The 576716-nt window shown below is 46.5% G+C and overlaps 3 protein-coding genes, 1 non-coding gene and 1 pseudogene across 7 annotated transcripts; 2 read left to right on the top strand and 3 right to left on the bottom strand.

Annotated features, from left to right (window-relative positions):
• The first annotated feature begins 35043 nt into the window (after positions 1–35043).
• On the top strand, positions 35044–47047 carry SERTAD4 (SERTA domain containing 4). Of its 2 annotated transcripts, none has more exons than XM_054711515.1 (4): positions 35044–35379; positions 40482–40673; positions 41787–41902; positions 44469–47047. In XM_054711515.1, the coding sequence occupies exons 2-4, from the start codon at positions 40499–40501 to the stop codon at positions 45261–45263; spliced, it is 1086 nt and encodes a 361-aa protein (XP_054567490.1). In that variant the 5' UTR covers positions 35044–35379; positions 40482–40498; the 3' UTR covers positions 45264–47047. The 2 variants fall into 2 exon arrangements, with proteins under 2 accessions (XP_054567490.1, XP_054567491.1); XM_054711516.1 differs by having other exon boundaries at positions 40461–40673.
• A 69518-nt stretch (positions 47048–116565) lies between these two features.
• Positions 116566–302346, top strand: HHAT (hedgehog acyltransferase). 2 transcript variants are annotated; one of them, XM_028152257.2, is made up of 12 exons: positions 116566–116682; positions 138065–138197; positions 144076–144143; positions 156067–156180; positions 164855–165049; positions 166091–166306; positions 172890–173061; positions 191722–191872; positions 212129–212164; positions 245888–246089; positions 264934–265078; positions 301363–302346. In XM_028152257.2, exons 2-12 carry the CDS (start codon positions 138107–138109, stop codon positions 301452–301454), a joined length of 1482 nt encoding a protein of 493 aa, XP_028008058.1. In that variant the 5' UTR covers positions 116566–116682; positions 138065–138106; the 3' UTR covers positions 301455–302346. The 2 variants fall into 2 exon arrangements, with proteins under 2 accessions (XP_028008058.1, XP_028008059.1); XM_028152258.2 differs by having other exon boundaries at positions 116617–116723.
• Positions 146932–147047, bottom strand: LOC114233143 (U5 spliceosomal RNA). Its single transcript, XR_003619287.1, has one exon. It is a non-coding gene; the product is annotated as a U5 spliceosomal RNA (small nuclear RNA).
• Positions 302347–310912: 8566 nt separating the features above from the next.
• Positions 310913–575268, bottom strand: KCNH1 (potassium voltage-gated channel subfamily H member 1). 2 transcript variants are annotated; one of them, XM_008145998.3, is made up of 11 exons: positions 575190–575268; positions 558909–559032; positions 555188–555294; positions 543002–543130; positions 537819–537937; positions 514867–515340; positions 471291–471720; positions 391587–391786; positions 385559–385811; positions 371346–371542; positions 310913–311977 (listed from the first exon to the last, which is right to left on the bottom strand). In XM_008145998.3, the coding sequence occupies exons 1-11, from the start codon at positions 575266–575268 to the stop codon at positions 311123–311125; spliced, it is 2967 nt and encodes a 988-aa protein (XP_008144220.2). In that variant the 3' UTR covers positions 310913–311122. The 2 variants fall into 2 exon arrangements, with proteins under 2 accessions (XP_008144220.2, XP_008144221.2); XM_008145999.3 differs by having other exon boundaries at positions 514948–515340.
• On the bottom strand, positions 402236–403036 carry LOC103290087 (acidic leucine-rich nuclear phosphoprotein 32 family member B-like; annotated as a pseudogene).
• Positions 575269–576716: the final 1448 nt, after the last annotated feature.

Raw genomic sequence — 576716 nt, 5'->3', positions numbered from 1 at the left:
AAATGCAAATCAAAACTACAATGAGATACCACCTTACACCTGTTAGAGTGGCCACTATCAGCAAGACAAGCACTAACAAGTGTTGGAGAGGTCCTCATTGCTGGTGGGACTGTAGACTAAATACAACCACTATGGAGAGCAGTCTGGCAATTCCTTAAATTAAGAATAGAGCTACCCTCGTGCACTGCTGGTGGGAATGCAGACTGGTGCAGCCACTGTGGAGAACAGTATGGAGTTTCCTCAAAAAATTAAAAATGGAACTCCCATTTGACCGAAAAATCCCACTTCTAGGAATATATCCCAAGAAACCAGAAACACCAATCAGAAAGGATATATGCACCTCTATGTTCACAGCAGCACAATTTACAATAGCTAAGATTTGGAAACAGCCTAAGTGCCCATCAGCAGATGGGTGGATTAAAAACATGTGGTACAGCCGAAACCAGTTTGGCTCGGTGGATAGAGTGTTGGCCTGCGGACTGAGGGGTCCCAGGTTCAATTCCGGTCGGGGGCACGTACCTTGGTTGCGGGCACATCCCCAGTGGGGGGTGTGTGCAGGAGGCAGCTGATCGATGTTTCTCTCTCATCGATGTTTCTGACTATCTCTCTCCCTTCCTCTCTGTAAAAAATCAATAAAATATATTAAAAAAGCAAACAAAAACATGTGGTACATCTACACTATGGAATACTACGCTGCGGTAAAAGAAGAAGGAACTTTTACCATTTGCAGCAGCATGGATGGAACTGGAGAGCACTATGCTAAGTGAAATAAGCCAGTCGGAGAAAGATAAATATCACATGATGTCACTCATATGTGGGATATAATGAACAACATAAACTGATGGACAAAAACAGATCCAGAGACAGAGAAGCATTGAACAGACCGTCAAAATTCAGAGGGTGGGGGAGGGGGTAGAGATCAACCAAAGGACTTGTATGCATGCATATAAGCATAACCAATGACACAGACACCAGGGGGGTGAGGGCATGTGCTGGGGAGGGGCACTGGCAGTAAAGGAGTCACATGTAATACCTTAATAAAGAATAATAATAATAATAATAATAAAAGAATAGAGCTACCATATGACCCAGCAACCCCACTCCTGGGTATATACCAAAAACTCGAAATCATGTATTCTCAAAGATATATACACCCCTATGTTCATTGCAGAATTATTCACGGTGACCAAGATATGGAAACAGCTAAAGTGTCCTGTGATAGAGGACTGGATGTGGTACATCTACGCAGTAGAATACTCCTCAGCCATAAGAAAGGATGAAATAGCGCCATTTGCAACAACATGGATGGACCTTGAGAGCATTTTGCTAAGTGAAATAAGTCAGACAGCAAAAGCTAAGAACCATATGATTTCACTCATATGTGGGATATAAAACTGAAACTTCTGAACACAAACAGCAGTGTGAGGGTTGCCAGAGGGAAGGGGGTGGGAGGAGAAGGGGGTCCTAATGAGGACGGGGGAAGATTTGACATTAGGTGGTGGGCACACAGTGCAATATACAGATCTGGTTAACATAGAAATCTACACATGAAACTTACATGTTCATGTTGACTAATGTCACCCAAATCAACTTAATAAAAATTTAAAAATAAAACCACAAAAAATAAAGTGCAATTTCAGCAGAAAGCAGGCATATCTGCATTCTGACTAGTACTGGTATATCATTAAATTATCATTTTTATTGTTTACAGAGGGACTTACCTAGTTATTCATCATATTCATCTTATATGCTTAAGATTAACTTTTAATTGCAAATTGATTATAAATCCTTTGATCTCTAATAGTATTTAAACAAAAATATTTTCTTTCTGTAGATTATCAAACCATTCATTGATGTCTTCCATTTGAAAATAAAACCATTCCCAATCTTAAAATAAAAGGTCTCAGTAAAATACTGAAATATTTTGTTTGATTAGTATTTTATAATGAATTATAATCTAATAATAGACAAATATGCAAATTGACCGCACCTTCGCTACACATAAGCCACGCCCACCAGCCAAGCCACACCCACCAACCAATCAGGATGAGTATGCAAATTACCCCAACAAAGATGGCGGCTAATTTGCATATCAAGACAGCGTCGAAAGAAGCCAAGAGCTGCAGAAGGGAGTAAAGCTTCGAAGAAGCAAGCAAGCCGCGGGGGGGGGGGGGGGGGGGGGGGGAGAAGGGAGGAGAGAAGTCAGGGCCGGGGGCGAAGAAAAAGGCAGGCGGGCTGGCCGAGAAGGCGGGGCGGGCGACAAGGGCAAGGCGGGGCGGGGGCGAAGGGAAACGCAGGCGGGCTGGAGGAGAAGGTGGGGCGGGCGACAAGGGCGGGGCGGAGGCGGGGCCGGGGCAAAGGGAAACGCAGGCGGGCTGGCGGAGAAGGCGGGGCAGGTGACAAGGGCAGAGCGGAGGCGGGGCCGGGGGCGAAGGGAAACACAGGCGGGCTGGAGGAGAAGGCGGGGCGGGCAACAAGGGAGGAGCGGAGGCGGGATAGAGTGCAGCAGGAAATCCTATTGCAGGATTTTTCCTGCAACGGGAACGCTAGTAGTATAATAATAATACAGTAAATACCTCTACATAATTAAATGCTAAATAAATGGAGACAAATTATATTAAGGATCTCATAAACTTACATTAATTAGTAAGACGAAAAAATGAAGGCTTATTTTCAGTTGGCATAAGGAAAATATATCCAAAGGAAAATCTTCCAAATAGTACTTTTAATAGGTGGTAGAAACTTCCCACTCTTTACCAGATCTATGCTTTTCTCTTTTTCTCAGTCATATGGCTAGCTTATATTTCTTAGCCTCTCCCTTGAAATTAGGTATGGCCATGTGACCAAGTTCTAGCGAATGGAATATGAGCAGATGTGACATATACCAATTTCAAGGAGGCTTTTTAAAAAACAAATATGCCTCCATGCCTTCTTTCCCTTTCCACCGGCAGGATATGGAGAAAAACAGAGGCAGAGCCACAGGTTGGAAAGATTCTATGTCACTGAGTCACGTCACAGGAAAGAGACAACCAGGTATCATCTACCTTAGCAAGTTACCATAAATGAGAAGGAAACTTTATATTTTTTTAACTAAAATTTTTTAAAATATATTTTTATTGATTTCAGAGAGGAAGGGAGAGAGAGATAGAAACACCCCCTACTGGGGATGGAGCCCGCAACCCAGGCATGTGCCCTGACCAGGAATCTAACTGTGAAATCCTAGTTCATGGGTCGACATTCACCCACTGAGCCACGCCGGCCGGGCAAAAACCTTATATTTGAGCCATTACACATTTTAGACTCCATTTGTTACTGCAAGCAATTGAAGACCAATACTGAGAATGAAAACCAATACTGAGAATGAAAACCTACAATATGTTCACTAGTGTAGAAGCTGTGGTAAAGAAGTAGATACAGCAGGCGGGAAACTAAGCCATGTGATGCAAAACATTGGATAAAATTAGTGCCTATTTTGCTTGAAAGGCATTCATTGTGACTACTGAACCTGTAGTTTAGGGAAAACAGATGGAAGGAGCCAGGCCAAAAAATATATATATATATATATATATATATATATATATATATATATAATTTTTTCATTTATTTATTTATTTTTTTGCTAAAAGATATTACAAAAAAGCAGTAAAGTTGGTCAAGGAGTATTGACTGGTTTTCAAGCAGATATTGAAGGGAATGGAGAGAGCCCAGAGATTAAGTGCCTCAGCGGTTTGAAAAGTTGACTGCTTCTGAAATTGTACACCTGAAACCTATATAATTTTATTAACGAACGTCACCCCAATACATTCAAGAAAAAAAGTTTTTAAAAATTAAGAAAAGAAGAAAAGAAGGAAAAGTCTACTGCTTCTGAACCCCAAATACTAAATTTAAGACTAAAACGAAAGGCCTATGGACTGCCCAACTACACAAAGGGACACAGCCATGTGCCAAAGATCAGAACTTTAGAGCTGCCTCTTATTTCGGAGGAACTCAAGGGAAACTCGATTCCTATGAAGCAAGCCCTGAATGGTGCCAAGCCCCCAACACGGAAAGGATTCTCAACACAGAGTTCAAATGAAAATGCGGCATTTAATGGAAAAGGAAAACCTTCCCAGAGTTAGAGTGGGGTACGACTGAGAATAATGGAAAAGGGAGCTCTTCTCAGAGAAGATCCAGAATAAATGAAAAACTCCCCTACCAAGAGAGAAGCTGGGATTCTGCCTTGACCAGGGCCCAAGCTAAGGAGGAACCTGCAACTGAGGTATGTGCCCTTGACCAGAATCGAACCCAGGACCCTTTGGTCTGCAGGCTGATGCTCTATCCACTGAGCCAAACCGGCTAGGGCTAGATTTTTTTTTTTTTTAATATATGCCTTTAAAGCTGTAAATTTCCCTCTAAGCACTGCTTTCTCTTATCCCACAGATTTGATGTTATATTTTTCATTTTCGTTTAATTTAAATATTTTGAAATTTCTCTGGAGATGTCTTCTTTGGCCCGTGTGTTATTTAGAAGCATGCATTTAATTTCCAAACCCAGAAAAGTACTTGATTTTCAGTTTGTTTAGCTTGCCCCTGTTTTAAGGATATGAGAAACTATTTCCAAGGTCTTTCCAGTATCTTGGAACTAAAACCAGAAGTTCTTAAAAAGTTTTTTTTTAAATATATTTTTATTGATTTCAGAGAGGAAGGGAGAGAGAGATAGAAACATCAATAATGAGAGAGAATCATTGATTGGCTGCCTCCTGCATGCCCCACACTGGGGATCGAGCTTGTAACCCAGCATGTGCCCTAACCGGAATCAAACCATGACCTCTGGATTCATAGGTCAACTACTGAGCCATGCCGATCAGGCCGAAAGTTTTTTAATCACTTGAGCTTATTTCATCTGGAGATATGACTTATTCAGCACACAGTTATGAGTTTGAAGCGACGTGACTGGGGTTTACTTATCTAGTACTTAGTTAATAAGTGTTCATGTAATTTTATTTATTTTTTAAAAAAACATCCTATATAATAAAAGGCTAATATGCAAATCGACCAAATGGCAGAACGACCGGTTGCTATGACGTGCACTGACCACCAGGGGGCAGACGCTCAACACATGAGCTGCCCCCAGCCTACAGGCCCCAGGCCAGCCAAGGCGGGTGCCAGCGGCAGTCCTCCCACTCCTCAATCACCCCACAGGGCCCCCACAGATTGGCCCTGATCGCTGGCCAGGACTAGGGATCCTACCCGTGCACGAATTTCGTGCACCAGGCCCCTAGTATATATATATTTGTATTGATTTCAGAGAGGAAGGTGGAGGTAGAGAGAGGGAAGGGGGAGGTAGAGAGAGATAGAAACATCAATGATGAGAGAATCATTGATTGGCTGCCTCCTGCATGCCCTCCACTGGGGATCGAGCCTACAACCTGGGCACATGCCCCTGACCAAAATCAAACCCAGGACCCCTCAATCCACAGGCCGACGCTCTATCCACTGAGCCAAACCAGCTAGGGCTAATTTTATTTATTTTCATCTTCTGCTTAATGAAAGGAAACTCATTAGTAACTTCATATGCTTGAAGGACTATTATTAAATCATCTGTATTTATTCTGAATAATACTAATAACTTTAATAAACCCTATTTTCCAGCCTTTCCAGCCTCTAGATCCTTTTGAACTATCTTAACGTCCCCTTAATCTGTAAAATCTGAGCCTGTACCCAATTATCTGTCGAGGGGTGGAACATAAGGGCTTACTTTATGTCTCAATATTTTATACCACTTATCTTACTTTTCCTTTATTTTTGAAGCACAAAATGACTGTGAGGATTCAATATTAATTATTTACAGGCTTTTATACAAAACGTTTATTTAAACAAAACAAAAAATTTGAGAATTATTTTTTACCACTAGCTAGTATTTTGCTACTTAACCTATACAATACAGCTGTTCACGCAAATTAGTTTCACATTTTGTTAACTAGAAGTTGCCATATATTGCATACCATACATACATATAGCTACCCAGAGAATTTCAAAGAGACAAAAAATGTTAAACTTCAGTGGATGTATTTTTAAATGAATCAGAAACAGTACTCTGGAATACTTATTATGAATACCAGATTTACAAGTGATAGGATTTCAGACTAGATGTGAGTATGAAAGTGTGTGTGTGTGTGTGTGTGTGTGTGTGTGTGTGTGTGTGTAAAATCTTTATACTTTTTAGAGCAGGTTATAGTCTGGATCCATACTATGGATTTTGTGATATCAGTTTTTTTCATTTGCCCCTTTTATAAAAGTAGAATATCAAAGAAAACTTTTCTACTTGGGTTTTGATTTATCTGCCAAGTAATTATTAAACATCTACTATGTGTTAAGGACTTTATTTATCTAAGGGCTATAAATACAAACAATATATGTTTCTTTCCCAAATGAAGCAGGTGGCCTGGTGGAGGGAGACAGACCTGAACACAAAACAAGGCAAAAAACTGTTAAAAGTGCATGCCATAGTGGTTGGGTCTCACACATGCCATAGTGGTTGGGTCTCCTTTGGGATGGGGGCACATCAGAAAGAATTTAACAAGGATCTGATACATGAGTGCAGTCTAGAGAGAGGAGGATATATTTTCTAGGGAGTTGGGAAGAGAGGTCGCAGATTGAACACGGGCATGAAGACACAGGGAGCATGCTTCTTTATGAGTACCATAAGTCATCTATCATAGCTGGAGTGTGACATGTGAGAACCATAGGATGAAAGATAATGCTGGAGAGACAGGCGAGGAATGGCTCATGGAGAGCTTTGTTAGCCTGGCTAAGAGTTCCACACGTAACAGTAGGCAGTGAAGAATCCCTGGGGAGTTTCAAACCGGAGAGTAACACGATGAGATTTTCATTTTATTAAGACCATTCTTGCAACAATTTGGAGGATGGTTTGAGCAAAGGGAAAAACTGGAAGCAGAACCTCCTAGACACAGGCCATTCCAGAAGTCTGGTGAGAAACCTTGGGGGCTTGAACTAAGGTGACAAGAGAACGCGGAAGTGCTCAAGAAGACAGGCCTTGGGGAGTAAGTGGATGTGCAGGGTTAGAGAGAGAGGAGTATGGGAAGATGCTCAGTTTCAGGTCTGGGCAGTTGGACAGAGGATGTTGCTGTCTACTAAGGAACAGGAAACAGGGTGAGCCTCTGAAGGAAGAGATGCTGAGCACGTCTGTTTCCCGTGCCTGTGGGCACGTCCCAGAGATTTCCAACAGGTGTTGCATATGAAGGTCTGAAGCTCAGAAGAAAAATATGAGCTAAAGACATGGATTCGTGGTTCATCAAATTTAAAATAATTTGGAGTCTGGGTAAATAGGGTTTGTTATACACCCATAATATATTGTATAACCTATGTTATATAAACACTCATTTAAGCAAGTTAAACCCAATGGGAAGGTGGTGTAGTCAATATACAACACTCCTACCCCTCATTAAAAGGGACTATTATAAAATAATTAGAAGATAGGGGCTCTGAACGCAGCAGTATTAATATCAAGTGAAGATATTTTCCATGAAAATCTCTGGGTGAAATAAAATATATGAGTCACGGGGCTATATTTCAAGGAATATAATGGGGTTCACGGTTTGAAAATGAAAGGCTAACAAAAGTAATGCCAAACGCACTAGAAACTATAGAAATGTGCCTAGGGCTTGCAGCATATAAGAAAAAAAATATCATTTGGATTACTCAATGCATTTTTTTTTTTTTTAGAGAGAGTGGAAGAGAGAGGGAAAGACAGAGAGAGAAACAGCAATTGGTTGCCTCTTGCAGGTCCTCCAACCAGGACCCAGGCTGGGGAGGAGCCTACAACCGAGGTACCCTTGACTGGAAGAGAACCCGGGACCCTTCGGTCCACAGGCCGATGCTCTATCCACTGAGCCAAACCAGCTAGAGCTACTCAAGGCTTTTTAGTATTCATTGCTTGAAAGCCTTTAGTGGCTGGTCATCATTTCGTACTCATTGACATTGCAAACATAATCACTTTGTTCTCAATAGAGTTATTTCTGATTTTCTTCTTGTTTTGATTTTGCTCTAAATGGGTTTCTCTTTGACAGCAACAGAGTGAACTATCTTGAAGGGCAGTGGTCAGCAAACCGAAGCTCATGAGCCATGTGCGGCTCTTTGGCCCCTTGAGTGTGGCTCTTCCACAAAATACCACGGCCTGGGCGAGTCTATTTTGAAGAAGTGGCATTAGAAGAAGTTTAAGTTGAAAAAATTTGGCTCTCAAAAGAAATTTTAATCATTGTACTGTTGATATTTGGCTCTGCTGACTAATGAGTTTGCCGACCACTGTTGAAGGGTATTTGGAAGGTTAGGCGGTAGAGGGAGGCCTAGGAAAAAATCTCAGGTTTCTCAGTTTTACTCAAGCTTTCACGTACTTAAGATTCACCTGAGGATGGAGGCATATTTAAAACACAGATTTTTCAGGCCTCATCCTCACAGAGGCACCTTAAGATACCCCAAAGATCAATTAGATTTCCTCTTGGGCCAACTGAATTACATATATATATATATATATATATACACACACATATATATATATATATATATATACACACACATATATACATATACATATACACACACACACACATATATACATATACATATACACACACACACACATATATATATATATATATATATATATATATGTATATATGTATATATGTATATATGTATATGTATACTGAGTGGCCAGATGATTATACGTTCAGAGATCATAATAATCTGGCTACTCAGTCAGTGTATAGATTGATTTTACAGAGAGGAAGGGAGAGAGAGAGAGTTAGAAACATCGTTCAGCTGCCTTCTGCACGCCCCCTACTGGGGATCGAGCCTGCAATCCAGGTACATGCCCTTGACCAGAATCAAACCCGGGACCCTTCAGTCCTCAGACCGACGACGCTCTATCCACTGAGCCAAACCAGTTAGGGATGAATTACTCTCAACTGGATCTAGGCATCAGTTCGTCTCAACTTTGCAGAATCACTCTGTCTAGCTCCTTCCTCTGAAAACTATTTAAATGTCTCCTCAGAAATTGCCTGAACCCGGGGCTGAATCCTGATGATCCTGATGTAATGTAGAAACTTCAGGTGTAGAATCTACTCTCCAGCAGCATCGGGCTTTAAATGAATGTGTGATCTCTAGAAGTTTAAAAAATATTACCTGGCTTTAATGTTTCCTATAGACCTGAAATATATTTATTGTACATTGAATATTGTTCTAAAATTGCTTCAGTAATTTTATTTGGGCAGGAACTTCTCTTTACCCCTCACTGCTAGAATCTTTTTGGGGTCGAGCCTAGTTCATAGGTACTAACGTGTGGATTCAATCAGCTTAAATTGCATTGATTGGTGATGCATATACTGATTTACATAAAAACCGAGGAGCAAGAATTTCACTCTCACCCACTGAAGTTTCAGAATAAAGTAACATTTTTGGTGAACTGGGGTAGACCCAAATCAAGTCTGGATCACAGAAATGGTAATGGGACCCTTAAGAGTGAAGGATGATCTATTGCTAAATAATAAACAACCTCGAAACTTAATGCCTGATAACAAACAAACAGAAAATCACTTCTCTTGCTCACAAAACTAGGAGTCAGGAATTGGGACAAGCCACACGGAGAATGGGTTCACTATGCTCCATGATGTCTGAGGTCTCAGCTGGGGTCATTCTGATGTTTTGGAGTTGGACCACCTGGTTCCCGTTTCTCTCTTTGCGCACAGCCTTTCCAAATGGCGAGCCTGAGCATCCTCAACGCATGGCAGCCTCGGTGATGTCAGACTTCTTACCTGGCAGCCAGGGTTCTAGGCGCTCCGGCTGGAAGCTGCAAGGTTTCTTATGACCCAGCCTCAGAAGTCCCAGAATGTCGCGTCTGCCACATTCCATTAGTTAAGTAATCACTAATACCAACCCAGAGTCAAGGAGAAGGAAACAGACTCTGCCTATCCGTGGAAACAGCCATCTCTGCAGTTTGTCCTCTGGCCACAACTCTTACGTTTATCCCACGTGCAAAACACACTTACCTCCTCTAAAGGCTCCCGAAAGTCTCAACCCATTTCAGCACTGACCCAAAGTCCAGCATCTCACCATGAAATCAGGATGCAGCTCCTTAAATACAGTTCCTCTGGATCTGACGGCCCCTCTTCCCCCACTCCCACACACACACAAAGATACACGTTCTCTGCCTCCTCCACACACCCAGTATCCAATGGTGGCACAAGAGTAGGTAACTGCAGTAAACACTGCCAATAAAAAAATGGGGAGAGGATGGAGTGCCCTCAGCAGTCCCAGATCTGTCTCTTGCTTCATCAGTGTTTGGACAGAACAGACCCAGGGACGCCCCTTCTCCCAGCCTCTGGCCACCCTCCAGCGTCTTATCCAGTCACCACCTTCAGAACCACCTCCGGGACCAGCCAACACACCAGTTTTTTTCTACCTTAACTCCTTATCGCCGAACAACCATGAGCTCCCAAATGCGTCAGAATTATCCCACTGAGGTGGAAGCTGCCATCCACCGCCCAGTCTCCCTCCCCTCCTGCCTCTGCGGGCCGCCCACACCTACCTCTCTCTGGGCGAGATGTCGAAGAAGAAGCGGGAGGGCTCAGTGTCTTTTTAAGTTGCAAACCCAGCGCAGTGGCCGCCCTCTCCCCCAGGACGCGCTGAGGCCTACCCCAAGGTGAGCGGGCAGAACTCAGGGCGCCTGGGAGGCCACCCTGGCCTTGGAGAGAAACCTGACCCAGGCCCTTGTGGACCTGCGTGCCCTGGTTCTGCCCCCGCAGACGCTCAGCTTTGACTTCCTGCAGAACCACTTCCAGGTGAGGAGGTGAAACTCATCAGGAAGATGGGCCACACCTGGCTCCCCGCCGCAGGCTGCCGGCCCCCAGGCTGGGCGGGGCCAGAAGCTCTTGGAAAGGCTCCCCCTCCAGCACAACTAGGAGCCCGTGGAGCCCGGAGGCCTTTGAGGGGCCCCTCTGCATCCCCTGGTGTCTGCCTTTTGCCTGAGCCTCTCCCCGAAACTACTGGCCATCCCTTTAACCACCCTGAAGGCCTCTCCCATGCATTGGACCAAATGGAAACAAGCTTTTTGTAGCAAAAAAAAAAAAAAAAAAAAAAAAGTGGGGGAAGGATGGAACAAAAAGTTCATAGTAGTTACTGTCCACACCATTCATGAAATCCATGTAGACCCATATCAAGAGTTCCTTTGCTTTGAAGCTATTTCTTACATTGAGAATCTTTTGCTGAAAGAGACTGGAGATAAGACAGTTGTATTAGTCAGTAAAGTCCTGACTCCTTGATATGTCCTCTAGAAATCCTCAAAACTTGAACAGTTCCATTTTTAGCTTTTTCCTTACTTCTCGTGTTTTGTAATAGGCAACTAGAAAAAGCCAAGTAGCACTGGAAACCCACTTAGCCAGATCCTCAAGATCTCCCCCACATTACCACAGTCAACAGTTTGGCTAGCAGTTCTGCCAGGACACACCTTGCACGCTCCTTCCTTCCACCTCGCCATCCCTCAAGGCCTGACTAAGCATCTCAGGAGGCTCTTCCAGCTTTCACAGTCTCACCAGGGCCCTTCCAGGTCCCACCTACCACCCAGTCCCAGTCCAGGGTCCTACGTTACAGGTTTTGTTAAGGCAGCACCCTTTTTTTTTTTAAGGCATCGAAACATGCTCCAGTTACCTATGCTGTGTAACTATTCAAAACAGCCATCATTTGTTTTGCTTATAAATCTATGGGTCTGGAATTCAGACATTGCACAGTGGGAATGGCTCTTCTCTACCCCAAGATGTCTGGGGCCTGAGCTGGTAGGAGTTGAGTGGCTGAAGGCTAGAACAGGATAGGAACTATTTGGGGTATCTTCACAGCATGGTGGCTTCAAGATAAGCAGACTTGCCCTAGCCCAGTAGTCGGCAAACTCATTCGTCAACAGAGCCAAATATCAACAGTACAACGATTGAAATTTCTTTTGAGAGCCAAATTTTTTTAACTTAAACTTTTTCTAATGCCACTTCTTCAAAATAGACTCGCCCAGGCCGTGGTATTTTGTGGAAGAGCCACACTCAAGGGGCCAAAGGGCCGCATGTGGCTCTCGAGCCGCTGTTTGCCAACCACTGCCCTAGCCGGTTTGGCTCTGTGGATAGAGCATTGGCCTGGGGACTGAAGGGTCCCGGGTCCGATTCCGGTCAAGGGCACATGCCCGGTTGTGGGCTCGATCCTCAGTAGGGGGCGTGCAGGAGGCAGCCGATCAATGATTCTCTATCATCATTGATGTTTCTATCTCTCTTTCCCTCTCCCTTCCTCTCTGAAATCAATAAAAAAAATCTTACCTTATAATAGACAAATATGCAAATTGACCGCACCTTCGCTATGCCCAAGCCACGCCCACCAACCAAGCCACGCCCACCAACCACGCCCACCAGGAAACCGTTGCAGGGACGCTGGGTGTGGCGGAGCCAGCGCCGATCGCAGGAGACCACTGGGGGTCGGCTCCTGCGATAGGTCGCAGGGACGCTGGGTGCGGCCGAGCCCAAGGCCACCACCCAGGGCCAAGCCCGGACCCTGAAAGAAGGCAGAAGGCGGTGGCCACAGCCAAGGCCTGGGTCCCCGGTGCTGGCAGAAAACTGGTGCAGGCAGCCAGGTGAATGAAGGTCTATTGCACGAATCTTCGTGCAAATGGGCTACTAGTATTAAAATAAAAAGATAAGCAGTTTCTTTAAATGGGTAACTCAGAGCTCCAGATGAGTATACCAGGGCCCAAACAGAAGCTGCAAGGCTGCTTATGACCTAGCCTCAGGAGTCCTAGAATGTCACTTCTGCCACATTCCATTTGTCAAGCAAATCACTATAGCCAGCTCAGGTTCAAGGGGAGTGAAATTAGACACCTTCTCTTAATAGGAGTAACAGAGAATGTGTAGCCATTAAAGAGATAGACTTTTATAAGATGATTTCATTACTTGGAGCATGAACAATTTTCTATATTGCAACACCAAATAATAGCACAGAGTTTGGGAGCAAATGGAAAGTAAATGGGTGGTTGAATATAATCAAGAAGACATTTAAATCTTTGGAATGGTGAAAATATAGCCACACATCAGGTTTCATATTTGGATTCCTTAAGCATTGCAAAACTTTTCTCAAATATATTTAGACAAAAGATGTCAGCACAACCTTGATCTCAATTAATTCTCACCAAAATATCCAGATAATTGGATAAGGAAGATTTGGTGTAAAGATGCCACGTAGCTTGGTTTTTCTATTTTGTGTTAGGCATTCTGTTTAGTTATTTAGTATTGATTATTTTTATTTTTTAAAATATTTTTATTGATTTCAGAGAGGAAGAGATAGAAACAAACATCAATGATGAGAGAGAATCACCAACTAGCTGTCTCCTGCACACCCTCTACTGGGGATCAAGCCCGCAACCCAGGCATGTGCCCCTGACCAGAAATGAACCCAGGACCCTTCAGTCAGCAGGTCAATGCTCTATCCACTGAGCCAAACCGACTAGGGCAGTACTGATGATTTTTAAATGCTATCATATAAACTCAAAGGGGTGCTCAAAAATAATATTAAGACAAAGCACAAAGCCATAGGAAAGCAATAAAATTCATCCAGTGGGATTGCATAATAAGTCATATAGATTTTACAGAAACAATTTATATGGTAGTAAACCCATAATATGATCTTGAACAATGTGTAAAGTTAATGTTGTTTATTTTCTGCCTAATTAGAAGCCATGAATCTCAGACTATTAATAATAAAAAGCTATTTCTACAAATACATGTTAATATATGCTATCACTAACACGTACCTGCTCAGGCTCAAACAGAATACAAGCAACTGTTTTTAACAGTAAGTTAAAGAACATAGTTTTAAGTGTGGCTGGCATGGCTCAGTTGAGCATTGACCTAAGAACCAGGAGGTCAGGGTTCGATTCCCGGTCAGGGTACATGCTCAGGCTGCTGGCTCAATCCCCATTAGGGAGCGTGCAGGAGGCAGCCGATCAAAAATTCTCTGTCATCATTGATGTCTCCATCTCTCTCTCCCTCTCTGAAATCAACAAAAAATATTTTTTAAAAAATTAATTTGTTGGCTTCTAACTAGAGTGAGATCCACATAAACTGCATCACAGATAACTACATAGAACCATTGGAAAATTCTGTCTTGTCTAAGTTTTTTTATAACCATAGCTCATAATCTCCATTTCCCAGAAGTGAGTCAGAATGCCATGGGTGAACTTTCTCAACCCATATGTAAGGAGTTCACATGCCTTTTGTTCCTGGTTAATTGCAGAATTAGGTTTTGTTTTATTAAAATGAGGAAAACTTTTTTGTTACAATTAAAATTGTATATTTGTGTAAAACACTTTAAAAGCTAATTTAATGAGTATTCCATTTGTCTGGAACTTCTATTTAACCAGCACTTTGCTAGGCATTCTTAGTGATGACTACACCGTGCAGTGTTTTGAAATGCATTCTGAGTTATTGAGGATTTAATTATACTTAATATAGGTTTATACATAATATTCAAATAATTTGAAAATTGATGTTGCATGCAGAATCAGCAATTATTTTAGAACTATAATTGATTTTAGAGATTATCAAATTCAACCACATTGTGTACACATAAGAAAAACAAGGCCGAGCCCCTGGCCGAGCAGTTCAGTTGTTTAGAGCATGTCCTGACACCCCAAGATTTGGGGTTTGATCTCAGGTCAGGGCACATACGAGCAGCAACCAATGAATGCATAAATAAGTGGAACAACAAACCAATGTTTCTCTCTCTCTCTCTCTCTCTCTCTCTCTCTCTCTCTCTCTCTTTCTCTCTGTGTGTCTCCCTCTCTCCTTTTCTCTCTCTCTCTAAAATAAAGAGATAAAAATAAAGTAAGGCCCACCCTGGCCGGTATGGCTCAGCTGGTTGGAGCATCCTCCCATATATCAAAAGGGTTCCATTCCCAGTCAAGGGTACATACCTAGGTTTTGTGTTCAATACCCAATCAGGGCATGTATGGGAGGCAACCAATCAATGTTCTCTTGCACAATGATGTTTCTCTCTCTCTTTCTTTCTCTCTCTCTTTCTAAAAAATAAGCATAACCTCAGGTGAGAATTTAAATATATATATATATATATTGTGTGTGTATATATATATATATTTATTGTGTGTGTAAATATATATATGAAGTATTTTCCAGCGTATAAGACGACTTTTTAACCCAGGAAAATCTTCTATATGCCCAATCGTCTTATACGCCGGAAAATACGGTATATATATATATATATATATATATATATATATATATATATATATTTTAAACCAGATAGGTTGAGTCACTTGTCCAAAGTCACACAGCTAGTTAATGTCATAGTAGAGCTGGAGCCCATCTATTGAACCCCAGCTGATTACCATATCCATTGATTGGCCAGATTGACTAACCCACCATTTCTTTCTTACCTAGAGGATAGAGAGATTTTTTTTTCTGTAATAATATGTAAAAAAATGATAGGCCAAAAGGCCAATCACATAAAAGAGATCAGCTCTTCGTGATGAAAACAAATTAAGTTTTCATCCTAAGGTCTGAATATTATGAAATGGAATCTCTCAGAATTAACTCTTCACCCTGAGATTCTCCTTCTCTTTTTATAACTCCAGTTCTGCACAACACTAAGCACCTGTACCTACTTGCTAGTTAACAATGAAGAATGATAAGAATGAACAAGAGGTAACTCAATCCTCATTCCTCTTCACCTTAATGATCAAGTTGAGCATTTTTATCTTATTAATATCTGACTGTGAAATCCCTTGACACCTGAAAGACTAGCAATTTATTTATAAGGATACGGTACTTGATTGGGAAGCTTTCTGCCAGCAGAGATTTTTCAAAGAGTTTTCTTTCTCCTGGAGTAAATAGCATATTTTTAATTATTCATAATGTTTCTCCTGTTCTACCACTAGCTTCCTCAGAGGACAGGGGTGCATTAAGGCTCTTATGTTGCTGTAAGAGTGAAGCGTGAATAGAATATAGACACACATATATTTTAGCATTTCATTGTCTTTCCAGGCAAACAAAATTAAACATGACTTGCAAATGCTGCCGTCAGAAACAACCAAAGGTATAAAGTGATGCAACAGAATTTATATTGCATGCACACCAGAACACCTAAATGAAAAGTGCTCGTCGTTGAAGAGGAAACTGGAAAGATTTCACATTCTTAACAGCTTTATTAGGGAGGTAAAAAAAAAAAAATGTGAGCATGCCTATAAATATGACCAGAAGAGGGATTTTTCAGATTTATGCTAAAGAGATACTCTAAATTCTGAGCACCTTCTATATGAGCTAAGTTTGGTAACCTTCCTTTTCTCATATGGAAGACTTACTAATTAAACAGAGAGATACCTTCTCCATATTTTAAGGTTACCTGGACTCATTAGGTTACTGTCTTACAATGCTAATCCTTTAGGCTCTTCTTTCAGGTGCATTAAGGAATCATTTACATACAATAGAATTCATCAGTTTTTAAAAAAATATATTTTATTGATTTTTTACAGAGAGGAAGATAGAGAGTTAGAAACATCGATGAGAGAGAAACATCAATCAGCTGCCTCTTGCACACCCCCTACTGGGGATGTGCCCACAACCAAGGTACATGCCCTTAACCAGAATCGAACCCGGGACCCTTGAGTCCGCAAGTCGACGCTCTATCCACTGAGCCAAACCGGTTTCGGCAGAATTCATCACTTTTAGTGAGTAGAGCGCAGTCCTGTGAGTTCCAACAAATGCTCAGTCACATAACCACTACTATAGTCGAGATACATAGCATCTCCCTCTCTCCAGGCCTTTCCTCACACTTCTGTAAATACGTCTTTCCTCACTTCAGCCCTCCAGTGCCACCAGCCTTTTCCCTGTGCTTCTAGTGGACTCATACATATTTAACCTTGCGAGGCTGGTTTTTCTCACTTAGCAGAATGCATTCACCCACGAGTGTCTGTCAGCAGTCTGTCCCGTTTTATTGCTGAGCAGTGTTCCCTCGTGTGGGTGTACCACGCACCACCTAATGGCCATTTGCTGTGTTCCCAGTTTGGGGCGATTAGAAATAAAACAGCTATAACCATTCACCTGCAATTTGTGTGTGCATGTGTGTGAACGTAAGTTTTTATTTCTCTTGGGTAAATATCTCAGTGTGTGATTTCAGGATCACATGGTAAGTGTATGTTAACTTTATTAAAAACTCCTAAACTGTTTTCCAAAGGGTCTATAACATTTTGCGTTCCCGCCGGCAAAGTATGAAAGGTTTTGTTTTTTAATGTTAGCCATTCTAATAGGTGTGTAGTGGTAACACATTATGATTATAATTTGCATTTCCCTAAGGACAAATAATGTTCAGTGTCCTTTAAAGGGCTTATTTGCCATTTGTCTATCCTTTGGTGTGTATGTTCAATCTTTTGCCTATTTTTTTAATGGGTTGCTTTTCTATCTTTGAGGTTGTGGGGTTTTTTGGGTTTTTTTAAGTTTTTTTTTTGTATACATAATATGATTACCAGTCCTTTAGGAGTTTTGTGTTTTGCAATTTTTTTCTCCCAGTCTGTGGCTTTCTTTTCATTTTCTTCTCGGTGCTTTTGTAGGGCAGAGGTATTTAGTTTCGTCTGTGTGGGTTGTTTTTTTGTTGTTATTGTTTTAAATGTATTTTATTGATTTTTTATAGAGAGGGAGAGGGATAGAGAATTAGAAACATCGATGGGAGAGAAATGTCGATCAGCTGCCTTCTGCACACCTCCTACTGGGGATGTGCCCACAACCAAGGTACCTGCCCTTGACTAGATTTGAACCTGGGACCCTTCAATCTGCAGGCCGACGCTCTATCCACTGAGCCAAACCAGTTAGGGCTGTTTTGTTTTGTTTTGCCTATGGGTGTCCAATTTCTAGCACCATTTCTTGAAAACACTGACTTGGTTCCTCCCCGGCTCCACACTCACCAACCTTCAGCTAGGTACTTACCTTCTTTAAATGTCTATCGCCCTTCTGTGAAATAATGTCCATTTTAGGACTGCATACTGTGAAAAAACAATGAGATAATCCACGTGAAGTAATTAGCATAGTGCCCAGCCCATAAAAGGAGCTTTTAAAATTACCTATTATCTTGCCCGGCCGGCATGGCTCAGTGGTTGAGCATTGACCTATGAACCAGGAGGTCACGGTTCAATTCCTGGTCAGGGCACATGCCCGAGTTGCGGGGAGGTGCAGGAGACAACCGATCAATGATTCCCTGTCATCATTGATGTTTCTATCTCTCTCTCCCTCTCCCTTATCAACAAAATTATATTTAAAAAAATTACCTATTATCATTTGAAATAGTTTACCCAAGGGTAATTCATGTAAAGCTTCTTTGCTGTCTTAGAAAACATAGCTATGTTAGGGATGATGGTGGAAGATTCCAATACATTTTTAGATAAAACCCCAGGAGATGTAGTCATCCTTCACTCTTAGACGACACTTCAGAATAAAAATTAAGAACTGCTGCTAGGAGTTACTTTAAGGATGGATAGAGATTTGGGTTAATTTAGCTGCTGAATTACATGCATGGTTCCAGTGCCATCAGAGCTTGTCTGGCCTGCCTCCCCTCAAGAAGTGCTTGCCCCTATAGCTCTTTGCAAGTCTATTCCCTTTCAATACAGTGTGTCAAATATACTGCATACCGAACATTTCTATGTGTGTTAGGGGTTGACTTGTGTACCCAAAAAATTCATGTGGAGTCTTGATCCCCAGTATCTCAGAATGTGACTTCATCTGCAAACAGCATCATTTAAGATATAATTAGATAAGATGACGTCATTAGGCTGGACCTTAATCCAATATGGTAGGTGTCCTCATAAAAAAGGGAAGTTTGGACATGGTGACGCACACAGGAGAATGCCTTGTGAAGAGGAAGCCAGAGATGGGGGTGATGCTTCTACAAGCCAAAAATCACCAAAGATTGTCAGCAACCACCTGCCGCAAAGGGCGTGAGATGGAACAAATTCTCTTTCATGGCCCTCAGAAGGAACAAACCCTATCAGCATCTTCATCTCACACTTCTAGGCTCCACAACTGTGAGAAAATAATTTTCTGTTGCTTACGCCACCCAGTTGGTGGTCCTCCCTTATGGCAGCCCTGGCAAACGAATATGGTGTGTAACGTGTTTTCTCTATTAAGTGGTGGGCTATTCCCCAGATGATTTTGCTTTTGTTGCAAATCTTTCCCAGGGCGTCAATTTAGTGATAGTATATCTTCTAACATAATTGCATCATCAATTGAATTAAATTCCTCTTGAGTTACATTTGTATAGTTGTATATAAAGTAATGGGGGGAGACAGCAGAGAAAGAAAATGTAATTACTGATTTCTTTGGACTGAATGAATAAATTTACTTTTATATCAGAGAGTGGAAAGGCTCAGAATCACTAAGACTTTCTAGTTGCGAGACATTTATTTTCTAACTCAAGTCCTTTCTGTTCACATTTGGTTTCTAAGTTTTCTTTAAAAATGCTGTGTGGCCCAGTCAGTGTGGCCCAGTGGTTGAGCATCGACCTATGAACCAGGAGATCACTGTTCAATTCCCGGTCAGAGCACATGCCTAAGTTGCAGGCTCCATCCCCAGGAGGGGCGTGCAGGAGGCAGCTGATCAATGATTCTCTCTCATCATTGATGCTTCTATCTCTCTCTCCTTCCTCTCTGAAATAAATAAAAATACATTTTAAAAAAATGGATACACATATTTGTGTATAGATTGTGTAGGATCTATACACTGTAAGGCAAGAGTAACCTGCCTTTCCATTTAAAATGTTCCCCACTGGCAAACTGCTGAGGGTATAACTAGGCAACACCATCCTAAGACATATGTATTACACAGAAATTCAAGTGGTTTAGGCATCTGCGAATACAAATGGAGTTGAAAAAATGTTTACCTAACAGTGATCGGCAAACTCATTAGTCAACAGAGCCAAATATCAATAGTACAACCATTGAAATTTCTTTTGAGAGCCAAATTTTTTCAACTTAAACTTCTTCTAACACCACTTCTTCAAAATAGACTCGCCCAGGTCGTGGTATTTTGTGGAAGAGCCACACTCAAGGGGCCAAAGAGCCGCATGTGGCTCGCGAGCCGCAGTTTGCCGACCACTGACCTAACACATTTCATTTCTAATGAAATTTCTAATCAATGTTGTGTATATGTCTAGATGCACAGTCAACCATGGATGTCTCTGAACACACGAGCTATCTCAGTGTGCACCTCTGGAGTATCTCTAAAATAGGGGACAGAAAGTAATTCTATTCCTCTTACTATTAAGAACCTCAGTCCTGGCCGTTGAAGCTATACATTCAAAGGAGAGTTGAGAATTGTGATACAGCTATGCTGATAACTCAAGTTAAAAACACATTTTCTTTTATTATCTGGATGTTGCAAGCAAACGTAAGAACCTATTAGCATAAATTATTACCCAGAGAATTGACTCAATTTTCCATTTCTTTTTGCTCTTGTACGTATGGCCTAAATCATTGGGTGAGAAATATTTCTAGAAATGAACTGCATTCAAAACCTTTGTTAAAAAAAAAGTCATTTTTATCTAATGGTCATACATAATAAATAATAACAGCGATTCCTTACACTTATGTGGTTTTGAAGTTACATGCATTTCCTTATGTTCCATCTGATTGGATCTGCTCAGATTTTTATTTTTATTTTGTTGAGAGGGGCACTGGTGGGAAAAAGGAGGAACCTAGACATCAAGGAATTTGATGGAGATTACACAATTTAGGGCCCATGACTCCTGGTTTCAGTGTTCTTTCCACTGCATCAGGGGTTCTTAAGCTTTTTGTGCCATGAGCTCACGCTTTGGGAATCTGCAGAAAGCATTGGACCTCTTCTCAGAAAAATGCTTATAATTGTATTTTTAAAAGCACCACCGGGTTACAAAGGAAACCAGTTATATTAAAGTACAAATATCAAAATACTTAATGTGTTTGATGCAGTCTACATATGCTTCTTTATTAATGCATTCAATATCAAGATACAGTAGCAAATTTAATAACTGACACAATTCCAAAGTAGTGATGAGTATAAGTGATTTTTTTTTAATTATCCTATATAATAAAAGGCTAATATGCAAATTATCCAAACTGTGGAACAACTGGTCGCTATGATGTGCACTGACCAGAAGGGGGCAGATGCTCAACATAGGATCTGCTCCCTGGTGGTCAGTGCACCAGAAGCTGGGTTCACAGCTGGCAAGCACAGCAGCAGTGGTGGGCAGCACTAAGGATGTTGGACATCCCCCGAGGACTCCCAGACTGTGAGAGGGTGCAGGTCGGGCTGAGGGAACCCCCTGAGTGCATGAATTTTGTGCACTGGGGCCTCTAGTCTACAATAATTGTAAAGTGATATGCAAATATCTGTGATTTCTGTTGGTGACAAAGTCACTGATATTGCAACATATAAGACATTGGCAGTTCCCAATAAATAGAAATCTGAACAGAAGGTGGCATTAGACCTTTGAATTGAAATATTTGTTTGATCAGTTTCTGGAGTGATTGCTGGGTTCTGAAGAACAAGACTGACCTTGATAATGGTCTGGGGTGCAGGGTGCCCTCTCTGAAAGGTCTGGAACCCACGCTGAGATATGCATCCTAGAGCCAGAAGGCTCCAAAAGTGAATGCTGAATAAATGGCATTTATTCATTCAATAAGAATCATCTGCTGAAAACAAGGAACTGAGTGCACCCCTCTTCAGAGCTTGACCCTACTTCAGATATTCAAAGGCACTCATAAAAATCCAGAGGTCACCAGGAAACAAAATTTCATTACTCAATAGAGCCATTCATCTTATTGGCTTAGGCCTTCAAGCCAGGGACATATATTCTACTTCTAGTCATACCACTGGGCCTCTCAGTAATTTTGGTCAGTTTGTGTTTGTGTGAGTGTGTATGTGTGAGTGTGTGTGTAAATATTTTATAGACTTTTTTTTTTGAGAACAGCTTTAGATTCACAGAAAAATTGAGACGGTAGTACAGAGAGTTCCCATACATTCTGCATCAGTTTCCCATTATTGACATCTAACATTAGTCTGGTATATTTGTGACAATTAATGGACCCATATTGATACATTATGGTAGCTAAAGCCCATACTTAGGTCCGTTTTCCTTAGTTTGCACTTAATGTCCTTTTCTGTACGAGGATCCCATATTACAATCAGTCACCCCTCAGGCTCCTCTTGACTGTGACAGTTTCTCAGACTTTCCTTGTTTTTAATGACCTTACGTTTTAAGGAGTAATGGTGAGGTGATTTGTAGAATGTCCCTCAATTTAGATTTAGCTGATGTTTTTCTCACAATTAGACTGAAGTTATGGGTTTGGGGGAGGAATACCTAAGAGGTAAAGTGCCATTTTCAATGCATCGGATCAAGAGCAATAGGACTAGTTAATGTTGATGTTGGCCTAGTTCACCTGGCTGACGTAGTGTTTGTCAGGTTACTTATAGTAGAGTTTCTCCTTTTACCTCCTGCCAATTTACCTTTCACATTTCTGTAATTAATTAGTGAAGAGAAGATCATTCCCAGAAAGCATGGTAATCTAACCCTTTATAGAAGCGTGGATCTAGGAGAGATTTGGGGAGATTAGTTAGTCCAGTCTCTGGGCCAAGCTATCCTGCACAGATGAGTTTCTGGCTGGCTTACTTTAAAAAACAATATATATATATTCATTATATATAATAAAAGGCTAATATGCAAATAGACGGAATGGCGGAACAACCAAACAACTGAACAACTGGTCACTATGACGTGTGCTGATCACTAGGGGGCATGTGCAGAACATGACATGCATTGGCTGTGGCAGGATGGTGGAGCAGGTGAGCGGGATGCTAGACCAATGCAAGGCACCAGTCGCTGTCATCGGGGCGAGTCTCTGGTGGTTACTGAAAATTCTTTGCTCCTGCACACCGTGGTCCCACCCGGCACTTGCACCTATTGCCAATGCCCGGCGCTGGTCCTGATCACTTGGTGCCATCAGCAGATGCAAGTGGTAGCTGCCAGCCCTGATCGCCCCTGAGGGCTTCTCCACCTCCCCCTGCTCCTGAGGGGCGATCGGGGCAGCAGCCGCCACTCCCACCCACTGAAGGCACCAGCCACGCTCGTTCTGCTGGTGCCAGGCCCAATTACTCCACGCCGTCAGCGGGTGCGAGTGGTAGCGGCAGGATTGGCACTGCTGCTGGACGGGGGACCAGGGGCCATGGTGGGAGGGGCTGGGCGGGGGCATGGAGAATGGGCCAAGACCCGCCCTTGTGTCTACCGTAGCATCTTGGCCCACAGTTCCTTTCAAGGTGCATGAATTCGTGCACTGGGCCCCGTGTGTGTGTGTGTGTGTGTGTGTGTGTGTGTGTGTGTATGTGTGTGTTTATATTATTGCTTTTAGAGAGAGGGTAAGGGAAAGGGAGAAATAGAAGCATCCATGAGAGAGGAACATCAATCAGCTGCCTCCTGCACACCTCCTAGTGGGGATCCAGCCTGAAACCTGGGCATGTGGCCTGACCGGAAATTGAACCCATGACCTCTTGGTGCATGGGTCAATGCTCAATCACTGACCCACACCAGCCAGGCTGGCTGGTTTACTTTTAAATATAAAAAAAACAAGGAGAACGCCACAGTGAACTAGTTCTGACTCTTGACAATTGATTTTCTTCAGCTCAAAACAACCAATTAGTAAGATGTCCTGACTACTTAGGTATGTGCATAGCTCCGAGGCATTTGCACCATCCTAAATAATTTCTGGAACAAGATGTATAGCAAACAAATATGTGAGTGGAGGGACAGATGACTAAATAAAATATAAGGCAATGTAGCATGGTGGGTGTCAGTATGAAAAAGGTGTAGTGGCTGCAAACACAGTTTTTGGACTGAGACGATCCAATCTCATGTGCCAGGTCCACCCAGTGGAGACACGTGACTTTAGATGAGTCACTTGGGCTTTCTAAACCTCAATTTCCTTGACTGTAAAAAGGGGGATAATCGTACCCATTATTGAAAGTTGTACACATAGAAACATATAGAAAGCACCTGGCATGGGTAGGCCCTCAGAACACTAGGTATTGCTACTATCCAGGGAATAACAACGTGATTCCACTGTAGAGTCACTGTAATGGGGTCTGTTTTAGATGGGTTTTTGTCTGCTCAAGCCAAGTTTAGGGAATGAACACTTGGAGCTTCCCATCTTCCTCCACTCCCTCTTTTGTGTGTTTTTTTTTTTTAATTCTTTACCTCCTTCCTCTTCCCTTAGACTGCCTGTGCCTTCATATTCCCTGCGGCCAAGCTGCCTTTACATTGGGATTTCTGAAGCCACAGAACTTCTTAGTGATTGGTAAGAATTCCTAACCCCCTCTCCCCCCCGCCCCCCTTCTCCCCTCCCAGCCAGAGAGCTGAAGAGAAGGGGGAAATGGTTCTGCATTTGTTTGTTTGGTTTTAAGTGGTTGCTTTGCTGATCCTATTACTGTAAAGGGTAATGATATTTGGGGATAAAAGTCTATGAATAAGTCATGATAATAGAAGTAAGAACCAGAACTGTGGAATATAAAGCTCGTGTTAAAAATAGCCTGTCATTTTCAACTCTGCCTACTAAGCCTTTTCCTAGACTGAAAGGCGCAGACAGAGCCCCGGCGAGGGGAGCAGACTGCCTGGGAGCCGGCCCACAGCCTGGGAGACCGCGCTCGGGGCCCAGGGGCGGCTCTGTTGTGGTCACATTCCATCTCCAGCGCCTCCTCTGGGTTTCTCCGGTGCAGCAATGAAACTTCGTTTCTCAAAGCCAAGTAACCAGAGTGATAAATGTTCCGTCCTTAAATCAATAATCATTTGATTTAAGGATGGAAACTTCCAAATGAGAGAACATTTGGGTCTGGTTTGAGAACTTGGTTTCTGGAGACACATCTTCTTCCGCGGATCATCCATTGTCACGTCCGCGGCCGGGCCAGGCCCGCCGCCCAGGGACCCAATTAAAGCCCAGAAACCAGCAAGGCTACACCGTACCGCAATAGGAGCAGAAGAGACTGCAGCTCGATGAGAATTCGGACCCCGGTCTCTGAAACATGGTGCATTTCATTACCTAGGGGACTGGTCAGACTGAGGTCCTGAAACCTCAGCACCAAGGGCTGCCAAACCCGGGTTCCAGGGAACTAAGAGAAAACAGACAGCTCTGCAGCAAGGAGTCTGCTCCAAACACTAGCCTCTGGTCCAGAAACCCAGATCCTAGGACTGCCAGCCAAGACATGACAAGCGATGTGAGCAGCTGCTCCGGTGCCAACCGTGGCCTCAGATTTCCTGCTTTCATGGCTAAGGTCACAGGCTAAGGCGTTCTCCAGATCTTGCTCTTGAACACAGACACCGCCGCCCCTCCCGCCTCCCCCGTCATGCGCCAGGAGTCTGCTAGGGCTGAACCGCACAAATGGGAAACACCCATCAAATGCAGCAGGAATATTAACTTCACTAGGAAGCCTTTATATGCCATTACTTTAGAAAGGATTCCTTGTTAGTCCTACCATTAAACAATTAAATTGTCAGAGACGAATTCTGTGCATGTGTGTGCAGAGCGTGTGTGTGTGTGTGTGTGTGTGTGTGTGTGTGTGTGCAGGCTGTGTCATTTCCTGCTCAGGTGATGTCTGCCGCAGCTCGCTCGCTCTCTCTCTCTCTCTCTCTCTCTCTCTCTCTCTCTCTCTCTCCACTCCAATTGTACAATTGTATTTCCCTTTACATTGTTGAAAATAAATACATCTTCCTGATGGCAAAAGCAGCTTTTGTCACGAACTTTGCTTTGCCTGCACACCCTGTACCACTTGAGGACACAGGAATACAAAATGAAATGCTCAAAGATGAATCTGTCCTCAAGTATCCCCCTGTCAGAACAGGATTCCTCCTTCCCTTTTCCTGACACGAGTTGCTAATACAGGCATTTTACTCTGTTGGCATTCTATACATGGACATAATATGAAATAGTTCTAAATGAAGGCAAGGCCAATGCCTACAGATGGAAAGAATGATTGCCATGTGCTATAGTTCCCTTGTGCTTTCATCCTAATTAGAGCTTTGTGCCTTCATAATACTGACTTCCTTGTCCCAGGTCTCTATTATAAAATGTTTGACCTATGAGCCCTGGCTGGGTGGCTCAGTATTTGGAGCATTGTCCAGTACACCAAAAGGTTGTGGGTTGTATTCCAATCAGGGCACGTTCCCATTATTTAGGGTTCCATCCCTGGTCAGGGCACATACATCGGAGGCAATGGATCAATATTTCTCTCAGATCTCTCTGTCTCTCTTCCTCCCTCTCTCTCTAAAAATAACATACTGTTGCCTAGCCGGTATTGTTCAGTGGTTGAGTGTGGACATATGAACCAGGAGGTCAGGGTTCAATTCCCGGTCAGACACATGCCCGGATTGTGGGCTTGATCCCTAGTCCTGGGCGTGCAGGAGGCAGCTGATTGATGATGTTTCTCTCATTGATGATTCTATCTCTCTATCCCTCTCCCTTCCTTCCTGAAATAAAAAAATATATATTTTTAAAAGAAATAAATAAGTAAAAATAACATATTATTGGTGAGGATTTAAAAAAATGTTTGACCTATGAAAATCAAGCATACTTGTGTAAACACACATTTTACTTAAATCCATATAGACTATTTTAGTACAGAGAGAGCATACTACTTAAAGCACATTGAATAATATTTAAAAAATTTAATTAAAATCATATTTAAATCTCTATAATTTTTATATAGCTTAAATTTCTACTTTATCAGATTATATTAGTGCCTTTGTCAATTACCAAAACTCCTCTTTGAGGCTTTAATCTTTTAAAAAATTCAAAAAAACAAAATAGAATAGCTAGCCACTAAGGTGAAAAGACTTCTAGAAATTACATGTATATAAGGTAGAAGTTGAGGCCAAGAAAATACAAATCTTCCGGTTCCTGCAAGAACCATGTTGAATTAATTATCTGTGTGCCAATACAACTACTAGTCACCTAATGAATGCTTTCTGATATGATGACATAGTGTTATAAATACAATCTGCTCTCCTAATATTAAGCCTCATAAAATGTTTAGCTTACTTGTTTTATAACAATGTACAGGTAAGGTAAATAGGGGAGAAAAGGGTTTTAAAATCAAATTTACAAGTAGCTATAGTTTCTCTAAAGACTACCTCTCTTTGGTTTGTCTCTCTACTACTGTTGACTTATGTCTTTTTTTAACAGGATGACAAAATCAGGAATGTTGGGGCCTACCTTGTTACACAGTGAGATTTATATTTAGGCTTAACATTAGTTGAGGTACACTCTGCCATCTAGCCCGGATACCCTCACACAACCTTGCATAGCCTCTTCCTCGCCTCAGCAAAGTCTGTCTTTAGGTTTTGGATGAAGCATTGCACCTTTTTATTCAGTAATTCATTCTTTTGTTCTTCTGAACTAGTGTGTGGCAGTGTGTACCTATGTGTTTAGGTTTCCAGTCAAGAAAAAACTGTACAGGCCCTTCCCCCTACAGGAATGAAAAGAATATGGTAGGGAAAATCTCCTTGGAAGAGGAAAAGGAAATTAGAACAGAAAATGTGACAGTCTCTGAAAATATTTCTATCATCTTATTGCCATTTTTCTTATTTGTTTTTTTGTTTATCTCAGTTCATTTTGTAAAAAATTTAAGCCTATCTCCCCCCCCAACACAACATGTGCACATACACACCACACTTCGCCCCTCTCTTGCTCAAATAGATCTTCCTTCTACTTTCTGTGCTTCTGAGAACAGCACTGCCATCTTTCCAAATATGAAGATTTAAGCCTTGATCCCATCCCTCATCCTGTGCCCTTGATCCATTTCCTCACTCTGTGCCTGTGCCCTAATGTGTGATCAAGGATTGTTATCTCTTAACCCTCATGGTGAGCTCCCCCCTCCTCCTCTCTGGTTATCCCGGTCCCAACCCAACTTTCCTGCCTAACTTATGACCCATCTTTCCTCTGAAGACTTGGGATGAGTGTTGGGATCGATGTACACCTGATCACCACACTTGTTTAGCTAATACGATATTGACTGCATTAAAATGATTTCGATAGCCGAAACCGGTTTAAGGTTCAGGAAGGACTGGAGTGTGCAGCGCTCAGCACCGATGTTTCACGTGATCCTTTATTTGTGTTATGTGTGCAGACCCACAGTCATTATTCTCTGTACGATGCGATTTACATATCATTCTACTACTGAAGTCAGAAGTTGAAGTCCACAAATTTATGTGCTTCAATATGAAATATAGCCACCAAGATGTGTATTAATGGCAAAATCTGCTTAACATGAGAGATGAGTGGATTAAAAAAAACAAAATAAAACAAAAGTGTGTTTTGTCACCCTAACCGGTTTGGCTCAGTGGATAGAGCATCAGCCTGCGGACTCAAGGGTCCCAGGTTCGATTCTGGTCAAGGGCATGTACCTTGGTTGAGGGCACATCCCCAGTAGGGGGTGTGCAAGAGGCAGCTGATCTATGTTTCTCTCATCGATGTTTCTAACTCTCTATCCCTCTCTCTTCCTCTCTGTAAAAAAATCAATAAAATATATTTTTAAAAAATGATTTCAATAGAAATTTTTAATTTCAAAAATTACCAAGTATGTTAGAACATCTCTTTACAAATAATTGGTTTGTTTAATGTAAACTGTTCTTCCTATTCACTAATATAGGTCCCTCCACATAGTAGCCTGAGCAAGGAACCATCCAGAAATAATACTTATTGGCTTGTAGTCCATCTAAAATCATGTCATTAATTATATTAATTGCTTTGATTAAAGTTTTTTTTGTGGCATTTAGGAGATGCCTATTATAATACGAATATCCCAGAGAGAGAGAGAGATAACACTTCAAGCTCATTACCAATGATTTACATTTTTTGGGGGGGATTATTTCAGGGATCCCTGATGAAATATCAAATCCCTTTCCACCTGTGATGGTAAATCAATAGATTAAACCACAGAAGGAAGCATAGCATATAACCACTTCTGTCTTGTGATGTAGGATAGTTAAGAGAGACTGCCTGCTCCCCCAAATCTACCACCCCACCCCAAATTTCTGCTTTTAAATGTAAGCCAAAAGGGTCTTTGTACACCATTAAATAGAAATATCCCTGAAAGAGGTCATACATTAAGCCAAAGAGTTATTTTCACCTCTGAATAAATAAATTTATCAGATTCTTCATGGTGCTGACGTAAGCCCTTTACTCTTAGATTTTCTGTTATGTCTTCACATATTTCATTAAGTCCTAAGACTACAATCTCAATAGTTATTGAAATAATCATAAGTTGTTATAATTTGCTCTTAAATTCCATAGTCAGCTAGACCAGAATATTCAGCTATTTATTGGACATCTCCATGTGTCTGTACCATGAACATCTCAACATAATCAGAACCAACACATTATATTCCCTTCAAACTTGCCTCTTCTCATCTGTACTGGATTCACTCAGCCACATAATAACTCAGGTAGGAACCTCAGAGTCATCTTCACACTTCTCTTCCCCACCACCAATCAATGATTTCATCCTAAAGATTCCAAATCTGTGTTATCTCCCACCTCTGTCCTTCCCCTTCAGGGGCCACCACTCTAACACAGACCAGCGTTTCCCTTCCCTTAAACTGCTGAACGCCCTTCCCAACACCACTGTCCATTGTACTTACTCTTCCTAAAGCTTGGCTTTGATCGTGTCATTCTCTAGTCCAAAAACCTTCCCACTGCTTAAATTAAAATCAAACTCATCCTGCTTTTAAATGTGTATTATTAGATGGCCTCACCTCCCTTCTTTCACATACCTTACTTTAGCAAGACTGGAATATTCCCTGTTCTCTAAAGATGCCCTTTGCTTTCCAACCTATGTGCCTCAAGTGGTTTCCTCTGCTTGAAATACTTTTCATCCCATTTTCACCCATCGAAAGCCTACCTATCCTTCAAGGTCAACTTCATGTTTTACTTTTTTAAATAAGTCTTTCTGGCTCTCCTCAGCTGGATGTGATCTGTCCCACCACGGAACTCCCATGGCAACAATTATGCCCTGAATTACTAAGTAGTACCATTATTTTTATGCTTGTCTTATGCTGCTCATTCTACTGACAACTCCATAAATCTTGGAACAGTGTCTTATTCATCTCTACTTCACCTGCAGTGCCTAGCTCAATGCTTGCATATAAAATGCACACCGTTATTAAAATGTTATTGCATTTGGAAGGATAATGAGAAAGACAGTGGAGGAGTTTCTGGCTTCTGAAAGGGTGGCTTTGCCAAGAAGTGACATTACAGGGTCCTGGAGAGTAACTTTACACACTTTGTCATTTTAAGACTATAGCTTCAGGACAAGCATCTTGGCAATAAATGGAAATCCACTTGGATGGAATTGGGGACTCTCAGGCAGAAAGGCAGCATGCCATTGGGCACCTGGGGATCTTGGGAATGTCTTCAGGTCCTAGAATACTGCAGGTCAGATCAGAGCACTGGGCCAGAGAATTCTATAAGAGGCAAATGAGCCCTCGCTGGTTTGGCTCAGTGGATAGAGTGTCGGCCTGTAGACTGAAGGGTCCCGGGTTTGATTCCGGTTGAGGGCACATGCCTGGGTTGCAGGCCCGGTCCAATGTGCCGGAGGCAGCCAATCAATGATTTCCTCTCAATGTTGATGTTTCTATCTCTCTCTTCCTCTCCCTTCCTCTCTGAAATAAATAAAAATATATTTTTTTAAAAAGAGGCAAATGAGTTAGTGATAAAAATGAACTGCCTGTTTTAACTACTCTCCACTCGCTAAACTAGCTAGAGTAGCTCTAGTAGCCTTGTTCATGTTTATGTAAACATGTGAAACTAACTGTTGGTCAATGTCTCAATCAATCAACACAATTTACTGAGAGCTTTCAGTGTGCCAGGCACTGTGCTAAGTGCTAGAGATACATGAGTGAATAAAAAAGACAAAAATCTCTGCCCTCAGGGAACTTACTTTCTTGTGGGAGGAGATAAATGATAAATAGAATAAATGTGCAAAATATAGAATTTATAAAGTGATAAATCCTTTGGATAAAAATAAAATAAGATATGGATTGTGTTGTGATTTTAAGCACAGCGGTCAGGCCTTGTTAAAAAGGTGATATTTGAGCAAAGACTTGGAAGAGGTGAAGCGTTGATATGTACAGCTATCTGGGATAAGAGCATTCCAGGCAAAGGGAATAACCAGTGCACATGCCCTGAGGTAAGCACATACCTGACACATTGAAGCCAGAGTAGCTGGAGACAGAGACAGGTCAGAGAAGCGAAGGGAGACCTCCAGCCTGTGTAGGCCTTTGTAAGGGTTTGGCTTTTACAGTGAGTGAAATGGGAGCCTTCGGGAGAGTCTTGGCAAAAAAATGGTGTCATTATCTGTTGAATTGAGACTGAACTGTAAAAAGGGTCCAAGACTGAAGCAGGAAGACTAGTTAGGAGGCTACTGCAAATATTCCAGGCAAGAGATGATGGTGGTGGCTTGACCAGGGTGGTGGCCGTGGAGATAAGTGATCGGAGTCTAGAATGTTAAAGGTAGAGACTGAAGGATTTCCTGATGTATTTGACATAGGGCATAAAGGAAAAAGAGAGTCGAGATTACTCCAAAGTTTTTTTGTTTGTTTGTTTGTTTGTTTTGTGTTTTTTGTGTTTGTTTTTTGTTTTTTTTGCATGAGCAACTAAAAAATAGTATGATTCATTAACTGGAATGGAGAATATTTAGAGTGGCAGAGTTGGGGGAGAGAAAAAACCAGGGGTTCTGTATTAGATAGGTGACGTTTGTGATATCTAGGAAACATCTAAGTGGAATCTGGAGGTCAGGAGAGAGGTCTGGACTGGAGATCTACTTGGGAGTCAGATTAAAGATGGTATTTGAAGCCACAGAACTGTATGAGATCTACAAGAGAGTGGCTAAAAGGAAGAGGCAAAGTTCAAGGACGGAGCTGGAGGCACGCAAACATTCAAAGGTTATAGAGAAGGCAAGGAACCAGCAAAGGAGACTGAGAAGGAAGAGCAGGGGGCAAACCAGGTGAGTATGCTTTCCTGGAAGTAGCATAAAAGATGTTTCAAGGAAAGGGAGGTTATCAACTTGATCAAATGCTGCTTGTAGGTCAAGGAAAATGTGAACCAAGAAAAAGGCTTTCAACTTAGCAATGCGAAGGTCATTGGTGACCCTGACAATAACAGTTTCAATGGAGTGATGGGATGAGAAAGCCGGACTGGAGAAGATTTGAGAGCTGGAGAAGAGTTGTTAGAGAGCAATTGAACAGAGGCACCTCTTTTTGTTGTAAAAAGGTTGTACTTTATTTTAAAAGCCCACAATTCAGATAGTTTACTAATCCAAATGAGCATTGTATCCACAGCAATTTGAATTAGTCAAATTTTACTTGAGAAATCCCCCTTTCAAATGACAGAAACTTTTTCTGAAATAGGTTTCAGCAGCTGTGAATCTGACATCCTCTTTTTTAACTGAAGAAAAACAATCACTGCCTTCAGTGAATTTGCAGCTCAAGGTATTTTAAGTTGTGTCATCTAGTTTCTATCCTGGAACTTCACACACACACACACACACACACACACACACACACACACACACGAAATGATGACATCATAGTTCTCAGGTTGAATATTTTAACTCATCATAAATTACATTAGCTCATTCCAAATATCTCATTATTGATTTATCATTAGGCCTTTTCTTTAAAATGTTTAAATAATGTTTCTCATTCCATGGACATTTGTTTGACTGCCTTTTCTACTTGTAGACTTTGGTTCACACTGTCAACAGTTGGGCACTGAATCTCAGAAAACATTAAGCTTGAGATGAAAGGCAGGGCAGGAAAAGCTGTCAGTAAAACATGCTAACATAACATCTCTGCACAGGCCAGGGTCAAGTTCATACTCAGAACCACAAGGGGTGCTGTGAAGTACAATGATCCCATACTTGTGTTGTGGTGTCATTTTGTTGTAACATTAAAAGCCAAGAGTCCTCCCCTCCCAAGGGCAATGCCAATTTCCCAGAAGGCTCATTTCTCAGAGCCAAAGCTCCGAAGATGCCAATGCAACCCATGCTGATACTTCGTCTCATGTTATTTCTCAATTTTATGCTTAATTTACTCCTTTTGGTTTTATGTATTTTGACACAGCCAAGTGTATGAGGGGATTTCCCCATAGTCCTTTAAATGCTATAAAACTTTAATATAGGGAGATAAAAACAATAATAAGCCATGCCTCCAAGCCTAGCTCTTCATTTGCGTTAAGCACTAACCACTTTTTGATATTTAGATTTCCGAGTCCTTGCACAGCTCTAAATGCCCTTGTGCATTTCCTTGCCCTCCTCCCCCACCCAAATGAAAATTATATTCTACCCATAATCTGGGCATGCAACACCCATTGATTGCACAAAATGGCATCTTTACAATTCTTAAATTATCATCATAATGGCCTATATCATGCCTGAGCCAATGCAATTTAATATGATTCAGAATAAAGCCAAGACGAATGCCCATTCCCAATTTTAGGCATGCAACCCTGAAATGTCTTTCGGAAAAAATTAAATTCTGCTCCTGGAAGTCTGTTGAGTTTGTCTGTTTTCGGCATAATTGCCTTTTCTCGGCTTCCTAATACCCTTAAAACCTCTGAGAGGGCTTTCATGTACAAAGTTCAACAAAAATACCTCCAAAGCAGATTAGTTCTAATTATGGTTAATATTTGTTTGCTGCTTTATTGAATAAACTACATTTGCTTTAAAAAAAAAAAAAAAAGAAAGAAATTCACTTAACTGCATGTCAGTCACCCAAATTTTAAGTGTACAAATGAAATGGAAAACATTTATTACACAAATTTAATTACAATTCTAAGAAATAAACATGCAAATTAGATAGAGTTCAATTTGCAGATGCTAATCCTCACGCTTGATCTTGCTCCCATTCCCCCCCTGATTTTCAGTCTGTGCCTCTCCTGGATTCCCAGGGAACCAGGCAGCCAGAGGTTTGGTTTTTCACAGTCGGAGGATCACTGTTTTAAAGAAGTGTTATATTTAGCACATCTGGCATAGTAGCAGTAAACAAACATTATAGTCTTTGTAACACTTCTGTGCAGGTGCTTTCCCCCCTGATTTTATTAGGTCTCTGCCTTCCAAGCCTCTGCGTTCATTACACCTGAAATGACCCATCTCCACTACCGAGGGGTCCCTAGACAGAAGTTATGAATTAATGTTTCAAAAAAAAAAAAAAAAACTCCAATTGAGCCCAATATAGGGGGAAATTGCTATTTGCAAAATAATGTGATTCCGGGGTGGTTTAAATTACATTCTCTTGACCAAGGATAGCCTCCTTTACTACTTTTTTTTTTTTTTCTTTTTTATTTCCTGGAGGTTTTCCCTGGAGGCTCCCCAGCCAGAAAGTGTTGCCAATTGAAGTTGCAGCAAGACCAAGGTTGCTTTTTTATACACACGCAGCTCCGGAGGGGACCGGGCGGGGGCGGGCGGCGAGGGGGGGAGGAAAGTGCTCGGTCCTGCAAAGACATCTGTTTCTCATCTCCGTTTGCCGTGGCCAAGGAGAAGAAAGTCTTTTGCAAAGGGTGGGAAAGCACAGATTTTTTTTTTTTTAAATCACACGCACGCACAACAACAAAACTAAACCAAATTTAAAAAAAAAAAAAAATGAGAAGCTATCTCAGAAGGTTGCCGAGTGAATACATTATCCGGCTGAAACCGAGCCCCCAGGGCTAGGGCGGGAGCCGGGAGCGCGTGGGGTCTGGGTTGCGGGCTGGAGCTGGGCCCGCCTGTCCCCGGGCACCGGGAGGGGAGGGGAGGGGAGAGGGAGGGGAGAAGGAGGGGAGGGCGGGCGGGAAGGAGGCAGGGGGCGGGCTGGGGTGGGGGTGAGGGGAAGGCGCCCCGCGTGCTGCCGGAGGAGCGGCGGCGGCGGCGGCGGCGGGAGCAGAGGGAGGGCGGGAGAGCGGGCACGCTTGTCATGTTCCCTCTCTCACCCTGGGGGCATCCTGCACAACCTCCCCTCGGAAACCCACGGGGAAATGGCAAACAGGATTGACGGGTTTCACACGCACCTCGCTAGACAGAGCCGCTCATTACCATAACCGTCTGCAGCGACGGCGGCGCGGCGCCCCAGTCGCGGCGGCGGGACCTGCCCGGACCCTCGCCCGCCGCTCACCAGCGGCCACCGCCGATCGGGCCGCCGGGCGGGACCGGCGCGACTGTGCACCGGCGGCCGGGCTGGCGCCGAGCCCCGAGCGGACGAGCGGCCGCTGGAGCGCTGCTGCGGCCGCCGCCTCCCGGCTGACCCCGCGGTAAGAGCCGGGCTGGGCGTGGGCGGCGGGGGCGGCGGGGGCGCCGGGGCCGAGGCCGGTCCCCCCGGGCATCTGCTCGCCGGGACTGGCACCCGCGCGGCCTCCTGGCGCCCTTCCGGCACCCGAGCTGCGCCGGGGTCACCGGGTGGTTTCGCTCAGGCCCGAGCGGGACCGGGGGGCGGCGGGGGCCAGGGCGCAGCTTGGGCGCGGAGGTGGCCCGGGCTCTCCCGGGGCTGGGGCGCCGCGGCGCCTTTTCCTGGGGCGTGAGCCGCCGCCCGCGCGCACCGAGCCGAGCGCAGGGGCAGGTGGCTCCGGCAGCTCTTGGCGAGACCTCGGGGTCCCGGGGGGCCGCTTGTCCCCTTCTCCCGGAGGACGAGGGTCGGTGGGAGGGATGCCCCCCCGGTCTGGGCGCCGCGGCACCCGGCAGGTGGGGAGGGGAGGCGTGTGGATGCCAGAGGCGCGCGCTTGCAAGAAAGAGGGATCGCTGCCGGAGCCGACACCTTGTGGCCCCCTCCACCTCCGCCCCCGCACTCCCCGCCCCGGCAGCCCAGCCGCGCTGCGGGCGGCGGCGGCTCCTCTGTCCTCAGCTCACCTCCCCGGCGGGCTCGGCTGCTGCCCGCCTGGTCCACGCCTCCGCCCCTCTCCTCCCTTCCCCCCTCCCGCCCCCAGCGGCCCTAGCAACTTTCCCGAGTGTCCGGCTGTGGCGGTCGGTCGAGGCGGGAGAGGGGGAGGGGGCGGGGTGGCGCAGACCGGCGGACGCCGGCGGGAGATGCGGTCGCGCACCCGCAGCCCCGATTCTACCGACCCGCAGGGCGCTCCCGCCGCCGCGGGCTCCGAGCGGGCTTGGCGGGGAGGGCGGGCGGGCGCGCGGGCGAGCTGGGCTGCGGGCTGAGCGCGGACCCGGCCAGCATCGCCGGAGCCCGGCCAACTGCCCTGAGTCATTTCCTTGGAATCCCACCTTTGGTGTTTATTTCCCTTAGAAGGAAACTTGGTTTAAAAAAAAAAAAAAGAAGAGAGAGAGAGAGAAAAGAAAGAAAGAATAATAACAGCTCTTATTCTTCAGGAGAGACTGTGGAAAGACAACTTGCCTTTGTTCCCAGACACTTGGGGTGTTGTTGACTTTCTCCTGCGGCCGGCGGCAGACCGGGCTCTGCTCGCTGCCCCCACGGAGGGGCTCGGAGGCTTAGGCACGACCCCGGGGGGAGAGGGGGGGGTGTCTGTTTGGGAGCCGGGATTTGAGAGCTGCTGCCAGCCTGCAGGGGGGTCGGTTCTCGGAGCTTCGGATCCCAGGCTGGGCCCTGGGGATGGGAAGACCTGGCGCAGGGACTTGGACACCCACCTTCCACCTCTCCTCCTCCGGCCCAGGACCTGACCTAGAGCTCACGGCTCTCGGAGCTGCAGCTGAGGAAGGTACCGGCTCAGGGCACACAGGTGTTCTCTGCCAGGGCCTGGCAGGAGAGCGGTATCGGTCTGTGTTCGAAGGGTTTGGAAGGATTGTATTGCGCCCATCCAGCCTCTTCCAACCACCGCTATCAAGAGCTGGGCTGAACTGTTGAGATCTTAGTAGGGACGATGTCGAGGCCTGGGCTTGGTTCCACTGGGGCAGGGCGTTGAAGACTGGCAAGGTCAGTGGTTTGAAAAGATCAAGCCCTTCACTTCCCTGCTTGCCAGTATTGGCATCAGACCTCTAACTGCTATAATGCTCTTCATAAAATGTTCTCTAATTTCTAAGGACAGATGGGGGGCGGGGTGGGGTGGGCAAAGAATGACCAGAGGCCTCAGTTAGATTCAAGGTGCCACTGAATCTGGGGCTCCCCTGTTCTATGTGCCAGTCACTCCTATTAGCATCATAATGGCTCCGAGGGGGAAAAAAAAAGCCCAACCCATCTGGAAAAACCAAACTGAATAGAAGTGCCTGGTAACTTTACGGGGAGCATTTGCTGGAAACGCTTGAGCCCTCCGCCATCTGGGGATGCTTGAGGGGTCATGCCGCTACATCCACGTGGCTCACAAAACAGGCAGGTAGGAGCCTGAGGATAAAAGGTTAGAGCCTTTTGATTTTTTTAAACCCAATGTATGGGCAAAACACACTTTTAAAAATATATATTTTATTGACTTTTTACAGAGAGAAAGGGAGAAGGATAGAGAGTTAGAAACGTCGATCAGCTGCCTCCTGCACACTCCCTACTGGGTATGTGCCTGCAACCAAGGTACATGCCCTTGACCGGAATCGAACCCTGGACCCTTGAGTCCGCAGGCTGATGCTCTATCCACTGAGCCAAACCGGTTAGGGTGACAAAACACACTTTGGTTTTATTTTGGTTTTTTAATCCACTCATCTCTCATGTTAAGCAGATTTTGCCATTAATATACTACATCTTGGTGGCTGTATTTCATATTGACAGCACATAAATTTGTGGAATTCAACTTCTGACTTCAGTAGTAGAATGATATGTAAATCGCATCGTACAGAGAATAATGACTGTGGGTCTGCACCCATAACACAAATAAAGGATCACGAGAAACATCGGTGCTGAGCGCTGCACACTCCAGTCCTTCCTGAACCTTAAACTTGCCTTCTTCATTTGTTAACATCCTCGACTGTAAATTCTAAATAGACTAGAAAGACTCAATTGCTGTGGAACTCAGCCTCTCCAGGTTAGGATTTTGTGTGTCCCAAGTTTTCAATTCAGAAAATAAAAACTTACTGAACATTAGTATCATAAAGGGAAAAAAAAAACAACAGCCAAAATAAAAACAATTTTGCCTTGTTTCAAGCTCACGTTTCAAGTTCCAATGCGTGATGATAAATATTTATGTACTGGAAACAATACTAACAAATAGAAACACTGAAATCCTTAACCAGAAAAGCTACAACAATAAGTCCTCAAAATGTAAACAAACTCTTACTGACATAACACAGCCCAGGGCCCACAGAATGTCCTATTAAACAAAGGCAATCGCTGCTCAGCCCTGCCAATACTTTCCTCTCTTACAGGGCATGGATTTGTCAACCTGCTTTGGTTTCCATGTAATAAAAGTTCTTCTCGGGCAAAAAGTTTGGATCTTATTCCTAGAATCCAGCTCAAAAGGGAGGGTAAATGTCAGGCTGGAAAATATTGTTGCAGTCACTAAGAGAGGGCTCCTTGCCTCAGAAAAACCTCTAATTCATATGTTCATGGCAATAGCACTTCCTGATGCAATTGTCTTAAAATAGGTTAAGAGTTTCAGTTTGGACCATTTCAGGAGAGTCTTCCAGGGAATAAATTACCACGAGGTTTTGTAACTTGTTCGTATGCAGAGTTTGAGGGTGTGACAGATTAAATTTTTTGGTTGATGACTCAAAGAACAAAATGAATGACGTGTCCCACCATTTCTTTTTAGAGAATTCATTGAACCTCTTTTCTTTTTTCTTCTTCTTCTCTTGCAATAAGATTTTTCTAGTAAGTCCTAGCAGCTGCCTCTTTGGAGGGCATTTGGAAAGAGAAGGGGTAAGTGGTTTAGAAGCCCAAATCAGCTGACCCCCCCCCCCCCCCCCAGACACCTCCCCTGTCTATCAGAAGGCTTTGCTTCACTCTCTGGTGAGGTTGGGAGGGAATTTAGGATCTCCAAGAGAAGCCTGGGTGAAGAATGGAGTCACTGCTGCCAAGAGCTGCTGTGTTGGTCAGAAGGACATTGTCACTTTAATGAAGCTATTTTTCCCTGCCCCTGGTGTCTTTTACCTGGAAGTGGCCCCTTGTTATAACATGTAGGTAATAACAGCCTCCCACGAGACAATGGGAGGAGAGTCACCCTTTCCCCAAAACATTATAAGCTGTATAATTTGGAGAAGAAAGCAAGAACTAGATCCTTCATGCATAGTTGCAAGACAGTCAGTCTGCAGAAAGCAGGCCTGACATCACTCTTTGTGACAGTTCTTTAAACTTCGAAGTGAGGGTGAAGGCTTGGCTCTCCCAAAGGACCTGGCCCTTAGTGAGGCACCGAGGCTGCTCTTCTGTCACCGCTGGTCTGTGGCCCCTGGGTCTTTTCACTTTAGGATCAGACCCTTTCCTCCCTTGAACTCACTCTTGACCCTACCTTGAGGCCTACTTAGAACCAAGTGAAGGCACTGAGCCCCCATGGAAATGACCCCCCACCCCCACCCCCCAAACCTGAGTTATGGAGGGGCCCAGCTCCCTTCACAGAGCAAGGAGGCTCCCTGTCTCCCTGGAGGCCCTGGGGAAGGACACGAACTGGAGAGAAGGGCAGTGGTGCGTTGCCTCTTGGAAAGTTCCTGCCTGGTGTCTGGGCTTTGCAGTGTACAGAGTTGCCGGCTGCCTCTGGCCCCAAAGCCCTGGCTCCTGTTTAATATTCTGCCTGCTCCGTGGATGTTGTGCTTGGCTCCTGTGGGACTGCAACTCACGGCTTGAAACTGGAGCCAATTTTCTGTCTTCATCTCTCAGTGTTTTGACTGGAGGCAGATCCAGTTCAGGCCGATCAGGGCTGGTGGAAACAACTACCAAGTGTGTCCCTGTCTGCTTCGCTTTGGGAGAAGAAAGTGGAGGGAGCCCCAGAATGTTGTAGAGGAACCGGCCCCGCGGAAACGAGAGGAGGAGGGGGCGGCGGAACAGAGGAACCTGAGAGCGTTAGTAGGGATTGCTGGTGGAGGTTTCTGCCTCCCTTACCCCTTTCTTTTGATTGATTAGCGGATTTCATCAAAGGAGACTCTCGGGGGATTGGCTAGAAAATTGATTTCGCCTTATTAATAGGAAGGAAGCGCAGGGGTTTTGGCCTTGCCTCCTAGCGGTACATGTTCTGCGGCAAGGTCAGGAGGAAAATGTGTTTAGGAGGCAAAGCAGCTGTCTTGGAGAGGGCCGAGGGGAATCTGAGAACAATACGAAATGGGGTTTTAAAGATCCACCCATGAAATGCAGATTGCCGAACACAGAGGCTGAGCTCACGGCAGCAGGAGAGTTTGCTGAGGTTCTCTTTGAGAAAAACAACAAACTGTTTCAGGGTGAAGGGAGGACCCAGAAGTAAAAGTTTCCCAGAGCAAAGGGATGAAGATGCCAAGGCCATGGCCTGGCCTCCTCCTGATCAAGGCTGTTTTCTGTTTTTTTCAGATCTGAGGCTGTCAGAGATGACTCTGGTTCTGTCCATGAATAGATTCTGCGAGCCCATTGTCTCGGAAGGAGCTGCTGAAATTGCAGGGTACCAGACACTATGGGAGGCTGACAGCTACGGAGGCCCCAGCCCCCCGGGGCCAGCGCAGGCTCCTCTGCAGGGAGACCGGGGAGCCGGCCCCCCGCTGGCAGGTACTGCTCTTGACCTTCGCCCGCTGCCCTCTGAGGCCAGACTGGTGGGAGGAGGTGGTGTCTGCAGCGCCTCTCTGAGCTGAGCCCGGCTCCAGGGGCTTTTCCAGGCAAGCCCCAGTGGGTTTGACAATGAAATCCTGGTCCCATGAGACAAAAAAGGAATCTGCACTTCGGGCCAGCAGTGCTGTGTCTCTTCTTATTAAGCGCACAATTGGCTTTGGTATTGTAGGGGGGAAAACATCAAAGCTCGGAAAACAGAACTATGTTCTTTCTCATCCTTTATTCTAATATTTTAAGGTAAGCTCCTTTGGATTTGTGTGTAGTGCTAGCAATTTTTAAAGAACCCTACAATATAGAACAAGTACTTGTGAAGTCTGGTTTGCTAAAAAGGCTTAAAAGCTGTGGTCTTTAAAAAGTAGACCCTACTTGAATTCATGGTTGGCATGTTACATTTTTGAGAGCCAAAAGGACTTCAGTTACCCAAAATTTAAATTTCATATTTTGAAAGAAGAAATATTGTAACTCCCATGTACAGATAATCATTTCTTTCCTTACCTAAAGCCAATAATACTTTAAAGTTGTTTAATTATTAGTGCTTATAATTTAGTATATGTATATATAGGGTATCCCCCAAATGTATACACACACTCTGAATAATTATAAAGATGGTGTTTATTAAAATACATTTCATTTTCAAAATTGAACTATCAGCTGTTAAAGTGTATACATTTTTTTGGGGGGGGGCACCCTGTATTTGAACAGTGGTGTTATGGTATCATGGATTTAATTGAACAATCTGAATAAATATTAATATTATTTCGGAGTTGTTACAGTCCTCCCCTTTTGAGTTTGCCTGTGCAAAGAATCTGAGTATTTAGTAAATGCTGAAATATGTCGTTTTCCTGTATCATTGTCTAGAAAGCCTTGCCTGGCCTGGGTCACAGGATTCTGTATGATAGCAATTATTAAGACAAGTGTTTGTTTTTAATCACCACATGTACAGAGAGATACATAGCCAAGTTATCTTCTAGAAGGAAAGGAAAGAAAAGTATTTTGTTTGGAGAACCTCTGGCAAACCGCATGTCATTTGTCATATCTGATTTATTACCACAGGATCACATTACAGGGGAATTTCAAATCCTATAACAACATCCAAGATCACATACTTTAAGAGGAAGTATGTGGAAGAAGAGGATTTTCACCCACCACTCAGCAGCTGTAGCCATAAAGTATGTTTTTTTAATAGTCATTATTTTTATTAAGAGTTTAAGATACTGAGTAACAGTTGCTTGATCCATTTCCAAAAATCAAATTGTTCCCCCCCAAGCAATGAAAGGGAGCTACTTCTCATCACAGCCATGTTAATCGTTGTCACTTTTTTGGGTCCTGCGTTATTTTTCACAAGGAGTTGAAAAAAGAGCCAGCAGGCGCTCCACTGCCCAGAAATAACAGAATTATATAATCCAAGGAGCGTCTCTTTTACAAATGATTTCCTTTTTCTCGGGCTGTGTTGCGGGTTGTGGCTAGTCCTGGTGTTCACGTGTGCTGAAATGCCCTTTCCCTTCCCTGGCCTGCTCTCGCCCTCAGCTCTGGCTCCTGTGAGAGTGCCCCCTCCGCGTGTGCCCACGTGGGGTGCTTCCTCTGGGCTTTGCCCGACCCCTCAGGGTGGACTCACCCTCCCTCCAATGTGTGCATGGAAGTAGAAACCTGCACTTCATTGCACATTGGTTACATATGTTCAGTCTGTTCAGATATATCATCCATGCCCAAGAAAACACCAAAGCTAACTTTTTGCACGTATTATAAGAAAATTACAGGATCGGGACAGTGTGTAGAAGCGTGAAACTGGCCATCTAAGCTTTTCAAACACCATCTCTTTTTCCTTACTGTTATCTTTCCTTTTTTTTAATTTATATTTTTATTGATTTTTAGAGAGGAATGGAGAAGGATAGAGAGAGAAAAACATCAATGATGAGAGAGAATCATTGATTGGCTGCTTCCTGCACACACACACACACACCCCCGCCCCCACTGGGGATGGAGCCCACAACCCAGGCATGTGCCCTTAGCCAGAATCAAACCTGAGACCCTTCAGTCTGCAGGCTGACGCTCTATCCGCTGAGCCAAACCGGCCAGGGCTGTTATCTTTCTTCAAAAAAAAAAAAAAAAATAGCTGCTGCTTTAATCAGCCCAGACCATAGTTGTCTGAGCAGAGAGGATTTTTCGTTTTTCTCTCTGTCTCTTCTTACTCCCCCACATCCCCCGTCACCACCCTGTCCTTTATTTATTTACTTATTTTTTAAATATATTTTATTGATTTTCCACAGAGAGGAAGGGAGAGGGACAGAGAGCTAGAAACATCGATGAGAGAGAAACATCGATCAGCTGCCTCCTGCACACCCCCTACCGGGGATGTGCCCGCAACCAAGGTACATGCCCTTGACTGGAATCGAACCTGAGACCTTTCAGTCCGCAGACCGATGCTCTATCCATTGAGCCAAACCAGTTTCGGCCACCCTGTCCTTTAGAAGTCACTTTGACCCTGCTCATGAAGACATCAGCACACACTGGCAGGTGTTGGGCTTCTCCCTGCGTGTGTATCCCTGCCGTTGGTCAGCCTGGGCTGGTTCGGTTCCCCGCTCCTCGGGTTATGCTACCACTTGGTTTTTTTTATGAGCCGGCATAGCTGGCCCCCAGGACACAAGCAGTGTATTCCCTCTTTAGCTTGTTTTGTGGTTGTAGCAGTTTTCCAGTTGCTGCTGGATCTGTACCAACCATCACACAGTGATGGTATCCCCCAGCTCAGGAGTGAGTCCTCTCATTCCCTCTCTGCATCCCTGCTCCTGCCCAGCCCAAAAGGACGCCTACTTTGGCCCTTCAGATCCTTTCAGGTTCTGGGGTTCATTCCTTAATCATCGTCCCCCTTTCGAGCAAAGATCATTGCAAGTATGAAACCCAGAGGATTGAAAGAGGGACAACACGGAGACCAGGTCTCATGCCCCTGGATGGCTAGGCCAGGCTTTGAAGTGGACTCGTTATGACTTGCATGTCGGCATCTTTTTAAAAGCATCTGTTGACATGCAATATGTGAGCCTGTGTGTCTATATGCATGTGTGTTGCACAAGTATCGTAAGAGTACAGCTTGAAGAATTTCACACAGTGATCATATCTATGTCATTAGTATCCAGATCAAGAAGCAACATCAGCCCTCGCTGGTTTGGCTCAGTGGACAGAGCGTCAGCCTATGGACTGAAGGGTCCCAGGTTCTATTCCAGCCAAGGGCACATGCCCGGGGTTGCCAGCTTGTTCCCCAGTAGGGGGCGTGCAGGAGGCAGCCAATCCATGATTCTCTTTCATCATGGATGTTTCTAGCTCTCTCTCCCCTCTCCCTTCCTCTCTGAAATCAATAAAAAAAAAAAGAAGCAACATCACCAGAACCCAGAACCCTTCTGTGGCCCCCTTCTAGTCACTGCCTCTCTGCCCTCCAGAGAAACAACCCTCATGACTTCTTACAGCACAGTTAAGTGTCTTTTCCGTCCTCCTCGTTGTGCCATGAAAGAGGCAACAACCTGGCTGTCCCTGCTGAGGTCTGACTTGCGGCTGGATTCCCTGGGGCGTGGCCACACCAGTGAGTCAGGAAGGGGACATGAGCACCGGGGACAACCTCTCTAAAGGAACCTGGGGAAACAGGGCCACACGTTCCCAGATGCAGACACGGCCCAGAGAGAGTGATGCTGCGGTGATATATCCACCGAGTCCCTTTCCTAAGCTTTCTCTTCCTGTTGTGATTTTCAGACCATCTCCGTTTTTGAGGAGCGAGCCCACATCCTTTACATGTCCTTAGAGAAGCTCAAGTTCATCGACGATCCTGAAGTGTACCTCCGAAGATCTGTCCTGATAAACAATTTGATGAAAAGGATCCATGGAGAGATTATCATGCAGAATAACTGGTGCTTTCCTGCCTGCTCATTCAATGGCGCCCCTGCCCAGGAGTGGTTCGTGGCTCAGGACTGTCCTTACCGGAAACGACCGCGGATGGCCAAAGAGGAGTGTGAAAAGATTCATGCCTGCTGCTTTTACCAAGATTGTGGTGGTCACTACCTAAATTTACCCCTTTCTGTCAATGCTAATGTTGGAAGTGCCTCCACCACTGCCTCCTCCTCTTCCCCTTCCTCCCCCTCCTCCTCCTCCTCTTCTTCCTCCTCTTCCTCCTCTTCCTCCTCTTCCCCTCTGCCTTTACCAAGTTGTTCCCACCAGGTGGATTTTGATGTAGGCAGTGCACCGATTTACAAGGGCGATGGCCATATACCTGCCAGCGAAATCTTTGTTACTAATGTCAGGTCGCTTGGTGTTCAGGAAAAGGCCAAATTAAATGATGAGAAATCAAATGATGACACTGACAGGGCTGGTGGCCCCCTAAGCCATGAACCTGTGGGAAATGACCTCGCTTTCGAGTGCAAAGGCCAATTTTATGATTATTTTGAGACTGGCTATAATGAGAAAAACAGCGTCAGTGAGTCCTGGAAAAAGTCCTTGAGGAGAAAGGAGCCTTCACCAGGCAGCAAACTGTGCTGCAGCAAAAGGAAGTAAAACACGAGCCATCCTCCCACCGCAACTCTTGACGCATGCTCAGCATGATCAATTAGCGCTCCTACATTTTATTCTGAATGGATTTTTCTAGTTTTGTACAACTGATACGATTATGCCATGAACATGCCGTGTCGTTTTAATGCCTGGAGAGCAGATTGCATAAAACATCTGTATAGTAGGCATCAGTGAGCTACTTAGAAGTGTGGTAATTTTTCCAAGAAAACAGTTGACTTCATGCTTAAAAGTCTATCTTAGTTTTCTTACAGAAAAGACCAGTAGATTAGACCGGGGGGACAATGCGACAATGCGCCCTTGTGACATGTCCATTATCCCCAAAGAGCCTGTCACTAGCTAAGAAACTTCAACGTTTGCCAATGAATGAGGTAGGTATTTGGTAAACAAATCAATATAACCAGCAAAGGAGGTCTGCTTCGTCTATAGGATACAGTATTGTTTTTCTGAACGAAAGACTGAAGACAGGGAGCTAGGTGAAATGGCTTCATGGTGCTGTTAAGTATTTGTACTTAACGGTCTTGTGTGACAGATGAAAATAGGACATAACGTAAAGTGAAACACACCTGTCTAGGGGCGGCAATCAGCACTATGTGTGGAGGGTGCTCCCTGCAAGTTCCCGCTTGCCTGCGATGGGTGATGAGGCTTTTAGAGAAGTGGTATACAGGGCGATTTTCGGTGCCTTACTTTATCTTAATTTTTGCCAATGTGAAAATTAAGGATGAATCAGAGTTACAGCAGGGATTTAACAAACAGGAAAAAACACACACACACACAGGGTGGATCGATATTGTTTGGAAACCGTTACCTTCGAGCTGTTGCGTTCAAACTTTTGATTCGACATCTCTATTGTTCCTTTATTTTTGATGCCCAGTTGTTTCTGAATTTGGCATTTTTTGAAAGGGATGGAGGAGACAATAGAGAGAGCTGTTGGGAACCAGCGCTAGCTGCTTGGGCTTTTCTATGGCAACCGTCTGTTGCTGGGGTTGGGTTTTTTGGGTTTGGGGTCATTTGGTTTGGTTTGGTTTTCTTGTCCAATGAAATTCATGAACCAGTGGCATGCATTATATTTTAATCTGTTCTGCATCATTTCACTCGTTTAGATTATAAACGCATGTGGTTTTTTATATATAACTTTTGCTGATGATTAAGAAGCACAATGTTAATAAATGATGTGGTGATCAATAAGGTTTTATCTTAAAGAATGTAAAGATTTTAGGTTTGGGAAAGTTATTTTGGAGAAATGGGACTCAGCCAGCAATAGCGACAGACTACATATGTGGTCAACACTTTTCTCAATCATTTCTTTAACCTGTACATTTGTGAGAGGGTTCAGAGCGCCCCTCTGACCCTCCTGCCCTCCGCTCCAGCCAATTCCTCCTGCTTAACTGTGTTCCAATGTCAAGGTCACTATTTGATTGGGCCTCCTTAAACAGGACTGCGTGAACCAAATGCCAAACGGAGGAATTAAGTACGTCCTCCCAGTTTCTCCAAGATAAAGCTTTTTTTATTATTGCTATTAATATTAAATATAGGTCTCATTCATACAGTGTATGAGTAGGATCATCATTTGGACAATGTCCACAAGGACCAATTTTTCAAACATGTTCTTGTGTTATGGCTAAATAGTCTAGTAAAGTTTGTCCTTTATTTTCAATATTTGATAAACATTTGATGTTGAAACCTTAGATGATAGACGCTTGTATATGAATGTGTTGTTGTAATAAAGTGAGGTTTTCTTGATATATATTTATTAAAACGATCAAAATTCATTAAGATTTTCTTATTTTAATGATTATCGGCCATGTTTCTCTTTTCCATTGCTCTTTCTTCTTAAAAAAAAAAACACGACAACTCAAATCGTCTAGAAACTGTAGTGGGCAGTGGCCACATGGGAGTTTTTACTTGAAGTCAGTATGTCAGGTGTTTTCGAATGGTCCTGGTTTATACGTTTAGATTTCTGTGGATTAAGAGCACAATGTAATTGATCATCAGCAAGGTTTTATCTTAAAGGACCCAGAGATTTTACCTTTGGCAGAGTTTCTGGGGGGAAAAAAAAAGCGTAAGATGAATCTATAAATACTGACTCCTAGTTCATTCCTTTAGGAAATGTCAAATTGTCAAGAAGATGACCTATGCGTAAGTGGTTAAACCGGCTACAGATGATTGCTGGTGGTATTCCATACAATTCCGTATTCATGTTATTCTAAGAGGCTACTATTTTATCTGAAGAAAGGGGGATGCTAGTTGGCAGCTAATTAATTTGTCAAAGGTGCCATCCTTGTTACGAGGATAATACATGATGGAGATTTAAATATGAAAGGAAGGACTTATCCTTTTGCTTTTAAAAAGCCCAGCACTTCCAGATGTTGCTCCTGATGGCAGATCTGGAGATGGCGGAGCTGGTGGGTTGCCACAGCACTCACCTGACTGCGGGCCGGCACCTGTTCCACAGAGCCCGCTAGAGCTCCCCTGCAGGAGCAGCGATGCCTGTGGATCCAGCAGCGTCACATTTGTCATTGTTAGTCATCAAGGTTTAGCTTCACGACATTCCCAACATAGTGAAAGGAACACCTCTCTCATCACCAAGAAAATAATCCCGAACCAGCCACCTAAATAACAAAAACGTTCCTGTTGGGATGAGAGCAGCAGGGCCTCCTACGTGCCTGCGTTGCCATCTCTGCTCAGGAGACACGAAGCTGGGCTTTTCCAGAATGGTCACGGCACCCCTTAGCAGCAAGTTAAATCTATTAACTGGGTCCTATATTGTATCCTCTGAGCCTGGGGAATCGAAGACACCCTCCTTCACCTCACACTGCTCTCTCCCCACACGGAAATAGCACCTTTTCTCCTTGCTGTGCTCAGCTGTAAGGGAAACCTGATGTGGCAGAATCCAGACTTTTAAAAGTTAAATGAGGGGAAATCTTCACTTAAGAAAATGGCCCAGCTCCCCAAGAGTGCCTTTAATTGCTACCCCTAGGCAGCGAGGTGCATGTCATTAACCAAATCACGAACCTTTGTCTCTGGTCCTTCCTCTCTAAAAGTGGGTGATGTAGAAGATGGTGTGTAAAGGCACTTGAAAAGGGCAAAGGTAATCACCATCAGATGCTTCCACTCTAAACTCCTATTATTCTACACTTCACCTTGAAAGGGGTCCTGGGAACAAGATTGCAGGGATGAACAGTGAACTCCAATGTAAACTTTGGGGGATGATGTATCAATGCAGGTCCATCGATTGTAACAAAGGCACCCCTCTGTGGGGATGGGGGTATTGAGATGAGGGTGGCTGTGCATGGGGCGGGGGCGGGGGTGGGGAAGAGATATGGGAAATCCCTGTACTTTGGGCTCAGTTTGCTGTGAACCTAAAAGTGCTCATAAAAATAAAGTCTATTGAAATTTTAAAAAGATTGCAGCGTTGGGGATCTGGGAGGAAGGGATAAAAACTCAAAACCAGGCGTCCTCAAACTACGGCCCGCGGGCCACATGTGGGTTTTTTTGCCATTTTGTTTTTTTACTTCAAAATAAGATATGTGCAGTGTACATAGGAATTTGTTCATAGTTTTTTTTTTTTAAACTATAGTCTGGCCCTCCAACGGTCTGAGGGACAGTGAACTGGCCCCCTGCTTAAAAAGTTTGAGGACCCCTGCTCAAAACCATTGGAAGTGACTATTTGACAACGAATCAATCATCAGGGTAAAGCATCTTTGGCATAATCTTTTAAGACAATAGACATTTAGCCGAAACCGGTTTGGCTCAGTGGATAGAGCGTTGGCCTTCGGACTGAAGGGTCCCTGGTTTGGTTCCGGTCAAGGGCATGTACCTTGGTTGCGGGCACATCCCCGGTAGGGGCTGTGCAGGGGGCAGCTGGTCGATGTTTCTCTCTCATCGATGTTTCTGGCTCTCTATCCCTCTCTCTTCCTCACTGTGATAAATCAATAAAAATTAAAAAGACAATAGACATTTAGACCGTTTTGCATGCTACTTTGCTAAGTAAATGCTGAAGCAAGTGAATGAAGATATTTACTTTTAGAACTTGGTCAAAGCGTGACTACCCACCCCTCCAATCATGAACTTGTGTAACAGCTCCACTTGCCAACTTCAAGAACACCCTGCAGAAGACATGGACATAGCCGAAGAGATGTCACCCTCACCGTCAATGTCAGACAAGGACATAGATAGGCGTTCCTATCCCTCAAATTGTGAGCAGAAAACGTTCTTGAAAATAAGTTGATCAAATCCATTTTTATGACAGTCCCTTAAGTGTGAAGTCATTTCATTTGTAGTTAAGGTGATCACACCTCTGCCAGTTTCAAAAACCAGGATTCTGCATGGCATTAGCAATGATGGTTTAAACTAGAGGCAGAATTGTCCCATGAAGGGAAGAATGAAATCACTGTTTAGATAACAAAAGAGACAATGTACGGTTTCTAGTAATTTATTTTAAGATTGCTGTGTTTTGCGCAGCCGACGTGGCTCAGTGGTTGAGCGTCGAACTATGAACCAGGAGGTCACGTTCGTTTCCCAGTCAGGGCACATGCCTGGGGTTGCCGGCTCGATCCCCAGTGTGTGGTGTGCAGGAGGCAGCCAATCAATGATTCTCTCTCATCATTGATGTTTCTCTCTCTCCCTTTCCCTTCCTCTCTGAAATCAATAAAAAGACATTTTAAAAAATAGATTGCTGTGTTTTTGGTTCTGTGGGTTAAAATAAATGCATTCAGAGCCTTTTAAATTACTATATCGTTTTATTTTTTTATTTTTTATTGTTTAAAGTATTACAAAGAGTAGTACATATGTCTCCTTTCTCTCCCCCCCGCCCTCCAATTGACCTTCCCCCAGCCTCCCCTACCCCCCGGCACATGCCCCCACCCCCTTCTCAGTGACTTTTGTCCATTGGTTATGCTTATATGCATGCATACAAGTCCTTCGGTTGATCTCTTACCTCCCCTCACCCCTCAACCCTCCCTAGCCTTTGCGTTGTAGTTTGACCGTCTGTTCGATGCTTCTCTGCCTCTGTATCTATTTTTGTTCATCAGTTTATAATGTTTTTTATTATCCATAAATGAGTGAGATCATGTGGTATTTTCTTTCACTGACTGGCTTATTTCACTTAGCATAATGCTCTCCAGGTCCATCCATGCTGTTGCAAATGGTAAGAATTCCTTCTTTTTTACAGCAGTGTAGTATTCCATTGTGTAGATGTACCACAGTTTTCTAATCCACTCATCTGCTGATGGGCACTTAGACTGTTTCCAAATCTTAGCTATTGTAAATTGTGCTGCTGTGAACATAGGGGTGCATATATCCTTTCTGATTGGTGTTTCTGTTTTCTTGGGATACATCGTTTTCTTAGCGTTGCAGTGGATAAGCGAGGTATATTCTCTTCACATGGCTAAAACTTCTCCATCGTATGTGACACAGCTACATGACCTGCGGCCAGTGACTGGCTTAGAGATTGTTTCCAGGTCTGTGTACAGGCCATATTTTAGCTGGGAGAACTCACTTAGGAAAAGCACTTGCAAAAAAATGTAAGTTATGAACACTTGAGTCTCGCATCCTGCCATAAAGTGCATCAGCAAGTGAGTTTAATAAAACATGCTGTTTAAAATAGTCTGTAATTTCCTGTTTCTGCATTTCCCTTCAGTAACTGTGACAGGCTGAAGAACCGATGACTAAATGAAGGGAATTTGCACTAGCTAGTCTGCTGCTGTTTGCAAACCACCACCAGGAGTTCCATCTTCCTTGGTAAACTGTTCTCTGGTGGGCTTCCTATGGTTGTTGTTTTTCCCCCCTCGGTGTAGGTCCAATTTTTTAATTTTTAAGATGCAAGCTACTTATTCATAGGCTGGAAACACCTGCTTTTGACCACAATGAAACGGATAGAATGTATGGAGATGAACGAGTCATTTCTCACGAAACTTCCCATGTTTCTGAGCTGCACTTCTATTACTATTCCCTTGATTTAAAGTTACAAAATCTTATAAAATGCCCTCTCTTGAGGGGAAGGGAGAACACACATAGAGAAGAACTTGCAGATACATAAGTTGTGGTCTTGCTTCCTGCTAAAATCCCAAGACAGTGGGCAAATAGCAGAGCTTTGGGGAGGAGGGACATGGCCTTCAGCAGGCACTGCCTCCATCCGGCTAATTCCACGGCAGCGGCTGAGTCCAGGCATCAGCCTGTGATCCTCTGCTGCCCCTTCTGATGGGTGGGCTCACACCTGAACCCAGCCTGGAAACTTCTAGACATGGAGCTCTTTCTGCAGATGCCTTCTGAGCCATTGTAGTGAGCGGAGCTCAGACGTGACATAACTCTTGTGTCCTGGCCATCAAGAAGTGAGCAGAGATCTCTGAAATGCACCTGGCACAGCACTCAGGCATCTATACCATCCTCAAAACTCATGAAACCCCTCAGTGCACAGTAAGGAAAAGACAGAGAATGGCAGGCTAAAAGGCAAGGGATGTCAGCAAAAGGTTGGGTGTTGATCTGTGATGGAGCAGCGTGGCAGAGTGGAAGTCTGAGAAATACATTGCAGCGCGAATTCTCTTTCCTTAAGGAAACGTCTTAAAGTTAAGAAGGAAAGAAGACAATTTTTTTTTTTTTTTTTGGTCAGACCTCTTTAAGAACACAGGAACAACCATTTCAGGGACTAACGGGCTTCCTTTATGTTTGTGCAGAAAGAGAGAAATGCCTTGTCTGCCCTTTCTAGGAGCTGGGAAGGTTTCTCGCTGTTGTTCTCCAAGTCCTTGGATGCTGTGCTTTGCCATGAACCCACCAAAACATCTTTGTGATTATGTATAGGCATTAGGCACTTCTCTCTTCAGCTCAGGCACAGCGATTGTGGGTTACTTGTGAATACATCGGAGGGTTCAGAGTAGGGGGTTTGGAGTCACACTGGCTAGACACAAGTCCCAGCTCTGCCACTGTAGCTGTACAACCTTGGCCTTGACCAGCAAGCCACGTTACCTCCTACGGCCGCGATTTCCTTGGCTGTAAGGTGGAGTGGCACACCGTGCCCACCTTGTGAGCTGTCAAGATGAGAGGCTTTGATACTAGGAAGTGACTTGACCTTGCCTGGGTGCCCATGATGGGTGCTATGGGTTATTAGGACTCCTCCACTGCTGTCCCTGGGCAGCCTGAAGCCCAGACCTGACAGTACCAGATCCTCCTTTGTGTGGCACGTACTCAGCCTCCTGGGTTCTGTACAGAAAGCTTGAAATTAAATCTGGGGACCCAGAACCCTTAAAGAGTTTGGAAGGTAGTCATTGGTGTCCCTGAGAAATTTTTAATATTTCGAAGAGCTTACTGGAAATCATAAAATTTCCTAGAAGCACTTGCCCAGGCGAACCCATGTCAGATTTCTTCACCTTTGGCTGGAATGAAATCAGCTCTGGGTTAACACAGTTAGCACAGACAGAGAAGAACTCTGATGGGGAAATGAATAAATATAATTCTACGAATAGACTCTTTCGTCAGAACGTTGGCCATGTGAAGGGACTAAGAGGTGTCCCTTACAAGTGAAAAGATTAAAACCACATATCTCTGAGTTATCCCTAGGATTTGCCAAAGTTCAAGTTTATTTCATTACTATATTGAGGGATTCTCTTAGACCTAGTTTTTACTCAGAGAAAAAGTACATAACTGAGTAAATACATTTAAAGCAAACATTATTGCTAGTGTTCCTGTATCTGATAAAGGAGGCCAAAGCAGAAATTTCTGTATACGTATAACTTTGAGACCATGGTCTATCATAAAATAAGTAACATGCAGTTTCCACTTATAAGATCCAAGTTTAAAAAGCAGATCAACTAGGGTGTGATTGTCCCTGCTTCGAAATCTCATCCCTTTCTATGTTGCCTTTAAACTCAGAGTCCAACTGGTGGCTTCAAAATAGGATTCCATTTTAAAAATTCGAGTTTTATATCTCTCAATTTTTTTAAGAATATATATTTTTTGCCCTTGTGTCCTGGCAATCAAGAAGTGAGTAGATATCTCTGAAATGCACCTGGCACAGCTCTCAGGCATCTAAGTGGCTCAGTTGGTTGGAGTGCCATCCCATACACCAAAAGGTTGTGGGTTCAATTCCAGGTCAGGGCACAAACCTAGGTTTCAGGTTCGATCCCCAGTCAGGGTGAGTACGGGAGGTGACCGATTGATGTTTCTCTCTCACATTGATGTTTCTCTCCTCCTCCTCTTCCTCTCTCTAAAATCGATAAACATATCCTTGGGTGAGGATTGTTAAAAATTTAGAAAGCAAAAGTAGTATATATTTTTCCATAAGGTGAGGTATATCTGTAGTGACGCTTGCTGATCGGTAGCCCTGAAACGAGAACAAAACTGAGCCATTTGGTTTGAGAATGAGAAGTAGGCACCAGAGTCCTCAGCCTGCCCGGGAAGATCCAGGTTAGCCACCTCCAGCCCCTGTCCTCTCTGTTTGGAAACTCGACAGCTGGAGTAGATTTCTTTTTTTCTGGTGGATAGGATTCCAATAAATAAGGATGATCAACTGTAATTCTCAACCAGTCCAACCTTAACCCAGCTGGTTTTAGCCAAGATGACTTAATGTACAAGGGATGCGAGGGATGGAGGGCATCCCTCTGTCTGAAAACAGTATTAGTCTCTGCACAAAAGGGACCCAGAAAGAAATCCGGTGGCCGTCTGCCATCTTGGTGTTGTAATGGGTGACTACATAGACGCAGGCCAGGAAGAACCCGGGGATGGCATTTGTAAGAATTCATTGATTTCCAACTCTTATTCTCAGTATAGATCAAACAAGCGTGGACTCAGTCATTCTAACATTTTCGAGCTTTTTACTTATTGCCTTAGTTTAAGGCATTGGTTTTCCGTCAAATGACTGCTGTTTCTTTAACCACAAAATGATAACCAAGTTAATGTTGAGAGCACTGGATTCGGAGTTAGGAGACAGGCTCTGGCCGAGCTCTGCCACCCACTAGCTGTCTAACCACTGGCAAGCCCCTGGACTTGAATTAATTTCCTCTCCTCCATGGTGAGGCTGCATGCAAAGGGCCTCTAAGATTGGTCTCTCCTGGCTCTAACATTTGTGATTCTAACAATAATGATCGGTCTGAAGATTTTCACTTGAATTTTCTACCCTTCATCCCTTCCTTTCTTTCCTCAGGAAGCCTCTCCCTTGTCTCCCCCGCCCCCACCCCTCTCCATTCCCCCCAGAAGCACAACTGAGAAATTGCTTCTGGATATTTCTTAAAGAATACATCTCTCAGTGTTCCTGTGCAGAATGATGTTTTCTGCCTATGGCTGCAACCTATTGTCTGAAATGCATTCCTCCAGATAGGCCACGCTCCCGGGTACAGTTACCCCCCCCCCTCCCCCACACCCATTAGCCCATTAGCTACACACATCCAGAGCCAGCCAGGCACAGCGCTGCTCCCCCTGGCACAAGATCGCCCTCCCCTTCAAGCAACCAGCCAGCCTGCCCCACACAGGCAGGAGATCCGAGAACCCTCTCCTCGCTCATTTATGAGTCATAAAATAGCGGACTTTCCCCCTCTTTTCATGAGGACAGTCCTTGCAGCTGTGACTGTAACTGTTAGGTGTTTTGTTGTTGTTGTTGTTGTTGTTGTGTTGTGTGTGTGTGTGTGTGTGTGTGTGTGTGTTTCTTCATACGAGCCAAGATTATGGTCCCATAACCCAATTAGTGTCATTTGGTGGTGGTCCAAGTACTTCCCCTGCACGAGTTTTAATTTGGGGATCCCCGGAGGCTGCGCTCCACATCTGTAGGCGGCCTGTTCTTCCTCTTCCCTTATTTGCTCGAGGTTTATAGGAGGATTAGCTGTGTGGTCTGGGAGGCGGCTGCTTCTCTTTCATCCGCACGGCTCTCCAGCCGCCGAGGAGCCTTTTACTTTTCATCAAGCCCTGGCACCTGGAGGGCGGGCAGCCGGGGCGACTGGAATGAATCAGTGGATGCCCTGCAGACCCCGAGGGGCGCGGCCCTGCAAGCGTGGGGGAGGGGGGACGGAGGAAGGCTGCTTTGGACCGCTCACCACCTCTCCAGGCTGGGCCAAGCCGGGATCCCAGACGCAGGGCACCGAACGCCCCCCTCCCCCGCCTACGCCCCCCCCCCCCGCCCGCCCCAGGAGCCCCGCCCCCACTCCCTGGCTGGCAAGGGCTGGCGAGGGCTCCGGGCGCTCATTGTGCAGGCAGCTGGCACCAGCTGGGAAGGGGAATTAGCATAACAAAGAGCCGGAGCGAGAGCCGCGCGGCCCGGCGGGGGCTCTACGGAGCTGTCACCCGCAGCAGCGCGCCCCGGGCGGCCGGGTCCGAGACCCTCGGAGCGGCCGGGCCCTGCTCCCTCCTCCGCCCCCCCCCCCCCGCCCCGGGGTCTGCGGAGGTCCCGGCCTCCAGGCTCGTCCGGGAGAAAACAGTGGGCGTGGGTGTGAGCGTTGGGGACAGCGTGAGTGGGCGAGCGTGGGTCGCTCTGAAGGTGCGTGCGTGTGTGCAGAGGCGTGCACGTGACCGAGGGTGCAGACGCGTGAGTGTGGCGTGCAAGGGCCGCCAGCAGACGCAAGGGCACCCACCAGGTCCTTTCCCTGCCTCCCCGCCAGGCCCTCTTTGTTTATCGCTTCCCCAAGGTGGAGGGGGGGCGGGGGAGGAGGGGAGACAGCACCGGTTCTCAATTCGGGCCGCCCGGCGGAACCCCCTGGGGAGCCAGCACCCAGGCCCCAACCCCCCCCCCCCCCCCCCCCCCGAGTACGCGGCCGCAGCCTGGGGTGTAGGGCCTTCAAGATGGGCCTTCGCCATCCCTGACTGAGGTCAAGTGCGAGTTCCTCCGACACCTGCGCTGGCCTCCAGCTTCTGACGGGCAACCTCACTTCGTGGCTGCATGTACAGAAGCTCCGGGGGGGGGGGGGGGGGGGGCGTCAGAGACCAAGGCTAAGAGTCACAAAAGGGCGCAAAGCTAGTCAGGCTGCCGACCAAATTGGAGCCCAGGGCCGTGGGGCTCAAAGCCCACGTTCTTTCCGCTGTAATATCTTAAAACTTAAAAACACTCCTTTATTGCCGGGCTGGCGTGGCTCAGTGGTTGAGCATCGACCTATGAACCCGGAGGTCACGGTCCGATTCCTGGTCAGGGCACCTGCCGGGAGCGGGGTGGGGGGAGGGGGTTGCAGGCTCCATCCCCAGTGTGGGGCGTGCAGGAGGCAGCTGATCAATGCTCCTATTTCATCATTGATGTTTCTCTCTCTCCCTCTCCTTTCCTCTTTGAAATCAATGAAAATATATATTTTTTATAAAAAACCACTGCTTTTTAGTTGCGCCGTCAGACCTCAAACTGAGCAGGTCCCTGGGAGGCCTGCACGGGAGGGAGGTCAGCGCGCAGCAGGACCCAGGGTCTGAGACGGCAGACAGGGCCCCCACGACGTCCCTGGAAACGAAAGCCGGAGGCCTCCCGGGCCCCCACGGCTGCACCCCTCGGCTCTGAGCCGTCCTTCTCCCTCCCCCGCCGCGGGAATTGCTACCAGGTCCCGGTCCGGCCCCTCCAGACTCCGGCTCCCGCCCCTCCCAGGGAGGGAAGATGACAGCACAAGCCGTCTGCTGTCACCCTGGAGCTGTTGGCAGCTGCGCAGCCAGGGGCGGAGTGGGGAGGGGGCAGGAGGAAGAGCCCCAGCCGGGGACCCCGGGACCGGAGAGCTACACCTCCGCGCCTGGGGCCTAGCGCCGGGGTCTCGCCTCGCTGCACCGCGCGCGCGGGCTTCTTCCTTGCGGGAACACGGCGTCTCTGGGGCTCCTCACGCGTGATGCGACAGCAGTCCCTTGCCTTGGCTGCCTGCGCAGCTCTCCTGGGGGGTGCGGGGGGTGGGGGGGGGAGCAGAGAACTGAAACGAGCTGCGGGCTCCGCCAGCCCCAAGCTCCCCCATTCGCTGGAGGTGTGTGGTTCCACGGGCGCCGGCTCCATCCGGCCTTAGCATCACCAGCTCTAGAGGGCCCGAGCCTCTGAGGCCTCCCAGGCCCACCCACCCTCCTCCAGGCCTGGGAGACAGAGGCTCGGGGAGGTGAAGTGAGTCTGGAGGTTGCACAGCCTTCTGACTACCTGCCCAGCTGTCTGCACCAACCCCTTTGATAGGCAAGCCCCAGTGCTTACTTATGGGGGGGCCACCTTCTACAGGGGAAAGGAGCAGCCCTGAGAGCCACCCCATCTGAGTTCAGGAATGGGTCGGGTGACTTGATGGCCCCGGGGGGTTGGTGGTGGCTGCTGTTGTTATTATTAAGAGTTCAGAATTCTCCTAGGTTCTAGCAACTCTGTTCAGTCTCAATAAATGATTTCGTAATAATCATTTTAATTAGCAAAAAGGCTGTCTTATTAAAGCTAATTAAAGGCAATTTGGGAACCTTATTTTCATACAATCATAAAATTAGAGAAACAAGAGGCTGGAGAGATAGGGAGCTCTCAGCCTCTCTGCCGAGGGGGCAGGGAAGCCGGGGAAGGGAGACCGGAGCCCCAGGCCAGGCCTGCAGGGTAGGAGCGCCTGGTGGATGGGCCGGCACCCTCAGACTTGGGTGCAGCCTCATACCATGCTGGGGGCAGCTGCAGGGAGGGATCCTCCGTCCACATTCTCCAACTGGAGTCTCAGAGTCACCCGAACTTCTCCTTCAGCTCCCACACCGGTCAGTTCTCTCTACCTTGACGTTGAAGATGGGAGCCTTGGCGTGCCCCAGACCTCACTCCTTCCCAGAAGCTCCCCATCAGCCCCAGGCGTTCCCTCCCCTCCATTCTGTGGCTGATGGTCCTAACGCACCAGTCTAACAGGCTTTTTTTATTTTTTATTTTTTCCTCCCCACCTGCCTTTCAATGCCTTCCAGATCTCGGCCCAGGCTCTTGCCCAACCCCACCTTCTGCTCCAGCCCAGAAAGGGCATCCTCTCAGCATCCTCTCCTGCTGACCAGCTCCTTCCCATTCCCCAGCCTTCCCCAGCCTCTCCCTCCGCCTGGGACAACCTCCGCCTATTTCCTCGTATGGAACTTCCTCTCAAGGTCAATTCAAGGTGCACATTTTGTAGGAAGCCTTCCTGGGTACTCTATACCTGTTTTATGACGTATAAAATGTGATATACATACCCCCTCTCTAGGACGACTTTTTTAAACTAGAATCATATATATGTATTTTTTTTTTTTTTTTCGGTTTTAGGTTCTTTTTTTAGAAAGGCATTATAAAGTAGGAATTAAACATGGGTTTTGAAATCGGAAGCCTTAGTTACAAGGCTGGCTTCACGTAATGTTGTGACTATGGAACAGTGGTTAATGGGCACATACTATAAATGTCTCGTACCCAGCAAGTGACTTGACTTCCCGAAACGCGGCTTTCCTCATGAGTCAAGTGAGACTCATGATAATACCTGCCTCTCTAGGTTGTTGAGATGTGTACGGTGGATGGTGCACGTAAGTCATTTTCTGCAATGTGGGCATAGAATACTAACCGCTCTGCGGTCATTGTCCTTGTCGATGTGGGGACAATCCGGCAGGTGTGAGCATGTGCGCCAGGAAGAGAGAGCCCACAGTCAAGGGTTGCCTGCACCCCTGGTTGCCTGCACCCCCACCCGCCTCATTTCTAGGGCTTTCAGCGTCTCCATGCTTGCCTCCCCTCCCTCATCTCAGAGTCCCTTTCAACCCTAAGACCGGACTCTTCTCTGGAGTCCACGAGACAGTGGCTTATGGGCACATACTTACCAGGGGTGTCTAGTGTCAGGACTTAGCACAAGAAAGACACTGGACAGGGGTTCAGCTCCTTGCCTTCTTGCTTTAAGTTCCTCAGCATCCACCCTCAGCAACACTCCCTATAAGCAAACCCCTTCTGGCAGGAATCTAATAGTCTAAGGCAGTGGTTCTCAACCTTTCTAATGCCGCGACCCTTTAATACAGTTCCTCATGGTGTGGTGACCCCCAACCATAAAATTATTTTCGTTGCTACTTCATAACTGTAATTTTGCTACTGTTATGAATTGTAATGTAAATATCTGTGTTTTCCGATGGTCTTAGGCTCTACAGCAGCGGTTCTCAACCTGTGGGTCGCGACCCCTTTGGGGGTCAAACGACCCTTTCACAGGGGTCACCTAAGACCATTGGAAAACACAGATATTTACATTACGATTCATAACAGTAGCAAAATTACAGTTATGAAATAGCAACGAAAATAATTTTATGGTTGGGGGTCACCACAACATGAGGAACTATATTAAAGGGTCGCGGCATTAGGAAGGTTGAGAACCACTGGTCTAAGGCCTACCATAAACCCAGGAATTCTTGCTTGTCCTTGCAAACACAGGTGGGGCTGTACATGGATTTGGCACAGCGGGCCTTGTGTCTCTCCTTATCTGTTGCGAAGTCCATGAAACAGTGAGTGGCCATGAATCAGCAGCCCCCGCCCCCTCCTCTTTGGTCCACCCCTGAGCATCCTCTGGATGAAGCTTGAACCGCTGCAGAACTGACCGCAGAGGCGAGAAATGAACAGATCCGTGACATCCTAGTGTTTTGCTGCCTATTCTCAAAATAATTGTTTAAGTACAGGCCTCTGCCTTGATAATAACTATCATCACAAGACCTTATGTTTATTAGCGTCTCCTCGCCAGAAGGCAATGCAAACCTTTGACATTCTCATTCGGATTAGCAGCACACTTCCAGGGGCTGGAATCAAAGCGGAAGTGGCACACACAGTAAGCGGCAGCCCCCTGCGTATCAGACACGGTGTCTATTTTTTTTCATCTCAGCCAAGAAAGGGACCTATTTCCCACTCCTGAGCACAGCTTCCGGTGGGGCTGGGACTACCCGGACATGTATGATTAAAGCAGAGGCTGTGTTTTCAAGGAGATGGAGGAAAACCTCCCAGGACCCCTGGGGCAGGACACAACACTGCTCCGCAGAACATTCCTTTTAAAAAAGTTGTCATGAAATCCAATTAACCAGCTGGAAGGCCAGCGTGGGCAGCCCTCCTCGGGGTTAATAAATAATAGAACATGCCCTGTGTTGGAAGGGGTATCTCTCTTCTCTGCGCTCAGAGGCTGTGACCAGCCCTGCTGGCAGGGAGAAACAGGTTCCACCCCCCACCCTTTCACCCCTGGTCCCTGAAACTGCATCGGGTCCAGCAGGGAAGGTCCCCTAGACCAGTGGTCAGCAAACTCATTAGTCAACAGAGCCAAACATCAACAGTACAACCATTGAAATTTCTTTTGAGAGCCAAATTTTTTAAACTTCAACTTCTTCTAACGCCACTTCTTCAAAATAGACTCGCCCAGGCCGGGGTATTTTGTGGAAGAGCCACACTCAAGGGGCCAAAGAGCCGCATGTGGCTCGCAAGCCGCAGTTTGCTGACCACAGCCCTAGACAGATGCCCAGAGTCCTGGGGGCACCGCCTTCCCCAACCTCCACCAAGAGCCACAAGATCCTCAGCCCAGCCCTGAGAGAGAGGGAATGAGGAGCTTGTCTTGAGGGGACTGGAGCACTGGAATGGGTGTCAGGTTCGGTTCCGGGTCCAGGTCACTCTCAGATAAGCTCTTCAGAGGCTCCTGTTCCCAGCTGAATGCATGGTGAGGACTGTGAGTGGGCACAGCGGGCCCTCCCTCCCTGGTCCTCCCTCCCTGGTCCTCCCTCCAAAGCTGACTGCCCTGAGGACTCCGGTTGCATCTACAGGACCCGCACTGCTCAGTAGAAATATAATGCAAACCACATACGTGATTTTAAATGTTCCAGTCGCCACCTTAAAAACGTAAATTCAAATAAGCAGGTGACATTAATTTTAATAAGACATTGCCTTTAACCCACTATATACAAAATATTATTATGCAACACATCAACATAAAATTGTGAATAAGGTATTTTTATATTCTTTTTTGTTTTGAATTATGTCTCTGAAATCCGGTGTGGATTTTATACTTACAACGCCTATCACTTAGTGCTCAGTAGCCACATGTGTCTAGTGGCTACCATATTGGACACTGTAGTCCTGGACCCTTGGGCCAGGCCAGGGCCTGGGTGAGGGTCTAAGCCTGGCATCATATTCTTGCTTCTTGGGGACCCTTAGGCCCAGCCCTCTAGTTCAAGGCCATGGGACCACAAAAAGGTATTAGAAGCTGCTGCCATTCCCAGGGATTGCCCAGTAAAACTCCCAGGCACGCAAGGGTCATCATCTTGGGGGAGGGCGGGGCTGGCCTTGGTCCACTCCGTCCCTCCTCACATCTTGCCCACTCCCTAGAAGGGAATGTGCGGGACCATCCCAGAGGGAGCGGTGCCAGGACAGGGCAGGCAGGTGGCAGGAGGGCTGCAGACGGTGGTGTTCCCAGGGTGGCGGGACCTTTGTCAGAACAGAGCGGTCTTTAATCCTCTCTGCTACCAGGGAGGGAGGATGTGGTTGGCAAGTCAAGTCTTGTCTGGAGAATCCTGGCAGGAAGGTGAGCCTCATGCCCGAGTAACCAAGGACTCCACCACTCCCCTCCTTTGATGTAGTGCCTGGGTGCCATGCAGGCCAGGTCAGGGCCTGTGACAGACACAGCCCTCCCCAGGCGAGTGTGACTGGGTGTGTGCATGTGACTGGGTGAGTGAGGATGTGCCATGGACCCTAACCAGGCCGCGCTCGCCCCCAGTCTGAGAGCACCCCAAGGGGCAATGGGCCCTGGGTTCATCTGTTCTGAGCCCTGAATGTAGACATGAGGTCTGAGAAATGGGAGTGTGTGAGAGAGGACCACGAGGCTGGGAGAGGACCACTGTACTCAGCAAGTCCGTCCTCCCTCCCTGCCTGTGGCTCTGTGCAGCAGAAGTGGGTGAGTGACCCCTTGACTGTTCCCCACAGGGCGGGGTCTGAGAGATGCCCCCAGGTAGCCACGGGCAGCGTGCACAGTGGAAGGAAGACTTGGAGGAAGTGATGGGCACAGGCCTGGACTGTGGAACATGATGCCACCTCAGTGTGGCCCGTGAGTGGGAAGGAGGTCACCTGTTGGTGAGAGACCATCAGTGGGGGCCAGTTCTCATGCCAAGAACTCCGTGGACTCTGACTTGATGTCACCACCATCCCCCAGAAGTTAGAAAAGGGAAACGTAAATTGGCTCATGGATTTCTCCCATTTGTAAAACATTGTATAGCTTGCAGAACCTTGTACCTACCTCTATGACGATGTAATTCTCCTAACAATCCCATGAGGTTGGTAGGGCAGGTGTTATTGTCCTTATTTTACACATGAGAAGACTGTGGCTTGACAAAGTGGAAGACTACTACAAGGGGGAGAGCCAAGCGGAGCAGACAGACAGACAGGCCCTTCATCATAGATTCTCCATTCTCCGAACCACCCCTCGCCGAGGCCTTAGAGCAGGCATTTCATAATTGGGAGGTTTCAGATCTCCTTGGGAGTCTGACTAAAACTTCGAATCCCCTCCCCCAAAGAAATGGACTTTAAACTGCCCACAACCCCCTTGAAATTTTATAGAAAGTAGAGTGTGTGTAATTTGGGGGAGGTGGAGGCAGGGAGAAAGAGGATCTGACTTTTAACAGAGTCTCTGACACCGAAAAGGTTAAGAATGAGTGAAAAGAGCAGTCACCAAGCTAACGAGGTCCCAGGATGCCTGCGCTGCTCATGGCTCCAGGGAGTCCCGGCCTGGGGAGCTCCTGGATGTAGAGATGAAGAGGAATGGTGGACGTGCCATCCGCCTCTCCCCTTAGGTGGCTGCACAACCAAGGCCAGGACCAGCCCTCTCTGGATCTCATGTGACTGACCTGAACGATGGAGAGAAGTATCTCCTGACTCCTTACTTCTGAGGAGCAGAGTGAGGATGCAAGGACTGGAAACGCGGTGGAGTTGCCGACCCTGGGGTGGGGTGGGGGAGTGGGGAAGGACATCCAGGGCTCCCTGTGCCCGCTGCGACCACCCTGCCATGCCCGTCCCCAGGTAATTCTGTTTTGCATCTGACTGGTGGAACTTAAAGCACCTACCTGCCTACCCCTCTCTCCTAGAAGCTAGGAAAACTGGAAAATGTGGGCATTTTAATTCTGTTGGACTTTTCCTTGAGAAGGTGGGATGGATACTCTGAAGATCTATTAACATATCGAAAGGGTGTTGAAAAGATTTGGCTAACCACAAATGGGATGCTGGGGATATAGTCCCAAGAAGGTTGCTACATGCTCTAGATTTTTTGGGTCTTTCATTTTAATTTAAATAAAATTTGAAACTTCATGAGACTTCTATATTATACACTGCGTGGCCAGATTATTATGATCTCTGAATGCACAATAATCTGGCCACTCAATAATATATATATATTAGAGGCCCGGTGCATGAATTCGTGCATGGGTGGGGTCCAGCCAGCCTGGCCAGGGGGAGGGGACATTGGCGGTTGGCCGGCCTGCCTGCTGGTCGAACTCCTGGTCGAGGGGACAATTTTCATATTAGCCTTTTATTATATAGGATATACACTGAGTGGCCAGATTACTATGCATTCAGAGATTATAATAATCTGGCCACTCAGTGTATGTGTATAGCTCTTTACCTATATAGACATCAATACATGTGTCTAGATCTCTATGTACCTATATAGACATAGATACACATACACTGTTCTATAAGTACACACCACACATACACATGTTTTATTTAGCATAGTAATCACGTTTCTCCAAAAATCTTGGAGTTGAATTGAGGCCCTGAAGAGGGTATTTGAAGCTAATCTTCTAGTTTCTTAAAATCTCAGCTGCATACACACCGAAGCCCTTAAAGATTTTAGGAACTGAAGGTGACAAAATGTTGTGGTTTATGTGGAACAGGCCTGCTTTATGCCTGTGGGCCCAGCATACTTGTTAACAACATGCACCGCTCTGTCCAACGTGTCCCCATTCAGATGATAAATTACATGGTCATCTTATTCTTGGGGGACACCTGACAGGCCTGTGGCCTCTAGGATGTGCTGACAGAGATGTCATTGCAGCCTGGCCCATCCATGCCGGTGGCTGAGTTTGAATTCCATGGGGAAATCTTGGCAGTCAGTTGATTTGTCTTTATTCTCATAGTATCCGACGTTGGACATCCAGGACCTGCCTCGCCACCCCCAGCTAGCCACACTCAGCTCTCTGGGGATGTGGGCTCCTAAGCTCTATTCCCTGAGAGCTAAGAATGTGCAACACACAGACGGTCCCACTCAGCTTGTCCTGCTGCTGGGATCTGGCCTCCTCTAGGAATCATTTCTCACCCCTTCCCACTGCAAATAGAAGTTCTTTGCTATACCAAGTCCTCATTGGGCATGAAATTCACCAGAGCCTGTTTTCATGCTAATTTCGTGTGAATCTGATGTCTGTTTCTCTTACTACCCTCCTGCCTTCCTCATCAGACCAGTGACCCCAGGGTCAGGGCTATCTACTAGGTGCAGGGATTAGGTCTCCCCCATCGAACTGAGGTTCCCTAAGGGCAGGAAACTGTCTCCCCTATCAGATAGGGGCTCCCAAGGACAGGACTTGGTCAGGAAGACAAAGATTTCACCTCCTTCTTGCCTTTGTCTTCTGCATCCCACAGTCCCACATCACCTCTAAGGTTCAAGGAAAGTTATGAGGCCCCTTCTTCCGGTTCCCCATCCACTTGGGCTGGGTGGAGGGCAATTCTTGTCCCTGCTCCCCCCTTCCCCGCCCCACCCCCGTTAAAGCAGTTCTGATTTTTCCAGTCTGCCTGGGCCTCCGGGCTGCAGAGCGGACTCCTGCTTAATGAAGCGCTTTCTCCATCTGTGGTCTGGCCCTCCTGGCAGCTCCAGCTGCCTGGGGCCTGGCTTTGGGGAAAGCAGTAAAGAAGTTCCCTCATCCCTGGCCCCAACCCCCCACGCACACACCAGGGGATCCACTCCCCTACGGCCAGCTCTACCCCACCCATTGGAGGCTAATGAGATCCAGACTCACACCAGAGCTGCTCCGACTGGGTTGACCTATTTAATTAAAACAGCAGCTTCCAAAAACGGAGGTTCTGCTCCTAGGCTCTGCCCCCGGCCACAAAGACAGACTCTGGCTGTCTCTGGCCAGCTCGGACTTTGGCATCCTTCTCAGTCCCCGACTTTCTTCTCTCCCTCCCTCCTTCCCTCGCCTCCTTTTTCCAACATCTGTGTCCAGAAAGGAAGAAAAACCCTGTTTGGACTGGCCTGCTTCCATCTGTCATTTTTCCCCCCCTTTCAAACGTCTTGTCTAACGCAGAGTCAGTTACATAAACATTCCACCTCTTTCCATAAATTGGCCACAGTTTCTGAACAATAGGGTTACTGTGCAGGGGAAGAGGGAGCCCAAGGCCACACCCCACAAGCGCTGGTCCCCCAGCCAAACAGAACCAGAGACTTATTCTTTGAAAGAACCAAAGAGGAAATCCAAAATCTTCAGGCGAGACCTTTCTGTTGTGCTTGGAACAGTTTCTTCACCAACCCCCCTCCGGCCCTGCCCTCTCACCGCTGTCCTTCCATTTCTTTAGCTGCAAGCTGTTTGAGCTGATGCCCAGTTGCTGTTTTTTTTTTTTTTCCTTAACTGCCTGACAGTGTGTGTCAGTGTGCGTCCCTGTCCCTGGGGCACAGTGTGTGGACTATGGAGTTGGTGGTGGCGGTGGTGTGTGTCTGTGTGTGTGTGTGTGTGTGTGTGTGTGTGTGTGTGTGTGTAACTTCTGGCATGAGTTTTGGAGGCACGCCCTAAAGATTTTGTTGCCTTTTTCTTTAAATAGAAACAGCTGGACCTCACTAATTCAGACCAGTTGGAGAAAAGACCAGAGGGGAAAAAGAAAAAAAAAGTCTAGCTTAACAGAATATGTTTAAACTTAGGCCTTCTCTTTCTCCCAAGTTCATGCAGTTACTGGAACTGGATTAACCATATTGGCAGATGCAGTCCTACCAGGCCTGCTTCGTGTATAGATGAAGATCGTCTTTAGCATCCTTTTGAATACCTAATTAAATGTGAGGGCAACATAGGGTGTGAAAACACATTTCTTCTTAATAGGTCTGAGATCTTCACCATTAGTAGCACTTCTCATTGACTTAGTGAATTGTTTGTTTTCATAGCCAGACTGTGTGTCAATAGATAGATAGATAGATAGATAGATAGATAGATAGATAGATAGATAGATAGATTTCAGAGAGGAAGGGAGAGGGAGAGATAGAAACATCAATGATGAGAAAGAATCATTGCTCAGCTGCCTTCTGCACACCCCCTACTGGGGATCAAGCCTGCAACCCCAGGCATGTGCCCTCAACTGGAATCAAACCCAGGACCCTTCAATCCACAAACTGATGCTCTATCCACTGAGCCAAACCAGCTAGGGCCAGACTGTGTGTTCTTTAAGGACAAGTTCTGTATCTTAATCAATTTGCTGTCCAGTGCCTATTGTAGCCCCTAGCACATAGTAAGTGTGCAAAATAAATGTTGAATAGTGGATGGATGGGTGAATGGATGGAAGGAAGGAAGGAAGAAAGGAAGGAAGGAAGGAAGGAAGGAAGGAAGGAAGGAAGGAAGGAAGGAAAGATGATGAAGCAAATGAGGCAGGAAGGAGGGATGAGAAAGAGCCTTGGCAGGGGAGGTTTAAAGGAAACTTCTAGCAGCCTCACCCTGATGACTGGGAGAAGTAGCAGAGACTGTGTCAGAGCAGGAGCATGACACAGAGCACTCCCATCAGCGCCCACAGCAAGTGGCAGGAGCCGGTGACAGCAGAGATGGTTGGGATGAGGTAGCAGCAGTGCGTGAGTATGGAGAGCTCATGCAAAGCAGAGGTAAGGAAGGCTCGGATTGAAGGGGGATGATGGGAAGGTGTAATCATGTGAATGAGTCTGTGAGCAGGTCTGAGTCTGGAGGCAGAGGTGGGTATGGAAAGGTGAAAAGACGTTAGCCTGTTATGAGTAAAAAGTTCAGACATTTACCTATTAAGATGCCTTTGGTCTCGAGTAATAGACAGTTTAGTTCAATTCAGTGATTCTCAACTGGCGATGATTTTATCCCCTGGGGGACATGTGGAGGTGTTTGGAGACATTTTTGGTTGTTGCAACTGGGGTGGGGGGTTGCTATTGGTATCTAGAGGGTAGAGGTCAGGGATGCTGTTCAATATCCTATAACACCAAGGACTACTGCCCACCCACAACAAAGAATCATGTGGCCCAAAATGTCAGTGGTGATTTGTTGAGAAACCCTGGCTTAAACCAATAAGGTACAATTTATTGTTCCATCTCCCAAGCAGTTCTGGGATTGGTTATTTTATTTGCTCATTGAAGAGCTGTGTTCTCTCCATCGGTAGGCTTTGCCTTAGCCATTTTGGGGGCCTGTGTTCCCTCAGAGCCACGTGACCACAACGACCCCAAGTATCACATCTTCACCCAAGCGCATTCGCCTGTCCCTCTTAAAAACTCAGCTTCCCTTCCCGCCTCACTAGCCTTGTGTCCCATGCCTATTCCTAAATCAGTTCTGGGCCAGGGGATTACCATGATAGCTTTAAACTAATTGAGATTCCCTCACCCCCACCCACCCTGGTGCTGGGATCTAAAACCTGAAGGAAATTTATATTCTGTTAGAAAGAAAACATGTCTTCGGGAAAGGGCCAAGGGTGCTGTGCAGTTCATGACAAAGTCTCCCTGGCTTACGGGGCTCGTAAAACAGAAAGGCGCTCCTGGCTCTCAAGGCTGGAGCTTGTTGCTGTTATCCACCTTGGACCCACTCCCTAAGTCATGCATTCCACAAGCAGCAGATGCTCCGGATATTGCCTTCTCGCTGTGCTGGGGGTGGGACAACATGGTTGCTGCCGGCCCGGAGCTTTTGGTCTTGTAGGGGAGATATTGATCAACTAATCTCTTGGATGATATGCAATTATAGACAGAGATATTCTGTGGTTAAAGAGTGCCTGGAGCTACGAGAACACTTAACAGGAGACCTTACAAAGGGTGAGGGAAGAGGCAGGAGAGGCTTCCTGGATTGAGCTAAGAGCTGAAGCAGGAATAGAAATGAACAAGGTGAAAGACGGGCACAGAGATTTTCCTGGGAAGGTGACCACCTGTGTACTTCCTTCTGTTGGGAGGAACACAGTTCAACCCAGGAATCAACAAAGGGCAGTGCAGGGCAGAGCAGAGACCCAAGGGAAGATGACATAGACTTTTAGAGGTTAGACAATGTCTCCTAGGGCAGTGGTCGGCAAACTGCGGCTTGCGAGCCACATGCGGCTCTTTGGCCCCTTAAGTGTGGCTCTTCCACAAAATACCACGGCCTGGGTGAGTCTGTGTTGAAGAAGTGGCGTTAGAAGAAGTTTAAGTTTAAAAAATTTGGCTCTCAAAAGAAATTTCAATCGTTGTCCTGTTGATATTTGGCTCTGTTGACTAATGAGTTTGCCGACCACTGTCCTAGGGCCTTGTAGCACATGCTAATGATTCTGACCTTGATCTCAAGACGCAAGCGACAGTCATTCAAATGTCCTACACAGAATCGCTTTGATGGAAGTGTGAATAACAAATTGGGGAGAAGCAAGTGAGATTTGGGAAGATGGGGAATAGCTGTAGGGGTTGGGGCAGGTGAGTAGTGATGGTGGTTTAGACCAGACTGGTAGTGAGGATCGACAGAGGCTGTCAGATCAGAGAGACATTTAAGAGATAAGATGTTTAAGAGATAAAATGAGCAAAGTACGTTGTGGGCCAGGGGAGAGAAGGAAGAGTTAAGGATGAGTCCTATATTTCTGGGTTGTAAAAATGGTAGAAAGGCAGAGCAGGTTACCGAGGAAGAAAACACTGAAAAAGGAGCAGACTTGTGGGAAAATTAGAGTTCAGTTTTGGACATGGTGAGATTTCGGTTCCTTTGGGACTTCCCAGTGGAGATGATGAGTAGGCATTTGGAAATATGGATCTAGAGATCAAAGGAGAAGAGTGGGGTAGAAATCTGAATGTAGGAGATATCAGCATTCAGGTGGTATTCTGGTTGTCTCTCGTGTAGTTACAAATTACCTCAACACTTAATGACTTAAAACAACAACAATCGTTTATTATCTCTTACGGTTTTGGTGTTTTGGGACTCGGGACAGGGCACAGAGGGGATGGCTTAGCTCTGCAGTGTCTAAGGCCTCAGCTGGAAGACTCAATGGCTGGGAGCTGGAATCATCTGATGTTGATGTTGGCTGTTGGCTGAGACCTTAGCTTAGCTGCTTAGCTGCTTAGCTGTTGGCTGCAGCACCCACATGTGGCCTCTTGTAGCCTGGGCTTCCTCACCACAAGATGGATTGGTTCCAAAAATCAAAACCCCAGGAGAGAAAGCCAGGTGGGAACTGTATCCTTTACATGACCTAACCTCAGGGTCACTTCCACCGTATTTCACCGGCCAAGGGTGTCATAAGCTGCCACTCAGATTCAAGGGGAAGAAACTCAGACCCCACTTTTCAGTGGAAGAGTGTCAGGTTGTAAGATGCCCACAGGGGATGGAATGACTATATAGATGTGACCATCTGTCGTGGATGGTCATTGAAGGTAGTGGCTAAGAGAGCCCAAGGAAAGAGAATTTGTATGGGAAGGGGAGAGAGCCTAGAAGGGGCTTGGAGTGGTCTCATGTGGCAGGATGAAGAAGATGAGTGTACAGAGGAGACAGAGAAGGCGCAACAAGGAGGTAGGAAGAAAACTGGAGAGTGTGGTGCCACAGAAGCCACTGGAAGAAACTTCACTCATTCATTTATCAAGCACCTTCTATGCCAGACTTTTCTAGGTTCCGGGACTACGGTAGTGAATGCAAAATTCCTTGGCTTCACGATGATTCCATTCTAGGAGAGAAGTAGCCAAATAGTTGAGGGCTGAAAAAAATGTGCCACGGATGTACGGACACGAAGGTCATTGTGTCATGACAATGGCTTTATTTAGAGTGAGGGGGCAGAAGCCAGATTAGGGTGGATTGAGTAACAAATGGAATAGATTAGGGAGAAAAAGATAGCTCTGGGTTTCTGAAGATAAAGATGGGTGCCACAGAACCCCAGCCAGGGAATTTCATCTTCTCTGTGGCCTGACCTATTGTTGGCTGGGTATCTGCGTTGGCCCTTTATGCCCAGGGGCTCAGAACTTGGAAGAGGCCCAAGTCCTATTGTAACTGGCAAGGGACCTAGATGCATTTTCCCTGGGCTCCACTCAGTGTTGTTGGGAGGAAACTGAAAGAATGTGCTGCCTTGTGCAGCCCCAGCCTCCAAACCCAGCCATACTTTGCCTGTTTCTACATTCCTGACACCTGGACTTCCTTCCTTCCTTCCTTCCTTCCTTCCTTCCTTCCTTCCTTCCTTCCTTCCTTCCTTCCTTCCTTCCCTCCTTCCTTTCTGTCTTTCTTTCATCTATACCACTCACCATTTGAGGCCTGCTTCAAGAGTCCTCTCCATGAATACCCACTCTAGCCCTCATGGATCCACATATCTACCAAAGTTCTGCCCAAAGCTTGGGGTTGATTTTTCAAGAATCTGCTTGAATAAACAGCAGGAGAGACCCTGTCTATACTCAGTTAGCATCAATATGGGGATGAGGGAAAGAGGGGATGGTTCCCCATCCCCAGAAGCATCCCCAAATCAGATAATGTGAACACACCAACTCACAGCAATAGCTCAACAAGTCCAGTTAGGTACAGTGAATAGATATTGACTAAAGCCGTGGTCGGCAAACTGCAGCTCGCAAGCCACATGCGGCTCTTTGGCCCCTTGAGTGTGGCTCTTCCACAAAATACCATGGCCTGGGCGAGTCTATTTTGAAGAAGTGGCGTTAGAAGAAGTTTAAGTTTAAAAAATTTGGCTCTCAAAAGAAATTTCAGTGATTGTACTGTTGATATTTGGCTCTGTTGACTAATGAGTTTGCCGAACACTGGACTAAAGGATCGACTGAGGCAGGATGGTCCTCTCTGGCAGTATTTCTTCCAAATGAAATATCTTGAATTTGATGCAGGAGAAGTACAAAACATCGCTTGATAGCTGTATCCCCTTGTGCAAGTTGCATAACCCCTCTGAGCCTCAGTTTTCCAATCTTTAAAATGGGAGTCGTAAAACCATGAGATTGTTAGAAAACGTGAATGAGGTGATGTACAGTCAATCCTCATTATTTGCGAAGCTCCGTGTTTGCGAATACACCTACTCACTGAAATTGGTTTGTAAGCGCCAAATCAATATTTGCCGTGCTTTCGGCATCATTCCTGAACATGCACAAAGTGGCAGAAAATGTGTCCCCTGCTCCCCATGCTCCACGCTGAGGGCGAACAAGGCACACTGCCTTCTCATTTCAGCGGTCAGGCCGTAGACAAGTGTCCTTTTTGTGGTCTACTTTGTCATCGCTGCGCTTTTTGTTAACAATCTCACTGTTTAAAATGCCCCCAAGTGTCGTGTTGTCGTGCTGTCCAGTGTTCCTGAGCACAGTAGGCTTCGATGTGCCTTGCAGAGAAAACACGCATGTTAGGTAAGCATGGGTCAGGCATGAGTTACAGAGCTGCCGGCTATGAGTTCAGGCCGTGAGTTCAATGCTGTCAGCTGTGAGGTCAATATACTCTAAGGAATCAGAAGCACACATAAAACAAGGGTTGACCAAAATGTTGTGAGCAGGGGCTCCCAGGAACCAAACCCGGTGTTCCCCCAGGAGTGATGGGTCAGTGCTGCTCCTTCAGGATTCGCAGCGACTCCACAGAGCACAGCTCCCATGAACACTGAGAATCGACTTCTATAGAAGCACCCATGCCGTGCCTGGTGCAGACAAGCGTTCAGTGAGAAGGCAGGAAGCGCTGTAGGCAGTTTGTTGCCATAGTTCTGCTTAGCCAGGAATTTGGTTCCTAAGAGCCAAAAAGGAATTTCCGCACGTCCCCGCACCATCCTCTCCTGTCAGAGACAGTGTCCCTGCTGCCCAGCCACTGCTTTCCTCTCCCTTCCTGGGGGCGCCTCACCTTGTGCCCCACCCAGGAAGATCTAAGCAGAGACTGTGTGTCCTTACAGCCTGGGGTGCAAAGTCCTCTCTGTGTGTTTTCTGACCTCCTTCCTGCTCTGTCCAAACTGTCTTGCATTTGTTGCTTCCACTTTTGTTGATCCTGGAGGAAGAAAAAATACAAAAGCCTTGTGTAGGTTCAGGCTCCCTGGCAAGGTAGCAGCGTCTCTAAGCTCCACCATGGGGCAGGACTCTGGGGAGGGCGAGAGGAACCCTGGCCACCAGGATTCCACACACCACCCCCCCCCTCGCTAGGACAGGCCCTCCTGGGTCTGGCCACTTCTGTCTGCTCCCAGGTGGGGGTGGAAGCAGCAAGAAGAGAGGCAGAGAGGGGAGTTTTCTCTACACCTGGGCCTGATTACACTCCATTCCTGAGGCTCTCTGGACTTGAACACTTTTCCCCCAGGCAGCCAATTGGAGGAAATCTGCAAACCTGTGCTGAGGCCTGGCTTAGGGAGGCAGTCCCGCTGGAAGCGGGGGGAGGGGGGAAAGGGGAGGGAGAGGGCTGTGGGTACTTGATCTTTATCTGAGCCCTCTCTGCCTCCCAGCCTCCTGCCAGCTTCCCAGTAGCCCCCAGCCAGTATCCTCTAGGAATTCAGAGCCTGGGGATTGTATTACCTTCTGAATTCTATTAGCACAGGCCGGCTGGGCTGGGGATGGGGCTAAGCGGGGAGCCACCTAGCAGCCTTTGGTGCCAGCAGCTGCTTTGGGTTGCTGGTCTCTGCTTTTCCAGCTACCCCTCTCGGCCCCTCTCTCTCCCGTTTTCTGTAGGGAAGGATGTGGATTATTTATATAAAAACTAAAAAAGACACAGTTTTCAGATGTTCATAGAACAGATAACAATGATAGTAAAAATAGCAAACCTATGGCCCAGGCACTTATCTTATTGCTTTGCATATATTTTAGCAAATTTAATCTTTAAAATGTTCCCATTTTACAGATGAGGAAACTGAGGCATAACTGTATGACCTTCAGGACATCGACATCATACCTCTGTAGAAGGGTTAGATGAGATGAATCTAAAGTACATTTCATTTCCAATTTTTTTCTTTTTGTTGGTCTCTTTTCAGAAAAAGGAGGAAAATAAAGGAGAAAGAAGAATTTATAGAGTCCTTACTACATTGGGTTGATAAAGTTTTTGTAAAGAGCCAATTAGTAAATATTTTAGGCTTTGAGGTCCATACAGTCTTTGTTCTCTGTTGTCATAACTACTCAATTCTACTTTTTATAGCACAGTCGGCGAACCAATGAGCAAAGTTGTACTTCAGTAAAACTTTATTTAACCATCTTCATCTGGTGTCTACAGACACCCAAAGGATTCTGTGAGTAGAGCTCTATCTCAATAAAGTTGGTTCCTGGATAAACCAATGTACTTATTTTATATATTTGACGCCACATTTGGAAATAGGTTTCCCTAGTCCATCAAAGTGGTCTGTGGTCCCAAAAGGTCAAAAGGTTAAGAACCTAGTGCCTCTTTTCCTCTCTCCTTCTTTTCTCTTCTTCTCTCCTTTCTCAGTTTTCATAGCAGGGCAATTGCAAGACCAAAAAAAAAAAGCCCTCTGGTTGTAATAACTGATCCATTTTTCAGAAATAGCATACTTTTGATATGTTCATGTTAAAAATTGATACATCCCTATCAGAAGAGGAATGGGGGGGCGGGAAAGGACCCTATTCTCGCTTTCAAATTGGGGAAATATCCATCCTGTGGTTTATTTGTATCCCAGTTCCCTCCAGACAGGACTTGGGGCAAATAAAAACGTTTCAACGGATGCAAACCTCTGTTTTAGGCATTTAACAGCAGGGTGGAGAACAGGGGAGTGATCCTGGAGAGCCTGCACAGATCTTGCTCAGCTGTTGAAATCAGCATTAGCACTTGGCTCCATTCCAAAAAGCTCCTTCATCACCTTCGAGCACATCTCAGAATCTAATAATAATCTAAGTGAGCATTTTTGTCAGACTTCAAAAAGCTTGGCATAGTCTGGCCTTTAATAATCCTTGCTCAGAAAAGGTGAGCTGCTTAATAAATCTCAGTGGTAATGGATGGAACCAGTCGAGAGGAAGAAAGTTTATTTAATAGTCATTTGACTTAATTAGTCTTCAAAATATTTTCTTGGAGAGGATTCAGACAAATCAAGTCTTTCTCCGTCAACAATAAGAAGAGCGGTGGCTTTGGTACTCAGGCAGTAGTGTGGTCATTGTAGGAAGCTTCCAGCTTCCAACCTCATATACAGTTTGGCCTTTTGAATATTTGTCACAAATGAAATGGTACAACCTTGCCAGGTATTTTTGGAAATCATTAGGAATAAGATTTCCATTTAGTTCCCTAAATATACATTAGTCCTATAGCACATTTAATCCTTAAAAATGTCCCAATATCCATTTTCCCCTTCATTTCTTTCTTTTTTAAAAAAAAATATGTTGTTATTGATTTTTAGATAGAGGAAGGGAGAGGGATAGAGAGATACAAACATCAATGATGAGAGAGGAACTTTATCCATCAGCTGTCTCCTGCACACCCCCTACTGAGGATCGAGCCCGCAACCCGGGCAAGTGCCCTGACTGGGAATCGAACTGGTGACCTGTTGGTTCCTGAGTCCACACTCAACCACTGAGCCACACCAGTCGGGCTTGCCTTCCTTTCTTTAGGAAACAACCCACCAAGGTTTAGCTGGGCACGTGACTACGCAGCTAAAGACCACATTTTCAGCCTCTTTGGCAGCTCAGTGTGGATGTGTGGCCGAGTCTTGGCCAATGTGACCTAAGCAGAAGTGATACGTGCATTTTCTAGATCATTCCTTTAGGAAAAGGATGTGTCCACCATCACCTCTTCTGCCCTTCTCACTGGCTGGAATGTAGAAGTTATGGCAGGAGCTGGAGTAGTCATCTTAGATCAGGAGGTGAAACCACATGGAGCAGATGGAAGAAAACGGGCTCTACAACAACATGGAAGAAGCATATATTCTCCAGCTCCACAGAATCACCTTCCAGCCCTGCGCCATCAATCCTGATGTTTAGGTAACAGAAATACTCTTTTTAGATACACCATTATTTTGACCTCTAGTAGAGTAGCCAAATCTGTATTCTAACCCATAGTGGTCCAGCCATGTTACTTCCTCCTCCTACTTACTTTTATCTGCTTCTAGGCTCCATTCCATCGGGCTGGTCAGCCTTTGACATTTTGCTACCACAATCCATTGCCAAAGTTTCTTCAGTCATTCTCCCTTACTGCAGCTTTTATCACTTCCCCATCCAATCCCCTTCCCCTCCCCATCCCATTCTCAGTTCTCCACCATGGCCTGCCTCTGGACAATCCATGATCTCCAGTTTCTGAAAAGAATCCATTGAAATAAAACAACAAATGCTGACTATATAGTCAGCACTTATGGGCCAGTTTCTGGTTCTAATTACATATTAATATAATGTCAACTAATTACACCTCAATTTAACCTTTCAACAACCCCTTGAGGTAAACAGTTTGATTCCCTCTATTTTGGAGATGCAGAATCTCAGGCACAGAGAAGGGAGGAATCTAACCATTAATCTGACAAGGATCCTGACTCTAGAAATCCTGAACAGAGACAGGCAAGGACAGAGAAGTCCTCAAAGTCACTGAAGAGAGTGAAAGCCAGGCTCTATATGACAAGGGAGGTTCCAGGGGCAGCTGCTAGCTTGTCTCTGATGGCCCTGGAAGCCTACCTGGGGAGGGCAGCATGGTGCCCATTGCTCAAGGTGAGCAGCAGGCGGTCCAGGAGCAAAGCCCTAGTAGAGTTGGCTGTTCTCCTTGTTATTCCAGGCTGTTGAGCCTTATCAAGGGACAAGCAGAAGGAATTCCCCCTACACGCTTTCCTAAGAATCAATTCCATTTATTCTCCACCTGGCCCCTCTTTCTTTTCACCATCTCCATAGCTGACCAAATCAGTCTTGCTCCCCAAAGGTCATTCTCTCTCTCTCTCTCTCTCTCTCTCTCTCTCTCTCTCTCTCTCTCTCTCTAATAATCTCATGAATTTTATTCATTTGGAGAAACATATTCCCAATTTAAAAAAAAAATAGAAGTACAATCCTGTTACAGATATGGTATATCACTATTGAAGAGAGTGCAGAAAAGATTCCACTATCCAGGTTGAGATGTTCACAGAAGATCATGAGACTTTATAAATGTTATAAACCTATTCAGTCTTTGGCCAATATCCTTGAATGGGTCTCACCACAACAGGGAGCAGTCCTGCCATTGATTCGTCAACCTTCACCAGGTGGGCATTCTGGTGCCAGAGATGGTTCTAGGTAGAACCCTATCTGGGTTGTGCAGACAAGCTGAGTGGCTTTGGGCCTCCTCCTGCACCTCTGGTTCTCAAGAAAATGCTCAACCACTGTTGGGCTCTATTGTCATGTACACACTGCCTGTACACAGTCCCATGATTATTTTAACTGTGTTCTCCCCAAAGACCCCCTCAGAATCCTTCAATTCCTACCCTCCGGCCCTCTCCATTTTATCTATGTTTTTCCTTGGTCAAATTTTGTGTTTAATTATAACCAATTATATATAGAGAAGTTCACCGAGCCAGACCCCAAGAGGCCTCTAGAAGTGGGAAATGGGTTCTTCCCCTCAGACTGGGTACAGCTGTGTCCTCTTTCCCAGCCAGCACACTGACTGAAAGACATTCGGCACAGCCACAGAGAAGTCATTCTGAAGTAAAAGATTCCTATTCAAATGGGAAATTCTTCTCCTTCCCTCATCCTTCCTTTCCACCATCTAAAATGTCTCTCTGCTCCTTGCTGCCCATTTCCAGCTTCAGCAAGGATGGTGTGTGCCCTCGTGTGAGTTGAGTTGTAATCCCTCCTCCTGTTAAAGTGGGTAGTTGTTTGTTTATAGGGGATTTTAATGCTCTCATGCCAGGTTTGCCACAGATGCTTCTTTCTTCTTTAAATAGGCATAGAGCAGTGGTTGGCAAACTGCGGCTCGGGAGCCACATGCGGCTCTTTGGCCCCTTGAATGTGGCTCTTCCACAAAATACCACGTGCGGGCGTGCACATACAGTGCGATTGAAACTTCATGGCCCATGCGCAGAAGTCGGTTTTCGGCTCTCAAAAGAAATTTCAATCGTTGTACTGTTGATATTTGGCTCTGTTGACTAATGAGTTTGCCGACCACTGGCATAGAGTAAATGCTATATTGGTTGAATTACTGTGATTCTGCCAAATAAGTGAAAGGACTGTGGTGGTTATGGTTGATTGGCCTTCAGTATCTATTCCACCATTCTGAATATGAGTTCTTGTATTACAGAGGCTGCTAAACTCAACTCTCATTTCTCTGACTCTCTTGCAGCTAGGGTACTGGATAAGGAATAGGTTCTGCAAACTAGCTATAGTACTCCATGCAAGTAGACTAAGGCCCTTTCCCTGCAACTCTGGCTGTTGAGCGTCTCCCTGAGAACCAAGCATCCCTGCTTGTCCTACCTCAGGGTCTCGCCCAGAGGAATCCTGGAACTAGCAGCAAGCATGGCTGTGTAGACACTGTGTTTTTCTACAGCAGTCTTCCAGTGTTGCCTTGTAGGTGTCAAGAGGTAGTGGCTGTGGTGGTGAAGATGACAGATTCTTGATCCTTGAATCCATCTAGGGCCACCACATGGGTTTCTTAATTCATCAGCTTCAGATTCACCCATAGTAGGTGGCAGCTCACCCACTGGGCCATTCCTGGTGTTCTGAGAGACATTTTAGGAGGAGCAGTCTAGAGCCTGCTCCTTCAGCCCTTCTAACAAACTCAGCCACCTAACTCCTGATAGTAAATAATATTTCTGTTTAACATGGATATAATTGTTTCTGTTTCCTACAACTGAACTTTTTTAAAATAGGAAGCTTTAAAAGAAAAAAAAAAAGTGGAAAACAATGGAAAAAACTTTTAATTTTTGCCCATGGAGAGGGGCAGTCATAACACTCTTCTTGCTAAAATGCCCATAAAAAGCTAAAATTTCTTTATGCCAATATTTATTCCAGTATGGATAGAGGGCTTAGACTTAAAGCTTGCCCTAGGAAAGTTGAATTGTCATTCAACAAGCATTTATTTTGTGCCAGGGATTGTACCAAGCACTGGGGTCAAATGAGGAATGAACATAATCCTTGCCTTCCAGGTACGTGGGGCAAACATCCAAAGGAAAAAAACAAAATAAAATGAAGTAACTTGGAAGAAGCATTTTAATCAAAGTTTGGAAATTAGACCAAGCTTAAATTGTGATTGATGACCATTAAAATTAACCAATTCTGTTCAGTTGTTCCCTCTAATCTTTTTTGGAACTGACATGAGTCAGTAGATAGGTAGCCTTGACTATGTGCTTTACTGAAAAGCTTGCTTCCTGATCATCTCCAAATGGGGTGCTTGGGCTCATATGCTTTAGCAAAGAATTTTATTTTTCATTTTTAAATGTTTGAAAATTTTATTATTCCAAACTAGATTTTAGGTCCATTGCAGATACTATAGTTTGGAATGTGATATCAAGGTATCTACTACCAACTGGGCAGAGCCTCACAGTTCTGGAGAAAGTTAGAGCATCCTGAGGGCTGAAGTTGTAAAACTAAAGTTTTCAAAGTACAACAATAAAGTGCCATGGCTAGTGCTATATCCACATACTCAAATGTTTTTTATAATATTGACCAATTGAGCCGACTACTTATTTTAACATGTATAAAACAAAACTTTTCGTCCCCCTACCCCCAAACCTTCCCTTTTCAATGCTGAACCTCCAGCATGTAATATAGACCCTACCACATAGCAGGGCCAAATAAATATTTTTTATTATTTTTTAAATATATTTTTTATTGATTTCAGAGAGGAAGGGAGAGGGAAAGAGAGATAGAAACATTGATGATGAGAGAGTATCATTGATGGGCATCAAGCCCACAACCTGGGCATGTGCCCTGACTGGGAATTGAACCGTGACCTCCTGGTTCATAGGTCAACACTCAACCCCTGAGCCATGCCAGCTGGGCTTTTACATGTTGAGTAAATGTTTTAACAGGTTCCTTTTGGCTACTGGGTGAAGAACAGGCTATGAAGGGGTCAAGATGGGAATCGAGGTGGCCATTTAGAGGGCCGTTATGGCAATCTAGATGAGAGGTGGTGATGACTTGGATTAGGGTGGTTGATAGAGGCGATAATAAGTAATCTGATTTGGGATCTCTTTAGAATGTAAACCTGTCAGGACTTGCTGATGTATTGGCTGTGGAGTGTGAGAAAAGAAAGGAGTCAAGAATGACTCTGAAATCCATGGCTGGAGCAATTAGATGAATCATGGTCCAGTTACAGGAACTCCAGGCCTAGGCAGGTATGTGCTTGGCCTGTACAAGGAAAAGCAAGGAGGCCAGCGAGTGAATAAAGAGGAAAATGTGGTGAGCTGAGGCCAGAGAGGCAGCTGGAACCCGATCCTGGGGAGCTTGTCAGCCAAGGTAAGGCCTTTGAGCGCCGTTCTAAGGGATGGGAAGCTCTTGGAGGGTTTTGCACATGTTGTAACATGATCTCGCTTGCGTTTTAAAAGGATCACTCAGGCTGCAAGTGTGGAAAATCGACCATGGAACACAAGAAACAGAAACCAGGAAACCAGCTTCTAGCTGGTTAGAGCAGTGGACCAGGTGGGAGAAAGAGCGGTGGCTACGGTGGGGATGAGACAAATCAGATTGTGTCTCCACCCTGCGTGAAAACTTGGTTCCTTAACACACCACACTCCCTTCCTCCTCCTGGTCTATTTCCTCTGGCTGGACTGCATGCCACTCACCAGCTCACTGCATTCAAGTCTCTGCCTGGATTATCCCTTCCTTGGGAGGTCTTCTCTCGACACCTTCATGAGTTTAGTGCCAAGTACCCTCTTCTCTCTTGCTCCCTTCCCCTCTTCATTCTTATTTATAGGGTGCCCCATTCCTGTTCTATGTTTTATTTACTTGTTTTTATCCTGGCTCCCCCACTAGAAGGTAGGTGCCTGAGGGCAGGGGCTTTGCTCACTCACACCACCTGCCTCTGTGGAACACACAAAGCACTTGGGTGAGAGCTGGGAAGGGATTCTTTATATGAGAAAGGGGTTTCCCATGCAAATATGTATGGTTAAAGGGCAGGGGGAATATTTGAACTATACTAGGGAATTTTCTATGTATTTGTTTTTATTTATTTGCCTATTTATTTGACTTCTCAGACAAAATATACTCAATTAATTATTAAAGGATAGTTGACACACAATATTAGTTTCAGTTAAGTTTCTATTTTAAATGCCCATTGGTACATAGCCAACTTGGATGGAAGCACCAGTCGGTTGGCACTTACTAGTATATGGATGTGAGCAGTCTCTGGCATCTAGACAGAGCCTAAATGAAAATTTTATTTATTTATTTTCAATAACTTATAAATGGTTCATCTTCTTAAAAAGTAGCATATCCACACATACATATCTTTACACAAATGTCTCCATGGAGCATATGTAGGCTTTTAAAGAAATTAATTTTAATGCAATCATCTTTTTTCCATTTTCTTTTTATGGTCAGCCCTGGCCCCATTTTTTCCCCACCTTAATGCCTTTAATGTAGAATATGGTTTTCCATATTTTCCTCTATGCTCATATAATTCTATATAGACTATATATGTCTACACACACTGGAGGGAGTGCCGTTCATTGTTTTGCAAATGTGGGATCATTTATTCACCTTTACCCCATGTCTTCCTTTTCTCCCTCAATACCACCTCATAGAAATTCCTCTAAGTTATCTGGCATAGCTCTGATTTTCCATGTTCCTTGGTTTCATACTATTCCATGTGTGGATATGCAGTAATTTTTCCAGCTCTACCCTCTTGGGAGGCATTCCCTCTGTTTCCTGGCTTTTGCTCCTTTGGACTGTGCCACAACACTCAGCCTTGAAATGTACAGTTTCAGAGCCGGAGAGGAAGCTGGATTTTCTTCATTCAATCCCATAATTTTACAGTGGCAGCGATGAGGATCTGAAAGGGAAAGGAATGTGCTCAAGATCGCATAGCTGTTTACTGAGTATTTGTCAAAAGGTTGAATAGCCATTATTTCACACCATCTTCACAAGCAGGGCAAGTATTATCATGTCAACTTTAAAGGTCCGGAAACTAAACAAGGAGGCTAGTTGTCTTGACTTCATGGCCAGTGAGGGCTAAACCAGGGAGTGTAGCCGGGACTCTGATTCCTGACTCCCAGTAGCTTCTTCTACTTCCGGCCTTATCGGTGCCATTCACACAAAACTTCTACAGGGCAGCCTTTTGTTACTTTATTTTGGACACTGTGCACACTGCCTGAAAAAAAAAAAAGTTTTGCTAAAAGAATGACACAACTTGGATTTGCCCATAATTCAGGCCCCATGTCCTCACCCATCAGGGTGAATCATGGTTGAGGTTGTTAAAACCTGTCTTTGGAATCAGACAGATTTAATTTTTTAAAAATATATTTTATTGATTTTTACAGAGAGGAAGGGAGAGGGAGAGTTAGAAACATCGAGAGAGAAACATCGATGAGAGAGAACATCGATCAGCTGCCTCCTGCATATCCCCTACTGGGGATGTGCCCACAACCAAAGTACATGCCCTTGACCGGAATCGAACCTGGGACCCTTCAGTCCGCAGGCTGACGCTCTATCCACTGAGCCAAACCGGTTTCGGCCAGATTTAATTTTGAGTGCTGGTTCCATCGCTAACTCTGTGGCTTTCGGCAGATGACTGAGCACCCCTAAAACCCAGTTTTCTCATCGGTAAGCAAGGGGTGTAATGATACAGCGCATACCTTTTGGGCATTGTTAGGGTTAGATGACATCAAGTGTGTGAACAAATAAGAAGTGTCTGGCACATGGTAAGCTCTCAATAAATATCAGCTATTATTTCGGATGCGGTGACTCGGTGGCCCCACCCAACCGAACTGGTAGACAGTCTCCCAACTTAACTGTTCTTTCCTGGGTGGGGAAAGCCTTTCTCATGTGCAGGTCCAGGGCAGTTAGGATGTCCTTGCTGGTGGTCTTGTTTCTTCACAGATGCAAAATCAGGGGGGGCAGGGAGGCCCCAAGAGCTTTCTCTTTTTGCATTTGCAGTGGCATAAAGTGGAGGGGAACCTGTCCCTCGAATGAACAGGGTAGGAACATCCCGACCCTCTCGAGTGTGCGTGCCTGTGTGAGACACGGATAGTGCAGGCATTTTTCAGCAACAGAGCATAACTGTCAATGCATGTGTTACAGCTATTTTAGTGCCTTCTCCCCCTCCTGGAGGAAAGCCATTTTCAAGCCAGTTGCTTATAATGCATCAAGTGATGAAATACAGATAACAAATTGTGCATTTGTTTGGCTTCATGCTTATTACACCCCCCCGGTTCTGGAAAGCATTGCACTTAGCCCCTTAATAATCTCTCTCCTGAGATCAATTACCAGGATTTATCTGGTTCCTGGAGCATAAAAGTGTTTTATTGTTTTTATTTTTGCTCCAAGTGAAGTGTGAGGGGGTAGGCCAGGTTTAAAGGGACGGTCCCAGGCAAGAGTGTGAAGCTGGGATCACTGGCCCCGCTCTGCTGTCTACTGGGCCCTCCCAAACAGGAAAGTGGGAAACATTTGGGGCTGTCTCCTCTGAAGAGTGACCTGGCCCAGCTGTTCTCCTCTCTGGTTAGCTGCTCATAGGATGCGGGAGTGCAGGTGCCTGGGAAGGTGGGTGCTGCTTGAGGGGAGAGGCTAGAAAACAGGGCTCAGTTACCCTTTCAGACCAAATCATTTTTCCTCTAAAGTTTCGCCGTAATCCAAACCAGTTGAGCGTTTGAGAAGAAGTAGGTACCATGAAAAGGGGTAATGGAATTAGCTTTCATGTTTTTCCAGGATTCTAAACCATATTTCCTGTCACAACTGTACATTATTAATACAAGGCATCTGTTAGCACAGGACTGCCCGAAAATGTGCACCCAAAACCTTACATCTGGTTTCGATAATTTATTTCTGACATTTGTAGTTGCTGGTGGTGGTGGCGGAGGGGCGGGGGAGGAGGATGGGAAAAAGAGGGGAATTAAACCAAGATGTAGCCTTTAACCCATCAGCAGCTCCTAGTTGGAGCCAAAAGCCGGAGTTCTTAACGTGGTTTTTGCATTAGGTAATATAATTATATTAATTTAGCAGCAAATACCATGACTCCAGGCCTGGTGGGTGTGGGTCCACGCTGGCTTTTATCCTGCCTTCTCGGGCTGCAGCAATTAGCTTCCTCTCAAGAAGGGGATTAGCAGGACCACCCCCCAGCGGCGGGGTGCGGGGGCGCTCTCCGAGCTGTCAGGTGTCGTTCGGCTCCCCGGCCCCCATCCCCCGCCCACCCCGCCCCTGCAATTAGCTTCCTCCCAGCTCTGCCCGGAGACAAAGCGGCCTGTTCCCCGGGTGTCCGACCTCCGCCCCTCGCGGGCCCGGCCCGGGTTCCTCCAGCAGGAATCGCCCCAGGCGCTGGGAGCCCGAGCCGGCCGGGCCAGAGACCCGCCCCAGACTTTCCACGATCAGATTTCAGCTCCGCTAACGAGGGGGAAAGAAAGAAAGAAAGAAAGAAGAAGCGATTGCCCCAGCCGGAGCCTCGCGGGGCCGGGCGGGAGGGGACGCCTGGAGGCTCTGGGCTGGGCCGGTGTCTGTCGCAGATGATCTGTCCCCACCCTCCGTTATCCCCCCCGGAACCGGGGGCAGTGCCCGGATTGTCCTCAATAGGACACTCTCCAAAGGGGACATCAGTGGCCTTTGGGGCATTGGGGAACTGCCTTATAAAAAATGTTTTTTTTGTTCAATTTTTTTTTATTTTTTTTTTTTAGAAAGAGAGAGAAAGGAAAAGAGAGTGAGAAACATCGACATCAAGGGCTGCTTCCTGCACACACACCCCTCCCCCCCCATCCTGTTGGAGCCCGAAACCTGGGCTTGAGCGGGGACCAGGAACCAAACCCGCAACCCTTTGGACAGGGAGGAAGCCCAACCACTGAGCCACACCAGCCAGCGCTGGGTACTGGGTTTTTTTGTTGTTGTTGCTTTTTTTTTTTTTTTTTGGTAGCAACAGAAGTACCTTTCTAGACTCATCAGCTTAGAAACACGGGTTCTCTGTTTCATTATTAGAACCTCAAAGATCACCAAGGCCAACAGCCCTCTCCTTTCCCAGAGGAGGGAACTCACAGAAAACCAGGGAGGTTTTGTGTCTTGCTCTGGGTCACACAGTTCACGTTTGTGGTGCTTCTGGGACTAGAGGGACCAAGTCTATTGAGCATCAGCTCAGCGCTTTCTGCAGCGACGCTATGAAAGGAAAAAGGAAAAAGAAGTAAAAAAAAAAAGCTTGGCTCTCGGGGAGACATCCAGGCCTGGACAGCCTGAAGCCTGAAGTGAGGCTTCGTCTGGGGTTCAGATTTTCCTGGAGCCGGTCCACCAGCGGTCAGGCCACATGTGAGTAATAAAGGATTGAGTGTTGTATGCTTTAGGCTGATCCCCCTCTCCTTGGCCCCCTTCATCGGCCTTCACTTCCTTTTGGAGTCCCTACTGACTTCTGGGTGTCCACCATAAGCCCTGTTGGAAAAATGTCAGCTCCGTCTCAGAATAAAAGGAATGAAAACCTGGGGAAAGGAGCCAAGGAGGAAAGCCACAAATACGCATCTGGCCGCAGTAGACGGAGCAGCGCCAAGAGTCTGTGGCGATGCACCCTGACGGCTGTTTGCAGATGTTTCGCTGCCAGAGGCTCCGGCGCCCTCCCCGGGGCCCATTTCTGAGAAGTGAGAGCAGCCGAGAGAAAAGGTCCGTCTTCCCCATCAAACTTTTCCTCCCTGCCACCCGCCCAAGTCCTCCAACTCTCTCCAGACCATGGGGAAGAACCCGAGCTATGGGAGTCAGCCCCGTGGGAGCTGGGATCCTGACGGCACAGCTCATAAGCTGGGCCTGGAGCAAGACCTCACCTCTCTGGGCCTCAACAGAACTGTTCCCGGGCCACACTGACTTTCAGGGTCCTAGGCATTTTTGCCTTTGTGGCCATGGGCACCTTTCCTTCAAAAAAAATTTTTTTTCCAGTCCTGGCCGATGTGGCTCAGTGGGTTGGATGCTGGCCTGGGCACGGAAAGGTTGCCATTTCGATGGATTCCTGGCTAGGGCACATGCCTGGGTTGCAGGCTCCCATGGAGGAGGCAGTCGATCATTGTTCTGCTCTCACATCCATGTTTCTCTCTCTCTCTCTCTTCCTCCCTTTCCTTTCATCTCTCTCTAAAAATCAATAGAAAATCTTTTAAAGTTTTTTAATAATATATTTTATGACTGCATTGATACAAAGATGACTATGCTAATATTATGTACTAAACCTTGTTTAGCTAAAATTTCATTTTCCCCTCTGTTTCTGCAAAGAACGCATTTCCGTGAGCCCCCGAAAGTTCTGTGGGCCCTCAGCATGGATAATGGATGTCAGCCCTGTGTGTGTGTCTACCTCCCAGCTTTGGGAGTAAGCTAAGACATAGGGGGTATACTTATTGTGTTTGAGGAATCCCAGCAAAGAAATTGTGGAGCGGAGAGGGTAATGAGGTAATGAGTGCGGATGGGGGTTAGAAGGAGAGTAATAACACGCATAGACTTTCACAGACTCAGCCCCCCCCCCCCCCGCCCCCGCAGAAGGTTGCTGTGCTGGACTTCCCCGCAGGATCCCGCAGGTGGGGCTTCCCAGCATTAGGTGTGTCCTCGGCACCACCAGGCTTGTCTTCCTTCCACTCCCGGAGCTCACACCCAGGCCAAGTACCAGTAAGTGAGGCCCACCCACCCTTAGAGTCCCCTCTCCTCAATCCCTCTTCACAGACAGGCATCTGTGGGGCCCTATGCCTTCCTCTCCTGCCAGGGGCGCTCTCAGGCCCCGGAGGCTCCCTTGTTGCCCAGCCTCCTAACGCCCACATCTGGCCACGTCTGTCCTCTCCTTGGGGGCGCCCTTCAGCTTCAGAGCCTCAGGGAGGAAGTGGGCATGAGGGGGAGAGCAGCTCCCGCAGGATACTCGCTTTTCTCCAGTCTGAAGTCCCAGGGCTGGGTCCTGCACTCCCCCCGAGGTGGGGGCAGGGGACGCTCAGGACTCTCTCCAAGCTGCCAGGCAACTGGCAGGGACGAAGAGCTTATGTTTCTAAAGAGGGGGAGGCTGGTGTTTATCAGAGGCTGATGTGTGGGCTCCAGACAGCGGCTGAGGCCTGCCCCAAGCCCTGTGGAGGCAGGAAGTTCCTCGCTGGCTTTGCGGGAGCACAGGCAGGATCCGGGGAGCACTGCTCACACGTTTCTCCTCCAGAGGCGGCCAGATTCCTTAACAGCTAATTAGTGAGGAGCCGCTCCTGTGATGGGCACTGACCTGGGCCTTCCCCCGCCTCCTCCTAGCGGTCAAGGCCCCTGGGAGGCCAGCGACACTCTCCTGTGGCCCTATTTTCTGCCACGGCAACTGTTGCTGCAGGAGTCCTCTCTCCAGCGTCGGCCTTTCCTCCGAAAACCAGCTTTCCCCTGACAAGTCTGCAGCTCAGAAGGAACCAGCGCCTCTTAACTGTTGAAATCAGGCGCATCTGGAAGCAGTAAACTTTTCACCAGGCTGAGAGGGAGAGAAGACATATTGTAGGGGATGGGTTCACCTCTGGGACTAATTATTCTTTATATTTCACCCGTCACATTTACAATCTTCGTCAGAGCAAAGAGACAATAAATGATCTCATTAAAACCCAGAAGGATGCTTCTCCCCATCGAGAAGAACCTCCACTCAACACCTCCTTCTCTGACAAGCGCCGTGTCAGGGAGGCTGGCACTGGGGCCCCCCCGAGCCGGGGACGGAGGGCGGGGCTCTGTCAAGTGCGTTTCCTTGTTGGAATTATGGCATCTATTTTTTTTTTTTTCCATCCCTGGAAATATCCCCCTGAGTCTGAAATCAAAGTCTCCTCTGGCCACATGTTCCCCAGAGGCGGGCTCCTGGGAGGGAGACAGTAATTGGGAGCTGGTACTGGGTTGTGGTTTAAACAATTATCTTGGAGGAACCCTGAACCAGCTCTACTTCTGTCTTTCTCTCCTTATCGAAAACTCATCCTCGTGAAAAGATTCCAGAAGACCCGGCGTCAGATCCTTCTGGGGCTGGGGTGACTCAATAAAGCCTCGGCTGTGATGTCAGGGTCCGAGCAGGGTTCCAGCCATATAAAGGGGTGACCCAGACAGGGTCATGGCACCCTATCACCCTCCCAGTCCATACCTCCTGCTTCTCCACTGGGCACAGAGACCTTTGGGCAACTTAGAAAGGACCCCCTACGCTTACCCCACCCCTCAACTGTGGGATGTGTGCAGGGCAAGAAGTTCTCTCCGCAATGTTGTCAGGTGTTGGCCTGAGGTGACCTTGCAGGTGGGCACTCCTTCGGCCAAAGGGAGCTGGGCCTTCCAGGTTGCTGCTCCCTAAAGACAGATCAGCAGCATTAATATCACTTGGGAGCTCCTTTACACACAGACTCTCCTCACCCCTCCCGCCCAGACACGCCAGGCATTTTAACAAGGCCTGCAGGTGATCTGTATGAGCACTATGGCTTGCGAGGTAATGCCCGCCTCCTAGACCAATGGTTCTCAATCTTGCTTTGTTCAGTCACCAGTAAGGCTCATAAAAAACCCGGATGCAGGATCTTACCCTCCCAGTTGCTGATTCAGGAGGTTAGAGTGGCTGAGTCTTTGCATTTCTGATAAGTTCCCAGATGGTGCAGCTGCTGCTGGTCCAGGTAGGGGTCACACCGAGCTGGTTCCCAAGCCTAATGGCACAATGAACACTTAAGGAATCATGTTAAAACATACAGGTTCCTACCCCAGCCGGTTTGGCTCAGTGGATAGAGCGTCAGCCTGCGACTGAAGGGTCCCAGGTTCGATTCAGGTCAAGGGCATGTACCTCTGTTGCAGGCTCGATCCTGCCTGGGCGAGTGCGGGAGGCAGCCAATCGATGTGTCTCTCTCACGTCGATGTTTCTCTCTCTGTGTTTCTCTCCCTCCCTTCCACTCTCTCTAAAAATAATGGGAAACTATACTCGGGTAAGAATTACAAAAAAAAAAAAAAAAAAAGGCAAGGTGTGTTTGGGGCAAGGAGTGGGGGGATGGATTGTGGGGGGCGGGGGGAGATACAGATTCCTGAGCTCCATGGGAGGAAATTCAAAGATCTTATAATCTAGTAACAGGGTGGTTAGAGCAAAGTACATTTGTCCAGCACTTTACAGTTTACAAAACACTTTGACAACCTCTCGTTTATTCTTTGCAGATGAAACACTTCTTACGAAGGAGGAGGCAGCTCAGGCTCTGAGAGGTAACAAGATTTTACCTAATGTTTTTTAAACAGCGGGTAAGCCAGGATTCGAACCCAGGAATTCCGAAGCCACGGCCTATGCTCTCCTGACTCACTGCAACCTGCATTACAAAATCATTTTAAAGACTGTCGAGTCCATTTCAAGTATTTTTAGTTTCACGATCGTAACTGAGTCCGCTGTTCCTTGGATTTCCCAGCGGCGCGTTCCCGGTTCTCTGGAGCCGGTTAACGAACAGATAAGACGGTTTTGTACTGAGCAGCATCCATTTCCACGCCGGCAGTATCCGACAGCACTTAGAAGCGTGCCAAATAGACTGAGCGCGCCTTCTCTGATCTCGCCTAGCCTTTCAATTTCCCTTTTTAAACAGGTTTTTTAAAAAAGTAAAAAAAGACCCAACCTTTTCTTCAAAGGTCAAAATGATCAGATTTAGATTTAGCTGCGTCCCCGAATGAATGCGTTCACTGTGTGTACGCATCCCCCGTCCCCATCACTGCCACAATGCCCAGCAATGCTTTTTCCGTCAAAGAAAAGGCATCTGCTTGCATTGTGAGTACTAGTTGTTGAAGATGAAAAACACACCCCCCTCAAAAAGAAAAACACACACACACACACACAGAGTATGCCTCAGGCCATATCAAATAAATTAAACAAAAAAACCCACACCTTCCCCTGAATCTGTCCTCAGATCCTTTCAAAAGTGCAAGTTGAGACGAGGTTTTCTAAGCTGGCTGGAACCAAGAACAATGCCCTGTGGTTATGGGTGTGGGAGTGGGTGTGGCTTGTCATCCGGCAGCTTTTGAACAGGTGTCAAAAAAGGGCCATTTTGAAATAAATGCTCCTGTTGCCCGAAGAGAGCAGCGCCTGGGTCAGGAATGTCCAGGGGTCTCTTTGCCAGAGACAAAGGCGGGAAAGGAGAGCGGGGCTGGCATTAGCCCGTTGACTGAGCATCTCTCCCAGAGGTGTTTCTGGAAGCACCGAGATCAAATTACCGAGCCATTTTCTGCCGCACAATGGCACAGTCAGGCTTTTCCCTTGTAAAACTTTCCTCTTTCAAAGTCTAGTGCTACATTGATTTCTCCCTTCCCCCTTCTCTGACAGGGGTGGGAATCGAGGTGTCATTAGCCATCGCAGAAAGCGAGCCAAGGTTGCCTGTGCATTAGATCACATGTCATAACCAGGAAATATTTTTAGAAATTAAAAAAAAAAAAAACCTCCTGGGCAAATGGTGTCGATCTTGTTCTGTTTGGGGAAAGTGGCTCATCAGAGTAAATGCCTCTTTCTCTGATGCCTTAAGTATCCTCTCCGCCTCAGATGAGCGGGTTATTAAGGTAATGTTACCCTTTATTGCTGAAAAGCAGTGTAAATAGACACCCAGACTACAGACATTGCCTGCTTTCAAACTGCAGAAATGAGCCACTTTCTCTCACAATTTCCTTTTCCACCAAATAGCATACCCTCCTTACTTGAGGGAATAGTCACCTTCTTATCATGACCACACCCATTTGCTCAGACAGAAAATGCTGGCAAAGTAAGTGTAGCTATTATGTGGGCCAATCTCTGGGTTTCTTCCTCCTCCTGTGTGTTCGGCTGTGTGCTCACTGCCCGCTGTTCATTGGGCCACATGCAGAAAATGCTGCCTCGTCTCTCCTGAGCCCTCCCTGGCAGGGTCAGGGAGCTCCCGGTCCTGGGATGAGCGTGCCTCTTGATTGACAGGGAAGAACAAGGCAGAACATCTTCCCAGGAATCTCTGAGACTGAGGGAGGAGACAAAGCCCTCTGGCCTTGTAGAGCAATTAGCTGATGGAGAAGGCACAGCCTTGACAATGAGGAAACTTACATATATGTACATATATGCATATATACAGACACATACATATGCATGTAATTTTCCACTAAATATTATATATTAATAAATATATATTTTTTCTTTTTTTAAATATATTTTTATTGATTTCAGAGAGGAAGGGAGAGGGAGAGAGAGAGAGAAATATAAATGAAGAGAGAATTACTGACTGGCTGCCTCCTGCACACCCCACCCTGGGGATCCAGGCCACAAGCCGGCATGTGCCCTGACCGGGAATCGAACTGCAACCTCCTGGTTCATAGGTCCATGCTCGACCACTGAGCCACGCCGCCCGGGCAATATATTTTTTCTTAGAACACATAGGAAAATGGCATGGATGAATAACACTGGGACTTGAAGCTAAGGGCACAATTGGCATCAGTTGACCTAAACCCATGGTCGGTAAACTGCGGCTCACGAGCCACATGCGGCTCTTTGGCCCCTTGAGTGTGGCTCTTCCACAAAATACCACGGCCTGGGCGAGTCTATTTTGAAGAAGTGGCGTTAGAAGAAGTTTAAGTTTAAAAAATTTGGCTCTCAAAAGAAATTTCAATCGTTGTACTGTTGATATTTGGCTCTGTTGACTAATGAGTTTGCCGACCACTGATGAAGAGGTCTTGAAGGAAGAGGTATGGCAGTGGTACGTCCGAGTGCTTAATGTTAGTCTAGGAAAGCAAGGCAGAAACTCCTCTTGCTTCTTCCGGACAGAAGCGCCTTCATAACCAAAGCACAATCGCTTTCCCCAGCCCACTGTAAGAGGATAAACAAGTTTGATGTAACCTCCAAATCTATTTTCTATTGTAAGTTCCGCTTATTGAATAAAATAGCAATTCAACATGTTTGCAAATCCTGGTGCTGTTAGATGCCAGCGCTGGCAGAGGTTCATGTGTTTACTGCGTGGCTCTCCCAGTGCGGCTCTGCTCTCTGCAGAGCATCCGTGTGGAATCCCAAGCAGCTGCAAGTAGTAAGTTGAAAGCGATCTTGGCTAATCTTCCAGGGGGCTATGTGGCATGGTGGAAACTGGTTCCAGACAGCGAAAGGTACTTACTTTTAGGCTCAGGACTTGGAACAGCTTCTGGATTCTTGCTGTTTGGGCGGATAAAAATTCAGAGCGAGGCCGGGATGTGATTTTGCCCATGTACATTTAGTGTCATCTAAACGTGACCCTGGGTTTGTTTCACATTAGGAAACCCTTTCTTTTCAACATTTTTTGGGCCTGGTTCCCAGCCTCTGGGTAAAATACACAAAAGCAAAGATGTGGAGCACTTGTGGAGGAAAATGGGAAGGCTAACCCTGCCTCCTCAAGCTTTTCCAAGGATTCAAATATTTTTCAAAGGATGTATGGTTAGCTACGTCGAACGTAGAATTCACCTGCATGCATTCAGCCAGAGAAGAATTGAGCTTGGTTTTTTTGTTTGTTTGTTTTTTAAATAAAAGTACGTTTTCAAGGTGTAGATGCAGAATCAAAGGCTTTGGTGGTGGTCTACCAAGAAGTACATGTGATTTGGGAATTGCCCTGCCTAAGTTAGGCCACTCTGAAATCAGGACGTTCTAGGCCCGGCATCACCCTACGTTTTGCACTGACCCCCCAGTCCCATCCTACCCTGTCCTGTTACAGCCCATAGAGGCCAGCCTACAGGCTGCATTCCTCTCCATCAAGACAGGGATGGGAAGACCCTTTGCCTTTTGCCTGTGGCTATGAGCACAGCCTTGACCATGACTGCAAAATAGAAGAAAAAAAAAAAAAAAGAAGCATAGGAGTAGCCAGGCTGTCTGCTTGGTCCCTTCTGCCCTGGTCTTTGGCATTGAGGAAGGCTGAGCCTGTGTTCCAGCCGCCTAGCTGCCTGCTGCCAGTTCAGTTTCCCAGGACTTGGGTCTAATCCCAGTCTCACGCCTCACATGGGGCTGGCTGGTTCCCATTAGCATTTCAGTCTACCCCTAACAGTGAGCATCACTGTTGCCAAGAACTCATGAAACTGGATTCCCATTTGGCCCCTTCCGATCAGACCCTGCTGTATCACTTCGCCTGCTTGGCAACAGACAGTGGTTGTGCCACGTCTCTTAGACTGGCCTGTTGCTGCACAGGGAAGGCTACGTCTGGTCCATATAGTCTGATTCAAGTTACCCTGTCCCCCAGATTGTGGTGCAGTTGCCTCTAATCTGGAAATCTCGGTAATGCTAACCCACCCGCCCTTTCAGAATAGTTCCTCATAGTCATGACCTGTGGGGAAATCTTATCAGGTGAGAAGACTTTCAAAGAATTTTACGTACCTTTCAAAGTCTGCCCAGGAAAGTTCCCAAGAACATTCTAGAAGATCCTGTGGTTATATTTGCTCAGTGGCTTAGTTCCAGTCAGAGGTGATGTGATAGATTTATGACGGCCTTTTTCAAATGTGTTGATCTGGCCAGCGTGGACTGGCCCTTAAAAGAATGTTCTGCCCCGGAGCAGGCCCACCTGGTCAGACGTAGTTACACAAATGGGTAGGGTCTTGCAAGTGGTTCATCAATTTACCCTACAGAGAAACAATTATGCCCCCCACTGGGGATCGAGCCTGCAACCGGGACATATGCCTTTCACCGGAATCGAACCCGGGACCCTTCTGTCCACAAGCTGACACCCTATCCACTGAGCCAAACCAGCTAGGGCGAAGGAAAATACTTATTCAATCTATTTGTTATGAAATGTTAGGCTAGTGACATTCAAAACTGTTAACTTTTGGACAATTTTCCTTTATTAATGGAGTTTTAATCTTTTCAAACCATTTAAAAAATTAGTAATAATCTCTGTTAATCAAAATGGATGCAGGGACACAATTTATGAGTTGGTCATTATTCTTTCTTGTTATGGAAAATTAGTTCAACAGACTCAAACAACCAGCAATAACTTTGAAATATAGTTAATAACAAGTGCATTCATGGTTTTTCACCGTCTTGCTTATTTCCAATGAGAAGAATCAATATAAATGTCTTACATTAAGATTTGTATTTGTTCATTTCTGGTCTGTGCAAAAGAAATAAAACAGTATTCCCAACACTTAATATTGAAATTGCTTTGTTCTCTTCAATGTATTTTAGAAATAAATCAGTGGTTCTGGTCTCATTCATTAAAAAAAAAAAGCTGTGGGGGGGGAAAAAGATGGCGACCGGCAGGAAGGTAGGGAGAGAGAGAGTGTGAGTGAGGAACCCATAGAGAAGAGTGTAGACGTGTGAGTTGTGTGTGTGTGTATGAGCTAGGGTCAGTTAGACTCTGCACGCCTTCCAAGGGGCTGCCTAACCGGGCAGTCCTAGACAGCGGAGCCCCGCGCACAAAGCGGACACATCTCCGCGGCTGTTGCGGACGCGGAGACCACGCCATCTTGAGAAACAGAGCTGCCTGAGACTCGGATCCTGGCTTCTGACACAAACCAGGACCCTGCAGCCACTGGGGACAGAGAACTGCTATCACAGCTTCAGACCAACAAACAACAAGAATCCAGACGTCCCGGCAGAATTCCGTGAGTCAAAGAGCCTACCCCCTCCCCGCAGGCGCGCAGACAGCGCCATTTTAACTGATAGATCCGCCTCTCTCCCAAGCCGCAGAGCTGTGCGCAGGGACTCGCTCCCCCTCAGGGAATTTGGCGCGCGCGCGCGCGCGAGAGCGCACAGGAGAGAATCAGCTCCCTGTTGGGGAAATCTGTCAGTGCGCACAGAGGGCACCCCTTCGGAGAATTTGGGGGAATTTGGCTTGCGGGTCACAGCTCTCCCTTCAGGGAATCTTAGTGCTTGCACAGAGGGGCTTTCCCTTGGGGGAATTTGGCGCGCAGGACAGACTCCGCCCCCCTTCCGGGACTCCGGGAGAGTGCACGGAGCCAGCTCACCTTCAGGAAATCAAGAGTGTGCGCCCTAGCCGGTTTGGCTCAGTAGAGAGAGCACACACAGGTCGCAGCTCCACTTCAGGGAATTTGGCACGCCGGACACAGCTGCCTGGGATCCCTGACTCACAGCGCATTCACACTAAGAGCCAGCGACCCCAATTGTTGGTGCATGCACACATAGGGACCCTGAGTCTCAACGAGAAACCGCACAAGGCAACAGAGACTCTGACACTCTAGTCCTGGTGCAGACAAAGGGAAACTCTGACTCCTGGCACTTGCTAAGGATCTCATTTTCGGCACATACCAACAGTGTGGTGCAGACAGGGTCCCTGAATCTAAGTGTGCACACAAGACCACACGGAACACTGGGGACACTGACCCTGGGCAAGTCTGGTTCCCACCAACCAAAGGCAGCCACACGTCCTAGTGTCAGAGCACTTCAGTGAAACTCGGGTGGAGTGAAGTCCCCACAGCACACGGCCCAGGTCCACGCAAACGGAAGCTTGAGCTTTCTGGTGATAGCCAGAATGGGGAAACGAAATAACTCACAGAGGAAAGAAAATGTGGAGTCGCCAAGAAAGGAAATCAGTGAAACTGAAGCTTGCAACATGACCGAAAAGGAGTTTAGAGTAATGGTCGTGGAATTTATACATCGGATGGATGAGAAAATCAACAACTTATGCAAGAATCAGGAAGAAATGAAAAGTGATATAGCTACAATCAAAAACACCATGGAAAGTTTCAACAGTAGACTACAAGAAGCAGAGGACCGAATTAGTGAGTTAGAAGATCAGGTACAGAAACAAGCTCAATCTCAACAGCAATTGGAGAAAAAAATTAAAAAGCAGGAGGAAAGCCTAAGGGAGCTTCGGGACAACATGAAACGAAGTAACATGCGTATAATAGGGCTGCCAGAAGGACAAGAAGAGCAGCAGGGATTAGAAAATCTATTTGAAGAAATAATGACAGAAAACTTCCCGGATATGGGAAAGATAAAAGTTACGCAAGTACAGAGAGTCCCAAGCAGGATCAACCCCAAAAGACACACACCAAGACATGTCATAATTTCAATGGCAAATATAAATGACAAAGAGAGAATCTTAAAGGCGGCAAGAGAGAGACAGAGAGTTACCTACAAAGGAACACCCATCAGATTGTCAAATGATTACTCAACAGAAACACAACAAGCTAGAAGTGAATGGACGGAGGTATACAAAGTGTTGCAAAGCAAAGGACTGAATCCAAGAATACTATATCCAGCAAGACTATCAATCAAAATTGAAGGGGAAATCAGGAGCTTTGCAGATAAAAAAAGGCTTAAGGAGTTTATTACCACCAAACCAGCAATGCAAGAATTGCTAAAGGGAATACTGTAAAAAGAAGAAATAAACAGGTAAGAAGGAATATAGACACAAAAATAGATATGACCACAAACAAATACCTTTCAGTAATATCTTTAAATGTAAATGGACTAAATGCTCCAATCAAAAGATATCGAGTAGCTGAATGGATTAAAAAACACGACCCATATATATGCTGTCTACAAGAGACCCACCTCAGAACAAGAGACTCACACAGATTGAAAGTGAAGGGATGGAAAAATATCTTTCAGGCAAATGGAAATGAAAAAAAAGCTGGGGTAGCAATACTTATATCTGACAAAATAGACCTCAAAGTAAATGCCATAACAAGAGATAAAGAAGGCCACTTCATAATACTAAAGGGAGAAATCCAACAAGAAGAAATAATTCTGGTAAACATATATGCTCCCAATATAGGAGCACCCAAATACATAAAAAAACTCCTGGAAGATTTCAAGGGAGAGATTAATAGCAATACAATCATAGTAGGAGACTTTAATACCCCACTATCACCACTGGACAAATCCTCTAAACAAAAAATCAGCAAAGAAACAGCAATCCTAAATGAATCACTAGACCAGATGGAATTAATTGACATCTTTAGAACATTTCACCCCAAAGCCACAGAATATACATTCTTCTCAAGTGCACATGGGTCATTTTCAAAGATAGACCATATGCTGGGTCACAGGCAAAGTCTCTTCAAATTCAAGAAGATAGAAATTATATCAAGCGTCTTCTCAGATCACAGTGGCATTAAACTGGAAATCAACTACAATAAATACAATCCAAAGAAATCAAACACTTGGAGACTAAACAGCATGCTATTAAACCATGACTGGGTCACCAGAGAGATCAAGGAAGAAATAAAAAACATCATGGCAACAAATGACAATGAAAACACAACAATCCAAAATCTTTGGGATACAGTGAAAGCAGTCTTGAGAGGGAAGTTCATAGCTCTACAAGCCTATTGCAAAAAACAAGAATCAATGGTAATAAATTACTTAACCCTACAACTCAAAGAGCTAGAAAAAGAGCAGCAAGAAAAGCCCACTGTAACCAGAAGGAAGGAAATAACAAAGATCAGAGCGGAGATAAATGACATAGAGACCAAAGAAACAATACGAAAGATCAACAAAACCAAGAGCTGGTTCTTTGAAAGGATAAACAAGATTGATGGACCTCTAGCCAGGCTCACCAAGAAGCAAAGAGAGAGGACCCAAATAAACAAAATCAGAAATGAAAGAGGTGAAATAACAACAGACCCCGCTGAGATACAAAGGATTGTAACAAAATACTACGAACAACTCTATTCCAACAAACTGGACAACCTGGAGGAAATGGACATATTCCTAGAAAAATATAACCTTCCTAAAATCAATCAAGAAGAATCTAAAGAGCTCAATAGGCCAATAACTATGGACGAAATTGAAGCAGTCATCAAGAAGCTTCCAGCAAACAAAAGCCCGGGGCCTGATGGCTTCACAGGAGAGTTTTACCAAACATTCAAGGAAGAACTAAAACCTATCCTCCTCAGACTATTTCAAAAAATTCAAGAGGAAGGAACACTTCCAAGCTCCTTCTATGAAGCCAGCATCACCCTAATACCAAAACCAGATAAAGACAACACAATGAAAGAGAATTACAGGCCAATATCCCTCATGAACATAGATGCCAAAATCCTCAACAAAATTCTAGCAAATCGGCTCCAGCAGTACATCAGAAAGATCATACACCATGACCAAGTAGGATTTATCCCAGGAATGCAAGGATGGTATAATATCCGCAAATCAATAAACGTGATACATCACATAAACAAATTGAGAGATAAAAATCACATAGTCATATCAATTGATGCAGAAAAAGCATTTGACAAAATCCAACACCCTTTCTTGATAAAAACTCTCAACAAGGTGGGAATAGAAGGCTCATACCTCAACATAATAAAAGCTATATATGATAAACCCACAGCAAACATCATACTCAATGGACAAAAACTAAAAACATTTCCCCTAAGAACAGGAACAAGACAGGGATGCCCACTCTCACCACTCCTGTTTGACATAGTACTGGAAGTATTAGCCATTGCAATTAGACAAGAAGAAGAAATAAAAGGCATCCAAATTGGAAAAGAACAAGTAAAGCTGTCTTTATTTGCAGACGACATGATATTGTACATAAAAAATCCGAAAGACTCCGTCAAAAAACTAATAGACTTAATAAATGAATTTGGCAATGTAGCAGGATACAAAATTAACGCCAAGAAATCTATGGCCTTTCTATACACCAATAGTGAACTTACAGACAGAGAGACTAAAAAGGCAATTCCATTTACCATCGCACCAAAAAAATTAAGATACCTAGGAATAAACTTAACTAAGGAGGTAAAAGACCTATACACGGAAAACTACAGGACACTGAAAAAAGAGATAGAGGAAGACGTAAACAGATGGAAGAACATACCATGTTTATGGATTGGTAGAATCAACATCATTAAAATGTCCATACTACCCAAAGCAATCTATAGATTCAATGCACTCCCCATTAAAATACCAATGGCATATTTCACCGACCTTGAAAGAACTCTCCAAAAATTCATCTGGAATAAAAAAAGACCCCGAATAGCCACAGCAATCCTGCGAAAGAAGAATAAAGTAGGAGGGATCTCAATACCAGATTTCAAGCTGTATTACAAAGCCACTGTTCTCAAAACAGCCTGGTACTGGCACAAGAACAGACATATAGATCAGTGGAACAGAATAGAGAATCCAGATATTGACCCAAACCACTATGCTCAATTAATATTTGACAAAGGAGGCATGAACATACAATGGAGTCAAGACAGTCTCTTCAATAAATGGTGTTGGGAAAATTGGACAGATACATGCAAAAAAATGAAGCTTGATCACCAACTTACGCCATACACAAAAATAAACTCAAAATGGATACAGGACTTAAACATAAGACGGGAAACCATAAAAATACTAGAGGAATCCACAGGTAGCAAAATCTCAGACATATGCCAAAAGAAATTCTTCACTGACACTGCCCCTAGGGCAATGGAAGCTAAAGAGAAAATTAACAAATGGGACTACATCAAAATAAAAAGCTTTTTCACAGCAAAAGAAACCATTAACAAAACAACAAGAAGGCCTACTGCATGGGAGAACATATTTGCAAATGGCATCACTGATAAAGGTTTGATCTCCAACATCTACATGCAGCTTATACAACTTAATAAAAGGAAGATAAATGATCCAATAAAGAAATGGGCAACAGACCTAAATAGAAGCTTTTCAAAAGAAGACAGAAGGAAGGCCAAGAGACACATGAAAACATGCTCAACGTCACTAATTATCCGAGAGATGCAAATCAAAACAACAATGCGGTACCATCTCACACCTGTCAGAATGGCTATCATCAACAAATCAACAAACGACAAGTGTTGGCGAGGATGCGGAGAAAAAGGAACCCTCGTGCACTGCTGGTGGGAATGCAGACTGGTGCAGCCACTGTGGAGAACAGTATGGAGCTTCCTCAAAAAACTGAAAATGGAACTCCCATTTGACCCAGTAATCCCACTCCTGGGAATATATCCGAAGAAACTAGAAACACCAATCAGAAAGGATATATGCACCCCTATGTTCATAGCAGCACAATTCACCATAGCTAAGATTTGGAAACAGCCTAGGTGCCCGTCAGCAGATGACTGGATCAGAAAACTGTGGTACATCTACACAATGGAATACTATGCTGCCATAAAAAAGAAGGAATTCTCATCATTTGCAGCAACCTGGATGGAATTGGAGAACATTATGCTAAGTGAAATAAGCCAGTCAATGAAAGAAAAATACCACATGATCCCACTCATTTAGGGATAGTAAAGATCAGTATAAAGTGACGAACAAAAAGATAGATACAGAGACAGTAAAGCATCAAACAGATTTTCAAATTACAGGGGGAAAGTTAGGGAGAGGTGGGGGAGTTATGAAATCAAATGAAGGACTTGTATGCATGCATATAAGCATAAACAATGGACGCAAAACTCTGGGGGGGGAGGGCATGTGTGGGTGTGGGGTGGGGGGGGTAATGGTAAGATATGTACACATATAATACCTCAATAAAAAATATTAAAAAAAAAAAAAAAAAAAAAAAAAAAAAAAAGCTGTTATCATTTCAAATCCTATTTTGGCTACATTGTGTATACAAGTAAATATAGATTTCATTGAAAATCTGCCATGTACAAGTCACCAGGCTTAGTCAAGAGAATCCTAACGCCGGGCTGTTCAAGACCTTTCTCTTAATGATAAGGACCTTTTTGTTACAAGACCTTTCTCACCATAGGGAAAGTAGATGCAACAGTGACTGTTGTGGCTGAGTTGCTGGTGAAAGGCCCAGAACCTGCATGACCTACTCCCTCAATCTCGAGGTCTCTCCCAAGGGTCAGCTCAGAACACTTAGGCTACTAGGGAGCACATGAACACCATAGCCTGATAGGCAAGGTGAAAGTTATTTCAACCTTGGTTTTCCTTAGATACAGAGGGGGTCGCCTTGACAGTAATAATCTGAGTTTTACTGACTCTTCTTGCCATGTGCTCAATGAGAACCTTCTATCTATTTCAACAAGGCCCTACCCAGACTCCATAGAGATATCTCACATGTTCCGATGAACCATGATCATGTTATTATAGTCTACACATTCCCTCTGATGCATCCCCTGTTCTCAGTCCCCAACCCCATCCCATGTTCTCTGTCCACAAAGTCTCGGAAGGTACCTCTTCAAGGCCCCAGCTTCTAGCCACAACAGTCAGAATTCCAGCATCCAAGCCAAGGCAACTAAATCTAAGGACGAAAGCTGTCGATTCATGAGGGCCAGAATGCTTGTGTCATGCTGGTCCCTTGAGGATGTAAGAATGCTACTCTTGCCTCAGGCCTCACAGAGTCCTTCATGAAGACCAGTGCTACAGCTTTGGCTCACAGATTCTTACCCATAGGACTCAGGCGCCAAGCTTAGGTACCAGGAAGGAAACAAATCTCATGCTGGACTCTCATTTTCCTCTCACCAGTGGTTCCTACATTTCCTCCCTTCTCCCCCATACAACAAACTTACAAATGGACTCTTCTGAATGTACCAGCAGTTTAGGTACATTCTCAGACATGTATGAACCTGTCTGGGCTCAAGGTGGAAGTCTAACCAAGCTTGATATTAGCTGTCCTGCTTTCTTCAGAATGACACCATGGACTTGTTCAAGCCATGGCTCTGAGCCCAGCCCTGAGGGTGCCATAAGCTCCGATGGAAAGATGTGCTCAGGATATAAGACAATTTCAGGAAATGCATTAATCCCTTTGGCCCTTAGAAAATGTGCTATCCAAAGGGCAGCTACTGTCTTGATTATATTTCCCGGAAAACTAGGAAGAAAAACAAACAAACTAACAAACCACAAGAGCTATTTCCTGGCTCCTCCAGCAACTCTAACTAGTTTTGAGTGGTTGTTTTTTATTATCTCCTCTTTAGGGAACAAATTAAAGTTGTGTGTTTATTTCTGCAACATTGAGCAACACAGAGAGAAAGCCTCCCAAAGGATGGTCCTGTTTCCCATCCAGATATATGCCAACAACCACATGAAAAGGAAAAATAAATCTGAAGGCATTGTACTGTGCAATAGATCTGCCTAGTAATATATAATTGCATTTCCGTTTTAAATTCACTCGAGGTAGAACTGTCTTCACCTCCATAAGAAGTCAACCCACCACCCCCCACCACCCCAAAAAATAAAAAAAAAAGACCTAAGTGATAAAGTGAAAAATCACTGTTTACGTAGTATACCTGTTGTGTGGAAGTTCCCATTTTGGGTTTCTCAAAGTGGGGGCACATCTGTACTTTTTCTTGATGTTTATGTGATTCAATCCAAATCTTAGGGACTCTTTGTGATAACTTGTACTCGACCAATGTCATCGTTTCCCGTCTCTCTGAGAGTATGGGCAATAAGGCTGAACTGAGGTATTAGATAGATACCCTGGCCATGGCCTCGTTGCTGGGTCTAGCCTAGTCCTGGTCTTCACGCCCGGGTACCCAGGCCATTTATACTTAGATGTCAGTTGATGAGGGTCTCCTACTCAGCCCTGCTCCCTAGGTCTGGAACAGGTTTGTGTAAGGGGGTAGGAAGCAACAAACCTGGGCTATCCATACCACAGGTCATGGAACCATTCCTGTGCTGCCCAGTTGCAGGTCCCTGCCCTATTTTTCCTGGTGGGTGGCCCCTGGGATTTCCAGGGGATTGTTCATAGCCCGGATGGTAACAGAAACCACTTAGCCCACATGTTTCCCCAGAAGGAGATCCTGCTCCCTATCCGTGTGCACAGGCCAATCCCAGAGCTCAAGACAAGGTGTCCTTGGGATGAAAGGACTTTCTAAAGAGAAAAATCAGGGACAGGACAGGGATAGATGCCAAGTTCCTGACTGTACATCTGTCAGTGTCTCTGCTGAAAGCGAGGGCAGCTCTCGTCCTTCCTTCCTGAGCCCTCAGGGTCACCACCACTGGCTGTTGTCTCTCTCTAGTGTTTTGCATGCTCATAGTTGACTTGAGGCATTTTCTCCAAGGGTCAAAGTTCCTTCCTTTCCTCATTCTGCTCACCAGACTGGACAGGCTGCTCTATCGTTTCTCTAGGCGCTAACCACTGAGACTGGCTTTTAAGTTTCTGGCCCTAATGTGTATCTGTAGAGAAGTGCGGAGGAAACTACGAGTGTGTCTCTCATCTGTCTCAGTTAGCTTGGGCTGCTATAACAAAATACTAAGGGGGATTAAACAACGGATATTCATTTCTCACAGTTCTAGAGGCTGAAGTGTGAAATCAAGGTGCCAGGATGGCCAAGTTCTGGTGGGAACCCCGTTTCTGGCTTGTAGACAACTGCTTTCTTGCTGGCTCCTTAATGACAGAGAGAGTGTGTACACTCTGGTCTCTTCCTCTTCTTACAAGGATACTAATCCATCATGGGATTCTACCGTCATGACCTCATCTAAACCTAATTAGCTCCCCTAAGGCCCCAATTCCTAATGCCATCATGTTGGAGGTTAGAATTTCAATATATGAGCTTTGGAGGGACACAGACACTGCTCCATAGCACTGGTCCATAAGCCAAGCTCCACCGCAGAGGGGGAGAGACCCTGATACAGGACATCAGCAGAGAGAACACATTATAATAAAAGCTAGTCATGACTACACCTAGGATGGAGGAAACCTATTTTCTTTTCCCGTTGGCTCTCCTTCGGGTCATACTGGAGACAGCTCTGGGGCATCCTTTTTGAGGGCTTTTAAAGACTGGTTTCAGTTCCTTAGTCCAACATTTCCAGATTCTTCAGCAATCTTTCTTCTGCCAATAGCACTATCATGTCATTGTGCTAAAGGGACTCCTTTCCAAAGTGAGGAAGGGATGGGACAAAGGTAGTGAAGGGAACTGGGAAACACACGTGTATTTGTTTCCTATAGCTGCTGTAACAAATCATCCCAAACTTGGTGGCTTACAACAATAGACATTTATTCTCTCTCAGGTCTGAAATCCAAAGTCAAGGCACTAGCAAAGTTGACTCTTTCAGGAAGATCTGAAGGAAAATGCATTCCATGCTTCTCTCCAAGCGTCTGGTGGCTGCAGGCAATCCTGGGCATCCCTGGGCTTATAGATGCATCACTCCAATCTCTGCCTCTGTCTTCATAGTACCTTCTTCTCTGTGTGTCTTGCTCCCTAAGATGTCTATTAAGACATTTGTCACGGGATTCAGGGAGCCCCCTCATTAAGGATAGTCTCATCTCAAGACCCTTACCTTAATTACATCTGCAAAGACCCTTTTGCTAATTAGGTCACATTCACAGGTTCCAGGTAGATCTGGAGACCACCTTTTAACTAATTCAACATGTAAAGGAAAGTCAAGTAAATCCAAATAAGGAAGGCATCCAACACCTTTATAACACTTGCAGGGCAGATATAATAGACTGGAGTTGTGAGCTAGGGGTCAAGCTGTTGGATTAGAGTCTTAATTCTGTCAATAATAGTTATTCTGTAACCTTGGGCAAGATCCTCCCTTTTGTAGGCCTGATTTCTGCATCTCCAAGATGAGAAGATGGATTAAATGACCTCTTCAGCACTGCTGATCGGATTCAGCATGAGTAGCCTTTCCTCTGACTAGCTCTCACACGTGCTCATGTGCATGGACACACGCCTGCAAAGCATACCCCGCCCTGAGCAGATGAAACCAGACAACTCCCAGACCCCAATCCTGATGTCCACACTGAGCCTAGAATTTATTCTTTCTCATGTGGGGAGTCTGGAAGCTAGCTTCCATTGTGTCATGTTTGACTTGGCTGGAGAAATAAAGTTGGCAGTACTGAAAAATGCCACACCTTTATAATTCTGAGTTTTTCCACAATCTTCTTGGGATTCTGAATTTTAGAACACTTTTCTCTCTTATTTTCCAAATGAGTATTTCAGTCTTGATCTTCATATGCTCGCTTGCGCTTTCTGTCCCAGGAGTGGTCCACATCTCAGATGGTATGTCCCAGCCCTGCTAAATCACTGGAAAAAGGGGATGATGGATACGGAAGAGAAGCTTGGAAATTCCACAGCATCGTTTCTTCATGGGACTCCTGATACTATATTGACCAAGTACTGGAAAGTATATCACAACTCTACACCAGAAAACATGTGTGCATCTAATTTTGGTGGATTACCTTATTACCCCCACACCCCTACATGTGAGAGCTGGGCAAAGGAAGGAAGTGTTAGTCATGGAATCATAGAATGCAAGAGCTGGAGAAATTGTACATAATATTTTCCATGTGAATGCATTTTTCGAAAATGTAAGCTCTGCGAGAGCACAGGGTCTTGTCGGCCTTGTTCACAGCTCTGTCCTCAGCACCTAGCTCCGGGTAGGACGCAGGGGAGGCACTCGTTCAATTTCTGACTATGACTGAAAACGAATGTATGAATCCAGTGCTTAGAGGAGGGCAGCTCTCATGCAACATCCTCATTTCTGGCTCCTTTGGAGTAGGCAGACATGTTAGTAGGCAAACATATTGCTAAAGAGCTGATGATCAAAAAATGATTAAAGGTATTAAGGGGATTCTGCTCCTATTAGCTCTGAGCTCCTCCATTAATAGGCATTAAGAAAAATAATCCTCTAGTTGCCGGTTTTGTAAATTTAGGTATTTGATGTTGTTTGTTCTTAAACCCATTTTCCCCAGTGAGTGTACACAAGCGCACGCACTCCCCCTCCCTCCCACTCCCCCCCCCCCCCTCACCCCTCCAACACACACAGCAGCTGGGGAAGGGGGGAAGGTCTGGTCTCTTTTTGTCCCCAGCTCCTCCCCTGCAGAAACAAACAAGTCTTGTGCTGCCATCCCGTGGAGCCTCCTCATCCCTGCAGTTCCTCGTGGCTTCTGAAGGAGCAGAGGGAAGCAAGCTGCAGACAGGAGAGCCTGGGAAGATTGCCCGCTTCCTCAGGGCATGCGAGACCCGCAGAGGAGAAAGGAAGGTGACCTCCAGGGAATGCCCATCGCTGCTCCCTGCCCCACTGCCCCAGGGAGAAGGTGGCCAAAGTCTACCCCTGACCCGTGTGAAGGAAGTGATGTCATGGCCTCCTTCTCAGAGATGCCTTTGACCAGGAGGGGAAGGGCGGGGAGAGTGGAAGCGTGCCAGGAGGAGACAGAGCGTCCTTGTTTCCTGGGAAAAGTCAGACTTTGAGAATCTTGTTCAGCAAAGATCACTCGCCTCACTTCTGAACGCTCCCTTTGAGAGTTCCTTTTAGGGAACAGTCCCTTAGGACTGAAAACTGGAATGACTGTGGAGGACACAGAGCAGGATCAGCTGCGTGGTGAGCAGGGAACAGGGGCCTGTGCAGAACTCAGCCACCACTGAGCAATGGAGTTTGAGGAGGAGGAGTTTGGGCCACAGCATTGAGGCTCCTCTGAGAAGGCGCTCTGGAACCTTCCCACAGCCCCAATCTTTTTCAGTTCCCGAGTTCTGGGCTCCAGGAAGCAGGTGGTGCTGGGAGACAGAAGTAAAAGATGGGCATTGGTCAGGCACACACATCTTTATACTCCACCTTGCAGGTACCACAATGAGCGGTACATTCTGTGGCATCACTTTTCTTTTGCCAATTTTGTCAGTTTTCACGGAATAAAAATGTATCCAGGGTGCACCATGTTAGAAATGACCTTTGCCCTGTCTCTGAACTTAACCCTCTGTGTGGCCACCCTAGACCAGTGGTCGGCAAACCGCGACTTGTGAGCCACATGCGGCTCTTTGGCCCCTTGAGTGTGGCTCTTCCACAAAATACCACGTGTGGGCGCGCACGTACAGTGCGATTGAAACTTCGTGGCCCATGCGCAGAAGTCGGTTTTCGGCCTGGGCGAGTCTATTTTGGAGAAGTGGCGTTAGAACACTCAAGGGGCCAAAGAGCCACCGCATGTGGCTCGCGAGCCGCGGTTTGCCGACCACTGCCCTAGACCGTGGCTGCTCTGTTCTTCCAACAACCATTGGATGTGACATCCTCCCAGAAGCTGTCCTTCTCCCTGGGACGTTCTGAGAGGAGAGACACACATGCTCTCTCCTATGCTGTCCCTGGTGATGTATGAATTTCATTGATTGTGACTACAATAGGAAACACATTTTACATCATGACTCAATAGATAGGATCAATGCAAATGAAACAACATTTACCATCACTCCTTGCAAAGCACTCTGGTATTTTCTATTCCATTTCTTTTAATGCTGGTTTTAACCCTCCCCTAAATCAATTTTATGACCCAAGAGTAAGTAGGTTTCAACCCACAGTTTGAAAAGCACAGCCCTCATAGTAGGTTTCTGTTACCCACTGCCCCCGGGCCTTGGTTCATGGGTGGGTTCTGGGCTCCATACCAAAAATCAGAAAACAGCTCCACACTTGTCTTGTTCTTTCTCAAAATGGACAGCTTTCAGAATAAAAGGAAGTCTCGCCTTTCAAGATGTTGTCTCTATGTGAGTTTAAAATAAATCCAGACATTCTACAGACTTTTATTCTCAGCTTCGTCTATTTTTTGTCTGACAACAATATGCATAGCATATGACAGAATAGTAGAAGAAAGAGTAGTGAGTATAGCCCGGCTGGCGTGGTTCAGTGGTTGAGCATCGACCTATGAACCAGGAGATCACAGTTCAATTCCCGGTCAGGGCACATACCTGGGTTGCAGACTCCATCACAGTGTGGGGTGTGAAGGAGGCAGCCAATCAATGATTCTCTCTCATTATTGATGTTTCTCTCTCTCTCTTCCTGTCACTTCCTCTCTGAAATCAATAAAAAAGTGTGTGTGTGTGTGTGTGTGTGTGTGTATGAAAATGAGATTGCTTGCTAAAAGTGGTTGCTAGAAAAATGTGATAGTCGTTTCTGAGTTTATGCACTTTGCTCAATACTTTCCCTTAGGTGTCCTCAGGACAATCCATGATCTTCAGTGTGTTCAGCAGGAGGGACTGGTTAGTTCCAATCTGAACAAAACACATCACTATTTTGGCTATTCAATGAGCTCTCTTCGATAAATTTAACAACGTTCACCATGTTCTTCTTAAACACTTCCATGAGATACAGCAGAGTTATTTCTAGAAATGCTACGTAGAATTCTTATTGATGCTGATGTCTAAGCCCAAGTGTTGTTAGTCACTTTTAACAATATTTTAATAGCTTTGCTGTGTTTCCTAGCCATATATGCTGGCTCCGGTACTTAGCGCTCCTTTTTTATTTTTCCAGTTTAATATGTATTCACCAATGAGGCATTTTTTCTAGTTTTGTAAATATATTCGATCAATTGTGTGCCAAGGTAAACACACACACAAGACATACCCCTTGTCATCTTGGGTAAACTAGAATTGTTGGATAACTTACAGCAACCAGGCTTTTTGGGGGATGGATCTCAAGCTTCCTACTGGATTTTAACCCCATGAGAAGCATGGCTTTGGCAGGTTCTGCAGTTTTGCAGATTTGACTAGGACTAGTTGTAGATTTGAAAGTATCAGCTGTTTTAGCCTTAAAAATCATATGCATATCTTCTCGTGTTAGAAAAGTAATTTTTCAAGATCCATGTGAGCCATTTTCTCTTTTGCTGGACCATATGCAACTAAATCTCATTAAAATTTTGTAGAGCAGATAAGAAATTGCGCCAATGATTTTTGGTCCTTTGTTTGCATTGAGAAATGTTTGTTGACAAGTCCAGCATGCTGTGGTTTTAAGTGTCCTTCCTATTAGTTTTGAAGGTGCCATTACAAACAATATATTGGAGTTCGTCATTTTGGTTGGATTTTACACACATAAAATATATTTTAGATAATATGCCTTATGAATTCCTGCAGTCCCTTTTGTTTTTAGAATGTGCCTCATTCTAAATGAAGTTGAAGCTTACTCTTAGTGTCAATATTTTTCTCTGCATTGTCTCTATTTCTAAATATATGGAGCTTGAACTTGGGCATTTCTCTAACTTTTACTTCATCATTCTTTCCTAGTAGTAAGGAGAAATCTCATTAAAGAAAAATTCATGCTAATGAAATTAGATGTATATTTGATGCAAACCTAAACATATGCAACTTGATAAGGTCCTTTTGGAAAAAGGCTTTACAATAAAGACTGAATAATGTTAATATAAAAGATAGACTCTGTTAATTGTTCTGTAACGGTGATGGTCATATTCACATCACACATCAGAAAATCAAATGAAATGCTTGTTAGCAGAAGATAGAATGACTTGCATTAGTGGACTGATATTCATCATAGCCTTCAAATAGCTCTCTTAATTCCATGTACAGCAATTGGATGCAGTATTTTCATTCATAATTCTTACTAAAACTCCTGTGATGTGTTCTCATATATTCTATTCTATTCTATTCTCTAGTTTCCTCTACTCTACTTTTTGTTTATAAAAGTAAGTCTGGTTGTGAATCATTAGCTTTATTTTATAATGTATTATAACTTACAAGTAGATTGAATAATGCTTAGATAGATAATAAATACACAAACAAATAAGAGAAGTCCAGAGAGTGGTAGCGCTATAGAAAAGTATAAATGAACAATGGAATGGAATAAAGAAGTGCCTGGGCAGGGGTTACTTTTGCCAGGGTGGTTAGGGTAGGCTTCTTGGAGGGAGTGACATTGAACTGTGCTCTATAGTTTTTAGGCTACCGATATGAATGCTATTTAGTATTTATGGGTAGTTTGAACTATATTATTTGAAATGTGTATATGATTTGCTAGTTGTTTTGTGTGTATTTGGTGAATCCCTAGCTAGATGACAACTTCCTGCAGGAAAATTCTTTTTTTTTTTTTTTTCCACTTGAAAAAATAATCTCCCCCAGCACTCAGTTTTATGCTGTGTGTAAAGTGGATGCTGGTCAAATGCTAGTTCAACGTTGACTGTTGCGAATTACCATAAACCAGGACCCACATCCTCCTAGGTGGAGGAGACGAGAGCCTAAGCCAGGTGGTGAGGGCTGGGAAGACCCTTGAATCATTCCAAATAGCTCCCCATTATTGCCTGTGCCTGAAATTTCATACTTAGAAATTCGCTCCTTTGTCTTTACGTCTTTATCAATTAAATCTTAACAAGGCTTTGTGCCTCGGTTGAGTGCCTATAATTTCTATGACTGAGTCGTGGTTGAATTTACAAAGAAGAGTTGGCCTAGTTAATCCCTCCTAAGCACCGGTCCTGCAGCCTGGAGGGTGGCTACCCAGTGCTCAGGGCTGCCTGTCTAGACAGGAGGTCCTGCTGGGACATTCAGGCCCCACTAACTGAGAGGGACAGAGGGAAAAACATGCCCAGGGCAGGCACCTGATTAATGACTTAAGATTAAAGTGATGGTATAAAGAGCGACTGACCATTAATTACCCACATTTACATACTCATTTTCCTTTTTTTTTTTTTTTTTTGCTTTTAAAGAAATACAATACCAAGGCACAAATTGGTTCCCTCTTTTAAACCTCAATTATCATCAATTTTGCTTAATTTCCTCTAGCCTTGGTTTGCTTCTCAACTCCACAGAGGGTTCTCTCTGGTTTTGCTTACAGGGTCAGAACAGAAGCCTTCCAAGGCAGGGCACTCTGGCTACACGTGGCCCTGGGGCTGGTGCTCTGGGTTCAAGTCCAGAAGTCCTGGAGGCCTGAGAGTTCTGTTCTAAGAGAGGCACAGGTCTTTGAAAGCCAGACATTCTGTCCATGCGCGAAGCATTGGAGAGGAGGCAAATACCCCCCCCCACTCCGCCCCCGCCTTCTTCTTACCCACAGAAGAAACCCCCAACTTTTCTCCTGGTGTTTAGATGCTGACATTGGTTTTCTCCAATTAGCTTACTTCACGTTTCCAAGGGCAACTGGGTCTCCCACCTTCCACTCTTTCCACTCCAAACCCTGGCCTTTAAAAGATGTCTGTGCTTTTCAACAAATGGTTCTGGGAAAACTGGATATCCACATGCAAAAAGAATGAATTTGGACCTGTACCTTACACCATATGTGAAATTAACTCAAAAATGTATCAGACACCTAAAACTATAAAGCTATTAGAAGAAAAGATAGGGGGAAAGCTTCATGACATTGGAGTTGCCAATGATTTCTTGGATATAACACCAAAATACAAGAAAAAAATAAAAAAGAAAAGAAAGAAAGAAAACAGATAAGTTGGACTTCATCAAAATTAAAAATTTCTATGCATCAAAGGGCAAAATCAACAGAGTAAAAGGGCAACCAAGCAAGGGGAAAATATTTTCGAATCATATATCTGATAAGGGGTTAATATCCAAAATAAATAAAGAAATCATACAATTCAACAACAAAAAGACAAACAACCTGATTGAAAAATGGGCAAAGGATTTGAATAGACATTTCTCCAAAGAAGACATGTAAATGGTCAATAAGCACATGAAAAGATGGTCAATATCACTAATCATTAGAGATATGCAAATACAAACCACAATCATCTCATACCTATTAGGATGACTACTATCTTATCTAATAAAACAGTAATATGCAAATTGACCGCACCTCCGCTACACCCATAAGCCACGCCCACCAGCCACGCCCACCAGTCAATCAGAAACAAATATACGTTAAACCAGCAAAGATGGCGGGGGAGAGGGGAGCACCCATGCAGTGAGATCCAAGCCATGATGGTGGACTGGGGCAGGCGGTTAGCGCTGGCAGCCGGCTGACCAGGTCTGCCATCACCAATCGCAGACCTGGGAAGGCGGCGTGGGTTGAAGCCCGCAGCCGCCTGCCCCGTCCGCCATGACCGATCGCAGACCGGGGCAGGCGGCGTGGGTTGAAGCCCGCAGCCGGCTGCCCCGGCCCGCCATGACCGATCGCGGACGGGGCAGGCGGCGTGGGTTGAAGCCCGCAGCCGGCTGCCCCGGCCCGCCATGACCGATCGCGGACCCGGGCAGGCGGCGTGGGTTGAAGCCCGCAGCCGGCTGCCCCGGCCCGCCATGACCGATCACAGACCGGGGCAGCCGCCTGCACAGGTCCGCCATGACCGATCGCAGACCGGGGCAGGCGGCGTGGGTTGAAGCCCGCAGCCGGCTGCCCCGGCCCGCCATGACCGATCGCGGACCCGGGCAGGCGGCGTGGGTTGAAGCCCGCAGCCGGCTGCCCCGGCCCGCCATGACCGATCGCGGACCCGGGCAGGCGGCGTGGGTTGAAGCCCGCAGCCGGCTGCCCCGGCCCGCCATGACCGATCGCGGACCGGGGCAGGCGGCGTGGGTTGAAGCCCGCAGCCGGCTGCCCCGGTCCGCCATGACCGATCACAGACCGGGGCAGCCGCCTGCACAGGTCCGCCATGACCGATCGCAGACCGGGGCAGGCGGCGTGGGTTGAAGCCCGCAGCCGCCTGCACAGGTCCGCCATGACCGATCGCGGACCCAGGCAGGCGGCGTGGGTTGAAGCCCGCAGCCGCCTGCACAGGTCTGCCATGACCGATCGCAGACCGGGGCAGGCGGCATGGGTTGAAGCCCGCAGCCGGCTGCCCCGGCCCGCCATGACCGATCGCGGACTGGGGCAGGCGGCGTGGGTTGAAGCCCGCAGCCGGCTGCCCCAGTCCGCCATCACCGATCGCGGATCGCGGACCCGGGCAGGCGGCGTGGGTTGAAGCCCGCAGCCGGCTGCCCCGGTCCGCCATCACCGATCGCGGATCGCGGACCCGGGCAGGCGGCGTGGGTTGAAGCCCGCAGCCGGCTGCCCCAGTCCGCCATGACCGATCGCAGACCGGGGCAGGCGGCGTGGGTTGAAGCCCGCAGCCGGCTGCCCCGGTCCGCCATCACCGATCGAGGACCCAGGCAGGCGGCGTGGGTTGAAGCCCGCAGCCGCCTGCACAGGTCCGCCATGACCGATCGCGGACCCAGGCAGGCGGCGTGGGTTGAAGCCCGCAGCCGCCTGCACAGGTCCGCCATGACCGATCGCGGACCCAGGCAGGCGGCGTGGGTTGAAGCCCGCAGCCGGCTGCCCCGGTCCGCCATGACCGATCGCGGACCCAGGCAGGCGGCGTGGGTTGAAGCCCGCAGCCGCCTGCACAGGTCCGCCATGACCGATCGCGGACCCAGGCAGGCGGCGTGGGTTGAAGCCCGCAGCCGCCTGCACAGGTCTGCCATGACCGATCGCAGACCGGGGCAGGCGGCATGGGTTGAAGCCCGCAGCCGGCTGCCCCGGTCCGCCATCACCAATCGCGGACCAGGGCAGGCAGCCCAGGTCCCCGATCACGGATCCAGGTGGCGTGGGTTAGCACCCACAGCCATCTGACCAGGTCCCCGATAGGGACTTGGAGTCTAGCATAACGAAAAGAATGTTCAGCAAAAGCAGGAGACAAGGTTTCATAAGTTCTCCCCCAGGTCACCACTGTTCTCTTATACATTTTAATTATCCCAGACTTTGCATGATGGGATTTGAATTATGCCTGATAGAGATTACATGGCATGAATTGTAGGCTCATTCTTTCTTTTTGTGGTTGCCTGACTGAGAAAGGCCTTGGAATGAGAGAAGGCACTTTTATTCTCCTTTTTCATTCTTTAGAGGCTGAGGAATTACAGTTATATGAAGAACTTAGTGAGAGAATGAAAGTCTCATGCTGTATTTTTCTGTAAGTTTTATCATGTGGACTATCAAAAACTTAGTGGGATCCTTTTCAAGAGGTGTTACAAAAATTATGTTGGAATTAACATTCAAGAGTAAAAGGAGAGAAGTGAGTGGTGGGTAAAGGAAAGAACTTTGTCCTAGAAACCAAATAGAAGCCACATAAACCTTCAGATTCTTACTCATTGTGCTTTGGAGATATTAAAGGATAATTTTTTAAAAAGTTAAAATCATGACTTATAATCTGTATAGATAAAAGGCTAAGTGACCGACATTTGTCCATCCGTCTGACCAACTGGTACATATGACGCACTGGAAATATAAAAATAAGCTTTGACTCGCACAGGTGCCATACATATAAAGCTCTCGCTGGCGCTAATTTGAATGTTGCATTTGGTGGGAAAGTTCTTTTCAGAGGGGATTTTTGTGTTGCCATGCTATACGATTGGCCATAGTACAAATAAGTTTTAAAGTACTGTAGTGTTTGGGGATGTTTCAGTCAGTTGTCTCTTAAAACAAATATGAGATCAGAGGATTCTGCTTATAGTGAATGGTTAGTAAAACTTGGAGATGGCAAACTTGATAGCAATTTTCATTTAGGAATGGATATTATTGAAATTCCCCATGAAATGATTTTTAATGGATCTATTATTTAAGCCATCTTTGGAAATAGTATATCTATAGATAATATTAAAAATATATCTAAACATGCAATTCTTTGTTCAAAAAATGAGCACGTTCAAAAATTAAATGAAGAAATTTTGGATATACTTGATGGAGATTTTCACGCCTATTTGAGTGGTGATTCCATTGACTCAACAGATGATGCTGAAAAGGAAAATTTTCCTATTGAATTTCTTAATAGTATTACTCCTTCTGGAATGCCGTGTCATAAATTAAAATTGAAAGTGGGTGCAATCATCATGCTATTGAGAAATCTTAACAGTAAATGGGGTCTATGTAATGGTACCAGATTTATTATCAAAAGATTGCAACCTAACATTATCAAAGCTGAAATATTAACAGGATCTGCAGAGGGAGAGATTGTTCTGATTCCAAGAATTGATTTGTCCCCATCTGACACTGGCCACCCATTTAAATTAATTCGAAGATATTTTCCTGTTATGCCAGCATTTGTGATGACTATTAATAAATCACAAGGACAAACTCTAGACAGAGTAGGGATATTCCTACCTGAACCCATTTTTGGACATGGTCAGTTATATGTTGCTTTCTCTCTCGCTTTTTTTTAAAGCATTTTTAAAAAATATTTTATTGATTTTTTTAACAGAGAAGAAGGGAGAGGGATAGATAGTTAGGAACATCGATGAGAGAGAAATATCGATCAGCTGCCTCCTGCACACCTCCTACAGGGGATGTGCCCGCAACCAAGGTACATGCCCTTGACCAAAATCGAATCTGGAATCTTTCAGTCCACAGGGCGATGCTCTATCCACTGAGCCAAACCAGTTACGGCTGTTGCTTTCTCTTGAGTTCAAAGAGCATGTTACGTTAAAGTTAAAGCTGTAAATACTTTATCTCAAGGGAAATTAGTCAAGCACTCTGAAAGTGTTTTTACTCTTAATGTGGTATACAGGAAGATATTAGAATAAGTTTAATCACTTTATCAATCATTATTTGCATCACTGTTGTTTTTATATTACGAGTTTGTTATTGTTATATCAGTTTGTTATTGTTTACTTATTAATAAATTTATGTATTATTTTCATATACATTGTACTCATTTCCTTTTATCTCTCACACTTTTATTATAGAGAAAGGGCAAATAGCAATATTAAAATATTTCATCTAATTAATTCCCTTTCAATGTGCACGAATTTCGTGCACCGGGCTACTAGTCTATACTAATAAAAGGGTAATATGCTAATTAGACCGGGTCAACTGGACATCTTCCGGACGTCCAACTTCCTTCCGGACAAAGCCACGGTGGCGGAGGCTGAGGCAGAGACTGTTAGGGGAGATCAGTCTGACAGGGGAGCAATTAGGGAGCAACGAGGCCGGCAAGGGGGCATTTGGAGGTGACTAAGCTAGCAGAGGGCAAGTTAGGGGGCGACCAGGCCAGCAGGGGTCCAATTAGGGGGTGACCAGGCTGGCAGGGGGACAGTTAGGGGATGACCAGGCCGGCAAACAGAGGCAGTTAGGGGTGATCAGGCAGGCAGGCAGGCGAGCGGTTAGGAGCCAGCGGTCTCAGATTGTGAGAGGGATTTCCGACTGCCAGTTTAGGCCTCATCCAGGGATCGGGCCTAAACCGTCAGTCGGACATCCCCTGAGGAGTCCCGGATTGGAAAGGGTGCAGGCCGGGCTGAGGGATACACCCCCCGTGCATGAATTTCATGCACTGGGCCTCTAGTAAAAAAAAATAAACAAACTAAACCCAAAATAAGTTTGATAAGGATGTGGGCAAAATGGAATCCTTGTGCACCGTAGGTGGGAATTTAAAATGGTGCAGCTGCTATGGAAAACAGTACGATGGTTCCTCAAAACAATTAAAAAATAGAATTACTATATGATCCAGCAATCCCACCTCTTGGTACATACCCCAAAGAACTGGAAGCAGAGTCTCAAAGAGATATTTGTACACCCAGGTTCATAGCAGAATTATTTATACAGCCACAAGGTAGATGCAACCCACGTGTCCATTGATGGATAAATGCATTAAAATGTAGAATATACAGTCAGCCTTCTGTATCCACAGGTTCCCCACCCTCAGATTCAATCAACAGCAGATGGAAAATATTTGAAAAAACAAGTTACATTGCTGCTGACGTGTACTATATATATATAGTTAGGCCTATTCGTTGCTCATCTGAAACTCAACTTTACTTGCACATCTGGTGTTTTTATTTGCTAAATCTGGCACCCCTACTTGGGGCTAGTTTATTAACACCTGCTTTCTGAGCATCATCCTGTCCTAGGTGTTAGAGGTGGAAACCCAGGAGCTGAAGGAAAAGATAGTTCCAGTTCTCAGAGAGTTTATCGTCTGGTTTCCCAGAGAAATCTGCAACCACAGGCCAGATAGGACATTGGCCTGCAGGTCACTTGAGACACTCCCTCCCCTGGGGAGTCTGATTTCTTTGGTTTGAAGAGAGATCCAGATGCCTGTGGTTTTAACAAGAGCCCCAGGCCATTCTCCCGCTCAGGTACGTCTGTGGAACTCTGGCAGGAGTGGCATTGGAGGCATCTGACAATACCTGGCTTAAAGTCACTTTGCCAATGACATCCCATTGAGGCAGCTTCAGACCGCCACTCTGGCAGAACCCATTCGAAATCACTGGCACACATTTTGCAGCGGTGGTCCTCTTTGTAAGCTGCTTCACAGCCCATCAAGTGCATGCCATTGCTCTTCCCTCCAACTCCGGAGGAAAGCAGGGGGGCTTATTTCTGCTTGACTGAGGCCAGGGAGGCCACAGGGGCTAAGTTCACAGAGCCAGTGTGGGGAGCACCCAGGGCTGCAAAGCGCGCCCTCTTTCCGTGCCACCCAGCTACCTCCTTTTGCCTACGAACCGAACCGTAGGTGGGGACCGCTGGGGTGGGATTTAGAGTTCACCTCGAGTTTCAGGGGACTTCCGCTCCCAAGCCCCCAGGCCTGCAATGAACAAACGGGCGGGAGAGAGGTCCGCGCGGGGTTCTGCACGCGACCCGGGCCAGAGCCCCGGTGTGCGGGGGGCTTGGGGCCCCGCCGGACCACGCGGACCTCACGCCGGGCGGAGAGGCGGGCCGCCCGCTCGCGGGTCCCCTCCGGGAGCGCGGCCTGCTCGCCACCGCTCCGCAGCGCCGCCAGCTCGCAGGCCCGGCCGCCGGGAGCGGGGGGCGCGCGGGCACGAGGCGGGGACGTGCTGCGAGCGCGCGCGCGGGCGGCTCCGCCAACGGCCGCGCCGGGGAGAGGGCGGCTTCCCGGGAGGCCCGCCGCCGCCGCCGCCGCCGCCGCCTGGACTCGGAAGTGCGGAGAGGGGTGTTGGGGACTCAGGCGCGCGGGAACGCCGCCGCCGCCGCCCGGGACAGCCCGGAGGTGGGTAGCTGGGGACCGCAGCGGGTCCCGGGACGTTTTAGGTGACTTTTTTATTTATTTTTTTTTTTGCTTCGGTGATTCGGTTGAAAAAAAAAGAAATGCACGGACGCTTTCCGTTCCCTACCCCGGCTCCTGCGTGCGCGCCCGCGGGCGGGATGGGGGAAACGCCGGTCCTGCCGCGGAGACAAAGGCGCGGGGGCTGTGGCCGTGCGCCCGGCCCAGCTGGGCTCCCGCCGCCGGCGTCCCCTCGCCCTGGCCCGCGTCCCCTCGCCCTGGCCCGCGTCCCCTCGCCTTGCACATCCCGCGTTTTGCGCCCTGTTGCGGGGGATTGCGGACGCGGGTCCCCTTGGCAGTACTGCTGCGGCTCCAGGGACCCCCCCCAAAGTTAGAGATGTCTTTTGCTTTCTACTCTCAGAGTCCCCGTTTTCTTCTAAATCTAGCCTTTAGATGGCACTGGTCTCTGTGCCAAGGGCCTCCTCCCGGCAGCCCCTACCAGCGCGGGGCGAGGGGCACTGGGGTGGCACTGGTGTCAAGGAACGGGCTGCGTCCTTGGTTCAGGGCGCTTGGGTCAGGGCAGCCAGACGAGTGAGTGGCTGGGCGCCCTCGCCGGTTTGCATTGTAGGGGGGCGAGTCTCGTTTACTTTCTGTTTTGCATCATTCGTGCATTCATTCATTCGCAGAGCTAGGCGTTCACCTCAGTGTTGTAAGTACTGTGGGAACCCAGGGAGCTCAGAGGGAAGGCTTCTCGGAGGAGGGGGTGCTTTTGATACTGGAATTTGAAAACTAAGTATGATATTCCCCCCCCCCTCTTCCATTCTTTATGTTCTGTCTTTCCTACACCTTTTCTCCCTCCTTTCTCTGTGGCAGCCCCGCGCTGTGTTTAAGTGTTGGGTAGGAACAGCCAGTCTTGACCTGAAAGGGTCAACTAATATTGACAGGGACGGTGTGCTGGTCAGATGCTTTAAAGTCATTATTTTTAAACCTTCTGGTAAAGGAAGGATGGGTAGTGTTGTCCTTTTTTTTTTTTTTTTTTTTTTTTTTTTACAGGAGAATAAAGGAAGGCTTAGAGGAGATGCCAAAGCCGCAAACCGGTAAATGCTGGGAGTACTCTTTTTGGATGAAAGCCTGTGCTACCTGCTGTTTACTTTGCTCCCCCTTGGGAAGAAGGATACAGAGACGAACTTAGGGTGAAGGCCAAGTCTCTGGAGAGAGCAGTCACTTTAGTGGGTGGCCAGATGGTGCTGGGAACTCTGCAGGTAACACCGGGAACTAGCCAGGGTGGGCCTTACCTGTGTGTCTCGTGGTTCGAGCACAGGGCCGGGCCAGGGGAAGAGCTCCTGAGTTGGTGCATCGGGATTCCCTGGCCTGGATGAAGTTCTTGATTTCTTTTAGGGCCTCTCTTTTGTGTGCCCTGGACCTCTTTGGAGCCTGGGGAAGCCACTTTTAAAAAGGCATTAAAAATATTCACAGAGAGCCAAAACCGGTTTGGCTCAGTGGATAGAGCGTCGGCCTTCGGACTCAAGGGTCCCAGGTTCGATTCTGGTCAAGGGCATGTACCTTGGTTGCGGGCACATCCCCAGTAGGGGGTGTGCAAGAGGCAGCTGATAGATGCTTCTCTCTCATCGATGTTTCTAACTCTCTATCCCTCTCTCTTCCTCTCTGTAAAAAAATCAATAAAATATATTTAAAAAAAATATTCACAGAGAAACTTGAATGACAATAAGCCAGAGTCATATAATGTTTTAGTTTGGACTTTCAGAGGAGACAGAAATAATTGCCAGCATCCCCATGATAAAGTAAATTGTACTTAGGCCCCATATTTATCCATTACAATTGAGATGCAAGTGACCGACTTTGTGATGAATAGGTAGAGAGAACCCGTTTAACTCGTGCTCTATTTATTACTGTGTCCAACTGCATAGAAATGCATCCTGGGTCCTGAAAGAAAATGGCCCGGCTTCCTTCTCCATGCATAGGGCCTAACTCATTTTTCAAAGTTATGTGTTTACCTCTCACATAAGCCTGGTCTAACTCATTCTACAAATGAGGCCTAACTGGTAAAGTACACGTAAGCAATCTTAAGGTAATCTCTTACAAGGAGTCTGTGTGAAATACAGTCTTTCAAATGTACCCTTCTTTTCCTGTCATACACTCTGGTCACCAGAAGAAACATTACTTAAATTTTTCGAAGTTTCTTCACATACCTCAGCCGCCTATCACGGGAAAGGGTAATACAGTACTAACAGACAGCCTGCCTGGAGTGGCTCAGGGGTTGAATGTTGTTCTGTGCACAGAAAGGTTGCAGGTTCTTTTCCTGGTCAGGGGACATGCCTGGGTTGCAGGTTCCGCTCCCGTAGTGCGTAAGGAAGGCAACTGATGGATGTTTCTCTCTCACATCAGTGTTTCTTTCTCTCTCCCTCTCTCTCCCCCTCTCCCTCTCTCTCTCTCCCTCCCTCGCTCTCCCTCTCTCTCTCTCTCTCTCTCTCTAAATATTCTCTCTCTCTCTCTACATCTCTCTCTCTCTCTCTGCATGCCTTTGGCGAAACCGGTTTGGCTCAGTGGATAGAGCGTCGGCCTGCGGACTGAGGGGTCCCAGGTTCGATTCCGGTCAAGGGCATGTACCGTGGTTGCAGGCACATCCCCAGTAGGGGGTGTGCAAGAGGCAGCTGATCAATGTTTCTCTATCATCCATGTTTCTAACTCTCTATCCCTCTCCCTTCCTCTCTGTAAAAAATCAATAAAATAATTTTTTAAAAAAAGAAAAGAAAAATAAATAAATAAATATTCAGAGGGTTAAATTACATTGAAACAAAGTTTTCAAAATTGTGGGGGGAAATCAAATTTGTAATAGAGTATTTTATGTTTCTTTGTTAATGCATTAAGTAACAAATTTCAGTTCTGTATGAAATAAGTCATAATTTCAGAGTAGGGATGCCCATGTACATGATATTTTGCAATCTATGCAGCAGCCGCACTGTGATATGAACACGTCCGTGCCTCTCATGGTGATCGTGTCACCAGAATTGCTCTTCCTGGTCTGGCTTATTGTCCACATTTATAACCACATGAATTCCTGACTTTACAGTTAGAGGTTCGTGAAAATAAAGACGTGTGAGGAAAACATTTTTCAGTTCATGGCCCCCTGAATCCCCCCTATGGATACCCTTGGAGGCTGTCCTAGGTCACCCACCCTCCTTAGTGGTCGTTTTTCTTCTGAGTTCTCGGCAGCCGCCCTAGGTCATTACTGATAGCTGCTTCCTTCTCCTTCGGTCAGTGCTCAGGCTCACAGTTGTGCTGGGGATCAAAGCTGTTGAGACGGAGTTGCTGGGCTGTTTATAGTCTCTGCCTGTTCTACTCCTTGGTGAGCATTTCTGCTGGAGAATATTCGTGGTGGTGGAGGTGTGGAGGTGTGTCATATAAGCACATGGCAGCCTTTTTTTTTTTTTTTTGGAGATGAAATGAACCTTCATGGTGTATGGTAGTACCAGGGTCAGGGAAGAAAAAGGAGTTATCACTACATATCCCAGAGACATTAAAAAAAATAAGATCTTAAGATGTTATTCTGAACAATTTTATGGTAATACATTTGAAAATTCATGTAAAATGGACAAGCTTTTTGAATAAAATGCCTCACCTAAGCCATAAGAACTAGAATGCCTGAATAGTTCTATGTCTATTCAAGAAATTAAATTTGTAGTTAAAAACCTTTCCATAGCAAAATTTCAGGCCCAGATGGCTTCACTTGTGAAATATTACAATTTTTTTTTTTTTTAAAAAAGAAAGAGATAAAAAGGGAACATCCCCTGGCTGCTTTTATGAGGCCAGCATAACCTTGTTACAAAGCTTGATAAGGACAGCACAAGAAAATTATAGGTCAAACTCTCACAAAAGAGATGCTCAAGTCTTAGAATGATGCATTGATAAGTGAAGTCCAGAAAGGTATAAAAAGGGTATTAAACCATGACCAGGTGGGATTTATTCCAGGAATGTAAATGAACAGTAGAAAACCAATAAATGTACTTTAACCACATACACAGAATAAAGGAGAAAAGTTATTTGCTAAAATTCAGCACCCATTCATGATTAAAAATGCCCTGCAAACTAAAACAATGAATTTAAAGATACCCAATAATGGAGGGTATGTCATTGCCCCACACATTAAATCTATAGATTCAGTACAGTCCCAATCAAGATCCCAGCAGTTTTTTTGTTTTGTTTTGTTTGTTTTCAGAAAGAGGCAATGATGAGCCAAATTGAACATTTATTTGGAAATTCTGGACAATCTAAGAAAAAGATCAAAGTAGAATGACTTAAGCCACTAGGTCCATAGGTAGTATGTAAGTATGGTATGGGCACCATGCTAGACCGATGATGGGACTGAGTAGAGAATCCATAAACAGGCTTACACGTATGACAGGTGGCACTGCAGTGCCGTGGAGAAAGGACGGCCTTTTCAGTAAACGATGCTGGGCCAAGGGGATGTCCATATGGACAGAATGAATCCTGATCACCCTCCTCATTCCATGCACAAAAATTAAGGTAATCGGACAGCTAAATGTGAGAGCTAAGTCAGCAAAACTTCTGGGGGGAAGCAAAGTGAAATATCTTTATGATATTTCATAAAGGGACAGTCAAAGGTTTATTGGATGGGACACAAAAAGCACTAACTATAAGGGGAAAGATTGGTAAGAGCTTGTGTTCATCTGAAGACGCCACAAAGACAGTGAGGAGGCTCGCTACAGAATGTGAGACATATTTCCCATGAAGAACTCGCACCCCAGAATGTTGGAACTACTTCTGCATCATGAAACGGATGGGCAGCCAGAGAGAAAGATGGCAAGTCGTTTCAGAAAAGAGGATCCCTAAATTCCCAAGAAACATATGAAAAGGTGGTTAACCTCACCAGGAATTAGGGAAATGCTAGTTGAAACTACAATGGGATATCAGTATGCACTCACCAGAGCGGCTAAAATGAAAGGGACTCCTCCATGCCAAGGGCTGCTTAGGATATGGACAGACCGGAACTCTCATTGCTGATGGGTAGGAAAATGAGTATAACTGGTTTTTGGAAATGGTTTGTGCTGTCACTTACTAAAGCTGGGGCATACTCATCCCTGACCCAGCCACCCCGTTCTTCGATAAACACTCAACAGTAGGGTGTCTATGTGGGCACCAAAAGTCATGCAATTTATGTAGAGCGGTGCTATTCGTCACGGCCCTACGTTGGATCAACACACATGTCCATCAACAGTGGAATGGGTAGAGGCATAAAGAAGTTGTTTACACAATGGAATACGCTACAGCAATGAGAGCGAACAAATCATTGCCTGACACGCAACGTGGATGAACGTCACAAGCACAAAGCTAAGCAAAAAGAAGGTGGACACAACGGAGGAAGTTCTATGTGATTCCATGCGTGTGAAGTTCAAAAATGGGCAAAATTAAGTAAACTAGGGTGACAGATGTCAGGCTAGTGGCCAGGACTTAAAGGAAAGGACAGGAGAGAAACCAAGATGGCGGCATAGGTGAAACACCTAACCTGCAGCCGGGCACAACAATTTCAAAGGCACAACTAGAGGTCAGAACGGACATCGTCCAGAACCACAGGAGAGCTGGCGGACTGAAATGCCCACAGCTGGGGGGAAGGAGAGGGCCACGGGGACAATCGGGGGAGCCGTAAAAGCCTGAGGTATGGAGAAACTGGCGGAGACACGAACGCGCGCGCCTGCGGGGAGGATGGAGCCGGAGAGGAGGGGGCGGCTGACGGCCTGGCCGGCGTTCACTGGCAGGAAGGAGATAAAGGCTCCGGAGTGCGCTAAGCGCCGGCTCCGACTGCACTGAGCGCCAGTTCCGGGCGAAACCCTGGGAAGCCAGGCGCAGGCTGGGGGAATGAACCTGGGCTGTGGGGCGCAGGCACAGAGGAGCGAGGGGAAGGCAGAGCTCCAGAGGCGCGCACGGGAAGGGGCGCAAAGGACGGACTGTTGCCTGCGCCACTGAACTGCCCTAGCGGGAAGGAGACATAAGCTCAGGACCGTGCTGAACCCCAGTTCCGACTGCACTGAACCCCAGTTCCGGGCAAAACCCTGGGAAGCCAGGCGCACGCTGGGGGAATGAATTTGGGCTGTGGTGGCGGAGGCACAGAGAAGCGGCGGCTCCAGACGCGCGCACTGGAAGGTGCGCAGAGGACGGACTTTTGCCTGCGCCACTGGGTGGCCCTGCTGGGAAGGAGACAGGGACACCAGACTGCGCTGAGACCCAGTTCCAACTGCACTGAAACCCAGTTCCAGGCGAGAATCTTGGAGTCCAGATTCATTAGGGGAGGGACTGGACTGTTTGGCAGTGGGCGAAATTCCAGGGCGCGTTTCTCTCAGAGGTGTTTGCAAGGAATACAGAGGGACACAGACACAGGAGCCTCATAGGGCGGGGCTGACAGGAAGCCAAGGTTGTAGGCTCCACCCTGTAGCTCCGCCCCAGCCAAGCTGAGCAGAAGCTTTTTCCTGCTGAGTGCCTCAGGTAATGGCTGACCCACACTGCATTGGAGACCCAGAAACGAGGGCATCTAGTGGTTGGTGGGAGATGACACCAGATTTCAATCACTTGCATAAGGGAGGCATTCTAGAGGCAGACTCAGTGAGCGCCAAGGCATTGCTGCATCAAGACCCGGCCCACAAACATGTCTCCTGCACAGCAACTCTTCCTATATGGACAAAGAGGGTCCTCACGGCCAATTGGCCTGGAGGACAATTCCTCCCAGTGACACCAACAACAATCAAGACTTAACTGTACAAGGAGGACCAAGATGGAGACATAGGGCGGCAGCCTGATCGTTGCCTACCACAACAATATTGAGACTACGACGGGAGAGCAGAGCAGACACCAGCCAGAAAGACCGGGGGGCTGGCTGAGCAGATGCTCTACAACTAGAATAAAAGAGAGGGGTACGCAGGATGATGCTGATGCCGGTGACCCAAAGTCCACACTTTAAGAACTATGGCTCAGGCGACACAATGGTGGCCTGGAACGTGCTCGGCGCAGTTCCCCCGGCGGTCTCCGGCTGAGGGGACGGCTCCACTCGCTGCCGAGCACGGACAGACGAGCCCCTGGGAGACATGGGGTGGGAGACTCCGTGCTTGCTGACCTCCGAGTCCTTCAAGAATCTCAATGCCCCGAAGTGGCCAGGTGCACACGCTCAGCAACTGGCCACCGTTGCAGACCCAAGAGCCGACGCAGTGACACCGGACCAGCCCACCGCCGGGCACCGGGCACACCGGAGCCTTGCCGAGCCCGCCGCCCAACGAGTTCTGCGGCAGCCGCCCTGGAGCCCTGAGAAAATGACCGAAGGAATTGCTGAGAGGGAATTGACCAACAGGAATTGGGATCAAGAAGACGAAACCCCGCTGAGACCCGAATCCAGGCGAGCCTGCGAGCCTCTGGGCTCAGATGTGGTCACACGCCTCTGGGTCTAGGTGAGGCCTCACGCCCCTGGGTTTGGGTGAGGCCACACGCCCCTGGGTCCAGGTGAAGCTGGATTCCGGGTTCGGGTGAGGCCATGTGCCCCTGGGTCCGGGCGAATATGAACCCTGGGTCCGGGTGAGGCCGTGGGCCCCTGGATCCGGGTAAGGCTGGGTCCCGAGTACGGGTGAGGCCGTGAGCACCTGGATCTGGGTGAGACCACGCGACCAGGGATCTGAGAGAGGTAACGCGCCCCTGGGTCCGGGTGGCTTCGTGCACCTAGGTCCAGGTGAGGCCACGTGCCCCTGGGTCTGAGAGAGGCCACGCACCCCTAGGTCCGGGCGAGACCATGTGTCCCTGGATCCGGGTGGGGCCTCGTGCACCTAGGCCCGGGTGGGGCCGCGTGCCCCTGGGTCTGGGGGAGGTCAGGCGTCCCTGGGTCCGGGTGAGACCGTGTGTCCCTGGATCCGGGTGAAGCCTCGTGCGCCTAGGCCCGGGTGAGGCCACATGCCCCTGGGTCTGGGGGAAGCCAGGCGTCCCTGGGTCCGGGTGAGACCGTGTGTCCCTGGATCCGGGTGAGGCCTCGTGCGCCTAGGCCCGGGTGAGGCCACGTGCCCCTGGGTCTGGGGGAGGCCAGGCGTCCCTGGGTCCGGGTGAGACCGTGTGTCCCTGGATCCGGGTGAGACCTCGTGCACCTAGGCATGGGTGAGGTCACGTGCCCCGGGGTCTGAGAGGCCAAGCGTCCCTGGGTCCGGGTGAGACCATGTGTCCCTGGATCCGGGTGAGGCCGCGAGCACCTAGACCCGGGTGAGCCCAAGTGGCCCTGGGTCTGGGAGAGGCCAAGCGTCCCTGGGTCCGGGTGCGACCATGTGTCCCTGAATCCGGATGAGGCCTCGTGCACCTAGGCCCGGGTGAGGCCACGTGCCCCTGGGTCTGGGAGAGGCCAAGCGTCCCTGGGTCCGGGTGAGACCATGTGTCCCTGGATCCGGGTGAGGCCTCGTGCACCTAGGCCCGGGTGAGCCCAAGTGGCCCTGGGTCTGGAAGAGGCCAAGCGTCCCTGGGTCCGGGTGAGACCATGTGTCCCTGGATCCGGCTGAGGCCTCGTGCACCTAGGCCCGGGTGAGGCCACGTGCCCCTGGGTCTGGGAGAGGCCAAGCGTCCCTGGGTCCGGGTGAGACCATGCATCCCTGGATCCGAATGAGGCCTCGTGCACCTAGGCCCGGGTGAGCCCAAGTGGCCCTGGGTCTGGGAGAGGCCAAGCGTCCCTGGGTCCGGGTGAGACCATGTGTCCCAGGATCTGGGTGAGGCCTCGTGCACCTAGGCCCGGGTGAGCCCAAGTGGCCCTGGGTCTGGGAGAGGCCAAGCGTCCCTCGGTCCGGGTGAGACCATGTGTCCCTGGATCCGGGTGAGGCCGCGTGCACCTAGGCCCGGGTGAGCCCAAGTGGCCCTGGGTCTGGGAGAGGCCAAGCGTCCCCGGGTCCGGGTGCGACCATGTGTCCCTGGATCCGGAAGAGGCCTCGTGCACCTAGGCCCGGGTGAGCCCAAGTGGCCCTGGGTCTGGGAGAGGCCAAGCGTCCCTGGGTCCGGGTGAGACCATGTGTCCCAGGATCCAGGTGAGGCCTCGTGCACCTAGGCCCGGGTGAGCCCTAGTGGCCCTGGGTCTGGGAGAGGCCAAGCGTCCCTCGGTCCGGGTGAGACCATGTGTCCCTGGATCCGGGTGAGGCCTCGTGCACTTAGGCCCGGGTGAGCCCAAGTGGCCCTGGGTCTGGGAGAGGCCAAGCATCCCTGGGTCCGGGTGAGACCATGTGTCCCTGGATCCGGGTGAGGCAGCGTGCACCTAGGCCCGGGTGAGCCCAAGTGGCCCTGGGTCTGGGAGAGGCCAAGCGTCCCTGGGTCCGGGTGCGACCATGTGTCCCTGGATCCGGATGAGGCCTCGTGCACCTAGGCCCGGGTGAGCCCAAGTGGCCCTGGGTCTGGGAGAGGCCAAGCGTCCCTGGGTCCGGGTGAGACCATGTGTCCCTGGATCCGGGTGAGGCCGCGTGCACCTAGGCCCGGGTGAGCCCAAGTGGCCCTGGGTCTGGGAGAGGCCAAGCGTCCCTGGGTCCGGGTGCGACCATGTGTCCCTGGATCCGGATGAGGCCTCGTGCACCTAGGCCCGGGTGAGCCCAAGTGGCCCTGGGTCTGGGAGAGGCCAAGCGTCCCTGGGTCCGGGTGAGACCATGTGTCCCTGGATCCGGGTGAGGCCTCGTGCACCTAGGCCCGGGTGAGCCCAAGTGGCCCTGGGTCTGGGAGAGGCCAAGCGTTCCTCGGTCCGGGTGAGACCATGTGTCCCTGGATCCGGGTGAGGCCTCGTGCACCTAGGCCCGGGTGAGCCCAAGTGGCCCTGGGTCTGGGAGAGGCCAAGCATCCCTGGGTCCGGGTGAGACCATGTGTCCCTGGATCCGGGTGAGGCCACGTGCACCTAGGCCCGGGTGGGCCCAAGTGGCCCTGGGTCTGGGAGAGGCCAAGCGTCCCTGGGTCCGGGTGCGACCATGTGTCCCTGGATCCGGATGAGGCCTCGTGCACCTAGGCCCGGGTGAGGCCACGTGCCCCTGGGTCTGGGAGAGGCCAAGCGTCCCTGGGTACGGGTGAAGCCAGATCCTGGGTCCGGGTGAGGCCGTGCGCCCCTGGATCCATCCGGGTGAGGCTGGGTCCCAGGCCCGGGTGAGACCACGCGCCCCTTGGGTATGGGTGAGGCCACGTGCCCCTTAGTCCGGGTGACGCCGTGCCCCTGGGTTCGGCCAAGACCAAACCAGAGGGAGTCGGACCTCCATTACCACCATTTGTCCACCATCCAGAGCTGAGGGGTCAGTGCTGACATGTACACATAAGGAACTACTGGACATTGAAATTGGGTCTCAAAAGAACTGTTGGTCCAGGGGGAAGCTCGCTACAGATTGATTCATTTGCCTGTCAGCATAACTATTATTGCTCGTCTCACATTCAGTTCTTATTAGTATATATCTAGTGACATATGATCTCGCTCATCTAGGGGAAAGGATGAACAACATAGACTGAGGAACAAGAACAGAACCAGAAGCAAGGAGGCATCGATCGGACTATCGGGCCTCAGAGGGAGGATAGGGGAGGGTAGGGGGAGGGTGGGGGGGAGGGGGAGAGTTCAACCAAAGGACCTGTATGCATGCATATAAGCCTATCCAACGGTTAAGTTCAACAGGGGATTGGGGCATGCGTGGGGAGAGGGGTGGGATGGGAATGGGGGGATGAGGACAAATATGTGACACCTTAATCAATAAAGAAATTTAAAAAAATAAATAAATAAATAAACTGAGATCTAAAAAAAAAAAAAAAAAAAAAGGAAAGGACAGAAGGGGCCTCTGAGGCATTTACTTTTTTTTTTTTATCTGAGTGGTAATTACTGGAATGAGTCCACTTTTCAAAACCATTACATTTTTTTCTTTAAGTATATTTTAATACAAACTTTACTTAAAATATTATGAAATATTTGGTTCACTCAGACACCCCTAATCTGGGGAGTGTAAGATGTGACAGGCATGATTGTTGGTGATGAAAAAGGTTTAAAATAAATGAGAATTTTCAGAGGAAAGCGTACAATACCACATCAGTAGCTTTTCTGAGTTAGGGATTTATAAAACAGCCTCCTTATTGCCAGTCTCTCACAGCACACGTCTGGCTTAAGGGCAGTTCATATAAAAAGACTTAGAGTGATGTTGAACGTGAAGATTAATATCAGTGTGAAGTAAACGCCAAAAAAAAAAAAAAAAAGCTAAGGTAAAAACTAAATACAAAATTTTGTTTTCAGGTGTATTTTTCTTGCAATTTAACTTTATGACAATTGGATTAAAATAGTCTGATGTTTTATACAGAACCTTTCAGGCAGGGACGGTATGTTAGTTTCCTATTGCTTCCTAACAAATGACCACAGACTTAGTGGCTGAAAACAACACAAATGTATCTGACAGCTCTGGAGGTCCGAAGTCCAAGTGGCTCTGCAGGCTGCATTCCTTCTGGGGAGAATCTGTTTTGTTGTTGCTTTCTGGTGCCTTCTCCAGCCCTTTGTTCCCGGGCCCTTCCTCCATCCTCAGAGCCCATCACTCTGGCCTCTGCTCCCGTCATCACATCTCCTCTGCTTCTGACCCTCCTCCCTCCCTGCCTTGTGGCTGTACTGGGCCCACGTCTCCATCTCAAGATCTTTACCTTCATCGCATCTGCAAAGTCCCTTTGCCGTGTATGGTAATATATTCACAGGTCCCGGGGATCCGCACATGGAAATCTCTGGGGAGCCATATTTGGGGGTAACTCAGATGGGACTTTTATGTCGTCTTATCTTCATAAATAGCACAGTTCTTGATGCTCAGTAAGAGCTCATTGATAATTTGTTGAAGAAGTTAGTCTGCGACGTTATTATTTGAAATATCGTTTCTGAAAATAGAGAAGTGAGGTCTTACCCTCCTCTCATTCTGCCACATCTGGAGTTCGGGGTTCAGCTCTAAGTGCCTGTATGATAGAGGGACAGCTGACAGAATGGTGAAGGGTCTGGGAACCAAGTCATGGAAAAAGTGGTTGAAGGAACTCATGGATTTTGTCCAGGAAGAGGCCTTGGGATGGAGAGGGTGGCATTAATTGTCTTCCAATATTTGAACGAGTATTATTAAGCCTTTTTAGTAAAAATTAATAATATTTAGAACAAGAATAAATTTCTGCCGAAACCGGTTTGGCTCAGTGGATAGAGCGGTCTGCGGACTGAAAGGTCCCAGGTTCGATTCCGGTCAAGGCATGTACCTTGGTTGCGGGCACATCCCCAGTTGTGTGCAGGAGGCAATGATTGATGTTTCTCTCTCAATGTTTCTGGCTCTCTATCCCTCTCCCTTCCTCTCTGTAAAAAAAATCAATGAAATATATAAAAAACAAGAATAAGCATTTCATAGCTTACTATGCCCAAGGCACTGTTGTGTTATTTTGTAAACTCATTAATTCTCATAGCAATGATCTGCGAGTTGCTATTTTCCCTTTTCACAGATGAGGAAATTGAGGCACAGAGAGGTTATGCGAATTGACCTGGGGCACACAGCTAGAAAGTAGCAAAGCTGGGGGTTCAGACTTTGGCATTCTGACTCCAATGTCAGTCTAAACCGGGGGTCCTCAAACTTTTAAAACAGGGGGCCAGTTCACTGTCCCTCAGACCGTTGTAGGGCCGGACTATAGTTTTAAAAAAAACTATGAACAAATTCCTATGCACACTGCACATATCTCATTTTGAAGTAAAAAAACAAAACAGCAAAAACACCTGCATGTGGCCCGCGGGCCGTAGTTTGAGGACGCCTGGTCTAAACCATCACATTATCCTGCCTTTAGTTCCAGAAGGTACAATAGGATTAGAGGCAGAAGGTTTTTTAGAAATAGAGGCCAGATTTGGAGTTAGTTTAAAGAGAAAAACAGGATAACAATCAGAACTGCTTAGGTGCAGAGTTTCCCTGCCTTTGTAATGTTACTGGAAATGGTCCAGTAGGCTATTGTAAGTGGAATTTCCAAACCGGCTGGAGATTAGACCAGATGACGATAAGGTCCCCGCTGATTTTGAAATCCTGATTTGGGAGCATAATTATTTTTTCCATTCTCTCTCTCTCTCTCTCTCTCTCTCTCTCTCTCTCTCTCTCTCTCTCTCTCTCTCTCTGCCTTTTGACATTTTATATAATAAAGATCCTTTGTGAAATGTATTTTTCCCACTAACCTTCCAGATTTCATTTATTAGGAACTCTGACATTCTGCTGTGGTAGGCCATGTCCCCGCCCCCTTTTAAAGGGCCCTGCTGCTCCTCCATAAGAGATGGCGTCTGTGCTCTCCTCCTTCTTGAGTCTGGGCTGGCCTTTTGATTTGCTTTGACCAATACAATGTTCTGTGGATTCTGAAGCCTGGTCCTAAGCGACCTTGCACCTCTTGCCTTTGTTCTTCTGAAACCCTGGGGTCACCACGCTGAGAAGGGGGCTAGCCTCCTGGAGGATGAGTGCCCGCGTGGAGGCAAAGCGAGGCAGCTAGCAGCCAAGTGCCAGATGTGTGTGTGCGAGGCCATCTTGGCCCGCCGCCACCCCAGCCCCCTTTGAGCATGTGGTGACTTAGTCATATGAGTGGTGCCAGGTGAGATCCGCAGAACTGCCTAGATCGCCACCCCACAGACTCATCAGGAGGAACAGCTCTCTGTTTTCAGCCACTGTGGTGGGATGGCTTACTATGCGGCGATATAGAACATGACATTTCGGTGCATAATTGAAAGTAATGGTATGTATTCTAAACTATTCTATATATCAACGTTTTGCCCAGTTCCAGTTCTCCAATCTGTCTAATCCTTCTTCTGGGTGTCGGGAAGTGTTTCCCCTTAGTGTTATGTGGGCAGAAGAATTAGACTCTTTATAAGACGCTTTAATAGGGTTTGGAGCAAACTGGGATGTTAGAAGACAGGCTGTGTCTAGACTTGGGTTTTCTGGCGAAAGTCGTGTAATTTATATTCTGCAGAATCGGCTCCTGTTTCATTAAATTGGACCCTGGAAAAGAGCAAAAGTCTCAGCAGTTGTTTCAAATGTGCTAGAATATTGCCCCATATTTCATTCTCTCCAAAGCCGCTGTCATTCAGTGGGCATGTGCCCCTGTGCTTTGATTACTCTGTGGTTTCCAGGATGCTCATTTGTTCCTAAATTTAGAACGATTTCAGTTTGACTCGGCCCTTATCTCCTTGTAATTGCTGACGTTCCCCTCTTATATCCAGGCTAGACTGGTTTGGTTTAGTTGGTCTTCAGTAAACCTTTTAAGGAATGTACTAGTTATGTATTTCATGTACATTTGGATTACATCTAGTTGATTTTTCAAGTTTTCTTTGCCTCTTAGGGGGTATCTGAATTATACGTAACTTAACAAATTCTTTTGCAATTATGGAGCTCATGTTACCTTCCAACTTTCCTGATGGATTGATTTCACCAGAGATGTTGGGAAAAAAATGAACCTGGTGCTCTCGATAAGAAGAGGGAGGTGGCAGAGGGGAGGCTGTGGAGTTAGACTTGGTGCGTATGAACCTAAGCTCTGCTGTGTCCTCGCTGTGTGACTTTGGACAGGTTTCTTGACCTTTCTGGGCCTGGGTTTTCTCTTGTGTTAAATGAAGATCCCAGAATGACCAGCCTCAAAGAGTTGTTATGAAGATTAAATGAGATAATACTTGCAAAGTGCTCTCTCGGCATAGGTAATCTGTAAGTAGTACTTATTACAGTACAGCTGCTACTGGAATAAGTAGGAGAAAACCCAGTAGGGGAAATTTTCTGTTTAGGACATTGGGCGTCAGTTAGTGGAAGTGTGAGATGATGCTGTCATCAGAAGGGTGGTTGGCTTAATGCTGAGAGCATCGCTTTAAAGGCCTGGTGCATGTGGGTGTGTGGTGATAGCCCAGTTAGTGCTAGAAATCAGGATTGAGACGCAGGACACATTTAAAATGGAAATATTGGAATCCATTTGTTGCACACATCAAAAAATAAAGATGACAGCCCTAGCGGGTTAGGCTCAGTGGATGGAGCGTCAGCCTGAGAACTGAAAGGTCCCAGGTTCGATTCCGGTCAAGGGCACATGCCCGGGTTATGGGCTCGAGCCCCAGTGAGGGACTTGCAGGAGGCAGCCGATCCATGAATCTCTCCCATCATGGATGTTTCTGTCTCTCTCTCTCCCTCTTCTTCTTCTCTGAAATCAATAAAAATATATTTTTAAAAAATAAAGATGACAAACTTTTGAAATGATAACGGCGTCTGCTGGGGGAAAAAGCATCGTACAGGAGTTACGTTTATGCACATTTCCGGCTTTGGCACAGTGAGCTATGCTTTTCTGCCCAGACTAAGGAACAGAGTTTCTGCTGTAAGAGAGTGGGCGTGGGGACCTTGGGTTCTGGTTTCTGCTCCGTGTGCTCGGGCAGATCGCTTCCTTTCTCTGAGCTGGGCTCTGGCTCCCGAGACAGCTAACGGCCCTCCTGGTGCGGGTTAGAGTAGACGGCGTCTTTGCAAGTAGGTGGCGTGTTAAATGACAAGGTAAACGTAAATGGATGCAAGTCCCTTCAGTATAGGAAAGTATCCTGTGAGCTGAGAAATTCTTGCCATTTTATGCCCAAGATTTCATTCGGTGGGCCCCCTGAGCTCTGTAGTCCTCAGATAAATACCTTTTTGAAACACCCAGCTTTTCGGGCCTTCTACCCAATATGGAGGAAGGGAAAGTTCCCTGTCACTCCGGCCTGGTCTCCTTCCCTTTGATCCCAGGGAAACCGCCGCTACAGTTTCCTTCCAACACTCAGTAGTAAATGAAGTCTGTCTTTGTCTTCACTCGCCTCGGATTTCTCACTCTTGTCCATCATATTTAGCTTTGAGATACTGTAGTCTTACAGCGTTGAAGTTACTGTTTTATGTTCTTTCTTTCAGTTTTCATTGATTTAAGAGAGAGGGAGAGAGAGAGAGAAAAACATCAGTGATGAGAGAGAATCCTCAATCGGCTGCCTCTAGCCCACAACCCAGGTATGTGCCCTGACCGGGAATTGAACCGGTGACCTCCTAGTTCAGAGGTTGACGCTCAACCACTGAGCCATGCCGGCTGGGCTATTCTTTCTTTATTTTATTTTTTAAAATCCTACTGCCTCCTGGATTTGATGCCAGGTGCAACTTAATTTTTCCCCATCTGTGCTGCCTGGTTCCAGCACTTCCTCTCCCCTTCCTACTGGCGGCCTGAGTCCACCCACCTCTCTATCTCTGGACTCTACCACAGGGTCAGAGGGCTTCTTCCCAGAGCTTCACTCAATCAGTGAAACGCACCAGCTCACAAGCCTGAGGTTTGTTTCTTTAGGACAGTGGTCGGCAAACTCATTAGTCAACAGAGTGGCAAACCGCGGCTCGCGAGCTGCGTGTGGCTCGCAAGCCGCAGTTTGCCGACCTCTGCTTTAGGAGATCAGATCCAAACTTGTCGTCATGTATGTTTCAGACCCTCTGGCACTTGGCTCTGACTTTCTCTTCACTAAACCATCAACGTTTTTCACTCTTCACAGCCCTGACCAGTATCCCCACTGAGGTGGGCGTGTTCTAGACGTCTCTAGACCCCCTCCAGCCACCCTCCAGCCATCCTCCTCAACTCTCACATCTACGCCTCCGGCCTCATTGATGTCAATTGCTCAGGTAGACTCTCATTAAACACAGGCTGTGCTGCTACAGATGGGCTGTTCCCTGTAGAAGTCCTGTTACAAATGATGGGTCGCTTCTAGGCTGTCCACGGATACCCACTCGCTGAGAGTGTTTCTGCAGGACTGAACCTGTGCATGAAGAGCAGGAGGGAAGCTTAACTCACACGTCTGAGTAAGGCTCTCTGGTTTCATCGTGACAGCTTGTGCCTAAAGAAGAACATGCTTGTTAAGGGAATGAGAATAGAAACTTGAGAATTTTCTGGGAAAGTGTTTGGGAACCTTTATGGGCTGGGGCATCTGTGTTTATTTTTTTTTTAATATACTTTTATTGATTTCAGAGAGAGAGAGATAGAAACATCAATGATGAGAGAGAATCATTGATTGGCTGCCTCTTGCACGCCCCCTACTGGGGATGGAGTCTGCAACTGGGGCCTGTGCCCTGACCTGGAATCAAACTGTGACCTGCTGGTTCATAGGTCAGTGCTCAACCACTGAACCACGCCGGCCAGGCCGGCCAGGGACATCTTTAAAACGTTCTAGCTGTATTCCCAAATGCACAACTTTCCTTTTCTCTGACCCTGTTGTGTCACTACATTCTTTAAAACATATCTACTCTGATTCGCTTTCTGAGAGCATAGAGAAGGGGAGGCATTTTCTTGAGATAAGTGGGAAAGAGTAGAAAAGAGAGGTGTCAGGAAGAACGGTCTGTGGAGAGGGACCTGTGGGTGTCTGGGTGGTGGTGGTGTCTCCTGGAAGTGTGGGGGACAAACAAGAAAAGTGGGAGTGCTGCATACAGGGCCTTTGGGGACGAGAAGGGAGGTGGTGAGGAAGAGAGGCTGGGCAGAAAGCTCGCCAGTGGCCCCCAAGGACGGCCTATCCCATGGCCTTGGGTTGCGTGTGGGAAGAGGGAGAGGAGCAGACGTCAGGGAGAGTGCTGGGGGTGTCCCTGTGCCGAAGGAGGCCTGGCAGCAGGTGGGACGGCCACTCCCTCAGGAGGCCAGCTCGATGTCATCCGTTCCGGAAGAACATCGGGGCTCTGGCTTGGTAAGCTCCTAATGAATCACATCCACCAGCTGGTCCCGCTGACAGACTGGAGCTGATGTTTATCGAGTGCTTGCCCCGTGCCAGGCCCTGGACAAGCATTTTACCTTTCACCCATTCAACAGCCCTCTGAGGAAAGGCGCCTGGGAGGATGCGACCCGGTCAAGTTCCTCAGCTAGGAAACGGCAGGCAGACCCTGGACTCCCCACAGGTCTGCTGGATGCAGAGTTCACCACCGTGCTGTCCGGTGGAGGTCATTAGGTCCAGTCCCCAATTTTATAAGTGAGGACACAGCCCTGCTGCTGCTGGGTTGCTCATTTCTATGTGTCTTTGCTCATTACTGTGTATCTTTGTGTCGGGCTCTGCAAAACGTATACCTGGAGCTTAAAGCTGCATCATAAAGGGAAACGCTGTAGCACTGGAGTTTTCCCCTGACCGTTAAACCATTAACGCAGAGGCATGGAGTGTCTAGAAGAGTGTCCTTGAAAAGAGCCTAAAGAGCAGGGCTTCTAGAACGTTCCTGCAGTCTCCAAGAGTATTTATGTTCAAAGGTTAACTTCCCGCTGAAGGAAAGGCTCCTCTATTTCTACGAAGTTCCAGAAGGAAATGTTGAGATATTCTAGGAGACGCCAGGTATTTAAAAACAGAGTGACCTGAAGTGTTTGAAGTAGAAGTGGTTCTGCAAAGCAGCAGGGGGACCGGAGGAGGCGTTGTTGAAGTGCAAGGAATTCGGGAGCTGGGGGGGGGGGGGGGGGTGAGAGAGCCGGAGTGTGTGCCTTTGGGTCTCAGGTTGCAGGAGAAAGCCAGACCGAACTGGCCTTCAGGGCTCTCTCACTGACTTCTGACCTCGCATTTTATGAAAGCCCGAGTTCACATCCCTCCCTGTTCTGTGCCCTCAGCCTGAAGAAAGGTGTGTGTGTGTGTGTGTGTGTGTGTGTGTGTGTGTGTGGCAGACGCTGGGCCAGGCTCTAAGGACCAGTATCTCCTTGAACATCCTGGCTCGGGGGCCGGTGGGGGCCCGGTGGTCCCAAGAACTGGGTTTGAACTGGGGCTCAGTTGTTTCTGACTGTGGGATCTCACCTGTTTCACACTGGTCATCTGTGAAACGCCTCCCTCCCTCGCTCCACCTACTGCACCAGGCTGCTGGGAAAAGGAAATAACGGGTGAATTCTGATTGTTGGCATTATTGTCATATATTAAAAGTGCTCGCTTGCTTGGGGCTTCAGATTCGCCCTTCATTTATTTATTTATTCATTTATTTTTTTATTTTTTTAATTTCTTTATTGATTAAGGTGTCACATATTTGTCCTCATCCCCCCATTCCCATCCCACACCCCTCCCCACGGATGCCCCAACCCCCAGTTGAACTTAACCGTTGGATAGGCTCATATGCATGCACACAAGTCCTTTGGTTGATCTCTCCCCCCTCCCCCCAACCTCCCCTATCCTCCCTCTGAGGCCTGATAGTTCGATCGATGCCTCCTTGTTTCTGGTTCTGTTCTTGTTCATCAGTCCATGTTGTTCATCATTTCCCCTAGATGAGCGAGATCATGTGTCACCAGAGATACACCCATAAGAACTGAATGTGAGACGAGTAATAATAGTTATGCTGACAGGCAAATGAATCAGTCTGCAGCGAGCCTCCTTCTGGACCAACAGTTCCTTTGAGACCCAATTTCAATGTCCACCAGTTCCTCATGTGTACATGTCAGCACTGACCCCTCAGCTCTGGATGGTGGACAAATGGTGGTAACGGAGGTCCGACTCCCTCTGGTTTGGTCTCGGCCGGACCCATGGGCACGGCTTCACCCGGACTCAGGGGCACGTGGCCTCACCCAGACCCAAGGGGCGCGTGGCCTCTCCCAGACCCAGGGGCGCGTGGCCTCACCCGGACCTAGGTGCTCGAGGCCTCACCCGGATCCAGGGACACATGGCCTCACCCGGACCCAGGGGCGCGTGGCCTCTCCCAGACCCAGGGGCGCGTGGACTCACCCGGACCCGGGACCCAGCCTCACCCGGATCCAGGGACACATGGCCTCACCCGGACCCGGGGACGAGATTCGCCCTTCATTTAATTTGGCACCCACGATGGAACATGTTTGAGAGGTGTTAGGAAAATGACGAGGGCTGTAAAAGGATTACACTTAGCTGGCGCTTTGTTGCTTGGGAACTGATCATTTAATCTGCAGGATTTTAGGGCCGAACTGTCCATCACCTGCCCTCTTACTGGAAGGCAGACATGGCTGCCACCCAGAGAGATCTAGACTAACTGAGACTTCCACAGCCTAGAAGTGCATTCCTCTTCCACGTGACAGTCCGGTTTTAAGAGACCCGGGGAGCTCTGGCCGTGGGGTGGTAGGTTGAGTCAGGGACCGGGGCGCCTCTATTTGGTGTTCCCACGTGGTGGCTGTTCCAGCTCCCCCCAGCAGGAAGGATATGACCACAGCCTCACAGCCAGAACTCTTCACGTGTGCACACGGGGCTACAGGACAGAGCGGAGCTCAGCATCTACGTGTTCAGATAGAAAACGCAGTTATCGCCGAAACCGGTTTGGCTCAGTGGATGGAGCGTCGGCCTGCGGACTGAAAGGTCCCAGGTTCGATTCCGGTCAAGGGCATGTACCTCGGTTGCGGGCACATCCCCAGTAGGGGGTGTGCAGGAGGCAGCTGGTCGATGTTTCTCTCTCATCGATGTTTCTAGCTCTCTATCCCTCTCCCTACCTCTCTGTAAAAAATCAATAAAATATATTTTTTAAAAAAACAAAACAAAACAAAAACACACGCAGTTATGTGTGAGGAGGGAGACTGGATGTGGCGGGTGGGCGACCAGCAGCCGGCCACAGCGGCCTGGGTTATGTCCTGAGCCTCCCTTTCAGAGGAGATGGAAGACAGAGCAGTTGCCCCGAACCCACCTTATGAACAGCTGCGGGATGACCTGGGGAGGGGAGAACGAGGAGGTGACAGCTTGTGGCCGAGAAGAGGTCGGAGATGATTGTGCTTGTCTTTTGTTCAGGCTTTTGAAGCCATTTTTTAATTCGTGGAGCTACTTATACTCCCTTCTGGCTACATCGCACGCCCTGTGCTAGGTGCTGGGGACTCAGAGACCAGGGTCCCTGCTCCCCAGAGGTCCACTCCCCGGGGACAGACAGGTGTGTCAGGCAATGAGGACGGAACTGTGTGGTGTACACAGTGACGGGAGGGAGATGGGGCTGCAGGAGCTCAGAGGGAAAGACCTGCCTGCCCACGTGGGCGTGTGTGTGTGTGTGTGTGTGTGTGTGTGTGTGTGCGTGTGTGTGTGTAAGGCAGGGGTCGGCAAACTGCGGCTCGCGAGCTACATGCGGCTCTTTGGCCCCTTGAGTTTTTAGCAAAGGCCAGCTTAGGAGTACCCTAATTAAGTTAATAACAATGTACTTACCTATATAGTTTAAGTTTAAAAAATTTGGCTCTCAAAGGAAATTTCAGTCGTTGTACTGTTGATATCTGGCTTTGTTGACTAATGAGTTTGCCGACCACTGGTCTAAGGTAACTGGCCGCAGGAGGCTTCACTGGGGTTATATCGGTGTCACCTTGCACAGCGATGGGTCCCTGGCAGAGAACGACTGAGCTGACTGGTGTTAACATGCCGTTCTTGAGTGTCACGTCCATGGCTTAATGTTTTTATTTCTGTTTCTCTGTCCAGAAACTCTCAGCGTGGGCATCAGGACCTGTGACACAAGAAGCAATGCTGCCCCGATGGGAGCTGTCTCTTTACCTGCTTGCTTCACTGGGCTTCCACTTCTATTCTTTCTATGAGGTTTACAAAACCTCCCGAGGTAAGGCCCGGCTTTCCTGAACTTGTATCCGGAAAGGAAGGTGGCAGGGAGCGCTCGGAGGTGGGAGATCCGGGAAGATGACCTCGTGCTCCTGGGATGTCGTGGGCCCCCCACCCCCTTTGCTTTCCTCTCTTGGACAGTTTGAATCAATGAGTCAGTGGAGTGTCCCACCCTAATCTTGGATGGCTTAGCTGATCCTGTGGCTAGTCTTTTATAATAGGAGGGTTTCATTCAATGGCTCTTGAAGGCAGGAGGTGGTGGTGGGGATTTGCATTCATAATTTGCAGTAACTTCTGACATTTCACTGTCACCATCCCTCCTTGCAGACACCTGGAGGCAGCCCATGGTGTTGGAGGCCCAGGCTCCTTCCCTCTTCTCGCTCCGCTGCCTTTAGTGCTCTTGTGTGTATTTTGGAGAGGAATCATCATCAAGTCCACATTCCCGCCCACTGGATGGGGATTGAGGACCCTCCTTTCCTTTAAGGGCACCTTGTCACTTCTCACACCCAGCTGGCCAGAACTGAGTTCTGTGGCCACAACCGGGAGGCGGGGAAATACCAGCATGTGCTGCTTAAAACTCCCCATACTGTGCAAGAAAGAATTTTGGAGGCACCATGAGTGGTCTCGTCCGTAGTCGGCGACAGTTTCCTAGAGGCGATGGGAAGCCGTGCCTTAAGGAAGACCAGGAGTCAGCCGTAGGAGAGGGGCAGAGGGTCTGTGGACAGAGGGGAGTTTGCAGGCAAGTGGACGAGGGTGTGAGAAAACACAGCATGATTTGGGAACTGCAAACCACTCACTAGGACTGGAGTGTAGAGTGCAAAGGGAGAGGGGCAAAGGTTGAGCTTAGATCCCAAAGGAGGGATAGAGTGTGAAGGATCTTATACATTCGGTGGAGGGGTCGGAGCTCAGCTCGCTCTTAAGGCAGGTGAATCTGTAGCTGTGGTCATTTAAAATGGCAAAGGTAGGGTTTGGGAAGCACAGCTGGGAGTCCGCGGCCCTCAGCCTCCCCCTCCTTATGCATCACCAGGATTGACTTTTCTCCCATTCTGCATATGTCCCTCTCAAGGCCGTGGGCTTGGGTGCAGAGACTGGGGCAGGGGCCGGGGGTGCAGTTCAGGGTCCTGTCCTTGAGTAGATGACCTTGGCCTGGGAACCAGGTGAGCTGGCTGACCGGGTTGGGCCACCTGGGGCCCTTCAGTTTGCTGTCCTCTGTGAAGGGACCCGGTGCACAGCCCCTGCAGGAGTCCAGCACGGGACAGACTGCCTTGACGGCCAGCCGAGCTCTGGTGACCAGTGTGATGGTACTTCATGTTACACTTGTTAACGTAAAAAAACATTGAAACCTGTAAAGAATTTTTGTGAGTTTATTTGAGCCAAACTGTCGACATATGCCAGGAAGCAGAACCTCAACGAATTGAGATAATGCTCCTGAGAATGGCGGGTTACATTTGTATTTATACATTGCAATCAAAGGAGGGACATAGGTGGGTTACATGAAATTCATTGGTGATAGATTAAGGAGGTGGGATAAAGCAAAGCGGTGGTGGTGGGGGGAACCCCTGGGATTGGATAAAAAGTAAAATGATGGACACATAGTTAGGTGGGTGCAGGAACAACTAACATGATAATGAAGGAATTTGTGGTATCTGTCCTGGCGCCCACCACATTTGGTTGTGCCCCAGGGGCTCCAGAAATAGGGAAGTTACAAGTTACCCAGACGTTTCAAGGGTATGTTATGGTAGATGCAAAAAGACAGATAGGCTCAGTTAAGGTAAAGGTTGACCTCGTCAGTGAAGATACCGGCCTAGGATGTAACTGCCCACCATCACTGCTTTTAGTTAAAGTTTAATTTCAGACCAACCTTTGTGGCTACTTTAGGTCTCTGAGTTTGCAAGACCGCCATGCAGGCCTTCCCTGAGCTTGTCAGGTCAGCATGTGGCCCCTTTCGTCCACACACTTGACCCTGTTTCCCTTGTTGGCGGTGGCCAGGGTCACTTTCCTCCTGGGATTCCAAGTCTGGCAGCCCACCCCTTCCTCTCGGGCTTGCATTGGCGGCTTTCCTCTCTTGTCCACTGGTCCTCAAGGGAGTGTCTGCCTTCAGGGACTCTGCTTTCTAATGCTTTCAATAAAGCTCCCACAATGACCTGGGCCAGGGCCTGGCTGTAGGGCATTTAAAGGCAACCATAGTGTTAGACTCCACCGCTCCTCACTCCCTGCTCCCCCAGCCCTTGCTCCATGTTCCATCAAATACAAAGAATGTGTAGAGAGCTTACGACTTCCTCTCTGCTGGATCATTTCCAACTCAGTCTACGGCCTCTTCCCCTCCTGGGAGCTTCAGGACTCCCACGCTAATGCCCCTCCCCCTGACCCCCTCTCCCCGCCAGGCAATCTGCCTGGACAGAACCAGAATTCCTTAGGTGAGTCCCAGAAGAGCAGCCCTGTCCGGAGGTTTGAGACCTTTTGCGTCCCTTATTGCCTTGCATCCTACTTACATATATGGTTCCCTTTTACTTGGGGGATTTCTAAATCACTTTTGCATTCCCTGAGTGGGAGACGGGAGAGAAGGAGCCCGCACACCTCAAGAATGTTGTGGGAAAACCAGCGCCTTGTCATCCCTCTTCTACGTGATATTCTATGGGAATATTTGAGAGTTTCTTACCACTCAGTTATCTCATCTTTAGAAGCCCATTTTCCTGCTCCCTCTCTCTACTCTCATTTACTACACAGTCTTCTATACCCGCAGGCTCCCTAGAAAACTAAAGAACCAGTAGGAGCTGATTAGAATGTTCAAATGCGTAGAAGCAGCAGGATGCATTAAGTCACGATTGGGTTGGATTGGGTTGCTACTCCCTGGCGGTGGCTTGTATCACAGGAGGGCATGTGAGTGTGTGATGCCCTCCTCCCCTGTCACTGATCCTGCCCTCCAATTGCCCCTGCCCCACCCCAGCACTGATTTCCCACCAAAGTGTTGAGGGTGAAAGGGGAAGGTTAGTTAGAGCTTTTAAGTAAATGGTTCACCACCCGAGCCCAGTGGCAGTGATTAAAATGCAAATTCTCTCACTCAGTAGGTAGGGTGGGGTTTTGATGTATCCTTTTGTTGGGTGGTGGTGGGAGAGAGGAGAATCAACAGCTAATTTAGTCAGGAGGGCTCATCAGCAGAAACTGTTCTCATTTCTATGCGCTCAGGCGCTTTGGTGCAGCACTGCATTATGGGAAAATGGGACCAGGGCGCCTACAGTCAGGCCTGTGTGGTGGGGAGAAAATTTCGCAGGCAGAGAAGGCTCCTCCCGCTTGAGTGTAAACTGTGGCTTACGATGAAAACTGTTCTCGCCCAAAGAGTGAGAGCATGGGATGCCTACCTAGAAGGTATAATGAGAGAAGTTCTGAGGGCCTTGGCTCCTCGGAGAAGGAGCTCCTGCTACAAGTCTCAGCTTCCATTCTCCCATGTCAACCGAATTCTGTAGCAAAGCATTTTGGGCCAACTTAAGTCATTGATTTCCTAAGGGGTTGTGAATGGATTTACATTGCAATTTTACATGTGTGTTGTATGGCATTTGTTTGAGTCAAGAAGTCAGACGAGGGTGATTTGTAGACGTTTTTCCAAAGCGTGAGGGGGATTTAGTTCTAGAGCTATGTTGTCCATTGCTGTAGTCATTAGACACGTGACTAATGAGCATTTGAAATGTGGCCACTTCCAGTTGAGATGTGCTGTTGGGATAACATGAACATTGGACTTTGAAGAATTAATGAGTAAGAAAAAGGAATGTAGAGTAACTCATCCATAGTTGTTTAATACTGAGTCCATGTTGAAATAATGTTTTGGATAGATAGAGATAACTAAAATATACTAAATTAATTTCAATTTTTAAAAACTTTAAAAAATGTGGCTACTAGAAACTTTAAAATTATCAATGTGTATGAGATAGTATTTCAGTAGGACAGCGCCCCTGCTGGACAGGATCTCGTCATAATTCTCCAGACTGCACAGAACTCCTTTTTCCCACTAGAGGGCGGTGTGCTCCAGCTTCAGGATATCTGGTGCTTAGCAGGTAAATTTCACTGCTTCTGAATGTACTCTTTTTAAAAAGGAGGAAAAAAAGAACTCAGTTTCTGCCTTGTTTCAGTTCTTTATAATCCTGATGTTTCTGGAGATTTCTCAGTGTATGAAAGTGAAGCCAAAACCAAAAAGACAAGAAGCAGAGAGGTTTTCCACCCAGTTTGCCTTAGTGAATTGGGAGGTTCCTGTATTTCTTTGTTGGATTGCAGTGTCTTGCTGTTTGTTTGCAGGCTTGAGTTTGTGCATGACACAGCACGTTCGCCCATGCACGTGCACACGCAGACACACACACACACACACACACACACACACAGCGCACACACACAATGTGGCATGTGTGCAGCTGTAGCAGGAAGGACCAGGGCCCTGCTGCAACCACACCTCCAGCTCACCTCCTGGACCCGGGAATACCGTGTGTGTGGCAGAGCTGTGCCACGCGGTACCCCGGCCCAGTGCTCCGTACCCCTCCCTTTTCTGTCGTTCCTGGGGCAGTGTTGCCTTTGGCTTGAGGTTGGGCCTGCTGTTTGCATCTAGTGTGTGTGAATCTGCCCCTTGGTTCCACTCTAGACCAGCATCGTTTCGTGATTACGTCTGAGTCGCACACTCGTTCTGGTTTTCCTGTGATCGTTCTGGGTCGCTCCTTTTGGTCTTCTGTGTCCTGGGTAGCTCCTTTTGTACTTTTGTTGGTCCAGTAGCAGTGGTTTTCCTCGTTCTTGTCTGTGCACTCTGTGTCTTTTGGGTGATGTCAGTCTTTCTGGAGGCTTCCTCACTACCCTTATAATAACTGAGGTCTCCTGAGTCTTTATCTTCAACTCAGGGCCCTCTTGAGCACCACCCATACCCATCCAGCTTCCTACTGTATATCACCTAGGCACCCCAAACTCAAACTCCACCTCCTTATTCCTGTATCATGGCACTCATCAGCACTACTGTAATTTTTTATTATTCATTTGTCTTTCTTACCTCGTGTACAGTAAGCCCCAGGAGGGCAAAATACATGCCAGTCTTCTTCTTCTGTTTCATTCCTAGTATCTCACACCCTGCCTGGTTATTATATACTCTCAAAACGCATTTGAGTGAAGATTTTATTATATTTCGTTTTATATCAGTTGTACTGTTTGCCTTATAAACATACTTATTACTATTATACGATTCCATGTTATAATCTTGTTAGCATTGTCCCACATCATGAGGCCTTGCTCACCATCACTGTGGAATGATCTGTTAAAAAAAATGTTTTTTTTGCCCTGGTCGGTAGGGCTCAGTTGGCTGGGGCATCATCCTATGCACTGAAAGGTTGTGGGTTCTATTCCCGGTCTGAGCACATACCCATGTTGTGGGTTCGATCCCCATTGGGGGCACATGTGGGAGGCAACTGATCAATGTTCCTCTCTCACACAGATGTTTCTTTCTCTCTCTCTCTCCCCCCTCTCCCTTCCTCTTTAAAATCAATAAAAACATATCTGCCAGTGAGGATTGAAAAACTGTATATAAAAATATTTCACCACCTGAACAAGTGGGGCATCTGCATTAACCCCTCCTGGGGGGTCCCTGTGCTGGAAGCTTTCTCTCTGGACACCTCTCCCTTTGTGGGCCTATTCCAGGTGGAGGGGACATTTCCAGCAGCCCCACCACGGATTTCCAGGAACTCAGCTCACAGAAAACTGGAGCGGAGGATCCAGGAGCGTGACGTTTCCATGCCCGTAGCTCAGTCCACAGGCGGCTTTTCCAGAACTCGTTCCAGTTTCTCTTAATGCCTCTGCTATGAAACCAACCAGTTTCATTTGGATTTGGAACTAATGGCCACCGTTTTTCTTGTCAGAACATGAAGAGCAATTGGACCAAGAATTTGACCTGGCGATTGGCACGTTGCTTGGAGGATTCAAGAAGGTATAGAGTGGCTAAAGGATAAGCCTTCTCAGTGTTCAAACCGGGTTCAGTATTTTGCATCACTTTTGCCTTGGCACTGACCCAGGTAGAGTATTCATCAGCACTTGGGAATCAGGTATCTTTCCTACGTGCTGTGAAAGGTATGAGTACCGTGTTGGATAAAGAATTCTCCAGGATCTTTATCTTCCTGTTTTCTTCTCAAGACTCCAGAAATCTGATTGTCTAACCCAGTGGTCGGCAAACTCATTAGTCAACAGAGCCAAATATCAACAGTACAACGATTGAAATTTCTTTTGAGAGCCAAATTTTTTAAACTTAAACTATATAGGTAGGTACATTGTTATTAACTTAACTAGAGGCCCGGTGCATGAAATTCATGCACAGGGCAGGGGTGTCCTTCAGCCCAGCCTGCACCCTCTCCAATCTGGGACTCTTCGAGGGATGTCCGACTGGGATGGGGCCTAAACAGGCAGTCGGACATCCCTCTCATAATCCAGGACTGCTGCCTTCCAACTGCTCGCCTGCCTGCCTGCCTGATTGCCCCCATCCGCTCTGCCTGCCAGCCTGATCACCCCCTAACCACTCCCCTGCCAGCCTGATCGACTTCTAACTGCTCCCCTGCTGGCCTGATTACCCCTAACTACTCTCCCCTCCAGGCCTGGTCCCCCCCAACTGCCCTTCCCTGCAGGCCTGGTCCTCTCCAACTGCCCTCCCCTGCTGACCTGGTCCCCTCCAACTGCCCTCCCCTGCAGGCCTGGTCGCCCCCAACTGCCCTCCTCTGCCAGCCCAGTCACCCCTAACTGCCCTCCCCTGCAGGCCTGGTCCCTCCTAACTGCCCTCCCCTGCTGGCCATCTTGTGGCAGCCATCTTGTGTCCACATGGGGGTGGCCATCTTGGACCACATGGGGATGGCCATCTTGTATGTTGGAGTGATGGTCAATTTGCATATTACCTCTTTATTATATAGGATTAGGGTACTCCTAAGCTGGCCTTTGCTAAAAACTCAAGGGGCCAAAGAGCTGCATGCGGCTCGTAGCCGCAGTTTGCCGACCACGGGTCTAACCTTATCAGTGGGTACAAATTTCATCCTCGCAAAGCTCAGGCACTTTCTCCTGACCCCGCCATATCCATTAGGATGAAATGTGGCCCCAGACTTCCCTACAGCAACTGTTGGCAACTACTACATAGGAAATCCTTCCTTCCTGCCTCCAAGTGTCCCTGAAGCTCCGAGGGTTCTCCAGCCTCGTCCTTAGGAGGGTGTTGGAGCTGGAGAAAATTCCGAACCCACCGCATATGTTGAACACCACTCCTTTCATTTGTAAATTCTCTTTAAAAAACATTCAATGTATTGGGGTAACATTGGTTAATAACATTATATACATTTGAAAGAATATGTGCACCCCCATGTTCATTGCAGCGTTATTAACAGTAGCCAAGATTTGGAAGCAGCCCAAGTGCCCATCAGTAGATGAGTGAATAAAACAGCTGGGGTACATTTACGCAATGGGATACTACTCGGCTGTAAAAAAGAAGGAAATTTTACGTTTTCTGACAGCATTGATGGATCTGGAGAATATTACGCCAAGTGAAATAAGCCAGTGAGAGAAAGACAAGTACCATATGATTTCACTCCTATGTGGAATCTAATGAACAAATTGAACTAATAAGCAAAACAGAGACAGACTCATAGATAGAGAGCAGGCTGACGGCTGTGTGGGGTGGGGGGTGGGAGCTGGGGCTGGTGGTGGAGGGATTGAGCAAAAAAGAAAAAAGAGAGAAAGAACTCATTGACATTGACCATAGTGTGGTGATTGCGGGAGGATGGGGGTGGGTGGAGGTGGAAGAGGGTATAGGGGAATAAATGGTGATGAAAAAATAAAATAATTAAATTTATCGAAGTAACATTGGTTAATAACATTATATACATTTCAAGTGTACAACCTCATAATAAATTTATACCCATTGTGTGCTCACCCCCTAAAGTCTAGTCTCCTCCCTCACCGTATATTTGACCCCCTTTACTCTCTATTTATTCCTAACATTCCTTATGCTAATAAACTCTCCCATGCAGCTTTAGATGCCAGTATTGAAGTTATCTGAATTGTAACCGTGTCTAGGACCTGATTTCTGATTAGATTCCGTCTAATGCTAACTCACTGCTTCTGGTCGGTGGGCTCCCCATTTGGGCACATTCAGTGTTAAGACCATCCCGGGAGGTGGAAGAGTTAACTTTTACAAGTTAACTTGTCCCGTACAAGTGATCAAGTGATCTAACAGTTGGGATTCGCAGAGAAGAAGGAGAAGAGATTATTTCAGGCTAGAGGGTTGAACCAGTGACTTGGGGCTGAAATTTGGAGAGACTTGGAGGTGGGGAAACACTTCCTTCTCTCACATTCCGTAAAAGTGGTGCCGGTCAACATTCTTTACAAGGTTGAAGAATGTCCTGACAGTTGTTGAGATGTGAAGGGTGGCGTCTGTGTGTGGGGAACTGACTGAAACCACTGTCAGGATAACAGTCGCTGCTAAGTTCCAGGTGGGTGAGTTGTCCAGCATGATTTCACCCCCAGGTTTCATGAAAGCAAATATCAGACCCAGTTCTGTCATCCATGCAGACATTTATGAGGCAGGTAGTAGAAACCAGTTCAGGCCAACTGGAGCACTGCCTAACGTAGGAGGAAGTGGGTGGAGTCCCAGTTCAGTGACAACTGCCAGAACTGGTCACCAGTAATGAAACCAGAGAAGTATTCTCTCTTTTTTAGATGGTGTCTTTCTTTATAACCATAAGGCTAGCCCTGCCAAAGCAAGGCCTCAAAAAATTGAGTATAAACTCAGAATTGTTCCTCTCCACGGAAATCTTTAGTAAAAGGCGAAAGATTTATGCGATCTGAAGAGAAACCAGAGTATGCTTTGCTCTTGGCAAATTCCCTCCTCCAGTAACTGCAACTCCTAGTTCAGTTATGGTGGCATTTTAGCTCTTGAGGTTCTTTCTGCCTAAAGTTTGCACAAGAAACTTTAGTTTCTTGTAGTTACAACTGTCAAGTTTAAAAAAAAGTTTTTTAAAACTTGAAAAGGATTGTACTCTGTGCAGGGTATTATGGGTATGCAAATGAGCCTGAGTCATCACCCTTGAGATTCTATAGATACCTTAGTAGTCACTGGGTGCCTCTGGAGCCACCATTAGAGGGCGAAGCAGAGGTCAGGCTGACTGGGCTCTAAACCTCATTCTGGTTCAGCCACAGAAACTGGTTTTATTCCTTTTGTATAGTGGGACCCTGCGTACGGTTCCTCTCCTCCCCTTTTCCCAACCTCCAACAATTAAGACACAGAACCACAGAGAGTTTCCTCTCGTTCATGAAGGCAAACCTCAGACCCAATCTCAACCGCTGAGGCACACTGGCTGGATTTTATTTTACTTTATTTTATTTTATTTTTTGCTTATGGATGGCCACTTGCTATAGCACCTTTTGTTGAAAAGATGATTCTTCCGTTGAATTGTTTTTGCACCTTTGTCCAAAATCAGTTGACCAGACTTGTGTGGCTCTATTGTAAGGTTCTTGTTGCTTTCTTTTGATTGATGTTTGTAGAGTATGTATCCTTCTGCATCCTTTTACTGTCAACCTACCTAGGTTGTTATATTTAAATCGAATTTCTTACAGATAGCATAGAGTTGGATCATTTCTTAAAAATCCGTTCTGCCAATCTGCTTTTTAATTGGTACATATAAATTGACTAGGGTTCATTCGGCTTCTTGAATCTGTAGGTTTATGCCTTTTGCCAGTTTTACAAAATTTTTAGACGTTATTTCTTTGAATATTTTTTTTCAGCCCCACGTTTTTTCTCCTTTTTTTTTTTTTTTTTTAGTATTTCACGAATCACAGGAATGTTAGATCTTTTATAATTGTAACAAAGATTTCTGAGGCTCTGTTTATTTATGGTTTCAGTCTATTTTTCCTGTTATTCAAATTGTGTGATTTCTGTTGACTTACCTTTAGGTTCAATGCTTCTTTCCTGAGTCATCTACCTCTGCTAGTAAGCCTATCCAGTGAGTTATTTTATCTCATTGTCATTCCTCAAGTCCTGAGGTCCCTAGCCAGTCTGTCTTCTTTCTGCCATCTTTCGGGGCCTTCCTATGTTTATCTTATAATCACATTCAGGGTTTTTAGCTGTCGTTGGAGGGAAGGTTAGGGAGAAAGGTGTTTATCGTATCTCGCCTGGAACCAGAGGTCTCTGCGTTGAAGTATTTTAAAGTTAGTTTCAGACATCATAGAAAAGATAAGTCATTTTGGTAGCAAACAGGTAAGTTTCTGCAGAAGAGATGGCGGAGGCAGTGTACTGCGGGCAACGGATGCTGGAGGCCTGGTGAGCCTTGGCTCTGTTCTTGGTTGTCTCTGTCCCCAGCCTTGGAGGCACCTTAGCTACCACAATGGCTGACTCTCCTAAGAGAAGCTCTGGGATGGGCGTGTACAGAAAACCTACTCTCTGCCCCTCCCGTGTTTCTCTTTTACTCTCACGCTATACTTCTAACACCAGTTGTGTGGGGGGCTTCCCTACACCAAGCAATTCTGCGACTCCACCTGGGTGTCCTGCAGTTCCACTCAGTGCTGACACTCCACCTGGAGATGGCATCAGATCCCCCAGGTGAAGGGCTCAGTCCCACAAGATGCTCCCACCCACCTCCTTCCCATGCCAACTGCACGTCCAGGTGGCCCCCATGGCCCCGTCCTCAGGGCCAGTTAATTTGCTAGAGTGGCTCACAGAACTCAGGAAAACATTTTACTTACTGTTTAACAGTTTACTGTAAAAGGATGGGATAAAATATACGGATGATCATCCGGATGGGAGAGATGCACAGGGCGAGGTGTGTGGGAGGGGTGCTGAGCCTCCAGGCCCTCTCCAGGCCCCCCACTCTTCCCAGAACCTCCACCTGTTCGCCAACCCGGGAGCTCTCTGAACCCTGCATTTTGGGGACTTTTATGCAGACTTTATCACGAGGCATGATCAATCATTAACTCTATGTCAACCCCTCTCCCCTCTCAGAAGAATGGGGTGTGGCACTGAAAATCCCAAGCTTCTACCCATGGCTTGATTTTTCTGGTGAACAGCCCCATCCAGGAGCCCACCCAGACTCACCTCATTGCAACAAAAACCAGTGTTATCACCCAGGAAATCCCAAGGGGCTTAGGAGAACAAAAGATGCTCCTATTGCTGTTATCACAGGAAGTTACAAGGGTCTTAGGAGCGCTGTGCCCGTCATCGGGTGCACCAGTATCTATATATATATATATTTCCTATGATTTCACAGGGAGCTCTCTCTTTAAGAGCTCGGATAGCTAGCTGATGGGCCAAGGGGACAGACTGAAATGATGTGTGGGAGAATTCTTCCACATACTCTGCCCACTTTCCTGGTCTGCCACCCAGTGTGTAAGCTTCAAGGAGAAAAATGGTATCTGTGGCCCTGGTTGGTGTGCTCAGTGGTTAGAGCATAGGCCCACGCACGGAAGGGTCCTGGGTTTGATTTCTAGTCAAGGGCACGTACCTGGGTTGCAGGTTTGGTCCCCAGCCCCAGTCGAGGCATGTGCTGGAGGCAACCAATCCATGTGTCTTTCTCACATTTCTCTCCTTCCCTCCCTCCCTCCCTTCCTCCCTCCTTCCCTCCCTCCCTCCCTCCCTCCCTCCCTCCCTCCCTCCCTCCCTTTCACTGTATCTTAAGAATCATTGGGGAAAAGATCCTCAGGTGAGGATTAACAACAACAACAATGAAAACAATGCTGTCTGAGGTTATGAAGAGCTCCCCCCTGCTTTCCCTGGACGGATGGCAAGAAGGTTAACTTCTCCTTTCTCTCATTTATCACTCCTCTCTGCCTCGGGGACCTTCAGCGTTTTGGGATTCCATCTGGAGTTCCAGTTTCTCGTGTTTGCCCGCTGCAGAGATGTTACAGATGAACTAGTTTCCTTGAATGTGTGAAGACTTTCTAGGCAGAGAGCAAATTCTCTCGAGCGTGAGGACCATTTTAGGAACCATGGTCCCCAAAGGCCTGGGAACCATTTTTCTCTCCATGTTTCTGTATCCTGCAGAAGTGACGCGAATGGGACGTAGGATTCATAGGCGTGGTTTGTAGCTGGGGAATCTTATGAGGTTATGTCATTTGCTATCTAGTCATCACATTCTGTTAACACTTTTTTGGGGGTCGGGATCCCTAACTTATTGACCAGCCTTAGTAACTGTTTGCACTTCATTTCTCCATATGCTGTATGTACCTCGTAGAAAATGTTTGTTTGTTTTTTTCCAGTTTGAGGATGTGGGGAAAATAATATCTTTTTTTTTTTTTTTTTGTGCCTTTGCCTTCTTCGTACTAGAATTTAGTATTTCTCTTTTAGAATGTGATTCATTCTTTGTAAGCTCTAGGGAGAAAGGGAGAAATGTGGAACAGGCAAACCAGGAAGACGGGATCTGCACTTGCTCAAGTACACGCATATGTCTGGCATAATCTGGAGTGAATGCTAGGAAGTGGGTAGGTAGCGGTGTAGTCAGAGGAAGTCACTGAGTTTGTTTGTTTGTTTGTTTATTTATTTATTATATTCTTGATTTTTTACAGAGAGGAAGGGAGAGGGATAGAGAGTTAGAAACACTGATGAGAGAGAAACATCTATCAGCCGCCTCCTGCACACCCCCTACTGGGGATGTGCCCGCAACCAAGGTACATACATGCCCTAGACCGGAATCGAACCTGGGACCCTTCAGTCCGCAGGCCGACGCTCTATCTACTGAGCCACACCGGTTAGGGCGGAAGTCACTGAGTTTTTAGGTTGGCAGTTAGGTTGAAGAGATTCAGAGAACTTCCCCACATCAATTAGGTTCTCTTGGTTTAACTCAGTCCTCGAGAGGTTTTCTCTTTCCTTCTACAAAACACCTCCCTGCCCCCTTTATGCCCTGGGCCGATTTGCCTGGCCTAGATTATGAGGGCCATTGAAGAGACTGGGATGGTACGTGGTAGAACAGTGCCCTGATGCTGGTCCTGTTGGTGGCATCCTGACCCCCGTGAGCATCTTCACCTTCACCTGTACAGGATGGGGAAGACACTTAAGCAGAGATTTTATTTACAGGGGAGGGGAAAAAAAAGTTTTGTTAATGAAAACATTTTGTCTTTGAGGAAATGTTGGCTGGGGAAGGAGTGTTGTCTCTGAAAATTGTGAGCAGTAAACTAATTTAGTTCACCTTATTTTAGAAAGAGCAAAGCATCTGTTGAAAGAAAAGCAAACTCTTGCAATAATTGCCAAATGAATCATTGGGCTGAGTTCATCCAGAGAGCAGCGCTGCTCCTGTGCAGAATTCACATAAATACGCCCCCCTTTTCCTCTCTCCTTGGGAGATTTATAGGCCATTAAGGTGAGCGTGCTGCCTTTCAAAGTGCAGGGAAATGTTTCCGGATTCAAGTACCTTGTAAAGGTTTCCTCAGAGCCTTATAAACACATTGCTTTTGCTCAGTGTGATTGGGAATTAGGTATGGTCTCAAAGTAAATAATATGCACATAATGTTATTTAGGAAATAGATAACACATAAATGCCTAGCACTTCTATTGTGTTTCTTTTGTTGTTGTTGTTGCAAAATTCTGGATACCAGGAGAAGGAAAACCGTAAATCTATTCAGCTCTGCACTGTCTGCTCAATCTGAGGAGAAAAGAGGCATGCTAGTGAGAATTACTGACTGGCAGTAAGTAAGGTGGATCCTTTTCTATTTGGTTTGAAACGCATACCTACATTCACTGGTGACTGTGTTCTAACGTAAACACTCATTGCCTCCATGATCCAGTTCCTGAACATCCCTCGGACTGACCTAGCTGCTGTCTTCCTCCATTTCATTTTCCCCCACTGAACAGACTTATTTCAGAATAGTTTTCTGCAAAGTGAATTCTTTTTTTTTTTTAATGAATCTTTATTGTTCAGATTACAATTGTTTCTCCTTTTTCCCCACATATCTCCCCACCACCCAGTTCCCACCCCCCTCTGCCCTTATCCCCCCCTCCCCCCCACTGTCCTTATCCATAGGTGTATGATTTTTGTCCAGTCTCTTCCCATACTCCCCACACAGACACCCCTTTCCCCCTGAGAATTATCAATCCACTCCCATTCTAGGCCTCTGATTCTATTAAGTTCACCAGTTTATTCTGTTCCTCAGATTTTTAATTCACTTGACTTTTAGATTCACTTGTTGATAGATATGTATTTGTTGTTCATAATTTTTATCTTTCTTCTTCTTTTTCCTCTTTTTAAAGAATACCTTTCAGCATTTCATATAATGCTGGTTTGGTGGTGATGAACTCCTTTAGCTTTTTCTTATCTGTGAAGCTCTTTATCTGCCCTTCAATTCTGAATGATAACTTTGCTGGGTAGAGTAGTCTTGGTTGTAGGTTCCTGCTATTCATCACTTTGAATATTTCTTGCCACTCCCGTCTGGCCTGCATGGTTTCTGTTGAGAAATTAGCTGATAATCGTATGGGTGCTCCCTTGTAGGTAACTAACTGTTTTTCTCTTGCTGCTTGTAAGATTCTCTCTTTGTCTTTTGCTCTTGGCATTTTAATTATGATGTGTCTTGGTGTGGTCCTCTTTGGATTCCTTTTGTTTGGGGTTCTGTGCGCTTCCTGGACTTGTAAGTCTATTTCTTTCATCAGGTGGGGGAAGTTTTCTGTCATTATTTCTTCAAATAGGTTTTCAGCATCTTGCTCTCTCTCTTCTTCTGGTACCCCCATAATTCTGATGTTGGTTCGCTTGAAGTTGTCCCAGAGGCTTCTTACACTATCTTCAACTTTCTGAATTCTCTTCTCTTCATGCTTCTCTGGAGGAGTGTCCTTGGCCTCTTTGTATTCCAAATCTTTGAGTTGATTCTTGCAATCCTCTAGTCTGCTTTTGGGTCTCTGTATAATATTTTTTATCTCAGTCAGTGTATGTTTAATTTCTAGTTGGTCCTCATGGAATTTATCGGCCTTTTCCATGAAATTCTTGAAAAACCTTATAACCGTGGTTTTGAACTCTATGTCCAGTCGCTTGTTCTCCTCCATTTCTTTGGTTTGGGATCTGTTTCCTTGCCTTCTCATTTTCGCTGCTTCCCTGAGTTGGTAGGGTAGCTTTGTGTACTAGGTGTCCTATTGGTTCAACGGGTCAGCCTCCCAGTTACTTGAGGTGGACACTCTTGGTGTACCCTTGTGTACTGTGTGTCCCCCAGCAGGAGCTACAGCAAGGGCTAGTTTTCTCCTCCTTTGCTTGGGCGGATTTGGAGCAGTCTGACTAGAGCTACAGTTAATTTGGTTGAGCTGTCACAGAACAGACCATTTATATGCAAAAGCCGCTGTGTGGAGCCTGGGCGGGTTTGTAGAATGTGCGGGGCGGAGCCTCAGGGCGGGGCGGGGTCTCAGGGCGTCACTAGGCTGGGGCGTGGCCAACGGCAATGGCTGCCGTCAGCCCTCTCTGCCTTTCCACGTTTCCAAGTCCCTGCGCCCCGCGCTCCAGCGCAGTAAACAATGATTGCTGGGCGCACCACTGCAAAAAAGTCACTCTCACTTTCCGACCCGATGGCCGAGAGTCCAGCTTCTCCCCGTAGGTGTCTGGGTCCCCCGAGTGTCCCCAGAAACTGGATTTCAGAGTGATCGGGAGCTTGTCTCCCTGCGGGTTGAAGAAAAGCCGCGCACCCAACCGCCCGCCGCCGGCCCGATTCGCGTGCCTCCCTACCTCAGCTTTTCAGCGTTTGTGCTCCTTTCTCTTCTTAGCTGTATATCTTCCACTCAGCCAGCTTTCCCGTGGTTCTGGGTGGTAGATGTTTTGTCTTTTAGTTGTATTTTTGAAATTGTTGTGTGAGGCAGCAGATTAGTTGTTTAACTATGCCGCCATCTTGGTTCCTCCCTGTGTTCCTTGGGGGAACCAAAGTGAATTCTTTTCATAATGCTTCTATTATGAAACTACAGCTGGATTACAACCAGAAGAAAAATTCTTTCCAAAGTATGTTGATCAAAACAAACAAACAAACAACACTGCAAAGTATGTTGATCAAGTTTCCACGGAGACAACAGGTTCCTCTCCAGTTAGTTTAAACAGAAAGGAATTTATTGTGGGAATTTCAGGAGATCTCAGAATAGTCAAAAAACTGTGGGGACAGGCACTATGTGAGCTTCCCGTAGCAATTCCCAGAGTAGCCTGCGACACTGGGGCTGCTGCTGCACAGTTCACGGCCTGAGAACTACCCAAACTGCCACACCAGGAAGCTGGGTACCGCCGGCCTGCCTGGGCCTTGGAGTCTCCACCAGGGCTGCTGGGGAGCAGCCAAAGGGCCTCCGCCACCATGCTTTCAGGAGAGTCTCACAGCCCATATTTCTTTAAGTTCTTCCGCCTTCAAAGTCTTCCTGTGTTCACCAGAAGCAAGGTCATATGACATGTGCAGACATGCTAGCTGCAGGGAATTCTGGGAAATGTAGTTTCCTGCTTTCCAACCACTAATGTATAGGACGTCGTTCCAGCAGGGGCTTGGAGTGTGGATTGAGTCAAGTGGTGGTGTCTGCCGTATGGAGCAGACCTTCCTTTTACTAGTATTTTGAGGAGAAGGGTATGATGGTTGTTTCCTATGGTATTTCAGATGTTGCAGTCTTTCTGGATGCTGATGTTCCCCTTTTGTTATCCATGGATTCACTCCTTTTGAGTCCGCGGTTTCTAGAACCTTTATCTTTTCTTTTCTTGGTTTTTAAAATATGTTTTTATTGATTTTAGAGAGGAAGGGAGAGGGAGACAGAAACATCAATGATGAGAGAGAGAAACATTATCGATCGGCTGCCTCCTGCATGCCCCCCACGAGGGATCAAGCTTGAAACCCAAGCGTGTGCCCTGACCTGGAATCAAACAGGTGACCTCTCAGTGCACAGGATAACACCCAACCAACTGAGCCACACCAGCCAGAGCTATACTACGTATTTCATCACAGGAACACAGACTTTGCAGCCTGAGGATCTGGGTTTTGAACTTGGGCTTTGCCATTATTGGCTGGGAGACTTGGAGCATGATATTTAATCTCTCCGAGGGTAGTTTTCTTACCCCGCAGTGGGCAGACCATACCATGTAGTAAGTCCACAGACAGTGGTGGGTTCTTCCCATTCTGGGGAAGAGGGCAGGCTGCCAGTGTGGGTGGGAACCTGGAGACCTGGCTTGGTCACAAGGTGGTGAGCAGCAGATCAGCCCTCTCTTGAAAGGTCACACGCAGTTCCTGGGCGTGGGTGAACCACACCCTTAGTATTTCTTTCCTTAAGACTGAAAACTAAGTTTTTTCACTTTTTGAAAGGAATCTTAGACATTACACTAGTTCAGACCTTCATTTCCCACACAAAAGGCTCAGGTCCAGAAGTTAAGTGCCTGGTTGGTATACACAGCGACAGACATGACTAGAACTTGGGCCACCTGATTCCACCACTTTTTAAAAAAATATATTTTTTATTGATTTCAGAGAGGAAGGGAGAGGGAGAGAGATAACTAAGCTGAAATAAGCTCAGTTCATGACTTACACTGTCTGTGTGATGCTGGGTAACAACTGAATTCTTTAACCCCAGTTTCATTGTTTATAAAATGGGCATAATGATCGTTTCTGTCCTGCAGAGGGTCCTGGGGAATCAGCTTTAACAAAGACACGTATTTGGAGAATGGCAATGAGACCAGCCACTCTGGAGGGGAGAGTGTGTGTGGGTGGAGGTTCAGTAGGGTCAAGGATGGGAGTGTTATGTAAATCATCGTGGATCTGCTGCCTCCTGCATGCCCCGACCAGGGGTCCAGCTTGTAGAGTTTGGACTCCCCTTGGCCTTCCTCCCAGTTGGTTTATTATCTATAGAGTTTGTGTTCTGCCTCAGAATGCACGGGAACCTTTCTGATCAGTTCTGCTTTTGGCCTGTGTAGGACCAGACGGACTTCGAGTGGAGCTTCTGGATGGAGTGGGGGAAGCAGCGGCTGGCGTGGCTCCTCCTCGGGCACCTGGCTGTGTCGCAAATGGCCAACCAGATTGCAAGGAAGGTATGCCCCTGCATCGTTTCCTTTTAAGCCTCTTTCTCCTTTGCTTTTTGTGAGGAAAGGGCCCTGAGCCAAGAATCAGTAGACATGGATATGGGCCTGGAAGAGATGAGAATGAATTATTAACGACCAGATTATTAATAATGATTATTAATAATTCATTATTAATGATTATTAATAATGAATTATTAATAATCAGACATTTCAGGTACAGGGGTAACACGTCCTTACCCTACACGTACTTCCTTCGAGTTATTTTCCAAACCAATGAATGTAAAGGTTGGAACGTAAAACTATAGTTATCAGCATGGATGAATTTCTGGATTATGACATGGAGCTAATCGGGTAAGTTGTTAGAGGAATCTGTCCGGTAGGATCCCATGTATACGGAGCTCAGAAGTGTGCAAACTAGATTCACACCTGCAAATGTACAAAGAAAGGTAAGATAATACAGAATTAACATAACACTCAGGACAGTGGTCACGGCTGGTCAGGGAGGGATGTAGAAAGAATTGGGCTGGGGTTGGGGGGTGGGGGGTTAGATACCCAGAGCCCTTCAAAGCACTGAGAGCCTTGTTTTTCTTAGGCTGCTGGTGGGTGTGCGGTGCTATTTCATTATTCTTCGTATACCTTACAGACGTCACAGATACTGTTTTTTTTTTTTTAATTTCTTTATTGATTAAGGTATCACATATTTGTCCTCGTCCCCCCATTCCCATCTCACACCCCTCCCCACACATGCCCCCACCCCCCTGTTGTCCTTAACCGCCGGTTAGGCTCTAATGCCTGCACACAAGTCCTTTGGTTGATCTCCCCCTTTACCCCCACCCTTCCCTACCCTCCCCCCGAGGCCCGACAGTCTGATCCATGCCTCCTTGTTTCTGGGTCTGTTCTTGTTCATCAGTCTATGTTGTTCATCATTTCCCCTAGATGAGTGAGATCATGTGCTATTAGAAATACACTTATAAGAACCGAAAATGAGACAAGCAATAATGGTTATGGTGACAGGCAAATGAATCAGTGTGTAGTGAGTTTCTTTCTGGGCCAACAGTTCTTTTGAGACCCAATTTCAATGTCCAACAGTTCCTTATGTGTACATGTCAGCACTGACATTTCAGTTCTGGATGGTGGACAAATGGTGGTAATGCAGGTCCGACTCTGTCTGGTTTGGTACAGATACTGTTTTCTGTGTGTATGAGATTTGATATATTTTTAATTGATCACGTGAGTAGAAGGCAAGGTGAGGTGGCCTTGGGCGCACTGAATTCTTCTTGTCCTGCCCGCCCCACCCCTCGGCCATGTGCTTCAGGACCCAGGTGCCCGGTCTGGTTGGCCTCCTTTGCTTCCCTCTTGTTCTTGCTACTACTTGTTTGTGACTCACAGATGAGTGTTTCTCTGGCTTTCTTCATTATCACCCCCCGCCAGGGGCCCTTTAGCTGTTTTTTCCTAATTGCCACTGCTCTGTGAAATTTGAACCACAGATGTACGGCATATCTGTTTATGTACTGTATGCATGCCCATGCTTTATTTATAAAGAGTACCTTTTTCTTCAAGAACCACCTCCCCCTCCGTAGGAGGAGCTATAACCCCCATTGAGAATGTGAAATGTAGATGAACTCTAGGTTCTTGGCTAGATGCTCCTTCCTCTTTTCAGACTTCCTGTTCTCAACTCCTCTTTTGCACTTCCCGTCATCAGAAATGTTAGGTGCGAAGGAGGAACGAGGCCAGAGTGGTGAGGGATTATAAATTTATACGGATCATCCGCACACCAGGCGGCTGAGCCTGGATGGCTCCAGCACCCAGTGACGGGAGTCAGTGGCTTTTAAAGGACTTTTGGCGGGCTTTTTTCTGGGCGGAGACTTCTTTATGCACACCGGGAGGGGAGATAATGGAATGTGGTCACCGCAAGTGAAATGTGGTCTTCAGCAAAGGGAGTGTCTGTAGTGAAATGACCTGCACAGCTAATTCCCCAGGGAGGGGTATAAGTTTAATTGGTTGATTGAACCTAACAAGAAATCCGCATAGTTTAGGATACAGATGTTCCTCCGCTTAATTTTCTTGCAACTTTGAGTTAAGGCTCTTTCGGTCTTGGGAGGCAGTATTGGGTGTGATTAGGAGCGCCTGGCTGGCTCCCAGCTTTGTGGGTTTTAAGCTGTGCAGTCTTCAGCAAGTTAGTTAATACCTTTGAATTCATCTCCTCATTTGTGCAACCGGGATGGGAGCACTTGCTTCTTGGGGTAGTGCTGAGGGTCTGATGTTTTTCAAGGTGGATGCTTGCATATGATGACAGCTGAGTAAAGGGTGGTGGCTGCTGTCATCTGCTGGCGTTTAGCATGTGCTGAGACTGTCGTCTGCGTGTGCTCCTGGGAGCAGTCCCTCCACGGTGTTCAAAAAGGAGGCGACGGTCTTGAGATCCCAAATCTCCAAGGGCAGAGGCTGTCTGTGCAGTCATGCCAACACTCCTCTCATGACTGTCCTTCTCCGACCCTGTTTCAAGTGTGTGCTGGGTGCTGGGGGAAGGGATTGGGAGACACGCCCCTTCCTTTGGAGAGCTGAGTGAGGTTACCTAGGAAACGAAACGCTGACCTCAGTCTGGACCTCATGTGGTGGTGGGTTGGGTGCCGGGGGAAGGAGTGGGCCACCTCCGCCTTGGGGTGACAGGGAAGGCCTCCCAGGATGTGGCTTTGAGCTGTGGCTTGAAGGAAGTCGAGTCGTTTGCTTACTTCAGCTTGGCATCTCATTCTCAGGCAGGGTGCACAGGCAGACCTGTCTTCATACACACACACACACACACACACACACACACATACACACACACACACACATATATATGTATATATATATTTCATATATATATTGATTTCAGAGAGGAAGGGAGAGAGAGAAACACCAATGATGAGAGAGAATCATTGATCGGCTGCCTCCTGGACACCACACTGCTGATCAAGCCCACAACCCGGGCATGTGCTCCGTCCGGGAATTGAACCATGACCTTCTGGCTCATAGGTTGATGCTCAACCACTGGGCTGGACCTGTCATTTTATCTGCAGAACACATGTCATCCAAAGTTAGTAGGAGGTGGCTTTGCATTTTTCTTGGAATGAGGCAGAGTTCACAGAGTCATCTGTGTGTGTGTGTGTGTGTGTGTGTGTGTGTGTGTGTGTGTGCCGTCCCCTTTGGGACCACAGGTTTGATTTGTGCGACAGCTGGCGAGGAGGGTTCTGGCTGGGGCTGGGGCACAGTGCTTTCTTTGTGCGAGTCTGCTTGGCCCTTAGAGAAGTCTGAACCACAGCGCTGGCCCCATGAGCTCTGAGCTTTCACCACCTGGGCTAAGTGTTCCAGATGGCCCTCACTCGGGTGGGTGTTTTGGTACGTAGAGTGGAAGACTGGGACCGGAGTTCATTTATTTCCCTGTCCCTGGAGGCATCCTGAACTACGACCAGCACGGTGCAGGGCCAGATGTTAGCGATTCTTGGTGTTACGGCCCTTAAACCCTGAAGGATGCTTCGCCTCTCCATCTAATATCTAATCTTGTCTCTTCCCTGGCAAGCCCTGCCTCCTTCCAAAGAGAGGCAGGTTATTTTCAAAAGCGTAGTTTTCTTTCTTTCTTTTTTTGCCATGACAAGTAGTGAAACTTTCCACTGAGCTCCTTGGCCGAGGTTAAAGGCCTTTTCTCTGGGCAGGGCTCTCTGGGTTTTGGTGACTGTGCCAGGGCCCGGTGCCCTGGGAGGGGCGGCTGAATCGCGGCTCTGGGCCTGGGCTGTGGTTTGTTATGATTGGCGAGCGCGCTGGGCGGGTCAGACAGTTCCTCCTTTCTCGAACACCCCTGTGGCCTCACCACCACCTGAGACGTCGTGTTCTCAGCCCTCGGAACGGAAAATAACCCTGCAGGAAGGTTCTGAGAAGGCCGCCGGGGTGGGGGCTGCGGGTTGGGGCTGCTGCTAACCACAGAGCAGTTTTCACTGTATCTGAACCCACATCATTAGCATCCGGGCCCAGACCGCTGAGCTCATCGGCCACAGGACTGAAAGCGTGTTGGCTGAGATGAGTCAAGTAACCCCGGGAGGGCCGCCGGGGGAGCAGGCGCTCCTCCCAGCTGGTTACCGAAACCGCACACCTAATAGGGATCTCAGGCACTAATGGCTTTCCTGGAACCCGGCTCTTCCTCCTCCATCAGTGCAGATCCGGGGAGGGATGGACGGCCCCCTCCCCCGCCTTGCTCCCGGGGGAAAAGCAGGCTGGACTGCAGCCCTTTGGACTCTGGGATGGTTTTTTTTCTCCCCGTTTGTTTGCGGAGATGTACAGACATATTTTTCAGCAGCGGCTCCCCTTGATTATGTAATACACTATGCCAGTGGTCGGCAAACTCATTAGCCAACAGAGCCAAATATCAACAGGACAACCATTGAAATTTCTTTTGAGAGCCAAATTTTTAAACTTAAACTTCTTCTAACGCCACTTCTTCAAAATAGACTCGCCCAGGCCGTGGTATTTTGTGGAAGAGCCACACTCCAGGGGCCAAAGAGCCGCATGTGGCTCGCGAGCCACAGTTTGCCAACCGCGGCACTCTGCCATGTATCAGGATATCAGGATCACCGATGGACTCCTTTCATTTCTTTCTCAGACAATGCCCCACCGAGTGGTTTTCAGGCAGATGCGGGAGAAGGAATACACAGCAAAGTCTGGTACAGTTGCCAACAGGAGTCTTCACCGAGGCTCTGCATTATCGTTTCTCCCGACAGAGATAATGAGGGAAACCACTCAGGCACATACATCCTATTACCAGTCCGTGCCCACAGCCCAGAAAAGCTAGAGCAGAAGAGCAGTAGGGATGGTGTGAGCGGGGGCATTGCCAGCCAGCTCTCCCTGACTCCCTTTGAAGAACATCTGAAGAGGGTAGGTTTGCAAAAGGAAGGAGGGCCAGTCCCCCCCGGCTGTTCTCAGGGGTGCTGCCTTCAGCCTTGGGAATGCGCCAGCTCAACTGGTCTGTGCCCGGGAGACCTCACTGGGGCGGTAGGCAGCAGTTCTACAACAGAGGTCTGCTTCCGCAGGTGGGGCCTGCGGGCGGGTGTTGGCATCTCAGGTCTGCCTGTGCACCCTACCAGGTGCCAACTTGAGATCCCCTCAACAGAAAAGACCCCTGAGAGTGGGGAACACACAGTAGGCAGTGGGTATGGGAGGACTCCCTTCTGTCTCAGATGCATTGGCAAAGCAGCCTTTGTTTACAAAGGGGTTAAGTGGTAGAAGTAGAGACTTTGGAAAACAGCAGGATTTCACATTAGTGGACCAAAAAGTCCAAAATGTTGGTGCTAATTTCTTGTTATATCTTAGTCATAACTACCATGTTAAATCCCAAGACTTGGGGAAACATATTCATCCATCCATCCACCCATCCACCCTTCTTTCCATCCATCCATCCATCCATCCATCCATCCATCCATCCATCCATCCAGTATTTATGAAACACTTGCTATATGCTAGGTACCCTGTTGCATTCTGGGCTTACATTATTATAACATGAACATGACAGGATGTTAGTCTTCTAAGGGAGGCCATCAAGTAGAGAGCCAGCTTCCCTTCCCCCCTTTTGAGAAATGGTTCAGTGTGAGCACAGGGAGCAGCGGGAGTAGGGGAAGGCCGCCTCCCTACTTCAGTCTGGGCAGTAAGCCCCGTGCCGCCTGAGAAAGGCCATGGTATTCTTAGTCTGGCTTCATCTCTTCTGCCAGAAAACTGAGTACAGTTTTTGAAAAATGTTTGTTAGGTTTTTTTAGAAGTTTCTCCTCTTCCCCTGCTTTCCTTTCTATCTTCATTAGAAATGGGAGAGTTAAGGGGTCGGGATAGTTCTGATGCATTTCACATCCAGCAAAGTTCAACCTGTCTTATTCTCAAGCTTCAGGTTGTTTGTACTTTGATATCCTTTCAAAGAGCAGTGAGATAGCCCTGCACACCCACCAGAATGGCTCAGCTGTAACAGTAACAACACCAAGTGTTGGCGAGGATCCGGGTACACTGGGCCACTCAGACATTGCTGGTGAGCACCTAAGGTGACCATTCTGGAAAACGATTTGTAACTTCTTATAGAGCTAAACATGTCACTACCATGCGTCCCGGCAAGTTCACACTTGGGCATTCATTCCAGAGAAATGAACACTAAATCTGAACACAGATGTTCACATCAGTTTTATTTATGATGGCCCCAAACTGGAAATAGCCCAGATGTCCTTCAGTGGGTGAATGGTTAAGCAAATGGTGTTACGTCCACATCATGGAATGCTGTGCAGCAGTAGGGGAGCCAAGCTTTGGTACCTGCAGCAACATGGATGAATCTCCAGGGAATTATGCTGAGAGGAGAAAACGAACCCAAAGGTTACACGCTGTGTAACTTTTGAAATGAGGCATGGAAGGCTACTCACCCTATATCAGGATTTTAGTGGAGTTTTGTGGATGGGATTACAATCGCATTTTTAAAAATTTATCTTTGTTACCCTAACTGGTTTGGCTCAGTGGATGGAGCATCGGCCTGCGGACTGAAGGGTCCCAGGTTCTATTCCAGTCAAGGGCATGTACCTTGGTTGCAGGCACATCCCCAGTAGGGGGTGTGCAGGAGGCAGCTGATCGATGTTTTCTCTCATCGATGTTTCTAACTCTCTATCCCTCTCCCTTCCTTTCTGGAAAAAAATCAATAAAATATATATAAAAAATAAAAAAATAAATAAAATTTATCTTTGTTGTCGAACGTCATACAGATATACCCTTCCCCCCCACAACGTCCCTCCTCTAGCCCACGCCCTCCCCCTTGCCCCAGGCATTCACCACATATTGTCCGCGCCCATGCATTTTTATAGACAAAGGATGAAAATCGGTATTTTATAGATGCTTCTCTTGCATTGTCCACATCTTTTCCTTTCCATCGCCTGTTCGCCATGAACGTATGTAGTAGATTTGCCTTTACCCGTGGGTGAGAACGGGTGGGCGGTATGAGGGTTTGCAGAGAACACGAGGTGAACGAGAGAGCTTTTTCTGTGAAGTCTTAGAGAGAACGACATCAGATGTCGCCTGCCCGGGCTGTTTGGCAGGAGGGAGACAGTGGGGGATGGAATGTGGGACCCGCTCAGGTGCCCCCAGGTAGCTTTGGTGAGCACGGGGAACTCGCCAGAGAATCTCTCGAGCACCTGGGATTTGCACAGCACTATGAGGTATTTCCTGAAGGCTCGTTCAGCGTTTCCAAGTTGAAGCAGCTTAAGTCTGTGGTTAAATTCCCAAACGAATCCCAGAAAACAGGCTTTTTCCAAATGGATCAAGTAGCACTCAATAAAAATGTGGCTGTGTATATGTGCATGTTCGTAGCATGAAACAATCCCCAGTGGTAAATAATGCTGCTGTAGGTCATGTTGCAAAAGAACTCTTTTTTTTTTCATTTGTTGTGACTACTTCTTAAAGAACACTCTTCGGCGACCTTGTTTCTTATCCTTGCACTCTGCCCAGAGGTGAGTGTTTGGGGGAAAGTTTGAAGCAGATTTATGTGGCTGTTTTCTGTGGGCAGTAGGATGGAAAAATAGTAAAAAGGAACTGCAGATTTCTCTGATTTTCTTGGAACTTGAAAGTGGCTGACGTAATCGCTCATTTAAAACGTTCTCTCTTGAGCTGGAGTATAGGTTTGGGAAAAATTGTACTTCAGCAAATTTTTTTTTTTATTTTTGGAAGCGTTAACATCTAAGGATGGGATATTACAATTTACAGCCCACATCTGCCTTTCCGTTAAAGAAGGCTTTTTGTTTTTTACAAGAAGACATTCCTGGAAACCATATTTTATATGCATGCTGAAAAGACACATCCTAGTTCCCTATAGGATAACAACTAACATTTCTACTGTACGTACTGTGTATGCAGACACCATTGTAAGCATTTCACATGCATTTACTTACTAAGTCCTCACAACAACCTTCTGAAGTAGGTACTGGTATTATCCTAATTTTATATATGAAAAACAAAAACAAAAAACCTGAGACACAAGAGACATGAAGCAACTTACCTAGGGTCACACAGCTAGTTAATGGGGACACTAGGATTTATTTAGGCAGTTGGACTTAAAAGCTTGAGTAATTAAACCACTATGGTATATTGCCTTTCGAACAATGTTCAACATCCTTGTGGCTTTTAAGCGAGCCAGAGATGACCAAGAATTTATCATAAACGCAGAGACATGCTAATTTACCTATTTAGTTACTCAATGGCAATCACTATAAAACTTGATAATTAAATAGAAAGATATTCTCTGATTCTTCTAAAAATGAGACAATGTTTTAATCAGGTTGACTGTGCAAAGGCCTCAGTATCACAGAAAGCAGGTAAGATACACGTTTTCTGTGACATAAATTAGACTAAGCAATATGCTAATAAAGTAAAAATGTAATTAAATATTTAATGTTAAATCTGCGGTTTAGACTTTAAAAGCCTTTTGTGGTTTGGATGGCCCGGGTTTCTCAGGGAGACTCCTGAGAAGTGTTCACCAATACTTGCTGTCACCTTCACTTTCGCAGGATAGTGTGTGCAGGGGGTCACCAAGCATTAGCCTCTAGTAGGTAGAACCTCCCATAACAATGCCCCTTAGCTCACCCTTATCTCTCCCCCCCCCCCGCCCCGCCCATGCCTCTCTCATGGGGTCCTCTGTCCACAGCACAGACCCTGGTTCCTCACCGCCTATGGAATGTGGGCCTGCTGGTGTGTGCTGGGGGCCCCTGGGACGGCCATGATCTTCCTCCACACCGTCATCTCCTTCTGCGTAGCCCAGTTCCGGTCACTGTTCCTGTCATGGCTCTGTTCTCTCCTCCTGCTCTCCACTCTGAGGCTGCAAGATGTGGAGGAAATTAAGGTAAGTGTCTCCGTTGGGGAGGAGAAGGTCCCCTGGGTGGTGCCCCCATCCTGTAGTTCCCTTTTTTCAGGCAACAATCGAAGAACTGTGATCGGGCTCCTCCTAGTGGCCACGTGCGGTTAATGCATGTTGCATTCTGCAGTCTTTTTTTGTAGCTATATATGTCTGAGCCCTCTGAGGTTGCACAGGGCTAACCTTGAAGCTATGTTAGCCCTCTGAGGTTGCACAGGGCTAACCTTGAAGCTGTGTCTGAGCCCTCTGAGCTTGCACGGGGCTAACCTTTTCTTCCAGTTTGGGTAGGCATGGATGGTGGCACATATCACAGGAACAGAGGGTCAGCAATAGAGAGAAAAGAAAGCAATAGTTCCCTGTGCATTTCATCAAAAGCCAGCTGGAGAGTGCTGTACAATTTACAGGAAGCTCTCACATGCCTTGTCTCATCTGGCACCCATGATGGCCCCCGAGACTGATAAGGCAGGTAGATCTTTGCATAAAAAATGTTGGGAAGTTTTTTTTTTTTAATGTTTTCTTAAATCACGGCAGAGCTGGAATTCCTGTGGTGTCTTTATTTTTGTTCGTTCATTCATTTACTCACTCATTCATTGATTCAAGTGATGGCACTTAGACTTCGTGTGCCCTGGCTGGGCACCTGATGGGAAAGATGAACTAGTGGACAATCCGTGTGACATGTATAAGCCTCGCTTTGTCTTCAGAATTGTTGGAGGAGCTGTCACAGTGTCCATTGGTTGTGGCTAACCTTCAGGATACCCACTGGATGGATCCGACAGGTGCATCCTGGGAAAACCTTCATTATGTTGCCTCAGGCTTAATGCTGAGTTGGTGGTTGGTATTAGAGACACTCTGCTGCCCGCTGCTGTTTAACTGCTTGTTTTGATTACCACGGATTTACCTGCTGTTCAGCGGTTCTCGGCTCCCTTTATGGTACTGCGGCTCTACCTGTGGAAGAAATCTCCTTCCCTGGAGACTGGGCCAGGTCCCTCCTTGCCACTCACGGGCTGTTCTTTGCTGGCGACTTTGCAGAGAGGGTGGTACAAGACAGAAAACGAGTACTACCTGCTGCAGTTCACGCTGACCGTCCGCTGCCTGTACTACACCAGCTTCAGCCTCGAGTTCTGCTGGCAGCAGCTGCCCGGCGGGCGCACCTTCTACTCCTTGCCCTGGATGATGGCCTACGTCTTCTATTACCCCGTCTTCCACAACGGGCCCATCCTCAGCTTCCCCGAGTTCATCGGACAGGTAGGCCCCTGGGAATTGGATTAGTGTTCTGTAGGTTCAGCCTCTGTCCTTGTTGCCATGTTCATGTAAGTGACGCCTGAGTTGTTGTTGTTGTTGTTTTTTAAAATATATTTTTATTGATTTCAAAGAGGAAGGGAGAGGGAGATAGAAACATCTATGATGAGAGAATCAATGATTGGCTGCCTCCTGCATGCCCCCTACTGAGGACTGAGCCTGCAACCCCGGCATTGCCTGACTAGGAATTGAACCGTGATCTCCTGGTTCATGGGTCAGTACTCAACCACTGAGCAACACCAGCCAGGCATAGTGCTCACAAATTTAAATCACATTATTGTCTTGATTTTTAAAAAATATACTTTTATTGATTTCAGAGAGGAAAGAAGAGGGAGAGAGAGAGATAGAAACATCAATGATGAGAGAGAATCATCGATTGGCTGCCTCCTGCACACCCCCTACTGGGGATCGAGCCTGCAACCCAGGGCACGTGCCCTGACCGGGAATCTATTCGTGACCAGCTGGTTCATGGGTTGATGCTCAACCACTGAGCAACACTGGCTGGCTATCTAGATTTTTTTTTTAAACATAAGAAATACTTCAGGAAAATCAGCCCTAAAAATAAAACTCGACTTGTCCCAACCCTGATTCTCGATGGACTATGACAACCAGGATTAATAACTGGGCACAGCGAGGAACTCTTGGGGAGCCCCGCAGGGCAGTCCCAGGGAAAGAAGAAATTGGGTTCTCCTGGTATTGCTGGCAAAGTAGAAAGAGAAGCTGTCTAAGCTGTTGATTGGCAAATAGTATGCTCCCTCTTATTTTCACAAACTGCCATAGCCTGGGAACTGTTCAGGGCGATGTAGATGGGATGGAGGGTGGAGCTGGAGGGTTGGTGGGCAAGTGTGTTTTTGCGTCTGGTGCCCGTGTCTGCCAGGACCCTGCTAGCCTTCTCTCCACAGCAGCCTGGTTTGAAGCTCATGTCAAGCCACCTTCCTCATTCCCACCTCACTTTTCCTCCCACTTAGATTTTTTCTTATTCCACAGCTAGCCTCATGGAACATGTTAATACAATTAATTCACCTACAGTGTTAGTAATTGAGAACACCCAAAACGGCGTTTCTCAGGGAGGTTCCTACCTCTCACCATCAAAACAAAATCCTGATTGAAGTGAGGAGAATAACATGCATGCACACACCATACACACCTGTACCTGCAGTACATGCATGCACACACAATATACATGTGCACACATTACATGTGCAGCCCTACATAAAAATACACACACACACACACACACACACACACACACATACACACACATGCCTAGAAGTGCGGTTTAAAGTGCAGAGCCAATGTGGAACATTTTCAGAGGAGAACATGAAACGTGGCCCTTGGAAAAGTCAGAGGGTTCTTAGAAATCCCTTAATTCTGTCTTAAAAATCCCACTGTCCTCGAAAGTATATTCCTGCCTGATAACAATAATGTCATGTTTTAGAAGTGCCTGTTAAATTATTTAGCTGTTTTTCCTCTGCAAATCTGTAGGTGGCCTTGGTATTCTGGGCAGACACTGTTTAGCATGTGGATTTGCATACCTCAGTTTGGGTTGCATAGGATCATTCTTTCGTCCTGAAGTAATTTTAAATCTGTTTGCAAATTCTGTTCAAAATTACTGTGTAAAACAGAGGTGGGTAGTGATGACAGCGGATCTAACTCCAGTTCTCAAAGTGTGTTCCCTGGACCAGCAGCACCAGGATCATCTGGGAACTTGGTGGCCGTGCAGATTCTCAGGCCCCGCCCAGACCTGCTGAGTCAGAGGCTCAGGGTGGGGGGGGGGGTGGGGGTGGGGGTGGAGCAGGGCCCAGCCAAGTGGTTTCACAGGCCCTCCAGGTGGTTCTGATGAATCTAGAGGTTGAAAACCACTCTCCTAAGCGCCTCAGAAGATTGGGGTACGGGGGTGGGGGGTGGGGTGGGGGGCACAGGGTAGGGTGGGCTCAGGCCTTCCAAGTTGTCTCTTGTACAGTCTCCTCACCATTGAGAGTTTTTATTCTTCCCAACGGTGCAGTCAATAACTTTTGGACTGCACACCCGAGTCCCCCTCCCCCCACACCTCTCTGAAGCCGGGTAGTGATTCTCAGAGAAACATGGAAGCATTGTTTTCCTAACTGCCTCTTGTCCATCGAGGAGCTTGGCCCTGTGGGAGGTGCACTTCGTTGTTATGAGAATCATCCTTCTTTTCCTCTCTCCGCTGCTCCTCTGAAGTTGCCCCTGTGGGGTCAGGCAGGTCCTCTCTCTGTCGCTCAGAGGTGAGCGTTGAGATGACCGCCACCTGACCTCTCAGCCAAGGGCGCCCGTTCCCTTGAGTCTCAGTCTGGGGAAGAGGAGGCCTGGTGTCTTCCCCCAGGGACCCAGGGGTGGGGCCTGGGTGGCATCTGTGCCCTGGCTCTCTCTTTTCTACCTCTTTCAAATGGAAGTAACTTCCCAAAGCAGGAAACTTCAGGAAGACAAATTGAAACCTTTGTCTACGATCGAGGAAGTTTCATAGAGAAGATGGTCTAGAAAAGGCAAAACGTTCAGTGAGCTACCGGGCAGATGAAAACCCAGCCAGGAGGTTTCTGCAGAAGCCAAAGCTGCCTGCGGGCACTTACCTCCTAGAGAAAAGGGGGTCGAAAAGGGTGCAGCTGAAGTAGGAAGCTAATCTAGTGGTGGAAGGGGTGTTTCAGAGAAGGGAAAGGTGGGGTGGGGAGGAAGAAGGCTGACTGGAAGGGCTTGTAAGCAGGGCTTGCTCCGAAGGAGAGCTTGAATAAATGCCTTCAGATAGATTCTATCTGATAGAAGGACTGTAACATTGACATTCCCAGTTCTTAGGTGCACACACAGGTCCATGCTTACCAACTCCTGAGAGCAGGAGATGGAGCTGTGCCATCAGGGGGCAGCAGAGTCCCACACAGAAATCTGCCAACCCGCCTGCCAAGAGGACCTTGCCGGGCACAGCCCTGGGAGAAGGTATCTCTCACCCATTGTTTAGCACATACATGGACACACACAAGATGAGGGACGTAAAGAAGAGGTGTCCTCTGTAATGTGGGAGGCACGTGGAATTTGCACACAGCCATCATGAACAGGTAACACTTGCCCGTTAACAGGCCTCCGTGCCTTAACTTGAGGGTCATCTCTGATGGCATTTGGAGTTCCAGGCTCCGTTTTTTTTTTTTTTTTTTGCTTGTTTATTTGTTTTAATCCCATGGTCTGTGGAATTCAGATACTGAGCTAGGGGGGAGCCCTGGGGGGAGGGAAGGGGGCGAGGAGGGAAAGGCAGGACATGCTCTTTGTTTGCTTAGCGAGGAGCCTGGGCCCCCACACCTCACTCTGAAGAGCTTGAATCGTTCAGTGGGGGCTGGAGAGTGTTTGGGGAGTTACTCACCTTCCTTGTGACTCAGTTTCCTTTATCAGTTAAGTGGGAAGAATAATAGTACCTCCCTCGCAGCCTTGAATAGGGATTACATTAAATGAGTGTGTATACGTAATGTGGCTTGATACATGAACACTACGAGGTGTTAACCATTAAACCATTACTGTTATTGTTGCTCCGGCCACTCTGGGGTAAATTTAGGCCAGAACGGAGACCCTGGGTGTCCAGTCTGGTGGGTGCAGCAGCAGGGAATTCTGGGTAGTGTGCCGGTTTTATCCCTGCGGAAGAGAGACCCAGGCAGTTGCTGCAGGTGCAGAGGGGAGCCCAGTCCCTGAGGGGCTGGGGCTGGCAAGAGCCGGATAGACAGTCAGTGTCCCTGACACACTGCTCAGGGTCTGGAGTGGTCTCTGGTTCCAGCATCTACCTGGAATAATACGAATTGTAATAAATAATACTAACTGAGCACTTGCTCTGAGCCAGGCCCTAGGAGAGAGCTACTGTTGTTATTACCACTTTACAGGTGGTGACGTGGAGGCAGAGAGATGGGAACCTTTTCATGCCCATGTGCTGAGCGCCCGGTAGTCAGTGAGAAGGTGCAGCGTGGTTTGTGGACATGCGGGTCTGGAGGCTCCGGCTGGCCAGACCAGGCCCAGTCCTGGGGCAGCAACACCCACTCGCTGCTCTGGCACACACCGCTGTCTACCACCGCCTGGGTCTGGATGCCTGGGGAGGGGCAGCCAGGGTCTGACTGGGGAATGGCTTGCTGTGAGTAGAGGGATCATCTGTGGCCCCTGGCTGGCAGAAGCTCCCCCGCCACAGAGGGATAAGCCGCGACTCCGATGCCCTTGACCCAAACGCAGAGATTGGCGCCCAGGAGGCACAGGTGAACGGCCGGCTCGGGAAGGCTTTCGTTCAGGCTCTCAAACACTCGTATTATTACTGTGAGAAGGAAAGGAACTCTTCCTCTTGGAAAACTGTCATCTGTCATCATCCGAATATCTTTCAAAGCCTTCAATATTCCTTTTTATGCAATTTGCATGAAATGAGGTTTTAAAATATAATCTGCTTTAAAATGCACTTTGCAGATGAGTTAACGTGCATTTTTTTAGTGGCGCCTTGAATTCCCGCTGATGGCAGTTTCCAGTGGTCTCAAGGTTGGCGCTCCCCCAGGTTGGAAACATCTCGAATGAATTGCTTTGCACGTAGACAGGAGAGCAATCTGCTCGTTAGGTGAGCTGTGGACAGCACGTCCTTTCTTCCTGCTGGACTGACAGGGACCAAGGCTGTTGTTGTTTTTTAAGTCAAAGGGAGGCCACTAGACTGAAGATATAAATACACTGTGATAATGACCCGACTCTGAAGAAAGACCAATAACCACTTTTTTTTAAATCATCACCCAAGGACATACTTTTTATTGGGGGGGAGGGAGAGAGAGAGAGAGAGAGAGACAGAGAGACAGAGAGAGAGACATTGATCGGTTGCCTCCCACACTCGCCCCAACCTTGGATCGAACCCACAACCTTTTGGTGTACAGGATGATGCTCCAACCAACTGAGCCATCCGACCAGGGCAGTTACAACTGTTTTAGGTAAAAGCAAATAGAATGAAAAATTGGATTATTCTCTGCCGCGTAGACATTTCTGTTACCCCGCATTCGGAGGCAACCAGCCAGGGCGGCAGGCTGAGCGTGGCAGAGGAAGTCCCTTGTGGGCCAGTTGGACGCACGGAATTGTGCCTTCTTAAACCCGGTGGAGTGTCAGATCTAGAAAACTCCCACACTCCCTCTTGTCTTCTGCTGGTCCAGTGGTGTAAGGCTGAAATGGAATCCATTCCTATCTTAGAGCTTGCTTATATGTTTCGTCATCTTTGTGTTTTCAACTTTTGTGCAGCCCTAAACAGCAGGCAGTCGGGCGAGGCCACAGAACCAGGCTCCCTGGGCAGGACTTTGATTTTTGGCGTCTGTGTTGTCCACGGGTATTGAGTCTACGCTGAGTGGTTTGCCTGAGTCTATGAATAACCCAGACATCCCTGCGTCACCTTTGACGTGTGGCTCTGAATCGTTTCCTAATTGTGCCCTGTGTCTGGTGGTCTGGGACGCCACGAGGGAAGAAGGGGAAGGGGAAGAATGTGCAGGACAAGGCACATAGTGACCAGAGATTAACTACCAGTCGTCCAGTGCTTTTCATGTGCCAGGCGGTGCACTTAGTCCTTTGTTTATTATGTTAATCACCACAAACATTCCCCCCCACCCCACCCGCCCCTTGATGTATGCGGAAACCAAGCCTCAGGGAGGGTAAGCAACTTGCTCAGGATCACCCAGCTGTGTGGTTTGTGCTAGAATCGGATCCCATGTTCTTAACCATGACCCTGTACCACCTGCTCAGCCAGAGACTGTTTACTCTGCCTGGTTTCAAACACAACGTAAGCTCAGATGACCCCTCCCCCCCCACGTAATTTTCCCTTGTCCTCAGGCTCCACCTCTCATTTTGCCTTTCGCTTCTCAGTCCTGGGCCCCTTCCTGACTTGGCCCTACTTTTACCAGCCTTAGAGGTGAGGGGGTGATGGATGAAGACAGGCAGGGTGGCACTGAACCCCAAGAGACCCCAGAGTCCCAGGTTTTGGCAGGGTGGTTGCTGGGTGAAGGTCTGTGGAACCCGGCTCGGCTCTTGGTTCTAGGCTGGCTGGTCGACCCCATCCTGTTCTTACCTTGGGACAGTTTTCAGGCTCAGGCATGACTTTGTTTTTTAAACTTTTTTTATAGAGTTATTTGTTTTTAAAAATATATATTTTACTGATTTTTTTACAGAGAGGAAGGGAGAGGGGTAGAGAGTTAGAAACATCGACGAGAGAGAAACATCGATCAGCTGCCTCCTGCACCCCCCCCCCCCCCCTACTGGGGATGTGCCCACAACCAAGGTACATGCCCTTGACCGGAATCGAACCTGGACCTTTCAGTCCGCAGGCTGATGCTCTATCCACTGAGCCAAACCGTTTAGGGCTCAGGCATGACTTTTTAACCCAAGAACATGGAGTGCTCCCAAGGCAAACGAAACCAACCCTCTTTTCGTAGATACAGCAGTGATGCTTGAGGCAGTTCATTAAAACCACTGTCTTGGGGACTGTTTGAAAGATTTGAAAGACGGAGGTGCAGTCTGATGACTTCTGTTTCCTCTGTAGATGCGGCAGCCAGAGCAGTGCCCACTGAGGCTCAGCCTGCCCGTCCTGGCCCGGGGGCTGGGCCGCCTCTTCGTCTGCTGGTGCTTGGCCGAGCTGATGGTGCACCTCATGTACATGCACGCCTTCTACGGCAGCGCCCCGCTCCTGAGGGCCGTCTCCTGCTGGACCCTAGGTAATCATGGGAATCACTGTCGGAACGAGGGCAGGAGCTGGCTTCAGAGGGAAGCTGGATGGGGGTTACACGGGGGTGCAGTTGTCTTGGGCAAACCCTTTTCAAAAAAAAAATATTTTTTATTGATTTCAGAGAGGAAGGGAAGGGAGAGGGAGAGAGAGATAGAAACATCAATGATGAGAGCAAATCATTGATCAGCTGCCTCCCACACGCCCCCCAACGGAGATGGAGCCTGCAACCTAGGCATGTGCCCTGACCGAGAATCGAACCATGACCTCCTGTTTCATAGGTTGATGCTCAACCAGTGAGCCACGCCAGTCGGGCTTGGCCCCTTTTTCTTGCCTACCCATTTCTTTATATCTGCAAGTAGGTGGGACTGAAGTCATTTCCTCAGCAGGACTGTCTCCAGTGTAGGACTTGACTGCGGAGAAACCACTGCTCTTCATTCCGCAGGTTAAAAAAGCACTGGCCGCGCCCGTTCTGAAGGAAATCTCCTCTTTTCCCTGTTTGCTCTCCTTTGGAGAACGCCCTGTGGTCACTGCATTCACCCTGTGGTCTGACCTCCAGCCTGTCGCTCCAATGGGGAATGTGTGATCTTCTGGCCAGATTAAGCCAATTCCTGCCGGGGGCCAGAGTACAAGCCTAACTCTTATGTGTTTGGTGATTTATAGATAAAAAAACAATCCCAATTGTCCTTGGAGTCACACACGCTTAATCAGAGCCTTTTCAAGGAAGAGGCCTTTTTCATGTTGGAAAACACTGAGCTGTTTTTTGATGACAGTCTCTTCTTTCCAAACAAATCTTTCTTCCAGTTGGCGTAATTAATGTGCTGAGCTCTTAATGGTGTGATTAGACAAAACAGAATAGGATCAAGTGATGGTTTATACTACACCGATCCCCAGTTGTACTGTATTCAATTTAAGAGGCCGTATCAGTTGGGGTGACTTTAATTATGAGTAACGACGAAGACACAACTCAAAGCAAGGCTGAAGCAGTAAAGCAAAGCTGTTATCTCAACAGCCATTACCTCTAAGGCCAGCATGGGGCCGTCCATCCAGGGACTCGGGGACTCACCAGTGATTCGCTTGTGTATCTGCTATTCAGATGAAGAACTCACCGGAGTCCTAGAAGCCCCTTGCGAGTACCTGCAGTCCCATCACCTTCTCTCACCTCTCCTCAAATACAAGTTCATGATTCCTTTTTTAAAAACCTTTTTGTAAAAAAAAAAAAAAAGATTTTATTTTTAGAGCAGTTTTAGCTTTTCAGCAATATTCAGAGGTGAGTACAGAGATTTCCCATATGTCTCCCGACCCCCGCAACCCTCACCCCACTTCTCCACAGATTCTTTCCTTATCAACACTCCACCAGAGCGGCACATTTGTTACAGCTGATGAACCTACTCTGACACATCATCGTCACCCAAAGTCCATAGTTCATGTTAGGATTTATGCTAGTGTTGTAGTCGGTTTGACAGATGTATATCTACCGTTTATACACAGAACAATTTCGCAGCCTCAAAAAATTCTCTGCACTCTCTCTTCCTCCCTTCCTCCCCACAACCCTGTTCATTTCTGATCTCATTACCATCTCCATAGCCTTACCTTTTCTAGAATGTCATACAGTTGGAATCATACGGTATGTAGCTTTTTCAGAATGAGTTATTTCATTTGATAATGTGGATGTAAGGTTTATCCATGTCTTTTCATGACTTTATAGCTCCGTTATTTTTAGTGCTGAATATTATTCCATGGTCGGTGTGCAACACGGGTTATTTTTCCATTCACCCACTGAAGGGCCTCTTAGTTGATTCTGAGTTTAGTAATTATGAATAATGATGCTACAAGCATCTGTGTGCAGGTTTTGTGTGGACATGAAGCTTTCAGTTCCTTTGAGTAAATTCCAAGGAGTGCAATTTCGGGATTGTATGGTTGAGAGAATGCTTATTTTTGTAAGAAACTGCCAACTGTTTTTCCAAAGTGGCTGTTCCATTTTGCATTTCCACCAGTAGTGAATGAGTCCCTGTCGCTCCACGTCCTTGCCAGCATTTGGTGTTATCAGTGTTTTGGATTTAGGCCATCCTAATAGGTGTGTAGTAGTATCTTGCTTTAGTTTGCAATTCCCTATGCACATATGATATGTGGAGCATCTTATTATTTGCTTATTTTCAGTGGTGGCCCTAAAGTTTGCAATATATTTACAACTAACCCAAGTCCACTTTCAGATAGCACTGTACCACTTGATGGTAGTACAAGTGCCTTGAAATGATATATTCCTAAATCCTTTTTATAACAAAATATTCCTTATTTTCTCTGTCACTTTTATGATTGTCATTCATTTCACTTATATATAAACTGTAATCATCAATACATTGTTTTTTTTTAATTTTATTCATTTTCTGGTGCTCTTTCTTTTTTTTTTTAAATGTTGATTAGAGTTTCTGATCTATATTATTTTCCTTCTCTCTGAAGACTTTGTTTAAAAATGTATTGCAAGGCAGGTCTACCAGAAACAAATTCCACCATTTTTTTTTTGTCCAACAATATATTTCTTGTTCACTTTTGAAGGATAGTTTCACCATATACAGAATTCTAGGTTGGTATTTTTTTCTTTAAACACTAAATATTTCACTCTACTCTCTTCTTGCTTGCATAGTTTCTGAGGAAAAGTTAGATGTTGTTCTTACCTATTTTTACCTATAGGTTAGGTGGTTTTTTTCTTCCTCTGGCTTCTTTCAGTATTTTTTCCCCCTTTATCTTTGTTTTTCTGCTGTTTGAATATAATATACCTAGGGTTAGTTTTGGGGGCATTTATTCTGCTTGGTGTTCTCTGAGCTTCCTGGATCTTTGGTTTTTGTGTGGGACATTAATTTAAGGAAATTTTTAGTCATTATTGCTTTAAATATTGCTTCCCATTATTTCTCTGTTTCTTCTCCTTCTAGTATTTGCATTCAGGTATGTTCATTGCCAGGCTATGGCTGGGGGTCTTATTCTTCAGATAGACACCACAGACAGCACTCGAGGATTTTCCCTCAGCAGCAACACGGCTGTGCACATATCTATTAGATGTCGATGCCTCTGAGGCCAGAGCAAAATGCAAAGATTAGGGTACCTTGTTCTGCAAAAAGTTACTATTCAGCTGGGAGGGCAGGCAGATAGAACCACTCAAACCATCAGGTCCCTAAAATCCGTGACCACGATCACTTCTAGCCGTTGGAGTTATCTATTGTCTTCAGATTCCCAGCCATTCTCCCTTCCAAGAGTCTCGTGTGGGTAAAGCCTGGGCTTGGGCTCATGTCCACAAGGAAAAGGTGTGTTAACATTTCTTACCACTGCGCTGTTTGATTTGTGTGAAGTGAGAGCTCATTTTTAGATATTCTTGGATGGTTAGAACTCCACCAAGAAAATGTACTTGGCCTTCAGAAACATGTATGATGAATTATTTCCTTTCCTAGTAGGAACTCAGGCTTACTCTGTGTCATAACAAATAGAAAAAAAATCAAGGCACAGGATCTGATTATGCTAACAAATCTCTTTCCTTTTCTGTAGATCTACAAACAAGACCTTAAGTGCCATTTGCTTTGTGCTCGTAATCCTCGATTCCATCTCCAGCCACATTAGTGTAAGCTCTGTTGCAAATATCATGAACCATGGAATCTTGGGGATGGAAACTAGAAACTTCAGAGAGCACTCGGTTCAAGGCCCTCTTCTTACATCATCCAGGGGTAGCTCCTGGGAAGCATGGGCCAGAAGCATGGACTGGACTGATGGAGCCAGTGCCCCAAATGGTTGTCCAAGGCAGGGGAATAGGGGCTAGAGTTTGAAAGTCCAATGAGATTTGAGGTGGATAACCAGGGTCATGAGAATTGGAGACCGTTCTGAATTGCTGGAACAGAATTCTGCAGGTGAAGATTCGGTTTAGAAGTAATACTGACTAAGCCAGATGATAAATTTAAACCTAGGGTTACAAGACAGATTAAAAATGATCACAGGGAGACTGCATGGAAATTATAAGTATGCAGGCTTCCCCAGACTTCTGCCTGTAGGGAGTTGGAGGGATTCCAGGGCTGATCAAGGACAAAGACTTGAGCACGAGGTGGCAGTCGCACCCATAAGCTTTGTTTGGGTGATGCTCTGAGGGGTTTGCATTCGGGGGAAGTCCCTCACAATAGGGAAGCTGCACTGTGGGGCCCAAACTCAGAAGGGGAGGGGAGAAAGCACTCTCTGGAGGAGTGGGATCAGGATGCATAGGTGACGTCACTGGAGACTCTGTGTCACAGAACTAAGGGTAGCAGTGGTTTGGGATCTCTGTAGCCCCGAGGTGTGTCTGATCTGTTACTAGCAGATTTTGGGCAGTTTCATAGGGTATACAAAGGAAGTGGGCTATAGGTGGCAAAAGTCTGCTTATTTGGGCTATATTCAAAACAATCTATATATATAAAAGACCAATATGCAAAGTGTCCCCACGGGAGTTCAACTGGGAGACCGGGAGTTCTATCACCCACTTTGATGTGCGCTGACCACCAGGGGGTGGTGCAGAACGAAGGAAGGCCCCGGCCGGCAGCTGGCAGCTGGAGAAGGAAGGCCCCACTGGCGGCCAGAAGGCCTCAATCGGCCCTGATCACTGGCCAGGCCTAGGGACCCTACCCGTGCATGAATTTCATGCACAGGGCCTCTAGTTTTATGTATAAGAGTTTGAGTTGGGCACTGGCAGCTTTTGAACTAATGGGTCTCAACCTGAAGTGCAGAAATAAACAACCTAGGCGCCAACACACTGCCTCCTCTCAGCACAGTGCCCATCAGGCATTGCCTTCTGGACAGATCCAGCTTAGATGTCATCAAAATGGCTACGCGTGTCAGTGCTGACACGCGTGTCATAGGTTTGCCATCACTGATCGAAATGGTTGACTGTGGGGCTGGGGGAGAGGGTGGCATAGGAGATGAAGGCTGGGATTCTGTGGTGGGCACCTGGTGGGTGAGGCACCGTCAGCCTTCTAGTTCACACTTACTGAGGCTCCTACCCAGGCATTCTTGCAACTAAACACGTCTTCCCAACCCTCCTGTGACCAGCTGGTGACTGAAAGCGACCACTGCCCACCCCTCTCAAGCTGCTGCACTGTGTAATGTACCTGCTGGTTTCTAAAGGCGTGTGCCTGAGGTTAAACCAGCCACAGTCCTGTGCCCCCCCGCCTCTCGCATCTGCTGAGGACTCCTGACAGCTGAGCTCAGGGCACTCACCTTCCTTTGCTCCCTGCTCTAAGATTTCTCTGCCGTCGAGATTGGATGTGAACCTTCCGTTACTTCGGGGCTTCTGACGGTGGCGCGCTGCTTCTCAGGACGACTGGGACAGTTCGCTGGTCACAAGCAGCGCCACAGCTTCCTTTCCGTCTTCTTGCTTTACACCTTCTCATTTGTTGCTCTTCGACTTCGCTTTTCAGCACTTCCTGGTCAGTTTCATAAGGGTGTCATAAAGGGAAGTCACAATGTCTATCTTCCACGAACATGCAGTGTTTGGAAGAGACTGATGGATCTTCTAATGATACTCTCATTTTTCTATGGTCTTAAGGGTGAAATAGTTAATGTTCTTTTTTAAAAAATATATATTTAAAAAATATATATTTTATTGATTTTTTTTTTTTTTTTTTTACAGAGAGGAAGGGAGAGGGATAGAGAGTTAGAAACATTGATGAGAGAGAAACATCTATCAGCTGCCCCCTGCACACTCCCCACTGGGTATGTGCCCGCAACCAAGGTACATGCCCTTGACTGGAATCGAACCTGGGACCCTTGAGTCCTCAGGCCAATGCTCTATCCACTGAGCCAAACCAGGTAGGGCAATGTTCTATCTTTTATTATCGGAACCCAGAATGGAGCCAGTTTGGGAAATGAGTTCGTTAAATGCTTTGATCAATATCCATGAATGATCAGTAGACACGGAGATTGTAAACTCCATGTTTTTGTGTTTCTCTTTCATGGTTGTTCACCTGGCACAGAATAAGTGCTCTGTACAAACTTGTCGGAAGAATCGACTCGTGAATAAATGGATGCTTTTGTTGACTTTTCGGTTGTTTTCTGTGTTTTTTAGTTGCTGTCTCCTTTAGGCAGCAACGATGCGGTGAATTAACGTATGGTGAGGGTTCAGTGCTAAAGTAAGGGTTTTCTTATTCATCTGGTTCTCGCTGCCTACAAAAATTTCTTTCTGTGTGTGTTTTCTTTCCTTGATTTTAAAACCCCCACCCATCTCAGAGCACCTAAGGCAGTGGTTCTCAACCTTTCTAATGCCGCGACCCTTTAATACAGTTCCTCATGTTGTGGTGACCCCCAACCATAAGATTATTTTTGTTGCTACTTCACAACTGTAATTTTGCTACTGTTAATGAATCATAATGTAAATATGTGTTTTCCGATGGTCTTAGGCAACCCCGCTAGCGGTTCTCAACCATCAGAAAACACAGATATTTACATTACGATTCATAACAGTAGCAGAATTATAGTTATGAAGTAGCAATGAAAATAATTTTATGGTTGGGGGTCACGGCATTAAAGGGTCGCGGCATTAGAAAGGTTGAGAACCACTGACCTAATGGGACGTGGTGCATGAAGGCGCCCTTACCTGAGGACAGAAGCGTCCTGAGGCACCCCAGGGTGCACGGCTGATGATCTGTGGTGGTGTTGATTTGAGCAGCAGTGTTTGTACAGGTCAGAAAGGTGTGTTGTATTTTGTTTTGACGTGGCGTGTAGAGGGTGTTTCGGGAGCAGAAAACCAAACAGAGGTATATCGAGAGGTTGAGTGATCGACTGACACCTGGTTGGCCAAGGACGCTCTTGGGTTTGGCAAAGCAAGTCTCATCCGAGGGACTCCTCAGTCCTGGACGGACTGGGACCATTGGTCCCTCTATATGAGAACTCAGAATTGAGTGCAGAGCAAAGGTAAGTGGTGCTTCTGCAGGACCAAAACACATGCTTTAAGATTGCGTTTATGGCCGAAACCGGTTTGGCTCAGTGGATAGAGCGTCGGTCTGCGGACTGGAAGGTCCCAGGTTCGATTCCGGTCAAGGGCATGTACATTGGTTGCGGGCACATCCCCCGGTGGGGGGTGTGCAGGAGGCAGCTGGTCGATGTCTCTCTCTCATCGATGTTTCTAGCTCTCTATCCCTGTCCCTTCCTCTCTGTGAAAAATCAATGAAATATATTTTTTAAAAAAAAAAAGATTGCATTTATGACAGACAATAGGGTGGCGAAGGCCTGGGGTGGGGCAGGAATCGGGTGGAGGGGGCAATGGGGAAAAAAAAAAATAGAGGGGCAGCTGATCTGTAATACTCCTAACAATAAAGATTAAAAAAAAAAGATGGTGTTTATAAAGAATGGCTTCCCAACAGGCCCACAGAGGAGGCACTTAAATTGTTTTGCAAGGTCCAGACTTGTACAGTGCAAGTTACTGTAAAATGGAAATTGTTGGGAAGGTCCTCTGGGCTGCAAGTACACTGGGCCGTCTTCTCCCCCTGGTCCGGGTATTTCTTTGGAGGTGAGACATTGGGGAGATTACGAACTCTGGAATTTTAGAGCCAAATTAGACCTCACAGCTTGTCTGACGCCCTCATTTTACAGATTAGGCAACGGAGGCTCAGAGAGGGTCCGTGGCCTTTCCAAGGTCACAGCTTGTCGGTGGCCAAGTGCAGGTGCGAGCCCAGTGTGTTGATCTCCAGGCCCGGTTCCTTCCGCTGCCCTCCCTCCCTCCCTCCCGTTTGGTTCCGGTGCCTCACTGTGTGGGGGGCGCTGTCTCAGTGAGCGGTGCCAGGGAGGCCTGGTGTGGGCTTCCCTTGTGAAGTGTGTGAGTATGGAGACCGTGGGTATCCCCGCCTCGGGGCGCGGGGTGTGTGTGCCTGATGCACAGGGACAGTGGGAGGGAGGACGAGGAGAAGGAGCGCAGTCCGGTCTTCCGAGTGCAGTTGATTTTAGATCAGCAGCCAGTGGCTGACTGTCCCGATAATCTGAGAACTGCAGATGCGGGCTCCTGGGGAGTTCAATGGGAAATCTGCAGGCAGGACGCTCGGTAATTGTTTTCACGGAGGTGCAGGGTCCCAGAGTCTCCGCCAGAAAGGACCTTGCTCGCTCTTCTGATCATTTTTCTCTGCGCCCTCCTGACGCCCAGCTGTTACCCAAATGAGTTTTTAGTGACGGCCACTTGCTCACCAGTGAGCACACCAGCAGCGCAGACAGTGGAAGATGGGGCTGTGCAGCCTCCCCAGGCGCCCACCCCTGCCTTCCCACTGCCTTCGGTTTCGCGTGCAGTTTATTTACAAGGGTTCACTCACTGTCCTTTTTTCCTTACTACCTACTTCTTAGACTTAATATATTCTGAATTTTCCCTTACGTGATGAAATATTCTTTTATTTTTTTTCATTTTTAAATGTATTTTGTATTGTTGATAGTGTTACAGTTATCTCCCATCCCTCCTTTTCCCTCCCCCAGCCAGGTCTTCACGACCCCATTGCCCGTGTCCATGGGCTATGCATATAAGTATATAAGTTATTTGGTTTATCTCTTCCTGTCCTCTTTTAGATTCTGTGTCTTAGAGTATGATTTTACCAGTTGTATGGTGTACCTTTCTACAACTTTGCTGTTATTTAGTTAACAATTCTCTGTGGCTGATCACTGTTTACAATTTTGCCATGTTATAAATAACTAGAGACCCGGTGCATGAAATTTGTGCACAGGTAGGGTCCCTAGGCCTGGCCAGCGATCAGAGATGATCAGGTTCCCCGCCTCCCCACCTCCCCACCTCCCTACCTCTCCGCCTCCTTCTTCCCTTGCTCCCTCAGGGCCCCACCACCACTGCTGGTCACCTGCCATGTTCCATGCCGCCCCCTGGTGGTCAGCACATGTCATAGCGAGCGAGTGAACTCCCGGTCGAACTCCCGAGGGGGCACTTTGCATATTAGCCTTTTATACATATAGATGGCTCCTTGGACACATTTGCAGAAGCCTTTTTGAACCTCATCCCTGATGATTTCCTGAGGGCGATTTCCTAGGTCAGAGGCTTTGGTGACTCATTGCCAAACCGGACTTGAGGGCCATTTTTCACTCCTAGTGTCAGCAGAGTTGGAGAGTGGGTGGGGGAGGACTGTGTTTTCAGGCAGTGAATTTCTGTTTAGAAGGCGTGCGTCCCCCACCTTCAACCCATCATTCTCTTCTCCTGATTCTCCTTCGCTGCTCCCTGCCTTGTGGGGTTTTAAAACATCCCTTTGCCATCGGACGGCTGTGGGTTTTGTGTCTGTGTTCGGAGAAAGCAGCTGTCAGCTGCCATCTGAGCAGTGAACTGTGGGGGAGCAGGGTGGGCCTGAGGGAGATGCTGCTGCCGGGTGGGTGTGGACGGGAGCCTGGCCTTGTCTCCAGCATTTCCAACTGAGCTCTTCCAAGAGACAGACAGCGCCTCCTGCAGCTTGATTTGCGCGAATGCTGGGGCTGTAAACCTACCACTTAGGGGTATGGGTTTTCAGACAGGACAAACCTCTCTCCACCCTCATGATAAATTGTGTTCTGAGCTTTTCAGGTACTTCTTACCAGATTATGGAAACACTGTATATTCACACAGGACTTGAAGCGTGGTGCACTAGCCACCGTGAGCCGATTGAGACTCAGACTCGGGGGTTTGGGGGGGTGTAGAGGCTGGTCGAGAACGCTGTGACTTACTGAAAAGCAGCCCAGCTCTGTAGCAGTGGTGGCTTCCCACGGTGCTCGGTACTTGAATAAAACCAGGCTGATCCTCCATAACAAAACGCCATAAGGCTTGGCTCCTACCCACTGCCCTGACGGGTCTCCTGCCACCTCCCCTCTGCCCTCTGTCCTTCCTTGTTAGCTGTCCCTTCCTGCAGGATGGCTCTTCCTCTTCATCGTCGTGTGACAACTTGTCTTTCCCATCTCGGCTTAAATGCCTTTTCCTAAGACAAGCTTCCCCTGGTGACTCAAACAGAAATAGCCAGCCAGCACGTTACGTCACCTGTTCCATCCTCCACACGGGGCTCGGCGCCAGCTGCAGTTGGCCCTGCCTGTCTCTCACGATTGAATGTACGTCCCACGGAAGTAGCAGCCTTATTTAAATTGGCCGTCATGGTGTCCCGGCACCCAGACGTGACACAGCTGCTATTGACACTCTGTGAATAATTGTTATACACAGATAATACCGGCGGTCAGGCACGTTCCGTTATGTTCCCCGGGAAGAGTTGGTGCCCTCAGTACACTTCACCTGGGGTCGGAAGAGATCTGAGTTTTAGTCTTAACCCTCTGCCCGCTCATTCTGGGACCTCGGAAAAACCACCTACAACATCTGAACCTCTGTCCTTCTCTGTAAAATGAGAACCATAGCTGTGCCGGGCCAGCTTAGCCAAGGGTTCGGTGAGCCTGAGGGAGGGCGATGAAGGATTGAAGAAAAGACAGACAAAGAGAATAAGCTGGGTCTAGGTGGACCTCCTGTGCCTGGCTAAGGCCACAGAGAAAGATCCAGAGGGCAAGCTGAGCCTTTATTTTATAGCCAGAGATAAACAAGGTAGTGGTCACCATAGTTACAATGTTCTTGCGAGTTTCACTTGTTTTGGCAGCACTTGCTGCACCTCCCACAGCCCATTAGCTACCCAGATAGGATCTAGGGGGCATCATAAGGTTAAGCTTAATTATGCTAAAAGGGCTGTGCCCTCTAAGATGGGACTTGTTTGTGGCTTTGCCAACAGGTCAGTCCGAGGCTTAACCCTATAGCCGCTCCCTACACATAGGATTTGCCCAAAGAACCCCGAAGGGTGCTTGAGAGGAATATCCGTGACGTGGATGGGCAGGCTCTTTGGGAACTTCTCATCGTTCAGCAAATGGACATGGTCATGACCTGTTTATTGGAAGTGCATGGAACGACCAGGGGTGCCTCCCAACAGCCTAGAGCAGGGGTCCTCAAACTTTTTAAACAGGGGGGCAGTTCACTGTCCCTCAGACCGTTGGAGGGCCGGACTATAGTTTAAAAAAAAACTATGAACAAATTCCTATACACACTGCACATATCTTATTTTGAAGTAAAAAAAAAAACAAAACAGCAAAAACACCAGCATGTGGCCCACGGGCCGTAGCTTGAGGACGCCTGGCTTAGAGATAGGGAAGACACGGCCCGTCCCTGAGAGCAGGCTGTTAGGCCGGCCCCGTGGGTCAGAGCTGCAGGTCTGATGGCAGCTTCACCGGAGGCTTTAATCAAACTCACGCAAAGAGTCTGCCAAGCGGAAGGGGAGGTGGTTTGGGCAGAACCAGGCGGGGAAACACCAAAAGGCAGGCCCTGACAATTCCTGTTCAAGCCGTGCCTGGGAAGGGACACTGTTCGGCAGTTTGCTTTGCCATGTCCAGTGGCAGAATCTCCCTGTCGTGGGGCCGACGCCTCCATCTCTCAGAGCTGGATGCCAGACATGTTTTTGTCCTCTGGCCCGTGCCCTGGCCCTGATTTCTTCCTCACTAAGCAACTCTCCGAGTGAGTGATTTGATTTTCTGGGTGGCTGACCTAGAGAGGAAAAGGCTTCTTCTATGAAAACACGAGGCTGCTATGTTGAATACCATGTTGAATAGAAGTGCTGATAGTGGGCATCCTTGTCTCATTCCCGATCTTAGAGGAAAGGCTTCCAGCTTTGCACCATCGGGTGTGATATCAGCTGTGGGTTCATCATATATGGCCTTTATTATGTTTCTTCTATACCCTGAGAGTTTTTATCAAAAGGGTGTTGAATTGTGTCAAATATTTCTTATGTATCTATTGAGAAGATAATATGGCATTTATCCTGTATTTTGTTAATTTGATGTATTGCTTTGACTGATTTACGGATGTTGAACCATCCTTGCATCCCTGGGATATACCACTCACTTAGTCATGATATATAATCCTTTTAATATATTGTTGAATCCAGTTTGCTAATATTTTGATGAGAATTTTTGCATTGGCCAGAGATCATTATTTTTATTTTTTTTTTAAAAAATATATTTTATTGATTTTTTACAGAGAGGAAGAGAGAGTGATAGAGAGTTAGAAACATCGATGAGAGAGAAACATCGATCAGCTGCCTCCTGCACACTCCCCACTGGGGATGTGCCCGCAACCAAGGTACATGCCCTTGACCGGAATCAAACCTGGGACCCTTCAGTCCGCAGGCCGATGCTCTATCCACTGAGCCAAACCAGTTAGGGCAGAGATTATTTTTTAAAAAATATATATTTTGATTGATGTTTTTAGAGAGAGAGGAAGAGAGAGAGAGAAACATCGATGTGAGGGAGAAACTTTAATCAGTTGCTTCCTTCACGCCCCCTACCGGGGGTCAAACCTGCAACCCAGGCATGTGCCCTGACTGGGAATTGAACAGGTGACCTTTTGGTGCAGGGGATGATGCTCAACCAACTGAGCCACACTGGCCATGCTTGGCTAGAGATTCTTTAATGTAATAATTGATTTATTGTGTGCGTGGCTATTAGTATCAGTGGTTCAGGACAGGCATACCAGAAAGGGCCAGGAGGTGGCAGTAAAAGCCAGGTCGTCATTTGAGAAATTCAAATTGGACAAAATTTTATTAGCCTAATATTCAGCCTCTCCTGGTGAATTTACAGGTGTCGAGGTGGGGGTGGAGAGGTGGTGTTGTTTCTTGACCAGAGAGAGAGAGGTGGTCTACCAAAGTGGCCATTCTTATCCCAATTTCCATGGTGTCCCTGAGTTTTATCACTTTCAGTTCTTTTCATGAAATTCTCCTGCAAAATAAAAAATATATATCTATTAATTTACTCTTTGCTTTCAGTTTTTATGTAGAACATGTTTTTATATAGAGGTCACACATACACACACACACACACACACACACACACCCCAAACAAAAATCTGTTCGGATAGAGCTGTGTGTGTGTGTTTAAGGATGTGTGTTGGGAAGAGAGACGCACAGACAACTTAAAATTGACAATTGGAGCCTCCTGCCTCCCCTGAAAACTCAGGCCCCGGTCTCTGGCCACACTCCTCTGCCCTTTTCTCTGTCTCCTCTTGTCTGTCTTCTCTCAGGAACAAAAAACAGTCCCCTGTTTCCTTACAGAGTGATCTTTTATAAACACAAAGTAAATCATCTCCCTTTCTTGCTTGGTTTCTTAGGTCTTTTACTATAAAGTTGTGCTGCTTATGTGCGCACGCGTCACCCCCTCCGCCCCGCGCCCCCCCCCCCCCCCCCCCCCCCATTCCCTACCCTGGGCTGGTTCACACCCTTGTGCCCTGCACGCTCCGTTGCTTGAGGTTTCCTGTACCTAGCCAACTCCTGCTTCAGAACAGCCCACTTCCGGGCCAGTTCCCCTGCACGCTCAGATTTAGATGATGCCTGCCTCCCCCCCCCACTGCTGTAATGAATTACTTGTGATTAGGAGAGAGAAGCTGAGTGTTCTAGTCCTGAATTGTCATCAACTTTGATAGCACAGGGCATGTTAAGGGAGTTTAGATGGGCTCAATGATTGTGAAAGTGTTATTTAAGTGCGAACTGTCCTCAACTCAACTTGTGATCAATGAGAAAATGATGGTCATTTAATTCAAATCAATTCAACAAGCTTCATTATGCCGCAGTGGAAATCACTACCCACTCATTCATTCTTTAGACCTTCCTGAGGCCCCCGGGGGCCAGAGGCACGAGGTGAAGGGGGAGAGGTCCAGGGGTGATCTCATCTACACTCTGAATCCGGGATTCATAGTGAATGGGTGGCCGATAACGATCCACCTGGATCCCGGGGGCTTGGACACATCCTGCTTCCAGACCTTTCTCCTGTGAGAGGGAAGGTGCGCTGAGTGCAGCCTTCATATTCTGAGAGAGGAGCAGAAGTCATTTTATATCTGTTATAATGGACACATTTAAAATCATTTTCTCATCCCTCAAGCACTATTACAATAGCGGAGGGAACAGTAACGATTCTACATTAAATAAATAGCTAAAACCTATAAACATAGATTAAACATACTTAGACTTTCCCCCCCTGACATGCTATCAGGTTTGAGAATTACCTGAGGATTTACCCTTTGAGGGGCTTTGATAACTGGCAGCGGCTTTAGTTTTTGCTCTTACTTCATGCCTTACCTTATGAAACAGAGTGGTGGTTAAGTTTTGCAAAGAGCATGCCTCTTTGTGGAGGTATTTATTTGAGCAGGACTCTTTTTGAAAATATTTTTATTGATTTCAGTGAGGAAAGGAGAGGGAGAGAGGGATAGAAACATGAATGATGAGAGAGAATCATTAATTGGCTGCCTCCTGCATGCCCCCCACTGGGGATCGAGCCCGCAACCTGGGCATGTGCCCCGACCAGGAATTGAACCGTGACCTCCAGGTTCATAGGTCGATGCTCAACCACTGAGACTGAGCCACGCCTGCTGGGCTGTGCAGAACTCTTGGCTGAGAAGCGTGGGGCTTCGTTTCTCTAACAGAGAGCACACGATTGGGTGTGGGAGACCGCTGGTCTTCCCTCTCAAGCTTGCAGAGCGGTTTCTTCACAATTAAGTTGTGGTTGTCAATATTATAGCCGTCTTTAACTAACAAAATCAAGGTCAATCCTAGGGCACGAGGTTAAAAAAAAAATTTCCTGTGTGTTATCTTTTCGGATAACTCAGTGACGAGTGTCAGAATGAGTTTGGAATATTGCCTTTGAAATTGAAGTTCAGTCACAAAGCCTACAGATTGAGCAAGAGAGACTTTTTTTTTCTATACGTGAAAATCAGAAAACAGGAATGAACAGCAGCATCTCAGTGACCTCACCAACCCAAACAATTGCTATTTTCGTACACTTTGATGTTTATTTTTAAACCTGGGGAAAGGGAGAAGGGTGTGGGTCTTCTAACGCAGAATTTCTCAAACTTGACTGAACATAACTTCCCCCAAAACTTGTTTTGCAATCAGAGTTGAGGACTCTGGCCCAAGCCTACTAAATCAGAATTCGTCAAGGAGAGGTCTAGGAATCTGATTAACTATTGTCCCCAGTGATTCTCAGCACCAGACACATTTGAGCAACACCATTGTCACTGATGCAGGTCCTGGTGGGACATCTTCCCACAGGGAGACACCCTGCTTCAGGAGCTCAAGGACTGATCAGTAACCTCATTAATCTGCCCCATGGCATGCTCCCCCTTCTCCTCTCCCTAGTCTCCCCTTCATGGTACCCTTTCCAGACTTTCTGTGCTCACTAGGGGAGCAAGGAGGAGGGATTGTGCAGATTTAAGTCCTTTTTGCTCCTTGTCCTCTGCAAGTGCGTTTGGTTGGTGGGTGAGGAGGAAGTTGAATGTTCCTGCTGAAATTCAGGGTTTAGGTGGGAGGCTCTCAATGCCTCCCCCTTTTAAAGCTTTGTATTTTGGAAAATTAAAAGCACATACAAAACCCCCATGAATTCATCACCCAGGTTCAATAATTATCCACTGGTAGCCACTGGTCTTTCATCTGGACTCTCTCTTATGTTGTCCTATAGCAAATCCCAGACATCTTATCATTAACCATAATATTCCAGTAGTATCTCAAAAAGATAATAACTCTCATTTCCTCTTCTTTGGTTTTTCTAAAAGCCTAATTTTTTTTAGAGCAGTTTAAGAGGTTCACAGCAAAACTGAGCGGAAGGTACACAGATACCCCATGTAATCCCTGTGCCCACATACTCACAGCCTCCCCACTGTCAGCATCCTCCCTCAGAGAGGATTGCAACTGATGAACAGACATTGACACATCATGATATTTACATTGGGGCTCATTCTTGGTGCTGTGCATTCTACGGCTTTAGACAAATGTATATATGCTTCCATTCATTTTTCTTTTGAACTTCAGAGTCTTACAAAGAGACAAAATACGGCATATTGTAACTATACCCCATCTTGATAGAGACTAGGATTAAGATGATAATTTATAGGGTTTCTAAAAATACATTTTATTGATTTCAGAGAAGAAGGGAGAGGGATAGAGGGATAGAAACATCAATGATGAGAGAGAATCATTGATTGGCTGCCTCCTGCATGCCCCATACTGGGGATTGAGCCTAAAACCTGGACATATGTCCTGACTGGGAATCGAACTGTGACCTCCTGGTTCATAGGTCGATGCTCAACCACTGAGACACACTAGCCAGGCAAGGGTGTTTTTTTAAAATTTTTTTTTGAAAGAGCCAAAAAAGATGACTTTTAAAAAAAATTCATTATTGAATAGTGTTTCACCATGGTATATGAGTTTTGTATAGTTTTATGGTGAATAAGGAGAGCTTTGGCAAGGGGCTTGAGAGTGAGTGAAGAGAGGGGAGGTGAAAATGATTGAAAAGTAGTTGTTCTTACATGGAAAAGAGAGAATAAAGCTCTGAGGATGTACATTAGAGTTAAGTTTTAGGGACCTATCTCCTATGTGGGTGTAGTCACGGGGCCCTTCAGCTCAGTGTTTAAACACCAGCTGTTGTTGAGATAATGTCTGGGTAATGAAATGCTAAAAAAGTCAGCCAGTTGCCTTTTCTCCTTCTACATCACAGTGAGGGGAGAAGGATAAGACATTTGACATCTGATGTTTATTTTGAAAACTGGAAACACAAACAAATGTCAGACAGCATACGATTCTCTTCCTTTCCCACTCTTTGGTGGCATCAAACATTCTAATGTTCGTTAAGATACAGTAGAAAAGAAGAATTCTTTATACAGTTTCTCCTTGGGTGAGAATCCTGAGATTATATAAAATTAATGCAGTATGAACCCAGAGCTATGAATCCCACGCATCTGGGATTTACTACCGTGAACTTGGCTGTTCAATTACAGATACTCCATGTGGGGTAAGATAATTTCATGGTGCATGCTTTCGGAATGGGAGAGATGCCTCCTTGGCAATGTGGCATTGTAAAGGGTAGCAAGTTGCACCAGTTACTTAAAACACCAACTATTCCCTGCCCCCACCCCATCCAATACCAACACCCCTTAAAACACTACCATATTTGTTGTGCCCTGGTAATGTAGTGTTCAGATAACTTCTTAGATGACATAAAATAGGTGTATCTTTCTTTTAGGCAAAGTTGAAGTATGAAGCTCTGAATTTGTTGGCTACGTTAGAGAGGCAATTCTTTGCTTTCTAAAGGGATTCTTTGCCTCCTTGAAGGATTTGCAATAGAATACTTTAGGAGTTAATTTCCAATTCTTTTGTGCATAGAGATTACAGAGCACTCCTACTGGGCAAAGTGAATTACACTGAAGCATCAAAATTCGAACAGAAATATATAGCTGATTTCTTCCTGGCTTTTAGTTTATTCATAGATATGTGCAACCATCACCACGGCCAATTTTTAGCACATTTTCACCTCAAAAGAGAATCCCGATCCTTTAACTACCACCCTCCCGTAATCCCATCCCCACCCCACCCCCATCACCAACCCCAATGCTTAGCCGCCACTAATCCATTTTCTGCCTCTGTGTCCCTGTTCTGGACTTTCATATGAATGAAAACATACAATATGTGGCCTTTTGTTTCTGGCTTATTTCACTTAGTATAATGTTTTCAAGATTCATCTATGTCGTAGCGTGTATCAGCACTCCACTCCTTTTTGTGGCAGAATAGCATTCTATTGTGTGGGTAGAGCTCGTTTGGTTTAGCCATTCATCTGTTGATGGACAGTTGTTCCCCCCCTCCCCCCGGTTTCTGGCTGTTGTGGACAGTGCTGCTGTGAATGTTCGGTGTAGGTGCCTGTGTGGACATTTGCTTTCATTTCTCTTGGGTATATTGCTGGGTCATATGGTAACTCTGTGTTGAATCATTTGAAGAACTGCCAAACTGGTTTTTTAAGTGGCCGCACCATTTTACATCCTGCTCGCACGCAGTCTACGATGACCCCAGTATCTCCACATCTTTGCTAACCTTTGTTGATTTAACTCTTTGATTCTCGTCATCCTACTGGGTGTGAACTTATGTAAGGTTGAAAGGAACTGGGAAGGACTTTGCCTTTCTAATAGTTTTTTAAAACACAATATATATATATATATATATTTAGTGCCCTTTTCTAGTATCTGCAGAAGCATGACTGCTAAGAGATCCTCTCACCTGTCAGAATAGTAAAGGAAATTTTTATATTTGTGTTTATTTTATTTTTCAGCTTTTTTTTCTTTTTAGTTGAATTTATTGGGGTGATATTGGTTAATAAAATTACATAGCTTCAAGTGTACAGTTCTAGAATACATCATCTGTATATTGTATTGGGTGTTCCCCACCCCATTTGTTGATTTTTTAAATATATATTTTTATTGATTTTGGAGAGGGAGAGAGAGGGAGAGAGAGCTAGAAACATCAGTGATGAGAGAGAATCACTGGTCGGCTGTCTCCTGCACGCCCCACACTGGGGATCCAACCCACAACCCAGACATGTGCTCTGACCAGGAATCGAACCGTGACTGTGTGGTTCCTAGGTTGACGCTCATCCACTGAGCCATGCTGGTGGGCCCCCATCTCATTTGTTAATCCAAAAGTTTCCCTGATCAAAACCAAGGTGGGAGACTTTATAAATGTGGGTGCTGAAGGGAAGAAGGGGGGTGGGTGGCGGAATGTGAGCAGGAGGCGCATCTCCTGGAATGTTGCATCTTTGCCAGGAGCTGGCTCCCCTTCCTGTCGCCGTGTCTCACGGTCCCTCTGTCTTCCAGGAGGACTGGCCTTGGCCCAGGTACTCTTTTTCTACGTGAAGTACCTGGTGCTCTTCGGCATCCCAGCTCTGCTCATGCGCCTGGATGGACTCACGCCGCCGCCTCTCCCTCGCTGTGTCAGCACCATGTTCAGTTTCACGGGCATGTGGAGGTCAGTGGTTTATTAAGCCCTGCAGGGGTGATGCTAGGTCCCGTGGAGGAGCCGTGGCTTGGTCAGCTCAGAGGGCTTGGGCCACCATCCTGTCTCTGCCCCTCACTGAAGCCGCAATTGGCACTTCAGTTTCTTCATCTCAGAGGATGACCTCTTGAAAATATTGTCAGGCTGTGATTCCACGTGAGATGAGAAAGTATGTCACCTGGGCTGTACAAACGCATCAAGGGTTATGTCTAAAGCGCTTCCTTACTAACTTGGGACATGCTGTTCGATAGTGATCATTTTATTGCTGAGAATGACATTTGTACATGTGGGACTGTCCAGTAAGAGAATAGACTCAGGATAATAGCGTGGGCCACTGTCAGCAATTACTAGCTCTAAGATCTGGGGCAATGAACTAAATCTCTCCAAGTTTCCATTTCTTGTCTCTTAAATGATAATAATATAATACCCATTTCCAAGAGTTGTTGTGAAGACTAAACAAGCTAAGGCATTTAAAGCATCTGGCACATAGTAGATGTTAACCAATGTTAGCTTTCACCCTTACGTTATTCCTATACTTGGTGCGCATGGGTAGATAGATGCTTACTCTACACTTCCTTACTCTTCTTGATTGTGCTTCATACTCCCACGTTGGCCTGGAGTCTTACTTGGGAAAGATCCCTCAGCCCCGGCTGTTTCCGATTGTTGTCCTCCAGGTGACCTTGCTGGCTTCTTTTTTTTTTGTTTTTTTGTTGTTTGAATTTTGATGCTTTGGTGTAATTCACTTTGCCCAGTAGGAGCACTCTGTAAAATCTATGCACAAAAGAATTGGAAATTAACTCCTAAAGTATTCTATTGCAAATCCCTCAAGGAGGCAAAGAATCCCTTTAGAAAGCAAACAATTTCAGACCTAATATAAGAACCCCAGGGTGGGGACTTGCACATCCAGGGAGTCTGTGCCGCTTCAGTTTTGCTCTCTAGGCGCCTCCGTTGACCTCTGCGAGTGTCCCACGTTGGGCTGCCAGTTGCGAGGGTCCCCCCCACACCCCGCGTGGTTCAGGGTTCAGGTTCAGGTTCAGGGTTCAGGCTCTGGAGGAGGCCGCACGCAAATGAAAAAGACTAGAAAATATTAATTTGGAAATATTGGGGGCCAGGCGGGAGCCCAACTCAAGGAGAAGGACTCCACCCCGCTCTGGCCTTGCTATCCCTTTTATTAAGACTACGGGATACACCCATAGCCTTTAGGCAGGCAATTCCAGTAATAGCCAATCAGCAAGAATTTACATAAGACTAAAAGGTGTATGTTGCTTTAGCTACCATTGTTTCAACTAGACAGTGGGTGGTTGGCTCTGACCTTTCAGAGCTTCAAGGTTGACCAGCCTTCCGGGTTCCTTGTCCACACCTCTCTGCTAGTGAGGACAATGGGCGGCTTCCAACAGACCTCACCATAGTCTTGGCCCTGCTCAGAGCTGCCATTTTGGCTCATCTTATAGTCCACTCCTGTAGGTAGAAGAGCCGAGACACAGGTAGGGGAAGAGCTCAGGGACTAGTGCCGTATCTACTGCTGCTATTAGGAAGGGGGTGGCTCGTACTCAACATCCTGGTTTCCCATAGTCACTTATTATAGATGCTAGACTTATCTAGGCCCTTGAAAAAAACACATTTTGTTTTTGGTCCAGTTTGCTTTTTGGGATTAGAAATGTCATCTGGTTATTGCAAGAAATGTCAAGTAATTGCTTGGATTTGTCCTTAATCACTTTATTGAATATCATAGGTTTTAATGGCAAGGTTAGCAAAGGGCATCTCTCCAGCCATGGGGCCAGGGATTGTTGGAAGGCTCTGGTAACGTTTGACCTACTTATAAAAGTAATTTACTGAATAAATGGGTCAGGGCTCAGCATGATTTGGGGCCACGCCACAAGTGCCTGGTATCCGTCTAGCCCTTGCCTCTGCCTCCTTGGTGTGAATGCTCGCACTAACGCATTTCTTGGGAAGCTCATTCTTCTAAAGGGCCTCTCCAGTGTCCGCTGGCATCATAAGAAACCAGGACTTCTGGGCAGGCATGCTGGCCCCAGGCTCCTGGCTCCCCTGTCCATAAATACCAGTGTACTGACAGTCACAAGGGGCAATTTAGACAGTTGACTGTATTTCACTTTAAGATTGGTTGTTCTTGTCCTTTATTATTTTAATTAATTACCTTATTGCTTAGTATTTTGCTCAAGACCCTCAGTTTTATACAAACCACAGAGGTGAGAGAGCAGGTCTGCCGAGACCTCTGTCACTCTTGGTTAGCACTAGACTCCAAGAGCGGAGTCCCAGGTTGTTGAAACACTCTCCACCCTCTCAGTTACACGTGGGCAAGAGAGCAATAATGAAAGTTACTCTTAGGGGGAGGCTCTGGGGTGACCCCTGCGAGTGATTAGTTCCAAAGGGAGAGGCTCACGAGGACATGTGATGAAATAACACACATGGTCTTTCCTGGGAGTGACCTCAACTTTGATCCTGGCTTCCTTTACCATTCATGGGTGCAGACTCCCCTCCCCCTTCACATTTGTTTTAGTTCCTTGAAGGGTTTTCTGGTCTACCAATTATACTTAGCAACACCTATGCCTTCTTTTCTTTCTTTCTTTTTTTACACAGGGGCCATTCCATATTAAGTAACTGGATTAAGGAAGGGATTTTAAATATATTGATTTCAGAGAGGAAGGGAGAGGGAGAGAGAGATAGAAACATCAATGATGAGAGAGAATCACCGATCTGCCGCCTCCTGCATGACCCCCACTAGGGATCGAGCCCGTAACCTAGGCATGTGCCCCGGCCAGGAATTGAACCATGACCTCCTGGTTCATAGGTTGACACTCAACTACTGAGTCACGGCGGCCGGGCAGGAAGGGATTTTAACCTTTTGCACTCGGATGTTGAGTGTGACTCGACAAGGTTAGCATTAGAATAAAGGAATTGAGAAAAAAAGCAAGCGAGTGCAAAGGGTTAAGTCCCTCTGAGCTGCAGTGCATAAGTTAAGGCTCAGAAGAAGTGGTGTTTTAATATATATATATGTATATATATATATATATACATATATATATATACATATATATATATTTGTATTGATTTCAGAGAGAAAGGGAAAGGGAGAGAGAAATAGAAATATCATTGATGAGAGAAAATCATTGACTGGCTGCCTCCTGTATGACCCCCCCCCCCCCCCACTAGGGATCGAGCCCACAACCCAGGCATGTGCCCTGACTGGGAATTGACCCATGACCTCCTGGTTCATAGGTCATTGTTTAACTACTGAGCTACACTGGCTGGACAAGGATGTTTTTTTAATTGATAAAATAATAAACCTCATAGTTTATCTTTTGTGTTATTTGCAGGTTCTCCTTGACCCTTAGGAGGAGGTATACCATGTTCAGGGGCTGGTAGCATAAACCTCCACTTCCCCTCGCCCCCGCTCTCTAATTTTCCTCTGTAAGAATGCATGTCAAGGGAAAATGAAGTTTTGAGTTTGTAATTTCTATTTACACCTAAATTTACGCTAATATTTCTGGGACACCTGTTGAGGCCTCACTGCAGACAGAAAATTGCTCCCTTTTCCTTGGTTCAGGTCTGTAAAAAATGGAGTCAGGAGCAGGTGAAGCTGGAAATGCTCATTTTTAAAAATTTATTTATTTATTTATTTATTTATTTATTTATTTTTGCTTGGCCTTGGCAGCCACTCCTACAGTGACACAAAGGACAGGGAGGATGGGGAGGTCCCTGAGATAATTGAAATGAACCCATAACTCAGGAAAGAGATTACAAAACAATCTCTGGAGATTGTTTCATGGTTACCCAGACTTCTAGAAAATCCCCCCTGAATGGGCTGTAGAAGTGATGATGAGAGATGAATATTTAGCCTCCCATTTTAAAGGAGCCTTACACCCTGGGCAGGGTGCTGACTGATTGCACTGTCTTTCAGTCCACTCAGCAGTGAGAGGGGACTTGAGGCGGCAGCCTGCCCTATCAGGGGAATCTGAGCTGTACATCATAGATGAAATTGGCCATCAGCAGAGGGGTAATGTTGCCTGACATGATAGTTCAATTTGGTCATGAAAAATTGCTGTTCACCCAGATGGCCCAAACCTAAAGGTTAGGCTCTTGGATGGGTTTGTTTATTTTTTTTCTAGCTCTTCTCTTTCATATAATTTCTGTTCAAATATTTGTAGACGTAACAAAACCCTAAGGAGTGTATGTATTCCTACTTGTATGATTTTTCTGTGGCCTTATGGACCCGAGGAATTGAAAATTTTCTGCTTAATTTTTAGGTTTCATATTTTAATTTCAGTAGACTGAGATCTGTAATGAGCATCCTTTGCCAAGATTCATTAAAGATGATGTTGCGTGTCCAAGGTTCCAAATTAGAAATCTGATCATGTGCCCCTGATTTGATTTCAAGCTATGGAATCATAGTGTGCAAAGTGATAAAATTTCTTCCGGCCGCCGGTGAGTTATGGGTCCATTTCAATTATCTCAGGGGCCTCACACAGCTCGTCCTCTGCATTTCTTGAATTATGATGCTCTCAGGTGTTCACAGGCAAACTCATGCATCATTGCTTATCCCCGAGGAATCTGGGCATTGTTGGTGGCTGCTAGACCTTAAAATACGGGGACAGTTTGGGCTGGGGATGGGCGGAGCCTGAGCCCCTTCTTGCATGAGTTAAAGTCCCTAGGTGGAGAGCTGGTCCAGGCCCGTGGTAGATGCTGGCTTTGCGTGAGTCCTGCCTTTGAATCAGGTTTAGCCTCAGGTTGCAGGGCAGGATGGCAAGCACGGAGTTGGTGAGATATACGTACCCCATGTCCACCAGCATTGCTGGGTAGAAAGCAGGGGCAGCACGAACCTAAAGGAGAAAAGATGGAAAAGGTGCTGTTAGTCAGAGTTCACTGTTTTGGGAGGCCACCTAGTCATTAAGAGCTTGTCAGTTACTGTGTGGCTTGGGCAGATAATCACAGTGCTCTGTGATTTTCATCTCTAAAATGGAGATAATAACACTTGCTTCATGGGGTGATTGGAGGGTTGATGGAGCCTGGCTATTTTTGTTCTTGAAAATCTAACAAAGCCACAGATGACAGAGATCAGCCTGAGGGCAGGCCGGCGTGGAAGCAGTGAGGGGAGTGGCTGAGTAAAGGCTCAGCTCTGAGCCCATGGTGGAGACGAAGGTGGGAAGGTCACGGGCTCTGCCCTCAGAGGAGGGAGCTTGCCTCAATTTCCTCATCTGTTGAGTGAAAGGCAGACTCTTGCCATGAGAAGATGTCTTTGTTCCCTGGCAGCTCTATCACTGTGAGGCCCAGCCACGTTGGGTGGGGATGGCTACAGTGACCTGGTGCTGAAGTGGTCCCCACCCACTACCCATGTGATTGAGCAAATTATTTAACCTCCTTCTGCCTCAGTTTTCTAAGGTATTAAAATTGGGCTAATCAATCCCCGGCTGGGTAGCTCAGTTGACCAGAGTGTTGTCCTGATAAGCCAAGGTTGCAGGTTCGATTGCTGGTCAGGGCACAAACAAGAATCAACCAATGGCCCTGGCTGGTTTTGCTCAGTGGTTTGAGTGTCGGTTCTCGGACTGAAGGGTCATAGGTTTGATTCAGGTCAAGGGCATGTACCTCGGTTGCAGGCTCGATCCTTGGCCCCAGTCGGGGCATGTCAGGGAGGCAACCAAAAGATGTGTCTCTCTCACATCAATGTTACTCTCTCTGTCTCTCCCCTTCCCTTCCACTCTCTCTAAAAATCTATGGAAAAAATATCCTTGGTGAGGATTAACAACAACTACAACAAAAAACCACACGCATACACACACACACACACAAAAGAATCAATGAATACATAAATAAGAGGAAAAACAAATTGATGTCTCTCTCTCTCCCTCTCTCTCTCTCAAATCAATAAATCAATAAAAAAAAAATAGGGATCATCATAGTATTTGTCCTGTGGGGTTGTTGCGAGGGTTAAGTGAGGTCATCTACTAAGGCAGCGAACAGAGCAGGCTCACTGTAGACACCAACATATTAGCTACAAAGCACAATGACAGATATGAAAGTAAACTTTACACTGATGGTTTTTTAATTTCCCAGGAAAGAAAGGGCTGATAGGAAGGGTGGTTGAGGAGGTGGAAGGTGATGGGGGGGCGGATGGTAGTAACATGTGGAAGGCACGGATTTCAAAATGGAAATGGGGGTGCCTGAAGGTACCAGGGTGACCTCTCCCGACCCCTACAGAGTTCTGTTTGCCACCAGTTTGCAGCTGCTGGATGTTTTTATTACCTCCCAGTCCTTCTCTCTTCTGACCCCCTGTCAGTGGACTCAGAAACCATATTTCTCCTTCCAGCGTTCCTATTTCAGAACCCCCTTACCTTTTCCTCCAAACACAGGCTAGCGTCTATCAAAAAGGACGGGGACTAGCACGTTGAGGCATATTTTATGAGCCGTCATTATGTTTGGCTCCCTGGGTTTATTTTTACTTCAAAGGCAGTTCCTCTGGCCTCTTTTCCATTTTCTCTCTGTGCGGAAGATGATTTCAGTTCGCATGTCACTGAGCACACTCGCAGGCTGAAAGGCTTTCAGAGTGAGGAGTCCCGTGCAGGAAACGCCAGGGCGTCTTCAAATGGAGGGCCCACACCTGGAGGCTGACCGCCCGGTTCGAGCCCAGGCTCCACTGATTCTCACTGGGTGATCTCTCTCCGGAAAAGGGAGAGATTATCATAAATTCCTCTTGGAACTCACACCCTGTGCTTCTCGTGGCAGCAGTCACACTCGGCAGTAATCGCTTCCTTCCTTACACCCCGCCAGACTTTGAGGGCAATGATCAGATCTCATTCTTAACTTAGCACCTTCCTTGGCGCCCAGCATACCGTGGGCACTCAGGGCATCTTTGCTGAATGAACAAATGGTCACTCCGCTTTGAAATTGTGATCCCCAGGTCTCAACGGCACCATTTGCAAGTATTTTGATCTGGCAGCCGAGCGGTACCTCCCACAGGTGTGCCCACCGTCAGTACCTTTTTCTTTATCCCCCTAGTTTTCTCATTAAGTGTCATTACATGGCGTGCCATAATATTGTGTCTGCTAGCAGCTTTCTTGAGAATGAATCTGCCTTGGAACGATCGAGGAATGTACGCCTTTCTTAATTACTATCATTATTATATCAGACACTGTGCCACGTCTTTGATATCAGATGAGGGAGAAAGTTGCAAACTTAAAGGAAGAAAAGAGATCTAATTCAGACTTTGATATGAAAGAGGAGTTGACAGCTTTGTGTCTTTGGGATGGGATTTTCTGAGGGAGGTGCTGGAAGACAACATCCTAATCTCTTACCGTGGAAGAGGAGCCCGGATGCAGGGCTGAGAGGGAAGAACTTCTAAGACAGCCTCACAACCGTAACAGTAAGAGTGATACAGTAATCTCAGAGCTTCCCTCGTGCCCAGCGGTGTGGTGCTTTGTTCATTCATGGATTCTATTACTCATATGTGTTAGTGCAGCCGTTGTGTCCAGCTCACTGAGCTTTTGGAGGCCAGGACCTGCCATGCCGTACTTGTGTTGCATTTGGTATTTTGCTTTAATATAACACACGCCTGTTTTTAGTAAGAGCCTTCTATCCCCAGTGGGGTCTGAGGAACAGCAGCATCAGCCTGTCCTGGGAACGTGTGAGAAATGCAGGAGCCTGGGTCCCACCCCAGACCTACTGAGTCAGAATTTGCCTCTTAACGAGACCTGCTACACATTAAAATCAGAGAGGCACTGAACTGGGCTAGATGACTCCTCTGGCTCCTCCTCCCTAACATGCCTTGACTGTAGACTCCCTGGACGATGGCCACATGTGACTGTAAGGTGCTTGAGTCTTCAGTAATCCACATTCACATGGGTCATAGGGACTTCCCTGGGAGCTTTTACTGATGCCTGGCACCTCCACCATATGAATGGCCTGTCCTGGCTCAGGCTTCAGACTCTGCTAAAATCTCTTAAACAAGCAGCAGCTGGAGTCAGCATGCCCCAAACCTTTATATATAGAAAACCATAAAGACTCCCCCAAAAAACTACTAGAGATAATAAACAAATACAATAAAGTTACAGGGTACAAAACGAATATACAAAAATCTATTTTGTTATTTTAATATACTAAGAGCAAACTATCAGAAAGAGAAATCAGGAAAACAATTCAATTTACAATTGCAACAAGACAATAAAATACGTAGGAATCAACTTAACAAAGGAGGTGAAAGACCTGTACCCTGAAAACTATAAGAAATTGTTGAAAGAAACTGAAGAAGACACAAAGACATACAAAGATACTCTATGCTCATGGATTGGAGTAATTAACATTGTTAAAATGTCCATATTATCCAAAACAATCTATTTCTTCAATGCAATCCCTATAAAAATCCCAATGGCATTTTTCAGAGCAAATAAGTCTAATATTTGTATAGAACCACAAAAGACCCTGAATAGCCAAAGCAATCCTGAGGAAAAAAAAGAACAAAGCCAGAGGTCTCACATTCCCTGATTTCAAACTATATTACAGAGTTATAGTAATAAAATAGTATGGTATTGGCAGAAAACCAGACACACAGAACAATGGAACAGAATGGAAAGCCCAGAAATAAACCTGCACATAAATGGACAACTAGTTTACAACAAAGGAGCCAAGAACATGCAATGGAGAAAGAAAAGGCTCTATAATAAATGGCGTTGGGAAATCTGGAGAGCTACATGCAAAAGAATGAAACCAGACCACTATCTTACACCATACACAAAATTAACGCAAAGTAGATTAAAGACTTGATTGAATGTAAGATCTGAAACCATAAAACACATAGAAGAAAACAGGCACTAAGCTTTGGACACCAATTTTAGCGATGTTTTTTGTGGATTTGACTTCAATGGCAAGGGAAACAAAAACAAACAAATGGGACTACATCAAATTAAAAAGCTTTCACACAGTGAACGGGACCATCAATGACGACAAAAAAGGCAACCAACCAAATGAGAGAAGACATTTGTAAATGATAGTTTGATAGTGGATTAATATCCAAAATATGTTAAAAAACTCATACAACTCAACAACAACAGCAACAACAAATCTCTTTTAAAAATAGGCAACAAAAAGAGAGGATGTGGAGAAAAAGGAACCCTTGTATGCTGTTGGTGGGATTGTAAATTGGGGTAGCCACTATGGAATACTGTAGGGATGTTTCTCAAACAATTAAGAATAGAGTTACCATATCAATTCCTCTGTTGGGTATTTATTCAAATAAACATCAATTTAAAAAGACATATGCACCCTTATGCTCATTGCAGCATTATTTAGAATAGCAAAGATAAGGAAACAGCCTGAGTTTATCAACAGATGAATGGATAAAGAAGATGTGACACATATATACAATGGAATACTAATGAGCCATAAAGAGATGAAATATTGCCATTTGCAACAACATGGATGGACCTTGAGGGTGTTATGCTAAGTGAAGTAAGTCAGATGGAAAAGGACAAAAACTGTATGATTTCATTCATATGCGGAATATTAAAAACAAACAAACAAGTGAACACAAATGAAAAAGAAACTCATAGATACAACAGATTGATGGTTACCAAGGGGTTTTGGGGGCGGGCGAAATGGGTAAAGGGCATCAGATATACAGTGATGGAAGAAACTAGACCTTTGTTGGCGATCATGCAATCGAGTATACAGATATCAAATTGTACGGTTGTACACGTGGACCTTATAAAAGGTGATTAACCAATGTTACCTCAATTGAAAAAGGAAGAATCTTCCAGCACACTCAACCACTCCCACTTCGCAAATGGGAACACTGCTCCTGGGACCTGACGGCCTTGCTGGCAGCGCCCACCGGAGAGCTGAAGCGGGGGTCCTGCAGCCAGTGCTGCCGATGCCTGTCTGACCACAGCCGGCACCTGAGCCGATGGAGGCTTTATTTTCTGTAAAGCATTTGGCATTCTGAGTTATTAGTCTTGCACATTTAAGTTATTTTAAATATGGGGTACGAGTAGTTAGATAGAAAACCACTTCTCTGTTTTTCTGAACAAAAGGTGTGTGTGCTTTCTTACCGAGTTTCGAGTTTCCTTTTTGTAGCCATGATCACGGCCCTGGAGAACCACACCTCATGCACCTTGACTGGGCGGGGGGAATGCGGCCGAGCCAATTGCCTGCGTGGAGATGTTTGCATACGGAGTTGAGTGTAGAAATAATTCACATCACGTTGCTGCACAGCTTTAATGAATACAGAAAAAAACTAGCCAGGTAATGCATTATTAAAGGCACACACGGCAGAGCTTCCTTGTATACAATTTGAGCGTGAACTTATTAGCATTTCAGGTTGATATCACTCTTAGATTTAATTAGATTTCAGGCTTCAATCGATTTAGTAAATGAATTTCTCACTGCTTAAACGGTGTAATATGCCCTCGACAGTAGCTTTTCATCACTCTCTTCTCATTCCCTCACGCGCCCAAGCAGATCTCCGCTTCCGTCTTGGATTCAAAACCAGAGGCTATTTTCCAAAGCTACTGCGCTGTATAAACGTAGTCTCTTCCGTGCTTACAGACACGGGGGCCACGGGGAGGGTTATTTTTTATCCACGTTGTCTGACATGAATACATTTGCCACCGGTAAGTTTAACTGATGCGTGATGATAACAACACTGGCCTCTGTTTCGGTGGCCCTTGGGCACCGTGAGTCTTTGTACTGTTGTTTTGCCATGAAGTCCACAAACCTCTGTTCCTACTATGATGAGAGCATTGGGACTATTCAAATGGTGGGAAATTAAATTTAATGAGTCAAGCCATATTGGTGATTCTCAGGATGAGCTGGGCAGTAATTTAGCCATGTTCCACGTTTGTTTAGAAGTGTGGAGAGAATGCTTCTCTGAGCCATGGGAGGAGCCTAACCCCCTGTTACTGTTTCCTGCCTGCAGGAACTTAAGTCAGCGGTGGGGCCACCGGGCCACCCTGGCCTCATCCGTGAAGTGGGGCTTCTTTGTGTTTGTGGGGTTAGGGAAAGTGGTGTGAAAATAGGTCTCTTTCTGATTATGTGTAATAACCATGATCCAGATAAGTAATGTTTATAATACAAAGTGGGAGAAGTGATGTTATCTGATGGGTGTTTAAACCTACCAGACCTGAGGCCCTGAACCTAACTGTCCCCTATACCTGGGCTCCTGAGCATTAAAGAGAAAAAATCAACATGATATAGAAAAATGTTAGTTACATGCAAACAAGTGGTTAGAATAAGATGGAACTTGGAGACATTGTAGAAAATAGGTCTAGGCAAAGTACCGAAAATTAGCTACAGCGGTATAGCAGCAGATTCGGAAATTACCGAAAAATCGGTACAGCGTTCTGGTAGGGTTAATTTCTGAATGAACTACGACCTCAGATGAAAGACAGCTCAATGAAGGAAGTTTCTTTTTTACTCTGTTGTACTGTACATCTCCAGACGAATTGCATTTTGAAAGTTCAGTTGGAAAGGGGATTAAAGACACAACAACCAAAGTAGGATAGTATAAGTACAAATCCATTGCTATAATATAAATCTATTTCGATAGTATAGGGGTAGACCCATTTGGCCACAGAGCAAAAGCTGTGTTCAGAATGCTGTGAATTCACAATTCCTGGGTGGGGTTGGGGGAGGGGATTTAGTTAGGAAGCACAGTCCAGAGACAAAATGGCATTGTGGCTGATTTACAGGCTCATCTCCCGAGGACATGGCTGCTTTTTTATTTTTTACTCTTGCAAGACTCAGCACGGGCTAGGTTATATAAGAAGTCCGTGAATTAAAAAACACATAAAAGCAGCCTTCTGATTTTCCACCTGCGCATTATCCATTTAAGGAATGACAGTCCTGATTTCTTCCAAAGGGGAGAATGGAAAAGAGCTAGACCGCCATGGAATGCTAGTCCCAGGGCCTTCTTCAATCCGGGACATTCCCACAGCCTTTCTTTACGACGCTGAAGAGTGCGGGTGTCCCTTATCTAACGCAACGGTCCCCATCCTGACTTTGGGTGATGTTTCCTCAGGATTAGATTCCGGTTATGCATTCTGAGCAGGAATGCTGCATAAGAAATGTGTCCTTTATAGGGTCTCACCTCTGGAGGCACGATTGTGTCCACCTGTTCTCATTGGTGATGTTAATTTTCATCAACTTGAAGACTAGACCGAACACCCTTCAGTATAGTCTCATTTATTCCTTGTATAGTTACTTTTTTTTTTTTTTGCCTTTCAACTAATCAATTTTCTGTGGGAGTCACTTTAAGACCATACAAATATCGTTTTCTTTTTCAAAATTTCCCCCTCATATATGGAAATCCTGCCCTGCCAGCCACCCTTCTTTGTCCCTGAAGTGCCCATAAATAAATTCATGGCTGTCCACACGCCAGTTTCCTTTAATGCTCAAAAAGAGAATAAATTAGAATCTTTAAGATCCTCTTCAGCTTTAAAATTCTCTAGTTCTGAAAATTGAGGTAGGAATTTTATGCTCTTGAATTAGTATTCTCACATATTTGTCCTTCCCATCAACCTTATGAATTCTGTTCTTGTGAAATAGGTACTTTGCATAGGTTATCTTTTAAAATAATTTCTTATCCTTCCAAATTATCCCTAATGATAGAAGTATTATCAGGATGTTAATTAATACAGTTGCTAGCTATATCATAGAGACACGTAGACACAAAGTCTTCTCACACTAAGAAAAATGAATCTCTATAGCAGCCTGTTAAAGGATGTATTTCTGAATTTCTCCTAAGACGACATGAATGAATGCTTACCCATAATGAAGCCACTCCAATCAGCTCCTCATTTCTTCTTCACTCATTTTGAAGGATTGTTCTGGAGATGTTGAAAGTGCCATTCACATTATTAATAATTAGAGCTTTTATCTAGAGACTGGGTGCCTTTCTAAGTACTTTGTCTTCAGCCCTGTGTCATCTGCTAGACCAGGGTGGGACTGATTGAGTGTCCATTTGAGTGGATGGTCAGGGTCCACACACACACCTTCATTTAGGAGCGGTGTTTCCTATACATCCCACCAGCTTCTGAGGTTGTCCGTTAACAATTATAATTCATATCTAACAGTAGCCTTTCTGTAGTTTCCATCCCACCAGCTTCTGAGGTTGTCCGTTAACAATTATAATTCATATCTAACAGTAGCCTTTCTGTAGTTTCCATCCCTCGAAAGTTAGGGGCTTCTGCCAACTTGAGAGTCATGGGTGTTCAACTCAGGTATCACTTCCTATCATCCATCATCTGAGGGCAAGCCTTTTGGTTCTCCTCCTGTTGGCCTCCGTGACATGCAGACAGGTGTCCCTGCTCCCTGTCACTGAATCCTGCACAGGCTGCTAGCCTAAAGGGAAGCTTGATTTGCTGGTTATGTTATGGTTTTGAAAGCGTCTTCGGCTTTCTTCAACAAGCAGGGGAAATCTGCCTCCGAAGAAATGTGAAAGGGAGGGATAATGAACTTTCCAGTCCCTCTCAACCCAAAGCCCTATAATTATTTTAAATAGTTTCCATTGGATAGTTTTTATTCCCATGATGTGATTTTTCAGGTTTTACTCCTAAGAAGTCCAGATCTTGGGGCTGAGGGAGGGAGAAGACAGAAGGGAAATGGGGCTGCCATGCCGGGCACCTGTGTGGCTCAGGAATAGCTGGAGAGTCAGCTCAGATGGCAAGGCAGCCGGTCTGTGGGCAGCGGGAGGGGCTCGGGAGCAAGGGTGAGAACAAAGTAGGTTACAGAACTGTGAGGATGCGGCAAGGGAGGCGATGCCCAGAATTGGGTGATGCTTCAAAATAATGAAGAGCAACCAGGAGGGGTTTTTAGTGATGGAAGCAGATCAACACCATTTCCTGTAGAGACACAGAAGAGCTATTTGAGTTCTTTCCTGGCCTTCGAATGCCTGCCTTTCGTTAAAGAGGGCTCATCCCATGTCACTTCCAGGTCCCTGTCCTCAGTGGTCTAGAGAGAGCCACTCCCTTGGGAAAGGCGTCACCTCACTCACTCTTACTTCAAATCAGCCGCGTGGGCGTATCCGTAGGAGGCACAGTCCTTGAAGATTTTTCCATGTCCTATCTTGGAGCCTCTACTAACCACTGAGATACAAAAGGAAGCCAAGAATCTTATGAGCCCATTTTAGCAAGAACAGTAACCCAATTTCAGTCCGCGATGCGTCTGAAACAGTTTTGAGATCTGGTCACCAGTACCATGGCCCCCTAGTCAGTCCAGGTTTGGCGTCTGAGCTTTGTTCCCCGAAGCCTGATAAAGGGGACTCCCAGGCTCATAGGCTACTCAGGACTTCGAGTTACGTTGGGCCGGAATGGACCAAGTAGTGTTTTAGACGAGGGAAGAAAAAGTGACTTGTTAAGTCAGGAGGAAACTCCTGGCCTTCAGCATTTTCTAAAGAAAGAAAAGGTACCTCTGAGCATTTCGGCCACCGTAGGTACTCTTCCGGAAGGAATGCCCACAGGTTAAAGTGAGTCAACATGCCTCTACTGATTTCCTGGGACATCTCCATTTGGAGTGGAAACGCCCTTCCTAGACTTGGTTCCCAGGAGCATTCTCCAGGGGAGAGCCCCATGGACATGAAGACTGAGGCTCTCACATCACCAGAGAATGCCCTGCTCACCTACGAGTCGGTGTTCTGGCTGAATCAAACACCCCAGAGGACTTCCCAGGCTTGACATCACTGCGTGTCCTCAGGGAAAACTCCTTAATGAGACTATTAGTCAAAACGAATGTTCTCACCAAGGGAGTGAAACAGCCACCCCTGACCTGATGGTGGGTTATGCTGGAAATCTGAACTGAGGCCCTCGGCATTTAACCTGGGTGTCGCGTCTTCATTTCTGTCCAGTGTAGGCTCAGTAGGGAGGGTGGAGACTTTATCTGCTAAGAAAAATGTTCCACAGTGATTTTCACTTTCCATTTGGAAAAATGCTTAACGTATGAAATTACAAAACCAGTATTTTCACGCCAGAAGACAAAAATAACACATTGGGAGGAGCACCAGGCAGAAAACAAAACAAGACAAAAACTCCCCAATAAAACAACAGAACCCAGCCAGTATGTGTTTACGCTTCTTCTTTATGCAGCCATCTAACAGACCTTGCCCAAAGACACCGTTCTTAGGAGGTTAAGTGAAGTCCTTGATTGGAAGAGGGAAGAAATGGGAGATCCGCCGTGACCTTCATCCCTGCTGGCTCAGGCCTGGCTCAGGCCCCTCAGGCCGCTTTCGGCAGGACCACCGCCATCTCCCACACCTGGCCTTTCCACCTCACGCTGCCCCTCCTCCCTGCGTCACGGAAGCTAGGTGTGACTTTCTAGAAGGCAAATCTCCGTCCAGCCATTCCTTTGCTTAAATGGGTTTAATGGCTCCTCAGTGCCCTTAGGATGAATTGTAAACTTCCCATGACATACAAGCATGTTCGGAGAGGCAGTATGAAGGCAGCGCTGACCCCTGCGGGCTCTGAGCCGCACTTCCTGGGTTGGGGTGTCGCCTCAGCCACTTTTCCAGCTGAGAACCCCGAGGTGAGTTATTGACCTCTCTGGGCTTCAGCTGCCTCCACTGAAATGAAGACCGAGTAATGATACAATCCTGCCAGGGCTGCTGGGAGGACTAAATGAGGTCTAACACACACTGAACACCCAATAAACATTTACGATTACCATGATTATTTCTGCCCTGCTGTCAGTTGACCTCTGCCCCTATGCCCTTGCCCTCAGTCATACCCAACTATTTATAGATACCTTCCCACCCCCGCCCCCCAAATGAGACGTATTTCCTCTTGTCTCTGCTTTGTAGGCTGCTTCCTTTGCCTGCAGTGTCATCACACACACACTCCCTCCCTCACGCACACTCATCTGTCTACATCCTCTGTATTCATCACCTCATCCTTGGGCCAACTCTTCCGCAACCTTCAACGCTCAGCTCAGGTCAAGGCTCCTTTACTCCGAACAGCCTACCTGGATGTCACTCTCCCCACCTCACAGGTTCCCATGCTCCACGTCTTCCTCTGACCCACCATTGATCACACAATGCAGTAACGGCCTGTTCACTTGTAGGTCTTTCCTCGGCGCTGTCCCTGCTCCATGCCCCGCCCCTCCGCCCCCCATAGTGAAAGAAGGATGACAACTTGATCATTTCTGTATACTCACTGCTCACAAATGCTGGTTGTATGGGCAGATGGATGGATGGAGGGATGGTGCATGGAGGGATGGTGCATGGAGGGATGGAGGGATGGGTGCATGGATGGATTGATGGATAGATGTTATCAAGGGAATCTGATCTAGTGACAGGAAACTTCCCAAGGCAGCCCATCTATATTATAAAAACCCAGTGGCCCTAACGCCGTAACGATCAAAGATTGGCACAGGTGAGCAGCAAGGACGCACGGGTGGGTGGTGCCACGTGATTTCGTGCACTGGGCTTCTAGTTTGGTTATAATCACAATCGAACTAAATCTGCCTGAAAATCCAATTACTCCATCTTGTTTTCTGATCCATTGCTTGTCCATATTAAACTGATCTGGTTTCCTGTGTCATCCCCTCAAACAGTATGCTTTCAGATCCCCTCCTTATCCTCCTTATCCTCTCCTTATATACTCACTGCTCACAAATGCTGGATGCATGGGCAGATGGATGGATGGAGAGATGCTCTTAGAGATGCTTATGGTTGGTGCCTTCTAAACATTCTCCTCTTTGTCAGTCTCTCTTTGAAGTAGGCTCTGAAACTGAGAGTGACCCTCCAGGTGTGGGGTGTCGTGAGCACAAAGATACATAATCAATCCTTTTGCATCTCTACTAGTGTGGACAAATGCTGGCATTTTCTAAATGCCCCACAACACTATGAGTTTGGCAGCCCACTAACGGGATAAACAGTCTGGAGATGAAGCCTGGGAAGGTTGTAAATGGAAGTCGAGACAAGGATTGAGATCTGAATGTGGAACGTCATGTAAATACTGTCCCGCATGTGTCACGCTCGGCAGCCATAACAGCTGTGGGTCGAAAACTTAGCTCACTGGTTGTGTGGCATGTGCAGGTTCTGGCCCCAGTTTATTGCCTCTTGTAACTTTAGCTCCCAAACAGCCAAGGTCAGCCTGGGGAGAAGGACCAGGACTCTGAGAGGCAGTCAACCTGGAAGAGCAGAACAAATCCTGGGACCTACTGTGGGTTCTGGTCTGAGTTCTGCCACGGACATGCTGTGTGGGCCTGACCCCTCCTCTGTCAGAGGGGCTGCTAAACTCCGGGACATGCCAGCGAGTGGCTCCGTGAGTAAACATATGTTCCGCCCCATCTTGTCAGGCGCCAGGAGCCTAATTTTGATGCACTGTGAGGCTCTACCAAGAATAGCAGTCATCATCTTAATAATAAACCATCAGGGCTGCATCAGCCCAGGCACAGTCCACTAATTTGCTGGTGGTTATCAGACAAGAACGCTGCTGTGGAAGTTGGAATTCACTCTGAGAGATGCTTCCTGAAAGGGGCTAAAACAGGAAGCCTGAGGCCAGATGGAACCTTTAAGGTCACGCATTCCAGTTTCCTATCTGATGGTTCAGTCTCCTCTAAACACCCTTTTTAGCTCAGGCTCGCACTCATCCTGGATGGGTAATGCACTGCCTCGTTAGGGCCTTGTGACTTGTTAGCAAGTTCCTTATCCGTATATCGAGCCGAAAGCCACTGCCCATTGCCGCTGTCCATTGATGTTCAGACAACAAAACTTTCATATCACTTACACATGCAAAAGATTTCCTGTTTTTAATTTCTGGAAGGAGCCAAGAAATTATATGCACAGGATGGCTTATGTGTCCAAATAAGGACATCTGGCTTATGTGTGGGCTGGTGGTGGGAGAGATTGTTTTCTTAACAGTTTGATAGGCATCTTATTTCAGAGGTGAAGCCGCATTTCTATCTGTTGGTGTTGATCTTATGTATTTACATGTAAAAGTTGATGTATTAAATAACTACTTTTGAGTTGTTTTGTCTTCAGATTGCAGTGTACAGTGAAAACTGCCAGAGCAGACAGAGGCATTGGGGCCTTAGTACCGAGTATCATTCACACGTTGATTCACTCAACAGGTATTTACTTTTATTTTTAGAGAGAGAGGAAGGGAGAGAGGGGAGAGAGAGAGAGAGAGAAAGAGAAAAACATTTATGTGAGAGTGAAACACCAATTGGCTGCCTCCTGCACATCCCTGCCGGGGATGGAGCCTGCAACCCCGGCTTGTGCCCTCACCAGGAATGGAACCAGCAACCTTCTGGTGCATGGGAGGATGCCCAACCAATTGAGCTACACCTGCCAAGGCAACATATATTTCTTGAGGATTTGCTTGGTGCCCTCAAGGAGTTTGCAGTCCATGAAGGGAGAGGATGTTGGATGTTGATCACGCTGTATGGGAAATTCTTGTTGACTGCCATTCTTTGCTAGGGGTTATGTGCTGTGCATTGCTGACTTCCCACTACCTGGCACATTGGAAGCACGTGGTAAATATTGGTTAAGTGCGTCAGTGGCTGGATACATGAAGGGAATAAGCACAGTCTTTGGTACTTGGTACGCTGAGCTAGATCCCGACTCCTCAGTACTAGCTATGTGGCTGGGGATAAGGACATGTGGCTTTATAAAATAGGAACCTATCTTGCAGGGTTGGTTGTGAGGATTAAAAGAGATACTGTACAGAGTGCCTAGCACAGAGCCTGGTATACAATTCTAAAAAGAAAGAAAGAAAGAAAGAAAGAAAGAAAGAAAGAAAGAAAGAAAGAAAGAAAGAAAGAAAGAAAGAAAGGAAAAGAAAAGAAAAGAAAAGAAAAGAAAAGAAAAGAAAAGAAAAGAAAAGAAAAGAAGGAAGGAAGGGTTTATTTCGTTCCTAGTCTAGCTCCATCTATCTGTACAGGAAAACGAATAAGAACATATTTCTAGAAACTTCATTGGTTTGCTCGTGTTTAAAGACACGGCCTCAGAGCAGAGCCCCACCCCCGAGCTCTTTGGAAGGAGCCGAAATCAGCTTTACCCTGGCGAAGAGGGAACCCAGGGTCTCACTCGAGGAAGAGAGGAAAGTGCTGGAGGTGGGTGGTGGTGATGGTTGCACAACAATGTGAATGTACTTAAATGCCCCTGAACTGAATATCTAAAAACGGGAAAGTGGTAAATTTTACGTGAGGCTTTGTTTCTCTGTTCTCACCTGCCGCATGTCTGTGATCTTCAAATAGATGCTTGGGGACATAAAAGAACCTTGCCATTTAAAGACACCCCACAAGGAATCCTGTTTTAATGTCAGTTGTCGCCTGCCATATGTCCGGTGGGCTGAGGTGCCGGGCAGGCTGGGTGCTCCTGGGACTTGTGTAGGGGTGGAGCCGGAGGCGAGGGAGAGTCAGACCCCACTCCAGGGTGAATTTCTGTGCCCAGTGCTCATTGTCCGTAGAGAAGGCATTAACTCGGGCTTTACTCAGGCAGATCACTAGCCCAGGAGACCAGTCTGGTGGGGAGGGGGAGGGGCCACACAATCATTGCTCTTTCTAGAGACTCAGTAAATTTAGTGGCGTCCAGGGAAGGCTGTGGCTGAAAGCCTCCCCGTGCCCCCAGGGCTTACTGGGTGCCTGGTGTGAGGCCCGGCTCAATGGGAGACGCACCAGCAGGTCCGGGGAGCTGCTCTATTCCCACCCTCCTCGGCCGAGCCAGGTGGGGACTGGGTTGCTCTCCCTGGTGGGAAGCTGCAGGGACTTTGGCTGCGAGGAGCAGGGAGGACCACAGCGGAGCCGTCCCCACTCCTGTGTGGCTTCCCTTTGGCCAGTGTGGTTTCAAGTATATTTAAATATGTTATATTTATTTTTGAGTAAATGAACATCTGAGACAACTAGTGTGACAAAAGGACTCACCTGTTGGAAAAATGGAAGGTACCTGGGCCATCCACGCCCAGGGCCTTAATTTCTAGAGGGAGCGGAGACTTGCCCACACGTTGGCCACCAGAGAGCAATGGTTCTGCATCAGCGTCGCCTGGGGGACGCGTCCAGGTTCATCGCTGGGTCTGAGGCGGGGCCTGGGGACCTGCATGTGCAGCAGGTTCCAGGTGACGCTGCTGGCTGCTCCAGAGGCCATCCTTGGAGAAAAGCTATCACAGAGTAATCCTTTTATTCACCACGCTCTGAATGTAAATTATGTGGGTTGTTGTTGTTTTTTTTTTGCCAAGTTCCCCATTTCTGTAAATATCTCCCATTGATATGCTTGTCTGTGTCTCCTTTGAACAGGTATTTTGACGTTGGCCTCCATGACTTCTTAATCAGGTAAGCCAGGAGTTTTTGTTCTTGATATCACTGAGGAGCCTGTCTGTCGGGGAGGGCTGACAGGAAAATGAAATCCTCGTTCCGTATCTCGATAAATGCGGGCAGCTGTACGCTTGTCAAGAAAACAGCACGAGCACTCTGTTCTCCTGTGCCTCCCAGAATCACACGAGATTATCCTTCACAGACAATCAGAAGGAATTTCATGTCTAAAGAAAGGGGTTTATATCTGAAGTGACGGTTACACAAGAGCTTGAACAGGCTTGAGCCCACCCACTGGGCATCTGGAAAGACAGACAGAAGAGCGCCAGCTTGGATTCACGTATTAAACAGCCCCCTTCGCCCGTTTCCCCACCGAGTTTAAGCTTTTTATTTATTTTTATTTTTATTTATTTATTATTTTTTAAAAAATATATTTTATTGATTTTTTACAGAGAGGAAGAGAGAGGGATAGAGAGTTAGGAACATCGATCAGCTGCCTCCTGCACACCCCGCACTGGGGATGTGCCCGCAACCAAGGTACATGCCCTTGACCGGAATCGAACCCGGGACCCTTGAGTCCGCAGGCCGACGCTCTGTCCACTGAGCCAAACCGGTTTCGGCGAGTTTAAGCTTTTTAAATGGAATCTGTTGGTTGCTTTACAGTCATAAGGTAATCGAAAGATTACAGATGGCAGTTTATATCCTAGCTTATTGGTGATTTTTACCAGAGGTGGCTTATGGAGCATATTGGTTCCAAGTAGCTATTAAATCAAACAGAGGTTAAATGGAAATATACCAAAATATTAACAACGCTGGTAAGAATATGCCTGAGATTTTTTTTTCTGCTATCAACTTTTGGTGTATTTTCCAGATTTTTTTTTTTTTTAATATTGAGCATGCATTCATCTAACAGAGGTGAAAATTATCATTAAAATGCCTGTCAAAAATATATGTGGGAAGCAATAATGGTTGTGGAAGGAGTGTAAGCTGGAGATTATAAGGAAACCAGAAATCATGTTGAGTGATGAGCTTTCTGCAAACGCGTGGCTCTAAATGCGAATTAATTCTGACTGAGAGTCTGCTCTTTTTTAAAAAATATATATTTTTATTGATTTCAGAGAGGAAGGAAGAGGGAGAGAGAGAGGGAGATAGAAACATCAATGATGAGAGAGAATTATGGGTCGGCTGCCTCCTGCAAGTCCCCCACTGGGGATCGAGTCCACAGCCCAGGCATGTGCCCTTGACTGGAATCGAACCTGGGACCTTTCAGTACGCAGGCCGATGCTCTGTCCACTGAGCCAAACCAGCTAGGGCAAGAGTCTGCTCTTAAATAGTCTGGAAACCCCGTGTGACTTCTGGGAATGGGGGGGTCAGTTCTCCGCCTGCATGACCATCTCCCTGTGGATGAGATGCTCTCTCCGGGAAATGGACACAATCGGCATTACCTTTGTCCTAAACGACAGCATTGCCTCTGTGCTGGATTACACATGGTGGTGTTCCATGAAAGGCCCTTCTCCAGGGCCTTGTCCTGGGCTGTGCCTTGAAATCCCCTCCATGCACCCCAGACCCAAGGACAATGGGCTGTCCTGGCTTTCTCCAGGACATTGCGCATAGTGTGTGAACCGCTTTCTGTGACACATCAAGGGTGTAAATGCATTTTAGCAGGAGGGATAGAGGACCGGGCGTCCCGGGAATTCCGTATGGAAAGTGATGAGGAACAGCTGTCAGGGTATGTGCTGCAGGGAGCAGGCCGGATTTTCGAGTTCACGTCTTTGGTGCTCAGTACGACTGCCGTGCTGCTGTTCTCATCGCTCCTTTGTCGTGGATGCAAGCTTGTACTTTCCCTACGTTCTCTAGTACCTTCCTCGGGGGCAGGGAACTTGTCCTAATCACCTTTCTATGATGACACGGTATAGTGTCAACTTCAACAGACATCTGTGGTAGGGGTCAATGAATGAAACGGGGCAAAAAGGACAAGGAGGGTGAGGATTAATAAGAAGCCATTTAGTCATTTATTCAACAAATAATTGAGCCTGCCACGTGCCGCTCACTTGGACGTATCCTGGAATACCGTCAGGAGAAAAGCAGACGTTTGATTTAGAGCTTTCCCTGAGCTTGTCCTTCCCAGGCTGTGGAGTGCGACTGGAAGCGGGGAGGCGGCGCGGTCTCCCTCTGGACCCCTCCTTCCTTTCCTCCTGGGCTCCAGCCCTGTCTTGTCGGGTGGGGAGGAGGGAGGAGTGGTTAAGTCCCTGCAATAAACGGGTGCTGGCATCTTCCCGCCCTTCTTCGTGGGTGCCGGTGAGATGCCCTGTCTAACTAGTCACCTTAATCTGCGTTCTGTGAAGCAAGCAGTGGGAGGGTAAGGCTTCTTTCGGCCCTGCCGCCTCTCGGCGGTTTTCTCTCCCCTGGTCTGGGAGGCCGAGCAGATGACACGGTCCTTGCTCATCCAGTTGGGGAGTGAGAGGTCCGTCTCCCCTTCTTGCAGCCATGCCCGGTGTCTGTGACCAGGTCTCTTCATCCTCCCTCCCATTGAAGCCGGACACAGCGGGCCCAAGGCCGCCTGTCACTACGTGAGCCAAACGGAGCAGAGACGGGGTTGAATCATATATGAGCGTTTATTCCAATAATGCCGGCAGGATGGGGACCCTGGAAATTCTGCTCTCACCCCCTTGCCAGTTGGCTGGTCATGGTGAGAGACACACGAGGGAGAAGACAGCTACGCGCGCTGCAAGTGTAACAGGGAAAGGGGAGGGGAGGGTCTGTGGTCCGGCCTTCGGGGGCTCCAAGTCCGATAACAAGGTGGCTCATCTTGTACGACGTTATAAACAGCTCAGCCCGCTCCTGGGACCGGAGCATGGTCAGCGTTCCTGAGAAAAACTCCCAGAGCCGCTCAGGGTCCGGGCACCGCAACCAAATCAAAGCGTGTCCTGTCCTTGGTCTGTTCTCGAAATGTATTTCTTTTCTGAGTCCTGGACCCATCGCGGCATCTTACCTTTTCACAGCCTTGCTTCATCCTCTAGATTCCCAGGGTCCCTAAGAAAATGTCTCATCCATAGTTAGTAAGGCGAATAATTATTAGACAACTGTGGCTCTATTCTCATTACCACGACAGCACACCTCACTAAGCCCCTCCCCCTGCCATCTGCCCAGCTGAGGAGGAGTGGGGAGGTGGCTCCTGGGAGCAGTCAGACCGCCCGCTCTCTTCAAAGTCCCGGATGAGGTGGGTGGGGTGTCACCTCTTTATTTGCAGCACTCTCTAGAGAATGGGTGCTTTCTGCTCCCAGTTTGGGAGGCCGAGCCTGATGGGGACTGAGCGCCTTCTCGAGAATGCAGTTGGGCGGGCCTGTCCCTCTCCTTCTGTGTATGAGTGCCCTGCAAGCTTCTCCTTTTCCTTCGTGGTTGAAAACCTCATGACATCCAGGACGGCATTTTCTTTAGTACAAGTGTCTTGAATGTTGGAACCCCTTGACCCCCGCCCTTCGGCCCCACCATGGTTCATCGGCACCTGAACCTGAGCGTGCCCGGAGCGGCAGCCGGATGAGATGCAGGCGGATGGCGCCAAGGGGTGTGGCTCTCCTGTCGGGAGCTCGGGCGGCTGCTGCAGAGCACAGCCCCTCGGGTCAGGGTCACCTCCAAGGAAGCAGATGTGGTTGGAACAGCTGCGCCCCTGGAGCTGCCGCTGGCTTACATCTGGGGTGGTCCCTGCGATGCTAAACTGTGTGTGTGATGACCTCCGAGCTTGACCGACAACCTGACGCTCTCCCCAGCTCAGAGCTTGGCTGTCCGGCTTCCGATGCACCTTGCTGGGCAGGCGGGCGGCGGCAGCGTTCTCACCGCGTGGATGCAGTCCACACGAAGGTATGTGTCCGAGGCCACGGGACCCAGCGATGCCTTCGCTGCTTTAAATCGGGATCTTGAAAAGGGTTCTGTAATCCTGCCAACGAAGCCACAGGATAAACGAGGTTTAGAGATTCTCTGTTGCTTTGGTATCCCCGACTTTCTCTAATAAGGAAATTGAGAGTTTGCTCATTTGGTTTCAGGAAATGTTGTTAAATTTCTGAGAAATCAACCCTGACTCGAAGAGCAAAAGAAGGCTTCGTTTCGGTGCGGAATGCTGGTTCCTAACGTCGCTGTGGGAGACGGGGTTGGGGAAGAGACTGGGGAGAAGGCGATGGGGACACTGTAGCTGCCTGCCAACCCCAGAGGGACCGCGGGCGGGGTCGCGGCAATGCCAGCCTGTGGCGTAAAATGGAAGAAGGTCCCCCCACACCTGCTGGGGGCCTTCATTTGTCGAATGCTCTCCTGGGAGTTTCTCTCGTACTTACCACGGAGCAGGCACCTGCGGGCATCCGGCTTCTCCCCGGCCCTGCCTGCTCACGCGGAGCCTAACGATGCTTCCCTGCAGGCTCCATGCCCTGCCTCCGCCCCGGTGCCCTGCTGGGTCCGTGTGCTCCTGTCACATTTATCTCGGTTGTCTGCGGGCATGGGGTGATGATTACTCACACCACACAGAGCAGAGATAGATGCATTTTCCCCACAGGGTTTTGTAATTTATTTGTTTGTTTAATTGCCTGCTCTTTTTATAAAACATCCCCCCCCCACTCCCACTCCCACTCCCACTCAGCAGATCTCCTAAATCTCCTGCTTCCTGTGCATCTAAGCGGTGATGGAACTCCTAGAGGAAGCCCAGACAGAGGGGGTCTACATTTCCTGATCCCAAACACCCTTAGCTACTCACAGAATCACGCCCACTGCGGCTGACTTTCCAGCCACCTGCAAGGCCTGCCTGGATGGGGTGAATCCCTCTTTGCTTTCTCTCCGCGGGACGTGCGAGCAGGATGCACTGCTGGAAGTCACTCCCTGGAGGAGGTTGGCATTGCATCGCGTGTCCTTGACTAGTCCTCCTGATCAGCCCCAGGCTGTTTGTACGGTCGCCCAGCTCTGTTGGGGCACCGCAGGAGGGCGCAGAGGCCTCCCGGGGCAGACCCAGTGGAAAGATGGCCTCCTAGCCTGGAGGAGGCCTGCGGATGGGCATAGGGCTCTGGGTTCCAGGACTCGGCCTCAGATGCCAGCACCTCCGCCACCTGTCGTGCCTGTGCCAGTCTCACTTTCTTATCTGCCAGGGAAGGCTGGCTGAGGCCAGGGTTTCACGAGGACTGGGTGAGATGATCCGTGAGGGAGGATTCGGGACCATGGTAACGTGTGGTGAGGTCCGTCACCAGCCTGTTGCTCTAATCCTGCCGGGCGAGGGGCTGGGCAGCATGGTGACTCCTTCATGGTCTTTCCTAAGGTGGAAAAAACATGGCCTGTCCCCAAGGAGTAGGAGAATGTAATAGGTAGTAGGAATTTCAATAGGCGTATAAAAATAATCTCTCTTTCATAGTTGCTGATTCGCTGGACATTGGCTGGAACCCCTGAGGCTGGGGGAGGGAGGATAGCGGAAGGAAGGCCGGTCACTGGTATACGGACAGCTATATCCACACATCAGATGTGAGGCGTGGACTGGCCTTTTATCACAGAAACGACTTAGAGGGACGCTCTTGCCCTGTGTGTGTGTGTGTGTGTGTGTGTGTGAGTGTGTCCCTCCTTGTGCTGTATCTGCATGGGAAATATAACAAAAGTTTTGCCTGAAAATTATGTGGGGGTGGGCGAGAATCCCTAGGTAGATAGCATACCCATGGGTGTCTTTCCAAGAGTTAAAACGCGGACAAAACACACAGTGTTCCAGATGAAACCAAAACAGCAGCAAGAGCAGAAATGTGCTAAAGGCGTCGTTGCCAGCTGGTTTCAGTGGTGACCAGGCCACTGAAAAGAAAAACACTGTGGAATCTGAAAGCCAGTAGCCTGACCCCCTCCGTTCTGAGCCTCGGAGCCTGGAAGAGCAGTGTGGGGGTGCACGGGGCGATGCCAGCCGGGGCGGCTCCCTCACTCACACGGCCGCTCGGAGGGGCAGGGAGCGGAGACATGTCCATCAGCCACTGCCTGCCCCTGGCCCTCTGACTGCCGAGGACTAACTGTCTTAAAGTGGTGGAATTCCTCTGACAAATGTTTTCTTTTAAATTGGGGATTATGCTTTTAGAGCTTTATAGTAAGCTCATCTCTACAGCCCCTGCTATGAAACTATGTAAATACCTGTAAGACATGTGCTGGGAGACATTTCAGCCCACAGACCCTCCCCATCCCCACTCACCAGCCGGGAGTCTCGGACTCCTGATGCTGCCTGGTGGCTCGCAGCTACTGCTCGGGTTTTGAGATGAGTTTCACAGCAGCTCTTCCAAGCGCTTGCAACACTGTTTGTCCGATGAGACAGAATGTGTCCAGTTCTCCCCAGTTTCTGACCGGGAAAGCCGGCTGTCTGCCTTCTCCATCCCAGGGTGGCCGCCCAGTCATGCTGGGTCGGCACCACGTTACTGCCTGTGGACTGTGGGCTCTGCAGCCTCTCCCTGTTAGTGACCGTGTCCCTCCCGTGCTGCGTCGTATCGTGGGAAGAGCAAAGAGGGCGGAAGCTTTTCCTTCCCGTTTGAGCTGGAAAAGGACTTGTGTGTCCGAATGAGCAGAAAGCTAGTGATGTCAGTGGGCGTTCAGATAGCGGGTGTGGGGCTGATACGGGTGATGGGGAGAATAGCCAAGACGCCTGTCCTATAACCCCCCACGGGCTAGTGTTGGAGTGGGCGTTTGGGAGGAGGCAGGGTTTCTCAAGCTTGGGGCCACTCACATGTGGGACCTGCTGAGGATTGTGGGGGCGGCCCTCTGCACGGTGGGTGATGAGCAGCATCCCTGGCCTCTGCTCACTAAATGCCAGTGGTACCCTCAGTGGCGACACCAGCAGTGTCTCCAGAAAGTGCAGATGCCCCCGGCGGGTGGGGTGGGTGGAGGAGATCTGCTCTCGGTCGAGAACCACTGCTGTAAAACAAACACCACGTCTGGCTTTGAACTGGAGATGGAAGAGGATGTGGAAGAGGTGGCCTCAAGTTTAAAATGATGTCTGTCTGTGGCCTCTGATACAGCCTCCCCAGTTGCCTACAAGAATGTCTAAAAAAAAAAAAAAAAAAAAAAACTGAAAAAAGATGAGCACAAGAAAACGGGCAAGTAAGCCTGGAATTCTGCTTGTCATCAGGCTCCAGGAGAAATTTCTTTTAACCCAGCACTTGGAACTGGCCTGAAAAAGGAAGTCGGTGGCCCACAGATACTGGCGCTGCCCTCCTGTCTGTCCCAACAGCTCAGAAATGCAGATTCTGTCCTCACCAGAGAGGTGGGCTGCCCTCCCCCCAAACATAGTCGTTGACTTTGTCCCAACGCAGCTGTTGCATTCCCTCTCCCTCCCTTCTTTCTGCTCCCCCGTGGAGACTCCAATAGCAACACGGTAAGTGGGCAGGGTGCGGGGAGGTGGGGCTGGCCTGTCGGTGGTGTGTATCTGCCCTCCATCCTCCACAATCACTGCTGGAGGTGACAGGGCAGACTGAAAGGGCCCTACCAACACATCGGGGATTGGCACTTTGATGCCTCATGCTGGCTAATGGAGCAGAGGAGCCAGGAAGTGGGGTAGGCCCCCTCCCTCCAGGAAAGGAGACCCGTGAGAAACGGGGGTGGGACTGTGCTGGCACCTCGTTTGTTCTTCACGTGAGTGGCCTGAGAGGAAGATTGGACTACTAAGAAGGCAGAGAACACAGTGAAAGGCAATGAGCTTCCTCTCTACTTTTTTTTAAAACTATAGTCATTTGAAGCCCTCATTATTTATTTTACAAAGAGGTATGCGGTGGTCCTGTAATTTTTTTTTTTGGGGGGGAGGGATTTTGTATATATATATTTTTTGTAGTGATATTGTGAAATTTTGTAGAGGTACTATAAAATTTTTAAGTGATTTTCTCTTCTTTGTAATTACAATTTTTCTTTAAGTGGTTGTATATGTTTTGTATTCTTTTTTTTCTCCATATAGACTTTGATGAGAATGGATTCATCATATGCCACAATGTGCTATTATTGTGCCTCATGTAAATGAGTTATTTCTGTCACTGAAATAGGATGCCAAGTATAATATAAAAAGTAAAAGAAGTATGTTCTTTTTTGATAGATATCAAGTTGTTGATAGATACTATATTTTAATTCACTTAGAGATTTATGTAGAGAGAAAAAAATATGTCACCATTGAAAAAATCCATTATAAAGTAAAGGGCATATCACCCCAAGTCACAGGCAAGAGCACACCTGTGAGAGTTAGTGTAAGAAAGAGGAGAACTACTTTAAAATGCTTTCCTCTCCGCAGTATGAGATAAAATGTGGCATAAAAGAAATAGGAATGATAAGCCATCATAGAAGGAAAAAAAAAGGAAGGATAATGAATTACAGGAAAATAAGGATGCAGGCACACAATTAAAATCCGCTTTGGAGAGCGTGCGGATGGGACTCGGCCTTCAGAACTTGGACGCGTGCGTGGAAGGCGGCCTGGAGATGCTTTCCAGAGTGTAGAAAAGCAACCGGAAGAACCTGATGAGAGAAGATAGCAGCTCCGAGGAATAACTGTGGAATGGTTGAAGTTCCTGAAGATGAAACCAGAATCGGGAGAGCAGAAGCAATTTAAAAAATAAAGAAAAATGGTCTGGGCTTGAAAGGGCTAACCATCCTACAGACCCAATCCACGGAAAAGGAGCTGTGGGAAGGCACATGCGCCGTAATTTGGAGATCACTGAACAAAGGAAGATGCTGTGCAAGAATCCAAGCAGCAAAGAGGAGCAGAAAGATGTCAGCCATCTGCTTGGAAACCCTTCATGGCAGACACAGTGAAACGATGCCTACTGAGCACGGAGAGGAAAAGATGGTGGCTCAAGTGGAAGTGTGTTAATGTGTGAAGGCAACAGCAGGACTGCTCTCAGGATGCTCTGGGGTGTCGGCTGTGGTCAAGCCCTCTCCTCCTAGGCTCCCTTCCCCTGAAGGGGCCTGCGGAGTAGGGGGCCCTGAGCCCCGTGCCTCCAGCTAACCTCACTGGACCAGGCGTGGACATAGGGCGTGACCTGCGATTTAAGATCTGGAAAGTAGAGATGAGCTGGGCCAACTAGATTCTTCTTCGAGGATTTTGGGATAGAGACAATGTTTCGGTTGGTCCTGAGGACTGGAGCCGGAAATAGCAGAGATGAGGGTGGTGGTGGCACCATGGCAAGTCAGACGATGTGCAGGCAAACCTTCTAGGGGAAGCAGAGACTGAGGAGGCAGGAAGATTGTGGGGGGAGGGGGGGGGGAGAGTAGATAGAGATAGAGAGAGAGAGAGAGAGAGAGAGAGAGAAGAGAGCAGGGTCAGAGAGAAGCAGAGAAGTCACACAAGGAGACACAGTAACTGTCTCACTTCCTTTCTTGCTCCCACGAGGCCTGTGACATTTGTCCTGTGTCCTTAACAGTGCATCCTCTCGGACACGAGCACATATCTGCTCCTTTCAGTCAAGAAAAGTTCCTACTAGAAGGGCATTTTTAGATAATCAAGGACAGATTAAATGTACTGCCTTACAACCTTTCATCAAAGTTTCTTGAAGTAGAATAAAAGTGATAAATCAGTGAAGTGTGAAAAGATTGGATTGCTCTGTGGGATTCTCATCAGGCTTAGCTCCTAGTTTACCACTAAAACCTCAAGGTGACCTGTTGTCTAGCGAACTACCCCGGGGTCTGAGCCCCGCTCAGGGCGCAGGAGACGGCAGAGGGCTTGGTGTTGCCTCTCACAGTGGCATCTGAATGAAACTTATAAGTGAAGCTCGTTGTTAGGGCTCATTACTCCTAATTTAGGCAATAATCCTATAATGTGACATAAAAGATGGCCCGGAACAGCCTCTCCCCCAGGTAGCATTAATCATCAGAATTATAATTGAATTTAAATGTAACTACAATGACGTGGCAAACGTGTAGTCATCCACAATGTTGCCTAGGAAGGAAACTGGGAAAAATATACCAGAATATTATATTGACGTGGTTTTCTTTGATGGTGCAGGGAGAGGTGATTTTCCCCTCCCCTTGCCTCCCCTTCCCTTCCCTATTCTCCTTCTTCCTCTCTTTTTTCCCTTCCTCCCTTCTTCCTTCCCTCCCTCCCTCTCTCTCCCCCCTCTCTGTCCCCACCCCACACAGAACATATACTAGTGTGTGTATTTGCTTCAGTGAGTATCAGTTTTTAAATGGATAGATAAACTATATTTTAAAAATTAGAGACGATACTGAGCAAATTTTGCTCTGTTCTAAAGACCACAGTAACAGCTCAGGTTCTGTGCGAGCACCGTCTCCCCAGATCCTTTGTGTGAATCCAGTAACGAGAGTGTGGGTTGTTGCTGTTTCCTAAATGAGGAAACATGAGGTCTTTGAGGTCTCACAGGCAGATGGGGGATCTGAATCCAGATCCATTACACTCCCGAGTCTTCTCTCTACCGCCACACCGTTGCTCCCTTTGAATAGGCCGGAGATTGAGATAGCCCTGGCAAGATTGTGTCACGGGGCTGGGGTTCAATGTCTCACTGCGTGTTTCCATTCTGCTCTCACTGCTCCCTTGTGGGCACCAAGGCACAGGAAACTCGGGGGAAAGCTCCCACAAACCCTTGGGAAAGGGGCCTGGCCCCTCGGCCCAGGCCAGGCAAGCAGCTGTGACCTTGGGCCTGATGGTGGCCCGTGTTGGTGCCCTGGAGGTGGGTGCAGTGGCAGACAGGGGCCGCATGCTTCAAGAGTCCCTGCTTAAGGGGGTGCCGGGGTGAACAGGGACAGTGGGCAGCGCCTACAACAAGGCCTAGAAAAGAGCACGTCTCTAATGAATGATTGTAAGTTGACTGAATGAATGGACAAATGTTGACTGAATGAATGAATGAATGAATGAATGAATGGACAAATGCAGAACAAATGGATGAATGGGTGAATCAGGGTCCAAGCTAAGGACCTAGAGCAGGAACCAGGGGACTTGGTGGAACTGGGGAGGCGGGTGGGTGGAGAGGTTGGGGGCAGGGGTCCCGCTGCAGCCTGATGCTCACGCCACATCCACGGCTCCGTTCTCCTTGGTGCACCGGGGACCAGGTGGCAGGCTGTTCTTGACCTCACTCACCAGTGGGAAGGTTTGGGACTTGACTGCCAGGCTCTCCTGGGTTCTGTACTGAGCCTGTGGCAGGGAGGCCTTTCAGGGACGCATTTTGTTGTAAACTGAGGTGGGCGGGCAGAGTCTTCTGCAGGGGTTTATATTCGGAGCCCGTGGTCCTCTAGGGAGTTCCGGGTGACTAGGCAAGGCTCCCTGAACTCCTGAAATTGTATGAAGACAGGTGTGTGTGTGTGTGTGTGGGGGGGGGCGGGGGGCAAGAATCCATCGCCCCAGACAGTTCTCCAAGGCCGTAATGGGAAGATACCTGCCCACACTACCCGTGAGCTGCTGGAAGGAGGGCGCCCAGCGCTGTTTGTGCTGCTCAGGATTCCGCCTCATTTTAGAGACAGCTCAGATTTAGTGACGATTCGGAAAATTCGAGCCCTTCCAGAAGATTGGTCGTTCGCATTTCGTTGTTGTTGTTTAAGTTGTGTTTCCGAGTAATCCCCCGAGAGGCAGCCGGGCTGCTGGTCCCGAGCCCAGCCTCCAGTGACTTCCGTGATTAATGCCCCCCGCCCCCCCCCCCCGCCCCCGTCATTATTCAAGATAAAACTCTGTCGTCACAAGGAACCACTTAATCAAAGTGCCAGGCATCCTCTCGGTTATAAGAAACGTATTGGAACAATTCTTTTTAAATCTCAAGTCATAAAACCATTTTAAACGTTAAATGTCAGAGCAGCATTAACGGACGATTTACTGAGGGGAGAACAAATGGGTTTCTCTGTCCCAGGCGAGGCTTCAGCCTTTGTAAACAGACGGGCAAGGTTTGCAGAAAGGAACCGCCCCGAAGAACGTGGTCAGGTTGGGGTTTTGGAAAGGGAGCCGAGTATTTTTACTCTCTCTGGAGGCCCTTTCGGCCACGCCTGAGCGGATTTTCCGAGGAGTGGCCGAGAGAGACTCCGCTAGGGAAGCAGGCTGTTCTCGCTGACAGGCAACTGGCATGCCAGGAGTTGAATTCCCTCTCTTTCCGCTCCGGCACCCAGGGCCAGGGCCATCGTGACGAAGAAAAGTATTAGAAGTTTGCAGGCACGTCGTTCCGAGGCGTTCCTGACGGCCCTGAGACTAACTGTCGCCCCCTTTGTATCCTGACAACGGCTCTGACGTTTTGTTTCTCTGGATAAGCTGAGCTGTGGAGAACGAGGACAACAAGAACGCGCTTCGAGAGAGCTCAGGGCACTCAGTATGGAATAGGATGGAGTTTTCCATATGGATTCCTCCAGACCTCGCGTGCCCTTCAGGGTGCTTTGGGAGAACACTTGTATATTTGGCAAATAATCAGCATTTTGCTTGCTTAAACCGGAAGTCACTTTACGTGTCAGACTTACCTTCTTCTGAGAGGTCGTTCTTTTTTTTTTTTTTTTTACAAGAGAATCACAGGTTGTTGTTTTTAAAAAATATATATTTTTATTGATTTCAGAGAGAAAGGGAGAGGGAGAGAGAGATAGAAACGTCAATGATGAGAGAGAAGCATTGATTGGCTGCCTCCTGCACGCCCCTCACTGGGGATGGAGCCCGCAACCTGGGCATGTGCCCTGACCGGAATCAAACTGGTGACCTCTTGGTTCCTGGGTTGACGCTCAACTGCTGAGCTACACGGGGCTGGGCTGAGAGGTGGTTCTTGAATGCCTCTGCCTGTGCCCGCACCGGCTGCCAGAGGGGGATCCCTGGGAAACAGACTCAGGTGGAGGTGTGGGTGCAGATTCCTTACTGGGAAGTGCCCTGGGACCAGCGCCTTTGAGGGAGTGGGGAAAGCAGGGTGAAGCAAGGGAAAGGTGGGCTGCTCTCGGCTCAGAGAGGCCACCCTTCGTGGGCCCCTCGGGTCACTCTGGAGCGGGGATGCCCTTCACCGTTGTCCTCCCTTGTGACAAGGAGGCTGGATCTCAATCGCCATCTCCCTCAGCCCTGGCCGGATAGCTCAGTTGGTTAGAGTGTTGTCCCAAACACCAAGGTTGTGGGTTCAATCCCCCGTCAGTGCACATACACGAATCGACCAAGGAATGCATAAATAACTGGAACAACAAGTCGATGTCTCTCTTTCAAATCAATTAAAAGTATTCATAACTGTCTCCCACTTGACCAGGCGGTGGATGCAGCTGCCTCCTGGGAGGGGCTGGCCCTCGGGTGAGGCAGCTGTGCTTGTCTGAGAGCAGTTCCTGGGGAGAGACTCGGCTTCCTGCTCCCAACCAGGAAAGTAAATGGATGTGTCATCAAATACTATCAGCCTCATCATCCCCTTTGAGGAGCCTTTCTTGACTTTCTCTCCTAACAGGATGATTCTTACTGTCCTCTGTGCTCAGCCTCTAGTCAACACACTCTCCCCTCCCCCTTCCCCTGTTCCCTCCCCCTCCCTCTACCCCTTCCTCTCCTTCTCCCTTCCATCTCCCTCTTCCTCTTCCTCTCCCCTGGCCCCCTTCCCTCTTCTCTTCCTCCCCGCTTCTCCCTCGCCCTCCCCCTCCTTTCCCCACCCTCCTCTCTACCCTTTCCCCTCCCCTCCCCCTTCCTCTCCCTCTCCCTCTCCCCCTCCTCCTCCCTCTCATTCACTGGAGCCCTGGCTTCTCCAAGCCTCTCCACCTCATTCCTCTCCAGCTCCCGCCCACTCCTGTCTGAGCTTGACATGTTATTAGAAATGGCCCTGAAGTTGTTTTCTTCCCCAGATAAAATATTCATCACTGAGATCTGTATTTTTCTTGAGAATTTCAAGTGGAGCAAGCTCGGTTTATGTTGTCATACATCAGGGGCGTGCGGAGCCTTGCAGGGAGCGAGCTGTGCCAGGGCCGGCAGGGTCTATGCCCAACGGGTGGGGAGCAGGGAGGGGGGCGGTGAGCTCCTCCGAGGCGCTGGTTCCTCCGAGGAACCAACAAAAGCTTCCCTCAGAGACTGGCATTTGGACACATTGCCACAAGGGAAAACTAACCAGAAGCCAGTCGAAGAAGCAGGGACAGCCCACAGGTGGGCTGACTGCGTCCTGGCCGTAAGCCCTCACCTGAGCAGACCTTTCTCTGCCTGTTCCTCCCCAGCCCACCCGGCACCAGAGGTGTCACACTCATCAGGGGAGGAGAAACACGCGCCACATCGTTCGTTCCCCTGCTCGCCAAGCCAGGAGAATATAGGACAGTTTCTGCCTGTGCTGGGGTTGGGGAGCGGGCGGGGGGAGAGGGGGTTGTGCAGGAAGGAGGGAGGTTTAGTTCATGTCTGAGACTGGAGTTGCGGGGCAGATGGCCTGAGAAATTTTGAAATTGGAGGGAGATCCTGTCAAGGGAATGGCCACCCATCAGTGGAGTCCATCGGATGGCGGAGATATAGACTAGCTGGGGCGTTTGGGGAAGTGTCAGAAGAGGCCATCATAAATCGCTGTCAGAAGAAGAAACTCTCTGGTTTTCTGTGTTCAGAGGGGACATCTGTGCTATTTCAAGCCAGCCAGTCTTTCCTCCGCTACCCTCGTAACTATTAGAAAGCAGGATGCAGTAGGGTGTGCCATCAGCCACGGGGGTGCTGAAACCTTGGGGCTGACGCACAGACCAACCGAAGTAATGGCACACGCTCCATGACCAGGCCCTAGCTATGGTCAGCCCCAGACCCCTGGGAAATGAGTGAACACATACAAGCATGCATGCCCATCCAGACACTTGGCGATGGAAATGGTGCCCACCGGGCTCCGGGGAAGCCTCGCAGGAAACTCTGTGCTGGCGTCCTCGTTAGTAAGCGTGTGTGTGGGCTCCAACCAGAGAAGCCAGGCAGGGTTACGAAGCCCAGCAAGGGAAAGTGGCCCAGCTGCGCCTGATTGCTATTGATCAAAATTTCTTCCCATCAATAAATTTGCTTATTAATGTCTGTGTTTGGAGTCCCTGCTTCCAGAAGAGCAGCCATCTACATCCTTTTCTCTTTCGTCCTCCTTCCCCCTGATTTTTTCCCCAATGACAATTTTTATTTGAAAAAGTGTTTGATGAAGAATCAGAACCGTGGCCTGTAGAGAGTTTGGTCAACTCTCTCTGCCTGTTCCTTACTGTCCTCTGTGCTCCCTTCCTTGTCCCTCAACCTGGACTCTTCTCAGCGAGTCCCCAGCATGCGGGGCTGGGAGGGAGTGCAAGCCACAGTCCCCCGGCCACCTTCAGTACCATCTCATGTTGCCTGGACTTTGGAGAGAGTTTCCTCTTAAGTGGTATATTTCTCCTGATTTCCTTAAAACAAAGAAGGGGAAAAAACCAAAGATTCTATAATCTGACCCCACCCTTGCTAAAATGTCACTTCTACCAGGACAGGCACTGTGCTCTGTCTCCTTTGCTTATCACTACAGGCCCTAGCTATGGTCAGCTCCAGACCCCTGTGAAATGTGTGAACACATACAAGCATGCATGCCCATCCTGTCTCCCACCCCCCTGCTGCTCACCTGGGCCCCGGGGGCTGCTGCCCCTGCAGTCTTGCCAACAGGTGCTGCTGCCTTCCCCTCATTGCCTTCCTAGCCCCGCACATGCATTCCTTCCACGATGCCCACATATACCACCCTGCAGGCCCAGAGCGGCCCGAAGCCTCACGCAGCAGCTCTGCTTGCTTGTCACGTGTGCTTGGTTGCAGTTTGGTAGATGCTGTTGATTAGCTCTTAGAGTTGGATGGAGATTTGTCCCGATGAGACCAAGATTATGGAATTTAACTTCGGATAATTTGCCCAAGAATAACAATTTGTTGACTGGGGATTTCACCCCTAACCTGGTTAGCTACTCACAAATCGGTATGACTCCTTCTGGAAGAGTAAGTGTATCAGATTCAGCCTAATTGAAATCATTGGACTAATAGCTCAAAGCCAGTGACCTCCTGAAGAGCCAGATAAGCATGTCGGCCTTTTACCCGACATTATGGCTGTCGGGGTGAACTCAAGACCTCCTACAGACGGTGCTGCTTGTCACGCACACTCAGTCCTTACCCCGAGTGTTGAAAGAGCATGGAGAAGGCCCAGTGAGAACAAAGACTCATGGATGAGGAGGAGGCCTCAGGAAGACACACCATATGTTGCTAGGACTAACTTTGAACATAGTTTATTTAAGGAATGAAACGCTTTGTGTTATTAACTAAAACTTGGTAAAAGGCTGGAGAGACGATACAAAAGGAAAATGTTTATTACGAGTCAAGCACTTATTCATTATAGTAAATACCCCACAGACATCAGAATTTCCTTGGATGACAAATGAATCCCAGATGGACCAGCCTACCCATCCCAGCATTGCAACTCCACAAACCCCTGGTTCAGAAAGTTGAAAGGTTGGAACCTTCCCAGCCTGAAGCTCATAACCCAAGTCACCTTTCTGCATGAATGTCTGTCTCCTTCCTGGAGATGAGATGCCCAAGGCCAATCATCTGTTGGCTACTTTCAGGGGAAACGTGGGCAAGGAATTGGCTGATTATTCAGGTGGCTGGGAGCCTGTGGGTTGAGCAGGCCTGATAACTGTCCACATGAGCATTCGGACACGTTGCCTCAAGGGCCAGAAGTGCAGTTGTCCAAGGAGGAAGGCCAAGTAGGCTTTCAGGTGTGTCCTGGGCAAGTGGCTACACTTTGTAGGGACCTGGACCCCTAGGGATGTTTTCTTCAGCTTGGGTGGGTGGCAAGCTGTCTTTGGTGGCACCTTGTATTTGGGGCAATGCTACCTTGTAAGTTACTTGGTGGCAGAGATTTTTCTTCTTCCTTGGGCTTTTAAAAATATTTTTTTATTGATTTCAGAGAGGAAGGGAGAGGGAGAGATAGAAACATCAGTGATGAGAGAGGATCATAGTTTGGCTGCCTCCTGCACGCCCCCTACTGGGGAATCGAGCCCACAACCCAGGCATGTGCCCTTGACTGGAATCAAACCTGGGACCCTTCAGTCCGAAGGCTGACGCTCTATCCACTGAGCCAAACCAGCTAGGACTCTTCTTCCTGGGGTTTGACTTTCCTATAGCACCTAGCCTGGGGCCTTCTACTAGAAGGGATCCAACAAGCAGTAGTTGGATGAAAGCTAAATGAACATAAAAGGTGCTTTGCAAAGCATGGTGGCCCCTGATACTATAGGAGGAATCACGAGAGTGGGAACTTTAACTGAAGGCTGGTGCTTGGCTTTGCAGTACTGCAGCCGAGTTCTCTACCCGGCTGACCCTGCGTCTCTTCCTCTTGTTACTTTACTGGGAAACAAAAGACGCAATTGTCCTCAAGGTCTAATGCTTGCCACCTGCCAGGATTTGCCTTTGGGTCTTATATACCTGTTCTTGTTGGCTTGAGTGGTTTGTGGTGTCTAGTGATTCTAGTGGGAAAATTGTTAGGGATGGGGAAGGAAAAAAATAAGCTTTCTAGTTGGCTACTTTCAGGGGAAACGTGGGCAAGGAATTGGCTGATTATTCAGGAAATGGATTCGGTAACTTTTTTCTTCCTGTTTATGGTCAATTTTAAGGTATTCCCGATTGGAAGGGCTTACAAGTATTGGCAAAGTGAGGAAGGAAAATGCTTTTATTTCCAAATGGGTAAATGCCATCTGCCCTTATTTTCATTCCTCCTAAACAGCTCTATAGGAAAAAAGCCATTGATCCATTCAGAATTGTGCCAGTTATTCGTGGGACCAGGCCTCCGTAGGTTGGGGTCAGGTGGCAGGTACCCAAAGTAATTGAAATGGAAGGCTTGGGGTTGTCTTGGAGTCAGATTTGTTGCAGGGATGAAAAGTATATAAACTACATCCTGGTGTGGAAGTAGTGAGGAAATGGAATTTCTAAAGTTTCTATTTATTTCATAATGATGTCAAGTATAACTCATGGAATTAGATGATGTCTTACTTGGCAGAATCTTCTTTAGTTGGTTTATTCTTGATGAGTTGATTGGAATTTGCTGAGCATTTGCTGTGTACTTGGTCTCTAGTAGATGCCATAGGGACTAAAGACTTAGAAGGCATGATTTGAAAGAGTAGTGAATACCACAGAGTCATCTATGATCCTATATTATGTGGTCAGATTCTAGCTCCTGATCTTGCTTTATTTTTTTACAGAAATTATTAATCAACATGTATCACCTATTCATTTGTCTACCTGTTTACGCTCCAAGTAAGCAGAGACCTTGCATGTTCTGTTCACAATTTGAAACAAACAGTTTAATCTGTGTCTGCTTGGCTCATATTAGGTGCTCAGTAAATAACCATTGAATCAATGGAGTGGATTCTGAATGCTGGAGGAAAGGGTTGTCAGGAAAGGTTAATGTGAGTCAGGATTTAGTAATAGGTCTAATTTTTAACTCCATTCAGCATATATTATTCAGCACCCATTATGTATAGATTTTAGCTCACTTTACAGAGTCACACTGACAATCTAAGTAGTGAAGCTTGGATTTCGACCCAGGTCTGTCTGGCTCCTAAACCCACACCTTTCCACTACACGATGCCGGTATCCACACCGATGGCCAGGTCTTCCCACCCAAAGTCCTGGGGGCCACAGGCCAGAGACAGAGATCCAGACCTGGTCTGCATGTGCTCGGCCAGGGCTGAAATTGATTGTGATGCTGTGCTGGCAGCCCTGCAAGGACTTATCTAGATGTGGTCCCTTCTTTCAGCCACCCGGTCCTTGTGCTACCCAGGAACATGAAGGTATTTTTTTGGTGACATTAGTGAAACGTGTACCAGTTTCCATAATTTGTAAGAAAAATTATAGCATTTCTACTAAGAAACATTTCTAATTAGGCCATGAACCTGATTAGTTTGGAATAATAGTGATCCTGTCTCTGGTGGTGGTCAGAGGAGACCACCCAGAGGAGGGAGGACTTTGTTCCACTGTGGCATTGGATCCACTACAAGACTATCTGGTGTCATGAAAATTTCACAGAGACATCAATGAAATGTGTGTTTCCCCAGCATTTAGCCCAGTGGTTGGTGCATAGTAGGCACCCAGAGTTGATATTGAATGAATGAATGAATGAATGAATGAATGAATATGACAGACTCTAACTGAACGGGATGTGAACTTCATCATATTATATCAACCATTACAGAGCCTGCCACAATAGGACTAGTGAAGCCTTAATTACAGAATTACAGTGCACAAATATCATGCAATAAACCAGTTCAATTTTAGGTTATTTGTTGAACACTTAGGGAATTTGCTGCTATTTTTAGATCACTCTTTAGTGTAAAATATATTCGCTATACAAATGAGACAAATGCTAATTAGAGAAGGTATTTGGGAATAGTGTGTATTTGTCTACTCTGAAGTGTTGACATTGAGGACATCCACTTATCTAGCTTATTAAGGAATGAGATGCTCATGAAGAAAAGAGTGCTTTTAATCCAGTCACCAAGGGCCAAGAGGTGGGGGCGGGTGTGGAACTCTGACCATGCTGTAGATGTGAGGACATTAATGCATTGGCCAGAGGAGCAGGATCCCTGATTTCTCTTCACTGGGTGTCTACTGATGTGTGTTTTCTTCGTCACAGCTGATACCTGACATTTATTGAGTGCTTGCTGTATGCCAGGCACTGTTCTAAGCTCTTTACATTCAGTACCTCAGTTATTTTTATAACATCTCTATGAGGTGGGTTTTATTACTACCTCCATTCTACCGATCGGGAACCTGAGGCCCAGAGCCTCACTGCTAGTAAGTAAAGGTGGGATTAGAATCCAGGGGAGAACCCATGTTCATAACCACTGCACTTTAATCCCCCTGGACCAGCTAATTCTGCCTATGGCAAGCACCCAGAGGAAATACAAAAGTGTATTGGGCAAGTGTATTGGGGGTATAGATTCAAGTGACAGACTTGGTCTCAGCCCATATGGTGTTCCAGTAGAGTCAAGAAAATGAAGCAATTGTCCCACCAGCATGGCTCAGTGGTTGAGTGTCGACCTATGAACCAGGAGGTCACAGTTCAATTCCAGGTCAGGGCACATGCCTGGGTTGCGGGCTCAATCCCCACTATAGGACTTTCAGGAGGCGGCCAATCAATGATTCTCTCTCATCATTGATGTTTCTATCTCTCTCTCCTTCTGTGAAAGAAATAAAAATATATTTTTTAAAGAAATGAAAATGAAGCAATTGAAAACTTGTCTACAGTTGTCCCTCATTATCTGCGGGACATTGCTTCCAGGACCCCCTGCACCAAATCGAGGAAGTTCAAGTTCCTTATATAAAACGGTATAGAACAGTGCACACAGTTGGCCCTCCACATCCATGGCTTCCCAACGGATCAGAATTACTGATTTCACCCACAGTTGGTTGAATCCATGGATGTAATACCCGTGGATACAGAGAACCAAATGTAGTTATAAAAATTGTAAGAAATGAAGACTAGCAGAAAAGATTGTGTTAGAGCTCAGGGGTCACCATTGGTGTTTGGCAGATGAATGACGTTAATTTGGGAAAGGGCTGAAAGGTGAAATTGGGGTGAGCGGGTTGAAAGGCAATTCATGAGACAGTGGGGAGGAAGCGTGGTGGGGAGGAGTCTTCAACTCTGCCGGAGTGAAATAATCCAGGGAGAGCATCTGCAGGGCCACCTCACGGGGTTCTCACGCATAGTGACTGCTGGAGGCTGATTGCAGGGGTGCGGGGTGGGGGGCGGGATGGAGTGGGGTGGAGGGGGAGCAGCTGGGAGCTACTGCTTGCCTGTTTGGTAGCACATTTCAGCAACTGCATGGCAGATCCAGCTCTCGGCCACGGTGTGAAGGGGAGAGAGAGTGGTTTTGATGCTTCTCTGTCATATTTTCTTCACCCTCCCTTCTCCTCTTCCTTGTCCTCACATTGGCCTTCACTTTGTCAGAGTCCTTTCCCCAGCAGGTCCCTCTCAGAGATCTTCTTCCCCTTTCTCTTTTATTTTTATTTATTTTATTTCATTGTTTAAAGTATTACATATAGTAGTACATATATCTCCTTTCCCCCCCATTGACCTTCCCCAGCCTCCCCTAGCCCCTGTCGCATGCCCTCATCCCCCCCCCCCCGCCGTCTTGTGTCCATTGGTTGTGCTTATGTGCATGCATACAAGTCCTTCTGTTGATCTCTTTTCCCCGCTCCCCTACACTCCCCAGCCTTCCCGCTGTAGTTTGACAGTCTGTTTGATGCATCTCTGCCTCTGTATCTATCTTTTTGTTCATCAGGTTATGATGTTCTTTATTTTCCACAAATGAGTGAGATCATGTGGTATTTTTCTTTCATTGCCTGGCTTATTTCACTTAACATAATGCTCTCCAGGTCCATCCATGCTGCTGCAAATGGTAGGAATTCCTTCTTTTTTATAGCAGCATAGTATTCCATTGTGTAGATGTACCATAGTTTTCTAATCCACTCATCTGCTGATGGGCATTTAGGCTGTTTCCAAATCTTAGCTATGGTGAATTGCGCTGCTATGAACATAGGGGTGCATATATCCTTTCTGATTGGTGTTTCTGTTTTCTTGGGATATATTCCTAGAAGTGGGATTACTGGGTCAAATGGGAGTTCCATGTTTAGTTTTTTGAGGAAACTCCATACTGTTCTCCACAGTGGCTGCACCAGTCTGCATTCCCACCAGCAGTGCACGAGGCTTCCCTTTTCTCCGCATCCTCGCCAGCACTTGTCGTTTGTTGATTTGTTGACGAGAGCCATTCTGACAGGTTCCCCTTCCTCTTGTCATCAAATTAGTTTAGCAGCTTCCTTGAGCATGTTCTCTGTTAGCATCACTGTTTGCCTGCTCTGTGTGTGGCTGCCCACTGGCTAATAGATGAACCCACACCCCAGTGATGGCTTTGTAACGCGCCGAGGCAGCCTCCCAGTGAGAAGCCTGTGGATGGAGACTGAGAAGTGGTGGCTCTGGAGGCAAAAGGAAAAGAGAGTGGGTTCACTGAAGCCAAGGGAGGAAAGGACATAAATAAGGAAGGCAGGGAAACGGAAGGATGCTCACGATAGATTAGGTGAACAGCCATTTCCCAGTGGCTCATTCGTGACCCTATTCTTACAAGAAGAATGCATCTACGCATATTTATAGAGAAATGTCAAAGAGGACATATACTAAAAAGGTCATTGGTAGTTATTTCTGGAATTTTTATGTCTATTTATAAACTTTCTATATTGAATGTAAGTAGTACTAGAGTGGCAAGACATAAACCAGAAATTACCAAAGGGGGAAAATGGAAGGCACTGTCAGTGTCAAATATAACAGACAAGACAAGTAACAGAAAGATGTAAATATATCTATTAGCTTTGGCAACCTGGAGGCCATTAAATGGCCTTGAAAAAAGTTGTTTAAAGAGAATAGGAGGGGAGAACTTAGAGACAAGGTATAGACTGCTTTTTAAAGAATCTTGAAATACTTGGCCATCAAGAAAGGTCATTAAAATTGAAGCTGAAGAAGTAGAAGTTATGATTGAACCAAAGGCGTTTATAAAATGGGAGGGACTGGAATATGTCTTTATGCTAAGGAGAGAACCAGTTCGGATAAGCTGGCTAAGGATACAAGATGAGAGGGGGATAATGGATGGAGCATGCCCCTCAGGAGGCAAAAGGGGATAGAACCAGAGAGAAGAGTTAGCCTCAGTCATGGAGAGGACATCTTTTCCACTATGGGAACATAGATGAATGAGTGCATAGGTGCCAATGGAGATGAAGATGGATGTGGCTAGGGAAGAAGATGAGGGCACTCTTATATATTGGTGTTGACTTTCTCAGGAAAGTAGTACGTGTAAATTTTGGTATGAGATTAGGCTGCCCAGCAACAAATGTCACCACCATCTTCATCAATGTAATAGGTTGGATGTAAGCTCTATGAGGGCAATTTTATGTGCCATCTTCTTGAATGTCTCCAGGGTTTAGCACCATACCTGGCACATTGTAGATGCTTAAAAATATTTGTTGACTTGAATAGATGGTTAGAAAAGAATGTGGCATTTCTAGTCCATTCTTTATTATTCATATCATTTCATAAGTGTTCAGTCTTTTTAAGGTACCACAATCCCAGAGGAACACAGACAAATGAGGAAATATCTGGAAAAAGGGAAACTATGATAGGAGGTTTGGAACCAGGTGTAACAGAATGGATAAAGAAACTGAAGATACTTTGCCTGCAAAACTAAGCCTTTGCAGAGAGATGAGAACCTTCATCAGGTACTTCACAGACTGGGTTGGGGGAGGGGGAAGAAGAGGGACTTGCTCTGTCTTGCTTCAGAGAGGAGGACCAGGATCAACTGGTGAAAAGTACAGAAAAGCACATTCTCTCCAATCTAAATTGCCTCAGAAAGGTAGAAAAGACTGTTTCCAAACTCAAGAATTCTTGGTCATTGAGTATGTTGAGATGTAGCTGGAAGATTGCTGGTGTGGACAAAGTCCAGGGCACCCATACACAGATGGCCTTTCACATCCTTTCTATCTCTAGGATCCTTTGTGCCAACAATGGGGGGATTAATCTTCTTGTCCTCCAGACTTTGAGATGTTATAATAAGATTCTACCAGATTTATTTGAGTGGAAATGCATTGTATTTTTTTGCCATCTCATAGTGATTTGGATGGTCTATTATCTAGAACTGTCATGCTTTTCTGCTACAATGATAATTTAGGTTCACAAAAATGACTCTGAGACACTAAAAACTGCTAAAGTATCATCTAAATCAAATGAAACACTGCATAAAGCACTGCACATGGCGACTGTCACCTCCTAGGGACTCAATAGATATTTTAAGAGCTAAGAAATTTTGGATTAAATATTAACTATTTTGAAAATGCAGTACTCCCATCCTCCCACAACCACATCAAAATTACAACTAAACTACATAACCATTATTCCAAACCACCTGAAATAAAGCTAAATGGAAGTTCTGCAGCTAAGGATCTAAAGAAGAAGCCACATCAAGACTGGTAGAAGCAGGGAGATGAGAATGGATGGTCCCACACCCATGTATGGTAGATAATAATCTGTAGGGATATTTTAGTTGGAGGTCCCTTCTGAGGAGCCAGAGGTCCTACCCCCACACCAGGCTCCTCTTTTAAAATAGCTCATTTCAAATGGTCAACAGCCCCACGTGGCTAGTGGCTATTACAGTGGTGTAGTAAAGAGACTTCCGTTCTCCCAGAAAACTCCTTGCTGAGGACCTGGAACATTGAGAACTGAAGCGACTGAGAGTTGAAGAGCCGGACTCCCAGGAGAGGTCACTTAGGGCGGTACCCTCGAGTCCAGCCTGAGGCCACAGGGGTGTTGTCATAACTGTGACGCAGCAGGAAATCGTCACAGACGTGATGATAACCAGATGGGCTGGGAATGTCAGCCCCACAGCTGACCTCTGAGGAATAGATTGGTTGTCCTCTTTGTCTGATCCATCCCATCATCCCTCAAGCCCACAGCTGCACTGTAGCATTTCCAACACTGCAGCATGGGCAGCCACCCCTCTCTCCTGGAAGGTTCCAGAGACTCTATTTAGAAGAAGAGGGAATGTTCCGGAAGGAGGCTCCCCATCTCCTAGCCTTGGCCATGGGATTGAAAAAGGGTCTGTTTATTGGGCTCTCAAAAGAAACTTCCTCATCTGTGCCACCTAAGGTGAAAATGGTAAACACCAAGTCGGTTTCCTTCTGCCCTCTACCTTGTGTTTGGGCACAGGACCCAGATAGATTGCATCCCTCCAGGCCCTTACCTTCCTCTTCTGGAAAGCTAATGGTGTGGGAGGCCAGACCCGCTGGATTGGTTACTGGGCCTTAGATTTGTGTTCATGCATGTAGCCTGGGCTGGTGAGGCTCTAGGGCGCGCAGGAGCTCCTAGGGGGTCTCTTGCTCTTTGACCTCCATGCCATCGCTTCTTTCATTTGAACCCCAGCTGCCTCTCTGCTTCCCAAGACTCAAGATCTGTCCTCCTTCTGCAGCCACACAAGCATCTGTAGCGAGCAGGTCTTGATTACCCTGCATCCTCTCTGCCTTTCTCAGGAATAAGGCAAAAGTCAAGCACGAGACCCCTTAGCCCTTAAAACATCTTTCCTCATCTTGACCCCACTTGAGAGGGAGGCTAAGGAGCAAGTACAATTTCATTCTTGCGATTCATTCTTCCTCCAGCCCTTAGAAAGCGACTGCTCCCGGCCTGGATTACCATAGCAATACCCAGTTCCATGGCTGACGTCTTTGGATTTCTATAATTTTATTGCATGAGTGATGGCATTTTTAATCTACAGAAGACTCTGCCTTTCATGATATACATTGAATGTCATCCTTAGACTGTCTCTGTAAAAGGCCACCTCTTAAAATATTAATCTCTAATGCACACTCAAGAGTCCATCCAATTACCACGGGATCTACTGAGTAAGCAGCGTCATCCAGGCGGCTCTCACTGCATTAGGGGGAAAATGCTTACCGGGCATTGTTTCCGCACACAGGATGATGTTCTCGCATTGTTTCCGTAAATGTTGCGCCGGCATGGTGGTGTTGGATGCTGCTGTGGATTTGTTGCCATTCACGTCCAAACCCACGCATGAGCAGTTTTCCCTTCCAGTGCCCAGCCTTCGAAGGTATCATGTCTGAGAGGGACGGAGGATCCTAATTGTGATGAATGGGAGGCAGTTGATACAGTTCTATCGAAGCTGATTTGTCAGAGCGCTCATTTCCGCCGGACAGGGAGCAGCCTCATCATTACCACCAGCATCCATTTCGCTTTGATTATTATTATTTTTTTTTTTTGAAAATCACTTCAGTGCCTGAGACCTTTATTTTCTCCCTCCTGAAAATAGTTTTGAATGCAGTGTTTTGACAGTGGTGCCCACATGATACCCGCTGCCATTTTCTCCCACTTTTCTCCTTTTCTGGACATTGAACCCCATCTATGGGCACCCCAGATGAGTATGTTTATTGCCAACGGGCTGTCACTCTTTAAGCAAGGCCAGAATATCAAAACAGACCAGTTGTGGGTAGAAATTTGCTGTTAGGGAAGGAATTGCCACCTCGAGTCAAGATTCACCGTGGCCTTCCTTCAGATAACCATTTTCTCATGCATTTCATGTTAATTCATGAAATAGCTTCATGGCAGAAGAAGCGGGGGTGGGGGAATGGGGCAATAGGAAGCACAAGCTGTCTCGGGAGCTTCATGTCCTACAAATCCAGCCAAGGAGACCGGTCCTCTCTGCTTTAGCGGAAACCAGCAGCTGAACGGCACACCATTGGGATCGGCATAACCCTTCAAGAACATTCTTCTTATATCCCAAATGCTTTCCCCCAGCCCCTGAACTCTTCCCAGTCTTAAACCAAGGCCCAGAGAAGGGAGTGTCACTGAAAGCTGTGGCCCCGGCTTACCCACCCACCTCCTCTGGGCTCTAAGACACTTCGTGTGTGTGTGTGTGTGTGTGTGTGTGTGTGTGTGTGTGTGTTCATTCATTCACGTCCTATAATGGTCCTGATTCCACACCTCTTCTCTTGTGGCCAAGATAAGTGGACTTAGAAGTGACATTTGTGGCAAAGGAAGAGGTTTTGTCGAAAAGTTAAGCCAGCAAAAGGTCAAAGTCACACACACACACACTCCTGTTGGCCTTGTGAATACCCTTCCCCTCATCCATATCCAATATTGATGGGCTCGTCCATGGTTTCATCTGAGGCTTTTAAAATTACCATCACAAGTCTCAAACCTCCCACCTTGGGTGCTTTGGTTTTTCAACCATCTAACACTGAACTTTTGCTCTTGGTGAAATCTCTTTTCTTTTGGGGAGTTCTGGCATCGGACCCGCGCAGTCACGGTTGAGTTGTACTAATTCATTCTATAGTGAACGCTCTCCTGGCAGCCGTGATAAATGAGTAAGAAGATGAGCACCAGCAGGGGTGGCAATGCATTGGATGTGGGTGAAAGGCAGAGATCAGAAGACAGTACCCAGGAGGAACAGTACCCCTGCCAATAAGAGGCGGGATGTGCCCAGGACGGTTGTAAATTAGATCCCCAGTTTGGGATCTACTGATGGAGCTAAGGTGGAGAAATGCATCGGGAGCAGGGGAGGATCGGACCCTCCCCCAACCCTCTCCCTCGGCTGATGCGATTGGGGGTCACGCACACGGACATCGTACATTCGCCCGGTTTGCCCCTTTATGTCTGGCTTTTCATACGCTGCCCATTTCCATCTGGCCGAGGGCAGCTTATAAATGCTTTTAGCTGCATTCTCTCGGGAGGCAGGTGGGAAGACAGGCAGGCGGCCAGGAAATCTTGGTGGTTATTAAACGGAGGCTTCGAGGACCTTTTTATTAGCGATTAGACTCAGTTCCACAGCACTAAAGAGAATAAACGCCTGCGCTGTCTCTTGCTCAGACCCCCCCAAAGAATCTGTTTTACGGGCTGTTTATTTATAACCCAAAATAGACATGGGCCCGGGAGCCCTGGGGATGGCGAGGCTTCAATATGCTCTCAAGCAGAAGTGGGTTGGCAACCCCATGGAGGGCAGTCGTGGGTGCTCCTTCCTGGTGTCCCCTCCCGCCGGGCCTTCCCATACCCCTTTGTGACTGGAAGCTAGTCTTGAGGTATGGCGCGTTAAAGCGATGTCTGTCTGTTCTGTTTCTGTTTGGTGGTGGTGGTGGTGGGCGGGGGGGGGTGGGGGGTGGGGGTGGTTGTACTTTCAGTCTGTAATGTGAGGATGGTAATTCTGCGAAGACTCATGTGTCACCAAGACGCAAACCTTCTTGTCTTGGGCCCTGTGGCTGCTGTTGTTCTAATGATGAGAACACCTGGGCTGAGCCATTCACACCCTGCTTTGTCGCGGTTGGACGGGGACACCGGGGTAAGCACCTCCTCTGGGCCCTGCCCACACACCAGTCACCCATCACGAGGAAAGGACTTGGCCAGGTGACTTTGGTGCTCCACAGATAAGGGGAAACGCCAGTGGAGGAGCTGTGGTGAGTGAAGGTGAAATGTTGGTGACGAAGCCCATTGTGGTGGGGCTGCGTCCCCTGACCCACCTGCAAGCCCTTTGCAGGCCCCTCATCGCCAACATCAGATACTTGGAGAACAGCTGCCTGCCTTCTGGGCTAAGCATAATCAACAGGCTGACGTGGGTGTCGAACCCATACCTTGGACCTCTTAGCACTAAGCCACCTGGTTCTGATGGTGGCATACTTAAGGCTGATGGTTTTAAGTAAACAAACATCCCTGAGCAAGCAGGCCAGAGGCCTTGGTGCTTTCAAATGCTTATGAAAGATAGAGGGATACTAATCGTTATGATAATGGCATTGTGTTTTTTTCCTGAATGCAAGCTCACCACTGCTGGCTCATTATTAGAAAGTATGTGAGTGTTAAAATCTCCAAGCTTCTTACACACACACACACACACACACACACACACACACACACACACACTCACCCCCTTCTAGTACTGCCTGAGGAATTATACACTCAGTTAAAATGACAACCACAATAGAGAAGATACCTTCTGGCGAATAACTGTTCAATCAGTGGTACTGACAGTAGGTTCTCTGGGTTCAATAGAGAGTTGGAATGTTCAAAAGAGACTTCACGGGGAGCTGGAGAATCAACTGAATTTGTAGACTGAATAGGAATTGGAAAAATCAGAGAGGATGGAGGCGTGAGAACCCCATTTGTTCAGGGCTTTAGATTTCATAGGAAAACTACTGGGAAGTAAGGGCGGGAAGGTTGGGAAGAGCTGGAGAAGGATGCCAGCCGGTGTTGGCCTCAGCCCTGCCAAGCAGTAGGTACTTGAAGACTGGGCACCTGCAACCCCACCTGGACTTAATCCCTGGGACAGCGACATCCAGTATCTTAGGTGCCCCGGGCTCTTATCTTGGGGAGGTCTGGGATTGGGCCTCAGCAGAGAGCTTGAGGATGCTGTGGCACACCAGGGAGAAGGGAGTGGAGGCCCTGGAAAAGGGGAGCATGTGGTTTTAAGCTTAATGTACTCGCCACACGGATTCTTACCACCCCTGCCCCAACTGTGAGGCATATTCCCGAGTTTGCCGTAGTGGCTATGAGGGAAATGGGTATCTTCTCCCTTCACATACACCTGCTCAGCAACAACCCAACCACCAGCTTCTCATGCCCACGTCTCACACAGTCAGACAGCGGCAGGACGCCAGCCGGGTGTAAGCCCTGCTCGTGGGGCGGAAGGAGACCACTTTGTTTAAAAAACAGAACGTACACCTCTGGCCTCTGAAAACAGAGCCTGTTGGCCTACCCTCCTTTGAAATCATGAGTGTCTCTCTTCCGCGCAAGATTCCTTCCCTAAAAGGACACTTCTTTAGTTAATAGAATGCCAGTGGATGCTTCTGTGGAGACTGCTTTGAAGAGCTGGTTAAACAAGAGGAAAACATCACCAAGAAACTGTCCCACCAGGATCAATGGCTTCATAGCACACAGGCCTGGGGGTGCAGAAGCCAGAACACCCTAGGTTCAGATTTCACCTCTCCTGGCCAGTGGTTCCTTGCAAGGTTGTTTTATGATGAGAAATGGTATATATGAGGCACCTGGCTCACGGCTATCCAGTAAAGGGCAGACGTTATTAATAGCATCCACATTTCACCTAGGTTACTCTCCTGTGGGGGGTTTGCTGTGTCGCACCGATTCTGTGAGATGGTTTGAAATGAAGACGTGGCTGCAGCTGGTGCCAGTTTCTCCAAGCAGTGTCTCTGCAGGCCGTGACCAGCAAAGCAGGCCGGTGGGGTGGGGTGGGGGGAGTGAGGGGGGAGAGAAGGGGGCCCTGGGCACACCCGGGCTCACACGATCGCTGACATGGAGAGATCTTTCATTTGTGCTCTGTTGATAAAGTGGTGCATCCTTCCACTGGGAAATCAATTTCACTGCGCAGTGGATCTCAGGAAGTGGGGTCGTACCACTGCTTTTCTCAAAGAGAGACATTCCTGTCGTTATGAATCACGGAGCTGACACAAGGCTGGCGGAGTTTGTCAAAAGGAAATAACCTGTTTACACTCCTCCTGCCACACCTGCTGCCTTCCAGAAGCTAAGCGTGAAGAAGGGATGTTTATCTTCCAGCCTGGAGACCAGACCCTCCTCTGGTGTAAAACGAGCAGACGCGCATGTCCTTGGAGACCTGCCATGTCTGAATTTCCACAATGAAAGGAATTCTTGTCGGCTGTCCGCTAGAAGGCAAAGTCACGCAGCCATCGTGCCAAGAGACGCCTAAAATAGCTGAGCATGCAATTCTGGGCGGATGCTTCCTCGTCACAAGCTTGAAAACACGTTCCTTTGGAGTTGGGTCCAATATGAAGGTCCACTGGTGCGGATGACGGGAGGTTTCTGTTCTGTCCGGGGTTTTCTGACACGTCCGGGGCAGCTCCCTGTAGGATAGCGAGACAGAATGAAAATCTCACCACGAAACAGTTACGTTAGGTGAGAATAGTATTCGTATTACTATTAACTTGTTGTATAAAATAGTTACCTGCAGTTTCTATAAACAGTAGTCATTCCTCATATTTTTTTAAATTGGTTTGACCACCCCTCCTTTTTTCCCACATACAGCCTCCTTACAGATAAGACTGACCCCATAAGTCCAGCCAGATGGAGTGTGGTGATGGGCAGTGGTTACGTCCAGTCCAGGCTGAGAATTTGTGGTCCTTTGCTGAGAACTGTAGACCAATAATCAAATAGCCTCTAGGGGGCAGCAGAACACCAACTAAAACCACAGTGCCTGGGGCTGCCAGGCTTTCCTGGCTCATTGCCCCCAGCCCTTCCAAGTCCATCCTGCAGCAAAACTCATCCTGTAGGCCTGGCCAGGGTGGGGACCTTTGCTGTTAAGCGTTCTTTACCCCACTCGCCTCCACGCACCCCCTTCTCCGCCCTCTGAAACCCTCCTGGTCTACCTTGTAGCATATCACCCAGCTTCCACGTTTGCTGCTGTTCCACCATCAGCTACACCTGTCCTGTCGGCAGGAACATTGTGTGATGTCGCCGTGTTTCCCGTAATACCAGGACTGCCCTGGAGGCCTCGCTAAATATTTGACAGCAGACGGAGGGTCCCTGAACCTGTAGCGAACGCTTGGTACATACCTGCTATTTTGATTGTCAAGATGGTCTTGTTTTCGCACAGGAGAAAGTGTTTGCGCTGCTTCACTTATTTCTGAAATGGCTACATTCTCCCAGGCTTTCTGGTTTGTTTCAGACCGGGGTGTAAAATAGAGGGTTTTCAAAATAAACCCAGAGGTGTGATGGAAAACATTACCGTTGGTGCCACAGATGCAGGTTGGCTCTGCTCCTTCCTGGCAGTCTGCCTTCGTCAGGTTAGCTTCTCAGCCTCAGTTTTCTCACCCACAGAACGGGGCTATTTAAGCTGATCATATGATTTATTATCTAAACTGGAGCATATTTGTTTTTTTTTTTTGGTTTTTTTTTTGTTTTTGTTTTTTTTTAAAATTACTTTATTGATTAAGGTATCACATATTTGTCATCAACCCCCTCCCCCCGTTCCCTTCCCAATCCCCCCCACACGCAAGCCCACCTCCCCCTGTTGTCCGTGATCATTGGTTAGGCTCATATGCAAGCACACAAGTCCTTTGGTTGATCGATCTCCTTTGTCCCCACCCTCCCCTACTTTCCCTCTGAGGTCTGACAGTCTGATCAATGCTGTTCTTGTTCTTCAGTCTATGTTGTTCATCTTTTCCCCTAGATGAGTGAGCTCATGTGATACTAGGAATACACTTATAGGAACTGAAAATGAGACAAGCAATAATGGTTATGCTGAGAGGCAAATGAATCAGTCTGTATTGAGTTTCTTTCTGGGCCAACAGTTCTTTTGAGTCCCGGTTTCTATGTCCAACAGTTGTTAATGTGTTCATAACAGCAATGATATTTCAGTTCTGGATGGTGGACAAATGGTGGTATTGCAGGTCCGACCCTCTCTGGTTTGGTCCTGGGCAATCTGCAGTGACGCATATCTGCTGACTGCTAGTATGGCAAGGCATCGTCAGCGTCTTCCATCTCTGGACTGTTTCTCTTCTGACTTCATGGCTGGAGCACTACTGTCAATTCCTCTCTGTTGCAGTAATCCACATGTCTCGGAGTTGTTTTCTGAAAATATACAAACATATTCTCGACCAAAAGTTAATAAAGGAATATTTTCTATAAATTTGATTTGCGATCCTTTTTCATTTTTTTGCCCAAATGATTTTCCTTTGGCTTGTTTTGACACCATGTATGTTTTACCTGGGTGACTTGCTGTTAGCATTACAAATGAAAGTTAATTTTCTAAAGTAAAAATTTTCTAGATGTAATTTATTTGCAGGATATTTTTCCTTACATGATATTCTTCTACTATCCCCCCTTTTTTGGTTTAAATATTGGGAGGCTTTTGGAAATTTTATGCTGTAATCTTGATAGCTTTTAAATTTTACTTTTTTGCACTAAAATGTGACTGCTTTAGGTTCATTATATGTTATGCAATTTTACCATGAGATAAACTACCAATAAAAATTTTAGTTAACACTTTAGTAACAGCTTTTTTGTCCAGTACAATTGATTTTTCTAGAGTATTTGCTTATTTTGATTGGCCAATTTAAATTAGTCTGAAAACTTGACTACTATTTTACTGTCAAATTTAATATTCTAACAACCATCTTGTTTTACCCTGTAATTATTAGTGGAGAGGATTATTTGCCTTCTTGAGTAGGCCCTGAGCATTCCTGGTGTTAGGCTGGATTTAGATATCCTAGACCCCAGTTCCCCGGATCATGGGTGCAAGACATCTCCATCAAGTCTTGTTGCAGTGAGAGGGCATCTGCTGTCGGCCAAGTCTCTGTTACCTGGGTCCCGATTTGAGCTGGGCATGTGAAGCTGAGCAGCCATGGGGGCAGGAGATAAACTGGAGCATATTTGAGAGTAAAGGAGGACATTTTTAAATCATTGCGATCATACAGTCTTCTGAAATATACATATTTTTTTATTGACTGAGGAATGGCTTTTATTTTTATACTTTGGCTTTCTTATAAAATTGTCCTACTCAAAAATGATTTTCAAAATGAAATTTGGCACAAAAATTAATGTACAGACAGGCCAGATTGTAAAGGGTGTGTACCTAGCTCTGCAGGTCCTGCCAACCCATGGTGGGCATCTTGTCCAGCTCCAGAAGGAAATCGAAGAACATGGGCCCGCTTCTGTGCAGCCAGACGGCTGTCTCGGCAGTAGAGAACGTACCCCGGGAAGGCTGTGCATTTGGGGGTGATAGTTTGGCTGCCTCTGAGCACAGAGCTCTTCTCCTCACTTGCGAATTCACTCCTGTTTCCGGGAAACTTGCCTGGAAAGCTGAGGAACCGGCCTTGGCACCCCTCTTCTGCATCGGCTCCTGCCGTTTCAGCAATTGTGCTTAAACCCCGGGTTTACCATAAACCTAATAGTCTGAGCTGTAAAGGACACGCCTGCCTTGAATGTCGGTGTCCCCAAGTAGCCAGAGCTTCGCTGCCATCCTGTGGTTGGCTTTCCAGGTTGGACACATCCCTTTTCGAAACACAGTCCATTACTCCTCACCCGGCCTCTTGTAAGTGCTGTTTGCTATGGTAACGAGAGCTCTTTGACCGTGTGTGCATTTAACCTACAGCCCCGCAGGGCTGAGGCCTATGTTTTTGCCAACTCCTTGCATGATGGAGAATTCGAGGAGCGCTCTGTGGCCTCCTGGGATAGGGGAGGGTCTGCTCACGGTGAGTGTCATCGTGTGATAGAAGAGTCGGGTCAGGGGACCGGGTGTATTGCAGGCACAGCCCTTTGCATGGCTCCTAACAGCCTCTTCTTTCTCTAGGTATGTGTACATCCCCGTGGGCGGGTCCCAACACGGCCTGCTGGGGACACTGTTTTCCACGGCGATGACTTTTGCATTTGTGAGCTACTGGCATGGCGGGCACGACTACCTCTGGTGCTGGGCAGCGCTCAACTGGCTGGGAGTCACCGTGGAGAATGGAGTCCGGAGGCTGGTGGAGACCCCGTGCATCCAGGACAGCCTGGTGAGCAGGAGCCTGGCTCATGGCAGGGACAGCTGAGCCAGGACCAGTTTTGGGAGGGAAGGTGGCCATCAGATTCAGGGCCTCATGAGCCATGCTCGCTAGACGGGTTCAAAGTCCCTGTGCCTAGAGGCAGGACAATTTAAAAAGAGTCTAATTGTAGCTATTTAAAAAAAATGTAATGTTTTAACTATAAAAGCAATCCATGTTTATTATATAATGTTAGAACACATAGACAAGAATAGAAGAGAAAAAACGGCTCAACAGAAAACACTATTAATCTCCAATTCTTCCAAATATTTGCTGTGTACACACACACACATACACACAAACACACACACATTTAAAACAAATGCTATTATTCCAGCGATATGGTTGTATCAGGACCACCTTTCTATGTCATCAAATCCATTTCTAACAACGCTTTTTAATGGCTCCACCAAATTTCACCATTGAATGTGCTATAACTTATTTAGTCTTCTATTATTAATAATCACATTATTCTATTTTTTTGCATTTATCAATTGCATTGAGGTGAATATCATAACCAGGATGAATTCTTGTATGTAAAATTGCTACATTAAGGTTTTCTCACCTTTAAGGTTTGCCACGCATACTGTTTAACTCGGTGGTTCCCAACGTGGGCACATGCCCCACAGGATGACAATTTGATTTTTAAGGGGGCAATTTGAGAATGCGTTATCAACAGTGAATATTTTGCATTTCTTATGGTCCTAGGGGCCTTATATATGATATATAAATACATATTGTGATATATTTATGCATTTCAGTTCTCTATTATATGTTTTAAAACTTTATTTGCTATATTTTCATATCACTCCATATTATTATTATTTTTTAACAATTTCTTAGTGATTTCTTCCTCAGTACTTCAGCTGTCCTTTCGTTCAATTATTTTTCTCTTTCATGGATGCCATGTTCTTTGGAAGCTTGTTTAGACCAAATTAATGTCCTTTGAGGCTTCCTCCAAGTGAATGGAGTTCACTTTTTGAGTAATAAGAATTATATGTCACGGGGGAGGGGAGGGATCAGGATTTTAGAGATGCTTAGGTGGGGTGTGGCCAAAAAAAGGTTGGGAACCACTGGTTTAACTCGTCCTTAGCTGCCGAAGTGTGCTGAGCTACATCCCACCTCCAGTGCATGAGGATGCCCTCACCTGCACTGAGCAGTACTGGTGTTTTACTCTTTGCTAATTTGGTAGTTACTGTTCTAGCAGCATAAAAAAGCTAAGGCCTTAAGACACATTCCAACTCCAGAGGAAAATGATCTGGAAAATAAATGAAGCACTTTGCTTTGCCCATTTTAAGTGTTTTTAAACCATGAGTGAATGTTTTAGAATGGAAATGTGGTAGAGGATATATTAGAAGCTTGTAGGAAATCATCAGGCCTGCATATGCAGCAATATTCTGATAACCCTGAGAAAAAGTAGCTAAGAAGAAAAATGCTGTCATTAGTGTTCACAGTAGGCAACAAAACACAAGAAATCTAGTGGGCAGTGAGTAATGTGGCTAAATTCCATCCGTAGAGGCAAGTAAAGCAAATATATTTTTAAAAAACCAACACGACCAAAATAGAACCCATTCGAGTGTTTTTCTGTGTAGCTAGCCATAGTACAAGTGGACAGTTATTCCAGTAAAAACGGGTACCAAGTCCGTGGCAAAATAACACAGCTGAAGGAATTTAAATATGCTCATGCATGTTTAAAGATAAATATTTTATTCAGTAGTATCACCCAGCGATCAGCGGAAGAGAAATTTTGGTTAATTTTAATGGAAAATGAAATTTCAGTGAAAGGCATGGCTATACAACACAAAGGAAAAGCCATAAAAGGTGGCATCCTAGAGGTTTCCATCTCCATCCTGAAATCTGAGCGGTCTTCCCTGAAGCCTGAAACCCAGTCACCACCTGTGGAAGCCAGAGAATTCCTTCCAGCCCAGGCTAAAGCCCGGCCACAGCCTCACGTTCCTTCACGGGAGGGCGGACATTAACCTTGAACTCAATGCTAAGCAGTGCTCTGTAGACTTTGAGCTATGGCTTACGTTATGAATAAATTTAAAAAATCTCACAGGCTGAAGAGTAACCCAAACTGTGCCAGGCAGCCCGTGGCTTGTTAATCTTACCTTATAATAGACAAATATGCAAATTGACCACACCTTCGCCACGCCCAAGCCACGCCCACCAACCAAGCCACGCCTATCAACCACGCCCACCAGGAAACTGTTGCAGGGACGTTGGGGTGTGGCGGAGCCCAAGGCCGGGAAAGCCACCCAAGGCTTTCCCGGCCTTGGGCGCCAGCGGGGTGCCTGCGCCGATCGCAGGAGCCAACCTGGGGGTCGGATCCTGCGATCGGGTCGCAGGGACGCTGGGTGCGGCCGAGCCCAAGGCTGGGAAAGCCGCCCGAGTCGATCGCAGGAGACCACTGGGGGTCGGCTCCTGCGATCGGGTAGCAGGGATGCTGGGTGCAGCCGAGACCAAGGCCACCGCCCAGGGCCAAGCCCGGACCCTGAAAGAAGGCAGAAGGCGGTGGCCACAGCCAAGGCCTGGGTCCCCGGTGCCGGCAGAAAACTGGTGCAGGCAGCCAGGTGAATGAAGGTCTATTGCACGAATCTTCGTGCAAACAGGCTACTAGTTTGGTTATAAAAGGCAGGAAGCCAGTGAAAAGGCTCACAGGAGAAGCACTGGAATGTCCACTCTGTCCCATCACAGCTCACTCAAGGACCCTCTTGTGTTGACCAGTTTCTATCCACAGTTCAGGTACCTACGAGCAGAGTACGTTCTGAGTATATACTTTTGGTGAGATACATGCCTTTGCATATTGCAGACATGCTGTTTAGTTTACATGCTTGTTGAGCAAGAACATACCTTGTAAAGCCTATTTTTTTTTCAGCTGTCTTATCCTGACCGCCTGGTAGTTGATTGTGGGTGTTTAGACTAGAACCTCCTTGAGTACAAGGTCAGGGTCCCGTTACTATTTATATTCCCAATGGTTAGCTCGGGGTCTGTGTTAGCCTCAATGTTAAGTCAAAGCACAATTAATGCTTCTACTTGTCCCCCAAGGACTCTCCCTCCATGACTCAGTATCTTACGCAGTTCAGCACCAATTCTGTTTCCTTCAGAAAAACACGGCTGGCTTTCCAATGGTCCACCACCTTTTGAAAAAACTGTTTCCTCACTCGAGTTGCCCTCTTGCCCTCTCTTTTCATAAATCCATTTCCTATTCTTTTGTCAAAAACTAAATAAAGACTTAATGCCTCTTTGGCACCTGCTTTCATCTGACTGGAGTCGCCCCAATTGACCTGGCGCTGTTTTTACAATGTGAGTTCACTCCGCACGCCCCTCACACACTCTCCCCCTGGCATTCATCCTGCGTCTGCCTTTTAAATATAGATAAACATATATCTGGATAGCAAGGATTATCAGTCCTTCTTTTCCATATCTTCTTCAGCCTCAGCGCTTTGTCTGGGGCACACATTACAATAGGTTTCCATTTCTTGGTGTTGATAGAATGACAGCGGAACACTCACCCAGAGACCGGTCAGAGCTGAGTTGTAAATAGCAAGCCCTCTGAGGTCCTAGGAGGGCTGTTTGATCGAACTTTCTGCCATAATGGAAATGTCCATTGTATTGTCTAACGCCATGGTCGGCAAACTGCGGCTCGTGAGCCACATGCGGCTCTTTGACCCCTTGAGTGTGGCTCTTCCACAAAATACCACAGCCTAGGCGAGTCTATTTTGAAGAAGGGACGTTAGAAGAAGTTTAAGTTTAAAAAATTTGGCTCTCAAAAGAAATTTCAATCATTGTACTGTTGATACTTGGCTCTGTTGACTAATGAGTTTGCCGACCACTGGTCTAACGCATCAGTCACTAGCCACATTCAGTACTTGAGTAACTAATTTTTAAATATATTTTCATTAATTTAAATCTAAGCAGCCCCCATGTGGCTAGCAACTTCCATTTTGAGCAGCACAGTTCTAGAACATATTCCTTTTCTAGAAAAAATTAAAAGAATGTAGAGTGTTTGTTTGCCATAATTTAGAATGATCTTCATCCATGTGTGGTACCTCATATATCCAACTGGCTACAGATTCTCTCCGCTCGAATATCTCACAGATATCTCTGGCTTAGCCCGTGTAGCACTGAACTCATGTGCCCTTATCTCTCAGTATTCCAACCAGCTCCTTCCCCTCAAGCATGCTCTGTTTCTGCAAATGGCACATCCTCGGTCTAGTTACTTAAGTCCCAAACCACCAAGGTATCCTTTTTGTGCTCCTATCCCAGTTCTTCCTGTGTGTACTTACATTCCGCCTCCTCAGTAAATATTACTATTACTATTATTATTATTATTTGCTTGTTTTCATTTCCACTGAGTCATCCTAATACAAATGTTCTCATTTCTTGCCAGGTCTACCATGTAGCATCTAACTAGTCTCCCTGCTTCCACTTTTGCCTTTTTCTTATACTTTTAAAAAAATATATATTTTATTGATTTTTTTTTTTTTTTTTTACAGAGAGGAAGGGAGAGGGATAGAGAATTAGAAACATCAATGAGAGAGAAACCCGAAACCAAGGTACATACCCTTGACCAGAATCAAACCTGGGACCCTTCAGTCCTCAGGCCAACACTCTATCCACTGAGCCAAACCAGTTAGGGCCACTTTTGCCTTTTTCAATTCATTATCCTCACTGTGCTGAGTGATGCTTCTCAATAAAATCCCAACGATGCTGTTGTCCTTCTTAAAATCCTCAGTGGCATCCCATTTTCTTAGGACCAACTACACAATATTTAAGATGGCCTATATGAGGCCTTGTCTGATCTTGACCTTGCTACCTCTCCACCCCTCCTCCTCAACACTCTGTTCTTCCACCTGTTCACTTACATGCCTGACCCCTCCAGCCTCATCTTCCACATGCGGCTCTTCCATCTCCTAGGATGCTCTCTCTTCTTCTCCTCCACCCATATTCATCCTCCAGATTTGAGCGATGCCTTGCATGGGTCCCCTTCACTGACCCTCCTAAGTCATCAGGTCTCATTTACTAACTCGTGTGGGCACCTCGTCTGTCTCTTCTGCTATACTAATCACAGGTGCAGTGAAATATTTTTATAGAATAACCTGTTTAATCCTTAGCTCCATTACTGAACCGTACACCTCATGAGGCCAGAGACCTGCATTCTTGACACTTATCGCATTGCCGGGCACAGAGTAAGCATGCAGTAAATGTTTGTTGAACGAATGAATGATACTTTCTGACTGCCGTGAGGGGAGTAAAGAGAAGTCAGTTTGCACAGCAGCATGAAGAATAAGGTGAGGCTTGCTAAGCATTACACAGGGTGTTTATTTTATTTTGTAGCAGGGTAGGTACTAATTGGTCTAGTTATGACAAAATGCTATTTTAATGCTGAGTGCACAAAATACATACGGGGAAGAAAGGGATAGGGAGGAATGAGCCCTCACTGAACCCTGCTGCTTTGTGAGACGGGGGTGGGGGGGGGGGGGGGGTCATTGTTTGTGACTCACCGAGGCAGAGCTGTAGGAAGCTGACACAAGGCATTTTCATAAAGCACCACGCTGGTGGACAAAGAGAAGAGTTACTGATCAGGCAGCACGCTTTCTCTCTATACAAGCGCTCTCCCAGGGAGCCAGAATTTGTGTTCAGCCTTGAAATATTTTTATTTTAATAAGTGGAAATATTTTGAAGCATCAGTAGAGTGACTCTCCTTCTCGCCAGTTCTCAATTTGATTTCTCCTTTGAAGGAAGACACCTTCAGGCTGCTTGTCAGTCATTCCAACACAAAGGAGAGCCTCCATCTCAAGCCGTTCGCCCACCCACCCCATTTCCATTTCATTGAATGACATAAATGCCTTCCTCCCACTCCCCTCCCCCCTCTTTGTTGCCCCAAGAGTGCCCTGATAAGCTGATTTATATTCTCTTCGAAGCAGTAAAATTTCTATTTATAGATTTAATTGAGGAAGCGCGCCTCCAGTGAAAAATCACGGAGGGTCAGTCTAATGGTTCTGGGAGGGATCTGATGCCTTGGTGTGCCAGAAGGAACCCAAAGAACCATGGCTCTATGGCGACATCCATTTGGAACAGTTTGATGTTGCAAAATAGGTACAGAAATCCCACGAGTTTGAGCGACCAGTCACTTTAAAAGGATAATTGTAAAATCCCCGGCACCATCCAACCAATGGTTACTTAGTTCTGCGGGCTCCTAACTCACCAGCTGGCAAGATGCACATGTTCGTCCGCCTGATTAGGAAACCCTTTCACTAGGGGTCAGTGATCACAGCCCCAACTCACCCGCTGGAGAAATACAAAGCAAACGGCACCCTGAAGAGCTGTTCTGTTTGGCCACGGCCCATTATCGACTCCTCCGCTACTTAGATTCATCTCCACAAATGGAGATCAGGCGCTCAGTGTAGACGAGCCAATTTCTCCTGACCGGAACCTGTCCCAGACTGAGCTCACTTAGCCAGTCAGCCTGTCCTTCACTTCTTTATTTGCTCATTTATGAAAAATAAATGTCAGCGCCCTACGTGGGAGACCATTCGCAGAGCACCGGAGAGCTCTGAGCGAAAAGCGTGATGCCTCCCTCCTGGCTCCTTCTCTGCTCCCTCCTCCAGTGCTTCCAGGCGGGCAGCGTGCTGAGCGGTCAGGGCCTAACTGTAGAGTCTGTTATTACTCCTTTCCCGACACGAGGGAAGTGTCTCGCCTGGCCTCCTGTCAGGATGGTCATCTTTACAGTGGCTGCTTTGGATTAAAGAGGCAATAAAACTGTGGGACACACGCTTTGTCTATCAGGACCTAAATGATCTCTCTAAAAAATGGACTTCTCTCCATAAACATAAAAAATAATGTCTGGCATAGTCTGCCCAGGCATTGCTCAGAAGAAAGGTCCAGGCGAGAGATAGATATTAGGGAGAATATAGATGATATTTGGAGCCATGGGAATGTTTGAGATGAGAAAGAGAGAAAGAGAGAGAGAGAGAGAGAGAGAGAGAGAGAGAGAGAGAGAGGAAAGGAGAGGAAGAGAGGATAAAACTTGGGTCTGGGATTGAACCAACATTTAGAAGTTGATTGAAGGAGGAAGGGCCAAGAAATGGGCGGGAAATCTAGAGGATGATTTCACAGAAACCAAGAAAAAGGGTATTTCATGGAGGGAATGGTCAATGGCATTGATGCTATTAAGGGGTCAAGAAAGGTGAGGTTAAAGAAGGGCTGTGGCACCAGGTCCGAGTGCTCATCGTGGGAGACGGGGCCTCGAGTCATCTTCCCTGTCCCGCAGGAGGTGATGATCTAGCTGGAGAGGAGAGACGTGCGTAGCTCAGTTGCGGGCCCGTGTGAGGCGTGATGTGCAGAGACCAGATGAGTCACGGAGGCAGCTGGTGTTCGAGAGGCAGGCGGTCCGTGTGAGCTAACCGTTAGGAATGGCTTCAAGAGCTGGGGCTCGAGTAGGACGCTGAAGAATTAGGAGTGGGATTTGGATAGGCGAATAGAGAGGAGAAGATGGGCATTCCAGGCCAGGAGGGCAGCGCCCACAGCCTGAGGTCAGGAGGGAAAAACCAGGCTCAGGCCCGGAGGCTGACATGACAGGGCAGTGGAGGAAAGGAGATTAGAGAGGCCAAATGGTCCCCCATTTAAAGGGATCTGAATGCCACATTTAGAAATACACAAATGCAAGCTGTTTAACCAAGCAGGGGAACATCAAATTAAGGTATTAATCCCACACCTCAAATTAGCCGGTGTGGCAGCTTGTTAGCACCCCCTGGGCCCCTGGATCAGAAAAAAGCAACGCGTGTGTTTATGAACAGTGTGTTCCTTGGGGGGATGACGGCCCGCTGGGGCCCCCTCTGTTGTCTCCCACTCATTAACCATGCAGGAATCACTGCGCAACTCACTGGTCATTCATTTTCTTCTCTGTGGGGATCTGAACCCGAGCCTTAAGCCCCCTCTGGTCTGAGAGGTAGAATTATTCTGCAATGAATTCCACCACTTAGTTAAAAATACGTTTAATATGGCAAAGGTGTTTTCAAAGGCTCTTTTTAACTTTCTGTTACCGAGTCTACTATCTGACAGAGAGGCTTTGAAAGAGAGTCCCTTTTCAGATATTCATGGACTGACCAGCCGGGTCTGGCGGCCCTTGGACTTGTGCTGCCTTTCCAGTCCCTCCCAGGTTAGCCCCGAGCAAGGCAGGGCTCAGGGTCTCCTCTTTGCTGCAGGTTCACTCTCCCTGCTAAGTGCACAGCACAAACCCTCGTCCTGGGGGATGGTAAGCTGGGGAAAAATGCTAAGCCAAAGATGAGAGCCATGGCTTGAATGTAAATGCTTAAAACAGGCTTTCCTAGGTGGCTGGTGGGGTTAGATTCTTGACCTGAGCATACCTGGTTTCTGCGTCTACAGCCCAGATACGTGGTGGTTGCTCTAACCACAGTCTAGTGCCAAGCAGTTTTCCACAGATGAACTTGGGGAAAGGCAAAATGTTATCATGTGACAGGTTGAAGATTTGGATGTGTGTTTCCAAATCTGGGTCTCCTTTTCTGCCCAGAACATCTCAGTTGCCCATCGGAAGTGGCAGAGCTTGGGTTTCCAGGGTTCTTATTATCAGTGAAAGGCTGAGATAGCCCCTTCTTCCCAAGATAATGCACACATACTTAGTGTAAAACGTTTTTTATATATGTATTTATTTACAACATTTGTGTGTATTATGTATATAAGATGTAGTGTGTGAATATACTGTATGTATGTGTATATGTGTGTGTGTGTGTGTGTGTGTGTGTGTGTGTATTCATTTTTTTAAAGTCCCGAGAAGTCAGAAATGTGCAGTACTTCCAAAATATCTCACATTCCTCCCAAGACCTAGAAATAAACGCAGCTTAAAAAAGCATGGTGAGCAGCTGCCGGCCTGGTTTGAGACGCACTGGGTTGGTTTCAATGCACTTGTGATTGCCGACATCTACTGAAACACACAGTTTAAGGTGGCTCTTGCTTCTTCCTCTGGTATCAACCCTGTCGCTCACCCAATACCATGGAGTAAGTGCTGCCACAGCCGCTGTCTGTCCCGAGGGTGGCAGGAAGGCAGCTACTATGAAGGGTGCAGGGCACCTATCAACCCGACTCCGTGCTGTTCAGAGTTGATGCTGCTGAAATCACTTCATTGTGAGGAAAGATGAAAATGAAGAGTAAAGAATAACCGATATAATGAAGTTTTATTTTTATTTAAAAACGCATACAAGCCCAGAAAGGTGTGTGAAAGGTTGTGCATTAAAACGTTAATGGTGGTTAACTCTTACTGGTGGAATTACTTGTGATACGTATTTTCTTGGGTTTTGCCCATTTATATGTCCAGCCTTCCCTACAGTGAATATGTATTGTCCAATGAAAGGTTCTTTAAAAAAAAAATTATTGATTTTTTACAGAGAGGAAGAGAGAGAAATAGAGAGTTAGAAACACTGATGAGAGAGAAACATCAATCAGCCGCCTCCCTCACACCCCCTACTGGGGATGTGCCCGCAACCAAGGTACATGCCCTTGACCGGAATCGAACCTGGGACCCTTCAGTCCACAGGCCGACGCTCTATCCACTGAGCCAAACCAGTCAGGGCGAATGAAAAGTTCTTGAGAGAAAAAAGGACAGGATGGAGTCGCCCTTAGGGGGCTTTGCTCAGCCGACCCCGATGCTTGACTGATGTCAGAACTGAAGGTTACAGGTGTCTTTCTCAGGAGCAGGGTCCGTGGAATAACTCCTCTGAAAAGTGGTCCGCGTGCAGTGGGAATGTTCAGGAAAGCAGTTACCCCATGACCTCACGTGCTTTCAATGGTAGCTTTATCATTCCCCCCGTTTGACAGTAGGAAAAACGGACACGCAGAAAGCTTAGGAAATGCATGTTCCTGGTTCGAAAGTCACATCTTAGCACAAGGCTTCGTTTCGGTGAGTGAGCAGGAGAGCACCCTCCCTCCGTCACTCCCGTGTTCGTCTCCCAGCAGCAACGACTTTCGTTCCCTTGTTTCTGATAGTCTGTCTTTCTAAATAAAGTCTATAATTTATTTATTATTATAAATAGTAACTGCTTTCTACATGAGGTTTTAGCATCTTAGACCTACTCGTTACTTCTCCCCCTAATATAATAAGATCTTTTGTTGTTGTTGTTGTTGTTGTTCAATTCAGTGTCTACATTATTATCACTGTGTTAAGTGCGGCTCACTGCCAAGCCTGTTAATATGCTATAATTGCTTTTCCTTTCTCAGTTGACTGTTTTATCTCCCTCAGATTAAGGGTTGCCTGGACTCTTTTGTCTGATTAGTAGTTTACTGTCACCACTTCTTTCCAACAAAACTGAAAAATCCTCGGAATACTGTTCTCCATGTGGTCAGACATATCTGGAATCTGTCAGCTCTTTTCTTTTCCTGGAGAATCTCTCTTGAAGCCCTCCCCCCTCTCTCCTCCTTTCCCATCTGGTTCATTTCTCGGACCTACTGTATGGGCAAAGAGAGAGAAAGGTGTTGGGTAATTACTGAGCACTGTTACTGTACCTGTTGCCCCTCAGTTTAGAGTCTCTCTGATGTCGTTATGAAAAAAGACTTCATCTTTCGGGTGGAGGAAGAGGAAAACCCAGGTTCTACTAGTATATGCTCATTACCTGGATGTTTAGCCTCCCTGGTTTTCTCCTACATGGTGTGTGCTGTTGCCACCTGTGGCACGTGATTCTTCTAAAGGCTGGGCCTTCTGGGGATCTGGTGTGTGAATAACTTTCTGCTTTGGCATCTAGTATTCAGGTAGCTCAGCTCTGCTAATTCCTTCATCTGCTTTCTGATTTATAAAAATGGGTTGGTCCCTAACCGGTTTGGCTCAGTGGATAGAGCGTCAGCCTGCGGATTGAAGGGTCCCAGGTTCGATTCTGGTCAAGGGCATGTACCTTGGTTGCAGGCGCATCCCCAGTGGAGGGGGTGCAGGAGGCAGCTGATCGATGTTTCTCTCTCATTGATGTTTCTAACTCTCTATCCCTCTCCCTTCCTCTCTGTAAAAAAATCAATAAATTTAAAAAAATAAAATAAAAAATGGCTTGACTTTGCTCACCTGCTCTTTGCTTCACTCCTGTTTCTTGTCTGTGGGTTTCTGCCATTTCGCATCTTTACTTTCATTTTAACGGGGTTATTGAAGGGAACAGAAATGACTCATCTACTCTATTTAACTGGATGTTACTAGAAGAGTTCTCTGTGCTTCAGTTGGATCATTTCACAATGCCTTACCTTTTGGATTTTTAAATATCAAGTTTGCTCAAAAAGCAGGCCTTGCCCTAAGCTGCTGTTTTTATTTTTGAACAGCATATAGCTGAGGCCACAGCTGTCATGTCCTCGGCTTATTTAATAGTCCCAAGAGATCTCAGTGCTGCCTGGAGAGGGAGACCCCAGTGCCAGGAGCAGCCATAACTTGGTCATGATAGTCATCTGGCTTCCATCTCCTCACCCATTGGCCTTGACTCTTTATACTCAGGGGAGGTGGCCAGGGTTGAAGGTCATTTAGTGGAAAGTTTCCTAGATTTCCTTTTTTTATTATTTTATTCCTTTTTAATTGATGAAATAATTCATGACCCTATGCTCCTGAAAAAACCCCACAAAACAAAACAGAGCCTGGTCAGAGTGGCGCAGTTGGTTGAGCATTGTCCTGTGCACCAAAAAGTTGCTGATTCAATTCTTGGTTGGGGCACATGCCTGGGTTTTAGGTTCAATCCCCAGTCAATGGCAACTGATTGAAGTATTTCTCTCTCTCTCTATCTATCTCTCCTCCCTCCTCCCCCCCCCCCCGTTCCTCTCTCTAAGCATGTCCTCAGGTAAGATACCCATCCCCCCAAACAAGCTACACCTTGCTCAGTTTCCTCCCACAAGAGGTGACCATTGTTGATCAGATTGTAGTATAGCTTCCTACACCTTCACTACTCTGTGTGTGCATGGGTGTGCTTTAAGAAATGTATAAATACTGTAACATTTGTGCTTTTTTATACTCCTCATGGCATGCTTTGAAGACGTTTCTATATTAGTGTATGTAGATCTGCATAATTGGACACGATACAGCTATATTATGATTTGTTTAGCCATTCTTCTACCGTTGAGAATTTAGGTTGCTTTTAGTTTTTTCCTTCTGCAGATGCATCCACAGGGAAGATGCCTGCTCATGCCTCCTTGTTCATATGTGTAAGTGTTCCTTTGGGGTAGGTACCGAACACAGATAGAAGAGAGCAAGGCTTGGTGAACCATGAACCAGATCTGGTCTGCTGCCTCTTTTTCTATGGCCTGCAACTAGGAGTCATCTTTACATTCTAAAATTGTTTTTGTTCAATGGTCCATACTTTCCCCAGTGAACTGAAAGGTCACCTTTCATGTATAGTAAATATCCAAATATTCATGAGTTCACTTTGAGGTTCCAGTCTGTCTCATTGTTCTAGCTGATTATTCCTGTTTTACTAGTAGGTACTACTTTCTGTTTGTAAGATGGTATCCTCTGCATATCTTAAGTTACTGATATATCTTCCACGAATTTCACTCCTCCTTTCTCTGAGTCTAGCCCAGTTTTCCATAAGAATGTGCTCTGTGTACAGATTAAACAAATAGGGATATAAAATGCACCCTTGTCTGTCATCTTTGCCTGTAGGAACCATGGGGTCTCTCCATCTTCTGCCCTGACAGTGGCTTCCTGTCCACAGCCTCCGCTGTTTTATCTAAGCTGGACACTGAGCTACAGAGCAGGCGACTTGCCCATCTACGGGAAACTGGCTCTGCCTTCGTCACTGTAGGCATCTGATTCTCTCTCAGGAGCACGCATTGTTTGGGTCTCAGTAGCAAACAGGTTGGAAAATTTAACTTCACCGACCAGATCTTTTTTTGAAGCTCCTTCCAAGAAGGAAGGGAGCTTTGCTTTCTGAGCGCCTCTGGGTTCCCTTGGCTTGGATATAGGATGAGATGAAACATTTAGGAAGTCAGGAGATGGTGTCACTTATTTGGAGCAAAGAGAAAGACAGGTGTTGGATAATTACTGAGCACACAGAGTATGCATGGGGCTTGGGCGATGCAGAGGAGAGAAGAGGCCGCCCCATCCTTCAGGAATTTACCATATTGGTAGGAACATGAGGGTGACAGGTAACTGGGGAAACGTGCACTTCTAAATGGAAAGGACCAGAGTGCCCTGAGAAAGGAGTCCAAGAGAAGCAGTGCCTGGCAGGTTGGCCCAGATGGGACGGGGGCCCTGGGATGACTTTGGAGTCTGAGTCCTCTCACCCTGAGGGTCTCCCTCTGGCTGCCCTTCCCTTTCACAAGTCTCTGGTTTCATCTTCATGGCCTGCGGGTATCTCCCCACCGGTCTCCCCCTCCCCCTCCTTGCCATTTCTTTGCTCATCCTCTCTCACCCTCTGGTTAGCATTTTTATTAGAAAACGAAAAACGTCAGTGATTATTTGGGAGAACTGTGTCCAGCTGCTCAAACCCACCCAGTTTCTGTTTTTAGCTTCTCCCCCACTTAAAAATAAACGGGATCGGGTCCCACTTGCCAAGCCTCTGTCACCATCTCCAGCAGCCATTTCTCCAGCCCATCTGCTCCCCCAGATGCTCAGCCTGGCCCCTCCCCCCAGCTTGGCCCCACATGCAGCCGCTCCATGGACAAGTGTGGGGCCAACAGCCCCCTGCAGCATCTGCCCCCCACCCCCGGGCTGTGCTGAGCGTCACTTCTGACCCAGATTCTGCAGCCCACACCCCCAGGCCCAGCTCATGTGCCCCAGCCAGTCCTGTGATTTCCAGGGACAGGATGTTGACTGGAAAAGATAGAAGAGTTGCCATGGAGATATGAATAAACACAAGCCACGGACACCTTGCAGCATGAAATTCAAACAAGTTTGACAGAAGTTTCGTTCAGCCCTACGGTTTACTTTGATTGGGTTTCATGGCTCACTTTTGGAATCTTATAGAGGGAAGCTTAAATCCAGTGCTAAACTGCCGATGTGACATCCCCACATCCTAGCTCTTATCTCTTCAGTCAAAGTGTGCTTGCACCAAGAAAGGAGAGGTCGGCCTCCGCTTTTCTGGATGTTCTGAGGGCCTTGCTGTATCCAGGCCCAAAGCCCAGTCAGTACCTGCCCTTGGGCCAGAAGAGGGGGTTATAGCAACATCAACGTGGAGAGAAACTGCCCCAGCCTGGATATAGGTCAGAGTGCATGCGGAGAACTGGTCACCCTCACGGCACAGTGATGCTCTCTAACCTGCTCCACCCCTTTTCTTCCTCTTCCCTTGTGTTCAGGGGTGTGGGATGAAGAGGCTTGGAACTGAGGTGCATCTTGCCTAAACATGGCTTGGGGCACAGGGCTCCCCTTTCTCATATTTGATGCCGAGGGGTAGTGGGGGTGGGAATGACCCAGCACGGAGGCCCTGTAAGGGGCCCTTTGCTGCTGGGAGGTGCATTTTCCTGGGCCCTCAGGGAAAGGGGACCGGGTTTTGGCAATGCTCCTAACGAAGAAGGTAGGGAAGTACTGTGCCCCACAGACCAAGAGGGAAGTCAGCTCTGGAATAAATGTGGAAGAAAACACTCACCCTCTCTCCAGAGGGCGCTGTGGACCTTTCAGGCAGGACAGTTCTGCCACGCACCTTGCAGTTATGCTTATTATCCCTGGACCCTGTCCATCAATAACATAGCCAGATCATGCAATCATGTTGTCTGTCCTTGGGATAACCAGAAATGCCCAACAAATTTCCAGACATCCCCCGGGGGACAGTGCCCTTCCCACTTTTTGCCGAGAGGATATTGAATTGCCACGGACTCATCTATCTGGGAAGAGACCATGACCAGTCCAGAGCTCTCTTTATCATGATATATCTGTGTTCATGAAAATCAAACTCTGTTTACCAATCATTGCCTTATCTGATCAAGTTGGTGATTCTGATTTTCAGACTTGATGGCTCCTCGCTGTATCCTATTTCCCCATTGAGTTTACAACTCATCGTGAGTTCTCTGACCAAGGAAGGGGTTTTCAAGCATCTAAGCCATGAGGACGGGTGACTGCCTTAAGGCTTGGCCCCTGCACACGGCAGGCGGCATCCTAGAGGTGAAGGACCACAGGTTTAGTGACCACAATCACTACAGAGGAGAGAGTGTAAAGGAACAAAGAGTTTCAAGTGGGAACTTTGGCCCTCTGGCCCTCTTAGAGACTCCCAAAGTCATATTTACTGATGGAGCCGGCTGGGCCGAGGGAATATACCCACCCAGCCTTGCCCATATGGCATTTTTCCTCCCGGGACTCCTAAGTATGGAACTTTCCTCTGAGAACATGCAACACTGGACTCTTTAGTCAGGGGCACTGACCTCTTCCCTTAGATTGTCAAATAAAAAATGACAATAACCAACACAACAATAGCATCTGGTGTGAGTGCCTCATCTTGAACCATACACATACAGGTCATATAATAAGAGTTGATTCTTATTGGTCACGTTGCATAACAAGGTTGCATCTGACTGGATTCTTGGTACCAGAAATCCTTATATACACCTATAGGCACCTGATTTCTTAAAAGGTCACTTTGGAACAAAAAGGGTAGGTAAGGACAATTATTCTTATTGTAAATCAATCAAAATTGTACCTATTTTTTTGTGAGATTGGCAAAAAATACAATATATTTTTTTGGTGTGCCACTGGATTTTGGTAATTAGTGTGTGTGTGCCATGAGATGAAGAAGGCTGAAAATCGCTGCTCTAGAGTTTTTGTGAACCAATGGCCGAGGCCAGACAGTTCCCTAGAAACAGAGAAAGAATCCTCAATGTCGAAACGGTTCCTTCTACAGTGTGTCCGGGGAAGCTGGAGGGGAGAGACGGTTGCAGCCGAGACAAAGTCCCCTTTGCAGTTGATTGTACCCTCGGTGGACTCTCCGGGCTGGCCCTCTCTTTCCTCCTTGTGGCCGGTCCTTCCTTCTGCTCTTCCTCTGACTCACGGTGAGGAGAAACCAGGCTCTGTGAGGGGCTGTTGTTCATGCACAAGGCTTATTTCATCAGTTCAGAGGATCGGGCTGTTAGTTAAAATTAGGCTTTTGGATTTTCTTTTTCATCAGCTATTTTGTCTCCCACCCACTCCCCCTAAGGGATGATTAAGAATTGCCTATGAGCCTCTTGATCTCTCCTTTAAGTCTTTCTAGCTTATTGATTCCAACAGCCTTTAACATTCTTGCTTTTTTTTTTTTTTAAATTAGCTCTCTTTAAAAATTAAATTTTGGTCATTCGTTTCAGATTTTAGATGTCCTCCCTCCTATTTCTGAGACTAGAGGATTGTTCATACTTTCTATTATTTTGACTATTTTTTCCATAAGCAGAAGTAGGAATTTATGGACTCCTATAGTTGAGAGAGATACTTGGGAAATCAGAGAATTAAGGGAAGATCCATGGGAGCCAGGGTGCTGGAGAAGGAGCCCTGCTTCTCCAGCACCCAGTCCTCCCCCCAGCCTCCTGTACCCACTCCCTCCCCAGCCTCCAGCACCCACTCCCCCCCAGCCTCCAGCACCCACTCCCCCCAGCCTCCAGCACCCACTCCCCCCCGAGCCTCCAGCACCCACTCCCCCCCGAGCCTCCAGCACCCACTCCCCCCCAGCCTCCAGCACCCACTCCCTCCAGCCTCCAGCACCCACTCCCCCCAAGCCTCCAGCACCCACTCCCCCCAGCCTCCTGCCTTGCTCTGAACTTACTGCTCAGCTCTGTCTCCCACCAGAACCTGCCTTGCCTTGTGCCAGGTAACCTGGCACCGCAGCCCTGCTTAGCAACCCAATGCAAAGAGCGTTTTCTCAGTATCTCTCTATTGATTATTTAATTATTGTAATCATTTCCCCTAAAAGGAGAACCACTTTGAGCGTAACCGAGCCCTGTCCGCTCTCTGTAATTGACGTTAACAAGAGCAAGGTCACACAGGGCCTTGGACCACCCCAAACAGGAAGTGAGGCAGGGGGTTGGGGGGAGAGATTGACGGGGTAGAGCAGACGCCGCAGAGTATCTGACCTGTGGGGTCCCTCAGAAATCAAATGTGTTATAATGTCCCTCTCCCTGGAGAGAATTATTTGGACACATTGATGCCAATTAAAACAATTCGTATTTTCTTGATTTATTATTCTGGATTTCCCCTGCTGTCTCCCTGCTTCCTCTCATCCCGCCTCCCCACTTACTGCTAATTGAGTCAGTAATACCCAGAAAATACCTCCCTTTTCTCTAAAATGCAGGAACGGGTAGATCAATGTCTCCTTACTCTCAAGGGTGAGGAGGGCTGTGTTATGAGCCTGCTCTGTCCCCATTTCTCTCTCATTACCAGCTTCTATTCTGTGTAATTATCTCTCATCCGGTCGTGTTTGACAGCATCGCCTGGACGTGCTTGTGGCCTCTTAGAGCAGGGAAAGAGACGAGAGGTCATCTTGTCTGGCGGCCCGTAACCAGGGACACATCAGCATCACTGATGATCTTTCCAGAACAGTCACGTCCAGGCAGACGGCCCAGTCAGTGCCCACTGCTCAGCTCACGCGTGAGAAGGTCTCACGCTCACAGGTGGGGCAGGATGGCCGTGCTCCAAGGTGATGCAGGAGGAGAGAGCCATGGATGGGAGATGCATGGTAGCAGCTCTATCTGAGCAGGCAGAACAGATGCTGGGACTGCAGGAGAGAAAGGGGAGGTGTCAGGAATTCATTTCTCTGAGTTTTCAGAGGACCCTGACTGAGGTTTGCACAATAGCCACAGGTGATGCTCAGCAGGGGCTCCAGAAGCCAATCAGCCTCCTGCTTAGTCCTTTTCACCTGCCATGAATCTGGCCAATTCAGAATTCCAGTTGTAATGGAGTACAGCTGGAATCAGGAGGCAGTGACCACCCCAGAGATGGGCAGGTTTCAGGAGGATATCCGGAACCATCTCCAGGCATTTCCTCTCTTTTCTATGTCTTTGGATTAGGCTGAGGTATTTGTCAGGACCCCCGGGGCCCTGTGTGTCGGGCTGTTGCACTGTACCTGGTCCTCATTCTAAATACACAGCCTCAAAGGACAGCCCCTGCGATGTGCTCAGGGGGCTCACACACTGCAGCCACGGCACGGGGCCTCCCTCAAGAGGGCCCCCAGAACGCCAGGGCCGAGGTAGGAAGGCTTAGTTGACTTTATGACATCCTCACGAAGGTAATAAAAGGGGAGGGAAAAGTCCATTGAAGATCTCGGATGGATGAGCAGAATTCTTTATCATCCATTAGGGAAAACATCTCTCCAGTTCCATGTATTTCAGGTGCATGTTTTGACGCTGCTGCCAGCTCACCATTGGCGTACCAGAGCTCCGATTCCAGGAGCGGAGTCGGCTTGAACTGCTCTCCTGCGCCCTCTTAACAAGGTTCCTCCTAATAGTGGGTCAGAGCGATGGGGTAGCTCCCCAGGGTCTAGTAAACTGGCCTGGAAGATCGCCCCGATCTGGACCTCATTATATGGAGTTGTGCTTGTTACCATGGAGAACAGCTTAAGTAGGTCTTGTGCCTACAGATGTACATGCAGAAGATGTGTAGAGACATTCCCGCTGAATCTTAACTAGCTTCAGAACTTGTGTTACACGTGTCCGGGGAAAGTTCATTTGGGTCGTAGGAGGTAACAACTTCGGGGTGTGGCACTTAGATCAGAATGAGATTTAGATCAGAATGAGCATGTTGCAGGAATAGAAGTTTTGAGACGTGCTTAAATAATAATTTTAAAGAACAGTCTGGGGGAAGCACGCTGGGCTGCTGACGGAGGAAGGCTGGATGCCATACCAGTCTGACTTTCCACTGTGCCATGAGGTGCTCTTGCCTTCCCCACAGGTCCAGTTCCTCTCCCCACGGGCCCGCCGTCGCTTCCACGCTGCCCTCGCCTCGTGCTCCACCTCCATGCTCATCCTGTCCAATCTGGTGTTTCTTGGGGGCAACCAAGTTGGGAAGATCTACTGGAACAGGATCTTCATACAAGGTAAGTTGCCAGGCAATGCTATTTTCAGTCAATTTCTTGCTTTCCACATATGCACTTGGTATCTTGGACGGTGTGGGGTATTCATTGTCCTATGTATGGTATCTGACTTACATAAATACCAGCCAGGAGCAACGCCCTGTGTTTTGAGGTACCTCTTATATACGACATGTGACACTCAACATCAGAATGTACTGTCCTGCCCGGCCGGTGTGGCTCGGTGGTTGACCATCGACCAGTGGACCTGGAGGTCACGGTTCGATTCCCGGCCAGGGCACATACCTGGGTTGCAGACTCGATCACCAGTAGGGGGCATGCAGGAGGCAGCTGGTCAATGATTCTCTCTCATCATTGATGTTTCTATCTCCCTCTCCCTTCCTCTCTGAAATCAATAAAAGTATATTTTCCAAAAACGTACTCTCCCGACTATCTCAAACTCTACCATTCCATTCTGCTCAGTTACCTCTTCAATTTTTTTACTTAAAAAAAAAATCTCACTGTCTGTCTATACCAGCCTTCAGCATACGGCAGAGTCTAACGTTCTTCCGCTTACCGCTCTGAAAGTCCTGCTAGGATTATGTGCTAGGAGCCCCTTGCTCGCCTGCAGCTGTGGGTGTGGCACTGGGTTGCCACAGCCCTCTGTCGGGATTGTTTTTGTCTGTGCACCGGGATGCCAGCACCGCCAGCCGACCGCATGGTCCATGCACATTAAGTGGCTCATCTCAGTGTCCATGGTACAGCCACACCTGCAGCAGGTAAAAAGCTAGTTCGTGGGAATTACTGTGAAAATTGCCTTAATAATTGATCATCACTTAATTAAGGTCACCATTTCCCTGGGGCTGGAACTAAGCATCGCATCACGTCCTTTAGAGAATTGGGAGAAAGGGAAGTACTCCAGCCACTTCCCTGTGTTCTGTGTCCCTGACCGGTGGCGGGGTTTTGCGCCTTTGGTTTGGGAAGCTTTGCCAAGCCGTGATGACGCGACTCTGCACGGCTAGGCTGTCACCTGCACACGGTGGCAGCCGTGGCTGAGCCAGGCTCGTGGGCGCCAAGAGAGGGCCCTGTTCGGCTTTCCTCTCCTCACTACAATGCCCCTCTTTGATCTTCCTTTCTGAGAAATGTCTTACTGGTAGTTCCTGAAAAGACGAGGTACTTTTTTAAGTGGCGGCCTTCCTTTAATAGATGGGAGATGATGGGTGCAGAGGATCTAAAGATTAAACGATGCTGGTAGAGGCGGTGACAGTGTTCTCCTTACATTGCCTCCTACAGTACCTAGGCACAATGCTGAGAACCTACGGCTCCGGGGAAATGCTGACTCTGGTTTGCTGGCCCCGCGAGCGAGAAGGCTCTGATTTTTTGCTTCCGTAAATCAAGTATATTGAGTGTTTGCAGCTTGCAAGGCACCGAGAACACCGGGGTGGGAGAAGCACACACAAATGCGGGGCGCAAACTTGCAAACAGAAATGTGTCCATAGATTCAGGTAATTGCTTGCCAGACACGTGAGGTCAGGGACGGAGAGGCCGACCTTCCCGGGAGGTTGGAGTTCCCGAGGAGGCAGCATTGGCCGTGGCGTTTAAAGCACAATCAGTGGGAACCTGTCAGGTGCAGAAGGCAGGTGTATGGGAGTCGTTAACACTCGCTGCTGTGTCAGCTAATTCCCAGCTCTCAGGAACTGTTCCCTATGGAAGTTTATCCTTCTCACAGTGACCCCAGGACCTAGAAGGTTTCTGTTGTTTTTTGTTTTGTTTAAAATATTTTATTGATTTTTACAGAGGGGAAGGGAGAGGGATAGAGAGTTAGAAACATCCATGAGAGAGGAACATCGATCAGCTGCCTCCTGCACACCCCCTACTGGGGATGTGCCCGCAACCAAGGTACATGCCCTTGACCGGAATTGAACCTGGGACCCCTCTATCCACTGAGCCAGACCAGTCAGGGCTAGGAGGTTTCTGTTTTGATTCTCCACCGCCTTGTCTTGGCATCATGGAGGGGAAGGGACGTGGAGGTAGGGGTGGGGGTGGGGGTGGGGGTGGGGGTGCACAGGCACTAAATACCCCCTGCCGCCGCCGGAAGTGACGTTGGCGCGTGGCATTTCTGCTCACATCCCATTGGCCAGGGCCAATCCCGTGACCACGTGCACGTGGGGGCGCCGTGGGAAAGAACGCGGGCATCCGCAGGCAGTGGCGCAGCGGGAAGGGGTCCGAGCGGCAGCAGCGGGGAAGGGTGCCCCAGAGGCAGCTGAAAACGTAAGTGGGAGCGCGGAGGAGGGCGGGACTAAGTGATTGCCATGTGGGGGCCAAGGGCAGGGAGGTGGCAGGTAAGGCCATGCGAGTGGCCACGGCCAGTCAGGGAGCACAGAGCAAGAGAGCAGGCGCGCGGTGGGCCCCGGGGGTGCCGGCATGTAACGGGGCAGAGAGAAAGACAGAGGCTGTTAAATGTTGTTTCTGCTCCCCAAGGCCAGAAAGATCAAAGCGTGGTTTGCCCTGCGCCCTGTGCAGCTCACCTGGGTGACATGGGGTCAGGGCTCTGGAAACAGCGTCTGCTGCCGACGTGTGGGTCCCAGCAGGGTCTACACCTGGTGTGTGTCGTGTCCTCCTTGGAGGCAGGTGCCGGAGTCCGGGGACTGGTTCCCTGAATATAGGGGGCTCTGTGGGATGATTTCTCTCTCGGTTCTGGGGCCAGGGCAGCTCCACGTAGAAGGCATTCTCTGTGGGAGATGCTTCAGGTGAGCTTTGTCCTAGCTCAGCTGGTCCGTCCCGGACCTTCTGAGTCAGGGGATGTCTGCTGGGGTTTTGGCAGTTGCTCCATTTGTCTGGTCTTTGTTTTTGTCCCCGAGTTTCTATATCCTGGAGGATGGTGCCAAATCCCCTGCCCTTGAGACCTCTGGGTTTTTTTATTCATAACTAGAAGGCTAGTATGAATATTCATGTTTTGATACGAAAGTGCATAAATGAGTTCATTGGATGCTTCCTCAGACCCTGCTGGGGTGTAATATTAGCTTTCTAAAATGAAAACAACAAAAATCTGAATTCTGAGATTCCTCTGGCCCCAAAGGTTTCGGATACAGGACTGTCGACCTGAACCTGTTGCTGATGAACGAGCCGGGAGTTTGACAGGCTGGCAGCCCCTGGTCTCGTTCCTCAGCCACCTGAGCTGCACCTGTTGTTCTGGGACCCACGTGTGCACACTGAGGAAAATGTGATGAAGTGATGGAGGAAGGCTGCTGTCCGTGGGGGATGGAGAGCATTCAAGCACAGTGTCTAGGTTTCCAGGCTTAAAGGGAAGGCGACCCTTCCTTTTGGGGTAACCACCATTGTCCCTCTGTGCCTGGCTGGGCGGGATCTGCTGCAGGCACAGGGAGGAGCCGGCAGCACTGCGTTCCTCTCACAGGTCTGACCTGTGGGTCCTGGAGCAGCAGGAAGGGGCGGGCAGGTGTCAGGAGGTTGGGGCTCCATGAGGAGATGGAAGACACAGCCTCACTCCTTCTAGAATCTAGAGAGCCTTTCCCAGCACCGCCGATGTCCCTGCAAGGTTCTCATGATTAGCCCAGTGGAGTTGTCTTGAGGTCAGCATCTCTCCTGCCTCCAGTTCACTGAATTTAGACTCGGATTTGTTTGCTCTAAGCTGAAAAGCTTATTTTAGTAGCTTATGTAAAAACCTCTCCTGGTCTCAGTGGGACTGTGATAGGAGGCTGTCAAGTCAGAGCCTTCCCTGTCTGCTGTGACACAGCCCTGCTGTCCAGGACTGTGGACAGTGCAGCCAAGCGGTGGACATGCTGACCTCTTATACGTGTCACACACAAACCACTTTTTTTTTTGCAATTGTAGAAGCTATATTCCAGCGGGGGAGAGAGAAGTTACATGAATAAGTGAATACCTCAAGGTGAATAAATGCTAAGGGAAAACAGAGGCAGGGAAGAGCCTAAAGAGTAAGGGAATTCTCTTTTAGATATACTTAAAAAAAAAAAAAATATATATATATATATATATGTGTGTGTGTGTGTGTGTGTATACACACATATTTACTTATTTTATTTTTAAAAAATATATTTTATTGAATTTTACAGAGAGGAAAGGGATAGTTAGAAACATTGATGAGAGAGATACATCGATCAGCTGCCTCCTGCACACCCCCTACTCCTACTGGGTATGTGCCCGCAACCAAGGTACATGCCCTTGACCAGAATCGAAACTGGGACCCTTGAGTCCGCAGGCTAACGCTCCAGCCTCTGAGCCAAACCGGTCAGGGCAAAAATATATATTTTTTATTGTACATAGTGTTACAGATGTTCCCCTACCTCCATTTGCCCCCCTCCACCCAGCCCCTACCTGCCCCAGGCCTTCACCACACTATTGCCCACACACAAACCATTGTTATCGAGTGTTATCTCTGCTGCGGAGGTTGGAGATGTATTATTCAATTAATGCAATTGAGGAAAATAATCTATATCTTAGCCGTTCTTTTGTGATTGACGTTTACTTTAAGTAGCTTGAGGAATGTGAATGTTTAGATGCAAGCGCGCATATGAGGAGTGTGAGTGTGTGTGTGTGTGTGTGTGTGTGTGTGTGTGTGTGTGTGTATAGAAGGAGCCTCGCTGGTCCAGGGGTCTGGGAAGGATGTGGCTGGGGATCTGGTCCCCAGCCTGCTGTGTCATGCTCTGCAGAGGCAAATGCAGGTTGCTTCTTACATAACTCTGGCTCTCAGGAGCGCTTGTTGATGGAAGGAGCTTTCTCATGTCTGCCTTAAAAATCCTTGACATTGAAGTCTACGTTGATTTTTGGACAAGCAGCCGACTGAGCAGCACCTGACTGCTCTGTAACTCAAAAATATCTCTGTGTTATAACTTCCAATATGCAGGACCAGTCTCCATAAATCAGCGGTGCCCTTCAGCCCCTGGGTTTTGTAAAAAGGTGACCCAGTCATTTCCTGGGAGGTGGGGCACTGGAATCTGCATCTAGGGTTTTGCAGGAATGGGAGCTTGGTATAGACGTGGATCCACCAAACCTCCATCCTGCCTTCTCATCACCCTCACATTTCCCTCCCTTCTCTCTCTCTCTCTCTCTCTCTCTCTCTCTCTCACTCTCTCACTCACTCTCTCACTCTCACTCTCACTCTCTCTCTCACACACACACTCGCACTGTTTTCCCTCCTGTTGCCTTTTCTAATTTGGAAAACTCCATCTCAACACTTAGCTCCAAAAGTGGCCCCATGTCCGGGCGAGAGGACCTTGGTCCTTTCCCCTCCAGATCACACAGAGAGGAGCGCGTCCTTCCCTTCGCATGCGGAACCCCTGTACTCCCCGATCTGCTTGTCCTCTCTGGCTGAGCGAAGGGAGAATCTATTTTCTCCCTGATTCCAGTCTGTCCGGGCCGTTTATTCGTCTCCTGACTCAGATGGCTCTGGGCAGGCATTTCATTTAAAGCTGAGCTGGGCGCTGCCCTGGAGGGTTTGGAAGGCCGTGGTTAAATAGAAACTCGTTCCCTCATATCTCGTTAAATTCTTGGGACTGAAATTTCATTTTGATGAGAGGAGACGGAGGGCAGATGTCCATGTCTCGGGGGCCCTCCTTTGTGATTACTTTGTCTCGCCATCTTCCTAGCCCTGACCTTCACCTGCAGCTCACATGGCCCTTCCTAGCCCTGACCTTCACCTGCAGCTCATATGGCCCTTCCTAGCCCTGACCTTCACCTGCAGCTCACATGGCCCTTCCTAGCCCTGACCTTCACCTGCAGCTCATATGGCCCTTCCTAGCCCTGTCCTTCACCTGCAGCTCACATGGCCCTTCCTAGCCCTGACCTTCACCTGCAGCTCGCATGGCCCTGGGCGATTCAGCTCCAGCCGCCATGGCGCCTCTGTAGTTCTAGGACAGCTTGAGGAACAGGAGCTGCCCGCCATTGTGCTGGTTTATCCATGGTAACACCCGGGCCCATTTACGGCCATTCTTGGAATCTGAATTTCAGGCCTTTCTGAAACCTTGGTTCCTTCTTTACTCTGTGCCAGGTGGGCATCCAGATGTCTTGGGCATCAGTTTTCCCAAAAGTACTTCTGGCCAAGTCACTAGGCATGGGGGTAGGGAGCGGGGTTTGTGTGTGCCTGGGGTTGTGTTGCACCTGAGAGAAGTTCTGAAGGGTCTGGGAAGGAGTTTGAATCAGTGCATTTAAACCCTTTCGGTGAGGTTGTGTGAAACCTTTTCCTGCTAACTAGGAGCTTTTGTGAATTCATTTAACATGGGATATGGGAACCTTTAAAGTGGCTTTAAGTAGAATATCAAGGAAAGACTGGTATAGCTTAGACACAGTTAACCAAATAAAAACAAAATAATTTGATCTTTACTGATATATTAACATATAATATTTGAAGTCTCTACCTCTCATTGGCCCCTCATCTACCCGCCCCAATCATGTATATGCAGAGTGATATTCAAAAGTGTTATGAAATGATTATGCCGTACACCTTAAACCAATACAGTGTTAAATGTCCATTATATCGCAACAAAACTGGGGGAAGGTATATTACAAATACTGAGATAGAAATGGAAATAAAACCAAAACAATTTTTAAAATTTGAGTAAGTCCCCTTTATTCTCTGAGCTATCTATATAACAAAGCTGCTGACCACGTGATAAATATACCGTATACAAAAGGTACCTGCAGAGGGATTCCCAGCCCATACCAGACAGGGAGTCACTTGGGATGGTGGTACATGCGTGGTTTCTGAAATGAGCACGCATCCTGGAAGTTGTATTACGAATCTGCGTGACTGCATGCAGCAATTCCTATAGTTTCTACCAGTGGGTGCAGATTAGTTCAGCACCAGCCGTGCCCGTGCATGCCAGCGAGTGTTCAAGGGGAGTGAGTGCCTAGCAGTCTGAAGTGTTTATCGGATGCCCCTTTCTACCAGACTGTCTCCTCAAATCATTACTGAACGTTTGAAAAACGTGTAAAGAATGAAGAATATTTAATATGGAATTTAGTAACGCTTTTGTAACAGAGGGAAAATCTAGCGAGTCGTCACTATCGGGTGTCTCAGCTACGGGGCAAATTCTTTGGTGCAGAGGGCCCACTTGCTCTATGTCACCACGTGTAGTCCTTTCCCGTGGCCGCTGTAACAAATGGTCACAAACGTGATGGCTCAACACAGCACAGATTTGTCTCTTACTCTTCTGGAAGCTCGAAATCTGAAATCGAGTCACTGCTGGACATTTAAAAAGGGGTGAGCTGAAGTCAAGGCGTTGGCAAGATGGTTCCTTCTGGGGACTCTCGGGGAGAATCTGTTTCCTTGGCTTTTCCAGCTTCCAGAAGCCAGCCACGCCCCTGGCTCATGGCTCGCCTCCTTCCTCCTCAAAGCCGGCAGCGGGGCACCTTTAAATCATTTCTCCCTGCCCCTCTGCTCCTGTCATCACCTCGCCTGCTCTCTGACTCCTCCTGCATCTCCCCTATAAAGGACCCTTGGGATTACACCAGGCACACCCGGAGAAACCAGGCTGGGCTCCCCATCTCAAGACCCTTAACGTGACCACATCTGCAGAGTCCCCTTGGCCAGGGAGGCTGACTTGCCTGAGTTCCCTGGATTAGGATGCGGTCATCTTTGGAGGAGCCCTTACGGAGCCGATCACAGCACAATAAGGCATCAGTTGCTGTTTCACCGAACATCCCTTCTGCGGCATCACTTGAATAGCTTCTTTCTCAGGAGATTGGATGATAAAAGAGCAATTTGGATATGCCACTAGCCTTACTAAAACTCGAGTCTGCCTGTGAAAAAGAAACCATTCTTGAATTTCACAGAAGGAACGTGGGATTGGCTATCAGGAGGGTAGGGCGTAGTATAGGGGGAGGCTGCGGTTTTCCTCGCTCGGCATGGGTCCCCATCCTTTGGGGACAAACCTCTCCCACTCCACCCTGAATCTGTGTCACTCTGGTGGGTCACACTGACATCTAAGATGAAGGGCCGACGTGTGACCGGGACCAGTACGGTCTGTCTGCGCATGCGATGCAATTCCAGAGTCTTTGTTGGAACGCTGCAGGGACGTCAGCACACCGGGCTGGAGCTGCTGGCCGCCCGCTTGCCGCCAAGCGTGGGGAGCCACGTGGAGAGGGATGCCAACTCTGAGGGGAGCAGAGCTGCCTGGTGGACACTGTATTTTTCGAGACAATATTTGGAGAGAACCCATATATTTTAAAGCCCCTGGATTCCTGCGTATGTTTTTGTTATAAGATTCCCCCCCCCCCCCAAGTTTATGCTGGGAGATAATTCTCCGGGGCTCCCCTGTGTTTCTGTATGCCTTTTGAGCAGAGCCTCTCGCTGCCTTTGTTCCAGGATATTGGTCCAGAAAACATCTTTGGGGAAGCTGGAGATGGCATCTTCCTCTTTGTTTATTGTCCAGGTAGGGGGTTGGGTGGTGACAGGAAGCAGACCTTCCAGGTTCTGGAGCTGACAGGCCATCCTGAGGCTGCCGGCTGGATTGGCCACTGGCTAGTCTGTACACCTACAGTTATTTTTTATCCTGAGCCTTCTCTCTTGGTGAAGGACTCTTGCTCACGAGGCAAATCAACCACCAGGGTGTGGAATGTCCTGCTGTTAGGCTTGCTCCCACACTGCATTAGCGTGCTCATAAGCCTTGTTTCTTACTCAGACCAAGAAAGCAGTGGGAGGTGATCCATTTGTTGGGGTATGCTAGCCGAAGCACCCGAGAAACCACGTGGTGTCAGGATGGCTGATGGGAGAGCTGGCGGGCTGTGATTACAATGTGTCACGCTGCTCAGTGCTGGAGACTAAGGCTGCAGCTTAGGTGGTGTAGCTCTTTGTCGTAAAGATCAGAGAGTGGGTTCCAGGGGGGACTGTCTTTTGCCTCAGGAATGTTATCCAATACCTGGCCACCTCTCTTGAGTGTAATTAAGGCCATCAAGCATTTCCGTGAATATTCAGTAAAGGAGGTTCAAAACCACGGAGGAAAACTTTCCATTGTCTTAAAATAAAGGCACAGAGAGAAAGGCTGTTTTGTGAGCACCTGTTTAGTGTCACCCAGGATTGTCCGAGGGGGTCAGAGCGTTGCGTCCCAGGCACGGGAGCCTCAGCCAGACGATTTTTCTCTGCACCGGCTTGTGATCTCTGCACCTGCCAGCTGCCGCCCTGATCACTGTACCCGCTGCTGTGGAGCAGTCTTTGCAAGGAGAGGATGGCAACGTGGGTGTTAGAGATTGAACTGTGTCCTCCCGACATACATGGATGGCCTAACCCCACATTCTCGAAACGTGAGCCTATTTGGCAACGGGGTCTTTAGAGGGAAGAAAGTTAAATGGAGGTGATCAGGGTGTGCCATAATCCAAATGACGGGTGTCCTTAAACAAAGAGGAAATCTGGACACAGACAGATGTGCACAGAGGGAAGAGGTGAAGCCACAGGGGGAGGCGACAGAGGCCTGGGGCCACCCGAGCCTGGTAGTAGCAGGGGAGGAACCTGCCTAGAGGCTTCGGAGGGAGCAGGGCCTGCCCGGCACCTGGACCCAGCTTTCCAGCCTCAGGAAATGCCTGTCGTTTTTTGCTATTCACTTGGTAGAGCTTTGTAGTGACAGGCCTAGGAAGCTCCTACAGGGTGCGCGGTGTGGGAAGGTGGGACAGAGTGCTGGGATGGGCTGGCAGGGCAGACAGGAGTCCACGTCAGCCCCCTTTTCAAGCGCTGAAGTCTGCACCTGAGCTACACTTTGCTGTCCGGCCGTGGGCCATAGGACAACCACCCCAACAGTGTGCAGTGAGGGCGGGGACAGTCACACGCCCGCGAGGACAATGCCACAGGGTGACTGTCATCGGAGCAGGGTATTCAGAGCCAGAGGCCGGTGAGGCCCCAGTGAGGGTGACGAAACTGCTAGTTGCCGGCGAGCCTTGTCTTTCCCGGGTGATTCCATTCAGCGTGCGCGGTGTGGTCAGTGAAGACGGGCGAGCAGAAGCAGGGACCCACAGTGACCGTCCAGGGAGGCGCTAATTAGTGGATTTTAAAACAAAGCTGAAGTTCCAGCGGCCACCTGCCGTAATATTCACCTTTCCCTCGTGTGTCCTCCTCAGCCCATGACACTGATGATACAGAGAGCAGCAGACAGAACTCACTGGCCTGGAAGTGTCACCCCTGTCAGGCCGGCAGGCGGGGCTCATCCTCCACTTGGGGCTGCCCAGCATCCAGCCGGCCGGCCGAGGCTCAAAGCTGGTCCCAGGGGCCAGGTGAGCGGCTCCTCTCTGCTCCCCTCTGCCCTCCTCTGGGGGTGGTCACGCTCCAGCTGCAGCCGGCTCTGGCCCAGAGAAGCAGGCAGCTGCTAATTTTAGCCCCATTTAGGTCTCTAGGCAGCAGGTCTCAGGACTTTGCTTTATTTCTTTGGTGGCATTTTCATGTGACCTCGAGGGGAAGAAAAATCTAAGAAGACCCGCCTGCTATTAGTAAAAGGAAAGGGAAATCTAATATTTTGTTTTAAAAGATGGTTGTGTTCCTTACACGTCTTCCAGGGGCCCGGGGAATGTTCCACAGGGAGTTACCTATGGCTCTACAGCGGGGCTTCTCATCCTGGGGGTCGCAACCCACAGGTTGAGAACCGCTAGCAGGGTCGCCTAAGACCATCGGAAAACACAGATATTTACATTACGATTCATAACAGTAGCAAAATGACAGCTATGAAGTAGCAGTGAAAATAATTTTATGGTTGGGGGTCACTGCAACATGAGGAACTGTATTAAAGGGTCACGGCATTAGAAAGGCTGAGAACCACCGCTCTAGGGCAGTGGTCGGCAAACTCGTTAGTCAACAGAGCCAAGTATCAACAGTACAACGATTGAAATTTCTTTTGAGAGCCAAATTTTTTAAGCTTCTTCTAACGCCACTTCAAAATAGACTCGCCCAGGCCGTGGTATTTTGTGGAAGAGCCACACTCAAGGGGCCAAAGAGCCGCATGTGGCTCGAGAGCCGCCGTTTGCCGACCACGGCCCTAGGGGGACGGAGGAAACGGGTAGCTGAGGGCTCAGCCAGGGACCGGAACACTGTGCGGAGAGCGTTAGAAAGCCGTCTCTGGTTTGCCTGGTGAGCACAGTTGTTGTAATATGCAAGAGTGGATCATTTCCATTCTGAGGGTTGTCAGTCACGCAGAGTCTAAAAGATGCCAGACAACATAACGGCTGCTGTTATTTGATGATTTTCAAATGACACATAGCCAAACGGTGGTCTTGGGAGCCAGGCCTTTCTCAGAAAGTTGTTTTTTTGTTTTGTTTTTGACTAAACTAGAAGAAACCAGTTGGGTTTTAACATAACATTGTTTCTGGTCCTATTTTAACATTCCGTTTGTGTCCACAGTAATCTATCACTCCCTTTTCTCATATTTGAAGCTTGCCTCTTGATTACTTTTCTCATTATGTTTTGTGGCTGCCCCACAAAATGGCTGGAGGGTCGGATCATACCTTTTGCATTGCTGTGAAAAATCACTACCATTAGCCAGGACTTTACTAAAAGAAGCAAAAGTACACAGTAAGGAACTAAGAAATCTGGGAAGCATCCCAGCCTATATGATTCGGGGAAAGAGGCACAGTGGTCAGGTGAGGCTAAGATATTTTTTTTTTACGGGCAAAATAGCTTGAAGGAGAAGGCCTGTATTCCTGCTGGTCATTATACTGGGTGCTTGCGATGCAGCCATAAGCAAACACAGTAAATGTACTGCAGTGCTTTGAGGACAAAGTAGTGAATGGTAGCCTGGCCAGTGTGGCTCAGTGGTTGAGCATCGACCTTTGAACCAGAAAGTCATGGTTCAGTTCCTGGTCAGGGCACATGCACAGGTTCCGGGCTCAATCCCCAGTAGAGGGCATGCAGGAGGCAGCGATCAACGATTCTTTCTCATCATTGATGTTTCTGTCTCTCTCCCTTTTCCTTCTTCTCTGAAATCAATAAAAATATATTTTTTAAAAAAGAAGTGAATGGTAAGAAAATAAAAATCAAGAGCTATAATATACAAGGTGGAATGCCAGATTGGAATCTGGAACAGAAAAGGGACATCATTAAGAAAACTGGCGGGCGCCCTAGCTGGTTTGGCTCAGTGGGTAGAGCGTCAGCCTGCAGACTGAAGAGTCCCAGGTTCGATTCTAGCCAAGGGCACATGCCCAGGTTGCGGGCTCGATCCCCAGTAGGGGACGTGCAGGAGGCAGCCGATCAATGATTCAAGGATTCTCTCTTGTCATTGCATCATTGATGTTTCTCTCTCTCTCTCCCTCTCCCTTCCTCTCTGAAATCAATAAAAAAAATATTTTTAAAAAGGAAAAGAAAAATTGGTGAAATCAGAATAAAGTAGGAAGTTTAGTTAACAATGACCAATGTTGGTTTCTCTATTTTGACAAACGTGCTGTTAGGAGAAACTGGGTGAGGGGTATATGGGAACTCTCTGTATTATCTTTGCAACTTTTCTGTAAATCATTCAAAAATTAAAAGTTTATTAAAAGAAAAAAATTTTTAATTCAAAGAACATCATCAGGAAAGTGAAAATATAACTAGAATGGGAGAAAGTTTTGCAAACCATGGATCTGATAAGGAATTTTTATCTAGAATACATATAAAGAGTTATAACTCAATAATAAAATGATACATAACTCTATTTAAAATGGGCAAAGGATCTGAATAGACATTTACCCAAAGAAGATATAAAATGACCAATGAGCACATGAAAACGATAGTCAACATTCATCATTAGGTATCCAGAAAATGCAAATCAAAACCACAATGAGATATCACTTCGCAAACACTAATATTTCTAAAGCAAACAAGCTCAAAATGAAAGATAAGTGTTGGTGAGGATGTGGAAAATTTGAACCCTCATTCTCTGCCTGTGGAAATAGAAAATAGAAAACAGACATTTTGGAATATAGTCTGGCAGTTCTTCAAACAGTTAAACATAGAGTTACTATATGACCTAACAATTCCACTCCTAGGTATAAAGAACTTATATACAGATGTTCATAGCAGCATTATTCATAATAGTGAGAAAAGTGGGCACAGCCTGTATGTCTTACCAGTTGGTGAATAGGTAAAGAAGGTGTGGAATATCTATACAATGGAATATTATTCAGTAATCAAGAGCAATGAAGTACTGATACATGCTATCACATAGGGAACCTTGGCAACATTAGTGTGAGTGAGAGAAGCCAGTCACTAAGGACCATATCCCGTATTGTGTGATTTCATTTCTAAGAAATGTCCAGAATAGGCAAATCTATGGGGACAAAAAATATATTTGTGGTTGTATTGGGCTGGATGGGATGGGAGTTTAGAGTGCAATGGCTATTAAGCATGGGATTTATTTTTTGGGAGGGGATTATAAGATGTTTTAAAATTGATTGTTGTGATGGTGGCACAACTCTGTAAGTCTATTAAAAGCCATTGAATTGTACACTTCACATGGGTTAATCATATGGTATTTTAATTCTGTCTCAACAAATCTGTTGAAAATTAGTGTGGGGGTCTGCCGTTGTTATTCTATTTGTTCCTCAGTCCATCTGTCCATCTATCCATCCATCTATCCATCCATCCATCCATCTATACATCCATCCATCTATACATCCATGCATCCATCCATCCATCCATCCATACATCCATCTATACATCCATCCATCCATCCATCCATCCATCCATCCATCCATCCATCCATCTATCTATACATCCATCCATCCATCCATCCATCTATCTATACATCCATCCATCCATCCATCCATCCATCCATCCATCCATCCATCCATCCATCCATTTACTGCCCTTTCTTCTATCAGTTTACTCTTCCTCCCATCCTATCTCATCCCATCCCAGGAAGCCTTCCTCGAAGGCTTGTTAAAAATATAACATACAAATTAAAGTGCACAGATGTACAGTGTGTGGCATGATGTATTTTCACAAACCGAACATACATGTTTAACCACTACCCAGCACTCTAGAGGTTTCTCCCTGTCATGCCTTCTAGCCACAACCTTCTGTAAGATAACCAGAATCTTGATATCTAATGTCATAGATTACTTTTGCCTGTGTTTGAACTCATTTAAATAGAATAACAAGGTTCTGTCAATTCTGCTATAATGCTTGTTTGAAAATGCAAATTTCCACCGTGACTGATACATTAGGGAACAATTTAGGCATAATGCAATTTAGTGTTTGCATATTTGCAATTTTGTCTTTAAGAAAACTCTAGGTGAATGCAAAAAACTGTACCCAGCTGCACCGAGCCCAGTAGGAACGCACAGCACGCACACCTGCACACACTTCAAACCTCTGCCAGCCACCTCAGTTCACCCGGCGCATCATGAGTTACACCCAGCCGCTTCTGATGTTACTGTCAGATCTGCCATAATTCTCCACCCAATTTCAGATAGCGCTCCTTCCATCACTTCACAGTAATTTGCAAGCTGCAACCCTTCTGACACTCACTTCCATAAGCAAACTTCAGGTCTTTGTAAACCTAACGTACTATTTATTTAGTATGTATTTCTAACCATGTTAGATATCTAAGACCATGCTACCGCTCTTATTGGATTTCTATCTTCTTAAAAAATGTGTTGCTGGCAAGATTTTTGAATATTATACCTCTAATTCTTTTTTTTTCTTCGATTAAGTCCTGTGGTTTTAATTGTATGATTTTGCATTGTGTGGTGATTTTTAGGAACACATACATCACATTAGCAGATCTGACTATATTTCTTTTACATCTGTCTTCTTTCAATGTTATGTTTGAGAGTTTCATCAGTACCATTACGTGTAGCAATAGTTTATTCGTTTTTATTGCGGTATGGTATTTCATTATATGAATATAACATAATGGATGTATCTATTCAACTGTTGATGGACTTTTTAGATTGTTTTTAGATTGAGGCTGTTACAAATAGTGCTTCTTTGAAAAATCTTGTGCATGCCTTTTAGTGTACATATCTACACACTTCTATAGGGTATGAACCCAGGAAGGAAATGGTGTGGTCTTAGGATGTGTGTGTGATCAATTTCAGTAGATAAATCCAATTTTCTAATGTAATGGCACCAATTTTTTCTCTAACAAGAGGCCCGTTGCAGGAAGATTCCTGCAAGAACAGGGCTTCCGGCGGGCTTCCCTCCTGCCACTGCCACCTCTCCCGCCCCCCTCCCTCCGCGCTTTCCCTGCTGCCTCTGTCCCCCCACCCCCACCCCCACCCCACGCTTTCCCTCCTGCAGCTGCTGCCCCCCCTGCCCACGCTTTCCCTCCTGCAGCCACCTTGCTTTCTGCTTTCCCTCCTGCTTCCTTCTATGCTGTCTTCAGTCTTCACTCCTCCCTCCCTCAGTGTATGCAAATTAACCGCCATCTTTGTTGGGTTAATTTGCATACTCACTCTGATTGGCTGTGGGAGTAGTGAAGGTATGGTCAATTAGCATTTTCTCTTTTATTAGTGTACTAGAGGCCCGGTGCACGAAATTCGTGCACGGAGGGGGATTGTCCTTCAGCCCAGCCTGTACCCTCTCCAATCTGGGACCCCTCGAGAGATGTCCGACTGCCCGTTTAGGCCCGATCCCTAGGACATCCCTTTCACAATCCAGGACTGCTGGCTCCCAACTGCTTGCCTGCCTGCCTTCCTGATTGCCCCTAACCGCTTCTGCCTGCCAGCCTGATCACCCCCTAATCACTCTGCTGCCAGCCTGTTTGCCCCCAACTTCCCTCCTCTGCCAGCCTGGTTACCCCTAACTGCCCTCTCCTGCAGGGTTGATAATCTCCAACTGCCCTCCCTTGCAGGCTTGGTCCATCTCAACTGCTCTCCCTTGCAGGCCAGGTGCCTCCCAACTGCCCTCTCCTGCTGCTGTGGTGGCGATCCTGTGTCCACATGGGGGCAGGATCTTTGACCACATGGGGGCAGCTATATTGTGTGTTGTAGTGATGATCAATCTGCATAGTACTCTTTTATTAGATAGGATAGAGGCCTGGTACAGGGGTGGAGGCCAGCTGGTTTGCCCTGAAGGGTGTCCCTGATCAGGGTGGGGTACCCTTGGGGCGTGGGGCGGCCTGAGCGAGGGGCCTGTGGTGGTTTTCAGGCCGGCCACGCCCCCTGGCAAGGAAAGCGGAGGCCCTGGTATCTGGAATTTATTTTCCTTCTACAATTGAAACTTTGTAGCCTGGAGCAGAGCCAAGCCTGGGGCTCCCTCCGAGGCCCGAAGCCATTTGTGTTGGGGTTATAATTGAAACTTTGTTGCCTTAAGCGGGTGGGCCCGGCCAGGGTGTGTGGAAAGCTTTGCTTCCCTTGTTGCCGGCGGCAACCCTGGCCTGCTCTCTCAAGCTCCATTCTGCCGCCATTTGTTTGAATTTGTTTACCTTCTATAATTGAAACTTTGTAGCTTGAGTGGAGGCTTAGGCCTGCAATGGCTGGCAGAAAGCTTGGCTTCCTCTGTTACCTAGGAAACCTTGCTCTCTGTGGCTGTAGCCATCTTGGGTTGGGTTAATTTGCATGCTCGCTCTGATTGGATGGTGGGCGTGGCTTGTGGTGTGTCGGAGGTATGGTCAATTTGCATATTTGTCTATTATTATATAGGATACTAGTACAAGGAGGATTCCAGTGGTTCTGAATCCTCTCCCCAAACATGGAATTGTCCATCTTCTTAATTTTAGCTCTTCTGGCTTGAGTATGTATATGGTATCTCATTATGATTTTCATTTGCGTTTCCATGATGACTAAAGTTTTTAAGTGTTTTTGCATATGTGTATTGTACCTGTGTATTCTCTCTTGTGAAATGCCTCTAGAAGTCTTTTGGCCATTTAAAAAAATTGAGTCAATTGCTTTTTTCTTCTTGATGTATAAGTATTCTTTATGTATTCTGGGTAAGAGTCTTGTTGATTTTATGTATTGCAAATATGTTCTCCCACTCTGTGGCTTCCATATTTTACTCTTTTAATGATGTTTTCTGATGAACAGTTTCTGATTTCCGTTAAGTCTTTTCCCTCATTTTTAATGTTTTCTGTGTCCTCATTAAGAAATGTTGTTTACCCTAAGGTTATTAAAATATCACTCTACATTATTTTCTAGAAGCTTTACTTTTTAACCTTTCCCATTTAGAGCTACACTCCATTTGGAATTAATTTTCTGTGCATGAGATGAGATAAGGATCAATATTTTTGGGGTCTATGTGAATATCTAATTGACCTAGCAACATTCATTGAAAGACTGTCATTTCCCCACTGATATGTGGTGCAGTCTTTGCCATAAATCAGATGTCCAATGGTGTATTTGTCTCATGGGCCAAAATTGTATTGTCTTTTTAAAATGTTTTTTCTTTTTCAATTACAGTTGACATACAATATTTTATTAGTTTCAGGTGTACGACCCAGTAATTAGACATTTATATTACTTATGACATGATTACCCCAATAAATCTAGTACCCATCTGATACCATACATAGTTATTACAATATTACTGACTATATTTCCTATGCTGTACTTTACATCCCCATGACAATTCTGTAATGACCAATTTGTACTTTTAAATCCCTTCACCTTTGTTACCCATCTCTGCAATCCCCCTTCCATCTGGCAACCACCAAAATGTTCCCTGTACCTATGCGTCTGTTTCTACTCTGCTTAATTAGTGAAGTTTTATAATTATGTATATTTTTTATTTATCAATTTACACTTAAGATTATTTTGTATTAGTTTCAGGTGTTCAGCATAGAGGTTAGATAATCACATACTTCACCCCTGGCATTTCTAGTACCCATCTACACCATACAGAGTTATTACAATATTGTTGACTGTATTCCCTATGCTGTACTTTACATCCCCATGACTATTTTATAATTCTTGTTGCTGGTAGTATAACTCCTCCACCTTCGTTCTCCAAGATTATTTTGCTTTTCATACAAAATTTAGAAACATCTTTCCAATTTCTACAAAATAAATAAATAGGTTGAGATTTGATTAGAGTTGCACTGAATATGTTTATACTAGAGGCCCAGTGCACAAATTCATGCACAGCTGGGGTCAGGCTGGCCCTCCCCTGATCCGGGTTGGGGGGAATGATCGGTAGTGGGGCCAGTGGGAGGGAGGGGCTGTGGGTGGTTGACTGGCTGGCCCCGCCCCCTGGTCTAACTCCCGGTTGAGGGGACAATATGTATTTTAGCCTTTTATTATATAGGATATTTGGTGAGATTTGACATTTCTTCAGTATTGATAGATTCCTTGATTTAGCACTGGGAAATGTATTACTTAAAGGTTTTGTGTGAACCAACAGCCTACAGAGCACAGCTTTCCTGTGTCCCTCCCTCGTTAGCTCCATTATTTTTACCATTAGACAGCTTTGTTGGAAGAGAAGAGGGAACATCTTATTCAATTTAAAGTGGACAGAATTTAAATACAGCAGAGCTAATTGCAGAAGCATCTGGAAACATTACACAGATGAGCCAGCGGTGCTTAGAGCTAGTGGAAAGTGATGTATTTATATGCCAAGAATTGAATTGTAATACTTCTGGAAATTTTCATGCCATGAAAAAATTAATTTATTTTTGAGATATGGAGTTGAAAATATGGACATTTTTGAATGATTATTTGCAAATTTGGAGATCTCTGGTTCACCATCAGGTCTAAAGCAATATAATCAAGTATACTTTGCAGAGGCATAGAATTGTGGAAAGTTAGATCCAAAGGACTTGGGACAGATTCTGGCCTCAGCCTCCCATGTTGGAGAAAGGGACACTGAGGCCCACAGAGGTCAAGTTACTTGTGTGGGACCAGAACTAGAGGCCAGACCTCCTGACTCTCAGGTTCATGCTCATTTCAAGAGGTCAGCCTTTTCCAGTGTTCCCCAAGTTTAATCCTTGAAATAACACTCTTGGGAGAGGGAAATGTCCCACCTACAAAGGGATCCTTAGCAAAATTAGTTGAGAAACTTTTACGTAGCCTGTCTTCTTTTAAAAATTTACTGTATTGTCCTGGCTGGGTGGCTCAGTTGGTTGGAGCATCATTCTGTACACCTACATGTGGTAGGTTCAGTTCCCTGCCAGGGCACACAGTTCGGCTGTAGGTTTGATCCTTGGTTGGGGCAGGAGGCAACCGATGGATGTTTCTCTCTCACATGAATGTTTTCTTTCTCTCCTCCTCCCTTTCTTCCTCCCTCTCTCCCTCCCTGTTTTCCTTTCTTCCTCCCTCCCTTCTTCTGTCTCTAAAAATCAATAAACATATCCTCAGGCAAGGATTAAAAAAAATTGATGTCAACTTCTTTAAAAAAAGAGAGAATTTACCATGTACATTGACACTCTTGACATATAGTAAGGACATTTATTCAACTTTAATTCATCGTCTCCTAAACATTTAACTATGGAACACTTTTTGCTTAAAACTTGTTATAAGGCAGCAGTAATATGAGTCTGTCTAATAGCTTTGCCACTAGTAAGGCCTCTCCTTGTAACTTACCCTTATTGCCCATTATCATGCCCTCCAGTGGTCACCTGGAAGTAAAAGTCCTCTAACATCTAATTGCATTTGCCTGGGCCTTTGCTTATATTGTCCTATTAAGTCTTCACAAAATTCTTTGTTAATTTTATATATAACTTTTCTTTTTATTAACCTCACCCAAAGATATGTTTTATTGAATCTAGAGAGAGGGGAAGGGGACAGAGGGAGAAGGAAGGGAGGGAGGGAGGGAGGGAGGGAGGGAGAGAGAGAGAGAGAGACAGACAGACAGACAGACAGATAGACATTAATTGGTTGCCTCCTGTATGTGCCCCAATGGGGGATCAAACCTGTGACCTAGGTATGTGCCCTGACCTGTAATGGAACCCTTGACCTTTGGGTATAGAAGATGATGCTCCAACTATAACTGAGCCAGGGCTATGCCATAATTTCATTCATTCATTCATTCATTCATTCATTCATCGATGGACACTTAGGTTGCTTCCATAAATCATGGCTATTGTAAATAATGCTGCAGTGAACATGGGGAAACACGTATCTTTTTGATTTAGTGTTTTTGTTTACTTTGTATAAACACCCAGAAGAGGACTTGCTGGATCATATGGTAGTTCTATTTTTAAAATTTTGAGGAATCTATATATTGTTTTCCATAGTGTCGGTACCAATTTACAATTTCACCAACAGTGCACAAGGATTCCTTTTTCTCCACATCCTCACCGACCCCTTCCATTTCTTGTGTTTTTGATATTAGCCATTCTAACAGGTTCTTATTTATATTTTCCTGATGATTAATGATGTAGAGCATCTTTTCATGTACTTGTTGACCATCTGGATGTCTTCTTCGGAAAAATGTCTATTTAGCTCTTTGACCCATTTTTTAATTGGATTGTTTTTGTGTTTTGTTTTGTTTTACATTGAGTTGTATGGGTTAATTTTTGTATGTTATACTAGAAGCCCGTTGCACGAAGTTTCGTGCAATAGACTTTCCTTCACCTGGCTGCCAGCACCAGTTTTCCGCCAGCACCAGTTTTCCTCTGGCCACCTGCTGATAGGAGCGCCTCCCAAAGGCTGAGGGCAGGACTCGGGAGGCGCTCCGATGCGGGGGGGGGAGGGGGGGGCAGAGGAAAACTGGTGCTGGCGGAAAATTGGTGCCGGCAGCCACGCAATCGGCCACCCCGAGTTCCGCCACCGCCCCCATGGGTCCTCCCGCAGCGCTGGCCGAAACGGCCGGAGGGAGGAGCGGGGGGTCGGGACTCCCCGCCCCCTGCTCCTACCGCCAGCCAATCGGCCACCCTGAGTCCCGCCCCCCGTGCCTCCAGCTGGCCCAATCATGGGCGTAGCGGAGTGATGCAATTTGCATATTACCTTTTTATTATGTAGGATAATATTTTGAATAATAGCCCCTTATCATATATATGATTGGCAAATATTTTCTCCCATTCAATTGATTGTGTTTTAATTTCGTTGATGGTTTTCTTTGCTGTGCAGGGGTGATTTAGTTTGATGTAGTCTGGCTTATTTAGTTTTTGCTGTTGTTGCTTTTGCATTTGGTGTCAGATTCAAAAAATCATCCCTGAGAGCTTACCACCGATATTTTCTTCTAGGAGCTTTATGTTTTTAGTTCTTATGCTCAAGTCTCTAATTCATTTTGAGTTAGTTTTCATGGTCCAGTTTATTCTTTAGCATGTGGCTGTTCAATTTTCACAACACTGTTGACGGAAAAGACTGTCCTTTTCCTATTTTATATTCTTAGCTCCTTTGTTATAAGTTAACTATGTATGCATGGGTTTATTTCTGGGCTCTCTTTTTTATTTTTAAATCAGCTTCATTTAGGTATAACATATACAGTAAAATGCAGCCATGTTAAGTACCGTATAGTGGTTGATGAATTTTGACAAGTGTGTATACCTATGTCGTCACTGACTACACAAGATATAGACCAATTAACTTGGTTGTGTTCAAACTGCCAAGTTCTGCATTTCCATTCTCAGCTCATTCTTGCTCTCCTCCAGTGTTCCCCTTACACTCTCCAGCCTGCAGGTGGCCTCTTTTGGTTGCTCTAGGCCCCTGGTCGGCAAACTGAGGCTCTCGAGCCACATGCGGCTCTTTGGCCCCTTGAGATTTTAGCAAAGGCCAGCTTAGGAGTACCCTAATTAAGTTAATAACAATGTACCTACCTATATAGTTTAAGTTTAAAAAATTTGGCTCTCAAAAGAAATTTCAGTCGTTGTACTGTTGATATTTGGCTCTGTTGACTAATGAGTTTGCCGACCACTGCTCTAGGCAGAAAGACAAGATTTCTATCAGAGTTTTGCCAGCCCATAAGGCTGCTCCACCCTGCAGCTCCACAGTCGGACCCACTCTCTGGGCACAGCTGAGAGATCAAAGAGAAAAAACAACAACCAAACTGCAGTGGGAATCTTACCCCTGTGCTCCCCAAATTTTGACTCCTTCAAAAGCTGCTACCTTTGTTTACTTTTTTTTGAGTCCTTAGGTAGCTGCTTTATGTATTTTTGTACAGTTTTTAAGTTGTAAGTAGTAGGAAACAGGTTATATTGGGTTTGTGCAATCATAGCAGAGCCAAAACTCTATTTCTTTTAAATATGTTTGGTTTATGTTACAAAGTGATTTATAAGGAGCTGGACTTTAAGGCCTATTTGTGAAAACTCCTGAGAATAAGAGGACTATCTAGCTTGTTATACTAAATCAGAAAAAAATTGCCCACAAGTTCTTTGGCCTGAGTCTGCTGTGCTGGCAGAATAAGTTAATCTTTTTCCAATTTCTAAAGGAAAAAACGGATGTGTCAGTCACTGCTTGCCCTTCTAGGCCTAATCAGGAGGCCATGAACGTACCTCTGAGTAGGATCAAAAGTCAAGAAAAAGGCATTAAATCATATTTCTTGCTTTTGCGAAAATAATAATGGAAAGTGAAATGTGTTCCTTTAAAAAATATTTCTTATTACAATGAGGACAATTTGAAAGTTATTTTTAGAAAGTAAGTCCCATATAGTCCCATAAGCCAGAGGTAATCACTGTTAGCATTTTGCGTTTGCTTACAGATCGTGCAGGAATGCATCTTTATCTTCTGTTTGCAAACTTGTTATAATATGAGCCATGTGGTATAAAAGTTTTTATGAACCCAAACTCCAGATATTTTATCTAAAATATGTTCTTCTTGTATATTTAAAATAATTTTGAGGGATTAAAGGCTAAATGGCAATATATGGAGATCTGTGATTGCTCATGATTCTAAAAACACACACAAAACTTTAGCATTGCAAGTATTCCAGTTTTGAGTAAAATTATACACTCAAATCATCAAAGAAGAAAGAAAAAGGAAGTAATGGATGATCTCGTCTCTACTGTATTAGTTCCCTAAAGCTGCTGTAACAGAGTGCCTTAGGGTGGCTTAAGCACTGAATGTATTCTCTCACAGTCTGGAGGCTAGAAGTCTGGAACCCAGGTGTTAGCAGGGTCGTGCTCCTCTGAGCCTCTGGGGAGTCCGTCCTTGCATCTCCCAGCTTCTGGCGGTGGCCAGCAGCCCTTGGCGCTCCTGCCTCTGTCACCATATGGCAGGCTCCCTGTCAGTCTCTGTGTCCCTCTTTCCTCTTTCTCTAAGGGCATCAGTCATATGGGATTGAGGGCCCACTCTAATTGACTATGATCTCATTTAACTTGATTACATCTGCAAAGACCGTATTTCTAAATAAGGTCACATTCTGAGGAATTGGGGGTTGAGACTTAAACATATCTTCTTAGGCCAGTGGTCGGCAAACTCATTAGTCAACAGAGCCAAATATCAACAGTACAACCATTGAAATTTCTTTTGAGAGCCAAATTTTTTAAACTTAAACTTCTTCTAACGCCACTTCTTCAAAAATAGACTCGCCCAGGCTGTGGTATCTTGTGGAAGAGCCACACTCAAGGGGCCAAAGAGCCGAATGTGGCTTGCGAGCCGCAGTTTGCCGACCACGGTTCTAGGGGGTACAATTCACCTCATAACTTACCATTTCCTGTCCTTTACCCCTCCCTACTGGAGCCATCCTTTTGCTAGCGAGGACCTGCTTGTCCACTGTGACCAGCTGAGGTGCCTCAGACAGACATGTTCTGTGACACCTTGGGGATTGCCCTCTGCAGTGCTCGGAGCCCCCCTTTTGTCCCTGCCCCCCAGCCTAGTACCCCCTTCTTCTCTCCTTTTCCCTCCCCTTATCACAGTGTCTCTGGTAAATAGTTTCAAAGGTCTTACTAGCGCTGGTGGCCTCTCTCTGCTTTTCACAAGAACACGGAGTAAGGATAAAGGTGAAACTATTTGTAGGAAACAGATTCCCCACCCCCACCCCTTTAATTTCCAGATTGATATTTGGAAACAATTATTGGGCAACTGTTATGTACGGGCCCTGGGCCAGTTTCCTTTGATATGCGTGACATCACTTACTGGAAATGTTATACAACTTTTGCTGAGGAGGACAGATATTTAGGTTGAGTCACACGGTAGGCAGATTTGAGAATAGTGTTTCAAATCTCTAAATGGAAGCTCTAAGGTAGGAAAATGGGAATGAGGAGTCTGGCTCCATTTTTGATATCTGACTGCCAACAGCATTCAAGCCCCACCCCTCCTTCATCTCCTGTGTCGTCCCATTGCCGGGCAAGCAAGCCAACAAGAAAATGGACTCGCTCCTTTCCTAGGGGCTGGAGGCAAGTTCAGACCAGGCCGTGCTCACCCTGGCGCCATCCCCACCACAATAAGACTCCAAGGCACTTGCCCCTCCCGTTGCTCAGGCCGATTCGGAATGGCTTGGGTACCTGCCCTCCCCAGACATCCTTGTTATGTGAGTGGTAAAATTTTCCATGCCCTCTTGGCACACGTGTGGTATCATCAGTCTCAGCATCTGAATCACTTTTGCATGGGTAAGGGAGGGGGTCTGCAGGACCACCACAGATAAAAATATTCAGGTACATAGACTGCTGCTGCGCTGATCCTTAGAGGACTCCTCTGAATAGAGTCAGTGTGTGCTTGGCTGATGGAGACTTGAAGCCATGCATTTATTATTCGGGCCCTTCCTCCCCTGGCAGTGAACTTGGTGGGGCTGGTGATGGGGAAATTGGCAGCATTTGTTTTTCTGCTGCTGTTGCACTGCTGTGGGTTCATTATTCATCAGGAGAGGTCTTCAGTCTTGCCTTCAATATCCACCTGCTTATTCAGTGCTGTTCGGTTATTATCCCAAGACCCTAAATCCATATACGCTGCAAGTTAAAGTCCCACGAGCTGGTTGATTATGCACAACACCGTACGTGTTCCCCAGCACTTTTTTCTCTAAGTGAGTGCTTATTGGTTCCATAGGGAAATTAGTGGCCACGTGTACCACACAGGTGTTAATACAAAATGCGGGATTAATTATAAAATTTCACAGAGGCCCGCACATGCATTATGCAAAATGCAAAAACTGGTTGTAGTACCAACATTTGAATTAACATGCCTGCGTGCAGAAATGTCCAGGGAACTTGTGGTTCAGTTCAAGTGACACCAGAATTGAGCCTTTTAAAACCAGACCATTCCCAGCATAATAATTCTATAATTTATTCAGACTCAGACATCGAGCACCGTTGAATTTTGTGTCACATAACTCAATTGGTGTATAATGAAAGCATCTTCCAGTGATTCAAGTCCTTGGAATCAGCCCAACTGTCAGATACTTGGGGAAGGTGGAAGGATAGTTGAATACATATCCAAATATACTTAGCATATATTTGGATATATATCCAACTCTAGTATGTATATGTGGGGACTATCTTTGGATAGTGCTTGGGATCACACTTTGGGTCCCCTCTGACCATCCAGGGTACACAGGATTTCTCCCCATGTCCAAGTGAGCTCAGGAAGGCAGACTCATATTCAGGAGTCTGAGCGTAACATCATTGCAGAGGGACTCACAAAGCAAACCTTGGGCCCACAGCAGCTTTCAAAGAGTCACTGGATAGGCCTGAGTGGGTCTGATGGGGTAGCCCCAGCGCAGTGCTGGTCACACCGAAGTCGGCAGCGCCTGGGGCGCTGGAGGCCAGCCTCGCCGTGGCCGCAGCAGACCTTCGTGTCCAATACAGCCCTCGCATGGTGGGATGCAGGCAGCACAGTGTTTCCCGGTGTGAGGGTGGCCACCCTGTGTCCGAGAGGTTGCTGCTTCAGGTTCCCTGTTGTCTTGGCAGTGACCACATGGAGGTCAGAGTCACCAACGACCTTGACCTGTCATAGGTGGTGTCACCCAGCTTGTCTAGCTTGTGGGGAACGGGAAAGCAGAAAGTTGGAATGCTGGGCGTGAGGATCCAGGTTGGTGTGACGGAAATCACACTACTGATCACCAGCAGTGCTGAGGGATGATCTCATAACGATTTTGTGAGTAGAGATTGATGATCCTAGTTTTAAAGAACAGAAACAAGAGGTTCCTAGACGCTAGTGAACATAGCTGACAAGCAAGCTGTGGAATGCAGGACTCCTGAGTGCAAGGGCAGGGTTCTGTTCTAGGCCTTCCAGTTCTGGCTCCTGAAACTGGCCCGGCCATGAAGGCAAGTCCTATCATTTCTTTCTGCTTCGTGGTTACTCGTGCTAGAGAGAGTGCTGAAGGAGAGGGGATTTCTAAAAAAATACTTTTAAAGTTTCCGTTAAAAGTGTACTATAGCAGTGGTGGGCAAACCGCGGCTCGCGAGCCACATGCGGCTTGTGAGCCGCGGTTTGCCGCTCTGTTGACTAATGAGTTTGCTGACCACTATACTATAGGTACGTTCTTGAGTTTATTTAGCAAAGGAGGAGATAGTCTGATTATTATTTCTTTTTATCAAAAAGGGCAAATGTAATACAGGGGCCTTTTTAAAAATGTTTTTTAATTGGTTTTAGAGAGGAAGGGCGGGGGGCAGAGAGAGATAGAAACATCAATGATGAGAGAGAATCATCCATCAGCTGCCCTCTGCACGCTCCTCACTGGGGATTGAGCCCACAACCTGGGCATGTGCCCTGACCAGGTATTGAACCGTGGCCTCCAGGTTCATAGGTCGATGCTCAACCACTGAGCCACACCTGCCAGGTGACAAGGGCCCTTTATTTGCAGCTTTGGAATTTAGGCAACTGCAAACACACTGAAGGGCATTCAGCTACAACTCAAACTTCATCAGGACGTTGGGGAGCTCTTGGATGGAAGACGTTTGATCTCTTTCTAGAGCAGCTGGGTATTCCTGTATGGCTGCTAATTTAAACAAGAGGAACTCTTGTGACCTCCTCTCCCTAGAACAGTGAGGGGCAACCTTTTGAGCTTGGTGTGTCAAACTTCGCCAAAAACCTGGGCATAACTCGGGTAGTGTGTCACTTTGAGGAAAAAACTAACTCCAAGACTCTAGTCACAAATGTTTCATCCTCAGGAGCAGCAAATGTTTCATCCTCGGCATGCGGCCGCGTGTCATCAGAAATGGCTACGCGTGTCAGTGCTGACACGCGTGTCATAGGTTCGCCATCACTGCCCTATAAGGTGACGGGGAGGCAAGGAATGAGCTACAGGTGTGTGGGCACAGAGCCACCCTCTCCTTTATTATTTGCTTCGTGGCACATCCTTCCCTAGTTGCCCAGGAGCCCCATATTTGTCTTTTTAAAAACATATTCTCACTCTATAAATCCAGAAAGAGAAAGAGGAGACAGTGCACTCTATGCAGTGTTACTAATTGACTGCCCCTTTGGGAAGTCAATTAGGCACGTTAATGAACTCTGATACCCTGGATCACTGTCTCCTGAGCTCTGCAGTCTCATCCCCGGGGAGAGAGAGAATGTGTTATATCATTTTACATCTAATTTCTGTCTCCCTAACCGCACACCAGCCTTCTCATCTCTTTGGTAGCCCCAGCACTTAGCCCAGTGCCCTGTATATAGTAGGAGCTCAATAAGTGTTGAATGATGAGAGTCAAAGGATGATTAGTGTGTCCTCCGCTCAGATCCTTCCCAGCCCTTACAGCAAGAATGGAGCCAAATCTCCCCAAATAGAGCACACAGCAGCCCATCAGGCAAGGGAGGGGAAAGATGCCAACAGCCCAGTCCGTACCCCACCCGAGGGTGTTGGCAGAAGTGGCACCAACAGGCAGGGGGAGACGGGACTGTCACGATTCCTTCTTTCGCCATCACGCCAGGCTCTGTCGCTGGAGCACAGGTTAGGAAGAACTAGACAGGTGTGACCGGTAGCATCAGGAGAAGTCCAGGTCCACATTGTGGAGTGATCTCGTAGACATGGGCCAGCTTCACACCCGAGCTGACCCACTCCGAGGGAGTATCTGGGAACTCTACAAGGAGTCCAGCCGAGATCCTTTCCCTGGGGCCCAACAGGTCACCCCATGTAAAGACCCCAGGAAGGGAGTAGATGAGGATTCCTTCCCAAAGGACCCAGCCTCCCGGCCAATCCTGCTGGCAGAACAGGCAGCCCAGAGGGGCAGGGAAGGTGCTGATACCTTACTGGTAACTGCAGGCACGTTAATGAACCCCAGAGAGACCCAGGCTGACTTTCTTTCTCCTCCTCGGCTCCAGGTCAGCACCTGCCCCGTCCCCTCTGCCCTGTGGAAATTGGTTGGAGGTGTTTGATTCTGGCAGATTGCCAGTTGAGGTAGAGCTGCCCTGTGGGATTGCGGAAAGCTTGCTCTCTGCAAAGGCCGGCACAGGCCCATCCAGGCTGCCCCAGGGAGCAGGGCTGCCGGGAGGGACCCTTGGCGGCAGGGACTAATCCCAGCCTGGGCTCAGAGCATCCGGCCTGCTGTCCCGGCAGACACCTCCCCTCCCCGGGGCTCTCTGCCAGAGGCAGGAGCCAGAGAGGAATAGTGTCCCTTCAGAAGGGGATATTTGAAGCATAAAAATGGCTTTCTCTGTAGCCCGAGTCCAAATATGTGTCTGAGTCACTTTATGCGTCAGATAAATATCCTCACGAGCGCCTGACTAAAATCTGGCCATATCTTGTGACGTTTCCACAGCCTGCAGGAACATGGCCTTCTGTCCCCTACAGCCAGGACGACCCCCCCCCCCCTTCCTGCTCAGACGCAGGGTGTCTGTCTAACCTCAGTCTTCCTTCTTCTCTTTGCTGGGTGGGGGGAGGGAAGGATGATTTGAGGACTTGAATTGTATGGACTGTTGGAGGGGGGTCTCTGGTTCCACCGCCCATGGGAGGCAGCCACCCACAATGGTTCTTCCAGAACTCTGCCTGAATGCTGACGGGTGGGCACCCAGGATGCCTCTGCCTTGTGGGGAGGCTGTCGGCGGTACAGGCTCCTTCCAGCAGTAGCCAAAGTCCACCTCCTCTAACCTCCATCTGTTGGCCCAGTTCTGTCTCCGTGGCCTTTTCCAGGCTTAACGCCCACTTACCAGTGTGCCCACACTGTGGCTCCCCAGTAGCCCTTGAAGTGGCTTCCGTGTGGCAGGGTCCCTTGTAAAACACGGTGTCTGGAACGGGTCCACCTCGCCCGAGTCTGTGCTCACCGGCGCACTCTCTCTCACCCTCAGGCTGAGCACACAGCCCCTCCACTGGGCCCCTCTTTGCCATGTGGCCTGCGGTGACAATAGCAGTGGTCATGGCTACTGCCCAGGGCCAGGTGGCTGTGCTCACCTTTGCCTTCGCAGCAGACGAGCAGCTGTGCTGTGGCTGGGGGGGGGGGGGGGGGGGGCGGGGGGAGAGAGAGAATGAGCAAGAGAGAGCAAGCTTGCACCTGCCTTTGTTAGCTTGGATTATATTGTCTCTGGTTTGGGAAGGACCAGGCACTCTTTCAGATTAACCAGTCGATTTCCCAACCCTCTGCAGGCTGGTGTTGGGCCCGCCCCTAACCCATCCATTTCCTAGATTTCCCAGGGTTCTGTGTTCTTGTCCAATATGACCCTTTCCCAGGCTAGACTCCACCCCTGTGGTCACCATCTTAGCTTCTACTGCACATGGCCCAGCAGAGGAATTTCCCCTTTATTCCTTCCCCCACAGTTGAGGCAAGTGGACCAGTTGTACCTTGGGGAGGCTGGAAAGCCAGTCCTCCCTCCCTACACAGGGGAGGGAGGGGTGTTAATCCCCTCGGAGGGACAGTGCTCTGATCCTCTGGGGTGTCTGAAGCTGTAACTTCCAGACCTAATCAGGCTTACTGTCTGATTCAGCTCCAGAGTTGAGCATGCTTCTTAATGTGATTCCCTTTGCTTCCTTCCTTTGTTAATACTAACTAGCTAACACTTATACCAGGGCCGGGGAAGTGAGATGCCTTTTCCAAATACCATTTGTAAGTGTTGGAACCACGTTTTTCTGAACTACTCTCAGAGCTCTTTTGTGTGTGTCTGTCAATTTCCGCTTTGGGAAGGCAACAGGCAGCTCAGGTGGCTAGAGTCAGTACTAATGAGACCACCCTATGGGCTCCGTGCCTTAGACAGAACCTGCCGCCCAGGCACAGCCAGCCTGCCTTTGACCAGGCGGCAGGAGCAGGGGGGAGAGTGGGGCTGGCCCCCGGACTAGGAGCAGAGAAGATGGTGCACACTGCACGGTACCTCCAGCCTTCCGACCCGTCAGCACGGCGACGAGCAGGCTGGACTGCGGACGCAGTAAGTGGGAGCAGCTGGGTGAGAACAAAGCCGGCTCTGACAGGCAGGAACATTTCCTTCTCTTCCCGAGGGGTGGCTGGTGCTCACAGCCCACTGTCGCTTCTGAGAGCCCCAGGAAGAACTTTGGCTGCTGTCGCTGCTGCCAGGAGCTCGGGCCTATCCTTCTGCTCTGTGCTGAGACATTAAGTCAAGTAATTTGGAGCCCTTTATCGAACAGCGGCTCTAGGAAGAGAACGTGTCAGCCGCATCTGCTGACATCACCTTTGCCGGTGCTCCCAGGCCTTAGGCATCGCTCTTTCTCTCCCTTTCCTGCTCTCTCTGGTATATTCATTTGGGGGTGGGAGGGAGGGGGTGGCTGGTGTGGATGGCCAGTACATGCCAGGTGCCTCTTCTCCCAGGCACACCCACAAGTGTGGGCCAGCCTAGACTATGGGCGCTTCAGTCGGTTAGCTTCATGTCCCACGAGCTGGGGGAAAGGGAGGCCAAATGGACATCCATGTGGTTTCTTGTTCAGGGATTTCGCAACAGCTGTTATTTGTGATTTCCTGTAGTAGGGACTTGGGAGTCTTGTATTCGAATGAGTACTCATGAGTCAGTAACCTGTACCCATGTGCCTTCATCTCATCCTCATTCATTCATGGACCGTTTTACCATGTGTGCTCTGGTCCCATGACCCGGGTGGAAAGGAGCAGCTTCATAGGCTCTCAGACCTGGTTCCACCTGCCGTCGGAAAGCGGACTGTCCTCCACTGAGTCCGGCCGCCTGTCCCGCCTGGGCGTCACCCCGGCCCGGGGATGCTCGGTGTCTCGGAGCCTGTTTCCGAGTTGGTGCTGCAGCTGCCAGTGTCCCTCCGCCTCCAAGGACTTTCTCTTCTCCAGGGTCTCCTCCTTTGCAGATCACCACGGCCAGGTCTGTCAGCCACTCCTCCGTGACACGGTTCCCAGACCTGTGCCATCCCAGTTAGGGTAGCGGGGTTGGAAAACCACACAGAAACCATTAGAGCTCAGCTGCTTCTATCACACTGACATTTCAGTTATTAGTGTCGCCAGCAGTTTGAGGGTCTTGTCTCTGTCCGTGTTCTCCCTGGGCCTTTCGTCACCTGCACGCTTGGGTAACGGAGCTGGAGCTGAACCTGAAGGCGCAGGTGCAGCCGCGGGCCCCAGAGTGTGCTCTTAGCCCGCAGGGCACACAGACTGCTTACGTGGCAAGTGCCCGGGCTGCCTGCCTAAATGTTAAGCACACAGTAGGTGCTTCATCAACACCAGCGAGGGTGAGGGCTGTCAGGGCTGTGTGTCAGAGACCCTGGTTCACACCGTGCACATCCCTTTGCTTTGGGGAAGTGGCTTTCGTGAGCTCGTGGGCCGGGCAGCATTGCTGTGTTACATAGCGTGGTCGTGGATTAACAGTGACCAGCAGTCCTAGGTAGGCGGTGCGTTAGGACTCGGGTCAGGGAAGAGGAACAGCCGCGGAAGCAGGTTCTGAGCGCGCGGCCTCTGGCCCCAGAGGCCAGGGTTCGGGCTGTGGTTCCAGCTGCAAGGACAGTGTTCTGGGAAGCAGGTCCCCCCACCCATCTGCCCCAAGCGGGAGAAAAATCTGTGTTTTTCAGAACCGCCCTCTCCTTGCGCTGTCAGAGTAAATTTTAAAAAGTGTCAACAATAAAAAATTTAAATTAAAAAAAAAAACAAAAACAACAGCAGCAGCTCTGGCCTGTCCTCGGTGCTTCCCCAATTTCACATGAAGTGATTTTACTTTATGGCAGCGAGGGCTTCAGCGAACACCTGCCTGCAGGCCTGCACGGGCGGGCGCCGGGGAAGGATGAAAAACGCAGCCTGGGTTGTGAAATTGACTTCATCAGGCTGTGAAATTGACTGTGAACAACATGATTCATTAAAGACCGCTGCTTGTGCCAGTGCAAGTGTGCTCGCAGCACCTAGCAAGCGACTTGCCGGGATGGCCCAAGGCTCCCTGAGGGCGCGGGGCCGCCCCGTCCTCTGTGTCACCTTGCTGGATGCCCGGTGGAGGCTCAGCCCGTGGCAGGCCAAACAACCCGGGCTCTCACAGCCTTCATAAAAGCTCGCCCGGGCACAGGGTGCATGCTCTTCAATGCTGAGTCTACATTAGGCACTGAGACGAAGGGCAGAAACATGCCCACCAGTGCTTCCTTCGGCCTCCTTTGCAAAGATGGAGAAACGGAGGCCCCTGGAGGTGGGGTGACCAAGTGATTTAATGATGGATGATGCTAATAAGGACCTGCTGCGTCCCCCTCCCTGTTACCTTGGGCACCACGAGTAAAGGGAGGAAACGAGATTTGGAGGCAGAGGACTGCAGGGAAAGGGACAGGCCAGGAGGCAGGGGCTGGTGCGAGCCTTGCCTGCATGTGGCCCGCATGCACACACAGCCCTGAGGTCCACGTTAGCTGTTAGACCTGGGAAACGTGACTGTACTTCTCTGAGCCTTAGTTTCCTTTTCTACAAACTGGGGCCAATAATAGCTCCCCCCTAAGGTGGTTGAGAATGGAGAAGGCGCCCAGCAAAGTCCCTGGCCACCTGTAAACTCAGCAGTCATCTGCCTCCTCTCCAAGAGAGCCCACCGGGTCAGGAACAGCCATTAGTGGAGAGCTTTCTGCAGAGCTCCCCTAGGGCAGTGGCTCCCAGAGGGCGGTCCTTGGACCAGCGGGGTCCACATCACCTGGGGAAGCGTTAGAAATGCAAATCTTAGGCCCACCCCTTAGGCCCTTCCCACAGCGGGTGGGATGGCTGCCCAACCTTATGTTTTAACCCGCCCTCCAATAGTTCTGATGTGGGCTCATGTTTGAGAACCAATGCCATAGGATTTCATGCTTCAATTTAGAACCATCCAATCCTTCTTTCCCATGAGATGATGTAAAAGAAGTGGGTGAGCTTTTTGGAAAAAAAAAAAAAATGCTGAGGCCTCAAAACCTGGGTTTGAGGCCCAGATGTGTAAAGTAGATGAGGGTATGCCCTGGACCATGTTTCTCAGTGGTTAGAGCATCGGTCTGCGCACCGAAGGGTCTGGGGTTCAATTTCCAGTCAAGGAATTGTACCTGGGTTGCAGGTTTGATCCCCAGCCCCCTGTCTGGGTGCGAGCAGGAGGCAACCAATCCATGCGTCTCTCTCACATTGATGTCCTCTCTTTCTTCCACTCTCTCTAAGAAAAGAAAATTAATGGAAAAAATGTCGTTGGGTGAGGATTAATAACAAAAAATGAATTGTATCTTCCTGCATCTTTTATTTGAAGACCTTGGGGCATATATGTCCTAGGACCGTGGTCGGCAAACTGCGGCTCGCGAGCCACATGCGGCTCTTTGGCCCCTTGAGTGTGGCTCTTCCACAAAATACCACAGCCTGGGCGAGTCTATTTTGAAGAAGTGGCGTTAGAAGAAGTTTAAGTTTAAAAAATTTGGCTCTCAAAAGAAATTTCAATCGTTGTACTGTTGATATTTGGCTCTGTTGACTAATGAGTTTGCCGACCACTGTCCTAGGACACTGTAGCATACCGTAAACCTGTGATTTGCTAGTGATCTGTTATCTTTAAAAAATTCTTTTTACAACTTTATCGAGAAATTCATTTAAGGTATTTTCCAGATGTGTATACACTTGAAAACATTCCCATAATCAAGATGCAAACCATTTTCATCGTCCCCAAGGTTTCCTAGTGGCCCTTTGTCATTCAGCCCTCCCCCTGCTCCAGCCCCAGGCAGCCACTCATGTGCTCTTTGTTACCATAAATCAATTGGAATTTTGCATAAATGGAGTAGTACAGTCTGTATTATTTTGTCAATGGCTTTTTTCACTCAGCATAAATTTTTCTTGTTGCTGTAAATGATATATAACATAAAACTTACCATCTTAACCATTTTAAGTGTATGATAGTGGTATTCAGTATATTCCTATTGTTGTGCAACCATCACCACCATCCATCCCCGGAACATTTTTCATCTTGCAAAACCAAAACTCTGTACCCATTAAACAATAACTCCCCTCCCTCCCCAGCACCTGGCAACCACCATTCTACTTTCTGTGTCTGTGAACTTGATAGACAGGTTCCTGGTGTAAGTGGAAATCACACAGTATTTGTTCATTTGTGACTGGCTTATTTCATTGGGCCTAATGTCTTCAAGGTTCACCATATTGTAGCATATGTCAGAATTTCCTTTTTAAGGCTGGAAATACTCCATTATAGCTATTTTGTTGATTCATTCATCTGTCCATGGACACTTGGGTTACTTCCATCTTTGGCTATTGTAAGTAATGCTGCTGTGAACAAGGGTGTACAGATATCCCTTCTGGTCATTCCTTTCCATTTTTTGGGGGTGTATATGTATGTAGTAAAGCTATGTTTGATTTTTCGAGAAACCTCCATATGGTTTTCCATGGTGGCTGTACCATTTTACAGCGTTACATTTTAGACAAAGTTTTTTTGTTAGATCTGCTTCTTGTTCTGATTATCCCTTCACTTCTCAGAAAACCTTTGACCCCTCATGGCCCTGCATGATGATCATCTTTTCCTTCACTATCCGCAGCCCCTGCCTTTCCTGTCCCTTCAGACTGAAGGAATTGCTTAGAGAATTGCTTAGCCATAGTAGCGCCAAGTAAAATGACACTGCTCACTTTCTATTAGCTGTAGCCATTTCGCTCTGCATTCTACCTGTTTCTCATTAGCTGTACTTATTATATACATCACCAATGGCTTATTAACAACTGGAGTCCCAGTGCATGAAATTCGTGCACTTGCCAGGGCATCCCTCAGCCTGGCCTGTGCTCTAAGCGGGAGCGAGCCTAAGCTGTCAGTTGGATATCCTTATCGCTGCCACGGAGGCAGGAGAGGCTCCCGCCACCGCCACTGCACTCACCTTCTGGCTGAGGGCTTCTGGCTGAGCGAAACTCCCCCTGTGGGAGCGCACTGACCACCAGGAGGCAGCTCCTGCGTTGAGCATCTGCTCCTTGGTGGTCAGTGTGCGTCATAGCAACCGCTGTCAGTCGATTTGCATATTAGCCTTCTATTATATAGGATTATATAGGATATCATGATACCACCACCTGTATCTTGTTACTCCATCTATGATACCATCTGCATAGCAGGAAGGGAGCCTGCCTCCTCCCTACTCCTACCCTGCCCCCTCCCTGCCTGTCCCTCCCTGTGTGGTAGCCATATCACATGATCCCTGTTCCTTGGAGGGCCTGTGACGTACACACTTCCGGTGGTCTCTCTGGAAGCTCATCCCTGGCCCTTTCCATCTAACAAATTCTTATCATCCCACATGGTGCAGTTTAACTGTGCTCTGTACATGTCATCATCTTGCACATATTACATTGCTCATAAATCCATGTGGTGTGTGTCTTTTCCAAGCTAGAGTGGGAGCACCTCTGACGTAGGACTAGATCTTTCTTTTTTGGCACCTGGTATCCTCCATAGCACCTCTGGCTCTCCAATGCCCCCAATAAGTGTTTTAATAAGTAAAACATGTAGAAGACCTGAAGATCATTAAGCAACAAATACTCAGCAGAAAGAGCTATTAATTAAAAGGAGAAAGAAAAGAACATCAGATATTCTAAGACAAGTACTTGTAGAATGAACCGTTAAAAGGTATGAGTTTTGAAAGCAAATGTTTAATTTAGGCTCTCCTGTGTGCTTACCGATGACACTCAATTCAAAATAATGGTCAATCTATATTTTGAGATTTACTGTGGGTCTCATGGACTGTTGTTCTTTAAAAAAAATTTTTTTTTTTTAAAGTTTTTATTGATTTCAGAGAGAAAGGGAGAGGGAAGATAGAAACATCAATGATGAGAGAGAATCACTGATTGGCTGCTTCCTGCAATGCCCCTTGCTGGTGATTGAGCCTGCAACCTGGAAATGTGCCCTGACAGGGAATTGAACCTCGACCTCCTGGTTCATATGTTGATGCTCAGCCACTGAGCCACACCAGCAGGGCATGTTGTTCTTTATTATTATTATTATTATTATTATTATTATTATTATTAACTGCTTTAGTTTTCTAAATATGTATTCTTTAAAAGCTTGTCCTGTTTCTAAACACGATTTGCATTTGTGTTAGCACACCCCTCATTTCATGCTGACCCCAGTGGGAATGTAAGGTTCAACTTGCTGGCATTCCAGTTAGAGCAGACTTTGCAGGAGGCATGTGTCTTAATGGGTAAACCGAGGCCTATGCTGTTTCCTGGGTTGGAGGATAATTTGCATCTGTGGGAGGTCCCACCCCAGGCATTTCTAACTGCTCCTGCATCTCTGTCCTCCCCCTGCAGGCTGGCCGTGGGTGACGCTCTCTGTCCTGGGATTCCTGTACTGCTACTCCCACGTGGGCATTGCCTGGGCCCAGACCTACTCCATGAACTAATGCCGCCGGGCCCGGGCCAGCCCTTCCTGTCGGCTTCCAACGCAAATGGTGCTTCTCCCTGACCTCACGCCCCAAGATAACCTCCAGGGGACCAGTGCTTGATCTGCTCTTTGGTTGAAGTTGCCTCGCTACAACACCAGAAGCGTGAGACTCTCAACAACCGGAGAGTCTTCTAACTTTGGGAACCTAGAGATCGTCTCCCCCACCATCATCTTCCCGTTGGGTGAGCTGGGTCCAGAGCAGCACAGTGTCTCGCCCAGCTGCACATGGTGACACAGTGTTCCCAGTCCAAGCCCCTTTGGGCTCTTCTCCTGCACCAAGAATTAAATGCAATGGGCATTTCCGGACGGAGACACAGGAATCCTGACGAGTGACAGGCCCGTCCTCCACTGGCCCATGTTTCTGAAACGTTTTGGTGACACGGTGACCCTGCCCCATGTCCTGCAGTGTGGTCTCTGGAACCGGCGCTGGGGTTTGAGCTACACCTTCCCCTCCTCTGCAGGGAGGCGACAGTCACAGCTGGGCTTCTCATCACCCAGTAGACAGAATGTGCTCCGTCACGTCCCAAGGAGTCAGGACCCGAGGAGACCTGCTATTTGAACTTCGTCAGGGCGATCTCCCCTTGGCGGCTTGTTCCCCAGGTTTGCAGAGACGTATAAACAGGCAGTGCCTCTGCCCGACAGTGAATCGTTCCACACGGAGAAGCAGCATTTCAGAGCCAGGGGATAGCGTACCCGCCGACCGGTGCTGCCAGGCAAGTTACAAAGGGTAAGGATGGCCTCCCGTGGTCTCTTCTCTCTCCACGCCAGTCCCAGCGTCATCGCCCCACTTAGCGGTTTACATTCGTGGTTTACTCTGTTTCGTTTCAAATAAAATGGAGCTTTTTCTATCACATAGATAAGTCACTTTTTTTGTAGAATTGTTTTAAGAACAGGGGTGGGGAACGTCCGGCCCACAGGCTGTATAAGGCCCTCGAAATCATTTGGTCTGGCCCTGCCAAGGCATTCGGGGTGAGTTAATTAAATGTTTGACCACATACAGCAGGCTGATTTTTAAGTTGATCATTTTGTATGGCCCTTGGCAGAAGAAAGGTTCCCCACCCCGGTTTAGAATATTTTTTGAGGAAAATGTTTATAATCTAAACATACTTATATAACTCTTCATTCTTCACTTCTCTGGCAAGATGCTGACAGGCTACTCATGGCTCTATGTGGTAGATCATTCAGAATGCTTCTGTTGGGCTTTGGATGTTTTTGAGAGAGCCGGGGGGGGAAGGGTAGTGGGGGAAGTAAACAAGCTTTTAAAATTTGGATCCATAGTGTACCCAATTATGGGAGAACGTCAAACATCTCGGACACATGAATTAAATCCTTCTGGTCTGTGTCACCCTGTCCCTGTGTACCGGCTGTGCTTCCCAACTCACTGAGCTTTAAACTCCTGGCGTGCAGCACCAGTCATCTCGCGGCGTCCTTTCTTCCTAGCCACTCTGTTTGGAAGAGAGAGGGAGGGGCCAGATGTGGATGAGCTGAGGTGGGCAGCAGCAGGGGGCGAAGGCTGGGGGGGCAGGCAGTCAGGGCAGCAGCGGCCTCAGCAGCTGGCGTGGTACAGGAGGGGACAGGCAGGCGATCCCAAGGTGCTGGGTACTTTTAAGGAGGGCATGAGGCTGGGGAGTGAGCACTCAGATGAAGACAGTAAAACTTCATGGACTGATGCTGATTCGGGATTTGTGGTCAGACAGAGTTGGGCTGAAGTTTACATGAAAGAAAAGGGGTTTTTCCAAAGGGGGGAAGGGGAATGTGATGATGATTATAAGGAAGTGTATATACATGTATAAGTAATAGGAAAGATTTTGAACTCTTCAGAGAGACCATTTGTATTAAAAAAAAAAAAAAGGCTTATTCATTCTTCATGTTGGAATATATTTGAAAATAATAATCCTGAATTTGTTCTAAGCTATTACATGATGTAGAGTGGGTCTCAGGAGTTACTAAGTGATTACTGTGTTTAGCTGTATATTTGAGGGCCTATTAACTGATATGTCAATTATGCCGGACCAGTGTTTTCTTACTTAAGCTTTTTGCTATTCCCCAATTATCATATGAAAATGATAACATACCTCTCTTGGTGCAAGTGAACTAAAATCTTGGAGTTTCTTTAAGTGAAAGACTTGAGGTGCCTGGTCAGACAGCAGTTTCAGCTGAGGAGTATCTGGCCAGTCACGTTTCGGAGTTGTCAGCCCTGGCAACTTCAGGCATTGGCTGGGAAACAGCTAGACAAGGCTTCAAGGTCACCCCAGCACCCTTTGACCCCAACCTCGCAAAAGCCAAAGCGCTCCAAGCACGATTGCCAAGACCATCCCCAAGGAGGCAAGCAAGACATCGGAAGGACAGCCAGGTCTTAAATCATTTTGACTAATTCTTGGGGCCCACACAAGAGAATTAAAAGTATCGTATTATTTCTTCAGATTAATTTGTTTGAAGTGATAGCAGAAAAAACTTTATTCTATTCAAGACTGCAGACCTGGAAAAAAAAATCAATCATAATGATTTTATAATGATCTATATGCTGGGAGAATAGTAATTTAGTGGGAGGGGTTCCCCTTAAAGAAATGGATACTGCTCGTTTTGCTTACTTAAAACAATGACTACGTATGAGAAATTAACCATAATGTAACGAGCTTGTTTTCTGGCAAATGGATCCATTCAGTAGGGCCACTACTGACAAGCAGCTTATTCTAACGGAGCGGCCTCTCTCAGCATATCAAGAAACCTCGCTGAGGCCTTTCTTTCTTTTCTTAAAATATGTTTTTATTGATCTTTAGAGACAGAGGGATAGAGAGATGGAAACATCAATGAGAGAGAAACATCATTGATTGGCTGCCTCCTGCATGTCCCCTACTGGGGATGAGCCGAAACCTGGGCATGTGCCCTGACTAGGATTCAAACCAGTGACCTCTTGGTTCATGGGTCGATACTCAGCCACTGAGCCACACTGTCCAGGCTCTGAGGCCTTTCTTTTGACTAATTATAAAAATCATATTCACGGAGATCTTTTTTCTCCATTGAGGACATCTAAAGAATGTAATGTTTACTCTTTATTGGGGGAGATCTTTGGCACGAATACCAATCATTTGAAATTTTAAGCCATATACCCTTAAATTATTTTTATGTTTCTGCAATTTAATCAAGTAACAGGGTGAGGGGAAGAATGTCATTACAAATACCGGATTCATTCTGTGGCCTTATGAGATCAGGCAGAGGCCTGAATTCGGCTTGCAGATCACAGAGGCTCACCCCTGAAGTTGTACTGTCTGTGAAAAGAAAGGTGCCCCTGTTGAAATGTGGTCCATTGGCATTAAGTAGGAACTCAGGTTGGCAGTATTGTGGAGAATCTTGCCCTGAGCAGGAAGCCATACCTATTACAACCAGAGCAGAACAGGAACAGTGCTGGTGGAGGACTAATTTAGGGCCAAGCAGTCCTCTACCCTCGTAGCTTCTGAGAACATCAGTGAATTAAAGCACAGATCAAACTCGTTCTGTCAGCCTGTCCACACGGAATCATTCTGAAAAGATTTAGGTGTGGCGTCTTTTTACTCTGTATTTTAAAAGGCAGGACAGCATTCATATATCTTACACAAATTTCAATCCAAATTGTTCAAAATAAAAAAGTACATTTCTCAGTGGAGGTCAGTTTCAGATAAGTGTTAAGTCAGTATGTTGTGCCATAATTTTCCAGTGATACAGGCTTTGAAGACATCTCTGTAACTGGTAGAACAGACACAGCTCTACTTCAAGGTCATATTGCAAAGCCCCTTCATAACTGTTCACTTTGATACACAATCTTGGTGCCTCTAGAATTTTTTTTTTAAAATCCTCACCCAAGGATATTTTCCCCCCTTGATTTTTTAGAGGGAGTGGAAGGGAGCAGGAGAGACAAAGAGAAACATCAATGTGAGAGACACATCGATTGGTTGCCTCACACACACACACACACACACACACCGGGGATGAAGCCTCTAACCACTGAACAACCTGGCTAGGACTCTAGAATTTTAAGTTCTCTAAAACCCACAATTGTAGGTGCCTCCAAATTAGAGCTTCCCAAGCTCTCAAAAAGGAATAGGAAGTACCATTCTTGTTCTGTCATTTTAGGTAAGAACACCCAATTGAAATTATATAAGGAAAGGCAAAAGTAAGTGTCATGTATAAAATAGTTTATTACCATAATAAATAAAATTAAACATTTTTTTTACAAATATCATTTGTGCTTGTTTAAAAATGTTGAGAAGGGAATATCATCAATGGAGGGACCCAAATGTTCCTCTTAACATTCCCAAGTTGCAGACATACAAGGGAGCTCCTGGCAGCATCCTCCACCTGCCACAAAAATAGTATCGGCTCATTTGCACTTGTGTTTATACATGCTCATTTGGACAAAGTGACAGATGCCAAGGAAAAAGAAAACCCAATGAAGGATTTGGCAGGACTCAATGGAAAGAGTGTTAATATAAGGAGAAGCCCCAGGATGACAAACTGCCCATGAGTAGGCGTCCTTGCAGTGTTGGCAGAATGTCGGATGGGGACAATCCAACTGATGCAGAAATACAGCGTCTGAATATTAAGAGAATACATTCATTGGGGGCGTTTGAACCTTTCTTAACACAAAGGTAGTTCATATCCTGATACAAGATCCGTGAGCTTCTCATTGTACAACTAATGGATCCAGAAGTCACAGAGAAAGAGACAATGGCTCTAGGAAGAGTTTGATGGCGGGCCAGGAGGGCCTCCACCGGTCCGGCACCTGCAGGTTATTCAAGTCCAGTTCTAGAGGTTCCAGAAGGAGTCTGAGAAGCTCGCGTGAAGAAGTTTCACGTGAAACTATAAGCTTCAGGCAAATTCACATTGAACTTCGGGGGATGGAAATGAAAACTTCTCCACACGAACATCTTGGTTCTCAAGAAAAGGGTGATTTCTTTAACGGCTGCCATTGGTGCTGAGAGGACACTGAAATCCCCTCCAGTTGGAGGGCACAAGAGCTGGTGAAGGTAATTTTCACTGAAGCGAGCGAGAAGACAGTACAATGATTCACACAGAAGAGAGGCTGTCCGGGGCCCAGTGGGCCCTCAGTGGGCCTCCTGTTTAAGCAACGCTATGTGAGGGGGGAAGAAAGGGGAAAGAGTGTTGGCGGCTCCAGTAGAGTTGGAGTTCCATTCAAGGGTCTTAAGGCTAAACGTCTTTATTGCACTTCATCAAATGCACTTCAATTTGCATCTCCACCAGGGCTCCCAAGATTTCCCAGAAGGTGCACAAGGGGAGGCAAGGTTCTTCCTACACCTGGTGTTCCTAAGGCATTCAGGTAGTCCCCACACAGACTTGGACAAGAGGCTGACAGTTGGCTTTGTCGACCTGAATAAAGAGGCAAGCTCAAAACTGCCAAAGAAGAAGAGCTCTCAGGAATGGCCGAGGAACTGCCATTTAGGACTCGCCTGTAGTTTGCTACAGTTTGCTTGTCCCGAATTGCAATCCCTCTGTTATTCCCAAATTCGTCTTATTTATTTATTTTTTTTTACAATTTTGAGCTTGCCTGTTTATTTAGGTCACATTCCTTGGTGTCAGAAGTGGGACCCAAAAGAAATGACCTGCAAAGGTCGTTTGAGCCCCTCTGTGCTCATAGCTTCTGTGAGTCGCCTTCACTTCCGGTTTGGGGAGTCTCCTCTGGGATTCTGAGCTCCCTCTCCCACTTTATTCAGAACCTATTGAAATGCTTCATTCTTTCCGTCTCAGCGGTCATTCTACTCGTTTGTTTTCTTGTTAGAAGTGCACTAGAATTTTGGTATAATTACTTTGGAATTTTCGAGAGCAGAAATTAAAAATATCAATGGTCATGGGTCCAGCAAATAGCTCTTACCAGAGTTCTCACCACCTCCTTGTGAGAGTTTTGGTCTCAGAAGCAAAAGACTCTGAGAGAGGATACATTGGTGACAGAAAGGCCAGACTGACATCGGGTTGCCTGCCAACAGCCAGGAAAATTTCTGTGAAATGAGGGACACCTGGGCCTGAGTGGAACAACTAGGGCAGGATTCGTTCTCTAGGAGAACAAAAAACAAAACGTATCCGTGAAAGGCACACAGTCCTAGTAAAACAAAACAACTCCCAACCTGAAAGCGCCCCCTTCAGACGGTTTAGGAATGTTTCTTTTGCTCTCAAGAGAAATGGGAGTCCAGGCCTCTGAATGCCCTAAGGATGGCCCTCCTTCAGGGACCCCAGCTGGCTTTATGTTAAAAGTTAGTTTTGATTCATGTACATTTTTTTTTTTACTAAATGAAGCAACCTTACTGAAGATTATTTAGCACTTCAGTGGTCATTATGCAGAACTCTCAATCTCCCCAAACGTTTCTCAGGACTAGATTAGAAGATCATGACAACAGAACTAAAGGATCTGAATGGGAAAGCGACTTTAATTGGTACTTAGAGGCTTCTAAACAGATTCAGGCCTCTTTACAAATACCATTTCTAAGTTAACTTAAGCTACGAAATGACTAAAAGGAGATCTAAAAGCCTCCGAGGCCTCTTACCTGGCAGCACCAACTGTGGCTTCCCCCTAACCCTATTGCTCCACCTGCTCTATATCTGCCTTTGCCCTCTTCTAACCCCTTCCTTTATTACAGTGATGGGCAACCTTTTGAGCTTGGTGTGTCAAACTTCGCCAAAAAACTGAGCATAACTCGGGTAGTGTGTCACTTTGAGGAAAAAACTAACTCCCAAGACTCTAGTCGCAAATGTTTCATCCTCGGCATGCAGCCGCGTGTCATCAGAAATGGCTACATGTGTCAGTGCTGACACGCGTGTCATAGGTTCGCCATCACTGCAGAATGCTCCTCTCCTCTTGTGCTAAAACATTACCCACTAACCCTCTTAAAACCCTCCCTCTTTTCAGGCCTTCGGAGGGTCATGGCATGGTTTACAGGGGGAGGTTCAGTCAGTGGGATGTGAAGCTCTCGGTCCTTGCTGGGAACCCAGAGCAGTGTTCAGGCAAGCGCAGGTGATTAGCACAAAGCAGCCTCCGACCAAGTGCATGTCATAAAAATGAAAGAAGAGGTTTGGCTCATTTCAAAAATGCGCCCTCTCCCCCCCACCCCCGGGAAGAAAACAATTACAGCAAAATCCCTAGAACCCTTAAATGGAGAACAAAAGCATAGACAGACACGTGGTGCTCTCACTGTCACGTGCCGTGGGCCCTGTGACCTCAAGATGAACAGGCCTGGCCTTCCAGTCAAGCCCAGTTTGAGTCCTAAGGGTCAATGCTAGGAGTACATTCATGGAGCTTTATTTCCCCCCAAACAAGTCTGGGCTTCAGAGCCTCAGGCATCAGCATCTTAGCCCCTCAGACCAGGATGGGGAGTCATTTCTGAATAGACACTGTGCCCCTCAGGCGGAGATGAGGGAGGCAGAAGGGCTGGGCGGGAGCCTGGGGCGTGGGCAGGTGCTTCTGAAGCTGGATGCTAGTGATCAGGGCCCGTGCCTGCTTTAAATGCAGCGGCCCGAACCGTTGGAATTCCAGCAGGTGAGGAGCATGTTTAAGGAAAGGAAAGCCAGGGGAAGCTGACATGGGATTCTGGCTATTTTACAGCCTCTGCCCCAAGGACTCGTGGGCAGCTTCTCAAGTTAAAGGAGCTGAGAGCCTGTGGCTTTACCCAGGATCACAAACCATCATGACTCGGCCTCAGGAAATCTCACTTCCTCTTCTCTCTGGGCTTCCATCTGAGGCTCAATCTAATAATTTCTCAGCCTCAGGAAGCCCGGGGCCACCCCTGTAAGCCTCGCGTGAGAGTGCGGGACCCCTGGGGAAGGTCCCTGGCCTTGACCTCCAGACTTGTTTCCCCAGGGCCGTCCGTGCCAACCCTGGGAGCCAGGAGCGGACAGCCCCACTCTGCCCTGACAACTGAGGGCCAAATCCTGGGTGGCGCCACGGCCACTGACTATCTGGTAGGGCAGGTCCTGACCTGTCAGGGTCCCCTCAGTCCCAGGGAAATCAGCGCTGGGGTCCAGGTTCTCTGCAGCAAGGGCACAGGTGCTAAGAGGGTTGCTGCGGTGTAGCAGGTGCAGAAGGCCAGGGCCCTGGAACTCCATGCGGTCCCTCACAGGCCAGACCCACCTGCATGCTGACCTCACTCTCCCAGAGCTGAGTTCTTAGAGCTGAACTTCCAACCTTGCTTGTCAGTTTTTAAAGGTCCTGGTTCCTCTCTGCAGGGCAAACACCTGGGCGAGCCCCACTTTGCTTGGGAGGGAACTCTTCTCTTTCCTTTCCCAGACACCGATGACAGCAGCCCAAGCACAGGAATGACCTGCCCCCAGGTCATAGGAAGCAATGGCGAGTCCCCGAGGACTGTGGCATAGGGTCTTGGATGGCCCACAGGCGGCCCCATGATCATCGATCGTTCTGAGCTCGGACCTTCCCTACAGACCCTATGGCTCCATGGCCACCTCTCTCCATCACCTCACAGAGACTGACGGAAAACCCACTGCGCCATTCTCTTTTCCCAGCTCCGGGAGCAAGGACCATCATGGCCCTGCAGTCTTTTCAGAGTTCCCCTTGAAGTCCTACTGACTCTAGTAGGAGGTAAAGAGAGTAGCTTTAAAATAAGGCCAAGCCTGGCTCCTACGTGTCCTCTAATGACCCCATGCAGCGGACAAAATCCAGACTTCTGAAGGGCAATCCCAATGAGAATTACAATAGAAACATAGCACTTGCTACAATCATTTTTCTGAGGTTATGTGTGTCTGCTTGGCTAATGAAGCAACTCTGGGCTCATCACCCTTCCTGCCGATGTCCCATACCCTGAGGAATGCCACAGGAGCGCGTGGGGAGACGTGGAGAAGGACAAGGAGCAAAGGGGCCTGGTGATGAGGCCAGTGGCGTGAAGCAAGGCCACAATTCATCTGGGGCCTCCAGGACCCCCCCACTCTGAACATCCTGAGGAGCCAGCTGCGGAGAATCCCTGGATCCCAAGGGCCCCTCTCCGGCTCTTACGCTTGGTCCACCTCTTTGGAGAAAGGAGCCTGAGGAGTCCCGGCTCTGTGTCTGTGGGACGCACCCACAGCACCTCAGCTGCTTTTTGGCCTTAACCATTAGAGACGGAAAGTTGAAAGGCGCTCCCCTCCCTGTCCCTCCAACTCCCCTTGTCCCGAGCTCATTACAAACGACGACTGTAGGAAAATATACGGTGATGCCAGACACAGGCTGTACAAGGACAGGGAATGCTGGGAAATCCTGTGCCCACCACAGTCTTTGGGAACTGGGAGAAGGAGCAGACCTACGTGAGGGGTTCTCGGTGCTCCCCCACCGATGTCCAAATGGCTGCTGCTCTTTTTCTGGTCGTTTTCATCTTTTACTAATATCACGGCAGTAAAAAATTAAAAAGGAAGGAAAACACCCTTTAGACCGCATGCCCCCTCTTCCGAAATTGCGCAAAGACAGTTCCGACGCACACTCCCCTTCCCACGCCTTTGACTGAAGGAGAGCGTGTGCCTAAGCAACTGGTCCCACTTTGGTTTTCTGTCAGGAAGAGCCTGCTTCGCGAGTGGTTGCTCATGTAGGTGTGCGTGGTGGGGGTGTTGCCTAGGGCAGGGGGGTCGGTTTTTGTCTCTGACTGTTTCTGAACAGACCTCTCAGCTAGTGCCGAAAATGTCTCTCCCCGATTCTGGGGAGTGGGGCCCGGATATTTCAAACAGCTCCGGGGGGGACTGGGAGGACCTTCTGGAAGCTAATATCCTGAGTATCTCGGCCAGCTGTGTCTCGATGTGGGTCATCTTGGTGTGCAGGGCCTTGATGTCCTCCTTCAGCTCCAGCTTGGCCTCCAGGATGCTGGCCTGCAGCGTCTGCTCAGGGATGGGGTAGAAGGAGTGCTTGACCTCGGCCAAGATGGGGCTGCGGTCCTGGGGGCTCCGGGCCTCGCCCACGTTGTCCAGGCGCAGGTCGCTCTTGGTGATGCCGCTGTCACACGAGTCCGTCTTCTTCAGTGTGGCCTCCCCGGCCACCTTGGTCCTCTCGGGGAGCGTCTCCATGGACTCGGCCTTGGATACTTTGTTCCAGTCCTCGCCCTTCCCGCAGGCATCTCGGAAGCGGGCCCAGCCCTTGCGCTTGGCACAGTCGCCGGCCTTGGCGCCCAGGCACTCGGACCCCGGCGCGTGCAGCTTGGCGAGGTCCGGCACCCCCGCCCCTGGGGGGCAGGTCTGGAGGGACACGGGCGTGGCCGGGCTCTCGCGCACCGTGACCACGCTGGCCTTTACCAGGCTGTGGTTGGCCGAGGCGTGCTCCACCAGGACACTGCCCTTCTCCACGTCCAGGTCATCCAGGTCCCGGCCCCCCCTCTCGGCCGCCAGCCTGGCCTCTTTCTGCTGCCGGAACCTCTGGAAGAGTCTCCGGACAGGATGGTCCGGGGGCAGGATCAGGGGGGCCTCATTCTTCCTTTTCATGCGCTCTTCCTCTTCCCGCTTCACGTCGCTGATCTTCCGGAACACGATCTGGGGAGAGACAAAAGGACACGCGTGTTGATGGGCCACGTGGTCCCTCTGCGGGTCACAGCTCTGGCTGCCAGCCTGCCCCCACAGGCAAGGCTCCCAGCCCCTCACATCCCTGCCAAGGCCTTCTGGGCTTTGGTTGGTGACTACCTTCACTTGCCTTTTCCTAAACTCTTGGCTTCCCAACAGCAAGAAATGGACTCTTATTGTGTCCTCTTCAAGAGGGGTTCTGTTCTTTGTAAGCCGCAATTCCCAAACAAGATACCAGCTGTTTACATCTTTATCCTATTACCTCTGAAAGCTCCCTAGGGGCCTAGCACTGTACTTTGCATATCACATCGTATTTTTACTTAATATATACATATACATATACATACATACATATATACATACATATATATATGTATGTATGTATATGTATATGTATATGTATATGTATATGTATATATTAAGTAAAAATACATAAACATACACACACACACACACACACACACACACTGCTGAGTGGCCAGATTATTATGATCTCTGAACGCATAATAATCTGGCCACTCAGTGTATATCCTATATAATAAAAGGCTAATATGCAAATTGTCCCCCCGACCAGGAGCTCGACCAGCAGGCAGGCTGGCCAACTGCCCATGTTCCCTCTCCTGGCCAGGCTGGCCGGACCCCACCCATGCGTGAATTCATGCACCAGGCCTCTAACACACACACACACACACACATATATATACTAGAGGCCCGGTGCACGAAATTCGTGCATGGAGGGGGGTTGTCCCTCAGCCCAGCCTGTACCCTCTCCAATCTGGGACCCCTCGAGGGATGTCCGACTCACAATCCAGGACTGCTGGCTCCCAACTGCTTGCCTGCCTGTCAGCCTGATCACCCCCTAACCACTCGGCTGCCAGCCTGTTTGCCCCCAACTTCCCTCCTCTGCCAGCCTGGTCACTCCTAACTGCCCTCTCCTGCAGGGTTGATCACCTCCAACTGCCCTCCCTTGCAGGCCTGGTCCTTCTCAACTGCCCTCCCTTGCAGGCCGGGTGCCTCCCAACTGCCCTCTCCTGCTGGCCATCTAGTGGCCATCTTGTGTCCACATGGGGGCAGGATCTTTGACCACATGGGGGCAGCTATATTGTGTGTTGCAGTGATGACCAATCTGCATATTACTCTTTTATTAGATAGAATAGAGGCCTGGTACAGGGGTGGGGGCCAGCTGGTTTGCCCTGAAGGGTGTCCCTGATCAGGGTGGGGTTCCCTTGGAGTGTGGGGCGGCCTGAGTGAGGGGCCTGTGGTGGTTTGCAGGCCGGCCATGCCCCCTTGGCAACCCAAGCGGAGGCCCTGGTGTCTGGAATTTATTTTCCTTCTACAATTGAAACTTTGTAGCCTGGAGTGGAGCCAAGCCTGGGGCTCCCTCCGTGGCCGGCAGTCATTTCTGTTGGGGTTATAATTGAAATTTTGTAGCCTTGAGTGGGTGGGCCCTGCCAGGGTGTGCGGAAAACTTTGCTTCCCCTGTTGCCAGGAGCAACCCTGGCCTGCTCTCTCAAGCTCCATTCTGCCGCCATTTCTGTTTGAATTTGTTTACCTTCTGTAATTGAAACTTTGTAGCTTGAGTGGAGGCTTAGGCCTGGCAAGGGCAGGCGGAAAGCTTGGCTTCCTCTGTTACCTAGGAAACCTTGATCTCTGTGGCTGTAGCCATCTTGGTTGGGTTAATTTGCATACTTGCTCTGATTGGATGGTGGGTGTGTCGGAGGTATGGTCAATTTGCATATTTATCTATTAGGTAGGATGTGTGTATATACACACACACACACACATATATATTAGAGGCCTGGTGCATGAATTCACACAAACGTACATATACATACACATACACACACATTGAGTGGCCAGATTATTATGCGTTCAGAGATCATAATCTGGCCACTCTGTGTGTGTGTGTGTGTGTGTGTGTAATCTACCCTAAGAGAACAGGGATTGTCTCTTTTGTTCTCTGTTTCCAGAACTTGGAAAACACCTGGTAACTAGGGGGCCCTTTGTAAATATTTGTGGAATGAATGAATAACAGATAAATATGAGCTAATGAATCAATGGGAGAATGTGTTCTGCCTGGAAAGATGAAATCACAGAGCTCATTAATGTTATAAGAAGAAGGGATTGGTTCAAACACACAGTCTTCTTACCCACTCCCAACATCAAAGGACAGGGGCAGCCTTGAGACGAAATGAGATGTTTTAAGGCTAAAGAAAAGGAAGCACTTCTTCAGATATTGAGGAGTCAACACAGAACTTATCCCGGGAGGTTGTACAGTAGAGCATCCCGCAGGTTAACAAAGGCTGATGATGCGTCCACGGTGGACACGTAGCTCCTCCTCGAGGAGTTGGCTGTGCTCCTCAGCCAAACGCCCCACAGGTCGTGGCCATGTGGCCGTGTCATCAGCGGGGGCAGCTCAGCACTCACCGGCTAGTCTCCTCGGCTCTATGCTGACTCTGAAGTCTCTTGGCTTTTCCCAAAGGGTCGTGCTAGTGCTGTCCCCGCTCATCCTGGGTGCCCGAGGCAGCCCCACCTGAACACACAGGCTCCTCCGATGCACAGGTGAACCAGGAAGGAGCTGCCTGCAATTCCAGAAGGCCTCTGAGCCCTCCCCCGCCCCCGGAAGTCAGAGAACAAAACCAGCAGCCCTGCGGACACAGAGCTGACGTGGTCTGACGGCTTTGCTTATCTGGGGTCTAGGTCTCTGCTTGCTAACTTCAGCCGCTCTTTTGGAGAAGTTGGTCATGGACTCTCAGAGGCAGCCATGACCAGACATTTGGCCAAGTACTTTAGATCCAAGTGGGCCGGAGTGGCCGCGTGACTCACGACCATGAGTCTGTGCTGCCACAGCAGCCGTCCTCTGCTCTGCAATGCTCCACAGCAGCAGCCTGCCCTAGGAATGATGGGCAAGACCCCAAGCCCAGGATGCCTTCTGCTCTGAACAGGCTCTAGCGGGAGGCCTGGGAAAGTCTGTCTTGCTTTTCTAAGTATTCCGTGAAATTTTAACAGGTGCCATGAAGGTGGAAAGTTTCTAAATGAAATGAATTTGAGCCACATGACAATGTTAAATTTGCTGCTTTACTGTAGGAATTCTCAGAGCCTTAACGTGCTAGTGAGCCTTACGAATGTCAACGACGACACTATCCCAGGCAGCATTTCTGAAATTCTTTCCTCCAGACGCTCTCTTTGGAAGGGTAGTGTCCCCCAGAACCCCCTCTGCCCAACACTGAAATTACATCAGTGTGGGCGGATGAGGTGCCCTCTGTATTAGTGCAGAGCCCTAATGGATGGGAAGGCTGTTTCCATGTTTCAGCTAAATGGTGCCTATCTCGACCCCTACTGCAGAGCCCCTGGAGTTTGGGGTTTGGAGTCTCCATTGCAGATTCACTGCCCCCTGGTGGATGGAAATGGATCAATTCAAACACTAAGACATGATGGATGAAGCTGTCGGATCAACTCTCCTGCCCCTCAATGGCTCTATGTGCTCTGTCTGTACTGAGCAATTTCAGGTCCTGAAATAACTCCCTTCAATATCATCTTCCACCCCGTTCCTTCAACAGGATTCCTTCGTAACCTTTAGGATTCAGCTTAGGAGTCATCTACTCCAACAAGCTTCCCTGCCTCTCCCCGACCCCCAGTCAGAAGACCTTCCTGGTGGTACCAAGCTTGGGGCAGCCACATGCACCTCCATTGCAGATTCCTGTTAAGAGGCAGCATTTTGCCTATTTGTCTTTTCCTTAGGCAGTAGCTCCCTGAAAGTGGGCACAATGCATTATTCTCCATTGTATTTGTGTGTGTGTGTGTGTGTGTGTGTTTCACCTTCAGTATCGGCCTGGTACATACCATGCTAAATCAGTGGTCAATGAATCAATGAATGCATCAGTGAATAAACTATGGCCAACCCCCTGTTTGTGAGGCCCATGCTAGGGTGAAAGAGGTGATGTGTATGCCCCCAGCATGCACACGCACACACACACGTCTATGGCTGATGTTTGTGGTCTAGTAGAGAGAGAAAAAGAGATTACAGGTCGCTGTCTCAGTGCACAACACAGAAGCTCCTGAAGAGTAATGAATAAATAAAAGCCTAAGGGACTTCCATTTTCCCTCATCTTTAAATCAGACTGACCTAATACTGATTTCATCATCCCTGTCTGACCAATTTTTATTTTGTCAATCTCTTACGTGAGCTCAGCGAGCTGATATTTAGAAGTAGCCCTGAGATGAAGGTTTTTAACAGGTGCCACGAAGGTGAGAAGTTTCAAAATGAAATTAATTCGAGCCACATGAAGGCCAGGCCCTGAGCAAGTGCCCTCACACCCGCCCTCACCAGCTGGAACAGCCTCGTCCCCAAACTCCCATCAGAGCAGCGCCAGGTTTTCCTCTTTTGTTTTCCTGTTTAATGTATTGGGCTTCGTTGTAAGATTTCACTCTGGGAAAGGATTCCTTGGTCCAAAAAAACCACTGGATGAGATCACCTCTGAAGTCCCTTTGAGGATGCACAATTCGTGATTACAATAGCACAGTACTTTTTATTGTGCTTTACAGCTTATTCCATATACCCAAGTGCATTATCTCATTCAAGCCAAAATCCCAGGGAGGGGTGCAGGGGTCTCCTCCCACAGTTTGGTGAGGAGACTGGGGCTTAGCTGGTAGAGCGACCTGCTGAAGGTCACACTGCTAGGTAGAAACAACTCCAGTGGATCAGGGCTCTTGCCTTGACATCACCTTTGTTCACATTGGCCATCTGTAGACAGGGGCCACAGCAACAGGGAGGTGCAGGATCTGTCTGAAGCGGTTGTTACCAGGGGCCCCCTAATCACCCCTGGGAAGGCCCAGCCTTGGAGACGGGCTGACACGGATCCCGGCACCAGTGATGGGCTAATTCCGACCTTCCTGGCCAGCCAGTATCCTACCAGCCCACAGCAGGGCCTGACGTGTTGGGCGTGTGAGGCCCACACAGAATGCTAAACAGCTCGTGACTTACTGGAATATGGGGAGACAGAGGATGCCTCAGGGCTGGGACGGCTGCTGTGCCTCCCTCATCCATCTCCGCATCCGTCTGAGGGCTCACCAAGCAACGACCCTGAGCCTGGGAGGCCTTTGAGAAGCGGTGGTTAGGCTGAAATGAATCGACACCCCACTCCTCCAGCTGCAGGGCCTTCTGAGAAGCTATTTTCAAGTTTATTTGAAAAAGCGTTCCCCCTCTTCTGGGTTGTATCCAAAGAGGGCCTGGCCCCTCTCGAGCACACCAGAATGAGGCCAAGGGGAGCAGGAGTTCCTCGGGGCCATTGAGCACGAGGGTCCCGGCCGCACCAAGAGGGAAAGACAGCTGTGGGAGGGGGTGGACTGCCCAGAGTCCTGAAGGCACAGCAAATGGAGCCTGGTGCTTAAAAGAGTAAAACTACATCTAATATGTGCAGTGTCAGTTCTCAGTGACATTGTGAGTAAATGAGAGGCTAAGGTATGAATCGTAGACAACCGTAGGTAAGCTAAAAGGGATTTAGCTTGGTTTTTACTGGACTCAGACACACATCCCCGAACTGAAACACACAGAGCAGGAGAAAGAACACAGGCTCGGAGTGGCCCCAGCTCCGCCACTGTGTGACCCTGGGCGAATCACGTTCCTCCTCAGCTGGACCAGATCAACAGGTCTCAAGGTCCCAAATGTGGCTGCGCTTCAGAACCACATGGAGAGGCTGCTATCTACAGAGCGAGATGTTCCCTGGCAAGGTCAGAAATTGGCGTTGGTAACAAGCCCCTAGGTGATTCTGATGCGGGCAGCCTGACCTGATCCGTGGACCAAGGTCTCAGAAACCTGGGTTGATGGCTGGTGTGAACATGAACCTCTGCTGTCTGTGTGTGTGTGCTCACCTGTGAGTGGCCACACACTACCCGCCCCCTCCTCACCTCCCTGCCTGGCTCAGCCCTCCTGGGTGCTGTCTGGGATTGAAGGTGGTGGGGGGGGGGGGAGGGTTTTGGGAATGCCAGCGGGATGACTCCAATGAGTCCCTGGTCCCTAAAGGGTGCCTGAAAGGGGACTGGCAAACTCTCAGCTTAAGTCCAAGGTTCTAGGGGCCCAGGTGGGCGGGAGCTGGTGGAGTGGCATGGAGGCTCTAGGGGCCCAGGATGGGCGGGAGCTGGTGGAGTGGCATGGAGGCTCTAGGGGCCCAGGTGGGCGGGAGCTGGTGGAGTGGCATGGAGGCTCTAGGGGCCCAGGATGGGCGGGAGCTGGTGGAGTGGCATGGAGGCTCTAGGGGCCCAGGTGGGCGGGAGCTGGTGGAGTGGCATGGAGGCTCTAGGGGCCCAGGTGGGCGGGAGCTGATGGAGTGACAGGCAGCATGAGCACCAGCTCTGGAAATCAGACAGACTTGTTCCCCAAGCCTCCGTGTCTTGTCTATAAACGTAGATACCACTCCTGACTTCATAAGACTACCAGAGGATTAAGCTGGATAACATCAGCAAGCCTTTAAGAAGAGTGCTTGACATTTAACAGTTGCTGAGTAAATGCAGTACATATCATTCTTCAAGGGGTGACTTTTGAGATGATTCTAGAAGGATGAGCTGGAATTAGGAAGAAAAGGTAAGGTGCTCATGCAGGGAACAGCACATGGAATGACACCATGTGCCACCTGCCTGTGACAGGAAAGTGTCTTCGTGGTAGCGGTCCCCGTGGGGTGGGGGGCACCGCTGTTAAATGGGTGGTGTGTGCTACCTCACGCCCTCCTGGCAGCAGCCCCCCAGGTGGACACAATCACTGTCCTCATTTTTCAGATGAAGGAACGGAGGGGCTAAGACAAACCCTGACCACCAGAGGCCCCACCATGCCCAGGTGCTAAGCCGTCCTAATAGGGAAAATGCCTTGGTTTCAGGGAAAAGGACGATTTCTCTCAGCCTATGTTCATAACCTCTGGCCCTGCCCCGCCACCCTCTCTGCTCGTTTCTCTCCCTCCCTGTCCATCAGCAACTTCTCTAAAGAATTCAGGGACAGAACACTGAAGCAGAGAGAAGATGTGGCCCAGGGGAGGAGAGAGGTCAAGAAGCAGAGACCCCTGAGCACTTAAGGAGGAACCGATTCGCTAGGTACATTAGGCTGTGCGGCCTTTTAATTCCTCAGGACGGGGCGTGACTTCAGATGAGAGCCAGCCTTGATGGCCCAGGCAAGCAGGGGCTGCAGCAGGTGAGCCGCTGGCCTCTCAGTAGGGCCATACATGTCACTCTCCTCCTTGCTTTGTGTTCCCTCTGCGTAGCAGTGAATCGTGAACACCAAAAGGTATGTCCAGTTGGAACCTCAAACGTGACCTTATTTGGAATTAGGGTCTTTGCAGATGAAATTATTCTGCACTAGGGTGGACCCTCCATCCAATGAGTGTCCTTATAAGGGGCAGAAAAGAGAAGACAGGAAACACAGCAAAAGGCCACATGATGATGGAGGTGGCTATCAGAGTTACGTAACTACAAAACCAGGAAATGCTGAGGATTGCAGGCAGCAACCAGAGGCAGGAGAGAGGCATGGAGCAGATCTCCCAGAGCCTCCAGAGGAACCCACCCTTCAGACGCCTTGGTTTCAGACTTCTAGCCTCCAGAAGAGAGAGAGAGTAACTCTGTGTTGTTTAAGCCGCCCAGTGTGCGGTAATTTGTTATGGCAGCTGCCGGAGACTAGACTCAGTTTCCTTTACTGCTGCTTCCCATCCCCTAAACCCTCAGCATGGCCCTCCCAACGCCCTGCCTTGCTGTGTCCGCACAAGTTCCTGCTTCCGTGCCCACCTGCTTCACGCAGCTGAGGTGCCAACAAGACCTGGTGCCATGCCCACCCTGCTGTGCGCTGGCACAGACCCTGAGGACATCAGCAAAATTCCTACTTCCAGTCCTGCTGCAGCGACGCAACGAAATGACATTTGAGGGAAGCCCCTCCCTCCCTCCACAGTCATAAATCGAGCTGCTCTTCCCTCTGGCCCCAGCCACATAACCTGAGACTTCCCACGCCGAGCATGACTACACCCACTTCCCCTGTCCGAGCCGGCGCAGTCCCTCTTCCCACCCAGGCCTTCCTCAGTGCGGCAGGAAAAGACAGGGCCAAATGTAGAGCTGCTGGCCCCCCTCATCAGAGGTGCTCAGGGCTAAGACAGGTGCGCCTGTGTTCAGCCTCCAGCAGCCCTGAACAACGCCTCCCCCGTCTCCGGGAGCTCTACGGTGACTTCTGAAATCACGGCAACACCTGCACCTCGGAAGGTGAGCAAGTGGAAGGATCCGTGGCACGCAGGACGCAAACCCACCAAACACGTCACCACTGGGCATCCAGCTCATTCCCTCACCCCCTTCAGAATCCTGCTCCCCATGCAGGGTTGGGACTGTTCTCTCCCCCCGGGCATAGTCTTCTGAACTTCCCTTTGGCCTCCTGGCCTGCGATGGAGAAAATGGAAAAGAGGGGAAAGAGTTGTGCTGGAGACAGCAGCCAAGGGAACCTGTGAGAGGAGGGAGAGGCAGGGTGGGCGCTGAAGGGCCAGCATCTCACGGCACCACCTTACATCGGAGTCACTCTCCGGTGTTCCCTCCCTCCCTCATCTGAGCCTTCCGCCCAAAGAGCGGCCAACACCAACCAACCACTTAACGAAGGATCAGACATTGGGCTCAGCACTTTGTCCAATCCGTTACTCACTCCTCACAACCACCCCGTGCGGTGGACACAGAAGTCACCCACTCAGTAAGCCTTCCCCTGGTGTCCTCTGGACTAGCATCTTGGCAGCTTTACTTCTTACCACTGAAAGGACAGTAACTCAAGATTTACCCATCCCGCACGTCTTCTGGTTGGCTGCATTGTCTTAAATTTTTCTGGATTAAAGATTCTGATACAAAGCATGTATTTGCATAATTATAATCCCACCCTTAAAAATAGTTCTCTACCAAAACAACTGAGAATTCTGACAACTTGTACATCATTGGAGAGTTGGCTCTGACATCACTGTCCTTGTCCTCCGAGATGGGTGCCACCCTGTCTGTGGGGTGTGGCTGGGCTGCTGTGGCACATCTCAGCCGTCAGGTCACACCATCCCATGCGCAAAGCACCAGAGCAAATACCTCTTCCACCCCTGCAACTGTCTGGGTTTGGAAAATGATGGCGATAACAATGTCACTGCTTGGATTGTTCTAGACCAGTGGTTCTCAACCTTTCTAATGCCGCGACCCTTTAATACAGTTCCTCATGTTGTGGTGACCCCCAACCATAAAATTATTTTCATTGCTACTTCATAACTGTAATTTTGCTACTGTAATGTAAATACCTGTGTTTTCCGATGGTCTTAGGCTCTACAGCAGCGGTTCTCAACCTGTGGGTCGCAATCCACAGGTTGAGAACCGCTAGCAGGGTTGCCTAAGACCATCGGAAAACACAGATATTTACATTACGATTCATAACAGTAGCAAAATTACAGTTATGAAGTAGCAACGAAAATAATTTTATCATTGGGGTCACAACATGAGGAACTGTATTAAAGGGTCGCGGCATTAGAAAGGTTGGGAACCACTGTTCTAGGGGTTGCCTCTCCCCAGTAAATAATTTTCTGTTGTACTGTTAAAATCCACATTTCTCACAACTGGATACTGAATCCGAGAGCCACCACATACACGAGTTCAAGTGGGAACTGGCTCATCAGAGTGCAGCCGCTCGGCTGCCAAGGGAGCTTGCCGGCTGCAATCCCAGAGAAAGTGTCCCCGTCACCCACTCACATCCACACTGAACACATCCTCAGAACTGTCTGCACGGTGAGCCTCCCACACCCAGGAGGCAGGGGGCCAGGTGAAAGGGACTGGGAGAATCGCAGCGCGAGGTCACATCTCGCTGATGTGCTAGGTCCCTGTGCCTTCTAGCGAGCTCTCAGCACAGCAGCCCTGCGCGAAGTGTGGGCTCATCTGGAGAGCTAGTGCCTCTTCCCTTGTCCTGCGGGGGTGTTTCAGTTTGGGGGACAGGGTGGGGAGGAACTGGGAGCTGGGTTGGGAGGAAGCCTGCATCCCCCAGCAGGGCCGGCCATGCAGAATTAAGGGAAGGGGTGGGCAGTAGGAGACTGGTCAGACAGGGCTCCTTGGAGGCCAAGGGTTCTTTCAGTGATAAGGGTCACTGGCTCCATGAGCTTTTCCTTTTGGGGCCTTCGTCTCCTTTCCTGGAGAACACGGGGTGCACATATGAGGGGGTGCACCAGTGCGCTTCTTCCATTATCTGCCCATGCTATGCTCCTTTAGAGATCAGAGTGGGTGTCTGACCAGGAGCCTCACTGCTTCTCTGGACCAGGGCAGAGGTCTTGCTGTCCCTGCTAAGGCCTGGGCATCGTACCCCACTCCAGAGTATGCCTGGCCCAACACTGGCCACCGAGACTCAGGGCTGGACGCAGGAGGGGTGCACAGGCGTGAGCAGTCTTGGGCTTCTTAGTGAGGTCTGAGCCCAGTGGTACATAAGGCAGACTCAAGCGGCCGTCTCTGCAAAGACGGCCAGAAGTAGAGGAGGCCGGAGTGCGGTCTGCCCTCCGCTTTATCACGGCATCCTCTCTCAGCACTGCACCCGCAGGCCTACCCGTCACCACCAGCTGAGTGAGGAGCCTGTCACCTCCCCTCTCTGAGCCTTTCCCCAGGCTCTCAGAAGGACTCAGTTTTTGGATGAATCATGGCCCAGCTGTGGCCTTGGAGGAAGCCAGTGTGATTCACAGCTGCTACTGGCCAGGCCAATGCTAAGCGTCTCCTTGCCTTGTCTTAGCTCTCAAGCACAAGCCCACGAAGTGCTACCCTTCCTTCACAGTGAGGGACTCAGGCTCAGAGAGGGGAAGGGCTTTCCTGGCAGTTTATGCAACTAGTCTACAGAGCAGTGATCAGGGCCCAAGTCAGCTGACCCCCGAGCTCTGCCATCAGGGCTGGGAGGGCCTTGGGAAGCGCCCTGGGCAGGTCTCCAGGGCCCTGGGGAGAGCCGAGTACCTGGGAGCTGGTAGGACTTGCCTGGGAGACTGAACACGGAACAGGATCAGGGTGCTCTGCACGTGGCCTGGGCTGTGCAGTGAACACCTTTGAGGACCAATGAGATCATGAGAAACTACAGCCAGTGCTAATCACCCTGACCCAGAACTGCCTCCTGCCCTGGGACTGGGGCTAAGAGGTCATTTCCATCCTCAGGACTGTTCACCCACCTCGATGGCAGCCCCTAAGGTTCTTGTGCCAAATGCAGACATAGGATGTGCTTATTTCAACCCCAGATGACGCCTCATTCCTAGAGAGCAAACACAATCACTTATCTCCCAAACTGCACGTTCACACAAAATCCCATGCTGCTGCCACTCCCTGCCACAGAGGGAGGGGCGTGCCCTCCTTCTGGCCTGTGGTCTGCGCTGGGCTCGGGCACCAGCTCCTCTGAAAAGGGGCCTGGCCGTGCGATCTGCCAGAGGCCATCTTTTCCAAGGCCCTTCGTCTTGCCCCCATCAGCCACACCCCCATACGAGGCAAGCCTGTTTCCGGTAGAGTAACCCACATCAATGCATCTGGGAAAGTGACATTTTAATTTTCAGGAAGCAGCTGATGCAGAATTAGGGGACTGGTGGTGCATATCAAGTGGCTGCATCCCTTCCACCTCCTCCGTTCTGTATTTTTTCACACACTATCCTTGCAAGCCCACGGCGCAGGGACAGACCGATACACGGATGGCAGAAGTTGGTCCTGAACCCAGTACAGCGCTCAGAAGGCCCATTTATTGGGCTGCAGGGTCTAGCCTGCACTTTTCCAACGTTTCTGCCTCACAACTACAAACAACCTTTGGGCTTCTGAGTTGACCCAGAAGCTGAACGTCTGGACAATTTGTCCTTCCCATCCCGCCCCGATACTCAGCCCGCTGACGGCAAGCGGGGAGCTGCAGTGTTCTTGGCCGGCATGGGGGAGTCAGGCAGGGGCAGCATAAGCACTGCCCACTGGTCCCCCATCAGTTCTCAGCACCCAAGGCTGGTGTCTCTCACAGCTTAACCTGTGGGGAATCCCCAGGGAGCCTCCCAACTTTACCGGGCCGTAGAAAGACCACTAGAGATACTGCATGGAAAGTGCCTAACACCCATAGTACACTTAGTAAATGCTGCCCATTAATACTGCTAAACTAGATTTGATCCTGTCCTGTTTCCCCCACTGGTGCTTCCATCAAAGACGAGATGAAATGCTGCCTTCCCAGCTCTCCTGTGAGACCTCTGACAACAGAAACCACGCCTCATATTTCTATATCCCCGGCAGGGCCAGGCCTAGTGCAGGGCACATAGCATGTGCTCACAACACCTGGGTTTGAAGTGCAATGGCCCATTCTTGGCCTAAACCTGTGATCCCAGGCTTGTGTTCTTAGTTTCTCATTTTGCTCTGGAGGCCCAGCCCCAAGGCAAGAGGGCATATATAGACCAGCAGCTAACTGAACAGGAAGAATCCAGGTGCGCTGCATGGGGTCGGTGTTCAGACATGGTGCCCCGGGACTGAAGGGCAGAGTGTACCCTGGCAGCGGCCAGCCCTGGGAGGAACGAGGCCCCTCACTCTGGGACTGCCCATCACACCCAGCTGTCAGCACCAGGAAGCAGCACCCAAGCAGGGAGAGTGCCCCGGGCCAGAGCAGACACCACAGTGCAATCTCCTGGGTCACGGGTGGGAAGCCTCTGGTGGCACCTGAGAACCTGTCTCCAGGGCAGGGGCCCTTCCTGCGCCTGCTGTGACGTCTAAGGAAGGGGGGGCTGAGACGCGCACAATGCCTGGGGTCTCGGTAGGAGGGCTGACTTCCTGGCCCTTTCAGAGTTTAGGTTATCACCCTGGTTTCTAGTAACAATCTCCCAGCCTCAAAGGTTAGGGACCCCGGGCGCCTGCACAGCCCCTCCACAGACTCACTCCCATTTCTCCTCCTTTGTTTGTCAGAGGCCAGCGGTTCCTCTGATAACAAAGGCAGAGGAGCCCAGAGAGGGATGCTGGAATCAGGGACCTCAACAGGCACTTGGTCCAGTCCTGTGTCTTCTAACCCATTCAATGCAAGCGGCCATTACCCCTGGCATAACAGTGTGACCACTGACATCCGTTCCCTGCGTGTGGTTGCAGCAAGCTGGCACACGCGCTGTCGCCTTTGGGACCGCAGTGGCCCTGCAGCACACGTGGGGCTCGTGTTCTTATTCTGTGTAGATGGAGACAGTCTGGGAGAGCAAGGCCCTGGCTCTGCCAACCCTCACTGCTACTCCCTTTACTGAAGGCCCGTTCTGTATTAACTGTCTAATAGTCAATTTTATATTGGTCAGTGGTCAATTTTATGAAGCAGAGAAAACACACACACGGTTTTATCTGCTTCTACTTAAATCCAACTCCACTTGCTCTTAACAGACATGGAGAGTGGCTGATCAGTGCCCTTTCCTCCTGTCCATACTTTGCAAAGTCAAGGACAGCCAAGGACTCATCCAGCAGCCTTCTCTTTGCCGGGCAGCAAACTCAAGCTCTCCTTCCCACCCCGTCAGCGTCAGCGGTCAGCGGGGCTCTGCGGGGCTGAAAGCAGGTTGGGAGGGGCTTGGTCTTGGTCGGAGTTGCCCAGGCAGGAGTGAGGGGGTTCAGAAGGCAGGCCAGCAGGGCAGCACGCATGCCCGGATGATGGGCATTTATCTCATCTGCATTGAGAATGTTGGAGAAAGCCACAGACTTCATCACCCCCGCTCCCTGCCTACCCCCAACCTCCATACCTCTCTGCTAGGCCAGGGTTGGGGGGATTTTAGAGGGCACCTGCTGAGAAGCACCGGAAATAGCCAAGACCTGCAGCCTCACCAGGGAAGAGGGAAGGTCAGCTCAGGCTCTCGGTGCAACGCCCCTCCTAAGCCTTCACACCTGACCCTCCTGCAGCTTCTTGTCTGCTCCAGCCCCGAGGAGCTTCACAGAGAAGAATCACAGGCTCCTCAAGTCTCTTCCCCGGGGCCTCGCCTTCACCTCGAGAAATGCACGAAGGTCGTGGGCCAGACAGACAGTGAGCTTCCTGAGGTGTGTGATTTGGGGCTAACCAAATGGCAGCTATCAGAGCGACAGGGACAGAGTCGAGGAGCAGATGGCAGCTGGAGAGCCGAGTTATAGTCCAACTTTAGCCAGAGGTGTTCCTGGGACCCTCGCCCTGACACAGACCCCATGTGACTGCAGTTTCCCCTAAAAAACACAGCCAAGACCATGATGTGAATGCTGAAGAGATCATAGGAAAGTGCTCCGAAGACAGAGCTCAGAGCTCTCACCTCTGAGGCCTCCTGGTCTCCTGTCCTTGGCCATCCTCCCCCTGGGGAACCCTTGCTTGTAGTTCTGAGTCAGGGTCGCCCTCCCTGCCAGCTCTCACCCCCTTACGATCAGCCCTCCCTCCCTCCTGCTGGCATCCCTCCCAGGCTATCCTGCCCCTCTTCCCTATGTCTGGGCCTCCCAATTTCAATTGCAGCCTGTCCTACGCCATGCCATCCCTGAATAATGCTCCCGCAACCGTAATCGGCAGTAACAACACCGAACAATCACTAAGAGCTGGGTGGTGTGCCATCTCCTCTGCATACTGTATTTTATTGGGTTCTTCTAATAACCTCACAGTAGGTACTGTCACTAGCCCCATCTGACAGATGAAGAAACTGAGACTTGGAAGGTTACGTGATGTGACTGAGATTCCGGTCCAAAGCGTTAGACTCCAGGGCCTGTCTTTTGCCAATTAATTCAATCCTCCTCGTCAATATTTTCATTCATCTTGAAATCGCCCCTTTCACCAAGCCCTCCAGACTCACTCAGCCTTCGCTGCCACTAGTTGCCGAATTCGGATCCACTGTCACCCCTCTCCATCCACAATCGCCGACTTGTTCAGGGAATGCAAACACCTTTTAGTTTCCGTAGCCGTGCCATGCAGAGTGGGAAGTAAAATAGGCCCCAAGATACGCAAAGCATTTGAAAACCAAATAAAAAACGACATTGGGTTTAGCCCGTATTTGGGGTTATGTGAGCCATGGCTGGTGACGGAATGTGGGTGTCAGAAACCTAATGATTGAGCACCGCACACAGCCGGGCTAAAAGGACCTCATGTAGCAATTTTTTCTACTTCTGTTACAGAGGTGGAAACTGAGGCCCAGGAGGGGCAGGGACGTCCTTCAGGCCTCACCGCCAGGAAATGGCAGCCTGAACTGGGGGTCCCCCACCCCTGCTCTTCCAGGTCCCAGACCACGCTTCTCCTCATGGAGCTGGAAGCGGGACATGCATAACTAGCTAAGCCAAGTGGCTAATAACCCCCCGCCTGACCCTCGTTTCCCAGATGAGGAAACCGAGGCTCAGGCCACGTCAGCGCAAAGTGAAGGAGCCGAAGCCCTGGGAGGTCCCTGGTTCCTGTTTCCTACGTTCCCGCCTCACATTTGACAAACATCTACTGAACCACATTGTGTCAGGCACCACGCGGAAGGCGGGGCGTGAGGGAGAGAGCACAGGCCCCACTCCGGGAATTCGCCGCCCAGGAAAGCAGCCGCTGTGGGGAGGGTGACATGGGTGCTGGGACAGGTCGGGAAGGCACCCAGGTCAGCTCTCCATGTATTCATTTTTAAAAAATCCTCACCCGAGGATCCTCAGTCCCGCCCCAATTGATTTCTAGAGAGAGTGGAAGGGACGGGGAGAGACAGACAGACAGACATAGACTGGTTGCCTGCCACATGCACCCCAGCCAGGGCCAGGGACCGAGCCTGCCACCGAGGTACGTGCCCTCGACCAGAATCAAACCCGAGACCCTTCAGTCCACCAGCTGACGCTGTAACCACTGAGCAACCGGCCAGGGCTCTCCATGTAATCTTGTGCTTGACCAACATCGGAGAGGAGTCTGGGAGGTGTGGGCGAGGGCAGCCATGCCCCAGGGGGGTGCCAGGTAATCAGTGCTGGGCAGGCGCCCCCAGCTCTGCAGGGAGGTGTCAGGCCCCTGCTTCCAGCACCGGGCAGTGCAGACCTCGTTCCAGGGAGCCGGCCTGTAACGAGGCCGGTGGGCATTTAACTGGCCCGACCCAGGCTCTGCTCCCAGAGGCCTGTTTCCATCAGGATCTGCTCAAGGACGGGCACAGCGCCAGCAATTACTGGCAGTGAAGCCCCGCCGGCTCGGCTGCACGCCGCCTGGCTGGTTTTTATATGGTCAACAAGGTGGTTGCTTAGCCACGTTGTCGGCAGCAGAGCTGAGGTGTGCGTGCTCGGCCAGGAAGCCCGCAGGCCGCGCGGGAGGAAAATTGATGTTCTTGACTACGATGCTGCTTAATGCCCCGGCCCAGGGGCGGACCACGGGCTCCAGATGCGGCCTGTCTGCGGGAGCATCTTCTAAAAGCCTCCCTGTGCTAACAAAGATGAAACTCCCACAGCCAGGCCATTCCCTCCACTTTGGAGCCTATAAAAGGCCTATTAGCGCATCTGGTCCGAGGGACAGAACAAATAAAAGGGCCTTGCTGTGCTCCCGAGATGTTCAATGAATCTATTCACACAAACAGTTTTCACAGCTCCCGCTGCGGTGTGCTCGAGCTACGATACAGGTGTGTGATTCAGGTGCATGTCCAGACCACACGATGATGCAAACACGGACCCGACAGCTGGTAGCGCAGACACACACACGCAGCGAGCATCCTGCCTGTGTGTGTGTGACAGCCCCTCACTGCCTCGCTCTCCAGGCGGAGGACTGCACGTGCCTCATGTCCTCCCTCCACCCCCAACCCAGAGCCGATATGCTGCCTTCACCGGTCTGCTCTCCCTTCCCCGGTGCCCACTTCCACTATTCAAATCCTCCCCTTTCAGCAAAGGCCTGAGGAATGCCACCTCTTCCAGGAAGCCTTCCTGGAGCCTCCCAGATGCCCAACCCTTTTCTGGACATAGCAGGATCTCCATTCTGCGCTAATAACACTTTCTGCCACAAATTAGTCTCTTATGTAAATATCTGAGCTCCCCCGCTAATTCATCAGCCCCCAGAGCCGGAATCCTGTCTTGGTTCAGTTCAGCATCCCCAACAGGGCTGGACACAATGTCTTATTTGGAAACGAGTAGTTGTGGATATAATTAGTTAGGATGAGGCCATGTTGGAGTAGGGTGAGCCCCTAATCCAATGTGATAAAAAGGGGAAATGGGCACAGGCACAGATACGCATGCAGGAACAAAGCCATGTGAAGAAGGCAGAGATCAGGGGTACGCCGGAAGCCAAAGACATGGAAGAATCCCACAAACCACCAGCAGCTGGGGAGGGGACTGGGACAAAGCCTCCCCCCCCCCCCACACACACACACAGCCCTCAGAAGGGCCCCACCATGCTGACACTCTGACCTTGGACATCTAGCTTCTGGGATTGTGAGACAATACATTTCCATTATTTCAGCAGCTCTGTGGTACTTCATTATGGCAGGCCTAGCAAATTAATACAGATTTGAAGCAGACCATTTGGTGGTCTGAGGGTGACAACATGAAGCTGTTGGCTTAAACATGTCTACAGAAAGCCAGCAGTGGATGGGTGGGTGGATGGATGGATGGATGTGTGGATGAATGGAGGACGGATAGATCCAACTGCTGTGTAGACGCTGTGACTGGCTCTCCCCCAGCCCAGCAGCCTTCCATGCGGGGCTGAAGAGAGACTGTCTGAGTGGCTGAGTGTTGAGGAAACATCTAGGAGACAGTGGCATCTACATGCACGACTATGTCAGTTAGTCCTGAGTACCCTGTGGCACAGATGCTCTTACCCCCTTGTACAGATATGAAGCTGAAGCTCAGAGAGGGTAAGTCATTTGCCTGACCCCTCAGGGCTAGCAAGGGGCAGGGCTGGGATTCACATGCAAGTGTCCTGGCCGCAAACACAGGCTCCTGTCCCTCCCGCTGTTTTGCACAAATCTGCCCTCCTGGGTCTCACATTCAAAAGGAGAGCTCAACAGACCCCATGATCCAGACCAACTTAGAAGGGGAAGTGTTGTGTCTTCACTTCCTGTAACACGGACCTGCCCACCCTCACTCCTGCAGGGACCCGAGGACCATCAGGAGTCATCATTAGGCCCCTGCCCTCTGCTCTATGATGCCAGCCTTCTTCCCTTCCAAGTGCTGTCTCTCAACACCGCCTCGGGCTAATTCTCTGGCCTCTCCCAGTTCTGCTCTCCAGCAGGGGTCCAGTCCAGTCTGCCTCTCTGGCCCCAGAGTCTCCCTTTATTTTGGCTGCTCAGTTCCTGGTCCCTGGAACTCACCCCTGGTCCACTGCTAGCCAAGCCACCTCTCCCTGGCCAGCCCCGGTCCCTCCGGGATGAGGGAGAGGAGGCCAGATTCTGTGGCTGATCCCAATGCTATCATACCTGCATGTCGGAAATCTCACTGGGCAATCACTGCGGTTGCCTACGCTAAGATGTAAATCTTCGTCGTAGGAAGCTCGGGGTGGGGGCTAGTGGAGGTAAGCTCTTCAAGGCCAAGGCCTGGTTCCCCTTTTTCTCCCCAAATTGCACCCCTATTCCCAGGCTTTGGCTTGGGAGAGGCACATGAGCTGTAGCCCCAGGCCTGTGGAACCTGGCTCATACCTCACGTGGCCTGGATATGCTGTTTTTCCTAGAGCAGTGGTTCTCAACCTTTCTAATGCCGCGGCCCTTTAATACAGTTCCTCATGTTGTGGTGACCCCCAACCATAAAATTATTTTCGTTGCTACTTCATAACTGTAATTTTGCTACTGTTATGAATCATAAATATCTGTGTTTTCCGATGGTTTTAGGTGACCCTGCTAGCGGTTTTCTACCTGTGGGTCGCAACAGGTTGAGAACCCACAGGATGAGAACCGCTTCTGTAGAGCCCAAGACAATCGGAAAACAGATATTTACATTATGATTCATTAACAGTAGCAAAATTACAGTTATGAAGTAGCAATGAAAATAATTTTATGGTTGGGGTCACCACAACATGAGGAACTGTATTAAAGGGTTGCGGCATTAGAAAGGTTGAGAACCACTGGCCTAGAGATTCCCAACCACGCCATACTCTCTGGAGCCTCTGAGATGCCTTACATGCTGTTCCTTCGACTTGAGTTGTCCTTCCTCCTCCTCTTTGCCTGGCCAGTTACTACTCTTCCTCAGGTCCTAGCTCAGATGTCACCTTGAACTCCTTAAGCTCATTGACTTGTCCAAGGTCCTGGCCAGCCTGTCACCCGGGATGGGCAGGGACTCTGCCTGCCTTGCGACACTCTGTGCCCAGGGTCTGCACACAGTGGAGGCCGGCCAAACAGCTGGTGGAGGAGTGCGTGACGAAGGCCACAGGGGAGTCTGTGACTCTCAGAGGCTGGTTAAGGTCCTCCGGAGGAAGCCCCAGGGCACCAGCCTGGAAGGGGTCCCCTCCCCTGGGCAGCCTCGGTCCCACATTTGTTGCTGTTCATCAGAGCAGAAGGGCAGCTGATCAGAGCCACCTTGGCCTCAACTGGATTCACAGCCCATGGTGCCCCCTCCCGACAGCGAGTCAAGAGCTCCACGCTCAGCCCATGAACACCGTGAGGTCCAGCAAGGAGCAAGGCGAGCATGAAGGGGCCACAAGAAAAGATGACTGGTCATTCAAACCAGCCATCGGAAGTCGCCAGGGTCCATGAAAGGAATGTGGCCACGCTACCTCAACCATGAACAACATCTGTCTGTCCTTAAAACGACAGCTGACAAGTGAAGACGGTGCTTCCATGAGCTGAAACCTAAAGCCAAGGCAAGGGTTTCCCACGGAATGGACACGCCCTGGGGCTGCTTCCCGACACATCCCGACACTGAGAGCAGAAGCCTGACTCAGGGCTGGGACAGAACGGGGGAGCACAGGGCTTCCTGGGACTCACAGCAGGAGGGCAGGGAGGGAGGGGTACAAAGAGAGAGGGACGGGGGGAGGGGAAGAGAGAGAGAGAGAATGAACAAATCTTCCCGCTGCTTCCCGGTCTATTTGGCCGGAGTACGTTCTCTGCAGTGTGGTGAGCAGAGCTTCTGATGCTAGACCTACTTTTTATGACTTTTCTCCTTGGTCAGCTTGGCTGTCCATTCCACCAAATCAGATAAGGAAGCAGGAGGTGATGCCCACATGGGCTGCCGCTCTCACAGACAGTCCCGCTCCCATCCTTTCAGAAGACTGGTCTCTGCCTCCCTGCAGCGTTCGTTCCCAAGGCCTGTGGCCCTCGTGCTCCCGTTCGAAGTTTATTAAAGGACGTGAGAGCGGCACGCCCATGTGCACAGGAACCCGGGCCTGCGGGCGAGCCCCGGAGCAGCGCCAAGGCCTTGGGGAGGCTGTGAACAGCCATTCCCTCCCCCCTCCCCCCTCCCCCCTGCCGCCCCACAGCAGAGCGGGCAGCCTCCCTCCGCCTGGCTCCCTGGCCCACCCTCTCTCTCCATCAGGACTACTGTGCAGGCAGTATTCCTTTAACTTGGCTTTGTTCCTATATTTGCCAATTTATTTTATTCACCTTCAACTTTTTTCTCCACTTTGGTTCAAAAACAGATTCAAAGGTACTTATTCAGATGCATAAAGCACAAGATAAATGATAAAATTAGCAAGAACATGAGGACAGAAGGAAAAGAAAGGCAATAAATGAGACACAGCCAAAAGCCAACCACAAGGTTCTGACAGATGCCACGGATCTAGGACTGAGTCTCCTAGAGCAGTGGTCGGCCAACCACGGCTCGAGAGCCACATGCGGCGCTTTGGCCCCTTGAGTGTGGCTCTTCCACAAAATACGTGCGGGAGTGCACGTACAGTGCGATTAAAGGAGTACCCTAATTAAGTTAATAACAATGTACCTACCTATATAGTTAAAGTTTAAAAAATTTGGCTCTCAAAAGAAATGTCAATCGTTGTACTGTTGATATTTGGCTCTGTTGACTAATGAGTTTGCCGAACACTGTCCTAGAGGTCAAAGCAAAGGGCGCGATGCGACTGGCACACCGAGATCACCGGGTGCCCCACCGTGCGTGCGGGACTGAAGAGGCAGCTCTGCTCTGGCTTTAGGGAATGTGGCCTGTTCTCTCTTTTCTTCCATAAATATTAAATGAGCACCTTTCCATGGCCAGGCCCATAGGCTCTGGGGCAAAATACCTATCAAGATGCAATCCCTTCCCTTGCTCTCCAGAAGGAAACAGACTTGCCGCCCTTACTGTGCTTGGTGTTGGTGGTGAGTTTTTGCCCAGAGGTGTGAGGGGCTAGGGAAGTGGTTGTGGGGAAGAACAGACCTTCTGTCTTAGTCTTTCTCTTGGCTCACAATGCCCGACCCTTTAGTCTCAGTTCAAAGAAGCCTTCATCCTTCACAGTCTCACTCAAACGCCACCGCCTCCAGGAAGCCTTCCTGTATAGTTCCAGGCTGAATTAATTGTTCCCACAGCACATGACAAGTGTCTTAACTTAGCATCTATTTCATTGTGTGTGGATTTTTGTTTTTTTTCTGCCTTTCCCTTTGGCCTTGTTCGGGTCTGTATTTTCCGGACACAGCTCATGGCCAGGCGCATAAGCAGTGAGCAATATGCATCTGCTTGTGCTGTAATAAGGATGTTCACGAAGTGGAAAATTCAGAGGTCACATACACAGAAGTAAATGTCCCTCAGGACCAGGGTGGCTCTGAGTGGAGCGAGCAGGAATTCAGCGCCGACACATCGGACCTGTGTCCTGGAGCCTCCAAGGCCTAGAAGGGCTCACACGTTTTCCCGCCACTCAGGGCGGGTGGCTTCTCCTGATTGTCCCAAACATTGATATTTTCCTCCGACCTACAGACCGGCATGCTGCCTGCACGACTGCTTCTGAGAGAAACAAGCAGAAGAGAGGCCTGGTCTGGCCTGGGGTGCGGTGAGGAGGCACGGAGGTCACGCAAGAGCTCCGGCTGCAGAGTTGCATGGGGCCTGCCACGTACCGTCTCCGGGTAACGGCGAATGGCTGTGTGTGCCTGGGGAGCAGCACCTCACCCCTCCGAACCTCAGTAAGAGGAGGCTAAAACCTACCTCGCAGAATTGTATAACACAGGTGTTACAAGGAAGTGAAGATTTTTAAGGAAACCTGGTTCGGGTTTGTGCTCGTTAAATCCCTTCCTGTTTTGTTTTTTGCCTTTGCCTCGCCTTGGGGGCCCCTCTGCTGCTTGCTCACCATGTGACTGTAAGCAAATCGCTGACCCCAAGAGTCAGTGTTCTCGTCCGTGAAATGGGCCATTGAAGACTAAGGGCCATAACACATTTAATGAGTTTGTCATATCCACACAAAAGGTTGGAATGAACATGTCTGTTACAGGGGTCAATACACACGTGCAGAGTAACTCATGAATTATGGTCTCAGTTCGTTCATTCATTCATTCATTCATTCATTCAAACATGTAGCTGGTGGCTTCTGTGCCCTAGGCATTGTGCTATGTGCTGACGACCAGAGGACCGTGACACTGTCCCTGCTCTCAAAAAGAAGGTAGTAAAAGCATTAAAATTAGTAAGGTCAGCCAGAACTTCTGGAGAGAGGAAAAGAATACAAAGATGTGTGGGAAATAACGGGTGAGATGTGGGAGGGCAGGGGGCGGGGGGAGAGAATAGAGGAATTCCTTGCATTCCTTTGACTCCCCCGCCCCGCCTCCAAAAAATGAGGTGATGTAAGAAGGTTTAACTAAGGAGGGTTTACAAACAGAACTTTATGAAGGCTGACATTGCACCGGCTTGTCCAAACCATGAAACCTCTACCTTACAGCAATGGCATCGAAGTGAGAATAACCACACGCAATTAAACAGTAAGCAAGGTGGAATCTGTCAAGGTCAGTTTAGTCTGGGAACAGTCTGGAGAAGAATGTGGAAGGAACCGTGCCAAAGACAAAGGGTGAAGTCCTAAGGGATAGAATTTTAATATATCTAAATGGGCTAACTTGAACCTGCTTGCTCCAAAGAACTGGAAACAATAAAGATCTATTGTTTTCCTCCCAAACCCTGGCCAACAGAGGTGTGTGTGATAAATCATAGTGTCATCTCCGCATTGTCTCACCTGTTCTCCTCGGCCAAATCCCTGCCTGGAGGGACCCAGACCCAGGAGAAGGCGGCTGACCTCTCTCTACGCCGGGGATGGGGTAATTCTAGCAGACCGCATGAAGAATATTCTCCCTGCTCCTCGCTGCTGTCCTCAGGGGGCAGTGGGAGGAGACCAGAGCCAACAAAAACTGCATGTCACGATATGAGGGCAACTAACCTCTGACACTGACATCATCTCTTCCTTCTGCAGCTCCTTCCTTTACAGATTTTGCAGCCTATACATACCACTTCCCCTGGAGCACTGGCGCTAGGAGGACCCTAAGAGACACAAGTTCAACCTCCTCACTTTACTGCCAGTGACCAGTGACCCTGAGCGCAATGCTGTGCACAGAAGCCCTGAGCAACCCGGAGCCAAAGGGGAGACCCAGGCCAGGCCTCCCGCTTCAGTTCGGAGATCTCGCCACCGTATGTGGTGGCCTCTCCATGTGATGCTGAATTTGCACACACAGTGGGTGCTTGCTGCTCGGTGACGCACAGCAGCTAAATGCAACCTGCACGACCCAGCCCTGCTGCCCTGGCTCCCAGCCACCCCAGCCTGATCCTCAGAGTGGTTTTTAATTCTAATGAAAATTCTTGAATGCAAGCGCTCGGCCTCACCACCGCTGCCACCAGCTGTATAAGCACTTGGTGGTTTGGGTTAATAAAATGTTTAGATCTTTATCAAATGCATTTTCTCTGGAGGTAGTTTGTGTTGTTTTTAGAATAATGAGATCCCTGATAGGACTCCCGGACTTAACGAAAGACGGCATAGAAGTGGATGGCTGGAATAAAATTGGGAATTGCTCTCATGGAGGGACTTAATTGCTCCCAGGCAACAAGGCACAGGGAGGGCTCCGCCTCAGCCGCTCACTGCTTTTCTGAGACACGTCAGAAGCCAATTACTAGGTCTGAGCGGTCCTTTTCCCTCTGGCTCCGGTGTTTGTATCCTTGTTTCTAAACGGCTTCACGGTCTGCCAAAGACGTGCCTCTCTCCCACATATCCTCGCACTTCCCTCTACGCCCATCAGCCCATCGCCAAGCACGAAGCAAGTTCTAGTGGGTTCCAGCTCCAAACTCTGTAAGGAGGCCAAGGCCCTGAGCTGGAGTCTCACAAGGGACCCTGAACTTCACAAAGAAGACCAAGGAAGGCCTGCTCTCAGGCCGAGGATTGCACTTGAGGCCCACGCAGTCCCCTCCCTGTCCTACATGAGCTGGGATGATAATCGATGCCGTGCTGCTTCACAGGGCTGAGTGGCGCTCAGGCGAGGGTGGGAGCCACTTGGAAAAGATGAAGGTCTCGACAGAAGGAAGGCCAAGAGACATATGACAACATGTTCAAAGTCACCAATCATCCGAGAGATGCAAATCAAAACGACAATGCGGTACCATCTCACACCTGTCAGAATGGCCATCATCAGCAAATCAACAAACGACAAGTGCTGGCGAGGATGCGGAGAAAAAGGAACCCTCGTGCACTGCTGGTGGGAATGCAGACTGGTGCAGCCACTGTGGAGAACAGTATGGAGTTTCCTCAAAAAACTAAAAATGGAACTCCCATTTGACCCAGTGATCCCACTCCTGGGAATATATCCACAGAAACCAGAAACACCAATCAGAAAGGATATATGCACCCCTATGTTCATAGCAGCACAATTCACCAGAGCTAAGATTTGGAAACAGCCGAAGTGCCCATCAGCAAGTGAGTGGATTAAAAAACTGTGGTACATCTACACAGTGGAATACTATGCTGTGGTAAAAAAAGGAGTTCTTACCATTTGCAACAGTATGGATGGACCTGGAGAGCATTATGCTAAGTGAAATAAGCCAGTCAGAGAAAGATAAATATTACATGATCTCACTCATTTATGGAATATAATAAACAACATACACTGATGAACAAAAACAGATCTAGAGACAGAGAAACATCGATCAGACCACCAAACCTCAGAGGGGAGGTAGGGGAGGGTGGGGTAAGGGGGAGAGATCAACCAAAGGACTTGTATGCATACATATAAGCCTAATCAATGGACACAGACAACAGGGGGGTGAAGGCATGAATGGGGGGCAATGGGGGGGATAAGGACACATAAGCAATACCTTAATCAATAAAGAAATTTTTAAAAAAAAAGAAAAGATGAAGGTCTCTAGCTAGACAGGACTCATGATTCATCCCTAAGAGATTTCCTGGGCTCCAAGGGCTCTTTTGGCTTTAGTGTTTGTTGTCATATGTGCTTATTCACAGTCCGTATTCATAGCTTATTCACCCAGTTTGCAGGGTGGGACCTTACCCCGCATTATCCCGGCCATCACAGAAGGATGGGATCCTCTTGTGAACTGCTCTATCCTTGGTGCTGAAAACAATGCCTGGCACATAGCAGAGCCCACCCAACAGCCAGGGAGCCAAGGGCAGCCAGAGCTTCTTGAGAAGGATCCTGGCGGCATTGATGGCACCTATGAATTCTGCCCGCCCTCCGCGTGCCTTTGCCAAATAGTCATCACCTTTATCCCTCGGAATTAGAAAAGCTAATTTACATGTCTCCTCCCTCAGCCCCCTGAGCTCCTTGGGGTCTGAGTCACCTTCCATCCCTTGGCATGCACAGCATATAGACTCAATACAAGTTGATGGAATGAATGACCGTCCTCTGTGAGTTTCTGAGATGCCCAGAATCAGATCCAGTAAATCTAAACAAGTCTAAAGCCTAAGGGATGGAAAAAGAGAAATTCAATTTACATAATGAGCAGAGGGCAGCCTCCGAGTAATTTCAAGTTTGTTTTCATCCCATTTGTGCAGGGGATCGAGGCACTCCTGGAAAAACCCACACTTGCCTTGCTGGGTGAATGTGCTTCCTGTTCCCAAAGGCGTCGGAGAGACAGCTTAACCTGATAAAGCCAACACCCGCCATGGAAATGTAAACAGGCTTTTGAAGGGCACCCAATTGTAAAGGGAAAATTCATCAGTAAAGATGTTTGAGCAAAGTACTTAAATAAGCCGGGCAAATCACACGGAAAACCCAGACAGGAAACCCGCCTGGCCCCACCTGTATTGGGCGTCTGAAAATCTCTCAAGCCCTATTCTTTCCCAGGGTTGGGGAGGGGAGAGATGTCTTACATTTTAAACTTAAAATTGAAAAACTATGTTATACAGAGTAAAACAGGGCCTCTCTCATTTTTTTTCCTAAAAAGTAAATTTTTATTGATTTCAGAGAGGAAGGGAGAGGGAGGGAGAGATAGAGAACATCAATGATGAGAGAGAATCAGGGATCAGCTGGCTCCTGCATGCCTACCACTGGGGATCAAGCCCGCAACCTGTGCATGTGCCCTGACGGGAGTAGAACTATGACCTCCTGGTTCATAGGGGGAGGCTCAACCACTGAGCCACACCAGCAGGGCCTCTCTCATGCTTTAGCCATCAGAAACATGTTCTCATGTTAGGAAGGTCTTAATGGTCATGGTTCATTACTGTCGTCAATGTTGATCATCTCTGTCCCAGGACCGAATATAAGCCCGAGGGCAAGGAAGCCTCCCTCATAGGTCCAACCACTTCCTAGAGGTAGAGAAGAGAAAGCGGGGAAGGGTCTACTCTAGTCCCCAGGAATCTCTCCCCAGGGAAAAGTCTGAGAAGAAACTCGTTCCTAAGGTACCTTTCCTTAAAGCTGATGGCTAACTCCGTGACCTCATCAAGACACAGAAAGGCCTGGGGACTCTCGTCCGGGTGTGCTGAGCAACAAGGGGAACAATAAAAGCTTTTGTTCCCTTGGTTCCTCGGACTTTAAGTCCTTTATTTCCTTAAGATTAAAGAGAACAAACAAACAAGAAATCAATGATTTTAGAACAAAGAAGACAAGCTGACCACGAGAGTGAAAGTCTAGCCCTCAGAAGGTTAGCCCAGGGGCACTGTGGGCCCAGGCACGGCTGGCTGGCGGCACGGACGTCCTCGTGTGGAAGGAAGGTCTGTGGTCTCTCCTGCAGGGAGCTCAGTGCTCCTCACCACGGAGCAGACGCAGACCTCACGCGGCCACCCTCGGCCTCTCACGTGGCTGAGAAAGGGGGTGCCCTGTGTCATTTACATGGGAGACTCAAGGTCACCAGCCTGCATGGCCATCTGATCCCGTCTTTAGCAATGTGATATTAATAGTTTTCACTTACAACACCAACCTTGTCTGATTTCATCCTCACAATTCTAGAGGCTCATATTATAATTCCCAATTTACAGGCAAGAAAAAAAAAATAAGATCCAGAGTTGTTGCATAACTTTTCCAAGATGTTTTTTTTTTTTTTTTAATATAGTAGTTCCCAACCATTGGCTGCACCTTAGGACCCCAAATTGCCATGCCCAGGCTGCACTGCAGGCCAACTAAGCCAGAATCTCTAGGGGGAGTATTTTCAAAGCTCCCCGGGTGGTTCCAATGTGCAGCCAAGGCTGAAAAGCCGCTGATCCAGTAAACAGCAGCTAGATCTGAATCTGACTCCAGGCCTCTGCTCCTTTTCCTCTGCGATATTGCCAAGCACGAAAGAACAATCCAGAAACTTAAAGTAATATTCATCAAATGACTTTCCCACTGGAGGCACTTGGACAGTTGGGACTGAGAGAAAGGAAATCCACCTGGCCTAAGGTTTGCTCTCATAAGTAGTGGAAGAGAAAGCCCGGGGGCTAAGAGTCTCTCCCGTACAGCAGGATGCATGGGGCTGCATGAACAGAATGTACAGCCATCCAGTCTTTCCATTTTACCGACCAGTTCTGGAGAGTTGAGTTGCAGCTTAACCTCAGGGTCTCCTGCTACCTTCTGGGGCGCACAGTGAGTGCACCGACTCACCAAGGGCATCCATGGCCAATGTCATGCTCATACCTCATCTGCACAGACAGATGGGTCCTGCCTGCCAATTCCAGTGAGTGCGTCAGTTAATAGTCCTCATTTTCTAGGGCAAAATCATCAGGATTGAAACGTCTTCCACCGACTAACTGCCATGGAACAGAACATTCCTTCTCCCCCACTTTTCCTGAATTTGATGAGGAAATGATGGAAAATAATTTTCCATATTAAAATGTCTGCTTTCCTGAGGATGAGAGCCACCATAACCACTTTAGCTGAGACATCTGGGTTGGGCTGTATAATAAAGGCTTGGTTAATCAGAGCCATCAGTCTGTCACTGCTACCCAATTAACGCTCTCCTGCAGGCCCGAGGATAGCCTATAGTACCTTACGGCCTTCCTGGCTAACAGTCCATTGCCCAAAGCCCGGAGCTGCACTGCACAGATAGCATTTTAGCGTCTGAATTACTTATGCAAGTATTTTTTGAACCTGTAAATGTGACATGTTAGGTTCCATCTTACAGGGAACTTTAGGGCAGTCGTCCAGTTTTTAATATATTCATCCAAGATACTGAGCATCCACTCTATGCTAGGTACTACCCTAGACACTGGACAAAATCACCAAATAAGACCCAGCCCCTGACCTCAGAAAGCTTCCAATCTGCTGGGGAAGTGCGATACACAAAAGATAAATAGACCCCAGGTGGTGGCTAAATGGGGGACCGCCCCATGGATCACTTAACTCAGCCTGGGAGGAGGGGTGGATATGACCAGGGAAGGTCTCCTGAACAAAAGGAAGCATGAATGGAGGAAATCGGCACAGAGACATCGAGGATCAACAGGAGCTTAGGGACCAGCTGTAGAAGCTCATTTCTACAGCCAAGACCACATTTTCCTCATTCCCAAGTTTTACATTTCCTTGAAGGCCCTCCACAAAATTGCTTTCTGGCCCCTTCTTTTTCCCAGACCCCTGTACTGAGCCCCACACCACTGCTCACTGGTCCCCAACCAGGCCTTGCACACCCATGTCTTTTTATTTCTGCTTGGCCCGAGTTCTTTGTCAGGAATGCCCATCACCCCCACTCTGTCCATTAATTTCCTACTCACGCTCAAGGTCCAATACAAACACCACCTTCTCTGTGAGGACTTCTGTACCTATGGGCAATCACGGCATGGGGACATGATATTAACCTATCCTCCTCTCCAGGCTGTAAGCGTCTGGAGGGCAGGAACTGCCTCTTAATCATTCTCACACTCCCAGTGTTTGGTAGGCAGAAGACATATGACATGCCTTCCTTTAGACAAAGCAATGAAGGAACAAAGCAACATATCAAAAATTTGCATGAACTGTTTTCCTCCATTCCAATCACAAATAGGGGTCAAGAAATAGGATCCTGTACCTGCTCCTGAAAACCCAGCAGCTGCCCTGGCCTAACTTCTGAAATGCAGGCTCATTTGGTGATTTTTCACATGCACAATTACACCATAAGCAAGCAGAAAAGAATAAGGGGACTTGAGAGCAAATTGATTATTCATGAATCCAATTACAGCTAATAACTGGAGACAGGCCCCTCTCAGATGCCTGTAATAATTCATGCAGAGGACAGAGGGAACCCTGCCAGGCTGGCATCTGGACCTTGAAGTGCGAGGGAGCTTGGGCCAGTGGGTGGTGAATCATCCCAGGAAGTCCAGCTCAACTCCTTGGACCCGATGTGGTCAGAATCAAGTCCTTTTGGGCCAGCTTGCAGCACAATGACACATACTTTTCTGTGGCCAGAGTCTGTACCCCCTTATCCAAGCCAGTCACCCCAGCATTTATCTCATTTGAAAGATACCACCCTGAGATGCATGATGAGGTGATTAAGGAGATGAATTGGATGATATTTTCTTTTTTGCTTTTTTAAAAAAATTTCTTTATTGATTAAGGTGTCACATATTTGTCCTCATCCCCCCATTCCCATCCCACACCCCTCCCCACGGATGCCCCAACCCCCTGTTGAACTTTGGATGATATTTTCTCCTGCTCAGGTATTGCAGTGAAACCACCACCAAAAGCGGGTTCAGGACCACGGATAGTCCCACTCATCTGAATCAGACCTCTCTTCTCACTCTCAGAAGCCACGACTAGACCCACAGTGAAGAGGGATGGTTATGGAAACCCTTCCCATGTTTTTCACCATGAATGCAGTAAGAAGCCAGAATGAGCTCAGGGAGGCTGAGGCCATGCCTTTGTCACCACACTCAGCCTGGCCCTGCCACTGCTTAACATTGGTTTAAGAGACTAGCAAGACAAAATGTAGTTGTCCTTCCCCATTGCTTCAAAAGCAAATGGAACCATCCTATGGAAATATTACAAGTCCAGCATTAAAAACTTAGGGCAACAGTGTCCCTCTGACACAAAGCAGAGGATGCTCAAAGACACTGTACCTTGCCACATGGCCCTCCCCACCTGCAAATGATAACTCCACAATGCTGTCACTCAAGAAAGCATATTGAAACACGACAAGCGAAAATGGCAGCACTAGTTATAACTCTGAATACTGTATCATTTTAAAAAGTATATCATCTGAAAACATTGTGGTTGACTATCATCTACACTAATAAAAGAGAAAGATGCAAATTGACTGTACCTTCACGACACCCACTAGCCAATCAGGAGTGAGTATGCAAATTAACCAACAAAGAAGGAGGGTTAATTTGCATATGCAGGCACTGAGCAGCCAGGGGTGGACACAGGCTCCACACCACCCCAGCCACTCCGGACCTCTGGGCAGTGTAGGAGGGCGGAAAGGCAGCTCTGGGCCAGAGCTAAGGTGTTGCTGGCAGCCAGGGGAAGGAAGGCCCATTTTTGCATGAATCTTCATGCATCGGGCCTCTAGTTAGTAATAAATCACTTGCAAAACACCTCACAACTTACTGTGAAAAAGAGATCAATCTATCTTAATAATAGATGGAGTTAGAAAAGCAATGGGAAGTCCTAGCAAACTGATAAGACCCCTCCCCCCCCTGCATGAAGATGGTGATTGCGTTCAAGAGCCTGTTATCAGGATTCTACAAATAGCCCTTAAAGTCTGCAAATGCAGAGCGAGGTCACCACGAGAGCCATGGAACGCCATAGCTTTGCGGCATCGCCTTGCTTTGAGACTTACTGTAATAAAGAACAGCCATTGTCTTTTTTGCCCACCCCACCCTCTTTCATGAATATAAGCCACCCACACCTGGTGAGGTCAGTCAAGGACTGGAGATTGGAGAGGCCCCCAGCTTCTGCAGGGACCCTCCCTACTCATTCCGGCAACAGCTCTGAGTAAATGAAGCCAGAAGGCTTACTCTGAAATAAGGGGCAGTGGTCTTGTTTTCCAGAGCCCTGTGACATGGGGGACGGGTTAAAATAGTTATATCTGAAAGTGCTAAGGAGAGCACCTGGCCCATAGTAAATGCTGTGTAAGTGTTTGCTATTATTATGATGCTGACATCCCTAAGCTGCAGATGAGAACTATCACTGCCTAAGGCTAGGCAGGGAAATGAGACTCCGTGTCCAAATTTCCTTCTTTCTGAAAGGCAGGTGGTACCAGTTTCCAAAGGGACGTGGTCAGGTCTAAATCACCGGGTATCAAAGCGTGGCTCACCTAAGTCAGAAAGCACTCTTGACGGAAGTGAAAAAAAGAAAAGAAAAAAGTGACATGGCCCATGCCATTCGCCAGCTGATCTTGGGGTACCACAGTGGCTTCTTCACAACTGGCCTTTGTAAGGGCAGCAAATGGCTTAGAGCTGAGGAGCAGCTGAGTGATAACCCAGTTCCATTCCCTACCTCTGACCCCTTCAACACTGAGTGCGCCTGGTCAGCTGGGATGAAACTTGCCAGGTTCCCGTGCTCTCCTAACTTGTCCTAGTGCAGTTCTTCCGGCGTCTTACTACTTTGAGGAAGAGTCAGGGGTGGGTCGGCGCCTGGATGACTCCTTGAGAGGGCAGAGGGCCGAGGTGGCAGCAAGCACAGTGAATTCAAACAGTCCACATTCCTGACCGGCCTCAGGGGCGGCCTGGCTCTGAGAAAGCCTCTCACCCAGCCTAGAGCCCTGCAAATCCCCGTGTTTTAGCTTCATCCTTTTCAGAAGACACTTAAAACAATTTGGAACACTCATGCTGCCTACTCATGCCCAATCGTAATCAAACCAAGTGGCTTTTCTCTTTGCAACTACGATCTGCAATATACTCAATGGCCATTAGACCCTCTCCTCCGGACACCATCCAGGCACGCAGCAGGGCATTTACCTTGCTCGTTCTTTTTAACTCTCCTCTGCTCCATGAAAGATGAAAATTCTGTTGTTTACAAGAGAATGGGGCCAAGTGACTTGAGTAGGAAGGGAAGATTTGAGAGTTGTCTCAACCCTGTTATTTCCTTGTGTTTTCTCTGTCCAGATAGACAGCAAGCTTTTTCAGAGCAGAAATGATGCCGAGGTCTTTCTGGCTCTCCCACCACCTTCCCTAACTTCCTATGAAGTGCTTTTGCAGTTACAGTAAGGAATGTGGACATAGATCTTCACATTTTATAAAACGCTCTGACACTCGGAGGGAAAATCCCTCCTGTCATGTATCCCAGGGTCTGTAGGAAACCTGCCCACATCATGAGACAGGAGAGGTGGAGCCGGGGTCTGGCCCAGGCGCTGTGCTCTCAGAGTTTTCACCCTTAATCACGGCGCAGCCCTTTGCAAGGGTGGGCCCACTGCTCTCTTTATCACAGGACCCTCTCTCTCCAGAGGCAACGCAACGCTTTTACAGAGGCTTAGATGAATGAGTTTAAGAAACAGTCCAGAGATGGAAGACGCTGACAATGCCTTGCCATACTAGCAGTCAACAGATATGCGTCACTGCAGATTGCCCAGGACCAAACCAGAGAGGGTCGGACCTGCAATACCACCATTTGTCCACCATCCAGAACTGAAATATCATTGCTGTTATGAACACATTAACAACTGTTGGACATAGAAACTGGGACTCAAAAGAACTGTTGGCCCAGAAAGAAACTCACTATAGACTGATTCATTTGCCTCTCAGCATAACCATTATTGCTTGTCTCATTTTCAGTTCCTATAAGTGTATTCCTAGTATCACACGAGCTCACTCATCTAGAGGAAAAGATGAACAACATAGACTGAAGAACAAGAACAGCATTGATCAGACTGTCAGACCTCAGAGGGAAAGTAGGGGAGGGTGGGGGCAAGGGAGATAGATCAACCAAAGGACTTGTGTGCTTGCATATGAGCCTAACCAGTGATCACGGACAACAGGGGGAGGGAGGCTTGCGTGTGGGGGGGATTGGGAAGGGAACAGGGGGAGGGGGTTGATGACAAATATGTGATACCTTAATCAATAAAGTAATTTAAAAAAAAAAAAAAAGAAAGTAGCAAGGGGCGTGTCAGAGGACAAAGAGAAACTCAAGGTCTTATTTCCACTGCCTGGGGGAAATTTCATGAAAGAGGTGAAATTTCAAGAAATGCCACAAGCCCTTTGAAAAACAATAAGTGGTGTAAATTCGGATTAAATCACTTCTTTAAAACTAACATTTGCTGGCCAGATCCCCAGCTGTCTGCAGGGGGCCCTCAGGGAGTTCTCAGGTAAAATAGCAGCGCTCTAGGTACATTTATTAAACTCACAAATCATCCCCGAGCAAATGCCGAGCAAGCGCGAGAATCGATATGTGGCAAGTCTGCCCGGCCTGCTTCCTCCCGGGCGGGTTCAGCAGGGTGCTGCCCCACCCACGTGAGAAAGAGATGGTGCCTTTTAATTCAACCACTTCTGGAGCAAATGAAGCGAGTAAGTGTTGTTCTGGAGCCCGAGGCCCAGTGCGTCAAGGAGGCACGCAGGCCCCTGAACAACTCACAAGTCATTTAGGAGCTTGTCCGATCCGGGGGGCCCCGGCCAGCTGTGGCCATGAGGACATCCAAAAGTGAGGTGGCTGCAGACCCCCATCAGGCCACAGCTCTGAGAAGCCAAGCTGGCCAAGAATGAATTTCCCTACACGCAGTGATGGCGAACCTATGACACGCGTGTCAGCACTGAAAGGTCCCAGGTTCAATTCTGAGGCGGCCGCATGCCGAGGATGAAACATTTGCTGCTCCTGAGGATGAAACATTTGCGAAATAATGTTTTTTCCTCAAATTGACACACTACCCGAGTTATGCTCAGTTTTTTGGCGAAGTTTGATACACCAAGCTCAAAAGGTTGCCCATCACTGCCCTACAGGAACTGCCTTCTGGGCCCCACTCCCGTCAGGTAGAATCAGGTGGGCTCCAGGGATGCATTGTCAGCTTGGGAATCAACTCAGCAGCCTCATATTCAAATCTATTATTTATGTATGTGTGTATTGTATGTATGTATGTATGTATTTTTGTTAATCATCACCAGAGGATTTTTTTTCCCATTGCTCTTCAGAGAAAGTGAAAGGGAGGGATGGAGGGGGGAAGGGAGAGAGACAGAGGAACATCCATGTTAGAGAGACACATAGATTGGTTGCCTCCCACGGGGGGACCTAATCTGCAACCCAAATACATGACCTTGACCGTGAATCAAACTGGTGACCTTTGGCATGCGAGCCAAACAGTCTAACCACTGAGCAGCACCAGCCAGGGCAGCAGCCTCACATTCAGAAGCCCAATGGGTCAGACAAGAAGGGGGCACAGTCTGTGCACAGCTCTGGGGCTCCACCAACACCTGGAGTCCACACCAACTTCTGCCAATGCCTGGAGTCGACACCAACTTCTGCCCTTGCAGAGTGTCCCAGCTCAGCGCCCTTGCCCTGCGCTGTGCCTCAGGCTCGGCCATCTCACCTCCTGCGAATTCATGGGTTCAAGGAGTTCCTCTCTCCCTTGCTCAGCCTTCAGTACACGGGGGGAGGAGGGGAAAGGGGAGAGAAGGGATGCTTTAACTCTTTCTGGTCATTCAGGGCCGAGGGGCAGCAGCTCTCTGAGTGCAACCCTTCAGATGCCCAGAGCCCCCCTCAATCCGTCAGAGTTGAAGAGACAAACTCCTTCCTTTTTGCTTTTGGTGACAGAAGAACTAGGCCAGTGGTCGGCAAACTCATTAGTCAACAGGGCCAAATATCAACAGTACAACCACTGAAATTTCTTTTGAGAGCCAAATTTTTTAAACTTAAACTTCTTCTAACGCCACTTCTTCAAAATAGACTTGCCCAGGCCGTGGTATTTTATGGAAGAGCCACACTCAAGGGGCCAAAGAGCTGCATGTGGCTCACGAGCCGCAGTTTGCCGACCACGGAACTAGGGCATCAACTTATCAATGAAATGAAGCAATGGAAAATGTTCTGACTTGAGAAAGAGGAAACAAAACTCGTGGAAATTTGGTTAAGTGCTGGCATTTACCTGAGGGTTAATCTGGACAACGAGGAGCATCAATGCTACATGGAGCTCGTTAGCTTGTGTGCAGATGAAGTAGTGGATCTAAGAACCCCCCTCCTCCAGGGAGCCCCCTTCACCCTCCATTACTTCCCATACCTGCCTGTCACAAAGCCTAATGCTACCCCATTAACAATTCATTAATAAGGTTCTGTAATAATATTTATGCTTTAATTTGGGCAAATTCAAGATATCACTATGTTATCAAAATGACATGGCTCCCTGAGAAGGGTAAGCTGTGGGCACGTGCCAGGCACTCCTGGGATTTAAACTTTGTTGGCCAAAAGGGAGACCTCATATGACTGACAGCCAGGGAAGGGGGAATACAGGGGCTTCTGAAGAGAGTGGGTCTGGGTGGGGCTGGGAAGGGAGAGGCTGGGGTGGGGATACAAGGTCATTTGAGGTGCATGATGAAATGGAAGAGCATGGGAGGACAGGGGAGGAGGACAAGTCTTAGCTGCCTCCTTGTTCTGCCCTGTGCCTGGAAAATCTTCAACTAGTCTTTCTATTTCTCATATTTTAGAAGTCACACTCAGCTCCCTAGAGAAAATTAAAAAAAATATATATATCAGTACTGGCTCAGCTGGCTCTGTCCATGGTGCTACCAGACAAGGTTCTGAAATCTTGCAACAAGGAATCCTAACTCCAAATTTAGGTGTCTGTCATTCCTTACCCTGCACCGAATTCCGAAGGATAATGAACTTGCAAAGAAGATGAGTTGGGGAGTTGTGTACAGGGTCCTTTAAGTAGGACCTCCCACTCTGCAGCCAGTCCCAACTATTCTCAGGCAGACCCTTCCCTCCCCCCTCCCCCCACCAGCAGGCACCTCACCAGAAGCTGTTTCTTCTTTGGGGGTCAGAACACTGATTTATGGAGGTTCTTAACCCTTCCTACCCAAATGTTCCTAGAGGGGCAGGGAGCAAGACAGAAAGGAGAGGCACGCTTAAGGCCCATCAAAAATGCAACATTCCTTTCTTTACGTCTTCATTTATCTTACAATTAGTTTGCATTCTACTCCACAAGACACCAGCTTTTATTTTTACATAATTGCCTCCAAATTTCTGGGTACAATGGATGCTCCAGGAAGCAGCTTTTGGAGTGGAGGCACAGACCACCCCTGGTGGCTCAGCCTTTTCTTCTTCCACCTGAGCTACGTGTGGGCAGATGCCAGCCCGTGGCAGCAGGAGGCCAGCGAGAGCCGCGGGCCTGACTCTGTGATGGCCCACCTGCTCACAGGGCCTCTCAGGACCTGGAGAGGGTGCCCATTTAACCTTGACAGCACCTACCCTGCAAGGTCATTTGAAGGATTACAGGAAATGATAAATGTGAAATGCTCCATGACAGGCACTCATGAAATGTTAGCTATCGATATTAATATTCCCCCCTCCTCTGTAGGCAAAGGCCATATCCTCCCCCTACTTATAGCCCTCTGCAGGCTCCTTAAAGCTACAAGAACCTACATAATCAGACGCCTCCTAACTCTGCAGCCTCATTTCCTGCTTCTTCCTCCACTCACTCATGCCCCAGACTCCACCATTAAGTCTGGAATGATTTAGAGTCTCTACCCTTCCCAGGCCCTATCACACCTCAGGGCTTTGGTGTGTGCTGAGCGTGCTACCTACTGCACAGCCTCCCATCCCACCAGTGAAGCTCCTCACCTGATGAGCCCCAGGAGGAGGCAGCACCTTGTCTGAGACTCTCAGCCCCTCCTGCCTCCAGTGACCTAGTGTGTGCCCCGAGGCAGCACTTATCATGCTCTACTGCCATCATTTGTTACTTATCCATCTCTTCTTTCAGATGCCCAGCACCCCGGAGAGTGAGACTTCATCTCTGCATGTCTTGTCCACACACAGAAGACATGCACCAAATGTGTGATGAATAACAGTGTGTATGTGGGTGGGAGTGTGTGTAATGCTGGGGAGGAGGTGATGGGTGTGAAGGAAGGTGGAAGAGATACTTGCCCAGCATGAAATCCTGTAAAAATGGACTGTCATGCCACCCAGGGCAAAGATTCCATCTGCAAAAGTCTTCCAGTCAGTCCTCAACCCACTGCTGCAAGACAGGAGGGCCGCCAAAAAGTCTCCAAACCTTTCAGCAATGGGTAGTGTTGTTATTGCCCATGAGTCAAACTATACCACCCTCTCCCCACCAGCTGAATGCACAGGTCTAGGACACTGTGCCCCTGCCTTGCCTACACGTGAGCATGCGCACATGCAAACACACACACACACACACACACACACACACACACTCTCTCTCTCTCTCTCTCTCTCTCTCTCTCTCTCTCTCTCTCTCTCAAGGCACTTTAACCATTTTGGGCCACTTCACTCCTCACATGGATGTTTTGTTCAAGGCCTTATATTTTTTCATTATATGCATTTTCATTATCTTATGCATATTGCTTTCTGCAGACTGCATTTTAACTTATTGTCTTTTTGCATTATTTTACCTATTTCTTTTAAACTTTAGATTTTGAAATGGAAGTCTCCTGGGGAAGGGAAGCAGCTCTGAGACTGCCATGACCAGGACACAGAGGCTCCAGACACTCCCTGCTCTCGGGGATGCCCAGATTAATGGCAAAGACAGAAAATATCAATTCTTAACAGGCACACAAAAATTGGCCCCAAATAGTCCCAAGCACCTCAATACCCAGGTGAAGGAGGGGATGAGGGAAGGAGGAGGTTAAAGGGCTGGGGGTAGTTCGGGGAGTGGCTTCCTAAGTGGTCAGGACTGTCCCCGCCCAGATGGGTGAGGCTGTCATTCTCAGAGTATTCACACCTTCTCCTCTTCCCCAGGTTTCTACACAAACTGCTCCCTCATATAGTCCAAGTCTTTGCTCCAATGTCCTCTAATACATGTAGGCTTCACTTACCACTCTACCTCAAGTGACCCTGAAGGATGTTTACTGATACAGCACAGCCTGAAATTACAGACACCCATCACACATTTCTGAACAAATGAAGAAATCTAGCTAACACTGGGTGTACGATCCAAGCTGTGACAACTGGGCTTTCTCCCCTGGGCTGTGGATGCTGAGGGAAGGAGAGAGGGAAGATCCATTGGAATGCCTCCACCCCAGCAGCGGTGCCCTCACCGTCCTGTGCCTCGATACCCGGCCTCTCCTGGGTCCTATTTTCCTCAGCCTGATTCTTCAGCTATACCTTCAACTCGGTGAGCTCTTCTACCTCCTTCCCATGAATCACCCCCCTCAAATTAGCTAGTGTTACTATCTATTGCTTGAAATTTAAGAACTCTAATTGACAGGCCATCTCATTTCCTAATTCCTGTTCTGAGTTTCCCACCTGCCCCGCAAAGTGCTACATGCCTATGAGAGTTCTAGTCAGACTCATAGAGTTGTCTTGCCACTGACATTCTAAGAACCATCCTCAGTCTAACATTCCACTAGCCCACTAAAATGATACCGTTAGACTTCCATACTCCTTTCAATCTCTAAAATGTGACTCGACTCCTCAATTTACTGAAAAGGAAATGAAACCCCAAGATGTTCAAGTGGGAGATTATGTGGAGAGTCCAGAATTTAGAACTTGGTTACCAAATAAAGAACACAGAATTCATGGCTGATTGGCCAGTTATGTGCTCAAAAATGCTCATTCTCTGTCCTGTCAAGGGCTAGACAGCAGGGCCAGTTGTCTTCCTGCACAGTGTGCAGGCCTGACCCCTACACCCTGCATCATAGCCCCTGGAATAAGACAGCCACCCAAGCAACAGCTCGAGGCCCTCACAGATGGATGGCATGGTGTGCTTTCTTCCTTTGCAAAGACACATATGCCCATGGAAAATCCCCAGAGATGTCGCCCATCAGAGATGATGAACGGATCCTGTACAATCTAACATCACTGAAAGGAGACCAAGAGGGATCAGGGAGAGAGAAATGCCAATGAAAGCTCCTTAACCACCTGGCATGGGTGCCCACGGACAGCCTTTCTCAACTCTAACGGAAAATGTTTGCAGTTTTGTTTGGAAACTGGCTCTAGGGCTTTAGTCACAATGAATGTGCAGTCTGAGCTCTCTGGAAGTTTCGAAGTCACCTGACTAGTAACTGCCTGACAGTCAATCAGCACCCTGGACAGTGCCCTGCGTGAGTCAGAGGAGGTGAACCTGAGGGCGGCCTGCACCAAGCTCCAGGACACCAGGCCCTGCATCCTGCAGGTGCAAAAGCCAAGCTTTCCCATCCTGGTCTCTGTCCTAAAATCACCCCAGGAGACCGGGACGTAAAGCAATCTCAAGAACACGAACAGCAAACAGAACATTTGCAGCAACTCCATAGAGTAAATATCGGCTGCTGCAGGGATAAGAGCTGGGTGAAGATAAGACAGCTTCCTGAAAAAAGGGAGACCTGCCCAGGGATTTGAGAAAGGGAGGAACTTGGTGTGATGGACAGGAAGGGCACACAAGGCAGGAGGGCACAGACCGATAAAGAGGAACCAGACAAGCCCGACACACTTCCTTACGTCGATGCATTCAAATGTTTCCCGCCACCCCAGGAAATACCATCCCTGAAAAGAATGTCCCACCCTGTCTTGGTCAAATCACATTGAAATACATTCTCCAAACAGAGTCGCAAAACCAACTCCCTGATAAAGCGCTTCTCATTCCCTCCCATCTTTTCTTTCTTTAAACAGATTTCTACCTCCTAACAATGGTGACTATATTTAAACCCGATGAGATGTTAGCCACGAGAGGAGGCTGCTCACACCCAGGGCTGCTCTTCCTCTCCCGATTACCCAATTCTATTGTGTTTCTGGGCATATTTTCCCTTCTCTATTCCTAGATCCTCAGTCCTACACGCTGCCAGGAGTGGGTTCTCTCTGGAAAGCGTCTAGAATGTTACTTACAGGCCGCCACTGTCTTAGTCCCTTGTCCTTTGTTATCTGCCTGTTGGGATTTAATTAGGCCACTTTGAAACAGTCAGCTCCTCGGGTTACCTGCCTTCTCTCTCCCTTTCTCCCTCTTTTGAGAAAAAGTCTCTGATTAAATTTTATGATTAAAAATATTTTTTCTTTATGAAAGAGCCTTTTTGAGGAACCAAACCCAGGCTCCTATGAGCCAAAACACCCTCAGCCTGTCTCTTTTCCATGGTCATGACAGGGAGCGGAGGAAAGAAGGGAGCGATGGAGAGAATTTCTGGAACAGTGAGCACGGCGGAGGGGCCGGGTCAGCAGACAGAGCCAGTGCCAGAGGCTAGGATCCGGGAAAGGTAGGCTGTCTCAAAACCAAAATTAACACACTAAGCGCCCAGTCACTGGTGACCGACACTATACTTTCCGTCTGGATGACAAAACAGGCTTAATGTGTTAAAGGCAATACTTTTAACCATTCCTAATCAGAGTGATCAAGGTGCCTGCTTCCCCCTCATATAAAATCATCTCTAAACGGACTACACAACTTCCACCCGAGGGGACACGTGCTCGTTTAAATTGGACCACTGTGGGCTCTGATAAACTGGCCACTGCAACCCTTCACGTGGCTGGGGTAGGTGTTACCCAGTGTGAGCCGGAGGGTGTTCTGAATCACGTCACCCATGACAATTAAGGCATAAAAAATATCAGACTATCGCCAAACTTCCTCTTTGTTTTGGCTTCTGTAAACATAGAGTTGACCAACAACAGGATGAATGACTTCGGTGTTACTAAACCGAAACGTGCTGGTAAATCTAACATTCCATATAAACGTTGCAAGAAAATCCCAACGACAAGAGGGATGCAGGGGGACCCGGATTTTTCCTCAGGGAGGTCCTGTTCCGCAGTCCTGCTGCTCAAACTGCGGGGGAGGCAGAGCCGGAAGGAACAATGAGCCAGAAACACAACAGCTGTAGCAGATGGGGCTGAGCAGCGGCGAAGACACAGGCCAGCTTTCTTCCTGGGCCCTGAGCTGTGTGGTCTTGACACCCAGCTGCACCTGAGCAACTGTTCCATCCAAACCCCACTGCCAGGAAGCAGGCGTGGGGAGGATGGAGGTGCACTTGGCGTGTGGAAGGCCCTACGTCACAGCGGTGCACCCCATTGTGGACACGGCCAGTGTTCTGTGTGCTGGGTCTCAGGCACCAAGTGCAGAGTCCACAGCCCACCAACCAAAAAGGACCACCTGGGCACTGGCTGCTCCCTGCAGCGGCGGTCTGCGTTAACTTGACATCCACGTGGGTGTATTCTAAAGATCCACATCAAGGAGCCATGTTGGGGGTGGCCTGAAGAGCAGGGCCTTATGAAAGAGAGGAGACAGGATTCCTGGCAGGTGAGATCTTGCTCAATTTGCCTGAAGGAAATTGATTAGAAGAGCGCGCTCATACGGGAACTCCTCAAGGCAGACAGCTGAGTGAACGAGCTCCCCCGGCTGAATGAGAAAGTCACCTGCGGAGCCGAGGGCCAGAGGGCCTCCCTGAGCGCAGCCTTCTCAGAAACACCATGTCAGGGCACAGAAAGGTTTAGAAAAACACAATGAAGACCATGACGATGGATCAAAGCAAGTCGCCATGAACTCTGAAGGAATTCTTTTATTTCTGGGAATTTGGCTGGGACAAATCTTATTTTATTTCCAGGAATTTGGCTGGAGTGAACCTTAGCCAAAGGAGACCATTGGTTCAAGGTGCCCTTTGGCCAAAGAGAGTTGTCATAAAAGGACTCCCCTTGTCTGACCAGAAACTCCGATGGACTAGTACCCATGGCCTTCACCGCTAAGCCCCCAGGGGATTCCTGGTTTGAGAGTTCATTGCCCTCAGTGCCCTGCCAGCTGGGAGGCCGCACCCAGACCTCTGTATGGCTTGTATTTCTCCTAGCACACGGCAGGCACCCAGCAGAGCTCATGGGCGGGACTGAATTTGAGTGCCAACAGTGTGGCCCATTCAGGTCCCAGCCTGCTGCCTCAGGTGCCTTTCCAGTAAAAGAGAGGAGACACAGGCCCTGATTAAGTCCCTAATGTCCACCTCCCAGCTCTCATCTCCGGAGAGAGCTCCTGGAGATGCCGACTGGAGGCAGGTGTAATGAGCTGCAGGAGGCAAATGCAGAAGGAAGAAGACTGCACCCGAGAGATAAAAGTTATGAAACAGGTTGAGGAGGCTCAGTTACTGTGTGTGTGTGTGTGTGTGTGTGTGTGTGTGTGTGTGTTTTCAGGGGTGGAGGAAACTACAAAAACACCTCAAAGCATGGTCAGTGGCCTTAGTTACAGGTCCAGAAAATGCATCGCAGCAGGAAGGAAATGGAGGACAGAGATGAAAACACTGAGAAGAAATCACGAGTCAAGGAAGGGGGACATTTGTAAATGTTTCATGTGATAAATTAAACAGAGATGACTTCACAAAAGATGGGGGACAAATGTGAGCTTCTGGCCTAAGCAAGGGGCCCGGGGTGGGGGCCGGGAAGGCACTGTATGGATGGTTTCCCTTCCATTGCACAGAGGCTGCTAATTAAACAACAAAGTCGGGCAGAGGTCCTTGGCAGAGGCTTTTGGGTGAAATGGTGGGATCGGGGCAACAGCAGCTTTCCCAGGGGGGCCGGCCGCCTCATGGGAGGCCTTTGGGGTCGGATTTGAGTCAGCTCTTCCCTTCACCCAGAAAGTACTCCCAGTCACCGTGTGCACCTGGGCAGTCCTGGGGCAGGGACCTGTGTGTATGTATGTGTGTGTGCAGGCATGCGTGTGCTTGCATGTGTGTGTGTGTGTGTGTGTGTGTGTGTGTGTGTGCAGGCACAGCAGCAGCACCAGCCACGGGCTTGGCTCTGCTCTGGGGCAGAGCTGGCTTCACTCCGCCGGGGCCACAGGCACCAGGGCAAGGCCAGGTGCTGCGTGATGCATCGTGCGTAAGATCCAGCAGGTGAACAGGAGCCCATAGGCCACACTCCCGAGTCCAGGAGAAATGGGGATGGAGCGTGAGGGTGGATATTTGGGTTTTCTTATCACATGAGCTCCACTCTTTCATGCCCAACCTTGACCATCAAAAGCAAAAACAAACAAAAAAACCAACCCCAAAAACAACACCACACGCAATCTGCCTCACAGCCAGCCACTTTTAAAGGATCAAAAGGAGAAAGAAATCCTTGGTTAAAGGAGCAACTACTATGTGAAGAAGGACATATAATCCCAAAGCCACAACCCTGCCCTCGAAAACCTTCGCGGGGTTTTAGACACTAGCATAAGGCTGCATATTAGAGAGAAACTCATTACTGGAGAATGGTCATTAAAAAAAAAACCTCAAAGTATGATGGCTTTGTATAAATTACATAATTGCATAATTTATTATGTAATCACATAATTATATAATCACACAAGTTATTAAGCTACCAGACCTGTTGTTCCCCCAGGAGGTCCCGACCAAGACCGATGAGCCCAGGGCCTGCCACTGGAGACCCAAACCTCCCCGCGGCTCCTGGCCCAGCGCAGGCATCCATTCCGAGGAGCTTTTCTAACTGGAGGGCTTCGTGGGGGACATTCCCACCCTCCCCGGCTGGGCTGTCTGACCCACACAGCTCCTCTCACCTGGAGGACTCCCCGTACCGGCCCCCTCAAGCCAGGCCTGCCCCTCCCCAGCCTTGTTCAAAGCCTCAGGCCTGAATCCCTCACCGGGTCCCACGCCCCACACTGACTTACCTGCTGCCATTATGCTCAGAACCTCAGCGTCAGGGTGGAAAAGGGCCTTCGACATTATAGTTCCTGCAGGCCCCCACCTCCCGCCCTGGCTGTGCCCCTGAAAGACGGCCCTGTTCCGCCATTGCAGCCCTGAGTGAGGACAGCAAGCCCAGCACGAAGTCAACACCGACTAAATTGCCACTCCCTCCGTGGAGCATGCCCTCTGCACTCCCGGGGTCAGATCCCTGGGGCCTCTCCACAGCCCCTCCCCCTGGGGAAGGACAGTGGTACTGACCTGGGGAGACGTAGGTTCTGCATGTGACAACCACAGCTGTTCACAGTCCTACCACGCAGTGTGCCCCTCCAAGTGCCATCCCAGCCGGGCACACCAGCATCGCCTGGGAGCTTGTGAGAAATGCAGAATTTTGACCCCTCCCCAGACCTCCTGAGTTGGAATTTGCGTTTTAACAAGACCACAGCTGATTCAGGTGCTCATTAAAGATTGAGAAACACTAATTCACAGAACCTGGGGATCAGGCAGCTCCCGAGGCCACCTCTGTCAGTGGAACATTCTCACGGCCCTTGCATGGGGGGTCCCAGGCTGTTCTGCATCCCCCTGCAGGCACGGCGGGCCAGTGGAAGGAACATGGGATTTGGAGTTGGAGGACCTGAGCTCAAGTTCTAGTCTGGCCACATACTTCCACAAAGTTGTTGCAAGTATCAGATGAGATACAACCGGTGAAAGTGTGTTGTATAAAATGGGGTACAGATGTTCAAAGCACGTGTGCACACACAAACACGTGCAGATGTTCCAGAGTTTGAAGCCGAAGGTCACCCAGTGCATCAACTCAGCTATGTACTTTGAAAACATCCAAGGGCAACAACAAGTGGGTCCTGACAAGTTCATCGGGGAACAGAGGGGAAATCAGACATGGCTGTGGGTCTGGTGGAAACTCAGCCAGGAACAAGGCGCAGAAGTTAACCTCTCCTTCCGAATCTTGTTTTGTAAGCCAAGTCATAGGAATGGAATGGCGTTCTTCTAATTGCATTTTTAAATCTCTTAAGCTGTAGGTAGTGGCTTTTTTTTTGTCCCATTCACAGCTGGGCCAGGATGGGATTATGGGGAATCAAAGGATAAAGATGGGAATTACAATCAAGTAGGGACAGGTGGTGAGGATGAGCCAAGATTTCAGAGGCCTCTTCCCAATGCTGTCTTTTTGTTTGTTTTTAATTATTGGTGAGAGAGAGAGAGAGAGAGAGAGAGAGAGAGAGAGAGAGAGTTTTCTTGTTCCAAAATGCATTCATTTGTCGCTTCTTGTATGTGCCCTGACCGGGAATTGAACCTGCAACCTTGATGCATCAGGACGAGGCTCTCTCTAACCAACTGTTGCACTACTCGGGCCAGAGCTCAATGCTGTCTTGCTTAAAGCATTTGCATCGTATGCTCTCCAGGGCAGACAGGGTGGGCAGAAGCCCTTAGAATCCAAGCTTGGTAAGGCTGGTAAGAACTTTAGAGCTTACCTAACTTTCTCATTTTACAATCAGCAAAAAACAAAAGCAAGCAAACACCCAAGATTGAGAAGCTGTCCTAATGGCAAATTTGGGATAGAACCCAGGTCCCAATAACTAGTCCAGGGCACCAGGTAGTCCCCCATTCAGTCACTTAGGGGCTCCCAGACGCAGAAGGACGGGGTGGTGATGAGCTGGTAGGAAGGCGTTTTCTGGGGGAGGTTATGGAAGAGGCATCTCTGAGTTGTGGCTCCATAGAGGAGAGGGTTTGGTCTGCAATCCAACCCTCCCAGGCCCTCTGTGATTTGGTAAAGGCAGGGAATTGGGAGGGGAAAGAGGAGGAGAGGTCGCCTGGGATGGGCAGCTATAGGGATCAGGTTAGAGTTTGGGCTGAGGTGGGGCTGAGGTGGGGCTGAGGTGGGGCCGAGGTGAGAGCAGGCCAGAAGCTGACCAGCTGGTGGACAGTTCAGAAGTCACGTTTATGGGGAAAGCCTTGGGAGGGCTGGGAGGGCTGGGGCCAGATGCCCACTGGGAGGTTAAGGGCGTTTTAGCAGCCGTGTGACAAGTAACCAGAGAAAGGTGGAGCCCGCCGTACAATTCAGTTCTTAGAGACTTTCAGCAAGAGCCATGAGGGGGTGAGTGCGGGACTGCACTGTGTGCCCAGCACTGAGGAGTTCCTCAGGATGTGGCGCTTTAAATGCTGAAACCAGGGCCTTGCCAGGCAGGCTGGGATAGCTTGTCACCTGGGGGAGGGGAGCAGGCCCCAGGGCCCGAAGTGCCTGCTAGAGAGAGGTGACAGAGCACGCGGGGCTGGGATTCACACCTGCCAGCTTTGGACCTGAGCCACAAAAGCAGAGTGAGTGGCAATTTAGTTGTAATTCTAGTAGCTTAAATAATTGTTTACTAAATGCCAGGCATTTCTTGAAGATCTGCAAGGAACAAAAATATGAATAAGGACCCCAAATCCAGAGGAAAATTAGACATGTGCCTAATCATGTAAAAAAAACCATGGGTGATACCGCCTCTGAAGGGCAAACATAATGCATGGAAAGACAAATAAGAGAAGAGAGAGGCTCTAGCTGAATGCAGCCAGGGGAGGGAGCAGGAGGCTGAATCTGAGCGGGGTCTGGAAGGCTGGCTTGGGTTGTGATGGGCGGTGGCAACGTGGGTGACGGATATTCCCAGGGAGGACACACGTGGCAGTAAGTGCGTAGCATGTTCTGTAACCGTCAGAGAGCGGCGCTGGGCATCAGGCCACGGCACGAAGGAGCACCGGGCTCTGAGCTGGAAGTACAAGTTCTCCCGAGATCCCTGGGTCGGGACTTTATTCTGAGGCTGTAAGAAACCATCAGAGATCTTAGAATAAGAAAAGGACAGAGATCAGAGCTAGGAGGTCAACTAGGGGTTGTTCCTACTCATCGGTGTGAAGTAGAGTCCAGACCCCCACAGCTGTTACTACTGTGTCTCACATCCTCTGTCAGCAGGACGCTCTCTCTAATGTCTCACAAAGCTCTCTTCTGAGGTCCCCGTGCTTCCTGTGCTTTGTGACTCTGTCAAGCAGTGAGTTTCACTGGGTTCAAGAAGACACGACTCACGAGAAAGCAAAGGAAAGTGATAAATCACCCTGAGATCAAAGGATTAACCACTTAGACCGTATTCTAAGAACCATGCAGGAAAAGGAGCACAACTCACACAGGTATATTTCTTAAGAAACAAAGGATATTCCTGTGCTGGGCAGGCACCCGAGGAGGAGGAGGCAGGAGAGGTGAAGGAGGAGGCGACAGAAGAGTAGAAAGACGAAAAAGAGGAGGAAGAAGAGGAAAAAGATGAGTTAAACTGCATTCCTCCAAATCCGTGGTTGGCAAACTGCGGCTCGCGAGCCACATGTGGCTCTTTGGCCCATTGAGTGTGGCTCTTCCACAAAATACCACAGCCTGGGAGAGCCTATTTTGAAGAAGTGGCGTTTGAAGAAGTTTAAGTTTAAAAAATTTGGCTCTCAAAAGAAATTTCAATCGTTGTCCTGTTGATATTTGGCTCTGTTGGCTAATGAGTTTGCCGACCACTGCTCCAAATGATCTGTCCACATCTTAAATCCCAGCACCTGTGAATATGACCTTCTTTGAAACTAGCATCTTGACACCTGTAATTGATTTAAACATCTCAAGATGTGATCATCCTGGATTTCTGCTGGGCCCTGAATCTGGTGTCTTTTGTTTTTATTGATTTTTAGAAAGAGAGGAAGGGAGAGGGAGAGAGAGAGATAGAAACATGAATGATGAGAATCATTGATCGGCTGCCTCCTGTACGCCCCGACTGGGGATCGAGCCCGGAACCCAGGCATATAGTCTTGAATCAAACCTGGGACCTTTCAGTGCATCAGCTGACGCTCTATTCACTGAGCCAAACCAGCCAGGGCTGACTCTGGTGTCTCGGGAAGAGAAAGGAGGGGGATTTGACACACAGAGGGGCTGAGCCCACCGGCACATAGAGGCAGCGAGTAGCCATGCTTCCACAAGCCAGGGTTCGCCAGAAGCTGAAAGAGACAAGGAAGGATTCTCCCAGAGTATTTGGAGGGAGCGGAGAGAGTGTGCTGTCTCCTTTAAGACTAATCACTAACAGAAGAAAGTGTACACACACACACACACACACACACACACACACACACACACACACCAGCAGCAGCAGCAGCAACACTACTAGCAGACAAACCAGTCCACGCACGGAGAAGCCTGCAAACGTCCAGCCATGGGTGAGAGAGGGGCATGCATGCAAACGTGCAAACCGTGCCTGGCTCTGCAGGAGGGGACAGGAGCCACGCCCGTGCAGTGATCAAGGGCAGCTGCCGGTGCCCCGGCCCCTCGGAGGCCCTGAGCACACAGAGCGGGAGAGAGGGAAGGAGGCCGTGCGTGGGGGTGGGAAGCAGCCCAGCTCCAGGTGAGTTGGGGCTGCTTGAAATGACTGGTTACAGATTCCAAGGAGTCCTGTCGCTCGGGACCACAGGTCATGAGGAGCTGCCTCCAGCTAGTCTGCAAGCCTCGAGCTGCAAGCATCCCATTCAGGTTCCAACGTGAGAGAAATGTCAGAGCGGGATTAGGAAGTGCTTAAACACCAAGCCCAGGATGAGCATCCTGGCAGCCTCCCCGCGGCCTCAACAGGCCTCACAACAGCGAAATAAAGCCACTCTGCTCTGGGCTCCGCTGGCCTGGAGGAGGGAGGACTGGGAGGACTGGCCTCGGCATGCAAGCCCTTCCCCGGCTTTCTCTTCCAGCCGGATCACAGTTTGGGGTTAGCAAAGGCATCTGCCTCCTGGGCAAGTAAGTCCGTCTGTGCAGAGCAGACACTGCTCTTCGATAAATAATAGTTGCAAAATCCACTCATCCTCCTGAAAGTGCAGTTACGGGAGCCTTTCTAACCCTTCACCCAATGCTTTCCCCAGATCCTCCCTGCTCGAGGCCGGAAGAGAATGGCTCCCACTCAGAGCCAAGTGAAACCAAACAGAGACGGTGTCCGAGAAAAGCAGCACCCCCACGCCTCTCGAGTCTTCGACCACCATCTCTTTTACGAAAGCCGGTTAAATGAAATTCCTATGGGAGAGGTTCTCCAGTGCTTGAGCGAGGGGCTTGGGGAAGGAAAGACTGGGCGTTCACTGTGTGGTCTGCTGCGAGCTTCCGATCCTCTGGGATCCACTTTTCTCTGCCAGGATTTTCAGGTTCCTTCTTAAATTGAGATATAATTGACCTATGACATTCTATTAGTTTCAGGTGTACAACATAATACTTCAGTATTTGTATATGTTGCTAAAATGTCACCACAATATATCTGGTTAACATCCGTCACCACTGGTTTTTAGTATTCTATGCCATCTCCTAACTCTTCAGGTGGTCTCTTCTTTGTCCATGTTATTCTCCCACCCCTGCCGCTGCTGCAGGATTTGCCCCAGGCCCGGGGATGCCCTCTGGCTGCTGAGGGTCACTGGGACGGCGCTTACTCCATTATTCATCCCGATGGTCACTGAGGGCCCACAGGTCGGGATGCGCTGTCACACCTCCCCAGCAAGAAGCGCCCAGTGGTGACGGGCTCCAGCCTGGGATGTGCTGGGTCTTAGGTGCTACAACACCAACAAGTGGCCTCTATTACACAGCCATGCTCCGTGAACCAGAAGGTGCCTTCATGTCTAATGCAAGCATCTGCAGGAGGCGTGCTGGGAACCGCGGCAGAACGTAGGATCCCTGCTCGGTCTCCGGGGAGAGGCACCACATCCTGCATGCCGCCTGGAGCCAGGGCCTTTCTCAAAATGCAATGTCATGAAACATATGCCAGCTCCTGCTACTGAGGGCAGCTTGGGACAGTCTGGGGGTTGTAAAAGCCTGGCAAGGGACAGGTTTGAGGAGCCGCTGGGTCCCTGTACCATTGCCAGGGACAGTGCACTTGAGGCTGGAAGAGACATAAAGCTCACTCTGGCTCCCTGAGAGCATCCGGGGTACCTACGGAGGTGGAGAGCCGTCTATACCAGGGCCTGAGGAAATGAAAGGGGGAAGGATGAGCATGGGACACAAGGCAAAGCTTCAGAGGGAGAAAGAAGAGGAGGACTCACTACAGATACCATCTTACTGTCAAGGCTTTAAAACCTATAGCAATATGAGAGGGAGGGGCATGTCCAATACTGGTAGGACTTGTATGTTCATGGGTTGACTGGTTGGCTGGTCTGTTCATTCATTCATTCATTCATTCATCCATCCATTAATTCATCCATTCATCAACCATTCAATTATTAAATGCTTACTTTGTACCAAGCTCTAAGAAAACCAATCAGGACAGGACCCAGCTCAGATGGAGCTTCTAGGCAGCAAAAGAGACACACCGTGAACAGTGAATTAGAAGTATAATGAGAGCTACAAAGAGAAGGTGACCAATGCTTATTGGATCAATAAACAGGGCCTCACCTACAGGAGAGAGATTAAAGAGAAGCTATATGGAGACAGGGCCCCGTTATGGATTCAGAATTCCACTCTAGACGTCTAAGTTAAGTACAGGCAAAACAACAGCAGTGACACTAGTAACAAGCAAATCGCAAGCAACAAAGTTTGCAGTGAGAAGCACTTGAAATGACTGGACCCGTGGAATGACTGGATCCATTGAGTGGACCCGTGGCATGCATTACATCAGAAATGGTCTGCATGGACATCTGGACTGGGATAGATTTTGTGTGTGAGCTTCAGATGCACATGCTCAAAGCCCCCTTGGAGGGGTTGAACTAGCATTTGCTTCCATTAATCTAAACTTTTATTTTACTAATTTTTAATCCTCACGATATGTGTGGTTTTTAAAAATATATTTTTATTGATTTCAGAGAGGAAGGGAGAGGGAGAGAGAGATAGAAACATCCATTATGAGAATCACTGATCGGCTGCTTCCCGCATGCCCCACACTGTGGATCGTGCCTGCAACCCAGGCATGTGCCCTGACCAGGAACAGAACTGTGATCTCCTGGTTCATAGGTCAACGCTCAACCACTGAGCCACGCCAGCCAGGCAATATGTTGTTTTTTTATTATTGGTTTACTTAGAGAGGAAAGTGGGGAGAGAGAGAGAGAGAAACATTGATAGGTTGCCTCCTGTATATACCCAACCAGAGATCGAATCCACTACCTAGGTATCTACCCTGACCACGAATTGAACCTGCCACCTTTTGGTGTATGAGATGACGCTCCAAACAAGTGTGTCACCTGGCCAGGGCATTAATCTAACATTTTACAAGGTTGTTATTATTATGACAGGCAGCCTGGGTTCAACTCCCGATTCTCCACTTACTAAAAGCACGGGTTAGAATGAAAACCTCCATGACTCACTGGCGACATTTATAAGGATATGCTCAAAACCAAAGAGCAACATTTGAAGAGTGGAGGAAGTGCTTAAATGGGAACACGGAAGCACAGGAACATGGCAGGCGAGGCAGGAACACAAAATGTACCTGAGTCAATAAAAGAATGAGAAAGCAACTTGCAAGGAGGGACTTCGAAGCCAGGGAGAAAACAGCCTGCTGAGCCTTATATTGGCACATGTGCCGCCAAAATGAGGACCAAAGGCTCTTTGATAACGTAAGTCTTGGCTGCTCACTAGCAAATGATGGGCTGCTGGGCACTTGGGGGCGGGTGGGGGAAGCTGAGTTCAGGAGGATGTGCAGACAGCAGGGAGGCTTGGCCAGTAATCCCTGTGGGATTTTACTGAGAACCCAAAAAGCGAGACTCCCACTGCTGGTGTATCTCTGCCTTCCTGATGTTCTACAGACAAGACCCGTCCATTCTACAGGTCATGGACCGTTTGAGCCAGAGGAGACATTAAAGAGCATAGACTCTGTTTCCTAAACTGGCTCTGATGAATGTTGATGGGTATATTATAATAGATAATAGATACTTATCAATATAGCTCAAGAAAGGGTTCAGGGGCCAAATAAACGTGAGAACACTGGCCTAACCACCTGAAACATCAAGAAGCCAAAGTTGGCCCTGACTGGCGTTGCTCAGTGGTTAGAGCTTTGGCCCCTGTACCAAAGGGTCGCAGGTTTAATTCCTGGCGCATGAGGGAGGCAACCAATGGATGTTTCTCCCTCACATCGAAGTTCCTCTCTCTCTCACTCCCTCACTCCCTCCCTTCCACTCTCCCTAAAAATCAATGGGGAAAAAAATATCCTCAGATGAGGATTAACAACAACAAAGAAACCAATTTGCTCAGTGGGGACTGAACCCATGATCTGGGATTCATTAGCATTACCCTATTTATTATGAGTCAAACACGCACTTCTAAGAAAATATTAGGAAGGTACATTACTCCCCAAAGGACTGCATTGGCCTCCTGGTCCTCTAAACTAGGCCAGATCTTTTGTAACCTGTGATAAACACACTACATAACAATACATTAAGATCGCTAAGTGATAAGATAAATTACAGCCTCCTCCCGAGGCATCCATGTAGGAATCTACCATTCCTTCCACCCATTGGAGGAAACCAGATCCGTGAAGAGCCCAATAGCACTGTTCTCTACCAAACCCCACTGATGAACCACCTGGCTGTCTGGTGCTCCTTGAGGTCCAGGCACAGATCTTGGAATCATCTGTCTGAAAGGTGTCGAGGTTTTAAAGTCCAGCCCCTACTCCCCTTTTAAAACTTTTATCACCGTATGGGGTCTCTGCATTTCCAGAAAAGCTATGCTCATCAAAAACAATAATGACAGCAACACATTCATTGAGAACTTGCTACGTCAAAGCACCCTTCCAAGGTATATCACTGCCCTGTTTTAATTGGGGTTGCTACCCGGCCCAAGGTCACTAAGGACATCCTGGCTTTGAACCCAAGTGTTATGATTCTAGAGTCCACATTTTAACCACCACTCCCTACTGCTACGTTTGGTGGGTTAGTATAGGGAGGATCTCAGAGGTTCCAGGGAAGGTCGCATAGGTCCTGAACATCGCTCCCTGATCCTCTTGAGGAAAAAGGGACTTGGCTTTGATTTACATTTTGTCCTGAAAGAATTATGATCTTATCACTCACATCATCTGTTCCCTTCCCCACTCCTGTTCCAATACCCTGATTTTATTATCTTTATGGCTTGACAGTCTAATAGATGACTTTAATTCCACAGAAGGCCTCACGATGGAGGGATGACAAGGAAAATATGGGATCTGTAGAGATCACTTAAACAACAGGCTGTGATGATTCAACAGGGAAGGAGATGCATTTCCAAGCACCTGACTTTGCAGTCTCTCCATCTTACCAACCTCCCGCGAGAATGTGTTCAGGGAGAAAATGGAAGGCTTCCCCATGTCACGTAGGAGCAGCGCTCTCTCCGAGCCTCCATGATTTGACCTCTTCTCTAGAATAAAATTCCCTTTGGTTAAAGTGAGCTAGAAATATACATACAGCTTTCAGGACAGTTCACTATGGCAACCTCAGTTTCGGAAAACAGGTATTTAGGAGGCCCCTGCTTTGAAAGCACCAGTAACTATAGTCCAAGCTCCCTCCCATACTCACTAGGTTGGGACCTTAGCAAGCTAAGAAAAATCCATCCTGGGACAAATTGACATAAGCAAACCCTGGCAAAAACACACTCAAATACACAATAATATTAGCTTTAAAATGAAAGGCCCACGAACAGAATGAGACCCACCCTCCCAATTACCTACATGTCGCTTATCTGGTGCACTGACTGCTGTGAATCACCTACCTGCATGTCTGTGGTACGCCATTCAGTTGTGGTACATTTGCTCCAAGTCCTATGGGTGAGCTGGAGGACCCAATCCCCCCAGCTAGCATCCGGGCATGAACTCTCCTCCCATGTTGAAAGGAAAGTAGGGCCCAAGTGAAACACTGATTAAAGGAAGGATCTTGTTATAAGCACAGGGGAGCAAAGCATGAACTCAGACCTCCAAGGGTGGAGGAGGCTGAAGGCGGGAGAGGGGACAGGCAGTAGGAAGAGACAAATGTGTATGTGTTGAGTGGTTCCTACAGGTATATGCCACATTTATTTATTTTTAATGATTATTTTTAAAATATATTTTTATTGATTTCAGAGAGGAAGGGAGAAGGAGAGAGAGAGAGAGAGATAGAAGCACCAAAGATGAGACAGAATTATTGATTGGCTGCCTCCTGCACACCCACTACTGGGGATCCCGCCCACAATGCGGGCATGTGCCCTGACCTGGAATCGAACCATGACCTCCTGGTTTATAGGTCGATACTCAACTACTGAGCCACACTGGCGGTGCTATATGTCACTTTTAATGCCTGCTGTTTTGAAATGTGTAATCTTCTCAATACACCTAATAAGGAAGAACTTTTATAAGATCCTTGCCACAGATGAGGAAACTGAGGTTTAGCATAGTTCAGTAACTCGCCTAAAGGCACACAACTAGTCAGTAGTCAAACCAGGATTCAAGCCTAGGTCCTCAGCCCCAAAGCTGGTGGTCTTCCCAGTAAGTTACTAACGTCACGGCCAGGCTAGCCTGCTGCCTGACCAAAGTGAAGTGTGTCCTGCCTCCCCAGCATACCCAGCAATGTGTCCTGATGAGGGGGAATGTCTTATGTCTCCCCACCTGGGATATTACTGTGATTTTGTTGTGCAAGTTTCTGGGTGTGCTTGGGGGGTAGAGATGGTCACTGGAGATACTCTGGAGACAGCCTGTGCCACCCCTGAAAAATCAACACACAGGGAGAAAGCAGAAGCCAAAGACGGCCCTGTGGGAAAAGCTGAGAGCCATACTTGACGGAGGGCGACCCCGGGACGGGATGCTGTTAGCAGGAGGGGTAGGAGCAGGGTTTGGAACCTGCCACTTATCAGCTGGGTGACCTTGAAAGAGTGATTCTCTCCTCCACAGGGTCCTAGTTTATTCCCTTGAAAACTGGGATTGCTCCTGTACTGTCGCGAGGCTGTTCTGAGGATTTAAGAAGCCGACATAAAGCACCTACTGACATGGTGACGTAGCTTGCACGGTATCTGGAGTTGGTAAGGATGTTGCTATTAATAGTGTGCAAAGCTCTGACTGCAGTTAGAAGCTGACTCGGGGCCTGGGGGAAAATGCCAGGAGAGCCTGGCACCCAAATAGCCACGGGTCTGGGATGGGGTGGGCTCCACTTCCCCTTATTTTCATGGACAACTACATACCACCTCCCTCAGAAGAAAGAAGATGCTGTGCTTTCCTCCTGGCAAAACCCTGACTCCTCGGTGACTGACCTGAGCTGTCAGACCAGCCTAATTGTCCTCCCCGTGAATGGAATGGCCAGCAGTGTGGGAGTGCTGACCTCCGCCCAGGCAGGAGCTTGAATGACAGTGAGGCCAGCACGGCGTCCACTTTCCAGGTCAGCTGGTCCCTCCTTTGCTGCAAGAGGTGCAGAGAACCCTGGAATAAAACTCACCCACAGAACATTGGGCAGAGCGAGCACCTGCATAAGCGAAGTCAGAGGAACTGCCTTTTTTATTTTCCAAAAGGCTCCGGATAATAAAGAGTCGAGTGGAGCAGAGTGTCAAGTCAACAAAACAAAATCATCACAACCCACCATTTACTTGAGCACATACTATGTGCTGGACCCTGTATGTAAAAGCTTTGCAGGCGTTATCTGACTTCACCCTCACAGTTATCCTACAAGGTGGAACTTTTCATCATCCCCATTACACAGATGAGAAAGCATTTGGAACTCACAGGAGCACTGAATGGCAGAGACGGGATGCAAACTGGGGTCTCCTCTGGCTCGGTGCCCACAGGCAAGGAAAACCAGAGGTCAAAATGCTGGATTGGTCTCAGGTCCTGCCCTCTTCATCCCTGCCTATGACCTCAGGTGTCTTTTGGGGAAACAGAGTCAGGTGACAGTGCCCTTCTGGAGTTGGGTCCCAGTAGCTGAGCTGAGAGCTGGGTTTCACACACGTGGGTTTAGGAATATAAGGATGAGGCTTAGACACAGAGGCCAGAGCAGGCCATGAGCTGTGAGACGCAGGAAGAAGCCTGATCAACGAGCCATTTCTCGTCCATTATTCACCCCGCTGTGGTATCTGTGAGACGAGGGTGGTGGGGAAATGCAGGTGAGACTAGCTGGCCACCGAGGCACCTTCCAGCTTGGAGCAGCTGCTGTGCCCTGGAGGAGGCCTGCAACATCAGACAATCCCCCAAGCAGATGTCAGAGGCACCGTGTTCTTAGGAATCTTTGCAAATAACACACTCGATTTTGCCAAGATAGCAACAACCACAAGAATACACTTCACTTTGCCAGAAAAAAAAATTAGCTACAAGGGTAATTCATGCATGTAATGTTCTCATCTTTTATGCCCTATGTAGCTATAAATTAATTCTCAGAAGGACACAATGAGAGACTACAATGGCAATACCAAAACGACAAGCCCCTTTTTTTCCAAGGAAAAGAATGGCTGCCTCTTTATAGAAAGGGTCTCCCTAAAATTCTCTTGCATCCGTACCAGACTCATTGGCAATTGCGTAGGAAAGGAAATTTGAAGGTCAACTAATGTGACTCTCCATCAGATGCCTAAGTCCCCTTGAAATGTCTCTGAGGGGTCCCTAGGGGAAGCCCGCATACCTTCAGGACAAGAAATACGATTTCCCTCAACGCTGCCTATTGCATTCATTGGGCAGCTCTGATCTTTCCAAGATCTTTCTTATACTGCCTGCAGCTTTAATTCTTGTGGCCACACAGACCTGCCTAAATGTCTCCACACAGCCCCTCAAAACTGTGGCCCCAAGTCCTCTCTTCTGCAGAGCTGTCAATCATTCTGGACTTACAAACATAACCTGACCATTGAGGTGTTATCATTTTCATGGTCAGTCGTCCTAGTTTTTAAAGACAGATTAGCTCCATAATTATTCCAAGATGATTACTCCTCCAAATAACCCAAACTGCACATTTTTCAACCTATATTATCAGCAACACTGAAAGCTGATTATAATCAACTTGCTTTCATAAAAAGAAGAAATACATCAGAAAATAGACTTTAAGAGATGCTACTTGGCTAAAAGTATCACCAGCGAGCATCCCATGTTCGCAGACAAAGAAGGAAGAGCTGTGAATGCTCTCTTCTCCACCCCTGCCCACTCCCCACTGGAATTTAAATGACCCACTTTCAAATCACAGAACCAAAAAAATCACCTAGCCACAAGCTCACGTGTTATGCTGTGGATACTGAAGTCCAGAGATCCCATCCCTTTCTCCTTGCCATCCCCAAATGTTTAGTAATTCTCTGCACTGGGTTGGGCCCTAGGACTTCAAGGCACCAAGCCCTCCCAGGTCCCCGAGCAGAGACTCATACGGCAAGGCAAGGGACTTAAAATACCGGAAAGCCTATTGTTGGGATAACTCAATGGTCGGGAAACTGTGGCGCGCGAGCCACATGTGGCTCTTTGGCCCCTTGAGTGTGGCTCTTCCACAAAATACCACGTGCGGGAGCACACATACAGTGTGATTGAAACTCCGTGGCCCATGCGCAGAAGTCGGTTTTTGGCTCAAAAGAAATTTCAATCGTTGTACTGTTGATATTTGGCTCTGTCGACTAATGAGTTTGCCGACCACTGGGATAACCCAATGACAGGCAGAATCTTTTACAAAGGACTTGGAAGACCAGAGGCTGTTTCTTTTCTCTGCCTTTGCTCAAACTGCCCCTCCAACTGAAACTTTCTCTCTCTCTCTCTTTTTTTTGGCAAACTTATCCTTTAAGACGCAGCTCAGGTATCACCCCCTGACACATTCTCCTCAGTTGCCCCTTTAGCTGTACTCCCCGCTTATGCTCCCACAATCCTCTGTGAAAGCCGCACTCCCTGTACTTAGTCATGTGCTGCACTGTGCTCCCTGTGGCCATCATCCCTGAGATCCAGGTTCCTGGAGACAGGCGCTGAGTGCTATTCAGTTTTATATGTTTGTCTAGTTCAGTTGGTATGTCCTGGGTTTGATGAGTGAACACATAAACATTTCAGCAGAATCTGAAGGGTTAGCAGGCATTGGTCTCACAGAGAGAGGAAAGAATCCCAGGCCCAGGAAGCGGCCTGCAGCGGCGCTGTGCCCAGGGGGTGGGTGGCTGTAGAGCTGCGCGGAGTTCCCAGGGTGGGAATGTTCAGGGTGGCAGAGGTGGGTGTGGGAAGAGTGACTGAGCTTAGGGCTTGGGGTTAAGCTTGGGCCAGATGTGAAGACCATATAAGCCCTGCTGAAGTGTACAGACATTATCCTGCAGTCAGAGTGGGAGGGAATCATCTTTACAGAGGGGGGGGGGGCACATCCGATTAGTTGTTAAGGACATTGAAGTGGCCAGACAAGAAAGCACTGCACTGAGGACAGATGCAAGGTGTGTCTGGAGCCTCGTGCACCTTCCAGGATGTGGGGAGGGTCTGTATCAGGGGCGTTGTGTCCCAAGAGCTCAAGGAGAGCCCAGAGGGGGAAGCACAGTGTGGACACAGGTTTGGAAGCCCAGGTGGAACCAACGGGACCTGATGAGTAGTAGGTGACCTGAGGTGTGGGAGGGGGAGAAAAAGCATCAGGATGGGGCCGGGGCTTCTAACTTGGAACGTCGGGGCAATACGGACAATGTTAACAGCGAGACGGAGCTTGGGGGGTAAGATTCTGAGATGATTCCAGTAGGTGCAGAGCTACATTGGTACCAATTCAAATAAAAGAGTTAAATAAAGTGCAAGAAAATCAATCACGTAAACCTAGAGTACAAGACAAATCTTTTGATCCTCACAGTCAGATAGAGCAATTCTGATTATTTGAGGGCTCTAAAAACAATTTCATATGAGAAATCTTTTGGTTCCCCAAACTACTAATATTCCTCAACCAGTGAAATTGGCATTTGTATGTAAAACATTCTCTAGGCCAGGGGTCCTCAAACTTTTTAAACAGGGGGCCAGTTCACTGTCCCTCAGACCGTTGGAGGGCTGGACTATAGTTTTAAAAAAACTATGAACAAATTCCTATGCACACTGCACATATCTTATTTTGAAGTAAAAAAACAAAATGGCAAAAACACCCGCATGTGGCCCGCGGGCCGTAGTTTGAGGACGCCTGCTCTAGGCCATCATATTCCATTGCTTTCTTATTTTCTGGACCCAACTATATCATTTTCATACCTTTAAAAATTATTATTGGCAGCTGGCTAACATCCTCACACCACTTGGGTCGGGGCGGGTCCCAGTCACCAGGGAGAATTCATTTTCATTAATGGAGGGGCCCCACTCAGCCTTGTTTTTGTTTTGTTTTTAACTAATGATCTCATATTTACTTATCTTTTCTAAATGCCAGAAGGTCTAGATATTGTTGGGGGAAAGCCCAGAGACACATTCAGGAGTGAATCTATTCTGCTCCAAACCTGACCCATCTTTTAACCTAGTAACATTCTCTCCCCCTCACTTTATAGTAAAAGCTCCGAAGAGCAAGCAGTGAACGGAACCCCTATAGAACCAAGGGTTCCACTTAAAGGGACCACGGCAGGACTATCCTGGCCACATGGCCGTCCTAAGCACGCACGGACTGCCCCAGGTAGAGAGGAAACTGAAACTGCCCGCTCACCCTCTTCCTCAAGTTGTAGGTGAGAATGAGGTTCCGGGAGAAGGAGTGGGAGAAGGCCGTGTAGAACTCCAGCACTTTCTGCAGGGCGTCCCGTTTGATCACGTGCAGGTCACAGTAGGTCAGGGCCCTAACGTTGGCACAGGACTGGGCCAGGGTGGCTTCCTTCCAGAACACGTCTCCAAACACATCTCCTTTCCCTAAGGAGAGAAAGTGGTGATGAGGAAAGCGTCGTCTAGGTCCAGGAGGGGTCAGCCATCCAGGTGGCTCCCCCCTCCCCCGCCGCCCCTGTTCCCCAGAAATAATGTGCATTCAGTATTTGGCAGCTTGGGCTCAGAAAGGGCAACAGTGATTTTCATTTGAACCTTAACAACATGCAATTTAAGAAACTTTAAAATACCACAAAATACATGTCTAAGTTTTAATCAATGACTCTTGGATTGTTCATGTTACCCCCTGAACATCCTACGGGAAACGCCTGTTATTCTTTAGCAACCCCTCCCCCCCCCCCGCCCCCACACACACCATTTTTCCAAAACACAATCATAATCTGGAATTCCATTATGTATTTGTTGGCTTATTGTCTATTACCCAGCATGAGAATTCATGCATTTGATCCCTCCACGTAACACAGTACCTGGCACAGTAGGAGTTCTCACCATACTCAGAGTCCAAAGAGAACTGAGGAAGGAAGGCGAACTATGGGTCTACATTAGGCTGTTGTGGGGAGGGTGTGGACTCTTCGGTGGAGCCAAGTATAGGCAAGGTCTCCTCTATTTAGGATGATCTGTGTGGACGAAGTCAGGGAAGAGTGGGATCCATCTCTTCCCATGGTCTATCCACTGCCCCGAGGTTCATGTTTGTATGGGGCCCCGTTACCCTCTCACCCACACCTCTTCCATGCTCCTCACCCTTGCCAACTGCCCCCCTGGTAGTATAAAAACATGGGCCCTATATAAATGGCATCTCCAGGATCCCAAAATGCTTAGCATTCCACAACAGTGTATTTCATAAATCAACAGAGTTCTAATCCCACGTAGCCATGCTCTGGGTCAAACTTCTATCAGTCTCTAAATATCTGCTTTTCACACCTGGGGATATTCTTCCTACTTTTCCTAGTGGCCAACGTATATTTTTTAATCCTCACCTGATGTATGTTTATTGATTTTTTAGAGAGAAAGAAAGGGAGAGAAAAACATTAATGTGAGAGAGAAACATTGATCGCTTTCCTCCCGTATGCGCCCCAACCGGGGATTAAACCTGCAACCCAGGAATGTGCCCTGACTGGGAATTGAACCTGCAACCTTTTTGGTGTATGGGATGATGCTCCAACCAACTCAGCCACCCGGCCAGGCCCAGCAACCAACATTTTAACATTTGTCTAACACAAAGCCTAATTCACTCCTGACACAGCCTCTGGTTATAAATAGCCTGAAGTGTTGTTTATCTTGCCTCTACATTTTCAGCACAGATAAACACAAATGCGAATCCCCGGGGAGCCAGAGAGGAGTTTGCAGGGGGAAGGAAACAATGCTACATGGGTGACAGGTAACCCTGACAACCCCTGCCAAGCTCCACAGCTGGAACCCAGGTACCGGGACGCAGTACGATCAACGGGACAGCTGTTTTCCTAATTCAGGCTACAAAGGCAATCGGACTTTCAAGCACCTGGACGGAAAGAACTTAACCTTTTCTTAAATACCCAACAGTGTGATTCTAGGTGTGTAAGTACTCCTTGGGCACAGGCTTCTCTGAGCACTTCTACCGTGTGGGCTGAGAAACAAGTGCACGAGCCACATTTCTGCACAGTTCTCCCTGTGTTTGTGAAATAATGTGCAGCTCTGATTTATGAAGATGGTTGTACTGACTCCATATGAGGAGGGCATGTGTGTGGGGGAGCTTTTAGGTAAATATGCCTTTAAAACCAGGCTATTTCAATTCCCTTACCACGTTGTGATTCGGTCAACTGAGTGGACTAATTTAGGGCTGCGGTCGGTGGATGGGAATGTTTCTCTCCGTGGATGCTACCTGGTTTCCGTGGAGATAGGCTCATTCAGTGTGTGCTCCCCAGTACCGAGTCCTACCCAACCAGCATGGCCAGTTTGTCCCCTAAGCTCCCTCCACTGAGTCACAATGCCTCTCCTGCCTTTCATATTTATTTAATCTTATTCCTCTAGAGAACGCTCTGCTTCTGACACACGGTGGTAGACAAAAAAATGGACCCCATCTGTACACTGCAACTCACGTCAACAGGCAGAGCCCAGTTCTCTTCCCCCTGAATCTGGACTGACCTTGGTCCCTGGCCTTGAGCAATAGAGTGTGGCAGACGTGGTGTCTGGGATTTTGAGACAAGGTCATAGGACGCCTTGTAAACTTCTGCCTGGTCTTTTGGAACCCAACCACCATGTTTGAGGAAGAAGGAGCCACATGAGAGGTTATATAGAGGTGCTATGGAGGACAGCCCGGCTGAGTTCTCAGCTGACGGCCAGCCTCTGCCACTCACGTAAATGAGCCATTGTGGTCACTCAGCCCAGCTCAGCCAATCAGATGCCCACAGCCCCAGCCAACACTGTGGTACAACCACAGGTGGGAAGCCCAGGTGAGAACCAACCATCTGAGCAAAACCCCACAGAATGGTGAGAAACAAAAATGAATTTCTTAAGCCACTCGTGTAGGGGAGGTTTGTTACATAGAAGTAGGTAACCAGAACACACAGAATCATAGAAATCTAGGTGAGAGGCCCATGAGACAGAACAGGTTGCCTAATATTCCAGCAGAGCATCATGAATAATCCCAGCTCTGAGCGAGAACCTCACTTTCTCCCCTGAAAGAATGAGGCAGGAAGGAGAAGTGGCTCTTACAGGTATAGACTGTCCTGAGTGAGCACCCTGAATATCAATGAGAGACGCAGAATTTATAAAACTCGCCGTCTCCTGTTGGGATGTAGTGGGTAACTAAGCAAGAACTGTGAGTAAAAAACAAAACAAAACAAAACAAAAAAAAACAAAAACACAAAACTGTGAGTAGAAGAGCATGGGTAATCTTGCCTGATTCTTAATAAAATTACTTCATCTGAGCATTATACTTCTCAAACAAATCTGGTAGTCATTTTTCTAATTATAAAAGAACCCATAAAGGAAAATGATAGCTCTTCGTGTGTATTTAACATGTGAATTTACCTGTGAAAATTTGGTTTAGAAACAACTTCTTCATACCTATTGCTTAAAGCAAAGGACAACCATGTTGTGGTTGAAACTGACCATGAAAATAAATAAGGGCACCCTCAGAAATGACAACATGCCCCTTGGCAAAAGTCTCCCAAGCAAAGGTTTTGACAGAAACAATAAATGGAGGGTAGTTTCCTACCACAAAAAGTATTTCGCATTGAAAATCATGCAACCCTTCTTCCTGGCAAGGCAGCATTTTTCATCTAGATCATGTTAGTGAGATTTAAGAATCTGGTGTTGGAGGACCTGTCGGACTCAAAACAAACCCAAGACTGTTCTGGCAAATGAGAAGTATGTTTGTGACCCATGCAACTTGGGAAAAGTGTCAAAGGGCAGGAGACAGAGCATCTGGCAGGCTGCTTGCAAGTTACATCCCGGGAGGAATGACTTCCCAGGTCAGCTTGCCAATCAGAAGCAAGGACAAGCCCTACACCCACACTCATCTCTCATTCTCTAGCATGATTACCAAAGAACAAAAGGTACCTCCATGCACGGGGGAATCACCATTTAATTGGCAGCATTCTTTCTTAGTGGCCATAAAATATTGATGTGTCTTACAATCCGTGGCATCTTCTAGTCCATGAAATATGATTCGTAACGTTTGAAGACACCATTCCCCTCTCCTTATCTTCTGTGATGCCCCTCCCTCCCGGTCTCCCCCTCTGCTAGAAGTCCACCTCAGCCTCCCCCCATGGCCCATTTCTCAGAACTCTGCTCTAGACCGTGTTGCTTCTTACCCTCCCTCCCCTCTCTCCTTGGCTTGACTCAGCCACTCTCCTGGCTTCAGTTGCCACCTGGATCACGATGATCCCCAGGTTTATACCTTGAACCTAGATCTCTCTTCTGAGACCAAAATCTCCCACTGGACACTTTTACTTAACCATTTAAAAGAGGAACACTGGCTCAGTAGTTGAACTTCGACCTATGAACTCGGACAGTGGTTGGCAAACTCATTAGTCAATAGAGCGGCAAACCCGAGAGCCACATGTGGCTCGAGAGCCGCGATTTGCCAACCACTGACTTAGGTCAACCCACACGGAACCTCTCTCCTTCCCCGGTAAACTCATACTCCAGGGTTCCTCATCCCAGTGAAAGTTGTCCAAGTCATTCCAGACTCCTCCCTTGTCTCCACAGCCAATAAGTGACTGGGCTCTGATCACTTTATCTATCAACTATCTTTTGACCCTGTATACTTTTCTGCCATTAAGTCAGTTCAAGTCACTCTCATCTCCCAGCATCCTCCTTGCTGGTCTTCCTGTCTGCTATCCATTCTCTTCACAGCAGCCAGGACAATCTTTCTGAACACAAATGTGATTCTGTCACTTTTTTGGTTTCAGGTTTTTGTAGTTACTGTCCCTTCTGCCTGGAACACTCTCTCTTTCATCCCCTTCCCCAACCACCATCACCACTCCTGCACCTGGTGGAATTCAGCTCATCACGCAAGTCTCAGCTCAGACACCACCTCTGTCAGGAAGCCTCCTTTGATTTCTCCTGGCTGACCTGTCTTATAAGCTCCCATAGCATCCTGTTCTTACTCCTATTATAAATCTTGGCACTGTGTTATAAAACTGCATATCTACTTGTCTGTCTCCCTGGTGAGACTGTTAGTTCTCCTCTAAGTGTATCTGGTTCAGTGTTGTCTCTCCAATCCATAGCACTACACCTGGCATGCTATGGAATGAATAAATCAATACATCAGTGAAAAGATGGGTCTGAGGGAACACGGTAAGGTGAGTCAGGATATGAAAGGCTTAGAGTGCCTCAGGATGGACGACTTTAAGGAGAGACCTGGTCTCCAGTCCAAATGCAAGAACCTGGGTGTCTACATTGTAGGTAGCTGCATTGTCAGCCTAACTTGAAAAGGCATTTGCTGACCTGCTCAGAAACATTCCCATAACTCACTCTGATCCAGATTGATGCTGAGCTGAAAATTTAGAGACACGTTTAAAAAAAAGAAATACAGATAATGAATATCAGAAATTACCCAATGATACACATGTTCTCCTTAAAGGAATTAAAATCTCACTCTATATGGGTCACCAGCCTTCCTGTAGAGAAGGTACTGAGCATGAGCAAACAGCGCTGGCACCTCTACCTGAGTGGGGCCACCCATTAAAGCAAGGGTTTGGAAACATCATGACAGTCCTGTTCATCACAACCGCAATTAGATAAAATTAAGTTAATCAGATGTCTCTCCACTAAGTTATACACCGCAAATCTTCCCCTGAAAGCAGGGGTTAATTTTTCAAGATCACTATAGATCAGAAGTGAAAATTGACTCGATTTTTCCTTTGTGTTTATAAAAGAATATATGTGCAGTGTAGAAAATAATTGAAAAGTAAGGCCACCATCCAGAAAACATCAGCTAACATTATGGTACACTTTCCATCTTTCTTTTACTCATACATGCATTTTTATGTAATTGAAGTTACTGTTATGCATATATAGTTATATATCCTGCTTTCCCCCACTTCATATTGCGTTGGAAACATTTTGCATGCCAATAAAATTTATATCTTGACTTACCATAATTTTCGATTTAACTAATTCACTCCATCTGGGCACTAACGTTATGATTTCCTTTAAAAAGATCTACTAACTCTTCCCATGCCCATCCTCTCTCAACCAGGTCATGTATTCATTACCTGATACAAATGTTTTTGCATTTCTGAATGACTAGATTATTCACACTGTACCTCCTTGCTTGGAGTATGGAGTTAATATAATTGCTTTGGTTGATGGGATAGCTATATGAATATTAATGCATGGTTGGAGTGTTTAGAGAGACACTGAAACAGTTTCCTCCCCTCGTGCTGAGCATGAAACCACCTATGACATCGATTTTATTATAGAGCACTTCAGCTGGTACTCTCAGTACGTGGAACAATGCACCATGGGAGATGGCCGCGCAGGAATTGGGGGGCATCCCCCTCACCAGCTCCAGCTACAAGAATCTTGGAAGCATCTCTGTGAAGGACTTAGCTTCCCCGTCTCTAAAGTAATGAGGGTTTATAGGAAGCAGTTGCAGTTTTTTAAACCTTTGTTAGATAGCCATTCTGTCTTCATTGTCTAGCCAGCCTCCGCCTGTTCAAGAATTGTGTGTGTGTGTGTGTGTTTTTTTTGGGGGGGGGGGCAGGGGAAGGGGGAGGTAGCACCTACTAAAAAAAGTGTCATTATTTTCTGATTGGATCAATAAATAAAAGGAATGCTGTTAAGACTAAAAATATATTATTCTTTCAAATCGTATCCTAACATCTTAAAAGGATCTGTGAAACTTGGAATGATGCCAACTTCCTCAAGAGTTACTTTAAAAAAATAAATGTACTGATTTTGAAAGTAGCACATGCTCTTTTAAAGAAAACTTGAAAACAAACCAATACATAAGAAGGAAATGAAAATCTCCTACAGCCTCCCACACCAGAGACCTCTGTAGTGATATGCTGATGAAGATGTCTGTGGGCTTTTATCTACGAATGTGTCTCCCCGCATAGGCGAGATCATGTTGTATTTACAAACTGTATTTTACTTACCTATCGTAAGAGTGTCTAATAGCATTTAAAGTTCCTTATGAACGTTTTGAAGGGCTACACTCCCATGTCTTTTAAAATGTTCTGAAATACTGGGTCATTTAGAAAAACATTCACATGTTTTCTCTGTACCTCTCTTTTTATTGTTGTTGTTGTTTTCCCTATTCCTTCCTCTGAATCCTAAATCTCTGTCTTAAGTCCTGGCTTCCTTTCCCGGTTCCAGACCCACCTTTCAGAGAGGCTGTTGAAAACCCCACCTGGATACTCATCTTAAATGGAACAAGTCAAAACCAAGCCATCACTTTCCTCTCTCCATTTCTTCCTCTGGAGGCCTCCTTCTGTTCCGCTGTCGCCATCTCCCTACTTACCAGTAATCTGAGGTCAGCATCACCTCTCTCACCTCCTGCTACCTACACCTCATATCCTATCATTTATAACCTTTCAGACTCTCCTTCCACAACATCTCATCTACCTGTCCCTCCCATCTAAGGTTGCAAGATTTAGCAAATAGCCATACAGGACACCCAGTTAAAGCTGAATTTCAGATAGATGGATAATACTATTAAGCATCATGTGTCCCGTTCAATGTTTGCAAATATTTAAGCTAAAAAGTACTTGTTCTTTATGAGAAATCCAAATTTAACAGGATGTCCTGTATTTTATTTGGCAACCCTACCTCTCTCAGTTTCTACTGCTTATATCTTAACACCTCTCATCTCCTCCAGGAGCCCTAGTGAACTACTGACCTCCTGGTCTCTGATTCATTAATCTTCACAAAGCACAGCTCTAATGATGTCATACTTTACTCACCACTGTTGCCTCGTTGTTCATGCTGACATTTAGAAACGTCCACAGCCTATCCCTAAGCTGCCTCTCCAGCCCCAGGCCCCACTGCTGCCCCTCGGGGCTCCCAGCTCCAGCTCAAGTGCTGGACTTGTGGTTACAAAGCACAGCTTCTCCAGGCCTCAGCTCCCACCACTCTTCCCATCTGAATGCCCTACCTCATATGTCCTACTCCTGACTCCATCTTCACAGAGCCACCACCCTAGGCTGGGCCCTCCTTCCCTTGAATATAGACCACTAGTTGTTTATCCTACCATTTTGGGAGGTCAGAAGTCGTTGAAAATTGACACATTCATATGGGTCAGGCTAAAATAATAAAGAGCTTGCTTCTATGCTTTACAACCTTCCACGGAGTCATCATCTCACCCCTTTCCACAAAAACATCGAGTAGTGACTGTCTACGGCAACGTTCTCAAGGTATCATCCTCTATGCACATTCAGTGGAATCACCCGAGGAAGGGAGGGTTTGTGACATTGCGGATCCCAAGGCTCCAGCCTAGAGCTGCAGAATCAGAACCCACAGGGAGGGCCTGGGAACCAGCACCGTGAACATGCTTTCCACCTGAGTGTCATGCTCACTAGCGTTGAGAACCACCGGCCCACAAGCAAAGTCTTCTCAGGCTACTCTACTCACACTGGGCCCCGAATGTGCCTCTAATGACTCCAGAGGCACAGTCTGCTCTTCCCACTTTAAGAACCAGCCTATCCAACACTCCTACTGGTCCCGCCAAGCCCAGTCAACTACCTCCTCCATGAACATTTCCCTGTTCACTCCAGGAAGCCTACAGAAAGAGGTACCATTTATTGTCACTAATAATGCATTTTTCTCCCCAAATGGGATATAACAGTCATCCAAGACAAGGATTTTCTCTGCATGCTCCCCCCTCAATGAGGCTAACACCATGTTATGCTGTGATAGTTGTTAAATAAATAGATGCTACATTAATATCCAGGCAAGGTCAATGGATCCAAAGTAACTAAAGCAAAGTTGAGCATATCTTTCAAATTGGGGGGGCGGGGGGGGGGGAAGGGAAGACTCCATCTTGGAAAAAGCATGGACATGTTTACATGTCCATTTAAGGAGAATGTAAATCCTAGTTCAGTAGTGGCAGGACTGCAAGTAGAAAGTGAACTCAAATGATCTGCCCATCAGCCTTCCTCATGACTGCTCCCCTTCCTTGGACTTTGGCTCAGCCACAAGTAGAGAAGAGTTTCCTCTACTTGAGAGCCATCCCCAGATCTGTTCCAAAAAGACACTGCAGACTCAACAGACTAAGCCCATCATCTTTATCCCTCCTCCTCATTCTCCTCCTTGTCCTCTTCTTCCTCCTTTGACTCTATTGCCTGTTTAGTCTTTGCCAGAAACTATTCCCACTCTTCATCTCCCACATCCCCGAGGTTCTCCCTCCCCTGATATCTCTGGACTCTGGCCCTTCTTCCCCATCTCCGTCCTACCACCTTACTTAGGCCTTCATCATTCCTCACCTGAGCCTCCTAGCCAACCCCATGCCTCTGTATTTGTGGAACCAGATCTTCAAGTCACTCTCATGCTTAAAATTTTCTCTGGGACCCTCATCCTACAAGATAAAGTCCAGACCCTCATTCTAGATCATGGGGCCTTTCACAGCCTGCCTTTCAATTCAATTCAACTCAATTCAATTCAGCAAACAGCCGATAGTGCCTTCCATGTGCTGGGCCAAGCCAGAGGTATGAAATCAAACGTTCTCAGCTCACAGGAGAGACAGATGAGTAAATATGTGATTGATGCAGTGTAATGGGCTTAGTATAACTACAGAGGGGGGTCTTAGAGACTTAACCAATTAGTGGTTACTCCTGCAGGGAGTTAATGCAGAGACAGGGCTACAGTTGAAATCTCCAGCTCAGGTCCAGGGCTCTTTAAACAATTTTAAAAATATGTTTTTATTAACTTCACAGAGAGGAGGGGAGAGGGAGAGAGACATAGAAGCATCAATGATGGGAGAGAATCACTGATTGGCTGCCTCCTGCACACTCCCTAATGGGGATCAAGCCCATAACCCAGGCATGTGTCCCTGACCAGGAATTGAACTGTGACCTCCTGGTTCATGGGTCAAGGCTCAACCATTGAGCCACACCAGCCAAGCAGGGCTCTTTACATTACTCAAGGCAGCCTGGCCAAAAGGACCTCAGTCTTGCCCAATAGAATGAAACAAAACAAACAAAAAGAAAAGATCCAAGATGATCCATGATTAAAATACAAATTAAGTATTAAAATGTAAAACCCATAAAAGTTACTACAGAGACACTAAATCACAGTGAAATAAGATAATTTAAATAGCACATTTATAAGCTGGAAACACAGGGAGCTGGACCACACTCAAGCACAGCCCCGATGAAAGACCATGACTCATCTACTGTGGCCAAGTAACACAAAATAGATAACAAGTTGCTTGCAAATGCTAATAGTACTAGTTGGCCAGGGGCAAAAGTGGGTACCTGTGCCTTTTTATTCAGATATCTATGAAAAACTAGAAGAAAATTATTTTTTTAAAAATATCATTAAAGATGCAAAGGCTGAAGTCTTACATTTTTATTTTAAAGAACCAAGAAACTAAAATTGAGAAGAATTAAGTGATTTATAAGAGCATCCCAAAAGGATATTTGGGAGGGTGTCATCTCAAAACTAAGGCAGAGAACATCAAAGGGAAAGGAGATCATAAGAGACCGTGACGTATATTCTGTTCTCAGGACACAGCATGGCCTTCAGTCCAAGAGAGATATGGTCTATGTTTGTGGAACCATGTTTTTAAACTGCACACTGTGATCAGGTCAAGAAAGCAATTTAGTGGGTCATGACAGTCAATTTATTTTTAAATGGAAAGTAATAGAATCCAACAGAAAATGCCAGTTGTATCAGAGGGAAGCGGGGAGCAGGGACTGGGTAGAGGTGGGCAAAGCGGGGGGGGAGAGGGAATGGAGACATCTGTAATAAGAGTCAACAAAAAAAATAAAGTTAAAAAGTAAGCACCGAGTTTCATGTATAATTGTGTGTGCACGTGTTTAGTAGCTCATGATGTAATCAACATTTCATATGATGGAGTGTAGTCCAGGTTTGAAACACTCTTTTCTGACACTTTCATGCTAAACACGCTCAGCTATGAACAGTGACCTTTCTCCTCATTCTTGGCGTCTGTGCTAAAATTAAACAGAGGATGAGGCGGGGAATATAAGCACTGAAAGGAGGAAACAAATTAGCAGAATGTAAATGAGTGAACTGCTAACAAGGGGCTAGAGACCAAACGGATGAGGTAAATGAGCTCTGGGCTTTTTTTTTTAAAAGACTCCTGCTCTATATGACAAGTAAAGATGACCTGGCTGTCCCCCTTCCTCACTGGAGCACCGGACACACAGTAGCTGCTCAATGATTACTTGTCCAATGACCCTCTAGAAGCGCCTGCATTCTCTCTATGGTGACACTTATCAAGCAATGTGATCGTTGCTTTTTAAATAATGTCAGCCTCCTCCATTGAAGCTCCTTGAAGGCTGGGCTAATGTTGGGTCCACAGCTGCATCCTCACCCCCATGACACTGTTCAAGACATGTTGGCTAGCCCTAACTGGTTTGGCTCGGTGGTTAGAGCATTGGCCTGCAGACTGAAGGGTTCCAGGTTTGATTCCGGTCAAGGGCATGTACCTTGGTTGTGGGCACATCCCCAGTAGAAGGTGTGCAGGAGGCAGCTGATCAATGTTTCTCTCTCATCTATGCTTCTAACTCTCTATCCCTCTCCTTCCTTTCTGTAAAAAAATCAATAATATATATTTAAAAAAAGACATGTTGGCTGGATTGAACTAAAGGGCATAAATGGCAATAAAGATCGAGCTCTCATACCCATCTGATGCTTGAAAACCTGTTTAGAGAACAACAGCTCTAAACTTCGGTTTCCAGAGAGCAGATCACTTGGAATCTCTTCTGTGTCTTCGCCCAGAGGTCAGGTTGACTCAAAGAGCTTGTTTCGTCCTTTTATAGAATAAGAGCCTCTTGAAATCTCCTGGCTCCTGGGGACGCGTGGAAGATGTTTTTTCCTAGTCTGGACAGCTTGAAGGCAACAACCACTTTGAAACCGTGGCTGCTGAGCTATGTCAGAGGTCCCGTCCACATGGCTAACTGGAGCAGGCAGGGTGCTCGGGAGGCCTGAGGCAGAGGACTGGATTTGAAAAAGCAGTCAATTGACCAAGTAAATTAACAATAAACCAAGGCCGGTGCTTCCTCACAAGAAGCCCAGGCTGAGGGGAAATGGAACATGTCTTGGACGCAGTCATTTGCCTTCCTCGCTCCTCTGCGGCTCTGTCATACTTCCATGCCTAGGAGTCCACACCCAGCTCCTAATAGTGCCGCTGTTTAGGGTACATGGATAAGGGTGCCCTGAGCATGGGTATGTAAGGTGGACAGTATTCCTTGGAAAGCCATAAGGTGCTATCAGTGAGGGGATGGGTGAAAGATGCCCCACACTAAAATATCAGTTCAAATTCAAAGGAGAGTCGACTAGTCACTAGCTACTCTTCTTCTCAGGCAAACACCCCAACCTCTATTACCAAGAGAAAGTCCTCTTTATCAAGGGCCCTGAATGAAGGCAGGGATACATGTCATCTCCCTGCAGCAATGTTAAATCAATGGCTGTACCGTTCCTGTGCCCTGTTCCTCATACACAGTAAAACCTCACATCTCTGTGGATGAGAAAGGCAAGGAACAGAATAACCCTGTCTGTAGAGTTCAGTGGATACCAGGAGTCCAGAACACTTGTTTCAGCCTCCACCTCCCACCCAGACTCTATCCCAGTCTCCAGCACATGCGTAAGGAATAGAAATCATCCTTGATTATTAACCTGAGCAGAATGTAACCAAGAGGGCAAGTTCACTTGGAGCCAGAGGAGCAAGAGGAGGGCTGCATATTCATGCACTCCAAGGTCAAGCAGGAGCAAAGCTTGGGATTTTTTTTAAAAACACTGTCTATGTCTAGATACTTAGTTTGAATCTCAATTCTAACTCCGGTATAACTTAATCTCTCCCTGCCTCAGAGTCCTAAAACATCATATGTAAAAGATAAAAATATACATCTACAATGTTTAGCAGTATCTGGCAACTTAATGGACCAGCAAACTACACAAATTATCACTAGGATTGCAGTGTTGCAAAATGGATCGGCAGAGATTTGGAGTCTGAGGGCCTCCAGAATGCTGGCTCATGGGCCTCATCAGTTTTGAGAGTTTCCTAACCTCTCTGAGCTTTTATTGTCTCATATACAAAATGGGGATCATATAATCACTTCATGGGGTTACTCTAAAGATTGACTGAGAGATCAACCAAAGGACTTGTATGCGTGCATATAAGCATAACCAATGGACGCAAGACACTGGGAGGGGGGTGAGGGCATGTGCCCAGGGGGAGGGGAGGGGAGGCTGGGGGAAGGTCAATTGGAAAAAAAAAAAAGGAGATATATGTACTACTATTTGTAATACTTTAAACAATAAAAAAAAAGAAAAAAAAAAGATTGACTGAGAATCTGTAGGAAAAATGCCTGGTGCAGACTAGATGTCCTGCCCACCAAAGAGGAGTCGTGCCCTCAGTAAAGAGCTGTCCTGACGCCACCTCAGGCAATCAGATGAATCTCTCAAAGGTCACTGATGCTCAACGTGCAAAATACCAACCTGTGCCCCCATGTTCCTGTCCGCCTCCCACATTCCTTACGATGGTGTATGGCAGATCAGCTTTCCTATTATCCCAGTGAGAAACCCTGCAGTCCTCATGGACTCCCAACAGTAAATCCTTCATCAGGTTCTGTTGAGCCTACTTTTAAAATACTAGTATGTCACTCATTTGCTTCTCTCAATCTGCTCACCAGCAATTTGCCCCTAGATAACATGTCTCCAGCCTCATCTGCCCGCCCAGCCTTCCTCTTCCATCCACTCTCAAGCTGCAATTATACAGTCCCCTCTCTGAAGTACAAATTGGATCATGCCTCTCCCTTGCTTTAAACCCTTCTTGGGATCCCCCACGTAAAATCCAAGTCCCTTAGCATGGATTCCAGGTCCTACATGATCTACCTCATGCTTGGCTCACTCCCTAGCCCCATTTCTCCCAGGCCCCTTCTGGTTCTGTGCGCTCCAGACACACTGATGTACACACAGTTCTTCAAATGAATCATGCTCTCTCTCCGCAGGGACTTCACACATGCTCCCCCCTCTGCTTAGAATGCTCCCTGTCCCTTCGCTTCTCCATGATAACTCATTCGCAATCTTTATTTTTCAGCTTAGATGTCATTTCTTCCAAGAAGCCCTCCCAACACTTGAATACTGGGTTAGAGGCCCCTTGCACTGTAGGCAAATGTCTTCTTATTTGTTCTCCCAGTAGACTGGGGGTCTCTTGAAGACAAAACCCATTTTTGTCATTGCAATACCCCAAGTGCCTCAGACTGCGACGGCCACGAAACAGGCACTCAGATATTTGTTTGGTGGATAGATGCACAGATGCCAACTAACAACGGGTGTTGCCCTGTGGTGCAATCTCTGGGTGCAGGCAGCAGTGGCACTGAGCTGCCCACCTCGGACAGCAGAAGGTTTCCTTCCAGCAAAGGCAACACCTACCTAGGATGGCCACCACCTCGTCGTCCTGGATCACCTCCAGGGAGCCGGAGACCACGAAGCAGAGGCTGTCGACGCTCTCTCCTGCGTGGTAGATGAGGTCCCCCGGGGCGCAGTGCACCGTCTGGAACTCCATGGCCAGTGCCCGCAGGCAGCCGTCGCTGGCCAGCCGGAAAGCAGGGTGCTCCTTGAACACCTTGCGGTTCAGGTGCACGCAGATGTCCGCTCTCATGTCCTTGGGACAGATCTGCAGGACCTGGCCAGGCACGGGGAGAAACAGTGTTAGGGCCCTCCTTGCTGTGGCCTCCAGCCCACTGCCCCTTGACACCGGGGGGCAGAAGCAACCCCCACCAGGCTAGACTGCACTCAAGGTGCTGGCAGACAAGACAGCCACAGTCCCAACCTCATTCTTTGGGAGGCAGCGGTCCCCAAAATCTGTGTTAAGTGCTCAAACGAGGCTTCCCAAGAGTAGAAGCGCTGGAAGAATGGGGGACTCTACAGGTCGTTGGGAAAAGCCTCTCTGAGGAGGTGACATTTAAGCTGACACCTTCATAATGTGTCAGAGGGAGCCATGTGAAGAAAGAACATTCTAGAAGAATAACAAAGGCCGTAAGGAAACCTGAGCAATAGCCAATGTGAATGAGGGGCAAGGGGTAGGAGATGAGGTTTCGGGAGTACGCCAAGCAGAAGAGCGTGTAGAGCTGTGTAGGTATGAAAACCCTTTGATTTATTCTGTGTGATGGGGACACATTGGAGGACTTTGAGCAGGGAAGTGACAGGAACTGACCTATATTTCAGAGGATCATTGCGGCTACAGAGGGGAGTTTGAGGGTTCTGGCTTTGGAGAGCAAGAATGGAGCCAAGGAATCGAGTTGAGGCCAGTTAGCTAGATTGAGGTACTCGCCTCTTCCCTCCCCATCTGTATGGCAACCACCACCAAGACAGTTCTGGAAAATGTCAAATAAGGATAAAATCTCCCTCTCCCGTTGGGAAGGTGGTGCCTGGCCCAGATCCACACCCTTATGAGTTCCTCCTGACCAGCCCCAAGTATAAGCCTAGCCCCTGAGACCCTTTGGGGAGACTCACTCCCTGAGTGTGTACTTTCGCTTTAATAAAACCTCTGTGCTTTACTGAATCTTTCTGTCTCATTCTCGAATTCTTTCTTGCATGGAGACAAGAACCTGGACACTGCCACAGGGTTGAGGCTTCCCGTGGCCTCCCTGTGAGCCTCTGACATCAAAGTTAGGTCCCTCCTGTCCAGGCGAGGCCTAGGAGACTGGGACTGGAATGTGGCAGTGGAGCCAGTGATAGGGATCATATTCCGAACTGACATGATCTTCAGATGGACGGAATATGGGTGTGATTTAACGAGAGATATAAGATAATATTTACTAAGCACTTACCACATGCCAGGTATTGCTAAGTACTTTAGCGTGGTTCACTCATTTCATACTTATTTATAGGGCATCTGATTATATGCCAGGAATCAGTCTAGGCTCTGAGAATGTAGCAGAGCACAAAACAGACAAAAATCCCTGCCCTTGTGTAACTTAACATCTAGTGGGAGGAGACAAATAATAAGCAAAATAAGTAAAATTTAGCAGTAAGTGCTGAAGAGAATAGTAAAGAAGGAAGGGAAAGTCAAGGGAATGTGATTTTACATTTTTGAGTGTTATGTGCATTAGCTAATTGAATCCTCACATGACCCTAGGAGGTAAGTACTATTATTGTACCATTTTACAGATGAGGACACTGAGACACAGGGAAGATAATAACTTGTCCAAAGTGGCACAGCCAGGAAGTGGCAGAGCTGGGATCTCAAATTACGTAGTCAGACTCCTAGTTTATATGCTAACCACTCCCTATATAATGTGGCTGCCCAACACAAATGGGCTTTGCGAATTGGTTCTCAGTATTTAGGAAATCGAGGCAACATGGGAACTATAAGAAGCTTTGGGTCTCATCTTTTACGGAAATGAAAATTTCTCAGCCTTTTCCCGGGGGAGAAATATTTCCTTGGACAAAATATTTGCAAGAAGCCATCGCATAGCCCCTTCCATATTAAGGAACACAACAGCCCCACGTGGACTTGTTCAGAGAAATTAGAAGTGTTCCTGAAATAATCCTAGCCTACGAACAAAGCGGGGGGCACGCCATCCACCATGCCCAGTGAGGACATTTCTCTCCCCTCCCCGCATCCCTGCCTCAGCACAGGCCATTTGCCTCAGCATCTGTGCTCACTGTGGAATTTGCAAGCCCCTCAGCCTCCTTCAGACCTCCGCTCCAATCTCGACAGCTTTGCTCATACCCCATCCCGCTCAGGTGCCCCTGAGCTCTGCAATGGAGGCGTGGCCGTGGAAAGAGGGCACGCAGTTGAAATCCCACCTCATTTTCCTCTCCAAGTGGCTTAGCTGCTCTACACTTCGGCATCTCTTGTGAAATGCACTCTGCTACCACGGGCTGGTGAGGAATAAATGGAATTACACCCACCAGCACACTTTCCTGGGGCAGTGCCTGGCCCCAGTCAGGGCCTTGAGGAATGCCAGTCCCCTCCCGCTGCGTGCCTCTGCGCTCTTGCCCTGGGGTTGCAGGTTGCTAAGGCGGTCAGGATGTTCTCCGGGAGGGAGGATGGAGGACTGGCCGAGACAGAGGAAAATTCAGACTGCCCATGCTTGGGATTGCTTGCTAATACTTGCCTCTTTGGAGCTCATTAAAACAAGGCTTCTGCAGAAATGTGGATTTAATTTGGATCCTCCTCTCTCCAAACAGAACACACAAGGGAGTGTAGAAGGCTCACGTGTCATGTCAAAACTGTGCTCGGTGGTTCAAAACCAAGATTTATTCTTTAAAGTTCACCTTTAAATATTTGGTTTCCTCTGGGCTGGGATTTGCTGGCAGAGGCTGCTAGTGACGAGGCCTTGGCAGGGGGACAATGTTTTATTCGTGGGCACCGTTCCCGGAGCCACTGGGAAGCGTGTGTGAGGAGCGGAGGGACCCTGGCGGGGAGGAATTGCGGACTGTCACAGCCACCAGGCATCTCCATCAGGCCTTCTGTTGGCGCCACGCTGGGCGGGGCAGGGGACCCTGAATTCCTGTCTCTGAGGGAGAGTGTCAGCTCGAGGCCCTGAAATGGGCCACCTTCCCTTCCACTTGGTTCTGAGGAGTGACTCTCCCTGCTGGTCCTTGAGCCTTGAAGGCCACAGGGGAGAGGTCACCATGGCGGTGAGGAATAAATGAAATTACACCCAGATTGGGAGGACAGCAGCGAGGCTGGGAGAACAGGCTTTCAGGCAGGCAGATCTGGATGCAATTCCTGCCTTAACACCTAGTAGTCATCTGCACCTGAAGCAACACTTAGCGTTTCCTCCAGACTCCATTTTGGAACTTGAGCACAGAAGCCTCCTGGACTCTAGGAGCTGGCACACGAGGGGCTAGGCGCACGTGGGCTCTGATTTCAGATGTTCTCAGGGCAGCAGAACAGCGGGGCAGTTGGAGGGGGGGCTTTGAAAGTCCAGAAGGTCAGAGTTCAAAGGGCCTTAGAGGTGGGCCTTAGTACTAAGCCATCTACTTTACAGGTGTCACAGACTCCGAAGGACAAGTGACATGCTCAAGGTCACCAGCCAATTACTAGTAAACTAAATGAGCCCAGCACTACCACCCTCTTTCCCTCTTCCTCTCCCCCCCCCCCCCCCCGCAAACGTTGGCACCCCTGCTCATCACTGACCATTCTGACCTAGCATGGAGGAGAGGGGACTGCTGGAGAGGCATGGGACATGGGACTGCAGTGGCTGGGAGGAGCGGCCACCCAGGTCAGGCGAGGCTCTGTGGTGACCTCAGCATCCCGTCTTCTATGGGACCAGGACCTGGGGCAGATCCCTAAGTCCTCCTGGGTGGGGAAGAAAGGGAGAAGGCTGGCAGTGCTGCCTCCATGGGCAGCCGCCCAGCTCAGCCTGCAGTGTGGGTGTGAAGGGGCTTCTTCCCACGACCAGCTTTGCAAAGGCATCCTGGCCCCATGGGAAAAGGAGCCCCAGGGCTGAGAGATCAACGTTCCTTTCTGCTCCATCAGCTCCCAGGCACCCACAGAACCCGCAGCCTGGCCGAGAGAGCAGAGCAGCAGCAACAGGCCCAGCTGGGGCCGGGGACTGGCAAAGCCAGGGACGAAGTCCTGCCTGACTGAGAAATGAGGGCAACTCTGTGCTCGTCCTTCTTCCCTCCACCACGTGTTTTATATTTTAAAAAAATGATAGTGGGACCAAAACCGGTTTGGCTCAGTGATAGAGCGTCGGCCTGCGGACTGAAAGGTCCCAGGTTCGATTCCGGTCAAGGGCATGTACCTTGGTTGTGGGCACATCCCCAGTAGGGGGTGTGCAGGAGGCAGCGGATCGATGTTTCTCCCTCATTGATGTTTCTAACTCTCTATCTCTCTCCCTTCCTCTCTGTAAAAAATCAATAACAAATATATTTTTAAAAATGATAGTGGGAAAAGCAGAAACTTTGAAGTCAGACAAACTGGGTTCAAATGCTGGCTTGGCCGTTCTTAACTCTATGACCACAGGCAGTTAATAAAACTAATTGGGCCTCCGTGCCTTATCGTTTTCAACAGAAATAACAGCACGGTCCTTGTGAAGCATGAATACAGAGCCCGGCATGGAGACGGGCAGCAGGTACTTGTGCTCGATGCACCTTCAACTCACGGAAGCTGGTGCTGTGGTGTCGCTGTGACATCACTGTGTTATCATGGCAGAAGTTCAACAGAACCAAAGTACCGATCCTTTCAAGTTGGGATCCGTTAGGTTTAGTTCAAGCTTTCCTTTTAAACAGTCAGCTCTCAACCGACTGTTCTAAGGGAGGGAGACCAGGAGCTCAGGCAGCGGCCCAAAGCCAGCTGAATTTGGCTTTGAACGTGTCCTAAGGCATTTTTGCAATGGTGTTATCTTTCTGTTTTTCCTCATTCTAACAAGGAGAGGAATCAGTATTCCCCAAGTACTTACAAATGGACGATAAAAGGAGAAGTGCAGTTGAAAAGACTGAGAAGCAGAGGAAAACGGGCCTAGGATTACATTTTTGCTTATAGAAAATACACAAAGGAGATAACTCTTAAGCGAATAACAAAGCCCACGGCATCTTTTCTCTATTCTCTCCAATATTCTTTTCTCTATTCTTCGCTTCATTGAAATGCATCTAGAATAACGCAGCTCTCAGAAAGCAAGAGGGATCTGTGGTCATTTCCACTTTCTAGGTGGGAAAACTGATGCCTCGGGAGGTGCCTAACCGGTGCCCTGCCCAAGTCAGCTGACGGTGAAGGCACCAGCCCTCGCTCAGTGTTTCCCAGACCTGTCTGATAAAGAGAACCACCTGGCTGCTTGTTGAAAATGCAGATTTCTAGTCTCTCCATTCCCCCCTCCACCCCAAGTTCTCATTCCATAGATCTGGGGTAGAGGCTGGGACTCTGCTCTGAAGGACCATATCACAGGATTTCTATCAAGGCCAAAACTAGAGTGAAGCCACAGTCTTGGGCACAAAACTGAGGGGGATGCTAAAAAAGTCAGTAATCGAGATAAACTATAGTTTAATGCAATATTTTTTTCCCTTTGCATCTTCACCAATACTTTATATTTCCTGGGCTCTCAGTATAATATTTTTTAATGCAATAGTTAAAAAAAATTAAAAAATCATACAAAAATCCATGGGGAACAAAAGATCAGAAGTTTGAATAAACACAGGATCAGTAGCAGTGCTGTGCCAACTTGTGCCACCCTAGCCTGAGGCAAAAGGACAATCAGTAATACTTATGACCATGTCCCGGGTGGCCCCGATTCCTATCATTGTATAAGTGTGGGGAATCAGAATTCCCTGGACAGTTAGACTTCCGTTTCCATCAACATCTCTGGAAGTAGGATCTGGACACCCAAAACTACCCAGGTGAATTTGAGGCACAGCCAGTTTGAGAACCACTGTCCTAGGAGAGGCCCAGGTCTCCCCGGGAAGGCTGGCAGACAAGGGGCTTATCTGAGCTCATTGCCCTCCTCACCTTCTCTGTGTCAATGCCTCTGGACATGGACCAGGTGGACACGATATAATCCATGACTCGCTCACTCAATCCCTTTGGCACCTGGTAGAGCTTCAGGAAGTCCCGAACGCTGTTGAGCATCTCATGGTACCTGTTGGTGTTGGCGTACATCTGTTGGAAAATGGTCGTCACATTCCCGAAGATGGTGGCATAAAGAAGTGCTAGAGGCAAGAGGAAGAGAAGAAACGACATATGAGTAGTCCCTGAACCAGAGCCCAAGAATGCCCGCCTTGCCCAGAGCCAGCCAATGGCTAGAACTGCCCTTCCTAGGACAGGCTGTCCTGACTTCCCAGGAGAACCTCACCCTGAGAGCCTCTGGGACTGGAGTGTCCTACCACCAGACCAGTAAGACAAGGGCAGGGTGGCGGGAGCTGACCTGACCAGGGCCAGAGCTAGGATACAGAGAGCGAGGGGCGCAGTTGGACTACTTCATTAGTAGAACCACAAAGAGTTTGAGCCATGCCTGAGGCCACCAATAAAATGTGTTTCCATGTACTCTGTACCAGCCCACATCCAAATCTATCAGCAAGTAATCTTTACCAAACCCTGCCACGTGCCAAGCACGGTGCTACCTGCTGGGACAAGAGGGTGAATGAGACACTCAGTCTTGGCCCTCACACAGCAAACAGTATAGCAAAGGGACAGACCTGGAATGGGTAATCACAAATAAGTAATTAAGAGCAAGTCTGCTGAGAGCGATGAAGGATGTACTACTATCTTTGCATTTCCTGCTCAGGTGCACAATCCACTTCACTGTCATGTGACTCCTGGGGTGCGGGGTGGCATGGCGACAATAAAATCAGGTCCCCTCTGAAATGTAACAAGAACATACTCTGTGCTCCTGCTGCTCCCCCAGGTTAATGTCATGAAGGAGGAACATTACATCATCACAAAACCCCACCTTCTACTTCTAACTCCCATTGGCCCTTGAATGCTGACCTTAGGTGCCACCACTTCCAGGGAACCTCCCCACGGGGGTGACTGTGACTCCCAGGCATGTCTATAGAGCTCATATTACACATGCTCCCTTCCTGACAAAGCATGAGCTGCTTGAATGCTGGACACATCTTTTTCTTGTCACTGTATCCCCAGGAGCTGACACTATACCAGCACCCAATAAATAGTTATCAAATTTGTGAATTTTACTTATAGTTTTGCTCTGGGTTTTTTAAAATGAGTTATTGATATACAATAAACTGCACATGTTTAAAGGACACAGTTTGATGTTATGTGTATACACCCATAAAACCATCACCACAATCAAGAGAGTGAACATCTCTATCACCCCAAAAAGGTTTTGTCTTGTCCCTTTATAATCCCTCCATCCCTCCCGCTTCTCCCTACTCTTGACACTTTCCCATTCCCAAGCAACCGCTGTTTTCTGTCACCATAGATTAGGTTGCATTTTCCATGATTTTATATAAACGGATTTATACAGTATGTACTTTTTAAAAACATCTTTATTAAGATAGAATTCATATACTATAAATGCATCCATCAAAGAATACAATTCAATAGATCTTAGTATATTTACAGAGTTGTACAACCATCACTGCATCTAAGTTTAGAATATTTTCATTCCCCCACCCCCAAAGAAACCCTGTACCCATTACCAGTCATTCCCTGTCCATCCACCCGACTCTCATTCCCAAGGCAACCACTTTCCATCTCTATAGATTTGTCTATTCTGGAACATTTCATATAAATTAAATTATACAACATGTGGCCTTCAGTGGCTAGCTTATTTCATTTATCAGTGGTTTCAAGGACTATCCTCTTATTGTTGAATAATATTCCATGTATGGGTATACCACTTTTCACTTACCCATTCATTAGTTCATGGCATTTGGGTCATTTCCACTTCCTGGTTATTATAAATAAACACTAATTTACAAGTGTTTAAACACTTGTTATAAACACTAATGTACAAGTTTTTGCATGAGTATGTTTTTATTTCTCTTGGGTATATATATACCTAGGAATGGAGTTGCTGGGTTATATGGGAACTCTATGTTTAACATTTTGAGGAACTACCAAATGGTTTTCCAAAATGGTGTATCACTTTACATTCTCACCAAAGGTGTATAAGGGTTCCCAATGTCTCCCAAACCTAACACTTGTTATTCTCTGTTGTTTTTTATTATAATTGCCACCTTAATGAGTGTGATCTGCTATCTCACTGTAGTTTTGATTTGCATTTCCCTGATAGCTAATGAAGTTCATTAAGCACCTATTCATGTGCTTATTGCCAATTCATATATCTCCCTGGGAGAAATGTTCACTCACATCTCTTGGGCTGTATCAACAATAGTTCATTCCTCTTTTTAAGAAACAAAAAAAATTATGCTGAAATAATTATAAACTCACAGAAAGCTGAAAAGATAGCACAGAGAGATTCTGTATAAACCTCACCCCGTCTCCCCACCGGTTACATCTCAAATAACAAGGGTACAATATTAAAACCAGAAGATTTGCATTGCTATAAAGTATGTGTATAATCCTGGGGTGTTTTATCACATGTGTAGATTCACGTAACCAGCACCACATCTTACACCACAAGTTCCAAACTCAGGACTGTTCTATGGTCACAGAGATCTCCCTTGTGCTACTCACACTCCCTCCCAGAAACCATGAATCTCTTCTTTTTTATAATTTTGTCATTTCAAGAATGTTCTATAAATGGAATCATATAGTATGTGATCTTTTGAGACTGGCTTTTTCCATTAAGAAATATCCTTGAAATCCATCTATCTTGTTGCACATATCAATAGTTCATCCTTTTTTGGTTGATGAATTCTCTCCCATGGTATGGATACAGTACATCATTTCTTTCAAACAATCCTACTCAGGCTTAGCTGGCAGACTAAGAGGGAAGGAAAGAGAGAGAAAGGCATAGATCTAGAGGCCAGGGAAGGAGCCCTTCAGGTAGTCGGCCTGGCAGGGCTGTATAAGGATGCCTGAAAAACTGAGGCCACAGATCCACCTGAAGAGAATAATAAAGGAGGATCATAAAGTGCTGCCAGGGAGTGGTGTTCACCTGACTGATCAAAAGGAGGTGGATGAAAAGCAGCAGTTGAAGCCTGAATAGTGCAGACGTCAGCTCTTCAAAGCTCCTAAATACCTCATGTACAACAGGGTGGCAACTCCTGCCTCCCCCACGCCGGTGACGTCACCAGTGGGCTGTGCACCAGCCTCTGGGGCTGGATGGCTGCCTGATCCCCGTCAGTCTGACCTCAACTCAATAAGCCTGTATAGCTGCCCTGCCTCAGCACTGTCTTCTGGTCCAGCGGTCGCCAACCTTTCGGACCTCACGGACCACCAGTGGTCCGGGGACCACCGGTTGGTGACTGCTGTTCTGGTCCACAATCGACCAGAGGTCACGCGTGAAGCGTAGAGGTGCTTTGCTCAGGAAGGCTGCCAGAAAGTTAATGTAATCTTGAGCATAAAACAACAGTTACACCAAATCAATACAGAAAGAATAGCTCTCTTGTTAATGATCCCAGAACCAGGCGCAGGTCTGAGGCTCTTGTGCTCTGGTCACAGTGAAGGCAGTGACGCCACATCCGTCATTTCCAGCCCAGGGCTGCTCCCGTCCCCAGTCTGGAGGCGTAAGGGTCCTCAGGAGGGCCTTACTCAATTATTATTACTATTATGACATTTTATTACTATTAAAAATAGATTGCTGTGCTCTTAATGCCTGGCTCTAATTTTAGATGGAGCGGGTTGTGTTTTACATGTCTACATGTAATTTATTGATATCTTATAGATAAAGCATTATGCCCTTAAATATGACCTAACTGGGAGAGCAGACATGCAAGTCCGGCTAACACCGCATGGATATCTGAATGTGACGTGGGAATGTGACGTGGGAGAGTGCAGCAATGTCACTGCCGTGACTGAACCTCAGTGCAGAGGCCTTAGATGATTCTCGATGTGGATGAGTTGGTCTTTCATTGTGGGAAAGGAGCGAGGAGACCTCTCCCAACCCCAAGACAAAATGCTGATTTGGAAGAGAGGAGGCTTATTTCTGCGTGGTGGGCATGGCTCAGTGGTTGAGCACTGACCCATGAACCAGGTGGTCATGGTTGGATTCCCAGTCAGGACACATGCCTGGGGTGTAGGCTCAATCCCTAGTAGTGGGTGTGCAGGGGGCAGCCAATTGATGATTCTCTCTCATCATTGATGTTTTTATCTCTCTGTCTCTCTCCCTTTCTGAAATAAAAATAAAAAACAAGAGGAGGCTTATTTCTGCATTTGAGTAGTTTACAATTAATGTTGTATCATATCAGGAGTTCTGGGTCTCATCCAAAGAACAGTAAGATAGTATTCTCTGGCCCCTAATTGGAAATTGCTGTATGGGCAAAAGTTTGTCTCCCTTTTTAAAATTTGGTATTTATTTTTGTATACATAACACACACCCAGTTTAGAGTGAAATGCCCAAGACATTTAAAAATTCATTTTCCCCGTAGGCCATCTTTCTTTTCACCCAATTTTCTATTTTGCAAAAGCACCCACTTCCATTGTTAGCTGATTGTTTTGCTATTGATCTCTCTATTTTAATACCAGGCTCAAACTGCTATATCCTGATATTTCAGTTGTAGACATTATCCATTGACCTCTGAGAACTGAACTCTTTTCCCCACCTCACCTCCAATCTCACACGCGTATTCACACCTTTTCCCATTGCCTCACCCTCCCAGTATAATTCTATCATCACATTGGTTATATAATTATCTATGTTTACATTATTATAAGTAGATGAATGCTATTCACAGCTAAGTCATTCACAGCTAAGTCGTGTACTATATGTGGTTACTCTTCCTTTTCTGCAATGTAGCTAATAATGATCTTTGTCTTTTCTTGCTTAGTCTACTTATGGCTAATGTGACTCCAAATTCTCCCACAGATAAATGCTTCTTCTTACTATATCAAAACACAGTAGTTAGTTTATTAATTAAAGAAATCTCTCCTGGAGACTTCTGAACGATTGCTTTGTCATCTGCGTGGACGTCTCTGCCCCTGTATCCTAGGAAGTCCCTTCATTTAGTATTCAGGTTGGATCCCAACCCTCTATCTTCCTCCCTCTTGTTTTACCCCCTTTTTGCTGGTAGAAGGCATCGTCTAACAGCTTTCAGAGAAAGGATATATGGGAGCACGATTTTTGAGACCCAATGTTTATTCTTATACTGAATTAACAGCTTGGCTAGGTGTGGCATTCTAGATTAGAAATCCTTCCTCCCCCCCCCCCCCCCCCGCCCCGCGCCAGAATTTTGAATGCATTTCTCCAATGTGTTCCCTTGCTATTGAGAAGTCAAAAGCAATCAGATCCTACATCCTTCAAATTGAATCTGTTTTTTTTTTTCTATCTAGAAATTCTTTTTTCAACAATGATCTAAAAATGCATAATGGACCTTTTGCTATGTTCACTCTTTAATCCATTATGCTAGGCTTTCAATAAACCCTTCCAATCTGGAAAGTTGTGCCCTTCAAGGAAATATTCCCTTTCTCTCTCTCTCTCTCTCTCTCTCTCTCTCTCTCTCTCTCTCTCTCTCTCTTCAGCAGATCAAAGTGGGTAACAAAGGATAACCATAATAAGGACACTTTTTATTTCTAGTCAGCTTTCTTTTCTCACTTGGAATAACATTCTTCATGCTTTCTCAAAAGGCCAGGGAGAAGGGAAATTGAGAGACTGTTCTATGAACCCAGGATGGAGGGAAACCCTAGTCAGAAGCAACACAAGAGCAATGGAAAGGAAGTACGTAGCTCAATCCCTAGGATCTTGGTGAAACAAAAAAGAAACTCAAAGAATGTGTTTAAGGCTATTGGTCCTAAGCTCCTGGCTCTTCCCCGCTTCCATTTAACCTTCTCTCTGGCTCCCCATCCTTCTGAGCTCCCAATCTCTAGATGAGAAAGATGAGGGAAGGGACATCTACTCCAGGTTCCAGAAGCGGGGTGGGCACCTGTCTGCTACCACAGGGAGGTGATGAAGGGAAGAAAAGTCCCTGTGTTAGCAGGGCATCCCTGGCATTCTAGAGACCAGCTTCTGCAAGACCATTAGACCTCGCCAACACACTTTTAATATATTTTTATTGATTTCAGAAAGGAAGGGAGAGGAAGAGATAGAAACATCAATAATGAGAGAGAATCATTGACTGGCTGCCTCTTGCACGCCCCCCTAAGGGGGGTTGAGCCCGAAATCCAGGCATGTTCCCTTAACTGGAATCGAACCCAGGACCTTTCAGTCCGCAGGCCGACACTCTATCCACTGAGCCAAACTAGCTAGCACTTGCCAGCACACTTTTAATAATCAGTGAGTTAGATATACTTATGGCTCCTCGAGCAAGCTGACCATTATTCATACAATTATTTCTTTTGGAAAATGCACCCCAACTTCTAATAAACAACCTTGCAGAGCATAATTTATCCCAAAACTCGAGAAGGTTAAATTAAATATTTTTATATTTAATTATAAATTAATGGCTCTATTTTTGTAATTATAAATTAATGGCTCTATTTATTTTATAGCCATAAATACCTCTGCAAGTGTATTTATTAAAGCTTAGAGATAACGAAAGGATTAAAATTATATCTTTTGCCTTTTTGTAAAAATGAAAAAAGTGTTGCCCTATGTTGGTAGTTTATGGATCTATCCAAGCTGACTTTTCTATGCAAAATTCCAGATAGTATATTAAAATCAAATTTAAAGAAGACTCTACCACTAAACCTATGTTTGTTTCTATATTCTTAATTCCCAGCAAAAGACCATGAGGCCTTTGTTAGCCCCTCACCTGGAAACTCCATTCGGCAATGATGGGGGCATGCTGGTCATGGAAGATGGGTTGGTATGTTATAGCCACATTGGCTCTCTGACGTCTTTTTCCTTACTTTCACGCCAAATTACAGAAAAAGAAAGGACTGAAAAAGCATGGGCTAAGCGAATACATAGGGGGAATAACTATTGATAAAAGAGACAAATCAGGAAACAATGTAATAATTGAAAAGATAATTATTAGAAATGGAGGTAGGCTTTCAAAGTCATGGAGGCCTCATTACAGAGGCATGATTGATTAAATCACTGGCCACTGGCGAATGAACTCAATCTCCAGCACCTGGGGGAGGGAAGCTGAAAGTCCCAACCCTCTAATCCCACGGTTGGCTCCACTGGCACCCAGCCCCATCCTTAGGTGCAGGTCCAAAGGTCACCTCCTTAATGTAAAAGGAGACACTCTCATCACAGGAAATTCCAAGGGCTTTAGGAGCTCTGTGCCAGAAACAGGTGAAAATCAAATACAGTAGATGCTTCTTATTATAAATCACACAAGGACTTCCCAAAGTCAGGCCTCAGACCAGTAGCATCCGCCACCTGGGTAATTGTTAGAAATGCAAATTCCCTGGCCCACCCCAGACCTATTGGATCAGAATCTCTGAGAGTGAGGCCCAGGAATTTGTATTTTTTCAAAAATTTCAGGTAATTTTGAGGCATCTTAAAGTTTGAGAGGCACTGCTTTATGCCATCCTCATCCTCAGTATGTCTCCTAAGTTTTAAGTTTAATGCCCCAACCTAAGGGAGGCAGATGGTCAGGGTGGGGGTGAGATACTGGGCTATTTTGAAGAAACATAAAGAGGATATGAAGGCAGCTACCCTCACCCCAGCTGACAGAACAATGGCAACGAAGCCAGGAGACAATGAGAAAGCAATCCCACAGGTTAGCCATGCAGTAGTCCCTCCGCACGATGGTTTCACTTTCCCAGGAAGCTCTCTAGACTCCATGGTAAAAACTCCTGAAATAAACAATGCGGTAAGTGTTCAAGCGCGCTCTGTTCCGTGTAGTGTGATGAAATCTCGAGCTGTCCGGCTCCATCCTGCTCAGGATGTGAATCAGCCCTTTGCTTAGCGTATCCACACTGTGTACACTCTGCATAGTACCTGTCTCAGTTCCCAGATGGACTGTTGTGGCATTGTAGTGCTTGTAGTCAAATAGCCCTTATTTTACTTAATACTGTCCCCAAAGTGCAAGAATCGTGATGCTGGCAATTCAGATACGCCAACGAGAAGCTGTGAAGCGCTTACTTTAGGTGAAAAGCTATGTGTGTATAGGGGAAAATAGAGTATACACTATGTAGGGGTTGGTACTATCCACGGTTTCAGGCATCCACTGGGAGTGTTTTTTAAGGTGTTATCCCCCTTAAGTAAGGGGGCAGGATTGACTCTACCTTGATGTACGGGATGTTTGACTTTCCTGTCAGCACAATGCCCTCATTCCTCCTCAAGAGGGACAGCTATTGCCCCGGGCAATAATTATCTTTCGAGTGCCCCCTAAATCAAGGCATCTAAAACGCATCCATCCCCCATTATATAACAAGCAAAACCTGAACACTCTCATTTAATATCCTGCTAAGAATAGCACAGAGTCCTATGCCACACTGAAACTCTGCTGTGTTGGTGAATGTCACTTAACAAGCAAAATTCTTACAGGGGAGACAGAAGGTTATTTTCAGGTACTTCTCATCTGTCGAATAAAGCATCAGCGCCCACTCCGTGCTAACCCGTCACCGGCGTCGTCTGTGCAACCTCATTTCAACCAGGGCTTCAATAGCGCCACAGATAAAACGCACAGCAATTTCCACGGGCAATTACTCCCGCAAATGACTCGAGAAGGTCAGGTACAGGTTGGAAAGGTCTCCAAATAATTTGCTACTTTCACCTATTTTGCTCTTGCCGAGTTCTTGATGGCAAAGAGACGACCCCTTAGTTCAGGTGAACCTGGCTAGAGGGAGGCTCGCGTGCGGGCTTACAAACCCAGGTCTTGCGTTACTTCATAGGCGGAGAGCCCTAAGCTTTCTATTTCTCCAATAGGAGCCATCCAAGAGAATCTAATTAATAGAGCCATTAAAAATAACACATACTTTTTAAAGCCATTTAAACAAGTGTGCTAATCTTCACTAGGCTCATTTTCCAATAGGAATGATGTCTACTCCTAAAGTTACAAGCTCTTGCAAATCTCGAACTTCCTTGTTCTTCTGTATCTCACAACAAAACAAAACAAAACAAAACAAAAAGAAAGAAAGAAAAAGGAAACCTTCAGAGGGCACTCCTGTCACCATGGTGAACTGGACTGGAACATCACAGTGACAGCACGGAGTGCCTATTAAAGACATACCTCTTCCAGTAATAATAACAGGAAGAAATGAAAACCACTTTCTCTACTACTGGCAACTCTAACTGCAGCACCTGACCTCAGCATCTGTTGATTTTCCTTCTGTAACACCCATCAGTCTCTCAGTTTTCAAAGGCAGAATTGGAGATTTTAGTTGCTAAGTGACACTGTAGCTCCTAGTGCCTCTCTCCACACTGCCTCCAAAGTAATAATTACCCAGAATGCTAGACCCCTCAGCGTCCTGCTATACAGGATGCCAACAAGTAGGCACAAATTGTCACACTGGACAGAGCTTTCCCTCCTTCAGGAGTCAGGAGTCCTACTCCTGACTCTGCTATCTACCAGCTGTAAGGCACAGGAGGCCCAAATATTTGTGCAACAAATGAATAAATTAATAATAACAATTGGTACTTATACAACTTTTATGATGTGCAAGTCATTCTTACAACCAATTTGCACACATGATTTATCTTAATGGTAGGTACTATAATCTTCATTTTATTTATTTATTATTTTTTAAATATTTTTTATTGATTTCAGAGAGGAAGGAAGAGGGAGAGAGAGAGAGAGAGAGAAACTTCAATGATGAGAATCATCGACCGGCTGCATCCTGCATGTCCCACACTGGGGACCAGGCCTGCAACCCGGGCATGTGCCCTGACTGGGAATCGAGCGGAGACCTCCTGATTCATAGGTCGACGCTCAACCACTGAGCCATGCCGGCGGGGCTTATCTTCATTTTATTGATAAGGAATGTGAGTCAAGAATGTTTGTGACTTGGCCAAATTCACACAGCTGTTAAGTGGCCGATGGAGGATTCACACCCAGTCAGGGTGGCTCAGGAATCCACTCCACCTCTGCCACAGCACCAGATGCCTCATACTGACTAACTCAAATCTCTTAACAGCTCTATGAGGTAAGGACTATCATTACCCTTATTTGCAGATGGGCCACAGAGAGATTAAGTATCTTGGCCAAGGTCTCATAGCTAGTAAGTATAAAGCTGGATTCAAACCCAGGCAGTCCCACTACAAAGTCCGTGCCCTTTACACAAGGGTTTCTCAGCCTCAGCACCACTGATATTTTGGGCAGCGGATTCTTTACTAAGGGAAGCTGTCTTTCTTTTTTATGTTAAGGTTTTGTTTACAAAGCTTCTTTGTTGTACTGAAGGTAGAAATGCTCTTACAATCTAAGTATAATAGACTGTTGACTCACCAGTCACGGCTATCCACGCCAGAGCAAGAGTCTTACACGAAAACCTAACAGCACTTACAATTTTGTTGGGGTGAAGTCGCAAAGCTTGATGGTGGATTTCCAAGAGGAAAGCAGAATGGCACTTTGGGTGGGAGGGGTCTGTTTCACAGCTACCTTTACAAAAACAAACAAAACCCAGCTACCAAATCCATATGAGCTATCCAACCAATACTAAACAGTTATTCACCATCTTCTCCTTCATAACATGGTTCTCTTTTTCCTTTCCCCTTTCCAGCTTTCTTCCTCCTCTTCTTCCTCATATTCATCCTCTTCATCAACTTCTCCATCATGTCCCAATTCTTCTTCCTCCCCACTGACTTCATCTTCATCATCAAACTCTTCCTCCTCACCATCCTCGTCTTCGTCTTCTCCTTCATCCTCCTCTTCTTCGTCTACATCATCTACTTGGCATCTGAGTCAGGGGGTTCTCCATCTTCTCTCTTAGAGCCATCCAGGTCGGTCAGCTGGGGCAGGCGCTAGGAGACCCACTTGGAATTCATTCAGATTAGTGACCTCACAGTTAAACAGACCCAAGCTTTTCAGATATTCTTAATTTTTCAAAGGTCCCAAGGAGCTGGTATTTCCATTGAAGTGTAGATGTGTGAGATTTAGACATTTTTCTGCTAACCTGTCCAGACCTCCAAAGATTCTGTTGTCACCGAGCTCAAGCTTTTTCCATTTAGATAGTTTGGGAAGATTTGAAACTGAAATCAAGCCTACATTTATCAAACTTAGGAACTTTAAGTTCACAAATTTGGCTGTTAAGCCCTCAATTTTCCCATCCTTTGATTTGCAATTGTCCATAAGTTTGCAAACCAGTTCCTCAGCTCCAGGTCCATGTGTCCCCCTTCCCTCCTCTCCAAACTTAACTATGGCAGCGAGGCCATCATAAGGGGCTGCCCAGCGGAGGCCAGAGGCCTGGGGCACGGTCCCAGAAGGCCTCAGAGCCAAGTTACTCACTGGAGCAAGAGAAACCAAGGAGAAAAGGGGCTGGAGCATGATGCTGGTCTCACTACCCCCTCCACTCTCACCCCCAGCTGCACCTGTGCACCCAGCACTCTGCTTACAGGTGAGGAGGCTTGGGCAGTAGCTGTCTTGTGAATTACAGGATGTTTAGCAGAATCCCTGGCCTCTACCCACTGATGCCTGTAGCACCTTCCAGTTGTAACAAAGAAAAATGTCTCCTGACATTGCCATATGTCCCTTGCGGGAAAATCCACCCCCAATTGAGAACTACTGCTCTACACTTGGCTGCCTTTCCTTGAGTAAGTAAACCTGCCAACGGAGGGAGTCCAACAAGAAACAGGGCTACGTGGGGTCTAAGTCCTTCCGATCTCCAACAAAGGGCTATGATTATGAATTGTAATTATGGAATCAGAAAGAAAAATTGAATGATGATATTACACCAGATCTATTCATGATGATAAAAACTTGGCCTTTCTCATCTTCTTAGAGACAGAAAGACAATTTCCAGCATAATAGTAATGCTCATACTTGGCTTTTGGACTTCTTCTAAGCCCAGACATCTGTCTTCAACCAAAATTTTGACCAGGTAGGAAATAATTCTCTTATCATTGTCCCACACCCTGAGTCTCTGCTGCCTCCTTCCCACTGAATCTGATATAGCAAAGCAGTCAGAGCTTATAAGGGTCATACTGACTGAAGGGTGGAACCCCAACTCCGTTAGTTACTTGCTGTGTGACTTTTGGTAAATCACTGGATCTCTCTGAGCTCCATTTCCCTCATCTGAAAATGGGATAATACCATCTGCCTCACAGTAAGATTTTGGCCAGGATTAAATGCAATGACATACAGAATTGCTCCATGCAGTCCATGATCAATACGTATCAGTTGTTGCTATGTTATTATTATTCAAGATCCAACCCAAAACGCAACTCTTCCAGAATTCCCCTGAAAATCATCACATCTGACTTCCCCACTATGCTGCCCAGTATAATGCATGTGAAATTAACAATACTCCCATGGGTCCTACCTAGCTGGAACCACCATGACCATGATTCTCAACCAGGGGCTATGTTAGAATCACCAAGAGAGCTGTTTAAAATTTACATTTTCCTAGGTTTAGTTATACCCAGGGGTGAAGTGGGGTGAGAAGAAGGTGAGCAAGTAGCCTTTAAAAAACTTCCCATGATTCTTATATGCGCCATTTCCTCACCCCCACCTGTGAGCCTCTAAATTAGTCTGCAAGTGACCACTGGATGCCTGGTTTTGTAAAAGTCTGGTTATGTTCAACTATTTTAAAAATGTTTAAGGAAAAGATTGTGTTCTCTTTACGAAACTAATTATAAAACAACAGGCTTCACCAGGAAGTATTTAATTGGTACTGGTGTTAAAAAAATAAAAGAGGGGGAGTAGTTAATTGAAGAAATTAGCAGCTAAGTTGATGTATAAACTTTCCCAATTGAGAAGAAATAATCATAGGCTAGATTCACTTTTTTAAAAAAAAATAGATTTACATTTTTTTAGAAAGTGGGAAAATATCATAGTCCTTTCTTTTTTCTTCTCTTTTCTCCCTTGAAAGAGGAAAAATTAACCATAGATAGAGAAAAAGATAATTTGAGGCCTTGACATTAGCAAGGTCATTATTTTTCATGAAGAGAGATGGCTAAGGAGGGCTGGCCAAGTGTCACGAGGAAGGAACAGAACCTTCATCAGGGGTCTGAAGAGCCAAGTGTTGAGGGTCTGACACCTAGGACAGACCAAGAGCCCTGGGCCTCCTGCCCTTGAATCACTAGGGCTGTGAGACATTCAAAGTTACCCTGAAGGTACAGAGAAAAATAAAAATTGAGCTAAGCAGCGTCAGATACGTTGAGTTTAGGAAGGGAAACAAAACAACATTCAACTTGTACTTAGCTATTTGATAACGTATTTTATATACCTTGATAGATTTGTCCATAAAATAGCGATCAAAAGTAATGGATTCTACTATTCTGTTGATGGGGTTGCTGCTAATAGAAAATACCTGGGTGGTGAACTTCTCCAGGTTTCTGAGTCAGTTTCACCACAACACCACCACTGAGCTCTCAAGGACTGTAAGAACAGTGCTTAGCAACACATAATCAGCCCTGAGAGAGGCAAAAGAAACAACTCCAGAGAATTCTGCTGGAGGAGCAAAGCCAAGGCCAGAAGGAAGCACATGAGAAAATGTTCTGGACATGGAAATAAACAAAGGGGCAGAAGGCAGGTGAGGCTATTGAGCTACAACCTAAGTATACGGAAACGAATTCTGCATCTAACTGACCCCATTTGGGGGACTGAGCAAAGAAAGGCCTCCTTCATGAGATGATGCCAGAACTTAGTCTTGAATTATTCTGGTCAATGAGGGAGAGGGGTTAAATGGAAAATTCCAGGCAAAGGAATAGCATGGCCAAGATGGGAAGGTTGAGAGAACAGATATTATTGGAGGAACTGGAAGTCTCTCAGCAAAGCTAGTGCCTAGAATGCAAGGATGGTAGTAGGGTGATCCTAGATAGGAGGTTGGAGCGTGACAAAACCCACATCGTGAAGGGAGTCCTTGGGTTTTATCCTGAAGGCAGTGGAGCTCCTAATCTACACCTGGTATCTCTGCCCTTGAACTCAGCATGGACATGACAACTTCAAGCAGCATCGCAGGATTTGGGTGCTGCTCTGCTCACAAGTTCCAGGGGAGGGATGAGAGCAGCCCTCCAACTGGGGTGCTCATTCTAACAGCTGGTTAACTACCCATCTCGGAGTTTATGAGTGACCTACTGGTATTACCATACCTTCCAAACTACTCATTTGTTTTGCCAAGACAGGGTATCAATATACATTGTTGTTTGCTATTTCTGATAGAAAATGTTGTTTAGTGGAAGTTTTCAAATTGCCATTCTGAAGCTTTTGAAATATTTTCCAACGTTATTGAGCACACTGGGAGGAGTTTCAGAAAGATGTGTTCACTGAGTGAGGTCTACAAGTTCAACAATTGTTAGTAAACAGAAGACCAGAAGCACATCCTCATCTTCCCTCACACATCGCTCCTTTCAGGCAGACACAAAGGTAGAGAGCCTGGTTCCACCACGGCCTCCACTTCTCTTCTAACACACAGACTTCAACTCCACTCAAACAGGCTCTTCAGAGCCAATGACCCTCTGGATGCCTCCCTGAATCTGAAAGAGGGGATGTAGAGAACCTGAGAAGTGACAGGCTTGGCCCTAGGAAGGTTGCTATGGCAATGCCAATATGAGGAGGAAAAGGAAGTTTTGAAGCCCGAGCTTATAGAAAGAGCACATAAATAGCCTGTATTCTGCACTGAGAGGCATGATTAAAGCTCAGTGCTGCTCCTCAGTGGGGCTCACGGGGCGCTCCCACGGGAGAAGGCAGCGAGGGCAGTCTCTGCAGGGGAGGAGTATTTTATCACTGACATAATTTACAATGGCCAGCTTCTGGTGATAATAGAGACAGTGCAACTTTCCCTTGATATTTTAATATTTTTGAATGCTCTAGAGCCAATCCACTAGTGTGGGCCATTCCAACCCCAATCTCACTCTTGGGATGGGCCTACTCCTTCCTGGTCTCTGGTTACAACAGGTGGGCTGGGGTGTCAGAATGATAAAACAGGATTTTCCGAGCCCCGTTTGGTACTTGGTTTTTTAAACAGCAGCAGGATACTTTCTGCTGCTTAGAAACTGCAGATCACGTGCCCTATTTGGAACAAAAAGCTGTCAACTATTTAATCTGAAATTGAATGGGCTTTCAGCTTCAATTTAAGGGACAAACTTGATCTCTTCATTCATTCATTTGTTCCACAAACATTTTACCCAGCATCTCCCTTGTGATAAGCATGGCACTAGCACTCAGATACTATGTCCAATAAGATCTGGTCCCACATGACTAGATAAGTGAGAGATGGTGTTGTCAGGGAGCAATCTAGACTGGGGGGCGGGGGGCATGAGCATTATGCCCAGAGGAGAGCTTTGAGAGATACATGGGAGATGGAGGTGTGGTGGTGGGGTAGGGAAGGAAGACTCCCAAACAAAGGCAACTGTGTCAGCTCTGGGGCGCAGGGACTGGGTGGGGCATGGTGAGAGATAAGGCTGGACAGTGGGCAGGGACCTGAAGCTTTCTGTGCTTGGCTTTTACTTCATTAAGACTTGCTCGCTTCACCACACCACTAGTGTGTGCTATGGACCCATGGACATTTTCAGAGCTTCATTGGATTAATGAGGGTACAGGACTGCCCTTTGCTGAAGGATTTCCATTACTCAGTTATTTCCACCATTAACTCTTATTGCTTTGATTAAATCCTGGCAGAGTAATAAAGCCACTGCGGGTCATCAGCCAGTTGGTCAAATAACATGGATTGAATGCCCCATTTCCCCACCTACCAACTCTCCTTCCACTTTATCAGTCTTGCCATGGAGGCTAACCACATTAGTATCATTTCTGCACACACCCATTTCCTCATACTTCTCAATTCATTTACCTGAACACTCTACTTCTGTTATGTTTCTGCTGCCCACTTTCTCTACTCCATCCCTGCTGCTGCTTCTAGTGTTTAGAACCATTCCTTCTTAAAAGTCCATATTTCAATCTCTTCCTAAGCCCCTGTTCTCTCTTGGGTCCCTGCCATACCGCTTCAAATCCTGCCTCTACGCTGCAGTTTCTGGCTATCTTTCCAAAATACTCCTTTGATCATATCATTCCCAGCTCCAAACTTCAGAGGTTCCCTACTGACTTAGCATCCAGTCCATCCTCCCTAAGCATAGCACCCAAGCACGTGACTCCAACCTGCCTTTGCACACCTGTCTTCCACTACTCACTCTCACATAGCTATGCTTCAGACCACCCTGAGCTCCCTTCCTTGTATGCACCCTGCACTCAGGATTGGCTCTATGGACATCTAACCTATGTAGTCACATGGCCTCTGCCATCAGAAGGTCCCATGCTTGGTTGAAGGCTCTGTTGTCACTATCTTGTAATGTTTAATCGTTTTGGAACAAGGGCTTAGCATTTTCATTTTGCACCGGGTCCCACAGTTATGCTGCTGATTCTGCCTGCTCTGCATCCCTATATTTACTCATAGTGTCTCTTGATAGAATGACCTTCATCTGCCCATTCCTTCCTGCTAGTACCTGACCACTCTTTCAAGGCTCAACTCAAATGCCATCAAGTCTCCCCAAGCCTAAAGCAGGCTCTCCTTTCTGGGTTCCCAAAGCACTTGGCTTTTACTTCTGTTTCAGCACTTGTCATACAAAACTCACATTGAAGTTGTTTGCAAACATAACTCCCCCTAGAAGGACATGCACGTTTCTTTCAGATAGGGTGAGAGGTATATTCTTTCACCTCTATTGCTCCCCAGTGCCTGGCACAGAGTAAACTCAATACATTGCTGATGAACTGAATTTCACTCTCTGTAATAACCCAGTGATTTCTTGGCCATCAGTGTGTCATGTCCCTACGAGCTACTCCTAGACCAGGCCAGTTCTGCTGACTGTGCCCGTGGTAACTTTTGGCTACCTCAAACACTATGGTGATGTAAAAATGGGCATAGGCAGCCACTTACTTGAGAAGAGTGAAATGATTTTGTAACTAGTAATGCACATGAATAGCTGACAGTGAAAAGGAGAAGAAAAAAATCAACCCACATTTGAAAGTCAATGGGCCAGCGAAATTTTCCATAAAAGAGAACTGATTCCCAGTTGTATATAAAGTAGTTTCTAAAGTAAGTGGATCCCTGGAATGCCCCAAGAGCCTTCCCGAGGACGAAGGTTTCCACCACAGAAGTAGCCAGCTGAGCTCAGCTGTGACTATTTGCCCTGAGGACCATGTTGCATCAAGAAAGGTCCCAACTACAACGAACACTATCCCTGTATTTTCCTCTAGCACATCTTAATCCAGTCATGTCTTTTTCTTGCTAAATCCCTCCAAAGCCTCTTTTCCTGGAGAACAGAGTTCAAAAAACACCTTAATAAGAAACAGCCAATATTTGAGTGCTTTCTTTGTGCCAAGCACTATGTCAAGTGTTTTTTAGAGAGATGTTGATACCATTGTAATTAGCTAGTTAACAATAATAGGAAAGAAGCAAAGGGGAGGCCAGACATTATAGGCGTGTCATTTGGGCAGCTTCACCAGGAAGCTGCAATTTCACACTCCTCAGGGAACCACGGGTCCATTCCCTGCAGATTACTGGGTGAAGGGACTGGACAAATGGGAAGATGGGCTTCTGAGCAGTGAGTTGGGGTGACATAGGAAAGGTACTTGCCTGTCAGTCAAGCCTGAGAGCAGAGTTCATTGGCCAGAGTGGGGCCACTGCAAGCCCATGAAAATTTGGGAACACATAATCCCCTAAACAAAGGAGTTCACACGTGTGGCTCTTGGCTCCTGGCTTTTGGCCCTCTGGTTCCTTTGGCTTTGCTTCTGACCAAGCAACCTCAATAGCCATGTGGCCATGGGGACCCTATACACAATGGACTGATGGACTGCAGCTGGGAACTCAAACTAAGCTAGCCTGATGGTGAACTGGACTGCTCCAACACGGAATGGAAACTCTGGACACAGGCTTTGATCTTAGCTCTGCTGAAAGCAAAATGGGACTTCTTCTATGACTTGCACTAAGGGAATTGGGACCTTGGAAACTCAGGGTTTTGATTCAACAGAAATAAAGCTTCCTATAATATCTCATTCTCCCGTGTGAGTTCAGAAAATTCCTTTTCTTGGGATATAACAAGAAGCCCACTCCCACTAGCAACTTGTGGAGACATGGAGATCTCTCCATGGCCTTTATTCATGCCTACGTGCCCACTGCTTTTGCAGCATTAATACACATATCAATACAATAAAACAGACAAATAATGTATTTGTATTATTATTTAAATAGTTTTTACTTCCCAAACTTGCTGAAAATGTCTTGGGGACCCCCATGGACACCCAGGTCATGCTGTGAGAACTGTTGCTTTATACGCCTTTTTACAGCCCCTGTTCTCTCTTGGGTCCCTGCCATACCGCTTCAAATCCTGGGTCAAATGTTACTCGCCTGAGGAATTTTTCTTGTTTGTTTGTCTCAAGAAAAGAGATATTTCATCTTAACATATCAGTGGAAGTAAAGCAAATAATGGCAATGGAAGCTATTCCAAAGAAATGGAGACCAAAGAGTTTGTGCTGGTTTTATCTGGAAATATCATTCCTCATATGCTAAGTTTAGGTTTATAGCCATGGTTGAGGGTGGCATGCTAAAACCCAGAAGTATGCTATTGGCAGAGATGTTCTAACAAATGACAACCTTCAAAACTTCTTGGGCAGAATTTACTTACAAAGGTTAAACAAAGTAAGTTCAAAAACCAAAAGAATTATTTAAAATCAAAAGTATAGCATTAGAGCCCAGCTGGCGTGGCTCAGTGGTTGAGCGTCAACCTATGAGCCAGGAGGTCATGGTTCGATTCTGGTCAGGGCACATGCCGGGGTTGGTTGCAGGCTTGATCCCCAGTGTGGGGCATGCAGAAGGCAACTGGTCAATGGTTCTCTCTCATCATTGATGTTTCGATGTCTCTCTCCCTCTCCCTTCCTTTCTGAAATCAATAAAAAAATATTTTTTAAAAAAGAATATAGAATTAAAAACCAACAGAAGCAAATGTTTAAAGTTTACATATTAGCACTCTGCAGGCTTCTAATAAAATCACATTTGGGTTGCTAAGACAAAAAAACAACAACAACAACAACAAAAACATATGCAATCAGTGACATTAGTGAGAATCTGCATCAGAGGTGTTTGCTTGAAAATGCTGGGTAAATCTGTGGCAAGGAAGGTAGCTCCAGTACTACTTTCAAATGACACCAGGCTCATGGTATAAAAGGCCAACTCTGAGACCAAATAAAGCAAGCCATGTATTTTCCATGACAATCTGACAAGTGCATTGATACAGCTCACATGGCAAGCTTTCAGTACATATGTGGTTGAACATGATGGTGATATGAGGAAGAGTCCTTTTTTTTTTTTTCATGCTCATTACCAAAAGACACAATTAGCTCTTAAATGTATAAAACTAAGAAGGGTTAAATGACCAACAGATGTGGTTTGGAGTTTAAGTGTTGTGTAGAGTTTGTTCTGATAGCACAGCTGCGACGATAGGAAAACATTCTGGAATTCCTGCCCAGATTAATACACTTGCACCAGAGTGTAAATTAACGCGTTGTTGGCTTTGTTGAGAAAGACTTGCTTAAAAAAAATAAATAAGTCAGCTGAACTCAACATTGTGATGCAATAAAATTGTGAATTATGTGACGGTAAAGGAGTTAAATTCATGATGACTCTGAGTAGCTGAGGAGGAAGCTAATCATAAACAACAGTATTGCATATTGACGTTTGATGGCTATTGAAAGGAAAAGTTCCATCAAGAATGTCTGAAGTACCGAGTGAAATGAATGCTTAGTGTTCTGCAAGGTAAGGATCCAGCTTTCTAAAGATATAAATTAGATAGCCAGACTTGTTTATTTGTCTGTCCCTGCCATTTGAATTATCTTAATACTTCCATGTGAGGAGCAGCAGGCTTCTCAATGGCAGATAAGATTGAAGACCAGAACCAGAAGCTAAAAGGCTGAACAGTTTCCATAGTTTATGACATGCTCCAGGATTTAACAATTATTAATGAAGGAAGTGATGACATTGATACAGCACATCTGCCAAAAGTTATCACCAAATATTTTCTGAATTTGATCAAATGTCTTAAATTTATTTTCCTAGATTTATGCATAGAAAATTCAATGGATTTGTGTGTGTTTTTCATCAAAAGATAATCTAAATTTAATATTTTTAGAACTGGATACTGATGAAAAACTAAAGATGAATTTTGAAAACGCAGCACCACTTGCTTCATTTTAGATAAAAATTAAAAACAAGCCCAGCCGGCTCAGTAGATTGAGCATCATTCCATGCACCAAGAGGTTGCTGGTTCGATTCCCTGTCAGGGCACATGCCTGAGTTGCTGGCTCGATCCCAAGTAGAAGACTTGTAGGAGGCAGCTGATCTATGTTTCTGTCTCTCTCCCTCTCCCTTCCTCTCTAAAATCAACAAAAACTTATTTTAAAAAAATCTTCTGAGCAACGCTAAATTACCAAGTGTCTCTTTTCACATTCCTGTCAAAATAAGATCAGACCAGCCAAAGACTCTGTATGCCAATCCCACTACCCTAAGGAGAAATTCAGGGGTCAGAGCCTCAATGGCCTTGAATGACCTTCTTTACATACCTAGGAACATAAGCCCTACACATTTCCATGATGGCCTTTTTTTCTTACCTCCAGACCCTATAGGACAGTGGTTCTCAACCTTTCTAATGCCGCGACCCTTTAATACAGTTCCTCATGTTGTGGTGACCCCCAACCATAAAATTATTTTCGTTGCTACTTCATAACTATAATTTTGCTACTGTTATGAATCGTAATGTAAATATCTGTGTTTTCCGATGGTCTTAGATGACCCTGCTAGCGGTTCTCGCTGCTGTAGAGCCTAAGACCATAGGAAAACACAGATATTTACATTACGATTCCTTGACAGTAGCAAACTGACAGTTATGAAGTAGCAACGAAAATAATTTTATGGTTGGGGGTCACCACAACATGAGGAACTGTATTAAAGGATCGTGGCATTAGAAAGGTTGAGAACCACTGCTATAGGAGAATGTTCTATTCCTTCATCCTGGGAGAATTTTTAGTCCATTCTTCAGTAACAATGATTCATTGTTATTCAGCAAGTCATTGCAAATCATTACTGAAAGTGCCTGCTCTTGAACGAAAAGGTTTAGGGTGGCTCAGAGCATTGGATGCTGCCGTAAAGATGTGGATGCTATCTGGGAGTGGAGTCCTAGGGACCTTTGACATGGATGAGCGGTTCCCAGAATCATCTTTCAGAAAAGGCAGTCTAGTCATCCACAACCTACTTTAATTCAGCACGCTTTCACTGAGCGCCCGAACCCTGGCTCATGTTCTTGAGGCACTCAGTGTGGACTCCATCATCTGTCCTGAGAAGAGCATTTTTGTCAATCCAACCTAGATTAGATAAATTAGCAAGCAAGGAGCAAGCTCATATATGCGTGGTGTTCATTCAAAGAACGCATATAGGCATTTAATAGGAGGAATTGCATTTGACTGTTTGATTATGATGGTGGGATGAAAAAAGTACAAATATAATAGGGATTTTCTAGAGTAATCACTTGTGTGTACCTGTCAACCATAAAATGTGAAGAGCTTGCAATTCTTTCCTTTTTGCCTATGTTCTGAATATGTTTACGAAAACATAAATTTATGTCTGTTGAATCTAATAAAAATCGGGGCTTTATTTTATCCACCGCTTTTAAATTTAATTTTTCTAAGTGTAACTCTATTCTCACAAGAGCATTATTAGTCTGAGATGGATTAGATATCTTAAAAGGTCAAAAACTAGTTCTTGAAAAATGACTTTAAACTTATTATTATTTTTTTTTAAAAGGGTAGTTCTTGAGAAGCACTGCACTGGAGAGCTGAGAATGCTAGTGATTTTAGTTTTTATTTGCGGAGACTCTCCATCCCATCATTAGTAAGTGTGCTCTCAGCTTTTTTTTTCTCCTGGCAACACTGTGTTCATGGGGAGCGATCCACACCCATTCTCCTGGGCCTCTCCTATGCCTACACCCAAGACTTCGGAAGGCAGTGCCCCGTGGAGTTAGTAGTGGTGCCCAGGAAGAATAAAGTAAAAACAATAAAGATGGAACCTCCCCTCAGCCCAGCTCATTTTAGACCACCAAAGAATCCATCAAAAGGTCAAAAAATGTACGGGGCAGAGCATCTTAACCCTCACGGGAAGGAGGACTTTCGGTTATTTTTCGTTTGCGTAGTTTAACGGAGCACAAGCATTGAAAGAAGAAAGCTGACAGCCCCCAGTTTAGCTTTCAGGATTTCAGTTGAGAAAATCAAAGAAGCATTTTTCTTCTCGCCATGAAATAATCTGCTAAGGCAATTCTGCAGTCACTCTGAATACATACAAACGAAAATGACTTATACTCTGAAAGTTACATTTCCAACTGACGACGTGCAAAAAAAAGCGGCTTTGCAAAATGTGCCTCCGTGTGCAGAGCCCAGTGAGCAATTGCCTATCCCTCCTGACCAAGCTGTGTCGGCACAGCGCCTGGGCAGCGCCTTCGCCAAGTCTGCCCCGGGGCCTGCGGAGTTGGCACGGGGTGACTTGGAATCTGATGGGGAACACATTCACCACCTTAAACCTGGGTGGAATAGAAATGTCCTTTTTCCAATTACATAAATACAATTCCAACCTTTTAAAAATATCAGCTTGCAAAACCCTTCGTGACGGTGTATTCTCTCTTTAACTTGTGATTTTGCCATCCCACAAACATTTGCAAATGTTACTACTTTGCAAGGGTCTAGGTGGGCAACTGGAAAGATCCAAGCTGAATCAGACAATTCCCTTGCTAAAGGAGCTTTTTGCAATATAGTAATTCTTTTAATACGTTGTATTTGTACATTACGATTTACATGGAAACACCACAAATGCCCTCATCCCAGGGAAATAGACAGGAAGGATTACTGCCATTTTCCCAAAGAGGAACTGGAAAACAGAATCTATTAAATCATCCTGCTCCATTCAAATCACAGAGGGCAGATCCAGCATACAGTGGTGGCTATAGCACAGCTTTGGGGTCAGATGGATCTGGGGACACAAACCAGCTCCAACAGTCGTCACCTTAGCTGGTTATTGTGGACATATTAGCCCATTTGTATGTCTTTTTCTAACCCCCCAAAAATGGAGATAAATAACACCTGCCTCAGTGGGCTGTTGAAGGAATAAACTGAGAAAATGTTTGTGAGGATGGGAGGAACGCAATAAGTGATGGTAGCTATCATTACTTCATCAAGAGTCCTTTATTAAGCCCTAGCAGGTTTGGCTCAGTGGATAGAGCATTGACCTGCCGAGTGAAGGGTCCCGGGTTCGATTCCAGTCAAGGACACATGCCCAGGTTTCGGGCTCAATCCCCAGTAGGGGGCGTGCGAGAGGCAGCTGATCAACGATTCTCTCTCATCATTGATGGTTCTAACTCTCTCTCCCTTCCTCTTATGTACACATATAATACCTTAATTAAAAAAAAATATTTTTTTAAAAAGAGTCCTTTACTAAGCTCCCACTTACATGCACAGAAATATGAAGAATATATCATAAACCCAGGAACTCACAACATAATCCAAAGAGAATAGGCAAAGGATAACAAAACGAAGGGACAAATGAGGCAGTGAGAAGGACTGCCTCCTGGATGTTCCCACAGTAATATCTAAATCTCAGCACACTCAATGGAACTTGCTATCCTTGATGGGGGTCTCTGGCCACCCCACCCCCATGCCTTTCTAGTAGACTATGAATTCCAAATAAGTTTTACTATTTTGCTAAATCCTTCCTTATTTACTGTACAAGCACTGACAGAGCTCATGGAGTCAGGAAATGAGAGCCATGGTTCTCAGCCTTGGGGACCTGCCATGCAGCAGGCACTCAACAAAAGCATGCCAAATTAAAGTAGGTTGTTGCTGGTTAGACTGTTCTTTCTGGGATTTCCCCATTATCTTTCTGTTATTGATTTCTAGTTTAATTCCATTTTGGTCTGAGAGCAGACACTGTATGATTTCTATTCTTTTAAATTTGTTACGATGTGTTTTCTGGCTCAGCATCCAGTTTATCTTGGTGGATGTTCCAGGTGAGCTTGAGAAGAATGTGTCTGCTGCTGCTGTTGGATGATGTGGTTTGTAGATATCAATTATACCCAGTTGATTGATGGTGTCGGTGAGTTCGATCGGGTCATGACTGATTTCCTCCCTGCTGGATCTGTCCATTTCTGGTAAAGGGGTGTTGAAGTCGCCCATTATGACAGTAGACTCATCTATTTCTCCTTGCAGTTCTACCATTTTTTGGTCTCATGTAGTTTGACACTCTGCTGGTCAGTACATACACTCTAAGGATTATTATGTCTTCTTGGAGAACTGACCTCTTTATCATCATGTAATGCCCAAGATTGTCCTTTCTGAATGTGGCTCTGGGAACTGCTATGTCAAACATCCTTAGGGCTCCTCTCCCAGGTAGGGTCCACATGTCTAGGACAGCAGCATCCAATCCTCTGAACCATCCTCAGCTAACTCCCACGTTCAAGAGCAGGCACTTTCAGAAATGATTTGCTGAAAGCAATGCATCATTATTACCGAAAAAGGAAATAAAAATGCTCCCAGGATGAAGGAATAAAACATTTCCCCATGCTGGATGGAAGTAAAAAGAAGGTCATTAAGAAAGTGTGTATGGTTTATGTAACTAGGTATGTTTTGAAGGGTATTCAAGGTCATTCAGGATCTGGCCCTCATCTCTCTGCAGGGCAGTGGGACTGAAACATAGGGCTCTCTGGATCTGATGCAGTAAGAACCCCAGTCTAAGAAGGGGCTGGGCTCTAAGCTGAGGGCAGTTTGGAAAGAGGGCCCACTTAGCCTCTCCTCTAGGGTTCTCACAATCCAGCTCTCACCACTACCTGCAGCTCCTACTCTGCAAACCAAAAGACCTACAGTGAAGACTCAGAGTTCCCAGAAGGCATTCAGTGGATGTTTTAGTTAACCAGCCAAACATGTCCCAGGGTTGTTTCACTGCCCATATGTAATACTTTCCCTAAGATGAATTCTGGTGGTAACAATCTCTTTCTTATAAAATTCCTAGTGCTATTTCAGTGCTCTTCAGGAGTTGGTACCCTGGGTGGTTGCCCAGCTGGCTGCCTCTTCATGTAGACATTAATGTTGCCTCCTTAAGGTCGATTCTCAATAGAGCAACCAGACTGATCTTTTAAAATCCAAGTCAAATCACATCCCTACGACTCTCCATTTTACTCAGAATGAAACTGAAGTCCTTATGATGACCTAGAAGCCCTTATGATAACCTCTCTGTCCCCTTCCATCTCTCCAACTTCATCCTTCCACTCTGGCATCCTTGCTTTATCCTGAAGACACTCTCCTGCATCAGGGCCTTTGCACGGGCTGTTCCTGGTGCAGGAAGGTTCTTGACCAAAATAACTATCATTAACTCTGCACCTCTTTCAAGTGTTTGCTCAATTGCACTTTTTTCAACCTCTCCAAGAGGTTGTAACATAACAACCCACTCCCAACACCTCCCTTTGGCATTTCCAATTTCCTTTACCAAGCCCTATGACACCCACCCCCCACAGCACGTATTGCTTTCTAACAAACACATAAAATTATTCAGTGTCATCAATCAAACACTCCTGTAGCCCTTATAATGTGCCAGGAATTGTTCAAAGCTCTTTATAAATAATTTAGTATCTTCATTGCGTATATTGATTATTTTCTGACTTCTTCCACTAGCCTATTAGTTCCATAAGGGCAGGAATCTTTGTTTTATTCACTAATGTGCTTAAGAAATATTGGTTAATGAGGGAATGATTCTCCCACTAGTTTTCACAAAACCATCCGTAAGTTTCCCTTAAACATCTGAAGCGCTGGTGTTTCTCTCCATTTGTATGAGCCTCGCCCACTCCCTGCAATTCTTTTCCCCTCTCTTCCATGCCACAAACTCCTACCGTCCTTTAACCTCATTTAAGCATCGCTTCCCATGAGAACTTTCTCTTGACTGTTTGCAGACAGAGTCAAGAGCCAGCTCTTTCCTCAGTGTAGCCAGATCACACTAAGGATGTTTTCCAAAGCACCCTAGTTCTGACAAATAAATGCATCTGTGTCCACTTTGAGGAGACAATTCCGTGGAGGGTCAGGGCACAGAACTGATACCTGAGCCTCAAGCTCATGGTGGGTTAGAGCACATCATGATATAACACTTGCCGAGAGCATAATTTACCCCCATTGCATTGGATAGAATAAACCAGATGGATTCTGTGTTGACTGGGAGAGGAGAAAGAAGGAAAGAGACCGGCTGTTTACATCCAAAGGAGCAAATTTTTTAAATGTTTAAAAATAAACAACTAAGGTTTAAAAAAAGTGGACAAAGACTTCCCGTGGAGGCTTTAGAAAATGACAAGGTCACTCCAAGACGACTAAAGTGCTCAGACCACAATCTGTCTCCAGTGACTAGGGAACTGCACCTGTTTCTCTTCACCCCGTGGAGAGACAATTCTAACGTATTTAATCCATGCCATTTTCCTCCTCTGCTACTCTAAGGAAGTTTGAGAGTGTCGTTTCAGAACTCCAGAAGGCCAATAAAACTGCCCAGGCTTGACCAGAGTGGAGATTCATATGCAGGGCAACACTATCAAGCTTCAATTAAGGAATGTGTTCAGGTAACCAACCCTGGTTTTAGATTTCCAGAAATAATTCTTTGAGTTCTCAGGCACAGTCTCTTTAAAAGCCACTAAAGAGCTTTTTGTAAATACCTACTAATTATGGTCCTTCAATGCTCTGTAAGTTCAACCACGTATTTGAGAAGGTATGGCTTTGCCATAAAGATAACTTACAAACACAGACCTCTCCAAACACATAGGCCAACTATTTGCTTTGTGGCTTACCCAGGAAAAATACTGTTGCCAACTTCTAATTGATGTTTTATTCTGCTTAAATTCAAATGTTTAAATATATAAGATCTTGGAAAACTCAAGCCTACATAGGGTTAGAAAACGTGCCTTTTCATTATTCCCATCCGTCAGCCAAATTTATATTTAGAAAATATATCCCCACTTTTGGATTTCCAGAAATAAATTCTTTCTAGGCATGATTTTGTTGAAAGCTTCTAATGAGCTTTGTAAATTACCAACTTTTCCAAGGAGGGTTCAAATCAGATTAAGACAGAGCTGAGAGAGCGGGTTGAGATTAGTCTCAACCAGACCACCAGGTACTTCCTATCACTAAACAATAGAGGAAGTTGCAGAGCGCTCTGAACAGACACCTGAGTGGGTTAGCTGGGCAATGGTTCAGGGCTTGACATGCACAGGAAGACAAAGTCTGACACCTGGGACTTCTGACATCTATTCCTACTTCCTCCTACAGCATCCCTGACAAAGGTCACCAATAGTCAGCATTTCCCCTTTTAGAAATGTTCCTACTCTGCTTCTTACTGACCACCTCAAGTGTTGGGGAAATTTCTGTACTGGGCATAATTGTACCTTCTGGAGATACGCAGACTAAATCTAGTATTTCTCTTCTATGAACTTCTTCAAGTATTTACAGCAGCCTTATCTAGCAGAACTTTCTGCAATGATGGGAATGCACTATATCTGCATGCCATCCAATATTGGTAACTGATAGTCACATGTAACTATTGAGCCCACGGAATGTGCTCAATAGTGTAAATGAAGAACTAATTTTTTAAAATTTTTATTTAATTTTAATTAATTTACATGTAAATAGCAACATGTGGTTAGTGGCTATCATATTGAGTATTGAAGATTTGAGACATTTCTCATGACCTCTTTACCAAAAAAAAAATCTTCCCTTTGTCAGGTAAACAGCCCTTATTTCGTTAACAGTTTCTCAAGCAAAATGGCTTCCAGAACCTTCTTTATATAGTCAGTCCTCTCTGGATATATCCTGATTTCCCAAATGCCTACAATGTACTAAAACAGAGAAGTCCTGGCGAGGATCTGCCGAAAAAGATCATGGCCTCATATCTGATCCTGCTCAGATGTTTGATAATCCTCTCTTTAAACCTAACCTGGCCAGTACACTTTTTGGCATATGTTGGGCACTCAATATTTGAAGCTCAAAATAATAATCCCGGGTATCTTGGCATAATTTGATGAGCTCCTTTTCCTAATTCTTCAGTCTTCTCAAATTTTTTATTTTTTTCTTCCTTCATTATGATTTGTTTTATTAAGCTTTGAGGATTTATGGCTCTCAAGAACACCAGATATTCCTGATTTAAACTTGTACAAAAACACATGAAAAACTCCAACATAAGTATTTTTAAGGATAATCAGGGTTATTTGGTCTCCCTCTAGGAGCAGATAACAAAAAAATTAACCTTCTTAAAAGAAAGTAATTGTTACCTGGGGGAGAATCAATTTCTATGTCAGCACCTCCCTTCAGAGACTATAAGTGACATTAATCAAAGTGAGAGAAAGTAAAATTCTCTGTGGTTGGCTGGGCAGAACCGTCTCTTTCCATTCCCTCAGCCCTAGAAGCCACCCCAGAAGGGGTTGCAGGCATTATTCTATTCACTGACATGTCATCTATTATATAGTAGATTAAATAGCAAATTATAGTTGCCATATTCTTCTAGACAAGTCGTTAAATAGGTATTGCATCCCCTCCCCCATATATATATATATATATATGTTGAATTTGAGGCATTTAAACCATTTTAGGGATACTCTACCATCTTTAAAGAGACTCCAGATCCCTAAACATTGTAGCTTTGAATTCCTCTTCTCCTTACTCTAGATTATTATGATGTGTAAACAATACCTGGGAAGCACTAAGAGAGGGCTATTTTCAGGAAATTGGGTAAACACACTTGCAAAGACCTTTTTCAAGGTGCACAATAACCCTAACAGAGCTGAGAATTATTGAATGTGTTGTGATTATAAATTAGATTTCTGAAAGCAGGGCACAACCTCAGAATTATTTTGCTGGACAGAAAGAATTTATTACCAAGCCACCTTGCATGGCTGACAAAGGCCTTTGGCTCACCCCTTGGTAAGCTTTTGTGCATGCGTGGTAAAGCCTTCGAAAACCCCAAGGGGAGAAATGGGCTGACTACCGTCAACAGAATGCCTAAAAACCCATACCCATAGAATGCCCTTTGTCTCTTCTCATAAGTAATCCTTCACCAAATTTTATGCGCACAAATAATTTGTGTGTGTATTCAAGAAAAATAAGTGACCACATTTTCACATGAAGGCACAAACAAGCTGACGTCTCCTGGACCTTGCTACTAAGCCTCTTAGTAATCTTGAAAAATCCTTAGGCACAGCGTTCAGCCTCTTATTCTGTAAGGCCCAGTATTAATTTTAACACAATCAGTAAAAACCCGAAGGCTGTTAAATATATTCACATGTAGCAGAACCACATGAGGTATAATTAAAATTGAACCAGAAGAAAAATCTGTGAATTCAAGGGAAACACTGCCTTCTTAACATTTACCCTTTCAAAGAAATCTTTTACCTAAATGATGATTACCTCTGATTTAGGGTCTCTGTGGGCGTTTACTGCTAGGTGTAAGAATCCACCTCCAGTCAATCCTGGGAAATATTATATGAGAACCTGGGAGGGAGGAAGGGAAAGAGAGAAAGAGGGAGGGAGGGAGAGAGGGAGGGAGAGAAGGAGCTAAAACCCCTTCTTCTTGGAAGTGGTAGAGCCTTTTAGACCATGGTCATGTAATAATAGTTTGAAACATATGAGAAACTAGATCAAAGTGAATCGTTAGGAGAAACATATCAACGATTTTAATTAGTGATTGCTGCAGTCCCTTTATTTGGAACTGGTGATGGGCTGGAGAAGAGGACATCTAACCAAGGCTTCAGGCCACCAAACCCCTGGCTTCAATGAGAACAGCTCCTTGTGAAAGTCTGATTTCCACCTAGGCTTTTATATTTCATAAGATAAAGACAATTTGCAAGCCCCTTAGCTAAACGGCCATCCCCCACCGAATGTATAGGAAAGAGAGCAGGGTTCCACTTACAGCGTTGACAGTAGGGTCGTACTCAGGGACATAGGTTATACCAGTGAAGCCACCAGATGCTATTCCTATCTCTAATTGTTTGTGTGGACGTCTAATTGATTTTTAAGAGGTGGCACAGCGGTTGTGTAACATCACTGGGAGTAAACAGTAAACCTGCCGGGAAATGAGAGCGCTGATGCACTTTGGTGGAGTCCAAGTGGAATCATAAAAAATTCTCATCATCAACACTCCTCGATTTATTGTAGTATAAATTCTCCTCCCTCATCCTTCCTTTCCAACCACTGCTTCTTCCTAGTACTTCCCGAAAAGGACTCTCGACCACAGCCATGCTAAACTGATACTATCCCCATCACGAACTTGAAAAACAGGTACCAGGCACAGTATTAGTGCAGCAAAAACTAAGATGAAAAAGGATACACTGACTGCCCTGGAGGATCTGAGGTCTGATAGGAGTGACAGGTACATGAATTTCAGCACAGGAAGACAAAGGCAAATACGATAAATACAGAAGTTCAGTGGCAGCGGGGGCAGCCAGGCAGACAGGCTGGCTGCTGAAAGCAACAAATCAATCAATGAAGCGTGTCCTGGAGAGGCCGGGAGAGCTTGACTCACTGCCTGTGCCTTAGGTCAAGACCCTCATTATTTGTTATTAGACAATTCTAACAGCCTCCTAAGTGGGTCTCTCTGCCTCCAAACTTCGTCGTTTCTAGCCCATTTTCTAAAATACATGCTTAAAATTTTTTAGCAACACCCAGCCAACTGCAGAAGCCAACACTACTTACCATGACATACAGTGTTCATGACCCAAGTCCTGCCCATCTCTCTGGCGTCTTTTCTTCTAAACCTAAGGTCACACAGAAGCTCTGGGAGGACCGCAAGGACTCCATGCTCTCGAATATATCTGGGCCTTTGCACAGGCTTTTCCTCTGTCCAGAAAAACTTCCTTGTCTCAATCTGGCTAATTCCCATTCTTTCCTGGAGACTTAGTTCCCCTACCAAGTTTTCTGGACAGACCCTATGCTGGATTAGCCACCCTGCCCTGCTGTCCCCAGAATACCCTGGGCTCAGTTGTATTAGAGCATTTGTCACTGTGAGCTTCTCAGTGTAACTCCCCAACTCAGACTGTGAATTCCTTAAGGAAGCTCATTATCTTTGTATCACCAAAGGTCATTGCAACACCTGGCACATAATAGGGACCCAATGAATTCTTGGAGCTCAATAAAGTATTGACCCGGAGAGTCCATGACACAGGAGGGAAAAATCAGTAAAAGGAAAAGGAAAGTATGTTCAATCTTTTTCTGTCACTTCTGGCTGGGGAGCCAGAATCAAGACACTTAATTGCTCTGAAAGTCAGGCTTCCCACTTGCCATTGATGATTAGGAGGATACATAGGGGTGTGGAACCTATGTTGAGTCCTTTGGTTTAGCATTCAATGGCTGTGTGATTTGGGGAAAGTCACATAGACCCTGATGACTCAGTCTCCACATCTGAAAACGGGGAGAATAGGGGACTGTAAATACTACTTAACGACAAGCACCATGGTGTCGGTTGTCTTCAAATCCCCAGGCACACTCTAGTGGGGATTAGGAAATACATGTTGGATGACAGGATGTGAGAATCCTGAAAACTTCTCATAAACAGGTTTTAAATTGGGTACAACATGAGCTCCTTCTTTAACAAACTGCTCCAAAGAAATACCCAATGAGCACTCTAATTGCATTTGCTGCAAGCTGGCCACGGACACTGACCCAACATGCAACTACTCAGTAAATCTAACAACCTAACACACTTGCAAATTTGGCTTTGCCCTCCTCTAGCTCTGGATTTCCCATTTGCTCTATTAGCCAAAAAAAAAAAAAAAAGCACAAGAGTACAATGCTTCCTCCCCTAGCAGGACCAGGAAGCTCACCTATATATAATATAAGATCTTAATTACTTGATAAGACACTAAATTAGTCCTTGGAAATAATAAAACTCTACAGAACTCCACTGTAATAAAACCCAACGTATAAAAAGTACTATCTTAAAAAAAACACACCAAACTTGTCATTTGAAGATAGGAAGATAATTTTTCATTTTAGGTTGGCAGGTGGACAAGGAACACAGATGGCGAGGGATTGAGCTAACAAATGGACATGATGAAAAATACCTATTATACACTAGCCAAAGGTACAATGCTTTAATGGGGTGATGATCCAGGAAAGGTGGGGGAATTCTAATTCAACTAACATTTACTGAGTGGCTACTAGGTGCCGGGCACAGAGCTATCTCCTTTAATCGAGACATTTGTTACTCATACCATCCTTTGTGGTGTTACTATTTTTAGATTCCACGTGACAACATAGCTGGAATTTAAGTAAAACCCTCAGTAATGATGAAGTTCACAACCTTGATAGATGGCAAGAGCTCCAAGATGCTGTTGTTTCCAAGCTTGGGCTGGGTGCCCCATCACCCACATTCCCTCATTCATTATATGTATTAACAAGGTGGTAAGCCAAAGTTATAAATAAAGTAGTTTTCCTTTAAAACAAATAAGGAATATGCCTGTAAAATATTCAAAATCATCCAATGTGGACACATCACCAGACCCGAAGAAGGTAGGGTGAGCTCTCTTAGAAGAAGTGAGAAAGAGGGATAATACTGCCGTGTATCAACTATCTGGTGCATAGCTCTGCTTCTTGTCGGGTTGAATTAATGTGTTTTCAAGGAAGGTGGGAGTGACATTTCTAGACCACTAAACCCTGATAGGCCATTAATGGTGCTAACGGTGCTTGGTGCTCCATGATGCTGAGCAATCACCTTCAGGAAATGGACCCCCTGGAACATCCTTTGTATAATTTATTAAGAAGCCAACCACAGATATGCTTACCTCTTCAGAAGCGGGAGGACCAAGCTGACCATTTAACAAACACACTCTCCTATTTCTGCTGAAAGCTGATGTTTCTGTTCTATAACTCTACCCTGGTATCTGTTATCAGCAGGTCTTTGGATTGGAATTCTTTTGTCTCTGAAATCAAATCCTCCAACACATGACAGAATGGGGATGAACTACCATTAAGTGAGCATTACTGGGTCCTTATGTGTTCCTGTATCTGACCCACACAAAGCTAGGTCTGGGGAGGTCAAGGCTAATTAAAAATAACCCAACTACAGAGTGTCATAGGATCCTATTGATTTAATGCATGTCTGTGTATGAAAGCACACAGCATTAATATTTACATTTATTGTCAGGGATGGAGGGCAACTATTTGTAATCACATTTTAAGAGCACAGTTACCACAGAGTCATCTATTTCCTCTCCCTTTAAAGCACAGACAATGGAAGGAGGCAACTTACCTCCCATCTCTACCTCGCCTACAGCCCTGCTTCAGGAATAATCCAGGTAAATAGTAATTGACTCCGAGTGAGTAAGAAATAATGAGTTCATCATTCAACATGGCTTACTGTCTGTATATTATCACCCGTTGGCCCAACAGGTGATGAGTTAGTGATGAGATAAAATATTAAACCCATTTTTATTAAACCCATTTTTATTAAACCCATTTTTATTAATCCCCTTAAGCAGCATCTGATGTCTTTACGGATCTCCAACAAGCAATTCCCTTTTTGCTTCAGCTGGCTTTTTGTTAAAAGCAACCTGCTGGGGCAAGGGAGAAAACACTTTGGTGATAATATAAGATAATGTACTGAAAGGTCCTAACACTGCGTCTGCCATAAAATTGGCATTGAAATATGTTTTCTCCTATCTCTAGTCTCTCACCTTGCATGTAGATTGTTGTTTTATTTACGTTGCTAATGCAGTGAAATGGATGGGAAGGGAAGACGTACAAAGCGTTCATGTGGGCTAGCAAATGTAGGCATTTGTTTTACGCAGAAAGCAAGTTTAGAAGCCACTGGAGTTACCATCATGGATTTTCCAAGCTATGTCTGTATATGTATGATTCAATTCAACAGAGATTTATAAGCACGTACGCTATGCCAGAACTGTTCTGGGGTCATAACAATAAAGAAAAATGGACCCTGCCCCATGTGCTCACAACACCCAGGGAAGCAGCTTCCAGATGTACATGTGGAGGAATGCAGGAGGAGGGAGAGGATGAGTAAATGCCTATTCTCCAGGACATGAGTTTAATTAATATAATTAAAGCATAATGAGACTAATTGTAGCATGTAAATATTGTCAATTAACCCACAAATGTCGGATTGATTTTCCCACAGATTTAAATAGCACAGCCTTTTCCATTATTGAAGGAAGCGTCAACAAGAAAGTCAAGTTCTTTTCATATTTTTTTTATGGGAAAGTCAATATATATTCCTGCCCCTAGAAATCCCTGTATGAGGTAGATAGCATATTTCAAAGCAGGGCAACAAAACTCATCATTTATGTGCAGAGTAACATCCAGTCCAAAAGCTAAAATGGCCCACTGCTCATGTCATGGCAGAACAGCAAGTGCGGGCTACAGCAAAGAAGCACAGTGAATGCCTCCATTAATTAGGGTCAAGTGACTTCCACTGCAAATCATAATCACTGGCCAGAGGTGAAGTTTCATTATGATCATTAGTGCCTATCAGGAAATTATGATATACTAAAATTTAAATTTCATCTCCTAACATCTCTCACCGGGACCTAAGTTAAGTCAAGTGTTCATGTAATAGTTTTAACATGTGACCCTGTCACTCCTTTTTCCACATTTTAGAAGATTTTTTAGCATCTCCCTGCTGATCAAGATGACCAGGAGCAAAGCTACATAGGATGTAGCCAGTCCCCAAACTCTACAGGTAAATACAGTTCAGGGATGAAGAGTGTAAGGCAGAATGACAGGCAAGGCCAGACCCTGGAAGGCGACTATCCTCGAAGATGAAAGATAGTTATGATCACCGAGTAATCTCACCTGAAGTACATTAAAAGTTGGTAATGTCCACTTATGTGGTTAAGGATTTGGGAGGCAGGAATGGCACAGAGGTACAGCTTCTTGGAAGGCAGAGGCCATACTTTCTGAACCTTAACACCTTCTCCTTAAAGAGGAACTCCTTCTTAGCAAGGTACCTTACAGATAGCAAACATTCAAATAAATGTTGAATTACATTACTCAATGCATGATTTCTTCTGCCTAGAAATCTCTTTGCTTAGAAATCTCCTGAGCTAAATACCTAATTTCATTGTTTACAAGTTCTATCTTCCACAAAATACTAGAACACAGCTCAGTCAAATTTTTGCCATTTTATGACAAGGAATGCCTTCCCTCCCATCTCTAATAACACATTTCTCATTTCTGTTTGAGTTCTCACCAGAATTGCCCTTAACATTTGTATTTCTAGCCTGCACCTCAGCACACTCCTAGCCTCTACCTATTTACCTGGTTCCAAAGATACCAACACATTTTTAGACATTTCTCAGCATTAAAATCTGTACTGGTTTTGATCAGGGTTCTTGTGAGAAACAGAACAAGTAGGATGTGTCTATTATGAGAAAAGGGTTTATTATAAGGCATTGGCTCGTACCATAAGTGAGGCTGAGACATTTCAAAGTCAACAAGCTGGAGACCCAGGAGAGCCTATATGTAGTTTGAGTCAGAGTCTGAAGGCCTGAGACCCAAGAGATCTGATGGGATAAGTTCCAGTCTGAAAGCTGGCTGGTTGGAGACCCGAGAAGAGCCCATTTTCAATTCTACTCCAAAGGCAGGAAGAGACCAATGTCTCAGCTCAACAGAGGAACTCCTCAGTCTTTTTGTTCTATTCAGACCTTCAACTGATTGATGCCACCCACATTGGGGAGGGCGATCTGTTTTACTCAGTCTACTGATTCAAAGTTAATTTCATCCCCAAACACCTCCATCCACAGAGACACCAAGAATGATGTTTGACCAAGTATCTAGGCGCCCAGTGGCCCAGCCAAGTTGATGTATAAAATTCAGCATCATAACTTCTCTTCTAAAACTGACATTCTTGGCTTTCCATAATAAGCCCCATACCTAGAGTTGCTTTTCCAGTGATTAAAATTAATTTGCATTGAGCCATCAGGACCATCTGCTCCGTGAATAACAGCATACATGTGTGAGATGGATGGCCAGGGTCCCACAGGGGGCCGTGTGCCATTTTCCTCTGAGAAGTTAACAAGGTCCTTATGAGGTCCAAGCATGAAATGTTGATTTCATATTAATAAACTATATTCTTATCAACTGGCTCCCTAACCAACACTTTTTCTTTTCTACTTTGTGGTTCTTCTCGGATAAAACACTGATTAATTACATGTACAGAGCACATTGCTAGGTGTTACAAAGGTTACAAAGATAAATAACTGATTCTCAAACTTTAAAGGACTTCAAGTTTACCAAGGGAGAGAAATGTACATAACTAATTACAATTCAAATCAAAGTGAAATTACTCTAAGAGAAAAGAAAAATGTTTAAGTAACATGCTAAAAGGCAATACAAGATTGCTTTCAGAAGGGAGGGTACAAACAGCTTCTTTAAAGACTTGAGTATTGGAGCCTGGTCTTATACACCTACATACGTGTGTGTGTGTGTGTGTGTGTGTGTATTATGTGCACATGTGAACATATACATATACTTGTACAAAATCTTATAAACACTCTTACTACATGGATATAATTCAGATAGAATTAAAAGTAATAGGTTATCTGCCAAAAGCTCAAAATCTCTATTTATGTGAAGAATTTCTATGAGGTATCATTCAGGTCACCACTGCATCTCCCTGGAGGATGTGAATTAGACCAGAGTTTGTCCAATCATGGTTTTAAGCTGGGAGCCCTTTAATCAAGGAACATTTTAGAGAGAAGTTCAGTATGTAAAACAAATAAAGGGTGGCTGCTTAGATGTGAATGGAAGGGAGCTCCTTTAGCCCTGCCCCTTCCTACCACTTGCCAAAGACCCTTGGGACCCACAAAGCCCAGGGTGGAAACACTTTGAGATGCAAAAATGGCAGAATTTCTAAATTCAAGCCCCTTCCTGCTGTCACTCCCTGTGATACAAGCCTATGTCTGTATGGCGCACCTGTTCCCCACAGCACTGCGTGATCGGGAAGGAACAGCACGTTGTGTGAGACTTGGAGTCCTCCCCGAGCACATGTGAGAAGAAAGAAAGCAAAGCAATTAAGTTCCCTCACAGAAGAAAGGCGTTCAGAACAGGGAGAGAAGTCGAAGAAGACATCACAGAACATGGCCTGGGAAAGACACGGATCAGCAATGAAGGGACAGAGCAAGCCATTTATTTTTACTTAAGCTTTTGGATCAGGTGTTGAGTATAGAATTCAGAGACTAACTGCTGACTCCGAAGTGGGCTCCAGAGACGGCAGGCATCTCACCCCACCTTGGGCTCTGGTAGCTTGGCCTTGGCAAAATGGGGCTCCTGAGGGACTTGAGGGCACCATCTCTGGCCTAATGCAGCAGGCCCAATAGCAAGCCAAGCAGAGAACAATGCCACTCCCAAATCAGTGATGTACGATGAGCCAAACCACAATAACAGCCTTTCGTGGGAGGAAAGGGATAATGGGCTTGGCTGGTCAGCATCCATGGACAGATCAAAGCCCACTTTCTAGAGCTTACTCCAAATGCCTCTTCCATCTCTTTCCAGCCTACTGGCCTCCAGTAGCCATGTTCAGCATCTCTTCTTTCATGCACAATGAGGTCATTTCAGACCCAGCAAGAGAGAGCCCTGCCTTCTAACACCTGCCAAAGTGACCTTGCTCACCCAAAGGGCTGTTCAAATCAGTCTTTCTGGTCCCCATAAGACAGAGCCATGTGCTATCTGTTCTGGAAGTCAACCGGCCCTCTCTCTGGTCACAGCACTGCCAGCCTTTGGACAGTGGTGACTCTTGAGCTCAAGGAGCTCCAGTTAAGTGAGGGCGTGCTGTCTTCTCCCTCAAAGTGCTCTCAGTCTGATGTGTCCAGGTGCTTTGTTTGGGACTTTCTTTAAACCAGAACCGAGACACAACCATAACAGCTAAAAGTATATGTTTCCATCAGCCCAACAATGAGGTAAAAAGCTTTGTTCTCTAAATGAAAATCCTACAGCACTGTAGAGTGAAGTGAGCCCTGGATTTGAGAGTCAGGAATTAGATGCAAAGGTTAGAGTTCCAGCTCCGCCATTCACTTGACAGGTGACTTTAAGAAGTCACACTGCCTCCCTAACCTTCAGCTGCATCAACTGGGGCTTAGAAGACTAATTCCCAAACCCATAAGCATTTATTGAGTGTCTGCCCACTGTGTGCCGGGATTCATGCCAAATGCCAAGGAAATTCTGGTGAGCAGATCAGACTTGGCCTTTGCCTCACACAGCTCACAGTCTAGGGGACAGGGGGTAAGGGGCGCGGGGGACGGGGGGAGGGGAGACAGAAACTAAAGCCATCAACAAACAAATACGTAAATTACAAATCAAAAGTCCTCGGGAGGGTTAGAAACCCTGTGTCCAGAAAGAAAGCAAGATGGGGTGGGGTGGGCTTCTTCCAGCTGAGGAGTAAAGAAAGCATCTCTGAGGGAGGCATGTCTGAGGCATAAGGAAAAGCAGCTAAGGAAACAGTGGAGGCGGGGTCTCTAGGCCAAAGGAGCATCACTCAAGGCCCAGAGAGATAGACGGACTCAGCATGTTCAAAAGAACACAAAAGGCCCTGGCCGGCACGACTCAGTGATTACAGCGATCAAGGGCATGTACCCTGGCCGGCATGACTCAGTGATTACAGCGATCAAGGGCATGTACCTGGGTTGCAGGTTCAATCGCTGGCCCCAGTTAGGGCACATGCAGGAGGCAACCAATTCACTCTCTCTAAAAACCAATGGGAAAAATACCCTCGGGTGAAGATTAACAGCAGGTGTTTGGAGCTGGGAGCTTGCGGAGCAAGGGGACACTGTGAGACAGAAGGCTGGAGAGGTGGCCGGTCATGTGAGGGTAACATCTAGAAAGCCCAAGCATCGTGCTGAGCATGTAGCAGGCCCTCCATTAATGTGGGCTTCATAGGAATGCAATGTTTGGTCGGTAGAGTACATTTTAATTTATAATCTAAGTGATTTCCAAGAACTCTTCTACTTCAATGATTCTTATCCACAAATTGCTGAGGGGAAAATATCTCAGAGTTCCTTGTCATTTGTAAACCGCAAAATTAACAGACCCCTTGTGGTTAGGGAAGTCCACGTCAGGGACACTATCCCATCTACCTAAGGTGAGATGCACTATTTCAATGCTGTCTGGACAAACATGCTTGGCCCAAGGGAAGCCATAAATGCTCCTACAGCTATAAACATTCTGCAGGGTTAAGCCCATTTCATGGTTCCCTTTCTTTCTTCAGCAGACATTAGCTTCACACATCAAGCAAAAATGGCAGAATTTCTAAATTCAAAGTCAACGGCGATTTAGAACATTCCAGGCACGACTATGCCATTTGTTCATGCTCAAAAGAATGAACTTTCACACCCACATCTTAACTGAGTGGCAGGTCATCCTTTGGGACCCATGCAGTCTATCCTTCCTGGAGTTCCAACATTTCTATCCTGCGGTGACTCTTCTAGGGGCAATCAAGCATGAGTGTGAGGCCCGTGGAAGAGCCGGATTAAGAACCACTACCCTGCTCATTTTTCCAGACATAGAAAGAGCAAGGGGCTTGGAGTGAGACAGAGCTAGATCAACACCCAGCCTGCCATTTAGTGGCCACATGAAGTTTTGCTCCTTTCTGGTCTCAGTTTCCTTTTCTGTCAAAAAGAGATAACACCTACCTGGCAGGGCCTTTGTGGCTTAAAAGAGAGCACATCAGGTGGGGATGGGCGGGGGGAGGGGGATGAGATCAACCAAAAATCTTGTATGCATATATGCATAGCCCATGGACACAGACAATAGGGTGGTGAAGGCTGGGGCGGTGGGTGGGGGGAGGGGGGCAGGGACAGGCTAGAAGGAGTTAATGGGGGGGGGGGGGAATGGGGACATATGTAATACTTTCAACAATAAAGATTTAAAACTCAATTAATTAAATTTTTAAAAAGAGAGATCACATCGAAAGGCCCAAGCCCAGTGTATGGAGCGTAATAGGCACACAATAACAAAAAGCTCCGTTTAGAAGGTGCTCCAAGTCTGAGATGGAGCAAAGCCCTTGCTGGCAGGACCCCTCCCCCAGAAGCCTGGCCAGAGAGAGAGAGAGAGAGAGAGAGAGAGAGAGAGAGAGAGCGCAAATAGAGAGAATTAGAAATCGCCATGAGAGACCAAGCCCGCTGAGCTCACCAGTGTCAGAACCCCTTAAGTCCCCCAGGGGACCCTCAAATCTCCCAGGGGACCCTCAAATCTCCCAGGGGACTTGGGCCTCCTGGAGAACGAGAGGACCAAGGGCTCCTGGGTGGGCAAAGACACTGTCACTCCTCCCAGGGGCCAGGGCATCCACAGAGCCCAGGCTCAGTCTGACCTGGCAGAACTAGTCAAAGAAGTATTTCCCTTTAAGACCTTAAAAAGCGACCAATTCCCCTCGCCCTGTGTCAGGGAAACAATTTTGAGGAGACTTCTCAGGTTTTGCTGCCACCTGGGTTCACATCATTTTGGGCAGATAGATCCATAGTCTGCTATTCCTGTCTTTCTGACTAGTACTCTTGTCTAAATTCTGCCCCCAGACCCAAACCATCCTGGTTAAAGCCAGCCATTCTCTTTTGTCTCTTGTAAATTTTCTGTCTAGCATTTCAATTCTTCTTCTAGGAGTCAGATGAGTCAGCATTAGGTAATATTTTAATATCCCTAGCTATCAAAGGATTCATCTAGCTAAAAACAAATTGAGAGCAATGCGTATCTACTGGTATAACGTGTCTGACATTCTTGATAAGTCTTAGATAAAATAACCAAGGATCAAAAAGCATGTTATTCTGGAAACATGCCTCTCATTTATATGATTCTATGTTAAGTAGGAAAAATTCAGCAAATGACTAATTATAAGAAAAAAAATGAGCCGTTATATTTGGAATCCACACGTTAACATAAAATCCACAAACCTTATTTCATACAATACAATCAATTCCTCCTCCCAATATCAATTTATTTTCAAGTCATAGTGAGAACTGTTTTGCTTCATTTCACAGAATAATAAAAATGTAAGGAGGGGCCCCTCGATTTATAAAGGAGGAAATAAAAGCTCAGAGAACGACTTGCCTCGGATCATTCACCTAGTCGAAGAGGGGGAGGAATGGTGAGTGCTGGATTCCACCATAGTCAACGCCAAGGAGAAGGAAAGGGACCTGGACAATCCACAACCTCCCAAGCCTGTATCTGTGGGGCAGGCCTTTCCCCACAGCAGCTACGAGCAGAATGAGGAGGAATAGGTCTGGGAGACCTGGAGACAAGAGTGGCAACTGGTAGCTGTCCACCAGCCACAGCCAGCGACTACTGGGGCTCATCCACACCAAGGTGCACCTCACATCAGCTTATACACATACGAGTTCAGGGAACTGAGCCATTGTCCTTAGCCCTAGCTTTAGTATTATGACAACGCCTAGGAGAGCAAGTGGTAACCCAAACAACACGTTTTTATCTGATGCTAAAAAATTTCTGGGGCTCACCCAAAGCCTACCCTTTGCAATTTCTTTCTCTTGAAAAGGCTGTGCACTTTATTCATGGTGCCCTCCCCGCACCTGGATACAAATGTTTCATGATGAAGAAGGAGGTAAAGGTACCAATGCTGGGGAGCTCTGAAAGCTCCTCTCAAGCGCATCGTCTAAAGTTTAATCCGCCTCCAAATTGGTCCACAGCCCAGGCCAGTGACGTCACCAGCCACGGGCAAAGGCACCACTGAGAGCGGCGGGGGGGAGGGGGGGTGTTTGGAGGAAAGGAACCACAGTAAGCAGGGATAGAAACTGCAGCAAGGGGACCAAGACTTTGACTCTCTGACACAATGTTGTTTTTTGTTTGTTTGTTTTTTAAATATGTATATTTTTATTTTTTACAGAGAGGGATAGAGAGTTAGAAACATCGATGAGAGAGAAACATTGATCAGCTGCCTCCTGCACACCCCCTACTGGGGATGTGCCTACAACCAAGGTACATGCCCTTGACCGGAAGCAAACCTAGGACCCCTCAGTCCGAAGGTTGACGCTCTATCCACTGAGCCAAACCGGTTAGGGCTCTGACACAATGTTTTAAACAAAGATTTAAAGCCCATGCTTTCTCATGCCTCTCATTATCCACTGTGAGCTTCTAAACAGAGTTGATGTTCCCTCCTAAATAATACCACCTCTGGGGTGGCCCATTTCTCCGCCAAAGGTGTGAGCACTGTGGCCATGGCTTTAGTCAGCAGCCGAGGAAAAGAGGGAAGTCTGGGCTCGACTGGGAACTAAACGTAAGACACAGAGCAAGTAAGGAAAGGGTATTAAGAGTGTTGTGTGGCCAGGGAGCTGGAAGCTGCTCCGTTAGCACCATGGACAGCAAGCACAGCCTCAGTAAGCCTCATGGGATATTCCCCTGCCCTCTCCACCTACCTGCTGCTTTTCCATAACAGAGCCCCATGACTCAGCAGGGAATGCTAGTGATGCTTCCACATGTGGTCTAGGGGGCTGGGCTCTGCTGTCATCCATTTTCCCCTTAGTACTTTCTCTTTCAGTGATTCACTCTGCCTGCCAGTGCTTGAACTGCAGTTGGATAATTCATTTATTTTCAAAGAATAATCTCACAAGCTTTTTAAAAAAAAAATCAGGCAATTAACTTACTCTTAATCTAACATACCAGTTAGCTGGCAGGTGATCTGCCCCAGGCAATGTGCTGATATTCTGAAATCCTGTTAACTTCTTCCTCTGCATGCCACTTCACCCTCATCAAGACCCTTTCAATGTTCTTCTTACTGAATCTCAAGTTCTCAACTGAGCTAGCTATAGAGCAAGAGTTCCAAACCCTTTGGGCAGCTACCCTCAAAAAAACCGGTTTCCACGTTTAGCTAGAGTCACAGTTTTTCACTGAACTCTTTCAATAGCATGAGTACCAACCACTCTTTAGAGAGACTTTCTGTGAGGGATGTTTCACGTAGCTTTCACAAACCAGACCCTGGCTCCTATTTCTCCAGGGGAGCAAGAAATGGCTACTCAAACATCCCCTCTGATGCTTCTTTGTTCTTTGACTGGTTAGGAATATAAAATGGTGCACATGCTTTGGGAAATAGTTTGGTAGTTTCTCAAAATGTTAAACACAGAGTTCCCATATAACCAGGCAATTCCACTGCTTAGGTATATACCCAAAAGAAATGGAAACATGTGTCGACCCAAGAACTTATACATGAATGTTCATAGCAGCACTATTCATAATAGCAAAAGTGGAAACAGCTTGTATGTCCATCAACTGATGAACGGGTAAATAAGATGTGGTATATCCATACAATGGAATATTATTCAGCCATAAAAAGAAATGAAGCACTGATACATGCTACAACATGGATGATCCTTGAAAAAACTATTCTAAATGAAATAAGCCAGTCAGAAAAGCCACATATTGTATTTGTTAATTCATATGAAATGTCCAGAATAGGAAATTATATATAGAGAAAGAGAAAGTAGATTAATCGTAGCCCTGTTCATCTAATTAGAGCTAGGAGAGGTGGGGAGAAATAGAAAGTAATTGAGTAGGTATGGGTTTTTTTGGGGGGGGTATGAAAATGTTCTAAGGTTGATAGTGGTGATAATTTCACAACTCAGTGAATATACTAAAAACCAATGAATTGTGTAGCATGCAAGTTTTATTTCAATTAAGCATATATACACAATGTATACACATACATATACATATAAATATATATCCTATATAATAAAACCTTAATATGTAAATAGACCGAACGGCAGAATGACCAGACACTATGATGTGTACTGACCACCAGGGGGCAGACACTCAATGCAGGAGCTGCCCCCTGGTGGTCAGTGCGCTTCCACAGGGGGAGCACTGCTCAGCCAGAAGCTGAGCTCACCTCCGGAGCCTCTCCTGACTGTGCTAAGGACCCAGCAGGCCGACATCCCCCGAGAGGTCCCGGACTGCAAGAGGGTGCAGACTGGGCTGAGGGACACCCCCTCACCCCCCAGTGCCTCTATAAATGTCATGTAAAACCCAGGCAACGTCAAGAATGAAATTAACCACAGGTGCTCTGCTTCAGCGTGGTATACGTTGTGTGCCAGAGGTAGACTGAAAAGCAAGTAGGTGATTTTTTAAAAAACAACTTCATTGAGATATAATTGACATGTGACAAAATGTTCCCACTTGAAGTTTACAGTTTAATGAGTCTTGACAAATGTAAACACCACACAATCAAGATATAGAACATTTTTACTGCTCCCAGTTCCCTTGTACATCTTTGTGCTCCAGTGCCCAGCCCACGCAACCATTCACCTGCTTATGTCATTACAAGTTAGTTTTGACTTTTCTGTAATTTAAATAATACAGTGAGCACTATTCTGAGTCTATCTTTCTTGAGAAAAAATTCAGCCTAATATATTTTATATTCAACCATGTTGTTATGTGTATCTCAGTTTATTGCTTTGTTCTTGCTGATAGTATTACATCATATGACTATATGACTACAATTTGTTAGCCATTCATATGCTGAACATTTGGGATTTTCCTGATTTGGGTTATTATGAACATTAATGTATATGTTTTTGTGTGGACATCTATTGTCATTGCTGTGTAGTAAAAACACTGGGTTTTATGGTAAGTGTATCCTCAACTTTATAAGAAACTGCCCAGCTGATTTCCAAAATGTTAATACCATTTTACACAGCCACCAGCAATATATAAGGTTATATCTTTCTAATTTTAGCCATCCTTAGTCAGTATCTCATTGTGGTTTTAAGTTGCATTTTCTTGATAACTAATTAAATTGAGCATCTTTTCATGTGCTTTTTTTTTTTTTTTGCCATTATACACTTCCTTTGTAAAATGTCTGACCAAATATTTTGCCTATTGAAAAAAATGAATTGATTCTTTATTACTGAGTTGTATGAGTCCTTTATTTATTCTGAATTCAAATCTTTTATCAGCCATTTTATCCTAGTCTGTGGCTAGAAATTTCATTTTCTTAATGGTGTCTTTCTTCATAGTGTTTCCGATGAAGCCCAATGTGTTAATTTTTTTCCATTACGTTTCAAACGTTTTGTGTCCTAATAATCTCTGCCTACCCCAAGGTTGTAAAGTTTTCCTATGACTTCCAGAAGTCGTATAGTTTTCATTTCTATCTATTTCAAGTTAACTTTTGTGTCTAGTTTGAAGCAAGGGTGGAGGTTCATCTTTGAACCTTTTATTCTTTTGTATTTACCCATGCACAATATCAAGTTTTCCAGCATCATTTATTGAAAAGTCTATTTCCCCACTAACATACTTTCTAAGCACCTTGCCAAAACCACAGGATCACCATTTTTCCCTTTCCTAGCCACACCCACGTCTCTTCTGCTCTCCTCCCATCCTCCCTTCCTTAACTTCCAGCAACTACCAGTCTGTTCTCCATGTCTATAATTCTGTCATTTCAAGAACGCTGCATATAAATGGAGTCATAAAGTACTAGTATATAACCTCTTGGGGTTGGCCTTTTATTCTTTTGTATTTACATATACGCAATGCTCTTGCTTCATTGGTGGAGCTCATTGGTACTGTTGATTATACATTGTAAGAACTCACATTCCAGATCTGCTGGTGAAGAACTTTGTCAGCTTTTGTTTCGCAGAAAAAAAGTTTGTTTTTCATATTTATTTTTTACAGGATATTTTGATTGTATGTACAGTTCTATGTTAATAGTTCATTTTGTTTCTGTTTCAGTATTTTGAAGATATTCTTTCATTTTTCTTCTCACTTAAAAGTTTTTAACAAGAAGTATGTGGGCATCGTTATCTTTTTCCCTCTCTGTAATGTGTCTCTGTCTATATGTAATATTTTTCTGTCTGTTCTTAAAATTTTCTCTCTATAAACCGTTCTCAGTACTTTGATCATGAATTCCTCTGGGGTGATTTTCTTTTGTTTGTATCCTGCTTGGGGGTTGTTGAGCTGCTTGGATATGTGAGTTTTCACAAAATTTGGAAGGTTTTTAGCTGTTATTCCTTTTTTTTTTTTTTTACCCGCCTCCCTTTCTGGGATTCCAATTACATGCATATTTGTAATAGCTGTTTTAAAGGCCTCATCTGTTAATTTATCTTCTCTGACATTTTTAACATTTTGGGTCTGTTTCTATTAACTGACCTTTCTCCTAATTATCTCACCATCAAAGCTAACATTTATTAGGCATTTACTGTGGTCCAGGCCCAGTGCTTTACATGAATTATCTTCTTTAACCCTTAAAATAGCCCTAAGAGATACGCAGAATGTATTATCCCTATTCCGAGGTATGACCAGAAGCTCAAAGGAATAAGTGGCAGAACTGGTACCAGAATCCAAAGGCAGTGTTATTCACCCTTTTATTATTATTATTATTATTATTATTATTATTATTATTTTATTTAATGCATGCCTAGTAATTTTGGATTGGATGCTGGAAATTTTAATGTTTTTTTTACTAAGCTGTGACTTTTGGGGGATCTCTTTGGTATGCCTTTGATGGTCAACAAGGATCCTCCATTCTGGCTGGTTAGAACTCAAGCTTCTAAGAGCTCTACACTACCTCTGGGCATCACTCCACTTACAGGCACCTAGTCACTCTTTGTAACCCTACAGTTAGTGCTCAACTGTGGATGCAAGAGGGCCTCTCTGCAGATGCTGAGCGTTCTCTGCACAGCACATTCCAGCCACTTCAGCCTCTCCAAGTTCCAAATTCTATCTCCTCAAATCAGCGATACCACCATGCCCTGCTCGGGTCTGTGTTTGAAATAGGGATTAACACATTCTGTGAATCTCTTAGGGTTATTTTAAGGGCCTCAGAAATTGCCTCTAGGCACAAACCTGGTACTACACTAGGGCTTATTGCATTTGTTTCCCTTCTCCGAAGGGTCCTAGAGCTATTCTGCCCTTGTGTGATATCTAAAAAGAGCTATTTCCTAACTTTCAATCAAAGGACTTGTATGCATGCATATAAGCATAACCAACGGATGCAAAACTCTGGGGGGTGAGGGCATATATGGGAGTGGGGTGGGGGGTGGCAATGGTAATATATGTACACATATAATACCTTAATAAAAAAAATGAAAAAAAAATAAAAAGAGCTATTTCATAGATTTTGTCTAGTTTTCTAGTTGTTTACAGCAGGAGAGCAAGTCTAGTCCCAGTTGCTCTCTCACATCCGAAGCAGAAGTAATGCCATGAGAAGACCCAGTGCTGCCCCTCCTGCTCCCCACCTCACCCCTAACGCTGTCTCTGTTGTATTCAATATCCAAGACTTGATTTAATCTGCTGGTTTGCTTTTAACTCAGAGCATTGTGGGCTCCCTGGCACCAGGAAAAGCACGGGGTGTTCTCCCAGCCAGGTTCTCGGCTCCCTTTCCCATTATGAGCAATGTCACCCAGCCACCCTCCCCCAACGCCCATTTTAAATATATACCAGCCTATTAGTCGGTTAGCTTTGCCTGCAATGTTCTTATCCTGGTTCCAGCATCTTACTAGTCATTAAATGCCTCATTAGTGTACATGTCAAGTCTCAAATCTGAGCTCCTTTTCTTTCTCCGTATCTGCTGTCATGTTGAAGATCTTTGACAGAAGGGGATAAGAAGCTTTCCTACAGAGTGACCCTTTCTAACATCACCCTCACCCTCAATGATATTCATACATCCTTCCTATTGCCTTTTTCTCTCCCTGCTCAGCACCAATACACTTCACAGTTGTGAGATCATTAGGCTTCAGGGTACATAATCATCTCCACTTCAACTCATCATTCCTCCACGCCCATCCTTCTTCAGGGTGAATCACACTGCCTTTGGATTCTGGTACCAGTTCTGCCACTTATTAGCTGGGTAGCTCTAAGCAACCTACTTATTCCCTTTGAGATTCTGCTCACACTTTGAAATAGGGATTAACACATTCTGTGAATCTCTTAGGGTTATTTTAAGGGCCATAGTAAATGCTTAATAAATGTTAGCAATGATGATTAAAGCTAGCCCTTCCATCTACATTATATACCATCCTCTACCTGACATGATGATTACGATTACTCCCTAACTACCGGTCAAACAGCTTCAATCTCCCTTCCCTTCTGCTCCTAAACATTCCCAATTCTAAAAGATTTCCCCCATTTTACAAAAACAAAAACAGAGTATGTTCTTTTCTTCCCTTTCCAAGCTCTTCATACACATAGCTTACCCATTCTATAACTCATATCTACCTTATTTTTAACTCCCCTTAACCCAGCTTTTACCTGAGCAATTTCGTTTCTAAAAATCACCAGTGATCTCTGTGCTACATTAAGTAGTCTTTTAAAAGTGCTACTAGTCTTTGGATTCTAGACAGCTTTTGAGAGAATTGCTCATTTTTGGCTACCATAACCACTAAACTGTCCTTTTTTCACTTCCTGCTTGGGTAAATTGAATCGTTGGTCTTACTCCTTTCTCCTGAACAATATTACTCATACTCCTGTAATAGCCTTATGGGGGAGATATAATGAAATTTCCTACTCCTTGATTTTTGGACGCAAACATGTGACTTTATTTGAAAAAGGAGATATTGGAAAGTGCAATATGGACAAGTACTTGAAATACGCTTGTGGCCCTGGCCAGTGTGTTAATGATTAGATCACCAGTCTGCACACCAAGGGGTTCAGTGTTTGATTTCCAGTCAAGGGCACACATACCTGGGTTGCAGGTTTGATCCTGGGCCCTGATGGGGTGGGGTGCGTATAGGAGGCAACCAAGCAATGTGTCTCTCTCGCATCGATGTTTCTCTCTCTTTCTCTCCCCCTCCCTCCCTTCCACTCTCTCTAAAAAGAGAGGACAAAATATCATTGGGTGAGGATTAACAAATAAAGAGGAAGAAGGAGGAGGAGGATGAAGAGGAGGAAGAAGGAGGAGGAGGAGGAGGAGGAGGAGGAGGAAGAGGAGGAGAAGAAAGAAATGTGCTTGAATAGTTGGGATGTTGGTACTTGTTCAAGGAACATAAAAAGAAAAGAGAAAATAAATATAGTATATGAACTAAATAAGGAGAAATTACTCCAGATATAGCAGGTAATCATAAAGAGATTTATGACCATAAAAGATTTTAAAATTTTTTAAAATTCAAATATATCAATAACTACAAAAGACATGGAGATAATAGAAAAAGTCCAGACAAAATATTAGTAAATACCGTAGAAATCAGATAAGCAGAATTTATGGCCTCTGATTCATTGATTAAGCTCCCAGGTGATTCTAATGTGCAGCCGAGTTTTAGGAGTCGCTGGTCTATACCACTTATGATGGTTTTACTCCCCTGGCTGGGGAGTGGGTTAGGCCTCAGCATATAATATGTTCCTGGCCAATGAGACACACAAGAAAGTCTGCTGAAGGTGGAGGGTGAAGCTTCTGGGAGAAGTTTCCTCACTTTTAAAAGGAGTCAAAGAAGCAAAGCTGTCTTATACAACAGTACCGACATCACCACCCAAAAATTCCTCCCCAAATCTGCTCCCAGTTTTTTCCCCTCACGATTCCTTACAAACTCTTCAATCCTTTTGTTCCGTAAATAACTGAAAACTCCCATGTGTGTATTATTGTATTACCTTCTGAGGAAGAGGTAAAGGATATCTATGCCTGTGTACTCAGAGCCCCCACCACTGGAAACCTTCCTACTTAATAGTCTGTTTTCTCCAATGGACCACAGGCTCCAGGATGGCAGGGACCTGGTCCATCTTGCACGTCATTCTATTTTTTATAAGAGACTGTCGGACACACATGTAATACTGAATGAAGGAATGAATGAATGATCCCTTTCCTCCTATTAACTGACACTATAAGCCAAACATACAAATGCACAGAAATTAATTAAATGCATGAGTAATGAGTTCACTTCATTTTCTTCCTAAATTATAAATCTAGTGTGTGAATTCAATATTGTACTCCATTATTTCTATATGCGGGCCATCTTTGGACTTTATGACGTCTCAAGCTAAAAGAACTTTAGATACTGTTCAAAAGTGGTGCCCAAAAGAAGTGGTTTTCATAGACGTGTATAGTCATGGGTGCATAGATCAAGCAGAAACAGTGATTAGGCAAAGCCATTTCCATGAGAAAAAGAAGTGAAGTTCCGATGGAGGGAGCAGAGAACCTCAGGACAGATTCAGCGAAAGTTAGCTCCTGAAGAAATCACCTTACCCCACCACTCATCAACACAGCTAACCTCCTTCCCAGATCTCAAGATCAAAAACAGCCCTCAAGAAGCTCAATTGCTCAGATCTAGGTTTGCAGATGCCAGAACTGGCTCAAAGGGCAAACCCACTGGCCCCTCTGCTACTCCAAAGCCTGAAATCTTCAAGATCAGAAGAGGAACCTGCTGACTCCTTTGCTATGAATCAGAGAAGCTTGTGGTGCACTTCTAAGCAGCCGAGGGGGAAAGAACAGGCAAACAAGAGGAGGAGGAGGAATGGGGAGGGGAAGCATCCTCCTCTCAGGCTGAGCGTGCTTGCTGGAAGATGGCTGAGGTGTTTCTCTTTGTTTGGAAAGAACCAATGCTTGCATCTAAACTCCAGCCTAGGCCTGGTGTGGCTCGGTGGTTGAGCATTGACCTATGAATCAGAAGGTCATGGTTCAATTCCAGGTCAGGGCACATGCCCAGGTTGAGGGCTCGATTCCCAGTGGGGGGGGGGGGGGGGGGGAGCATACAGGAGGCAGCCAATCAGTGATTCTCTCTCATCACTCATGTTTCTATCTCTCTCCCCCTCTCCCTTCCTCTCTGAAATCAATGAAAATATATTTAAAAAAATAAACTCCAGCCTAATGAGAAGCCACCTAACGCAGAATCTCTAAACCTTCTCAGGCCTGAAAAGAAAAAGCATCACCACATTATCACTCTGCAAAATGGAGTCATTAATACCCAGGAAACATAGAAACTGCGAAAAAGTCTGGAAGCACACAGCCACCGGCACTTGGCAGGAACACGTTACGAAAGAATGAGTAATAAGCTCCAGTAGCCCGTTTTGTGGGGGTTAAAACGAATAAATCCTGCCCTGAAAAATGAAGTCACCCAATTTCCTTTCTAAAGTACAAATCCGACAGACTGGAAACAAGCGCTAGGTATGAAGTTGGGGGGAGGGAGTATTTAGAAAAACTTGGCCTTTTCAGAGAAATGAATGCAAATAAATTCACTCACGGGCACGAAACTCAGCACCTTACAGCAGTGAATTTGTGCTAATGAAGACAAAGGGTGTCATCAGGGATTTGCTTCCTTCTGAGAAAAGCTCGTTTTCCTGGCCAGCCTGTGAGGCTAACCGAGTCAGCCTGGCTCATGCACATTGGCACTTGATTACAGAGAGACTATACCAGGTCTGAGGGGGAAGGAGTTTCTCTATGAAGCCCTCTTGGCACTAGAACAACACAAAGCACACATCCTAGCAACGGCTGGCCGTCCTGGTGGACAAGACACAATGTGCTTTGTGTCCTGTCATGGGTGGCAGTGGGAGTCTAGCATTGGAGGCTAGGTTTGAATCCCAAGCCCTCCGTTTACTAGCTGTGCAACCTTGAGCAAGCTGCTTAATCTCTTTTCATCCCCCGCCAGCATGCCTGAGAGCACACATCAATTATTTGCATACTTCACAATGTTGTTGAGAGAATTAAGGAAAGCCGTGCAGAAAGGCTTTGTCGTGTATAAGGAAAGAGCTACACGAATTCACAGGCTTATTGTATTGTCTTGAGCAGCCCAGCTTTGACAATTCTGAGCCAATTCGGCAGAAGTTGGACTATTCAGGAAAAGGAGAGAGGATCTAATACAAAGAGTGAAGTGCAAGAGGTTCAACAGAAAATGAATGACTGCTGAACAAGGTTTATCGAAGGATTAAACATGGATGGTTTCATTAAACCAAGAGCTTGACTGAGATCTGGTCTGATGCAAACCTCCTCTTCCCCAACCCCTATGCTTTGGATAATGATTCAGTTTGGCAGCACTATCAGCTCTAAGCCATGCCTTTGGATGCCCATGTCAGATCCAGGGAGAGGTATGCATAGAAAAAGGACTGAGGAGCAGGGAAATTGTTACACCCACCAGCACATGTATGCAAGGCCATTACCCTTTGAAAAGGACAGAGCCCTCAACAAGCCTCACTCTAATGCCAGGAAAGGACCATGCCTGGCCACAGCCATCTTCAGTTCCAACAGCATCAAGTCCAATAATATGGTGCTTACACCACGGGCAGCCTCTTCTCAAAGGCTCTCTTCCTCCATGAACTAGCACCTCTGAGCATCTGAGGGTTCACAAAGCACACCTGCATCTATTACCTCATGAACCTGGAGAATCCCCAGGTAGACAGAAAGTTCTTTCCAGCTCCATTTTATAGATGAAGAACCCGAAGTTCAAGGGCACACAACTTGTGAGTCATGGAGCTAGCTCTCAAGCCCAGACCTGGCTTCAGACCCTAGACTGCTCTCTCCTCAACCTCAGGGTCACTCCCACTGTTGGTGGGAGAAGAGCAGCAGCAGCCATGAAACCTGCCTGTCACCCTGCCCCCTGCCCTCACTCTGAAGGCCTGGCCTGTAGCTGTGCTTGCTCAGGGAAGAACTCACTCCCCCACCAACTGGGCCGGTGCTGCTGGGGCATGGGGGGTGCTAAATGTCACTTCACAAATTGCCCTGCTCTCTGCCAGGAGTTCAGACCAGTTTGCACCACAATTTCTGAGATGAAGCTGAATGGCATTTTCAGATGAGTGTCTTCCCTCCCTTCCAGAGGAGACGCCAGGCAGAGGGGACGAGGTCAGTTACTGGCCTACTGTGCGTGAGCTTCACTCTTCCAGGACCAGCTCAGGGCAGGTCAAGGTAAAGGTGTAATAGACATAAGCTCAAGATCAACCCAAGACTGGTGGTGTTTCTCCTTTCGTTTTTTCTGTCTCCAACTTGGACAGCCTGGCTGAAGAGCAGAATCCAGACAGAAGAAGGAAAGAACAGGGTCCTGGACCCTATAGCCTCAGCTAAACCTCTAAACAATTGAGTTTATTTTTCATATGAACCAACGAAATATGGCTAAACATGGAGGCCTTTTCCAGAAAGCTGGGTGAATCCTGCCTAGCAACCTGATAGGGGGACATTCCGCATTCCTGTAGCCTGCATCCCAGGGTGCAGTTCAGCTTTCTCTAGGAGGATTCATGTTGACCTGATACACATAGAAAGAAGATAAGCAGGAAGAAAAGGGATAAAGATGGCAGGGAAGGAGGGAGGAGGAAAGAACAGGAACAAAAGAGAAAAAGAAAGAAAAATTAGGAAAAGGAAAAAGGCAGACTCATGGACTAACACCTAGATGATGAACATCCAGATGACTCAAGGACAACTTGACCGCCATGATCCTGGGACAGAGAGGGGTTTGTCTTCAAGCCAGTGAAGGGCCATTGTGGGAAAGGGGCCAGCTAGTTGTGCTTCCTTCAGCAGAAAAGAGAGTGAGACTCCTCCTATGGGAGCAGGAGATGAAGCCGAATGGACTGAACACAAAACTGGGAAGGAGACGAAAGATTGTGTAGTGTCTGGATTAAAAACCTCTAAACTCGAGACAAATAATTACCCATTCTGACAGGGTTGGTTATAATCTCATGAGGAGGCAGGAGATTAGATGGGGTCCACTTTAGAGATTGCCTCCACCTCAGACACTCCGGGGTGCCCTGCACAGGTGGGCAAGGGAACCAACTGTGCTCTCCCAGACTGTGGTGATGACCCCTAGTCCTCCTGCAGGCTCCTGTGGAGTAGGAAAGCAGACAGGAGCCCTATTCTGATTTTCTAATGAGACAAGACCATTTACTGAGACACTAGTCTGGTTTTGTATTGCTCTTGCTATGGTTTTCTCTACTCCCAGTAGGTGTGGGGCCCTGCCTGTGCACCTGCCTTTGGAGAAATGTGGGGGAGGGGCAGTGTTGTCAGAAGAGCCAAAAGCAAAGCCTGCCTTCAGATGCCTCCCTTTCCCAGGCTTTTGTTTCCTGCCATTCTGAAGACTCTTAGGGGTCATGCTTCAGAGAAAGCCAAGAGGCAGAGCTGGGGGAGAGAGCCCAGGCACCAAGGCCAGAAGGGGACACCTGTCAGTAGACTCCATGAAACGCCGGTTTCCTCACCGGGAGGGGAAGATGGCCAGGCCCATGGAGGGGCTGATGGGAGTGGCTGCAAAGTGACTAGCCAAGACCACCTCTCAGCGGCCTCTTCCAATAATATCTGGCTTAGTCTGGTGCCTTTCTCAATAACTCTAAGTTGCTGCAGTCTTTTTTATCTCTGTAAATTGCATTATGTTGAAAAATACCCAAAAGATGTCCACCAATGGGAAAGGCTTGGACATCTCCTTTTTAAAAAAATATATATTTTATTGATTTTTTTAGAGAGAGGAAGGGAGAGGGATAGAGAGAAACATCAATGAGAGAGAAACATCAACCAGCTGCCTCCTGCACACCCCCTACTGGCGATATGCCCGCAACCAAGGTACATGCCCTTGACCAGAATCGAACCTGGGACCCTTCAGTCCGCAGGCTGATGGTCTATCCACTGAGCCAAACCGGTTAGGGCACTGGATATCTCCTTTGTTAAACAGATGTGTTTGCAGCAGCTGTCTCTTATCCATGGATCTGACCTGCCTGCTGATTGATAATGTCACCTTATAGGTGCAACAATATTTCCTTGTACAAATGGAATATGTCATCCCCCTAGACTGTTCATCTGGCAAGGGCAGAAAATGCACCCTCTACTTTTATTACACAAAACAATGAATATTTATAAACCTCAGCCTCATGGAAAGTACAGAAACATGAAGAGGCATGGTTTTCCCTCCTGTGCCTTACAATCCTGAGAAACTTGTTCAGAAACAACACAACCTGCAAGTGAGTATTGGCTTTGGGCACCATGGGGGCTCTGTGGGGCTCAGTGACACCCTGGGAGTGAGCCGGCAGAAGGCAGAACTCACCAAGTACCCATTGTGGCTAGGCCTGGTGCCAGGTGTGTGACATCATGATCTCATTTAGGACTACAAGACCCCCTGAGGAGAGTCCTGGCAACCACTTTTTACCCATGGGGCAACCAGTGCTCACGGTAAGTGAACCTGGGATTTGTAGTCAGGCCTGGGTGACTCTGGAATTCATGCTCTTTCTTCTACATCACACTGTCACACCCAGGAGAGGGTCCTGGGGTTGACATTCAGGAGTCGGGATAATTGGAGGCTAGACTTAGGTGGAGACAAGAAGACAAGACGATAAAGGTGATGAAGACACTTCAGAGCACTATCTACCTGACCAGATGTTGGAGAAGGAGGAAAGAATGAATTGAAGATGCCTCGGGTTTGAGATTCTTACAGCACCTGATAAGGCTCAGCTCACCAAGGTTTACAATCAGTCTTGTTGATGTCCTCACTCAGGTTCGCCCCAAATATCTGAATACGATCCTAATTTTTGGAATCCAACACCTAGAATAGCAGTTCCCAAAAAGTGGCCAGGGACCCCTGAGAATCCCTAAGACCCCTTCAGAGGGTCCTTAACTTTAAAGCTATTTTTCACAATAATACTAGGACACTACTTTCCTTTTTCACTCTTCTTATCTCACAAGTGGGCAGTGAGTGGATTTCCGGAGATGACATGGTGTGTGATAGTGGGATGCACTGAATGTGGGGCAGACTGGAATCCCTGCTGAGGCAGGATTAAAGAGATCGGCAAAGATGTGACACCATGCCACTCTTGACACTGTTTTGTTTTTTTAAATATAGCCTTAGTCAACATTCAATAAGTATATTATTCTTATTTTTTAACAAACTAATAAATAAATAGTTTTAAAATTTCCCCCGTTTAAATTTATAAAACTATAAGTATTAATATATATATAACTCATACAAACAAAAGCTCTTAGGGATTTTTGATAATTTTTAAGGTTATAGGGGAGTCTTGAGACCAAAAAGTTTGAGAACCACTGATCTAAAAGACTGGTGGTAAAGACAAACCCTCAAATTGTGTGTGTGTTGAACTACCATGAACTGGTGGGCCAGGCATTGTACCAGGCAATTTATACTTGTGACTTCGTTTGATCGTCACAACAACACTTTCAAGTAAGAAACTTGTTCCCATTTTGCAGATAAGGAAAATGAGGCGCAGAGAGGCTGAACCGCTTGCCCTAAGCCAGTGGTCGGCAAACTGCGGCCGAGAGCCACATGCGGCTCTTTGGCCCCTTGAGTTTTTAGCAAAGGCCAGCTTATAAGTACCCTAATTAAGTTAATAACAATGTACCTACCTATATAGTTTAAGTTTAAAAAATTTGGCTCTCAAAAGAAATATTCAATCGTTATACTGTTGATATTTGGCTCTGTTGACTAATGAGTTTGCCGACCACTGCCCTAAGCCATTAGGTGAGCAGAACAGAATTCTATTTTGTTGTTAGGTGAGCAGAACGGAATTCAAGCCCATGTCTGTCAAATGCTAAGGCCCAGGATATCTGTGAATGGCTAGTTTGCGCTTACAAAACCAGCACTGCAAAGGCATTACATGTTACAGTCAGCTTTTAAAAAAAACCCAACCTGTAATAGAAGGCCCACTACAAAGGAAGAAACTTTAGAATAATGAGTATAATGAGTAAATGGGTCTAATTCTTTAACCTGAAACATCTACTGCCTGCCAGACACTGTCTTGTGCCTTAGGATAGAGGAGAAAACAAGATAAACTCTTTCCCTTCCCCTTGAGGAGTTTACAGAGGGGCAGTGGAAGAGCAGAGACAGACTTTAAACAAATAATCGCACAAATATAAAGCAGTTCAAGAAACAGCAACGTCTGTATGGGACCTGAGCTGGCTCAGAGCAGTCCCCTCTCAGGTACCAAGAGAGCTGGGAGGCAGGAGAACATCTGTCCAGATCATGCCGGTACCCCTGTCGGAGCCTAGCTGAGCTGCGTAGAAGTCTGAGCAGAAACACACTGAAAAGTTCCTTTTCTGCTTCCTTGATTTTTCAGCTACAGACATCTCTGGACTATCATCTAGAGAAGCCAAGATTGCTGTTTTATTTGAAAGGACAAATATGTTTTGTGAGGCCTGGTGGGCTGGGGAGGGCTGTGGGAGGTGTGAAGCACTTGGGTATGTTTAGTGTGTGGAGAGCATTTCTGCAACAGGACTCTGGGCAGAAATAATAACTAGGCCAGTGGGTGGTACTGAGATGGGTTTGATGCAATTAGCCACGCTCCCAGCTCGGGTGTGCAAACACTGGGCCAAGGTCACGATGGAGCGAGGAGAGCGTGTGAAGGGCTCACACAACCTGCCTGTCCATGGCCCGAAGAGGAGGCCATGGTCATCTTCATAGACAATGGCTAAAGGAACAATAGGGCTCCCTCGCTGATGGGATTGTTTTCAACCACAGATGATTCCTTGTTCTCCGCTATTCCCATCCTTCCTCTCCCAGCCTAGCCACATAGAAAGAGGCCAGCTTTGGTACCCTGTTCCAGTCACGCACAGCTCACACCCTCTGAATAAAATTAAAACACACACACCCTGCCTCCAAGCCCTCCAGCAGGGAAGCTGCACCTCACAGTACATACTCAGTGAACATCTAGATCTAATTGCGATGCTACAGGCCGGTGGCTCCCAGATTTCTCTCTCCTGGCCAACCTCTCTCCTTGTGCCCAGCCCCATAAGTCAATTCTCCACCTACATCTCTTGGATAGCTCAATGTTTTTTAATCCAAACTGATAATTCACCCCCTAAACAGCACCCCACCCCCACTCCCACACCTGGCCCACCTGCATTAACCCAGCCCCATGGGAGACACTAGTCTCACAAACCTCCCCTCCAAACACTTTCACAGCCAATCCATCTCCTGATCCCACCAGCTCCACCTCCACACTCTGTCCAGGATCTTGCCAACTCTCTATCTCCACTGCCACCACCATGGTCAGAGCCCACCTCGGCTCTCACGGGGACAACAGCAATACCCTCCTTACAGAACTCTGCACTCATTCCAGCCTTGGCCTCCGGCTCACTCTCCACATGGCAGCGGGTGGTGGCCAGATGTGGGATGACTGGAAGCATGAAAAGCAAGAATTGGAGGAGGGGGATCAAATCAGGAGGCTCTCTCGGTATTGCCATGCGGAGCACTGGGAGACAGGATCGGGGTGTGATAATGAGAGCCTACGGGAATAGATGGGCACCAGGGTCTTGTGGAGGCAACTCTACAAGCTCCCTAGGGGGGAGACAATGAAGAAAATGAGGGAAAAGGCCCAGGGGCTAAGGTTTGGAGTAAGGAGGTGCTGTTAAGAGAGTAAAGGGGAAGCCAGGAGGAGGAACTGCTTTTGGGGTTCAGGCCAAGCCTGTTGACCCTGAGATACTGGAGAAGAGTTGCACACAGTGTCGTACGCCCCATTTATCTGTTTCGTGTGAAGGGATCTGATAGTCACTTCGATGATGAGCTGCTTGAGGCTGGGGCCATATCTCCTATGGCTTGAATGCACCCATTTTCCAAACACCTTTCCCTGTCTCTGCTGTACAGCCTCATTCTAGCCCTGGTCTCCTGGACCCACTGGTCCTACACACTGAAATTCCTTGCCTGTGAGCTATCCATATTGGTTAGTTGTTTTGTTTAATTATGTCTTCTGGGCCCACTAAATGATGTCTTCTCAAGCAGGTAGGACTCCTAACTCTTCCCCTTCTGGCTGCTTAAGGTCTGTGGCACAACTCCATTGGCCAGATGGACAGGTGGAGAGATGCCCATCCCCATGTGTAAACTGTACAGAGCCTTCTTTTAGACCCACATCAAATAGCACATGATCCAAGAGTCGGCCCCTTTCCAGGTAATGATAATAACAAACCTTTGAGGAGCTCACTACCATTCCCATGGTATTCTCACAGGCCTGCTCTCAAAACCGAAGGAGGCATTTCTCCCAGAAAGTCATCTCTTATTCTCTAACGCCCAGAGTCCTTTATTCAGAGACCCTTTGCAGCATTTATCACACCCACTTTGGAGTTATTTGCTGGACCACCAGATTATAAACTCCTGAGGGCAGGCTCTGAGAATGATTCATGTCCTGGATCCTCTCAGCCTGGCCCAGAGCCTGGAACAAGACTCCATACATATATGATCAATGAAGAAATGAAGAAAGCACAGTGCACATAGCTCTCTGTGTAAACCTGAGTGATGCTTACAAGCTTGGAAAGAATGCTGCCAGACAATGACAAAATGATACTTTAGAAGAAATAAAAACAGTTAGGAGGAGCAGACTACAGGGTGACTACTCAAGATTCCTGTATCTGCCCTGTTGAGTGCACCAGTGACCACGTGGTTACACAGAGGGGCCCAGCCAAGTCCTCCAGGAGCCACGTCCTCCCCCACCCCATCCATGGGGAGAAGGGCACTAATTTCACTCCCTATACATTGGGGTGGCACCAACTCCAAGGCAAACACCAACAAGGACCTGGAAAGAAGACACAGAGGCAGGGAAAGAGCAGACTGGCCAGAAGGCCAGGGAGTCACAGGCCTTCCAGAGCTGCTGCTCCCACCACCTGAGTCTGAAGTTAAGCCAGAGGGCACCTGGGTGCCTGCCAGCTCACACTTGGTCTTAGCATCATTGGGATATGCCAGCCAAAGCCAGAATGAATACATGGAGCCAGCCCCCTTCCCTCTGCTTAAATGCCAGAAGGGCTTTCACCTCGGCTGCAGATGAACAGGAGCGACCCACACAGAGAACCTTCTCCCCTCCCACCATCCAAGAGACAGTTTCAACATAGACTGAGCCATTCCTCTTTCTGGTGACTTTAAGGTAACTCCCAGTTTGGGGCATTGGGTTGGGGGTCAAAAGGGACAAATGAGGAGTTTTAGAAAAGATGCATTCACTGTCCATGTCAACAGCAGCCCCTGCTCTGTATGAAGAGATGGAGAAGAAAGGGACCACCTCCCCTAAGCAGTTTCTTCCACAACTAGCAAAGGGGAAGGGGCCCACAGACAGGCTGGTTTCAGAGCCAAGGATGTGAAGGCTGCTGGGAGCGGCTTCCCAGGTGAGAGGCTTGAAGTCCGGGAGCACTCCGTGACCTTGCAGTAGCCTAAACCTGGCAGCCAGAGTGTCTCCTTCAAAACCCAGCTAAGCTGCTGGGAGACACTGTGCAGCTCAGAATCAAAGTCCCAGGCTTGTTTAGGAGGAGGGAGGAGAGTGAGAGACAACTGTTGGAAGGGAAGGGAAGGAAAGGAGTTAGAGAGAAGGAGTGCAGTGCCCGGGGATGGGAGCAGGTCATGATGTGGTCATCCCCACAGGTAGGAGAGGAAGGGGATGGGGCAAGATGGGGAAGAAACACAGATGTGGGTCCAGCCTGGATCCTGGGGCCTGTGGCCTTGCAGCAAAGTCCTTATGGCCTCAAATGAGAAAAATGAGTGGAGAGTGACTTTAGAGCAAACATCCAAGCACTAAGACCTCCACACCCCAGGCACTTGGAGGACAGTGGGAGCCTTCCCTTTTCCAAACACCACCACCTCTGAGCTAGCATGAGGCCTGACCTTTCCAAGTTGCTGGGCACCTTCCAAGGTGCACTCATGGGTGACCCAGAGGGGGTGAGAGATGGGGGACAGGCAGCCCTAGGAGATCCTGATGAACAGACCCTGAGGAGACATGAACCAGGAGCAAACAAACCAGTGAGAGGAGGAAGGAGAGAGAGGGCACCTGGCCCTCCCTCACAGTCCCTAGCCAGGAGCGGGTGGTCCCCAGCTCTGCAGACAAAAATCAACACTCGGTGCTTCGCAGGGGAGTGCTTCTTAGCATCTGACCAATGGTTCCTTCAGTAAAATAATCTCAGAACAGGTTTTCAGTTTTGCCCCAGAAGAGCCAGAGGAGCCCAAGCAAAGGACACTGCAGGAAGGAGAGACCAGTGAAGATGCTGCTCGGCTGGGACTGTGCGTCTCTCTGCCACCAGGTGACCCCGGGCCCTGGCACAGGATGGCAGTGGGAGGGAGGCTGAGAGGGAAGTCTTGGCTTCGGGAGACCCGCTCATTCATCATCGCCGCAGGCCAGCCCGTCTGTTCCCCACTGCCGCTGCCCGGGCGCCCACAGACCCTCCATATGGCTGAAAGTGATGCTTCTGAGCATTGTTGAAATGTCGCCTCTACCTGCCTGGCTGGGAAGGATGCCCATGACAAAGCAGCAGTGCAGTGGCACACTCTGTCCCCAGCCGCAGGCAGGGACATTGCCAGGAGCTATATATCTACTCCCTTCATATTTCTGGAATCCCTCCATCTCTCTCCATCTTCCCCAGCATTGCTGTGCACACCCTGGCTGTTGCTTCTGCCTCTAGTCTTGCTCACCTCCAGCCCATTCTCTAATGATAAAATTCCCTGCAGAAAATCCTTGGATTGCCTCTCTTGCCCCAGGCGAAGGTGTACAGGTGGCCCTTGAAAAAAGGAGCCCCCACTTTCTGTGGGAGCCTTGATGCTGGCCAGTTGCTCTCTCCCCCGCTATGCTCCAGCTATGTGAGCTCATTTGATTCTCTTGGGATGCACTGTGTTCTTTGGCCTGCCTCCATGCTCCTCCATCTCTCTTCATTTCACCCGGCTAACTCTAGTCAGCCTTCAGGTCACAGTAAACACCATTGTTCCTTGACCCCTAATACTTATACTTGACTACAATCATAGGACGTCTCACCCAACAGAAAAATTGTCTCTGCAGTTGTCTGTCCCCTGCTACTGTCACCTCCTTGCAACTTGGTTTATTGTTTTATTTATTCTCAGCATCCAGATGCTCAATCTTTTGTTAAACGCATGAAAAAAAATATGCTCATCAATCATAGGCAGTAAACTGGCAACTGCTCTGGGAGGATTCAAGAAGGGCCGATAGCACCACGGAATGAGGTCAAGCCTCGGAAAGCCCAATTAGGCCAATGGACTTGTCTTTACTCCAGCAATATTGCCACCACCCACTCTACCCATGAATGCTGGACATAACATGTATGTCATTACATCAGCAAATAGCAAATAAAAAAAAAAATGATTGAGATGTAGGCTCAAAGTAAAGTCTATTTGCTACCTCGAAATTCCTATGATGTGCCTTGCACACAGTGGTCTTTCAATAAAAGTTTAGAAAAAAAATAGAATGCTATAACCAAGAGTAAGCCCCTGTTCTCCTTCCTATTGGAATAACACACCTCCAGTCAACCTCAAGGCTTTCCCCACTGAAGTCCTCTCAAGAAAGTTCCCGCCCAAAGTTATAGATGTGCCCATGTGTCTGCGTCTCAGGGAGGGTGAGACGAGGGTTATTTTTCTGTCCCCAGGTGGTGAACGCAGAGGCAAGGGAAAAGCAAAACTGCTCCTAGGAGGCTGACACAGAACTGGACCCACTCGCAATGCTGCTCTCTCGTCCTCCCCACCCCAGGTGCCAGGCATACCAACCTTTGGGGACAGTGAGCTGCAGTTGGCCTGGAAAAGACTAGGGCGGGTTAAGCAGGTCTCCTGTCCTGTGCTCTCTTCACGTACCTGACCAGGAAACATGCACTTATGGTCCCAACTCACGGTCCCTAAGGAACCGTGGACTGTCAGCAGCAGACTCCGGCAAAGCGATGCCACCTATTTTTCTCACTAATATGCATAATTAAGGTCATTAAGTTATGAATGTGAGAACATCCAACTGGAGAATATTTAAATAATGTGATAACCGCTTTGTAAGAAGCCTGATTAAAGGGAGAAAGAGTAGCTGAGTGAGCCCTGCCAAGAGGTGACCTCACAGAAACCTCCACAGCACAGAAGGAGAGCATCCTTCTTGGGCGTCTGTCCCTGCTGACTCCCCAAGCCTCTCCCCAGGCCGCCCCACCACCCAGGGCCCCCACCTCTGGTGGACGCACGGCTGGGGGAGGAGGGTTGATAAACTCAGTGGAAGATGCAGAGATATCCTCTTTGGGGCATTGTTATTTAATTGATGTCGAAGGCCAGTGGTATGAATGAGTGAATAATGCCTGCCATGGCATAACAAGAGAAGGCTCTGGAGTAGGCTGCCTGGGGAAAGCGACCTGCTCACTCTCCATGGGCCTCTTTGTCAGTTTTGAAAGAAGAGCTGAAGTAGGACGACTTCCAGACAGTGCTCACTAGGCAACACCCACATCTCTCTCTGGGGTGGGTACATAGAGAAGAGGAAAAGGAATAATAATACGAACCATCGGTAACTCCAGCACTTATTTATATGGTCCTTACTATGTGCCTGGCCCTGTGTCAGGGATTTCACAGACAGTGTGTCCAAGTCTCACAGCCCCCCTGTCAGATAAATAGCATCATCTCCACTTTACAGATGAGGAAACAGGCTCAGAGGTCACCCTTGGCTTTGGGAACAAGCCACACAGAAAGCGAGTAGCAAAGGGAAGACAAGGAATGCTGGAGACCATTTCTATTGCCTATTTTCATCAGAGGGTCTGCCCCACCTTGACCTCCCTCACAACTCCCCACAACTTCAGCTCCTTAGAGAGGCAAAGGGGCAAAGCATCAGAGAGGAGACAGAGCCATGCCCTGAGAGCTGAGTGCCCTCAGGGATCTGGCATAGGGTGGATCTTCAACACTCCAGTATCTGCAGTTGGAATCTGTGCAGCTCCTCTACCTCCTAGCTGATTTGAGGCAAATGACTTCTGTGCCTCTGTTTTTATATCTATAAAATGGGTACGATGATAATAGTCTCATCTCATAGGGTTGTGAGGATTAAAGAACTCAACATGAGTTAAGAGTACCTGCCCCATAGATCATGGCTCTCACTATCGTCACCAATATTGTAATTTTCCTCACTGAAAAGCAAGACACAGAAAAGCAAGAAAAGCTGGTACTACTGAGCTGCTCCACCCAGAGCACCATGAGGTCGACTACTCCCTTACACTGACCACCATCCAAGTGGCCAATGGAGATGTCTCCCCAAAGCCGAGCACTGGTTCTCCCCACATTCGGTTATTCAGCCTTCGGTTCCTGACCCGGGGCCTGAGTCCAGTGACCCCAAGACCACTGATAAAAATAAACTCTCCACATGGACAGTTTCCAGCAAAGGAGCTGTGTGTGAGCCCCGTGTCTTTCACCCCAGTGAACAAAGAACAAGGTGGAACGGGTCTCGTGTATCCTTGTTCTCAGTGGGGCCCCCAAAGGGGCACTGTGGGTGCTGAGGGCACACCTCAGGATTAGGTGGAAGCTCTGGATCTTCCTCAACTGTCGTGTCATGTCAGGTAAGTCAGTCAGCCAACCCAGGCCTCACTTCCCCAACTATGAGGTCTAAGTGGCATAATGTGGACAATACACTTCACTTGCTGCAAAGCACTATACCAATGTAAGGAACTAGAATTAGTATTTTCTTTCTCCCCAGTCAAACCCACTTGCTCCAGTGTATAAGCTCTTACCTCCCTCAGAACAGACCTTACCTGCATACCCTTTCATACTCATTCTCTCTCTCTCTCTCTCTCTCTCTCCTTCCCTCCCTCCCTCCCTCCCCGGGTTTCAGGGTCTCAGGGGAACAGCTGGATGAAGGGCAATGCAGGTGGCAAATGCAGTCAGGTCAGAACTCCCAGAGGTAGGGAGCCATGGGTACTATTTTCAACTGGGCTGCTTGTGGAAAGGTCAGCATGTGACCTCATGCGAGCCCTCTTCCTTCCCCAAGACTCGTGCTTGGCTTCTAAACCCGGGGATTAGAAATAGCCAGGTCTCAGGGGCAGCGCTGCCTATGAAAAGCAGGTCTATGGTTTAATATGGGCTAAGCAGCAGCCATTTTTTGGCTGTCAGAGCATCGCAGCAGACACAGTGCCAGGGGACAGAATGACAAGTTGCTGTGGGGTCAGATATCACTGCTCAACACCATGTATCTCCTCCCAGACTCGGGTAACGCTTAGGAGCACCCACTGGAGACCAGTGCTGACTGTCATTCCACACAATGACAGTCTTGGCTCCAGCTCTCAGCTGTACCCCAGAAAAATTCAGAGATTTGCACAACTAGTTCCCATGCCTCCTTTCACTGCATGGAAATAAGAGACATCCAGTGGGTGAAATTCATAAAACAGTGTTTGCAAGTACCCTATCCATAATAAAGCTGTGGATTGATGAGCTACATGCTGTGCTATTAACCCGATGCTTTCCTTCACATTCGCTCTGATTTGCTCACTGGTGGGTTTAGGAAGCTCCCCTGCAAGTTCCTGAGGAGGTGGGGGTGGAGGAGTGGTTCCAGAGTGTGCACTGCTTTCACACTATGTAATGTGAAGGGATGAATAAATGGGCTAGAACACCCCCAAATTGATGATGTGTTATTCAAATTCATGGATGTCTTGAGGCTAGGGAGGTAATAACCAAGAGGGTAGATTAAAGATCACAATCCCTGAGTATGGCCAAAGCATAAGCAACAAAGACAGAAACATAAATAGGACTTCATCAAAATTTAAAACTTTGTGCAAAGAACATCATCAAGAAGGTAAAAAAAGCAACCCACAGAATGGAAGAAGACATTTGGAATTCATATATTTAACAGACAACCAAACAATCACAAATAAACCTAAAAGTGTCATTTGGTCAAAGCTCCATCAGGCACATGGGGGCAAAAAGGTTTGGATTTATTTACATGTGCTGCCCCAGGAGCCAATCAGGTGACAGTGCACAGGGAACTAAGGGCCACTTCCCAGAGATAATAACTCCAAGTAGCCAGAAATAATGGCCTTCAAGTGCCAAGACGGTGTTCTAATAGTAGTCATGGAGTAGGGTCCAAAAAGCCAATAGGTAAAGCACAGAGTGGTAGAAATGTTGTTTCTCCATGTATCAATGCTTGCCAAGAAGAAGCTTTGTTTAGGAACATTGGTCTAGGGCAGTGGTCGGCAAACTCATTAGTCAACAGAGCCAAATATCAACAGTACAACGATTGAAATTTCTTTTGAGAGCCAAATTTTTTAAACTTAAAATTCTTCTAATGCCACTTCTTCAAAATAGACTCACCCAGGCCGTGGTATTTTGTGGAAGAGCCACACTCAAGGGGCCAAAGAGCCGCATGTGGCTCGCGAGCCGCAGTTTGCCGACCAGTGGTCTAGGGTGAGATCCTGTGAGAGAAACAGGAAAGGGAGAGGAGAGCACCAAGTGGTGTCTTCTAGCCCAAACACAAGAGAATCCAAGTTAGGGTCTAAGAAAAGAGACAGGGATCTTAAAAAATAATAACAATAAACGCAAGTCAAATGAAAGCATCCTATTCTGGAAGCATTCTATGACTGCCAGAGTTTAGCTCAGGTGGGAGGAGGGCACTTCCCCCCACATTGGAGCAAAGTACAGAGCTTCTGCATGTCACTGTGGGTGACAAAGAAGGACTAACATCAGTACTTTAGGTCAAGCAAAAGATCTACAGCCCTGCAGGGTAGAGGTCCCAACTGGGAAACCATGTGGCACATGACAGGAGTGGCCAGCGAAGAAAAGCAGATACTACCTGGTGGAGGAAAAGGGCAGCAGAGGTCACGCCCCAGTCAACATGAGACATCATTGATACCCCTTAAACCATAAACTAGGTTCTAATGACCTGGCTGGGGAGCCATAGAAAAGGGAATCCTGTTTTGTTTGTCCTACTGTGACTTTGTTCCATGACTATGTTCCCAGATTGGTGCAGCCAAGGGAAATGACGAGACACATTTAGAGAAATATCAAATCGTGGACTTGGATCCAAAAAGCTAACTGGAAAAGCAGAAGATGGTGAAAACGTGGTTCTCAGTAGAGCCTAAGAAATAACTTAGGACTTGTGGCTGGGCACCAGTTGAACTGTAATCAAATGTATGATGTAGCATGAAAATACAAACTCCCACTATGAGAAGTCCAGAAAGATGTATAGATGTGGTGAGGCGTGGTGCAAAGTGCTCAAACCTTGGAAGAATGGGGTTTTTGGAGACTTAAGTCCTTTTCTTGCTCTGCCACTAACCAGTTGGGCCTCGCCTTCCCATCTGTACGATGATGCTGTGAGGCCAGATGGTCTCTAAGAGCCCTTCTAGTCCTGAGGCTCTTTCAAGCTATGAGTGTAATTTCAAAACGAGGGAAGTAAGGGTCCTGCTCAGTTCTGCTCTGGCCAAACCACAGGCAGATCACTGAGCTTAGTCCTGGGCCCCACATAAGTGAGACACGAACGAATGGGGAGAGAAAAGAGATCGTCATTGCCCGGGTTGGACAACGTTCTCAGCCGCGAGTGGAAGGAGCTGGTAGAATACCTTTAGAGAGATGAAGCCTCAAAGCAGACAATGGTTTTCAAATATCTGAAGCACTGCTTTTGTAAACAAAAAGCTAGATTTGTCCCATGAAGTCCGGGAAGTAAAGAACCAAGAACAAGGATGGAAACCACAGGGAGGGGATTCTAGTTTCATGTAAGAGGGAAATTGTCACCCTCGAGCTTATCTGGAAGTGGAATGAGCCCACTCCTGGGGACATTGAAACGTCAGGGAAGGGATTCAAAGATCTAGTGGACAGGTGCCCCTGATGGCATTGGCGGTCCTTCTCAGTTCCAAAATTCCATGGGTGCCGATGAGATAACTGGAGATCAGTTATCAATTATCACAGAGGAGAGATGGCTGGTGATCCCTGTCGTCACACCATGTCTAAGTGCTTGGCACACAGTAGGTAGGGGCTTAATAAAAGGTGTGGAAGGATGGGGAGAGGAGCGATGATGCAAAGATGGAAGGCTCAGGTGTCCCCACCTTTGCTCAGAAGCCCCACCTCCCTTCCACTTGCGAAGGTGCTGGGTTCCAGCCAAGGCCTCCATGCTGGCGGGTGAGCGCAGCTCCCTGCAATTACACACCCACGTTTCCCAGGAGAGACGGAATCCGAAAGGCCCCCCCCCCCCCGGGGGAAGAACCTGTGGCTTCGGCCTCTTCCCCGCCTTTCTGCTCGACCTGCCAGGTCGTCCCAGGGCCTGAGAACCCCTCCTTTCGTGTGTTGTCCCCACAAAGCTGCGGTCAGCCTGCTGTTCTGTGCGAAGCCGCACATTTGTGCCTTGCTCTGCAGGGACCCTTTAGAGTTCACTGTTGTCTCTCCAAGGAGTGCATTCTGAGCAGGGGGGCTGGCCTCCATTATGCGGTTATGATCAGGAAGAGGGACCCCTCCCCTGCTCTCGCTTTCCAGCCCTGCCCACTCCTCTCCCCACCCTGCCCCCCCCCCATGCGGAGGAACAGAGGTCACCCTCCTGAGCAGGGTTAGCCTTGCAAGCAGGGCCGCTGCAGCTCTGCAGAACTCCCCCATGATGTTCGACACATTTGATTTTCTTTCTAAGCCTCCTGCTCTTTCATTTGGCTCTTCCTCCCAAGACCTCTCTCCTTGTCAAGCTTCCTTGCGGCGACAGTGGGTTTTCATCAGCACGCAGCTATGATTCAGAGCCAGACCTCTAGCTGATGAGAGCTAAAATTATTCTCACACACGCACAGAGGACCACAATGGGGAAAAGTGAAAATGGAAACATTTTTCGAGTCTGCAAAGTCACTCTCAGGGAGCCATCCCCGAGAGCTCCGCGCTTGGCAGCACCCTCCCCGCAAGATTTTCATCTTGATGTTTAGTTCCCCAAACAAGCCTTTCGCAAGCGCCTCTGTGTGCAAAGCATCGTGCTGTCCCCATGGCACCACCACCTTCGCACACACCTCCTCCTGCCTCTGAACCTACCCAAGCCCCTTGCTGGACTGCTGAACAAGTGGCACAGACCGAGGGTGCCGGACGAATGGCATCACCATCAAGTAACGGGCCATCTGTGGCTCTGGGCCGGGCACCAGGCAGATGCAAAGGTGCTGAAAGGCGAGAACCTTTCTGTCATTCTGCACCATCCCGTTTCACAGATGAAGAAACAGGCTCGGGAATTAAGTAGCTTGTTCATTTGACTACTAGTAGGGGAGCCAGAATTCATACCCATGTCTATCTCTTTTGATCCCATGGACCGTCTATATTACAATGATTCTAGAAATTAAAATTGGGTTCTTAACTGGTTTCATTGGCAGTGGAGCTCGCCTTCAGAAACCGTCCTCGTTGCCTAGTCTGCTGTCTGGTAGCACTGATTTGAAAGGGGGCTGGCTGTCCAGAAGATGGAAACAAGCTGCCCAATATCGTGGCTGCAGCATCTTCAGTTTAGCAAACTGAGCGAAAGGCTTCAGTAACCACTGCTGATGTCCTCCAGTAAAAAATGAAGGCTGCATCCAGTGCTTTTTCTAAGTGACAGACGGAAAGACTGGGATCTGAGTGTTCAAACAATCCGGCAACTCAGCCTTCTTGCAACTTTCTGCAATCCCTGCCGTGGGGCATGTGACGGACTGGCGGAGGTGGTCACCAAACCTCTACTGTAGGAAGGGGTCTGAGATGCTGACAAGCCCAGAAGCACAGGGCAGCCCTCAGACCCCCTCAGATCAGCACAACTCCCTTCCTCCCTCCCTCTCTTCCTCCCTCCCTCCCTTCCTGCTTCTCTTCCTCCCTCCTTCCCTCCCTTCCTCTCTCCCTCCCTTCCTTCCTCTATTCCTTCTCCCCTCCCTCCGTCCATCTATCCCTCCCTCCCTTCCTCCCTCCCTGCCTTCTTTCCTCCTTCTCTTCCTTCCTCCCTCCCTTCCTTCCTCCCTCTGTCCCTCCCTTTCTCCCTCCCTCCCTCCCTTCCTTCCTTCTTCTCTTCCTTACTCCCTCCCTCCCTTCCTCCCTTCCTTCCCATCTTCCTCCCTCCCTTCCTTCCCATCTTCCTCCCTTCCTTCCTCCCTCCCTTCCTTCCCATCTTCTTCCCTCCCTTCCTTCCTATCTTCCTCCCTCCCTCCCTCCCTCCCTCCCTTCCTCCCTTCCTTCCTTTCCATTGTCCTGTTTGGCAGGAAGGGGCAGTGGCTGCCTTCCCTGCTGCCTTCTGCTCCAGGGCCATCCTCACGGGGTGGCAGGGAAGACCGGTGGAGAGATAGTGAGCTTGGGGTCAGAGATCTGGGTTTGAATTCTGACTCCATCAATCACAAGAAGATTGACCTGGGGGGAGCTAATTGACCTCTCTGAGCTTCAGTTTCCTCACCTGTAATACTGCGACAAAAACACCTGTGACACGGGAGTGTGAGGAGAGTTAATGAAGAATGTGTATGGAACTGGAGAGCATTATGCAGCTAAGCGAAATAAATATCACATGGTCTCACTCATATGTGGGATATAATGATCAACATAATTTGATGAACAAGAATAGATCCAGAGACAAATGGCAGAGGAGGGGGGATTAGAGAGCAACCAGAGGACTGGTATGCATGCATATTAGCATATCCAATAGACACAGACACTGGGGCAGTGGGGGCTTGCCCGGGGTGGGAATGGCTGGCAGGGGTGGGGGGGTGTCAATTGGGGAAAAAGGAGACATATGTAAAACTTTAGACAATAAAAAATTTAAAAAAATAAAATAAAAAAAGAAATCGCTGTCAAGCAAAAAAAAAAAAAAAAGAAAAGAAAAGATGTGTATTAAGTGTTCCATACACAATATATGCCTACAAACTTAGCATTATTAGTACTGTTCTTACCTACCCATCTTTGTAAGTCATGCAAATCCTACCCATTATTCACCGGCCAAGTAGAAGCTCTTTAGTGCCACGCTCGCCTCCACGTCACAGACATGGCCACTGTCTTCCCAGATGTCTGAAAGCACAGACTGGCTCTGCTGCATGTGCCGTGAACATTCTCTGCTCTCCAGCTTCACGTGCTCATTCCTGTCTGCATTTGTGTTTCCCAGACTAGAGCGTAAGCAAGTTGAGGAAGCAATAATGTCTGTTTTCTCTCCCTTCCTCCATTCATTCAACATTTATTGAACCCACTGTGGACCAAGTAAAAACCCACACAGCCCCTGGTCTAAGGCAGCTTGAAGTCTGTCTGGGAGACATCTACAGATGCAAGGAGATAACTCTTGAGAAGGACCTCAGTACCTAGCCCAAGTTCTTCCCAAACACATGACCCCCACCCTGAGACTGGGTGCAGAGCCCCTGCACTTGTTCCCCTGTCCTTTCCTTAGTAGAGACTGGGCTTACTCCACAGCAATATCTCATTTACTCATCCAGCTCCCCCAGCAGACGATAGCCACGTGAGGGCAGACCTTGCGTCTATCTCATCTGCTGCTCTATCCTCAGTACTCACACAGAGCCTGGCACATGGCAGATATCCAAATACTGGTTATGAAATGAACAAAGAGGCACTCAGGTAAACTGTTGATTGATTGACTGAGGTTCTGGGGAATTGGCAGATAAATCTAACATTTATTCTCTCTGGGACCATACCTGTTGATGTATTTTTAGAAAATATTCCCCTGATGGGCATTCCTCATCTCACCAATTTGAAAGAAGGAAGGAGAATTATTTTCTCCTATGTGTGATTTCTTGCTGGCTACCTGTAATTGTCAGCCTAGCGGTTGGGAGCCACAACAAAGGCTTGAGAAGCAGCAGCTCAAGAGGAGTGAAACTTGATCCATCAAGTTCCTTTGATGAAAATAGAATGGAAGCCTTACCACTCTTCTCTCACCTTCACCTCTTCTCCCCAAGGTCTGAGGACATCCCATGAAGGGACCAGCTGCCACAATCTACTGGTACAACAGTGACATATGGCCACCAGTAACAACCGCTGTCAAAGTGTCTGGAAGAGCAGGGAGAGCACTGAGCTGGGAGTGGTGAGGACATGAGCTTCAGCCCAGCTCTGAGTCTACCGAGCCATGTGACCTTCAGCAAATTACATCAGGTCCTCGAATGATGTCAGTTGGTTCAATGTCATTTCACTATAACGTTGATGAAATTGCCATAGAAACTTAACTCTTGTTTATACCGATTAGCCTACAGTAAAATTGTTTGCATCATCATATGGCATTTTACTTAAAGTTGCTTAATCTACCGACGACATTAAGTGAAGACTTAATTTACTCCACTATTTCCTCCACCAAGAAATGGGAGAACACTACTACCCATCCCATGAAATACTGAGGAGACAACAGACAGAGAAACAAAACAGAAACAAAAGATCCGATGGTAGCAACATCTCTACATGACAACTTCCATTCGGAAGAAAATTATATTTCCAAAAAGAAAAGAAAGAATTTTGCAAATGGCGTGGGTGTCTGTCTATAGGCGAGAGGCAATACCCTTCATCCAGTTGGGCAGAGTCTCCTAACATCTAAAAGTTGTTGCAAATTCTTCTGCCCAGTGCAGTAATCCAGCTATGAACAAGGAGAATGTCTTCCCACAACACATGGACTCAGACGTCTGTCACTTCAATTATCATTCCAAGTAACAGAGAAGGCTTCCAGGGAAAGCACCCCCTCCCTTCAATCTTTCTACATCCCCCTTCTTTCCAACTCTTTCCCGGCCCCGCCCCCAACACCACACACACCACAGAGGGCCTTTGCCCCTCCCACGTCCCAGAATAATCAGCAAGGAAAGCAACACAACCGAGTGAAACTTCGATGTCACATAAAGTTGATGCAAATCCCTGTTCGGTCACCTCTCACCCTTGGGGGAGTTACTTTGTGTCTCTAAGCCTCAGTGTTTTTATCTGCAAAACAGGGGTAATAAAGCCTAGCTGTGTGGGTGTTGGGTGAGGAAAAGGTCCTGGCATGATACCTGTCCTGTCCTGGGGCTCCATGCCTGAGTGTTTCTAGTCCTTCCCTCCTTCTCCAGGGGGAGCATTCTCATTCCCTGGGGACCATTTCCTGCCCAGGGAAGATCCTGCCAGAAAGGCCTGGACAGCTATGCCTGGAGGTCTCCCTGAGCACACAAAATGACTTTCTCTTCCTTTAATAGCTTCTCCTAATTTGCTTCGCAGCCAGGCCTTTTCTTAAAGCTTTGTATCTAGGGAAATTCACATCCAGACATACGTATATTTCATGACCTGTACATTAAATACTGCGATGTACCTGATGTTTTATGCAAGCTCAAAAGCTCTGAAAGTCAAGCACACCCAAAGGACTAACAAATGGCTGAGAGACAGCATTGTTTGATGAGTCCTAGAAGTAGGCGGTAAGAGGGGATGGAGGAGCAGGGCGAGGCGACCACTGTCTGAACACCCATGGGAAGCTCTGTGCTGGGTACTCTGCCTCAGTTTATTTTTTCATCCCCAACACTTAGTCGGGGGCCTGGTATCCATCTCCATTTGCAGTTGAGGGAACTGCCAGAAGTCAAAGCACTAATCAAGAGTAGAGGTGAGTAGAGGTGGGCGTGCAAGCCAGAGCTGCCCGGCCCCAAAGCTCAGGCTCTTTTTCAGGATCCGACAGAGTGTGCCGGACACAAAGGAGAGAAAAGCAGGGAGACCCATAGCCTGGTCTCCGGAAGCCTAGAGTTTCACTGGAGCTAGGCAAAATACACACGAGGCAGGAAAGAGAACTATGAAGTCATAAGACTGATTATAGAGCCATATAATGTCTAAGGGCGAGTAAATAAACATAAAGCAGGGTCCGTCAGCCTTAAGAGTACAAAGGATTGAGAACCAGGAGGGAAGTAACCAGAGATAGTTTCTGGAGGAGGGGAGAAGGGGATGTACAAGACAGAGGCTGTGTCAAAGATGGTGGTGGGGTGCGCAGTGGCAAGCAGGACTTTATATATATAAAATTTATTTCAGAGAGGAAGGGCGAGGGAGAGAGAGATAGAATCATCAATGATGAGAATCATTGATCAGCTGCCTCCTGCATGCCCCCTACTGGGGATCGAGCCTGCAGTCAAGGTACGTGCCCTTGACTGGAATCGAACCCGGGACCCTTTAACCAGCAGGCCAACGCTCTATCCACTGAGCCAAACCAGCTACAGCAGGACTTTAAAAAAAAAAAAATCAGATTCTAGAGAAAAATAAACTTGTTTGCTGGCTAGAAAAAAACCCTCTAAGAATAAATGAGAAATGAATAGTTATTTCTCCCATAGCATTCTGGACATTGCCCCATTTCCCAAAATAAACAGAAACCCAAAATGAAATTAAACAGCATTCTCGTGCAATTATTATTTTCTTTCTCCTAAGAACAGGGAAGACAAAAATGAACTGGGAAGAGCAAGAAACAATTGCTGTTATTAACAACAACAATAAAATCACGACAATTGGATGTCGGACTTTCCGTTTTCTTCAGAGAGCTATCATACATCATTATCTCATTTAGTCTTACTTCTGTGAAGTGAGATTGTCAGGAGCTTCGTACCCCCAAACCACAGAAATTAAAGGGTACACACAAGCCAAAGCACAGCGCAGACCTAGGACTTGAAACAAAGTCTCTCAGCCAGGAATTCAGGAGTGAAGCCCCCACCGGGATTTCCCTGCCATGGAGGGCGAATGTTTGCTGCTATCAAGGGAAATGAGGAGAGGGAGGAAAGCCGAGGCAGACAGACACAAAGGCAGCCCCCACACCAGCTCTTCTTCTTGTCCATATCACTGAGCACATGACCACCCAGAATAAAGACTACATTTCCCAGTATCCTCTGCAGCTAGGTGTTGCCAGGGTACCAAGTTCCAGCCAATGTGATGTGAACAGAGGTAATATGGCAATCTCCTAGCCTTGTTTTCAGAGTTCAGCTCGCCTTCCCTTTCCCTTCTTTCTGGAAAAAGAACACATGGCGGAAGCTGGACCAGCCATCCTGGCTCCTGATATGGAAGTTGTGTGCTGAAGGGAAAAAGAGAAGCCTGCATCTCTGATGATGGCAGAGCAGCCAGACGAACCCTAATTCAGGAGGCACATACCTGTTGATGCTCTGTCCCTGTCCAGCAGCAGAAAACACATATCCTATCTAATAAAGAGGCTTGGCCAATAACACTGCAGGCCAATTCCAAAACTCCAGATCCATCTCAATTGTTCAGCTTCAACAAGCCCAGAAATATTTAGTAAGCTGCTACCATATGGCTAAAGTCTCCTAAGGGTATCTTTACAGCCTCCTGGGAGATGTGCCCCATGTCATTTTTGAAAAAAACAGTATATTGGTATAGAATACAAAAAGGCATATTTAGCAAAGGCGAGATGAATAGAAATAAGAAATATTTAAGTAAGATCAGGAAGGAGGCAGAGAAAAGTTCAGATTGGCCTGCAAATAATCTAAGCTGAAGGGAAACCACAAAGCATAGTGCAAGTGGGTGAATGAGGGGGTCAAAGGCCCTGGGGTGCAGGTCACTAGCGTCCCTCCCCCCCCAGGAGAGAAGGTGATATAAGGAAACCACCAGGAGTGAGCCCACTGACTCGCTGGGAGCTCTCAGGCCTAGGGTGGGTGGGGGAGATTGACTGAAGCCCAGAGAAGGATGAGATCTGGCCCAGCAGAAGAGCGAGAGGAGGCCTCCTCTGGACTAAACAGATGCTCCCAAAGATCCGTCAGCACTGACATTCTGCTCTGATTTGAAGGAATTGAGGTTGGAAGGAAAAATGAATTCAAAGAGGCAAGTGTCATGGGGAGCTGAGGGAGGAGACAAATGCTTAGGTTTAGGGTGGGACCTGAATAGGAATACAATGTCTAGACCCTCTGCCATTGTCAGAGAGAAAGGAAATGAATGTGAGTTAATTCCAATGACAGGATGACAGCAATGACATTATGAGGAGAGAATCAGAAAAGTGCAAAGCATGTTTATAAAAAAAAAAAAAATGGAAATTTCTCCACCATGACATTCTCCCTGGAGAGATCCCGAAGGCAGGATCATGTCCCTCGCCTGAGACGAGACCTCCCAGATGCAGGAACTCTCCCCGCTGACAGACCCTTCTTCTTGAAGGGATCCCCCAGAGGCCGGGGCAGGCTCAGCCCACAGTGAGGGCTCCATCTCCAGACCTCAGTCACTGGTGGGTAGGTGACAGGCCCTGTCTGTCCTTCCCACAGCCCCATCACCATCAGAGCGCAGACTCCCTGAGAGTGCCACCCACAGCGGTCGTCTCCAAATCCTTAGCACACACGAGGGGTCTGTCGGAGAGGCACTTACAGAGGTAATATGGCAATTTCCTAGCCTTGTTCTCAGAGTTCAGCTCGCCTTCCCCTTCCCTTCTTTCTGGAAAAAAAAGAACATATGGCGGAAGCTGGACCAGCCTTCCTGGCTCCTGATGTGGAAGTTGCGTGCTGAAGGGATAAGAGAAGCCTGCATGTCTGATGATGGCAGAGCAGCCAGACCAGCCCTAATTCAGGAGGCACATACCTGCTGATGCATGTGCCTGTCGAAAGGGGGGCATCCTCTCCCCCGTGTCACACAGAGGGCCAGAGTGGCATGTGCTTCACTCAGCGTCACCAACACAGGAAGTGTGCTAAAGGCATGAAGAGTCCACTTGGGGTGAGGCCTGGCGGGAGACCCCTGGAGACCCACAAGAGGGCAGGGAGATCAGGCAGGGGCTGGCTTGCCTCTAGCCCAGGACAAGACCCTAGAATGGAAGTCAGACAGAGAACCAGGCAGCTGGAGACACTATAGATTGCCTACACCACAGCGAGTCACAAACACTCATTTTAGCCAACAGTTTTCACTTCTTCCTATTGCAATTTTCTTTTATCAGAACTGAGAAAGGTAGGCAAGATGGAAAATACTTAGTTTTTCCTGCTTCCTGGCATCCTCTGGGGAATTCGCCAAGTTATAATGAGATATTCAGTGCCAGAGAGCAGAGGAGAAGCAACACAAGGCTTCTGAATAATCTACATTATGGCTAATACACTGCAACAGAATAGGCAAGGAATAATACTACCAACGCATGTACAATTCAGTGCAAAAGGGGCGGGGGGGGAGGAATCACAACGTAACCAGTACTTCAAAGGGCTTTGTGTCTCTCTATACCCCTTAAGAAATGGGGGCCTGACGGCCGGAGTTACTGGGGACAGAGAAGCACTGACACATCGGCATAAATGCAGGTGCGGTCAATGCTCCCTGTCGCCAGGGGTGCCAATTCTGGGGTCAGTCCAGTCCCATGAGCCATGCAGTCAGGAGGTAGGTGTGCACACGTCCACGCACAGGCAAGGCAAGATAAGAGAGGACCCCACCAATCTAACAAGACACCAGCCCTGGTTCCCAACAAAGACTGCCTGGAATGTGAGTTTACAAGGGTGATCGCCACCGCGTTGCACAGAGTGCAATAACCTTGCTGTTGGTAGGAGAATTTGTCAGACATGTCCCACGGAAAGTGGAACAGCTGTAACCGTGACAGGCTGCTGAAAAATGGCTGGTTTCCACAACACCTGGTCCCCCTGGGTCTGTACCAAAAGCTTGTTCTTCAATTAAAACAACAATAAACAAGCGCACAAAAGGTTTCCAGTGCAGAACTGCTAGCTTGCTCAAGTTCACGGAGGGAATTTTCAAAGTGTTGGTCTACCAGCTGGAGAAGGTGGTGGACGCTGTTCTCAGACCTCACCTGTGCAGGTGCGTCCATAGGAGGAGCCCTGCCACTAATTCAGGGAGGCCTGGGTCCAAACCCTGTCTCTCCTGCTTACCAGCCCCACGATCCTGGGAAAGTGACTTAACGTCTCGGAGCTTCCATTCCTCATCAGATGAATATGATCATCTCGCAGGCACAGAATTTCCGTGAGTAGGAGAGAGTGTGTGTAGAGCACTTAGCATAGTGACTAACCAATGACTGTTTGGGAAATGGTGTTCCTGTTAAATAGACTTGCCGACCTGAACACCATTCTAGGCTGCAGACTGTGTATTACACTTTATTTCACGAAATGGAAGCATCATCCAGCTCTGAGAAGGTGGGAGAGAAAAGAGGTGTTAATCGCTGTTGGAGGTTTTCCTTGGAGACCATACCCAGGAAATGATGCTCTCCACAGAAGAATGGTTTGGGGAAAACAGACTGCTTATCATTATTATATGCCACCAGAACTGTTTTCTTTCTTCTTTTCTTCCAGGTAAAAGTTTGCAAGGATGTCTCCTCAGATTTGAAAGCCCCTGGAGAGTCCGTGAAACGGGGCCCATTTTCTGACTGACCACTCTTCACGGCTTTTCTGTAACGGATATAATGAGGTGTTTTGATTTACAGGGTCTCATCTCCCCTCTAACAGACAGAAACTGTGCCCGAGCGCGCTGTGTCTGGTGCCGCAAACTCACAAAACTGCTGCAGGCACTGCCTAGAAAACTGGGCTTCCAAGGCGGATCATTCTAGAAGAGCAAAGGTCTTAAATTCTTTTACACAACATGAGGAAGCATCTCGAGTTGTAATTAAGCTTCAGCAATTAGCTACCCACAGACACGTAACGCTGCCTCCCGTGGTCAGGCAATCATCTCTATTAAAACCCATTTTAAAGTAAGAAGCAAACCCCAAAGCTCCCTGGGCAAACACTTCCCATGAATCAATTACCCCTCAGACACATGCAGTACACGCTCAGAGGCGAGCTCTGTGCGCGAGGAGGTTTAGGAAAGGACTGCATCAGACGTGATGAGGCGGTTGCAAAATAGGAGGGGGCTGCAACCCACTTGCAGAAGGGGGCCCTGAATCTCTGGTGTGAGCTGGACAGAGCAAGAGAAACGGAAGCCTCGGGTTTCCCTGGTCTTAGCATTCCCTGGTCGGAAGAACAAGTAATGCATCACCTCCACCCTGAGGACGACATCCAGCCACGGGGTTTCTGCCCGCTGGAACCAGACTCCAGCTTCATCACGTGCGGCCAGACTACTACCCAAACTGATGCTTCATGGGAGGACTGTCCTCTCCCACGTCACGATTTGTCACTGACGTGCACTTGGTGCTCTTGGCAGCTTCACCACGAGTCCCAGCCACTCAAGTCCATGTGCTTTCCCCAGGCTGTTCGGTCCACTCCTCCCTTGGGAGTCCCTTTAGTGGAGGTGGCCCATTGTGCCCAGCCGAAGGCTATTTCCAGAATTGGTGAGAGCAACCGCTACGCAGTGGTCAATGGGTAAGTTATTGAGATGGAAGTACCTTCCTCAAGAACTAGGCTTGTTTTTGCTTTTCAGTCCAACCAAGTTCATCCCCTAACCCTTTACCTCTCAATTGAACAAGAGCCTTTTTTCACGTTTTCCTTTGTTTGGGGGCTTTTTGGGGGTTTTGTTTGGATTTGGGACATTTCTTAACCATCAAGCAAACATCACCAATATTGATCTAGATCAGCACTGTCCAATTGAAATTAGATTCCAAACTTTCCTAGGAGCCACATTTAAAAAGCAAAAAAGAATTATGAAATTGTAATAGAATCTTTTATTTAACCCACTACTTCAAAACTATTGTTGTTTCCATGTGTAATCACCGTGAAAGATAATGAATGAGATAGTTCCCGTTCTCTTTTCCTACTTCCTCTTACTGAACAGTGCAGACCTCGAGCTATGCTTACATTGACCTGGAAAGACTTCCACAATTCACTCTTCTACCAACAAGCAGTTTGCCAAATTATATGTGTGGCATTTAGGTCATTGTAACTTTACAAAAAACCTATCTCTATGTGTTCAGATGAGGACGGAAAATAATCTGTAAGGGAGAGACCAAATGGTAATGATAGCCATCTCTGAGAAGTACCTGGACGGCCTTTCTTTTTCTATTTTGTGCTTCCTTAGTATTTTCTAAATTTCTTTGCAGTAAAACATGTACTTTTTTAATTGTCGGGAAAACTATAAAGCTAGTCTTTTAAAAAAAAAAACAAAACCATGTATCTTCCTTCTTTTAAGTTATTACAGCCCTGGTCCTCCTGGCTCTGTAGCCATTGCCCTATTTCCAGCTATCAGAAGGGATGACCAAACAGTATTCCCGCTGCCCCAGCCCCAGGCACTGTGGTACTCACAGCCAATCATCATGATGGCCACTGCAAAGATCTTCTCGATGTCTGTGGACGGGGCGATGTTTCCGAAGCCCACGCTGGTGAGGCTGGTCATGGTGAAATACAGCGAGGAGATGTAGACAGAGTTCTTGCTGGGACCACCTTCCCATTTCCCTGAGCCAGACCCGTTAAACTGGTAAGGGGTGCCGATGTCCATGGCCAGCTGGTAGAGCCAGCTGTTGTTGCGGATGGTCTTGGTATCCTCGTCGAAGATCTCGTAGTCCCCGATGCTGTACCAAATGCAGGCCATCCAGTGAGCAGCCAGCCCGAACACACACACCAGCAGGACCAGCACAGCGGCTCCGTACTCAATGTAGTGGTCCAGCTTCCGGGCCACTCGGCCCAGACGGAGCAGCCGGACGACTTTCAGAGAGCTGAACAGGCTGCTGATGCCCTGGGAGAAGAGCGACACAGAGTCAGGGCCAAGAACCAAAAAGACTGTTCCCCCACTTCGCCTTCCCTCCTCCCCGCCAGCCTGTTCCTTCGGCATTTCCATAAGATGCAACATCATGCAAGCCTTAAAAAATCGTTTTAACATATGTCATGATATGGCAAACTGCTCATATATATCCGTGTACTTATTCACAATGAAATTAGAATTTTATCCCAAGGTGTATTATGGGAGGTTTCCATTGGCTTTTTTCCTACTTCCATTAAAAAATCAAATAAAAAAACCAAGCTAAATAAAAATAGAATTTTAATTTAATTATATTATGCAGACACACAGAAATACATATGAGCATTTTTCCATGTCATGAGTTATTTTAAAACAATTTTAATATTAAATATGAAATATTTTAAGAATTGCTTAGCTTGTATTTCATATTGTATAACCTTTCATTCTAATTATATTGTGCATAAGTATACAAATATTTACGTTTTGAAAAATGATCAGAAAACACACATGGAAAGATGTAAAACATCTGTTTTACATTATCAGTGGTTATCGCGGCATTGTCAAGTTAGGGAATTACAGGCAATTTTTTATTATATTTGTACATATTTTTGTTACACTTGTATATATTTACTTAATTTCTATGACTAACATTTTTATTACTTTTATAATTAGAAAAATATATTTTAAAAACAAAGAAACAGCTGAGAAGAACTGAGATTCTGTTTTCTCAGAAAAGTTACAAATTATTGGAAGGTAACATCACATCTGTCAGCCAGGGATTATACAACCGGACATCATGTATTTAAACATAATCCATCCAGGAATCTCAGTTAAAAGGAACCCTCTGATTGCACCTGGTCAAGCTTCCCCCTTTCTAGTTGGTGTCCGATGGTCCCACCAACACAGGCCTAGTCTCTGAACAGTTCTCTAGGGACTAGCACTGTGGTAGTGGAAAAAACACCAGAGTAGAAATCTGGAAAATGGGGTCTGAGACCCACGTAAACCACTAACTTGCTAAGTGAATCTGGACAATTCAATTACCTCTCAGTTCCCTTGTCTAGATAATGAGGGAGGTGGACTTACAGCGGCCGCCAACCTTTCAGACCTCACGGACCAACAGTGGTCCACGGACCACCGGTTGGCGACCACTGCTTCAAAGGTTTCCCTAAACCAGCGGTCACCAACCTTTTGGACCTCACAGACCACCAGTGGTCTGCCGACCACACCAATTGGCGGCCACTGGACTAGAGGATCTCCAAATCTCTAAACACTAATCTACTCTTATCTCCAAAGGGAACCGAAATATATTACAGAAGCTACGCCACTCCAAACCTCAAAACGGATTTCAAGGTAGATTTCCATTAAATTTTCCTACTTCCACTAAAAAGCAAATAAGCAAACAAAATAAGAACTTTGAATCAAGACTTCCGTCTCCCTGACATAGCAAAAATCCACCTGCAGGTTGAGGCCCTTCCCCAAGCAGAGAGAGTGGCTTCTCACTATTCTAAACACCGGACAGATCCCAGGCCATTGCTCTTCTCTCTTGTTCCCCTAAGGACAAGCCCCAGGCTCAGGTGATGTCACAGACAGAAGGTTAATGTGTCAATGATTTCTGACAAAAATGTGTAAATGATTTTGGAGTCTTACCAGGACTACATCCTCTTTCTGGGCACACAACTAAACTGCATTTCCCAGCCTTTTTCCAGCTGGGTGGGTCTCAGGACTAGCTCTCACCAACATGATGTGAGGTGAAATATGTGTCACCTTCACCTCCAGGCCAAGGCAGCTAAAAGTCAGTGTGCTTTCTCTGCATGCTTTCTCTCCCCCCCTCCCCCCCCCGCCCCCCGCCCCCACATGCTTTCTAGAGGACACTAGTGTGACCTGTAGGCCATGACTGAAGAGGGTGAATGTACAGCAAGGAAGGAGCCTGGGTCCCTAAAAGACAATGTGGAAGTCCCTCTCCCGGCCAATTGAGTCATATTGTTATGTAAATGAAAAAAGAAGCCTCTAAAATGAGCTACTGAAACTTTGGGGGATATTTGTTACAGCATCTATATCATTAGCCTTCCCTGGCTGCGAGCACACAAACCATAGGCAGCATAGCCTTGTCGAGAAAGAACACAGGATCAGGTTGCCACATACATTATTTTTGTTGAGATGAGGGTGGTGGAGATGGGATTTATTGCCCTTTTAAAAAAAAACAAAACAAATAAAAACAGTTTTGTAGCCGTAAAAACTACAACAGAAAAAAATCATGTCCTGTCCAACATATACCAGCAAATGGATAATAATGGATTTTTTTCTAAGCCAATGGTCAAGTCATCCAAACTGCCAACCTTGACAAAATTTACCTTTGGCATGTCCAGTACTCCTCCTCCCTGTGTCCCCTTTTCCCTCCATGAGCTTTTCCCAAACCTGCTATGCAGAAAAAACGAACAAAATCCCTCCTATTAAGATGCAAGAGACTGATGAGGATAGATGGATAACATCTCTCCACAGGGCATCTGCATTTTAACAGAGGAAAACGAACTTCCAATAATGGAATTAAAAGTACCAACAGCCTGGATGAAGAAGATATTTTGGGAGGCAAAGGAGCCTTTTTGATGACTCAGAAATCAAACACATGTAAGCATCCACCTACTTGCCACCTCCTCATAAGGAGGTTCCTGAAGTCATCTTTCAAAGCAGCTCCACTCTATAGCAGAACTTACTACCTAGGGCAAAACGGCCTAGTCATTTTCCCTCACTCATACTCAATTCAGAGCAACACTGACGGAAAACCTACTATGTACCCCTGTGCTAATGCTACGGGGAAGAGATGATAATGATGCTGTCCTTGTCTTCTCACTCACTATTGTCTCTTCAGTGCCTGGCCCATGGAAGATGCTCCATAGAAAGAAAGGAGGGAGGAAGCAGAAGCAGAATAACTGGTGTGAGAGGCGTGATGTGATCAGTGAAAAGATATTTCTCCTAAGAATCACAGAACTTGAGAGCTGAGAGGGACAGAGAAGTCCAGCTCCTCTGAGTCCAGCAAGGTCTCTTCGAGCGCCATTTCAGACTAGTCTTCCCACCTCTCCTTGAACTCTCCCCTTAACTGCCACCTCGAAGATCTCATTCTGTGACAGTCATTTATGGATATGAACGACTGGGCTCCCATCACCTTTCTTACCTCCCTTCTGCTCCATCTGTACTTCATCTCTTCTCCCTTCTGCATCCCTTCCCAACGGCCACAACAACACATGCAATCACTACCTAAAGGTCACGCTATTCTCTAGCCACACATGCCAGTCTCAAGCATCCCACACAGCGGATGCACATTTGCATCTCTTAGTCTGCTCAAGTGGGTCCCTCCGCCCAGAATGCCCAGCTTCACCATTTCTACCAATTGGTAACTAGTTATCATTCGGGCCTGCTGCCACAATACTATTTGTCCTTCAGGTCTGCCACTACCTCCATCCTAAAGCCCTCCATGACTACCCTGTAATCCCAACCAATCACTCAGTCCTCCAAATGTCCTCCAAGTGGTAATCTATCCATTACCACTTGAACACATTGCTTTGCCTTATAGTTTCCTGCAGCCGTTTCCCCACGTACATCAGGAACTACACATTCCTGAAGACCAAAGCTACTTGGTATTCATTTTAGATGCCTCCTATTGGGTTGAACAGTATCCCGCCAAATTCATGTCTTTTCCAGAACCTCAGAATGTGGCCTAATTTGGAAATAGGGTCGTTGCAGGTATAGTTAGTTAAGATGAGGTAATATAAAAGGTCCTTAATTCAGTGTGACTGGTGTTTCTATAAGAGGTGAAGAAGAGAAGAGAGAGAGAGAGAGAGAGAGAGAGAGAGAGAGAGAGAGAGAGCCCATGTGATTCCCAATGCAGCAACTGGAGTGATGTGATTCAAGCCAGGGAATGCCAAGGGTTACGGGCCACACCGGAAGCCAAGAGGAAGGCATGGAACAGATTCTCTCCCAGAGCCTTCAGAGGGTGCATGGCTTTACTGACACCTTGATTTCAGAACACACAGCCTCCAGATCTACGACAGAATAAATTTCTGTTGTATTAAGTCACCCACTTTGTGGTAATATGTCATGGCAGCCCTAGGAAATACACAGGGTCGAAAGCCAGAACCTTCTTAGAAAGGATCTCAAATATTTTCTAAACGGAATTAAAGAGTTTGGATTATTAGGGAATTTTTTTTATAATTTTAAGGAGCCTTTGGAACAACATAAAACATGCACGCCCTCATTGCGTTATTTATCTGTGTGCACACTGATATTCTATTACACGGTATTGCATAAGTTCTCTCTTAGTGCACTAACAGCTGGAATTCCAGCTGTTTAAAAGCATTTCAAGCCCTTCATTTGTGTGTGTTTTTCTTAACTGCCTGAAGTTCAGTATATGCAATAAATAAAACAGAATTCTCCAAAGTGCTTTTATTTATTTTAGTATAAAAACACGATAGCTTCGTATGGTAGAGAATCACATTTTCCCAGGGACTTCTTGTATCCAAAAACCTCTCTCACATTCCAAATGGTTCCAGGGTGTTTTTTATGACAACATTAAAATTATGAAGAACCAAGAATTTCAAGTGGAGTCAACACAGACGAAGGGATGGTAAGAACCTGTGCTGGGGAGCTCCTCACTGGAAGGCCAACAACTATGACTGGAAGGAAGCCTTCTGCATCTAAATAACCTCAGCTGTTGTGATACTGAATCAATTCAAATTGAAAGGACATTTGGTAATGATCAGAATCATTGTGTGAGAATTACCGAGTGTTACCTATTCATCCAGACTAAACAAATCATTCCGTTAACTTGGGTTGTATCTTGCTTTCTCAACTAGCCAGATTCAACAATTTCTGCTCTTTTTTGTGTGTGTGCTATAGGCATGGAAATGACAACTGTCACAGGCTGGAGACAATGTGTTATTTAAAAGAACTGCTGGGTCTTTCAGGTCCTTGAATAGTTCCTCCAGGCTTCCAGGTCTGTGGGTGACATGATGGCATCCATAGCAAATTCTGCAGGTAAACTTTGTGTTTTTAATGACTTTCAGCCTCACATTGCTCACGATTACTCTTCTCCTGCATCCTCCTCCAGCTAAAGGCCTCCTTCACATACTTCCCTCTGAGACTGACTCACACGGAGAAGACGAGACAATAGGAAATCCAGTGTTCTGTTATAAGAATTTAATACTTTGTTAACAGAGCTTGGTTTGCCTGTTGCCTTTGAAACAGAGATGACTTCAAGAATAAATGTTCCATGCTGGCCCCACCACCCTGAGAACTGCAGATCCATTTCAACTGCACAATGGAATAAACTGGCTAACTAGATCTTATTGACAGCTGCTCACTGAAGCTTAAATGTAATTTTCTTTTCTCTTCTTAGCTGATAAGTATTTTTTTTTAAAGATTGAGTTTAGAAAGAGAGAGGAAAGGAGAGAGAGAGAGAGAAAGAAAGAAAGAAACATCAATGTGAGAGGGAAACATCGATCAGTTGCTTCCCATACGTGCCTGACTGGGAATCAAACCGGCAACCCTTGAGTGCATGAGATGACGCTCCAACCAACTGAGCCACACTGCCCTTCTGTTGCTTTAAGATTTTACTTTAGGCTTGTTTAATTCAATTCAGCAATCATTTCCTGAAAACTTAGTACAGGAAGACATACCCAAGAGCTACCAGTGATAGAAAACAAGGAAAATGCAGTCGCCTGCCCTCCCCTTACCTACAATCAGGCCACAGAAAAACACACAGCCTGCAGATGGCTGCAATGCAGAGGCAAAACACAACTGAGCTGCCACTATAAAGTCTGACTTAGCACAAGGCCTGTGGCTGTGCATAAAGGGAATTCTTTTCTAGTTCATTTAACAGGTCTGTTGACCATATTCAGGGAAAGGATGTGGTTGCCGAGTATGAGGGATAGCTTGCAAACTTCCATTTGTCTAATAATATATCCAAAAGGCACATCTGCAGTCTCTGTAGAGATCATCATTGAAGGAAGTTTAGACATAGTGCTTAAAACCATCCACTTTCTTTTTGGTTTACAATTCCAACCATGAAATAAACTGTCTTTGGTTGGGATAATATACCATCAGGCTCTTTTGCTTCCTAGAGGCGCTGGAAAGGAAATTGTATCATTGGCCAAATAAAAACCAAAGGATACAGAAGAGAGAACCTGGTTTTATCCTGCCATGTCTCTGTCTTTCTCAGAACCCTAACCTCAGGTTGTCTTCTTCCAGGGAAGTGAAAGGAGTCCGCGTAGCCTGAGGGAACTGCGCCTCAGATTGAAGGAAGCACGGGAGTCATCTTGCGCCTGCAGCTCTGACACTGATGTAGCCTGAGCCATGCCCTTCATTTGCTTTAGGCTAATTTCATTAAATTCTCAGAGACAAGAGCATGACAGGGTCTAGTGGAGCTAAAAACCGCAATGGCTTTCACGCGGGTGTCTGTAGGAGCGTTCAGTACTGGGGCCTGGCTAGGGCATCGGGGCCCACTTATCACTGCCTGGCCAGAGCTCCAGATCGGAACCACTGCTGACATTGTAAAAGCATCACCTCAACTTTGAGAACACAACCGGGGCCTCCCGACCTGTGGTAACGCTCTCTAGTTAACGAACAAGAGAGACACAGATCTTTCCCTATGCAATCTAATTTGGCTTTAAAAGACACACTCCCTCCTTCCCCAAACATAATCCACTTCAGTCTCATCCTCACCCCAAACCAGGCTTCAACTAAGAAGGTAGAAGTCCCTAGAAACTATAAAGAATTGCCCACAAGGGTAGCCTCCTGACCAGGCAAGTACCAGGAATTCGTGGTGTGGCCTTGAGGCCTGCACCAGGTTGGAGCTGGTTTGGATGTGTGAAAGGTTCCCTAGCAAAACGCAGACACCTGGGTTATACCTGTGAGAATGGGGGAAGGTGCGAAGTTTTGGTGCCCAGGACTAGCTCTCCTGCGTTGGGCAAATGAAAGCCATAGGGACAGAGCAAGGACAAGAGCCCGGCAAGCCACTGGGAGCACTTCTGAGGGACCACAGGGTCCCTGGGGCAGCCGGGGTTGTGCTTAGCCCCAGGACACTCCCAGGTGTCTGGGCTACTAGATGAGTGCACAAGGCATTGGGAAAGGGGCAGGAGAGACAGACCAGGGGAATCAGAATACTCTAGAAAGAACATGACCATAACTTCAGGAATTCCTAAATTTAAGACAAGGACCCCCTTCCAGCTAGAAGGAGGGTCAGGGCTTCATCTGTAATATTGCTCTTGGTCTAACTCTGTCCCATCTTCACAGAGAGATTTAATTTCTCCTTTAGCCGGAGCAGTGAGTGAGTGGTGAGGAGGCCACTAATCATTTTAGATGCTTCCATTCCAGGAAGCAACTGTCATGCACAGAGCTCCCCTCTACTGCCACCTGGCCCTCCGAGGATCAGTCCCTGCAGGAATGTCCTAAGGCAAAATTACGGCTCCTTTAAGAGGTTTCTGGTAAATATACTTCTAAACTTTCTGGAAGCAGGCAGAAGTAAGGATAGTCGCCATTCTGGGACCACAAATTTTGGGGAGAAGAGAAGCCATGGGGAAAAGAAACTGTCGGTTGGAGCCAGGCCCTGCCTCTGGCACATGCTCCAACCAGCTCTGTGGCCCTAGGATAAGGTGACCAGATTTTAACATTGGTAAAGCAGGACACCATTGGGGGAGGGGGGGCGTGGGGGGGGGAGGGCGGTGTTCTTGATTAAAAATTTGGTCTATATGGAGCAACAAGAATTTTCATAGAACGCAAAAATAGTATTGTAATATATTTTTTAAAATTTCAACATAAGTACAAATATAATAAATAAAAAATTATGTATAGTATTATTTTATTCTTTGGCATATTTCTCATTTGAGTGAATTTTTTTTAGTAGATTGCTGTCGTTGTTTAAAAGGTCATGAATTTGCCGTAACGTAAGTCGTGTCACTTTCAAGGCCGGCGCTAGACTTTTTGCCGCCACTATAAAATATAAATAATACGAGTACTGTCTGCTAAATTCAAGAAAATTTATGTATTTATGAAATAAATAAATTACTTACCTAAATTATCTGAATAGCTGATTTGTAATGACATCACTTGTTTAACTAGCTTACTAGCACGCAGTCCGATGTGTATCGTCTGAGAGACAGTTACAAAATGTTTTCGTCATTGCCAATCCCAAAAAATGCCATTGTTCATTAAGTCCAAACAATGGTGGTCCAAATCTAACAACTGATCAACAATGCGAACTTTGATAAGCAGTTCTTGATAATCAGTTCTCAACAATTATTTGTTATATTAAAGTTTAACATTATAAAATTAACAAAAATAATATAAAACTCATATCCTGGCTAAATAGCCACATGGCCGCCGAAAACCGTATATTCCCTTCCGTTCTCCCGCTGTTCCCTAGCTTGTCGTGCATTCTTTCCAAAAATCGGGACTTTTTTAAAACGCCGCGGGACGCGGGACAAATTGTTAAAAATCGGGACTGTCCCGCCAAAAGCGGGACGTCTGGTCACCTTACCCTAGGAACCTCTCTGAGCCTCATTTCCTCACCTGCGATATGGAGCAAATGCATTTACCTAGGGTTAATGTCATAAAAGTACTAACTGTTACATCAGAGGTAGTCGCCTGTTCTCCTCCAGCTGCAAAAATCCAGACAAGAGGGAGGAAGGGAGGGAGGGAGGGATAGAAGGAGGAATGGAAGGGAGAGATTATTTGCCCTCAGTCAAAAGGAAAGAAAGATTATGAAATGTCAGAAAGAAGTCACCTCCAGGTGACCATTAATAACAAGGAGGGAGGATGCCCTCTCTCTGAAAAGTTGACAAGAAGCAATTAAGCGTTTTCCACCAAAATAGCTGTGTAAGCTGAAGGAAAGGGGGCAGGAACTCGCCTTGTGCTTCTGGACAGGTGGACCCTAGGGGTAGGGCAAAGTCAACCTCCGCTGATAAGAACAAGAAAGGCCAGGGATGCCGGGAATAATGAAAATGAATAGAACACAATGCACCCCTCGGTATTTGTATTTCTAAACTGGCTTTAAAAGATCTTAGCACTTCTCTGACTACAGAAATGAGAAATTACTAAAACAGCAAACATGCCACTTGGAAGTTTACTTTAATGGAAAAGTTGAATATAGACCCTGAGGTGTCAATGCCATCCCGCTAAGTAATAGCAACAATGACTTATGAAGCCCTTGCCACATGCCAAACAGTCCTAACTTAGTCTTACCTGCATTAACTCACTTAATTCTTATAACTATCCTCTAGGATATCTGGTATAATTCTCCACATCTTATATGAACGTGTGGATTTTTTATAAATTAACTGATGGACAAGCAGCCATGGAGGATGATGAATTGTGAGCTGACTGCAATCAGATTTTTAAAAACAAGCAGTGAGACTGAACTCTTTTGTGGCTGCTCCAGACACAAAGCAGTCTCCTGTGTCCCACATTCACTTCGCTCCTCCAAAGCCAACCTGACAATAGTAGAAAGATGGATGACTCCCACATTCTTTTTTTTTTTTAATTGAATTTCTTGGGGTGACATTGGCTCACAACACCATACAGGTTTCAAGTGTACAACTCAACAAAACATCATCTGCACACTGCGTCAGGTGCCCACCACCCCGAGCAAAGTCTCTTTCCGTCTCCATTTCTCCTCCTTGCCCACCTCCATCTACCCACACCCCCTTTCCCTCAAGCTAACTGCTGTCTGTGTCTATGGGTTATGCATATGTGTTTTGCTTAATTCCTTCACCTTCTTTCATCCAGGCCCCCAACCCCCCTCCCCTCTGACAGCTGTCAGTCTGTTCCATGTATCCATGCCTCCGTTTCTATTTTGTTTGTCAGTTTATTTTGTTCATTGGATTCCACATATTAGTGAGATCATGTGGTATTTGTCTTCCTCTGACTGGCTTATTTCACTTAGCATAATAATCTCCAGAGCCATCCATGCTATTGCAAAGAGTTATGATTTCCTTTTTTTTTTAATTGGCCTAATAGTAAGTATTCCATCATGAATCACAGCTTTTTTTTTTTATCCACTCATCTACTGATGGGCAACACTCTACAAGCAGCAAGTAGGCTGTGTTCATCTATAGCAAGTAGCAGGATAATAAAGGAAGAAACAGCCTGCTGGTGTGGCTAAGTGGTTGAGCGTTAACCCATGAACCAGGAGGTCAGGGTTCCATTCCCAGTCAGGGCACATGCCTGGGTTTCGAGCTCAATCCCCAATAGAGGGCATGCAGGAGGCAGCCTATCAATGATTATCATCATTGATGTTTCTATCTCTCCCTCTCCTTTCTTCTCTCTGAAATAAATAAAAAAAATTTTTTGAAGGAAAAAGAAGAAACAAAAGCAGTGGTAGAATATAAAGATGGCGCTCCTTCCATCACATAAAAACTATTACCATGAAAAAGCTTAGATTCAGACTATGCTGTATTTGTGCCAATTGGATACTCTTGGCTCTTGAAACATGGCCTGCAGACAGGCAGGATGGCATCCCAGGCAGCACCTGTGTGTGGTCCATGGGGAATCTGTAGATGTGAGTTTCCCACACTTAACCAGGACCAGGGACAGTTCTTTATTCCAATCACTTCCCCTCAAAGGTGAAACAAGATTGGGCCTAAAAGACTGCCCGGATTCTCAGTCCCACGCCAGGCAAAGCCACTGATGCCAGATTGGGGAAGAGATTGATCCCAAAGGCCAGTGGCCAAGCTGGGGTCACTCGGTACGTCTCACCTGGTTCAGAGACTATAATGAGGCTGCAGAAAAAAGAATTCATAGGGACATCTTTTGGAAAGTTAAAATCAAAAGCACTGCGGGTGAGTGCTGGTGGTATTATTTAGAAATGGCTTTGGAAGTCATGATGCATTTATAGACATTCATTTAAATCCCTTCCTGGTGATACTAGGACCCAATCCCAGATTTGTGGACCAGAAAGCAGATGGCCCATGGAAGCTGCCAAGGGGTGGGATAACTAATGGCCCAGATCTAAATGGAGGGCGGAGGACATAAGGTTGGGCACAGGAGTCCTGGGATCATAGAACTTTGGATCAGGAGGGGACCCAGGGATCACCCGGGTCATACCTTATCTTACCGATAAGGAAACGAAGGTGCAGGGAGGTCTCACTGTACCATGAACCTGGGGTGTCCCACTCCCCATTCCCAGCCGTGGCAACCTCTAGCCTACTTCTGTCTCTATGAATGTAACTCCTCCTCCTCCAAGTGGAATCATACAGTATTTGTTCTTCCGTGTCTGTCTGGCTTTTTCCCACTTAGCATAATGTTTCCAGGACTTGTTGTAGCACGTGTCAGAATATCATTCTTTGTGTGGATGAATAATGCTCCATTGTGTGTACACACCACATTTTGTTTACCCATTCACCTGCTGACAGGCTCCAGAGATGTTTCCACCTGTTGACTATCGTGAATAATGCTGCTCTGAACACTGGATATCGGTGGGAGTCCCCAGGCTGCCGTGTTTTTTTAACAATTTTGTTTTTAACCAACTCTTACACAGCATTTAACATGTGGCAGGCACTGCCTGTTACAAGCATGACCTCGTTTAATTCTCCTAACGCCTATAAGGTAGGAGTTACTATTACCCCCATTTTGCAGAGAAGGAAGTGGAGGCACAGAAAGGTTAAGTAACTTGTCCAAGAAGACAAAGTGAGTTGCCACAGCTGGATTCAAACCCAGGCCGTCTGGACCAGGGTGGCTAGGAGGCCAGAGCAGGGACAAGAAGAGCAATAGTTGTAATAAATGAACCTTCCAGTGGCTTCCTCTGAGGGTAACAGCTGAAGTCTTATACTTGCCCAAGAGGCCCACGCATTCTGCACTTCTCTCTCTCTCTCTCTCTCTTCTCTCTCTCTCTCTCTCACTTCAGGGTGTCACCAGCCTCATTGCCTACTGTTGCCTCCACTCACTCTCTTCCCTCAGACATGGCAGATAGGTTCCTGCTCAGGGCCTTTGCACTTGCTTTTCCTCTGCCTGGAACACTTGTACACCAATATCCCCAATATCCCTCGCTTACCCACCTCCTTGGGGTCATTTCTCAAATGTAAGCTTCTCACACCAGGCCTTCCTCCACACCCATTCACAATCGCAACTGCCAGCCCAACACACCCCACCCCACCTGTTTCACTTTCCCCCAGAGCATGAATAGGCTTTACATTCAACATACGACAGGCTTTCCATTTGCTTGCTGACTGCCCCTCACACTAACATGTAAACCCAGCTGTATCCTCAGCACCTGGGACAGTGCCGCAGGCTCTCAACAACCATGGACTGATGACTGCCATGCATCCACCAGCACTCAACTCTCCCACAAATATTATCCCCTGGTTTTCATGAAATAATTGAAAATGTCTTAGAGGAATCGCACCATGAAGGCCAGACTTTACATCTCTCACTGGTCCAGGAGCAGGTCTTTAGGGGTTTGGGGTAGGGGTGGGGAATTAGAGAGCACTGGGGCAGAAAACAGCCCCTAGATACGGGGTCTGACCTGGAGGCCTGGGAGCACACCTGCCTGCCTCGGGAGACAAGGTGCCCAGCCCCTCCCTAGTGAAAGCCTGGAGGCAACACCATGTTTCAGAATTGGAAATCCTCTTCCATTTGCTTCATTCGGCCAGGAAAACTAGGGCACTGGTTTGCAAGGTGGACAGTCACTGAGACACTCCTGGTTGCAGAAACTCCTGGATTACTCATCCAGGGTTAGATGCAGAAATACACTGTGCTGCCTTCTCTGGGGCATCACCCGCAGCCCCGAAGACGGCTTGCACAATAAATAGGAGGCGTTTTATTCTCCACCTGGACTCTTTCCACCTACCTGTTCACCCTTTAAAAACCAGCTCAAAACAGCATCTCTGCAATGAAGCCTGGTCTGAATCGACCTCTTCCTCTGCCCCACCCACCCCCTATAATTGGTCTCTTCTCATTGAATTCCCACAGCATTTTTTGTGCCATTATTATCACATTCATCACGCTCTATATTTTCCCAAAGTTTTGGCTGTGTGTCTTGATCTCCTACTACATCTATAAACCCTCTCTAAGCCAAAGAACAAGTTTCTTTCACGGAGACATGTCCCTGAGGCATCCAGGCAAGTCCTAGCACACAGCTGGCACTCAGTGATAGATTCCTGAATGAATGAACAAACCAGTGATCAGCTACTGGGAGGAGCGCGACTATGGCTAATACCCTACCTTGTCCTCAGCCTAGATTCCTACACAGCCATCCAGCCAGGGCTCTCTGACCGAATCTGGCCTATCTGCCCATTTCTATCCCTTTACACTATTTTTATCAAATTACTCCCCTGCTCAAAAACCCACTTGTTGGTATTGTAAATAAACTGACTGTCACGTTGGGAATGTACTACCTCCAAAGTATGTCAACAATCTTCAAAAGGTTCATATCCTTTGTCCCAATAATCCTTCCCCTGGACAGATTCTTTTAGAATAAAATCTAACAGACAAAAGAACACCCATTCCAGAAATCTGGATGTCATCTTTGATTTGGTTCCTCCTTCTCTCTCACCTCCTCAACTACAGGCAAGCATGGAGTTCTATGAATTTTGCCTCTATTTGTTTCTAGAACAAGTCCAGCTTGCTCATCTGCACCAATACAGTCACCTCTCACGTGGATTGCTGCCCCAACTGCCCTAACTGTCCCTACCTCCAAGCTCACCCCATCCAATCTCTTCTGCATATGGCGGCTCAATTATTCTAACGGACAATTCTGATTGTGCTCCTCTGATGCCCGGGCTCTTCAATGCCTCATGATGCAGTCCTTGCTCCTCAGTGGGGCACACAGGCCCTGTGACTGGCCCCTGCCTGTTCCTCCTGCCTTCCCTCTCCCCCCCCCCTTCTCACACACCTACGCTCCAGGTGCACTGCACAACCTGAGCTCCTCAGACACGCAGGCCTGTCTCACAGCCTGCCTTTCACAGAGTCTGGTTCCCCTGCCTGAACTGTTGTCTCCTCCCACTGTCCTCCTCTTCCCCCTTTTCACCTGGCCAACTCCCTACTTATCCTTCCTTTTAAGACTTTTCTCTGAGCTCGCAGCCAAGGTGACCTGCTGCCAAATACCCAGCAGGTGTGTACACCACTGCATAGTATCACAGCCAGCTTACCTGTCCCCTTGCCATCCCATATATAAATAACTGTTGGCTTCCTGAGGGCAGGGACTGCCTCAATTTCAATACCAAATCCCCAGAACCTACTTGGCCCTGTGCCTGGCGCTAAGAGGAACCCCACCTATAGCTCCGTCTAGCCTCATGTCTCCTTGGAGACCCCAGCACACGCCTTGCTGATGTGTCAGCTGTGGCATTTCAAGTTCCTTTCTAATGTGTTAGCCCTGAAAGCCCAAATCCAACCAGTTTCCTCAAGGCCAAACTCTAGTCTCACCTTCTCCGAGGAAGCTTCCCTAAGTGACCACAGTCCAAATAGATCACTCTTCTATTTTATTAAGTAATTTGAATATACATTTTTTTACACTGTTCCCAGTTGTTACATCCAACATATGCTCTCTCCCACCACGATAGCAAGATCAAGGGCATGACCCACCATGCCTTCTGCTACTTTTCCACCTCCCACAACATCTCCCAGAGCACTGCACCCACAACAAGAATCCACGGATGCTAGTCGAGTAAGTGGTGAGAAGAGAACCCAGTCAATGAACGGGGTGCACTAGCAGATGGGCCAGGTTGCTGCTGTTGATTTTGGTAATGACAGGAACAGTGCTCTCTGCCACAATTAGCCATATCGCCCATTATAACTGTTTATCTGGTCATTATTTTGGCACGTTCCAAGCTGCTGCAAAAGTGATTATGTTCTGTGCACAGAGCCACTCATCCAATTACAGGCCTTAGCAACCACATTATGAGATAACATTATATAAAGACGCTATGAATCAATTGGTTGGGCAAGGGGGTTGGGGTGGGGGGGAAGGGTAACAGAAAGGCTTTTTAAAAGGAGGAATGGTGAACCGACCGTGTGAAGCCTGCTTTAATCAAACACAGTACACTGAAAACAGAAGTCAGTGAGGAGGAAATGATAAAGCCATACAGACACAGGAGAACAAGAACAAAAACAGATGTGTCAGTAGGAGGCAAGTTTGTTCCCCTTGGGCAGGTATCCTAGCTCCAGGTAGCAATGAACCCCTTGTTGGTCTTCCTCTAGAGCGCCACCTACTGCGCAGCAGGGGGAGGGCAAGTGGGAAGCTGACAGCTGATTTCCTCACTTCTCAGTCCATTCCTCTCAAGGGCAGGCCCTGAACTGGGGCCCCAGGATGTGTCCAGTTCCTCATACGAGTTGCCACTGATGACGACTCATAACTAGGGTGCCGAATACTGTGCTAAGTGCTTTACATGCATCATCCCATTTTATCTTCACGATACCGCCACGAAGCAGGTACTTCTATCTTCATTTCCATCCGAATGTACAAACAGCTGACAAAGGCTAGTTTGAGAGGGCTACTTATTGAGTGGCCCCCACTTGCCAGCATTTGCCAGGCACTGGGCAGCACCGTGCAAATAAGACAAGTTCTACCTTCGTGAAACTTACATTCCAGTGGGAGAGAGAGAAAAAACAAGCCAAAAATAAAAATTTCACACGATAATATCTGAATGCGTAAAGTGCTATCAAGAGCATAAACTGACTAAGTGGGTAAAGAGCCATTTTTAATGAGAAGTAGGGGAGTTCTCCCATACAGCCTCAGCCTCAACATGCAGTGAGAAGCTATGGAGACTCAAACAGCACATCGGGGGCTTGGGGTACAGAAACCCCACGAGGGCAGACCCCTATACAATGTGACATGTGCAATGTGAAAAGGGGAAGAAGCCCCATCTGGGAAAACTGAACGCCACACAAAAGCAAGTACGGATGGGGTTTGTAAAGCATAGGATCCAGTGGAAAAAGTGAAATGGGGACACTTATGTTCATGTATGTCTCGGGGAATGTTCTCGATGCTTTGAGGGCATTTGCACCTGCTGTACAGGTAAATTTATGTGGCAGGGCAGGGCTGCTGTGACCTCTGCTAGTAACGGGGTGGTTTAGGTGCCTGGCAGAAGCCGTTTCTTTCCAGATATTCTGCTGGTCACGGATCTAGGGGTGCATGGGAAAAGCTTTCGCAGGCATAGAAAAACATACTGGTAATGGGATAAAATCTGGTAGCTTATGCTTTCTCTGTAATGGTGCAATTTTATTAAACTGTCAAAGCATGATTGTAACTGTGGAGTTAGTTGTGGTACATGAAAAAGAGTTAGGCTATTCGGGGAAAAGTTGAAACATCACAGTACAAGCAGAGTAACTCCCTCACTGAACTCTGGCCACCTCCTCTGGGTCTTCCTACATGAAATCCGCTATGTGCCATACACTGTTGCCTTGGTCTTCCTCCTTGTCTCTCTGTAGCCTCTCTCCCCCAGAACCCTATCCAGGGCCATACCTAAGGACCTGTCACTCTGCAGGGTTGTACTGTCCTACTCACCTCCAGCCATAAAGCCCACTCAGCTCCTTCGTATCTCTATTCCTACCTTCAAACATCCTGCGATAAGCCCTTCATTTTCTCTTACTCCTCTCTAAATCTCGAGTATGTCTGTAGACAAGCCTGATCTTTGCTTTTGCTTGTGTCTCCTCTTATTTTCCGGATTAATCTGAGCCAAGTTTTGTCAATTTGGGGAATCTCTTCAAAGAACCAACTTTTGACATTGATGATCTTGCTTTTGTACTTTTTTAAAAATATGTTTGCTTTCATCTTTATTATCTTCCTGCTGCTGTTTAAAGATTTATTCCATTTTTCACTACCTTAAATTAAGTGCCTATCTCATTTTTTAATCTTTCTTCTTTACTAATAGGAGCATCTAATATTTTAAATTGCCATCTAAGTAATATCTTAGCTTTGTCCTACAGGTTTTCAGATGCAGTATTTTCATCATCTTATAGGCCTAAATATTTTCTGATACTAGTAGTTTTTCTGTGACCCATAAGTGAGTCAGATCATGGCATACTGGAATAAGCTCACACCAGCTCAAGTGAGTAATTGTTAAATTTTCAGCAGTTCTGAGAGCTGTTTGTTAAAACACAGCCATTATTCAAATAAAATTACATAAACTTAAAATGAAATAAATTACATTAAAATCAAAGTCATAAATATTCAAGGAACATTACTTTCTATTTTACTCCATGCTGTTAAGGTTATTACTTCTAGTATGTCGGGGTGGTGAAACATTACACAATTGATGTGCTACTGTGTCTCTCTTCCCAAATGACATTCAGTGCCTCCTGCTGGTAGCCTGAAGTCAGCCCTGGATGAAGCATTTATACATGGAGATCAGTACACTGTATAAATCAGGGTATCTTTTTCTTTTGAAGAGTTGTTAAGTATTTATGTGTTTTTATATTTATTTTCTAGTATATGTTATTTTAGAACTTAAAGGAGCTTTAAAAATGCTATATACTGAGAGACACGGTGGGCTTAGTTCACCTCTAAGGTCAAGGGAAGGTACAGAAAAGACCCACTGGTCCTTCAAAATCCACTCGTGATGCAAATGCCCGTGATCTCATGTAGGCACACTGTTTACACTCTGTTGGCTCATGCTCCCTACCCAAATATAAAGCAGTTTTTCCTAGGATTTTTCCCAAAACACCACCCACTAAGTTCTAACAATAACATCATACACTTGAGTAGCGCGTGATAGATTTTGAGGCATTTTTTATATGCAGTATCTCCTAATACCAGCAACCACCCAGTGAGGTGGATATTATCATGTGGATAGTACCATTTTCAGTGTCTGCGACTTGCAGACCAGATTGTATTTCTTCCTAGCTTTTGTCAATTAGACACCAATTCTGTCCCGCTCCATCTTTGTAATTTCAGCCTAAAGAGTTTTAATCTTTTTGTCAGTCCTCATCTGGAAACCTCTCCATCGCTTTAATAATTTTCAGGTGTCCTAAAGGAACTTTCAATAAAAAGGCTTATTTCTACACTGGGAGGAAAGAAAAGATAAAGCTCTGCTTTTAACAAAGAAGCTGTCAAAATTGGCAACCTAGTTTGTTTTCTAATGTAGACAGTCATTGTAAGAGGCAGTAAATGAGAAATTGATTTTAACAATTCTTTTCTCACTGCAGTAGAAAATTATCATCAGGGCAACAATCATTTCAGTTACAAACACAATGAAATTTTGTTTGCTTCACTGGTAAAGGTCTATATCTGCCTGGCAAGTCTGCACTGAAGTCAAGGAGGGCTGCACAGCATCCACAGCAGCAATGAGTCTTGGTGGTCTTTCAAGCATCAAGAAAACTTCAGCCTCAAATCTTAAAACACACACACACACACACACACACACACACACACACAATTAAAAAAAAACCTCTTTAACAAATTATTTCTACAGTCTTGCTACTAACATGAGTTTTCTCTCATTCTCTCCTTCCATTCATTGCCAAACATCTCAAACAAACAGTTCAGCTGGCTGTCTGCCTCCCATCTACTTAGCCTTCTACCCTTTGACATCTGGCATCCATCATCGATTTCATCTGCTCTCTCACGTGTCACAGTGTTGCCTGATCATCAAGTTCAATGACCCTTCCTCCTTCTCTAGCACCCACTGCACATGATTCCCATGTCTATCCTTTAAGTCCAACTTCTTTCCAAACTTCTATGGACTTATTACCTTTATTCTGACCTTTGGGTATCTCAACCTGGAAATCACACTGGCACTTCAGACTCAACATATCCAAAAGGGAAACAACACCACTTGAATACTTTTAGTTCAGGTGCATGCTCAATAACATAACAACAACAACAACAACAAAATAAATCACTTTCTTTGCCTGTAGCTCCTAGATTTAGTCTCTGTATCTATACTTTTTTTCTATAAATAGAATCACCATATTCTGAGACAGACAGAAATTCATGCCAATAAAGACTTTTCTCTCTCAACCCCATATCCTAATCAATGTCAATTGAACCCATAAAATAAAACTCTGATCCATCTATTCATCCTTTTTTTTTCTATTCAAATTTAAATGTCTTCAATACCATTTGTAAATTTTTCTCACAGTGCCATATTCATTTTATAACAACAGTAATAAAATTTTTAAAAAGGTAAGTAAACTATAATTTCATCAACCATATAGTTAACATTCCATTCCAGTGTAGGCTCAATATACATAATTTTATACAATTTAACTATAGCAAATATAGCATTTTAAAACCTGTTTTCTATTATTATGAGAATACTATACATATTGATTCATGTCAGTCTTCGCATCTATTTTTGAATGAAAACATCATATTTCATCATTTTCATATTAACCATTTCAGGTAATTTGTAGAATCCCTGGTATACTCTACACACAGAATCATCTCATCTGTTAATAAAGACAGCTTTACTTCCTTTTCTCCAATCTGAATGCCTTTGACCTCCTCCCTCCCTCCCTCTCTCCTTTCCTTCCTCCCTCTCTCCCTTCCTTCTTTCCTCCCTCCCTTCCCTCCTTCCCTCCCAATCTTAGGGGTAAAGCATCCAGTTTCTCACCATTATGATGTTAGGTGTAGGTGTTTCATAGATGCCCTTTATCAGGTTGAGGGTATTCCTTTCTATTCATAGTTGTTGAGAGTTTTTATCATGGATGGGTGTTGGATTTTATTGAATGCTTTTTGCATCTATCAAAGTGATCATGTGGCCTTTTCCTTTATTTTATTAATATGGTATATTATATTAATAGAAAAAACACACAAAGTCATGGAGGCTAAGTAACATGTTACTAAACAATGAATGAGTTTAAATGAAATCAAGGAAGAAATCAAAAGTTACAAGTGAAAATAAGAACACAACTACCCAAATTCTATGGGGCACAGTGAAAGTAGTCCTAAAAGGGAAACTGATAGCATTATAGGCCTACCTTAGAAAACAAGAAAAAACTCAAATAAACAATCTAAATTTACACCTAAAGGAACTGGAAAAAATATACAACAAACAAAACCCAAAGTGAGTAGAAGGAAGGAAATAATAAATATCAGGGCAGAAATAAACAAAACAGAGTCTTAAAAAAATACAAAAGATCAATAAAACCAAGCTCATTTTACAAGTCAACATTATCCTAATTCCAAAACCAGATAAAGACACTACAAAGAAAGAAAATTATAGGCCAATAACTCCGATGAACATAGATTTAAAATATGCAACAAAATATTAGCAAACGAGATCCAGCAATACCTTAAAAAGATCAAACACCATGACCAAGTGCAATTTAGTCCAGGGATATAATATCCTCAAATCAATAAACTTGATACATCACATAAACAAAATGAAGGATAAAAACCAAATGATCATATCAATAGATGCAGAAAAAGCATTTGATAAAATCCAGTACTCATTCATGATGAAATCTTCCAGCAAAATGGGAATAGAGGGAACATAACTCAACTTAATAAAGGCCATATATGACAAACTCACAGCCAACATCAATGGGCAAAAACTAAAAGCTTTTCCCTAAAGACCAGGAGCAAGACAGGGATATCTGCTTTCACCACTCTTATTCAACACAGTACTGGAAGTCCTAGCCACATATCAGACAAGAAGAATAAATAAAAGGCATACAAATTGGAAAGGAGGAAGTAAAACTGTCATTATTTGCAGAAGACATGATATTGCACATAGAAAACCCTAAATACTCCACCAGAAAACTATTAGATCTAATAAATGAATTCAGCAAAGTCACAGGATATAAAATTAATATTCAGAAATTGGTGGATTTTCTATACACCAATAATGAACTATCAGAAAGAGAAACTAAGAAAACAGTCCCATTTACTATTGCAACAAAAGAATAAGGTATCTAGAAATAAATTTAAGCAAGGAGATAAAAGACCTGTACTCAGAAAAGTATAGGACATTGAAGAAAGAAACTGAGGAAGAGACAAATAAGTGGACACATACACTGTATTCATGGATTGGAAGAATTAACATCATTAAAATATCCATTCTACCCAAAACAATCTATAGATTCAATGCAATGCTGTTAAAATAACAATGGCATATTTTATAGTTCTAGAACAAATATTCTGAGTATTTATATGGGACTAAAAAAGACCCAGAATAGCTTCAGCAATCTTGAGAAAGAAGAACAAAGTTGGAGGTATCACAATGCCTGATATCAAACTATACTACAAGGCCATTGTAATCAAGACAGCCTGGTACTGGCATAAGAACAGGTATATAGATCAATGGAACAGACAGAGGACCCCAAAATCAATCCTGAACTCTTGAGGTGCGCCCTCCTGTCTACATAGCATGGCAGGTAGTCAATGACTAGACAGATGAAATGATAAATACCTCCAGTGAAATCCAAATTAAAGAATATAATAAAATTGCATTATACTTACTGCACTACCTTTAGCCTCTGACAAAGTAACACCAAGAGGTTCTAGCAGAATATTTATTAATAAATAAAGACATCTGTAATTTGGAAACTTTAACATGTCACAAAATGCTAAATTATTTCAGGAATTTGGATTAAATATGCTCTGTCCTCCTCTGTCCACATCTTTCCTCTCATTTACTCTTGGAATGGTTTCCTTCAGGGTTGGCAAGCTTTAGTCCAGGTTTTGTCTGACATAATGTTAAATGTGTACAACAGGAAACTGGGCACTGGACAAGGTATGCGACTCAACTGTAAACCCGATGCCCAGATTCAGGTCAAGGCGTGCCAAAGCAGCCATAATGGAGAGAACCAGGTGGGATCTGTAGGGTGGAGATCATCTTCTGTAATGGGTGTGCAAAAGAATAGACACACTGACAACAGGGCTTGCTGCATTGAGTGAGTAATCTTTCCAGAACCAACTCATTCTGACATGAGACTTATAGGAAACATGCTGTTGAAAGCTCGATGTCCCTTCCCTCTAATGCACTACCGGGAAGCAATCAACCTAGAAGTGTACTGGAGTAAAAGTCTTGTAAACTAAGAAACTGAAATGTTACAAAATGCATTAATGAGAGATGATAGAGAAATGGCATGTGCAAACAAACAGGTGGGTCAGCAGGGAGCCCAGAGAAAAATGAACAAAGTGCACTATTTTATGATTAATCCAAGGCTGAAAGAGATTCTATCTGTTGCAGCTGAATTATATGGTCATAAGAAAGGTATAAACAGTAAAAGGCAGAGAACAGGAATCCATCCAGTTCTCTACTCTGATTTTAGGCTCTCCATAAAGAGATGGACCCCGATATATATTGAGAAGCAACAAGGTAAGAAGCTATGAGAACAGGCATCACAATATATTAGGCAATGTGTGTGTGTGTGTGTGTGTATATATATATATATATATATATATATATATATATATATGCATACACATTGGGTGTCCCAAAAAAATGTATACACACACTAATAGCTGATAGTTCAATTTTGAAAATGAAATGTATTTTAATAAACACTGCCTTTGCAATTATTCAAAGTGTGCATATACATTTTTGGGGAATATATATATATATATATATATATATATATATATGACAATGCAGACATTGCTGCCCACATAGAAAGATAAAGGGGGCAGTTATAGATGGTACCCTGGTCCTTTGGCTCCAGAACCTATGCATTTTCCATGATGACAACTTTTTAAATGTTCATTAGGTATCTTGAAACTGGGGAGAAGGTTTCATGACTACCCCATAATTGGGACTCTATGTCCCTCTCCCTCAGTAATTCTTTGGCTTTGTGGAACAAATCCTTTTCAAGAATGGATTAACATGTGCTTACGTCACTCAGATAATGCCATTCCAGATTTTTCCTAGTCCAGGTAGACAGCACTTACAGCATATTTACTAGTAGGCCAGGTGGAAGCAGGCAGGGAGTCCAACCCATGTTTTATTCTACACATCGACCATGTTGGACTGATATGCCAGGGAACTGATTGCCAAAAGAAAGCTGAGCATTAGTGATATGATCGCTGCAGGAGCTACATCTAGTACAAGGGGCTCGTCGGTCCATGAATGAGTCACAGAAGAGATGAATCACCCTTTATCACACCATGGCTATATGAAGAGAATCACCAGCATGAAAAATTGTATTATACTGTTTGGCTTTCTTAATGATTGAGTAGGAGTGACTGTGTGGCTGTCCCCAGTGAGTCATGTCATTAATATTGGGGAAACTTTCTCAATATAAAAATCTCTTGGTTTGCTCGTTATAAATACTATCTCAATTAGGAATGACATAATCTGAAACCAGGTTCTCATTCTCTCTAATTATGCTCAAATTGCCCAACATCCATTTATACTGTCAAAGGGAAGCAGAAATGGAGCCAGCACTTTATTTTTGTTGTTGTTTTTGTTAATCCTCATCTGAGGATATTTTTCCCATTGCATTCAGAGAAAATGGAAGGGGGCGGGAGAGAGAGAGAGAAACATGGAAGTGAGAGAGACACATTGACTGTTTGCCTCCTGTACATCTCTTGACCCAGGGCAGGGAGCTAACCCACAACCCAGGTACATGACCTTGACCAGGAATTGAACCTGTGGCCCTTTGGTGCAGGGGCCAGTACTCTGACCACTGAGCAACACTGGCCAGGTCTGGAGACAGCATTTTAGTGACTCAGGTAAAACTTCTTAGGAAACTTCTGAGACTCAACCCACCCACACACCAGAATCGTTCCCTTTGCTCCAACTGCCTTCATTTCCACTTGATTCTAGAGTGAATACTTTTTGGGGACAGAGTAAAGAGCTGAAATTTTCATGGTTTAAGGAAGTATGTGTGGGGGGAGGGGAATCCATATGTACAGACACATGCCTGTGCAAACGTGTATGTATATGACTAGTGCATAGGTTGGGGAGGAGGTGTGGTCTGAAAGAAGATGTAAAAAATGAAGTTCATTATCAGGCACAAGTAAAAGCCCAGGAATCAATCAGGTGAGAATTAGAAAATTGATCTAGGAGTCAAGAAATCTGATCTTTAGTCCCAGTAGCAATAAGATTTTGAATAAGTCAGTCGCTCCTGACCTCTCTATCTCTTCCTTTGTCATAAAATTCTCAACATCCACCTGGGGATGCTGTGAATAAAATTAAATAAATAGGAAAAGGATGTGAAAAGTAATAAAAGCTTTATTATTGCAAGATAGGCTGAGAACTGTTTAAAATTTCAGATGAACCTAAAATAAGCAAAGCACAATAACGTGAGCCAGCTCCATTGTAGTCAGCCATCACCTGGGAAATCCATCTCCCGATAGTTGAACAAATATTTAGAAGTCACACATTTGAAAGTGTTGCCCCAAGACATAATAAATGATCATAATGATGAATCTTGGGAACCAAAACTTGGAATTAGATTCTATGAGAACAGAAGACCTATAAGCACGTTACACAAATATTTCTGTTTAATATGTGAAGCTCAGCAGGATGGCAGTACTCTGTAGAGGGGAAAACACAAAGAGAATCATATTCTTACTCAAGAAGAAAAACAAAACAAAATGAAAGCTATGCTTTATGTTGTGCTGCCTGCTTGAGAGTAGACTTGACAACATTCAATAAAGCAAGTAAATTTCACTCACTGCCATGGCAGTCCTGTCCAAGCAGCTGTGTGTGTCTCTATCATGCCTTGGAGAATGACATGTTTAGTAGGATGAAAATAAGAGATGGTCAATGTATCTCCTCAGGTTTTATCCACAACCAGGGGAGATGCAGAATAAATGTAGCCAGGTGTCCAACAAGGAATGAAAACTAAGCAGCTCTTTCTTTTTTCTTTTTTTCTTTTTATATACACACAAAAAAAATGTGTTACATCTTAGTTTACTTTTCCAACAGAGTTGGGCAGAGCAGTGGCATTTTCACATCCTCTGGAAGTGATCCTGTGGGCATGGCAAGCCCATCAGTGACAAAGAAAGTGAAGTGGGGCCATCCTTTGTGTCTTCCCAATGCATCTGCTCCGCACAAGGGCCACATTCTCCTAAGCCCAGGACTCTTAGAGATGTTAACCTGTGCTGTGGATGAGATTTTTGGCAAATTCCCAATGTGTTTATGAAGCAAAATAAAGATAAAAGACACCAAATACTAATTTTGTAAACAAAAATAGACATTAAAACCAATCTGTAGGGGCTTTCAGTCAAGATGGAACTGGGAATGGTCCCAGCCTTAGGATAAATCTCTCGCATTGACATGCCAATAGCAGAGTGGGTAAATGTGGAACTAAAATTCTCCCACAGACACATCAAAATTACAACTAGCCCTGGCCAGTGAGCAGTGATTAGAGTGTCGACCCATGCACTGAAGGATTGTGGGTTTGATTCCCAGTCAAGAGCATGTACCTGGGAACTAGAAAACATAAAAAAGAACCAGTCAGAAATGAAGACTATACTGCAGGGAATCATGAAGCAGAGGATCAAATCAGAGATTTGGAAGATAAGAAAGCAGAAAACAATCAGAACAGCAAAAAGAAAAGAACCCCCCCCCCAAAAAAAATGAAGATAGTATAAGCAGCCTCTGAGATAACATCAAGTGTACCAACATTTGAATCTTAGGGTGCCAGAAGAGGAGAGCAAGGAATTAAAACATCTATGTGAAAAATAATGACAGAAAACTTCCCAAACCTGGTGAAGGGAAATAGACATACAATTCCAGGAAGCACAGAGAGTCCTAAACAAGATGAACCCAAAGAGGCCCACACCAAGATACATCATAATTAAAATGCCAAAGGTTAAAGACAAAGAGAAAATAATATTAAAAGCAGCAAGAGAAAAGCAGTTATCTACAAGGGAGCTCCTATAAACTGTCAGCTGACTTCTCAACAAAAGCTTTGCAGGCCTGAAGAGATTGGCATAAAATATTCAAAGTGATGAAAAGCAAGGACCGACAACTAAGATTACTCTACCCATTTGGAATAAAAGGATAAAGAGCCTCCCAGACAAGAAGAAGCCAAAGGAGTTCACCATCACCATCACCAAACCAGTATTACAAGATTAAGAAGTACAAATTGGTAGCTACAGAATAGTTACAAGGATGTAAAGTATAGCATAGGGAATATAGTCAATAATATTGTAATAGTTATGTATGGTGTCAGAAGGGCACTAGATTTATCAGGGTGATCACTTAGTAAGATATATAATGTGTAATCACTGGGTTGTACACCTGAAACAATATAATACTGTGTGCAACTGTAACTGAAAAAGTAAAAATTCTTTAAAGTAAAAAGAATAAATCAATCTGTGACTTTTCTTATTACAGCCATGAGTGGAGATTTGTTCCCCAGCTGGTATATATACAAACAAATCCAGTATTGCAGTCTATTCATTTAGCTTCTTCAATATTGGGCTGATTCTGACATCTGTGTAGACAACCACAACAGTTCTGTCTTTAAGGACACATTCTCCAAAATATCAAGTGAACAGAGCCATATTCTTCATAAGCCAGAGAGCCTCTTAAAATCAGGCTTATTGATAAAGGTTTCCTTTGATATTGAGGAACAAAAATGAAAAAAAAACCCTGAAAATAATTGTGATCTAGAGCATCTTATACGTGGCACTTCAGGAGATTGAAAACAGTCAAAGTTCTCAAGGGCCGTGAAAGTTATTGGGCTGCTAGGAATGTCCAGAGGTATTGAGATACCTGTGCTTGGCTAAAACTTCACCTTACCTGAAGAGTCACTTAACCTGTTTTCCACTCTCACATTTTACTGTTTGACTTTTATGAGGGGCACTTTGTAAGCAATCCAACCTATTTTTAAAGCTTCCAAGTGCTTTCTCTTCCCCAGTCCCTACTATTTCTTCTGTACCATTATAGAAAAGCTGTGTGTCATGACCACGCAGCCCTGCTCTGCATCTCCAGCTGCCTGGGAAAATACTCAGCTCATCTATATTTAATGTTCTTTCTCTCGGATTCTTCAGGGTGCAAATCTCCCCCACCACATCTAATAAGCATGATGGATTATATTCAATTTAGCTAATGCCAACCTATAACTAATTACAGCAGCATTCTCAAATCAGGCTGGAGTTACAGCCTTGTCAAAGTGCCCTTTATAGATGGCCTGTTTCTGGAAATTTACACAGCAAGTGTGAGTGAATTCAATTGTAAATATGAGAAGAGGCTATACTGACTAAGCTACCCTCCCTCCCTTCCCCCAACCCCCAGGATCTTTGAGTCCTAACTATTGAGGGAGGAAGATTATATATAGATCCTTGGAACAAATGAAGAAGAAAGAATATTGAAATATTCCAGAGGGGCCAGTTGGCCACTGGCTCACAATTACACTAAGTGTTATTCTAGAGAAATCTGGCAACCAGATTCACAATAACCTGGACAAGCTGCAGTGTCACCATCCTGAGTGTGACACTAGGCAAAGTACCCTCTCTGGACCTTAAGTCCCCCATCAGGAAGATGGGAGGGCAGGGGACAGTAGCACAGCTTGGTGGAAAGAACATGGGCTGGTTAGTGAGGCACTCCATTCCTAGGGGGCCAGCACTAAAGACAGGAGTTTGGGAACTCAGATTCAATGGACTGGGATGGAGCCTGAGGATATGTATCTTCAACAGACAACCTAAGTGATTTTAATGTGAAGTTGGGTTGTCCCCAGAACCAGAAAGCAGAATGAGTCCTCAGCACGGCCCTCTGCTCTGGCCTTGAGAGTTGACTCTATGCAAAATCTCTCCTGAGACTGGGACCTCTCACTTTTAGCCAAGACTCCATAAGGGGTGGAGTCTGAGCAGTCATCAGGTGGTTCAAGGTTATATACTATATCCTCAGGAATTGAGATAAGCTTCCCAACAACAATACTAGGAGTTGAGAGTAAGTTACTCAACCTTTCTTAGCCTTGGTTTCCTCATCAGCAAAACAGAAGGGAAAACTACTTTGCACAACTGTGAGAAGTCAGTGATACTGTTTATGGAACATGGGCAGAGTGGCAGGAAAATATTAGGAACTGATTAAGTGATAACTGTGATTGCTTTCATGATCAATATCCCATCCATTTTGATTGTGAGAACCAAAAAAAAATGAGATTTCATATAGAAAAGAGCTATAGGAAAAAATTTAAATGCTAAAGCATCCTTATATGGAGTTTAGTTAGAACGCCACAATAACTTGGACAATCTATGTGTTGCTATACCAACATGGTTTCTGGGAAAACAGGCAAGATAACTACTATGTGGAATGCTCCCCACATGTCCTTACTTTGGTCCGTAATGGATACAATGATATAAAACAATCCCCCATGCTGGAGTGAAGGTCTACAATGAATATGGTGTGTACTGCCATCAAAAGGATGCCCTGAACTCAGAGCCCTCACAATCCAGCCTGATCCTACCTTTCAAGCTTCATCTCCCACTTCCTTCTTCACACACTATGCTCCAGCCCCCTACAGGGCAGCTCCCATGCTCTGAACACACTATATGTATCAATAGCTCCAGGCCTTGGCTACAACTGTTTGCTCAGCCCACCTCCTTACATTACTTTCCTCTGGTTCAAACTTCCTAACCTTTGGCATCCTTGTCTCCTCTCTGAGACTGACCTCAAAGATACACTACTTCTGGGACCCTACCGGAAACGGCAGACAAAGGCCACTGAATCCCGCGACTGTGGAGGCACAGCCACCACCATGGGCCGTGAGACTGGGAAGCTGGCCCAGGTCTGGCCTGTGATCATCTACAGCCTGTCACCCTTGGAGCAGCGTGCCTTCCTACACTGCTTCAGCAAGGGCATCCTCAACATGCTACACTGCATTCAAGCGTCCATCCTCCGCATACTGCCAACCACTTGTAGTGTTTATCTTGTCCACACCTGGGGATCTCAGGAGTTTAGAAATTCAAGAGGAAGAATCCAGCTACCTACAAAAATGACAACTCATCTGGAGAATGGTTCCCTGTCTGAAAGTAGAGTCTACATTGTAGTGTCTTGAAGACACAATAAACTTCTTAAAGGTGGGGGGGGGGGAAAAAAGAAAAAGAAAAAAATATATACACTTCTGGTGATCCTCAACAAACAGGCAGTCTTTTCAAAGAGCCATCTTTTACATTGAGGCACCTCTTTCCACCTCTGTTTCCTGTGAAAAGTTTAAAAATCTACACACTTTTCTATGTTTTCCTCATTTTAAACTCTATTTAGTAAACTATGGCTCAAGGAAGTCTATTACCAATATTAGCTGAATCATACCAACAAATATCAAAAGTAGGCCAAGACAGCCAGATGAGTTATGACATTAAAGTCCTTAGTGGATTGTTGGCATCCCCATTCAGAACCATCCGACCTGTGACAATAGAGAAAACCTGCTTGGTCATAGTGTCATCTGTCAAAACAAGACTTCTCCCTTAAGGACCATTTCCCTATGGGCCCATCAGGGGATAAACAAGAAGGGAGAGGGAGAGAGAGAGATAGAAACATCAATGATGGGAAAGAATCATCAATTGGCTGCCTCCTGCATGCCCCCTACTGGAGATTGAGCCTGGAACCCAGGCATGTGCCCTGACCACGGAATCGAGTCGTGATCTCCAGGTTCATAGATTGATGTTCAACCACTGAGCCATCGTGGCCAGGCTATTGTTCCCTTTTTTTTTTTTTTTTTTTTTTTAATTTCTTTATTGATTAAGGTGTCACATATTTGTCCTCATCCCCCCATTCCCATCCCACCCCTCTCCCCACGCATGCCCCAATCCCCTGTTGAACTTAACCATTGGATAGGCTTATATGCATGCATACAGGTCCTTTGGTTGAACTCTCCCCTCCCCCCCACCCTCCCCCTACCCTCCCCTATCCTCCCTCTGAGGCCCGATAGTCTGATCGATGCCTCCTTGATTCTGGTTCTGTTCTTGTTCCTCAGTCTATGTTGTTCATCATTTCCTCTAGATGAATGAGATCAAATGTCACTAGATATATACTAATAAGAACTGAATGTGAGACGAGCAATAATATTTATGCTGACAGGCAAATGAATCAATCTGTAGCGAGCTTCCCCCTGGACCAACAGTTCTTTTGAGACCCAATTTCGATGTCCAGTAGTTCCTTATGTGTACATGTCAGCACTGACCCCTCAGCTCTGGATGGTGGACAAATGGTGGTAATGGAGGTCCGACTCCCTCTGGTTTGGTCTCGGTCGAACCCAGGGGCACGGCGTCACCTGGACTAAGGGGCACGTGGCCTCCCCCATACCCAAGGGGCGCGTGGTCTCACCCGGGCCTGGGACCCAGCCTCACCCGGATGGATCCAGGGGCGCACGGCCTCACCCGGACCCAGGATCTGGCTTCACCCGTACCCAGGGACGCTTGGCCTCTCCCAGACCCAGGGGCACGTGGCCTCACCCGGGCTTAGTTGCACAAGGCCTCACCTGGATCCAGGGACACATGGTCTCACCCAGACCCAGGAACGTTTGGCCACTCCCAGACCCAGGGCCACTTGGGCTCACCCGGGCCTAGGTGCACGAGGCCTCATCCGGATCCAGGGACGCATGGTCTCACCCGGACCCAGGGACGCTTGGCCTCTCCCAGACCCAGGGCCACTTGGGCTCACCCGGGCCTAGGTGCACGAGGCCTCACCCGGATCCTGGGACACATGGTCTCACCCGGACCCAGGGATGCTTGGCCTCTCCCAGACCCAGGGCCACTTGGGCTCACCCGGGCCTAGGTGCACGAGGCCTCACCCGGATCCAGGGACATATGGTCTCACCCGGACCCAGGGACGCTTGGCCTCTCCCAGACCCAGGGCCACTTGGGCTCACCCGGGCCTAGGTGCACGAGGCCTCACCCGGAACCAGGGACACATGGTCTCACCCGGACCCAGGGACGCTTGGCCTCTCCCCGACCCAGGGCCACTTGGGCTCACCCGGGCCTAGGTGCACGAGGCCTCACCCGGATCCAGGGACACATGGTCTCACCCGGACCCAGGGACGCTTGGCCTCTCCCAGACCCAGGGCCACTTGGGCTCACCCGGGCCTAGGTGCACGAGGCCTCACCCGGATCCAGGGACACATGGTCTCACCCGGACCCAGGGACGCTTGGCCTCTCCCAGACCCAGGGCCACTTGGGCTCACCCGGGCCTAGGTGCACGAGGCCTCACCCGGATCCAGGGACACATGGTCTCACCCGGACCCAGGGACGCTTGGCCTCTCCCCGACCCAGGGCCACTTGGGCTCACCCGGGCCTAGGTGCACGAGGCCTCATCCGGATCCAGGGACGCATGGTCTCACCCGGACCCAGGGACGCTTGGCCTCTCCCCGACCCAGGGCCACTTGGGCTCACCCGGGCCTAGATGCACGAGGCCTCATCCGGATCCAGGGACACATGGTATCACCCGGACCCAGGGACGCTTGGCCTCTCCCAGACCCAGGGCCACTTGGGCTCACCCGGGCCTAGGTGCACAAGGCCTCACCCGGATCCAGGGACACATGGTCTCACCCGGACCCAGGGACGCTTGGCCTCTCCCAGACCCAGGGCCACTTGGGCTCACCCGGGCCTAGGTGCACGAGGCCTCACCCGGATCCAGGGACACATGGTATCACCTGACCCAGGGACGCTTGGCCTCTCCCAGACCCAGGGCCACTTGGGCTCACCCGGGCCTAGGTGCACGAGGCCTCACCCGGATCCAGGGACACATGGTCTCACCCGGACCCAGGGACGCTTGGCCTCTCCCAGACCCAGGGCCACTTGGGCTCACCCGGGCCTAGGTGCACGAGGCCTCACCCGGAACCAGGGACACATGGTCTCACCCGGACCCAGGGACGCTTGGCCTCTCCCAGGCTATTGTTCCCTTTTAACAACTCCTTCCTCTGTGCTCTCAGAGCACTTCCAAGCACCTCTGCATCCATTCATTCACTTACCCAATATTTAGTTTGCATTTAACATATGTAAGCAGTTCTGGGGAAATTAAAGGTTCAAGTCTCCCTGAACTATCAGCAGAAGTTGATGCAAATACCAACCACTGGATCAACAAAGTGGTGAAGAGTAGAACTTTGAATCCAATATTGAGAATGTCAGCTCCACTCCTTAGCAAACTGTAACTCTAAGCCTCAATCTCCTCTCCTATAAAATGGGAGTAAGTCTCCTTAACTGAGTTGTAAAGATAAAATAAAATTAGGTAATAAGCATAAAGCATTTACCCCAGTACGTGCCTGGCACATGGTAAGTGCCCAATATAGTAGCGATTTTATGGTATAATTATTATTATCGCTACAGTACAGAGATGTGTGCAACAGAGGAATGCACAAAGAGCGAAAGGAGCAAGGATTCGTTTTGCTTTGATTGCACACCTTGCCTTTCTGGAGCTCAGTAAGTGTTTGTTGACTCAAATTTGGAGGGATGGTGTAGACTTTAAGAACTCAGAGACGGACACAGCTGTGAGAGAGGGAGAGCCAAGGTGGCCAATAGGTCACTGTTCAAAGATATTTCAAAATCCAGGAAAACAGGGAATAAGCAGATAAGGCCTGGAATACCAGTGAGGCCACTACCAGCCCAACAAGGAAGTTTCTCAATGTTTTGAGGTGACTCCAAATGCCAGTCAGGAGCTGGGCTGCGTACAGAAGAACAGCTGAGGAGCCTGTTAAAGATAGGAGTTTGGGAACTCAGATTCAATGGATTGGGATGGAGCCTGAGGATATGTATTTTCAACAGACAACCTAAGTGATTTTATTGTGAAGTTGGGTTGTCCCCAGAACCAGAAAGCAGAATAGAGTTCTCAGCAGGGCCCTCTGCTCTGGCCTTGAGAGTTGACTCTATGCAAAATCTCTCCTGAGACTGGGACCTCTCACTTTTAGCCAAGACTCCACAAGGGGTAGAGTCTGAGCAGTCATCAGGTGGTTCAAGGTTATATACTATATCCTCAGGAATAGAGATAAGCTTCCCAACAACAATACTTCCTGGGCCGAGTATCTTTGTGAGGTTAGTAATTGCTCTTTTAGATCATTTCCTGGGCTAACAGCAATAATAGCAGTACTAGTTACAAAGTGCTGGCAATGTGCCAGGCACTGTACTAGTCTACATACATTATCTAATTTAATTCCCACAACACCCTGCAAGACAGACACTGCCCTCCTGAAAGATAAGAACACCAAGGTTTAGAGATGCTAATGAAAGTGCCCAAGGTGACATAGCTAGGAAGACACAGACTGAAACAGGAAGTTGGTTATTTCCTCATGAAACATATTGCTGTTTACCCACTGACAATTTCTTCTGCCAATCTCTGGCTCTGGCTATACCTTTCTTGCAGACTGGACTCAAAACCCTCAGCCTAAAGAGATGATAATATTTCCTCTAAAAATCCCCAAAGAGGGGGGTTGAAGGAGTGATGGGGGGATGAGGACACATATGTAATACCTTAATCAATAAAGAAATTTTTAAAAATAAAAATAAAAAATCCCCAAAGAACTGAATACAGAGCTCTATTTCTGGTGCTGTTCAACCGAGAAGCAGTGAATAAACAGCTAAGGTCATATGTTTCTGTCACACCTTTTCCCAAAGAGCACAAAACACATCAATATTTACTATCTCATCTGGTCTCATGATTGCTTTAAAAAAAACAAAACACTTCTATTGGATTGAGACATATAAATAAGGGGTTCTGTAAAACATTTAAAATGACATTATTTATAAGGTCCCATTCTTTCCTCTAAGTGTTGCCATGCTGTTTGTTGCTTTTTCTATTCAAATAGAATTTTTTATTTTTATACATTCATTTCAAAGAAATCTAGTTATATAAAAATGTAATTTTAAAAATGGAAGTGTCCGCTGTTGCTTAGCACTATTTATTTTCTCTTTTTTTCTTTATATTTCCCTTTAATGAGGGTTCATCTCTCTTTCTTAAATAGCCCCAATGGATCTGACAATTTGTTTACAACACTCACTATTTATACTACTTTCCTGGGTCCATTTTTGGCCCACTGGCCCATTGGCCCATTACCTCGTCTCGGGCACTGCCATCCTTGTCTCTGAGGCAGGCCACAGTTTCAGAAACTCCATGTTAGGCCCTCACCCCACATGGTCACCTCTGAAAACGGACACTCTTCTCTCTTGCTCACCGATGTTTACAAGTGATCAGCCCCCCCTGCAGCTCCCAGAATTATAATGATTAGAAACTCCTATACTATTTTGATTTAAGTTATTTTGCTTAATACAAAAATATATAACAAATAACAAGGAGAAAAAAAAGTCAAAGTTTTCAGTGGGAGAGGCAATATTTGTAAGGGGCTTTTCTTGATTATCTCATGTCGCTCTACTAGGGAGTTTCTCATTCGATCTAAAGGAGTGCTTCTCATATACTCCAATTTCCAATATCACACATCATCAATTAATAAGCAATGAGTACCATCCTTACCTTCAAAAACTTTCAATATATTAAGAAGGTAGCGGCACACAGAGAGACACTATTACTTCCTAAAGGAAGACTCAGTCTTTAGTTCTTACAAAGCCTCTGCCATAAGACAGTCAATGCCGTCTTGTCTCCTAACTGACACCCCGAGACATATTTCAGCAGTCTCCAAACCCATGCCTCATCCATAGAACTCTCCTGTGCATGGAGAACTGCATTGGACACTACTTCCCTGAGAACTTTTAATTCTCAGAACCCTTTGGTACAATTTCCACATTATTTGGACTACCTTTTCTATATGGTGTGGCCATGGCCAGCTGTGGTTGGTATGGGCTGGATTATTCCAATAGAAGCCACAATTATATAAGCTAAACTGAGCTCATAGTCTATGGTGACCTCAAGGTTAAACACCCAAACATTTAATAATTCTGGACCTCCACTTGAGAAGACAAGATTTGTTCTATCGCTCTCTAGCTATGTGGTTTCCAACAATGGCAACAACTTCTCTGTGTCTTGGATCCCATCCATAGTCAGAAGGTAATACATTTAAAACCTGTATTTATAGGGGTTTTGTGAAATTCAAAGTAAAGATGAAAATAAACAGAACATCATATAAATATTAAGTAATTACCTTAGAATTAGGGAAGACAGTCTCTTCTAAACTTTAAAAGGCAATAAAATAATTAAAAGCAAATTTTAATTAACTCAAAACACAGACTTGCCAACATCCTCCTGTAAAACATACCAGATATCTGCTCATGAACAGCTGGTAGCAATCACATCCGGGGGATACCAGCATTTTACTTAAAATAAAAAACATACTTTCTGCAGACTTCTTTTTTTCCTTACTGTCCTGAATTGTGTGATCTTGAATCACTCTTTCATTGTTTTCCTCATCCTGCCAATATTTGAATGCCTACTATTGGACAGTAACTGTGCTAAATGCCACAAATCCCAAAGGAACAAGACACGGTCACTTTTCTTCAGTCAAATTGGGTTTGAACATAATTAATCATGTAATAAGATTATACAACTATAATATCCTATATAATAAAAGGCTAATATGCAAATCGACCGAACATCGGAACGACTGATCGCTATGAAGCACACTGACCACCAGGGGGCAGATGCTTAATGCAGGAGCTGTGCCCTGGTAGTCAGTGCGCTCCCACAGGGGGAGCGCCACTCAGCCAGAAGCTGGGCTCATGGCTAGTGAGCACAGCAGTGATGACGGGAGCCTCTCCCACCTCCACAGCACAGCTAAGAATGTCTGACTGCCAGCTTAAGCCATCAGTTGGACATCCCCCGAGAGCTCCCAGACTGCGAGAGGGCACAGGCTGGGCTGAGGGATCCCCTCCCCAAGTGCACGAATTTCGTGCACTGGGCGTCTAGTGTGTGTGTGTGTGTATATATACACACATATATATAGTATATATGTGTATATACTATATATATAAAATATTAAAAAGGTAATATGCTAATTAGACCGGACATCATTCCAGACATCCTTTCTGACAAAGCTGGGGCCGGAGGGAAGCAGCCCAGGTCCCAGGTGCCTGCCGGTGGCCAGAGGAGGGAAGCCCAGGTTCCAAGTACTGGAGGGAAGCCAGTGCCGGCAGCCAGGGGAAGGAAGAACTACTCTTGCACGAATTTTCGTGCATCGGGCCCTTTGTGTGTGTGTGTGTGTGTGTGTGTGTGTGTGTGTGTGTGTGTGTGTGTGTGTTTGTGTATGAATAGAATATTGTAGGAATACAGAAAAGGAAGTAATCACATCTGCCTGGAAGAGTCTTCATGAAGGAGGTGTCATCTCTTTAGGGTTTTAAAGGATGGGCCCCTTTTCAAGTTCTTACTGGGAGAAGCACAAGGGTGAAGAGAAGAGACCCATAGAATGAAGTCAATGGATCTGGCTAGCACAGACACATAATCCAAACCAATTAGCATCAATGTGGGATTGTGGTGAGTCTAAACTCTTATTTTTTACAATCACAGCCCTTCACAATTGACTTCTACCTACCCTTTCAATGTTTGTATATGCTTGTAGATGTACAGCATACTGGTTGAATGTGTAGTCTAGATTCAAACAAGCCTGTATTCAAATCCTACCCTAAGATGACCAGTATTGCTACCTTGGGCAAATGACCACCCTCTGTGAGCCTCTCTGTTCTCATATCTAAAAATGTTGATATGCCAAACTCATAAGATTCTTGTGAGGGTTCAAAAGATAAGGTGTGTAAAATAGGTAGCACTTATTAAACATTTATGAAATCCTCAAAAAATATTTGTTATTGTAGCCAAGACTGCTAATTGTCTATCCAATATTCATTTCCCTTTATTCTCTATTCTGTTGGGTCACAATGTACTAAGCTAAAAGGTACACATCATTCCCTTACAGAGAGGGGCGACAAAATGACAAAGTTCTGGTCAATGAGATATAAGCAGAAGTCACTGGATAGACTTGTGGGGGTGGGGGGAGCCTTAAAAAGGGGAACAGGTTGGGGCAGCACAAGCTCTTTTGCCTTTTGTCATTCTTTCTTTTCTTATTTGGAGCATGGACTTATAGCTAGAGCTGGAGCAGCCATCCTGTGACCACAAGGAAAGAGCAAGAGAATCACAGAAGTCCCAGCCCAGACAAACTTAAGTCACTGAATCAATATTAGCAATTGTCTACCAATAGAGTTCTAATGGTGAGAGAAAAAATTAAACCCCTACTTCCAGTATTTCCAGGCCCTGTTGTTTAGGCTTTCTGTTTCTGTTAGGTAAATTAAATATACGGATACATTCAAAAACCTGCTTGAATCTCTCCAAAGTAGTACTGAACAAAATAAGACAACATAAAAGAATACATTATTGTCTCATTTCATCTCTATAGGCAAAGGTACTGGCTACTTTTGGGGAGCAGGAAGGGAAAAGTGATTAGGGGAAAGGAAGGATGTCTGAGGTGTGGATAATGTTTTATTGACCTAAATGATGGCTACATAGATGTTTGCTTTGGAAAAATTCATTGAGAAGCATATTTCTGTTTTAAGCACTTTCCTATATATGTTATACTGACAACAAAACTATCAGGAATGTGTTCAACTGGCATGGCTCAGTAGTTGAGCATCAACCTATGAACCAGGAGGTCATAGTTTGATTCTGGTCAAGGCACATGCCCAGGTTATGGGCTCATTCCCCATAGGGGGCATGCAAGAGACAGCCAATCAATGGTCCTCTCTCATCATTGATGTTTCCAACTCTCTCTCTCCCTCTTCTTTCCTCTCTGAAATCAATAAAAGTATATATTTTTTTAAATCAGCAATGTGACACAGATTTATTTATAAAGACATTCTCTATGGCATTATTATGACTTTAAAAGTTTAAAAAAAGGAAATTATCTGAACATAAAATAAACATGTCCTTAAAATGGACTATCATATAATCATTTAAATTCATGTTTATAAAGAATATTTAATGTCACAAAACCTATTGTTTAGACAATAAAGTAGGTTACAACTCACTACATACAGTATAATTCCATTTTGCTAAAATACATGTAAACATATACATGAACATATTCCAAGGGAAAACACCCTGAACAATATATAGCAGGTCCTCAAATAACATCATTTTGTTCAATGCCATCTACACTAATAAAAGAGAAAGATTCAAATTGACTGTACCTTCATGACGCTCACCAGCCAATCAGGAGTATGCAAATTAATCCAACAAAGATGGTGGGCTAATTTGCATACACAGGCGCCCAGCGTTTTGCACCGCCCCAGCTGCTCTGGGCCTCTAGGCAGCGTGGGAAGGAGGAAAGGCGGCTCCGGGCCAGAGCAAAGGCTGTGCCAGCAGCCAGGGTAAGGAAGGCCCATTCTGCATGAATCTTCATGCATCAGGCATCTAGTTTTATAATAACATTGATGAGATGCAATAGGAACTCAACTCTTGTTTATATCAATTAGCCTATGGTAAAATTGTTTTTTATACATCATTTCACTTAAAGTCACAGAACCTATGGGCAACGTTAAGTGAAGACACTGTATGCCAAAATGATAACAATGAGATAAAATTATAGGCAAGGCTTATTCCTTCATCTATATTTTCTAATTTCTTACAGGCAAAATGTAAAAAATTATAAGGAAACAATTCTTTTTCCAAAGATTCAGAGGCTCTCAAATGTACCCATTAGTCTTGCTTCACTTGGAAGCACATCCTTGAAGCCAAATACTTCTCCTCTGAAGCCTGAAGTACTCTGTCTTAGAAGCTAACATGTGGCCTCCGGAGTTAAACATCACATGATAACATAGGAAGAAATCATAAGATGGAGATGTCTGCACAGCTCCCACACAAACTGCCAATCAGGGTTCTCATCAATTAGAGTCAGATCATGGACCTCCTGTTGCCCTTTGAGAGTTTCACTTGAATTAAGAGATTCATTAACAAGTGACTGGCTAATTTTTCACTAGCATCTGTCTTATATCTCAAATAAAGACTTAAGCAAAGAAAATTTCCCCCAGCTCCATATGCAATGCCGTGAGCTTAGTTTTTTCTGCTCTCATGTGGTCTTTTCCTTTCCCCACTCATCATAGTTCCACTCCTCTTCCAACACCTTTCTAAACCAGCTTCTTCTTTTTTCTTTTTTAATTTCCTGGGAAGTCTTCTATAATCTACCTAACCTAAATCTGCTCAGAAGTCTTCTCGTATTGGAGGAGTCCCAGATAAAAGGGCACTGTCTGTGGTCAGAGCTATTACCTTTTCATCAGCACACCTCAGTCTGGTTCTGCCCTAAGGAGCACCTCCCATGTGAATGGGCTGTTGGCAAGGGTCAGCTATGTCACCAGGACTAGCTGGTGGTGCTGCCGTCTGAGGTTACAGAGCCAAGGACAGAAGGAAGCTCTTGATCCCAAGCCCCAGGAGATAGTGCGATTGGCTTCATTCTCTCCTTTGCTCTCCCACACTCCAACGGCAATAAGCAATATGATTGCCTCAGGAGAGGGAATATGTTTGTGAATAATAATTCCATCTTTAATTCATAAAGAACACTAGGCCAATTGTCCACAGAGTGCTGAAATAATCTTCATTTGGCTTTTGCTTCAGCCTACCCATTCCAAGCTTTGGTTCACCCAGTTTCCAGACCTTTTGTCCTCTAACCAGTTTAACTAATATGCAAACATATTCCCAAACAGCCTCCAAAACAGATGATTACCAACAGACTGGAGAATGACGCAAATGTAGGCTATCTACATAAGTGAAACAAGTTGAGCCCGAAGGGATCATTTGCATGGCTTAAATCATGGAGACGGGCTAGCTCCACAGGGCTGAATTCACAATTGCTGGCTTTAGCCATTTGGGTGGGTCTAATCCTTGAACTCCAGGATCCCCCACCCTAACACCATACCCACAACCCAACCGCACACACACAGATGGCAAAGCCACCGTACCTTATTGGCCTCTTCTTTGGTGGTCTCCACTGGGACACAATCCCATGGGCATGCTTAAGGAGGACTCCATGCATTTTTTATGAGAAATGAGTCAATAATTGCTTCTTTCTCCCCACAGACAAAGGACCTAGAGCAGAGGGGGCTGCCATCTCAGACTAGTGGCTCCACAACAGAGCGTGGTGAGAAGACAGCATGTGGTGAATGTGAACCCACTAAGCCGCTAATCAGGATTCTCCAGGGAGGGAAATGTCCCCCCAACATTATCCAGGTTCGACAGGTGGTGTGCCCTTCAGGACCTCTCCAACCCCTAAGCCCCACCAGCCTTTCATGCCCACTCACTTAATGATGCCTTTTAACAAAAAGGCCAGTGCCTAGAAAAGCGAGCTGGTCTGTCCCTCCGTGAGCCTCTCAAACTGCCCATCTCATCACTAAGGTAGTTGCTTTGGGGAAAATGCAGATGCCCACTTCTCTGTACCCCGTGCCCAAGTTCCCCACCACAGCACCCAAGCCAAGGGGTGAGCCATACACGTCAGGAGCTTCTTGGTCAGTGTTGACTCAACTGTATCCTGCAATGTTTCATGCCACTTTTATCAGATCTGTCACTGATAAAATAAGAATACAGAAAAGAATAGAGAAAAAATCAGAAGAGGACTCATTATTATTGTGACCATGTGCTGTGCCATCGTGAGTCGGATTTCCCTAGTCTGTTTCCTCGTTTGTGTGTTAAGAGGGTTGAAACTGGATGGCCTCTATGGTCCCACTGGGCTCTCCAGTTGGTCTACCTATCATAACCTTCTAAATGCCCTCATTATCACCCCACCTTCTTCCCATCCCCAGGAGGTCAGTGTGGTGGGCCTCTCCTTTTTACAACCTGTCTGGAGGTGAGACTAATGCAGATGAGATGTTAGAACTCACAAGGCTTTGCAGCTGGTGGGGAATTCAAATAATCAACCCACTGCCTGAATGTCATGCCTTGAGGCAGGTAAGGTAGCATCAGCCCCAAAATGGAGACAGGAAAACTGTGATCCAGAAAGGCTAAATGACGTTCACAAGGTTCCCAGTTGTCCTAATAGGTGACCCCAAGAGGACTGGAAGCCAAATCTTCAGTTTCCTCACACCGATCTCCCCCAACACCACCACAATTGTTATGAAAAGGCATTTTTTCGGATGTAATCCAACGCTTTAAAAGGAATTACTAAATGTGAAATCAAGTGTTTATAGAAGCAAATCATAGCTATAGCACCTTAATATTTACAATATTATTTATGATCAAGAGATGGCAGTAAGAACTTTGATGCTAAACCCTTTGCCAACTAGAAACCTACGGATCAATGATGTTTTTAGTGCCTGCAATCTAGTTCATGAATCTGGAAATCAGAAACCATGCCAGGGGTATTCATCATTAATGGCAAAGGAGTTCCAACCCAACATTCACAGTGCCTGGGAAGAAGCTCTCTGCCCTGTCAGCCTACAAGGTAATCTTGACACATTTACATAAGTGTTTATAGCTCTGCCAACGTTTAATAAGACACGTGGAAGCCGAAGAATGGTTCTATTTATTCGTGAAACTTCAATGCAATTGCAATAAATAGTAAGTGGTTTAATTGAAAAACCCAAATAGTTTTTTAAAGTTAAATTTCATTTCCCATATGTGTGTGTAAGGAGCTCTTTTAGGTTGAAATAATTCATTTGAATTATCTAAGCCAAAATGATCATATTTTCCTCACTAACATAAAATTTTCTAGAAATGTATTCACATAGAAAAATGTTCCCAACATGTACTAAAATTCACATTTAAGAATCCCCATATTCACCTTAGGGGTGATTTTGTTCTTGTAAATGATCATTTTCAACTCATTTAACTCCCCCTACAAAATCCACACAAGCCACCTGGAGAATTATTCCTTGGGATTTTAAAGTATATTAAAACACACCACACAGATAAAAGCAGGGGCTGTTCTGAGTCTAGAGCAGAGGTTCTTAATCTTTCTAATGCCGCAACCCTTTAATACAGTTCCTCATGTTGTGGTGACCCTCAACCATAAAATTATTTGTGTTGCTACTTCATAACTGTAATTTTGCTACTGTTATGAATTGTAATGTAAATATCTGTGTTTTCCGATGGTTTTAGGCTCTACAGCAGCGGTTCTCAACCTGTGGGTCAGGTTGAGAACCGCTAGCAGAGTCGCTAGTGGTTGGGCTCTCAAAGAGAAAGAGCCCCAGCCCTCACCCACTTCTGGCACCAATATGAAGGCAGAGATGCATCATATGCCACCACTGAGACATGGAGTCACTGGTCAGGCCTCATTCTCCTGGCAGGGAGCTGACTGCTCCTTTCTGACTATCTCAAGACTGAACCCCACTAGCCATGTACCTTTAGAGTGTACCTTGCCTGACTCAGCCTCTAATGGCATCCTAAATTACCCACCCAGCTAACGAACAGCCCAGCCAGACTGACACCTCTGGGGCCCTCTGTAGTCTCAGGCAATGAGGGTCCACTGCTGCCTGAGGCTGAAGATTTGCCAGATGAACTGCCTTATCTTAATCCATCTGGAGTGTCAACCAAGGAGCAGGAAAAAGAAAGAACCATTCCAGTAGGACACAAACTAGATAAGAATCTGACGTTTTCCTTTGCAATGACTCGGCATCCTTGCTTTTTCAAAGGAGGAAATCACTTTAACCAGCCCAGTGGCCTCTTCCTGCTACAACATGTCCCTGACATCCATTCACTGACTGTGTAAGCATGTCCTGATTCTAACACATTTGCAGGGCTTTTTTCCTTCTTTAATTCCTGCCATTGCCCGCAGGACTAACCATCCAATAGCAGTGTAATCTAGTAACATTACTCCTCTTAGCTACAATCTCAGCAACTTTAGACAAGGGAAAGTGCGAACAACTGAATGCCACTGGTCACCTCCAAAACTCAGTTTAGCAAAGAAGCAACTCATTTTTTCCCCAACATTTACCCTTCCCCCTCCAAAATTAAATAAATAAATAAGCAAGCAAACTTAGGAAAAAACAGCATCCTTGTTGCTAGGAGTTAATTAAAATGAAACAGCCAAAGGTCAGCAACAGATGATAGAAAGTCCCCATAATTAGCATAATCAGTAAGTAGACATTCAGCAAATGCATACAGTGTGAAAGATTCAGCAGTGCAGTGGCAATGCATGCCTGTTTCTGCAGCCCCGCCACCCTCGAGCCAATGGCATGCACTCCACGTGGAGTAAAAGGGAAGCCTTTGGTCTCTTCCACACCATTCACTGACATGCAGAACCCCTGAACCTCCAAAGGCAAGAACAGTGGGTAAGGACAGCTATCCAGCATGCTCCCTCTGTTCCAGACATCATCATGCTAGTTCCCACCCATTAATTACTCTTCTGTTCACCACCCACATTTAATTCAACTTTAAAGACATGACAACAAGGTCTGAGATTTGAGGGATGTACCTGACTCTCTCTCCCCTCCAGGGGTGGTGGAATCTGATCAGCAAAAGCAATCTTCCCTGGATCACCCATAAAGGCACTAACCTCGTCCACGTTCTCAAAAGCGTTGATGACGTCATATGGCAAACAGGACAGAAGATCAATCACAAACCACGTCTTCAGATAGTTCATGCGGATGAGTTTGGGGTCGGAAATCACCTCCCCAGCTGGTCCAACAAAGGTGGTATGAAAATTCAACACAATGTCCACCAGAAAGATGACGTCCACGATGCTATCCACAACTAGCCAGGCCACATTGTTCTGCCTGGTTTTAAAGGAGACATTGTAAGGGACCAAGATGGCTGTGTAGAAGGTTAAAATCAAGATGATCCAATCCCACGTGGTCTTAAAAACACAGTAATGTAAGATGATGTGAGGGGGAGTCTTTGGTGCCTCTTGCTTGTATTGGGGAAGGATGTCTGAGCCCAGCTGCAGGACCTGTGCAGAAAAACACGACCAAGAGAGAACTAAGTTAGGATTTAATGGCAAGCATCTGTTACTGACAAATCATCATGACGCTCCAGATGGGTCATTGGGTGCAAGAACAGATCCTAGAGGAGTATGGGAGAAGGGAAGTGAACATTATAATATAAATAATCACAATGAAACAACGGCAAACTATTACTTGGTTTACTCTGTGCCTAGCATTGTAATAAATACTTAACATACATGTATTACCTCGCTTCATTCTAAATACAACCTCATCTTATCAGCCAATTACTATTCTATGTGACAAGTGAGAAACTGAGGCTCAAGAGAATGAAATAACTTCACTCAACAAATATGTAGTGTTCTGTGCCAGGAACTGTTCTGGACACTGGACATACAGTAACAACGGAAACAGCACGGTTCCAGGTCTCATGGAGCGCGGTCTAGTAGACAAATCAAGGAAATTCCAAATTGTGATAAGAGCTAAATAAGAAGTGGCATGGAACACCCAGTGATTTGATAGAATGTGACTTGAGGATTAGGAGAGGGAGAGGTGTTTGAACTAAAATCTGAATGACAGCAAGGAACCAGCCATTCAAACTTATATGGAAAACACTATCCCAGGCAGAGAGCATAACTGGTGTAATGAACCCAGGGTAGGACAATCTGGGTATTTTGGGGGAAAGAAAGAAGTCTGATGTGACTGAAGCACACGAAATGAGCGGGGAAGGGTGCTAGATGGGTTCAGAGAGGAAGCAGAACCATGCAAGACCTGGTGGGTCATGGAGAGGCACTGGATTTTATCCTCAGTACGTCTGAGTATAACCGGAGGGTTTTAAACCAGAGAATAATCCGATGCATGTTTATAAAAGATCACCCTGGCTGCTGCATAATGAATTGAGGGAGAGGATTAGAAGAAAGAACAGAGTCAGGAAACGTATTCTAACACCCTGAGAAAAAGATGGGGTGATGGAGAAAAGTAGTCCAATTTTGGATATATTTCTGAAGTAAAACCAGCTGAACTTGCTGAAGGCTAGAAAATGAAGAAAATAGGACAACGAAAGGTACTTACTACTTTATTCCAAAAACCCCACATGGTAGTTGGCCCAGAGTAGGCACTACAGGACTGTCTTTAAGTGAATGAATGAACGTCAAGGTCATGCAGCTAGGAAAAATAGGACCTGGATCCCACACTGCTCCAGCGGGATTAAAACCCATGCCGTTCCACATCGAGGTTATATTTCCCTACACGACAGGTCTTTAATGAAGTAGATTCAGTGAAGGAAGAAGTCTAGAGAAGCTTGGTTCCAAAGAGTATCACAAAAAGCTATGTTTTCAGACACTAGGCTAAGCTGGAAGGGACCCCCACCCCCAGCCCAGCTGCGCTTCTGTGCCACTTACAGATTCTTATAAAACTTTAGGTGACACTTCCTCTTATGTCACGGGAACTTACTTTTTCCTCTAGAGGTTAAAGTCCTGTTAGTGAATATAAAATAATCTGAATATCCCTGCTCCCACTACAATTTGTCCCAGGCCTTAAAAGGTGACAATAAACAAATAAATAAACAAACAAATAAAAGCTAGAAAACGAAGTTGCCCAGTGTGCACCTTTGGGTATGGGAATTATTTCTACCCCTCCCACCAGTGCACAGAGCTCTTCTATAAACTTCTTAAACTTGATAAAGAGCATCTACAAAAAATAAATAAATAAATAAACCCCTAAAACTAATATCCTATTTAATGGTGAAAGACTAAAAGGCTTTCCCCCTAAGATCAAAAACAAGGCAAGATACCAGCTTTCACTACTTTTCTTCAACATAGTACTGCCACTGTGATAAGGCAAAAAAATAAAGATTGGGAAGGAAGAAATAAAAGTATCCCTACTTCCAAATAACATAATGGTGTAGGTAGAATACCCCAAGGAATTTACATATAACCTTCTAGGTCACACAACACAAGATAAATAAAAATCATTGTATTTCTATATACTAGAAAATGAGCCCCAAATGCTGATAAGAGATCAAAGAAGATATAAATAGCCCTGGGTGGTGTGGGTCAGTGGTTAGAGCGTCAGCCCGTGCACCAAAGGGTTGCAGGTTTGATTCCCAGTCAAGGGCACATACGTGGGTTGCAGGTTCACTCTCTACTTCCAGTTGGGGCTCGTGGGGGAGGCAACTGGTATGTCTCACATCAATGTTTCTCTCCTCCTCCCTCCCTCCCTTTCACTCTCTCTGGGAATCTGGAAGCAATGGGAAAAAATATCCTCAGGTGAGGATTTAAAAAAAAGAAGAAGAAGATATAAATAAATGAAGAGGCATGCTGTGTTGCTAAAATTAATATATAGGTTTAGCACAATTTCTAGCAAAATGCCAGCAATTGTTTTTGTAAATACACAAGATTTTATCCTCAGTATGTCTGAGTATAACCGGAGTCTAAAATTTCTATGGAATGGCAAAGGAACTGAAATAGCTAAAAACAATTTTGAATAAGAAAAATAAAGTGGAAGGAATCAGCCTAGCCGATTTCAAGACTTGATATATAGCTACAGTAATTAAGACTGTGTGGTATTGATAGAAGAATAGACTCATAGATTAATTAGAAAGACTAGAGAACCCAGAAATAGACCCACACAAATATGCTCAACTGATTTTTGATGGTGGTGCAAAAAGCTATTCAGTGGCAATTCTGTGGAGGAAAGAACATTCATAGAAGAGAGAGAGAGAGAGGGAGGGGGGGGACTCAATATAAGTCTCATACCCTATATAAAAATTATCTCAAAATGGATTGAAAGCTTAAATGTAAAACTATAAAACTTTTAGAAAAAAAATAGGAAAACTTCTCAGGCTCTAGAGCTAGGCAAAGTGTTCTCAGCACAATCCACACAAGAAAAAACTGATAAATTGGACCTCATCAGAATGTAAAACATTTGCTCTGCAAAAGACTGTTAGGAGGATAAAAAGACAACCTATGACTTGGAGAAAATATTTGTAAACCACATATCCAGCAAAGAAAAGTATCTAGAATAAATAATTTACAACATATGATTTCAAAACTCAACAATAAAAAAAAAATCCAATGAGAAGATGAGTCATGAACAAGTATTTCACCCAAGAGGATATACAGCTGGCAAGTAACACATGAAATGATGTTCAACATCATTAGCCATTAGGAAAATGCCAATTAAAACTACAATGAGCTATCACTACATATCCATCAGAATGGCTAAAATAAAAAATTGAGACAGCATAAATGCTGGTAAGGATGCAGATAAACTAGATCGTTCATATCTAGTTTATGAGCAATATAAAATGGTACAGCCACTGAAGAAAAGAGTTTTGTTGTTTATAAAACAACTAAATATACCACTACCACATGGCCCACCAATTACACTCATGGCATTCATCCCAGAAAAAATAAAAACTTATGTTCTCACACAAAAACCTGCACATGAATATTTATAGTAGCTTTATTCCTAACAAACTAAAACTGGAAACAACCCAGATATCCTTCAACAAATAAATGGTTAAACAAACTGTGGTACATCCATACCATAGAATGTTACTCAGCAATTAAAAGGGTTTAAACTACTGATACATTCAACAACCTGGATGAGTCTCCAGAGACTGAAATTTATATAACGTTTTATAAATGTATATAAACTTTATATAACATCCTTGAAATGACAAAATTATAGAAACAGAGAATAAATGAGTGGTTGCCAAGGGCTTAAGGGGAAGGGGGAAGGGCAGAAAGGAAGTGAATGTGGCTATAAAAAGGCAACAAGAGATATTCGCGGGGTGATAGAAATGTTCTATATCTTGACTCTCCCAATGTAAGTATCTTGATTGTGATATTAGACTACAGTTTTGCAGGAAACTGTCATCAGGGAAGTTGAATAAGGAGCACATGGGATCTCTCTGTATTATTTCTTACAACTGCTGGTGAACCTACACTGAGTGGCCAGATTATTATGATCTCTGAATGCATAATAATCTGGCCACTCAGTGTATAACCTAAATAATTCCTATATAATAAAAGGCTAATATGCAAATTGTCCCCTCGACCAGGAGTTCGACCAGCAGGCAGGCCGACCAACTGCCCATGTCCCCTCCCCCTGGCCAGACTGGCCAGACCCCACCCATGCACGAATTCATGCACCGGGCCTCTAATACACACACACACACACACACACACACACACACACACACACACACACTGAGTGGCCAGATTATTATGCATTCAGAGATCATAATAATCTGGCCACTCAGTGTATAGTTATCTCACAATGAGAAGTTTAATTTTTTAAAAAATCCACTGAATACGGATGAATTACAAGTAAGGAAGGGGACCTGGGCATTCAGTTAAGGAAAGGGCAGGGGAATGGGAGGTGAGTTACTTAGGGGGGTTATTGTATGTTTACAAAACACAACCTGAATGGTAGTCAACAAGAACTCAAAAGAATCCACAAGGAGGCAGCCACCTGCTGATTGCACACCAAAGTCCCCTGGCGCTCCATGGTTCTTGGTAACAAGCCCTCAGGAGGAAATGGCCTTTCAGAGAAAAGTGTCTGTCCCTGTGACAGTCTGATATAATCCACAATTATTTCTAGGTGGATTTCCCATTCTGATGCTTTCCAGGACGCTCTGAGGCCCTGCCTGAGCGAGGCCTGGATCAACAGTGTCTCCATAACGCCCCAAAATGCCAGGTTGACTGCAGACTCTCCCCCTGCTGCTATTCCTACAATGTGTGTTGAAAGGGGGTTAACAGAGGTGTGAGCTACACAGGGAGGGATGTTGGGGACGGGTAATAAGTTTCTCTCTTCCTGTCTCTGGGATGCAGTGCAGCCTTTCACACTGAAACCATAGGTTGTCTGCATTCTGGGAGCAGACCTGGATGCTAGGATATTTGATGGAGCTAAATGTGACACATTCTCTCTCCAAACCTTTATATTAAAGGCTACGAATAATTCCCCTAAGACCAAGCTTTTCTAGTCTGACTTGAGACCCTATATATTTCACTCTTATATTAACTCTTTAGCAACTTTCCATGGCAAACAGAAGGTGGAAATTCCATGGAGTGGGTTCTTCAATGTTTAAGAAAAATAATGTTCTTTAAAAAAACGATTCCCTGACCAAGAATATTTTGCATCCAGTTAACTATCTGACTCCAACAGCCTTTTTAGAGCACAGTGACACATGACTAATGCGTTGATGAGAAAGATTCCCGGGAGTCTGACCCACCTTCCTCCTCCGAAGTCTGGGTGGGAATGGATTCAGACCAGACGACAGATAACAGCGCTGCTCTGATGAGCTCCGCGACTGCCATCCTCAGGAGGGAAAGGTTCCTCGGGGTCACTCAGCATAGCATTATCTGGAAAATGGCTAGTGTCCTCCAAAGGGAGGGGGTCTAGATGGCATGCCGACCTTGCGTCCAGCAATAAGGAGTCTGTCTTACGGTAGATGCTCAGTGATGCTGCAAAGCTTTGCTGGAAACAGCTCACCAGGCATGGAGACACACGGCCTGGTGTAGTGGTCCTGGTGACCACAGCACAGTCATCCTCTCCCCCGCCTCCTTTCTGTCACTTATCAGCATGAGCATGTGCTTCTAGCTCCTTCAGTTGGACGAGTCCTGTACACGGGAAGCTTCCAAAGGCAGCCAGCTGGCAGCCCATCCAGAATGCATTTTCTAAGAGTGGGCCTGTGTCTGTCCTATACACCCATCAGCCTGTGAGTCCCCCAAATACAGACACTACTTCCTTCACGCAGAGTAACGTCACTGTTCACCCTCTCACTGTGCCTCCCCCTACAACCCCCAGCCCCAGGCCCTGCCCATGGGAAATGCTCATTATAGGCCCTTATTGATGAGGCCAAAGAACATTCATCTTGAGATTGATTCTGGAAAGAAGAGAGTGAGGGCTTCTCCCCGGATGAAAAATAGGAAAATCAGACTGACTCTCACATTTCTCCAGCACTCTTATTTCCAAAGTCCTCAACTGTATGTTGGCATCCTTATAACCACCCTGTGAGAAGGTTCTACAGATGGGAAAATGGAAGTCCAGAGAGGCAGACTGACTCACCCTGAGTCATACCAGCGGTGCGTAAGCAGAGAGCTGTGAGTACAAGCCAGGCTGCCAGGTCCAAGCCTTCAAATCTTCACTCTTTGTACAGCCTGAATTACCTCCCATGGCATGTGACATACATCATCATGTCTCATGCAACCTCATGCGATGGGAAAGCTGGCACTTTCCTTATTTTACAAATTGGAAATAAAGCCAGAAGGTAAATGGTTTTGCTCACAGTCATATTGCAGATGACAAAATAACACCTTAAATCCAAGCCAACTTTCCTAATTCAATGTTTTTCTTCTATTGTCTACCAGCTCTTGATTGACTACTGCTTTTGCATAGGACCTCTGAATGATGACAACATGCCATCCTGTCATCTTATGAAAACCGGCTTCTGGTGAAGGCAGCATCTCCCATGTGGACCTTCTCCAGGACTTCACAATTCAAGCCCCAAACTAGCCACACTGGCCAGAGCCTGTCTCCCTTGAAGAATAACTACTCCAGACCCCAAGCCACACCTACATACATTCAGAAAGAAGCAGGACCAAACCACAGAATACCCTGCAACTTTTCTGAGTCAAGTGACAGTCACTATGGAAAGTGGTTTTTGCTAGAGTGGACCAGAGACCATAATATGTCGCTCTAAGTTCTTAAGTGCTGTTCTCTGCTGCACCTCACTCTTAGCTCGTGTTTTTGCCTTATGAATCACTGAATAAACAGAACCAGATAGAAACTTCTGTGTCTTCCAATGTTCACAAATCTACAAACTGGCCTCCACTCTCAACCACCTCCCTCCCTCCTGTTCCAACAGAGAAAAGCCCACCGCCTACCAAAACCCAGTTTCTCCCTTGTGCCCTGAACTCCCCTTCCTCAAGTGCTTTACATCCCCACCCCATGATGCCCTCTCGTTCCATTCCATCAACGTTTGTGGTACCAGGAGAGAGAGTGGCATTAAGGCAGCCTTAATGCCACTCTCTCTCTCCTGGTACCACAAAGATATGCAGCTCAGATCTCCCTCCAAGAAAACCTCTAGAACTAATCCGTCAGGGAGTTCTGCTGCTTGTGCCACCAAATACATATAACTCAGGACCCTGTCACTATTCTCCAACTTTACTTCAACTCATTCTGGTACACCTTCCCTCCTCACTGCAGCACGGCAGCAGCTTCCCAACCTCTCCTTCCTCAAATTCATTACCAAACAGCAACTTGTGTCAATCATTCACTTCCCTGATCAGAACCCTCCAGTTCATTACATTGAACTTCAAATAAGATCTACATTCCTGCTGTGACCTACTAGCCCCTGTCTATCTTTCCCAACTTCACCCAAAAGCCCTTCACCCTCTCACCAACCACGCCACCCCACTGGCTTTCTGCACAAATACCAACGCTCTTTCCCCCACCTTGGAGCAGCGCAAAATGGCCCTCCCCTGCATGAATGGGTTCTTGTCAAGCTTTAGGTCTTGGCGTATCTCCTCCCTAGAGGATTTCCTGGCCACCCTGTCTTCTCTCCCACCTCACTTCCTCTGTTACATTCTATCATATCACCAGGTCTGTTCCCTTCATAGCGTTCATCAGGGTTTATAATAATACATGTATCTGGGGTTTTTTTCTCTTGTGTAGAGATGTCGCTCCCACTAGATTGTAAGCTCCATGAAGGCAGGGTGTTTGTCTTCTCACCACCACATAGTACGCAGTCCTTAGCACAGTGCCTGGCACATAGTAAGTGCCTAACAAAAGCCACTTGAATAAATGAATGACTGACGGAACAAATAAAGCCAAAGAGGAGGCTATAAAATAAGACCCAAATAATAATATGCTTCTTCTTTTTAAAATATTTTATTTATTTTTTACAGAGAGGAAGGGAGAGGGAAAGAGAGTTAGAAACATCGATGAGAGAGAAACATCTATCAGCTGCCTCCTGCATACCCTCTACTGGGGATGTGCCCACAACCAAGGTACATGCCCTTGACCGGAATCAAACCTGGGACCCTTCAGTCCGAAGGCCAACGCTCTATCCACTGAGCCAAACTGGTTAGGGCTAATATTCTTCTTGACAAAAATATAATATTAAGGATATTCTTAGAACACTATAATAACCATGAGAAACAAGAATGGTATATCTTAAAGCCATATTCCAGTGATATGCACTGTCATAAAGAAATAAAAATAAAAACCAGAGTCCCCATATATCTCTTAACATCATGAATGTTTCCAGCAGATGCCCTTCCCCAGGTATTATGATAGGGTTATCACTTAGTTAGTGCTTACTGTATGCCCTATCCTGAGCTAGTAAGCCCTTTACATACATTTAATCCTCACAATTCTATGAGGCACATACTATTATCATTCATCTGTTACAATGAAGAAACTGAGGCTTGGGGAAGCAATGTAACTTGTCCAAGGCCACAAAAGCTTTGAATGGTACAGCCAGTGGTGAAAACTTTGTCAAGTTTAATGCCAGCACCAATGCTTTTAACTCCCTATGCTCCCATGCCAGGTTCTGGGCTGAGCACTTTATATGCAAAATACAATTGAATCCTCATAAAAACCATGTGAAGTAGATACTGGTGTTTATTTTACAGATAAGAAAAATGACTCAAGGAAGGCTAAGTTGCCCAAAACCACAAACCTAATTAAGTGGTGAAGCTGAGATAAACCCAAATTTGATTCGAAAGCCCATAATCTAAACAAGCACTAACCAATGGAGATATCATGTAAGCCACAAACATGAGTCACATATGTCATTTCAAATTTTCTAGTAGCCACATAAAAAAGTAAGAGGATAAAGATGAATTTAATTTTATCAATATCTTAACCCAATAATGTAACCCAACACAGTCAAAATATTATCACTTCAACATGTAATCAATATATAAATCAGTGAGATATTCTACATTCCTCTTTGCGTGCTAACTTGGAAATCCTATGTGTACACCGTAACTTACTCCTCAATTCAGAGCAGCCACATCTCAATTGCTCAACAGTCACATGCAGCCATAGCGCCCCGTACTGAACAGCACAAGTCTGAACCGCGATGTTATTCTGCACCATAGACTATCCTGAACAGACTTACACAAATGTAGGAGTTCCTTTCTAAAGTAGATTTGGAATGAATGAACCAACTACCCACACACCAGACAACAAACTGTGGATTAAAAAATGTGAACCACACACATGTGTGCACATGTAGATGTAAGATGGGGAGGTGGGAGAAGGGAAGACATGTTGAAAAACAAAGGGATGGCTGGGGGAAGCATTTGAGAGGAGGCTGCAAACACAGTAAGTCAATCAAGATACAGCTCTTGCAGGCCAAATGTGGCTTCATAACTAACCAATCTGGAGCAAGGCAAGGTCTCCATGCCTCAATTTCCTCACCTGAAAAATGAAGACAATACTATTTATACCAGATAAGTACTGGGAAGGTCAAATAAGAAAACAGGTATAGATATGTGCACGTATATGTATAAATCTATACATTTTTCTTATAAATGGTTAAGCAGTATCCAAACACCAGTATTTGAGGCAAGTAAAGAAAAATATTGGTTCAAAAGGTTCTTGATGAGAATCAGGAAGGCTCCAGCAATAGTTCATGGAATACATCATTTTTACTTAACAGTTTTGGCTTGCTCAAGGATCAAGTACCAAAAATGACAGAACTGAAATGTCCTGAAAAGAAAGAAAGACTAATAAAGTTCATTTCTTTGATAGAGAGAAAAAAAAAAAGACAAATTAGCTTCAGGGACCCATCAATTCTATGGACTCTCAAGTGCTTTAATAACAACAGCCATGAACTCTTAAACACCAAAAGTTACCCACAAAGATCCAAAAATCCCAGAGTTTAGAACAGAAGAGAGATGTGCAAACAAACTACTAAAATACAATGCAGCAAGTGCTGAGCAATGCCTAGATAAAAATACTTTGAGCAGAGAAAAAGAGACAATTAATTGACTCAGGTAGTCAGGAAAGGCTTCGATGTAAAATGCTTGTCAAGATCTCTCTTGAAGGATGGCCCACAGACAGACAGCAAAACTCAGGCAGACAGTGTACAGGGCTTGGGCATGTTGGGGGGGGCGGTGGTGGTGCAAGAGCTCAGTGTGGGAGAAGCTTTGTGTGGGAGAAGCCTGGTGTGTGTTGTTGTGTTTTAGGGGCATCAAGAGAGGTCAAAGTTGAGAAATGATGCTCAATATAAGGAAAGGGGCAGGCAAGTCTTCATATGCCCTTTAAGCAAAGGCAAGAATTTGAAGTAAGGGAGGTTCATAACCATTGCTCTGTGTGAAGGCGTCAGTGTGGAAGAAGGACCAGAAGAGGCAAGTCTGGAAGCAGAGGGAGGCCTGCTACAGGGATGCTGCAGGACTCCAGGAAGCAGAGGGTGTCGGCTTGAACTGGGAGCAGCACGGGGCAAAGTTGTGGGCAAACTCTAATGTCTCCCTGGGCTGAAGACCTGGCCAATCCACCACGGCCAGGTCGGGCCCTAACAAGGGTCAGAAGAGCCAGCAGCCTCCAGATCACGGTCTCATGTGGATTTTCAGCCGTTATCGCTCTGGACAATGGCAACAGAAGGACCCAGAGTCACACAAAGAGAATTTCCTCTTTGAGAGTGGCCTCTGGGTACTCACCACTTCACCCACCAAACAGGCTCCGCTGATCATTTCAGGGCACAGATACGTGCCACAAACACCTCCATCACCATCATCCACAACTACCTCAGACACCTGCTCTCTGTGGTCAAGAGAAACCTTACCCCTTAAATGCCTTTCTCCCGGCACAATCCCTCCCTCTACACCTATATGTACATCTCTTTCCCTTTTCCCAAGTACAGCTTCAAAAACCTCCCCTGTTTAGAAACAATGTGGGTTTTTATGACTACCAAGTGAGGACAAACTCAGTCCCCACCAGGAAAAGCATATTCAAGAAAAGGAGGGAGCTCGACGTTAAAGAGGCCGAGAATGACATTCTAGTCACAAAGGAAAGCCTGATTTGGGGTTGCAGACGTCTCGAGCTAAACAATTGCTTAATTCCTGTCATACACATCCTTCTCCATAAATCAGGCAGGCTCTATTTTTAGCACTTTTTCCATGATGCACTTGTTCTTTAATGGCAGAGATAAAGGCAGCGGGAAACAAAGTATTAACCCGTATACTTTATGTCACAGTCGAGTACCAACACACGAGACCTTTACAAATAAAAGCACATATTGAAATGCAATTGGGCGACAATGCTGGTTTCTTCCTGTTCCACTGGGAAATACGTCAGTTGTATTCTTTCCCCTTTTTATTTTGAAATCTTCAGCTATATTTTTAAAATTCAAGTATTGAGAATTAGTGATGAGGTTGTCATGGAAACATTGCCATCATCATCAAATCAGCTACAAAGAGTTGTCCATTATCCATGACCCAGGCAAACAACTTTCATGGGGGGGAGGAAGGGGTTAACGTGAAAGGAAATCAATATTGATTGAGGACCTACTAGGTGTGAGGCACTGAACTAGGTGCTTGCTTCCTTCTTCCTTCAGTCATTCGGTAAACATTTATCAAGCACCTACTAAGTGCTAGCAGTGTGTTCAATGGTACGGCTGTAGAAGAGGCAAGAGGGACACTGCTTCTGCCTTCATGGACCTCCTTCATCCATTGGAGGATGCAAACAATAACAGCATCTCCAGAGGCATGAGTGCTCAACGAGGGATTTGTACACAAAAAGAGGCTTCTGACAGGAAGGCCCAACTGGCCTAGGTGGGGCCGCCGAGGTTGCTGGAAGGCCTTGCAGGGGAGCTGTGATGTCTATGTTGAGACTTGAAGAATGGGTAGGAACCTGCCCAGCCAAGAGAAGGAGCGAAAGCTTGCAGGCAGAGGAAGGGCATGTTCCAAGGCTTGGGGGCCAGAGAGGGTTGGACGAGCCGAGTGCTACCTGGCTGACACTGAGAGTGAGCAGAAAGCTGTGGGGGAGGATGGGAAGGAGAGCTGGATCTGGTAAGTCACGAAGCAAATTTTAAATGGACCCAAAGAAACAATAAGATGACATTAAAGGATTTTTCAGCAGGGAGTAATGAGAGGAGGCTTGTCTTTTAAAGCCCCACAAACCCTCACAGCAGTCCTTCAGGGTAGGTAGGAACGCTCTTTCACGAGGATGAAGAAAGATGAGTGAAGCTAAGTAACTTATTCAAAGTCACACAGCTGGAATGCAGTGCTGATTTGGAGGAGGATTCGGGTCAGTCTGACTCCAAATCTCCTTCTCTTCCCACTACATCATCATGTCTCTAAAGAAACAAACACACACAAAACGCTGCAGAAAATCCTCAGACCTCATTTTAGCTGATCATTTATCATGTGCTTATCAAAGTCAAGTGTAGAGTTGATCCCTGGCATCATTGAACATTTGAGTTCTCTCCTGCCTGGCTGGGGTAAACAAAGTTTATTAAAATACAACAGACACCTACACACAATGGCCCTCCTAGAAATAAAACCAAGACCCTCCCCCCACAAGACCCCAGCCCTCAGATGAGAGAGGGATGGTCAGAAGGAACACCATGGCCCCAAGTGCAGGTGAAGCGACCAGGCACAGGCTGGGCTTCAGGGCTGGAAGGCGACAGGAAGGCCATTAGTCCAGCCCTCTCCCCACGCCCACCTTCACCGTACCATCAAGTGGCCATCCAGAACCCTCCAGTAATGACCTACTACTACTAGCACAGCCTATTCCTTATTGACACAGTCCTGAGTATTTCAAAAGTCTCTTTATAAGAGGCAACATCAACTCGAAACCCAGGTACATGGGGCAGAAGGTCCTGTTGTCAAGTTACTTTCCAAAGCAAGAGAATGCCAGGAGGGTAGAACTGTCACCTTTCCCTAAGTCTGAAAAGTCCAGTCAAGTCAACACCCAAAAAGCAAAAATTGTAGGGCAGGAAACATCAAGGCATGGAGAGCCTATTTCTAGGGCAAAGGGCAACAACTTGGTTCACATACATCCCCGCCTGTGGGACCAGGAAGCCAGAAGCCCTGACACAGACAGCCTGAACATAGGGACCCAGCTTCCGCTCTCCTTCAGCTGACAGTGCGCCTGCTCATCTCCTGGGAATTCAGGGAGCAGGCCCGGCTGTGCACGTGTTCACCAAGCAACTTCAGACCCTGCGTGTGTCCACTGCCTGTGGAGGTGGCAGGCTCAGCGCCACCTCGTGCTCCTCACGCACGTCCCACTGCAGGTGGCTGTGGCAGCACCTTGTGCAGGTCAGGGAGGCAGGGAGGCAGGGAGGCAGGGAGGCAGGGAGGCCTCCTCTGCAATTATCCCATCAAGTCCTTGTGCAGTTCATAAAAAATAGATGTTCTGTACAAGTTAATTAAAATGTTCAAACCTAAGACTGAGTAAAACCATTGACAGCCCTGAATATTGGCAATGGTGAGAGAAGGAAGCGGCACCTAGGATTAGACAGGCAGTGTCCGTTCGTACAACCTCACTGTGCAAACTCTGGCAGTTTCTACCCAGTTTTAATCCTGCCTCCTGTTTTAATCCCACTTCCAGTGATCTCTCATTTTCACACTAGCACAAGCATTTAGAGAGCTAACAGTCATCCAAGTGTCCTAAGCAAATATGGTAAGCTGTCCATTTACAGCAAATACACTGCGATGCTGTTTAAAGTTTAAAACAAATGTTTAGAAAGAAAGTTTAAGAAAAATTAAAGTTCAAAGCCTCAGGTTCCAGGAACATTATAGGAAATCAGTAAGAGCTAAAACCAAAGAGCTCAGGAGTGTTTCAGAAGAAGGGGTTATCGGAAGAAGGTATGTGCTGTAGGGGCTGGGAGGGGAACCCCATGCTCCTGCTAGGGTGACAAAGGGCTGCCCTGATAAAGAAACACTGAATAGAAAAGTTCCACCCCATATCTCAGAGATGTGAAAAGGAAACTAGCCATCTGTCTGAAACTTTGGGCAGAAAAGGGATTGTCTGCAAGAAATCAGAACCCCAAGTCTGTGCCATATATGAGTGTGAAGCCCAAGACATACTGTTCACATGGTTGGATTGAAACCATTACAGGACCAGGGGAAACCTTATAGTATGTGATCTGGGCAAACTCAACCACGGCATCCACATGCCTCAGCCATAGGAGAACCAAAGCGCTCACACCAAAAACCCCAGTTACAAATGAACTCACCACAAGAAGAGAGTGAACACCAAGAAAGAGGATTTAAAGTATGTCCATATTGTGTGTCTGGATTTTTAAGCAGCTTTATTCATACAGCTAAAGCCTGGAAACACCCAACTGTCATTTAATGGGTGAATGGTTAAACGAACTGTGGTATATCCACACAATAGAAAAAGGAACAAATCATTGCTACATGCACCTGGGTGGGTCTTAAGGACATTACACTGGAGAAAGCTAATCACAAGAGGTTCAGTCTATGTCATTCTATTATATAACATTCTCAAAATACCAAAATTACAGAGATCAAGAACAAACGAATGGTTTCCAGGGGATAGGGAAAGGATGTGGATGTGACTATAAAGGGGTTACTAGTATATAACAGAGATCCTTGGTGGTGATGGAACAGGTCTGGATTTTGGTGGTAGTGGTGGCTATCCAAAGCTATACATGAAATAAAATTGCATAGAACTACACACACATCAACACAAATGAGTGCATATAAAAACTGATGAAATCTGAATATGGTCTTTAGTTTACTTAGTAATATCCTACACATGTCAGTTTCCTAGTTTTGATATCCTATTATAATAAAGAGGTAATATGCAAATAGTCATTACGCCGTGACAGTAATGACCGATCAGCAGGAGGGCGGGGCAGCGAGCTACAGTGCAGCAGAGAGCTACTCGCACACGGATTCGTGCGCAGGGCCACTAGTAGTACTATAGTTATGTAAGATGTTACCATTGAGGGAAGCTAGGTGAAGGGTGCAGGACACTCTGTACTAGTTTTGCAACTTTCTGTGAGTCTATAATTATTGCAAAATAAAACGCTTTCAAAAATAAATGTCAGCTGTAAAATGCAAGCTGTAAAATATCGGTGTGATATACTTTGTGTAAATACATTAAAAACCCAATCACACTCTATGTTTTACAGATAAATACGTAAGCAATAAAAATATTAAAAATTCAGTAGCAAGCAGACATACAACTTCAGTATGGTGATTATTTCTGGGAATAACTTCTAAAAGGACCTAAACATTACCTGTAATATTTAAATTTCTTAAAAAGAATCTGAAGTGAGAAACTAACATTTACTATCTAGATGGTATAAGTAAATAAATTTTGGTCAAATTACTCTCTACTATTCTGAAAGCTTGAAATATTTTTAAATTAAAACCAAAACTATACATACAACTCCTTGTTTGTATTCACTACAGCATTCTCTGTAAGTACCGAAGATTAGTAACAACCTGAATATGCATCCACAGGGGAGAGCTAAACAGGTTTGGATATAGTCATGCAACAGAATACAAAGCAACCATTAAAAAGAATAAAGGGGCAGTGTGGCTCAGTGGTTGAGCACTGACCCATGAACCAAGAGGTCCCAGTTCAATTCCTCATGAGGGCACATGCCAGATTGCAGGCCCAGTTCCCAGTAGGGCCATGCAGGAAGCAGCCGATCAAATGATTCTCTCTCATCATTGATGTTTCCATCTCTCTCCCTCTCCCTTCCTCTCTCTGAAATCAATAAAAACATATTTTTAAAAGGAAGAATAAAAGGGATATGTGCTCTTAGGGAAATATCCCAAATATTACAGTAAGTGGGGAGAAAAGCAAATTAGAAAATAATATGTATAGTATGACTCACATTTTCATTTCAAAAAATTGATAGAAATCCTATATACAAATATTTGTAATAAAACACATGCTCTGATTTTAAAAAAAGTTACTTCTAAGAAACAGTAAGCTTTCACTTTCTACTTTATATACCTCTATGCTTTAAAATCTGATAAAGAATCTGTTTTGTCTGGGAGAGGCCACGCGCCCTTGGGTCCGGGTGAGGCCATGTGTCCCTGGATCCGGGTGAGGCCTCGCGCACCTAGGTCTGGGTGAGGCCACGCACCCCTGGGTCTGGGAGAGGCCACGCGCCCCTGGGTCCGGGTGAGGCCATGTGTCCCTGGATCCGGGTGAGGCCTCGCGCACCTAGGTCCGGGTGAGGCCACGTGCCCCTGGGTCTGGGAGAGGCCGCGCGCCCCTGGGTCCGGGTGAGGCCATGTGTCCCTGGATCCGGGTGAGGCCTTGCGCGCCTAGGCCTGGGTGAGGCCACGTGCCCCTGGGTCTGGGAGAGGCCACGCGCCCCCGGGTCCGGGTGAGGCCATGTGTCCCTGGATCCGGGTGAGGCCTTGCGCGCCTAGATCCGGGTGAGGCCACACGCCCCTGGGTCTGGGAGAGGCCGCGTGCCCCTGGGTCCGGGTGAGGCCATGTGTCCCTGGATCCGGGTGAGGCCTCGCGCACCTAGGTCCGGGTGAGGCCACGTGCCCCTGGGTCTGGGAGAGGCCACGCGCCCCTGGGTCTGGGTGAGGCCACGTGTCCCTGGATCCGGGTGAGGCCACGCGCCCCTGGGTCTGGGAGAGGCCACGCGCCCCTGGACCCGGATGAGGCTGGGTCCCTGGGCCCGGGTGAGGCCATGTGCCCCTGGGTCTGTGTGAGGCCTTGCGCCCCTGGGTACGGGTGGAGCCGGATCCTGGGTCCGGGTGAGGCCGTGTGCCCCGGGATCCATCCGGGTGAGGCTGGGTCCCGGGCCCGGGTGAGGCTGCGCGCCCCTTGGGTCTGGGTGAGGCCACGTGCCCCTTAGTCCGGGTGAAGCCATGCCCCTGGGTCCAGCCGAGACCAAACCAGAGGGAGTCGGACCTCTGTTACCACCATTTGTCCACCATCCAGAGCTGAGGGGTCAGTGCTGACATGTACACATAAGGAACTGGTGGACATTGAAATTGGGTCTCAAAAGAACTGTTGGTCCAGAAAGAAACTCACTACAGACTGATTCATTTGCCTGTCAGCATAACTATTATTGCTCGTCTCACATTCAGTTCTTATAAGTATATATCTAGTGATATATGATCTCGCTCATCTAGGGGAAATGATGAACAACATAGACTGATGAACAAGAACAGAACCAGAAACAAGGAGGCATCGATCGGACTATCGGGCCTCAGAGGGAGGATAGGGGAGGGTGGGGGGAGGGGGAGAGTTCAACCAAAGGACTTGTGTGCATGCATATGAGCCTATCCAACGGTTAAGTTCAACAGGGGGTTGGGGCATGCGTGGGGAGGGGGGTGGGATGGGAATGGGGGGGATGAGGACAAATATGTGACACCTTAATCAATAAAGAAATTGAAAAAAAAAAAAAGAATCTGTTTTATTTCTGAAACTTGAGGAAATTTTTCTAAAGGGATATAAAGAACCAGGAGTCAAAATCTAATGTTATTGCGCATTTACTATATGCCAACATATTTGTACTCAGAATCTTCCTTATGCCTCATTAATCTCATGGGTACACGTTCGCATTTGAACTTATACTACCTTCCTTTGGAGAGAAGGAAGAGGAGGAAACAGAAGCTCTAAGATGTGAAATGACTTGCCCCAAATCACACAGCTAAATACGTTGCCAAATGAGTTGAAACCTGTACCGCTGCCTCCGTCCATTACTCCTGTCATCCAAATGAGAAACAGAAGCACACGGGGCAGCTACCAGATCTTATAATGAGTTGGTGAGTATCAGGAGCACTTACACCCCTGGCATGGTGGAATGGATGTGCCTGCCCTCTAGCCACAAGTGCATACGTCAGGTTATATCTTGACCTGGCTCCTTCACACGGGAGAAGTGAGAGGGTGTGACAGAAAAGGTGGCTTGCCTCCACGTCTTGCCCACAGCTGCTCCCTGGAGAGAGCGACTGGCACTAGAGTCGTCCCAGGCAGACCAAACCCCAGCAGGGCCACTCCTGCATGAAGGCCACACACAGAGTGGATCGTACACCGGCCACAACTTCCTCCCTACCAAGGCAGAAGGAGTGACAGTGACGAGGTGGTGGCACTCGGAGCTGTGCCCTCTCAGATTCCGCTCCCAGAAAGGGTTCTCTGCCCAGCTGCAGGTGTGCAGTTAGCTGACGGACTCCTGTTAGCTTCCTAAGGACAGAAGCCTGAGCTTTCCAGGGAAGCACCTACCAATAGCTGGGCAAGGAGGTGGCTGAGTCCCGGGACAGGACTCCTCTCGCTGGCGTCTCTGCTGCAGAGGGCCCTGTGGGGATGGCACGGCCTCTCTCAGATCTGCACGGTGGCCTGATGCTTCCCTGACCCTAGACTGCCTCCTTCCCTATTCTTTCATAGATATGTGAAATGCACAGCCCAGGGGCGCAGGATCACTGCAGTAGCTAATCACAGGACTACAGATGTTTCTTCTCCCCCACACCTTACCACCACCTCACTGAGGGCCTCTTTGCCCATTTCTTTTACCCAGTCCAGCTTTCAACAAAGAGTTGCAAGGCATACTCACAGGCAAAAAAACACACACACAAGAGACAGAGCTGGCAACAGAACCAGACCCAGACATTCAGGGATGTTGGAATTATCTGACCAGGAATTTAAAAAATTATGGCTAATAGACTAAGGGCTCTCATGGAAAAAGTAACGCATTAAACCAGGTAGATAATGTAAGCAGAGAAATGGAAATTCAAAGGAAGAACCAAAAACACTGTAACCAAAATGAAGAATGACTTGAAGGAGCTCATTAGGAGACTGAACACAGCTAAGGAAAAATATCTCTGAGTTTGAGGCTATGTCAAATAGAAACCTTCAAAACTGAAGCGCAAAGAGAAAAAGGACTCCCCCAAAAATAGAACAGAATGTGCAAGCACTGTGGGACAACTGCAAAAGGAGTTCAGATATAGGTAATGAGAATATGAGAGGGAGGAGTGAGAAACAGAAAAAAAAAACATTTGAAGCAATAGTAATAGAGAATTTCTCTAAATTCATGCCAGACACAAAACTATAACGCTGGGAAGCTCAGAGGACACCTAGCCTGATAAATGACCAAAACAAACACACACACACACACACACACACACACACATACACACACACATACATACACACACATACACACACACACACACACACACACACACACACACCAAAAACAAACAAACACACAAACAAGAGACAGGAGAGAGAAATTAGGAATATTTTGTTATAAGGTATTTGCAGCACAGTGTTATTTGAAAATAGACCTGGATTAGTTGTAAATGTATATTGCAAACTCTAGGACAACCACTAAAAAAAAAAAAGCAAGAAAAGAAGTATAACTGATGTGCTAAGAAAGGAGTGAAAATAGGATCATATAAAATGCTTAATTAAAACTACAAAAGGCAGAAAAAGAGTGAAAGATAAAATAGGAACAAACAGAAAAGAGCTAATATGGTAAATATTAATCCAACTATCTCAATAATCACTTTAAGCATCAATAGTCTAAATGTGCCAATCACACCAGAGATTGTAAAAGTGGATTAAAAAATGAGACAATTATATCCTATCCTATATAATAAAAGGCCAGCGACCATAATGGCATAATGACCAGAACAACTGATGGGCCAGTCGCTATGAGGTGCATTGACCACCTCTCAGTCCCTCCCCACAGCCCGCAGGCTCCGATCACTGGATGGCCAACGGGGAACCACGGGGAACTGGGGTGGGTGGCAGCGGGGTGGGACTGGGGACTTGCAAGCAGGCGGAAGGCAGACCTCTTGGTCCCTCCTCCTGGCCCGCAGGCTCCGATTGCTGGATGGCCAACGAGGAACCATGGGGAACCAGAGTGAGTGGTGGCGGGGTGGGACTGGGGACTGGTGAGCAGGCAGAAGATGGCTCTAACTGCAGGCTAGGCCTAGGACCCTACCACACACAATTTTGTGCGCTGGGCCTCTAGTGTTTTTATAAGAAACCCACTTGAAATATAAATACACATATAGATTAAAAATAAAAGGATGAAGAAATATATACCATGCTAACACTAATCAAAAGAAAGCTAGAGCACTGGCCGGTATTGCTAAGTGGTTAGAGCATCAGCCCATGCACCAAAGAGTGGCGGGTTCAATTTCTGGTCAAAGGCACATACCTGATCCCCAGCCCCAGTCCAGGTGCATGCAGCAGGCAACCAATCAATGTGTCTCTCTCACATTTATGTTTCTTTCTTTCTCTCTCTCTCTCTCTCTCTCTCTCTCTCTCTCTCTCTCTCTCTCTCTCTTACACTCCCTCCATCCCTTCCACTTCTCTCTAAAAAAAACCCACAAACCTTGGGTATAGATTAACAAAAAAAAAAAGAAAGAAAGAAGAAAGAAAGAAAGAAAGAAAGAAAGAAAGAAAGAAAGAAAGAAAGCTAAAGTAGCCATATTAATTTCTGACAGACCAAACTTCAAAGCAAGAACAGTTATCAGGGATTGTGAAGGGCATTACATAATGAAAAAGAGGTCGATTTTTAAGAAGACATAACAATCCTTAATGGTAATGCACCAAACAACAGAGCATCAAAATCCCGTGGCAAAACTGATAGAACCATACGGAGAAATAGATGAACCCACTATTAGAGTTGGAGACCTGAACACCCCTCTATCAGAAATGGACAGAACCAGCAGGCAGAAAATCAGTAAGGATCTATATAACACCATCAGTCACCTGGATATACCTGACAACAGCAGCAGAATACACTTTCTTCTCAGCTCACCTGCAACATTCACCATGCTAGACTACATTCTGGGCCATCAAACACACCTTCACAAATTTAAAAGAGTAAAAATTACACAATGTCTGCTCTCAGACCACAATGAAATTAAACTAGAAGTCAATAACAGAAAGATAACTGTAAAATCCAAAAATACTTGGACAACACACTTTTAAATAACACATGGGATCAAAGAAATCTCAAGACACATTTAAAAATATTTTGAAGCAAATGAAAATGAAAACACAACTTATCAAAATTTGTGGCCTGCAGTGAAAGCAGCGGTTAGAAGGAAATCTATAGCACTGAATGCATATATTAGAAAAGAAGAAAGATCAAAAATCGATCATCTAAGTTCCCACCTTAGGAAACTAGAAAAAAAAAAACCACAGCCAATTAAATCCAAAGTAGGCAGAAGAAAAGAAATAATAAAAATTAGAGAAGAAATCAATAAAATTCAAAACAAGAAACCATTAGAGAAAATCAACAAAATCAAAAGCTGGTTCTTTGGAAAGATCCATAAAATTGGCAAGCCTCTAGCCAAGTTAACTAAAATTTACTAGCCCCTGGGATGTGACCCAGATGTCTGCCTCACATTGCCAAGTAATGAGCAATTTCTTATGCTAGACAGGTAGACAAAAGCACTAACATCCTTTCCTTTTTTTCATCCATTTGATCAGTTAAAAAACACTTACTACTGATGAGCATGTACTATGTGCCAGGCACTGTTTTAAGCGCTTAGGACATATTAGTGGACAATAAACACAATAAATAAGTAAACTGTATAGTACATTAGAGGGTATTAAGTGGAGAAAACTACAGAGCAGGTTGAGTTATATTTTTTATTTTGTTATGAATGTTTATATAAAACATATACCTGTGTATACACTGAGTGGCCAGATTATTATGATCTCTGGACGCATAATAATCTGGCCACTCAGTGTATATCCTATATAATAAAAGGCTAATATGCAAATTGTCCCCTCGACCAGGAGCTCGACCAGCAGGCAGGCCGGCCAACTGCCCATGTCCCCTCCCCCTGGCCAGGCTGGCTGGACCCCACCTATGCACGAATTCATGCACCAGACCTCTAATACACACACACACACACACACACACACACACACACACACACACACACTGAGTGGCCAGATTATTATGCGTTCAGAGATCATAATAATCTGGCCACTCAGTGTATATGCTAAGCTCTCTTATCCCCTCATCATCTAACATAATTAACATTATAGTTAAGTTTTTTAAGTATTTAAATTACATGATACCAAAAAGTGTGAATATCACCCAAGGACTTGTCCCAGCAAAAGGGAGAATACCATCCTGGCTAGTGAGACCATACGTGGTTTTATTTTCTTTTGCTTCCTGTATCTTTTTTTCCTTTGATCGTATATATTGTTCAAATAAAAATATATATATTTATGGTCTACAGGTACAACCCCCTTTCATATATATAGCACTTCTAGCTCCCTAGCTCCTTCCCTACTCCTTCAAAAAAGTGAATTGACACGTGTAAGCTCAAGCAACTTGGAACAGAGCTGTCTGCAGTCCCTATTACATATGGGAGTTTGGTCCCTTACCCAAAGTCATACATCGTGGTATGCAGCCCAGCCAGGTCGAGAGTCTTGGGATCCTGAAGGTCCCCTCGAAGCCAGCACACTCGCTGTGCACCATTTCCTCAGCCCCTGGGCCCCACAGAGGTGAAGTGTAAGATGAGCTGACCCTCGCCCTTACCTCAGCCAGGCGGGAGTGCTTGTGCACGTTCTCGCCTTTCTGCACGCTGGGAGCCAGCTGCTGCAGGACACCCCTGCTGCTTGTCAGCGCTCTGGTCAGCCGAGCAAACTTCCCCCAGCCTGGAGCATGCGGAAGAGAAAAGAGACAAGTTCAGCCACGTCCTGAAGGTACACGGAGACTCACACCACAAGTTACACTGTCAGAAGCAGACACCTCAGGTCTTCCTGAGCTCCCTCCCCATCGTCACAATGAAGCCTTGCTGCTCAGGAAAGCACGTAGAGATGCTCAAATCTGTGCAGCTTTCCCCTGCACTCTCACTGTACCCTCATTATAACTCTGTGACTTAGGTAGGGCAAGTTTTAGTACCTGTTCACAAAAGGGAAACTGAGGCACAGAGTGCCTAGACAACTAGAAAGAGTCTAGAACCCAGATCTCTCCAATCTGGCCCAAGGCTTTCCGGCCAGACACTAGAGGCAATCATGATTCTTCTCTGACCGTGTGACTGAGCTCAACCCCCGCATCTGATCTAGCAGAGACCCAGCTCACCCCGGGTTTCAAATGGACAAGCTGTCCATCAGCCATTCCATGCATTACATTCTCCAAAACCAGGAGAATAAAAAATGAATTTAATCCATGGGTAAGTGGGGGGAAAGCACTGGCAGACTTTAGTCTGCTCTGGGATTGGGAGAAGGACAGTTGGTGACAGGTCCCCTTAAAACAAGAAACTCGGAGAGACTCGGACTGAACTCAGGATCCAGAGTCCAGAAAGAATCTGGATACAAATCCCATCTCTGCCTCCAGCTTTGTAATCCCCAACAAGTTACCTGGGCTTAGTTATCTCATCTGCTAAGTGAAAATTAAAAAACTCTACCTCCCCACAGTCAGGGTGCATTTGCCTGGTAAAACAAATGGGCTCTGATCAACAGGCTATAGCTGAGGTTGTCTCGAGGCCTCCTTGGCCATCGGGACTAGCCAGTCTATCCAGGGAAAGGAAAATACTGATCTTTTTCTAATCCAGCCCACTTGATACCCAGAATCTAGGATGTATGAGTGATCTTTACTGAGAACTTAAGACATATGAGTGATCTTTTTATGGTCCCCAAAGACAACTGTCCCTTCCAAAATCCAACAACCCATTTGCATCAAGGTTGACCAAGGCAACTGCCTCACAAAACCCCTGAAAGCCTGTTGGGTTTCTCAAGGCCAAGCTTGGAGTTGAGGGTCCCCAGTAAATAAACAGAGCATGCAACTATTTTTACATGACAGCTAAAATCAGGACAAGGCGACTTAGTTTTTTGTCCTTTAAAGTTTGGCAGTATTCAGTGCCTGGAGCGCCTTCCCAACACAGACTCCGAATCCAGAGGACAATGCAGCTAAGCAGAAGAATGGCCCTCAACTCTCCCCAGACCAGAAGAAATGGAACTCCAGCTCCTCTGAGAGGAGGTCCAGGGATACCAGGAAAGACATCCACAGGCCCCTCCCTGGGAACTCATGTCCTGTCACTTTGAGTAGAAGCTGCAGAGGACCCCTGTAAGGTATCCTCACCCCCGTGGGAAGGCCGTCCTAATCTGTAGAGTCACAGATTCTCTGAGAGGAGCTGGTGCCATAACGCAACATCCAGAAGGGAACAATGGACACATGGGGCCAGGATGGATGGCCAATGTGGACACTGCCTAAATGTCCTCAAGTCTTCCTCCCCCATCTTTTCCCTATCAAGGTACAAATAACCAAAAATCTACAATAATGTCTTCAAGTAGCAATCACTGGATCATCACCTCTCCATCATCCTAAGGGAATAAGATATAATGGTAACACCAGAGCGGGAGAAGGGGCCCATGGATTGTATCCATTACTCTGTTTCTTTCCCAAGAGTGCCTCACAAATCTCCCACATGAAGACGCATTAAAACAGGTCGGCAGTTACAACCGCTTGCCAGAGCTCTCATATCCAAATATTCTAAACCTCTGGCCTTCAAAAATCTCCTCTGGAATTTTCCATTCCTTTTGTTGTCTGTATTTGGATCAAGTTTAACTATAAATTTAGAAGTCAATACATGCATCTTTGAAAATGGATTTGCTCCTTTTAATGTGAGATTACTTGGTGGGGGTCTGAGAAAAAAAACAAGAGGGGTGACTCATTCTTTGGTGAGCAATGCCGAGAGAAGAGCCTGAGCCTCACACTCCGGCTCTCCCCAGCACACTTGCCCAAGGCTCCTGGCTCAGCAGGGAGAATGGGACAGAGAAAAATACACTGTAGTCTATTCCCAATTACCCATAATGACAGAAAAGCAAGAGATGAGAAATAATAAAACCCCTGGAGCATCACAGATTCTTATTTCAGCCAAGAATTTCCACTTTCTCATCCACCCTACACACACACACACACACACACACACACACACACACACACGCCCCAGAGCTGTTCCCAAGCAGCAAACCTAGCTTGGCCTTCATTCCTGCTCCATACCATCTGTGGGTACTTTTTGTCAGAGAGCAAGGGAATAAGCCAAAAGATGGACAGAAAAGAGAAGAAGAGGAAGTCAGGGGCCTGGATAATTCATCAAAAGGATCATGAGAGCTTACATATTAAATGAAAGAGGGGGCTCAGAGAGCCTTCCCAGGCCCATCACCTGTGCTCAGAGCTCTGGGAGAAAGGCCAGTTACATGGTGTCAGGTGTTAAATAGACTATTGCCATGTGTTTACCCCTTTGTGGGTTGTTTGTGGGAAAATATTGGGCACCAACTGGTTTCTTGAACCCATTATTAGGATGCACTTGCCCCATTCCCAAACCCAAAGTTAGGCACTGCATGATCAGAGAAAATAAAATCATTTTAAAGACGATCAGCACAAGTGACTTTTAAAAAAGACTAATCTGATGATAGGAAAGCATCTCATGCCATTATGTCAACGAGCAAGGATCGGGGGATTTTCCTGGGGTTTTGGATGATCCATCCTTCCTTTCCATCTCAAAAGTGTATTTTAAACAAGACTAAGTCAGCAACACTCTTAAGACCCTGAATGCTGGTGGAAGTGTGGGACCGAGACGCCGCCGCTGGATCTGTGGGCTCTCACAGTGAGAGAGCACACCCAAGGAGAAATGTCAAGTCAGAGAGCAACCCAGCCACAGGGCAGCTCATTTTCCACCTCAACTTGATCCTTGAGGCCAGAACTGCAGTTTATAGGCTTATGAACAAGGCCTGGAGAATGATCACGCTCTTCCATCATAAACAGACTAGTATAAAATTTGACCTTGTCCTAAGCAGACCACCAAATCGACGTGGGCCAGGGGCACAGTGACATGACAAGTGGGAGGGCCTAAGCGTATCTGCCATGGCTTTTGAAATGGACAGGCTTATAAAGCATGTCCTGGAGGAGGTGTTAGGCATGATCCACTAGGCATGATACACTGAGGACGAAAGTGTGTGCGTGCGTGTGTGTGTGTGTGTGTGTGTGTGTGTAGGAAATACATCATTGAAGCAGGTTAAATGAAGTGGAACATTTTATTTCTGAAAAATAAACCTAAGTGAGTCTCAGCACATCACTCATATAAGTGAGTCTCATTTATCACACAAATGTGACTTATCTCTTCTTTCAGGTTTCAGGAGAATCAAATGCAGACAGCAGGTGACATGTGAGGCGTGTTCTCTATTGAGTATGCCTTTCCCACTAAATAGCACCTACACGTCACCTAAAAATGTTCCAATGGGAGCTTACATATTAAATGAAAGAGGGGGCTCAGAGAGCCTATCATTCTGGCTCGACCTAATCACTCAGTTTAAGTTGTTAAGAGAAAACTTGCAAAAGTAAGTGTCACAATATCTGATTCCCTTTAAAATATTATTTGTGAGTTGATTCAGTTAAAGCAAATGGCCTTTCTAGGTGGTAGCAAGATGATACTTAATCATGAGTGAGCCTATCACCAAGTAATAGCTCTTGCACTGAGAAATCTTCCCGTCAGAAGCTAGAAAGCAGGGCATCCCACATCTGCAGGAGAAAGGGAGCCTGCAGGTGGGAGACTTCACGCCTGCTGTAGTCTTAAACCAAAAGGCAGGCTGAAACTGATTTACTATACTATCAGTAAAAAGCAAAAAGAAAAGAAAAGAATGCACTGGTATACACAGCACTGTGCTCTGAGCTCTGTAAGTGTGAGCGCCCAAATGTGCTAGGATTTTAAATATTCTCACAGTACACAGCCCCTGAGAGCATCCACATAATTAATGCTCTTTAGTTCCTCCTATAATTCCCATTTAACAATCACAATCTGGTCACATCCAGAATAATAGGCCCCAGTTTGCCTCCCCTGGGTTCCACTCTCATCTCTGCTGTGTCTCGGGAAACCACGGGCGCAGAGCTCTCTGGCAGAGCTGGGAAGTCAACCACAGGCACAGAGCCAGGGAGCACTGCAGTCTGAATGCGCCCCTAGCCTCCCAGTTATCATGAGTAGACGCGTTGGAAGAGGGATGGAAGGATGGGAAAGAATGCCATGACACCCTCGAGTCCCAAACCTCTGGGAACAACGTGCCATCTTTTGCATATCCTGATGAGTGGGCCTCTTCAGGAGGACAGTTATTCTAGAAATCTGAGCTGTCTCCTTTCCAATATTATTCAAACGAAACAAGCATGTGCTATGGCTGAGGTGCACGATAACATCTGTGGTCACAGCTGATTAAATGACACACACGGAAATGTTACTCGTGCTCATTAATACCATGTTCCAAATAAATGAACTGGCTGCAGACTTACTCAACCACACTGATAGAAATGGACTAAAATCTACTTTAACAATCTTGAAATCCTAGAACTCAGTCAAATTTAAAGATGTGTGTGTATATATAAAGATGAATGTGGCCAAGGACTACCTCATTTAGGTGACTGACATCTGTCATGTGAAAACCCAAGAGGATTCTGATGACGCCAGAGGTGCCCAACTACCTTCTTCTAAACTTCATTGGAAAGGATTGATCTGGACAGGTATAAAACTGATTCAGATGCTTTCCTAAACAAAGCTTTTCTTCTCCCCTTCTCCTCCCTCAATACATTCCAGAGCAATAAAACGCTTTAATATCAAAGTTTAAATCTTGATCTTTGTGCGGAGATTTCCTTGGCAACCTCCAATTCTCTGTAATGCGGCTCACAATGCAGGCAAAAAAAAAGCCACAAATATACAAATCAGAATTACAAACCTTTACATGAATCATCCTCAATTGGCTGTTTGAAAGCTGTTATGTCACTGAAAGTGCAAAGAAATAAAACCACTTTATCCTGTTCGTTTCGAATTGGAGCAATTTTCACAAAGAACCACACAGGTGTCCCTGAAAGAAATAGCAAAAGGCTGGTCAGTAATTTGCATTCTCATTTGAGGGGCTATGGAAGCAAAGACTTGAGAATGAATAGCTACAAATATTAATTAAAAAAAAAACTTCACTCCTTCTGGTACTGGGGTTATTATACCATTAATTTCTCTTCTTGCTGGAATAAAAACCTTCACAGTGACTACTTAGTGGGGCTTTTCTCCTGTTAAAATAATGTTGTAAGCGCAGAGCTCTTAACCCTTGTAAAACTATTAGAAAATGGGTTGAAAATCCCTCCACATGTATGGTAATAGCTAAGGTCCAGAGACACAAAGACTTGCTGTAGACCATGTGATGGAGTAAAGAGTAGGGGCCAGAATGGGCACTGCCAACATGGCCGGCAAACCATGCAAACCCAAATTTCCTAAAGGGCCCCAGGGTCAAAATCCAGTTTGGGAATCCATCCAATGTGGCTCATACGCTCAATCAACCAGGGACCAGAAACTGTATTTCTAAGTCTCTCTCCCCAAAATAAACATTCTAAAGGTCCAATACAATAGCAAGTGACAACACATTAAGAAGGGGAAGAATCACCACAATGAATCTCCAGCAAAGGCTCCCTGAGAAATGGAGTTTTCCAGGCGGTTTGGGGTTGTGATTACATTAGGACCTCAGGAAGCTCAATGAAAGTGGTTCAACTTTTAGTCCTCGCTCCTGAGCTAAAGTAGGGGATAAATGAGCTCTTCCAAAGCACTGACCTAATCCACAGAAGGAGAAGCTGGGCAGGGCTCCTCTCACTGACTTCTCATATACCCACTCAAGTATCGGCCAAATACCTACACCAAGTCAGCCTCCAGCTTCCAAAACATAATGAGGGAAAACAAGTGTTTTCTATCTCCAGAGGACATCAGCAAGTCTCACCGATCAATTCTGTGATACAAAATTAAATGAGACACAGAGCAATGACAAATCCCTCCCTCCCTATCTAGTTCTTGTCTCCCAGTCCCTAAAACAGCACCGGGCATATAAGAACCTACTATCTGTTGAATTTTGCATATCTGGGCTAGTATTTTACATACTATTTTAGAGCCATTTTCAAGTTAAAATATAATCAATATTTCCCTATGTTAAGTATTAGAGAAGCTTCCAGGCACTGGGCTCAGTATTTATTTTACTTTATTTTAGGAGATAGAAAGCAAATAGCTCAATGAAACTTGGAGATGGAAATAGATCCCCAAGAGGTCACCTGGGTCTCTCTGCCCACAATCACATCAGTTTCCATATCATTCAACACAGATAGACAGACATCTTTGATTAACATTAGGATTAGCCAGTCTAACTTAATAACTAGTTTACATATCCAGCTATACCACTTTATACATATATAAATATGACTACCCCATGTAAAACAGGCAGCAAATAGATTAAAAGAGAAATGTTCACCTTAAATCTTAATTATCTATGGGTTCATCTATAGTTAATTTTCATTCTCTGTCCATTTTCCCTTTCCACAATTTTCAACTGCCAGTGTCTGGGCGCTCTTAGAAGACAACTGGATTATAATGTCACTAAGAAAAATGTGTTTTGAAAAAAAAAAATCCACTATACAAAGATCACAAATAGCTTTCCAAAATAAGAAAATGTGGCCTCTGAATTACCCACTGTTTTTGGAACGCTTGTGTTACTGCTTCTCCCAGTCCCCTCCTAAGAAGCTGTGGGGTTTAAAATCATTTTCAATTAAGCAACAGAAAACGAAAAAGAAAACATCACACCAACTGAGCCTATGTACCCACAGCTCTCGGGTGTATCCTCGCTGGTAAGACAAAAAGCAAACAAATCAAAAAACCATTTTCTTTCTGCTCTAAAGAAAACCTGAAGCGATTTTCGTTTAAGGGGGTAAACCAGAAAGCACTTCTAATTTATCGAAGTTTTAAATCAGATGAGAGGACAGCCATGACTGATGTCTAACACCAGCAGTCCTGTCTTGCTGGAATCCCCAGCACCCTCCCCTTCTCAGCTGCCACCATGGGTCCTCCACTGTGCTCAGCCTATGAACATTCCCGTTGGAGCTATACCATCCAATCTTTATATTCCATTCATGACTACTAGAACTGATGACAACCTACATCTTCCAGATCATGAGAGCCACTATGTCAGTCATAGTGAGGGGGCTCTTCATTTTATGACCGTTCCAGCTCATCATGAATTCCCCCCATTTCAACAGTTCAGACTATTTAAAACAGAGTGCTTCTCTTCACTAAATTGTACCCACTGCTAGCTTCCAGAAATGTTCCCCCATTAAACACATGCTATTCTGATCAGCCCTTTTCAGTATCTAAATATATATCTTGTACCAAAAATTCGCATGGTTGGTCTGTATTGCCTTCGAGTTCATCTACAGCTGATCATTTGAACGTGTTGAGGGAGGAACCTTCTTTTCCCTGATCTGATGTTTCTCTGTACAGGGACATCTTTCAATGTAACACTCCAGGCCTTTTTCCTGGGCTGCTAATTTGGGGGGGGACAAGAATTGGACGTGGGCAGCTTGACTACTTCTCCCACCTACTTTCTTAGAGATTAATCTGCATTCTGCTCTGCTTCTCCATTTTATAAATGTTGGGGGGGAGGGTGTCAAAGGACAGAGCAGATGGCTGCTAGGAGGAGAACTGAAGTTCCCCCATGCTACCTAGGATGGGTAAGTAAGTCTAATTCCAGGATTCACTTTAAGAAACTGTTGACCTAAAAGAATAAAGTAGTCAGTAATTTTACCTGCATAAATGGGCTTATTCAGGAATAGCAAAGAATTACAATTCCAGTCATGGAAGCTATGGCAAAACCATAGACAAGTCTGGAGAACAAAGGAGAGAAACCTTTTTTTTAAGAGGAAAGAGATGGGGGGCAGGGGGTGCATTGGGAGGGGCTTTTACAAACATTGGAGAAAGCTGGGAGTTCCAAGTGCAGTGGTTTTCACTGGCAGAGTGATTGAAAGGGCTGAGCTGTTGCCAGGCCAGGGTAGTCAAGTAGAAACATCTTCTTGTTGGAGATGCAAAGTATGGGTCTCTTCCTGTTTGGGGTAATTAATGAGTGGTAGGCTGTGAGAGCTCCCCCTAAAGGCCCTCCCAACTCTATTTTAGTTGAGGTTCCCTTTAATTTCACAAAACTCTCACCCACAGATATGAACTCCATTTTCCAGGATCAGCTTTACTAGTCATAAAGATGATGTTTTATCCTCCATTTGCCCAATTTCTACATCTCTCTCAATCAGTTCTGTTCACGGGCAGGGAAAGATGGTCCTATGTAATGACCCCATCAAACCTTTACAATTGAGAACTGTCTCTTTAACTAGATCATAATCCACTCCAAGGAGTTCTGATCTACTTTCTGCCTTATCATCCAGCACCCCATATTCCAATGGCATCTAATGAGGGTCACATCAGGCCACTGCATTGCTCAACTCCAGAGGCCGCCATCCTGAAGTGGTGAAACTCAACCACCTTGACAGGGTAGGTGCTCTGGAAATGCTTGCTGAGTTTCAAAGTAATAAATCCTGCTTCCAGTGTCTTCGCAGTCACTCAGACCCGCCTCTCTACCAAATTATCACTACCCAAGCAATCTAGAAAAGCAAGTAGAATGGGTTTAAAGTGTCCACTCTGAACTTCTTCCAAAGGACAACATGAGTCCCTCCTAGGTGTCACAGACCATCTTTTCCTCTTAAGAGAGAGAAAATATATAAATAAATAAATATATGTGTGTGTGTGTGTGTATATATATATATATATATATATATATATATACACATATATATATATCCCTTTGACTCCGTTCAGACCTAGATCTGCACAGGGCAGCTGGCCTAGAGGGATCTCTCCTAGAATCCAGACTTTGAAGCAGGATCCATTCCATAAAGATATAAGAAAGAAAATAAATGCACACAATTAAAATTCCGCCTCCTCGCCCAACTATCTGCAGTGGAAAAAACAAGAAAAGCAAGTATTTGAGGTCCTCTTTTTGTGAAAAGGACAGAGAGACAATGATAAACTTTCTGCTAAAGGAAGATCAATACACACATCCAGGAGAAACAGCATCTGACAATCCTGCTGAAGCAAAGGCTGCTGCTGCTGCTGTGAGAGCAGCTCTTTTCTGGCAGAGGATGCCCATTGGAGGGGCAGTTCAGGTCAAGCTCCTCCTTCTGGTCGCTCTGTGATTCTCACCCCCTGCACAGCTCCCTTGGGTCATGTACTGATGAACCTGACACCTAGCCTGGCGGTGGGGTTTTTCAGCCCCAGCAGTCAGATAACAAAACAGCGAGGCTCAGGTGTATGAGAGTATTTTGGGCCTCCATCATCTTCTCCCTAGCCTGGGCCTTCTCCCAGGTACTCTCTGTAACCAGGCAGCCAGGCTACATTCAACAACAACAGAATCGGCCAAACCACTGCAATTGGCTCTTGGGAAGGGCTGCATGAGCTGGGCCATTCGGAGAGGTCCGGAGGCCGGACCAGGGAATGGCAGCCTGCCCCAGGAAACAGACCAGTGGCCTGTGGTCAACTTCATTAAGACAAATGACTAGCGCAGAGAGGATGAGACAGCACCAGGGGGACATAGTTGGCCACTGGCCATTAGAACAACTGATTTGGAATCCCAAGTCCTGGGTTTGAGCCCTGTCTCTTTGTTTATTTTGTGGCTCGGCCAGGTCACTTTAACCTCCCTAGGAATCAGTTTTCCTCGTTTTTAAATGGGGATCATAGGCCTACTTAAGATAAAATGTGTTCAATAGATAGGTATTTAAAACTATTACTTTCCTTTCTCCCTTCCTTTTAAATTCTTCACCTGTCCGATTGAAATGCTCAATCTCACCTCACAGGGTTGTTTGGATGACTTAAAAAGAGAATATATGTCAAGGCATTTAATGAAACTCCAAACCTGCCTCAACCATAACAAGGGGAAAGCTAGGGGGAAAAAAAATCAATGCTTATACCTCGATGTAATAAAAATGTGATTAAAAAACAAAAAGCAAAATCTAAATAGAGAGAGTTACACTGCTTGTAGATAAGAAAATTCAATTTTGTAAAATGTCAGACCTCCCCATTTAATATATAAACTTAATACAATTTTAATCAGAATATCAATTATTCTTTTTCCCTTTGTTTTCCTTGGAGCTTGATGAATGGAAATTCAATTCAAATTGAAAAATAAAAGTAGAATGGCCAAGAAATTTTTGAAAAGAAAAATGACAGGAACTACCTACCGCAGTAATTAAGGGCCACTGGCATTGGCCCTAAAAAAAGCAACAATAAAAATAGTGATATCATTTATTGAGTGCTTACCACAATGAAGCCAACCCCTAACACATGGTTTACTTCTCACAACTCTGTGAGATGAAATTGCTACTAAGACATTATCCCCATTTTAAATGTGGGGAAGACTAGTGGGAAAGCCTTTTTAATCAAACTTACATATCTAATAAATTACAAAAGGATGCCCTAGCTGGTTTGGCTCAGTGGATAGCATGTTGGCCTGTGGATTGAAGGGTCCGGGGTTTGATTACGGTCAAGGCACATGCCCATGTTGTGGGCTTAATCCCCAGTAGGGGGTGCGCAGGAGGCAGTCAATCAATGATTTTCCCTCATCATTGATGTTTCTATCTTCCTCTCCCTCTTCCTTCCTCTCTGAAAAAAAAAATAAAAATTACAGAAGGATTTCTTGGAAAGGAGAGGAGAGAAACAAACCCAGGAATGAGTAGGAATTTAGCATATAAAGAAAAGGGCATTTCAAATTAGAAGGAAAGAGCTGTTTTCTTTAAAAATAGTACAGAAATCCCCCATTATTGTGGTTTCGTTTCCCTAGGTTTCAGTTACCTGCGGTCAATTTTATTTCATGGAAAATTCCAGAAACAAACACTTCGTACGTATTAAATGGCACATCGTCCTGAATAGCGTGGTGAAATCGCGAACTGTACTGAGTACCGGGATGAAATCTTATTGGTCCTGCCATGCCTCCCAGCATCTCCGCTCTGTATGTGCTCCCCACCCGCTAGTCACTGAGTAGCTGCCTGGGTGATCAAATCCACTGCCGCAGTATTACAGTGCTTGTGTTCCAGGAACCCTTATTTTACTTAATAATGTCTCCAAAGTGCAAGAGTAAGGATGCTGGCAATTCAGAAATGCCAATGAGAAGCCATCCAGTGTTTCCCTTAAGGGAAAAGGCGAGATAATATATGTAGGTTTCAATACTATTCAGGGTTTCAGACACCCATGGGGGGTTCTGTAATGTATCCCCCGCAGATAAGGGAGGACAACTATACTGAGACAACCGAATAGACAGTGTGGAAAGTAAATTAAGTTAGACTACTATGCCATGTAACATATAAAAATGAATTCCTGCCCAGCCATTATGGCTCATTGGTTGGGCCAGTATGGCTCAGTTGGTTGAGCATTGTCCCACAGATCAAGAGGTCACCAGATTCGATTCCCAGTCAGGGCACATGCCTGAATTGCAGGCTCAATCCCTAGTAGGGGGGCATGCAGGAGGCAGCCGATTGATGTTTCTCTCTCATTGATGTTTCTATTTCTCTCTCCCTCTCTCTTCTTCTTTCTAAAATCAATAAAACCACATAAAAAATAGTAATAAATAAATTCCTAAGCATTAGATAAAGCTCAGAAACACAAAGGAAAACACTGACTGAAAAATGTTATACTTCTATATATATATACATATAAAGAAAAATTTTAATAGGAGAAATATTTTTCATTATGTGTGTGATTTATCAATATCCCTTAATCTAAGCAGCTCTTCACACTGAATAAGTAAAAGACAATCCATTAGGAAAATAGGCAAAATGATATTGTTTTCCTATTACATTCATCTCCACAACTAGATTGTAACCTTCTCAAAGGCAGAGTCAGCTCCTTACATCTGGATACCCACAGGCCTGCAGTAGGTAATCAATAAGTACTTGGCCAGCAGCTTCTCCTTGCTGGCTTGGCAGAAAGCTCTGATGGAGAATCTGTCCCAGGGCTCCAGAACTCGGGGCCACCTGCCTTGCCATAAGTTGTGGAATCGGTCACACGCTGGGGAGTGCGACCTGGAGGGTGTGCTGTTTTCATTCAGGGCTGATACTTCCTGATTTTCTTGCTTGGAAAATGGAGAAAGTAACTGACTAGCACAATAGTGACTGCCTGAATCTTTACTGAATGAGTTTATTAATGATGACTGTCATTTATGTAAGAAAATGTTCTAGCGTACTGAGAAATACTTAAGTAACAACACAAAATATAGAACGCTACCAAAATGCCCACGTTTATTGGTTCAACTGGCCAATAGACATAGACCTGTCAAATAATGCATCCTTCAAGATATGAATATTCCATATACTCACTCCAAAGCACACTATGAAGCCTTCTACTCCCAACTCCCCAAAATGTTAGAAACACATTAATGCTTATCAAAGAAGTTCCTTTCTACAAAGTTGTCCTTGCAAATACCAAAGAATGGGAGAGGAGAAAAAATAATCAAAACAACTTATTAAAAAGCTTATAAAAATAAGTAAGAAAAACACCAGAATTAAATAGAATATATGGGCAAAGAATCTGAACAATTACTGTAACATAAAAGAGTAATTTAAAATAGTAAGTAGGAAAACTATTCAATCTCACTAGCATTAAAAATACTCACTAAACAAAAACAAAAATTTAATTGTAGGCAATTTGATAAATTATACTATTAAATCCTAATATGGTATGATGAGTCAGATGCTCGTAATCTTCAACTGAACTTGGAAATGGGTTCAATTTCCCAGAACACTGTTTGGCAAAATGTCTCAGAAATCTTAGTTCATAATCTTTGACACAGTAACACTCAACTTCTAGGAAAAATTTCATAAAGTCCACAAAATATCTTTGCACAAAGATATTCACTTTAACATGTGTTTAATAAAGAAAATTTGGAGCCTTATAAATACCCAACAATAGAGAAAGTATCAATAAACTTCTTTCTAAATGATATTTATGGGGAATTTTAATGATGGGGAAATTTTTGTGATGAAGATTACATAATTGTATGATTGCAAATTGCATCTATGTCAAAATATCAATTATGTAACACATGCACAGGCAAAAAATGAAAGGAAACACACCAAAAAGCTAAGAGTATAGGAGTATTTCTCTGAGTCTTTGAGGCTTTGACGTGATTGCTTTTCTTCTATATACCCTCATGTATTCTCCATGGTAAACATGCACTAATTTAAAAATGAGAAAGAAAAATAAGCACTCTTTTAGATGATGACATTTCACATTTTAAAAATCTCCATGGGGTTGCCGTTTCCCCCGTGGGACACTACACTGCTTCAAAATGCTGAAAGTTTCCATCCAATGAACCAAAAGTTTGAAAGCAGAAGCAAACTCTGCCTCCTCCTTCCTCTCCTCCCATCCACGTAGGTTCAGTCTGGTTTTCCGGGGCATCGCCCGTCAGTCCAGCCCCCCACTGCTCCATCCCCGGCTTCAATGCCCTCCCTCTGAATCTCATACTTCTCTTTCACTCCTCTGTTTCTTGGGGACTAGCCTTTCAAAGTCACTAAAACAAACATCCGCTGAGCAGCTCCTCCAGGCCGGGCTCTTTGCTAGATTCTTGGAGAGATTTACTTCAGACCAGACAGGAGTCCTGACAGTAGAAGTGCTGCTTCCCACCTCCTGGGCACTGCCTGGGGCTGGGCAAACTGAGGAAGAGCCAATCATTGGGCACCACAGACCAAGTCCTGCACTCAGGCTCCTCCTCCCCCCCCCTCCCGCCTCCCCCCCCCCCCCCCGCCTTCTCCCCCGACACCCACATCTCACCCTCTCAACTGCCTGGTCCCCTGAAGAGGCCACACTCATCTTGTCACCAGCAGGGTGGTTCCTAACAGCCACCACCTCCAGTCTCTAATGCTCCCTTCCATCCCCACACTCTACCGGAATCATCTTCCTAAAGTGAAAATCTGATTATCTGCTTAACCCTGCTTAAAGCTCCTCCATGCCCCTCACCCCCACCCTCCTTCCCCACCACTGCTGCTCCTAAGAAAAATTCCAAACTCTTTTAACGTAGCTGTGTGTAGCTGTGTCGTCGGCCCTTAGTAACCTTGCAGCCCCATTGGCCACCCTTCACTTACTTACATTTTTATGTAATTACTCCATGAGTTTGGTGGAGCACTTTCTGTGTCGGGCACCATGCTGGGTGCAGGGAGTTGGCCATAAAGAAAGACACACCCTAGCTGGTTTGGCTCAGTGGATAGAGTGTCAGCCTGCAGACTGAAGGGTCCCGGATTTGATTCCAGTCAAGGACACATGTCCAGGTTGTGGGCTCGATCCTCAGTAGGGGTGTGCAGGAGGCAGCCGATCAATGATTCTCCCTCATCATTAATTCTGTCTCTCTCTCCCTCTCCCTTCCTCTCTGAAATCAATAAAATATATATTTTAATTTAAAATAAGAAAGACACACCCTAGGCCTGGAAGCCAGCCTTCACTAGCTGCTTTCTGTTCTGGCTCCTCAGAGTGTGACAGGTGGACCAGCAGCATCACCATCACCTGCGAGCAGAATCTCTGACCTTCCCCAGACCCACTGAATGGAAATAGTGGTTCGATTCTCAGGTGACTCCTCGGGCATGTCCAAGTCTGAGAAGCCCTGTTGTTCCTCACTCTCACCTGCTACCTCCAGGGCTCACTCTCACCTGCTACCTCCTCACTGAAGGCAATAGCAAGTGGCATCACAAACTCAATTAAGCATTCTAACAGCCTGGGGTACTCTTTGCCCTCCTCTTTGCCTAACTCCCACCTATCCTTCAGTTTCTGCATGGACTTCCTGTCTGCAAGGATGACTTCCTTCCCTGACCTCCTGAGCTGCGGGTAAGTAACTCCCCTATGTGGTGTCACCAGCAAGACACTTTGGCTCGCCCGACCGGCGTGGCTCAGTGGTTAAGCATCAGCCTATGAACCAGGTCACAGTTCGATTCCCAGTCAGGGCACATGCCCGGGTTTCCAGCTCGATCCCCAGTGGGGGGGCATACAGGAGGCAGCCAATCAATGGTTCTCTCTCATCATTGATGTTTCTATCTCTCTCTCCCTCGCCCTCTCCCTTCCTCTCTGAAATCAATAAAAATATTCTTTAAAATAAATGGTCCTTTAAAAAAAACAAAAGACACTATGGCTCTGTCCTGTGGATGCTGCCCCCACCCCTGCAAATGCTATAAGAGTAGAAGCTGCGTCTATCTTGCCAAAACCAAATCCCTAGCAGCAAGCCTAGTGTCTGACATAGTAGGTCAATAAAACGCTGTTAAAAAAAAAAAAAAAAGCCTAGCCCTGATCAGTGTGCTTAGTGGTTAGTGCATCGGCCTGAGCAGATTCAGTCCCCAGCCCCGGTAGAGCCCTGTGCCCAAGCTGGCATGCGTCTCTCAGTGAGCCCACTCAGTCAACCTCCAGGGAGAGAAGGGATGCTGACTCTTTGTAGAACTCAGCTGAACTAACTGACTCACACACAGAGGCGACGTCTACTGAAGAACAGAACTTCGTACGCCAGAATCGCCTTCAGTGCGTGAGATTCAAGGAGACCTTCATCCTGGAGGCAGCTGAGGAAAGAGCAAATTCCCTTTTCTCATCTTATACTGCCTCGGGGGGCAGATGCTCACTGAAGGCAGTGGCAAGTGAATCACTAACTCTATTTAAATTATGTTTCCTTCTCTCTCCCTTCGGTGCCAAACACGTATCGTTGAACTTGAGCAAGATAAATGCACAGTCTGATGAAGCTTGAAACCTCCGCAGCAGAATAGAAACGCAAAAATTCTTTTGGTGGGACACCTGCCCAATTAGTATTGTGTGTTGTGGGGAAATTCACACCATCCAGCACGCAAAGCTGCTGGCGTGGAAAACCCTTCACGCTCCATCAGCTGGACGCACGTGCGGAGAAGGCCACTGCGGCGGGCTCCTGGTCAGAGCTGTCGCCCTTGGCCGTGTTGTCCAGAGTGGAAGGACTGGCGTGGCTTTCACCGTCTTTCACCTCATTCCTCTTATGCTGACTAGCGGGTAGGTCGCTAGACCCACCGGCTCAAGGAGAGAGATGGAGCAAGGCAACGTCTCTAACATGAAACCTACAGGACCAACTTCTTGGATTTGTGGATGCCCAGAGATGATCTCCAGACCAGCATCTGCCCAGGTGACCAGCCACACCTGCCTCCTCCAACACGCCAGACTGAAAACAAGTCCTGGGCCCTTCCAGATCAAAGCAGCACGTGCCCTCTGCTTTCCAGAGCAAAACACGTCACTTGGAACGCCACCGAAATAAACACTTATCGCCCTGTGCCACTGGGACCACTCTGGAAATGTTCTATGGAACCTATGACCTACCATCCAACCCTATATATAAAGGACAGGATTCTTTACCAACAAAACCGTGTTGTGAAAACAAAGCGGTATTGGACACCTCTGCAGTCCTGCTGTGGCCCTATACCCAGGCTCCATACTTCTAACACAGCGGCTCTCCATTCTCCTCGGAAAAGCAAGCTTTATCCTTGTGCGTGGGGACTGACCTCAAACTTCTTTAACATACTTTGTGGAAGTAGCCAAAACAAATACAAATTAACAATGCACTGTGACTATCAATATTGTCTACAATGGAAAACTGAGGTCACTAGGAGAACAAAATTGGAGTCAGAAACTCTTAACTGGGCACCTGCTGGCGTTACCTGCTGTGCCAAGAGCTGTGAAAGGTAGATACAAAGATGAACCACACAGAATTTCTGTCCCATCCCTTCCCTTCCCCCTAGAAGGTATATAGTCTACAAGTGCCTTAAGCCAGCAATTCACCATGAATAAACCAACAGGAAAAATACTAACTCTGGGCAGGAAAATGATTACGATTGGCCAGTGACACATTCAAATGTTCCCAGGAGAAATAGTATGAGTCATCAATTCATTTTTTCCCAACATACACAATGGGTTCAAGTAACAACATTTAGCTGATGAGAGAGAAGAAAACCCAAGACAGGAACAGAGGAAGCGAGATATTTTACTATGCCAAGCACATTAAGACATGGTTCAGAATGGTCTGGATACTCACTGTTCTTCTTGTACATCAAAATTTCAAAGGAATTCATCTCATAGTTCTCAAATGTTTGCCGCACCTTTTCAATTGTATCTTTATCAGTCAGCTCCCCGTACATAAAACTGCAAATCAACAAAAGAACTCAAGTTAGACTAGCAAAGATTTATTATTCTACCAGCACATATGAAATGTCTATTCTATACCTAGCACTGTGCTATGTAGAACACACACACAGAAAACATTCCAAAAGGATTTATTAATTCAACTGTGATCAAGACTCCCCAAAATAAACAGTCTAATAAGAAAGACACACTGGAAAAGAGTCGGTCAGAAAACAGCATGACAACACATAAGGAATCAGACAACACAGAACAGTCACAGAGCACTCTCTGAGCAGTCAGAGGAGGCTCCCCAGAGGTAAGGACAAATGAGATCTAAAGAGGAAATTAGCAAGAAAAGAACATTCCAGGCAAAAGGTGAGCATGTGCAAAGGCACAGAGATGAGAGTGAGGTTAACTCTGGAACTGAAGGCAGCTCAGTCCAGTATGGCTGGAATACAGACCATGAGGGGAAACCTGCGCAGATGACACAGAGAGGTAAGCACAGCCCGGTCATGGAGGAGAGCATGGCCTTAGAAGCCATGAGGGATTTAAACTTCATCCTGAAAGAACTCTTAGGAAAGATGCAGAGGAAATTGACCACAGATTTTTCTTCTTCTAATTCACAATAAAATAAATACAAGTTTAGGGGGGTGGAGGGATCACAAAAGGTCTCCAATCAAATAAGAGATGCAATTTGATGTTCTAAACATTAAGACAGAGTTAAAGAACCAGAAGATTCAGCCACTATTCTATGCAGCTGTTCTCCTACCCTCTACCCCCGCACCCCTCACAAGAAGAGGGGAAGCATTGAGTTAAAAAATTGATGATGAAATCCTACAAATTCTCACTCCTTCCTGCTCACGTTTAGAGAAAAGTAGACTAGGCGGGTAAAGCAGCAGCCTGGGGAAAATTAGAGAAAACTCCTAGAGGGCAGAAACTCCTGACTACTAGTACTGGTTCTCAGCAGAGGCAGATAATCTGCCAGAACTTTCCATTTTCCTGGTCCCCACTGACTATGGTCTAAAGACGAGGGTTTGTCCCTCCAGGGACAGCATACACCCCCAACAAGACAGAGCGAGCCATGGCACAGGACATTAACAAAATGTAAGAGAAGAAAAGCTATTTCTCGATGGAGCTGGAAAAGCCAGTCTTCTGACCAAGGCTCCCATAGATCCAGGGACCATCTCATCCTGCCCACCCCAGGCCTTCAGGCAACAATAACAAAGACAGCAACACTCAGCCCCCAAGTCTTAGGGAACGTGGAAGCAGGGGCACGGGTTCCTGAACAAGACACTCCCGGTCTTCTAAAATGGTGCATACCCAATGCCAATCTAACTGATTCTTGATGACTTGCTGCATCATAGCACTTCAGAGCTAAGAAGAACCTCAGAGGATATGGAGTGCGATTCCTAAACCACCAGGTCGAGCGCCATGCTTAGCTTGATACTGGAACAGCCTTGGGCTTACTGAGGCTCCTGTAAGGAAAGTGTGCTGGCTGTGGACTTTATGAATCTGTGTCATCTTTATTACTATGTCCCTTCCCGGCCCAGCGAGAGCTGTTGCTACCTGTGGTTTCCCTATGCCTATCTCTTGGCCTTTGGGTGGGCTCTTCATCTATAAACCAGCTTGTTGAATTATCTTTTTTTTTTTTTTTTTTTTTTTTTTTTTTTTTTTTATAAATTTTATTGATATTTCACAGAGAGGAAGAGAGAGGGATAGAGAGCTAGAAACATCGATGAGAGAGAAACATCGACCAGCTGCCCCCCGCACACCCCCCACTGGGGATGTGCCCGCAACCAAGGCATATGCCCCTGACCGGAATCGAACCCGGGACCCCCAAGTCCGCAGGCCGACGCTCTATCCATTGAGCCAAACCGGTTTCGGCTTGAATTATCTTTAAAAAGAATAGATCAAGACTAAATTAGCCCTGCCAAGAACAAGAGGATTCCTCCTAGGAGGTAACAGCTTCAGCTCTATGACCATTTTATTTCGCCGGTTGTTCTGAGGCCTTTTTGAGCTTCCTCCCACTTTCTCCGAGTTAATTTCCTAGATAAAGTGACCTCCATTCAAGTGATGTGATGCCGGCTCTGAATGCCGGCAATTTACTTCACGAGATTAAACAAATGCCCGTAGAATGGAGTCTTCAAATAGACGAAGGGCCATAATGACAGCCAGCTTTCATTCTCTGATGTACTTTCTTAAGCTGTGGTGTAAGATTCCTTCTCCTGGGCATTCTATCTCAGATGCCTGCAATGCAAGAATTAAGCGAAAGAGGCTCCTGAGCGACGCGGAGCATAGCTGGCACAAGGTAGGTTTACCTTATTTCTGGAGAAGGGACCGCTTCAGGGAAGTAAATGAGCTTCTTAGGATTGTATGGTTGGTTGGTTTTTTAAAGTTGGCTAAATGAGCACATGTATCTGATTTTCTTAACGTATCTGATTATAACCAGTAAGAAGCAAGAAAAGTAAGGAAAGGTTGCTCAACTCCCACTAAAAAGTGAAGCTAACTCTCCCAATTAGTTCTGATGGCATATGTGCACATGTAGATGTAGATCTAGACATAGACACTCATGAGGATAAAAGCATACCACGAATGTAAGAGGATTCTATTGTATTACTTAAAGAGTTATAATTTCTTAATCTTTGAGCATTGGGCATGGGGGATCTTAAACTTTCTATTTCCCGGTCCCTAAAACCTAAAGTTTAAGAAAATAATAATATTTTCTAAGCATTTCATACTTTTCACCAAACTACTTATTTGGCTGACTTCATAGCATGAAAATGCATGGTCTCTGAAAACCACAAGTGATGCCTGGGTCACACAGGGTTTTCCACCCTTCGTAGATGAGATTATTTCTTGATTTACAAGGATTAGGAAAATGATTCCGCTTCTTGCAAACACACTGAAGGCAGAGGACTCGGGGAAAAGAGGGCAATGAGAGGAGCCGAAGGCTGTGCTGAGCCCAGACCTGCCAGGGCACCGAAGGGAAATGCAGGGCAGGAGGCAGGAGGCAGGGTCCGTGTTCCACTCAACACCTTGAAGACACTTTGAAAGAGCTGTCCTAACACCACTGCCCAAGGGTGCTGCTTGGTAAGTAACCCTGTCCAACACACAAGCTACGCAGTTAGCACCATTTGCCTCTGCCTTTGAGTTAGGGATCCGAGAGAGCTGTACCAAGAATTGGAAGGCAACAAAGCATGGTGCTCTTCTCTTTTTCTGATGAAAACGTCTGTGAACAAGGCCCTTGTTTCCAACGTTGTATTCTCTAAAAGAGCCACAAATCCTAACAATTCATCATCTAAAATTTTATTTCACCTTCTTTCACATTAGTTTTATCTAAAACCTTATCAGTGTCTGAGTTCACGTTTTACAGATAAAATGATTTTTCTGAGTTTTTCTAGGTTCCCCTCCCCCTCCCCCCATCTTACTGACTGGGAGTTCAGCAGTTGTGGGAAACATGTTTTAAGTCTTTGATTTTCCCAGTACATTGCGTGACATGGAGATGCTATTGCCATAAATATTCCTGAATAAACACTGAATGAGAGAAAGGTAATTCCCACCCTGAGTAAGCCATTTTCTTTTTCCGAAAGATGCTATGATAGACTGTCCAACAGAACAGCCCCAATCATAAATACCTGCAGGTACTGCTTTTTTGCATAACTTCTGCCCTGTGATAGCCAGAGAGCTTGCAAAATCCATCATTGCTGTACACGATAGGCCAGTCCACTATCTGTGCGTTCCCCAACACAAAATTAGTATCTGTTAAAAAAAAAAGAAGAAGAAGAAGAAGAAAAGGGCACATTACTTGAGATTCAATGAGGACATAAATAATGTCAACCATACCAGGTAATTTTGCTTCCATCCATAATAGTCTCTTGAATAGGAAAGTGGCTCTTCAGGAATCCAAAAGAACGGTGATTTAGAGTGAATCATTTGAATGCAATTGCTAAGGTTACTATACCCCAAGAAGAAGTTAGCAAAGGAAACATGGTTAACCAACCAACCAACAGATCCTCTAGCAATCCAGCAATTTCCATGAGACATTTTCCAGTCTGAATTTTTCATCTCAATGAAAGTATTCTGATAATATGACACAAGAAAGATACCAAGATAATTTCTTCTGGGCTCCATCCAGCATCTTCAGCTTGTCAGTCTTTGGGCTAGAAGCTACAGATTGACCTCCATGACCCTGATTAACATTTGCCCATCCTAGGAGGTTTGATTCCTGGTCAGGGCACATGCCTAGGTTGCAGTTTTGATTCCCAGTCAGGGTGCATACAGGAGGCAACCAATCATGTTTCTCTCTCACATTGATCTCTCTCTCTCTCTCTCTCTCTCTCTCTCTCTCTCTCTCTCTCTCTCTCTCTTCTCCCCACCTCCACCCATCCTTCCTTTCCTTTCTCTCTAAAAGTCAATAAAAACATATCCTGGGTGAGGATTTTTTAAGTGAGTAATAATTTAAAATTAATATTAGAAGATAAAAAAGGAAAAAAGATAAGAAACATAAGAAAAAAATAAGACTTAGAAGGTCAATCCAAGAGGATCAACATGCAACCTAATAAAAACAACAGAAAGAACATGGGAGAAGGCCAGAAGACTTTTTAAAATTTTTAAACAATCAAATGTGAGGATAGAATAATGATATTTTCAAGTATGCAAAGACCCAGGTAATTTATTTTCCATATATCCTTTCTTAGGGAGTTACTTGAGAATGTATATCAGCAAAAATGTCAGAGTAAAGCAAGAAAGAAGACAGCATGGGAAGTAGGGGAAAATAGCTCCAAGTGTAGAAAGCAGGGGGAAACTAATAGAAAGCATTCCATACCCAATGATTCAGAGAACAGACATTTCAGAAGTGAATTACATAGGAATAAACAACATAAAAATTCAATAAAGGTATATACTTTGGAAGGCAGGAAAATAAATTAGAAGCATCAAAAAAAAAGCTGTGCAAGAAAGGAAATCAAAATACACTATGTAATTATTGTCATAATTATATTAATTTCCAACTTTTAAAATCAACACAGTCAAGCATGGAATATTTAATTATTAAGTATCTGAATATAACCTCATCAATTCTGACACTGTAAAAATACAAATGATAAACTTAGAGAAATAAGAGAGAACAATCATGAGATGGTTTCTAGAGTTGCTATAATAAGGTATTAATATTTTACTTAAAATTGAAGAAATAACCAATAAGGGAGCAATATAATCTTAGGTGGTAGAAAGTAAATAAAGTGAGCTAAAACCTCAGCTAAATTAACAGAAGCCACTAGATACCTAAAATTAATAAATCTAGAAATAGTTGTGATGCATGTGATTTAGAGACATGGAAGAATCTATAAGAAGAAACAAGCTAAAATTAGAACATGTGGTCTTTGGTTAGCAGAATGGGCAAAGGGACAAGGTATAGGGTGTTTGTTTTCTTTATAAGCCTTTCAGTTTGATTTTTTAACCATGAGCAAATATTACTTTGATAAAAATAAGTATATTATTAATTTTTAATGAATTTAATCAGAAAGGATTAAGTTATCGATTAAATTTTTCATTTACTAAAAAATGAAACCAAGATATATTTCAAGTTCCAGATATTATTGCAATTTCTTATGAAATATTCTGGTCATCCTTTAAAGGTATTCATCACTCCTCAAGCATTCCCACTGTCCCTGGGGTGCATATTCACCTACAGTTATTGGGGAGGAAACAAGTCCACTAGCATTTTCTTTGACTTTATAAAGGAAAGAGAAAAATAGGAAGTGCTGTAAGAATAGAATCATCAGCTATTGACCATGCACTCAGAGGATTTCTCATCATAGAATTTAAAATTCCGAAGCAGTTTATCTACTGCTAACCCAAGCAAGAAATGAGAGCTTGCAGGGAGCAAGATCCCATGATGTGACAGAAGGTCTAGGCATTCCCTCGTTATCCAAGGACCTGAGCCAACGGAAGAAAGAATTCTAGTCCCAGTCAGAAGGCCATCTGTCTCCAACAGGAAAGAAATCCATCCTGGCTCACCTGCCTTAGCCCATACATGTGATCCCCCACTCTGCTTGGCTGGAAAGGGGGCATGTTCTGGATTACTTTCAATTTATGAACTACAAATAATTGAAATGAAAATTACATTCCAGAACACAAGATGTTACAAGATCAGAGATACCCATACAAATGTCATAACGTCACATATAGCATCGGAACTAAGGGATTCCACATAAGCTATCTTCTACATATTACTGAGAATGGGTAGCATTTATTGATATTTATTTTGTGTCAGGCTCTGTACTAAGTACTTTATTATATATTAAGATTTTTCTAACCTTTACAACAACCTTTATGAGGTGGTATCACTTTACTGAATGTAGTGTCATGGAGTTCATTTATTCAATGAAGAAACTGAGCTTCTGAGGAATAGAGCAGATGAGAGTGGGGACTGAACCTGGATCTATCTGCTTTTGATCATATATTACAGATTCTCCTTCTTATCCCATTTCAAATACTAAAATCAGACCATTTCTATGAAAATCTTTGTAGCACCTAGTATGTATGTGCCTTCCTATAGAAACACTAAGAAGTACAACAAGATCTTTTATTGATGAGTCAACATTACCAGCATCGTCATCATATATTATGATTTACCTTGTGAAACACAAGGATGCCCTCAGGAAATACTGACATGGGTAGGAGGAATGGTTTCCTCCTGTAAATGCTTGGCCTCTCCTGTCAGTCTTTGCAATGTTTTGCCTCTTCCCTCATTTACAAACTCTTCTTAAAATGTAGCATTTCTGTAACAGCCCTGCTTCCACACAGTGACAAGAGAGGAGGAGGGACAGGAGCGGAGGCGAAGAGGGGAGAATTTGTGCCTGGATCCCCATTTGAGACTCAGGGGTGGGAGAGAACGCCCATTGGGAACTCAAAGGTGCTACACCGCAAACTTGGCTTTGTTAGCACCACTGAGCCTCCCTCGGCTCCCATGGGGTCTGCAAAGAATCCAGAAGCTCCCAACTGCCCTGCTGCTGCTGAAGTTGCATGAACAGATGGTTATCACAGTGGAGTAAGGTGACCAAAGGCCATGTCTTATCAAACCGCCCAAGGCAAGGATCAACTTGGGGCTTGGGGGTTCAGGCAAATATCAGAGGTGAGCTGCAGCACCAGTGAGAGCCTGGATTATCAAGTTATAGAGAAGAGGGGGGAAAGAGAAGGGTGGGGGGAGAAAGAATATGAATACGTGAAGGATTGGGACAGGACACCAAGTTCTTTTCAATTCAAAGAATGGAACATAGGTTCACCGGCTGCAGCCCTGAGCCCATAGATCAGTTGGTCCCCCAGTGACCAGCACACCAGGGCTATTGCTAGAGACCCAAGAAACTAGAGGGAAGAATAAGGCCTTGCGTCAGGGGATCTGAGGCCCCAGAGGCTAGGCTAAGTGCGTGCCTCCACCCCACACACCATCTTGGAGAGAAGCCATGGGATGGGTAGAATTGGCACCTGAACACAAGAGAGACCCAAAAAGATTATTTAAAAATGGAAGAGCTTGAGATACCACTAACCGGGAAGTTCAGAGTCCACCATACCTGGTCTCCCCCTTGCTGTTCAGTGAGGTGGGACTTTTTAAAGGAGAGAAGATCCATTAAATAAAATAAAGAAGTGAATCTAGGTGGATCTGAGTCAATTTGCCAGTGAAGCGCCAAGGCCTATTGTGAAGCACCAAGCCTGCCACCCAATTCATGTTGTCTGCACTGAACAAGTCCCTCCCTCATTGTTCAGTAAGATGTGTGGGTTCAACCTGGCTGCCCTAGCCCTGACTTACTGGCTCTCAGCTGCAAGTTCCCTGTGTCTCCAGTCTTTGATGCAAATGAGCTAGAGTCTCCAGCCTCCCTCTGCTCCTTTTTACCCCCTGAGGGTCTTCAGCTGCAAGAGTGTGTGCAATCAAATGTAAGGTTTCCTAAATTCAACCTCCCTCAGCCCACACACAGTTTTCCTCCTTGTAGGATAAAACAAACATTTCTCTAAAAATTGGAAAGACTCCCCTCCCCCTCCACAGAAAGCTTCTTCAGCTGATAGGGCATGAGCCAAGCTATGCGGCGGTAGTCAGATTCCAAACCTACCATTTGCCCATAAAACATAACGCAGAGATATTCTAAAAAGAAATTATTAGAAAATTGCTTTCCATCCTAATTACCGCACATAACAAAGGAGAAACTAACCAAAGCAAATGACTTAGAAAAGTGACTCAGTTTGGGCAATTACACAGATAAAAGCTACATTCAGCAGGCGGCTGACACAAATTCGTTATTGCCTGCCAACCCTGGTTATTCAGGGGGCTACAGTAAAAACTCCACAAAGTGCTCCTAATAACTTCAGATAGTTTTACTTGCAAGAGAATCCTTTGCAATGTTATAGATTCCTAAGGGTATCAGTGCTTTTACAAAAAACAAGTTGGAATAAAAATATACACTGAGTGGCCAGATTATTATGATCTCTGAACGTATAATAATCTGGCCACTCAGTGTATATCCTATATAATAAAAGGCTAATATGCAAATTGTCCCCTCAACCAGGAGTTTGACCAGCAGGCAGGCTGGCCAACCGCCCATGTCCCCTCCCCCTGGCCAGGCTGGCTGGACCCCACCCATGCACAAATTCATGCACCAGGCCTCTAATAGATAGATAGATAGATAGATAGATAGATAGATAGATAGATAGATAGATAGATAGATAGATATAGATACTTAGTGGCCATATTATTATGCGTTCAGAGATCATAATAATCTGGCCACTCAGTGTATTTTCTTTTATTTCAGAAAAATAATAGAAAACAATAGAAAAATAATGATGGAGATAAAGGAAGAAAACAAGAGGTTTGTCTCTAAGCAGTAAACAAAGACCAGGAAACAACAGTTTGATTTGCCTGAACCTAAATAAAATCTATACCAGAAATTAATTTTTTAATAAACAAAAGGACAGACCAAGATTTGGTAGTTTGGGAGAGAAAGGAGGATAGGATGAAAAACCAGAAGCTTAGTCAATATAATACACCTAAATGAAACACCTAAAATCTTAATTATCAGCAAGTCACTTTGTGGCTCCATTGTGTTTTTTTCAACAGTAAAATCCATGAAAATCAGTCTTGTAAATTGTCAAGGGCCCAATCTTTGCACAATACAAACTGAACTCCGTAGAGATTCAATACTTATTTGCTTTGTCTCTGATTTTAATATCCTACTGAAATACATTTTTTATTAAGCCAGTAAATTACAATAGAGAGATTTCAATTTGAAAAGCACACGCAAACACTGCATTTACTGGGTATTTATCCCTAAGTGCATGGTTTCCAAAACATGACCTCCATCTTCATTATGCATCAAATTAAAGGATTTTAAAACAGTAAAAACAGGTTTCACAAGCAGTATGGAAGAGAATGAGACTATACATGAAATTGTGTTAGAAATGCAGAGACTTTTTTATAGTCAATGATATTTCACTTCATAAAGGAGAGGGGTCAGTGATATGTTAAATTACTGCTGGGAAATATATATTTGTGTGATCACTTGCTAAAAAGTAGTGCAATAAATTAACTAACAATTATTCTTCTTTTATAGTCGTAATACTTCCTTAATGTATAGCTGTATACATTATAGGTACTTTGAACAAAACTCTTAAACCATTATTGAATAACACCAAAAACATCATTCAAAGTAAGCAAGTAAAAATATTAAATGGTACTAGAAAAAAAGATTTTTTTGAGTTAGTTTTACATTTGCCTCCTCTGTTATTTTAAAATTTCATGGTAAATGGCTCAGTAAGGATAGGGTGGAAGGAAGGGAATCTCAGAGCAGCTCAGTGTAATACAGCACATATCTGAGCATCTACTTTGTCTCAGACATGGCAGGAATGCAGGGGACACATGTGTCCATTTGAAAGTTATGTCGAACTTCCCATCTAGCATTAGCTGTCCCAGTCTACATAGCACATGACTCCACATCTGCTCCCTAACCAAGTATCTGGTTCTATAGGCAGAGGCCTGGCAAGAAGACAATGGCACACATACATGGATAATTAGAGGAGTGTTGTTGACAAAGGCATGGGTGAGGTACTGGCAGTGGTGTGCTGGTCACTGACTGGGCGGTGGGAGCCCTGATTTATAGCATTTGCCAATTTCTGAGGTGCAAATACTTACACCATAGCAGATTTCAAGTTACCAAGGTGAGGTCCCCAAACCAGAAATACGAAAGAGATGCGCATGATCAAATCTTGACAGGTAGTCCCAGCCAGCTCAGCTGGCCCCAGCACACCACTGAGGGAAACCTCAGGGGCAGTGCAGTACCCCAGGGTTCATAGCAGTTGGAAACTTTAAGCCACCTAAACCTATCCAAACCCAAAGAGAGCAAGGTGGAGATGTAAACTTCATTCAAGGGGGAAAAGCTAGGCTATTATGACATCTCAAGGTAGTAGACCTCACAAGTTAAAGCTAGCTGGGAGCCAGAAAGCATGGGAGACCACTGACATAACCCATATAGGTCAGCCTCCCGGGATGCAGAGCCGGTTGGAAAAGAAAAGGGATGCTCAATGTCACTAGCTATAACGGAAATGCATATCAAAACCACAATAGGATACCACCTTACACCTGTTAGAATGACGATTATCAATAAGACAAGCAATAACAAGTGTTGGAGAGGGTGTGGAAAAAGGGAACACTTGTAGCACTGAAGGTGGGAATGCAAATTGGTGCTGCCTCTATGGAAAACAGTATGGATATCCCTCAAAGAATTAAGAACAGAGCTACCATATGACATAACAATCCTTCTTCTGGGTATCTACCAGAAAAATTTGAAAACACTTCTTCATAAAGATATCTATACCCCGATGTTCATTGCAGCACTATTCACAATAGCCAAGACATGGAAATAACCTTAATGTCCTTGGATGGATGATTGGATAAACAAATGTGATATATATATATATATATATATATATATATATATACACACACACACACACACACACACACACACACATACAATGGAATACTATGAATCTTGAGAATACCATGCTAAGTGAAATAAGTCAGATAAAAAAGGCTAAGAACCATATTACTTTGTTCATATGTGGGATATAAAACAAAAAACAACAATAAATCAACAAATAAAACAAACAAACTCACAGACAACACTATGGTAGTTACCAGAGGAGAAGAGAGTAGGGGAAGGATGAAAAGGGTAAAGGGGGTCAAATACATGGTGATAAGAGACTGCACAAAATGGAATATACAAATGATCCTACATAATAAAAGTGTAATATGCAAATCGACCGAACTGCAGAACAACTGGTCAGTGGAGGGCAGGGCCAGTGAGCAGGTGTCGCCAGGCCAGCCAAGGTGCATGCCAGTGGGCAGAGGGAGGGGATGGCGATGGGGTGGTGGGGGTGGAAGCAACCAGTGGCGGCAGGGCGATGGGGGCTGGCGTCATCCCCTGACCACCCACCTGGTCGCCTCCCACAGAGGAAGGCCACTAGTGGCCATAGCGCAATTAGGGATAGGGCTGGCCACAAACTGCCCGCGCCATCCCAATCGGCCCTCCGGTCACATCCCGCAGAGGGAGGCCAGACTTCGGCATAGGCCTGCTCCCCACTCCCCTAAGCCATCAGTAGGACATCCCCTGAGGGCTCCCAGACTAAGAGGGGGAAGGCTGGGCTGAGGGACCCCCTGCCCCCCAGTGCACGAATTTCGTGCACTGGGCCTCTAGTGTATCATAAAACTATATGCTTGAAACTTATATAATGTCATTAACCAATGTTACCCCAATAAATTTAATTTTAAGAAAAGAAAGAATGGCTCTAAGGAGGAAACATGATATGTAGTCCATCAGGCCACGTAGAGGCTCAAAGCACAAGTGTAATAGCAGCATAGAACTCTAATCCAGTCAGTCCCTATAATGTTGAGAGAAAACAAAAGTAAATAAAATAATAAAAACTTAAAAATGCATTTAGATGAAATAAATATAGTCTTGTCATTCGAGTTAACTCATTTTCTCCCATGACTGTGAAGGTCTAGTCTAAAATAGGTTTTCCAAATTCACTCTTCATGGAAATAAAAGTTAAGCAGGAAATAAATATCGGTAAAACTTGCCAATATAGTATCACCTTGCAAATGCTGACTCCAGCACTCTGGGAATGCCAGTGGAGGATGCCTATGCTAGTGTTTTAAGGGAAAAGGGAGGTAATGAGAGGCTATTCCTCTTCTTTCCAGAAGCATCTATGTCACTGAAGCTATGACAAACAATGGATTTGAGGCACTCACGGTTAATAGTACATTAATAATTACAGGATTGACTCAATTAACTTCAGAACATCAGTTTTATGCAACATAGGACTAACCGAAAAGTTGCCCTTTTAATTTACACAAGGAACAATCTTAGGATGCGTAAGCAAATTGATTCTGATTATTGACATAACTCAATTAACACCCAATCAGAAGAGTTTTAAGTAATTTGGCCACTACCAGGAGTGCATGTCTGCTGTGGCAGAGACCGTGAAACTGAGGGAGATGTTGAAGGTGTCCAGATTGCACTCTGTTCCCCGAGACAACACTTGCATAGAGAACAAGCAGAGCATCCAACAAATCCCAGCATCCAGGATATGCTGGAAACTCACAATGGGAGAGGGAGAGGGGGGGACCCAAGACAGCAGCCAAAGAAGACATCGCCCAGAGGAATGAGACTTGTTTCAAGTCTCAGAACAAAGCTTCACACATTCTGCAACGGCCTTCTTCAATCTGACTTAAGGGATCTGGTCACCCCATAGCCAACCTCACAAAAATAAAAATGGCTAGAAAAATCTAAGAATAATTTTGGGTGAGGAGCTTATAAGGGGAAATGGTATAGCATGTGTTGAGTCACCATAACTTCTCTTCAGTCTTTGGAGACGTTTACAACTTATGTTGGTCTTCATCGTGGATGTCTCCATGAGAAATCACAATGTCTCACTCACTTTGGTATTCCTGGTCCCTCGCAAAGGATCGGACACATAAGAGGTCCAGCGTGCTTGTGAAGCCGAACCACAAGCTAGCCTTTGCATTGCATTTTCATTTGTCTTTGATTTTTTTTTTATTCCTCCATGAAATTTGTGCCTTTCCTTCAGTGATTTTTGTTTTATTTCTTTCACTAAAATAAACATAAATCATTCACTTCCTAGTTCCTTCCCACTTCCAACTCTAATTCTTACATAATCTTTGTCCCCAGGGTTTACTGCTTCTAGATTTAATAAAATGAGTCTCTTACACACACACACACACACACACGCACACACGCACGCACACACGCACACTGCATATGCCCTTTGTACACAATTCTAAGTGTGCAAGTCTTTCACGTCATTTATCATCATGTGTGAGTTCACATGTGAGAACATTGCAACACACAGGAGATACCAATGCGTCCCAAAAGACAAGAGCAAGTTTTATTTTCATTTTATTTTGATCATGTGCTCACTACTAACATAACCCTAAATAACCCTGTTTTATTACTAGCTTGCTTGGGCAATGTCATTATTGAAAACAAAAACAAAAGAGGAGAAAACACCAAGTGTTGGCAAGGACGTGGAGTGACAAGAACCCTCACACACTGTTGGTGGGAATGTAAATTGATACAAACCCTTTGGAAAATTGTTTGGCAGCCTCCACTGCAGTTAAACATATGCCTCTAGGCATATATCCAATATATGCCCACACATCCCAAAAGACGTGTGCAAGAACGTTTGTAGCAACATTAATAGCACAACACTGGAAACAACCCACACGTTGTTGGAAGAGGTCACTGAGAGGATGTGATCTGCCGGTTGACTCTTGAGCTGGACCCAGGCAATCAGAGGCTCCTCAGCCCCTGCCCTGACCTTGAAATGTACGTTCTGCCCATGCTTCCCACAGTGGGACCTATTTCAAGGACACAGCCTTGAGAAAGTAAAGTGTTGTTGAGACCATCTAGACTGATACGTGAATGAACCAATTTAAGGCCTCTTTGAAAACTTTGGAAATTCTGCCAAAACCGGTCTGGCTCAGTGGATAGAGCGTCGGCCTGCGGACTGAAAGGTCCCAGGTTCGATTCCGGTCAAGGGCATGTACCTTGGTTGCGGGCACATCCCTAGTAAGGGGTGTGCAAGAGGCAGCTGATCGATGATTCTCTCTCATCGATGTATCTAACTCTCTATCCCTCTCTCTTCCTCTCTGTAAAGAATCAATAAAATATATTAAAAAAAAAAAAAAAACTTTGGAAATTCTGGTAGGCGGGGCGGAGATCTACCCATTAGCAGCCTCGTTGGGAAGCTCCCTTGTTCCCTGAGCCTGCCACCTATCATTCTGGAGTGGTCTGCCGCTTTCTTCAGTCTCTCCTTGCCTGTCGTGTACAGGGGCCGGTTTGCAAGCGAACACGTGTCCACCAACAGCATTCAGAATGGATGAATGGCATGTGTGTAATAGTCATGCCATCAAGTACTACACAGCAGTGACAATGAAATGACAGGACACACAGCAACATGGGGGAATCTCCAACTGAAGTCCCATGTATGTAAAGCTCAAAAACAGACTAAATGAACTCCAGAGCTCAGAACTGCAAAACAAGGTGGCAAAATTATGAGGAAATGCAAGTGATCACCTTACAATCAGGAGATGGTCCCCTTTGGAGAGCAAGGGACTTGGGATCAGGGAGCGTCCATGGAGCATCTGGAGAGCTTATAAGATTCCACTTCTTGACATCGGTGGTGACAGTACAGTATTTACTTTACACAAATGTGTTAAGTTGTACCAAACTATTTTATGTGCCTTTCAATTGTGGTATTAAACAATTTTAAAGGGTTAAAAAATGGAGAAAAGAATCAAGACAACTGTTATCAAATTTTTTAAAAAAGGGAAAGATTTTCAGGTGGAAATGGGAGTGGGCCAGGTCAGTTTCATTCCACAGGGCAGACCTCCAATGAGTGGTAGCTGTTCAAGGGCAGATTTTGGTGAGACCACACAGTAACAACAACAATAAAAACAGGAAGGGGAGAAGGAAGCAGAAGAGATGAAAAAAGCAGAAAAGAGGAGAAGAGAAAAAGCAGTTCACAGCTATGGTTTCTTGGAAAACAGAATATTCCTTGTAAGAGAGTGAGTGTCCCATCGCGGAAGCTATTCAAGCATAGGCTAGATAAGCCCTGGGAGGAATGTTCTGAAGAAGATTCAAACACTGGAAAAGAAATTGTAATGAACGTCCTTTCAGAGCTCAAGTTCTATAATTCTTTCTCAGCAGTCACAGGTGTGTCCACTTAAAGAGGAAAAAAAAAAAAAAACCCATGGTCCAAATATCTCAAATATCTTAAATCTACAAAGCAGAGACTCACTTTGCAAAAAAGGTTCGTTTCAATAAAGAACTAAAGTATGCTTTAAATGTTTGCTTCCAAGCCATTAACTATCTAGCCAAAAATAAAGGGGAGGGAAGAATGAGGGACGCCAAGGTAACACTGAAGGACCCAGGGCCAAATGAAGCCCCATCATAAATGAAGAGCTTGTGTCAGGAAAAAAAAAAATGAAGCCAGAGATTCAATTTCCCCACACATTCCTCAAATGCCTCTATTTTTTTAATGATATGTTAATAAAACAGATGAGTATCATAAAAATCATGGAGTTTGGAGTTTATGTGAAATCACGAGGCTTCGTCCTCTCAATCCCCCAGCTAATATCAGCCAATAAATGAAACTTTCAGACACTTTCGAAGAAAGACAGCGAGCCTGGGCTGAAGGTTATCTTAGAGCATATTCCAGGAAAAAACAAACTCCATCGAGTGGGTCGTAATCCAGATTATCATCTATTCCCCTTTCGGCGTAAGAATGGATTTTAACGAGTTTTGTTTTATAAACATTCCCGTGGCTCAAAACATCTGTGAGGAGACACAACACTACCCGTGGCTCTCATCCTGTTTGCTAACTAATTATATCAACAACCTGAACCAACTTAACACTATGCAAAAACACAGCTGATTTAGCAATCTGTAAATTATACATGTACATAAATCTGGACCCAAATGTGCTGCGCCTCACTCCTGCTAATGTGCATGGATTCTTACTGGCACCTACCACTGTTTGATATAGGCTTCTGAGTACTAAAACATATGCTCCCCTCAAATGGGACCACTTAGGGTAATATTTTTGTAGTTTCCTGGCACTAAGGTCTGCCAGCCTTCCTAAACCAGATCTCCTATTTGCTGCAGCAGGCATTCAGAAAGTAAGCGCCTAAAGATTTAAGCAACAATCAAAAAATATACTGGAGCAACACTTTCCAATATGAATATGACGAGAAGCATCCTGGCTTCGTGTCAACGAAGTCAACATAAAGATTTGAAACGCTACGACAATATGACCCTACACAAAATCAAATCATCAAATCTGGCCCATTCCTGCTGATTACTTACAACTACTCGATTAAGAGGTAATTACCAAATATCTTCGAATGGTATTCCAAATGTATCCAAGAAAGTTAAACTACATTTTAGTCCCATCAAGACCAGTAAACAGCTTTAAAATGTGGGTGGTTTTTTCTTAATCCAATGTCAAGCCAGGAGACATGGAGGAATAGGGGCAAGATCCTTGGACCAAGACTCACTAGAATGTGACTTACTCAGGGTAGAGGGTTTCCTTTTGCTCACTATATCCCCAGTGTTCCATACGTGTGCTCCATAAATCTTTGTAGAATGAATGAACCAGTCACGACTGCTGAATAGTCCCTGAGCTGCCTTTTACTGCCATTTCTAATGCTTCCTCTTACTAACTAACCGTAAGTAAATTATTTAACCTGAGGATGCTTAGCTCCTGAAACTCTGAAATGGAAACACTGCACCTCCTTTGCTGACTTATGAGGATCAAAGGTAATGTTTTTATGAAAAGTGACTTAATATTTTATACCGGGCACATGAATGTTATCCTGCCAAACCATTGGCAAAGGTAAAACTACCGCCTTCCCTTGAAACAGAATTAGCTTCTCCTTTGCCCTGTTATTCTGCTTGGATGTGGTAGTGTGGCCGTTAGCCAAAATGGATGTTGTTCTTGTTGTTATAACATTTTATTTCATCTCCACTGGGAAATTATGCTTCTCTAGAGAAAACAATGGTAATATACAAGGGAGGTCACCGCATGGTGTACCGTAAGGAGCGTGACACAGGGGTCAAGAGGCTTGGGGCCTCATCAGTTCTGACCTTAATTATTTGAGGAAAAGCTGTGCTTCAGTTTTTTTCATCTATACAATGATGGGGAAGGAGGACAGACTAGATCTAAGGTCTGTCTTAACCCTACAGTTCTATGATAGTCCAGACACCAGATATTCAAATGCCCCAAAACAAAGTCAGTTCTGTTATCCATTAGCATATAATGAGAACAGTGTTTGTAAGGATGATGAAAACAGTTCCACAGCCTAAGTCATAATGTCTGAGCAACAATGATGCTACCACAAAGATGAATGCTACCCTCTAAACTTAACACCCACCTCAGGCACTATATGCCTGCCACCTTGAATGTCACTCAATGGTCATGGGACTCCGTTTTCTGGTCTTTAAAAGAGAAACAAAAATGCTGCATAAAACCACTGGGAGAAAAATACCTTAAAAAGTGATCAAAAAGTAGTGCTATTTAAAGGTAAAATGCTATTTAAAAGACTGTAATGCCCAAAACAAGGCCGGTGGATTTTAGAAGACAATCAATATTTATAAATAGACCTTTTCCATCACAATAAAATAATACAATGCATGTAGATATTGTGATATTTCCCAAGAGTCCACATTTTTTTTTTCTATTTGTGTTCAGGAAATAGTATGACAGAGATCACTACAAATTTAAATTCCACGTTTCAAGATCAGACTCTTTTTCTCTGAAATAATACATAATATTAAAAGTTCATCCACCTCTCCCAACATGTCTTTGTTTTTGCTGTTGATGCTGTTTGGTTGGTTGGTTAACTGAAGTCAAGCTTTTGGAAGTGGTGCTGAAATTAAAGTGCCAGTACTAATAATATTCCCAGCGAGTTATTCTATTGAGGTTCTACAGATGCCTACAGAGGGGAAGTGGCTCTAAGATCAACTAAACTAGGAGATATTCTACCTTCTCAGCTTCGGGGTTGTATTAAATTGTGGTATCCGCTCCAGGTTTCTTAAGTTCCTCCTACCAAGCCCAAGGAACCTTGTGACTATTACAGGCAAGATTCCTGACTGCTCTCTCCATTCAAAAACATAACATGGTATACATTAGATACAGGGTTTCCCCTCTCACTTAAAGAACTCTGACCCTATACACACACACACACACACACACACACACACACACACACACAGAGAGAGAGAGAAATTGTCATTGATGTTTATGAGAAAGTTGATGTCTCTAGCAAGGGGATCCCCAAATCCCCAAGACTGCCTCCATACCCCCTAACAGGCCAATAACAATAGCAATCACTGTACGTTAAACTCTCAAATAGTGATTTTATTTTAAAACCTATGAACACCCCCACCAGTTTTAGGGCAGAAGAGTTCATTGTGGCTGTTCGTGTAGTAATTGTCATCCCCTTGCATCCCCAGGTAATGGCTGTGACCTTGCTCTAAAAGCCACCTGAGTTAGTTTGCGTCAGGAAGACCTTAAAAGAAAAGGGGACTGAGCAGAAACTCCTCAATAGTCTTCTTCGTAAGCGGCACCTAATAAATGACCATTCCTAAGAAGTATCGAACTCGTGGTGATTTGCTACCCTCGTTACGTTTTTGATTAGAAGATAAACTTAAATCACGTTTGAATTAAAGAGTACTTCTTCGCAGCGTCAGTCACTTTTCATGCCCTTCCCCCAAATCCCTAACTAAATCCAAAGAGAAGCCCGTCGCTTTAACACAAGCTCCTTAAGGCTCTGAAGCCAAGATATGTACACATTTTTAAAAAGCTATTTTCCTGAGTTAGCGCTTCGGGTCCTCCTCAGGAACGTCCTGTCTCTGAGAGGAGAGGGTCCGGCAGCCTGGAAGGGGCTTCTTATGCAGGGCTGGTCGCCTCTCATTTGCACCTTCCAGCTGCCCTGCTCCTATTTGCCCTGCAAGCCTTTCAGCCAGGGTGCTCCGCTGCCCTGAGTCCTGCAGGCATTTGGAATGCTTCCTTTGCAGCCCCAGCTCCAGGACTCTCACCCCTCCATCCCCCCACCCTTCAGGCTACTGTCCCTCTAAATGCCACGGGAGAGAGAGGGGCGGGGAGCATCGGTTTATTGGGTAATGGCGATCTACAGGCTTGGGGAGTTTGGGAATTTGTAAGTGAGGAAGCTGTATGGGCATAAAACCTAGCCAGCTCAGCACCTGTGCCCGCCACTTCCCGCCGGAGCCCAGGAAATTCTGCCCCCCACGGCCTTAGCTTAACCCAGCAGGGGGTGGGTGGCTGGGTGAGGAGCTGCACATCCCCAAGTCCCCGCGCCCCTACACCTCGGACTTTTCTGCCGGTGGAGATGGAAGGTGGACGCGGCCGGAGCTGCCCGTCCCCACAGCTGCCTCCCCCGGTGGGGAGCGCGGCGCCGCGGGGAGCAGCAGCAGGGCGCCCCGAGAGCCTTCGCGGAGGGTGGGCTGTCCTCCTGGGGCGTCCAGCTCCCCATCACTTTTCCCGGCACTTTGCTCACCAGCTGCCACGCTCCCTGGAGAGGACCAAGAAGGCGGGAGAAAGGCCCACAAGGCACCCCCGGGATACCTCTCCTCCTGGGATGGGGACTCATCAGACGCCGCCCCGCCTGCCCACCTTTCCCAGCCTCCGGGCTGCCCGGCGCCGGTGCCGCGGCTCCCAGCGCAGCTCCGAGCTCTGCTGCATCCCCCCGGCGCCGAGCAGCGGGGAGGCGGCTGCCAAAAAGGCACGGGTGAGAAGCCGGGTCACTGCACCCCGAATGCACCGCTTACCATTGGACCGCCGGACGATATTCTCCAGAAACGTGTTCTGCGGGGCCACCAGTCCCCTCCTGCCCCCGGCCATGGTCATCCTCCCGGCGGCTCGGGGTCTCGGGGCTTCCCGGCGCGGCTTCTCACGGCAGCAGGAAGCGGGGCCCGGGGCCCGCGTGCGCTCCCGACTCGAAGCGCCCCATGCGCCCCGCAGGGATCCGGGCGGGCAGGGGCGGCGGCTCCCTCCCGCGGCCACCCTCGCGCCCACCTCGCGCCTGCCTCCCTGCGGCCCGCCTCGCAGCGCACTCGCTCGGGGCTCGCCGCGCCGCAGCCGCCTCCGGGTGGGCGGAGGGAGCCCGGCGCCCGGGTCGGCGGCGCCCCCTACCGGGCGCGCGCCCCGCGGGCCTGCGGGAGACGGAGCGGGGGGCTCGCGGCGGGCGGGAGCCGGCGACCCGCGGCGGGTCAGCGCTAGGTTGGCAGCGCCACCCTCTGGGCACAGCCGGGAATTGCATTCAGGGCGCTCTGGGCTGGGCGGCGGGGAGGACAGCGTGAGCCCTTGGGAACCTCTGAGGCTCCCGGAACACCTTCTTCCCCGCTCGGGTTCCTTTGTCTCCTGGTGGAAGCGGCCCCACCTTGATGCTGAAGCCAGTGTCGTGCCGGCGGCTAATGAAGTCGTATTGCAGGCGGTTGGACTTGCAGAGTGACTAACTGGTGGAGCTCCAGAAGCTCAATCTCGGGTTGTTTTTACATAGAACCAAAAGCCAATGTAGGACGTTTGATAAATTTGCTAACTGCCTGACCTAATTTCCACTTTTATCCGAAGAATGTTTTACCAAAAAGCCAAGAAAACGTATGAATATGTACATAACTTTTTTTTTTAGCTGAAGCACAAGCTGTTATGATCAGTGTGTAAGGTTAGAAAACAAGAACAAACTGCCTGGCAGACATCAAAACGCTGGGCTTGTCTCTAAGGGCAAATATTTGGGGTAAAAGGTAGGGCGGCGGGGGGGGGGGGGGCCGCCCTACCTCTTCCCAAACAGTTAACACCCTGAACCTTGGCTTGAAGGACCGTCCACACTGCACAGGATGAGGTGCCAGTCTTCACAGCTGCCCCTGGTCTAAGGAAGAATCACATAGACCAAAGGCTTCTGGGTAGGAGCCATTGTTCATTGATTTGGGGAGATTTCTACCTGTACATCGTCTTTACCTGTTCCTTTATCATCAATCCCCAGTGGGTGTGGCCAGAGACTGAGTCTACGCCCCACAAAAGGAGTGAGTCCCTACTTTTTTAGTTTGTTCCAGGCTTGGTCAACAGTCGACATTAAAATGAAAGAGGGGGGAAAAAAACGGAGCCTGCAGCCTCAGTTGTATGAAATAACCGCCCTGACACATCCTATTATAGTATTAATGAACTATACTCCTAAGTTCATTAATATAAAAAAAAAAGAACTAATGAACTCCTAAGTTCATTAATATAAAAAAAAAAAAGAACTAATTCTTGCCCATCAATCTCTGAGTTGCTGGGAAGATCAAATGTTAATTATGTAC

The sequence above is a fragment of the Eptesicus fuscus genome, chromosome 22 (genome assembly GCF_027574615.1).
Source record: "Eptesicus fuscus isolate TK198812 chromosome 22, DD_ASM_mEF_20220401, whole genome shotgun sequence".
NCBI lineage: Eukaryota > Metazoa > Chordata > Mammalia > Chiroptera > Vespertilionidae > Eptesicus > Eptesicus fuscus.
The sequence above is the reverse complement of the archived record's forward strand: the minus strand, read 5'-3'. Positions and strand labels throughout refer to the sequence as shown.

What these genes read in the sequence shown, in the direction of transcription:
- KCNH1 (XM_008145998.3), bottom strand. Translation starts at nt 575,268, where the DNA reads ATGACCATGGCCGGGGGCAGGAGGGGACTGGTGGCCCCGCAGAACACG. An exon ending in AGCACTCCCGCCTGGCTGAG is followed by an intron (nt 515,341 to 537,818) that starts GTAAGGGCGAGG and finishes TTTTCTGCACAG; the next exon opens with GTCCTGCAGCTGGGCTCAGA. An exon ending in GAGGCATTGACACAGAGAAG is followed by an intron (nt 385,812 to 391,586) that starts GTGAGGAGGGCA and finishes GTGCCTGGCCAG; the next exon opens with GTCCTGCAGATCTGTCCCAA.
- SERTAD4 (XM_054711515.1), top strand. Translation starts at nt 40,499, where the DNA reads ATGACTCTGGTTCTGTCCATGAATAGATTCTGCGAGCCCATTGTCTCG. An exon ending in AGCCGGCCCCCCGCTGGCAG is followed by an intron (nt 40,674 to 41,786) that starts GTACTGCTCTTG and finishes TTATTACCACAG; the next exon opens with GATCACATTACAGGGGAATT. An exon ending in TCAGCAGCTGTAGCCATAAA is followed by an intron (nt 41,903 to 44,468) that starts GTATGTTTTTTT and finishes TGTGATTTTCAG; the next exon opens with ACCATCTCCGTTTTTGAGGA.
- HHAT (XM_028152257.2), top strand. Translation starts at nt 138,107, where the DNA reads ATGCTGCCCCGATGGGAGCTGTCTCTTTACCTGCTTGCTTCACTGGGC. An exon ending in CCAACCAGATTGCAAGGAAG is followed by an intron (nt 156,181 to 164,854) that starts GTATGCCCCTGC and finishes CTCTGTCCACAG; the next exon opens with CACAGACCCTGGTTCCTCAC. An exon ending in TCCCCGAGTTCATCGGACAG is followed by an intron (nt 166,307 to 172,889) that starts GTAGGCCCCTGG and finishes TTTCCTCTGTAG; the next exon opens with ATGCGGCAGCCAGAGCAGTG.